A 576,716-nucleotide genomic window follows, 5' to 3' on the forward strand; every position below is an offset into this window, starting at 1 on the left:
CTAAAATGAACTTGCTGACTAAGGTTGGTAGAACGAATGTGGGCATAAAGGCTTATGCTCCAGAGGAGAACAAAGCTTCAGAACAGATTTCCTCTGAACAACAACAACATAGCTTGACAGAGAATTCTGAGTCTGTTCAAGTTACAGACATATATATTACTGAGGAACATCGAGCTCGAACGCAAACTTATTTCAGATTACGACAGCAATTAGAACAATTGAATTGCCGTCTCGAGCAAGAGATGAAAGCAATGAAAAAGTTCTATGATACCGAATGGGAGAATCTGGAAAGACAACAGAAGCAGCTAGGGAAGAAAAGGGAGCAGGAGCACACAAACCGTCTGCATGAGGAGGCCAAACGAATCAAAGCTGATTCGGCTTCTGAAGGGGCGTGCTCCAATCCGGTGGAACAAGATGTGCCGCAACTGAAGGCGTTGGTTAGCCGGTTGCAGGCAGAAAAAGCTGAGTTGGTCGACATGACTTCCGAGCTCCTACTGAAGTTGGGTGCAGCATCACCGGACGATTCATTTGTGGAAATTCGAATGATGGTGGCTGTGGATGATGGCGAAGTAGGAGCAGCAAAGGAGCCCCAGGACAAGGTTCTAAACAGCCCTGCAGCTAATGGAAAAGGGATGAGGACAGAAGAGTTAACAGTCAGCCAACTCCTCCAGGGCAAGGTTACAAACAGCCCTGTAGTTAATGGAAAAGGGATGATGGCAGAAGAGTTAACAGTCAGCCAACTCATTCATATGCTGAGGGATAAAACTCTAAAATGGGAAAAACTTAAATACGAGCCTCAATCTTCAAAGGGAAGGGAGCTCTCAAAAGTCATTGGAAGAGCTGAGGTGGCAACCCAGACTGAGAAGTCTGCAGCAGAACAGCCCTTGGATGTCAAAAGTACGCTGACGCACAGCAATGTAGAACAACAGAATACTGAAACAGCTACTTCAGTAGAGGGATTGAATAGTCCGATCAATCAATCTCCGAATGAAGTTGAAGTATTGAAATCACAAATGAGGTCATTAGTAAAAGACTTGCAGGAAGCCCAGAAAAAGCGGGATGAATCTGAATGCATGATGAAGTCTCTTCAGGACAGATGTCGGGATTTGGAACAAAAGTCGGCTAACGTCCAGCTGGGTAAGGAGGAAATAGAAGACCCTCTCACTGGCCTAGCTCAGGACGACACCGAATATTACCATGATCTGTTGAGTGACACTGAATATTACGAGGACCTGGTCTGCCCAGCTTGTGCCGAGAACTCCCAAAGTGCCGAAATCAGGATGAATCACTTAAAGTCAAAGGAACATAGGGAGATGGTGGCGTTACAGCTGGCAGCTGACAATGGAGCCCCGAGAGTCTCCAAGAAGCAAAAATAGGAAAAGACGAAGCAGAAGATGATAACCATCTGAACCATTATTACCTCTACCCGATCACACATGTGGTCCCCTGAACGGAGCCAAATCAGTTGGAAAGTAGGAAAATTTCCCAAGGCAATCCAACTGTTTTTTGTTTGTTTTAAAAAGTCAGCAATGCTGGTTCAGAAGTGATGGAAGTAAAGCTGTTAAGTCTAGGGAAGGACTATGGGATGAGTCCCTCTAGCAAGGTGACCCGACTACACCACGGAGGCGTGGTCCGGACCGAATCAAGAAGATCAGAGACTGAATCTGTGAACTGTTTCCCGCAGAGACTGAATCTGTGAACTGTTTCTGCAGAGACGACCTCTGTGAACTGTTGTAACATGAAGTTGGATATGTTATGATGTTATGTTAATGGGGAATAAGTATGTTGTAAGCTAAAAAGGGAGGATTGTAGTGTATGTAACTGTTCTACCTTTAAGAGAACTATTGTATGTAACCGTCCACCTTTAAGAGAACTATTTTAGGTGTGGCACTACTTTATCCTGGCTGCTGTATACTGTAATACCGACGGTGACCACACCGGTATATAAGTGCTGTGGCAGAATTTATTGGGCAGATTCGCCCTGACCTTTGAATAGTAAAGTCCTGTTTAAGTTACTCTTGTAGTCTGTGTATTACTTCGCTATACAACCCACAGACTTTACAACCAGGAAGACTAGTGAAGATGTGTGGCCCTTGCAGATATTTGGTCAAGATGTTTGATCATGGAAAGGTTTACATCAATCATATCTTACCTAAAGATGTGGAAGGAGTTGAAAACTGGGATGATTCAATTTATTCTGATGAGTCAGATAGTATTGTTATAAGTAGAGTACCCGTAGAAAATCCTACATCAGATGTACCAGAAACAAATCCAAGACAAAGTCAGAATTTAAATCTGAGCTCAAGTCAGACAGACAAACAGTCTGAAAGTATAGAGTTTCCAAATGTAGATCAACGTCAGCCCTTGGAGAAAAACCCTCCGCAGGCTCAGCCTAGAATGCATCAAAGTTCTACAACAAAATCTGAAAGTTCTGTTCAAGAAAGAAGGTATCCCCTTTGAAACAGAAAACCAGTGGTTAAGTTTAATCTGTAAATATGGAAAATAAGTTCATATCTTTTGTTTGTGTTACACAATTCTACAGTAGAATTTGGAAACATAAAATGGGTTCCATTTGAGAAATGTATACCAAGAGTTGTGTATACCATGTGTGGTAAACCACTTTTATCGTTCACTATCGTTACACTATGGTTATCACTGTTTATATCGTTACACTATGGTTATCACTGTTTACACTGTTGTATCACTGCACAAGGTCACCTCTTGTCACGCTGTTATACCTGGGCTGACCACAGCTGACTCCGCCCATGACTCCGCCTGCTTGCCCAGGTATAAAGGTGGTCGACTGGCTGGTATTCCTCCTTGTTGGACCCGATCACCCACGAGGGTGGGCTCTGTTATTTAGCCAATAAAAACCTATAGTTACTATCTTAACTCGTCGCTTTTCATTGGATGAATTGATAGGTATATCAATTTTATTGGCTAAATTTTGAAATGAGTGGATCGGAGCAGCCAAACGACCAGCCAAACGGCCAGCTACAACAGCCACAGCAGCCGGCCTGGCTGCGAGCCCTCCGACCGCCGTACCTGGATCTAAACCCACAGGCAGCGAACTCAGCCCTCGGCTTCAAACACTGGCTGAGCTGTTTCAAATCCTACCTGGGAGAATCCGGCATGCCTCCGGGATCCAAACTAAGAGTTCTGACCGCCCAAGTGAACCCTAAAGTATTTGCAATCATCCAGGACCTTACTACATACGAGGACGCCCTCAACCTGCTGAAAGAGCAGTACCGGAGCCCGGTAAACTCTATGTATGCCAGACACCTCCTAAGATCCCGCTCGCAACAGCCAGGAGAGTCTGTAGATGAATTTTTACGGGTGCTACAAACACTCGGCAGGGACTGTGACTTTAAAGCTGTAACGGCTGCAGAAAATACTGAAGGGAATATCCGCGATGCCTTCGTGAAAGGCCTTCGGTCCGACTACTCACGGCAAAGACTGCTCGAATCAAAGGACCTCGACCTGAATACAACTGCAGCCCTCGCTCGCTCTCTGGAAGTGGCCCATCGGGACCTCGAGGCGTATTCCAGGTTCTGTGCTGCGCGACCCTGGGACTCCGGCCCGACCCCGGCCGCAATACCCCTCGCACCGCCGCCTCTGGGACCTACCTCAGCGTCAGCGTCCCAGAATCGATCGCGACAGCCACCCCCGGTACCGGCTGCAACATCGGAGCCCCGCGATCGGGCCACCAGCTGCTTCTTCTGTGGCCAGGTGAAACGCCCGAGGACGCGCTGCCCTGCAAGAAACGCGACTTGCTCCGATTGCCACAAGAAAGGCCACTTCGCTAAGGCCTGCAGGGGGAGAGCCACAGATGCCAGCAGTGCCTCATGCGAGTTGTGGGGGCGGCCATCTTTCATCAAGGCCACAGATGCCAGTATCCCCTCGTGAGTCGTGGGGGCGGCCATCTTTGATCAAGGCCACCGACACCAGCAGTGCCGCAGGTGAGTTGTGGGGGCGGCCATCTTCTCCGCCATTTTATTCAACCTCGTGGGCGCCGCCATTTTGTCCACCACACTCGACCGCCACCTTGCCTCCAGACCCGACCACCGCCTCACCCGCAGACTACAGCAGCTCGCTCAGCCATACACTAGCCTCCGTCACACTGGACCAAGCTCGCCCGCATCACCTGTCCAAGTCCATGATGGACATCAAAGTAAACGGCCACGCCACGACCTGCCTGTTCGACAGCGGAAGCACGGAGATTTCATCCATCCAGACACGGTGAGCCACTATGCCCTCACTGTCCGGCCAACGCGCAACCGGATCTCGATGGCGTCGAGATCCCATTCTAAAGACATCAGCGGCTACTGTGTTGTGACCCTGTCGGTTAGGGGCACGGAGTATAAAAATTTTAAACTCCTCGTCCTGCCCCAGCTCTGCGCTGCCGTCCTACTAGGGCTGGACTTCCAATCCCACCTTCAAAGTGTCACTTTGGCATACGGTGGACCCCTCCCCCCACTCACAGTCGACAACCAGCAGCCTTTAAACCGCCCACCGCATACCACCTGCGGCCTATCCACCCTCAAGGTCCCGCCCCCCTCCCTGTTCGCTAACCTCACCCGCGACTGTAAACCCGTCGCCACCAAGAGCAGGCGGTACAGCGCCGGGGACAGAGCTTTTATTAGCTCTGAGGTGCAGTGTCTCCTGAAGGAGGGCATCATCGAGAGGAGCAACAGCCCCTGGCGTGCCCAGGTCGTAGTCGTTAAGACCGGCAATAAAAACCGCCTGGTCATCGACTACAGCCAAACCATAAACCGGTACACCCAGCTGGACGCATACCCCCTTCCCCGCATATCTGATATGGTCAATCAGATTGCACAGTACCGGGTATTCTCCACCATCGACCTTAAGTCGGCCTATCACCAACTCCCTATCCGCCCTGAGGACCGCCAGTATACCGCCTTCGAGGCGAATGGCCGCCTCTACCACTTCCTTAGGGTTCCCTTCGGCGTCACCAACGGGGTTTCGGTCTTCCAAAGGGAGATGGACCGGATGGTTGACCAGAACAGTCTGCAGGCCACGTTCCCTTATCTAGATAACGTCACCATCTGCGGCCGCGACCAGCAGGACCACGATGTTAATCTGGAGAAATTCCTCCGTACGGCCCAACGGCTGAACCTCACTTACAATAAGGAGAAATGTGTGTTTAACACCTCGCGTCTTGCCATCCTCGGCTGCGTAGTAGAGAACGGAGTCATCGGCCCCGACCCCGAAAGAATGCGCCCCCTCATGGAGCTTCCCCTCCCCCACTGTCCAAAGGCGCCGAAGAGAACCCTGGGGCTCTTCGCCTACTATGCCCAATGGGTGCCGAATTATGCGGACAAAGCCAGACCCCTCATGAAGTCCACCTCCTTCCCCCTGACGGCAGATGCGTGCGCAGCTTTCTCCCTCATAAAAGGAGACATTGCTAAGGCCACAATGCACGCGGTGGATGAGTCTATCCCTTTCCAAGTGGAGAGCGATGCATCCGACTTCGCCCTAGCTGCAACCCTTAACCAGGCAGGGAGACCTGTGGCCTTCTTCTCAAGGACCCTCCAGGGCCCTGAGGTCCGACACTCTTCGGTCGAGAAGGAGGCCCAGGCGATCGTGGAGGCAGTACGACGCTGGAGGCATTACCTGGCAGGCAAACGATTTACCCTCCTCACCGACCAGCGTTCGGTCGCTTTTATGTTTAATAACAAGCTGAGGGGCAAAATCAAGAACGACAAGATCTTGAGGTGGAGAATCGAGCTCTCCACCTATGATTATGATATCTTGTACCGGCCTGGTAAACTGAACGAACCCCCAGATGCTCTATCACAAAGTACATGCGCCAACGCGCAAATTGATAGACTGCAGACCCTCCACAACGACCTCTGCCACCCCGGGGTCACCAGACTTTACCACTTCATTAAGGCTCGCAACCTGCCATACTCCATCGAGGAGGTCAGGACCATGACCAGGAACTGCCAAACCTGTGCCGAATGCAAACCGCATTTCTTTAGGCCGGACAGAGCAAGCCTGATCAAGGCCACCCGCCCCTTCGAGCGCTTGAGCATCGATTTTAAGGGGCCCCTCCCGTCCTCTGACCATAATGTGTACTTCCTCAACATCATTGATGAGTACTCCCATTTCCCCTTTGCCTTCCCCTGCCCAGACATGACCAGTACCACGGTCATCAAATGCCTGAACGACCTCTTCGCCTTGTTCGGGTTCCCGAACTATATACACAACGACCGGGGCTCATCCTTCATGAGCGAGGAACTTCGCCAGTTCCTACTAGCGAGAGGTATTGCTGCAAGCAGGACCACCAGCTATAACCCCCGAGGGAACGGCCAGGTGGAAAGAGAGAACGCGACTGTCTGGAAGGCCGTCCTCTTAGCCTTAAAGTCTAAGGGCCTCCCAACCTCTCGCTGGCAGGAAGTCCTCCCGGCAGCGCTGCATTCCATCTGGTCACTGCTTTGCACGGCCATTAACGCCACCCCCCATGAACGAATGTTTGTTTTCCCCAGGAAGTCGACTACGGGAACCTCGCTACCAACATGGCTGACTTCTCCGGGGCCCGTCTTGCTGCGAAAGCACGTGAGGGCCCATAAAACGGAACCCCTGGTCGAGAGGGTGGACCTCCTGCACGCCAACCCCCAGTACGCCTATGTGGCATACCCAGACGGGCGGGAGGACACAGTCTCCTTACGAGACCTTGCACCCTCGGGCACCCCTGAGACACCACCGTTACCCCCCACCACCCCCCCAAATCCAGCCCAGGTAGACGGCATGCCGGAACCCCACGAGCCTTCGCCGACCACGCAGACACCAGCATTAACACCAGATACTGCACCACCGCCGCCGCTGCTGCGCCGATCAGAAAGACTTACGAGGCCTCCGGACAGACTGACATACCCGAACTGGTAGCACACTTCACCCCGCCAGACTCAAATTTAAACAAGGGGTGAATGTGGTAAACCACTTTTATCGTTCACTATCGTTACACTATGGTTATCACTGTTTATATCGTTACACTATGGTTATCACTGTTTACACTGTTGTATCACTGCACAAGGTCACCTCTTGTCACGCTGTTATACCTGGGCTGACCACAGCTGACTCCGCCCATGACTCCGCCTGCTTGCCCAGGTATAAAGGTGGTCGACTGGCTGGTATTCCTCCTTGTTGGACCCGATCACCCACGAGGGTGGGCTCTGTTATTTAGCCAATAAAAACCTATAGTTACTATCTTAACTCGTCGCTTTTCATTGGATGAATTGATAGGTATATCAATTTTATTGGCTAAATTTTGAAATGAGTGGATCGGAGCAGCCAAACGACCAGCCAAACGGCCAGCTACAACAGCCACAGCAGCCGGCCTGGCTGCGAGCCCTCCGACCGCCGTACCTGGATCTAAACCCACAGGCAGCGAACTCAGCCCTCGGCTTCAAACACTGGCTGAGCTGTTTCAAATCCTACCTGGGAGAATCCGGCATGCCTCCGGGATCCAAACTAAGAGTTCTGACCGCCCAAGTGAACCCTAAAGTATTTGCAATCATCCAGGACCTTACTACATACGAGGACGCCCTCAACCTGCTGAAAGAGCAGTACCGGAGCCCGGTAAACTCTATGTATGCCAGACACCTCCTAAGATCCCGCTCGCAACAGCCAGGAGAGTCTGTAGATGAATTTTTACGGGTGCTACAAACACTCGGCAGGGACTGTGACTTTAAAGCTGTAACGGCTGCAGAAAATACTGAAGGGAATATCCGCGATGCCTTCGTGAAAGGCCTTCGGTCCGACTACTCACGGCAAAGACTGCTCGAATCAAAGGACCTCGACCTGAATACAACTGCAGCCCTCGCTCGCTCTCTGGAAGTGGCCCATCGGGACCTCGAGGCGTATTCCAGGTACTGTGCTGCGCGACCCTGGGACTCCGGCCCGACCCCGGCCGCAATACCCCTCGCACCGCCGCCTCTGGGACCTACCTCAGCGTCAGCGTCCCAGAATCGATCGCGACAGCCACCCCCGGTACCGGCTGCAACATCGGAGCCCCGCGATCGGGCCACCGGCTGCTTCTTCTGTGGCCAGGCGAAACGCCCGAGGACGCGCTGCCCTGCAAGAAACGCGACTTGCTCCGATTGCCACAAGAAAGGCCACTTCGCTAAGGCCTGCAGGGGGAGAGCCACAGATGCCAGCAGTGCCTCATGCGAGTTGTGGGGGCGGCCATCTTTCATCAAGGCCACAGATGCCAGTATCCCCTCGTGAGTCGTGGGGGCGGCCATCTTTGATCAAGGCCACCGACACCAGCAGTGCCGCAGGTGAGTTGTGGGGGCGGCCATCTTCTCCGCCATTTTATTCAACCTCGTGGGCGCCGCCATTTTGTCCACCACACTCGACCGCCACCTTGCCTCCAGACCCGACCACCGCCTCACCCGCAGACTACAGCAGCTCGCTCAGCCATACACTAGCCTCCGTCACACTGGACCAAGCTCGCCCGCATCACCTGTCCAAGTCCATGATGGACATCAAAGTAAACGGCCACGCCACGACCTGCCTGTTCGACAGCGGAAGCACGGAGATTTCATCCATCCAGACACGGTGAGCCACTATGCCCTCACTGTCCGGCCAACGCGCAACCGGATCTCGATGGCGTCGAGATCCCATTCTAAAGACATCAGCGGCTACTGTGTTGTGACCCTGTCGGTTAGGGGCACGGAGTATAAAAATTTTAAACTCCTCGTCCTGCCCCAGCTCTGCGCTGCCATCCTACTAGGGCTGGACTTCCAATCCCACCTTCAAAGTGTCACTTTGGCATACGGTGGACCCCTCCCCCCACTCACAGTCGACAACCAGCAGCCTTTAAACCGCCCACCGCATACCACCTGCGGCCTATCCACCCTCAAGGTCCCGCGCCCTCCCTGTTCGCTAACCTCACCCGTGACTGTAAACCCGTCGCCACCAAGAGCAGGCGGTACAGCGCCGGGGACAGAGCTTTTATTAGCTCTGAGGTGCAGTGTCTCCTGAAGGAGGGCATCATCGAGAGGAGCAACAGCCCCTGGCGTGCCCAGGTCGTAGTCGTTAAGACCGGCAATAAAAACCGCCTGGTCATCGACTACAGCCAAACCATAAACCGGTACACCCAGCTGGACGCATACCCCCTTCCCCGCATATCTGATATGGTCAATCAGATTGCACAGTACCGGGTATTCTCCACCATCGACCTTAAGTCGGCCTATCACCAACTCCCTATCCGCCCTGAGGACCGCCAGTATACCGCCTTCGAGGCGAATGGCCGCCTCTACCACTTCCTTAGGGTTCCCTTCGGCGTCACCAACGGGGTTTCGGTCTTCCAAAGGGAGATGGACCGGATGGTTGACCAGAACAGTCTGCAGGCCACGTTCCCTTATCTAGATAACGTCACCATCTGCGGCCGCGACCAGCAGGACCACGATGTTAATCTGGAGAAATTCCTCCGTACGGCCCAACGGCTGAACCTCACTTACAATAAGGAGAAATGTGTGTTTAACACCTCGCGTCTTGCCATCCTCGGCTGCGTAGTAGAGAACGGAGTCATCGGCCCCGACCCCGAAAGAATGCGCCCCCTCATGGAGCTTCCCCTCCCCCACTGTCCAAAGGCGCCGAAGAGAACCCTGGGGCTCTTCGCCTACTATGCCCAATGGGTGCCGAATTATGCGGACAAAGCCAGACCCCTCATGAAGTCCACCTCCTTCCCCCTGACGGCAGATGCGTGCGCAGCTTTCTCCCTCATAAAAGGAGACATTGCTAAGGCCACAATGCACGCGGTGGATGAGTCTATCCCTTTCCAAGTGGAGAGCGATGCATCCGACTTCGCCCTAGCTGCAACCCTTAACCAGGCAGGGAGACCTGTGGCCTTCTTCTCAAGGACCCTCCAGGGCCCTGAGGTCCGACACTCTTCGGTCGAGAAGGAGGCCCAGGCGATCGTGGAGGCAGTACGACGCTGGAGGCATTACCTGGCAGGCAAACGATTTACCCTCCTCACCGACCAGCGTTCGGTCGCTTTTATGTTTAATAACAAGCTGAGGGGCAAAATCAAGAACGACAAGATCTTGAGGTGGAGAATCGAGCTCTCCACCTATGATTATGATATCTTGTACCGGCCTGGTAAACTGAACGAACCCCCAGATGCTCTATCACAAAGTACATGCGCCAACGCGCAAATTGATAGACTGCAGACCCTCCACAACGACCTCTGCCACCCCGGGGTCACCAGACTTTACCACTTCATTAAGGCTCGCAACCTGCCATACTCCATCGAGGAGGTCAGGACCATGACCAGGAACTGCCAAACCTGTGCCGAATGCAAACCGCATTTCTTTAGGCCGGACAGAGCAAGCCTGATCAAGGCCACCCGCCCCTTCGAGCGCTTGAGCATCGATTTTAAGGGGCCCCTCCCGTCCTCTGACCATAATGTGTACTTCCTCAACATCATTGATGAGTACTCCCATTTCCCCTTTGCCTTCCCCTGCCCAGACATGACCAGTACCACGGTCATCAAATGCCTGAACGACCTCTTCGCCTTGTTCGGGTTCCCGAACTATATACACAACGACCGGGGCTCATCCTTCATGAGCGAGGAACTTCGCCAGTTCCTACTAGCGAGAGGTATTGCTGCAAGCAGGACCACCAGCTATAACCCCCGAGGGAACGGCCAGGTGGAAAGAGAGAACGCGACTGTCTGGAAGGCCGTCCTCTTAGCCTTAAAGTCTAAGGGCCTCCCAACCTCTCGCTGGCAGGAAGTCCTCCCGGCAGCGCTGCATTCCATCTGGTCACTGCTTTGCACGGCCATTAACGCCACCCCCCATGAACGAATGTTTGTTTTCCCCAGGAAGTCGACTACGGGAACCTCGCTACCAACATGGCTGACTTCTCCGGGGCCCGTCTTGCTGCGAAAGCACGTGAGGGCCCATAAAACGGAACCCCTGGTCGAGAGGGTGGACCTCCTGCACGCCAACCCCCAGTACGCCTATGTGGCATACCCAGACGGGCGGGAGGACACAGTCTCCTTACGAGACCTTGCACCCTCGGGCACCCCTGAGACACCACCGTTACCCCCCACCACCCCCCCAAATCCAGCCCAGGTAGACGGCATGCCGGAACCCCACGAGCCTTCGCCGACCACGCAGACACCAGCATTAACACCAGATACTGCACCACCGCCGCCGCTGCTGCGCCGATCAGAAAGACTTACGAGGCCTCCGGACAGACTGACATACCCGAACTGGTAGCACACTTCACCCCGCCAGACTCAAATTTAAACAAGGGGTGAATGTGGTAAACCACTTTTATCGTTCACTATCGTTACACTATGGTTATCACTGTTTATATCGTTACACTATGGTTATCACTGTTTACACTGTTGTATCACTACACAAGGCCACCTCTTGTCACGCTGTTATACCTGGGCTGACCACAGCTGCCTCCGCCCATGGCTCCGCCTGCTTGTCCAGGTATAAAGGTGGTCGACTGGCTGGTATTCCTCCTTGTTGGACCCGATCACCCACGAGGGTGGGCTCTGTTATTTAGCCAATAAAAACCTATAGTTACTATCTTAACTCGTCGCTTTTCATTGGATGAATTGATAGGTATATCAGAAATTTCAATTCCTTTCTCGGTAATCATGAGCAGTCCTCTTTCCCCTGTCTCCCCCTTGAAAGACTAATGGAATGATGGATGAATAGTGCTTGCCAAGAGCCCACAAGAGCAGCGGGCACATGTGCATCGACTGAAAGTGCTGAGATACCAGAGTGCCCCACGGAGATGTCCTGGTTAAAAGAGTGAGATCCCTCTGCTTGCTCCTGGACCTATTAAATCCCATCAAAGCCCAGTTTCCCACTCCCTGGCATTTCACAGATCAATGCCCAATTCACTAAACCAGCTTTTCGCGAATTCTTCTCATTACAGAATTAACTGGACCGCAGCCCACCCCCTCAGAAAAGAGATTTGGAATAATTCTCATTCTTTAAAACTACAGCCGAAAAAGTGAATTAGAAGTGGCAGATTTGAGTGTCGGTAATACGAACTAATGATGTGCTGTAAATCCTATTAAGTTTTCAGCCAATTTTAAGCCGAAAAATTGAGCAATTTTTCTTAAGGGAATGCAGAGTGCTTTTGAAATCCCGGCAGGTGAAGTGACACCTCCAATCTTGCTCCTGCTTTAGCTGGGTCTCTGCTGATGTGAGACTTGATACAGTTACAGCTATAAGGTCATGGCGGCTCCTCCAACAAGCTCGGGCTGCTGGCAGAGAACTTCTGCAGGCAGTTGATTGGCCAGAGGACCACCAATCCTTGCAATCGTAGACTGAAGAGTTTTCTACCAGACAAGAGGTGGATCAGATCCCAGCAAGAATTGGGCAGCAGGAAGAGAGGCCATTCATGGCTAGACGAGCCATCGTCTGAGAAGGTTAGGAAGCTCTAGAATATTGCAGTGATTAGTGCAGATGGAGGAGCTTGCTAGAGAGAGTATTAATCTCCTGGCCAAACCAAACTCTCTGGACATCAGGAGGTCAAGTCTGTCCTCCTTCGGAGCATTATTCATCCTCTTAAAATCAGCCCTCGGTGCTGGACTCCTCAACTTTCCCTGGGCTTTCAACAGAGCAGGAGGGATACACTCAGCCATCACAGTGGAAATGGTAAGTTCAAGCTCCATTTGGTGAGTGTTTGCAGTTAATGTCAAAACTGATTGTTTCTTCTGACTCTACTGGTATGAATTGTTTGTGCCCATTGACATAGGGATCTTGTTTCAAGGGAACGGAACACTTCCAATTGTAAGCACTCCAGTGTTACCATCAAACACTTCCAGGGCAGATTCCAGGGTTAAAAAAAGTGTAAAGCTCCATCCACACTGACCCATCAAACACACTGAGGGCAGGTACAGCACGGGTTCGATATACAGCAAAGCTCCCTCTACACTGACCCATCAAACACTCCCAGTGCAAGTAAAGCACGGATTAGATACAGAGTAAAGCTCCATCTACACTGACCCATCAAACACTCCGAGGGCAGGTACAGCACGGGTTAGATACAGAGTAAAGCTCCGTCTAAACTGTCCCATCAAACACTCCCAGGGCAGGTACAGCACGGGTTAGATACAGAGTAAAGCTCCCTCTACACTGTCACATCAAACACTCCCAGGGCAGGTAGAGCACGGGTTAGATACAGAGTAAAGCTCCTTCTGCACTGTCCCATCAAACACTACCCAGGGCAGGGACAGCACGGGTTAGATACAGAGTAAAGCTCCCCCTACACTGTCCCATCAAACACTTCCAGGGCAGGCACAGCATGGGTTCGATATAGAGCAAAGCTCCCTCTACACTGTTCTATCAAACACTCCCAGAGCAGGTACAGCACGGGTTAGATACAGAGTAAAGCTCCCTCTACACTGTCCCATCAAACACTCCCAGGGCAGGGACAGCACGGGTTAGTTACAGAGTAAAGCTACCTCTGCACTGTCCCATCAAACACTCCCAGGGCAGGGACAGCATGGATTAGATAGAGTGTAAACTTCCCTCTACACTGTCCCATCAAACACTCCCAGGGCAGGTACAGCACGGGTTAGATACAGAGTAAAGCTCCCCCTACACTGTCCCATCAAACACTCCCAGGGCAAGGATAGCATGGGTTAGATAGAGTGTAAAGGTCCCTCTACACTGTCCCATCAAACACTGCCAGGGCAGGTACAGCATGGGTTAGATACAGAGTAAAGCTCCCTCTACACTGTTCCATCAAACACTCCCAGGGCAGGTACAGCACGGGTTAGATACAGAGTAAAGCTCCCTCTGCACTGTCCCATCAAACACTCCCAGGGCAGGGACAGCACGGGTTAGATACAGAGTAAAGCTCTCTCTACACTGTCCCATCAAACACTCCCAGGGCAGGGACAGCATGGGTGAGATAGAATGTAAACGTCCCTCTACACTGTCCCATCAAACACTCCCAGGGCAGGTACAGCACGGGTTAGATACAGAGTAAAGCTCCCTCTGCACTGTCCCATCAAACACTCCCAGGGCAGGCACAGCACGGGTTAGATACAGAGTAAAGTTCCCTCTACACTTTCCCATCAAACACTCCCAGGGCAGGTACAGCACACGTTAGATAATGGGGTTCCCAAAACTGTGCACTAACTGTGGCTTAACCATCGGTGTATACAACAGTATCATTGCCTCTTTACTCACGTATTCTATCGTTTACAATCAAGGTGTCCACCAATATTCTGGTGGCAGGGTGAGCGCAGCACCTAGGAAAGTCCTGACGTGTTTATTCAATGTTACAAATGGTTAGATGGCAAAGAGTCCGAGGAGCATTGTGGGACTGCAGGCTGCAGCGTATGGCAGACTGTACCTAGCAGCTGCTAAACCTCAGCGCCCATGTATACAGGCCGAGGGGCACCGACCTGGCAGTCAATGTGTGGAGCTGGTGACGCAGGCAGAGATTCAGCATACGGATGTGCCACCTGCTGCAGGGACACCTGTAGCTCACATGGTGCATGGGACTGGCACTGCCAGCTGTGCCCTCAAGCCTTCCTCCTCTGCCTCCATCCAGCAAAGCTGCAGCACCTCCATTTCACCAGCCATCAAACCGGGGGTTGGAGTGTTGTTCCGCTCCACCACTTGGCCTCCTTTAGTGTGGGAGCCACTGGGCTTTGCCTGACAGTTTTGTTGGCCTAACAGCATTGTAAAGGATTCCGAAATTTTATCCTCATATGCACCCGTTTACCGGGTATTGGCTGCACCCGGCCCTCCTTACCCACACCCGGCCCTCCTTACACTCCCGACACTCCTTACCCACACCCGGCAATCCTTACCCACACCCGGCCCTCCTTACACTCCCGACACTCCTTACCCACACCCGGCAATCCTTACCCACACACGGCCCTCCTTACCCACACCCAGCCCTCCTTACCTACTCCCGACCCTCCTTATCCACACACAGCCCTCCTTACCCACACCAGACCCTCCTTACCAACACCCAACCCTCCTTACCCACTCCTGGCCCTCCTTACCCACTCCCGGCCCTCCTTACCCACACACGGCACTCTTTACACACACATGGCCCTCCTCACCCACACCCGGCCCTCCTCACCCACACCCGGCCCTCCTTACCCACACTCGGCCCTCGTTACCCACACCTGACCCTTCTTACCCACACACGGTGCTCCTAACCCACACCAGGCCCTCCTTCCCCACACCCGACCCTCCTAAAACACACCCTGTGCTCCTAACCCACACCCAGCACTCCTTAACCACACTCGGCCCTCCTTACCCACTCCCAGCCCTATTTACCCACACCGGGCACTCCTTACCCACTCCTGGCCCTCCTTACACACTCCCGGCCCTCCTTACCCACACACGACACTCCTTACCCACACCCGGCCCACCTTACGCGCTCCTGACCCTCCTTACCCACTCCCGGCCCTCCTTACCCATACCCGGCACTCCTAATCCACACCTAAACCACATCCGGCCCTCCTTACCCACTCCCGACACTCCTTAGCCACAGACAGCCCTCCTTACCCACACCCGACCCTCCATACACACTGCCGGACCTCCGTACCCCTGCACAGCCCTCCTTACTCACTCCCGGCCCTCCTTACACACACACGGCTCTCTTCACCCACACCCAGCCCTCCTTACCCACTCCCGGCCCTCCTGACCCACTCCCGGCCCTCCTTACTCACACTTGGCCCTGCTGACCCACTCCCGGCCCTCCTTACCAACACTCGGCCCTCCTTACCCACACATGAATCTCCTTCCCCACACCCGACCCTCCTTACGCACTCCCGGCCCTCCTAACCCACACCCGGCCCTCCTTACACACACACACGACCCTCCTTACCCACACCCGGCAATCCTTACCCACACATGGCCCTCCTTACACACACCCAGCCCTCCTCACTCACACTCGACCCACTTACCCACACAAGGCTCTCCTTACCCACTCCCGACCCTCCTTACCCACACACAGCCCTCCTTACCCACACCAGACCCTCCTTACCCACACCCGCCCCTCCTTACCCACTCCCGGCCCTCCTTACCCACTGCCGGCCCTCCTTACCCACACACGGCACTCCTTACCCACTCCCGGCCCTCCTAACCCACTCCCAGCCCTCCTTACCCACACTCGGCCCTCGTTACCCACACCTGACCCTTCTTACCCATACATGGCGCTCCTAACCCACACCAGGCCCTCCTTCCCCATACCCGACCCTCCTAAAACACACCCTGTGCTCCTTACCCACACCCGGCCCTCCTTACCCATATACGACCCTCCTTACCCTCACTCGGCCCTCCATACCGACTCCCGGTCCTCCCTACCCAATCCCAGCCCTCCTTACCCACACCCGACATTCCTTACCCGCACTCGGCCTTCCATACCCACACCCGGCCCTCCTTACCCACTCCGGACCCTCTTTACCCACTCCTGGACCTACTTACCCCCACCAGGCCCTCCTTCCCCACACCCGGCCCTCCTAACACACTCCTGACCCTCCTAACATATACCCGGCCATCCTAACCCACACCCGGCCTTCCTAACCCACCCCTGACCCTCCTTACCCACCCCTGACCCTCCTTACCCACACACAGCCCTCCTTACCCACTTCCAGCCCTCCTTACCTACACCCGGCCCTCCTAATCCACACCCAGCCTTCCTTACCCACTCCTGACCCTCCTTCCCCACATCCGACCCTCCTAACACACACCCTATGCTCCTAATCCACACCCGGCACTCCTTAACCACACTCGGCCCTCCTTACACACACCGGACACTTCTTTCCCACACTCGACCCTCCTTACACACTCCCGACCTTCCTTACACACTCCCGGCCCTCCTTACCCACTCCCGGCCCTCCTTACCCACTCCCGGCCCTCCTTACCCACACACAACACTCCTTATCCACACCCGGCCCACCTTACGCACTCCTGCCCCTCCTTACCCACTCCCGGCCCTCCTTACCAACAGTCGGCCACCCTTACCCACACTCGGCCCTTGCTTACACATACCCGGCACTCCTAACCCACACCTAAACCACACCCGGCCCTCCCTACCCACTCCCGATACTCCTTACCCACACACAGCCCTCCTTACCCATACCCGATCCTCCTTACTCACTCCCAGCCCTCCTTACCCACACACGGCACTCCTTACACACACACGGCCCTCTTCACCCACACCCGGCCCTCTTCACCCACTCCCGGCCCTCCTGACCCACACCCGGCCCTCCTTACTCACACTTGGCCCTGCTGACCCACTCCCGGACCCCCTTACCAACACTCGGCCTTCCTTACCCACACATGAATCTCCTTCCCCACACCCGATCCTCCTTACGCACTCCCGGCCCTCCTAACCCATACCCGGCCCTCCTTACACACACACGACCCTCCTTACCCACACCCGGCAATCCTTACCCACACTCAGCCTTCCTTACCCACACCCGGCCCTCCTCACTCATACCTGGCCCTCCTTACCCACACCGGCCCTCCTTACTCACACCCGTCCCTCCTTACACACACCCGACCCTGGTTTCCAACACATGGCCCTCCTTACCCACACCAGGTATGGCCTCAGACCGCGGGTGTCGGCGGGAGACACGAGCGGGAAGCTTAAAAAGGCTTCAGAGACCCAGGTAAGGCCTCAGACCGTGGGTATCGGCGGGAGGTGCGAGCGGGAAGCTTAAAAAGGCTTCAGAGACCCAGGTAAGGCCTCAGACCGCAGGTGTCGGCGGGAGTCGCGAGCGGGAAGCTTAAAAAGGCTTCAGGGACCCAGGTAAGGCCTCAGACCGCGGGTGTCGGCGGGAGGCGCGAGCGGGAAGCTTAAAAAGGCTTCAGAGGCGTACCAATCTCCAGTCTCCGAAGTCAGAGGGAAGGAGAGAGGTTAAAAGTAATCCAAGTGTGACGTCACCAGAAACCGGGTAAGTGATTGGTTGGTAAGTATTTCTCTCTTTTTAAACTTAAACTCTGTGGTTTATAGTTTCTAAGGTATGATATTCATCATCTAGAATTGGGGCAGAGGGTATTTAAAAATAATATTAATGAATTTAATTAATTACATAGAATGGCAGAGCAGGTGATGTGTTGCTGTGACAGTATGTGGGAGCTGGTGGACACCATTGATGCTCACTTTGATCACATTTGCAGTAAGTGTTGGCTGCTCGAGGAATTCCAGCTCCGTGTTGAAGAGCTGGAGTCCGAGCTTCAAACACTGAGACACATCAGGGAGGGGGAGAGTTACCTGGACTCTGTGTATCAGGAGGTAGTCACACCAATTAGATTAATTAATTCAGATGTAGTCCGTGGCCAGGGTCAGGATGGTGTGACTGGAAGTGAGGCAGGTACGGGGATCCAGGAGGTAGTGTTGGAGGAGCCACAGCCCTTGCTCTTGTCCAACAGGTTTGAGGCTCTTACTCCCTGTGAGGATGGGAACAGGGACTGCGGGGAGGATGAGCAACCTGGCCACAGCACCGTGGAGCGGGCGGCCATTCAAGTGGGGGGAGTTAAACGAAATGTTGTAGTGGTAGGGGATAGTATCGTTAGGGGGATAGATAGAGTTCTTTGCAGCCGAGAGCGTGAGTCCCGAAGGCTGTGTTGCCTGCCCGGTGCCAGGGTTAAGGACATCTCCTCTGGGCTGGAGAGAAACTGGGAGTGGGAGGGGGAGGATCCAGTTGTCGTGGTCCATGTTGGTACCAACGACATAGATAGGACAAGGAAGGAGATTCTGCTGAGGGAGTTTGAGCAGCTAGGGGCCAAATTAAAAAGCAGAACCACAAGGGTAATAATCTCTGGATTACAACCTGAGCCACGTGCAAATTTGGCTAGGGTAAATAAAATTAGAGAGTTAAATGCATGGCTCAAAGACTGGTGTGGGAGAAATGGGTTTTGCTTCCTGGAACACTGGCATCCGTACTGGGACAGGAGAGAGCTGTTCCGTTGAGACGGACTTCACTTGGCCAGTGCTGGGACTAGAATCTGTTAGATCCGTGTATCTTAGTGTTGTGTCCTTCAATAATCAGACAACAGACTGCAGGGAACGATTCAACAGGTGTTTACTGAATGAGGGTTACTCTAGAACTAACTGTACAGATCACTACTCAGGGTTTATATACAGGTGTGGTCACTGCTGGCACTACAGTATACAGGAGCTGTAAAAAGTAGTTCTCTCCTTAAAGGTACATGCATTACAATTCCTCCCCTTTTAGATTAACAGTACCATAACACTCATTTAACAATTAAATATCAAACTAATTACAATTAACACTTTTAACATGCAACATTAGCTGCAAATAGTCTATTTATAAGTTAAGTCTTTGGGGAGGCTTCCTGATCCTTTCTGGATAGCGCCTTTCCCGAGTGTCTTGCTCTTGGTGCGGAGGCGATTCTGGCCCCCTGTCGTCGGTTGGTTCGTCAGCTTCCGATGCTACTGTTTCTGGGGTAGATGCTACCTGTACGTCGGGTTCATCACCAGGTATGTATGGGCGAGGCATGGGGTTGACTTGTTCCTGTGACTCGAGGATCTGGTCAGCATGGCGTCTCACGATGCTCTCCCCAACGCCCACTGTGTACATTAGTGGGCCCTGCCGTATGCATATCGTTCCTGGCTGCCATTTTTCTGTTCGGTAGTCGCGGGCCAAGACTGGTTGCCCTACATTGAAGCTCCTTGTTGGCTTCACATGGATGTGCTGGAATTGCTTACTCTCAACATCTCTTCGTACGTTTGGTCTGAGCAAACCCAGGCAAGATCTTAACCTTCGGTTAAAGAACATCATGGCTGGGGCCTGGTTGGTGACTGCATGTGTCGCATTCTGGTAGGCGAACAGGAAATTGTCCACCTTGTGCTGCAGCAGAATGTTGTCATTGTACATAGCCTTTATTGCCTTCTTAAAGGTTTGTACGAACCTCTCAGCCAATCCATTTGTGGCTGGATGATACGGGGCGGATGTGTAATGCCTTACCCCATTCTTTTCAAGAACCTCCGTGTAAAGTCTGTGGGTATATGGTGAATTAATACACAGACTACAAGAGTAACTTTAACAGGACTTTACTATTCGAAGGTCAGGGCGAATCTGCACAATAAATCCTTACACAGCACTTATATACCGGTGTGGTCATTATGCTTTCACCAATGTCCACGGTATACATCAACGGTCCTAGCCTTTTTCCAATAGTTCCCGGCTGCCATTTCTCGGTACGGTAGTCCCGGGCCAAAACTTGTTGACCTATCTGAAAGGATCTAGTTGGCCTTTCATTCATGCCTTGAAATTGCCGGTTCCCTACGTCCCTTCTGACGTTTGGCTTAATCAAATCCAGCCGGCATCTTATTCTTCTATTGAAAAACATCATGGCGGGAGTTTGGTTTGTGACCGCATGTGTTGCATTCCTGTACGCCAACAAGAAGTTATCTACCTTATGTTGTAGATTTATGTCTTCATTACCCATGGCCTTTATGGCCTTCTTGAAGGTCTGGACAAACCTTTCAGCTAATCCATTGGTGGCGGGATGGTATGGGGCGGACGTATAGTGCTTAACCCCATTGCTTTTTAAGAACTTCCTGAATTCTTCGGACACAAATTGCGGTCCATTATCAGAACAGATCTGTTCCGGCAGCCCATTCCTGGCAAATATGGTCCTTAATACTGTGATGGTTTTTTCCGTGGTGGTGGAGGACATTTTTATTACCTCCGGCCACTTGGAGTGTGCATCCCCCGCGATTAAAAACATTGAGTCCATAAATGGACCAGCAAAGTCGATATGTACCCTTTGCCATGGAGATGAGGGCCACTCCCATGGATGCAGAGGAGCTTGTGGTGGCGCGTTTTGGACCTTCTGGCATCCTAGACAGCTCTTGGCTATTTCTTCGATGTCTCCATCAATACCTGGCCACCACACAAACGCTCTGGCTAGGTTCTTCATTTTCACTCCACCCAGATGCCCCTCGTGAAGCTCCTTTAGTACTTTCTGCTGGAGTTTGGGTGGAATCACCACTCTAGATCCACACATCAAGGTTCCTCAGCACACTGACAGCTGTTCTCTTCTGTGCGAAAATGCTGGCAGCATTGGTTCGCCATGTACTGGCCATCCCTCCACCGTTAAATCGTAGACTCATGAGAGAGTCGGGTCATTTCTTGTTTCCTTTTCGATCATGGAATTTGTTACTGGTAGACATTCCATTATGGTTGAGTGGAACATCTCCACTGGGTCCACTGTAGTCGCCTCTTCTTCCACTGGCAACGGTAGGCGCAATAACCCATCAGCATTTCCATGCTGTTTGGACCTTTTGTATTCGATGTCATATTGGTGTGCCCCTAGTAGAACGGACCACCTCTGTAGCCTTTGTGCTGTCATAGTGGAAACGGCCTTGTTAGGGTTGAATATGGACACCAACGGCTGGTGGTCTGTCAGCAATGTAAACTTCTTGCCCTGCAGGTAATGATTGAATTTCTTTACTCCCCACACAAGGCTGAGAGCCTCCCTATCTATCTGAGCATAATTTCGCTCAGCGGAGGTCAATGATCGGGACGCAAATGCGACTGGCCTTTCCGAGCCATTTGGTAACTTGTGTGAGAGTACAGCTCCAATACCATAAGGGGAAGCATCACAAGCTAGACGAAGAGGTAGCGTTGGGTTGAAGTGAGCCAACACTTCCTCAGAGGTAATCAACGCCTTGCTTCTGCGAAAGGCCTTCTTACAGTCCTCGCTCCACTTCCATGGTACTTCTTTCCGCAACAGAGCATTCAGCGGATGCAGCACCGTGGATAGATTTGGCAGAAACTTATGGTAATAATTAATCAACCCCAGAAACGACCTCAACTGTGATACATTTTCCGGAGCGGGGGCCTTCATGACTGCTTCGATCTTGTCAGGTGACTTGTGCAGCCCCTCTTGGTCAATGACATGACCGCAGTACGAGATCCATTTCTGGAAGAACTCACACTTCTGGCGATTAACTCGAAGGCCATAATCCTTCAACCTGGTGAGCACCAGTTTCAAATTTGTGAGGTGTTCCTCCTCGTCTTCTCCCATAATCAGGATATCGTCCAAGTAACACTGAGTGCTTGGAATACCCTGTAAGACCTGCTCCATGGCCCTCTGCCAAATTGCTGGAGCCGAAGCTACTCCAAAAACCAGTCTATTATATCGATACAAGCCTCTGTGCGTGTTGATTGTGAGATACTGGCGTGACTCTTCCTCGACCTCCATCTGTAAATATGCTTGTGCCAGGTCTATCTTGGTGAAGTGTTTCCCGCCAGACAATGAAGCAAAGATATCCTCAATCCGCGGAAGCGGGTATTGTACCGTGTGAAGCACCGGATTAACTGTGATCTTGAAGTCTCCACAGATGCGGACCTTCCCCGGTCCCCCTGGCTTGTTACTTGATGAAGACTTCATGACGGGAACAATGGGCGTGGCCCACTCACTCCAGTCCACCTTCGACAGTACCCCTGCACGTTCAAGCTCTTCCAGTTCTGCCTCCACAGCAGGTCGTATCGCGTAAGGTACCGATCTGGCTTTGAAAAATTTTGGGCTTGCATGTTCTGCAATCTTGATTTTTGCCTTAATTCCTCTCAGTGTTCCCAGTCCCTGCTGGAATACCTCTTTAGCCTCGTCCAATATTCTGGACAACCGTTCAGGTTTGACATCTTTCTTTCCGAAATCTACCGTCATTGTGTTTAGTGAGTGCCAGTCCATCTTTATTTTCCTGATCCACTCCCGTCCCAGAAGTGGTGGACCTCCCTTGGGTAGTACATATAAGTCCATTCCTTGGTGATCTTTGCCCTTGTGTCTCACCTTGACTATTATCTTTCCGATGGGGTATACTTTATGCCCCGTGTATGTGTGCAATACTATCTCCGTATCCCGTAGGGGAATATGTTTGAATAACTTTTTGTAATCTTGTTTATTCATGACCGTCAATGCCAATCCGATGTCCACTTCCATCTTCACTTGGACTTTTGCAATCTGCAGTGTGACCCAGATAGTTTGTCGGTCAGCTTCTTTATTCACATTGTGAATCCTCAGACTACCCAGTTCCTTGCTGTTGGGGTCTGAATCCGAATTCAGTTCATCTGGACTCTTCACAGTCACCTTATGTACCTTTCTGTACTTCTTCTGCGGTGACTTATTGTTGCTGGTCTTCTTTCCTGACCGGCATACTTTAGCTATGTGACCAAGTTTGCCACATTTTCTACATTCCTGGTTTTTAAACCGGCATTGGTTCTGGTCGTGTGTTGTCTTCCCACAACGGTAACATTTCGTTGTACCCGAAGTCATTTGATCCACACTGAGTACCGCTGTCTTCAGCTGCATTTCTGCCGTGCCTCTCGCTGCGGCTTCGTGCGATGCTGCAATAAGGACAGCCTTATCAAGTGTAAGAGCGTTCTCTTCGAGCAGTCGCTTTTGTGTTCCTTCCTTCGACATCCCACACATGAACTTGTCTCTCAGTGCCTCTGTCAGATTTACCCCAAACTGACAGAATTTTGCTAGCCTACGCAGTTCAACCAGGTACTCCGCGTTGCTTTCCTCCTTTAGTTGCGTTCTCCCGTAAAATGTAGCTCGTTCCGCTAACATCAGCGGTGTGGGGTTCACATGATCCTTCAGGACAGCAACAATATTAGCGAAAGACTGATCCGTCGGTTTAGCTGGTGATAGAAGATGCTTCAATAACCCGTATGTCTTCGCACCCATTGAGTTTAGTAAGGTTAGGGCTTTATCATAATTTGCTATCTTATTGACCTTACAATATATCTCGATGCGTTCTACATACGTGGTCCAATCTTCCACATCAGAATCGAATTCGTTGATGTTGCCACGCTTAGGCATCTTCACAATCTTCCTGAGAAACAACAATGAAATTTTTCTTTAACTTTTTTTTTTTTCTTTTTTTTTCCAAAAATGGCGGTTTCCCGCGCTTGTCTTCTTCCCCGCCCACTTTCAAAATGGCGGTTTCCCGCTCCTGTCTTCTTCTCCGCCTATTGGCGGGAGGGGTAAGCTTTTCCCTCAGGCGACGACCGCTGGCTTTCGGGGTTCGCAGCCTGCGCGCCGGCTTCAGTGCGTTCTTTGTTCCCTTTTCTCGGCAGGGCAATCGGCGCTGGGGACAACCCGTTGACGGCGACAGTTCCAGCTGCTGGCTGAATCTCCTCGGTCTCCCTCGCTCAGCTCTGTCTCTCCCGCTCGCTCGGGCTCTGAATCTCCCTCAGCGGCTTCCAATCGCGCCTCCCAGCCCTCTCGCAGTCCGGTCCTTTCCTCCCCCGGCTGCGGCTGAGTTCTCCGCGGTTTCTTATTTTTATTTCTTCCCGCGCCTTACGATCCCGGTCGCAGCACCTCACGGCCTCGGTAGCTGCCCGGCCTTTCACCGGTCGCGGTCGAGCTGTCTCACGACGCTGTTGCGTCTCCCAGCCCGCTTGTAGCCCGGTCTCTCACACCGGCTGCATTCCCGCTGGTAGCCCGGTCTCTCACACCGGCTGCGTTCCCGCTTGCACCGCGGCTTCCGTGCCCCACGCTGCCCCAGTCTCACCGCCTCTGGGCCCGACTTCTGTCCGGCTCCTTTCCCCCCCGACCGTGGTCGAGTTCACCGCCCTTCCTCCGTTCTTTTTTTTTAATTTTCCCCCTACTCACAGTCAACGTGGCCGACTTACTTCTCGTGGCTGATCGGCTCACTCACCACCGTGGCAGAAGGGACGATCACTGCCTGTTGCTGATGGAAGGCTTCGTGTCTGAATTCTTCCTTCTCCCTTGCTCTGCAGACTCGAGTCTTCTCTCAGCAGAATGACGAGGGCGGGTGCCTCCTCTCGATGCTCGTTAACTGCTTCGGATGTATCGCTGCCGCAGGGTAAGATCGAACTCGTCGCCACTGTAAAGTCTGTGGGTATATGGTGAATTAATACACAGACTACAAGAGTAACTTTAACAGGACTTTACTATTCGAAGGTCAGGGCGAATCTGCCCAATAAATCCTTACACAGCACTTATATACCGGTGTGGTCACCACCGGTATTACAGTATACAGTAGCCAAGATAAAGTAGTGCAACCCTTAAAATAGTTCTCTTAAAGGTGGAACGTTATATACACTACACTCCGGAACTCTTCGGACACAAACTGTGGTCTGTTGTCGGAGCAAATCTGTTCTGGCAAGCCATTCCTGGCAAAAATGGTCCGTAGGACTGCAATAGTTTTCTCCGTGGTGGTGGAGGACATTTTGATGACCTCAGGCCATTTCGAGTGCGCATCCACGGCTATTAAAAACATTGAGTCCATGAATGGACCAGCAAAATCAATATGCACCCATTGCCATGGAGATGAGGGCCACTTCCATGGGTGTAGAGGGGCCTGTGGTGGTGCATTTTGGACTTTCTGGCATCCTGAGCAGCTCTTTGTCAGGTCCTCGATTTGTTTATCGATTCCCGGCCACCACACATAAGCCCTGGCTAGGCTTTTCATTTTTACCCCTCCCAGATGACCCTCATGAAGCTCATTGAGCACTCTATCCCTTAACTTGGGTGGAATTACCACTCGGGATCCACACATCAAGGTCCCCTGGCATACTGACAGCTGTTCTCTTCTGGATGAGAATGCTGGCAACAGTGAGTCGCCATGTGCTGGCCATCCCTTCACCGTCAAATCATATACCCGAGACAGTGTCGGGTCATTTCGGGTCTCCTTCTCTATACCAGCGTTAGTTACTGGCAAGCATTCAATTATAGTCGAATGAAATATTTCGACAGGATCCACTGCTGGTGCTTCCTCCGCAGCAGGCAGTGGCAGGCGTGATAGCCCATCAACGTTTCCATGCTGTTTCGTGCCCTTATACTCGATTTCATATTGGTGGGCCCCTAGAAATAGGGACCATCTTTGTAGCCGTTATGCAGTCATAACCGGAACGCCCTTCTTTGGATTAAAGATGGAGACAAGTGGTTGGTGGTCAGTCAGCAAGGTGAACTTCTGCCCGTGCAGATAGTGATTGAACTTTTTCACTCCCCACACTAGGCTGAAGGCCTCCCTGTCAATCTGGGCGTAGTTACGCTCGGCTGAGGTTAGTGATCGTGACGCAAAGGCTATTGGCCTCTCTGAGCCATCCGAGAATTTGTGCGATAGCACCGCTCCAATGCCGTAGGGCGACGCATCACATGCCAACTGAATTGGTAATGCCGGGTTGTAATGGGCCAATACCTCTTTCGATGTGATTAGTGTTTTGCTCTTCTGGAAAGCTCGTCTACATTCGTCACTCCACTTCCATGGCACCCCAGTTTGCAGTAGGGTGTTCGGTGGGTGTAGTATTGTAGACAAATTTGGCAAGAACTTATGGTAGTAGTTTACCAGCCCGAGGAACGACATCAGTTGTGACACATTTTCCGGTGCTGGAGCCTTGGCTACTGCCTCAATCTTCTCTGGGGACTTATGTAACCCCTCTGTATCGATAACGTGGCCACAATACGAGATCTGTTTTCTAAAAAACTCACATTTGGGGCGGTTAGCTCAGAGCCCATATTCCTGCAATCTAGTCAGCACCTGCTCCAGGTTGGCAAGGTGATCACTGTCATTTTCTCCCGTGACCAGGATGTCGTCCAAATAACACTGGGTCCCTGGGATCCCTTGCAGGACTTGTTCCATTGCCCTCTGCAAAATAACCGGAGCTGATGCTACCCCGAATACCAGCCGGTTGTATTGGTAGAGACCTTTATGGGTGTTGATTGTGAGGTATTTTTTTTGATGCTTCTTCTACCTCCATTTGCAGATACGCCTGGGCCAGATCAATCTTAGTGAGGCGTTTCCCTCCAGATAGCGAGGCGAAAATATCTTCAATCCGCGGAAGTGGATATTGTATGGTGTGAAGGACCGGGTTCACTGTTACCTTTATGTCCCCACAGATGCGAACCTTCCTTGGTTCCTCAGGCGTGCTGCTCAATGACTTTTTCATCACAGGGACAATGGGTGTAGCCCACTCGCTCCAGTCTACCTTGGACAGTACACCTGAACGTTCCAGACTCTCCAGCTCTGCTTCGACGGCTGGGCGGATCGCATAAGGTACCGGACTGTCCTTAAAACATTTTGGGCTTGCATTTTCTTCAATTTTAATCATCGCTGTCATGCCTTTTAGTATTCCGAGTCCCTGCTGGAACACTTCTTTTGCGTCAGTTAGGATCTTTGACAGTCGCCCAGGTGTGACGTCGTCATCCTTTTTGTCAGCCACAGTCAGTGCCTGTATGGAATGCCAATCTAGCTGTATCTTCCGGATCCATTCACGTCCTAGTAGTGGTGGTCCTGCATCTGGCAATACATATAGGTCCATTTTTGGTGTTTCCTTGCTGTTATGTATAACGTTCACCCTTATTTTTCCTTTGGGGTAGACTTTTTGCCCCGTGTACGTCTTCAAGTCAATCTTTGTATCTCTCAAGGGTATATGTGAGAATAGCCGCTTGTTGTCCCTTCGGTTTATGACTGTTAGGGCTGATCCTGTGTCCAATTCCATTTTCACTTGGACTCCTGCTATCTTGAGCGTGATCCAGATAGTTTGGTGATCCTCCATTTTGATCATATTATGTAGTTTCCGACAACCCAGCTCCTTGCTTCCGGAGTCTGTATCACTCTTCTGTTCATCTGAACTACTTTCCGTCACCTTATGTACCTTCTTGTACTTCTCCTGTGGAGATTTCTTGCTGCTGGTTTTCTTTCCCGACCTGCAGACTCTTGCTTTGTGTCCTACTTTTCCACACTGTCTGCACACTTTGTCCTTGAACCAGCAATCATTATGGTCGTGTGTTGTTCTGCCACAGCGATAGCACTTCACTGTTCCGTATGACATTTCATTTGTGCCATATTCTTGCGGTCTCCGTTGTATCTCTGCAGCGCCCCATGCTGCTGATTCGTGTGATACTGCAATGCTGAAAGCCTTGTCCAGCGTAAGATCCTTTTCTGATAGAAGCCGTTTCTGGGTTCCTTCACTTTGAAGCCCACACACAAACTTGTCCCTTAAAGTATTTGCTAGTCCCGTTCCAAACTGGCAGTGTTTCGATAGCTTGCGCAGTTCCGTTAAATACTCAGCATTACTTTCATCTTTATGCTGGTTCCTTTTGTGAAACTTAAATCTTTCTGCTATCAGCAGCGGTGTGGGGTTTAAGTGGTCCTGTAGGATTGACACTATGTTTTCAAAATCCTTTTCTACTGGCTTCTCTGGGGTTACTAGGTTTCGTAGTAAGCCATACGTTTTTGCACCCATTGAATTCAACAATACCAGCGCTTTCTTGTCATCTGGCACTTCATTCGCCTTGCAGTATACTTCTATGCGTTCGACATATGTCGTCCAATCTTCGACTTCATTGTCGAACGCTGTGATACTGCCACTCTTCGGCATTTTTGGGTGTGGTTAGACTGGCTTCAAATGGCATCTCCCGCGCTTTCCTTTCTTCCCCGCTGCGGCTTAAAATGGCGTCTACCACGCTGCTGCCAACGCCGCTCTCGGCGGTCCTCGTGGCAAATGGCGACGCCCTGTGTGTTTCGTGCGCTGCTCCTGCGCTGCTGCCAACGCCGCTCTCTGCGGTCCTCATGGCAATGGCAGCGCCTTGCGTTTTCCTGCGCGCCTCTCTCCCCCATCGACGCTGCTCGGCCCTTGAACACCGGCTGTGCTCTGCTCTCTCTCGTCTCTCTCCCCCGTTGACGCCGCTCGGTCCTGAACACCGGCTGTGCCCTGTGCGCTCTGCCCTCTCTCTCTACCCCGTCGATGCTGCTCAGTCCTTGAACACCAGCTGCGCTCTGCTCTCTCTCGGCTCTCTCCCCCGTTGACACCACTCGGTCCTGAACACGGCCTTTTTCTGTGCCGCTCAGCCGGGCTCTAGCCCACAGCTGTCCGGGAAGGGTCTGCGCAGTACCTGTTGCCAGTCCGTTTCGCTGGACCACCGTGACTGGAAAGCCAAGCCTGGCTCTCGACAGCCTTCCCTGCGATGCTCAAATCTCCGCTGGATGACTGGGCGGTTGCCCATGGTCGACGCCCGTGCTTCTGGACTCGACCTTCTTCCACTGTTCTCCAGGAGCGAATCCCTAGGAGGTGATGCAGAGTTGCAGGTAGGTTTGAATCTGTCTCGTCGCCAATTTTAGATCCGTGTATCTTAATGTTGTGTCCTTCAATAATCAGACAACAGACTGCAGGGAACGATTCAACAGGTGTTTCCTGAATGAGGGTTACTCTAGAACTGAGTGTACAGATCACTACTCAGGGTTTATATACAGGTGTGGTCACTGCCGTTACTACAATATACAGGAGCTGTAAAAAGTAGTTCTCTCCTTAAAGGTACATACATTACAGAATCCTGGCAAATCGAATAACTAGGGCTGTAGAGAGGGCTTTAAACTAATTAGTGGGGGGGGGGAGGTTTTAAGAGAGCAAAAAATAAAAATGACAGTGGAGAAGGCAATAGAGCAAGGTAGCAGTGGGGGAATTAAAAACCAGAGTGTGTCAGGAAGGGACAGAATGTATAATGATAAAGGTAAAGTAGTAAAAGGGGTAAAAGCAGGAATAAATTGTCAGAAAACATATTTGAAAGTTCTTTATCTGAATGCACGCAGCATTCGTAACAAAATTGACGAGTTGACGGTGCAAATAACTACACATGGGTATGATCTGGTGGCCATTACGGAAACATGGCTGCAAGATAGTCATGAATGGGAACTAAACATACAAGGGTATTTGACAATTAGGAAGGACAGACAGGAAGGAAAGGGAGGTGGGGTTGCTATGTTAATCAAGGATGGAATCACTGCAATAGTCAGACATGATATTGGGTCAAAGGATCAGGATAGTGAAACAGTTTGGGTGGAGATAAGGAATAATAAGGGGAAAAAGTCACTAGTGGGCTTAGTCTATAGGCCTCCTAACAGTTGCAACTCTGTTGGTCGGAGTATAAATCAGGAAATAGTTGGGGTTTGTAATAAGGGAACAGCTATAATCATGGGGGATTTTAACTTTCATATTGACTGGATTAATCAAATTGGGCATGGCAGCATTGAGGAAGAGTTCATAGAGTGTATTAGGGATGGGTTCCTTGAGCAGTATGTAACTGAACCAACCAGGGGACATGCAATCTTAGATTTGGTCCTGTGTAATGAGACAGGATTAATAAAAAATGTCCTAGTAAAGGATCCCCTTGGAATGAGTGACCACAATATGGTTGAATTCCAAATTCAGTTTGAGGGTGAGAGAGTTGGATCTCAAACCAGCGTACTAAGCTTAAATAAAGGAGACTATGAAGGTATGAGAGTAGAATTGACTAAAGTGGACTGGGAAAACAGATTAAAGTGTAGGACAGTACAAGAGCAGTGGTTTACATTCAAGGAGATATTTCACATCTTTCAAGATAAATATATTCCACTGAGGAAAAAGGGGAGTAAAAGAAAAGACAGCCATCCATGGCTTCGTAAAGTAATAAAGGATAGTATTTGACTGAAAACAGGGGCATATAAATTAGCCAAATCTAGTGGGAGGATAGAAGATTGGGAAGCATTTAAAAGCCAGCAAACAATAACTAAAAGATTAATTAAGAAAGGGAAGATAGATTATGAAAGTAAACTAGCAAAAAATATAAAAACAGATAGCAAGAGTTTCTACAGCTATATAAAAAGAAAAAGGGTGGCTAAAGTGAACGTTGGTCCCTTAGAGGATGGGACTGGGAAACTAGTGGTGGGGAACATGGAGATGGCAAAGACACTGAACAAATATTTTGTATCAGTCTTTACAGTAGAGGACACTAAAAATATCCCAACACTGGACAAACAGGGGGCAATGGGGGGGGGGAGGAGCTAAACATGATTAAAATCACTAAGGAGATGGTACTCAGTAAAATAATGGGACTTAAGACGGATAAATCCCCCAGACCTGATGGCCTACATCCTAGGGTCTTGAGAGAAGTGGCGGTAGGGATTGTGGATGCATTGGTGACCATTTTCCAGAACTCCCTGGACTCAGGAAAGGTCCCGGCAGATTGGAAAACTGCTAATGTAACACCCTTATTTAAAAAGGAAAGTAGACAAAAAGCTGGAAACTATAGACCAGTTAGCCTAACATCTGTGGTTGGCAAAATGTTGGAGTCCATTATTAAGGAAACAGTAACAGAGCATTTGGATAAACATAATTTCATAGGACAGAGTCAGCATGGTTTTATGAAGGGGAAGTCATGTTTGACAAATTTTCTCGAATTCTTTCAGGATGTAACATACAGGGTGGATAAAGGGGAACCAGTGGATGTAGTGTATTTGGACTTCCAAAAGGCATTTGACAAGGTGCCACACGAAAGATTACTGATCAAGATAAAAAATCACGGGATTGGGGGTAATATACTGGCATGGGTGGAAGATTGGCTATCTAACAGAAAACAAAGGGCCAGAAATTCCAGAACGGGGCTTGCAGCGCGTGCAAGCCCCGTATTTGCACTTACCCCGCGCTCCTGCCGATCAGCTCCAGGGACGCCTGCACTTGCAGAAACTGAAAGAAGAATCCCGGGCAGCGTATGACATCACGCCGCCCAGGAGTGCAGCCAGCGCGGAGCCAGGAGCGTGCAGTGTAAGTGAGACACGCCCCTTGAGGTCTCAGTTTCACTGGACACGCCCCCAATGTTTCTGTCAAGCTGCTTTGCTTTTTTACATGCAAAGCAGCAGTTTAAATAGGTTTTTGGAAGTTTTTTGAAGATTTTGGTAACTTTTATAAACTTTTTAAAATGTTTACATTATTTTGAGTAATCTGAAGTAGTTTTAAAGAGAATTAAAGCAATTTAAAGAGTTTTAAAAGCCCTAAAAGAATTTTTTTAATTCCATTTATTTATTTAGCAATGTCGTCGTCATACGTGTCTTCACACTGTTCCCTTTGGGGAACTGTATGAAGTGGTGGAAGGATTTATGGCCGTGATTAACGCTCATTCCGTGACCGTAACCATCTTTGAACCAGCCATTAGGGCGGTTAGTCCTATGGCGGGAGGGTTTTACGGACTCCCACAAGCTATACAAGGAGGGGGGGCCACCCACACCCACGGACGCAAATATCCCACAGGATGTCAACCCAGAATTTAGAGCCGGAGCTCTGACTCCACTTGCCGAGACTGTCTGGAGCGGGGTTCGAAACCCTACCCTGATCTGGCCCAGCGGCGGGGATCCTACCGCTATGACAAAGGCCCAATCCGATTAGCAACGTGAAATGGCAGCATAGGGTTCCAGTCACGGGGAGGGAAAAGGCGCAGGAAACGTATGGGTGTCACCTTTTGTGCGGAGTGGGCCTTTTGCGTAGCAGTAAGCATCCCCGCCGCTGGGCCAGAAGGAGTAGGGTTTTGAACCCCACTCCAGACAGTCCTGGCAAGTGGAGTCGGAGTTCCAACTTTAAATTCTGGGTGGACATCCAGCGGGATACTTGCGTCCGTGGGTGTTGGTGGCCCCCCCCCCTCAGATGGGTTGTGGGAGCCCGTAAAACCCTCCCGCCATAGGACTAACCACCCTAATGGCTGGTTCAAAGATGGTTACGGTCACGGAATGAGCGTTAATCACGGCCATAAATCCTTCCACCACTTCATACAGTTCCCCAAAGGGAACAGTGTGAGGATACGTCCGATGATGACCTCTTGCGCAATGCACCTCCTTGGACCCTCAGTCGCAGATGCGAGGGGGCAAGTCGTGCAATTGTTAAATTTTTTATTTTATTGACATGTAAAATGTTGGCCCAATAATTCCCTTCCAAATGCGCTAGTACGGTCGGGGTACTTACGCATCTGGCCGGATGAAATGCCGGTTTTCAGCATGCACAGTGCATGTGGGGAAAACCGGCATTTCCTGTCCTCTGAACGAAGGGGGTCAGAGGCAGAACGCGTGCAACTGCACAGGCAGCGCGTGCGCAGTATAATTCGCCGCTTTCATTAATGCTTTCAGTGAGGTCCAGTCATTGCAACTTACACATGAAAAAAGCATGGGTACAGTTGCTACAGAGGCTGCGGAGGAAGATATTTCTTATCGTGGAGCTTCTGAAAGTATGTATGTCTGTATATATTCCTTTGCGTGTTATGTATATATTCCTTTACTTATGTGTATGAATGTATTATTTAATTATGACTTTCAGAGAAAGTAACTTATTGGAAAATCATAATTAAAAACATACATTCATACACATTAGTAAAGGAATATAAAACATACATACATATACGTAAAGGAATATATGTGGACATACATACATAACTCATTCTCACATTCCATTCACACAGCCACAATTGCTCCTTCTACCTACCATTCTGAAAACCCTTTTAAAAAAAAAAATTTAAACTTTTAAACTTACTTAAAATTTCTTAAAATAACTTCCCTCCCTTTCCCAAACAAAAATATTGCATTTCAAAAGCTCCACGATAAAATATATCTTCCTCCGCAGCCAATGAACAACTTTACACTTGCTTTTTTCAAGTGTAACTTCTAAGGACTTAACCTCACGGATTTCATGAATGAAATCCACGAAGTTCACTGCGCAAGCGCTGCCTGTGCAGTCGCACGCGCTCGAGGTCTGGAAATGCCGGCGTTCCCCGCATGCGCTGTCCATGCTGAACGCCGGCATTTCCAACGGCCAGAAGCGTGAGTACCCCGAGCGCACTCACGCTTCTGGCCTGGAATTTCTAGCCCAAAGAGTTCGGATAAATGGTTCGTTCTCGGGCTGGCAATCAGTAACTAGTGGTGTTCCACAGGGATCAGTGCTGGGACCCCAACTCTTTACAATCTATATTAACGATTTGGAGGAAGGGACTGAGTGCAACATATCCAAGTTTGCCGACGATACAAAGATGGGAGGGAAAGCAGTGAGTGAGGAGGACATAAAAAACCTGCAAAAGGACATAGACAGGCTAAGTGAGTGGGCAGAGATTTGGCAGATGCAATATAATGTTGGAAAGTGTGAGGTTATGCACTTTGGCAGAAAAAATCAAAGAGCAAGTTATTATCTAAATGGAGAGAAAGTGCAAAGTGCTACAGTACAAAGGGATCTGGGGGTCCTGGTGCATGAAGCACAAAATGTTAGTCTGCAGGTGCAGCAGGTGATCAGGAAGGCCAATGGAATCTTGGCTTTTATTGCAAGGGGGATGGAGTATAAAAACAGGGAAGTCTTGCTGCAGTTATACAGGGTATTGGTGAGGCCACACCTGGAATACCGCATGCAGTTTGGTTTCCATATTTAAGAAAAGATATACTTGCTCTCGAGGTGGTTCAGAGAAGGTTCACTCAGTTGATTCCAGAGATGAGGGGGTTGACGTATGAGGAAAGGTTGAGTAGGTTGGGACTCTACTCATTGGAGTTCAGAAGAATGAGAGGCGATATTATCGAAACATATAAGATTGTGAGGGGGCTTGATCGGGTGGATGCGGTGAGGATGTTGCCACTGATGGCTGAGACTAGAGCTAGGGGGCATAACCTTAGAATAAGTGGCTGCCCTTTCAAAACTGAGATGAGGAGAAACTTCTTCACTCAGAGGTTAGTAAATCTATGGAATTTGCTACCCCAGAGAGCTGTGGAAGCTGCAACATTAAATACATTTAAAATGGAGATAGACATTTTCCTAGCAGATAAGGGAATTAGGGGTTACGGGGAGAGGGCAGGGAAGTGGATGTGAGTCTAGATTCAGATCAGCCATGATCCTAGTGAATGGCGGAGCAGGTCCGAAGGGCCGTATGGCCTACTCCTGCTCCTATTTCTTATGCTCTTATGTTCTTATGTTCAGGCCCTCCTGAACCACACCAGGCCCTCCTTACACACACCCGACCCTGGTTTCCAACACATGGCCCTCCTTACCCACACACAGCCCTCCATTCTCACACCCAGCCCTCCTTACACACACCCGGCCCTCCTTACCCACACACAGCCCTCCTTACCCACACACAGCCCTCCTTACCCACACACGGCCCTCCTTACCCACACACGGCCCTCCTTACCCACACACGACCCTCCTTACCCACACCCGGCCCTCCTTACCCACACACAGCCCTCCTTACCCACACACGGCCCTCCTTACCCACACACGGCCCTCCTTACCCACACACGACCCTCCTTACCCACACCCGGCCCTCCTTACCCACACACAGCCCTCCTTACCCACACACGGCCCTCCTTACCCACACCAGGCCCTCCTTACCCACACCCGGCCCTCCTTACCCACACACGGCCCTCCTTACCCACACCAGGCCCTCCTTACCCACACTCGGCCCTCCTTACCCACACCCGGCCCTCCTTACCCACACACGGCCCTCCTTACCCACACACGACCCTCCTTACCCACACCCGGCCCTCCTTACCCACACACAGCCCTCCTTAACCACACACGGCCCTCCTTACCCACACCAGGCCCTCCTTACCCACACACGGCCCTCCTTACCCACACCAGGCCCTCCTTACCCACACCCGGCCCTCCTTACCCACACCCGGCCCTCCTTACCCACACCCGGCCCTCCTTACCCACACCCGGCCCTCCTTACCCACACACAGCCCTCCTTACCCACACACGGCCCTCCTTACCCACACACGGCCCTCCTTACCCACACACGACCCTCCTTACCCACACCCGGCCCTCCTTACCCACACACAGCCCTCCTTACCCACACACGGCCCTCCTTACCCACACACGGCCCTCCTTACCCACACACGACCCTCCTTACCCACACCCGGCCCTCCTTACCCACACACAGCCCTCCTTACCCACACCCGGCCCTCCTTACCCACACACAGCCCTCCTTACCCACACCCGGCCCTCCTTACCCACACACGACCCTCCTTACCCACACCCGGCCCTCCTTACCCACACACGGCCCTCCTTACCCACACACGACCCTCCTTACCCACACCCGGCCCTCCTTACCCACACCCGGCCCTCCTTACCCACACACGACCCTCCTTACCCACACACGACCCTCCTTACCCACACCCGGCCCTCCTTACCCACACACGACCCTCCTTACCCACACCCGGCCCTCCTTACCCACACCCGGCCCTCCTTACCCACACCCGGCCCTCCTTACCCACACCCGGCCCTCCTTACCCACACACGACCCTCCTTACCCACACCCGGCCCTCCTTACCCACACACGACCCTCCTTACCCACACCCGGCCCTCCTTACCCACACCCGGCCCTCCTTACCCACACCCGGCCCTCCTTACACACACCCGACCCTGGTTTCCAACACATGGCCCTCCTTACACACACCAGCCCTCCATTCTCACACCCGGCCCTCCTTACCCACACACGGCCCTCGTTACCCACACCCGGCCCTCCTTACTCACTCCCGGCCCTCCTTACCCTCACACGGCACTCCTTACACACACCCGGCCCTCCTTACCCACACACAGCCCTCCTTACCCACACACGACCCTCCTTACCCACACCCGGCCCTCCTTACCCACACACAGCCCTCCTTACCCACACACGGCCCTCCTTACCCACACACGACCCTCCTTACCCACACCCGGCCCTCCTTACCCACACACAGCCCTCCTTACCCACACACGGCACTCCTTACACACACCCGGCCCTCCTTACCCACACACGGCACTCCTTACACACACCCGGCCCTCCTTACCCACACCCGGCCCTCCTTAACCACATATGGCCCTCCTTACACTCACACGGCACTCCTTACACACACCCGGCCCTCCTTACCCACTCCTGGCCCTCCTGACACACTCCCGGCCCTCCTTCCTCAGACTTGGCCCTGCTGACCCACTCCCGGCCCTCCTTACCAACACTCGGCCCTCCTTACCCACACCTGAACCTCCTTCCCCACAACCGACCCTCCTTACCCACTCCCGGCCCTCGTTACCCACACCCGATCCTCCTTACCCACTCCCGGCCCTCCTAACCCACACCTGGCCCTCCTTACTCACAAACGACCCTCCTTACCCACACCCGGCAATCCTTACCCACACTCGGCCTTCCTTACCCACACCCGGCCTATCCTCACTCATACTTGGCCCTCCTTAGCCACACTCGGCCTTCCTTACCCACACCGGCCCTCCTTACTCACACCCGGCCCTCCTTAACCACACCCGACCCTGGTTTCCAACACACGGCACTCCTTACCCACGCCGGCCCTCCTTACACACACCCGGCCCTCCTTACACACACCAGGCCCTCCTTACCCACGCCGGCCCTCCTTACACACACCCGGCCCTCCTTAACCACACATGGTCCTCCTTACCCACACACGGCCCTCCTTACCCACACACAACCTTCCTTACCCACACCCGGCCCTCCTTACGCACACCCGACCCGCCTTACACACACACGGCCCTCCTTACCCACACCCGGCCCTCCTTACCCACACACGGTCATGCTTACTCACACACGGCCCTCCTTACCCACACACAGACCTCCTTACACACACCCGGCACTCCTTACACACACAGGGCCCTCCTTACACACACCCGGCCCTCATTACCAACACACGGCCCACCATACCCACACCCGACACTCCTTACCCACACCCAACACTCCTTACCAATACCCGGCCCTCCTTACACACACCCGGCCCACCTAACTCACACTCGGCCCCCCTTACTGACACCCGGCACTCCTTACCCACACACGGCCCTCCTTACCCAAAAATGACCCTCCTTACACACACCTGGCCCTCCTTACCCACACCCGGCCCTCCTTACCCACACCCGGCCCTCCTTACACACACCGTGCTCTCCTTACCCACACCCGGCCATCCTACTCACACCCGGCCCTCCGTACCCACACCCGGACCTCCTTACCCACACACGGCCCTCCTTACCCACAACCGACCCTCCGTACCCACACCCGGACCTCCGTACCCACACCCGGACCTCCTTACCCACACACGGCCCTCCTTACCCACAACCGACCCTCCTTACCCACACCCGGCCCTCCTTACCCATATCCGACCCTACTTACCCACTCTCGGCCCTCCATACCCACTCCCGGTCCTCCCTAACCAATCCCGGCCCTCCTTACCCACACCCGACATTCCTTACCCACACTCGGCCCTCCATACCCACATCCGGCCCTCCTTACCCACTCCAGATCCTCTTTACCCACTCCTGGACCTACTTACCCACACCAGGCCCTCCTTCCCAACACCCGGCCCTCCTAACCCACTCCTGACCCTCCTAACATACACCCGGCTGTCCTAACCCACACCCGGCCCTCCTAATCCAACCCTGACTCTCCTTACCCACCCCTGACCCTCCTTACCCACACACAGCCCTCCTTACCTATTCCCGGACCTCCTTACCTACACCCGGCCCTCTTAATCCACACCCAGCCCTCCTTACCCACTCCTGACCCTTCTTCCCCACATCCGACCCTCCTAACACACACCTTATGCTCCTAACCCACACCCGGCACTCCTTAACCACACTTGGCCCTCCTTACACACACCTGACACTCCTTACCCACACTTGACCCTCCTTACCCACTCCCAGCCCTATTTACCCACACCCGGCACTCCTTACCCACTCCCAGCCCTCCTTACACACTCCCGACCTTCCTTACACACTCCCAGCCCTCCTTATGCACTCACGGCCCTCCTTACGCACACACGACACTCCTTACCCACACTCGGCCTTCCTTACACACACCCGGCCCACCTTACGCACTCCTGATCCTCCTTACCCACTCCCGGCCCTCCTTACCAACAGTCGGCCACCCTTACCCACACTCGGCCCTGCTTACCCATACCCGGCACTCCTAACCCACACCTAAAGCACACCCGGCCCTCCTTACCCACTCCCGATACTCCTTAGCCACACACGGCCCTCCTTACCCACACACGACCCTCCTTACCCACACACGGCCCTCCTTATGCACACCCGACCCTCCATATCCACACCCGACCCACCTTACACACACACGGCCCTCCGCACCCACACCCGGCCCTCCTTACCTACTCCCGGCCCTCCTGACATACTCCCGACCCTCCTTACTCACACTCGGCCCTGCTGACCTACTCCTGGCCCTCCTTACCAACACTCGGCCCTCCTTACCCACACCTGAACCTCCTTCTCCACACCCGAACCTCCTTACCCACTCCCGGCCCTCCTAACCCACACCCGGCCCTCCTTACTCACACACGACCCTCCTTACCCACACCCGGCAATCCTTACCCACACTCGGCCTTCCTTACCCACACCCGGCCCAGCTCACACATACCTGGCCCTCCTTACCCACACTCGGCCTTCCTAACCCACACCGGCCCGCCTTACTCACACACGGCCCTCGTTACCCACACATGGCCATCCAAACGCACACACGGCCCTCCTTACCCACACCAGGCCCTCCTTAACCACACCAGGCCCTCCTTACCCACACCCGACCCTGGTTTCCAACACACGGCCCTCCTTACCCACACCGGCCCTCCTTACTCACACCCGGCCCTCCTTAACCACACACGGCTGTCCTTACCCACACACGGCCCTCCTTACCCACACACGACCCTTCTTACCCACACCCGGCCCTCCTTACGCACACCTGACCCGCCTTACACACACATGGCCCTCCTTACCCACACCCGGCCACCCTTACCCACACATGGTCATGCTTACGTACACACGGCCCTCCTTACCCACACACAGACCTCCTTACACACACCCGGCCCTCCTTACACCCACAGGGCCCTCCTTACACACACCCGGCCCTCATTACCAACACACGGCCCACCATACCCACACCTGACACTCCTTACCCACACATGGCCCTCCTTACCCACACCCAGCCCTCCTTACCCACACACGGCCCTCCTTACCAACACCCAGCCCTCCTTACCAACACCCGGACCTCCTTTCCCACACCCGGCCCTCCTTACACACACCGTGCTCTCCTTACCCACACCCGGCCATCCTTACTCACACCCGGCCCTCCTTACCCGCACCCGGACCTCCTTACCCACACACGGCCCTCCTTACCCACAACCGACCCTCCTTACCCACACCCGGCCCTCCTTACTCACACACCCAACCCTCCTAACCCACACTTGGCACTCCTTACCCACTCCCAACACTGCTAACCCACACCAGGCCCTCCTAAACCATTCCCAGCCCTCCTTACACATACCCAGCCCTCCTTACACGCTCCTGGCCCTCCTTACCCACACCCGGCCATCCTTATTCACACCTGGCCATCCTTACCCACAACCGACCCTCCTTACCCACACCCGGCCATCCTTACTCACACTCGGCCTTCCTTACTCACACTCGGCCCTCTTTACCCACTCCCGACCCTCCTAACACACACCAGGCCCTCCTAAACAATTCCCGGCCCTCCTTACAGAAACCCGGCCCTCCTTACCCACACTCAGCACTCCTTACCCACACTCTGCCCTCCGTACCCACACCCGGCCCTCCTTACAAACACTCGGCTCTCCTTACCCACACATCGCAATCCATACCCATACCCAGCCCTCCTTACCCACTCCCGACCCTCCAAATACACACCCGGCCCTCCTTACACAATCCCAGCCCTCCTTACTCACACTCGGCCCTCCTTACCCACACCTGGCCCTTCTCACTCACACCCGGCTGTCCTTACTCACACCCGGCCCTCCTTACTCACACTCGACCCTCCTTACCAACTCCCGGCCCTCCTTATCCACACCGGCCCTCCTTACTCACACCCGGCCCTCCTTACCCACACACGGCCCTCCTTACCCACACCCGGCCCTCCTTACTCACACCCAGCCCTCCTTACTCACACTCGACCCTCCTTGTTCCTGGGACTAGGGACAGGGTCACTGGTCTAAGGCTTGGAAGCTAAGCAGAGCCAGGCCTGGTTAGTACCTGGCGGGGTGACCATCAGGGAAGACCAGGTGCAGAAGGTCACGGAAGGAGCCCCGAGGAGGAGCGGCTGGTGAGCAGGCCCGGGCGGTGGGCTGAAGATTGTCGGACAGGAGGAATGGTGGAAATGGAATGGCGGCGCGCACCGACGCAGCGGCTTTGCTTCTCCCAGTCATGGGAGCTTGCAAGATCACATTTCGTTGTTCATGTACTTGTGCAATGACAATAAAGTTGAATTATTATTATTACCCACTCCCGGCCCTCTTTACTCACACCCGGTCCTCCTTACTCACACTCGACCCTCCTTACCCACTCCCGGCCCTCCTTATCCACACCGGCCCTCCTTACTCACACCCGGCCCTCCTTACTCACACCCGGCCCTCCTTACTCACACATGGCCCTCCTTACACACACACAGCCATCCTTACACACACACAGCCATCCTTACACACACCTGGCCTTCCTTACCCACTCCCAGGCCTCCTCACCCACACCCGGCCCTCCTTATCCACACCGGCCCTCCTTACTCACACCCGGCCCTCCTTACTCACACATGGCCCACCTTACACACACACAGCCATCCTTACACACACCTGGCCTTCCTTACCCACTCCCAGGCCTCCTCACCCACACCCGGCCCTCCTTACCCACACACAGCCCTGCTTACCTACACCCGGCCCTCCTTACACACACTCGGCACTCCTTACCCACACTTGGCCTTCCTTACTTACACCTGGCCCTCCTCACACACACCCGGCCCTCCTTACTCACACCCGGCAATCCTTATCCACTCCCGGCCCTCCTAACACACACTGTGCCCTCTTAACACACACATGGCCCTCCTTACCCACTTCAGGCCCTCCCATCCCACACCCGGCCTTCCTAACACACACCAGGCCCTCCTAACGTGCACTCGGCACTCGTTAATCACACTCGGTCTTCCTTACACACACGCAGCCCTCCTTACCCACACCGGCCCTCCTTACCCACACACAGCCCTCCTTACCTTCTCCCAGCCCTCCTCCCACACACCTGAACCTCCTTACCCACACCCGGCCCTCCTTACCTACACCCGGCACAACTTATGCACAAGCGGCCCTCCGAACCCACACCCGGCCCTCCTAACACACACTGGGCCCTCCTAACACACACACGGTCCTCCTTACACACGCCAGCCCCTCCTTACCCACACCCGGCCCTCCTTACCCACACCAGGCCCTCCTTACACACACCCGACCCTGGTTTCCAACACCTGGTCCTCCTTACACACACTCGGCCCTCCTTACCAACACACGGCCCTCCTTACCCACTCCCAGCCCTCCTTACCCACTCCCAGCCCTCCTTACCCACTCCCGGCCCTCCTTACTCACACCCAACCCTCCTTACCCACACCCGGCCCACCTATCCCACACACGGCCCTCCTTACTCACACCCAACCCGCCTTACCCACACTCGGCCCTCCTTACCCACTCCTGGTCCTCCTTACACACACACAGTCAGCCTTACCCACACAGGACACTCCTTACACACACCCAGCCCTCCTTACACACACACGGTCAGCCTTACACACACACGGCCCTGCTTACACACACAGGGCCCTCCTTACCCACACACGGCCCTCCTTACCCACATACGGCCCTCCTTATCAACACACGGCCCTCTTTAACCACACACGGCACTCCTTACCCACTCACAGCCCTCCTCCTCCACACCTGGCCCTCCTTACACACATGGACATCCTTACCCACACACGGTCCTCCTTACCCACACACGGCCCTCCTTACCAACACATGGCCCTCCTTACCCACATCCGGCCCTCCTTACCCACACCCGGCCATCCTTACTCACACCCGGCCCTCCTAACCCACACGCGGCCCTGCTAACAGACGCCAAACCCTCCTAACGCACACTCGGCGCTCATTACCCACACTCGGCCCTCCATACACACTCCCGGCCCTCCTCCCCCCACCTGGCCCCCCTTACCCACACCCAGCCCCCCTTACCCACACCCGGCCCTCCTTACACAAACCCGGCCCTCCTTACCCACACTCGGCACTCCTTACCCACACTCTGCCCTCCGTACCCACACCCGGCCTTCCTTACAAACACTCGGCTCTCCTTACCCACACATGGCACTCCATACCCATTCCCAGCCCTCCTTACCCATTCCCGGCCCTCCTTAACCACACTGGCCCTCCTTACTCACACCCGGCCCTCCTTACCCACACCCGGCCCTCCTTACTCACACCCGGCTGTCCTTACTCACACCCGGCCCTCCTTATTCACACTCGACCCTCCTTACCAACTCCCGGCCCTCCTTATCCACACCGGCCCTCCTTACTCACACCCGGCCCTCCTTACCCACATACGGCCCTCCTTACCCACACCCGGCCCTCCTTACTCACACCCGGCCCTCCTTACTCACACTCGACCCTCCTTACCCACTCCCGGCCCTCCTTATCCACATCGGCCCTCCTTACTCACACCTGGCCCTCCTTACCCACACACGGCCCTCCTTACTCACACCCAGTCCTCCTTACTCACTGTAAGAGCCATAAAAGCTTAAGAAAATACTTTAAAATAGTGGCTAAATGGCATAATACAGTTAATTTACCTGACCGACTTATTGTATTAAGAAACCCCCTATTTTCTTGCTCCAGTAGTATAGTCCGACACCCCCTTCATTCTTGCCACAATGGAACAGTCCTTAAGCCACACATGGGTGCAGCCATTTTACAGTTTAAACTGCACGTGGTCGAAAGAGGCAAAAGCTGTGAGGTTTGGAGCAGTACAGTTTTTGACCGTGTTCGTTTATACGTGTTTGCTTTGTAATTCCGTTTGTTAAGTGTTATAGTAAACAGTTTAAAAGACAAAGCTACGTTTGGGAACGTTTTATTTCGACACGCGTCTACTCGTTGTTAAAGGCCCCACAGCTCAGTGGCCTGCCTGTTTGGAAACTAAGAAGCGCCACTACATTAGTCAAAAACTTGCTCCCTAAGAAGGAAGGGACGGAATCGTCGGCGAACGTATACATGAATGGTCACGGAACCAGACGACAATATAAGAAAGCGAAGGTACAGTGACTGTTACTTGCTTTGTTCATTCTATTGAGAAGCTAAATAAGAGCTGCGGGTAAAATGGCCGAGGCCTTGCGGAACCAGGAGCATCCCTCAGCCAGAAGGATTGCTAGCCAAAAGAGGGAAATAAAGCTCACCCCAAAGGCAATGGAAGAGAAGTTACATAGAAGCATAGGTGCAAGGAAGGCTAAATTAGCTCAGATAACTGGAAAAATGAAGATAATTGATCGCCTCATGGAAGATAATGCTAATATTAAGAAAGCTGAAGACATAATGTATTACGATTTCTCCAAGCTGCATGAAGAATTTAATGTACTCAATGAAGATGTATTAGCACTTCTGTCTGAAGAAGAGGGAAACGATGATCAGCACAACTGGTTTGATCTTAAATCAACCAGCATTAAGGACTATATCAAGGCCACGGAACAGTGGATTTTAAAGATTCGTCAAGATGCTGATACAGCAGAGAAAGATAAAGTTGACGATGAAGTCAGACCAGACGATAGCATTTCAGAGACTTCCGCCAGACCGAGCAAAAATCGAAAAGAAGGTAGCTCTGTTTCTGGACGCAGGTCAGTCGCTTCCACCACAAGCTCGTCGCGACGCATGAGAGCGGAGGCTGAACGGACGGCGTTGATGGCGCGCGCAGCATCTTTAGCGGAGAAGCAAGCTCTTGAATGGGAAGAGGCCCGACTGCAGGTCCAAGAGGCCCAACTGCAGGCCCAACAGGCCCAACAGGCCCAACTGCAGGCCCAAGTGCAGGCCCAACGGGCCCAGGTGCAGGCAAAGAAAGAACAGCTGGAGATAAAAACAGCTATCGAGGTCTCAGACGCCAGGTTGAGTGCGTATGAAGATTATGAAGGCTCACGGGATGGCGGGAGCCACTGCCAGTCAACGTTGTCACATAGAGTTGGATCCAGGGCACCTTCAAGAGTTACAACAGAGCCCGAAGGCAATCCCCTGGCATTACAGCGTGGAAGAGTGGCCTCTCCACTAACAGGAGCACGTGATGCTACCCCAGACATCAGACGGTCTAGACTAGACCCTGCTGATGACCACCAGAGGCCTGAAGACACAGGGAGAAGCCTATACCGAGTGATGCAACGTCAGAACGAAATTACAGAGATGCTTGTAAAACAACAGAATCTGTTTCGACTCCCTCAAAGAGACATACCAGTGTTCCAAGGCGACCCACTCAAGTTTAAGCCCTTCATCAGATCCTTTGAACAAGCCATTGACTCCAAAACAGAGAGCAGCAGTGATAAGTTGTACTGCCTGGGACAGTACACCAGTGGTAAACCACAAGACCTGGTCAGAAGCTGTGAACACATGAGACCGGACCGGGGATACATAGAAGCCAGGAAGTTGCTGCAGGAGCACTATGGTAACGAGCTGAAGATAGCCACTGCATATATTGAAAAGGCTACCAAGTGGCCACAGATCAGATCGGAGGACAGAGAGGCATTGAACGCATACGTTCTTTTCCTCATAGGATGTCGCAACACCATGGAGGATGTTGAATTCATGGAAGAGATGGACAATCCTACGACTATGAGAATCATCATCTCTAAGCTTCCTTACAGGATGAGAGAACAATGGAGAAGAACAGCCTTTGAGATAATGGAGAGACGGAAAAGTAGAGCCAGGTTTGCAGACTTAGTGAATTTCATAGACAAACAGGCTAAAATTGCTAGGGACCCATTGTTTGGAAACATCCAGGATGTCAGCCCGACTACTGATGGAAGAGTGAAAGCCAAGCCTGTTGAATCAAAGACTCTCAGGAAAGGTGGTTCCAGGGGAAGCAGCTTTGCAACTATCGTCACTCAGGCCGAGGAAGAAAGGCCCCAGAACTCCTCTACCAAAAGGAGCAGCACAGGGACGTCTGCTGATGCCTTTCAGAAGCCATGCTTATTCTGCCAGAAGAATCATACATTGGATTTCTGCAGCGACATCAAAGCACAGCCACATAAGGACAGAATCGAATTCCTGAAGTGCAACGGCCTATGTTTTGGATGTCTCTCTCAGGGGCACCTGAGTAGAAACTGTAAGCAAAGAACAACATGCAGAGAGTGCACTCGGAAACATCCCAGTCTGCTGCATATCCATAAAGAAGAACAAGTCCCTAAGAAGAGTGAAGAAAACAATACCGACGAGACGGTTGTTTCAAGTGCTCTGGTGTCGCTAGAACCAGAGACTTGTGGACTTACTGGGGCCGGTGACAGTGATTGTATTCTCGCCATCGTACCAGTAAGGATCAAGTCTAAGAGGAGTGAGAAGGTTGTGGAGACTTACGCCTTCATGGATCCAGGTAGTTCAGCAACGTTCTGCACAGAATCACTCATGCGACAGCTGAACGTTAGAGGCAGAAGAACAGAAATCCTATTACGCACCATGGGTCATGAGAAGGCAATGCAAAGTTATATCCTGTCAGACCTAGAAGTGTGTGGACTTGAAGAGAAGGACTTCATAGACCTGCCTAATGTTTTCACACAGAGGGAGATTCCTGTTAGAATAGGGAACCTAGCCCTGCAGAAGGATGTGGATAGATGGCCTTACCTAGAAAAGGTGCGTCTCCCATACATTGAAGCAGAAATTGACCTATTAATTGGAACCAATGCCTACAAAACTATGGAGCCATGGCAGGTGATAAACAGCAAGGATGACGGACCCTACGCCATCAGGACAGCCCTTGGATGGGTAGTCAATGGACCGGTAAGGAGAGATGATGGCAACAAGTCGAACAAGGAGGAACGACAAAATGTCACAGTTAATCGCATCTCGATCGCAAGCATTGAAGAGCTGTTGATACAGCAGTTCAACACAGACTTCTCAGAACGCAGCTGTGAGGAAAAGACAGAGATGTCACAAGAAGACCATCAGTTCATGGATTTGATGACAAGGTCTACACAGTTCATTGATGGCCACTATCACATTGGTTTGCCACTGAGAAGACAGACCGCGAAGATGCCGAACAATCGCTGCATAGCAGAGCAACGCGCCATCAGTCTAAAGAGAAAGCTGAACAAGAACCCCGACTTTCACGAAGACTACAAAGACTTCATGAGAAACATCATAGCGAAAGGCTATGCTGTAAAAGTGCCTGAAGAACAGTTGAACAGAGACGATGGAAGGGTCTGGTACATTCCTCATCACGGGGCGTATCACCCAAAGAAGAAAAAGATCCGTGTAGTGTTTGACTGTGCCGCCTCATTCAGAGGAACTTCACTGAATGATCAGCTGCTTCAAGGTCCTGATCTTACTAATACCCTCATTGGCGTCTTGACTAGGTTTAGACAAGAGCTCGTTGCCATGATGGCAGACATAGAATCAATGTTCTACCAAGTCAGAATCCCTGATGAAGATGCTGATCTTCTGCGTTTCCTTTGGTGGCCAGATGGCGACGTTAGTCAAGTGATGGTGGAATGTAGAATGGCCGTACACTTGTTTGGAGCCACATCATCTCCCAGCTGTGCAAGCTACGCTCTCAGAAAAACTGCAGAAGATGGCAAAGGCAAAGCACCATCAGAGGCCGTGGAGACAATCTTCAGAAACTTTTATGTCGATGACTGTCTGAAGTCCATGTCAACAGAAGACGATGCCATCGCACTGTCAAGAGACCTTAGAACTCTGTGTTCGAATGGAGGATTCCATCTGACTAAGTGGATAAGCAACAGCAGAGCAGTTCTAACTTCTATCCCAGAAAAGGAAAGAGCCACTGAAGTCAAAGATCTGGACCTGAGCCACGATGTCCTTCCTATCGAGAGAGCTCTTGGTGTACAATGGTGCATCGAGTCAGACACGTTCAACTTCAGGATAACGGTGAACGAAAGACCATCCACAAGACGAGGGATTCTCTCCGTGGTCAGTTCCATCTACGACCCTCTCGGATTCCTGGCACCACTCATTCTGCCGGTGAAGCTGATGGTCCGAGAGCTGTGTAGATACAAGAGAGGATGGGATGAAGATACCCCAGAAGGTCAAGCTCAGAGATGGCACAGATGGCTGACAGATTTGCAACAACTTTCTAGCTTCAACGTCAGTAGATGAATCAAGCCCGCGAGTTTTGGAGTTACAAGGACGGCTCAACTACATCATTTCTCAGACGCCAGTGAGGACGGCTATGGCACGGCTACTTACCTCTTGCTGACAAATCAACAGGGCCAGAAACATTGTGCCTTCCTCATGGGGAAATCCAGGGTGGCTCCGCTGAAGCAGGTCACCATCCCGAGACTGGAAGTGACGGCAGCGGTTGTTGCAGTTAAAGTTGACCAGGTGATGCGTAAAGAGTTACAGCTCCCATTAGAAGAATCTGTCTTCTGGACGGATAGCACGACGGTACTGAAGTATATAGAGAATGAGAAGATACGCTTCAAGACCTTCGTAGCAAACAGAATCTCATCCATTAGAGAAGCTACACAACCATCTCAATGGAGGTATGTAAACACCTCATTAAACCCAGCAGATCAAGCCTCATGGGGATTGAAGGCTGAAAACTTCACGAGGAGCGAAACTTGGATACAAGGCCCAAGTTATCTGCTGGAAACAGAGAGATCATGGCCAGAAAGACCAGATATGCCAAGTCAGATTGCTGAAGACGACGTCGAAGTCAAGAGATCAGTCACAGTAAATCTCATAAATACGAAAGAGAACTTCGACACAGTGAACAAGCTTGTTAACCATTTCTCAGGATGGCACCAGTTGAGGAAAGCAGTTGCATGGTTCCTAAGGTTGAAAGAGTTGCTGCTACACCGGAGCGGTAAGAGAAAAGAGTACCGAGCCACTATCAGTCAGTCTGAAAGTAACCCTGATAAGCAGAGAATGCTTCTACAGCAGTACATGCATCAGCATAAGACCACATTGGGCAAGAATTCACTGACCGTGGAGGATTTGGCCAAGGCTGAGAAGGAGATAGTTCGCTTCAGTCAAAGACAAAGATACCCAGAAGAAATCGAAGCTCTACAGCGAAATACTCCAATCAAGAAAGGTAGTCATATCTACAAGCTGGACCCTACACTGCAAGATGGAGTACTGAGGGTGGGAGGGAGACTAAACAAATCTGCTATGCCAGAGGAGGCCAAGCATCCTGCTATCCTTTCTAAGGACCTCCGGGTTGCTACTCTCATTCTTCAGCATATACACCAGAGCATTGGACACAGTGGGAGGAATCACGTGCTTGCGAAGCTAAGACAAAGATACTGGATTCCAGGAGCTAATTCCGTAATAAGAAAAATACTCTCTGAATGCATTGTTTGCAGACGGTTACACGCTAGAGCTGGGGAGCAGAAAATGGCAGACCTGCCTGAAGACCGTTTGTTACCAGACAAGCCCCCATTTACAAACGTAGGGGTGGACTATTTCGGGCCTTTCGAGGTAAAGCGAGGACGGAGCCTTGTCAAGAGATATGGTGTGCTTTTCACTTGTTTGACCATCAGAGCAGTTCATATTGAGGTGGCACACACGCTTGACACTGATTCCTGTATTAACGCCTTGCGGCGCTTTGTCTGTAGAAGAGGACAGGTGTCCATTATGCGTTCTGATAATGGCACCAATTTCGTCGGAGCGGAGAGAGAACTACGGGAAGCGATTGAAGGTTGGAATCAGCTTAAAATACAGGAAGCCATGATGCAAACAGGAATTAAGTGGATCTTCAATCCTCCGGCTGCATCCCACCACGGAGGTGTCTGGGAAAGACAGATACGCACCGTAAGAAAACTACTCAGTTCTGTACTGAAGCAGCAAGCGCTTGACGACGAGGGACTCCAAACCGTTCTGTGCGAGGTCGAAGCCATCATTAATGACCGACCGATAACTAAGACATCAGATGATCCCAATGACCTCGAAGCCCTGACTCCGAACCACCTGTTGTTGTTGAAAACACAGCCAGCCATGCCCCCGGGAGTCTTCAAAAAGGAAGATCTGTATGCCCGTCGGAAGTGGAGGCAAGTTCAGTATATGTCAGACCTTTTCTGGACCAGATGGACAAGAGAATACTTACCTCTGCTACAGGAGCGTCAAAAATGGTCCAAAACAAAGAGGAACTTCATTGTCGGAGACATTCTCTTAATCGTGGATGATTCAGCCCCTAGAAATTCTTGGTTGATGGGAAAAATAATTAAGACCATGCCAGACTCCAGAGGCGTCGTTCGTCGCGTTTGTTTGCAAACCAAGACCAGTACCCTGGAAAGACCGATCACAAAGCTCTGCCTGCTACAAGAAGCAGCGTGAAAGGTTCCTGAATGAAAAAAGTGGACATTTATATTGTAAATACGTTGAACTCATTCGTTTATGACTCTTAAGAATGTTTGAGTAATTGATATGCTTCATGTGCCTAGTCAATTAGGGGCCGGAATGTAAGAGCCATAAAAGCTGAAGAAAATACTTTAAAATAGTGGCTAAATGGCATAATACAGTTAATTTACCTGACCGACTTATTGTATTAAGAAACCCCCTATTTTCTTGCTCCAGTAGTATAGTCCGACACCCCCTTCATTCTTGCCACAATGGAACAGTCCTTAAGCCACACATGGGTGCAGCCATTTTACAGTTTAAACTGCACGTGGCCGAAAGAGGCAGAAGCTGTGAGGTTTGGAGCAGTACAGTTTTTGACCGTGTTCGTTTATACGTGTTTGCTTTGTAATTCCGTTTGTTAAGTGTTATAGTAAACAGTTTAAAAGACAAAGCTACGTTTGGGAACGTTTTATTTCGACACGCGTCTACTCGTTGTTAAAGGCCCCACAGCTCAGTGGCCTGCCTGTTTGGAAACTAAGAAGCGCCACTACACTCACACTCGACCCTCCTTACCCACTCCCGGCCCTCCTTATCCACACCGGCCCTCCTTACTCACACCCGGCCCTCTTTACTCACACCCGGCCCTCCTTATTCACACATGGCCCTCCTTACACACACACAGCCATTCTTACACACACCTGGCCTTCCTTACCCACTCCCAGGCCTCCTCACCCACACCCGGCCCTCCTTACCCACACCAGGCCCTCCTTACCCACACACAGCCCTGCTTACCTACACCCGGCCCTCCTTACACACACTCGGCACTCCTTACCCACACTTGGCCTTCCTTACTTACACCTGGCCCTCCTCACCCACACCCGACCCTCCTTACTCACACCCAGCAATCCTTATCCACTCCCGGCCCTCCTAACACACACTGTGCCCTCTTAACACACACATGGCCCTCCTTACCCACTTCCGGCCCTCCCATCCCACACCCGGCCCTCCTAACACACGCCAGGCCCTCCTAACGTGCACTCGCCACTCGTTAACCACACTCGGTCTTCCTTACACACACGCAGCCCTCCTTACCCACACTGGCCCTCCTTACCCACACACAGCCCTCCTTACCCACACACGGCTCTCCTTACCTTCTCCCAGCCCTTCTCCCACACACCTGAACCTCCTTACCCACACCCAGCCCTCCATATCCACACCCGGCCCTCCTTACCCACACGGACATCCTTACCCACACACGGTCCTCCTTACCCACACAGGGCCCTCCTTACCAACACATGGCCCTCCTTACCCACACCCGGCCCTCCTTACCTACACCCGGCCATCCTTACTCACACCCAGCCCTCCTAACCCACACGCGGCCCTGCTAACAGACGCCAAACCCTCCTAACGCACACTCGGCACTCATTACCACACTCGGCCCTCCGTACCCACACCCGGCCTTCCTTACAAACACTCGGCTCTCCTTACCCACACATGGCACTCCATACCCATTCCCAGCCCTCCATACCCATTCCCAGCTTTCCTTATCCACACTGGCCCTCCTTACTCACACCCGGCCCTCCTTACCCACACACGGCCCTCCTTACCCACACCCGGCCCTCCTTACTCGCACCCGGCCCTCTTTACTCACACTCAGAAATCACAGAAATCACAGAAACCCCACAGTGCAGAGAGAGGCCATTTCGGCCCATCGAGCCTGCACCGACACATATCCCACCCGATCCCCGTAACCCCTACATCAACACATATCCCACCCCTATCCCCATAACCCCACTAACACTAAGGGTCAATTTATCATAGCCAATCAACCTAACCCGCACATCTTTGGACTGTGGGAGGAAACCGGAGCACCCGGAGGAAACCCACGCAAACACGGGGAGAATGTGCAAACTCCACACACTCCTTACCCACTCCCGGCCCTCCTTATCCACACCGGCCCTCCTTACACACACCTGGCCTTCCTTACCCACTCCCAGGCCTCCTCACCCACACCCGGCCCTCCTTACCCACACCAGGCCCTCCTTACCCACACACTGCCCTGCTTGCCTACACCCGGCCCTCCTTACACACACTCGGCACTCCTTACCCACACTTGGCCTTCCTTACTCACACCTGGCACTCCTCACCCACACCCGGCCCTCCTTACTCACACCCGGCAATCCTTATTCAATCCCGGCCCTCCTAACCCACACCCGGCCCTTCTGACACACACCAGTCCCTCCTAACGTACACTCGGCACTCGTTAACCACACTCGGTCTTCCTTACACACACGCATCCCTCCTTACCCACACCGGCCCTCGTTACCCACACACAGCCATCCTTACCCACACACAGCCCTCCTTACCCTCTCCCAGCCCTCCTCCCGCACACCTGAACCTCCTTACCCACACCCGGCCCTCCTTATCCACACCCGGCCTTCCTTACCCACACCCGGCCCACCTTATGCACAAGCGGCCCTCCAAAACCACACCCGGCCCTCCTAACACACACCCGACCCGGGTTTCCAACACCTGGCCCTCCTTACACACACTCGGCCCTCCTTACCAACACACAGCCCTCCTTACACACTCCCTGCCCTCCTTACCCACTCCCGGCCCTCCTTACTCACACCCAACCCTCCTTACCCACACCCGGCCCTCCTATCCCACACCCGGCCCGCCTGAACCACGCCCGTTCCTCCTTACCCACTCCCAGTCCTCCTTACACACACACGGTCAGCCTTACCCACACCCGGCCCTCCTTACACACACCCAGCCCCCCTTACACACACCCGGCCCTCCTTACCCACTCCCTGCCCTCCTTACACGCACCCAGCCCTCCTTACCCACTCCCTGCACTCCTTACACACTCCCGGCCCTCCTTAGCCACTCCCTGCCCTCCTTACACACACCCGGCCCTCCTTACCCACTCCCTGCCCTCCTTACACACACCCGGCCCTCCTTACACACACAGGGCCCTCCTTACACACACAGGGCCCTCCTTACACACACAAGGCCCGACTTACCCACACACGGCCCTCCTTACACACACAGGGCCCTCCTTACCCACACACAGGGCTCTCCTTACCCACACAGGGCCCTCCTTACACACACAGGGCCCTCCTTACACACACAGGGCCCTCCTTACCCACACACAGCCCTCCTTACTCACACACGGCCCTCCTTACTCACACAGGGCCCTCCTTACTCACACAGGGCCCTCCTTACCCACACACGGCCCTCCTTACTCACACAGGGCCCTCCTTACCCACATACGGCACTCCTTATCCACACACGGCACTCCTTACCCACTCACAGCCCTCCTCCTCCACACCTGGCCCTCCTTACACACACGGTCATCCTTACCCACACACGGTCCTCCTTACCCACATCCGGCCCTCCTAACCCACACCCGGCCATCCTTACTCACACCCGGCCCTCCTAACCCACACGCGACCCTGCTAACAGATGCCAGACCCTCCATACCCACTCCCGGCACTCCTTACCCACACCCGAACCTCCTTACCCACACCTGGCCCTCCATACCCACACCCAGCCTTCCTTACGCACACCCGGCCCTCCTTACGCACACCCGGCCCTCCTAACCCACACCCGGCCCTCCTAACCCACACCGGGCCCTCCTAACGCACACACGGCCCTCCTTACCCACACCAGGCCCTCCTTACCCACACCCGACCCTGGTTTCCAACACACGGCCCTCCTTACCCACTCCCGGCCCTCCTTACCCACTCCCGGCCCTCCTTGCCCACACCCGGCCCTCCTTGCCCACACCCGACCTTCCTTACCCACACCCGATCCGCCTTACACACACATGTCCCTCCTTACCCACACAGGGCCCTCCTTACCCACACCCAGCTCTCCTTATCGACACCCGGCCCTCCTTACCCACAGCCGACCCTCCTTACCCACACCCGGCCCTCCTTACCCACACCCGGCCATCCTTACCCATACCCGACCCTCCTCACCCACAACCGACCCTCCTTACCCACACCCAGCCCTCCTGTAAGGGGTGGTGTGTGGGTTGTTTGTCAGCTTCACCTCTGACTCCTTTGAGCGGTTCGAATCGCTCACAGTCCCTTTTGTTCCAGACATTGGACTTATTTGGGGGTTGTAATAAACTTGTGACAGACGCCTGGGTTAGTCAAAAGAATTCAGATCTTTATTTTGAGACAGAAAATATACAATATAATAAAACTTATACTTTCAAAGGGTGGGGAACACTCGGAATAAGTGAGGGAGAATTAAAATATACAACGGGGCAGAAATTCGGGTCGGGGGCTTGCCGCGCGTGCAAGCCCCCGATCTGCACTTACCCGACGCGCCTGCCGTTCACCTCCAGGGACGCCTGGAATTCCTGTTTGAAAGAGAAGAATCCCGGGCAGCGTCTGACGTCACGCCGCCCAGGAGTGCAGCCAGCGCGAAGCCTGGAGCGCGCTGTGCCACTGAGACACGCCCCTTGAGGTCTCAGTTTAATAGGACACGCCCCCAATGTTTCTCACAAGCTGCAAAGCATTTTTACATGTAGAGCAGCATTTCAAATAGGTTTTTGGTATTTTTATGAAGCTTTTGGTAACTTTTATAAACTTTTAAAAACGTTTACATTATTTTGAAGAATCTGAAGTAGTTTTAAACAGAATTAAAGCAATTTAAAGACTTTTAAAAGCCCTGAAAGAATTTTTTTCATTCCATTTATTTATTTAGCAACGTCGTCGTCATACGTGTCTTCACACTGTTTCCTTTGGGGAACTGTATGAAGTGGTGGAAGGATTTATGGCCGTGATTAACACTCATTCCGTGACCGTAACCATCTTTGTACCAGCCATTAGGGTGGTTAGTCCTATGGCGGGAGGGTTTTATGGGCTCCCACAAGCTATACAAGGAGGGGGGGCCACCCACACCCACACCCACGGACGCAAATATCCCACTGGATGTCAACCCAGAATTTAGAGCCGGAGCTCCGACTCGACTTGCCGGGACTGTCTGGAGCGGGGTTCGAAACCCTACCCCGTCTTGCCCAGCGGCGGGGATCCTACCGCTACGCCAAAGGCCCACTCCGATTAGCAACGTGAAATGGCTGGAATGAGCACAATTCACGGCATTAAAAGAACTCACAATTGAACTGATGATGACCTCAGCAATCTCCTCAACGAGGTGGAGGCGCAGCGCCTGCTCATCATTGGTAATGAGAAGTCCAGGGTGCCGCAAAAAGGACAGATGATAGCTTGGTCTTTCAAGTGGCAGCATAGGGCTCCAGTCATGGGGAGGGAAAAGGCGCAGGAAACGTATGGGTGTCACCTTTTGCACGGAGTGGGCCTTTTGCGTAGCGGTAAGCATCCCCGCCGCTGGGCCAGAAGGAGTAGGGTTTCGAATCTCGCTCCAGACAGTCCCGGCAAGTGGAGTCGGAGCTCCAACTATAAATTCTGGGTGGACATCCAGCAGGATACTTGCGTCCGCGGGTGTGGGTGGCTCCCCTCCCCTCAGATGGGTTGTGGGAGCCCGTAAAACCCTCACGCCATAGGACTAACCACCCTAATGGCTGGTATGAAGATGGTTATGGTCACGGAAGGAGCGTTAACGTGGCCAGAAATCCTTCCACCACTTCATACAGTTCCTGAAAGGGAACAGTGTGAGGATACGTACGACGATGACCTCTTGCGCAATGCACCTCCTTGGACCCTCAGTCGCAGATGCGAGGGGGCAAATCGTGCAATTGTTAAATTTTTCATTTTATTGACATGTAAAATGTTGGCCCAGTAATTCCATTCCAAACGCGTGAGTACGGTCGGGGTACTCACGCGCCTGGCCGGAGGAAATGCCGGTTTTCAGCATGCACAGCGCATGTGGGGAAAACCGGCATTTCCTGTCCTCTGAACGAAGGGGTTCAGAGGCAGAACACGTGTGACTGCACAGGCAGCGCGTGCGCAGTAAAATTTGCCGGTTTCATTCATGCTTTCAGTGAGGTTAAGTCCTTACAACTTACACATGAAAAAAGCATGAGTACAGTTGCTCCAGAAGCTGCGGAGGAAGATATATTTTATCGTGGAGCTTCTGAAAGGCAATATTTTTGTTTGGGAAAGGGAGGAAAATTATTTTAAGAAATGCTGAGGTAAGATTTAAAGTTTATTTTTGTTTTTTAAAACGGGTTTTCAGTACTGTAGGTAGAAGGAGCAATTGTGGCTATGTGAATTGAATTTGCTGTGTTTATTAAATGTGAAAATGACTCCAACATTTTTAAGAAAGAAACTTTTCATCAGTAATATATTCTTTTAAGTAATTATATATGTATGTCTGTATATATTCCTTTGCGTATATGAATGTATATATTCCTTTACTTATGTGTATGAATGTATGTATTTAATTATGACTTTCAGAGAAAGTAACTTATTGGAAAATCATAATTAAATACATACATTCATACACATAAGTAAAGGAATATATACATATACGTAAAGGAATATATACGGACATACATACATAATTACTTAAAAGAATATATTACTGATGAAGTTTCTTTCTTAAAAATGTTGAAATGTTACATTACTCATTTTAGAACAGTCATTTTCACATTTAATAAACACAGCAAATTCAATTCACACAGCCACAATTGCTCCTTCTACCTACAGTACTGAAAACCCGTTTAAAAAAAAAACTTTAAAACTTACCTCATCATTTCTTAAAATAACTTTCCTCCCTTTCCCAAACAAAAATATTGCCCTTCAGAAGCTCCACGATAAAATATATCTTCCTCCGCAGCCTCTGGAGCAACTTTACACATGCTTTATTCATGTGTAAGTTGTAAGGACTTAACCTCACTGAATCCATGAATGAAATCGACGAAGTTCACTGCGCACGCGCTGCCTGTGCAGTCGCACGTGCTGTGCCTCTGAACCCCTTCGTTCAGAGGACAGGAAATGCCGGTTTTCCCCGCATGCGCTGTGCATGCTGAAAACCGGCATTTCCTCCGGCCAGACGCGTGAGTACCCCGACCGTACTCACGCATTTGGAACGGAATTACTGGGCCAACATCTTTTACCCTCCCAACCCCACTACACCAGCTAGGCTGGAATCCAGAGGACCAGGAAATGCTCACCAAAATGACTTTCTTGACAGACTGTAGAGGTTCGCGATTTTGGGGTTCTCTTTAGTTGTGGCGGCTGGGGCCTGCCGTACCTCGGACGTGGTAGAAGACTGCACTTGCGTTGGGTCTTCAGTTTGGGTTTGTCCGCAGATGCGGTTAGTCGCGCTGTTGGATGTATCAGGTGAGTACCCGATTTTCTTTGGTTAGGGCTAGTTTTAGGGTCTTTTGTGTCCAAATCGTACCCAGGGGTAAGTCAGACTAGCCTGTAGAGTGGAAACAAGTCTTTGTTTTTCGAGTTTTTCGGCGGTTGGTTTCTTGTTGGTTGCGGTGGCCCAATATTACCTGGTTGGTGGTAATATTAATGGTTGTTGGTTTCTGTAGGCCTTTGGTTGCCGCGACTTTCGTTCTCCTTCTGTATCTTCAAGTCTCCGATGATGATCTCTCTCTTGAACTGGTTGGCTAAACTTGAACTGCTCCGATCTTGAACTGACTCCAACTGACCTCGAACTGGTGATGAACTGACTAACTGAAAAGGCAGGCCTCAATTATACTAATTTGGGGCCTGGCTTATCTGACTGCCAAATCTCGGGTTTCTTTGTTAAATTTGGCAGGCTCGTTATTTTTTAATAGGTTTTAAAACTTTAGCGAGCTTCGGGGATGGCCCATCTAAACTTAATCGGCCTTTAACTGGCTTCGGGATTGCCTTGAAACTAGTTTAAAAATGCAAAACGTTTGTCAATCTCTTTCATTGGTTTTGGACTGCTGTTTTAATTGTTGTATCCTGTAGGGCTATGTTCTTTACTTTGTATTGCTGGGGACATGTCCTGTTTATTCATGTACCTGGCTCTGCGAATTCTCGGCGGGAACAGGTTTCATTGTCCTTATGTAAAACTGGGGTGGCCCAGGACATTCTCAGACTGTCCAATATCCAAACTCAGGGGCCCACCCCATCTCCCCTGTGTCCCAGCCTTTTGCAAGCCTGAACATGTCTTTTTAAACCAGCCAAATCTTCCTGGGATTTTTTAAACAGTCCAAAATTTCTTCCTTCCTTACACTTGGGAAAAATGTGTAATTTAACTCTTTGAATTCTTCTGTTAGGCTCAACCATACATTTATCCTTTTTACAGATTTCTTCTGTGATGTTCCAAAATCATTTTAAAATATGGCTTTCCTTCTGTTCTGGGGTTGTGCAGAAATTTTCGAACCTTACACTCCTTACCCACACCCGACCCTTCTTACCCACACCCGACCCTCCTTACCCACACTTGACCCTCCTTACCCACACACGGCCCTCCTTACACACATCCAAACCTCCTACCCACACCCTGTGCTCCTCACCCACACACGGCCCTCCTTACCCACACCTGGCCCTCCTAAACTACACCCTGTGCTCCTAACCCACTCCTGGCTCTCCTTACCCACTCCCGGCCCTCCTTACCCACACTCGACCCTCCTGCCCTACACACAGCCTTCCTTACCCACACCCAACCCTCCTTACCCACACCCAACCCTCCTTATCCACACCCGACCCTCCTTACCCACACCCGCCCCTCCTTACCCACACCCGACCCTCCTTACCCACTCCCGTCCCTCCTTACTCACTCCCGGCCTTTCTTACCCACTCCCAGCCCTCCTTACCCACGCAAACAAGAAAGCGACCAGCTCAGTCCTTGACCTGTGCTCAATAAGATGGTCCCAGCTAGGCCCCTACAATTGGCCTCAGTGCCCCGGGATAAAGTAAAATCAGCCAGGGATCCTGCTCCTGATCACCATCCTGCAGCTCCTACAGGGAAGTGTGTCCTTGTGTGTGATTTGTGTGGAAGAGGTGTATGAGAGCATTTCCTGCCCCAGTGATGATCTTTGGGCCTCAGGACCTTCTCGAGCAGAGGCTCAGAGGTCATGGTGTGAATGTCCTGGGGCTCGAATCTCCTTCCTCAGTCCAGGGAACTGTGAGGCACCCAATGAGAGGAGTGGAGAAACCTGGAGCAATATCTGAAAAACAGAAACCTTCCATGAAGTTTATCAACATATATCACAGAGCTCGGTCCGAGATTGGATGTCGACAGGCCTGTGTCCTTCCCCTTTAAGTGACAGTCATTTAATTTGCCGCAATGATACCCGGACTGTTGATGGTGAGACTCTGGCCATTGAAGGGCTGCAGGTTTCTCACCTGGTGCAACACTGCCCCCTACTGTCAGAACACTGTCTCCCACTCCCTCACTCCCCCTGCTCTCGCTCAATCCATCAGCACCGTGAAACAGACAATATTGGATTTGAATTTGAGTTGTTCGTAATAGTAAAATTGAAGGAAACCCAACACACACACGGCCCTCCTTACCCACACATGGCGCTCCTTACACACACCCGGCCCTCCTTACCTACTCCTGACCGTCCTTACCCACTCCTGACCGTCCTTACCCACTCCCGGCCCTCCTTACCCATACCCGGCCCTCCTTACCCACTCCTGACCGTCCTTACACACACCCGGCCCTCCTTACTCACTCCTGACCGTCCTAAACCACACCCGGCCCTCCTTACCCACACTAGGCTCTCCTAACTCACACCCGGCACTCCTTACCAACTCCCGGCCCTCCTTACTCAAACTCGGCCCTCCTACACACAATCCGGCCCACCTTACCCACACCCGGCCCTCCTTACTCAAACCCAGCCCTCCTTACCCATACCCGGCCCTCCTTACTCACACCCGGCCCTCCTTACACACTCCTGACATTCCTTACCCACTCCCAGCTCTCCTTACCTACACCCAACACTCGTTACCCGCACCCGGCCATCCTTACCCACTCCCCACCCTCGTTACCCACACACAGCCCTCCTTAACCACACCCGACACTCCTTACCCACACACGGTCCTCCTTACCCACATACGGACCTCCTTACCTACAAACGAACCTCCTTACCCATACCCGGCCCTCCTTACCCACTCCCGAACCTCCTAACCAACACTCGGCACTCCTTACCCACTCCTGAAACTCCTAACAAACACCCGGCCCTCCTTACCCACTCCTGGCCCTCCTTACTCACACTCGGCCTTCCTTACCCACTCCCGGCCCTCCTTACCCACACCCGGCCCTCCTTACTCACACTCAGCCCTCCTTGCACATATCCAGCCTTCCTTACCCACTCCCGGCCCTTCTAACCCACACCCGGCCCTCCTTACCCACACCCGGCCCTCCTTACCCACACCCAGCCCTCCTTACCCACACCCGGCCCTCCTTATTCACACTCGGCCCTCCTTACCCATTCGGTGCCCTCCTTACACACCCGGCCCTCCTTACTCACACTCGGCCCTCCTTACTCACTCTCGGCCCTCCTTACACACACACAGCACTACCTATCCACACCCGGCCCTCCTTACACACACCCGGCAATCCTTACCCACACTCGGCATTCCTTACCCACACTCGGCACTCCTTTCCCACAAACGGCCCCCTTTACACACACCAGGCCCTCTTTACCAACACCCGACCCTCCTTACCCACTCCCGACCCTCTTAACCCACACCGGCCCTCCTTACCCACACCCGGCTCTCCTTACCCACACCCGGCCCTCCTTACCCACACCCGGCCCTCCTTACCCACACCCGGCCCTCTTTACACACACCAGGCCCTCCTTACCAACACCCGGCCCTCCTTACCCACTCCCAGCCCTCCAAACCCACTCCCGGCCCTCCAAACCCACTCCCGGCTGTAGTGTCCGCGTATAAATAACACACGGACTGCAGGAGAACGGTAATAAGAGGTGTTTACTGAACAGAGGGTATGCTGGAACTAACTGTACAAATTACTACACGGTGTTATATACAGGTGTGGTCACTACTGGTACTGCAGTATACAGGGGCTGTAAAAGATAGTCCCGCTCTTAAAGGTACATACATTACAATTCCTCCCCTTTCAGATAAACAGTACATAACATTCATTTAACAATTAAATAATAAATAATTACAATTACAATTTTCTTTGTACTATATACATCAGCTGAAAGTAATCATTTACAAATTCAGTCTTTGAGGAGGTTTCCTGATCCTGTCTGGATAGCACCTTTCTCGAGTATCCTGTTCTTGCGGCGGAGTCGATTCTGGCTCATTGTCATTGGTTGGTTCGTCAGCTTCCAATACCACTGATTCTGAGGTAGACGCAATCTGTACTTCGGGTTCATCACCAGGTGCGTATGATCGTGGCATGGGTTTGACTTGTTCCTGTGACTCTAGAATCTGGTCAGCATGGCGTCTCACGATGCTCTCTCCAACGTCCACTGTGTACATTACTGGTCCCTGCCGTGTGCATATCGTTCCTGGCTGCCATTTTTCTGTTCGGTAGTGTTGGATTGTAGTGGACCAATACTTCTTTTGAAGTGATTAGGCATTTACATTTCTGAAAGGCACGCTTACACTCATCACTCCATTTCCATGCTACTCCAGTTTGCAGCAGGGCGTTCAGTGGGTGCAGAATTGTAGACAAATTTGGCAAGAACTTATGGTAGTAGTTCACCAACCCGAGGAACGACCTCAGTTGCGAAACATTTTCCGGTGCTGGAGCCTTGACTACTGCCTCAATCTTGTCTGGGGACTTATGTAACCCCTCTTCATCAATCACATGGCCACAATACGAGATTTGTTTCCTGAAAAACTCACATTTGGGGCGGTTGGCTTGTAGCCCATATTCTTGTAATCTGGTGAGCACCTGCTCCAGGTTGGTAAGGTGTTCACTGTCATTTTCGCCCATAACCAGTACTTTTCCTCAGTAGTTCTTTTAGTGTTGGTTTTCTTTCCAGACCTGCAGACTCGTGCTATGTGTCCCACTTTTCCACATTGCCTGCATACTTTGTCCTTAAACCAGCAATCCTTCTGGTCATGGGTTGTTCTGCCGCAGCGATAACACTTTTCTGCTCCATATGCCATTTCATTGGTGCTATATTCTTGCGGTTCTGTTGTATTTCCGCAGCTCCCCGTGCTGCTGCTTCGTAGGATACTGCAACGCTGAAAGCCTTTTCTAGCGTAAGGTCCTTTTCCGAAAGTAGTCGTTTCTGGGTTCCTTCACTCTGGAGCCCGCAGACAAACTTATCCCTTAAGGTATCTGCCAGTCCTGCTCTGAACTGGCAGTGTTTCGATAACTTGCGTAGTTCCGTAAGATAGTCAGCATTACTTTCGTTTTTGTGCTGGTTTCTTTTATGGAACTTGAATCTTTCTGCTATCAGCAGCGGTGTAGGGTTTAGATGTTCCTGTAAGATATTGACAATCTCTTCAAAGCTTTTCTCCATTGGTTTAGCTGCGGTAATTAAATTCCGCAATAGGCCGTACGTTCTCGCGCCCATCAAATTCAATAATACCGATGCCTTCTTTTCATCGGCCACCTCATTTGCCTTGCAGTACACTTCAATTCTTTCCACATACGTGGTCCAGTCTTCTATTTCATTGTCGAAAGCAGTGATGCTGCCACTCTTCGGCATTTTGGGTGGTTTAAAATGGCGCCTCCCGCGCTTTTCCTTCTTCCCCAATGGATTAAAATGGCGCCTCCCATGCTTTTCCTTCTTCCCCTGCTGCTGCCAATGCTGCTCCTAGCGTTCTAAATAATAATGGCGGCACCTCGTGGCTTTCTGCGCGTCTCTCTTTTGTTAATTAATTTTCTTAGTTTTATTCTTCTTCGATGCCGTCCACTGCGCGTCTCTTTTCCTTCCCCCTTATTTATTTTCTTTAATGCTGCCCGGCTCTTGAGCACCGGCCGCGCCCTGTGCGCTCCACCCTCTCTCTCTCTTTTTCTTCCCGATGACGCTGCTCGGCCCCCTTGCAGAGCCGCTCGATCGAGCTATAGCCCGCCGCAGTCCGGGAAGGGTCAGCGCACCACCTGCTACCAGCCCGATTTGCTGGAACACCTTGACAGGAGAACCAAGCCCAGCTCTCCACAGCCTCCCCTGCGATTCTCTGAACTCCGATGGATCACTGGGCGGTTGCCCGCGGTCGATGCCCGTTGCTCTGGCTTCGACATCCAAGAAGCTTCTTTTCAGGGATGGATCCCCGTGAGGTGATGCAGTACTGCAGGTGAGTTCGAACCTGCTCCTCGCCACTGTTGTGTCCGCGTATAAATAACACACGGACTGCAGGAGAACGGTAATAACAGGTGTTTACTGAACAGAGGGTATGCTGGAACTAACTGTACAAATTACTACACGGTGTTAAATACAGGTGTGGTCACTACTGGTACTGCAGTATACAGGGGCTGTAAAAGATAGTCCCTCTCTTAAAGGTACATACATTACACCGGCCATTCATATTCAAACACCGCACTCCTTACACACACCCGGCCCTCCTTACCCACACCCGACCTTCCTTACCCACACCCGGCCCTCCTTACCCTCACCCGACCCTCCTTACCTACACACGGCCCTCCTTACCCACACCCGGCCCTCCTTACACACACCCGGCCCTCCTTACCCACACCCGGCCCTCCTTACACACACACGGCCCTCCTTACTCACACCCGGCCCTCCTTACCCACACCCGGCCCTCCTTACCCACACCCGGCCCTCCTTACCCACACCCGGCCCTCCTTACCCACACACGGCCCTCCTTATACACACACGGCCCTCCTTCCCCACACCCGGCCCTCCTTACACACACCCGGCCCTCCTTACACACACCCGGCCCTCCTTACCCACACCCGGCCCTCCTTACACACACACGGCCCTCCTTACCCACACACGGCCCTCCTTACCCACACACGGCCCTCCTTACCCACACACGGCCCTCCTTACTCACACACAGCCCTCCTTACCCACAAACAACCCTCCTTACCCACACCCGGCCCTCCTTACCCACACACGGCCCTCCTTACCCACAAACAACCCTCCTTACACACACACGGCCCTCCTTACCCACAAACAACCTTCCTTACCCACACCCGGCCCTCCTTACCCACACACGGCCCTCGTTACCCACAAACAACCCTCCTTACCCTCACACGGCCCTCCTTACCCACAAACAACCCTCCTTACCCACACACGGCCCTCCTTACCCACAAACAACCCTCCTTGCACATACCCGGCCGTCCTTACCCACACCTTGCCCTCCTTACCCACACACGGCCATCCTTACTCACACACGGCCATCCTTACCCACACACGGCCCTCCTTACCCACAAACAACCCTCCTTACACACACAAGGCCCTCCTTACCCACAAACAACCCTCCTTACCCATACCCGGCCGTCCTTACCCACACCCGGCCCTCCTTACCCACAAACAACCCTCCTTACTGTGGTAAACCACTGTTTGTATTCCTGTTTGTCCTGTTTGTATTCCACTGTGTACATGCCTGGACATGCCTCGGCTGACTCCTCCCACAGGTCCTAGTATAAAGGTGACTGCTCCCCAGCCCTTAGTATCATGGACCGGTCGACCACGCGAGGCAGACCTCCATTCTGTTGTTAATAAAAGCCTTTAGTTACTCTTCTAACTCTCAGTCTTTTATGCGTAATTGATAGCGCATCAATTTTATTAACAACATTTTTATAATGGAGAAGATCCTCACACCAGCATGCCTGGACTTAGATCATCGGGAGGCGGACTCATCCACCAAGTTTACTCACTGGCTTAAGTGTTTCGAAAAATTCCTGACCGCCTCCGAAGCAATCAAATCGGACGAGGACAAACTGGATGTCCTGACCTCCAAAGTGAACCACCGAGTGTACTCGGTCATCCATGATGCGACCTCGTACGCGGACGCTATCAAGCTCCTCAAGGACCAGTACACGCGCCCAGTGAACGAAGTGTACGCCAGGCACCTCCTGGGGAGTCGTAAACAACAACCTGGGGAATCGACCGTGGAATACCTTCAGGCACTGTCTGTGCTTGGCCGGGCCTGTGGTTGTAAGGATGTAAAGGCCGCCGTGTACACAGAGGAACTTATCCGGGACGCTTTTGTAGCGGGCCACAGATCCAATTACACCCGACAGCGACTGTTGGAGCAGAGTAACCTCGACCTCAACAAGGCCTCTGAACTCGCACTATCGTTGGATGCAGCCTACCAGGGCATGGATGCCTACTCCTCTGCACCGTGGACGCCGCGGGGAATGACAGCCTGGGACACGGTAGGACCGCCTCATAGCGCCGTGCCACCCCAGCCACACCCCAACAACGGCCCAACTACCGCAGCAGTGTCCCAAGGCCAGACAGCAGTGCCCCAAGGCCAGAAATGCTACTTCTGTGGCCAGGCAAAACACCCCAGAGCGCGCTGCCCGGCGAAAAACGCGATCTGCTCGGGCTGCGGGAAGAAGGGACACTACGCTAGCGTCTGCAGGGCCAAAGCCACCCCGAACCCCAGCAGCGCCGCGTGTGGGCCATGCGGGCCGCCACCTTGGACCTCCCCGGCCATGTGCGAATCACCGGTACAGCAGCCATTTTGGACGCCTCCAGCCACATGGGGATCATGGACGCCGCCATCTTGGACGACAGCCGGGACGCAGCAGGCCCCCGACACCGCCTCATCTGACACCCGCAGCGACACACCGACCCCTACGCTGGCATCCGTTACACTGGACCAAGCGAGACCGCACCAACTGGCCAGTTCCACAATGGACATTAAGGTAAATGGTCACGATACAATCTGCCTTTTTGACTCTGGGAGCACGGAGAGCTTCATCCACCCCGACACGGTGCGGCGTTGCTCTCTCCCAGTCCTGCCTGCGCAACAGCGGATTCCTATGGCCTCCGAGTCCCAGTCGGCGACATCGGCGGCTACTGCGTGGTGACACTCGTAGTAGACGGGACCGTGTACGATCATTTTAAACTTCTGGTCCTGCCTGACCTCTGCGCTGCCGTCCTGCTGGGGTTAGATTTTCAGTGCCACCTTAAAAGTGTTACGATGGCGTACGGTGGACCCCTACCCCCACTCACAGTCCGCAGCCAGCAGCTTCCAAACTGCCCGCCGCGCACCAGGTGCAACCTCTCCACACTCAGAGTCACCCCCCCCCAACTGTTTGCTAACCTCACCCCCGACTGTAAGCCCATCGCCACAAAGAGCAGGCGATACAGTGCCGGGGACAGGGTTTTCATTAAAACCGAAGCGGAGCGGCTCCTGAAAGAAGGGATTATTGAGGGCAGCACCAGCCCCTGGCGAGCCCAGGTTGTGGTCGTTAAGACCGGCGAGAAGCAGCGCCTGGTCATCGACTACAGCCAGACAATAAATCGCTACACCCTGCTGGACGCCTACCCACTCCCCCGTATAGCTGATATGGTCAACCAGATCGCGCAGTACCGCGTCTTCTCGACCATTGACCTGAAATCAGCGTACCACCAGCTCCCCATCCGCCCTGAGGACCGCCAGTACACTGCCTTTGAGGCAAACGGCCGCCTCTATCACTTCCTTAGGGTTCCCTTTGGCGTCACCAACGGGGTCTCCGTCTTCCAAAGGGAGATGGACCGGATGGTAGATCAAAATGCGTTGCAGGCCACTTTCCCATATCTGGACAATGTGACCATCTGCGGCCGTGACTTGCAGGACCATGACGCAAACCTCGAAAAATTCCTCCGCACCGCCCAACTCCTAAACCTGACATATAACAAGGAGAAGTGCATATTCCGCACAAACCGCCTCGCCATCCTTGGCTGTGTTGTGGAACACGGAGTCATCGGCCCCGACCCCGACCGGATGCGTCCCCTTATGGAACTTCCACTGCCCCACTGCCTCAAGGCCCTGAAGAGGTGCCTAGGGTTTTTCTCCTATTACGCCCAGTGGGTCCCCTACTATGCGGACAAGGCCCGTCCGCTGATCAAGTCCACCTCTTTTCCCTTGACGGCAGAGGCCCGCTTAGCCTTCCACCGTATCAAGGAGGACATTCCCAAAGCCACCATGCACGCAGTGGACGAATCCATCCCCTTCCAGGTGGAAAGCGACGCGTCTGACTTTGCCCTGGCCGCTACCCTCAATCAGGCGGGGAGACCCGTGGCCTTCTTTTCACGAACCCTCCAAGGCCCGGAGACCAGACACTCCGCTGTTGAGAAGGAGGCCCAGGCGATTGTGGAGGCTGTGCGTCATTGGAGGCACTACCTGGCCGGAAAACGATTTACCCTGCTCACTGACCAGCGTTCAGTTGCTTTTATGTTTAACAACAAGCAGAGGGGCAAAATCAAAAATGACAAGATCTTGAGGTGGAGAATCGAACTTTCCACCTACAACTACGAGATCTTGTACCGGCCCGGGAAGCTAAATGAACCCCCGGATGCGCTATCGCGTGGCACCTGCGCCAGCGCGCAGATCGATAGACTGCGGGCCCTCCACAATGACCTCTGCCACCCGGGGGTCACCAGGTTCTTCCACTTCATCAAGGCCCGCAACCTGCCTTACTCTATTGAGGAGGTCAGGACCACGACCAGGAACTGCCAAGTCTGCGCTGAGTGCAAACCGCACTTTTATAGACCAGACAGGGCCCACCTGATAAAAGCCACTCGCCCCTTCGAGCGCCTGAGCGTCGATTTTAAAGGGCCTCTCCCCTCCTCCGACCGCAATGTGTACTTCCTCAATATTATTGATGAGTACTCCCGTTTCCCGTTCGCCTTCCCCTGCCCGGACATGACCAGTGCCACGGTCATTAAATGTCTGAACAACCTCTTCACCCTGTTCGGCTTCCCCAGCTATATCCATAGCGACCGGGGCTCGTCGTTTATGAGCGACGAACTCCGTCAGTACCTGCTAACTAGGGGTATTGCCACAAGCAGGACCACCAGTTACAACCCCCGGGGGAACGGACAGGTGGAAAGAGAAAATGCGACAGTTTGGAAGGCCGTCCTGCTAGCCTTAAAGTCTAGGGGCCTTCCAACCTCCCGCTGGCAGGATGTGCTCCCCGATGCGCTCCACTCTATTCGGTCACTGCTCTGCACTGCCACTAACGCCACCCCTCATGAGAAAATGTTTGTCTTCCCAAGGAAGTCCACATCGGGGACATCGCTACCGCCATGGCTGATGTCCCCAGGGCCGGTCCTACTGAGAAGACACGTGAGGACCCATAAAACGGACCCCCTGGTCGAGAGGGTCGACCTCCTCCACGCCAACCCCCAGTATGCTTACATCGCATACCCGGACGGGCGGGAGGACACAGTCTCCATAAGAGACCTTGCACCCTCGGGGGCCGCAGTAACCCACTACCCACTACCACCCCCCCCCACGATCCGATATCCAGCCCCAGCAGACGGCAGGCCTGGGCCCCGCGACCCGCTCGACATCTACGAGGACGACACGCCTGTGCCACAGCCTACGCTGGACTCGACGCCGGAAACTTCACTACCCCTGTCGTCGCCACGCAGATCACAGCGGCAGACAAGACCTCCGGAGAGACTCCAATACACTAACTTTTAATATACTTCACCCCGCCGGACTCAATTTTAAACAAGGGGTGAATGTGGTAAACCACTGTTTGTATTCCTGTTTGTCCTGTTTGTATTCCACTGTGTACATGCCTGGACATGCCTCGGCTGACTCCTCCCACAGGTCCTTGTATAAAGGTGACTGCTCCCCAGCCCTTAGTATCATGGACCGGTCGACCACGCGAGGCAGACCTCCATTCTGTTGTTAATAAAAGCCTTTAGTTACTCTTCTAACTCTCAGTCTTTTTTGAGTAATTGATAGCGCATCACTTACCCACACCCGGCCCTCCTTACCCACACCCGGCCCTCCTTACCCACACCCGACACTCCTTACCCACACCCGACCCTCCTTCCCCACACCCGACCCTCCTTACTCACACACGGCCCTCCTTACCCACACACGGCCCTCCTTACCCACACACGGCCCTCCTTACCCACACCTGACCCTCCATACCCACACCCGACCCTCCTTACCCACACACGGCCCTCCTTACCCACACCCGACCCTCCTTACCCACACCCGACCCTCCTTACTCACACACGGCCCTCCTTACCCACAAACAACCCTCCTTACCCACACCCGGCCCTCCTTACTCACACTCAGCCCTCCTTGCACATATCCAGCCTTCCTTACCCACTCCCGGCCCTTCTAACCCACACCCGGCCCGCCTTACCCACACCCGGCCCTCCTTACCCACACCCAGCCCTCCTTACCCACACCCGGCCCTCCTTATTCACACTCGGCCCTCCTTACCCATTCGGGGCCCTCCTTACACACCCGGCCCTCCTTACTCACACTCGGCCCTCCTTACTCACTCTCGGCCCTCCTTACACACACACAGAGCACTACCTATCCACACCCGGCCCTCCTTACACACACCCGGCAATCCTTACCCACACTCGGCATTCCTTACCCACACTCGGCACTCCTTTCCCACAAACGGCCCCATTTCCACACACCAGGCCCTCCTTACCAACACCCGGCCCTCCTTACCAACACCCGACCCTCCTTACCCACTCCCGACCCTCTTAACCCACACCCGGCCCTCCTTACCCACACCCGGCCCTCCTTACCCACACCCGGCCCTCCTTACCCACACCCGGCCCTCTTTACACACACCAGGCCCTCCTTACCAACACCTGGCCCTCCTTACCCACTCCCAGCCCTCCAAACCCACTCCCGGCCCTCCAAACCCACTCCCGGCTGTAGTGTCCGCGTATAAATAACACACGGACTGCAGGAGAATGGTAATAACAGGTGTTTACTGAACAGAGGGTATGCTGGAACTAACTGTACAAATTACTACACGGTGTTATATACAGGTGTGGTCACTACTGGTACTGCAGTATACAGGGGCTGTAAAAGATAGTCCCGCTCTTAAAGGTACATACATTACAATTCCTCCCCTTTTAGATAAACAGTACATAACATTCATTTAACAATTAAATAATAAATAATTACAATTACAATTTTCTTTGTACTATATACATCAGCTGAAAGTAATCATTTATAAATTCAGTCTTTGAGGAGGTTTCCTGATCCTGTCTGGATAGCACCTTTCTCGAGTATCCTGTTCTTGCGGCGGAGTCGATTCTGGCTCATTGTCATTGGTTGGTTCATCAGCTTCCAATACCACTGATTCTGAGGTAGACGCAATCTGTACTTTGGGTTCATCACCAGGTGCGTATGATCGTGGCATGGGTTTGACTTGTTCCTGTGACTCTAGAATCTGGTCAGCATGGCATCTCACGTTGCTCTCTCCAACGTCCACTGTGTACATTACTGGTCCCTGCCGTGTGCATATCGTTCCTGGCTGCCATTTTTCTGTTCGGTAGTGTTGGATTGTCGTGGGCCAATACTTCTTTTGAAGTGATTAGGCATTTACATTTCTGAAAGGCACGCTTACACTCATCACTCCATTTCCATGCTACTCCAGTTTGCAGCAGGGCGTTCAGTGGGTGCAGAATTGTAGACAAATTTGGCAAGAACTTATGGTAGTAGTTCACCAACCCGAGGAACGACCTCAGTTGCGACACATTTTCCAGTGCTGGAACCTTGACTACTGCCTCAATCTTGTCTGGGGACTTATGTAACCCCTCTTCATCAATCACATGGCCACAATACGAGATTTGTTTCCTGAAAAACTCGCATTTGGGGCGGTTGGCTTGTAGCCCATATTCTTGTAATCTAGTGAGCATCTGCTCCAGGTTGGTAAGGTGTTCACTGTCATTTTCGCCCATAACCAGGATGTCATCCAAATAACACTGGGTCCCCGGGATCCCTTGCAGGACTTGCTCCATCGCCCTCTGCCAAATAGCTGGAGCTGATGCTACCCCGAATACCAGTCGGTTGTACTGGTAAAGACCTTTGTGAGTGTTTATCGTGAGGTATTTTCTAGATGCTTCTTCTACCTCCATTTGTAGATACGCTTGGGTGAGATCAATCTTCGTAAAGCGTTTCCCTCCCGATAGTGAGGCGAAAATATCTTCTATCTGCGGAAGTGGATATTGTACTGTGTGAAGGACTGGGTTCACAGTTACCTTAAAGTCCCCACAGATGCGAACCTTCTTCGGCTCCCCAGGCGTGCTGCTCAATGATTTCTTCATTACAGGAATGATGGGTGTGGCCCACTCGCTCCAGTCCACCTTGGACAGCACACCCGAACGCTCCAGACTCTCCAGCTCTGCTTCGATGGCTGGGCAGATCGCATACGGCACCGGTCTGGCCTTAAAAAATTTTGGGTTTGCGTTATCTTCAATTTTTATCATCGCCGTTATGCCTTTTAGAGTCCCAAGTCCTTGCTGGAACACTTCTTTCACGTCAGTTAGAATTTTTGACAGTCGTCCAGGTGTGACGTCGTCATCCTTTTTGTCAGCCACAGTTAGCGCCTGAATGGAATGCCAATCCCATTGTATTTTTCGGATCCATTCACGTCCCAATAATGGTGGTCCTCCATCTTGTAGTATATATAGATACAGTTTCTGTGTTTCCTTGCCGTTGTATTTAACGGGCACCCTTATTTTTCCTCTGGGGTAGACTTTTTGCCCCGTATATGTCTTCAAGACAATGGACGTGTCCTTCAAGGGTATGTGTGAGAATAGCCGCTCGTAGTCTCGTCAATTCATGACTGTTAGGGCTGATCCTGTGTCCAATTCCATCTTTACTTGGGACCCTGTTATCATGAGGGTGACCCAAATGGTTCGGTGATCCTCCTTTGCGATCATGTTGTGTAATTTTAGACAACTTAGTCTCCTGCTCCGGGGTCATTATCACTCTTCTGAGCTTCTGAACTACTGTCCGTCATCTTTTGTACTTTCTTGTACTTTTCCTTAGTTGTTCTTTTAGTGTTGGTTTTCTTTCCAGACCTGCAGACTCGTGCTATGTGTCCCACTTTTCCAAATTGCCTGCATACTTTGTCCTTAAACCAGCAATCCTTCTGGTCATGGGTTGTTCTGCCACAGCGACAGCACTTTTCTGCTCCATATGCCATTTCATTGGTGCTATATTCTTGCGGTTTCTGTTGTATTTCTGCAGCTCCCCGTGCTGCTGCTTCGTAGGATACTGCAACGCTGAAAGCCTTTTCTAGCGTAAGGTCCTTTTCCGAAAGTAGTCGTTTCTGGGTTCCTTCACTCTGGAGCCCGCAGACAAACTTATCCCTTACGGTATCTGCCAGTCCTGCTCTGAACTGGCAGTGTTTCGATAACTTGCGTAGTTCCGTAAGATAGTCAGCATTACTTTCGTTTTTGTGCTGGTTTCTTTTATGGAACTTGAATCTTTCTGCTATCAGCAGCGGTGTAGGGTTTAGATGTTCCTGTAAGATATTGACAATCTCTTCAAAGCTTTTCTCCATTGGTTTAGCTGGGGTAATTAAATTCCGCAGTAGGCCGTACGTTCTCGCGCCCATCAAATTCAATAATACCGATGCCTTCTTTTCATCGGCCACCTCATTTGCCTTGCAGTACACTTCAATTCTTTCCACATACGTGGTCCAGTCTTCTATTTCATTGTCGAAAGCAGTGATGCTGCCACTCTTCGGCATTTTGGGTGGTTTAAAATGGCGCCTCCCACGCTTTTCCTTCTTCCCCAATGGATTAAAATGGCGCCTCCCATGCTTTTCCTTCTTCCCCTGCTGCTGCCAACGCTGCTCCAAGCATTCTAAATAATAATGGCGGCGCCTCGTGGCTTTCTGCGCGTCTCTCTTTTGTTAATTTATTTTCTTAGTTTTATTCCTCTTCGGTGCCGTCCACTGCGCGTCTCTTTTCCTTCTCCCTTTTTTATTTTCTTTAACGCTGCCCGGCTCTTGAGCACCGGCCGCGCCCTGTGCGCTCCACCCTCTCTCTCTCTTTTCCTTCCCGATGACGCTGCTCGGCCCCCTTGCAGAGCCGCTCGATCGAGCTGTAGCCCGCCGCAGTCCGGGAAGGGTCAGCGCACTACCTGCTACCAGCCCGATTTGTTGGAACACCTTGACAGGAGAACCAAGCCCAGCTCTCCACAGCCTCCCCTGCGATTCTCTGAACTCCGATGGATCACTGGGCGGTTGCCCGCGGTCGACGCCCGTTGCTCTGGCTTCGACCTCCAAGAAGCTTCTTTTCAGGGATGGATACCCGTGAGGTGATGCAGTACTGCAGGTGAGTTCGAACCTGCTCCTCGCCACTGTAGTGTCCGCGTATAAATAACACACGGACTGCAGGAGAACGGTAATAACAGGTGTTTACTGAACAGAGGGTATGCTGGAACTAACTGTACAAATTACTACACGGTGTTAAATACAGGTGTGGTCACTACTGGTACTGCAGTATACAGGGGCTGTTAAAGATAGTCCCTCTCTTAAAGGTACATACATTACACCGGCCATTCGTATTCAAACACCGCACTCCTTACACACACCCGGCCCTCCTTACCCACACCCGACCCTCCTTACCCACACCCGGCCCTCCTTACCCACACCCGACCCTCCTTACCCACACACGGCCCTCCTTACCCACACACGGCCCTCCTTACCCACACCCGGCCCTCCTTACCCACACCCGGCCCTCCTTACCCACACCCGGCCCTCCTTACCCACACCCGGCCCTCCTTACACACACCCGGTCCTCCTTACCCACACCCGGCCCTCCTTACCCACACCCGGCCCTCCTTACACACACCCGGCCCTCCTTACACACACCCGGCCTTCCTTACCCACACCCGGCCCTCCTTACCCACACCCGACCCTCCTTACCCACACCCGACACTCCTTACCCACACCCGACCCTCCTTACTCACACACGGCCCTCCTTACCCACACACGGCCCTCCTTACCCACACACGGCCCTCCTTACCCACACCTGACCCTCCTTACCCACACCCGACCCTGCTTACCCACACACGGCCCTCCTTACACACACCCGATGCTCCTTACCCACACCCGACCCTCCTTACCCACACCCGACCATCCTTACTCACACACGGCCCTCCTTACCCACACCCGGCCCTCCTTACACACACACGGCCCTCCTTACCCACAAACAACCCTCCTTACCCACACCCGGCCCTCCTTACCCACAAACAACCCTCCTTACCCACACCCGGCCCTCCTTACCCACAAACAACCCTCTTTACCCACACCTTGCCCTCCTTACCCACACACGGCCCTCCTTACCCACAAACAACCCTCCTTATCCACACCCGGCCATCCTTACCCACAAACAACCCTCCTTACTCACACCCGGCCCTCCTTACCCACAAACAACCCTCCTTACCTACACACAGCCCTCCTTACCCACACACGGCCCTCCTTACCCACAAACAACCCTCCTTACCCACACACGGCCCTCCTTACCCACAAACGACCCTCCTTACTCACACACGGCCATCCTTACCCACAAACAACCCTCCTTACCCACACCTGGCCCTCCTTACCCACAAACGACCCTCCTTACTCACACACGGCCATCCTTACCCACAAACGACCCTCCTTACTCACACACGGCCATCCTTTCCCACACACGGCCCTCTTTACCCACACCCGACCCTCCTTACCCACACCCGACCCTCCTAACTCATTGCTGGCACACCTTACCCAATCCCGGCCCTCCTAAACCACACCCGGCCCTCCTTAGCCACACCTGGCCCTCCTTACTCACACCCGGCCCTCCTCACCCACACCCGGCCATCTTTACTCACACTCGGGCCTCCTTACCCACACCCGGCCCTCCTTCCCCTCTCCCGGAACACCTTACCCACACCCGACACTACTTACCCACATACGACCCTCATTACACACACTCGACCCTCCTAACTCATTCTCGGCCCTATTTACCAACACCCAGCCCTCCTTACCCACTCCCGGCCCTCCAAAACCACACCCGGCCCTCCCTACCCACACCCGACCCTTCTTATTCACACTCGGCCCTCCTTACTCACACACGGCCCTCCTTACCCACAAACGACCCTCCTTACACACAACCGGCCGTCCTCACTCACACCCGGCCCTCCTTACGCACACTCAACCCTCCTTAAACTCTCCCGGCCCTCCTTCCCCACTCCCGGCCGTCCTTACCAACACCCGACACTACTTATCCACAAACGACCCTCATTACCCACTCCCGGTCCTCCTTACCAACACAAGACACCCCTTACGCACTCCCGACCCTCCTAACACACACCCAGCCCTTCTTACCACTCCCGGCGCTCCAAAAGCACACCCGGCCCTCCTTACCCACACCATACCCTTCATACCCACACTCGGCACTCCTCACCCACACCTGACTATCCTTATCCACACACGGCCCTCCTTACATACACCCAGCACTCCTTACCCACACCCGGCACTCTTTACCCACACCCAGCCCTCCTTACCCACACACGACCCTCCTTACTCACACATGACGCTCCTTACTCACACTCGGCCCTCCTGACTCACACTCGGCACTATTAAGCACACATGGCACTCCTTACCCACACACGGTACTCTTTACCCACACTCGACACTCCTTACCCACTCCCGGCCCTCCTTACCCACTCCCGGCCCTCCCTACCCACTCCCGGCCCTGCTTACCCACTCCCGGCCCTCCTTACCCACACCCGGTCCTCCTTACCAACACACGGCCCTCCTTACCCAATCCCGGCCCTCCTTACACACACAAAGCCCGCCTTACCAACTCTCAACCCTCCTTCCCCACTCCCGGCCGTCCTTGCCCACACCCGGCACTCCTTACCCACACCCAGCACTCCTTACACACTCCCGGCCCTCCTTACCCACTCCCGGCCCTCCTTACCCACTCCCGGCCCTCCTTACCCACAAACGACCCTCCTTACCCACAAACGGCTCTCCTCACCCACACCCGGCCCACCTTACTCACACTCAGCCCTCCTTACCCACTCCCGGCCCTCCTGCCCCACTCCCGGCCCTCCTTCCCCACTCCCGGCCGTCCTTACCAACACCCGGCCCTCCTTCCCCACTCCCGGCCATCCTTACTGACACCCGGCCCTCCTTACCCACTCCCGGCCATCCTTACCCACACCCGGCCCTCCTTCCCCACTCCCGGCCCTCCTTCCCCACTCCCGGCCCTCCTTCCCCACTCCCGGCCCTCCTTACCCACTTCCGGCCCTCCTTACCCACTCCCGGCCCTCCTTACCCACACCCGGCCCTCCTTACCCACTCCCGGCCCTCCTTACCCACTCCCGGCCCTCCTTACCCAATCCCGGCCCTCCTTACCCGATCCCAGCCCTCCTTACCAACACACGGCCCTCCTTACCAACACACGGCCCTCCTTACACAATCCCGGCCCTCCTTACCAAATCCCGGCCCTACTTACCCAATCCCAGCTCTCCTTACACACACACAGCCCACCTTACCCATTCCCGACTCTCCTTCCCTACTCCCGGCCGTCCATACCCAAACCCGACCCTCCTTCCCCACTCCCAGCCGTCCTTACCCACACCCGGCACTCCTTACCCACAAACAACCCTCATTACCCACAACCAGCTCTCCTTACCCACACCCGGCCCTCCTTACACATACCCGCACCTCCTTACCCACACCCGGCCCTCCTTACCCACACCCGACCCTCCTTACTCACACACGGCCCTCCTTACCCACACACGGCCCTCCTTACCCACACACGGCCCTCCTTACCCACACCTGACCCTCCTTACCCACTCCCGGCCCTCCTTACCCACACCTGGTCCTCCTTACCAACACACGGCCCTCCTTACACAATCCCGGCCCTCCTTACACACACAAAGCCCGCCTTACCAACTCTCAACCCTCCTTCCCCTCTCCCGGCCGTCCTTACCCACACCCGGCACCCCTTACCCACACCCAGCACTCCTTACACACACCCAGCACTCCTTACGCACTCCCGGCCCTCCTTACCCACTCCCGGCCCTCCTTACCCACTCCCAGCCCTCCTTACCCACAAACGACCCTCCTTACCCACAAACGGCTCTCCTCACCCACACCCGGCCCACCTTACTCACACTCAGCCCTCCTTACCCACTCCCGGCCCTCCTTCCCCACTCCCGGCCCTCCTTCCCCACTCCCGGCCATCCTTACCAACACCCGGCCCTCCTTCCCCACTCCCGGCCATCCTTACCCACACCCGGCCCTCCTTACCCACTCCCGGCCATCCTTACCCACACCCGGCCCTCCTTCCCCACTCCCGGCCCTCCTTCCCCACTCCCGGCCCTCCTTCCCCACTCCCGGCCCTCCTTCCCCACTCCTGGCCCTCCTTACCCACTTCCGGCCCTCCTTACCCACTCCCGGCCCTCCTTACCCACACCCGGCCCTCCTTACCCACTCCCGGCCCTCCTTACCCACTCCCGGCCCTCCTTACCCAATCCCGGCCCTCCTTACCCACACACGGCCCTCCTTACACACACACAGCCCTCCTTGATGTGCCTCAATAAATCCGAGACTCGATGTTAGCGGAACAAAGCAAGGCTTTTATTAACTTAGAACGTAACACACAGTGGAGAAGTGTCTCCCATCCAGAGGTCTGCTATACTGGATGTGAGACATGCTGGGCCTGCTTACAAAGGGGCCAGGTATGGGCGGAGCCCTACACACAATACAATACAAGGTGAGGAAACGGAACTGAGGTAAGGGAAATGAAACTGAAGCTAAACCACAGTCACAGGCACAATCACACACAGAGAATACAGATGAGTGATGAATGGCATATTTCATCACACTCCTTACACACACCCGACCCTCCTTACACACACCCGACCCTCCTTACACACATCCGGCCCTCCTTACCAACACTCGGCCATCCTTACTCACACTCGGCCCTCCTTACCAACACTCGGCCATCCATACCCACACCCGGCCCTCCGCACCCACACCCGGCCCTCCTCACTCACACTCGGCACTCCTTAACCACACTCGTCACTCCTTACCCAAACTCGGCCCTCCTTACCCACTTCCGGCCCTCCTTAACCACACCCGACCCTCCTTACCCACACACAGCCCTCGCTCCCCACACCCGGCCCTCCTTACCTACACCCGGCCCTCCTTACACACACCATACCCTCCATACCCACACTGGGCACTCCTCACCCACTCCTGACCATCCTTATCCACACACGGCCCTCCTTACGCACACCCGGCCCTCCTTACACACTCCTGAACCTCCTTACACACACACAGCCCTCCTTACTCACACACAGCCCTCCTTACTCACACTCAGCACTCCTTAAGCACACTCAGCACTCCTTACGCACACTCGGCCCTCCTTATTCATTCCTGACCCTCCTTACCCACTCCCGGCCCCCCTGACCCGCACCCGGCCCTCCTTACCCACATCCGATCCTCCTTACTCACACACGACCCTCCTTACCCACACCCGGCCCTCCTCACCCACACCTGACCCGCTTTACCCAAACACGACCATCCTTACCCACACACGACCCTCCTTACACACACCCGTCTTTCCCTACGTGCACACGACACTCCTTACACGCACACGACCCTTCTTACACGCACACGACACTCCTTACATATACACGACCCTCCTTACCAATACTCGGCCATCCTTATCCACAACTGACCCTCCTTACCCACACTCGGCCCTCCTTACCCACTCCCGGCCCTCCTTACCCACTCCCAGCATTCCTTACCCACTTGCTGCCCTCCTTACTCACACCTGGCCCTCCTTACGAACACACAGCCCTCCTTAGCCTCACCCGACAATCCTTATCCACACCCGAACCTCCTTACCCACAGCCGACCCTCCTTACCCACACCCGGCCCTCCTTACCCACACCCGGCCCTCCTTACCCACACTCGGCCCTCCTTATCCATACCCGGCCCTCCTTACCCACACCCGGCCCTGCTTACACACACTCGACCCTCCTTACACACATTCAGCATTCCTTAAGCACACTCATCACTCCTTATCCACACTCGGCCCTCCTTACTCATTCCCGGCCCTCCTTACCCACTCCCGACCCTCGTTACCCACTCCCGGCCCTCCTTACACACACCCAGCCCTCCTTACACACAGCCAGCCCTCTTTACCCACAGCTGGCCCTCTTTACTCACGCTTGGCCCTCCTTACTCATTCCCGACCCTCTTTACCCACTCCCGAACCTCCTTACCAACACACGGCCCTCCTTGCCCACACCCAAACCTCCTTACACACACTCGGCCATCCTTATTCACACTCGTCACTCCTTACCCACACTCGGCCCTCCTTACTCATTCTCGGCCATCCTTACCCACCCCCGGCCCTGCTTACCCACTCCCGGCCCTCCTTACACCCACCCAACCCTCCTTACCCACTCCCGGTCCTCCTTACCCACATCGGCACTCCTTACTCACACACGGCACCCCTTACCCATGCACGACCCTCCTTACCCACCCCCAGCCCTCCTTACCCACTCCCGACCCTCCTAACCCACACCCGGCTGTCCTAACTCATTCCCGGCCCTCCTTACCAACACCCGGCCATCCTTACCCACACCCGGCCCTCCTTACCCACTCCCGGCCCTCCAAACCCACACCTGGCCCTCCTTACCATCTCCCAGCCCTTCTTATTCACACTTGGCCCTCCTTACCCACTCCCGGCCCTCCTTACCCACACCCGGCCCTCATTACCCACTCCCGGCCCTCCTTAACCACTCCTGGCCCTCCTTACCCACTCCCGGCCCTCGGTACCATCTCCCAGCCCTTCTTATTCACACTCGGCACTCCTTACCCACACTTGGCCCTCCTTACACACACTCGGCACTCCTTACCCGCACTCGGCTCTCCTTACCCACACTCGGCCCTCCTTACACACACTCGGCCCTCCTTACTCACACTCGGCCCTCCTTACCCACACTCGGCCCTCCTTACCCACACCCGGCCCTCCTTACCCACACCCGGCCCTCCTTACCCACTCCCGGCCCTGCTTACCCACTCCTGGCCCTCCTTACCCACTCCCGGCCCTCGGTACCATCTCCCAGCCCTTCTTATTCACACTCGGCACTCCTTACCCACACTTGGCCCTCCTTACACACACTCGGCACTCCTTACCCGCACTCGGCTCTCCTTACCCACACTCGGCCCTCCTTACACACACTCGGCCCTCCTTACTCACACTCGGCCCTCCTTACCCACACTCGGCCCTCCTTACCCACACCCGGCCCTCCTTACCCACACCCGGCCCTCCTTACCCACTCCTGGCCCTCCTTACCCACTCCTGGCCCTCCTTACCCACTCCTGGCACTCGGTACCATCTCCCAGACCTTCTTATTCACACTCGGCCCTCCTTACTCACACTTGGCCCTCCTTACCCACACTCGGCCCTCCTTACCCACACCCGGCCCTCCTTACTCACACCCGGCCCACCTTACCCACACCCGGGCCTCCATACACACACTCGGCCCTTGTGGTGATTATTCTCTATGTTTAGTAAGAAGTATTGTGATTGGTTGCTTGTTTCCTGCCTTGGGATATATGCTGTAATCTCATTGGTAGTTGATGTCATGTGATTTGTGGTGGCCATCTTAAATTCAGTTCTTTCCAGCCTTTAGTTGGGACTGGGTGTTGAAGATGTGCTACAGGATTTTTAAGTTAATAATAGCCTAGATTAGAAAGGCAAATCTATTCTTTATTTCAATTTATTAACTTTATGTCAGAATGGAGCGATATCTTCAACCAGAACGATTCAATGCTGACCCTAATTCTGCAGGAGTGGATGATAAATGGAAACATTGGTATTGTACATTTAAAAACTTTTTGGGTGTGTTGGATCAAGAGTCTCTAAATAGGCTGAATATGCTGATCAACTACATTGCTCCGGATGTGTATAAGTATATTTTGGACTGTAAAACTTACGAAGTGGCTATTTCTACATTGGAAAAGATTTTTGTTAAACCAAAGAATGAGGTATTTGCACGTCACCTTCTATCTGCCCGTAGGCAGCAGGTGGGAGAATCTTTGGATACTTATTTACAAGCACTTCGGTGCCTTAGTGTTAACTGTAATTATAAGGCCGTGACGGCTGAAGAATATAAGGAAGAATCGGTACGGGATGCTTTTATTAATGGACTACTGTCTAGATCAATTCGTCAGCGGTTGTTAGAAAATAAGACTTTGGATCTTAAGAGTGCTTTTGAGCAAGCTTCTACATTGGATGTGGCTCAGAGAAGTTCGGATTCTTATGCTCTTTTTAATCGGCCTGTGACTGTGGTTTCTGCAGTTCCGGATGAAAAGGAATTATGTGGACTTAATAGAAGTGGTTTACTAGATTCTGAAACAGTTTCTACTTCAGCGGCTGTTGCCTCTAGGATTCAGAAGTGTTATTTTTGTGGGAACGTCCGGCACCCTCGTCTGAAGTGTCCTGCTCGGGATGCTGTGTGTAGTAAATGCAGCAAGAGAGGTCATTACGCACGTGTGTGTAAATCATCAGGTTCAATTACCTCCTCTGTGACTATTCAGCCTTTAGATAGGGCGTTTATTGCATCAATTTCTGCTGCATTTGCTCATGGCCTAAACAAAGCTATAGTTACGGCCCAAGTTAATGGGTTAGAAGTGAAGGCCCTTATAGATATGGGCAGTACCGAGAGTTTTATAAGTCTTCAGTTTGCAAAGGAGAAGCATTTGAAAATTTCACCTGTTTCCTATCAGGTGTGTATGGCTCAGACGACTCTCAGTTCACAAGTAGCTGGTTCTTGCCGTGTGAAATTGATTCTTCTAGGTAATACGTATACTGATATACGCCTATCTGTTTTGCCTAATCTCTGTGCGGATATTTTGATTGGTCATGATGTGCTTCAGTTACACGAGTCTCTTAGTCTTTCATTTGGAGGGACTAAGCCACCTTTATCTATTTGTGGATTAACCTCTTTATCCATTTCTCCATTATCACTTTTTTCCAATTTGATGCCGGATTGTAAGCCAATTGCTACCAAGTCAAGAAGGTATAGCTGTCAGGATAGAGAATTTATTAATTCTGAAGTTCAACGTCTCTTATTGGAAGGAATCATTGAACCTAGTTGTTCGCCTTGGCGGGCACAGGTAGTTGTCACGACTAACGAGAGACATAAGAAACGAATGGTGATAGACTATTCCCAAACTAGTAATAGGTATACTCAATTAGATGCGTACCTTTTGCCTAAGATTGATGAGCTTATCAATAAAGTATCTCAGTATAAGGTTTTTAGCACTATTGACCTAAAGAGTGCTTATCATCAGATTCCTATTGTTAAGAAGGATCAACCACATACGGCCTTTGAGGCTGGTGGAAAGCTGTATCAGTTTTGCCGAATACCATTTGGTGTTACTAATGGTGTTGCTTGTTTTCAACGGGCAATGGTAGCTTTTATAAGTGATAACTCTCTCTCTGACACCTTTTCATACTTAGATGACATCATGGTGTGTGGCAAATCAAGGGTGGAGCATGATTCTAATTTAGAAAGATTCCTTCAAGCTGCGGAAAAAGTTGGTTTAACTTTCAATAAAGAGAAGTGTACCTTTTTGACCACTGAGGTAAATCTACTGGGGTACATTATCTCGGGAAACAAGATTAAACCAGACCCAGAACGTCTGCGACCATTGATTGATTTACCTTGTCCGACTAATTCTAAGGCTTTGCAACGAGTTGTTGGACTGTTTTCTTACTATTCTAATTGGATTGCAAATTTTTCACAGAAGATCCGGCCTCTTATTCGGGTTACGACATATCCTCTATCATGGGAGGCCAGGACGTGTTTTGATAATTTTAAAAAGGATATCCTTGGAGCAGTTGTGCATTCTATTGATGAGCAGGTTCCTTTTGTGATTGAGATGGACGCTTCTGATTTTGCAATTGGGGCTACTCTGAACCAAAATGGAAGACCTGTGGCCTTTTTCTCACGTACCTTGAACAATAGTGAAAAAAGGCATTCTTCAATAGAGAAAGAGGCGTATGCAATAGTAGAAGCACTGCGTAAATGGAAACATTATTTATCGGGGCGACATTTTACGTTGGTAACTGATCAAAAGTCTGTGTCCTTTATGTTTGATGTCAAACACTTTGGAAAGATTAAGAATGATAAAATAATGAGGTGGAGGATTGAGTTGGCATGTTACCATTTTGATATAGTTTATCGTCCGGGGAAGGATAACGTTGCTGCTGATGCGCTGTCGAGGGCTTATTGTTCTGGGATTCACGGAGATACGCTTATTAATCTTCACAATGCCTTATGCCATCCTGGGGTTACGAGGATGATACACTTCGTACGCAGTAAGAATTTGCCCTTTTCAGTTGAAGAATTCAAGCGGATGACTTCATCATGTTCTATCTGTGCTCGGTGTAAACCGAATTTCTTTAAGCCTCAACGAGCTCGTCTTATAAAGGCTACTTCTCCTTTTGAACGTTTGAGCATCGATTTCAAGGGGCCTCTTCCTTCAACTACTCAAAACCGATATATATTTACTGTTGTGGATGAGTTTTCAAGGTTCCCTTTTGCTTTTCCTTGCGCAGGTGTATCAGCTGCTACAGTTATCAAATGTCTGACTCAACTTTTTGTCATCTTTGGGATGCCTGCGTATATCCATTCAGATCAGGGAAGTTCTTTTATGTCTTCCCAGTTGAAGGAATACCTTCAGAGTCGGGGAATTTCTACTGGCAGAACTACCCCGTATAATCCCCAGGGTAATGGACAGTGCGAATGATACAATGGGGTGATCTGGAAGGCAGTTATGTTGGCTTTGACATCCCGGAACCTTAAGAATACACAGTGGGAAATGGTACTGCCTGATGCCCTGCATTCCATTAGATCATTGCTTTCAACGGCTACTAATGTGACCCCCCATGAAAGGCTCTTTAACTCTCCACGGAGATCTACTACGGGATATTCGGTACCTTCATGGCTTACTATGCAGGGACCTGTGCTGCTTCGACGCCATGTTAGATTGTCAAAATATGATCCTTTAGTGGAGGAGGTGGAGCTGTTGGAGGCAAATTCCCAATATGCTCATATTCGATTCCAAGATGGGAAAGAAAGTACCGTTTCAATTAAAGACTTGGCTCCTTGTGGTGGCCAGCCCTCTTCTGAGGATATTAACAATAGTCATGATTCAGATAATGTGGATGTTGTTACAGATACTACGAATATTTCCAATCCGACTGCAGATAATTATACTTCTATTAGTCAGCCCTCGATGGATGTTCATGACCGTCCCAGTTTACCTCCTGATGGGATTTCTAATCCGGAAACTGTTGAAAATCGGGATATGGATAGCCTTCCTGCAGAAGATACTTCTGTGTCTCCTGGTGTGGGAGGGCAAGGAATTTCACCAAGGTTAAGAAGGTCGACACGAACAAGATATCCGGTTGACCGATTGAAAATGGACTTTTAAATTGATAGTAATGTTTTAAAATTGTTGAAATATTATATTATATTGTTTTCGTTGAGAGATACTTAATACTTATGTGCAATGTTACTATTTGTTGTTGCTCACTTAGTATTGTGTCATGTTGAATAGTTTTATTTTGTCTGTGCATAGTTTTAGTTGTAAATAATTAATTATAAATTGTAAAGGTTATATAGGTGGAGTATATTTTAAAAGGAGGGGTGAATGTGGTGATTATTCTCTATGTTTAGTAAGAAGTATTGTGATTGGTTGTTTGTTTCCTGCCTTGGGATATATGCTGTAATCTCATTGGTAGTTGATGTCATGTGATTTGTGGTGGCCATCTTAAATTCAGTTCTTTCCAGCCTTTAGTTGGGACTGGGTGTTGAAGATGTGCTACAGGATTTTTAAGTTAATAATAGCCTAGATTAGAAAGGCAAATCTATTCTTTTTTTCAATTTATTAACTTTATGTCAGAATGGAGCGATATCTTCAACCAGAACGATTCAATGCTGACCCTAATTCTGCAGGAGTGGATGATAAATGGAAACATTGGTATTGTACATTTAAAAACTTTTTGGGTGTGTTGGATCAAGAGTCTCTAAATAGGCTGAATATGCTGATCAACTACATTGCTCTGGATGTGTATAAGTATATTTTGGACTGTAAAACTTACGAAGTGGCTATTTCTACATTGGAAAAGATTTTTGTTAAACCAAAGAATGAGGTATTTGCACGTCACCTTCTATCTGCCCGTAGGCAGCAGGTGGGAGAATCTTTGGATACTTATTTACAAGCACTTCGGTGCCTTAGTGTTAACTGTAATTATAAGGCCGTGACGGCTGAAGAATATAAGGAAGAATCGGTACGGGATGCTTTTATTAATGGACTACTGTCTAGATCAATTCGTCAGCGGTTGTTAGAAAATAAGACTTTGGATCTTAAGAGTGCTTTTGAGCAAGCTTCTACATTGGATGTGGCTCAGAGAAGTTCGGATTCTTATGCTCTTTTTAATCGGCCTGTGACTGTGGTTTCTGCAGTTCCGGATGAAAAGGAATTATGTGGACTTAATAGAAGTGGTTTACTAGATTCTGAAACAGTTTCTACTTCAGCGGCTGTTGCCTCTAGGATTCAGAAGTGTTATTTTTGTGGGAACGTCCGGCACCCTCGTCTGAAGTGTCCTGCTTGGGATGCTGTGTGTAGTAAATGCGGCAAGAGAGGTCATTACGCACGTGTGTGTAAATCATCAGGTTCAATTACCTCCTCTGTGACTATTCAGCCTTTAGATAGGGCGTTTATTGCATCAATTTCTGCTGCATTTGCTCATGGCCTAAACAAAGCTATAGTTACGGCCCAAGTTAATGGGTTGGAAGTGAAGGCCCTTATAGATATGGGCAGTACCGAGAGTTTTATAAGTCTTCAGTTTGCAAAGGAGAAGCATTTGAAAATTTCACCTGTTTCCTATCAGGTGTGTATGGCTCAGACGACTCTCAGTTCACAAGTAGCTGGTTGTTGCCGTGTGAAATTGATTCTTCTAGGTAATACGTATACTGATATACGCCTATCTGTTTTGCCTAATCTCTGTGCGGATATTTTGATTGGTCATGATGTGCTTCAGTTACACGAGTCTCTTAGTCTTTCATTTGGAGGGACTAAGCCACCTTTATCTATTTGTGGATTAACCTCTTTATCCATTTCTCCATTATCACTTTTTTCCAATTTGATGCCGGATTGTAAGCCAATTGCTACCAAGTCAAGAAGGTATAGCTGTCAGGATAGAGAATTTATTAATTCTGAAGTTCAACGTCTCTTATTGGAAGGAATCATTGAACCTAGTTGTTCGCCTTGGCGGGCACAGTTAGTTGTCACGACTAACGAGAGACATAAGAAACGAATGGTGATAGACTATTCCCAAACTAGTAATAGGTATACTCAATTAGATGCGTACCTTTTGCCTAAGATTGATGAGCTTATCAATAAAGTATCTCAGTATAAGGTTTTTAGCACTATTGACCTAAAGAGTGCTTATCATCAGATTCCTATTGTTAAGAAGGATCAACCATATACGGCCTTTGAGGCTGGTGGAAAGCTGTATCAGTTTTGCCAAATACCATTTGGTGTTACTAATGGTGTTGCTTGTTTTCAACGGGCAATGGTAGCTTTTATAAGTGATAACTCTCTCTCTGACACCTTTTCATACTTAGATGACATCATGGTGTGTGGCAAATCAAGGGTGGAGCATGATTCTAATTTAGAAAGATTCCTTCAAGCTGCGGAATAAGTTGGTTTAACTTTCAATAAAGAGAAGTGTACCTTTTTGACCACTGAGGTAAATCTACTGGGGTACATTATCTCGGGAAACAAGATTAAACCAGACCCAGAACGTCTGCGACCATTGATTGATTTACCTTGTCCTACTAATTCTAAGGCTTTGCAACGAGTTGTTGGACTGTTTTCTTACTATTCTAATTGGATTGCAAATTTCTCACAGAAGATCCGGCCTCTTATTCGGGTTACGACATATCCTCTATCATGGGAGGCCAGGACGTGTTTTGATAATTTTAAAATGGATATCCTTGGAGCAGTTGTGCATTCTATTGATGAGTAGGTTCCTTTTGTGATTGAGACGGACGCTTCTGATTTTGCAATTGGGGCTACTCTGAACCAAAATGGAAGGCCTGTGGCCTTTTTCTCACGTACCTTGAACAATAGTGAAAAAAGGCATTCTTCAATAGAGAAAGAGGCGTATGCAATAGTAGAAGCACTGCGTAAATGGAGACATTATTTATCGGGGCGACATTTTACGTTGGTAACTGATCAAAAGTCTGTGTCCTTTATGTTTGATGTCAAACACTTTGGAAAGATTAAGAATGATAAAATAATGAGGTGGAGGATTGAGTTGGCATGTTACCATTTTGATATAGTTTATCGTCCGGGGTAGGATAACGTTGCTGCTGATGCGCTGTCGAGGGCTTATTGTTCTGGGATTCACGGAGATACGCTTATTAATCTTCACAATGCCTTATGCCATCCTGGGGTTACGAGGATGATACACTTCGTACGCAGTAAGAATTTGCCCTTTTCAGTTGAAGACATCAAGCGGATGACTTCATCATGTTCTATCTGTGCTCGGTGTAAACCGAATTTCTTTAAGCCTCAACGAGCTCATCTTATAAAGGCTACTTCTCCTTTTGAACGTTTGAGCATCGATTTCAAGGGGCCTCTTCCTTCAACTACTCAAAACCGATATATATTTACTGTTGTGGATGAGTTTTCAAGGTTCCCTTTTGCTTTTCCTTGCGCAGGTGTATCAGCTGCTACAGTTATCAAATGTCTGACTCAACTTTTTGTCATCTTTGGGATGCCTGCGTATATCCATTCAGATCAGGGAAGTTCTTTTATGTCTTCCCAGTTGAAGGAATACCTTCAGAGTCGGGGAATTTCTACTAGCAGAACTACCCCGTATAATCCCCAGGGTAATGGACAGTGCGAATGATACAGTGGGGTGATCTGGAAGGCAGTTATGTTGGCTTTGACATCCCGGAACCTTAGGAATACACAGTGGGAAATGGTACTGCCTGATGCCCTGCATTCCATTAGATCATTGCTTTCAACGGCTACTAATGTGACCCCCCATGAAAGGCTCTTTAACTCTCCGCGGAGATCTACTACGGGATATTCGGTACCTTCATGGCTTACTATGCAGGGACCTGTGCTGCTTCGACGCCATGTTAGATTGTCAAAATATGATCCTTTAGTGGAGGAGGTGGAGCTGTTGGAGGCAAATTCCCAATATGCTCATATTCGATTCCAAGATGGGAAAGAAAGTACCGTTTCAATTAAAGACTTGGCTCCTTGTGGTGGCCAGCCCTCTTCTGAGGATATTAACAATAGTCATGATTCAGATAATGTGGATGTTGTTACAGATACTACGAATATTTCCAATCCGACTGCAGATAATTATACTTCTATTAGTCAGCCCTCGATGGATGTTCATGACCGTCCCAGTTTACCTCCTGATGGGATTTCTAATCCGGAAACCGTTGAAAATCAGGATATGGATAGCCTTCCTGCAGAAGATACTTCTGTGTCTCCTGGTGTGGGAGGGCAAGGAATTTCACCAAGGTTAAGAAGGTCGACACGAACAAGATATCCGGTCGACCGATTGAAAATTGACTTTTAAATTGATAGTAATGTTTTAAAATTGTTGAAATATTATATTATATTGTTTTCGTTGAGAGATACTTAATACTTATGTGCAATGTTACTATTTGTTGTTGCTCACTTAGTATTGTGTCATGTTGAATAGTTTTATTTTGTCTGTGCATAGTTTTAGTTGTAAATAATTAATTATAAATTGTAAAGGTTATATAGGTGGAGTATATTTTCAAAGGAGGGGTGAATGTGGTGATTATTCTCTATGTTTAGTAAGAAGTATTGTGATTGGTTGTTTGTTTCCTGCCTTGGGATATATGCTGTAATCACATTGGTAGTTGATGTCATGTGATTTGTGGTGGCCATCTTAAATTCAGTTCTTTCCAGCCTTTAGTTGGGACTGGGTGTTGAAGATGTGCTACAGGATTTTTAAGTTAATAATAGCCTAGATTAGAAAGGCAAATCTATTCTTTATTTCAGCCCTCCTTACACACACTCGGCCCTCCTTACCCACTCCCGGCCCTCCTTACCCACACACGGCCCTCCTTACCCACACAGGGCCCTCCTTACACACAGCGGCCCTCCTTACCCACTCCCGGTCCTCCTTACACACACTCGGCCCTCCTTACCCACACCCAGCCCTCCTTACACACACCCGACTCTCCTTACCCACACCCGGTCCTCCTTACCCACACCCGACCCTCCTTATCCACACCCGGCCCTCCTTACCTACACCCGGCCCTCCTTACCCACACCCGACCCTCCTTACCCACACCCGACCCTCCTTACCCACACCCGCCCTCCTTACCCACACCTGGACCTCCTTACTCTCACTCGGACCTCCTTACCCACACTCAGCCCTCCTTACCCACACACAGCCCTCCTTACCCACACTCGGCACTACTTACCCACACTCGGCCCTCCTTACCCACACCCGACCTTCCTTACCCACACCCGAACCTCCTTTCCCACTCCCGGCCCTCCTTTCCCACACCCGGCTCTCCTTACCCACTCCCGGTCCTCCATACCAACACTCGGCCCTCCTTACCCACTCCCGGTCCTCCTTGCCCACTCCCAGTCCTCCTTACCAACACACGGCCCTCCTTACCCACACCGGCCCTCCTTACCCACACCCGACCCTCCTTACCCACACCCGGCCCTCCTTCCTCACACCCGGCCCTCCTTACACACACCGGGCCCTCCTTACGCACACCCGGCCGTCCTTACTCACACTTGGCCCTCCTTACTAACACTTGGTACTCCTTACACACACTCGGCACTCCTTACCTGCACTCGGCCCTCCTTACCCATACCCGGTCCTCCTTACCCATACCCGGCCCTCCTCACCCACCCCCGGCCCTCTTCACCCACACTCAGCCTTCCTTACACACTCCCGGCCCTCCTCCCCCACACCCGGCCCTCCTTAACCACACCCAACCCTCCTTACCCACACCCGGCCCTCCTTACCCACACCCGACCCTCATTACCTACTTTCGTTCCTCCTTACCCACTCTCGGTCCTCCTTACACACACTTGGCCCTCGTTACCCGCACTCGGCCTTCCTTACCCACACCCGGCCCTCCTTACCCACACCGGCGCTCCTTACCCAGACATGGCCCTCCTCACCCATACCCGGCCCTCCTCACCCACACCCGGCCCTCCTCACACACACTCGGCCCTCCTTACCCACTCCCAGCCCTGCTTATCCACTCCCGGCCCTCCTTAACCATGCCCGACCCTCCTTACCCACACCCGGCACTCCTTACCCACACCCGTCCCTCCTTACCCACACCCGCCCTCCTTACCCACACTCGGCACTACTTACCCACACTCGGCCCTCCTTACCCACACCTGACCTTCCTTACCCACACCCGACCCTCCTTTCCCACTCCCGGCCCTCCTGACCCACACCCGGCCCTCCTTAGCGGGGACTGTTGGTAAACCATACAAGCGCCCTAGTGTATATCTTTAATTGGTGGTATTGAATTAATTTAAATTCATTAAAGGGTAAATCATGTCAGGACAGCCCAGCCCCATGTTATGCTTCTCTTGCTCTATGTGGGAATTCAGGGATGCTGCCTGTGTCCCTGATGACCATGTGTGTCAGAATTGTATCCAGTTGCAGCTACTAGTAGACCGCATTGCGGCGCTGGAGATGCGGATGGATGAGTTTTGGAGCATTCACAATGCTGAGAGGGTCGTGAGTAACATGTTTAGTGAGTTGGTCACACCGCAGGTAAGGGCTGCACAGGCAGAAGGGAAATGGGTGACCATCAGGCGGAGCAGTAGAAGCAGGCAGGTAGTGCAGGGGTCCCCTGTGGACATCCCCCTCTCAAGCAGGTATACCGATTTGGATACTGTTGAGGGGGATGACTTACCAGAGGAAGGCAGCAGCAGCCAACTTCCTGGCACCAGCGGTGCTTCTGCTGCTCAGGAAGGGAGGAAAAAGAGTGGGCGAGCAATAGTGGTAGGGGATTCTATCGTAAGGGGAACAGATAGGCATTTCTGTGGCCGTAGACGTGACTCCAGGATGGTTTGTTGCCTCCCTGGTGCCAGGGTCAAGGATGTCACTGAATGGCTGCAGGGCATTCTGAAGGGGGAGGGTGAACAGTCAGAGGTCGTGGTTCACATTGAGACCAATGACATGGGTAGGAAGAGGGATGAGGTCCTGCAGCAAGAATTTAGGGAGCTAGGTAGCAGACTAAAGAGCAGGACCTCAAAGGTTGTAATCTCTGGATTGCTCCCGGTGCCACGTGCTAGTGTGTATAGGAATAGCAGGATAGAGCAAATGAATGCGTGGCTAAAGAGTTGGTGCAGGAGGGAGGGCTTTAATTTCCTGGATCACTGGGCCTGCTTCTGGGGAAGGTGGGACTTGCACAAGCTGGACAGGTTGCACCTGAACCAGAACGGGACAAATATCCTTGCGGGGAGGTTTGCTAGCACTGTTCGGGGGAGTTTAAACTAACTTGGCAGGGGGATGGGATACAGAGTGGAGCTATAATAGGGGGTGATGTACAGCCAAATATAGAGGAAAAAATAAGTCAGACTGGAAGGCAGAGCAAATATGTAATGGCACAAGGGAGTAGGGAAAGGCTAAATGGCATTTATTTTAATGCAAGGAGTCTTACGAATAAGGTGGATGAACTGAAGTTGTTGATGAACACATGGGAGTATGATGTTGTTGCTATCACGGAGACATGGTTGAGGGAGGGGCAAGACTGGCAGCTCAATATTCCGGGGTATAGAATCTTCAGGCGAGACAGAGGGGGGGTGTAACAGAGGAGGGGGTGTCGCAATATTAATTAAGGAGACAATTACTGCTGTAAGGAGGGATGATATATTAACAGGTTCCTCTAATGAGGCCATATGGGTTGAACTTAAAAACAAAAAGGGGGCTAGCACTTTGCTGGGAGTGTACTGTCGGCCCCCAAACAGCCAGGGGGCGATAGAGGAACAGATATGTAGGCAAATCTCAGATAAGTGTGCAAATAATAGGGTAATTATAGTGGGGGATTTCAACTTCCCCAATATTAACTGGGATAGTCAGAGTGTGAAAGGCTTAGAGGGTGCAGAATTCTTAAAGTGCATCCAGGAGAGCTTTTTGAGCCAGCATGTAGAAAGTCCTACAAGAGAGGGGGCGGTACTGGACCTAATTCTAGGGAATGTGGCCGGGCAAGTGGTAGCAGTGTTAGTAGGTGAGCACTTTGGTGACAGTGACCATAGCTCGGTGAGATTTAAGGTAGTCATGGAAAAGGACAAGAATGGACCGGAAATAAAGGTTCTAAATTGGGGGAAGGCCGATTTTAATATGATAAGGCAGGATCTGGCCAATGTGGACTGGGATCAGCTACTTGAAGGAAAATCCACATCGGAGCAATGGGAGTCTTTCAGAAAGGAAATTGAGAGAGTACAATGGCAACATGTTCCCGTAAAGGTCAAGCGTGGGACCAACAAGCCCAGGGAACCTTGGATGCCAAGGGATATACGAGAATGGATTAGGGAAAAAAGGGGGGCTTTTGGCAGATACAAAGGACTAAAGACAGAGGAAGCCCCAGAGGAATATAAAAATGCAGGGGGATACTTAAAAAAGAAATTAGGAGAGCGAGGAGGGGCCATGAAGTAACACTGGCGAGCAAAATAAAGGAAAATCCTAAGTTGTTTTATAAGTATATTAAGGGCAAGAGGATAACTAGGGAAAGAGTAGGGCCCATTAGGGACCAAAGTGGCAAACTATGTGTAGAGCCAGAGGATGTAGGTGGGGTTTTAAATGAATTTTTTGCATCTGTGTTCACTATGGAGAAGGACGATATGGACATAGAAATCGGGCAGGGGGACTGTGATATACTTGAACATATTAGCATCGAGAGGGAGGAGGTACTAGCGGTTTTAGCAGGCCCGGACGAGATGTATCCCAGGCTACTATGTGAGTCAAAGGAGGAGATTGCAGGGGCTCTGACACAAATTTTCAGAACCTCTCTGGCCACAGGGGATGTGCCAGAGGACTGGAGAACAGCTAACGCAGTACCATTATTCAAGAAGGGTAGTAGGGATAATACCAGGGAATTACAGGCAAGTGAGCCTAACATCAGTGGTAGGGAAATTATTGGAAAAAATTCTGAGGGACAGAATTGGTCTCCACTTGGAGAGGCAGGGATTAATTAGGGATAGCCAGCATGGCTTTGTCAAGGGAAGATCATGTCTGACCAATTTGATTGAATTTTTCAAGGGGGTGACTAGGTGTGTGGATGAGGGTAGTGCAGTGGATGTGGTTTACATGGATTTCAGTAAGGCTTTTGATAAAGTCCCGCATAGGAGACTGGTCAGGAAGGTAAGAGCCCATGGGATCCAGGGTGCCTTGGCACATTGGATCCAAAACTGGCTTAGTGGCAGAAGGCAGAGGGTGATGGTGGAAGGTTGTTTTTGTGACTGGAAGCCTGTGTCCAGTGGGGTACCATAGGGATCGGTGCTGGGTCCCTTGCTGTTTGTGGTCTACATTAATGATTTGGATGTGAATGTAAAAGGTATGATCAGTAAGTTCGCAGATGACACGAAAATTAGTGGGGTGGTAAATAGCGAGGTGGGAAGCCTCAGGCTACAGGACGATATAGATGGGTTGGTCAGATGGGCGGAACAGTGGCAAATGGAATTTAACCCTGAAAAGTGTGAGGTGATGCATTTTGGACGGACTAACAAGGCAAGGGAATACACAATGAATGGTAAGACCCTAGGAAAGACAAAGGATCAGAGGGACCTTGGTGTGCATGTACATAGATCCCTGAAGGCAGCAGAACAGGTGGATAAGGTGGTTAAAAAGGCATATGGGATACTTGCCTTCATTAGCCAAGGCATAGAATATAAGAGCAGGGAGGTTATGATGGAGCTGTACAAAATGCTGGTAAGGCTACAGCTGGAGTACTGTGTGCAGTCTGGCCGCCACGCTATAGGAAGGATGTGATTGCTTTGAAGAGGGTGCAGAGGAGATTTACCAGGATGTTACCTGGGCTGGAGCGCTTCAGCTATGAAGAAAGACTGGACAGGCAGGGGTTGTTTTCTTTGGAGCAGAGAAGGCTGAGGGGGGACCTGATTGAGGTATACAAAATTATGAGGGGCATAGATAGGGTGGATAGAAAGGAACTTTTCCCCTGAGTTGTGGGGTCAATAACAAGGGGGCATAGATTCAAGGTAAGGGGCAGGAGGTTTAGAGGGGATTTGAGGAAAAACTTTTTCACCCAGAGGGTGGTTGGAATCTGGAACTCACTGCCTGAAAGGGTGGTAGAGGCAGGAACCCTCACAACATTCAAGAAGCATTTGGATGAGCACTTGTAATGCCATAGCATACAAGGCTATGGACCAAATGCTGGAAAATGGGATTAGATTAGACAGGGCTTGATGGCCGGCGTGGATGCGATGGGCCGAAGGGCCTCTTTCTGTGCTGTATAACGCTATGACTCTATGACTCTGACCCGGACCTCCTTACTCTCACTCGGACCTCCTTACCCACACCAGGCCCTCCTTACTCTCACTCGGACCTCCTTACGCACACCCGGCCCTCCTTACACACACTCGGCATTCGTTACCCACTCCCGGTCCCTCCTTACCCACAGCGGCCCTCCTTACCCACACACGGCCCTCCTTACCCACATACGGCTCTCCTAACCCACACACGGCCCTCCTTACCCACACACGGCCCTCCTTACGCAAACATGGCCCTCCTTACCCATAGCGGCCCTCCTTACCCACTCCCGGCCCTCCTTACCCACTCCCGGCCATCCTTACCCACTCCCGGCCCTCCTTACCCACACCCAGCACTCCTTACCCACACCCGACCCTCCTTACCCACACCCGCACCTCCTTACGCACACCCGCCCCTCCTTACACACACTCGGCCCTCCTTATCCACTCCTGGCCCTCCTTACCCACTCCCGGCCCTCCTCACCCACTCCTGGCCGTCATTACCCACTCCTGGCCCTCCTTACCCACTCCCGGCCCTCCTTAACCACACACGGCACTCCTTACACACACATTGCCCTTCTTACCCACAGAGGCCCTCCTTATCCACTCCCGGCCCTCCTTACACACACTCGGCCCTCCTTACCCACTCCCGGCCCTCCTTACCCACAGCGGCACTCCATACAAACTCCCAGCCCTCTGCCCACACACCCAGCCATCCTTAACCACACCCGTCCCTCCTTACACACACCTGCCCTCCTTACACACACCTGCCCTCCTTACCCGCACCTTGACCTCCTTACTATCACTCGGACCTCCTTACCCACACTCGGCACTACTTACCCACACTCGGCACTACTTACACACACTCGGCCCTCCCTACCCACACCTGGACATCCTTACCCACACCCGGACCTCCTTACTCTCACTCGGACCTGCTTACTCACACTCGGCACTCCTTACCCACACTCGGCCCTCCTTACCCACACTCGGCCCTCCTTACCCACACCCGATCTTCCTTACCACACCTGACCCTCCTTTCCCACACCCGGCCCTCCTTACCCACACCCGGCCCTCCTAACCTACACCCGCCCTCCTTACCCACACCCGGACCTCCTAACTATCACTCGGACCTCCTTAGCCACACTCGGCCCTCCTTACCCACACTCGGCACTACTTACCCACACTCGGCCCTCCCTACCCACACCTGGAGCTCCTTAGCCACACCTGGACCTCCTTACTCTCACTCGGCCCTCCTTACCCACACTCAGCCCTCCTTATCCACACCCGACCTTCCTTACCCACACCTGACCCTCCTTTCCCACACCCGGCCGTCCTTAACCACACCCGGCCCTCCTTACACACACTCGGCCCTCGTTACCCACTCCCGGTCCCTCCTTACACACACATGGCCCTCCTTACCCACACACGGCCCTCCTTACCCACACATGGCCCTCCTTACCCACACACGGCCCTCCTTACCCACACATGGCCCTCCTCACCCACACATGGCCCTCCTCACCCACAGCGGCCCTCCTTACCCACACACGACCCTCCTTACCCACACACGGCCCTCCTTACCCACTCCCGGTCCCTCCTTACCCACAGCGGCCCTCCTTACCCATACACGGCCCTCCTTACCCACACACGGCCCTCCTTACCCACACATGGCCCTCCTCACCCACAGCGGCCCTCCTTACCCACACACGACCCTCCTTACCCACACATGGCCCTCCTTACCGAAACACGGCCCTCCTTACACACAGCGGCCCTCCTTACCCACTCCCGGCTCTCCTTACCCACTTCTGGCCCTCCTTACACACACTCGGCCCTCCTTACCCACACCCAGCCCTCCTTACCCACACCCGACCCTCCTTAACACACCCGCCCCTCCTTACCCACACCCGCCACTCCTTAACCACACCCGCCCCTCCTTACCCACACGCGCCCTCCTTACCCACACTCAGACATCTTTACTCTCACTCGGACCTCCTTACCCACACTCGAACCTCCTTACCCACACTCGGCCCTCCTTACCCACACTCGGCCCTCCTTACCCACACTCGGCACTATCTTCCCACACTCGGCCCTCCCTACCCACACCCGGACCTCCTTACACACACTCGGCCCTCCTTACAAACACCCGGACCTCCTTACTCTCACTCAGCACTCCTTACCCGCACTTGGCACTACTTACCCACACTCGTCCCTCCTTACCCACACCCGACCTTCCTTACCCACACTCGACCCTCCTTACCCACACTCGACCCTCCTTTCCAACTCCCGGCCCTCCTTACCCACTCCCGGTCCTCCTTACCCACTCCCGGTCCTCCTTACCAACACACGGCCCTCCTTACCTTCACCGGCCCTCCTTACTCACACCCGGCCCTCCTTACCCACACCCGGCCCTCCTTACACACACCCGGCCCTCCTTACCCACACACAGCCCTCCTTACCCACACACGGCCTTCCTTATCCACACTCGGCCCTCCTTACCCGCTCCCGATCCCTCCTTACCGACAGCGGCACTCCTTACCCACACACGGCCCTACTAACACACACACGGCCCTCCTAACACACACACGGCCCTCCTTACACACACACGGCCCTCCTTACCCACACACGGCCCTCCTTCCCCACACCTGGCCCCCTTACCCACTCCTGGCCCTCCTGACCCACACACAGCCCTCCTTACCCACATCCGACCCTCCTTACCCAAACCCAGCCCTCCTAAACCACACCCGACCCTGTTTACCCGCACCCAGCCCTCCTTACCCACACACGGCACTCCTTACCCACAAATGGCCCTCCTTACCCACAGCGGCCCTCTTTACAAACTCCCAGACCTCCGCCCCCACACCCAGCCCTCCTTAACGACACCCGCCATCCATTCCCACACCTGGACCTCCTTCCTATCACTCGGACACCCTTCGCCACACTCGGCCCTCCTTACCCACACTCGGCACTACTTACCCACACTCGGCACTACTTATCCACACTCGGCCCTCCCTACCCACACCTGGACCTCCTTACCCACACCCGGACCTCCTTAGCCACACCCGGACCTCCTTACTCACACTCAGCACTCCTTACCCACACTCGGCCCTCCTTACCCACACTCGGCCCTCCTTACCCACACCCGACCTTCCTTACCCACACCTGACCCTCCTTTCCCACACCCGGCCCTCCATAACCACACCCGGCCCTCCTTACACACACTCGGCCCTCCTTACCCACTCCCGGTCCCTCCTTACCCACAGCGGCCCTCCTTAACCACATATGGCCCTCCTTACCCATACACGGCCCACCTTACCCACAGCGGCCCTCCTTACTCACGCATGGCCCTCCTTACCCACAGCGGCCCTCCTTACCCACTCCCGGTCCCTCCTTACCCACAGCGGCCCTCCTTACCCACTCCCGGTCCCTCCTTACCCACAGCGGCCCTCCTTACCCACACTCGGCACTACTTACACACACTCGGCCCTCCTTACCCACACCCGACCTTCCTTACCCACACTCGACCCTCCTTTCCCACACACGGCCTTCCTTACTCACACCCGGCCCTCCTTACCCACACAAAGCAATCCTTACCCACACACGACCTTCCTTATCCACACTCGGCCCTCCTTACCCACTCCCGGTCCCTCCTTACCCATAGCGGCCCTCCTTACCCACACACGGCCCTCCTAACACACACACGGCCCTCCTTACGCACACACGGCCCTCCTTACCCACACAAGGCCCTCCTTCCCCACACCTGGCATCCCTTACCCACTCCTGGCCCTCCTGACCCACACACAGCCCTCCTTACCCACACCCGGCCCTCCTTACCCACACCCAGCCCTCCTAAACAACACCCAACACTGGTTACCCGCACCCAGCCCTCCTTACCAACACTTGGCCCTCCTGACCCACACACAGCCCTCCTTACCCACACCCAGCCCTCCTAAACCACACCCGACCCTGGTTACCCGCACCCAGCCCTCCTTACCCACACACGGCCCTCCTTGCCCACACATGGCCCCCCTTACTCACACCCGACCTGTCTTACCCATACACGGCCATCCTTAGCCACACCCGGACCTCTTTACTGACACCTCGCCCTCCTTACCCACTCCCGACCCTCCTAACCCACACTCGGCACTCCTTACCCACTCCCGACACTCGGAACCTAAACCCAGCCCTCCTAACTCATTCCCGGCCCTCCTTACCAACACCCGGCCACCCTTACCCACTCCCGGCCCTCCTTACCCACTGCCGGCCCTTCAAACACACACCTGGCCCTAATTACCATCTCCCAGCCCTTCTTATTCACACTCGGCCCTCCTTAACCACACCCGGCCCTCCTTACCTACACACAGCCTTCCTTACCCACTCCCGGCCCTCCTTACTCACACTGGGCCCTCCTTACTCACACACAGCCCTCGTTACACATACCCAGCCCTCCTTACCCACTCCCAGCCCTCCTAAACCACACTCGGTCCTCCTTCCCCACTCCCGGCCCTCCTTACTCACACTCGGCCCTCCTTACTCACACTTGGCCCTCCTTACTCAAACTTGGCCCTCCTTACTCAAACTTGGCACGACTTACACACATTCGGCACTCCTTACCCGCACTCGGTCCTCCTTACCCATACACGGTCCTCCTTACCCATACCCGGCCCTACTCACCCATCCCCGGCCCTCCTAAACCACACTCGGTCCTCCTTCCCCACTCCCGGCCCTCCTTACTCACACTCGGCCCTCCTTACACACACCGGGCCCTCCTCACCCACACCCGGAACTCCTTACTCTCACTCGGACCTCCTTACTCACACTTGGCACTCCTTACCCACACTCGGCCCTCCTTACCCACACTCGGCCCTCCTTACCCACACTCGGCCCTCCTTACCCACACCCGACCTTCCTTACCACACCTGACCCTCCTTTCCCACACCCGGCCCTCCTTACCCACACCCGATCCTCCTTACCCACACCCGCCCTTCTTACCCACACCCGGACCTCCTTACTATCACTCGGACCTCCTTACCCACATCTGGACCTCCTTACTCACACTCGGCCCTCCTTACCCACACTCGGCCCTCCTTACCCACACCCGACCTTCCTTACCACACCTGACCCTCCTTTCCCACACCCGGCCCTCCTTACCCACACCCGATCCTCCTTATCCACACCCGCCCTCCTTACCCACACCCGGACCTCCTTACTATCACTCGGACCTCCTTACCCATACTCGGCCCTCCTTATCCACACTCGGCACTACTTACCCACACTCGGCACTACTTACCCACACTCGGCCCTCCCTACCCACACCTGGACCTCCTTACCCACATCCGGACCTCCTTACTCTCACTCGGACCTCCTTACTCACACTCGGCACTCCTTACCCACACTCGGCCCTCCTTACCCACACTCGGCCCTCCTTACCCACACTCGGCCCTCCTTACCCACACCCGACCTACCTTACTCGCAATGACCCTCCTTTCCCTCACCCGGCCCTCCTTAACCACACCAGGCCCTCCTTACACACACTCGGCCCTCCTTACCCAAACCCGGTCCCTCCTCACCCACAGCGGCCCTCCTTACCACACACGGCCCTCATTACGCACACACGACCCTCCTTACCCAAACACGGCCCTCCTTACACACCCGCGCCTCCTTACCCACACCCGCCCCTCCTTACCCTCACCCGCCCCTCCTTACCCACACCCGCCCTCCTTACCCACACTCGGACCTCCTTACTCTCACTCGGACCTCCTTACCCACACTCGGACCTCCTTACCCACACCCGGCCCTCCTTACCCACACTCGGCACTACTTACCCACACTCGGCCCTCCCTACCCACACCCGGACCTCCTTACCCACACTCGGCCCTCCTTACCCACGCCCGGACCTCCTTACTCTCACTCGGCACTCCTTACCCACACTCGGCACTACTTACACACACTCAGCCCTCCTTACCCTCACCCGACCTTCCTTACCCACACTCGACCCTCCTTTCCCACTCCCGGCCCTCCTTACCCACTCCCGGTCCTTCTTACCCACTCCCGGTCCTTCTTACCCACTCCCGGCCCTCCTTGCCAACACACGGCCCTCCTTATTCACACCCGGCCCCTCCTTACTCACACCCGGCCCTCCTTACCCACACGCGGCCCTCCTTACTCACACCCGGCCCTCCTTACCCACACACAGCCCTCCTTATTCACACTCGGCCCTCCTTACCCACTCTCGGTCCCTCCTTACACACAGCGGCCCTCCTTACCCACACACGGCCCTCCTAAACAACACCCGACCCTCCTTACCCACACCCAGCCCTCCTAAACAACACCCGACCCTGGTTACCCGCACCCAACCCTCCTTACCAACACTTGGCCCTCCTTACCCATACACGGCCCTCCTTACCCACATCCGACCCTCCTTACACACACCTGACCTGTCTTACCCATACACGGCCATCCTTAGCCACACCCGGACCTCTTTACTGACACCCGGCCCTCCTTACCAACTCCTGACCCTCCTACCCACCCACACTCGGCGCTCCTTACCCACTCCTGACACTCGGAACCCAAACCCAGCCCTCCTAACTCATTCCCAGCCCTCCTTACCAACACCCGGCCATCCTTACCCACTCCCGGCCCTCCTTACCCACTCCCGGCCCTTCAAACCCACACCTGGCCCTAATTACCATCTCCTAGCCCTTCTTATTCACACTCGGCCCTCCTTAACCACACCCGGCCCTCCTTAGCTACACACTGCCCTCCTTACCCACTCCCGGCCCTCCTTACTCACACTGGGCCCTCCTTACTCACACACAGCCCTCGTTACAAATACCCAGCCCTTCTTACACTCTCCCAGCCCTCCTAAACCACACTCGGTCCTCCTTCCCCACTCAGAATCACACAGAATCACAGAAACCCCACAGTGCAGATAGAGGCCATTTCGGCCCATCGAGCCTGCACCGACACATATCCCACCCGATCCCGGTAACCCCTACACCAACACACATCCCACCCTATCCCCGTAACCCCACGTATTTAATCCCCCTAACACTAAGGGTCAATTTATCATAGCCAATCAACCTAACCCGCACATCTTTGGACTGTGGGAGGAAACCGGAGCACCCGGAGGAAACCCACGCAAACACGGGGAGGATGTGCAAACTCCACACAGACAGTCACCCGAGGCCGTCACCCGAGGGCCGGCCCTCCTTACTCACACTCGACCCTCCTTACACACACCGGGCCCTCCTCACCCACACCCGGCCCTCCTCACCCACACTTGGCCCTCCTTACTCAAACTTGGCACTCCTTACACACATTCGGCACTCCTTACCCGCACTCGGTCCTCCTTACCCATACCCGGTCCTCCTTACCCATACCCGGCCCACCTCACCCACCCCCGGCCCCCCTCACCCACACTCGGCCCTCCTTACTCACTCCCGGCCCTCCTTACCCACACCGACCCTCCTTACCCACACCCGGACCTCCTTACACTCACTCGGCACTCCTTACCCACACTCGGCACTACTTACCCACACTCGGTCCTCCTTACCCACACCCGACCTTCCTTACCCACACTCGACCCTCCTTTCCCACTCCCGGCCCTCCTTACCCACTCCCGGTCCTCCTTACTCACTCCCGGTCCTCCTTACCCACACTCGGCCCTCCTTACTCACACCCGGCCCTCCTTACCCACACACAGCCCTCCTTACCCACACACGGCCTTCCTTACCCACAGTGGCCCTCCTTACCCACACACGGCCCTCTTAACACACACACGGCCCTCCTTACATACACACGGCACTCCTTACCCACACACGGCCCTCCTTCCCCACACCTGGCCCCCATTACCCACTCCTGGACCTCCTGACCCACACACAGCCCTCCTTACACACACTCAGCCCTCCTTACCCACACCCAGCCCTCCTAATCCACACCCAACCCTGGTTACCCGCACCCAGCCCTCCTTACCAACACTTGGCCCTCCTTACCCACATCCGACCCTCCTTACTCACATCCGACCTGTCTTACCCATACATGGCCATCCTTAGCCACACCCGGACCTCTATACTGACATCCGGCCCTCCTTACCCACTCCCAACCCTCCTAACCCACAATCGGCGCCCCTTACCCACTCCCGACACTCGGAACCCAAACCCAGCCCTCCTAACTCATTCCCGGCCCTCCTTACCAACACCCGACCATCCTTACCCACTCCCAGCCCTCCTTACCCACTCCCGGCCCTTCAAACCCACACCTGGCCCTAATTATCATCTCCCAGCCCTTCTTATTCACACTCGGCCCTCCTTAACCACATCCGGCCCTCCTTACCTACACACAGCCCTCCTTACCCACTCCCGGCCCTCCTTACTCACACTGGGCCCTCGTTACTCACACACAGCCCTCGTTACACATACTCAGCCCTCCTTTCCCACTCCCGGCCCTCCTTACACACACTCGTCCATCCTTACACACACCGGACCCTCCTCACCCACACCCGGCCCTCCTTACTCACACTTGGCTCTCCTTACTCAAACTTGGCACTCCTTACACACATTCGGCACTCCTTACCCGCACTCGGCACTCCTTACCCGCACTCGGTCCTCCTTACCCATACCCGGCCCTCCTCACCCACCCCCGGCCCTCCTCACCCACCCCCGGCCCTTCTCACCCAAACTCGGGCCTCCTTACCCACACCCGGCCTTCCTTACACACTCCCGGCCCTCCTCCACAACACCCGGCCCTCCTTAACGACACCCGACCCTCCTTACTCACACCCGGCCCACCTGACCCTCACCCGACTCTCCTAATCCACACCCGCCCTCCTTACCCACACCCGGACCTCCTTACCCACACCCGGACCTCCTTACCCACACTCGGCCCTCCTTAACCACTCCCGGCCCTCCTTACGCACACTCGGCCCTCCTTACCAACACCCGGACATCCTTACCCACACCCGGCCCTCTTTACATACTCCCGGCCCTCCTTACCCACTCCCGGCACTAATAATCATCTCCCAGCCCTCCTTATTCACACTCGGCCCTCCTTAACCACTCCCGGCCCTCCTTACTCACACTCGGCCCTCCTTCCTCACACTCGGCCCTCCTTCCTCACACTCGGCCCTCCTTATCCACTCCCGGCCCTCCTTACCCACTCCCGGCCATCCTTACCCACACCGGCCCTCCTTACCCACACACGGCCCTCCTCACCCATACCCGGACCTCCATACCCACACCCGGACCTCCTTACCTACACCCGACCTTCCTTACACACACCTGACCCTCTTTCACACTCCCGGCCTTCTTACACACACCTGGTCCTCCTTACCCACTCCCGGTCCTCCTTACCAACACACGGCCCTCCTTACCCACTCCCGGTCCTCCTTACCCACTCCCGGTCCTCCTTACCAACACACGGCCCTCCTTACCCACTCCCGGTCCTCCTTACCCACTCCCGGTCCTCCTTACCAACACACGGCCCTCCTTACTCACACCCGGCCCTCCTTACTCACACCCGGCCCTCCTTACTCACACCCGGCCCTCTTTACTCACACAAAGCCCTCCTTACCTACACACAGCCCTCCTTGCCCACACACAGCCCTCCTTACATACACACGGCCTTCCTGATCCACACACGGCCCTTCTTACCCTCACCTGGCACCCCTTACCCAATACTGGCCCTCCTTACCCACACACGGCCCTCCTCACCCATACCCGGACCTCCATACCCACACCCGGACCTCCTTACCTACACCCGACCTTCCTTACCCACACCTGACCCTCCTTTCACACTCCCGGCCTTCTTACACGCACCTGGTCCTCCTTACCCACTCCCGGTCCTCCTTACCAACACACGGCCCTCCTTACCCCCTCCCGGTCCTCCTTACCCACTCCCGGTCATCCTTACCAACACCCGGCCCTCCTTACTCACACCCGGCCCTCCTTACTCACACCCGGCCCTCCTTACTCACACCCGGCCCTCTTTACTCACACAAAGCCCTCCTTACCCACACACAGCCCTCCTTACCCACACACAGCCCTCCTTACATACACACGGCCTTCCTTATCCACACACGGCCCTTCTTACCCTCACCTGGCACCCCTTACCCACTACTGGCCCTCCTTACCCACACACAGCCCTCCTTACATACACCCGGCCCTCCTAATCCACACCCGGCCCTCCTTACACACACCCAGCCATCCTAAACCACACCCGACCCTTGTTACCCACACCCGGCCCTCCTTACCAACACATGGCCCTCCTTACACACACACGGCCCTCCTTACTCACACAGAGCCCTCCTTACTCACACAGAGCCTTCTTTACCCACACACAGCCCTCCTTACACACACATGGCCTTCCTTATCCACACACGGCACTTCTTACCCACACCTGGCCCCCCTTACCCACTACTGGCCCTCCTTACACACACACAGCCCTCCTTACCCACACCCGGCCCTACTTATCCACACCCGGCCCTCCTTACACACACACGGCCCTCCTCACCCAAACCGGGCCCTCCTTATCCACTCCCGGTCCTCCTTACCCACTCCCGGTCCTCCTTACCAACACACGGCCCTCCTTACTCACACCCGGCCCTCCTTACTCACACCCGGCCCTCCTTACTCACACCCGGCCCTCTTTACTCACACAAAGCCCTCCTTACCCACACACAGCCCTTCTTGCCCACACACAGCCCTCCTTACATACACACGGCCTTCCTTATCCACACACGGCCCTTCTTACCCTCACCTGGCACCCCTTACCCACTACTGGCCCTCCTTACCCACACACGGCCCTCCTCACCCATACCCGGACCTCCATACCCACACCCGGACCTCCTTACCTACACCCGACCTTCCTTACCCACACCTGACCCTCCTTTCACACTCCCGGCCTTCTTACACACACCTGGTCCTCCTTACCCACTCCCGGTCCTCCTTACCAACACACGGCCCTCCTTAGCCCCTCCCGGTCCTCCTTACCCACTCCCGGTCACCCTTACCAACACCCGGCCCTCCTTACTCACACCCGGCCCTCCTTACTCACACCCGGCCCTCCTTACTCACACCCGGCCCTCTTTACTCACACAAAGCCCTCCTTACCCACACACAGCCCTCCTTACCCACACACAGCCCTCCTTACATACACACGGCCTTCCTTATCCACACACGGCCCTTCTTACCCTCACCTGGCACCCCTTACCCACTACTGGCCCTCCTTACCCACACACAGCCCTCCTTACACACACCCAGCCATCCTAAACCACACCCGACCCTTGTTACCCACACCCGGCCCTCCTTACCAACACATGGCCCTCCTTACACACACACGGCCCTCCTTACTCACACAGAGCCCTCCTTACTCACACAGAGCCTTCTTTACCCACACACAGCCCTCCTTACACACACACGGCCTTCATTATCCACACACGGCACTTCTTACCCACACCTGGCCCCCCTTACCCACTACTGGCCCTCCTTACACACACACAGCCCTCCTTACCCACACCCGGCCCTACTTATCCACACCCGGCCCTCCTTACCCACACACGGCCCTCCTCACCCAAACCGGGCCCTCCTTATCCACTCCCGGCCCTCCTTACACACACTCGGCCCTCCTTACCCGCTCCCGGCCCTCCTTACTCACAGCAGCCCTCCTTACCCACAGCGGCCCTCCTTACACACTCCCAGCCTTCCTCCCCCACACCCAGCCCTCCTTAACCACACCCGACCCTCCTTAACCACACCCCGCCCTCCGAACCCACACACGGACCTCCTTACTCTCACTCGGACCTCCTTACCCACACTCGGCCCTCCTTACCCACACTCGGCACTACTTACCCAGACTCGGCACTACTTACCCACACTCGGCCCTCCTTACCCACACCCGGACCTCCTTACCCACACTTGACCCTCCTTACCCACAGCCGGATCTCCTTACTCTCACTCGGACCTCCTTACTCTCACTCGGACCTCCTTACCCACGCTCGGCACTACTTACCCACACTCAGCCCTCCTTACCCACACCCGACCTTCCTTACCCACACCTGACCCTCCCTTCCCACTCCCGGCCCTCCTTACCCACACCCGGCCCTCCTTACCCACACACGGTCCTCCTTACCCACTCCCGGTCCTCCTTACCCACTCCCGGTCCTCCTTACCAACACACGGCCCTCCTTACCCACACCGGCCCTCCTCCCTCACACCCGGCCCTCCTTACTCTCACCCGGCCCTCCTTACCCACACACCGCTCTCCTTACCCACACACAGCTCTCCTTACCCACACACGGCCTTCCTTACCCACAGTGGCCCTCCTTACCCACACACGGCCCTCTTAACACACACACGGCCCTCCTTACATACACACGGCCCTCCTTACCCACACACGGCCCTCCTTCCCCACACCTGGCCCCCATTACCCACTCCTGGACCTCCTGACCCACACACAGCCCTCCTTACACACACTCAGCCCTCCTTACCCACACCCAGCCCTCCTAATCCACACCCAACCCTGGTTACCCGCACCCAGCCCTCCTTACCAACACTTGGCCCTCCTTACCCACATCCGACCCTCCTTACTCACATCCGACCTGTCTTACCCATACATGGCCATCCTTAGCCACACCCGGACCTCTATACTGACATCCGGCCCTCCTTACCCACTCCCAACCCTCCTAACCCACAATCGGCGCCCCTTACCCACTCCCGACACTCGGAACCCAAACCCAGCCCTCCTAACTCATTCCCGGCCCTCCTTACCAACACCCGACCATCCTTACCCACTCCCAGCCCTCCTTACCCACTCCCGGCCCTTCAAACCCACACCTGGCACTAATTATCATCTTCCAGCCCTTCTTATTCACACTCGGCCCTCCTTAACCACATCCGGCCCTCCTTACCTACACACAGCCCTCCTTACCCACTCCCGGCCCTCCTTACTCACACTGGGCCCTCGTTACTCACACACAGCCCTCGTTACACATACTCAGCCCTCCTTACCCACTCCCAGCCCTCCTAAACCACACTCGGTCCTCCTTTCCCACTCCCGGCCCTCCTTACACACACTCGTCCATCCTTACACACACCGGACCCTCCTCACCCACACCCGGCCCTCCTTACTCACACTTGGCTCTCCTTACTCAAACTTGGCACTCCTTACACACATTCGGCACTCCTTACCCGCACTCGGCACTCCTTACCCGCACTCGGTCCTCCTTACCCATACCCGGCCCTCCTCGCCCACCCCCGGCCCTCCTCACCCACCCCCGGCCCTTCTCACCCAAACTCGGGCCTCCTTACCCACACCCAGCCTTCCTTACACACTCCCGGCCCTCCTCCACAACACCCGGCCCTCCTTAACGACACCCGACCCTCCTTACTCACACCCGGACCTCCTTACCCACACCCGGACCTCCTTACCCACACTCGGCCCTCCTTAACCACTCCCGGCCCTCCTTACGCACACTCGGCCCTCCTTACCAACACCCGGACATCCTTAGCCACACCCGGCCCTCTTTACATACTCCCGGCCCTCCTTACCCACTCCCGGCCCTAATAACCATCTCCCAGCCCTCCTTATTCACACTCGGCCCTCCTTAACCACTCCCGGCCCTCCTTACTCACACTCGGCCCTTCTTCCTCACACTCGGCCCTCCTTCCTCACACTCGGCCCTCCTTATCCACTCCTGGCCCTCCTTACCCACTCCCGGCCATCCTTACCCACACCGGCGCTCCTTACCAACACACGGCCCTCCTTACCCACTCCCGGTCCTCCTTACCCACTCCCGGTCCTCCTTACCAACACACGGCCCTCCTTACTCACACCCGGCCCTCCTTACTCACACCCGGCCCTCCTTACTCACACCCGGCCCTCTTTACTCACACAAAGCCCTCCTTACCTACACACAGCCCTCCTTGCCCACACACAGCCCTCCTTACATACACACGGCCTTCCTGATCCACACACGGCCCTTCTTACCCTCACCTGGCACCCCTTACCCAATACTGGCCCTCCTTACCCACACACGGCCCTCCTCACCCATACCCGGACCTCCATACCCACACCCGGACCTCCTTACCTACACCCGACCTTCCTTACCCACACCTGACCCTCCTTTCACACTCCCGGCCTTCTTACACACACCTGGTCCTCCTTACCCACTCCCGGTCCTCCTTACCAACACACGGCCCTCCTTACCCCCTCCCGGTCCTCCTTACCCACTCCCGGTCATCCTTACCAACACCCGGCCCTCCTTACTCACACCCGGCCCTCCTTACTCACACCCGGCCCTCCTTACTCACACCCGGCCCTCTTTACTCACACAAAGCCCTCCTTACCCACACACAGCCCTCCTTACCCACACACAGCCCTCCTTACATACACACGGCCTTCCTTATCCACACACGGCCCTTCTTACCCTCACCTGGCACCCCTTACCCACTACTGGCCCTCCTTACCCACACACAGCCCTCCTTACATACACCCGGCCCTCCTAATCCACACCCGGCCCTCCTTACACACACCCAGCCATCCTAAACCACACCCGACCCTTGTTACCCACACCCGGCCCTCCTTACCAACACATGGCCCTCCTTACACACACACGGCCCTCCTTACTCACACAGAGCCTTCTTTACCCACACACAGCCCTCCTTACACACACACGGCCTTCCTTATCCACACACGGCACTTCTTACCCACACCTGGCCCCCCTTACCCACTACTGGCCCTCCTTACACACACACAGCCCTCCTTACCCACACCCGGCCCTACTTATCCACACCCGGCCCTCCTTACACACACACGGCCCTCCTCACCCAAACCGGGCCCTCCTTATCCACTCCCGGTCCTCCTTACCCACTCCCGGTCCTCCTTACCAACACACGGCCCTCCTTACTCACACCCGGCCCTCCTTACTCACACCCGGCCCTCCTTACTCACACCCGGCCCTCTTTACTCACACAAAGCCCTCCTTACCCACACACAGCCCTTCTTGCCCACACACAGCCCTCCTTACATACACACGGCCTTCCTTATCCACACACGGCCCTTCTTACCCTCACCTGGCACCCCTTACCCACTACTGGCCCTCCTTACCCACACACGGCCCTCCTCACCCTTACCCGGACCTCCATACCCACACCCGGACCTCCTTACCTACACCCGACCTTCCTTACCCACACCTGACCCTCCTTTCACACTCCCGGCCTTCTTACACACACCTGGTCCTCCTTACCCACTCCCGGTCCTCCTTACCAACACACGGCCCTCCTTAGCCCCTCCCGGTCCTCCTTACCCACTCCCGGTCACCCTTACCAACACCCGGCCCTCCTTACTCACACCCGGCCCTCCTTACTCACACCCGGCCCTCCTTACTCACACCCGGCCCTCTTTACTCACACAAAGCCCTCCTTACCCACACACAGCCCTCCTTACCCACACACAGCCCTCCTTACATACACACGGCCTTCCTTATCCACACACGGCCCTTCTTACCCTCACCTGGCACCCCTTACCCACTACTGGCCCTCCTTACCCACACACAGCCCTCCTTACATACACCCGGCCCTCCTAATCCACACCCGGCCCTCCTTACACACACCCAGCCATCCTAAACCACACCCGACCCTTGTTACCCACACCCGGCCCTCCTTACCAACACATGGCCCTCCTTACACACACACGGCCCTCCTTACTCACACAGAGCCCTCCTTACTCACACAGAGCCTTCTTTACCCACACACAGCCCTCCTTACACACACACGGCCTTCATTATCCACACACGGCACTTCTTACCCACACCTGGCCCCCCTTACCCACTACTGGCCCTCCTTACACACACACAGCCCTCCTTACCCACACCCGGCCCTACTTATCCACACCCGGCCCTCCTTACCCACACACGGCCCTCCTCACCCAAACCGGGCCCTCCTTATCCACTCCCGGCCCTCCTTACACACACTCGGCCCTCCTTACCCGCTCCCGGCCCTCCTTACTCACAGCAGCCCTCCTTACCCACAGCGGCCCTCCTTACACACTCCCAGCCTTCCTCCCCCACACCCAGCCCTCCTTAACCACACCCGACCCTCCTTAACCACACCCCGCCCTCCGAACCCACACACGGACCTCCTTACTCTCACTCGGACCTCCTTACCCACACTCGGCCCTCCTTACCCACACTCGGCACTACTTACCCAGACTCGGCACTACTTACCCACACTCGGCCCTCCTTACCCACACCCGGACCTCCTTACCCACACTTGACCCTCCTTACCCACAGCCGGACCTCCTTACTCTCACTCGGACCTCCTTACTCTCACTCGGACCTCCTTACCCACGCTCGGCACTACTTACCCACACTCAGCCCTCCTTACCCACACCCGACCTTCCTTACCCACACCTGACCCTCCCTTCCCACTCCCGGCCCTCCTTACCCACACCCGGCCCTCCTTACCCACACACGGTCCTCCTTACCCACTCCCGGTCCTCCTTACCCACTCCCGGTCCTCCTTACCAACACACGGCCCTCCTTACCCACACCGGCCCTCCTCCCTCACACCCGGCCCTCCTTACTCTCACCCGGCCCTCCTTACCCACACACCGCTCTCCTTACCCACACACAGCTCTCCTTACCCACACACGGCCTTCCTTACCCACAGTGGCCCTCCTTACCCACACACGGCCCTCTTAACACACACACGGCCCTCCTTACATACACACGGCCCTCCTTACCCACACACGGCCCTCCTTCCCCACACCTGGCCCCCATTACCCACTCCTGGACCTCCTGACCCACACACAGCCCTCCTTACACACACTCAGCCCTCCTTACCCACACCCAGCCCTCCTAATCCACACCCAACCCTGGTTACCCGCACCCAGCCCTCCTTACCAACACTTGGCCCTCCTTACCCACATCCGACCCTCCTTACTCACATCCGACCTGTCTTACCCATACATGGCCATCCTTAGCCACACCCGGACCTCTATACTGACATCCGGCCCTCCTTACCCACTCCCAACCCTCCTAACCCACAATCGGCGCCCCTTACCCACTCCCGACACTCGGAACCCAAACCCAGCCCTCCTAACTCATTCCCGGCCCTCCTTACCAACACCCGACCATCCTTACCCACTCCCAGCCCTCCTTACCCACTCCCGGCCCTTCAAACCCACACCTGGCACTAATTATCATCTTCCAGCCCTTCTTATTCACACTCGGCCCTCCTTAACCACATCCGGCCCTCCTTACCTACACACAGCCCTCCTTACCCACTCCCGGCCCTCCTTACTCACACTGGGCCCTCGTTACTCACACACAGCCCTCGTTACACATACTCAGCCCTCCTTACCCACTCCCAGCCCTCCTAAACCACACTCGGTCCTCCTTTCCCACTCCCGGCCCTCCTTACACACACTCGTCCATCCTTACACACACCGGACCCTCCTCACCCACACCCGGCCCTCCTTACTCACACTTGGCTCTCCTTACTCAAACTTGGCACTCCTTACACACATTCGGCACTCCTTACCCGCACTCGGCACTCCTTACCCGCACTCGGTCCTCCTTACCCATACCCGGCCCTCCTCGCCCACCCCCGGCCCTCCTCACCCACCCCCGGCCCTTCTCACCCAAACTCGGGCCTCCTTACCCACACCCAGCCTTCCTTACACACTCCCGGCCCTCCTCCACAACACCCGGCCCTCCTTAACGACACCCGACCCTCCTTACTCACACCCGGACCTCCTTACCCACACCCGGACCTCCTTACCCACACTCGGCCCTCCTTAACCACTCCCGGCCCTCCTTACGCACACTCGGCCCTCCTTACCAACACCCGGACATCCTTAGCCACACCCGGCCCTCTTTACATACTCCCGGCCCTCCTTACCCACTCCCGGCCCTAATAACCATCTCCCAGCCCTCCTTATTCACACTCGGCCCTCCTTAACCACTCCCGGCCCTCCTTACTCACACTCGGCCCTTCTTCCTCACACTCGGCCCTCCTTCCTCACACTCGGCCCTCCTTATCCACTCCTGGCCCTCCTTACCCACTCCCGGCCATCCTTACCCACACCGGCCCTCCTTACCCACACACGGCCCTCCTCACCCATACCCGGACCTCCATACCCACACCCGGACCTCCTTACCTACACCCGACCTTCCTTACCCACACCTGACCCTCTTTCACACTCCCGGCCTTCTTACACACACCTGGTCCTCCTTACCCACTCCCGGTCCTCCTTACCAACACACGGCCCTCCTTACCCACTCCCGGTCCTCCTTACCCACTCCCGGTCCTCCTTACCAACACACGGCCCTCCTTACCCACTCCCGGTCCTCCTTACCCACTCCCGGTCCTCCTTACCAACACACGGCCCTCCTTACCCACTCCCGGTCCTCCTTACCCACTCCCGGTCCTCCTTACCAACACACGGCCCTCCTTACTCACACCCGGCCCTCCTTACTCACACTTGGCACTCCTTACACACACTCGGCACTCCTTACTCGCACCCGGTCCTCCTTACCCATAACCAGTCCTCCTTACCCATACCCGGCCCTCCTCACCCACCCCGGCCCTCCTCACCCACCCCCGGCCCTTCTCACCCAGCCCTGGCCCTCCTCACCCACACTCAGCCCTCCTTACCCACTCCCGGCCCTCCTTACCCACTCCCGCCCTCCTTACCCACACTCGGCACTACTTACCCAGACTCGGCACTACTATCCCACACTCGGCCCTCCCTACCCACACCCGGACCTCCTTACCCACACCCGGACCTCCTTACTCTCACTCGGACCTCCTTACCCACACTCGGCACTACTTACCCAGACTCGGCACTACTTACCCACACTCAGCCCTCCCTACCCACACCCAGACCTCCTTACCAACACTCGGCCCTCCTTACCCACACCCGGACCTCCTTACTCTCACTCGGACCTCCTTACCCACAATCGGCACTACTTACCCACACTCGGCCCTCCTTAACCACACCCGGCCCTCTTTACCCATTCCCGGTCCTCCTTACAAACACACGGCCCTCCTTACCCACACCAGCCCTCCTCACTCACACACGGCCCTCCTCACTCACACCCGGCCCTCCTTACTCACACCCGGCCCTCCTTACTCACACCCGGCCCTCCTTACCCACACACAGCACTCCTTACCCACACACGGACTTCCTTATTCACACCCGGCCCTTCTTACCCACACCTGGCCCCCCTTACCCACACACAGCCCTCCTTACCCACACCTGGCCCTCCTTATCCACACCCAGCCCTCCATACCCACACCCGGCCCTCCTTACCCACACCCGGCCCTCCTTACCCACACCCAGCCCTCCTAAACCACACCCGACCCTGGTTACCCACACACGGCGCTCCTTACCCACACCCGACCCTCCTTACTCACACCCGGCCCTCCTTACCCACTCCCGACTCTCCTAACCCACACTCGGTGCTCCTTACCCACTCCCGACCCACACCCATCCCTCCTAACTCATTCCCGGCCCACCTTACCAACACCCGGCCATCCTTACCCACACTTGGCCCTCCTTACTCAGACTTGGCCCTCCTTACTCACACTGGGCCCTCCTTACTCACACTTGGCACTCCTTACACACACTCGGCACTCCTTACTCGCACCCGGTCCTCCTTACCCATAACCAGTCCTCCTTACCCATACCCGGCCCTCCTCACCCACCCCGGCCCTCCTCACCCACCCCCGGCCCTTCTCACCCAGCCCTGGCCCTCCTCACCCACACTCAGCCCTCCTTACCCACTCCCGGCCCTCCTTACCCACTCCCGCCCTCCTTACCCACACTCGGCACTACTTACCCAGACTCGGCACTACTATCCCACACTCGGCCCTCCCTACCCACACCCGGACCTCCTTACCCACACCCGGACCTCCTTACTCTCACTCGGACCTCCTTACCCACACTCGGCACTACTTACCCAGACTCAGCCCTCCCTACCCACACCCAGACCTCCTTACCAACACTCGGCCCTCCTTACCCACACCCGGACCTCCTTACTCTCACTCGGACCTCCTTACCCACAATCGGCACTACTTACCCACACTCGGCCCTCCTTAACCACACCCGGCCCTCTTTACCCATTCCCGGTCCTCCTTACAAACACACGGCCCTCCTTACCCACACCAGCCCTCCTCACTCACACACGGCCCTCCTCACTCACACCCGGCCCTCCTTACTCACACCCGGCCATCCTTACTCACACCCGGCCCTCCTTACCCACACACAGCACTCCTTACCCACACACGGACTTCCTTATTCACACCCGGCCCTTCTTACACACACCTGGCCCCCCTTACCCACACACAGCCCTCCTTACCCACACCTGGCCCTCCTTATCCACACCCAGCCCTCCATACCCACACCCGGCCCTCCTTACCCACACCCGGCCCTCCTTATCCACACCCAGCCCTCCATAAACACACTTGGCCCTCCTTACCCACACCCAGCCCTCCTAAACCACAACCGACCCTGGTTACCCACACATGGCCCTCCTTACCCACACCCGACCCTCCTTACTCACACCCGGCCCTCCTTACCCACTCCCGACTCTCCTAACCCAAACTCGGTGCTCCTTACCCACTCCCGACCCACACCCATCCCTCCTATCTCATTCCCAGCCCACCTTACCAACACCCAGCCATCCTTACCCACACTTGGCCCTCCTTACTCAGACTTGGCCCTCCTTACTCACACTTGGCTCTCCTTACTCACACTTGGCACTCCTTACACACACACGGCACTCCTTACCCGCACTCGGTCCTCCTTACCCATAACCGGTCCTCCTTACCCATACCCGGCACTCCTCACCCACCCCGGCCCTCCTCACCCACCCCCGGCCCTTCTCACCCACCCCCGGCCCTCCTCACCCACACTCAGCCCTCCTTACCCACTCCCGGCCCTCCTTACCCACTCCCGGCCCTCCTTACCCACACCCGCCCTCCTTACCCACTCCCGGCCATCCTTACCCACACTCGGCACTACTTACCCACACTCAGCCCTCCCTACTCACACCCGGACCTACTTACCCACACTCGGCACTACTTACCCACACTCGGCCCTCCTTACCCAAACCCGACCTTCCTTACCCACACCTGACCCTCCTTTCCCACTCCCGGCCCTCCTTCCCCACACCCGGCCCTCCTTACCCACTCCCGGTCCTACTTACCAACACACGGCCCTCCTTACCCACTCCCGGTCCTCCTTACTCACACCGGCCCTCCTTACTCACACCCGGCCCTCCTTACTCACACCCGGCCCTACTTACTCACACCCGGCCCTCCAACTCACACCCGGCCCTCCTTACTCACACCCGGCCCTCCTTACTCACACCCGGCCCTCCTTACTCACACCCGGCCCTCCTTACTCACACCCGGCCCTCCTTACTCACACCCGGCCCTCCTTACTTACACCCGGCCCTACTTACCCACACACAGCCCTCCTTACCCACACAGAGCCCTCCTTACACACACACGGCCTTCCTTATCCAGACATGGCCCTTCTTACCCACACCTGGCCCCCCTTACTCACTACTGGCCCTCCTTACCCACCCACCCCCGGCCCTCCTTATCCACACCCGGCCCACCTTACACACACCCAGCCCTCCTAAACCACACCCGACCTTGGTTACCCACACCCGGCCCTCCCTACCAACACATGGCCCTCCTTAACCACATAAGTCCCTCCTTACACACACCCAACCCTCCTTACATATTCCCGGCCCTCCTTACCCACTCCCGGCCCTAATTACCATCTCAAAGCCCTCCTTATTCACACTCGGCCCTCCTTAACCACACCCAGCCCTCCTTACTCACACTCGGCCCTCCTTAACCACACCCGGCCCTCCTTACCCACACCAGCCCTCCTTACCCACTCCCGGCCCTCCTTCCTTGCACTCGGCCCTCCTTACCCACTCCCGGCCCTCCTTACCCACACACGGCCCACCTTACACACACCAGCCCTCCTTACCCACACACGGCCCTCCTCACCCACACCCGGCACACCTTATCCACTCCCGACCCTCCTTACGCACACTCGGCCCTCCTTACCCACTCCCTGCCCTAATTACCATCTCCCACCCCTCCTTATTCGCACTCGGCCCTCCTTAACCACTCCCGGCCCTCCTTACTCACACTCAGCCCTCCTTCCTCACACTCGGCCCTCCTTCCTCATACTATGCCCTCCTTACACACTCCCAGCCCTCCTTACCCACACACAGCCTACCTTACCCACACCGGCCCTCCTTACACACACACGGCCCTCCTCACCCACACCTGGACCTCCATACCCACACCCGGCCCTCCTTTTCCACTCCCGGCCCTCCTGACCCACAGCGGCCCTCCTTAACCACAGTGGCCCTCCTTACACGCTCCCAGCCCTCTTCCCCCACACGCAGCCCTCCTTAACCACACCCGACCCTCCTTACCCACACCCGGCCCTCCCTACCCACACCCGGACCTCCTTACCCACACTCGGCCCTCCTTACCCAGACCCGGACCTCCTTACTTTCACTCGGACCTCCTTACTCTCACTCAGCACACCTTACCCACACTCGGCAGTACTTACCCACACTCGGCCCTCCTTACCCACTCCCGGCCTTCTTACACACACCTGGTCCTCCATACCCACTCCCGGTCCTCCTTACCAACACACGGCCCTCCTTACCCAGTCCCGGTCCTCCTTACCCACTCCCGGTCCTCCTTACCAACACACGGCCCTCCTTACCCACACCGGCCCTCCTGACTCACACCGGCCCTCCTGACTCACACCCGGCCCTTCTTACTCACACCCAGCCCTCCTTACCCACACACAGCCCTCCTTACCCACACACAGCCCTCCTTACATACACACGGCCTTCCTTATCCACACACGGCCCTTCTTACCCTCACCTGGCACCCCTTACCCACTACTGGCCCTCCTTACCCACACACAGCCCTCCTTATCCACACCCAGCCCTCCTTACACACACCCAGCCATCCTAAACCACACCCGACCCTTGTTACCCACACCCGGCCCTCCTTATCAACACATGGCCCTCCTTACACACACACGGCCCTCCTTACTCACACAGAGCCCTCCTTACCCACACACAGCCCTCTTTACCCACACACAGCCCTCCTTACACACACACGGCCTTCCTTATCCACACACGGCACATCTTACCCACACCTGGCCCTCCTTACCCACACCCGGCCCTACTTATCCACAACCGGCCCTCCTCACCCACACACGGCCCTCCTCACCCAAACCGGGCCCTCCTTATCCACTCCCGGCCCTCCTTAACCACACCCGACCCTCCTTACTCACACCCCGCCCTCTGTATCCACACACGGACCTCCTTACTCTCACTCGGACCTCCTTACCCACACTTGGACCTCCTTACCCACACTCGGCACTACTTACCCAGACTCGGCACTACTTATCCACACTTGGCCCTCCTTACCCACAGCCGGATCTCCTTACTCTCACTCGGACCTCCTTACTCTCACTCGGACCTCCTTACCCACACTCGGCACTACTTACCCACACTCAGCCCTCCTTACCCACACCCGGACCTCCTTACTCTCACTCGGACCTCCTTACCCACAATCGGCATTACTTACCCACACTCGGCCCTCCTTACCCACACCTGACACTCCTTTCCCACTCCCGGCCCTCCTTACCCACACCCGGCCCTCTTTACCCATTACCGGTCCTCCTTACAAACACACGGCCCTCCTTACCCACACCAGCCCTCCTCACTCACACCCGGCCCTCCTTACTCACACCAGCCCCTCCTTACTCACACCCGGCCCTCCTTACGCACACACAGCACTCCTTACCCACACACGACCCTCCTTACACACACACGGACTTCCTTATCCACACCCGGCCCTTCTTACCCACACCTGGCCCCCCTTACCCACACGCAGCCCTCCTTACCCACACCCGGCCCTCCTTATCCACACCCAGCCCTCCAGACGCACACCCGGCCCTCCTTACCCACACCCGGCCCTCCTTACCCACACCCAGCCCTCCTAAACCACACCCGACCCTGGTTACCCACACACGGTGCTCCTTACCCACACCCGACCCTCCTTACTCACACCCGGCCCTCCTTACCCACTCCCGACTCTCCTAACCCACACTCGGTGCTCCTTACCCACTCCCGACCCACACCCATCCCTCCTAACTCATTCCCGGCCCACCTTACCAACACCCGGCCATCCTTACCCACACTTGGCCCTCCTTACTCAGACTTGGCCCTCCTTACTCACACTTGGCTCTCCTTACTCACACTTGGCACTCCTTACACACACTCGGCACTCCTTACCCGCACTCGGTCCTTCTTACCCATAATCGGTCCTCCTTACCCATACCCGGCACTCCTCACCCACCCCGGCCCTCCTCAGCCACCCCCGGCCCTTCTCACCCACCCCCGGCCCTCCTCACCCACACTCAGCCCTCCTTACCCACTCCCGGCCCTCCTTACCCACACCAGCCCTCCTTACCCACACCCGCCCTCCTTACCCACTCCAGGCCATCCTTACCCACACTCGGCACTACTTACCCACACTCGGCCCTCCCTACTCACACCCGGACCTACTTACCCACACTCGGCACTACTTACCCACACTCGGCCCTCCTTACCCACAGCCGGACCTCCTTACTCTCACTCGGACCTCCTTACTCTCACTCGGACCTCCTTACTCTCACTCGGACCTCCTTACCCACACTCGGCACTACTTACCCACACTCGGCCCTCCTTACCCACACCCGACCTTCCTTACCCACACCTGACCCTCCTTTCCCACTCCCGGCCCTCCTTACCCACTCCCGGCCCTCCTTACCCACACACGGTCCTCCTTACCCACTCCCGGTCCTCCTTACACACTTCCAGTCCTCCTTACCAACACACGGCCCTCCTTACCCACACCGGCCCTCCTCCCTCACACCCGGGCCTCCTTACTCACACCCGGCCCTCCTTACCCACACACCGCCCTCCTTACCCACACACAGCCCTCCTTACACACACACGGACTTCCTTATCCACACACGGCCCTTCTTACACACACCTGGCCCCCCTTACACACTACTGGCCCTCCTTACCCACACAAAGCCCTCCTTACCCACTCCCTGCCCTCCTTATCCAAACCCAGCCCTCCTTACCCACACCCAGCCCTCCTTACTCACACTCAGCCCTCCTAAACCACACCCAGCCCTGGTTACCCACAGCCAGCCCTCCTTACCAACACATGGCCCTCCTTACCCACACATGGCCCTCCTTACCCACACCCGACCCTGCTGACTCACACCCGACCTGTCTTGCCCACACATGGCCATCCTTAGCCACACCCGGACGTCTTTACTCACACCCGGCCCTCCTTACCCACTCCTGACTCTCCTAACCCACACTCGGTGCTCCTTACCCACTCCCGTCCCTCCTAACCCACACCCAGCCCTCCTAACTCATTCCCGGCCCACCTTACCAACACCCGGCCATCCTTACCCACACTTGGCCCTCCTTACTCAGACATGGCCCTCCTTACTCACACTGGGCCCTCCTTACTCACACTTGGCACTCCTTACACACACTTGGCACTCCTTACTCGCACCCGGACCTCCTTACCCATAACCGGTCCTCCTTACCCATACCCGGTCCTCCTCACCCACCCCCGGCCCTCCTCACCCACCCACGGCCCTTCTCACCCACCCCTGGCCCTCCTCACCCACACTCAGCCCTCCTTACCCACTCCCGGCCCTCCTTACCCACACCAGCCCTCCTTACCCACACCCGCTCTGCTTACCCACTCCCAGCCCTCCTTACCCACTCCCGTCCTCCTTACCCACACTCGGCACTGCTTACCCAGACTCGGCACTACTTACCCACACTCGGCCCTCCTTACCCACACCCGGACCTCCTTACTCTCACTCGGACCTCCTTACTCTCACTCGGCACTAATTACCCAGACTCGGCACTACTTACCAACACTCGGCCCTCCTTACCCACACCCGGACCTCCTTACTCTCACTCGGACCTCCTTACCCACAATCGGCACTACTTACCCACACTCGGCCCTCCTTACCCACACCTGACCCTCCTTTCCCACTCCCGGCCCTCCTTACCCACACCCGGGCCTCCTTACCCATTCCCGGTCCTCCTTACAAACACACGGCCCTCCTTACCCACACCAGCCCTCCTCACTCACACCCGGCCCTCCTTACTCACACACGGCCCTCCTTACTCACACCCGGCCCTCCTTACTCACACCCGGCCCTCCTTACCCACACACAGCACTCCTTACCCACACACGACCCTCCTTATACACACACGGACTTCCTTATCCACACCCGGCCCTTCTTACCCACACCTGGCCCCTCTTACCCACACGCAGCCCTCCTTACCCACACCCGGCCCTCCTTATCCACACCCAGCCCTCCATACGCACACCCGGCCCTCCTTACCCACACCCTGCCCTCCTTATCCACACCCGGCCCTCCATACCCACACCCGGCCCTCCTTACCCACACCCAGCCCTCCTAAACCACACCCGACCCTGGTTACCCACACACGGCCCTCCTTACCCACACCCGACCCTCCTTACTCACACCCGGCCCTCCTTACCCACGCCCGACTCTCCTAACCCACACTCGGTGCTCCTTACCCACTCCCGACCCACACCCATCCCTCCGAAATGATTCCCGGCCCACTTTACCAACACCCGGCCATCCTTACCCACACTTGGCCCTCCTTACTCAGACTTGGCCCTCCTTACTCACACTTGGCTCTCCTTACTCACACTTGGCACTCCTTACACACACTCGGCACTCCTTACCCGCACTCGGTCTTCCTTACCTATAACTGGTCCTCCTTACCCATACCCGGCACTCCTCACCCACCCCGGCCCTCCTCAGCCACCCCCGGCCCTTCTCACCCACCCCCGGCCCTCCTCACCCACACTCAGCCCTCCTTACCCACTCCCGGCCATCCTTACCCACACTCGGCACTACTTACCCACACTCGGCCCTCCCTACTCACACCCGGAACTACTTACCCACACTCGGCACTACTTACCCACACTCGGCCCTCCTTACCCACACCCGACCTTCCTTACCCACACCTGACCCTCCCTTCCCACTCCCGGCCCTCCTTACCCACACCCGGCCCTCCTTACCCACTCCCGGTCCTACTTACCAACACACGGCCCTGCTTACCCACTCCCGGCCCTCCTTACTCACACCCGGCCCTCCTTACTCACACCCGGCCCTCCTTACTCACACCCGGCCCTCCTTACTCAAACCCGGCCCTCCTCACTCAAGCCCGGCCCTCCTTACTCACACCCGGCCCTCCTTACTCACACCCGGCCCTCCTTACTCTCACCCGGCCCTCCTTACTCACACCCAGCCCTCCTTACTCACACCCGGCCCTCCTTACTCACACCCGGCCCTACTTACCCACACACAGCCCTCCTTACCCACACAGAGCCCTCCTTACACACACACGGCCTTCCTTATCCACACACGGCCCGTCTTACCCACACCTGGCCCCCCTTACCCACCCACCCCCGGCCCTCCTTATCAACACGCGGCCCACATTACACACACCCAGCCCCCCTAAACCACACCCGACCTTGGTTACCCACACCCGGCCCTCCTTACCAACACATGGCCCTCCTTAACCACATACGGCCCTCCTTACACACACCCGACCCTCCTTACATATTCCCGGCCCTCCTTACACACACTCGGCCCTCCTTAACCACACCCGGCCCTCCTTACCCACACCAGCCCTCCTTACCCACTCCCGGCCCTCCTTACTCACACTCGGCCCTCCTTACCCACACCAGCCCTCCTTACCCACACCGGCCCTCCTTACCCACACCGGCCCTCCTTACCCACACCCGGCCCTCCTGAACCACACTCGGCCCTCCTTACCCACACCCGGCCCTCCTGAACCACACTCGGCCCTCTATCCTCACACTCGGCCCTCCTTCCTTACACTCGGCCCTCCTTACACACTCCCGGCCCTCCTTACCCACATACGGCCCACCATACGCACACCGGCCCTCCTTACCCACACACGGCCCTCCTCACCCACACCCGGCACACCTTATCCACTCTCGACCCTCCTTACGCACACTCAGCCCTCCTTACACACTCCCGGCCCTCGTTACCCACAGCGGACCTTCTTATCCACAGCGGCCCTCCTTACACACTCCCAGCCCTCCTCCCCCACACCCAGCCATCCTTAACCACACCCAACCCTCCTTACCCACACCCGGCCCTTCTTACCCACACCCGGACCTCCTTACTCTCACTCGGACCTCCTTACCCACACTCGGCCCTCCTTACCCACACTCGGCCCTCCTTACCCACACTCGGCACTAGTTACCCAGACTCGGCACTACTTACCCACACTCAGCCCTCCCTACCCACACCCGGACCTCCTTACCCACACTCGGTCCTCCTTACCCACTCCAGGTCCTCCTTACCAACACACGGCTTTTCTTTCCCACTCCCAGTCCTCCTTAGCCACTCCCAGTCCTCCTTACCACCACACAGCCCTCCTTACCCACTCCCGGTCCTCCTTACCCACTCCCGGTCCTCCTTACTCACACCCGGCCCTCGTTACTCACACCCGGCCCTCCTTTCTCACACCCGGCCCTCCTTACTCACACCCGGCGCTCCTTACTCACACCCGGCCCTCCTTACTCACACCCGGCCCTCCTTACTCACACCTGGCCCTCCTTACTCACACACAGCCCTCCTTACCCACAGACAGCCCTCCTTACCCACACACAGCCCTCCTTACACACACACGGCATTCCTTATCCACAGCCGCCCTTTCTTACCCACACCTGGCCACCCTTACCCACTACTGGCCCTCCTTACCCACACACAGCCCCCCGTACCCACACCCAGCTCTCCTTATTCACACCCAGCCCTCCTTACCCACACCCAGCCCTCCTAAACCACACCCGACCCTGGTTACCCACACCTGGCCCTCCTTACCAACACATGGCCCTCCTTACCCACACACAGCCCTCCTTACACACACACAGCCCTCCTTACCCACACACAGCCCTCCTTACACACACACGGCCTTCCATATCCACACACGGCACTTCTTTCACACACCTGGTCCCCCTTACCCACTACTGGCCCTCCTTACCCACACACAGCCCTCCTTACCCACACCCAGCCCTCCTTATCCACACCCAGCCCTCCTTACACACACACGGCCCTCCTCACCCAAACCGGGCCCTCCTTATCCACTCCCGGCCCTCCTTACACACACTCGGCCCTCCTTACCCGCTCCCGGCCCTCCTTACCCACAGCAGCCCTCCTTACCCACAGCGGCCCTCCTTACACACTCTCAGCCCTCCTCCCCCACACCCAGCCCTCCTTAACCATACCCGACCCTCCTTACCCACACCCAGCCCTTCTTACCCACACCCGGACCTCCTTACTCTCACTCGGACCTCCTTACCCACACTCGGCCCTCCTTACCCACACTCGGCACTACTTACCCAGACTTGGCACTACTTACCCACACTTGGCCCTCCTTACCCACACCCGGACCTCCTTACTCTTACTCGGACCTCCTTACCCACACTCGGCCCTCCTTACCCACACTCGGCACTACTTACCCACACTCGGCACTACTTACCCACACTCGGCCCTCCTTACCCACACCCGACCTTCCTTACCCACACCTTCTTATGTTCATTAATAAATAGACATTCTTATTATGAACGCAGCTAGCTTTTGCTAGACACTTTATTGAGCACATGTGGACTAGGTAGTGCATCTGTAGAGGCATCCATCTTGACTGCTGCCTTCTGGGTAGCCTAGTGCCTCATGGGTAATGTAGTCTTAATATACATACAGCTATATACAGCTCTACACAGCTCTATGGCTCCACCTAGTGTCCACTATAGAATGGCATGTTATTGATCATTACATCCCCCTTTCTTTGAGGTTTAACAAAATCAATATCAATCAACTTTCAAGAAAACAATAAAGAGAATATCAGTAACACTTTTGTTAGTGCTCTATAAACATAAACATTTTCAAAACAGTCAACACATTTTCAAAGCTTTACATTGTACTCAAAGATTAAGTTTACCAGGCTTTTTTACTTCATGTGTGGATCTTCTCAACACGGGTAAGTCTGATGTGTCTTCATGAGATTGTTCTGGCAGTGAATGACAAGATGCAGTTGCGGCATTGTCATCAATCTGCTCTTGAATAGTCTCGTGTTTTTAGGAGGGAACGGCGGTTCCTCCTGCGAATCTGTCCTTCCTCAGTTCTAACAGTGTATGACCTTGGTCCTACTTCCTCAAGAACTATAGCTTTCCTGTTCCATGCATCTGGATCCTCAATCTTGACAACATCATCCCTTGCCAATGGTTTTAGAGTTTTGGATGACTTGTCATAGTATGATTTCTGTTTCAGCTTTAACAGTTGAAGTCTCTGTCTCAGTTCCTCACTTTGCTGTTCTTTTGCACAGCAGGGTAGCGTGGTGCGCAACTTGCGACCCATTAGTAGTTCAGCAGGTGAAGAACCACAGTCTAAAGGTGAGGCTCGGTAGCTCAGCAGGGCGAGATAAGGATCAGACTTGCTTTCTGTCGCTTTCTTCAGTAGCTGCTTGAGAACTTGAACACCTTTCTCTGCCTTACCATTTGACTGAGCATACAAAGGACTGGATGTGATGTGCTGAAAGTCATACTGTGCTGCAAACTGTTGCCACTCCTTACAGTTGAAGCATGGACCATTGTCGCTAACGGCAATCCTGGGAATTCCATGTCTGGCGAAGATGGATTTCACATGCATTATGACACTGCTTGCTGTGGTGCTTGAGAGCAGCGCCATCTCAGGATAGTTAGAATAGTAGTCAATCACTATTAGATAGCCTTTACCATTTAAATGAAAAAGGTCCATACCAACCTTTTGCCATGGTGCTGTTGGTATGTCAGCTACTATCATTGGTTCCTTTGCTTGTTTGTTTTGGTGTTTCTGACATGTCTCACATTTGCCTATCATGTTCTCAATGTCCTTATTTATGCCAGGCCAATAAACAGTGTCTCTTGCCCTCCTTTTGCATTTTTCAATTCCGAGGAGTCCCTCATGAATCCTTTTGAGCATGTCTTGATGTAGAGCCTGTGGAATGACTATTCTGTTCTGTTTTAGTAATAGTCCACTTGCGACACTCAATTCTGACCTTATGTGAAAATATTTTGGACAGGAACCTTTTGGCCAACCATGATGAATGTTCTCTATTACTGTTTGTAATACTGTATCTTTTACTGTTTCTTCTGCTATTTGCTTTGATTTTGTGTCTGACACGGGCAACGCAGCAGTGACCATACTCACATGAACATCCACGTCTTCTTCAGTAGAGCTCACATGGCTCATTGTGGGTGCTCGGGATAGTGCATCTGCTAACACGATGTGTTTGCCTGGTGTGTAGATCAGTTCAAAGTCATATCTTTGCAGCTTCATCATGAGTCGTTGAATCCTTGGAGACATCTCATTCAGGTTTTTTTTAATGATGGCAACCAGAGGGCTGTGGTCTGTCTCAACTGTGAAGGTGTGAAGTCCATATATGTAGCCATGAAACTTTTCTAGTCCAACTACCAAGCCTAGACATTCCTTTTCAATCTGGGCGTATTGACACTCAGTATCAGTCATAGATCTGGAGGCATAGGCAACAGGCTTCCAATCTTCACCCTCTGCTTGTAGCAAGACCGCGCCTAGGCCATCTTTTGATGCATCCGTTGACACTTTGATTCTTTTTGTTGGGTCAAAGAAGGTGAGTACAGGTGTGGTTGTCAGCACTGTTTTGAGGTTTATCCACTCTTGTTCATGTCTTACTGTCCATGCAAACTCATTTGTTTTATGTCGCAGGTCTCGCAGACAGGCTGTCTTGGCTGACAAGTTAGGAATGAACTTTCCAATGAAGTTTATCATCCCCATGATGCGTAGCACTCCTTTTTTGTCAGTGGGTCGGGGCATTTTGAGTATGGCGTTTACTTTTTCCATATCTGGCTCTATTCCTTTATCAGATAGATTATCTCCTAGGAAAGTGGCTTCCTGGACGCCAAACTGACACTTGGCTTTGTTGAGCTTCAGTCCATTCCGGCGTATGCTCTGTAGCACTTTAGTCAGTCTCTCATTGTGTTCTTTCAGTGTGGAGCCCCAGATGATGATGTCATCAACATAGACCCGAACTCCTTCCAGACCTTCAATTATGTGTTCCATCGCTCTACGAAAGATTTCAGATGCAGATATTATCCCGAAAGGCATTCTGAGGAAACAATACCTGCCAAATGGTGTGTTGAAGGTACAGTATTTGGTGCTCTCTTCATCCAGTTTTAGTTGCCAAAATCCTTGTGAGGCACCGAGCTTTGTAAAGTATCTGGCACCTGACATTTCACTGGTGATTTCTTCTCGCTTGGGAATCTGGTAGTGTTCACGGTTTATGTTTGCATTTAAGTCCTTTGGATCCATACATATTCTTAGATCATTGTTCTTTTTCTTTACACATACCATGGAGTTAACCCAGTCTGTTGGCTCTTCGACTTTCCTGATGATTCCTAGTGTGGTCATTCTGTCCAGTTCATTCTTGAGCCGGTCACGCAGGGGTGCTGGAACTCTTCGTGGAGCATGTACCACTGGCTGAGCATCCTCCTTTAGCTGGATCTTGTAAGTGAATGGTAGAACTCCAAATCCTTTGAACACATCCTGGAAATTATTCACTACAGAATCCATCGAGTCATCTGGTCTGCTTGTGGCACAGTTTATACGGTAGACTCTCTTGACCAGTTCTAAGTCCTCACAAGCTTTGTCACTCAGTAGTGAATCAAATCTTTCAGCCACAACAGAAAACATGAGATGATGCACTTTGTCTTTGACTGTCACTTTAAGCCTGCATACACCTAAGCTATCTAGTACTGACTTTTTCTGTATTTTGGGCTTTTCTTTCATATTGTTAATGTCACTCATACTGATTAAATTTGCTTTTGCCCCAGTGTCTAGTTTCAAGGTAACTAATGCTCCATTTACCTGCAGTGGGATCATCCATTTGTCCTCTTTTACAGCATTAACTTTATGTTCAGCATTGTCCATTTCTGAGGGCTGCACATTTTCTGTATCCTTTTTGATATTGTCACATGACACCATTCCTACAAAAAATGTCTCACTTAAATCAGTGTCCTCAATTACATTAACTCGTTGCCCTTAGTTTTTACTTTTGAAAAGCATTGCTTGGCAAAGTGATTCTTTCCATTACACTTTGTGCACATTTTTCCAAACGCTGGGCATTGTCTTAACTGGTGTTTGTAACCACAGCGTTTACAATTAAAAATTTCATCCTCCGATTGCTTTTCATTTCTGTTCTGCCCACGTTTCTTCCCCTTGTAGGACACAGCACCGACAGCAGCATTATCACTCATTACAATCGCATCATTATTGATTTCACTGAAAGTCTTCACGTGCTTTCGAGCTAGCTCGCTGGCTTGGCATATTTTCACCGCATTTTCCAAATTTAGTTTGGTTTCTCTCAACAGACGTTCCCTGACTTTTTTTATCATGAATAACAAACACAATCGGGTCACGAATCATGGATGCTTTGAGCTCAGAGAAATTACATGTCTGTGCTTTCAGTTTCAGATTAGTTATAAAGCTATCAAAAGTCTCATTTTGCTGCTGTGTCTGAGAACAGAAGATGTATCTTTCATAGGTCTCATTCTTTTTGGGAGAGCAATGTGCATCAAATTTTTTTAGCACATCTAATTTTTCTCTGTTCTCCTCTGGATTAAATACAAATGTATTAAATACCTCTATCGCCTGTGGGCCTGCAATCGTAAGCAGCAATGCTATCTTCCTTGCGTCTGGCTTCGAACCGAATCCGATGGCTGCAATGTAGAGTTCGAATTGTTGTTTAAAAGTCTGCCAATTGTAGTCGATATTTCCTGTGAGTTTCAAACGCTCTGGTGGCTTCAAATTCTCCATGTCGCTTTTCACAATTTTCAGCAGATCTTCACCATGCTGGTACCATCTTATGTTCATTAATAAATAGACATTCTTATTATGAACACAGCTAGCTTTTGCTAGACGCTTTATTGAGCACATGTGGACTAGGTACAGTATCTGTAGAGGCATCCACCTTGACTGCAGCCTTCTGGGTAGCCTAGTGCCTCATGGGTAATGTAGTCTTAATATACATACAGCTATATACAGCTCTACACAGTTCTACGGCTCCACCTAGTGTCCACTATAGAATGACATGTTATTGATCATTACACACCTGACCCTCCTTTCCCACTCCCGGCACTCCTGACCCACACCCGGCCCTCCTTACCCACTCCCGGTCCTCCTTACCAACACACGGCCCTCCTTACACACTCCCGGTCCTCCTTACACACTCCCGGTCCTCCTTACCAACACACGGCCCTCCTTACCCACACCGGCCCTCCTCACTCACACCTGGCCCTCCTTACTCACAGCCGGCCCTCCTTACTCACACCCGGCCCTCCTTACTCACACCCGGCCCTGCTTAATCACACCCGGCCCTGCTTAATCACACCCGGCCCTCCTTAATCACACCCGGCCCTCCTTACCCACACACAGCCCTCCTTACCCACACACAGCCCTCCTTACACACACACGGACTTCCTTATCCACACACGGCCCTTCTTACCAACACCTGGCTGCCCTTATCCACTACTGGCCCTCCTTACCCACACACAGCCCTCCTTACCCACATCCAGCCCTCCTTATCCACACCCGGCCCTCCTTACCCACACCCGACCCTGGTTACACATACCCGGCCCTCCTTACCAACACATGGCCCTCCTTACCCACACATGGCCCTCCTTACCCACACCCGACCCTCCTTACTCACACCCGACCTGTCTTACCCACACATGGCCATCCTTAGCCACTCCCGACACTCCTAACCCACACTCGGTGCTCCTTACCCACTCCCGACCCTCCTAACCCACACCCAGCCCTCCTAACTCATTTCCGGCCCACCTTACCAACACCCGGCCATCCTTACCCACACCTGGCACTCCTTACCAACTCCCGGCCATCCTTACCCACACCCGGCCCTAATTACCATCTCCCAGCCCTCCTTATTCACACTCGGCCCTCCTAAAGCACACCCGGCCCTCCTTACCTACACACAGCCCTCCTTACCCACTCCCGGCCCTCCTTCCTCACACTCGGCCCTCCCTCCTCACACTCAGCTCTCCTTACACACACCGGGCAATCCTCACCCACACCCGGCCCTCCTCACTCACACTTGACCCTCCTTACTCACACTTCGCCCTCCTTACTCACCTTTGGCACTCCTTACACACACTCGGCATTCCTTACCCGCACTCGGTCCTCCTTACCCATAACCGGTCCTCCTTACCCATACCCAGCCCTCCTCACCCACCCCCGGCCCTCCTCACCCACACTCAGCCCTCCTTACCCACTCCCGGATCTCCTTATCCACACCAGCCCTCCTTACCCACTCCCGGCCCTCCTTACCCACTCCCGGCTCTCCTTACCCACACACGGCCCTCCTTACCTACACACGGCCTTCCTTACTCACACCCGACCCTCCTTTTCCACACCCGACCCACCTTACCCACTCCCGGCCATCCTTACCTACTCCCGGCCCTCCTTACGCACTCCCGGCCCTCCTTACCCACTCCCGGCCCTCCTTACCCAATCCTGGCCCTCCTTACCCACACCCGGCTCTCCTTACCCACACCAGTCCTCCTTACCCACACCCGGCCCTCCTCACCCACACCCGGCCCTCCTTATACATACTCAGCCCTCCTTACCCACTCCCGGCCCACCTTACCCACTCCCGGCCCTCCTTACCCACTCCCGGCCCACCTTACCCACACCGGCCCTCCTTACCCAAACACGGCCCTCCTCACCCACACACGGCCCTCCTCACCCACACCCGGCCCTCCTTATCCACTCCCGGCCTTCCTTACACACACTCGGCCCTCCTTACCCACTCCCGGTCCTCCTTACCCACAGCAGCCCTCCTTACCCACAGCGGCCCTCCTTACACACTCCCAGCCCTCCTCCCCTACACCCAGCCCTACTTAACCACACCGACCCTCCTTACCCACAGCCAGCCCTCCTTACCCACACCAGTCCCTCCTTACCCACACCCGCCCAACTTACCCACACCCGGACCTCCTTACTCTCACTCGGATCTCCTTACCCACACTCGGCCCTCCTTACCCACACTCGGCACTACTTACCCAGGCTCGGCACTACTTACCCACACTCGGCCCTCCATACCCACACCCGGACCTCCTTACCCACACTCGGCCCTCCTTACCCACACCCGGAACTCCTTACTCTCACTCGGACCTCCTTACTCTCACTCGGACCTCCTTACCCACACTCGGCACTACTTACCCACACTCGGCCCTCCTTACCCACACCCGACCTTCCTTACCCACACCTGACCCTCCTTTCCCACTCCCGGCCCTCCTTACCCACACCCGGCCCTCCTTACCCACTCCCGGTCCTCCTTACCAACACACGGCCCTCCTTACCCACTCCCGGTCCTCCTTACCCACTCCCGGTCCTCCTTACCAACACACGGCCCTCCTTACCCACACCGGCCCTCCTCACTCACACCCGGCCCTCCTTACTCACACCCGGCCCTCCTTACTCACATCCGGCCCTCCTTACTCACACCCGGCCCTCCTTACTCACACCCGGCCCTCCTTACACCTATAAAATTCTGTCAGGCCTGGACAGACTAGATGCAGGAAGGATGTTTCTGATGGCCGGTGAGTCCAGAACCAGGGGTCATAGTTTAAGGATAAGGGGTAAGCCATTTAGGACTGAAATGAGGAGGAATTTCTTCACCCAGAGAGTGATGAACCTGTGGAATTCTCTGCCACAGAGGGCGGTGGAGGCCAGTTCATTAAATATATTCAAGAAAGAGTTGGATATATTTCTTAAGGCTAAAGGGATCAAGGGATATGGGGAGAAGGCAGGGACCGGGTACTGAATTTGGATGATCAGCCATGATCTCATTGAATGGCGGAGCAGGCTCGAAGGGCCGAATGGCCTACTCCTGCTCCTATTTTCTATGTTTCTATGTTTCTATGTAAGCCAATTGTGCTCACACCAGGTTTCACAAGCGTGATCCCCACCAGGCGTGTTTTACGTGGGCAAAGGGTCAAAAACGCAAGGACCTGTTAAAATGGGATTATAAAGGCCAATTATTTCTGATTAAGGGCCTTAATGACCAATCCCGCCTGTTGAAGGCGGGACTGATTCGGCACCATCAGACACACCTGGGTTAAAATGGCTTGGGGTCAAGACCCAGGCGGGGGGGTCTCGACCCCAGTTTTTGCGATTTTAACCCCCCACACGCCTCAAAGCCTGCCTCACAGCCGAGTTAAAATCAGCCCCATACACATCTCTCCAGACACACACACCTCCCCAGAGACACACACACCTCTCCACACACACACAACACCTTCCCAGACACACACACCACTCCACAGACACACACACACTCCCCAGACATACACACACCTTCCCAGACACACACACCTCTCCACACACACACAACACCTTCCCAGACACACACACCACTCCACAGACACACACACACTCCCCAGACATACACACACCTTCCCAGACACACACACCTCTCCACACACACACAACACCTTCCCAGACACACACACCTCTCCACACACACACACAACACCTTCCCAGACACACACACCTCCCCACACACACACACACCTTCCCAGACACACACACCACCCCACACACACACAACACCTTCCCAGACACACACACCTCCCCACACACACACACCTCCCCACACACACACACACCTCTCCACACACACACACACCTACCCAGACACACACACCTCCCCACACACACACACCTCCCCAGACACACACACACCTCGCCAGACAAACACACACCTCCCCAGACACACACACACCTTCCCAGACACACACACCTCTCCAGACACACACACACCTCCCCAGACACACACACACCTCCCCAGACACACACACACCTACCCAGACACACACACCACCCCACACACACACACTCCCCAGACACACACACACCTTCCCAGACACACACACCTCTCCACACACACACACAACACCTTCCCAGACACACACACCTCCCCACACACACACACCTCCCCACACACACAACACCTTCCCAGACACACACACCTCCCCACACACACACACCTCCCCACACACACACACCTACCCAGACACACACACCTCCCCACACACACACACCTCCCCAGACACACACACACCTCCCCAGACAAACACACACCTCCCCAGACACACACACACCTTCCCAGACACACACACCTCTCCAGACACACACACACCTCCCCAGACACACACACACCTCCCCAGACACACACACACCTCCCCAGACACACACACACCTTCCCAGACAAACACACACCTCCCCAGACACACACACACCTCCCCAGACAAACACACACCTCCCCAGACAAACACACACCTCCCCAGACACACACACACCTCCCCAGACACACACACACCTCCCCAGACACACACACACCTCCCCAGACAAACACACACCTCCCCAGACACACACACACCTCCCCAGACACACACACACCTCTCCACACACACACACCTACCCAGACACACACACCTCCCCACACACACACACCTCCCCAGACACACACACACCTCCCCAGACACACACACACCTTCCCAGACACACACACCTCCCCAGACACACACACACCTCCTTGACCCACAAACATCTCTAGACACACATACCTCCCCAGGTACACACATCTCTCCAGACACACACATCTCCCCAGACACACACATCTCCAGACACAAACACACCCCCTCAGCCACACATACATCTGCAGACACACACACACCTCTCCACACACACACACATCTCTCTAGAGAAACACATCTCTCCAGACACACACACACCTCTCCACACACACACACATCTCTCTAGAGAAACACATTTCTCCAAACACACACACACCTACCCAGACACACACACACCTCGCCAGACAAACACACACCTCCCCAGACACACACACACCTTCCCAGACACACACACCTCTCCAGACACACACACACCTCCCCAGACACACACACACCTCCCCAGACACACACACACCTACCCAGACACACACACCACCCCACACACACACACTCCCCAGACACACACACACCTTCCCAGACACACACACCTCTCCACACACACACACACACACACCTCTCCACACACACACAACACCTTCCCAGACACACACACCTCCCCACACACACACACCTCCCCACACACACACACCTCCCCAGACACACACACACCTCTCCACACACACACACACCTACCCAGACACACACACCTCCCCACACACACACACCTCCCCAGACACACACACACCTTCCCAGACACACACACCTCTCCAGACACACACACACCTCCCCAGACACACACACACCTCCCCAGACACACACACACCTCCCCAGACACACACACACCTTCCCAGACAAACACACACCTCCCCAGACACACACACACCTCCCCAGACAAACACACACCTCCCCAGACAAACACACACCTCCCCAGACACACACACACCTCCCCAGACACACACACACCTCCCCAGACACACACACACCTCCCCAGACAAACACACACCCCCCCAGACACACACACACCTCCCCAGACACACACACACCTCTCCACACACACACACACCTACCCAGACACACACACCTCCCCTCACACACACACCTCCCCAGACACACACACACCTCCCCAGACACACACACACCTTCCCAGACACACACACCTCCCCAGACACACACACACCTCCTTGACCCACAAACATCTCTAGACACACATACCTCCCCAGGTACACACATCTCTCCAGACACACACATCTCCCCAGACACACACATCTCCAGACACAAACACACCCCCTCAGCCACACATACATCTGCAGACACACACACACCTCTCCACACACACACACATCTCTCTAGAGAAACACATCTCTCCAGACACACACACACCTCTCCACACACACACACATCTCTCTAGAGAAACACATTTCTCCAGACACACACACACCTACCCAGACACACACACACCTCCCCAGACAGACACACACACCTACCCAGACACACACACACCTCCCCGCACACACACACACACCTCCCCAGACACACACACACCTCTCCACACACACACACACACCTCTCCACACACACACACCTACCCAGACACACACATCTCCCCACACACACACCTCTCCAGACACACACACACCTCCTTGACCCACAAACATCTCTAGACACACGTACCTCCCCAGGTACACACATCTGTCCAGACACACACATCTCCCCAGACACACACATCTCCAGACACATACATGTTTCCAGATACACACACACCTCTCCAGACACAAACATACCCCCTCAGCCACACATACATCTCCAGACATACACACACCTCTCCACACACACACACATCTCTCTAGAGAAACACATCTCTCCAGACACACACACCTCTCCAGGCACACACACCTCTCCAGACACACACACCTCCCCAGACACACACACACCTCCTTGACCCACAAACATCTCTAGACACACATACCTCCCCAGGTACACACATCTCTCCAGACACACACATCTCCCCAGACACACACATCTCCAGACACAAACACACCCCCTCAGCCACACATACATCTGCAGACACACACACACCTCTCCACACACACACACATCTCTCTAGAGAAACACATCTCTCCAGACACACACACACCTCTCCACACACACACACATCTCTCTAGAGAAACACATTTCTCCAAACACACACACACCTACCCAGACACACACACACCTCGCCAGACAAACACACACCTCCCCAGACACACACACACCTTCCCAGACACACACACCTCTCCAGACACACACACACCTCCCCAGACACACACACACCTCCCCAGACACACACACACCTACCCAGACACACACACCACCCCACACACACACACTCCCCAGACACACACACACCTTCCCAGACACACACACCTCTCCACACACACACACACACACACCTCTCCACACACACACAACACCTTCCCAGACACACACACCTCCCCACACACACACACCTCCCCACACACACACACCTCCCCAGACACACACACACCTCTCCACACACACACACACCTACCCAGACACACACACCTCCCCACACACACACACCTCCCCAGACACACACACACCTTCCCAGACACACACACCTCTCCAGACACACACACACCTCCCCAGACACACACACACCTCCCCAGACACACACACACCTCCCCAGACACACACACACCTTCCCAGACAGACACACACCTCCCCAGACACACACACACCTCCCCAGACAAACACACACCTCCCCAGACAAACACACACCTCCCCAGACACACACACACCTCCCCAGACACACACACACCTCCCCAGACACACACACACCTCCCCAGACAAACACACACCCCCCCAGACACACACACACCTCCCCAGACACACACACACCTCTCCACACACACACACACCTACCCAGACACACACACCTCCCCTCACACACACACCTCCCCAGACACACACACACCTCCCCAGACACACACACACCTTCCCAGACACACACACCTCCCCAGACACACACACACCTCCTTGACCCACAAACATCTCTAGACACACATACCTCCCCAGGTACACACATCTCTCCAGACACACACATCTCCCCAGACACACACATCTCCAGACACAAACACACCCCCTCAGCCACACATACATCTGCAGACACACACACACCTCTCCACACACACACACATCTCTCTAGAGAAACACATCTCTCCAGACACACACACACCTCTCCACACACACACACATCTCTCTAGAGAAACACATTTCTCCAGACACACACACACCTACCCAGACACACACACACCTCCCCAGACAGACACACACACCTACCCAGACACACACACACCTCCCCGCACACACACACACACCTCCCCAGACACACACACACCTCTCCACACACACACACACACCTCTCCACACACACACACCTACCCAGACACACACATCTCCCCACACACACACCTCTCCAGACACACACACACCTCCTTGACCCACAAACATCTCTAGACACACGTACCTCCCCAGGTACACACATCTGTCCAGACACACACATCTCCCCAGACACACACATCTCCAGACACATACATGTTTCCAGATACACACACACCTCTCCAGACACAAACATACCCCCTCAGCCACACATACATCTCCAGACATACACACACCTCTCCACACACACACACATCTCTCTAGAGAAACACATCTCTCCAGACACACACACCTCTCCAGGCACACACACCTCTCCAGACACACACATCTCTCCAGACACACACACATCTCTCTAGACACACACACACCTCTCTCTAGATGCCACACACCTATCCAGACACACAGACATTTCTCCAGACTCACACACACACACATATCTCCAGACACACATACATATCAAGGCACACACACAACTCTCCAGACACACACACATCTCTCCAGACACACACACACATCTCCAGAAACACACGCACAACTCTCCAGACATACACACATCTCTCCAGACACACAAACACATAGCGAGACACAAACAAACCTCTCCAGATACACACACGTCTCTCCAGACACACATACACATCTCCAGACACACACACACATCTCCAGACACACACACATCTCTCCAGACACACACACATCTCTCCAGACACACACACATGTCTCCAGACACACATACAACTCTCCAGACACACACATCTCTCCAGACACACACACCTCTCCAGACACACACAACTCTACAGGCACACACACCTTTCAGATTCACCCACCTCCCCAGACACACACACACACATCTCCAGACACACACACATTTCTCCACACACACACACAACTCTCCAGACACACACATCTCTCCAGACACACACACACATCTCCAGACACACACAACTCTACAGACACACACACACACCTCTTCAGACTCACCCACCTCCCCAGACACACACACACATCTCCAGATGCACACAAATCTCCCCACATGCACGCAGAACTCCCCAGAAGCACACACATCCCCAGACACACACACACCACTCCAGACACACACACACCTCCCCAGACACACACCCACCTCTCCAGACACACACACACCTCCCCAGACACACACACTCCTCTCCAGACACACACACAAACCTCCCCAGACACACACAAACCTCCCCAGACATGCGCACAGCTCTCCAGACACACACACAGCTCCCCAGACCCACAAATCTCTCCAGACACTCACACATCTCTCCAGACACACACACATCTGTCCAGACATACACACACCTCCCCAGACCCACACATCTCTCCAGACACTCACACATGTCTCCACAAGCACACACCCATCTACAGACACATACACAACTCTCCAGACACACACACCTCTCCAGACACACACACCCCTCCAGACACACACACCCCTCCCCAGACACGCACACATCTCCCCAGACACACACACCTCTCTAGAAACAAACACATCTCCAGACGCACACACCTCTCCCGACACACACACGTATCTCCAGACACACAAACATCTATTCAGACACATACACATCTCCAGATACACAAACCTCCCCAGACACTCACACCTCACCACATGCACGCACACCTCCCCAGACACACACACACCTTGCCAGATATGCACACACCTCCCCAGACACACACACACCTCCCCAGACCCACACATCTCTCCAGACACTCACACATCTCTCCATGACACACACACATCTGTCCAGACACACACACATCTCCCCAGACAGACAACACTCCGGACACACACACATCTCACCAGACAGATATACATCTCTCCAGACACATACATGTCTCCCAAGAAACACACACATCTCCACAGACACGCACACCCAGCTCCAGAAACACACACACCTCTCCAGACACACACACACCTCTCCAGGCACACACACACTCTACAGACACATACACACATCCCCAGACACACACAAACCACTCCAACCACACACACACACCTCTCCACACACACACCTCTCCAGACACACACACACATCTCTCCAGACACACATACACCTCCCCAGACACATACACACCACCCCAGACACACACACACACGTCTCTGCAGACATACACACAACTCTCCAGACACACACCCATCTCAGAATCACTCCCATCTCAGACACACACAACTCCCCAGACACACACACACCTCCCCACACACACGCACATCTCCCCAGACACACAAATCTCCAGACACACACTACTCTCTAGAAACACACCCATCTCCAGGCACACACACCTCTCCAGACACACACACAATTATCTCCAGACACACACACACCAATCCAGACACACACACATCTCTCCAGACACACACAACTCTCCAGACAAACACACCTCCCCAGATACACACACCTCCCCAGACACACACACACCCTCTCCAGTCACACACACACCTCCCCAGATACATACACACCACCCCAGACATACACATCTCCAGACACACTCACACCTCTCAAGAAATACAGATCTCCAGACACACACCTCTCCAGACACACACACACCTCCCCAGACACATACACACCTCCCCAGACACACACACATTCTCCAGGCACACACACACATCGCTCCAGACACACACACACATCTCTCCAGACACACACGCTCCACCCCAGACACACACACAACTCTCAAGAAATACACATCTCCAGACACACACACACCTCTCCAGATACACACACACCTCTCCAGGCACACACACACCTCTCCAGACACACACACACACGTCTCTGCAGACATACACACAACTCTCCAGACACACACCCATCTCAGAATCACACCCATCTCAGACACTCACAACTCCCCAGACACACACACACCTCCCCACACACACGCACATCTCCCCAGACACACAAATGTCCAGACACACACAACTCTCTAGAAAAACACCCATCTCCAGACACACACACCTCTCCAGACACACACACAATTCTCTCCAGACACACACACACCACTCCAGACACACACACATCTCTCCAGACACACACATCTCTGCAGACAAACACACCTCCCCGAATACACACACATCCCCAGACACACACACCCCCTCTCCAGACACACACACACCTCCCCAGACACATACACACCATCCCAGACACACATCACCAGGCACACACACACCTCTCAAGAAACGCAGCTCTCCAGACACACACACCTCTCCAGACACACACACGCAACTCCAGACACACACACATTGCCAGATACACACACCTCCCAAGACACACACACCTCCCCAGACACACACACCTACCCAGAGACACACACACACACCTCTCTAGAAACACACATCTCCAGACACACACCTCTCCAGACAAACACACACACCTCCCCAGACACTCACACACCTCTCCATACACATACACACCTCTCCAGACACACACACCACTGCAGACACACACACCTCCCCAGACACACACACAACTCTCCAGACACACACACACACTCTCCAGACACACACACACCTCCTCTGTCACACACACCTCCCAAGACACACACATCTCTCGAGAGACACACACCTCTCCAGACACACACACACACACACACACACACACACACACACACACACACACACACACCTCTCCAGAAACACACACACCTCCCCAGACCCACACATCTCTCCAGAAACTCGCACAGCTCTCCAGACACACACAGATCTGTCCAGACACACACACACACATCTCCCCAGACAGACACATCAGTCCGGACACACACACATCTCTCCAGACACATACACCCCTCTCCAGACACAGACACAACTCTCCAGACACACACACCTCTCCAGACACACACACCTCGCCAGACACACACACATCTCTCCAGACACACACTCACATCCCCAGACACACACAAACCTCTACAAACACACACATACACCCCTCCACACACACCCTGAGAAAAAATCCCACCTCTCCAGACACACACACACGTCTCTGCAGACATACACACATCTCTCCAGACACACACACCCCTCTCCAGAAAATCACACATCTCTCCAGACACGCATACATATCTCCAGACACACACACAACTCTCCAGACACACACACCTCTCCAGACACACACACATCTATCCAGACACACACACACATCTCTCCAGACACACACACCTCCCCAGACATACACACACCTCCCCAGACACACACACATCTCTAGAAATGCACCCATCTCCAGACACACAAACCTCTCCAGACACACACATACACATCTCTCCAGATACACACACACACCTCTGCAGACACACACACACCTCTCCAGACACACACACACCTCCCCAGACACACACACACACCTCCCCAGACACACACACACCTTTCTAGAAACACATATCTACAGACACACACACAACTCCCCATACACACACACATCGCTCCAGACATATACACACCTCTCCAGACACACACAACCTCTGCAGACACATGCACATCTCACCAGACACACACATACATCCCCAGATACACACACCTAACCAGGGACACACACCTAACCAGAGACACACACCTAACCAGAGACACACACCTACCCAGAGACACATACACACCTCTACAGACACACACACATCTCCCCAGACACACACAAACCTCCCCAGACACACACAAGTCTCCAGACACACACACATCTCTCCAGACACACACATCTCCCCAGACACACACACATCTCTCCAGACACACACATCTCCCCAGACACACACACACGCACCTCTCCACACACACACCCAACTCCCCAGATACACACACACCTCCCCAGACACTTACACACCTCTCCAGACACACGCACACCTCCCCAGACCCATACATCTCTCCAGAGACTCACACATCTCTCCAGACACACATACATCTGTCCAGACACACACACATCTGTCCAGATACACACACACATCTCCCCAGACAGACACATCACTCCGGACACACACACATCTCTCCAGGCACATATACATCTCTCCAGACACATACACGTCTCCCAAGAAACACACATCCCTCTACACACACACATCTCTCCAGACACACACACATCTCTCCAGAAACACACACATCTCTCCAAACACGCACACACATTTCTCCAGACACACACACACCTCTCCAGACACAAACACATCTCACCAGACACACACACATCCCCAGACACACACAAACTTCTCCACACACACACACACACACCTCTCCAGACACACACACCTATCCAGACACACACATCTCTCCAGACACACACACACATCCCCAGACACACACAAACCTCTCCACACACACACACACACACATCTCCAAAGACACCTCTCCAGACACAAACACATCTCTCCAGATACACACCCATCTCCAGACACACACCCATCTCCAGATACACACACCTCCCCAGACACACACACACCACAGACACACACACATCTCCCCAGACACACACAACTCTCTAGAAACAAACCCATCTCCAGACACAGACACCTCTCCAGACACACACACATGTCTCCAGACACACACACATCCATCTACAGACACACACACACCTCTCCAGACACACACACACGTCCCCAGACACACACACACCTCCCCAGACACACACACACCTCTCCAGACACATACACACACATCTCCAGACACACAAAAGCCTCCGCAGACACAAAATAATCTCTCCACATGCACGCACGCCTCCCCAGACACACACACACCTCCCCAGACACACACATTTCCCCAGACAGTTATATCACTCCAGACACACACACATCTCTCCAGACACATATACATCTCTCCAGACACATACACATCTCCCAAGAAACACACATCCCTCTAGACACATGCATCTCTGCAGACATACACACATCTCTCCAGACACACACACGCATCCCCAGACAGACAGAATCTTCTGCACACACACACACACACCTCTCCAAACACACACACCACTGCAGACACACACACACATCCCCAGACACACACACACTTCTCCACACACACACACACACACCTCTCCAGACACACACACATATCCAGACACATACACATCTCTCCAGACACACACACACATCCCCAGACACACACACACACATCTCCACAGACACCTCTCCAGACACAAACACACCTCTCCAGATACACACACGTCTCTCCAGACACATAGACATCTCTCCAGACACACACCCATCTCCAGACACACACCCATCTCCAGACACACACGCCTCCCCAGACACACACACACCTCCACAGACACACACGCACACCTCCCCAGACACACACAACTCTCTAGAAACAAACCCATCTCCAGACACAGACACCTCTCCAGACACACACACGTATCTCCAGACACACACACACCCATCTCCAGACACACACACACCTCTCCAGACACACACACACCTCCCCAGACACACACACACCTCCCCAGACACACACACACCTCTCCAGACACACAGAAGCCTCCACAGACACACAATAATCTCTCCACATGCACGCACACCTCCCCAGACACACACACACCTCCCCAGACACACACACATTTCCCCAGACAGTTACATCACTCCGGACACACACACATCTCTCCAGACACATATACATCTCTCCAGACACATGCACGTCTCCCAAGAAACACACATCCCTCTAGACACATACATCTCTGCAGACATACACACATCTCTCCAGACACACACACATATCCCCAGACACACACAATCCTCTGCACACACACACACCTATCCAAACACACACACCTCTCCAGACACACACACCTATCCAGACACACACACATATATCCAGACACACACACACATCTCCAGACACACACACACCTCTCCAGACACACACACACCTCCCCAGAAACACACACCTCTCTAGACACACACACACCTCCCCAGACACACACACACCTCCCCAGACACACACACCTCTCCAGACACACACACACACCTCTCCAGACACACACACACTCTTCAGACTCACCCACCTCCCCGACACACACAGACATCTCCAGACACACACAAACCTCCCCAGACACACACACACCTCTCCACATGCACACGCACTTCCCCAGACACACACACCTCCCCAGTCACACACACACCTCTCCAGGCACACACACCTCCTCTGACACACACACCTCCCAAGACACACACATCTCCCCAGATACACACACACCTCCCCAGACACTCACACACCTCTCCAGGCACACACACCTCCTCTGAAACACATACCTCCCAAGACACACACATCTCCCCAGATACACACATATCTCCCCAGACAGACACATCACTCCCGACACAGACACATCTCTCCAGACACATATACATCTCTCCAGATACATACACGTCTTCCAAGAAACACACATCTCTCTAGACACACACACCTCTCCAGACACACACACACACATCTCTCCAGACACACACACATCCCCAGACACACACAAACCTCTCCAAACACACACACACAAACCTCTCCAAACAGACACACACACACCTCTCCAGACACATAGACCTATCCAGACACACACACACTCTCTCCAGACACACACACATACACCTCTCCAGACATAAACACATCTATACAGACACACACACACATCCTGAGAAAAAAACACATCTCTCCAGACACACAGACATGTCTCTGCAGACATACACACACCTCTCCAGACACACACACCCCTCTCTAGATACACACATTTCCAGACACACACACACCTGTCCAGACACACACACCTTCCCAGAAACACACACCTCCCCAGATACACACACATTCTCCTGTCACACACACATCTCTCCAGACATACACACAGCTCTTCAGACACACCCACCTCCCCAGACACACACACACATCTCCAGACACACACAAACCTCCCCAGACACACACATACCTCTCCACATGCACGCACACCTCCCCAGACACACACAGCTCCCCAGACACACACACTTCTCCAGACACACATACCTCCCCAGACACACACACATCTCCAGACAAACACACACCTCTCCAGACACACACACACCTCTCCAGACACACACACAGCTCATCTGACACACACACCTCCCAAGACACACACATCTCTCCAGAGACACACACCTCCCCAGACACACACACACCTCCCCAGACACACACAACCTCCTCAGATACACACATCTCTCCAGACACTCACACATCTCTCCAGACACACACACATCTGCCCAGACCCACCCACATCTGCCCAGACACACCCACATCCTCAGACACACACACACCTCCTCAGACATACACACATATACACCTCCCCAGACACACACACACCGCCCCAGACACACACACACCTCCCCATACACACACACACCTCCCCAGACACACACACACACCTCCCCAGATACACAAACACACCTCCCCAGACACACACACACACATCTTTCCAGACACAGACACACCTCTCTCTTGACATACACACACCTCTCCAGACACACACACACCTCCCCAGCCACACCTACATCTCCAGACACACACACCTCCCCAGACACACACACACACCTCCCCAGATACACAAACACACCTCCCCAGACACACACACACACATCTTTCCAGACACACACACACCTCTCTCTTGACATACACACACCTCTCCAGACACACACACATCTCCCCAGCCACACCTACATCTCCAGACACACACACCTACCCACACACACACACACACCTCTCTAGAAACACACATCTCCAGACAGACAGACACACACACACAAATCTCCAGAAAAACACACACACCTCCCCAGACACATACACACCTCTCCAGACACACACACACATCTCCAGAGACACACACACCTCTCTCTAGACACACACAAACCTCCCCAGTCACACACACCTCCCCAGACACACACACCTCCCCAGACACACACACCTCTCCAGACACACTCACCTGCCCAGACACACATCCCTCCCCAGACACACACACCTCGCAAGACACATATATCTCCCCAGACACATACACACCTCTCCAGACACACACACACCTCCCCAGACACACACACCTCTCCAGACACACTCACCTGCCCAGACACACATCCCTCCCCAGACACACACACCTCGCAAGACACATATATCTCCCCAGACACATACACACCTCTCCAGACACACACACACCTCCCCAGACACACACACACCTCCCCAGACACACACACACCTCTCCAGACACACACACACCTCCCCAGACACACACACCTCTCCAGACACACTCACCTGCCCAGACACACATCCCTCCCCAGACACACACACCTCGCAAGACACATATATCTCCCCAGACACATACACACCTCTCCAGACACACACACACCTCTCCAGACACACACACACCTCTCCAGACACACACATCCCTCCCCAGACACACACACCTCGCAAGACACATATATCTCCCCAGACACACACACACCTCCCCAGACACACACACACCTCCCCAGCTGCACATACACCACCCCAGACACACACACACCTCCCCAGACACACACATATCCCCAGACACACACACACCTCTCCAGACACACACATGTCCCCAGACACACACACACCTCTCCAGACACACACATGTCCCCAGACACACACACACCTCTCCAGACACACACATGTCCCCAGACACACACACACCTCTCCAGACACACACATGTCCCCAGACACACACACATCTCCCCAGACACATACACACCTCCCCAGACACACACACATGTCCCCAGACACACACATGTCCCCAGACACACACACACCTCTCCAGACACACACATGTCCCCAGACACACACACATCTCCCCAGACACATACACACCTCCCCAGACACACACACATGTCCCCAGGCACACACATGTCCCCAGACACACACACACCTCTCCAGACACACACATGTCCCCAGACACACACACACCTCCCCAGACACACACACATGTCCCCAGGCACACACATGTCCCCAGACACACACACACATGTCCCCAGACACACACATGTCCCCAGACACACACATGTCCCCAGACACACACACACCTCTCCAGGCACATCGGGGTCGATTTTAACTCAGGTGCGGGGAATTGTCGTGTTCTCTCTATGCTCACATTCACCTAACTATTTGACTATGCAGCCCTCACACTCTCTATCACTCTGATGCTATGAAAACAACTGACAACACACAGGGATGGCCCTTGGTCTAGCCACCTCAGTCCATTTTTGTCTCCTTCTAAGCATCTATGCTATGGATTCTCTACACTCACTCCTTCATTCTCACTCAAACTCCACTTGTCTCCCACATTGCAGGAAAAGAGAGCTCACAATAAAAAAGAACGAGCGAGGACAGGAGGAGGGCCACCCTCAGTAGCCCACCTGACCCCTTGGGAGGAGGCGGTCCTGGAGATAGTGGGACTGGAGGATGAGGCGCAAGTGGGAGATGGACAGACGGGTGCATCAGAGAAAGCGGGTGACAGAATAGTTTTCCATCTCTCTCATTGACATTGCATGAGTCGCTGATAATGATTCTGATGCTATAACAGATGGACCTATGATCATCTGCAATATGCAATGTGCATGTAACCTTGACCTCACATCTCTAGCCCTTTCCTTCACTCCCCCACAGGGCCATCGAGAGCCCACGTCCCCACTGTCCAGGAGGTAGAGTCTGAGCTTCCAGACTTCTCAGAGAAATCTGCAACCTCTGAGGGTGCAGCATCAGCAGAATTCACCACACCCAGCACCAGCGCAGACACTCACACCTCGGTGGGACCTTCAGGACATAAAGTAGAGTTGTCACCTGGTGTATCACAGCTCACAAGTGAGCATCAGCAGATTGTGGAGACATGGACAGCAGTGGAGAGTCCTAGTCGGAGGGCGCAGGACTCTGCCAGCTCGGCTCAGCTGCATGTCAACCCTCTGCCTCTGGGTCCATCCATAAGATCAGCGGGGCTGAAACTCCAGGAACAGATGCAGGAGTCTCTGGCAGGTTTTGTCTCCAGGGTCGATGTGAGTGTGGAGCGAATGGAGGAGTCCATAGCGAACATGAGCAGAGCCTTTGTGGAGTCATTGGCGCATGAACGCATCACCATGGAAAGGATGGCAACCTCCATGGAGGAGATAAGTCGCCAGGGTATGGAAAACATGGTGAGTGTTCATAATAGAATGACATCTCTTGAGGAGTGATGGGCATCTATTGAACAGAGCAACCAGACCTTCATGGAAGTCCTTCTGAGTAGGACTGACAGTGCAGATACGGGTCCCCATGGCCCCCTGATGTGCAGCAAGGTGTTCTCAAGCCACTTCCAAGCGCTGGCCCCTTCTGGCCTGTGCAGCTTCAGGTGGGTGAGCAGCAGCCTGGTGCTCCTGTTGCTGCTGCCTTTGTTCCTGGTTCTGCTGGTGCCGCAGCTGGTGTTCGAGCTCATCTAATGCCCAGAAGGGAAGGAAATAAATGGCTCCCAGGCTTCTGGTATATGCCTCCGTTGAGGAAGTGCTGAGTGAAGGTGGCGAGTGGGGTTTCCCAGGAGGTCACACTGGAGATGTTTGTGAGGCTCCAACCTTCCACAGGTGTGGTTAAGCCTGGTAAAAGTTGCTCCAGGCCGAAAACAACAAAGTCCTGCCACCTGCAAATAATGACTGATCAAATCTCCTCTTTAATGGTTGACCTGCAGCTGATAATCAGCAAGCCAAAATAGTGCTCATGCCAGGTTTCACAGGTGTGATCCCCACTAGGCGTGCTTTACGTGGGAAAAGGGTCAAAAATACAAGGGCCTGTTAAAATGGGATTATAAAGGCCAATTATTGCTGATTAAGGGCCTTAATGACCAGTCCCGCCTGTTGGAGGCGGGACTGATTCGGGGCCATCAGACATGCCTGGGTTAAAATGGTTCGGGGTCGAGAACCAGGCGGGAGGGGGTCCCGACCCCCAGTTTTTGTGATTTTAACCTCCCACACGCCTCAAAGCCTGCCTCACGGCTGAGTTAAAATCGAACCCATACACACCTCTCCACACACAAAGACACACCTCCCCAGACACACACACACCTCTCCACACACACACACACACACCTCCCCACACACACACACACACCTCTCCAAACACACACACACTTCTCCGGACACATACACACCTCTCCAGACACACACATACCTCTCCAGACACACACACACCTCTTCAGACACACACACACCTCTTCAGACACACACACACCTCTCCAGACACACACACACCTCTCCAGACACACACACACCTCTCCACACACACACCTCTCCACACACACACACCTCCCCAGACACATACACACCTCTCCAGACACACACACCATTGCAGACAAACACACCTCCCCAGACACACACACACACCTCCCCAGACACACACACACACCTCTCCACACACACACACACACACACACCTCCCCAGACACACACACACATCTCTCCACACACACACACCTCCCCAGACACACACACACCTCCCCAGACACACACACACACCTCCCCAGACACACACACACACACCTCCCCAGACACACACACACCTCTCCACACACCCACACACCTCCCCACACACACACACCTCTCCACACACACACACCTCCCCAGGCACACACACACACCTCCCCAGACACACACACACACACCTCCCCAGACACACACACACACCTCCCCAGACACACACACACACCTCCCCAGACACACACACACCTCCCCAGACACACACACACACCTCCCCAGACACACACACACCTCCCCAGACACACACACACCTCTCTCCAGACACACACACACCTCCCAAGACACACACACCTCTCCACATACGCACACACACCTCCCCAGACACACACACACACCTCCCCAGACACACACACACCTCTCTCCAGACACACACACACCTCTCCACACACACACACACCTCCCCAGACACAATTCACAATTCACAATTCAAATTGCTTTATTGGCATGATAAGTTACATCTTATGTTGCCAAAGCATCAAAATACATTTATGGTTGAGCACATAAACGCAGTTCTATTCATACAGTGTATAAACAGGTATATCCCTGAGTGTATAAATATACATTCGCATTGTTTATATATATTCATTTCTTAGTTTACTGGTTGTCCCTCTGTTCATGGCAAGCTGTAACATAGTGTGCCGCCAGTGTTACACAGCTTCTCTCTTCTCCCAGTAGGAATGGGAGTTTTTGGTTGTCATTCAGATTTCTGAATTCAGGGCATATTTGTGAGAATTTTTGGTAGAAATTCTCCCTGATGTCCTGATATTTTCCACAGGCTGTGAGGAAGTGCATCTCTGTCTCCACTACTCCCTGACTGCAGTGAGAGCATATCCTGTCTTCTCTTGGCAGCCTGGTCTGCCTGTGTCTGCCTTTTTCGATTGCTAGGCTATGTTCGCTAAGTCTGTACCTTGTCAAGGTTCTTCTCCGTTTGTTATCCTTTACCATGGTCAGGTAATCAGCTATGTTGTATTGTCTGTTTAGGGCCAAGTAGCAATTGAGTTTGCTTTGGGTTTTTGTTGTTTCTGCCCAATATGTCAGATATTTTTCCTTTTGCTTAGTGACGATTGTGTTGGGTCGAATTCTTTGTGTTACCCTGTCACTGTCCTGGGGCTGGTTATTGTTGGTATTGTTAGTAGTTACTTCAATGAGTCCCAGGACTAGTTGACTGAGGGTATTCTTCTTTATGGTCAGCTCTTGGCATTTCAGGGCGTCGTAGTGATAGCATTGGGGGTTGCTCATTTGTAGGTGATTCCAAAATTTGGTGGCTCTTTTTTGGATAGTGATTATTAATGGATATTGGCCTCTCCACACACACACACACACATCTCTCCAGACACACACACACCTCCCCAGACACACACACACACCTCCCCATACACACACACACCTCCCCAGACACACACACACACCTCTCCACACACACCTCCCCAGTCACACACACACCTCCATAGACACACACACACACCTCTCCACACACACACACACCTCCCCAGGCACACACACACCTCCCCAGACACACACACACCTCTCCACACACACACACACCTCCCCAGGCACACACACACCTCCCCAGACACACACACACCTCCCCAGACACACACACACACCTCCCCAAACACACACACCTCTCCAGACACACATACATCTCTAGACACACATACCTCCCCAGACAAACATCTCTCCAGACACACACACATCTCTCTAGGCACACAGATCTCCCCAGACACACACACATCGCCAGACACACACATCTCTCCAGACACACACACATCTCTCTAGGCACACAAATCTCCCCAGACGCACACACATCTCCCCAGATGCACACACAACTCCAGACACACACATCTCTCCAGACACACACACCTCTCTCTAGACTTACGCACACCTCTCCAGACACACACGCACCTCCCCAGCCACACATACCTCCCCAGACACACACACCTCCCAAGACACACCTATCCAGAGACACACACCCCCCAGACACACACTCACCTCTCCAGGCACAAACACATACCTCTGCAGACACACACACACCTCCCCAGACACACACACACCTCCCCAGACCCACACATCTCTCCAGACACTCATACATCTCTCCAGACACACACACATCTGTCTAGACACACACACATCTCCCCAGACAGACGCATCAGTCCGGACACACACACATCTCTCCAGACACACACACACATCTCCAGACACATACAAGTTTCCCAAGAAACACACATCTCTCTAGAAGCATACATCTCTCCAGACACACACACATCTCTCCAGACACACGCACCCATCTCCAGAAACACACACACCTCCCCAGACACACACACACCTCCCCAGACACACACACACCTCTCTCCAGACACACACACACCTCCCCAGACACACACACACCTCCACAGACACACACACACCTGCCCAGACACACACACACACCTCCCCACACACACACTCACCTCCCCAGACACACACACACACCTCTCCACACACACACACACCTCTCTCCAGACACACACACACCTCTCCAGACACACACACACCTCCCCAGACATACACACACACCTCCCCAGACACACACACACACCTCCCCAGACACACACACACACCTCCCCAGACACACACACACCTCCCCAGACACACACACACCTCTCTCCAGACACACACACACCTCCCCAGACACACACACACCTCTCCACACACACACACACACCTCCCCAGACACACACACACACCTCCCCAGACACACACACATACCTCCCCAGACACATACACACCTCCCCAGACACACACACACACCTCCCCAGACACACACACACACCTCCCCAGACACACACTCACCTCCCCAGACACACACACACACACACACCTCCACACACACACACACCTCCCCAGACACACACACACCTCCCCAGACACACACACACCTCTCTCCAGACACACACACACCTCCCCAGACACACACACCTCTCCACACACACACACACACACCTCCCCAGACACACACACACACCTCCCCAGACACACACACACACCTCCCCAGACACACACACACACCTCCCCAGACACACACACACCTCTCTGCAGACACACACACACCTCTCCACACACACACACACCTCCCCAGACACACACACACCTCCCCAGACACACACAATCCTCCCCAGACACACACACACCTCCCCAGACACACACACAACTCCCCAGACACACACACACCTCCCCAGACACACACACACCTCTCTCCAGACACACACACACCTCCCCAGACACACACACACCTCTCTCCAGACACACACACACCTCCCCAGACACACACACACCTCCCCAGACACACACACACCTCTCTCCAGACACACACACACCTCCCCAGACACACACACACCTCTCTCCAGACACACACACACCTCCCCACACACACACACCTCTCCACACACACACACACCTCCCCACACACACACACCTCCCCAGACACACACACACCTACCCAGACACACACACACACCACCCCAGACACACACACACACCTCCCCAGACACACACACACACCTCCCCAGACACACACTCACCTCCCCAGACACACACACACACCACTCTCCACACACACACACACCTCCCCAGACACACACACACCTCCCCAGACACACAGACACACCTCCCCAGACACACACACACACCTCCCCAGACACACACACACACCTCCCCAGACACACACACACCTCCCCAGACACACACACACACCTCCCCAGACACACACACACCTCTCTCCAGACACACACACACCTCCCAAGACACACACACCTCTCCACATACGCACACACACCTCCCCAGACACACACACACACCTCCCCAGACACACACACACCTCTCTCCAGACACACACACACCTCCCCAGACACACACACACACCTCCCCAGACACACACACACCTCCCCAGACACACACACACACCTCCCCAGACACACACACACCTCTCTCCAGACACACACACACCTCCCAAGACACACACACCTCTCCACATACGCACACACACCTCCCCAGACACACACACACACCTCCCCAGACACACACACACCTCTCTCCAGACACACACACACCTCTCCACACACACACACACCTCCCCAGACACAATTCACAATTCACAATTCAAATTGCTTGATTGGCATGATAAGTTACATCTTATGTTGCCAAAGCATCAAAATACATTTATGGTTGAGCACATAAACGCAGTTCTATTCATACAGTGTATAAACAGGTATATCCCTGAGTGTATAAATATACATTCGCATTGTTTATATATATTCATTTCTTAGTTTACTGGTTGTCCCTCTGTTCATGGCAAGCTGTAACATAGTGTGCCGCCAGTGTTACACAGCTTCTCTCTTCTCCCAGTAGGAATGGGAGTTTTTGGTTGTCATTCAGATTTCTGAATTCAGGGCATATTTGTGAGAATTTTTGGTAGAAATTCTCCCTGATGTCCTGATATTTTCCACAGGCTGTGAGGAAGTGCATCTCTGTCTCCACTACTCCCTGACTGCAGTGAGAGCATATCCTGTCTTCTCTTGGCAGCCTGGTCTGCCTGTGTCTGCCTTTTTCGATTGCTAGGCTATGTTCGCTAAGTCTGTACCTTGTCAAGGTTCTTCTCCGTTTGTTATCCTTTACCATGGTCAGGTAATCAGCTATGTTGTATTGTCTGTTTAGGGCCAAGTAGCAATTGAGTTTGCTTTGGGTTTTTGTTGTTTCTGCCCAATATGTCAGATATTTTTCCTTTTGCTTAGTGACGATTGTGTTGGGTCGAATTCTTTGTGTTACCCTGTCACTGTCCTGGGGCTGGTTATTGTTGGTATTGTTAGTAGTTACTTCAATGAGTCCCAGGACTAGTTGACTGAGGGTATTCTTCTTTATGGTCAGCTCTTGGCATTTCAGGGCGTCGTAGTGATAGCATTGGGGGTTGCTCATTTGTAGGTGATTCCAAAATTTGGTGGCTCTTTTTTGGATAGTGATTATTAATGGATATTGGCCTCTCCACACACACAGACACACATCTCTCCAGACACACACACACCTCCCCAGACACACACACACACCTCCCCATACACACACACACCTCCCCAGACACACACACACACCTCTCCACACACACCTCCCCAGTCACACACACACCTCCATAGACACACACACACACCTCTCCACACACACACACACCTCCCCAGGCACACACACACCTCCCCAGACACACACACACCTCTCCACACACACACACACCTCCCCAGGCACACACACACCTCCCCAGACACACACACACCTCCCCAGACACACACACACACCTCCCCAAACACACACACCTCTCCAGACACACATACATCTCTAGACACACATACCTCCCCAGACAAACATCTCTCCAGACACACACACATCTCTCTAGGCACACAGATCTCCCCAGACACACACACATCGCCAGACACACACATCTCTCCAGACACACACACATCTCTCTAGGCACACAAATCTCCCCAGACGCACACACATCTCCCCAGATGCACACACAACTCCAGACACACACATCTCTCCAGACACACACACCTCTCTCTAGACTTACGCACACCTCTCCAGACACACACGCACCTCCCCAGCCACACATACCTCCCCAGACACACACACCTCCCAAGACACACCTATCCAGAGACACACACCCCCCAGACACACACTCACCTCTCCAGGCACAAACACATACCTCTGCAGACACACACACACCTCCCCAGACACACACACACCTCCCCAGACCCACACATCTCTCCAGACACTCATACATCTCTCCAGACACACACACATCTGTCTAGACACACACACATCTCCCCAGACAGACGCATCAGTCCGGACACACACACATCTCTCCAGACACACACACACATCTCCAGACACATACAAGTTTCCCAAGAAACACACATCTCTCTAGAAGCATACATCTCTCCAGACACACACACATCTCTCCAGACACACGCACCCATCTCCAGAAACACACACACCTCCCCAGACACACACACACCTCCCCAGACACACACACACCTCTCTCCAGACACACACACACCTCCCCAGACACACACACACCTCCACAGACACACACACACCTGCCCAGACACACACACACACCTCCCCGCACATACACTCACCTCCCCAGACACACACACACACCTCTCCACACACACACACACCTCTCTCCAGACACACACACACCTCTCCAGACACACACACACCTCCCCAGACATACACACACACCTCCCCAGACACACACACACACCTCCCCAGACACACACACACACCTCCCCAGACACACACACACACCTCCCCAGACACACACACACCTCCCCAGACACACACACACCTCTCTCCAGACACACACACACCTCCCCAGACACACACACACCTCTCCACACACACACACACACCTCCCCAGACACACACACACACCTCCCCAGACACACACACATACCTCCCCAGACACACACACTCCTCCCCAGACACACACACACACCTCCCCAGACACACACACACACCTCCCCAGACACACACTCACCTCCCCAGACACACACACACCTCCACACACTCACACACCTCCCCAGACACACACACACCTCCCCAGACACACACACACCTCTCTCCAGACACACACACACCTCCCCAGACACACACACCTCTCCACACACACACACACACCTCCCCAGACACACACACACACCTCCCCAGACACACACACACACCTCCCCAGACACACACACACACCTCCCCAGACACACACACACACCTCCCCAGACACACACACAACTCCCCAGACACACACACACACCTCCCCAGACACACACACACACCTCCCCAGACACACACACACACCTCCCCAGACACACACACACCTCTCTGCAGACACACACACACCTCTCCACACACACACACACCTCCCCAGACACACACACACCTCCCCAGACACACACAATCCTCCCCAGACACACACACACCTCCCCAGACACACACACAACTCCCCAGACACACACACACCTCCCCAGACACACACACACCTCTCTCCAGACACACACACACCTCCCCAGACACACACACACCTCTCTCCAGACACACACACACCTCCCCAGACACACACACACCTCCCCAGACACACACACACCTCTCTCCAGACACACACACACCTCCCCAGACACACACACACCTCTCTCCAGACACACACACACCTCTCCACACACACACACACCTCCCCAGACACACACACACCTCTCTCCAGACACACACACACCTACCCAGACACACACACACCTCCCCAGACACACACACACCTCTCTCCAGACACACACACACCTCTCCACACACACACACACCTCCCCAGACACAATTCACAATTCAAATTGCTTTATTGGCATGATAAGTTACATCTTATGTTGCCAAAGCATCAAAATACATTTATGGTTGAGCACATAAACGCAGTTCTATTCATACAGTGTATAAACAGGTATATCCCTGAGTGTATAAATATACATTCGCATTGTTTATATATATTCATTTCTTAGTTTACTGGTTGTCCCTCTGTTCATGGCAAGCTGTAACATAGAGTGCCGCCAGTGTTACACAGCTTCTCTCTTCTCCCAGTAGGAATGGGAGTTTTTGGTTGTCATTCAGATTTCTGAATTCAGGGCATATTTGTGAGAATTTTTGGTAGAAATTCTCCCTGATGTCCTGATATTTTCCACAGGCTGTGAGGAAGTGCATCTCTGTCTCCACTACTCCCTGACTGCAGTGAGAGCATATCCTGTCTTCTCTTGGCAGCCTGGTCTGCCTTTTTCGATTGCTAGGCTATGTTCGCTAAGTCTGTACCTTGTCAAGGTTCTTCTCCATTTGTTATCCTTTCCCATGGTCAGGTAATCAGCTATGTTGTATTGTCTGTTTAGGGCCAAGTAGCAATTGAGTTTGCTTTGGGTTTTTGTTGTTTCTGCCCAATATGTCAGGTATTTTTCCTTTTGCTTAGCGACGATTGTGTTGGGTCGAATTCTTTGTGTTACCCTGTCACTGTCCTGGGGCTGGTTATTGTTAGTATTGTTAGTAGTTACTTCACTGAGTCCCAGGACTAGTTGACTGAGGGTATTCTTCTTTATGGTCAGCTCTTGGCATTTCAGGGCGTCGTAGTGATAGCATTGGGGGTTGTTCATTTGTAGGTGATTCCAAAATTTGGTGGCTCTTTTTTGGATGGTGATTATTAATGGATATTGGCCTCTCCACACACACACACACATCTCTCCAGACACACACACACCTCCCCAGACATACACACACACCTCCCCATACACACACACACCTCCCCAGACACACACACACACCTCTCCACACACACCTCCCCAGTCACACACACACCTCCATAGACACACACACACACCTCTCCACACACACACACACCTCCCCAGGCACACACACACCTCCCCAGACATACACACACACCTCCCCATACACACACACACCTCCCCAGACACACACACACACCTCTCCACACACACCTCCCCAGTCACGCACACACCTCCATAGACACACACACACACCTCTCCACACACACACACACCTCCCCAGGCACACACACACCTCCCCAGACACACACACACCTCCCCAGACACACACACACACCTCCCCAAACACACACACCTCTCCAGACACACATACATCTCTAGACACACATACCTCCCGAGACAAACATCTCTCCAGACACACACACATCTCTCTAGGCACACACATCTCCTCAGACACACACACATCTCCAGACACACACATCTCTCCAGACACACACACCTCTCTCTGGACACATACATCTCTCTAGACACACACACCTCTCCAGATGCAGACACATCTCTCTAGACACACACACACCTCTCCAGACAGACACACATCATTCCAGACACACACATACATCTCCAGACACAAACACGCTCCTCTCCAGACACACACACACACCTCCTTGACACACACACATCTCTAGACACACATAGCTCCCCAGGCACACACATCTCTCCAGACACACACACATTTCTCTAGGCACACACATCTCCCCAGACGCACACACATCTCCCCAGACGCACACACAACTCCAGACACACACATCTCTCCAGACACACACACCTCTCTCTAGACTTACGCACACCTCTCCAGACACACACGCACCTCCCCAGCCACACATACCTCCCCAGACACACACACCTCCCAAGACACACCTATCCAGAGACACACTCCCCCCCAGACACACACTCACCTCTCCAGGCACAAACACATACCTCTGCAGACACACACACACCTCCCCAGACACACACACTCCTCCCCAGACCCTCACATCTCTCCAGACACTCATACATCTCTCCAGACACACACACATCTGTCTAGACACACACACATCTCCCCAGACAGACACATCAGTCCGGACACACACACATCTCTCCAGACACACACACTCATCTCCAGACACATACAAGTTTCCCAAGAAACACACACCTCTCTAGAAACATACATCTCTCCAGACACACACACATCCCTCCAGACACACGCACCCATCTCCAGAAACACACACATCTCTCCAGACACACACACATCTCCAGACATATACACAACTCTCCAGACACACACACACATCTCCATACACACACACATCTCTCCATACACACACACCTATCCAGACACACACACATCTCCAGACACACACCCATCTCCAGACACACACACACCTCTGGAATCAAACCCATCTCCAGACACACACACCTCTCCAGACACACATACATATCTCCAGACACACACACACCTCTCCAGACAAACACACACCTCTCCAGACACACACACACCTCTCCAAACACACACACACCTCTCCAGACAAACACACCTCTCCAGAAACACACAACACCACTCCAGAAAAACACACCTCTCCAGACACACACACACACATCTCCAGACACACACACACATCTCCACATGTATACGCACACCTCCCCAGAGACACACACATCTCCCCAGACAGACACATCACTCCGGACACATACACATCTCTCCAGACACATATACATCTCTACAGACACATACACATCTCCCAAGAAACACACATCTCTCTAGACACATACATCTCTCCAGACACACACACCCCTCTCCAGAAACACACACATATCTCCAGACACGCACACACATCTCCAGACACACACACACATCTCCAGACACACACACAAATCTCCAGACACACACACACATCTCCAGACACACACACAAATCTCCAGACACACACACAACCCTCCAGACACACACACCTCTCCAGACACACACACACCTCTCCAGACACACACACACCTCTCCAGACACACACACATCTCCAGACACACACACACATCTCTCCAGATACACACACATCTCAGACACACACACATCTCCAGACACACACACACATCTCTCCAGATACACACACACCTCTCCAGGCATACAACTCTCCAGACACACACACCTGCCCAGACACACACACCACCTCCCCAGACACACACACCTCCCCAGACACACACACACCTCTCTAGAAACACACATCTTCAGACACACACACACACACCTCTCCAGAAAAACACACACACATCCCCAGACACACTCACCTCTTCCAGAAACATACACATCTCCAGACACATACACACCACTCCAGACACACACACACCTCCCCAGACACACACAAACCTCCCCAGACACACAAAGCTCTCCAGACACACACACATCTCTCCAGACACACACACATCTCCCCAGACACACACAAATCCCCAGGCACACACACATCTCTCCAGACACACACACTTCTCCAGACACACACACACAGCTCTTCAGGCACACACAACTCCCCAGACGCACACAACTCCCCAGACACACACACTCCTCTCCAGACACACACACATCTCTGCAGATACACACACACCTCTCCAGACAGACACACATCTCCAGACACACGCCCATCTCCAGACACACACACTTCCCCAGACACGCATACATTTCCGCAGACACACACACCTCTTTAGAAACAAACCCAGCTTCAGACACAGACACACCTCTCCAGATACACACACTTCTCCAGACACACACTCATTCCCAGACACACACACCTCCCCAGAAACACACACCTCTCTAGACACACACACATCTCCAGACACACACACACCTCCCCAGACACACACACAACTCCCCAGACACACACACACCTCGCCAGACACACACACAGCTCTCCAGACACACACACATCTCCCCAGACAGACACATCACTCCGAACACACACACATCTCTCCAGACACACACACACATCTCCAGACACATACACGTTTCCCAAGAAACACACATCTCTCCAGACACGCACACATCTCTCCAGAGACACACACACATCTCCAGACACACACACATCTCCAGACACATACACAACTCTCCACACAAGCACACATCTCCAGACACACTCACACCTCTCCATACACACACACATCTCTCCAGACACACACAAACATCCCCAGACACACACAAACCTCTCCAGACACACACACAAACCTATCCAGACACACACACATCTCCAGTCACACACAAATCTCTCCAGACCTACATACACCTCTCCAGAGACACACACATACGCTGACACACACACACCTCTCTAGAAACACACATCTCCAGACACACACACACCTCTCCAGGCACATACACACCTCCACAAATACACACACACCTCCCCAGACACGCACAACTCTCCAGACACACACACATCTCTCTACACACACACACATCTCCAAACACACACATATCTCCAGACACACACATATGTCTCCAGACACACACACACATCCCCAGACACACACACAATCCTCCCCAGACACACACACACCTCCTCAGACACACACACATCTCTCCAGACACACACACACTTCCCCAAACCCACACATCTCTCCAGACGCTCACACATCTCTCCAGACACTCACACATCTCTCCAGACACATACACATCTCCCCAAACAGACACATCACTTCGGACACACAAACATCTCTCCAGACACATATACAGCTACAGACACATACACGTCTCCCAAGAAACACACATCTCTCTCGACACATACATCTCTCCAAACACACACACACCTCTCCAGAAACACACAAATCTTTCCAGACACGCACACGCCATCTCCAGACATGCACACATCTCCAGACACACACCTCTCCAGACACACAAAACTCTCCACACACACACACTCATCTCCCCAGACACACACCTATCTCAGACACACACACCTCCCCAGAAACACACAAACCTCCCCAGACACACACACATCTCCCGAAACACAGACCTCTCTAGAAAAACACCCATCTCCAGACACACACACCTCTCCAGACACACACATGCCTCTACAGACACACACACTCCTCTCCAGACACACACACACCGCTCCAGACACACGCACACCTCTCAAGACACACACACACCTCTCCAGACACACAAACACCGCTCCAGAGATACACACACCTCTACGGACACACACACACCTCTACAGACACACACACACCTCTCCAGACACACACACACCGCTCCAGAGATACACACACCTCTACAGACACACACACACCTCTACAGACACACACACACCTCTCCAGACACACACACACCGCTCCAGACACACATACACCTCTCCAGACACGCACACACATCTCCAGACACCCACACACCTCTCCAGTCACACTCATCTCCCCAGGCACACAGACATCTCCAGACACACAGATATCTCCAGACACAGACACACATTTCCAGAAACACACACCCATCTCCAGAGACACACACACCTCTCCAGACACACACATCTCACCAGACACACAGACATCTCCAGACACACATATATCTCCAGACACACATACATCTCCAGACACACACACACCACTCCAGACACACACACACCTCTCCAGACACACACACACATCTCCAGACACACACACACCTCCCCATACACACACACACATCTCCAGACACACATACATCTCCAGAGACACACACTCATCTCCCCAGACACACTCATCTCCCCAGTCACACTCATCTCCCCAGGCACACACACACACACCTCTCCAGACACACACACACCTCTCCAGACACGCACACACCCCTCTCCAGATACATACACATGCCTCTCCAGATACACACACACCCCTCTCCAGATACACACACACCCCTCTCCAGATACACACACACCCCTCTCCAGATACACACATGTCCCCAGACACACACACACGTCCCCAGACACACACACCCCTCTCCAGACACACACACACCTCTCCAGACACACGCACACATCTCCAGACACACACACACCTCTCCAGACACACACACACCTCCCCAGACACACACTCACCTCCAGACACACACATCTCTCCAGACACACACACACACAACTCCCCAGACACACACACACCTCTCCAGACACCCACGCACACCACTAAAGACACCCACACTCACCTCTGCAGACACCCACGCACACCTCTCCAGACACCCACACACTTCTCCAGACACCCACACACACCCCTCCAGATACCCACACAAACCTCTCCAGACACTCACACACACCCCTCCAGACACACACACACCTCTCCAGACACCCACACACCTCTCCAGAGACACCCACACACCTCTGCAGGCACACACACACCTCTCCACACACACACACCTCTCCACACACACACACCTCTCCACACACAATTCTCCACACGCACACACCTCTCCACACACACACACCTCTCCACACACACACCTCCCCACACACACACCTTTCCACACACACACACCTCTCCAGACACACACACATCTCTCCAGACACACACACCTCTCCAGACACACGCACACCTCTCCAGACACACACACACCTCTCCAGACACACACATCTCCCCAGACACACACATCTCTCCAGACACACACATCTCCCCAGACACACAAACACCTTTCCAGACACACACATCTCCCCAGCCACAAAGACATCTCCACACACACACACCTCTCCAGACACACACACCTCTCCAGACACACACACCTCTCCAGACACACGCACTCCTCTCCAGACACACACACATCTCTCCAGACACACACACACCTCTCCAGACACACACATATCTCCAGACACACTCATCTCCAGATACACACATCTCTCCACACAAACACACACCTCTCCTGACACCCACACACCTCTCCTGAGACACACACATCTCCAGACACACACACATCTCCACACACACACACCTCTCCAGACACAAACACACACCTCTCCACACACACCTCTACACACACACACCTCTCCACACACACATACCTCTGCACACACACACACATCTCCAGAGAGACACACAACTCTCCAGACAGACACACACCTCTCCACACATACACACACCTCTCCAGACACACAGACATCTCCAGACACACACACATCTCTCCAGACACTCAGACATCTCCAGACACACACATCTCCAGACGCACACACACATCTCCAGAAACACACACACCTCCAGACCACACACACACCTCTCCAGTCACACTCATCTCCCCAGGCACACAGACATCTCCAGACACACACACATATCCACAAACAGACACACCTCTCCAGACACACACACACCTCTTCAGTCACACTCATCTCCCCAGGCACACAGACCTCTCCAGACACACACACATATCCACAAACAGGCACACCTCTCCAGACACACACACACCTCTCCAGACACACACACATCTCTCCAGACACACACATCTCTCCAGACAAACACAACTCTCCAGACACACACACATCTCCAGACACACACACACCTCCAGACACACACACACCTCTCCAGTCACACTCATCTCCCCAGGCACACAGACATCTCCAGACACACAGACTTCTCCAGTCACAGACACACCTCTCCAGAAACACACACCCCTCTCCAGAGACACACACACCTCTCCAGACACATGCACACATTTCCAGACACATGCACACCTCCCCAGACACACACACATCTCCAGACACACACATCTCACCAGACACACAGACATCTCCAGACACACAGATATCTCCAGACACATATACATCTCCAGACACACACACACCTCTCCAGACACACTCACACCTCTCCAGACACACACACATCTCTCCAGACACACTCACACCTCTCCAGACACACTCATATCTCTCCCAACACATACATGTCTCTCCAGACACACACACACACACACACACACACACACACACACACCTGCCCAGGCACACACACCTCTCCAGACACACACACACCTCTCCAGACACATACATGTCTCTCCAGCCACAAACACACACACACCTCCCCAGATACACACACATCTCTCCAGACACACACACATCCCCAGACACACACACACCTCTCCAGACACACAAACTCCTCTCCAGACACACACACACTGTATTGATTTCTTTGTGGGTTCAATGATGAGACTTTTATGAAAGAGAATGTGTTTTAATCCAAAGTCTGTTCAACTCATTTTAACAGCATTACAAGAGACACCATGCTAGTGATGCATCTAGAACGAAACTGAAACCAAAACTAAACTGCCTTGCTTGACTCTGTCACATGCCCTCTGCTGGTCAGGCACAAGCAATCAATACATGCAATTATGCTGGTAAGGCATGATAATCAAACAGGCAAATAACATTACTGTTTGCTGATATCATTACATCTCCCTTTCTTAAAACAAAAGTATTTTACTTTTAACTAACATCATGTTTTCTTTGAATTAATCTGCATTTTAACTGTAACACTTAATGAACTTACATTAACATTATCATTATCAAGGTTTTTTAACCTTGCTTTGTGTGTTCACATGAAATATGTAAATGCACTAGAACTTGAAGAAAGAATAAGATAACATTACTTCCTTCTATAACAATAGTCCTTAAATTTGCTCAATGAGTTTCTCAGGAGGCTTCACGTGTCTTGAGGATTTTCTGATTGATTGTCCTTGAATCTGAGTTGTTGCCTCAGATGATGTGTTCTCAGCTGTGTGATCAGGTTGTTCAACAGTATCAGTCTCTTGACCTGCTGTGGCTGGTCCCATGAGAAGATCTCGACGATTTCTTCTCAGAACAGCACCCTCATCTGTCTGAATGGTGTATGATCTTGGTTGAACTTCACTCAGGACAGTTCCCTTCTGAGTCCATGTGTTTGCTTTGTCTTTCAACCTTACTTGGTCACCAGTGTGGAGTTCAGGTAGGTTTTGTGTTCCTCTGTCATAGTAGTACTTTTGCTTTTCTTTCTGTTGTTCTTTGAACTTCCTCACTTTCTCCCCCTCTTTTGTTTTCAGGAGGTTCTCCGGGATGCATAGGTTTGACCTTAGCCGACGTCCCATCAGGAGTTGGGCTGGTGACATACCACACTCGAGCGCCATTGTGCGGTATACAAGCATGCTCTGGAAGAAGTCAGTTCCACTGTCTTTTGCCTTGTACATCAGTCTTTTCACTGTCTGGACCGATTTTTCCACTAGACCATTGGACTGTGGAAAGTGAGGACTTGACGTTGTGTGGACAAAGTCCCACTCTTTGGCAAAGTGTCGGAAACTTGCATTGTAAAACTGGGGTCCGTTGTCTGTGAAGACCTCGCTTGCCACACCATGTCTGGAGAATATGGCTTTCATACATGTTATCACAGCATCTGCAGTGGTGGTGTGCAGTCTACAAACCTTTGGATACAGGGAGTAATAGTCTGTGACTACAAGATAGTCCTTCCCTTGACATACAAATAGGTCAGCGCCTACCTTCTGGTAAGGTACTCTCCAGACAGACACACACCTCTCCAGACACACACACACCTCTCCAGACACACGCACACACCTGTCCAGACACACACACACCTCGCCACACATACACACAACTCTCCAGACACACAGACATCTTCAGACACAAACACATCTCTCCAGACACACAGACATCTCCAGACATACACATCTCCAGACGCACACACACATCTCCAGAAACACACACACCTCCAGACCACACACACACCTCTCCAGTCACACTCATCTCCCCAGGCACACAGACATCTCCAGACACACACACATATCCACAAACAGACACACCTTGTAATGATATCAGCAAATAGTGATGTTATTTGCCTGCTTGATTATCATGTCTTACCAGCATAGTTGCCTGATTGATTGCTTGTGCCTGACCAGCAGAGGGCATGTGACCGAGAGAAGCAAGGCAGTTAGTTTAGTTTCAGTTTCGTTCTAGATGCATCACTAGCATAATGGTGTCTCCTGAATGCTGTATAAAGAGTTGAACAGACTTTAGATTAAAACTCATTCTCTTTCATAAATGTCTCATCATTGAACCCACAAAGAAATCAATACATGGTGTCAGAAGTGGCTGAAAGAGATGAAGAGATAAACTCTGAAGTTAAATCAGCTCTCCACAGATTAGCAAGCCAAAAGAGAACATCGTTACTTACCATTAGAGAATAGCTAACAAAGTGAAAAATGGAAGGTTTACTCACACCGGTGACGCTTCAGTTGACAGGTAATGTGGCTGAAAATTGGAGGAGATTCAAACAACGTGTGGGGTTGTATTTATCAGCAATCGGAGCTGACGAGAAAAGTAATGAAAGGAAATCGTCACTGTTCTTACATGTCGTGGGTGATGAAGCGCTGGAGGTGTATAATAACTTCACATTCGCTGCTAATGGAGACAAAATAAAGCTAGATAAAATAATGGAACAGTTTGAGGCCTACTGCACACCTAAGCGTAACGTGATGTTTGAGAGGCACAGATTTTTCACATGTGTACAGAAAACGGGTGAGACTATTGATCAGTATGTGACTGAACTGAGAAACAGAAGCAAATCGTCTGAATTTGGGGGACTGACAGACTCGCTGATAAAAGACAGACTGGTGTGTGGTATTCCAGATAATGGTCTAAGGGAAAGACTGCTAAGAGAGCAAGATCTAGACCTGGGAAAAGCCATAGCACTGTGTAGGGCTGCAGAGACTGTGAAGTTGCAGGCAAAGGAGCTGTTCAGTGACAATAGCTGCAATGTGGATGCAGTGAGAAAGAACGGATACAAACCGTTTAACAAAACGAGTGCCAATGTGAAAAAAGAGGCATGGCCAGCGAACGAAAATGAAAGGGACAATCGAAAGTCATGTAGTCGATGCGGTACAGAGCATCCACCAAGAAGGTGTCCAGCATATGGTAAAACATGCAATAGTTGCAACAAGAACAACCATTATGCCCGTTGCTGTAAGAACCAAGTGCAACAAAGCAAGGTCCATACAGTAGATGAAAGCGAGATAGAGGAGTTCAATGTAGATGTTGTGTCTGAAAACAAAAAAGAAGAAAGAGACTGGATGTTGACACTAAAAGTTAATGACATACACATTCCATTTAAATTGGATACTGGAGCACAAGTTAATGTGACATCAGAGACTGATTTTAAGAAAATTAGACCCAGACCAAAGATACATGGAATAAAAGTGAAAGTGACAGGATACTCAGGTACTGATATACCAGTGAAAGGAAGATGCATTGTCAAAGTAACACACAAGGACAGAGAGCACACGCTAGCATTAACCGTGGTGCCAAAGGATGTGCAAGCCATACTAGGTTTAAAAGCCTGTGAGAGACTGAACCTGGTAAAGAGAGTCCTCATTGTGGAAAGCGAAGGAGAGACAGTCTATGATGAACTCATGAAAGAGTACAACGACCTATTTAAGGGTCTAGGCTGCATTCCAGGAGAACACACGATCAGAGTAGATAAAAGTATGACACCGGTCATACATCCATGCAGAAAAGTTCCGTTTGCTCTTCAAAAGCAACTGAAGGCAGAGTTGGACAGGATGGAAAGCCTGAACGTGATTCAGAAGATAGATGAGCCAACTGAGTGGGTGAGTTCCCTCGTCGTAGTGGACAAAAAGAATGGAAAGCTCAGAATTTGCCTGGATCCAAGAGATCTAAACAGAGCAATAAAGAGAGAGCACTTCAAGCTTCCTACATGTGAGGAAATCATGGCACAGTTTGCAAATGCAAAATATTTCAGCAAGTTAGATGCATCATCAGGATTTTGCCAGATGAAGCTGGACGAAGCAAGTTCAAGACTCTGCACGTTCAACAGTCCATTTGGCAGATACAGATTCCTAAGGTTACCATTTGGCATTGCCTCAGCTCCTGAAGTGTATCACAAGACTATCCATATGATCTATGAGCACCTGGAGGGAGTTGATACATCAATGGATGACATCATAGTATGGGGAACCACGAGAACTGAGCATGACGAGAGACTGAAAAAAGTGCTGGAAGCAACAAGGAAAACAAACCTGAAGCTGAAAAAGAGAATTGCCAGCTCGGGGTGACAGAACTGACATTCGTGGGAGATATCCTTAGCAGTGAGGGCATCGGACCAGATCCCAGAAAGGTGTCCGCCATTGAGAATATGCCAAAGCCACAATGCAAAAAGGACATGCAGAGGTTTAATGGAATGATCAGCTACATGGGGAAATTCATATCCAACCTCTCAGAAAAGATGGCGCCACTGAGAAGACTAACTGAAAAGAATATAGAATGGGAATGGAATCATGAGCATGGGAAGTCATGGAGCGATCTAAAGAAACTGCTCACAGAGGAACCAGTTCTGAGGTTTTATGACCCAGCGAGACCCATCAAGATATCATCAGATGCATCACAGAGTGGGCTCGGTGCCATTCTTCTGCAACAATATGACTACTGGCAACCTATTGCATATGCATCACGCTCAATGACAGATGCGGAGACGCGATATGCTCAAATAGAAAAGGAGCTGCTCAGCATCACATACGCCTGTGAAAGATTTCACCAGTTTGTGGCAGGACAAGCAATCAGTGTAGAGACTGACCATAAGCCCTTGATTGCATTGTTCCAAAAGCCACTAAATAGCTGTCCGCTTAGAATACAAAGAATGATGATCAGGCTGCAACGCTATACACTGAATGTTGCGTACACACCGGGTAAGCTGATGTATACAGCAGACACGTTGTCCAGAGCTGTAGACCCAAGTGAGCCCGCAAACACCACAATGGATGACAAAGTGAACACCTACGTGGACATGATCACAAATGCACTGCCCATAGCAGATGCAAAAATGGAGCTCATAAAGACTGAGACAAACAAAGATGAAGCAATGAGACGACTGAGAAAAAGCATCTATGATGGATGGCCCAACATGAAGCAAGACTGCTCACCTGATATAGCAGAGTACTGGAACTGCAGGGCGGAACTATCAGTGGTCGAAGACATCATCTACAAAGGAAGTAAAATAGTTATCCCAAAGAGTCTGAGAAGAGAGATGCTAAAAAAGATCCATGGAGGACATCTGGGAATCGAAAAGTATAAGAAAAGAGCACGAGAGGTGATGTACTGGCCACGAATCAACCAAGATGTGACAAATGAGGTGTCAAACTGCACAATATGCCTGAAATATCGAGCAAGCAATCCGGTAGAACCACTAAAGCCACAGCCAGCACCAGACAGACCTTACCAGAAGGTAGGCGCTGACCTATTCGTATGTCAAGGGAAGGTCTATCTTGTAGTCACAGACTATTACTCCCTGTATCCAGAGGTTTGTAGACTGCACACCACCACTGCAGATGCTGTGATAACATGTATGAAAGCCATATTCTCCAGACATGGCGTGGCAAGCGAGGTCTTCAGAGACAACGGACCTCAGTTTTACAATGCAAGTTTCCGACACTTTGCCAAAGAGTGGGACTTTGTCCACACAACGTCAAGTCCTCACTTTCCACAGTCCAATGGACTAGTGGAAAAATCGGTCCAGACAGTGAAAAGACTGATGTACAAGGCAAAAGACAGTGGAACTGACTTCTACCAGAGCATGCTTGTATACCGCACAATGGCGCTCGAGTGTGGCATGTCACCAGCCCAACTCCTGATGGGACGTCAGCTAAAGTCAAACCTACCCATCCCGGAGAACCTCCTGAAAACAAAAGAGGGGGAGAAAGTGAGGAAGTTCAAAGAACAACAGAAAGAAAAGCAAAAGTACTACTATGACAGAGGAACACAAAACCTACCTGAACTCCACACTGGTGACCAAGTAAGGTTCAAAGACAAAACAAACACATGGACTCAGAAGGGAACTGTCCTGAGTGAAGTTCAACCAAGATCATACACCATTCAGACAGATGAGGGTGCTGTTCTGAGAAGAAATCGTCGAGATCTTCTCATGGGACCAGCCACAGCAGGTCAAGAGATTGATACTGTTGAACAGCCTGATCACACAGCTGAGAACCAATCATCGGAGGCAACAACTCAGATTCAAGGACAATCAATCAGAAAATCCTCAAGACACGTGAAGCCTCCTGAGAGACTCATTGAGCAAATTTAAGGACTATTGTTATAGAAGGAAGTAATGTTATCGTATTCTTTCTTCAAGTTCTAGTGTATTGACATATTTCATGTGAACACACAAAGCAAGGTTAAAAAACCTTGATCATGATAATGATAATGTAAGTTCATTAAGTGTTACAGTTAAAATGCAGATTAAAACAAAGAAAACATGTTGTTCGTTAAAAGTAAAATACTTCTGTTTTAAGAAAAGGAGATGTAATGATATCAGCAAATAGTGATGTTATTTGCCTGTTTGATTATCATGTCTTACCAGCATAGTTGCCTGATTGATTGCTTGTGCCTGACCAGCAGAGGGCATGTGACCGAGAGAAGCAAGGCAGTTAGTTTAGTTTCAGTTTCGTTCTAGATGCATCACTAGCATAATGGTGTCTCCTGAATGCTGTATAAAGAGTTGAACAGACTTTAGATTAAAACTCATTCTCTTTCATAAATGTCTCATCATTGAACCCACAAAGAAATCAATACACACCTCTCCAGACACACACACACCTCTTCAGTCACACTCATCTCCCCAGGCACACAGACATCTCCAGACACACACACAAATCCACAAACAGGCACACCTCTCCAGACACACACACACCTCTCCAGACACACACACATCTCTCCAGACACACACATCTCTCCAGACAAACACAACTCCCCAGACACACACACATCTCCAGACACACACACACCTCTCCAGTCACACTCATCTCCCCAGGCACACAGACATCTCCAGACACACAGACATCTCCAGACACAGACACACCTCTCCAGAAACACACACCCCTCTCTAGAGACACACACACCACTCCAGACACATGCACACATTTCCAGACACACGCACACCTCCCCAGACACACACACATCTCCAGACACACAGACATCTCCAGACACACAGACATCTCCAGACACACACACACCTCTCCAGACAAAGTCACACCTCTCCAGATACACACACATCTCTCCAGACACACTCACACCTCTCCAGACACACTCATATCTCTCCCAACACATACATGTCTCTCCAGACACACACACACACACACACACACACACACACACACACACACCTGCCCAGGCACACACACCTCTCCAGACACACACACACCTCTCCAGAAACATACATGTCTCTCCAGACACACACACACACACACACACCTGCCCAGGCACACACACCTCTCCAGACACACACACACCTCTCCAGAAACATACATGTCTCTCCAGACACACACACACACACACACACACACACCTGCCCAGGCACACACACCTCTCCAGACACACACACACCTCCTCAGATACACACACATCTCTCCAGACACACACAAACCTCCCCAGATACACACACATCTCTCCAGACACACACACATCCCCAGACACACACACACCTCTCCAGACACACACTCACCTCTCCAGATGCACACACCCACCTCTCCAGATAGATGCACACACCTCCCCAGACATACACACTCACCTCCCCAGACACACACACACCTCTCCAAAGACACACCCATCTCCAGACACACACACACCTCTCCACACACACACACCTCTCCAGACACAGACACACTTCTCCACAAACACCTCTCCACACACACACACCTCTCCAGACTCACACACCTCCCCAGCCACAAAGACATCTCCCCAGACAAACACATCTCCCCAGACACACACACACCTCTCCAGACACACACACATCTCTACAGACACACACACAACTCTCCAGACACACACACACCGCTCCAGACACACACACACACCTCTCCAGACACACGCACACCTCTACAGACACACACACACCTCTCCAGACACACACACACCTCTACAGACACACACACACCTCTCCAGACACACACACACCGCTCCAGACACACACACACCTCTCCAGGCACACACACACCTCTCCAGACACACACACACCTCTCCAGACACACACACACCTCTCCAGACACGCACACATCTCTCCAGACACACAGACATCTCCAGACACACACACATCTCCAGACCACACACACACCTCCTCAGTCACACTCATCTCCCCAGGCAGACAGACATCTCCAGACACACACACCTCTCCAGACACACACAAATCTCCAGACACACACACATCTACAGACACACACACATCTCCAGACACACTCATCTCCCCAGACACACACACACACATCTCCAGACGCACACACACCTCTCCAGACACACACCTCTCCAGACACACACATCTCACCAGACACACAGACATGTTCAGACACACACATATCTCCAGACACACACACATCTCCAGAAACACACACACCTCTCCAGACACACACATCTCAACAGACACATATACATCTCCAGACACACACACACACATCTCCAGACACACTCACACCTCTCCAGACACACACACATCTCTCCAGGCGCACACACACCTCTCCAGACACACACATCTCTCCAGACTACACACACATCTCTAGACCACACACACACCTCTCCAGTCACACTCATCTCCCCAGGCACACACACATCTCCAGACACACAGACATATCCAGAAACAGACACACCTCTCCAGACACACACACATCTCTCCAGACACACACACATCTCCAGACCACACACACCTCTCCAGACACACACACATCTCTCCAGACACACACATCTCTCCAGACAAACACAACTCTCCAGACACACACACATCTCCAGACACACACACACCTCTCCAAATGCACACACACCTCTCCAGACACACACATCTCTCCAGGCTACACACACATCTCTAGACCACACACACACCTCTCCAGTCACTCTCATCTCCCCAGGCACACACACATCTCCAGACACACAGACATATCCAGAAACAGACACACCTCTCCAGACACACACACATCTCTCCAGACACACACACACATCTCCAGACCACACACAACCCTCTCCAGTCACACTCATCTCCCCAGGCACACAGACATCTCCAGACACACAGACATATCCAGAAACAGACACACCTCTCCAGACACACACACCTCTCCAGACACACACACCTCTCCAGGGACACACACACCTTTCCATACACACACACACACCTCTCCAGACACACACACACCTCCAGAAACACACACACCTCTCCAGATACACTTACAACTCCAGACACACACATACATCTCCAGAGACACACACTTCTCTCCCCAGACGCACTCATCTCCCCGGACACACTCATCTCCCCAGTCACACTCATCTCCCCAGGCACACACACACACACCTCTCCAGACACACACACACACCTCTCCAGACACGCACACACCCCTCTCCAGATACACACACACGCCTCTCCAGATACACACACACCCCTCTCCAGATACACACACACCCCTCTCCAGATACACACACACCCTCTCCAGATACACACACACCCCTCTCCAGATACACACACAACCCTCTCCAGATACACACACACGTTCCCAGACACACACACACGTCCCCAGACACACACACACATCTCCAGACACACACACACACATCTCCAGACACACACACACATCTCCAGACACACACACACCTCTCCAGACACACACACTCCTCCCCAGACACACGCACACCTCCAGACATACACATCTCTCCAGACACACACATCTTTCCAGACACACACACACACAACTCTCCAGAAACACACACACCTCTCCAGACACCCACACACACCTCTCCAGACACCCACACACACCTTTCCAGACACCAACACACCTCTCCAGACACCCACACACACCTCTCCAGACACCCACACACACCCCTCCAGACACACACACCTCTGCATACACCCACACACCTCTCCAGAGAAACACACACACCTCTGCAGAGACACACACACCTCTCCACACACACACACCTCTCCACACACACACCTCTACACACATACACACCCACATCTCTCCAGACACACACATCTCCCCAGCCACAAAGACATCTCCAGACACACACACAGCTCTCCAGACACACACATCTCCCCAGACACACAAACACCCCTCCAGTCACACACATCTCCCCAGCCACAAAGACATCTCCACACACACACACCTCTCCACACACACACACCTCTCCAGACACACACACTTCTCTCCAGACACACACACACCTTTCCAGACACACACATCTCCCCAGCCACAAAGACATCTCCAGACATACACATCTCCAGACACACACACAGCTCGCCAGACACATACACATCTCCCCAGACACATCTCCCCAGACACACACATCTCCCCAGACACACACATCTCCCCAGACACACACACATCTCCAGACACACACACGTCTCCAGACACACACACGTCTCCAGACACACACACGTCTCCAGACACACACACACCTCTCTAGACACACAGGCATCTCCAGACACACACATCTCCAGACACACACACACACACATCTCCAAACACACACACATCTCCAGACACACACACACCTCTCTAGACACACAGACATCTCCAGAAATGCACACGCATCTGCAGACACACACACATCTCCCCCTCCTCCCCCACACTCACACCTCTCCAGACACACACACACACACACACACACACACACAATCTGAAGATTAGTTAATGGACAGACAACAGAGTGTAGGAATAAACGGGCCATTTTCGGGTTGGCAGGCTGTAACTAATGGGGTACCTCAAGGATCAGTGCATGGGCCTCAGATATTCACAATCTATATCAATGATTTGGATGAGGGTACCAAATGTAATATCACAGAAATCCCACAGTGCAGATAGAGGCCATTTCGGACCATCGAGCCTGCACCGACACCATATCCCACCCGATCCCCGCAACCCCTACACCAACACATATCCCACTCTATCCCCGTAACCCCACGTATTTGATCCCCCTAACACTAAGGGTCAATTTTTTTTTATCATAGCCAATCAACCTAACCCGCACATCTTTGGACTGTGAGAGGAAACCGGAGCACCCGGAGGAAACCCACGCTAACACGGGGAGAATGTGCAAACTCCACACAGACAGTCACCCGAGGCCGGATTTGAACCCGGGTCCCTGGCGCTGTGAGGCAACAGTGCTAACCACTATGCCACCGTGCCGTAATATATCCAAGTTTTCTGATGATACAAAGTGAGGTGAGAATGTAAGTTGTGAGGAGGATGCAAAGAGGCTAAGTGAAGGGGAAGAACATGGCAAATGGTATATAATGTGGAGAAATGTGAAGTTATCCACTTTGGTAGGAAAAATAGAAAAGCAGAGTATTTTTTATATGGTGAGAGGTTGTAAAATGTTGGTTTTCAGAGGGACCTGGGTGTCCTTGTACACAAATCACTGAAAGTTAATGTTGCGTCCATGTATAATGAGACACAGACTGCGGAGAACGGTACAACAGGTGTTTACTCAACGTGGCTCACACTGCAACTGATCTGTACAGATTACTACTCAGGGCTATATACAGGTGTGGTCACTGCCGGTACTGCAGTATACATGAGCTGTAAAAGATATTTCCCCACTTAAAGGTATATACATTACAATTCCTCCCCTTTTAGATTAACAGTACCATAACACTCATTTAACAATTAAATATCAAACTAATTACAATTAACACTTTTAACATGCAACATTAGCTGAAAATAGTCTATTTATATATTCAGTCTTTGGGGAGGCTTCCTGATCCTCTCTGGATAGCGCCTTTCCCGAGTGTCTTGCTCTTGGTGCAGAGGTGATTCTGGCCCCCTGTCGTCGGTTGGTTCATCAGCTTCCGATGCTACTGTTTCTGGGGTAGATGCGACCTGTACGTCAGGTTCATCACCAGGTACGTATGGGCGAGGCATGGGGTTGACTTGTTCCTGTGACTCTAGGATCTGGTCAGCATGGCGTCTCACGATGCTCTCCCCAACGTCCACTGTGTACATTAGTGGGCCCTGCCGTGTGCATATCATTCCTGGCTGCCATTTTTCTGTTCGGTAGTCGCGGGCCAAGACTGGTTGCCCTACATTGAAGCTCCTTGTTGGCTTCTCATGGATGTGCTGGAATTGCTAACTCTCAACATCTCTTCGTACGTTTGGTCTGAGCAAATCCAGGCGAGATCTTAACCTTCGGTTAAAGAACATCATGGCTGGGGCCTGGTTGGTGACTGCATGTGTCGCATTCCGGTAGGCGAAAAGGAAATTGTCCACCTTGTGCTGCAGCGGAATGTTGCCATTGTACATAGCCTTTATTGCCTTCTTAAAGGTTTGTACGAACCTCTCAGCCAATCCATTTGTGGCTGGATGATACGGGGCGGATGTGTAATGCCTTACCCCATTCTTTTTCAAGAACCTCCGGAACTCTTCGGACACAAACTGTGGTCCGTTGTCGGAGCAAATCTGTTCTGGCAAGCCATTCCTGGCAAAAATAGTCCGTAGGACTGCAATAGCTTTCACCGTGGTGGTGGAGGACATTTTGATGACCTCAGGCCATTTGGAGTGTGCATCCACGGCTATTAAAAACATTGAGTCCATGAATGGACCAGCAAAATCAATATGCACCCGTTGCCATGGAGATGAGGGCCACTCCCATGGGTGTAGATGGGCCCGTGGTGGTGCATTTTGGACTTTCTAGCATCCTGAGCAGCTCTTGGTCAGGTCCTTGATTTGTTTATCGATTCCCGGCCACCACACATAAGCCCTGGCTAGGCTTTTCATTTTTACCCCTCCCAGATGACCGTCATGAGGCTCATTGAGCACTCTATCCCTTAACTTGGGTGGAATTACCACTCGGGATACACACATCAAGGTCCCCCGGCGCACTGACAGCTGTTCTCTCCTTGTCGAGAATGCTGGCAACAATGAGTCGCCATGTGCTGGCCATCCCTTCACCGTCAAATCATATACCCGAGACAGTGTCGGGTCATTTCGGGTTTCCTTTTCGATACAAGCATTAGTTACCGGTAGGTATTCAACGATAGTCGAATGGAATATTTCGACAGGATCCATTGCTGGTGCTTCCTCCGCAGTAGGCAGTGGCAGGCGTGATAGCCCATCAGCATTTCCATGCTGTTTTGTGCCCTTATATTCAATCTCATAGCGGTGCGCCCCTAGAAAAAGTGACCATCTTTGTAGTCGTTGCGCAGTCATCACCGGAACGCCCTTCTTCGGATTAAAATTGGAGGCAAGAGGCTGGTGATCAGTCAGCAAGGTGAATTTCTGCCCGTGCAGATAGTGATTGAACATTTTCACTCCCCACACTAGGCTGAGGGCCTCCCTGTCAATCTGGGCGTAGTTACGCTCGGCTGAGGTTAGTGATCGTGACATGAAGGCCTCTCTGAGCCGTCCGAGAATTTGGGCGACAGCACCGCCCCAATGCAGTAGGGTGATGCATCACATGCCAACCGAATTGGTAATGCTGGGTTATAATGGGCCAATACCTCTTTCGATGTGATTAGTGTTTTGCTCTTCTGGAAAGCTCGTCTACATTCGTCATTCCACTTCCATGGCACCCCAGTTTGCAGTAGGGTGTTCAGTGGGTGTAGTATTGCAGACAAATTTGGCAAGAACTTATGGTAGTAGTTTACCAGCCCGAGAAACGACCTCAGTTGTGACACATTTTCCGGTGCTGGAGCCTGGACTACTGCCTCAATCTTCTCTGGGGACTTATGTAACCCCTCTTTGTTGATAACGTGGCCACAATACGAGGTCTGTTTTCTAAAAACTCGCATTTGGGGCTTTTAGCTCGGAGCCCATATTCCTGCAATCTAGTGAGCACCTGCTCCAGGTTGGCAAGGTGATCACTGTCATTTTCGCCCGTGACCAGGATGTCATCCAAATAACACTGGGTCCCTGGGATCCCTTGCAGGACTTGTTCCATTGCCCTCTGCCAAATAGCCGGACTTGATGCTACCCCGAATACCAGCCGGTTGTATTGGTAGAGACCTTTATGGGTGTTGATTGTGAGGTATTTTTTTGATGCTTCTTCTACCTCCATTTGCAGATACGCCTGGGCCAGAGCAACCTTAGTGAAGCGTTTCCCTCCAGATAGCAGGGCGAAAATATCTTCAATCACGGAAGTGGATATTGTACGGTGTGAAGGACCGGGTTCACTGTTACCTTAAAGTCCCCACAGATGCGAACCTTCCTTGGTTCCCCAGGCGTGCTGCTCAACGACTTTTTCATCACAGGGACGATGGGTGTAGCCCACTCGCTCCAGTCTACCTTGGACAATACACCTGAACGTTCCAGACTCTCCAGCTCTGCTTCGATGGCTGGGCGGATCGCATAAGTTACCGGTCTGGCCTTAAAAAATTTTGGGCTTGCGTTTTCTTCAATTTTAATCGTCGCTGTCATGCCTTTTAGTGTTCCGAATCCTTGCTGGAACACTTCTTTCGCATCAGTTAGGATCTTTGACAGTCGCCCAGGTGTGACGTCATCATCCTTTTTGTCAGCCACAGTCAGTGCCTGTATGGAATGCCAATCCAGTTGTATTTTCCGGATCCATTCACGTCCCAGTAATGGTGGTCCTCCATCTTGCAATACATACAGGTCTAATTTTGGTGTTTCCTTACCGTTATATATAACGGTCACCCTTATTTTTCCTTTGGGGTAGACTTTTTGCCCCGTGTACATCTTCAAAATAATTTTTGTGTCTCTCAAGGGTATGTGTGAGAATAGCCGCTCGTAGTCCCATCGGTTTATGACTGTTAGGGCTGATCCTGTGTCCAATTCCATCTTTACCTGGACACCTGCTAACTTGAGAGTGACCCAAATGGTTCGGTGATCCACCGTTGTGATCACATTATGTAGTTTCTGACAACTCAGTTGCCTGCTTTCGGAGTCATTATCACTCTTTTGTTCATCTGAGCTATTCTCCGTCATCTTATGTACCTTCTTGTACTTTCCTTTGGTAGGTTTCTTATTGCTGGTTTTCTTTCCCGACCTGCAGACTCGTGCTATGTGCACTGTCTGCACACTTTGTCTTTGAACCAGCAATCATTCTGGTCGTGTGTTGTTCTGCCGCAGCGATAGCACTTCTCTGTTCAATATGACATTTCGTTTGTGCCATATTCTTGCGGTCTCTGTTGTATCTCTGCAGCGCCCCGTGCTGCTGCTTCATATGATACCGCAATGCTGAAAGCCTTTTCCAGCGTAAGGTCTTTTTCAGATAAAAGCCGTTTCTGGGTTCCTTCACTTTGAAGCCCACACACAAACTTGTCCCTTAAGGTATCTGCCAGTCCCGCTCCAAACTGGCAGTGTTTCGATAGTTTGCGCAGTTCTGTTAAATAATCAGCATTGCTTTCATCCTTATGCTGGTTCCGTTTGTGAAACTTGAATCTTTCTGCTATCAGCAGCGGTGTGGGGTTTAAATGTTCCTTTAGTATCGTTACAATGTCTTCAAAACTCTTTTCCATTGGCTTCGTTGGGGTTACTAGATTTCGTAATAAACCATACGTCTTTGCACCCATTAAATTTAACAATACCGACGCTTTCTTGTCATCTGACACCTCATTTGCCTTGCAGTACACCTCTATTCGTTTGACATATGTAGTCCAATCTTCAACTTCATTTTCAAATGCGGTGATACTGCCACTCTTCGGCATTTTGGGTGTGGTTTAAAATGGCGTCTCCCAATGGCTTAAAATGGCATCTCCCGCGCTTTCCTTCCTCCCCCGCTGCTGCCAACGCCGCTCCCGGTGGTTCTCGTGGCAATGGCGGTGCCGTGTAGGTTTCGCATGCTTCTCCTGCGCTGCTGCCAATGCCGCTCTCGGCGGTCCTCATGGCAATGGCGGCACCTCGCAGGTTTCTGCGTGTCTCTCTCTCCCTCTCTCCGACGCTGCTCGGCCCCTGAACACCGTCTGCACCCTGTGCACTCTGCCCTCTCTCTCTCTCCCCCATCGACGCTGCTCGGCCCTTTGCTGTGCCGCTCGGTCGGGCTCTTGCCCGCCGCTGTCCGGGAAGGGTCTGCGCACTACCTGTTGCCAGCCCGTTTCGCTGGACCACCTCGACTGGAAAGCCAAGCCTGGCTCTCGACAGCCTCTCCCGCAATTCTCGAGTCTCTGCTGGATGACTGGGCGGTTGCACGTGGTCGATGCCCGAGTCTCTGGCCTTGACCTCCAATCCACTGATCTCCAGGAACAAATCCCCGGGAGGTGATGCAGAGTTGCAGGTTATTTCGAACCTGCCTTGTCGCCAATGTTGCGTCCGTATATAATGAGACACAGACTGCGGAGAACGGTACAACAGGTGTTTACTCAATGTGGCTCACACTGCAACTGATCTGTACAGATTACTACTCAGGGCTATATACAGGTGTGGTCACTGTCAGTACTGCAGTATACATGAGCTGTAAAAGATAGTTCCCCACTTAAAGGTATATACATTACAGTTAACGTGCAGGTACAGCAAGCAATTAGGAAAGCAAATAGTATGTTGGCCTTTATTACAAGAGGATTTGAGTATAAGAGTAAAGGGCCTAGAAATTCAGTTGTTTGCGCCAGCCGCTAGCGCCTTAGGAGGAGGAGATGTGGGGCGCTAGGCGGCTAGCGGCCGGGCGCAGCGCGATCTGCGCCTCTCCCCAACTTCAGTAAAGATTTAGCGGCGACGCAAAGCCTTTGCGCGCGCTCAGCTGCGCGCGCAGATCCTGATGTCATTTCATCGTGCAACGCACTTTGTGCGCCCCAAGCCGGAAATTCAGTGGCGCCGGCCTATTGCGCGCCTGGCGCCCCTAGCGCCTGGTAGAGGGGAACGGTTCCCAGTTGCTGCGGGGCGCGGGGGGCGCTAATTAAAGGGCACTCCTCCTGCAGTAGAAATGGCAGCCATTTTGCAACACTCCTTCTTTGTGAGAGACGGATCTTTGCAGAGAGACAAAGGTAGAGAGCTTTCTGGTTTGGCTCAACACTCGCACAGGTACTTGTGGCTTCAGGCCACAGCTTTGCACTTGTCTTTAACTTCAGAGCCATAGCATTGATTGGAACCATATAATGGGGGCTGCAATGGGTGCAAACGTTGGCCTTCTCCATTGCATTCAAAGGGCTCAGAGATGCCGTGAGAGAGTGGCAGTCATGGCCAGAGGGAGAAGGGGCAACAGGCGTCGGCTAAGGAGGCCTTACCCACCCAGGGTATACCGCCAGCAGTTCCCATATCTGAACATGTCTGATGAGCAGTGTGTTCGGAGGCTGCGATTCCGAAGGGTGGTGGTCACTGAGATCTGCCACCTGCTTCGCGGAGATCTGCAGCCACAGCTGAGGAGCAGGACATCTCTGTCGGTGGCAGTGAAGGTGACGGTCTCTCTCAACTTCTATGCCACCGGCTCCTTCAAATCCACTGCTGGGGACATTTCCAACATCTCCCAGTTTGCCGTACATTGCTGCATCCACCAGGTGACCAATGCCCTTTTCAGAAGGAGACGTCAGTTCATCTCCTTCTCCATGGCCCTTGTCAAGCAGCAACAGCGTGCAATGGGCTTTGCAGCATTAGCGGGCTTCCCCATGGTGCAGGGCGCCATTGACTGCACGCATGTGGCTTTGCGGGCACCTCTAGAGCATGCCGAGGATTACCGCAACCGGAAGGGCTACCATTCGCTCAACGTGCAGTTGGTGTGTGACCACAGGCAGATCATCCTAGCTGTCAATGCCCGCTTTCCAGGCAGCAGCCACGATGCCTTCATCCTGCCCCAGACTTCTGTGGCAGACATGTCCCAGGCCCAGCCTTACCCACGAGGATGGCTTCTCGGGGACAAAGGCTATCCTTTGTGCACCTGGCTGATGACCCCGCTCCGTGCGCCCAGCACCCCTGCTGAAGAGGGATACAATGACAGCCATCAAGCAACCAGGAACCTCATTGAGCAAACAATCGGTGTCCTGAAGCAACGGTTCCGCTGTCTGGATCGTTCCGGAGGAGCCCTACAGTACTCGCCTGAGCGAGTCTCCCATTTCGTGGTCGTGTGCTGCATGCTGCACAACCTGGCTATCCGCAGGACTCAGCCACTGCCACCAGACATTGGAGGACCACCAGAGGAGGAGGAGGAGGAGGAGGACCAGCACAGGAGGGAGGCAGAAAGTGCAAGGGCTGCCCGTCGGCGGCTTATTGAACGTCGGTTCTAGGCCCCCTCTCAGGGAATGGCTTGTGCCAATGGCACAAGATGAATGTAGCCGCTCCACAAGCCCTCAGCCGAGCAGGGCAACCAGGACTTCCAAAAGAAAGCATGGACAGTGCAATTTAAGAACATTTATTACTTTGATACCTCTGTGCCCTTCCCACATAACAAACTAATGGAGAGAAGCCCCCCCCAAAAACACAAATCGAGCAGTCTCGGCCTTTCAAAAAACACAAATATACCAGTCTCGGCCTTTCAAAAAAACAAATCCACCCTCCCCCTTTAAGAGCTCACCGGCGTCAGAGTGTCTGCCGTCAATCAGCAACTCGCCGCACCTGCACTGCGCCCGTCCTCGGGGGTTTCGCCCCGGGCCGCCGGCTTAGCGCCTAATGATAGTCGTGCATCGCCTGTTTTAGCGCAGCAGCAACCTCTTGGGGCGATGCCACTGAATATCGGCGAAGGTGGCGCGAAGTTGCACCGGGCGCAAACTTTAGAGGCCGCCCGGCTGTAGCGCCCCAAACATGGCTATACTGAATTTCTAGGCCAAGGAGCCTTATTGCAATTATATAGGGCCCTGGAGTATTGTGTACAGTTTTGTTTTCCTTCCCTAAGGAAGGCTATACTTGCCATTGAGGGAGCACATCGAAGGTTCACCAGACTGGTTCCTGGGATGGGAGGATTTTCCTATGAGGAGAGATTAAGGAGACTAGGCCTATATTCTCCAGAGTTTAGAAGAATGAGCGGTGATCTCTTTGTAACATACAACATTCTTACTGGGCTCGACAGGATAGATGCAGGGAGGATGTTTCCCCTGGCTGGGGAGTCTAGAACCAGGGGTCACAGTCTCAGAATAAGGAGTCGGCCATTTAGGACTGAGATGAGGAGACATTTCTTCACTCAGAGGGTGGTGAATCTTTGGAATTCTCTACCCCAGAGGGCTGTGGAGGCTCAGTCATTGAGTATATTCAAGACAGAGATCGATAGATTTTTGAATATTAAGCAAATCAAGGGATATGGGGATAGTGTAGAAATTTGAGTTGAGGTAGAAGATCAGCCATGATCTCATTGAATGGCGGAGCAGGCTCCAGGGGCCAAATGGTCTGCTCCTGCTCCTATTTCTTATGTTCTTATGAAGCCCAGGATCCCATAAGCTTCTTTAAACACTTTCTCAACCTGCCCTGCCACCTTCAACGATTTGTGTACACATACCTCCAGGTCTCTCTGTTCATGCACCCCCTTTAGAATTGTACCCTTCAGTTTATATTGCCTCTCCTCGTTCTTCCTACCAAATGTATCACTTCACACTCTTCCGTGTTAAATTTCATCTGCCACGTGTCCGCCCATTCCACCAGCCTGTCTATGAATTCTTGAAGTCTATCACTATCCTCCTCACTGTTCACTATACTTCCAAGTTTTGTGTCATCTGCAAATTTTGTAATTGTGTCCTGTACACCCAAGTCTAAGTCATTAATATAAATCAAGAAAAGCAGTGGTCCTAGTACGGACCACTGGGGAACACCACTGTGTACCTTCCTCCAATCCGATAAACAACCATTCAGCACTACTCTCGGTTTCCTGTCACTAAGCCAATTCCGTATCCGTGCTGCCACTGCCCCTTTTATTCCATGAGCTTCAACTTTGCCGACAAGCCTATTACGTGGCACTTCGTCAAACGCCTTTTGGAAATCCATGTACACAACGTCAACCACATTGCCCTCATCAACCCTCTCTGTTACCTCATCAAAAAACTCATTCAAGTTATTTAAACACGATTTGCCTTTAACAAATCCATGCAGGCTTTCCTTAATGAATCCATACTTGTCTAAGTGACTGGTCATTTTGTCCCGGATTATCATTTCTATAAGCTTCCCCATTACCGAGGTTAAACTGACTGGCCTGTAGTTGCTGAGTTTATACTTACACCCTTTCTTGAACAAGGGTGTAACATTTCTAATTCTCCAGTCCTCTGGCACCACCCCCGTATCTAAGGAGGATTGGAAGATTATGGCCAGTCCCTCCGCAATTTCCACCTTTACTTCCCTCAGCGTCCTCGGATGCATCCCATCTGGCCCTGGTGACTTATCTACTTTAAGTACAGACAGCCTTTCTAGTAGCTCCTCTTTATCAATTTTTGTCCCATCCAGTATCTCAACTACCTCCTCTTTCATTATGACTTTGGCAGCATCTTCTTCCTTGTTAAAGACAGAAGCAAAGTACTCATTTAGTACCTTAGCCATGCCCTCTGCCTCCAAGTGTAGGTCTACATTTTGGTCCCTAATCAGCCCCACCCCATCTCTTACTACTCGTTTATTATTTATATGCCTACAGGAGACTTTTGGATTCCCTTTTAAGTTGGCTGCCAATCTATTCTAATACTCTCTCTTTGCCCCTCTTATTTTCTTTTTCACTTACCCTCTGAATTTTCTATATTAAGCCTGGTTCTCATTTGTATTCTCAACCTGACATCTGTCATATGCCCCCTTTTTCTGCTTCTTCTTACTCTCTATCTCCTTCATTAGCCAGGGAGCTCTGACTTTAGTTGCCCTACCTTTCCCCCTCGTGGGAATGTACCTTGATTGTACCGAACCATCTCCTCTTTAAAGGCAGCCCATTGTTCGATTAAAGTTTTGCCTGCCAATCCTTGATTCCAATTTACCTGGGCCAGATCCATTCTCAATCTCATTACCCATCTTCTTACCATATCCTTCAACACTACCATCCCACCTTCTTACCATATTCCTCCCACCTTGTCACCATAATGTTCAATGCTACCTATCAACTTAGCATATCCCTTGACCCCACCTATGCACATTTTCAACATATCACTGAACCCCATCCACCCAGCTTCTTCAACCCCACCTACCCACCTTCTCACCAAAACTCTCAACCTCATTACCCACCTTTTCACCATACCTCCAAATCCCATCAAACCACCTCCTCATAATTCTCTCAGCCGTACCTACCCACATTTTCACAATATTTCTTTTCACCATATCCCGCAACCCTACCTACCCATCTTCTCACCATTTTCCTTAACCCCACTAACCACCTACTCAACCATATCTCTCAACCCCACCTAGGCACCTTCTCAGCATATCCCTTGACCACACCTTCTAACAATATTCTTCAATCTCACCTGGCCACCTTCATACCATATCTCTCAATCCATCCTGCACAACTTCTCACCATATCCCTTAACCCCACGTCATGATATCCCTCAACATTATCTACCCACCTTCTCACCATATCCCTCAACCCCATCTACCCATCTTCTCATCATTTCCCTTAACCCCACTAACTACCTTCTCACCATATCTTCCACCTACACATCTTCTCAGCATAACCCTTCACCACACCTACACATCTTCTCACAATATTCTTCAACCCCGCCTGCCCACCTTCATAACTTCTGTCTCAACCCCACCTTCCTAACTTTTTACCATATCTCTCAATCCATCCTGTGCACCTTCTCACCACACCCCTTAAGCCCACCTCGCCATATCCCTCAACATTATCTACCCAACTTCTCACCATTTCTCTTAACCCCATCAACACACCTGGTCACCATATTTCTCTCACCCTCCTACCCATCTGCTCACCATATACCTCACCCCATTCACACACCTCAGCATATCGTTCAGTCCATCCTACCCATCTGCTCACTATTTCCCTTAACCCCATCTACACAACTTCTCACCATACCTACCAACCCCACCTACCCACCTTCTCACCATATCCATCCACCAAACCTACACAGCTTCTCAGAAAATCCCTGAACCCCACCTACCCATCTTATCACCATAACCCACAAACCCATCTACCCACCTTTTTATCATATTGCTCAACCCCACTTGCCCACCTTCTCATCAGTTCTCTCAATCCCATCGAAGCACCTCACCATTACTCTGAACCGCTCCTATCCACCTTCTCACCATATCCCTCAACTTCAACTACCCACCTGCTCACCATTTCTCTCAACCTAATCTACCCACCTTCTCATTATTTCTCTCAGCCGCGTCTTCTCAATGTATCCCTCAACCCCATTACGCACCTTCTCAGCATATTGCCCAACCCCACAGAGGTGTTCAGAGGTTTGAAGTGCACAATCATCAATTGTAGATGGTGGTAAATATCTGAACAAAAGATTTCCTTGGTTATTAATAATTCAAGAGTACAAATCCCCCCCCTCCAGCCTTGTAGCATCTATAATTTCCTCTGAACTTTATCTTGTTCCTCCTGAGTCACTAATGCTCCATTCAACACCTCCTCCCTGCATCCTCACTCCACTAAATCCATGGCAACATCTTTTTTATTGTTGTTCATTCTCGCTGGCAAGGCCAGCATTTATTGCCCATTCCCTCGTTGTCCTTGAGAAGGTGCTGCTGGGCCTTCTTCTTGAATCGCTGCAGTCCATGTGGTGAAGGTACTCCCACAATGCTGTTAGGTAGGGACTATTCACCTGCTGTTTTTCCTACATTACAATGGTGACTACATGTCATCAGTACTTCATTCGCGACAAAGCACCTTGGGAAATCCTGAGGTCATGAATGGTGCTGAATAAATGCCAGTTCCTTTTTTAATTTGCCACACTGATTGACCCAGTGACAATGAAGGAATGGCAATATATGTCCAATTCGGGTTGGTGTATGACTTGGTGGTGGTGGTGTTCCCATGCACCTGCTGCCCTTGTCCTTCTAGATGGTGAATATTGCGGTTTGGAAGGTGCTATCGAAGAAGCCTTGGCGAGTTGTTGCTGTGCATCCTGTAGATTGTACACACTGCAGCCACAGTGCGCTGGTGGTGGAGGGATACTCTAACTCATTATTTAGCAAGATTTCAAACTATGGAATCCTCACCTCCCTCCCCTTCACTTCCTCAAAGGTTGGTGTGAGCTTGTATTTACACCTAGTATTCTGCCCTTGCAGCGCGTTCCTATGCAGAGCTAGACAGGTAGCTAACAACTTGATATCTTCCCATAAAAATCACAAGGCTTGACTTTTCTTGTAAACATTACTGAAAGATTCTTATTGTGAAACTGAAATACAACACAGAAATGGAAGCACACATTAGTATACAAGCACATAACTGATATGCATACACAAATTTAGGTACGCCTGAGCAACACAGTACATTTGGCATGTAAATTACCAAACACGTGGAAACACAGCTTACTGTGAATATACATTTAGCAAACTGGAAGGCATTCTCTTTAAATTAGCCCTGTACATAGTGCATCAAAATACAGCTACAAGTTAACCAGCTAGACAGAGAGCGAGCACTTCACGGCTAGCTGTGTAAGTTTGCTTACAAAGAAAAGTTACAAACTAAACATTTTCTGCAAAATATAGTGTACACTAATCATCTATAACATTCTCCAGTACTTACAGACAAATAGTGTCCAAGGCTGAAGCGTGGCAACAATATAACTTCCCAGACCATGTGTGGCTGTAGGGCTGTGATACACAGTAGTTTACTTTACTGCACTTACTGTGCTTTATGGCACTTTACTGCACTTTTACTGCCGTTGCTAGGTACCAAATATCCACTAGGTGACGGCACACAATGGGAATCGACCCTAATTACTCAAACCCCTGAATTAACTGGAAAACTAACATAAATTCCTAAAGAAAGACAGCACACTCCCCGCTTGGTACAATTCCATTTTACCACTAGAGATACAAAATAAACCTAAAGAAAACGTCCTTTGGCTGCAAACATACTCAGAATCCTTTCTCTAGGTTTCTTCAGAAAGGAGGACTACGATCTCTGAGGCTGGCCTCAGAAACACTTTGACAGTACCCTCCTTGACAATCTTCACCTGCACCTTGCGGACCTTCTTGTCCCTGCTCGGCAGAGTTTTGACAACCAGTCTCACTGGCCATTCATTTCTGTGTGCTTGGCTGTCTTTCAGCAAGGCAACATCTCCCACTTTGACATTTGGCTTGTCTTCTGTCCATTTCCTATGGCTCTGTAGGGTGGACAAATACTCTCCTCTCCATCTCTTCCAAAAAGTGTCTGCAAGACACTGGACTTGCTTCCACTGCTTCCCGTGCAGCTCAGCCATGTCGAAGTTTCCAGAGGGGGCTGAAATAGCACTCATCTTTTGAGTCAGGAGCATCGCTGGGGTGAGGACTGCAGGCATGTCTGGGTTGGTGGACACCGGCACCAGGGTTCTCCTGAGTGAGCAGAGGCACTTCATAGCTTGTTCCCTGTTACTCGGAAGACGGCGTCTAGGAGAGAGAAATGGTAAGGGTGTCACCCAGCTCTGCCCATCATCCTGGTAAACCTCCTCATCCATGATGGTTAGGAAAGCTTTGTCGTCCATGGATAGTGCTGGCTTGTCATCATCCTTGGACCTTTCAAACACTGATCATCCTAGGCTGTCTGTGCTCACAGTGGGGCCTGCCTCTTCCTCACAGGCAGAGGAGGTTGACATATGATGCTGCGTCATGTCATCGTAGTCTTCCTTTACCTGGATCCAGTTTGGGCATGGGCTGAGACAGGATGTGCGACCATTGTGCAACACGTTTGCTTTATAGACGTTGACATCCGCTGGTTTGTGGACTGTTCCCAGGCAAACTCCACCCACGAGGACCCATCCCAGGTCAAGCCACTGCGCATAAGGAGCATTGTGGGGCCCGTTGATTTGCTCATGCACCTTGTGCACCCTTAAGATGTCTCTTCCCAAGAGCAGGAGGATTGGAGCGTCCAGGTCCACAGCTGAAACCTTGTTGGCAACTGACTGTAGGTGGGGCTTATGGCGTGTGACCTCTGGGGAGGGAATTTCTGTCCTATCATCTGGCATCATGTCACACTCAATTAAGGTGGGGAGGGGAAGCTGTAGTTTCCCATCCATGGACTCGATCATGAAGTTGCCAACTCTCCTACCCATAGTCTCTGTTGTCCCTGAACAGGTTTTTAGCATGTATGGAGCTGCGCTGGCCTTGACTTCAAAGAGATTGAAGAATTCTGTCTTCGCTAGAGACTTGTTACTTTGCTCATCAAGCACTGCGTACATCTTGATTGCCTTCTCCTTTCTCCCTGCAGGATATGCTTTAACCAAGCAGATTTTGGAGCATGAGCGTGGGCTGTTTGCATTTCCACAAACCTCTGTACACTTGGAGGTGACTGAAGAAGATGTGCTTTCGCTTTGCTCCCCGCTATCCTCTTTGTCAACCGCAGCACTCTCGGTGGTTGAAGGAGGAGGACCTGGATGCAGGGCTGCGATGTGTTTATCACTGTTGCACTCGAAGCACTTGATTGTCGCCTTGCAGTCTTTTGCCATGTGCATAGTCGACCGACAACACCTGAAGCAGATGCGATTCTCTTTCAGGTATGATTTGCGCTCATCAATAGGCTTGCCTCTAAAGCTTCGACACTTTTTGAGTGGGTGGGGCTTCTTGTGTATTGGCATCCACTTTATTCCCAGCAGAACTGGATTGGTTGACTGGGGTTTCGGCTGGAACATCTGTTTTGTGCACGCTCACAGAGGCTTTGTTGCTGTACTTTGTGGGTTTCTCTGTTCTCGAAGGAACGTAACTGCTGGAGGTGGAGAAAGTGAAACTTGGATCATTCCTCACCTTTGCCTGTTGTTGGACAAACCTGGAGAAGAGAGAGAAGGGGGGAAATGCCACTCTGTAGTCCTCCTTGTACTTGGATCCCTTAGCTATCCATTTCTCTTGAAGGTTGTAGGGGAGCTTTTCCACTATTGGGTTTACCCCACGAGCTGTATCCAAATACGAGAGGCCAGTCAGGTAACCTTCTCCCTTAGCACACTCCAGTTCGAGGAGAATGTCACCCAGTTCTCGAAGCTCGACATTATCTTTGTTGGTTAGCTTCGGAAAGTCCTCAATCTTCTTAAGCAGTGCATGTTCAATGACTTCTGGTGTCCCATAACAGTCTTCGAGACATTGCCAAACCAGGTTGAGGCCTGCTGTGGGATTGCGGACGTGCGCTGAGCGAATTCTCTTTGCCTGTTCTGACGACTCAGCTCCGAGCCACTTTGTCATCAAATCTAGTTTTTCTCTGGCTGACAGATTCAAGTCCTTGGTGGTACTCAGGAAGGACGCTTTCCATGACCAATAATTTTCAGGACGGTCATCAAATTCTAGAAGACCTGAACTTAACAATTCTTGGCGGATGAGGTGCCTAGCGAGGTCTTGTGTACCTTGTGGCTTGGGTGAGGACTGCTTGGCTGGATTGGCCAAGTGCTGTGGAGGTCTCTGCAGGTAGGTCTTACTTGTTTCTTCTCTTTTAAGCTCAGTGTCTCCAGAAACAGGCTGTTTGTTACTGTGGTGGGTAGCTGGTTCTGTGTCGAGATACCTGGATGTTTCCTTGAAGAACAATTTGGAGTGTTGTTGGACATACTCACTTGTACATTGCACTGGACAGAGGGGCTGTTCTAGAACATATGCTTCATGGCTGTGCTCCCCGCCTTCTTTCTCCTCACCTTCTTCATAAGCTGCAGCTTCAGCTTCAGCGGCAGCAGCAGCTCTCTGGCTTTGGAGAATGTGGAGACTGGCGTCGAGGTCAGCTCTCTGCTTCATCACACTAGCTTCTTTTTCAGCGAAGGACAATTGAGCCTGGGCAGCTTTTGCCTTGGCACGTGCTTTGGCGGCTGCAGAAGCTGTCGATGATGATGGTCTGCTGGACCGCCGAGATGATCTAGAGGATGCTTTAGAGGACTGTGACTTGACATCATTTGCTCGGAGAGGCTCATGCTTCTCGGTTGGCTGGTTGACGTCCTCTATGGTATATTGTCTTCCTGAGCGTAGACTCATGGTAGCTGAGAGGTATCTTCTTGTGCTTGAGCCCGCTGTGCTGTTGTCTTTTCATTTTTCTGCCCTTACAGTGCGTTCCTATGCAGAGCTAGACAGGTAGCTAACAACTTGATATCTTCCCATAAAAAACACAAGGCTTGGCTTTTCTTGTAAACTTTACTGAAAGATTCTTATTGTGAAACTGAAATACAACACAGAAATGGAAGCACACATTAGTATACAAGCGCATAACTGATATGCATACACAAATTTAAGTACGCCTGAGCAACACAGTACATTTGGCATGTAAATTACCAAACACGTGGAAACACAGCTTACTGTGAATATACATTTAGCAAACTGGAAGGCATTCTCTTTAAATTAGCCCTGTACATAGTGCATCAAAATATAGCTGTAAGTTAACCAGCTAGACAGAGAGCGAGCACTTCACGGCTAGCTGTGTAAGTTTGCTTACAAAGAAAAGTTACAAACTAAACATTTTCTGCAAAATATAGTGTACACTAATCATCTATAACATTCTCAAGTACTTACAGACAAATAGTGTCCAAGGCTGAAGCGTGGCAACAATATAACTTCCCAGACCATGTGTGGCTGTAGGTCTGTGATATACAGTAGTTTACTTTACTGCACTTACTGTGCTTTACAGCACTTTACCGCGCTTTTACTGCAGTTGCTAGGTACCAAATATCCACTAGGTGGTGGCACACAATGGGAATCGACTCAAATTACTCAAACCCCTGAATTAACTGGAAAACTAACATAAATTCCTAAAGAAAGACAGCACACCTAGTCTTTCCACCTTTGCTGGTAAACTACACTGGGGACCCTGGTGCGGACCAGGGGTGGAATTTGGACAGTCTCAATCCAGTATGTGATAGGCATGGGACTACAGCACAAAGCTGCCCTATAAATTGTGGCTCTGCCTCACAGTTTTTAGCTCCCAGCTGTGGCTCAGTAGCACTCTCCAACTTTGGGCAGAAGAACGTGGGTTCAAGTCCCACTCCAGAGACTACAGCACACAATCTAGACTGACACTCCAGTGCAGTACTGAAAAAGTGCTGCACTGTTGGAGGTGCCATCTTTCAGATGAGACGCTAAAGTGAGGCCCCATCTGCCCTCTCAGGTGGTTGTAAAAGATCCCACGGCACTATTCGAAGAAAAGCAGGGGAGATCGTCCCGGTGTCCTGGCCAATATTTATCCCTCAATCAACACCATAACCGATGATCTGGTCATTTATCTCACTGCTATTTGTGGGACCTTGCTGTGCGCTAATCACCTGCCGTGTTTCCTACATTACAACGGTGACTACACGTCATCAGTACTTCATTCGCTACAAAGCACCTTGAGACATCTTGAGGTCATAAATGGTGCTGAATAAATGCCAGTTCCTTTTTGAATTTGCCACTATTTGGCAATCTCAGTCAAAGAAGGCACAGGGTGGTTGGTGTGGAAAATGGGAAAAACTGCCACACTGATGAGATAGGGCACTCTCCTCTGAGGTTGGGTCACTAGAGGATGCTTTCCGCGAGCTGTGTTGTATCTGAACAGGAACTGCTGAAACTGGGTAACTGAAGCAGAAGTGTTTTAATGTCCAGCGCCAACATCCCTACGCAGGTCCTCACAATACTGAAGTCTGTCAGGTTTTTTTGGTGAGTTAACAATCGTAGGCTTGTGTCTTTCAGGTTTCCCTCATCTTCCTCATCAGCGGGCTGGTGATCCTCGGCTACTGTTCTTCAATCAGCAATCAGTCTACCTACCAGGGGGTGGTGAAGGAGATCTGTGGTCCTGCTATCGGGAGACTCTGCGAAATCTGCTTTGTCTTCAATGTCTTCATGATTTCGATTGCGTTCCTTGTTGTTGTCCAAGATCAGCTGAGGAAATGTGGGTGTGAGTCAGGAGCAGGGCTAAGTTTCCGATTGCACCCATTACTTAATCGCCTCTAACTAATTGCTCAACTTATTGCTCAGCGGCAGCCGGTATGCATCCAATAGTTTCACCTTTGACCTCTCAGCCATCATTTGTCTTTCTGTTGGCACTTTGTAAAATGTCCATTTCATGCACAGGAACAGGAACAGGAGGAGGCCATTCAGCCCCTCGAGCCTGTTGTGCCATTCAAAGAGATCATGGCCGCTCTGTACCTCAACTCTATTTTCCCACCTTTGCTCCATATTCCTTGATACACTCACCCAACAAAAAATGTATCCATCCCAGTCTTGAAAGCTTCAATTGTCCCATGCATCCACAGCCATTTGGGGAGAGCGTTCCAGATTTCCACTACCTCTATGTGGAAAAAGTGCTTCATGACATCACTCCTGAATGGCCTGGCTCTAATTTTAAGGTTCTGCCCCTTGTTCTAGAATCCCCCACCAGAGGAAATAGTATCTCTGTATCTACCCTATTAAATCCTACAAACATTTTAAACACCTCAATCAGATCATCACTCAACCTTCTAAACTCATGGAATACAAGCCACATTTGTACAACCTGTCCTCATAACTTAACACTTTAAGCCCTGGTATCATACATCAAGATTTGTCCCCCTGACTAGAAGCACTTTCCATGGATTGCTGACTGACCTCTGACTCATCCCTGCTCTTAGATGGTGCAAGAGGTCAAGCAGGGGTGGATTTCCTTCACATTTGCCCCTTCCTCTAAGGAAGTGCCTGTCGCCTGCCCATCACCTCCCCCCACCCAACTGGTACCCTGTGAGCTCCCCGATGCACCATGTGGTGTGGTACCAACTGTGAGGGAAGATCTCCCCGCTGACACTTTGTGCTCTGTTCCAGTGTGCGACTCAATGGCTAACTACGAAACTACATTGAATGGTGTGGGATCCGCTCGGCCCTGGTACACAGACCATCGGCTGGGGCTGTCTGTCATCTGCCTACTGGTAATCCTGCCACTATCAGTCCCCGAGGAGCTTGGCTTTCAGAAGTACATCAGGTACAGCTATCCTATAGCATGGCAGCAATGCAATGCACTGTATTGGCTTGTACTTGGGTTTGCAATGGGGACTGGGAATTACGTCAATCGAAGGCAGTAAAATGCATCTCAGGTGGGGCCAGAAGAGATAGAGTGTGGCCCCAAGATCCTCTGGTGGATGTGTATCTTAACTCCATCTACCCACCTTGGTTCCCTAACCCTTAATACCCTTGCCTAGCACAGCATTTACATTTTCAATTGACCCCCAGCCTCAACAGCTTTTTGGGGGAGTGACTTCCAGATTTCCACTCCCCTTTGTGTGAAGAAGTGCTTCCTGACATCACCCCTGAATGGCCTGGCTCTAATTTTAAGGTTCTGCCCCTTTGTTCTAGACTCCCCCACCAGAGGAAATAGTTTCTTTCTATCTACCCTATCAAATTCTTTAATCATCTTCAACACCTCAATTAGATCACCCTTTAATCTTCTATACTCCAGGGAATACAAGCCACATCAATACAAAACCTGCAAAGCAGTAGAAAGCAGAAGGTGGCTAAGCAGTGACTAGTAAGTCCTCTTCTTTAATACTTTTTCTAAATGATCTACAGACTGCCACCCAGTAATAATGTTATAAAATATGCTGATGCCAACAAGCTATGTGCTCAGAGATCAATGTTAGGTACATTGAAATTATTCAAATAGCGCATGACAAATGATGTGGATGGGCCAAGCAATGGCAAATGGACATTAATGTAGAGACGTTCATGTAAACTGGAGTGTGTGGGGATGGGTGTGTGTGTGTATAGAATGGAGGGATTTCCATTGACAGGAATGCAAAAGGAGAAAGTGTGATATGGGTGAGGGGGTAGGAGTGGGTGTGTCTGTGTGTTTGTGTTTCTGGGTGGGGTGTGTGTGTCTGTATGTGGATGTCTGTGTCTGTATGGGGTGGGTGGGTGTATGTGTGTGTGTCTGCATGTCTGTGTGTGTGTCTGCATGTACATGTGTGTCCACGAGTATGTGTGTGTGTCTACATGTCTGTGTGTGTGTCTGCATGTACGTGTGTGTCCACGAATCTGTGTGTGTGTCTGCATGTCTGTGTGTGTGTCTGCGTGTACGTGTGTGTCCACGAGTCTGTGTGTGTGTCTGCATGTCTGTGTGTGTGTCTGTGTGAGATACAGTAGTGTTGTCACCTGGTGTCTCTACTTCACAAGTGAGCAAAAACAGCTGGTGTTGACAGGGCCAGCAGTGGAGACTCCTCGCCAGAGGGCACAGAATGCTCCAAGCTCTGCAGAGCTGCATACAGATGCTGAACCTCGGGGGCCATCGAGAAAGAGGGTGATCTCGGAGGGGCAGCAACAATTGCACGAGGCTCTGGCAGCTTTTGCAGCCACGATTTCTGCAAATGTGCAGAGAAATGAGGAGTCCATCTCCAACATGAGAACCACCATGTCGCAGCCGATGGCGACGATGTGCTGTTCCATGGAAAGGGTGGCCACCTGCATGGCATAGCAAATGTTCCAGTCACATGAGCACGTGCTCACTGTGGGCAACAGAGGGCAGAGGCTCATAGACCTCATCTCTAGGAGGGATATAAACATTGATTTGAGCATTCATCACCCCACTGCTGTGCAGCACGCTGTTCTCCAACTCCTTGCTAGCAGGAAAGTGTGGGAGTCACATAAAAGGGTTGATGGTGAGATGGGACATGGAAGTGGTGGCTTTTCTCAAAGCACTCCCACTTCTCCCCGTTGCCTCCCCCTCATTCTGGGCCCCACATGCTTCCTCGGATCCCGATGGCCGAGTCTGCCCCTGACAGTTGCAGGAGGAGCAGTGTATGGCAGGGACCTCACAGGCTCCAAGACCCAGAGGACGTCCACCAAAAGTGTCTAACCAGTCACAGCAGGGAAGTGAGCAGCCTGCCTCCACCTCTGCTGAAGCCACCTCATAGAAGCAATTGGAAAAGAAAAAAAGACACAATCCTAGATGCACAACGTTAAGCACATGTGTGTATGAATAAATGTTAGTGATATGTTTCAGTTATTTTTATGACACAGATAAATGTATTTTTTTGCACCACTTTCTGGTCTTGTCCATTTTTGCCTGCTACCTTGTGTGTGTCTGTGTGTGTGTGTGTGTGTGTCCATGTGTGTGTCTGTGTGTGTGTGTCTGTGTATCTGTGTGTGTCTGTGTGTCCGTGTGTGTGTGTCCGTGTGTGTGTCTGTGTGTCCATGTGTGTGTCTGTGTGTGTGTGTCTGTGTATCTGTGTGTGCCTGTGTGTCCGTGTGTGTGTGTGTGTGTGTGTGTGTGTGTCTGCGTGTGTATCTGCGTGTGTGTCTGTGTGTGTGTGTGTGTGTCTCTGTCTTTGTGTCCATGTGTATGTCCATGTATGTGTCTGGGTGTGTCTGTCTGTGTGTGTACGTGTGTGCATCTGTGTATGTGTGTGTGTCTGTGTGTTTGTCTGTGTGTGTGTCTGCGTGTGTCTGTGCTTGTGTCTGTGTGTGTGTCTGTGTGTCTGTCTGTGTGTTTGTCTGTGTGTGTGTGTGTGTGTGTGCCTACGTGTCCGTGTGTCTGTCTGTGTGTCCGTGTGTGTGACTGTGTGTCCATGAGTGTGTCTGTGTGTCCATGTGTGTCTGTGTGCGTGTGTGTGTGTGTGTGTGTGTGTGTGTCTGTGTGTCCATGTGTGTGTCTGTGTGTGTCTGTGTGTGTGTCTGTGTGTGTGTCTGTATGTCTGTCTGTGTGTTTGTCTGCGTGTGTGTGTGTGTGTGTGTGCCTACGTGTCTGTGTGTCTGTCTGTGTGTCCGTGTGTGTGACTGTGTGTCCATGAGTGTGTCTGTGTGTCCATGTGTGTCTGTGTGTGTGTGTACGTGCGTGCGTCTGTGTATGTGTGTGTCTGTGTGTTTGTCTGTGTGTGTGTCTGCGTGTGTCTGTGCGTGTGTCTGTGTGTGTGTCTGTGTGTCTGTCTGTGTGTTTGTCTGCGTGTGTGTGTGTGCCTACTTGTCCGTGTGTCTGTCTGTGTGTCCATGTGTGTGACTGTGTGTCCATGAGTGTGTCTGTGTGTCCATGTGTATCTGTGTGTGTGTGTGTGTGTGTGTGTGTGTCTGCGTGTCCATGTGTGTGTCTGCATGTGTCTGTGTGTTTGTCTGCATATCTGTGTGTGTATCTGTGTGTCCATGTGTGTGTCTGCTTGTCCATGTGTGTGTGTCTGCTTGTTTGTGTGTGTCTGTGTGGGTGTCTGCATGTCTGTGTGTGTCCGTGTGCCTGTGTGTTTATGTCTGTGTGTCTGTGTGTGTGTCCGTGTGTGTGTCTGTGTGTGTGTCTGCGTGTGTCTCTGTGTCTGTGTGTGTGGCCATGTGTCTGTCCCTGTGTCCATGTGTATGTCCGTGTATGTGTCTGTGTCTGTGTGTCTGCTTGTGTCCGTGTGTGTGTCTGCATGTCTGTGTGTCTGTGTCTGCATGTCCATGTGTGTGTCTATGTGACTGAGTCTCCATGTGTGTGTATCTGCTCGTTTGTGTGTGTCCGTGTGTTTGTCTGTGTATCCGTGTGTCTGTCCGTGTATGTGTCTGGGTGTGTCTGTGTGTCCGTGTGTGTGTCTGCGTGTGTCTGTGCGTAGGTCTGCATGTCTGTGTGTGTCTGTGTGTTTGTCCGTGTATGTGTCTGTGTGTCTGCATATCTGTGTGTGTATCTGTGTGTCCGTGTGTGTGTCTGCTTGTCCATGTGTGTGTGTCTGCTTGTTTGTGTGTGTCTGTGTGGGTGTCTGCATGGCTGTGTGTGTCCATATGTCTGTGTGTGTATGTTTGTGTGTCTGTGTATGTGTCTGTGTTGTAATGTATGTACCTTTAAGGGGGAGAACTACTTTTTACAGCTCCTGTATCCTGTAGTACCGGCAGTGACCACACCTGTATATAAACGCTGAGTAGTGATCTGTACAGTCAGTTGCAGTTTGAACCCTCATTCAGTAAACACCTGTTGATCGTTCCCTGCAGTGTTTGTCTGATTATTGAAGGACACAACATTAAGATACACGGATCTAACATTGGCGACGATGCAGATTCGAACCTACGTGCAACTCTGCATCACCTCCCAGGGATTCGCTCCTGGAGAACAGTGGAAGGAGGTCGAGTCCAGAAGCATGGGCGTTGACCACGGGCAACCGCCCAGTCATCCAGCGGAGATTTGAGCATCACAGGGGAGGCTGTCGAGAGCCAGGCTTGGCTTTCCAGTCACGGTGGTCCAGCAAAACGGGCTGGCAACAGGTACTGCGCAGACCCTTCCCGGACAGCGGTGGCCAGAGCCGACCGAGCGGCACAGGAAAAGGCCGAGCAGCATCGACAGGGGAGAGAGAGAGGGCAGAGCGCATAGGGTGCAGCTGGTGTTCAGGACCGAGCGGCATCAATGGGGAGAGAGATGAGAGAGAGCAGAGCGCAGCCAGTGTTCAAGGGCTGAGCAGTGTCAACGGGGGAGAGAGGCATGCAGGAAAACGCGAGGCGCTGCCATTGCCACGAGGACTGCAGAGAGCGGCATTGGCAGCAGCGCAGGAGCAGCGCATGAAACCTACAGGGTGTCGCCATTTGCCACCAGGACCACCGAGAGCGGCGTTGGCAGCAGCGCGGGAGACGCCATTTTAAGCCGCAGCGGGGAAGAAAGGAAAGCGCGGGAGACGCCATTTTAAGCCGCAGCGGGGAAGAAAAGAAAGCGCGGGAGATGCCATTTTAAGCCAGTCTAACCACACCCAAAAATGCCGAAGAGTGGCAGTATCACAGCGTCCGACAATTAAGTTGAAGATTGGACGACATATGTCGAACGCATAGAAGTATACTGCAAGGCGAATTAAGTGCCAGATGACAAGAAAGCGCTGTTATTGTTGAATTCAATGGGTGCAAAAACGTATGGCTTACTACGAAACCTAGTAATCCCAGAGAAGCCAGTAGAAAAGGATTTTGAAAACATAGTTTCAATCCTACAGGACCACATAAACCCCACACCGCTGCTGATAGCAGAAAGATTTAAGTTTCACAAAAGGAACCAGAATAAAGATAAAAGTAATGCTGAGTATTTAACGGAAATGCGTGAGCTATCGAAACACTGCCAGTTTGGAACGGGACTAGCAGATACGTTAAGGGACAAGTTTGTGTGTGGGCATCAAAATGAAGTAGCCCAGAAACGGCTTCTATCAGAAAAGGATCTTATGCTGGACAAGGCTTTCAGCATTGCAGTATCACATGAAGCAGCAGCACGGGGCACTGCAGAGATACAACGGAGGCCGCAAGAATATGGCACAAATGAAATGTCATACGGAACAGTGAAGTGCTATTGCTGCGGCAGAACAACACACGACCATAATGATTGCTGGTTCAAGGACAAAGTGTGCAGACAGTGTGGAAAAGTAGGACACATAGCAAGAGTCTGCAGGTCGGGAAAGAAAACCAGCAGCAAGAAATCTCCACAGGAGAAGTACAAGAAGGTACATAAGGTGACGGAGAGTAGTTCAGACGAACAGAAGAGTGATACAGACTCCGGAAGCAAGGAGCTGGGTTGTCTGAAACTACATAATGTGATCAAACCAGAGGATCACCAAAATATCTGGGTCATGCTCAAGATAGCAGGAGTCCAAGTGAAAATGGAATTGGACACAGGATCAGCCCTTACAGTCATAAACCGAAGGGACTACAAGTGGCTATTCTCACATATACCCTTGAGAGATACAAAGATTGTATTGAAGGCGTACACGGGGCAAAAAGTCTACCCCAAAGGAAAAATAAGGGTGAACGTTATATATAACGGCAAGGAAACACCAAAAATGGACCTATATGTATTGCCAGATGGAGGACCACCACTACTAGGACGTGAATGGATCTGGAAGATACAGCTAGATTGGCATTCCACACAAGCACTGACTGTAGATGCCAAAAAGGAGGACGACATCACACCTGGACGACTGTCAAAAATGCTAACTGATGCACAAGAAGTGTTCCAGCAGGGACTCGGAAAACTAAAAGGCATAACAGCGATGATAAATATATAGGATAATGCAAGCCCAAAGTTTTTTAAGGCCAGACCGGTACCTTATGCGATCCGCCCAGCCGTCGAAGCAGAGCTGGAATGTTTGGAACGTTCAGGAATACTGTCCAAAGTAGACTGGAGCGAGTGGGCTACACCCATCGTTCCTGTAATGAAGAGGTCATTGAGTAATAGGCCTGGGGACCCAAAGAAGGTTCACATCTGTGGGGACTTTAAAGTGACAGTGAACCCAGTCCTTCACACTGTACAATATCCACTTCCGCGGATTGAAGATATTTTCACCTCGCTATCTGGAGGGAAATGCTTCACTAAGATTGATCTGGCCCAGGCGTACCTGCAAATGGAGGTAGAAGAAGCCTCGAAACAGTACCTCACGAACAACACTCATAAAGGTCTCTACCGATACAACCGGCTGGTGTTCGGGGTAGCATCAGCTCCAGCTATTTGACAAAGGGCAATGGAACAAGTCCTGCAAGGGATTCCAGGGACCCAGTGTTATTTGTACGACATCCTGGTCACGGGCGAAAATGACAGTGATCACCTCGCCAACCTGGAGCAGGTGCTCACTAGATTGATGGAATATGGGCTCCGAGCTAATCGCCACAAATGCGAGTTTTTCCAGAAGCAGATCTCGTATTGTGGCCACGTAATTGATAAAGAGGGGTTACATAAGTCCCCTGAAAAGATTGAGGCAGCAGTCAAGGCTCCAGCACCGGAAAATGTGTCACAACTGAGGTCGTTCCTCGGGCTGGTGAACTACTACCATAAGTTCTTGCCGAATTTGTCTACCGTACTACACCCACTGAACACCCTACTGCAAACGGGGGTACCATGGAAGTGGAGTGACGAATGTAAACGAGCTTTCCAGAAGAGCAAAGCATTGATCACAGCAAAAGAGGTGTTGGCTCATTTCAACCCAGCACTACCAATTCGGTTGGCGTGTGATGCATCACCCTATGGCATTGGAGCGGTGCTGTCGCGCAAATTCCCAGATGGCTCGGAGAGGCCAGTAGCCTTTGCGTCTCGGTCACTAATCTCAGCCGAGCGTAACTACGCCCAGATTGACAGGGAGGCCCTCAGCCTAGTGTGGGGAGTGAAAAAGTTCAATCACTATCTGCACGGGCAGAAGTTCACCTTGCTGACTGACCACCAACCACTTGTCTCCATCTTTAATCCAAAGAAGGGCGTTCCAGTGATGACTGCACAATGGCTACAAAGATGGTCCCTTTTTCTAGAGGCGAACCAATATGAAATCGAGTATAAGGGCATGAAACAGCATGGAAAAGCTGATGGGCTATCACGCCTGCCACTGCCTACTCTGGAGGAAGCACCAGCAGTGGATCCTGTTGAAATATTTCATTCAACTATAATTGAATGCTTGCCAGTAACTAATGCTGGTATAGAGAAGGAGACCCGCAATGACCCAACACTTTCTCGGGTATATGATTTGACGGTGAAGGGATGGCCAGCACATGGCGACTCACTGTTGCCAGCATTCTCAACCAGAAGAGAACAGCTGTCAGTATGCCGGGGACCTTGATGTGTGGATCCCGAGTGGTAATTCCACCCAAGTTAAGGGAGAGAGTGCTCAATGAGCTTCACGAAGGTCATCTGGGAGGGGTGAAAATGAAAAGCCTTGCTAGGGCTTATGTGTGGTGGCCGGGGATCAATCAGCAAATCAAGGACCTGACAAAGAGCTGCTCAGGATGCCAGAAGGTCCAAAATGCACCACCACATGCCCCTCTACACCCATGGGAGTGGCCCTCATCTCCATGGCAATGGGTGTATATTGATTTTGCTGGTCCATTCATGGACTCAATGTTTTTAATAGCCGTGGATGTGCACTCGAAATGGCCTGAGGTGATCAAAATGTCCTCCACCACCACGGAGAAAACTATTGGAGTCCTACGGACCATTTTTGCCAGGAACGGCTTGCCAGAGCAGATTTGCTCTGACAATGGACCACAGTGTGTGTCCGAAGAGTTTTGAAGATTTATGAAAAGGAATGGGATAAGGCATTACACATCCGCCCCGTATCATCCAGCCACAAATGGATTGGTTGAGAGGTTCGTACAAACCTTTAAAAAAGCAGTAAAGGCCATGTGCGATGACAACATTCCACTGCAGCATAAGGTGGACAATTTCCTGTTCGCCTACAGAAATGCGACACATGCAGTCACCAACCAGGCCCCGGCCATGATGTTCTTTAACCGAAGGTTGAGATCTCGTCTGGATTTGCTCAGACCAAATGTACGAAGAGATGTTGAGAGTAAGCAATTCCAGCACATCAATGAGAAGCCGACAAGGAGCTTCAATGTAGGGCAACCAGTCTTGGCCCGTGACTACTGAACAGAGAAGTGACAACCAGGAACGATATGCGCACGGCAGGGGCCAGTAATGTACACAGTGGATGTTGGGGAGAACATTGTGAGACGCCATGCTGACCAGATCCTAAAGTCACAGGAACGAGTCAACCCCATGTCTCGGCCATACGTACCTGGTGAGGAACCCGACGTACAGGTCGCATCTACCTCAGAAACAATAGCATTGGAAGCTGATGAATCAACTGACAACAGGGTGTTAGAATCGCCTCCACACCATCAGCGAGACACTCGGGAAAGGCATTATCCAGAAAGAATCAGGAAGCCTCCCCAAAAACTGAATTTATAAATAGACTATTTTCAGTTAATGTTGCATGTTAAAAGTGTTAATTGTAATTAGTTGATATTTAATTGTTAAATGAGTGTTATGGTACTGTTAATCTAAAAGGGGAGGAATTGTAATGTATGTACCTTTAAGGGGGAGAACTACTTTTTACAGCTCCTGTATCCTGTAGTACCGGCAGTGACCACACCTGTATATAAACCCTGAGTAGTGATCTGTACAGTCAGTTGCAGTTTGAACCCTCAGTCAGTAAACACCTGTTCATCGTTCCCTGCAGTCTTTGTCTGATTATTGAAGGACACAACATTAAGATACATGGATCTAACATGTGTGTCTGTGTGTGTCTGTGTGTATGTCTGTATCTGTGTGTGTGTCAGTGTGTGTGTCTGCGTGTGTCTGTGTCTGTGTGTGTGTCCATGTGTCTGTCCCTGTGTCTGTGTGTATGTCCGTGTATGTGTCTGTGTGTGTGTGTCTGCATTTGTGTCTGTGTGTAGGTCGGCATGTGTGTGTCTTGCTGTGCGTGTGTTTGTGTGTCTGTGTGTGTGTACGTGTATATGTCTGTGTGACCGTGTGTGTCCGTTTATGTGTCTGCGTGTCTGTGTGTGTCTGTGTGCGTGTCTGTCTGTGTCCATATGTGCATGAGTCTGCGTGTCTGTGTGTGTGAGTGTGTATGTCTGCATGTCTGTGTGTGTCCGTGTGTGTGTGTCTGCCTGTCTGTGTGTGTTTGTGTGTCTGCATATATGTGTGTGTCCGTGTGTGTGTCCGTGTGTGTGTCTGTGTGTGCATCTGTGTGTCTGCATGTGTGTGCATGTCTGTTTGTGTCTGTGTGTTTGTCTGCATGTGCATGTCTGTGTGTCCGTGTGTGTGTCCGTGTGTGTGTCTGTGTGTGTGTCTGTGTGTGTGTCCATGTGTGTCCGTGTTTCTGTGTGTCCATGCATGTGCGTCTACATGTATGTGTGTGTCTGTGTGTGTGTCTGTGTGTCTGTGTTTGTGTCTGTGTGTCTGCATGTGTCTGTGTGTTTGTCTGTGTGTCTGCATGTACATGTGTGTGTGTCTGTGTGTCTGTGTGTGACCGTGTGTTTGTCTGCATGTCTGTGTGTCTGTCTGTGTGTCTGTGTGTGTGTCCGTGTATGTGCCTGTGTGTCCATGTGTGTGTCAGTGTATGTGTCTGTGTGTCTGTGTGTGTACGTGTGTGCATCTGTGTATGTGTGTCTGTGTGTCTGTGTGTGTCTGTCTGTGTGTTTGTCTGCATGTGTGTGTGTGTGCACCAATGTGTCCGTGCGTGTGACTGTGTGCCCATGTGTGTGTCTGTGTGACCGTGTGTGTGTCCGTGTATGTGTCTATGTGTCTGTGTGTGTCCATGTGTGTGTCTGTGTATGTCTGTGTGTGTCTGTGTGTGTGTCTGTGTTTGTGTCCATGTGTGTGTCTGTACGTCCATGTGTGTGTCTGTGTGTGTGTCTGTGTGTGTCTGTGAGTGCCTGTGTGTCTGCATGTCCATGTGAGTGTGTCTGCATGTCTGTATGTACCCGTGTATGTCTGCATATCTGTGTGTGTGTCTGTGTGTCTGCATGTCTGTGTGTGTGTCTCTGTGTGTCTGTGTGTGTCCATGTGTTTGTCTGTGTGTCCATGTGTGTCTGCGTGTCTGCGTATCAGTGTGTTCATCAGTTTGTCTGCATGTCTGTGTGTGTCTGTGTGTCTGCATGTCCGTGTGCATCTCTGTGTGTCTGTCTGTGTCCGTGTGTGTGTCTGCTTATGTGTCTGTGTGTCGGTCTGTGGCCGTGTGTCTGTGTGTTTGTGTGTGTGTGTCTGCGTGTCTGTTTGAGTGTGTACGTCTGCATGTCTGTGTTTGTCCTTGTGTGTGTGTCTATGTGTCTGTGTGGCCATGTGCATGTCTGTGTGCCCGTCTGTGTCCGTGTGTGTGTCTGCGTATGTGTCTGTGTGTAGGTCTGTGGCCGTGTGTCTGTGTGTTTGTGTGTGTGTGTCTGCGTGTCTGTTTGTGTGTGTATGTCTGCATGTCTGTGTGTGTCCTTGTGTGTGTGTCTGTGTGTCTGCGTGTCCGTGTGCATGTCTGTGTGTCTGTCTGTGTCCGTGTGTGTGTCTGCATATGTGTCTGTGTGTAGGTCTGTGGCCGTGTGTCTGTGTGTTTGTGTGTGTCTGTGTGCCTGTTTGCGTGTGTATGTCTGCATGTCTGTGTGTTTCCTTGTGTGTGTGTCTGTGTGTCTGCGTGTCCATGTGCATATCTGTGTGTCTGTCTATGTCCGTGTGGGTGTCTGCGTATGTGTCTGTGTGTAGGTCTGTGGCCGTGTGTCTGTGTGTTTGTGTGTGTGTGTCTGCGTGTCTGTTTGTGTGTGTTTGTCTGCATGTCTGTGTGTGTCCTTGTGTGTGTGTCTGTGTGTCTGTGTGTGTGTCTGTGTGTCTGCATGTGTGTCTGCATATATCTGTGTGTCCGTGTGTGTTTCTGCATGACTGTGTGTGTGTATATGTGTCTGCGTGTGTGTCTGCATGTCTGTATGTGCCCTTGTGTTTGTCTGCGTGTGTGTTTGTGTGTCCATGTGTGTGTCTGTGTGTGTCCGTGTGTGTGTCTGTTTCTGCATTTCCATTTGTGTGTATCTGCGTGGCTCTGTGGGTCCGTGTTTGTATCTGTGTTTCTGTGTGTGTGTCTGTGTGTGTGTCCGTGTGTCTGCATGTGTCTGTGTGTGTGTCTGTGGGTCTGTGTGTGTGTCTGCTTGTGTGTCTGCGTGTCTGCGTGTCCATGTGTATCCGTGTGTTTGTCTGCATGTCTGTCTACATGTCGGTGTGTGTATCTGTGTGTCTGTCTGTGTGTCTGCGTGTCCATGTGTGTGTCTGTGTGTGTGTGTCTGCATGTCTGTGTGTGTCCTTGTGTGTGTCTGCGTGTCTGATTGTGTGCCTGTGTGTCTGCATGTGTTTCTGCATGTCTGTGTGTGTCCGTGTGTTTGTCTGCATGTGTGTGTCTGTGTGTCCGTGTGTGTGTCTGTGTGTATCCGTGTGTGTATCTGTGTTTCTGCGTGTCCATTTGTGTGTATCTGCGTGTCTGTGTGTGTCTGTGTTTGTATCTGCGTTTTGCTGTGTGTGTGTCTGTGTTTCTGCGTATGTGTCTGTGTCTGTGGGTCTGTGTGCCTGTGTCCATGTTTCTGTCTGTGTGTCTGTGTGTATGTCCGTGTATGTGCCTGGGTGTGTCTGTGTGTCTGTGTGTGTGTGTCCGTGTGTGTGTGGCCGTGTGTGTGTGTCCGTCTGTGTGTGTGTGTGTGTGTGTGTCTGCATGTCCATGTGTGTGTGTCTGTGTGTTTGTCTGTGTGTGTGTTTGTGTGCATCTACGTGTCTGTGTGTGTCTACATGTACGTATGTCTGTCTGTGTGTGTCCATGTGTGTGTCTGCGTGTGTCCATGTGTGCGTCCGTGTCTGCATGTCCATGCATGTGTATCTGTGTGTCCGTGTGTGTGTTTGCTTGTCCATGTGTGTCTACGTGTACGTATGTCTGTCTGTATGTGTCCATGTGTGTGTCTGCGTGTGTCCATGTATGGGTCCGTGTCTGCGTGTCCATGCGTGTGCATCTGTGTGTCCATGTGTGTGTTAGCTTGTCCGCGTGTGTGTATCTGCATGTTTGTGTCTGCCCGTGTGGATGTCTGTGTGTGTCCGTGTGTCTGTGTGTGTGTGTGTCTGTGTGTGTTCATGAGTTTCTCTGCATGTCTGTGTGTGTGTCTATGTGACTGCATGTCCGTGTGCATGTCTGTGTGCCTGTCTGTGTCCGTGTGTGTGTCTGCATGTCTGTGTGTCTGCATGTCTGTGTGTGTGTGTATGTGTGTCTGCTTGTGTATCTGCGTGTCTGTGTGTGTCCGTGTTTGTATCTGCGTGTCTGTGTGTGTCTGTGTGTGTGTGCATGTCCGTGTGTGTGTTTGCGTGTCCATGTGTGTGTGTGTGTGTCCGCGTGTGTCCGCATTTGTGTCCGCATGTGTGCGTGTGTCTGTGTCTGTGTGATTGTCTATGTGTATCTGTGTGCATCTACGTGTCTGTGTGTGTGTCTATGTGTACGTATGTCTGTCTGTGTGTGTCCATGTGTGTGTCTGTGGGTCTGTGTGTGTCTGCGTGTGTGTCTGTGTGTCTGTGTGTGTGTCCGTGTGTATGTCTGTGTATGTGTCTGGGTGTGTCTGTGTGTGTGTCTGAGTGTGCCTGTGTGTGTCCATGTCTGTATCTGCGTGTGTCCGTGTGTCTGTGTGTGTGTCTGTGTGTGTGTGAGACTGTGTGTATGTGTGTGTGTGTGTGTGTATGTGTGTCCATGTGTGTGTCTGCGTTTATGTGTCCGTGTGTGTGTCTGTGTGCCTGTGTGCGTCTGCCTGTCTGTTTGTGTCTGTGTGTTTGTCTGCATGTCTGTGTGTGTCCGTGTGCCTGTGTGTGTGTATTTGTGTATGTCTGTGTATGTGTCTGTGTGTGTTTGTGTGTGTGTCTTTGTGTCTGTGTGTGTCTGTGAGTGTATCTATGTGACTCTGTGTGTGCCTGTCTCTGTGTCCGTGTGTGTGTCTGCGTGTGTGTCTGTGTGTAGGTCTGTGTGTCTGTGTGTGTGTGCCTGCGTGTCTGTGTATGTGTGTGTGTGTGTTTCTGCATGTCTGTGTGTGTCCGTGTGTGTGTCTGCATATCTGTGAGTGCCTGTGTGTCTGTGTGTCCACGTGTATGTGTCCGCATATCTGTGTGTGTCCGTGTGTTTGTCTGCATGTCTGTGTGTGTGTCTGTGTGTTTGCATGGCTGTGTGTGTGTCTGTGTGTGTCCGTGTGTGCATCTACATGTCTGTGTTTGTGTCTACGTGTCCATGTGTGTGTCTTTGTGTCTGTGTGTCCATATGTGTGTCTGCATGTCTGTGTGTGTTCATGAGCTTGTTTGCATGTCTGTGTGTGTCTGTGTGTCTGCGTGCCCATGTGTGTCTGTGTCCTTGTGTGTGTGTGTGTCTGAATGTCTCTGTGTACTGTGTGTGTTTGTCTGCGTGTCTGTGTGTGTGTGTGTCTGTGTGTCTGCTTGTCCATGTGTGTGTGTGTCCGTGTGGATGTCTGCATGTCTGTGTGTGTCCATGTGTCTGTGTGTGTGTATGTGTGTGTGTCTGCGTGTGTGTCAGCGTTTCTGCGTGACCATGTGTATCCGTGTGTTTGTCTGCATATCTGTCTGCATGTCTGTGTGTGTATCTGTGTGTCTGTCTGTGTGTCTGTGTGTCCATGTGCGTGTCTGTGTGTGTGTGTGTGTGTGTCTGCATATCTGTGTGTGTCCTTGTGTGTCTGCGTGTGTTTCTGCATGTCTGTGTGTGTCCATGTGTTTGTCTGCATGTGTGTGTCTGTGTGTCCGTGTGATTGTCTGCGTGTCTGTGTGTGTATCTACATGTCTGTGTGTCTATATGTTGGTGTGTGTGTCTGTGTGTCTGTGTGCATCCGTGTGTGTGTCTGCGTGTCTGTGTGTATGTGACTGTGTGTCTCCGTGTGTGTCTGCTTGTCTGTGTGCGTGTCTGTATGTCCATGTGTGTGTCTGTGTGACTGCTTGTCCATGTGTGTGTGTCTGCATGTTTGTGTGTGTCGGTGGGTGTGTCTGCGTGTGCCCGTGTGCCTGTGTGTGTGTGAGGCTGTGTATGTGTGTGTGTGTTTGTGTGTCTTGGAGTGTGTCTGTGTGTCCATGTGTGTGCCTGGGTGTGTGTCTGCATGTGTGTCCGTGTGTGTGTCTGTGTGACTGTGTGTGTATGTGTGTCTGCATGTGTGTCTGTGTATGTTTGTCTGTGTGTGTGTGTCTGTGTGTCCATATGTGTGTCTGTGTGTGTGTCTATGAGTGTCCATGTGTGTGTCTGTGTGTCCGTGTGTATGTCCGTGTATGTGTCTGGTTGTGTCAGTGTGTGTTTTCTGTGTATGTGTCTGTGTGTGTCTGTGTGTGTGTCTGTGTGTGTCCACGTTACTGTCTGTGTGTCCGTGTGTATGTCCGTGTATGTGTCTGGGTGTGTCTGTGTGTCCGTGTGTGTGTGTCCGTGTGTGAGTGGCCGTGTGTGTGTGTATGTGTGTGTGTGTGTGTGTCTGCATGTCCATGTGTGTGTGTCTGTGTGTTTGTCTGTGTGTGTGTTTTTGTGCGTCTACATGTCTGTGTGTGTCTACGTGTACGTACGTCTGTGTGTGTGTGTCCATGTGTGTGTCTGCGTGTGTCCATGTGTGTGTCTGTGTCTGCGTGTCCATGTGTGTGTATCTGTGTGTCCGTGTGTGTGTTTGCTTGTCCATGTGTGTCTACGTGTACGTATGTCTGTCTGTATGTGTCCATGTGTGTGTCTGCGTGTGTCCATGTATGTGTCCGTGTCTGTGTGTCCATGCGTGTGTATCTGTGTGTCCGTGTGTGTGTTAGCTTGTCCGCGTGTGTGTGTCTTCATGTTTGTGTGTGCCCGTGTGGATGTCTGTGTGTGTCCGTGTGTCTGTGTGTGTGTCTGTGTGTGTTCATGAGTTTCTCTGCATGTCTGTGTGTGTGTCTATGTGACTGCGTGTCCGTGTGCGTGTCTGTGTGTCTGTCTGTGTCTGTGTGTGTGGCTGCATGTCTGTGTGTCTGCGTGTCTGTGTGTGTCCGTGTTTGTATCTGCGTGTCTGTGTGTGTCTGTGTGTGTGTGCATGTCCGTGTGTGTGTTTGCGTGTCCATGTGTGTGTGTGTGTCCGTGTGTGTGTCCACATTTGTGTCCGCATGTGTGCGTGTGTCTGTGTCTGTGTGATTGTCTATGTGTATCTGTGTGCATCTACGTGTCTGTGTGTGTGTCTATGTGTACGTATGTCTGCCTGTGTGTGTCCATGTGTGTGTCTGTGGGTCTGTGTGTGTCTGCGTGTATGTCTGTGTGTCTGTGTGTGTGTCCATGTGTATGTCTGTGTATGTGTCTGGGTGTGTCTGTGTGTGTGTCTGTGTGTGTCCATGTCTGTATCTGCGTGCGTCCGTGTGTCTGTGTGTGTGTCTGTGTGTGTGTGAGACTGTGTGTATGTGTGTGTGTGTGTGTGTGTGTATGTGTGTCCATGTGTGTGTCTGCATTTATGTGTCCGTGTGTGTGTCTGTGTGCCTGTGTGCTTCTGCCTGTCTGTTTGTGTCTGTGTGTTTGTCTGCATGTCTGTGTGTGTCCGTGTGTGTGTATTTGTGCGTGTCTGTATATGTGTCTGTGTGTGTTTATGTGTGTGTCTTTGTGTCTGTGTGTATCTGTGAGTGTATCTATGTGACTCTGTGTGTGCCTGTCTCTGTGTCCGTGTGTGTGTCTGCGTGTGTGTCTGTGTGTAGGTCTGTGTGTCTGTGTGTGTGTGTGTCTGTGTGTCTGTGTATGTGTGTGTGTGTGTTTCTGCATGTCTGTGTGTGTCCGTGTGTGTGTCTGCATATCTGTGAGTGCCTGTGTGTCTGTGTGTCCACGTGTATGTGTCCGCATATCTGTGTGTGTCCGTGTGTTTGTCTGCATGTCTGTGTGTGTGTCTGCATGGCTGTGTGTGTGTCTGTGTGTGTCCGTGTGTGCATCTACATGTCTGTGTTTGTGTCTACGTGTCCATGTGTGTGTCTTTGTATCTGTGTGTCCATGTGTGTCTGCATGTCTGTGTGTGTTCATGAGCTTGTTTGCATGTCTGTGTGTGTCTGTGTGTCTGCATGTCCGTGTGTGTCTCTGTCCTTGTGTGTGTCTGTGTGTCTGTGTGTGTGTCTGAATGTCTCTGTGTACTGTGAGTGTTTGTCTGCATGTCTGTGTGTGTGTCTGTGTGTGTGTCTGTGTGTCTGCTTGTCCATGTGTGTGTGTGTCCGTGTGGATGGCTGCATGTCTCTGTGTGTCCATGTGCCTGTGTGTGTATGTGTGTGTGTCTGTGTATGTGTCCGTGTGTGTGTCTGTGTGTGTGTCTGCATGTGTGTCAGCATTTCTGCGTGTCCATGTGTATCCGTGTGTTTGTCTGCATGTCTGTCTGCATGTCTGTGTGTGTATCTGTGTGTCTGTCTGTGTGTCTGTGTGTCCATGTGCATGTCTGTGTGTGTGTGTGTCTGCGTGTCTGTGTGTGTGTGTGTGTGTGTGTCTGCATTTCTGTGTGTGTCCTTGTGTGTGTCTGCGTGTCTGTGTGTGTGCCTGTGTGTCTGCGTGTGTTTCTGCATGTCTGTGTGTGTCCGTGTGTTTGTCTGCATGTGTGTGTCTGTGTGTCCATGTGTGTGTCCGTGTGTATCCGTGTGTGTATCTGTGTTTCTGTGTGTCCATTTGTGTGTATCTGCGTGTCTGTGTGTGTCCGTGTTTGTGTCTGTGTTTCACTGTCTGTCAGTGTGTGTGTCTGTGTGTCTGCATATGTGTCTGTGTGTCTGCATGTGTCTTTGTCTGTGGGTCTGTGTGCCTGTGTCTGTGTGTCTGCCTGTGTCTATGTGTGGGTCTGTGTGTCGGTGTGTCTGTGTGATTGTCTGTGTGTCTGTGTGTGTATCTACATGTCTGTGTGTCTATATGTCCGTGTGTGTGTCTGTGTGCATCTGTGTGTGTGTCTGTGTGTCTGTGTGTATGTGTCTGTGTGTCTCCGTGTGTGTCTGCTTGTCTGTGTGTGTGTCTGTATGTCCATGTGTGTGTCTGTGTGACTGCATGTCCATGTGTGTGTGTCTGTGTGTTTGTGTGTGTCGGTGGGTGTATCTGCGTGTGCCCATGCGCCTGTGCGTGTGTGAGGCTGTGTATGTGTGTGTGTGTTTGTGTGTCTGTGAATGTGTCTGTGTGTCCATGTGTGTGCCTGTGTGTGTGTCTGCATGTGTGTCCGTGTGTGTGTCTGTGTGACTGTGTGTGTATGTGTGTCTGTGTGTGTGTCTGTGTATGTGTGTCTGTGTGTGTGTGTCTGTGTGTCCATATGTGTGTCTGTGTGTGTGTCTATGAGTGTCCATGTGTGTGTCTGTGTGTCCGTGTGTATGTCCGTGTATGTCTTTGGTTGTGTCAGTGTGTGTTTTCTGTGTATGTGTCTGTGTGTGTCTGTGTGTGTGTCTGTGTGTGTGTCCATGTTACTGTCTGTGTGTCTGTGTGTCTGTGTGTGTGTGTCCATGTGTGTGTGGCTGTGTGTGTGTGTGTGTGTATGTGTCTGCATGTCCATGTGTGTGTGTGTGTGTGTTTGTCTGTGTGTGTTTTTTGCGTCTACGTGTCTGTGTGTGTCTATGTGTACGTATGTCTGTCTGTGTGTGTCCATGTGTGTGTCTGCATGTGTCCATGTGTGTGTCTGTGTCTGCGTGTCCATGCGTGTGTATCTGTGTGTCCGTGTGTGTGTTTGCTTGTCCATCTGTGTCTACGTGTACGTATGTCTGTCTGTATGTGTCCATGTGTGTGTCTGCGTGTGTCCATGTATGTGTCCGTGTCTGCGTGTCCATGTGTGTGTATCTTTGTGTCCGTGTGTGTGTTTGCTTGGCCGTGTGTGTGTGTCTGCATGTTTGTGTGTGCCCGTGTGGATGTCTGTGTGTGTCCGTGTGTCTGTGTGTGTGTGTGTGTCTGTGTGTGTTCATGAGTTTCTCTGCATGCCTGTGTGTGTGTCTATGTGTCTGTGTGTCCGTGTGCGTGTCTGTGTGTCTGTCTGTGTCCGTGTGTGAGTCTGCATGTCTGTGTGTCTGCGTGTCTGTGTGTGTGTGTATGTGTGTCTGCTTGTGTATCTGCGTGACTGTGTGTGTCCGTGTTTGTATCTGCATGTCTGTGTGTGTCTCTGTGTGTGTGCATGTCCATGTGTGTGTCTGCGTGTCCATGTGTGTGTGTGTGTCCGCGTGTGTGTCCGCATTTGTGTCCGCATGTGTGCGTGTGTCTGTGTCTGTGTGATTGTCTATGTATATTTGTGTGCATCTACGTGTCTTTGTGTGTGTCTACATGTACGTACGTCTGTCTGTGTGTGCCCATGTGTAGTCTGCGTGTGTCCATGTGTGTCTGCGTGTCTGTCTGTATGAGTCCGTGTGTCTGCATGTTCATGTGTGTGTGCCTGTGTGTGTTTGTGTCTGTGTATGTGTCTGTGTGTCCATGGGTGTGTCTCTGTGTGTGTCTGTGAGTGTAGCTATGTGACTGTGTGTGTGTCCATGTGCCTGTCCCTGTGTCCATGTTTATGTCCGTGTATGTGTCTGTGTGTGTGTGTCTGCGTGTGTGTCTGCGTGTGTGTCTGCATGTTTGTGTGTGTCCGTGTTTGTGTCTGTGTGTCTCTCTGAGTGTCCGTGTGTGTCTGTGTGTGTGTCTGCCTGTGTGTCTGTGTATGTCTGTGTGTAGGTCTGCTTGTCTCTGTGTGTCTGTGTGTCTGCATGTGTCTGTGTGTGTGTCTGCGTGTCTGTGTTTGTGTCTGTGGGTCTGTGTGTGTGTCTGTGTGTCTGCCTGGGTCTGTGTGTTTGTCTGTGCATCTATGTGTGTCCATGGGTGTGTTCTTTTTCTGCATGTCCATTTGTGTGTGTCTGCATGTCTGTGTTTGTCCATGTTTGTATCTGCATTTCAGTGTTTGTGTCTGTGTGTGTGGCCGTGTGTGTGTGTGTGTGTGTGTGTATGTGTCTGTGTCTGCATGTCCATGCGTGTGTATCTGTGTGTCCATGTGTGTGTTTGCTTGTCCATGTGTGTCTACGTGTACGTATGTCTGTCTGTATGTGTCCATGTGTGTGTCTGCGTGTGTCCATGTATGTGTCTGTGTCTGCGTGTCCATGCGTGTGTAGCTGTGTGTCCATGTGTGTGTTTGCTTGTCCGTGTGTGTGTGTCTGCATGTTTGTGTGTGCCCATGTGGATGTCTGTGTGTGTCCGTGTGTCTGTGTGTGTGTGTGTCTGTGTGTGTTCATGAGTTTCTCTGCATGTCTGTGTGTGTGTCTATGTGTCTGCGTGTCCATGTGCGTGTCTGTGTGTCTGTCTGTGTCCGTGTGTGAGTCTGCATGTCTGTGTGTCTGCGTGTCTGTGTGTGTGTATGTGTGTCTGCTTGTGTATCTGCGTGACTGTGTGTGTCCGTGTTTGTATCTGCATGTCTGTGTGTGTCTGTGTGTGTGTGCATGTCTGTGTGTGTGTCTGCGTGTCCATGTGTGTGTTTGTGTCCGCATGTGTGTCCACATTTGTGTCCGCATGTGTGCGTGTGTCTGTGTCTGTGTGATTGTCTATGTGTATCTGTGTGCATCTACGTGTCTGTGTGTGTGTCTACGTGTACGTATGTCTGTCTCTGTGTGTCCATGTGTGTGTCTGCGTGTGTCCATGTGTGTCTGCGTGTCTGTCTGTATGTGTCCGTGTGTCTGCATGTTCATGTGTGTGTGCCTGTGTGTGTTTGTGTCTGTGTATGTGTCTGTGTGTCCGTGGGTGTGTCTGTGTGAGTGTCTGTGAGTGTAGCTATGTGACTGTGTGTGTGTCCATGTGCCTGTCTCTGTGTCCATGTGTCTGTCTGTGTATGTGTCTGTGTGTGTGTGTCTGTGTGTGTCTGCGTGTGTGTCTGTGTGTAGGTCTGTGTGTCTGCGTGTGTGTCTGCGTGTTTGTGTGTGTGTGTCCGTTTTTGTGTCTGTGTGTCTCTCTGAGTGTCCGTGTGTGTCTGTGTGTGTGTCTGCCTGTGTGTCTGTGTATGTCTGTGTGTAGGTCTGCTTGTCACTGTGTGTCTGTGTGTCTGCATGTGTCTGTGTGTGTGTCTGCATGTCTGTGTTTGTGTCTGTGGGTCTGTGTGTGTGTCTGTGTGTCTGCCTGGGTCTGTGTGTTTGTCTGTGCGTCTGTGTGTGTCCATGGGTGTGTTCTTATTCTGCATGCCCATTTGTGTGTGTCTGCATGTCTGTGTTTGTCCATGTTTGTATCTGCATTTCAGTGTTTGTGTCTGTGTGTGTGTCTGTGTGTGTGTCTGTGTGTGTCTGTGGGTCTGTATGTGCCTGCGTGTGTGTCTGTGTGTCTGTGCGTGTGTCTGTGTGTATGTCTGTGTATGTGTCTGGGTGTGTCTGTGTGTGTGTCTGTGTGTCCGTGTGTGTCTGTGTGTGTCCATGTCTGTATCTGCATGTGTCCGTGTGTCTGTGTTTGTGTCTGTGTGTGTGTGAGACTGTGTGTATGCATGTGTGTGTGTGTGTGTGTGTCTGTGTGTGTGTGTGTCCATGTGTGTGTCTGTGTTTATGTGTCCGTGTGTGTGTCTGTGTGCCTGTGTGCATCTGCCTGTCTGTTTGTGTCCGTGTGTTTGTCTGCATGTCTGTGTGTGTCCGTGTGCCTATGTGTGTGTATATGTGTGTGTCTGTGTATGTGTCTGTGTGTGTTTGTGTGTGTGTCTTTGTGTCTGTGTGTGTCTGTGAGTGTATCTATGTGACTCTGTGTGTGCCTGTCTCTGTGCCCGTGTGTGTGTCTGCGTGTGTGTCTGTGTGTAGGTCTGCGTGTCTGTGTGTGTGTGTGTCTGCGTGTCTGTGTATGTGTGTGTGTGTGTTTCTGCATGTCTGTGTGTGTCCGTGTGTGTGTCTGCATATCTGTGAGTGCCTGTGTGTCTGCGTGTCCACGTGTATGTGTCCACATATCTGTGTGTGTCCGTGTGTTTGTCTGCATGTCTGTGTGTGTCTCTGTGTGTCTGCATGGCTGTGTGTGTGTCTGTGTGTGTGTCTGTGTGTCTGCTTGTCTGTGTGTGTGTGTCCGTGTGGATGTCTGCATGTCTGTGTGTGTCCGTGTGTCTGTGTGTGTGTATGTGTGTGTGTCTGTGTAAGTGTCTGTGTGTGTGTCTGCGTGTGTGTCTGCATGTGAGTCTGCGTGTGTGTCTGCATGTGTGTCTGTGTGTGTGTCCGTGTATGTGTCTGTGTATGGGGCCGTGTATGTGTCTGTGTGACCGTGTGCCTGTTATGTGTCTGTTGTGTGTGTCTGTTGTGTGTGTCTGTGTGTGTGTTGTGTGTGTGTCTGTGTGTGTGTCTGTGTTTGTGTCCGTGTGTCTGTCTGAGTGTCCGTCTGAGTGTCTGCATGTGTGTCTGTGCATGTCTGTGTGTAGGTCTGCGTGTCTGTGTGTGTGTCTGTGTGTGTCTGTGTGTTTTCTGTGTGTCTGTGTGTGTGTGTCTGTGCGTCTGCGTGTGTCTGCATATCTGTGTGTGTCAGTGTTTGTGTCTGCGTGACTGTGTGTTTGTATGAGTGTCTGCATGTCTCTGTGTGTTCATGTGTTTGTCTGCATGTCTGTGTGTTTGTCTGTGTGTCTGCGTGTCCGTGTGCGTGTCTGTGTGTGTGTCTGTGTACGTGTGTGTCTGTGTGTGTGTGTCTACATGTCTGTGTGTGTGTATGTCTGAATGTCTCTGTGTACCGTGTGTGTGTGTCTGAATATCTGTGTGTGTCCTTGTGTTTGTCTGCGTGACTGTGTGTGTGTATGTGTGTCTGCGTGTGTGTCTGCATGTCTCTGTGTGTCTGTGTGTTTGTCTGCGTGTGTGTGTCCGTGTGTGCCTGTGTGTGTCCATGTGTGTGTCTGGTTGTGTCTGTGTGTGTGCCTGTGTATGTGTCTGTGTGTGTATGTGTGTGTCTGTGTATGTGTCTGTGTGTGTCTGTGTTTGTGTCTGTGTGCCTGTGTGTCCTTGTGTGTGTGTCCATGTGTCTGTCTGTGTGTCCATGTGTGTGTGTCTGAGTGTGTCCATGTGTGTATCTGTGTGTGTCCATGTGTCTGTCTGTGTGTGAGACTGTGTATCTGCATGTGTCTATGTGGGTGTGTGTCTGTGTGTTTGACTGTTTGTGTGTTTGTGTGCATCTACGTGTCTGTGTGTGTGTCTAATGTCCGTTTCTCTGCATGTCTGTGTGTCCATATGTGTGTCTGTGTGTGTATGTCTGCATGTCTCTGTGTGTCCGTCCGTGTGTCTGTGTGTGTCCGTGTGCGTGTCTGTGTGTCCATGTGTGTGTCTGCGTATCCATATGTGTGTCTGCATGTCTGTGTGTGTGTCTGTATGTCTGTGTGTCCGTGTGTGTGTCTGTGTGTCTGTCTGTGTTCATGGGTGTGACTGTGTGTATGTGTGTCTGCGTGTCTGTTTGTGTGTGTGTATGTCTACATAGCTGTGTGTGTCCATGTGTGTGTCTGAATGTCTGTGTGTGTCCGTGTGTTTGTCTGCGTGTGTGTGTGTGTCTGTGTGTGTCCGCATGTGTGTCTGTGTTTCTTCATGTCCATTTGTGTGTGTGTGCATGTCTGTGTGTGTCCGTGTTTGTATCTGCATTTCTGTGTGTGTCTGTGTGACCGCATGTGTCTGTGTGAGTGTCTGCATCTGTCTGTGTGTGAGTCTGTGGGTCTGTGTGTGTGTCTGTGTTTCTGCCTGTGTCTGTGTGTGTGTCTGTGTGTGTCCGTGTGTTTGTCTGTGTGTCTGTGTGTGTGTGTCTGTGTCTATGTGTCTTTGTGTGTGTCTACATGTCTGTGTATGTGTCTGTCCGTCTGTATGTCCATGTGTGTGTCTGTGTGTATGTGTCTGTGTGTGTGTGTGTGTGTGTCCATGTCTGTGTGTGTGTCTGGGTGTCCATGTGTGTGTGTGTCTGCGTGTCTGTGTGTGTCCTTGTGTTTGTCTGCATGTCTGTGTGTGTGTGTCTGCATGTCCATGTGTGTGTCTGTGTGTCCGTGTGTTTGTCTGTGTGTGTGTCTGCATGTCCATGTGTGTCTGTGTTACTGTGTGTCCATATGTGTGTGTCTGCGTGTTTGTGTGTGTCCGTGTGTGTGTGTCTGTGAGTGTGCCTGTTTGTGGGTCTGTGTGTGTGTCTGTCTGTGTATCCATGTGTGTGCCCGTGTATGTGTCTGGGTGTGTGCCCATGTATGTGTCTGGGTGTGTGTCTGTGTGTGTGTCTGTGTGTCTGCGAGTGTGCCTGTGTGTCCAGGTGTGTATCTGCGTGTGTGTCTGTGTGCCTTTGTGTATGTTCATGTGTGGGTCTGCGCATGTGTTTGTGTGTGTATGTGTGTAGGTCTGCATGTCTGTGAGTCTGTGTGTCTGTGTGTGTCTGTGTGACACTGTGTGTCCGTGTTTGTGTCTGTGTTTGTCCGTGTGTGAGTCTGCGTGTGTGTGTGTCTGTGTGTGTGTCTGCATGTCCATGTGTGTGTTTCTGCATGTCTGTGGGTGTCTGTGTGTTTTTCTGCATGTCTGTGTGTGTGTCTGTGTGTCTGCATGTCTGTGTGTGTGTCCGTGTGTGTGTCTGCATGTCTGTGTGTGTGTGTGTGTGTGTGTGTGTGTGTGTACATGTCATTGTGTGTATCTGTGTGTGTCCATGTGTGTATCTGTGTGTCCATATGTGTGTCTGCATGTCTGTGTGTTCGTGAGTTTGTCTGCATGTCTGTGTGTGTGTCTGTGTGTCCGTGTGCATGTATTTGTGCCTGTCTGTGACCGTGTGTGTCTGTGTGTGTGTTTGTCTGCGTGTCTGTGTGTGTGTGTCTGTGTGTCCGTGTGTGTGCCTGTGCATGTCCGTGTGTGTGTCTGTGTGTCTGTGTTTATGTCTGTGTGTGTGTCTGTGTAGCTGTGTGCGTGTCTGTGTGTGTGCCTGTGTGCCTGCATGTGTCTGCATGTGTCTCTGCACGCGTGTGTATGTGTGTGTGTGCGTCTACATTTCTGTGTGTGTCTACATGTCCGTGTGTGTCCGTGTGTCTGTGTGTGTCCATGTGTGTGTCTGCATGTCCATATGTGTGTATGCATGTCTGTGTGTTCATGAGTTTGTCTGCATGTCTGCGTGTGTCTGTATGTCTGCATGTCCGTGTCTGTGTGTCTGTCTGTGTGTGCCTGCGTGTCTGCGTGTGTGCGTGTGTTTGTGTGTGTGTGTGTGTCTGCATGTCTGTGTGTGTGTCTCTGTGTCCGTGTGTTTGTCTGCATGTGTGTGGGTGTCTGTGTGTCTGTGTGTGTGTCTGTGTGTGTCCGTGTGTGTGATTGTGTGTCTGCATGTCCATGGGTGTGTGTCTGCGTGTCTGTGTGTGTCCATGTTTGTATCTGTGTTTCTGTGTCTGTGTCTGTGTGTGTGTGTCTGTGTGGGTGTGTCTGTGTGGGTGTCTGTTGTTATGTTCATTAATAACTAGACATTCTTATTATGAACATCTAGCTTTTGCTAGTCATTTATTCAATACATGTTCTTTAGGTACAGCATCTGTAGAGACTCCGCATGTGTACTTCTGTGTGCAGGCAGCCATCTTGACTACTGCCTTCTGGGTAGCCTAGTGCATCGTGGGTAGTGTAGTCTTAAACACATACAACTAAATATACAGCTCTATACAGCTCTATGGCTCCATCTAGTGTACCACTCTAGAATGACATGTTATTGATCATTACATACCCCTTTCTTTGAGGTTAACAAAATCAATATCAATCAACTTTCAAGAAAAACGATAAAGATGATATCAGTAACACTTTTATTAGTGCGCTATAAACATAAACAGTTTCACAACAGTCAATACATTTTCAATATAGTTTTTCTTTGTACTCAAAGATTAAGTCTATCAGGCTTTTTTAGTTCACGTGTGGATCTTCTCAGCATGGGTAAGTCTGATGTGTTTTCATGAGATTGTTCTGGTGGTGAATGACAAGATTCAGTTGCAGCATTGTCATCAATCTGCTCTTGGATAGTTTCTTGTGTTTTCAGGAGGGAACGGCGGTTCCTCCTGAGAATCTGTCCTTCCTCAGTTCTAACAGTGTATGACCTTGGTCCTACTTCCTCAAGAACTGTAGCTTTCCTGTTCCATGCATCTGGATCCTCAATCCTGACAACATCATCCCTTGTCAATGGTTTTAGAGTTTTGGATGACTTGTCATAGTATGATTTCTGTTTCAGCTTGGTAATCTGGTAGTGTTCACGTTTTATGTTTGCATTTAAGTCCTTTGGATCCATGCATATTCTTAGATCGTTGTTCTTTTTCTTCACACATACCATGGAGTTAACCCAGTCTGTTGGCTCTTCGACTTTCCTGATGACTCCTAGTGTGGTCATTCTGTCCAGTTCTTTCTTGAGCCGGTCACGCAGGGGTGCTGGAACTCTTCATGGAGCATGTACCACTGGCTGAGCATCCTCCTTTAGCTGGATCTTGTAAGTGAATGGTAGAACTCCAAATCCTTTGAACACATCCTGGAAATTACTCACTACAGAATCCACTGAGTCATCTGGTCTGCTTATGGCACAGTTTATATGGTAGACTCTCTTGACCAGTTCTAAGTCTTCACAAGCTTTGTCACCTAGTAGTGAATCAAGTCCTCCAGCCACAACAGAAAACATGAGATGATACACTTTGTCTTTGACTGTGACTTTAAGTCTGCATACACCTAAGCTATTTATTTTCTGTCTATTATAGCTCTTCAGTAGTATTGACTTTTTCTGTATTTTGGGCTTTACTTTCATGTTTTTAATGTCACTCATACTGATTAAGTTTGCTTTTGCCCCAGTGTCCAGTTTCAATTGTAACTAATGCTCCATTTATCTGCAGTGGGATCATCCATTTGTCCTCTTTTACTGCATTGACGTTATGTTCAGCATTGTCCATATCTGAGGGCTGCACATTTTCTGTATCCTTTTTGATATTGTCACATGACACAATTCATACAATAAATGTCTCACTTAAATCAGTGTCCTCAATCATATTGACTTGTTGCCCTTTCTTTGTTTTTACTTTTGAAAAGCATTGTTTGGCAAAGTGATTCTTTCCATGACATTTTGTGCATATTTTTCCAAATGCTGGGCATTGTTTTAACTGGTGTTTGTAACCACAGCATTTACAGTTAAAAATTCCTTCCTCTGATTGCTTTTCATTTCTGTTCTGCCCATGTTTCTTCCCTTTGTAGGACACAGCACTGACAGCAGCACTTACTACAATCGCATCATTATTGATTTCACTGAAAGTCTTCGCGCGCTGTCGAGCTAGCTCACTGGCTTGGCATATTTTCACAGCATTTTCCAATGTCAGTTCGGTTTCTCTCAACTCAACAGATGTTCCCTGACCTTTTTACCATGAATACCAAACACAATTTGGTCACGAATCATGGATGCTTTGAGCTCAGAGAAATTACATGTCTGTGCTTTCAGTTTCAGATCAGTCACAAAGATATCAAAAGTCTCATTTTGCTGCTGTGTCCTTGAACAGAACACATACTTCTCATAGGTTTCATTCTTTTGGGAGAACAATGTGTATCAAATTTCTTTAGCACATCGTCTAATTTTTCTCTGTTCTCCTCTGGATTAAATACAAATGCATTAAATACCTCTATTGCCTGTGGGCCTGCAACTGTGAGCAGCAACACTATTTTCCTTGCATCTGGCTTCGTACCGAACCCGATGGCAGCAATGTAGAGTTCAAATTGTTGTTTGAAAGTCCGCCAATTGTAGTCAACATTTCCCATGAGATTCAAAAACTCCGGTGGCTTCAAATTCTCCATGTCGCATTTCACAATTTTGAGCAGATCTTCACCAATCCTGGTACCATGTTATGTTCATTAATAACTAAACATTCTTATTATGAACAGCTAGCTTTTGCTAGTCATTTATTCAATACATGTTCTTTAGGTACAGCATCTGTAGAGACTCAGCATGTGTACTTCTGTGTGCAGGCAGCCATCTTGACTACTGCCTTCTGGGTAGCATAGTGCATCGTGGGTAGTGTAGTCTTAAACACATACAACTAAGTATACAGCTCTATACAGCTCTATGGCTCCTTCTAGTGTACCACTCTAGAATGACACGTTATTGATCATTACATCTGTGTGTGTCCGTGTTCGTATCTGCATGTCTGTGTGTGTATCTGTGTGTCTGTGTGGGTGTCTGTATGTCTGCATGCATCTGTGTGTGTGTCTGTGTGGGAACATAGGGTCTGATGAAAGGGAGGAACTGAAAGAAATCAGTATTTGTAGGGAAATGGTGTTAGGGAAATTGATGGGATTGAAGGCCTATAAATCCCCAGGGCCTGATAATCTACATCATAGTGTAATTAAGGAAGTGGCCCTAGAAATAGTAGATGCATTGCTGATCATCTTCCAACATTCGATGGAATCTGGAACAGTAACCATGGATAAAATGTTACCCCATTTTCAAAAAAGGTGGCAAAAACAGGAAGGCAGATTATTATCCGAATGGCAATAGATTGGGAGAAGGAGAAGTGCAAAGAGACCTGGGTGTCCTTGTGCACCAGTCGCTGAAGGTAAGCATGCAGGTGCAGCAGGCGGTTAAGAAGGCAAATGGTATGTTGGCCTTCGTAGCGAGAGGGTTTAAGTACAGGAACAAGGATGTCTTGCTGCAGTTGTACAGGGCCTTGGTGAGACCACATCTTGAGTATTGTGTGCAGTTTTGGTCGCCTTATCTGAGGAAGGATGTTCTTGCCATGGAAGAAGTTCAGCGAAGATTCACCAGGCTGATACCTGGGATGGCAGGAATGATATATGAGGAGAGATTCGGTCGATTGGGCTTGTACTCGCTGGAGTTTAGAAGAATGAGAGGGGATCTCATTGAAACTTATAAAATTCTGACAGGACTGGACAGACTAAATGCAGGAAGGATGTTCCCGATGGTCGGGGAGTCCAGAACAAGGGGAAACAGTCTAAGGATAAGGGGTAGGCCATTTAGGACAGAAATGAGGAGGAATTTATTCACCCAGAGAGTGGTGAACCTGTGGAATTATCTACCACAGAAGGCAATAGAGGCCAATTCATTAGATATATTCAAGAAGGAGTTGGATATTTCTTAAGGCTAAAGGGATCAAGGGGTATGGGGAGAAAGCAGGGACTGGGTACTGAATTTGGATGATCAGTCATGATCGCATTGAATGGTGGAGCAGGTTCGAGGGGCCGAATGGCCTACTCCTGCTCCTATCTTCTATGTTTCTATGATTCTATGTGTGTGTGTCTGTGTGTCTGCCTGTGTCTGTGTGTGTCCGTGTGTGTGTCTGCGTGTCTGTATGTATGTGTCCGTGTGTGTCTGTGTGTGTCCGTGTGTGTGTCTGCATGTCTGTATGTGTGTCTGTGTGTACAGTTGTGTGTGTCTGTGTGTGTCCGTGTGTTTGTCTGTGTGTGTGCCTGCGTGTCCATGTGTGTGTCTGCGTGTCCATGAGTGTGTGTCTGCGTGTTTGTGTGTGTCCACTTGTGTGTCTGCATGTGTCAATATGTCTGTGTGTGTGTCTGTGTGTGTGTCTGTGAGTGTGCCTGTGTGTCTGTGTGTATGTCTGTTTATGTGTCTGGGTGTGTCTGTAATTGTGCCTGTGTGTCCGTGTGTGTGTCTGCATCTGTGCCTGTGTGTAGGTCCATGCCTCTGTGTGTGTCTGTGTTTGTGTCCGTGAGTGTGTCCATGAGTGTGTCCGTGTGTGTGTCCATGTGTGTGTCCGTGTGTGTCCGTGTGTGTCCGTGTGTCTTTCTGTGTGTCCATGTGTATGTCTGTTTATGCACCTGGGTGTGTCTGTGTGTGTCCATGTATGTGTCTGTGTGTCCGTGTGTGTGTCCGCGTATGTGTCTGCGTGTCTGTGTGTGTCCGTGTGTCTGTGTGTGCCTGTGTGTGCCTGTGTGTCTGTTTGTGTGCCTGTGTGTGTCCATGTGTGTTTCCATGTGTTTGTCTGTGTGTCCGTGTGTGTGTCTGCATGTCCATGTCTGTGTGTCTGCGTGTGTCTGTCTGTGTGTATGTGCCCGTTTGTGTGTCTGTGTGTGTCCGTGTGTGTGTCTGCATGTCAGAGTGTGTGTCTGTGTGTCTGCTTGTCCATGTTTGTGTGTCTGCATGTTTGTGTATGTCCATGTGTGTGTGTCTGCAGGTCTGTGTGTGTCCGTGTGCCTGTGTGTGTGTGTCTGTTTTTGTGTCTGTGTGTGTGTCCATGTATGTGTCTGTGTGTAGGTCTGTGTGTCTGTGTGTGTGTGTGTCTGTGTGTGTGTCTGTGTGTGTGTGTCTGTGTGTGTGTCTGTGTGTGCTTGTCTGTGTGTGTGTGTGTGCGTGTCTGTGTGTCCCTGTGTGTGTCTGCATGTCTGTGTGTCCATGTGTTTGTCTGCATGTCTGTGAGTGCCTGTGTGTCTGCATGTACGTGTGTGTGCCTGCATGTCTGTGTGTCTCATTGTTTTTTTCTGCATGTCTGTGTGTGTGTCTACATGTCTGCGTGTCTGTGTCCATGTGAGTCCGTGTGTGTGTCTGCATGACTGTGTGTGTGTGCATCTATGTGTCTGTGTATCTGTCTACGTGTCTGTGTGTGTGTCTGTGTGTGTCCGTGTGTGTGTCTTTGTGTCCATATGTGTGTCTGCATGTCTGTGTGTTCCTGAGTTTGTCTGTGAGTGTGTGGCTGCATGTCAATCTGTGTGCCTGTGTTTCTGCATGTCCATGTGTGTGTGTCTGCGTGTCTGTGTGTGTCCGTGTTTGTATCTGTGTTTCTGTGTGTGTGTCTGTGTGTGTGTGCCTGTGTGTCTGCCTGTGTCTGTGTGTGTCAGTGTATTTGTCTGCGTGTCTGTGTGTCTGTCTGTGTGTGTGTGTGTTTGTGAGTGTGCCTGTGTGTCCGTGTGTGTGTCTGCATGTTTGTGAGTGCCTGTGTGTCTGTGTGTACGTGTGTGTGTCTGCATGTCTGTGTGTCTCATTGTGTTTTTTTGCATGTCTGTGTGTGTGTCTGCATGTCTGCATGTCTGTGTCCATGTGAGTCCGTGTGTGTGTCTGCATGACTGTGTGTGTGTGCATCTATGTGTCTGTGCATCTGCCTACGTGTCTGTGTGTGTGTCTGTGTGTGTCCGTGTGTGTGTCTGTGTGTCCATATGTGTGTCTGCATGTCTGTGTGTTCCTGAGTTTGTCTGTGAGTGTCTGGCTGCATGTCCATCTGTGTGACTGTGTTTCTGCATGTCCATGTGTGTGTGTCTGCGTGTCTGTGTGTGTCCGTGTTTGTATCTGTGTTTCTGTGTGTGTGTCTGTGTGTGTGTGTCTGCGTTTGTGTCTGTGTGTAGGTCGGCATGTGTGTGTCTTGCTGTGCGTGTGTTTGTGTGTCTGTGTGTGTGTACGTGTATATGTCTGTGTGACCGTGTGTGTCCGTTTATGTGTCTGCGTGTCTGTGTGTGTCTGTGTGCGTGTCTGTCTGTGTCCATATGTGCATGAGTCTGCGTGTCTGTGTGTGTGAGTGTGTATGTCTGCATGTCTGTGTGTGTCCGTGTGTGTGTGTCTGCCTGTCTGTGTGTGTTTGTGTGTCTGCATATATGTGTGTGTCCGTGTGTGTGTCCGTGTGTGTGTCTGTGTGTGCATCTGTGTGTCTGCATGTGTGTGCATGTCTGTTTGTGTCTGTGTGTTTGTCTGCATGTGCATGTCTGTGTGTCCGTGTGTGTGTCCGTGTGTGTGTCTGTGTGTGTGTCTGTGTGTGTGTCCATGTGTGTCCGTGTTTCTGTGTGTCCATGCATGTGCGTCTACATGTATGTGTGTGTCTGTGTGTGTGTCTGTGTGTCTGTGTTTGTGTCTGTGTGTCTGCATGTGTCTGTGTGTTTGTCTGTGTGTCTGCATGTACATGTGTGTGTGTCTGTGTGTCTGTGTGTGACCGTGTGTTTGTCTGCATGTCTGTGTGTCTGTCTGTGTGTCTGTGTGTGTGTCCGTGTATGTGCCTGTGTGTCCATGTGTGTGTCAGTGTATGTGTCTGTGTGTCTGTGTGTGTACGTGTGTGCATCTGTGTATGTGTGTCTGTGTGTCTGTGTGTGTCTGTCTGTGTGTTTGTCTGCATGTGTGTGTGTGTGCACCAATGTGTCCGTGCGTGTGACTGTGTGCCCATGTGTGTGTCTGTGTGACCGTGTGTGTGTCCGTGTATGTGTCTATGTGTCTGTGTGTGTCCATGTGTGTGTCTGTGTATGTCTGTGTGTGTCTGTGTGTGTGTCTGTGTTTGTGTCCATGTGTGTGTCTGTACGTCCATGTGTGTGTCTGTGTGTGTGTCTGTGTGTGTCTGTGAGTGCCTGTGCGTCTGCATGTCCATGTGAGTGTGTCTGCATGTCTGTATGTACCCGTGTATGTCTGCATATCTGTGTGTGTGTCTGTGTGTCTGCATGTCTGTGTGTGTGTCTCTGTGTGTCTGTGTGTGTCCATGTGTTTGTCTGTGTGTCCATGTGTGTCTGCGTGTCTGCGTATCAGTGTGTTCATCAGTTTGTCTGCATGTCTGTGTGTGTCTGTGTGTCTGCATGTCCGTGTGCATCTCTGTGTGTCTGTCTGTGTCCGTGTGTGTGTCTGCTTATGTGTCTGTGTGTCGGTCTGTGGCCGTGTGTCTGTGTGTTTGTGTGTGTGTGTCTGCGTGTCTGTTTGAGTGTGTACGTCTGCATGTCTGTGTTTGTCCTTGTGTGTGTGTCTATGTGTCTGTGTGGCCATGTGCATGTCTGTGTGCCCGTCTGTGTCCGTGTGTGTGTCTGCGTATGTGTCTGTGTGTAGGTCTGTGGCCGTGTGTCTGTGTGTTTGTGTGTGTGTGTCTGCGTGTCTGTTTGTGTGTGTATGTCTGCATGTCTGTGTGTGTCCTTGTGTGTGTGTCTGTGTGTCTGCGTGTCCGTGTGCATGTCTGTGTGTCTGTCTGTGTCCGTGTGTGTGTCTGCATATGTGTCTGTGTGTAGGTCTGTGGCCGTGTGTCTGTGTGTTTGTGTGTGTCTGTGTGCCTGTTTGCGTGTGTATGTCTGCATGTCTGTGTGTTTCCTTGTGTGTGTGTCTGTGTGTCTGCGTGTCCATGTGCATATCTGTGTGTCTGTCTATGTCCGTGTGGGTGTCTGCGTATGTGTCTGTGTGTAGGTCTGTGGCCGTGTGTCTGTGTGTTTGTGTGTGTGTGTCTGCGTGTCTGTTTGTGTGTGTTTGTCTGCATGTCTGTGTGTGTCCTTGTGTGTGTGTCTGTGTGTCTGTGTGTGTGTCTGTGTGTCTGCATGTGTGTCTGCATATATCTGTGTGTCCGTGTGTGTTTCTGCATGACTGTGTGTGTGTATATGTGTCTGCGTGTGTGTCTGCATGTCTGTATGTGCCCTTGTGTTTGTCTGCGTGTGTGTTTGTGTGTCCATGTGTGTGTCTGTGTGTGTCCGTGTGTGTGTCTGTTTCTGCATTTCCATTTGTGTGTATCTGCGTGGCTCTGTGGGTCCGTGTTTGTATCTGTGTTTCTGTGTGTGTGTCTGTGTGTGTGTCCGTGTGTCTGCATGTGTCTGTGTGTGTGTCTGTGGGTCTGTGTGTGTGTCTGCTTGTGTGTCTGCGTGTCTGCGTGTCCATGTGTATCCGTGTGTTTGTCTGCATGTCTGTCTACATGTCGGTGTGTGTATCTGTGTGTCTGTCTGTGTGTCTGCGTGTCCATGTGTGTGTCTGTGTGTGTGTGTCTGCATGTCTGTGTGTGTCCTTGTGTGTGTCTGCGTGTCTGATTGTGTGCCTGTGTGTCTGCATGTGTTTCTGCATGTCTGTGTGTGTCCGTGTGTTTGTCTGCATGTGTGTGTCTGTGTGTCCGTGTGTGTGTCTGTGTGTATCCGTGTGTGTATCTGTGTTTCTGCGTGTCCATTTGTGTGTATCTGCGTGTCTGTGTGTGTCTGTGTTTGTATCTGCGTTTTGCTGTGTGTGTGTCTGTGTTTCTGCGTATGTGTCTGTGTCTGTGGGTCTGTGTGCCTGTGTCCATGTTTCTGTCTGTGTGTCTGTGTGTATGTCCGTGTATGTGCCTGGGTGTGTCTGTGTGTCTGTGTGTGTGTGTCCGTGTGTGTGTGGCCGTGTGTGTGTGTCCGTCTGTGTGTGTGTGTGTGTGTGTGTCTGCATGTCCATGTGTGTGTGTCTGTGTGTTTGTCTGTGTGTGTGTTTGTGTGCATCTACGTGTCTGTGTGTGTCTACATGTACGTATGTCTGTCTGTGTGTGTCCATGTGTGTGTCTGCGTGTGTCCATGTGTGCGTCCGTGTCTGCATGTCCATGCATGTGTATCTGTGTGTCCGTGTGTGTGTTTGCTTGTCCATGTGTGTCTACGTGTACGTATGTCTGTCTGTATGTGTCCATGTGTGTGTCTGCGTGTGTCCATGTATGGGTCCGTGTCTGCGTGTCCATGCGTGTGCATCTGTGTGTCCATGTGTGTGTTAGCTTGTCCGCGTGTGTGTATCTGCATGTTTGTGTCTGCCCGTGTGGATGTCTGTGTGTGTCCGTGTGTCTGTGTGTGTGTGTGTCTGTGTGTGTTCATGAGTTTCTCTGCATGTCTGTGTGTGTGTCTATGTGACTGCATGTCCGTGTGCATGTCTGTGTGCCTGTCTGTGTCCGTGTGTGTGTCTGCATGTCTGTGTGTCTGCATGTCTGTGTGTGTGTGTATGTGTGTCTGCTTGTGTATCTGCGTGTCTGTGTGTGTCCGTGTTTGTATCTGCGTGTCTGTGTGTGTCTGTGTGTGTGTGCATGTCCGTGTGTGTGTTTGCATGTCCATGTGTGTGTGTGTGTGTCCGCGTGTGTCCGCATTTGTGTCCGCATGTGTGCATGTGTCTGTGTCTGTGTGATTGTCTATGTGTATCTGTGTGCATCTACGTGTCTGTGTGTGTGTCTATGTGTACGTATGTCTGTCTGTGTGTGTCCATGTGTGTGTCTGTGGGTCTGTGTGTGTCTGCGTGTGTGTCTGTGTGTCTGTGTGTGTGTCCGTGTGTATGTCTGTGTATGTGTCTGGGTGTGTCTGTGTGTGTGTCTGAGTGTGCCTGTGTGTGTCCATGTCTGTATCTGCGTGTGTCCGTGTGTCTGTGTGTGTGTCTGTGTGTGTGTGAGACTGTGTGTATGTGTGTGTGTGTGTGTGTATGTGTGTCCATGTGTGTGTCTGCGTTTATGTGTCCGTGTGTGTGTCTGTGTGCCTGTGTGCGTCTGCCTGTCTGTTTGTGTCTGTGTGTTTGTCTGCATGTCTGTGTGTGTCCGTGTGCCTGTGTGTGTGTATTTGTGTATGTCTGTGTATGTGTCTGTGTGTGTTTGTGTGTGTGTCTTTGTGTCTGTGTGTGTCTGTGAGTGTATCTATGTGACTCTGTGTGTGCCTGTCTCTGTGTCCGTGTGTGTGTCTGCGTGTGTGTCTGTGTGTAGGTCTGTGTGTCTGTGTGTGTGTGCCTGCGTGTCTGTGTATGTGTGTGTGTGTGTTTCTGCATGTCTGTGTGTGTCCGTGTGTGTGTCTGCATATCTGTGAGTGCCTGTGTGTCTGTGTGTCCACGTGTATGTGTCCGCATATCTGTGTGTGTCCGTGTGTTTGTCTGCATGTCTGTGTGTGTGTCTGTGTGTTTGCATGGCTGTGTGTGTGTCTGTGTGTGTCCGTGTGTGCATCTACATGTCTGTGTTTGTGTCTACGTGTCCATGTGTGTGTCTTTGTGTCTGTGTGTCCATATGTGTGTCTGCATGTCTGTGTGTGTTCATGAGCTTGTTTGCATGTCTGTGTGTGTCTGTGTGTCTGCGTGCCCATGTGTGTCTGTGTCCTTGTGTGTGTGTGTGTCTGAATGTCTCTGTGTACTGTGTGTGTTTGTCTGCGTGTCTGTGTGTGTGTGTGTCTGTGTGTCTGCTTGTCCATGTGTGTGTGTGTCCGTGTGGATGTCTGCATGTCTGTGTGTGTCCATGTGTCTGTGTGTGTGTATGTGTGTGTGTCTGCGTGTGTGTCAGCGTTTCTGCGTGACCATGTGTATCCGTGTGTTTGTCTGCATATCTGTCTGCATGTCTGTGTGTGTATCTGTGTGTCTGTCTGTGTGTCTGTGTGTCCATGTGCGTGTCTGTGTGTGTGTGTGTGTGTGTCTGCATATCTGTGTGTGTCCTTGTGTGTCTGCGTGTGTTTCTGCATGTCTGTGTGTGTCCATGTGTTTGTCTGCATGTGTGTGTCTGTGTGTCCGTGTGATTGTCTGCGTGTCTGTGTGTGTATCTACATGTCTGTGTGTCTATATGTTGGTGTGTGTGTCTGTGTGTCTGTGTGCATCCGTGTGTGTGTCTGCGTGTCTGTGTGTATGTGACTGTGTGTCTCCGTGTGTGTCTGCTTGTCTGTGTGCGTGTCTGTATGTCCATGTGTGTGTCTGTGTGACTGCTTGTCCATGTGTGTGTGTCTGCATGTTTGTGTGTGTCGGTGGGTGTGTCTGCGTGTGCCCGTGTGCCTGTGTGTGTGTGAGGCTGTGTATGTGTGTGTGTGTTTGTGTGTCTTGGAGTGTGTCTGTGTGTCCATGTGTGTGCCTGGGTGTGTGTCTGCATGTGTGTCCGTGTGTGTGTCTGTGTGACTGTGTGTGTATGTGTGTCTGCATGTGTGTCTGTGTATGTTTGTCTGTGTGTGTGTGTCTGTGTGTCCATATGTGTGTCTGTGTGTGTGTCTATGAGTGTCCATGTGTGTGTCTGTGTGTCCGTGTGTATGTCCGTGTATGTGTCTGGTTGTGTCAGTGTGTGTTTTCTCTGTATGTGTCTGTGTGTGTCTGTGTGTGTGTCTGTGTGTGTCCACGTTACTGTCTGTGTGTCCGTGTGTATGTCCGTGTATGTGTCTGGGTGTGTCTGTGTGTCCGTGTGTGTGTGTCCGTGTGTGAGTGGCCGTGTGTGTGTGTATGTGTGTGTGTGTGTGTGTCTGCATGTCCATGTGTGTGTGTCTGTGTGTTTGTCTGTGTGTGTGTTTTTGTGCGTCTACATGTCTGTGTGTGTCTACGTGTACGTACGTCTGTGTGTGTGTGTCCATGTGTGTGTCTGCGTGTGTCCATGTGTGTGTCTGTGTCTGCGTGTCCATGTGTGTGTATCTGTGTGTCCGTGTGTGTGTTTGCTTGTCCATGTGTGTCTACGTGTACGTATGTCTGTCTGTATGTGTCCATGTGTGTGTCTGCGTGTGTCCATGTATGTGTCCGTGTCTGTGTGTCCATGCGTGTGTATCTGTGTGTCCGTGTGTGTGTTAGCTTGTCCGCGTGTGTGTGTCTTCATGTTTGTGTGTGCCCGTGTGGATGTCTGTGTGTGTCCGTGTGTCTGTGTGTGTGTCTGTGTGTGTTCATGAGTTTCTCTGCATGTCTGTGTGTGTGTCTATGTGACTGCGTGTCCGTGTGCGTGTCTGTGTGTCTGTCTGTGTCTGTGTGTGTGGCTGCATGTCTGTGTGTCTGCGTGTCTGTGTGTGTCCGTGTTTGTATCTGCGTGTCTGTGTGTGTCTGTGTGTGTGTGCATGTCCGTGTGTGTGTTTGCGTGTCCATGTGTGTGTGTGTGTCCGTGTGTGTGTCCACATTTGTGTCCGCATGTGTGCGTGTGTCTGTGTCTGTGTGATTGTCTATGTGTATCTGTGTGCATCTACGTGTCTGTGTGTGTGTCTATGTGTACGTATGTCTGCCTGTGTGTGTCCATGTGTGTGTCTGTGGGTCTGTGTGTGTCTGCGTGTATGTCTGTGTGTCTGTGTGTGTGTCCATGTGTATGTCTGTGTATGTGTCTGGGTGTGTCTGTGTGTGTGTCTGTGTGTGTCCATGTCTGTATCTGCGTGCGTCCGTGTGTCTGTGTGTGTGTCTGTGTGTGTGTGAGACTGTGTGTATGTGTGTGTGTGTGTGTGTGTGTGTGTATGTGTGTCCATGTGTGTGTCTGCATTTATGTGTCCGTGTGTGTGTCTGTGTGCCTGTGTGCTTCTGCCTGTCTGTTTGTGTCTGTGTGTTTGTCTGCATGTCTGTGTGTGTCCGTGTGTGTGTATTTGTGCGTGTCTGTATATGTGTCTGTGTGTGTTTATGTGTGTGTCTTTGTGTCTGTGTGTATCTGTGAGTGTATCTATGTGACTCTGTGTGTGCCTGTCTCTGTGTCCGTGTGTGTGTCTGCGTGTGTGTCTGTGTGTAGGTCTGTGTGTCTGTGTGTGTGTGTGTCTGTGTGTCTGTGTATGTGTGTGTGTGTGTTTCTGCATGTCTGTGTGTGTCCGTGTGTGTGTCTGCATATCTGTGAGTGCCTGTGTGTCTGTGTGTCCACGTGTATGTGTCCGCATATCTGTGTGTGTCCGTGTGTTTGTCTGCATGTCTGTGTGTGTGTCTGCATGGCTGTGTGTGTGTCTGTGTGTGTCCGTGTGTGCATCTACATGTCTGTGTTTGTGTCTACGTGTCCATGTGTGTGTCTTTGTATCTGTGTGTCCATGTGTGTCTGCATGTCTGTGTGTGTTCATGAGCTTGTTTGCATGTCTGTGTGTGTCTGTGTGTCTGCATGTCCGTGTGTGTCTCTGTCCTTGTGTGTGTCTGTGTGTCTGTGTGTGTGTCTGAATGTCTCTGTGTACTGTGAGTGTTTGTCTGCATGTCTGTGTGTGTGTCTGTGTGTGTGTCTGTGTGTCTGCTTGTCCATGTGTGTGTGTGTCCGTGTGGATGGCTGCATGTCTCTGTGTGTCCATGTGCCTGTGTGTGTATGTGTGTGTGTCTGTGTATGTGTCCGTGTGTGTGTCTGTGTGTGTGTCTGCATGTGTGTCAGCATTTCTGCGTGTCCATGTGTATCCGTGTGTTTGTCTGCATGTCTGTCTGCATGTCTGTGTGTGTATCTGTGTGTCTGTCTGTGTGTCTGTGTGTCCATGTGCATGTCTGTGTGTGTGTGTGTCTGCGTGTCTGTGTGTGTGTGTGTGTGTGTGTCTGCATTTCTGTGTGTGTCCTTGTGTGTGTCTGCGTGTCTGTGTGTGTGCCTGTGTGTCTGCGTGTGTTTCTGCATGTCTGTGTGTGTCCGTGTGTTTGTCTGCATGTGTGTGTCTGTGTGTCCATGTGTGTGTCCGTGTGTATCCGTGTGTGTATCTGTGTTTCTGTGTGTCCATTTGTGTGTATCTGCGTGTCTGTGTGTGTCCGTGTTTGTGTCTGTGTTTCACTGTGTGTCAGTGTGTGTGTCTGTGTGTCTGCATATGTGTCTGTGTGTCTGCATGTGTCTTTGTCTGTGGGTCTGTGTGCCTGTGTCTGTGTGTCTGCCTGTGTCTATGTGTGGGTCTGTGTGTCGGTGTGTCCGTGTGATTGTCTGTGTGTCTGTGTGTGTATCTACATGTCTGTGTGTCTATATGTCCGTGTGTGTGTCTGTGTGCATCTGTGTGTGTGTCTGTGTGTCTGTGTGTATGTGTCTGTGTGTCTCCGTGTGTGTCTGCTTGTCTGTGTGTGTGTCTGTATGTCCATGTGTGTGTCTGTGTGACTGCATGTCCATGTGTGTGTGTCTGTGTGTTTGTGTGTGTCGGTGGGTGTATCTGCGTGTGCCCATGCGCCTGTGCGTGTGTGAGGCTGTGTATGTGTGTGTGTGTTTGTGTGTCTGTGAATGTGTCTGTGTGTCCATGTGTGTGCCTGTGTGTGTGTCTGCATGTGTGTCCGTGTGTGTGTCTGTGTGACTGCGTGTGTATGTGTGTCTGTGTGTGTGTCTGTGTATGTGTGTCTGTGTGTGTGTGTCTGTGTGTCCATATGTGTGTCTGTGTGTGTGTCTATGAGTGTCCATGTGTGTGTCTGTGTGTCCGTGTGTATGTCCGTGTATGTCTTTGGTTGTGTCAGTGTGTGTTTTCTGTGTATGTGTCTGTGTGTGTCTGTGTGTGTGTCTGTGTGTGTGTCCATGTTACTGTCTGTGTGTCTGTGTGTCTGTGTGTGTGTGTCCATGTGTGTGTGGCTGTGTGTGTGTGTGTGTGTATGTGTCTGCATGTCCATGTGTGTGTGTGTGTGTGTTTGTCTGTGTGTGTTTTTTGCGTCTACGTGTCTGTGTGTGTCTATGTGTACGTATGTCTGTCTGTGTGTGTCCATGTGTGTGTCTGCATGTGTCCATGTGTGTGTCTGTGTCTGCGTGTCCATGCGTGTGTATCTGTGTGTCCGTGTGTGTGTTTGCTTGTCCATCTGTGTCTACGTGTACGTATGTCTGTCTGTATGTGTCCATGTGTGTGTCTGCGTGTGTCCATGTATGTGTCCGTGTCTGCGTGTCCATGTGTGTGTATCTTTGTGTCCGTGTGTGTGTTTGCTTGGCCGTGTGTGTGTGTCTGCATGTTTGTGTGTGCCCGTGTGGATGTCTGTGTGTGTCCGTGTGTCTGTGTGTGTGTGTGTGTCTGTGTGTGTTCATGAGTTTCTCTGCATGCCTGTGTGTGTGTCTATGTGTCTGTGTGTCCGTGTGCGTGTCTGTGTGTCTGTCTGTGTCCGTGTGTGAGTCTGCATGTCTGTGTGTCTGCGTGTCTGTGTGTGTGTGTATGTGTGTCTGCTTGTGTATCTGCGTGACTGTGTGTGTCCGTGTTTGTATCTGCATGTCTGTGTGTGTCTCTGTGTGTGTGCATGTCCATGTGTGTGTCTGCATGTCCATGTGTGTGTGTGTGTCCGCGTGTGTGTCCGCATTTGTGTCCGCATGTGTGCGTGTGTCTGTGTCTGTGTGATTGTCTATGTATATTTGTGTGCATCTACGTGTCTTTGTGTGTGTCTACATGTACGTACGTCTGTCTGTGTGTGCCCATGTGTAGTCTGCGTGTGTCCATGTGTGTCTGCGTGTCTGTCTGTATGAGTCCGTGTGTCTGCATGTTCATGTGTGTGTGCCTGTGTGTGTTTGTGTCTGTGTATGTGTCTGTGTGTCCATGGGTGTGTCTCTGTGTGTGTCTGTGAGTGTAGCTATGTGACTGTGTGTGTGTCCATGTGCCTGTCCCTGTGTCCATGTTTATGTCCGTGTATGTGTCTGTGTGTGTGTGTCTGCGTGTGTGTCTGCGTGTGTGTCTGCATGTTTGTGTGTGTCCGTGTTTGTGTCTGTGTGTCTCTCTGAGTGTCCGTGTGTGTCTGTGTGTGTGTCTGCCTGTGTGTCTGTGTATGTCTGTGTGTAGGTCTGCTTGTCTCTGTGTGTCTGTGTGTCTGCATGTGTCTGTGTGTGTGTCTGCGTGTCTGTGTTTGTGTCTGTGGGTCTGTGTGTGTGTCTGTGTGTCTGCCTGGGTCTGTGTGTTTGTCTGTGCATCTATGTGTGTCCATGGGTGTGTTCTTTTTCTGCATGTCCATTTGTGTGTGTCTGCATGTCTGTGTTTGTCCATGTTTGTATCTGCATTTCAGTGTTTGTGTCTGTGTGTGTGGCCGTGTGTGTGTGTGTGTGTGTGTGTATGTGTCTGTGTCTGCATGTCCATGCGTGTGTATCTGTGTGTCCATGTGTGTGTTTGCTTGTCCATGTGTGTCTACGTGTACGTATGTCTGTCTGTATGTGTCCATGTGTGTGTCTGCGTGTGTCCATGTATGTGTCTGTGTCTGCGTGTCCATGCGTGTGTAGCTGTGTGTCCATGTGTGTGTTTGCTTGTCCGTGTGTGTGTGTCTGCATGTTTGTGTGTGCCCATGTGGATGTCTGTGTGTGTCCGTGTGTCTGTGTGTGTGTGTGTCTGTGTGTGTTCATGAGTTTCTCTGCATGTCTGTGTGTGTGTCTATGTGTCTGCGTGTCCATGTGCGTGTCTGTGTGTCTGTCTGTGTCCGTGTGTGAGTCTGCATGTCTGTGTGTCTGCGTGTCTGTGTGTGTGTATGTGTGTCTGCTTGTGTATCTGCGTGACTGTGTGTGTCCGTGTTTGTATCTGCATGTCTGTGTGTGTCTGTGTGTGTGTGCATGTCTGTGTGTGTGTCTGCGTGTCCATGTGTGTGTTTGTGTCCGCATGTGTGTCCACATTTGTGTCCGCATGTGTGCGTGTGTCTGTGTCTGTGTGATTGTCTATGTGTATCTGTGTGCATCTACGTGTCTGTGTGTGTGTCTACGTGTACGTATGTCTGTCTCTGTGTGTCCATGTGTGTGTCTGCGTGTGTCCATGTGTGTCTGCGTGTCTGTCTGTATGTGTCCGTGTGTCTGCATGTTCATGTGTGTGTGCCTGTGTGTGTTTGTGTCTGTGTATGTGTCTGTGTGTCCGTGGGTGTGTCTGTGTGAGTGTCTGTGAGTGTAGCTATGTGACTGTGTGTGTGTCCATGTGCCTGTCTCTGTGTCCATGTGTCTGTCTGTGTATGTGTCTGTGTGTGTGTGTCTGTGTGTGTCTGCGTGTGTGTCTGTGTGTAGGTCTGTGTGTCTGCGTGTGTGTCTGCGTGTTTGTGTGTGTGTGTCCGTTTTTGTGTCTGTGTGTCTCTCTGAGTGTCCGTGTGTGTCTGTGTGTGTGTCTGCCTGTGTGTCTGTGTATGTCTGTGTGTAGGTCTGCTTGTCACTGTGTGTCTGTGTGTCTGCATGTGTCTGTGTGTGTGTCTGCATGTCTGTGTTTGTGTCTGTGGGTCTGTGTGTGTGTCTGTGTGTCTGCCTGGGTCTGTGTGTTTGTCTGTGCGTCTGTGTGTGTCCATGGGTGTGTTCTTATTCTGCATGCCCATTTGTGTGTGTCTGCATGTCTGTGTTTGTCCATGTTTGTATCTGCATTTCAGTGTTTGTGTCTGTGTGTGTGTCTGTGTGTGTGTCTGTGTGTGTCTGTGGGTCTGTATGTGCCTGCGTGTGTGTCTGTGTGTCTGTGCGTGTGTCTGTGTGTATGTCTGTGTATGTGTCTGGGTGTGTCTGTGTGTGTGTCTGTGTGTCCGTGTGTGTCTGTGTGTGTCCATGTCTGTATCTGCATGTGTCCGTGTGTCTGTGTTTGTGTCTGTGTGTGTGTGAGACTGTGTGTATGCATGTGTGTGTGTGTGTGTGTGTCTGTGTGTGTGTGTGTCCATGTGTGTGTCTGTGTTTATGTGTCCGTGTGTGTGTCTGTGTGCCTGTGTGCATCTGCCTGTCTGTTTGTGTCCGTGTGTTTGTCTGCATGTCTGTGTGTGTCCGTGTGCCTATGTGTGTGTATATGTGTGTGTCTGTGTATGTGTCTGTGTGTGTTTGTGTGTGTGTCTTTGTGTCTGTGTGTGTCTGTGAGTGTATCTATGTGACTCTGTGTGTGCCTGTCTCTGTGCCCGTGTGTGTGTCTGCGTGTGTGTCTGTGTGTAGGTCTGCGTGTCTGTGTGTGTGTGTGTCTGCGTGTCTGTGTATGTGTGTGTGTGTGTTTCTGCATGTCTGTGTGTGTCCGTGTGTGTGTCTGCATATCTGTGAGTGCCTGTGTGTCTGCGTGTCCACGTGTATGTGTCCACATATCTGTGTGTGTCCGTGTGTTTGTCTGCATGTCTGTGTGTGTCTCTGTGTGTCTGCATGGCTGTGTGTGTGTCTGTGTGTGTGTCTGTGTGTCTGCTTGTCTGTGTGTGTGTGTCCGTGTGGATGTCTGCATGTCTGTGTGTGTCCGTGTGTCTGTGTGTGTGTATGTGTGTGTGTCTGTGTAAGTGTCTGTGTGTGTGTCTGCGTGTGTGTCTGCATGTGAGTCTGCGTGTGTGTCTGCATGTGTGTCTGTGTGTGTGTCCGTGTATGTGTCTGTGTATGGGGCCGTGTATGTGTCTGTGTGACCGTGTGCCTGTTATGTGTCTGTTGTGTGTGTCTGTTGTGTGTGTCTGTGTGTGTGTTGTGTGTGTGTCTGTGTGTGTGTCTGTGTTTGTGTCCGTGTGTCTGTCTGAGTGTCCGTCTGAGTGTCTGCATGTGTGTCTGTGCATGTCTGTGTGTAGGTCTGCGTGTCTGTGTGTGTGTCTGTGTGTGTCTGTGTGTTTTCTGTGTGTCTGTGTGTGTGTGTCTGTGCGTCTGCGTGTGTCTGCATATCTGTGTGTGTCAGTGTTTGTGTCTGCGTGACTGTGTGTTTGTATGAGTGTCTGCATGTCTCTGTGTGTTCATGTGTTTGTCTGCATGTCTGTGTGTTTGTCTGTGTGTCTGCGTGTCCGTGTGCGTGTCTGTGTGTGTGTCTGTGTACGTGTGTGTCTGTGTGTGTGTGTCTACATGTCTGTGTGTGTGTATGTCTGAATGTCTCTGTGTACCGTGTGTGTGTGTCTGAATATCTGTGTGTGTCCTTGTGTTTGTCTGCGTGACTGTGTGTGTGTATGTGTGTCTGCGTGTGTGTCTGCATGTCTCTGTGTGTCTGTGTGTTTGTCTGCGTGTGTGTGTCCGTGTGTGCCTGTGTGTGTCCATGTGTGTGTCTGGTTGTGTCTGTGTGTGTGCCTGTGTATGTGTCTGTGTGTGTATGTGTGTGTCTGTGTATGTGTCTGTGTGTGTCTGTGTTTGTGTCTGTGTGCCTGTGTGTCCTTGTGTGTGTGTCCATGTGTCTGTCTGTGTGTCCATGTGTGTGTGTCTGAGTGTGTCCATGTGTGTATCTGTGTGTGTCCATGTGTCTGTCTGTGTGTGAGACTGTGTATCTGCATGTGTCTATGTGGGTGTGTGTCTGTGTGTTTGACTGTTTGTGTGTTTGTGTGCATCTACGTGTCTGTGTGTGTGTCTAATGTCCGTTTCTCTGCATGTCTGTGTGTCCATATGTGTGTCTGTGTGTGTATGTCTGCATGTCTCTGTGTGTCCGTCCGTGTGTCTGTGTGTGTCCGTGTGCGTGTCTGTGTGTCCATGTGTGTGTCTGCGTATCCATATGTGTGTCTGCATGTCTGTGTGTGTGTCTGTATGTCTGTGTGTCCGTGTGTGTGTCTGTGTGTCTGTCTGTGTTCATGGGTGTGACTGTGTGTATGTGTGTCTGCGTGTCTGTTTGTGTGTGTGTATGTCTACATAGCTGTGTGTGTCCATGTGTGTGTCTGAATGTCTGTGTGTGTCCGTGTGTTTGTCTGCGTGTGTGTGTGTGTCTGTGTGTGTCCGCATGTGTGTCTGTGTTTCTTCATGTCCATTTGTGTGTGTGTGCATGTCTGTGTGTGTCCGTGTTTGTATCTGCATTTCTGTGTGTGTCTGTGTGACCGCATGTGTCTGTGTGAGTGTCTGCATCTGTCTGTGTGTGAGTCTGTGGGTCTGTGTGTGTGTCTGTGTTTCTGCCTGTGTCTGTGTGTGTGTCTGTGTGTGTCCGTGTGTTTGTCTGTGTGTCTGTGTGTGTGTGTCTGTGTCTATGTGTCTTTGTGTGTGTCTACATGTCTGTGTATGTGTCTGTCCGTCTGTATGTCCATGTGTGTGTCTGTGTGTATGTGTCTGTGTGTGTGTGTGTGTGTGTCCATGTCTGTGTGTGTGTCTGGGTGTCCATGTGTGTGTGTGTCTGCGTGTCTGTGTGTGTCCTTGTGTTTGTCTGCATGTCTGTGTGTGTGTGTCTGCATGTCCATGTGTGTGTCTGTGTGTCCGTGTGTTTGTCTGTGTGTGTGTCTGCATGTCCATGTGTGTCTGTGTTACTGTGTGTCCATATGTGTGTGTCTGCGTGTTTGTGTGTGTCCGTGTGTGTGTGTCTGTGAGTGTGCCTGTTTGTGGGTCTGTGTGTGTGTCTGTCTGTGTATCCATGTGTGTGCCCGTGTATGTGTCTGGGTGTGTGCCCATGTATGTGTCTGGGTGTGTGTCTGTGTGTGTGTCTGTGTGTCTGCGAGTGTGCCTGTGTGTCCAGGTGTGTATCTGCGTGTGTGTCTGTGTGCCTTTGTGTATGTTCATGTGTGGGTCTGCGCATGTGTTTGTGTGTGTATGTGTGTAGGTCTGCATGTCTGTGAGTCTGTGTGTCTGTGTGTGTCTGTGTGACACTGTGTGTCCGTGTTTGTGTCTGTGTTTGTCCGTGTGTGAGTCTGCGTGTGTGTGTGTCTGTGTGTGTGTCTGCATGTCCATGTGTGTGTTTCTGCATGTCTGTGGGTGTCTGTGTGTTTTTCTGCATGTCTGTGTGTGTGTCTGTGTGTCTGCATGTCTGTGTGTGTGTCCGTGTGTGTGTCTGCATGTCTGTGTGTGTGTGTGTGTGTGTGTGTGTGTGTGTACATGTCATTGTGTGTATCTGTGTGTGTCCATGTGTGTATCTGTGTGTCCATATGTGTGTCTGCATGTCTGTGTGTTCGTGAGTTTGTCTGCATGTCTGTGTGTGTGTCTGTGTGTCCGTGTGCATGTATTTGTGCCTGTCTGTGACCGTGTGTGTCTGTGTGTGTGTTTGTCTGCGTGTCTGTGTGTGTGTGTCTGTGTGTCCGTGTGTGTGCCTGTGCATGTCCGTGTGTGTGTCTGTGTGTCTGTGTTTATGTCTGTGTGTGTGTCTGTGTAGCTGTGTGCGTGTCTGTGTGTGTGCCTGTGTGCCTGCATGTGTCTGCATGTGTCTCTGCACGCGTGTGTATGTGTGTGTGTGCGTCTACATTTCTGTGTGTGTCTACATGTCCGTGTGTGTCCGTGTGTCTGTGTGTGTCCATGTGTGTGTCTGCATGTCCATATGTGTGTATGCATGTCTGTGTGTTCATGAGTTTGTCTGCATGTCTGCGTGTGTCTGTATGTCTGCATGTCCGTGTCTGTGTGTCTGTCTGTGTGTGCCTGCGTGTCTGCGTGTGTGCGTGTGTTTGTGTGTGTGTGTGTGTCTGCATGTCTGTGTGTGTGTCTCTGTGTCCGTGTGTTTGTCTGCATGTGTGTGGGTGTCTGTGTGTCTGTGTGTGTGTCTGTGTGTGTCCGTGTGTGTGATTGTGTGTCTGCATGTCCATGGGTGTGTGTCTGCGTGTCTGTGTGTGTCCATGTTTGTATCTGTGTTTCTGTGTCTGTGTCTGTGTGTGTGTGTCTGTGTGGGTGTGTCTGTGTGGGTGTCTGTTGTTATGTTCATTAATAACTAGACATTCTTATTATGAACATCTAGCTTTTGCTAGTCATTTATTCAATACATGTTCTTTAGGTACAGCATCTGTAGAGACTCCGCATGTGTACTTCTGTGTGCAGGCAGCCATCTTGACTACTGCCTTCTGGGTAGCCTAGTGCATCGTGGGTAGTGTAGTCTTAAACACATACAACTAAATATACAGCTCTATACAGCTCTATGGCTCCATCTAGTGTACCACTCTAGAATGACATGTTATTGATCATTACATACCCCTTTCTTTGAGGTTAACAAAATCAATATCAATCAACTTTCAAGAAAAACGATAAAGATGATATCAGTAACACTTTTATTAGTGCGCTATAAACATAAACAGTTTCACAACAGTCAATACATTTTCAATATAGTTTTTCTTTGTACTCAAAGATTAAGTCTATCAGGCTTTTTTAGTTCACGTGTGGATCTTCTCAGCATGGGTAAGTCTGATGTGTTTTCATGAGATTGTTCTGGTGGTGAATGACAAGATTCAGTTGCAGCATTGTCATCAATCTGCTCTTGGATAGTTTCTTGTGTTTTCAGGAGGGAACGGCGGTTCCTCCTGAGAATCTGTCCTTCCTCAGTTCTAACAGTGTATGACCTTGGTCCTACTTCCTCAAGAACTGTAGCTTTCCTGTTCCATGCATCTGGATCCTCAATCCTGACAACATCATCCCTTGTCAATGGTTTTAGAGTTTTGGATGACTTGTCATAGTATGATTTCTGTTTCAGCTTGGTAATCTGGTAGTGTTCACGTTTTATGTTTGCATTTAAGTCCTTTGGATCCATGCATATTCTTAGATCGTTGTTCTTTTTCTTCACACATACCATGGAGTTAACCCAGTCTGTTGGCTCTTCGACTTTCCTGATGACTCCTAGTGTGGTCATTCTGTCCAGTTCTTTCTTGAGCCGGTCACGCAGGGGTGCTGGAACTCTTCATGGAGCATGTACCACTGGCTGAGCATCCTCCTTTAGCTGGATCTTGTAAGTGAATGGTAGAACTCCAAATCCTTTGAACACATCCTGGAAATTACTCACTACAGAATCCACTGAGTCATCTGGTCTGCTTATGGCACAGTTTATATGGTAGACTCTCTTGACCAGTTCTAAGTCTTCACAAGCTTTGTCACCTAGTAGTGAATCAAGTCCTCCAGCCACAACAGAAAACATGAGATGATACACTTTGTCTTTGACTGTGACTTTAAGTCTGCATACACCTAAGCTATTTATTTTCTGTCTATTATAGCTCTTCAGTAGTATTGACTTTTTCTGTATTTTGGGCTTTACTTTCATGTTTTTAATGTCACTCATACTGATTAAGTTTGCTTTTGCCCCAGTGTCCAGTTTCAATTGTAACTAATGCTCCATTTATCTGCAGTGGGATCATCCATTTGTCCTCTTTTACTGCATTGACGTTATGTTCAGCATTGTCCATATCTGAGGGCTGCACATTTTCTGTATCCTTTTTGATATTGTCACATGACACAATTCATACAATAAATGTCTCACTTAAATCAGTGTCCTCAATCATATTGACTTGTTGCCCTTTCTTTGTTTTTACTTTTGAAAAGCATTGTTTGGCAAAGTGATTCTTTCCATGACATTTTGTGCATATTTTTCCAAATGCTGGGCATTGTTTTAACTGGTGTTTGTAACCACAGCATTTACAGTTAAAAATTCCTTCCTCTGATTGCTTTTCATTTCTGTTCTGCCCATGTTTCTTCCCTTTGTAGGACACAGCACTGACAGCAGCACTTACTACAATCGCATCATTATTGATTTCACTGAAAGTCTTCGCGCGCTGTCGAGCTAGCTCACTGGCTTGGCATATTTTCACAGCATTTTCCAATGTCAGTTCGGTTTCTCTCAACTCAACAGATGTTCCCTGACCTTTTTACCATGAATACCAAACACAATTTGGTCACGAATCATGGATGCTTTGAGCTCAGAGAAATTACATGTCTGTGCTTTCAGTTTCAGATCAGTCACAAAGATATCAAAAGTCTCATTTTGCTGCTGTGTCCTTGAACAGAACACATACTTCTCATAGGTTTCATTCTTTTGGGAGAACAATGTGTATCAAATTTCTTTAGCACATCGTCTAATTTTTCTCTGTTCTCCTCTGGATTAAATACAAATGCATTAAATACCTCTATTGCCTGTGGGCCTGCAACTGTGAGCAGCAACACTATTTTCCTTGCATCTGGCTTCGTACCGAACCCGATGGCAGCAATGTAGAGTTCAAATTGTTGTTTGAAAGTCCGCCAATTGTAGTCAACATTTCCCATGAGATTCAAAAACTCCGGTGGCTTCAAATTCTCCATGTCGCATTTCACAATTTTGAGCAGATCTTCACCAATCCTGGTACCATGTTATGTTCATTAATAACTAAACATTCTTATTATGAACAGCTAGCTTTTGCTAGTCATTTATTCAATACATGTTCTTTAGGTACAGCATCTGTAGAGACTCAGCATGTGTACTTCTGTGTGCAGGCAGCCATCTTGACTACTGCCTTCTGGGTAGCATAGTGCATCGTGGGTAGTGTAGTCTTAAACACATACAACTAAGTATACAGCTCTATACAGCTCTATGGCTCCTTCTAGTGTACCACTCTAGAATGACACGTTATTGATCATTACATCTGTGTGTGTCCGTGTTCGTATCTGCATGTCTGTGTGTGTATCTGTGTGTCTGTGTGGGTGTCTGTATGTCTGCATGCATCTGTGTGTGTGTCTGTGTGGGAACATAGGGTCTGATGAAAGGGAGGAACTGAAAGAAATCAGTATTTGTAGGGAAATGGTGTTAGGGAAATTGATGGGATTGAAGGCCTATAAATCCCCAGGGCCTGATAATCTACATCATAGTGTAATTAAGGAAGTGGCCCTAGAAATAGTAGATGCATTGCTGATCATCTTCCAACATTCGATGGAATCTGGAACAGTAACCATGGATAAAATGTTACCCCATTTTCAAAAAAGGTGGCAAAAACAGGAAGGCAGATTATTATCCGAATGGCAATAGATTGGGAGAAGGAGAAGTGCAAAGAGACCTGGGTGTCCTTGTGCACCAGTCGCTGAAGGTAAGCATGCAGGTGCAGCAGGCGGTTAAGAAGGCAAATGGTATGTTGGCCTTCGTAGCGAGAGGGTTTAAGTACAGGAACAAGGATGTCTTGCTGCAGTTGTACAGGGCCTTGGTGAGACCACATCTTGAGTATTGTGTGCAGTTTTGGTCGCCTTATCTGAGGAAGGATGTTCTTGCCATGGAAGAAGTTCAGCGAAGATTCACCAGGCTGATACCTGGGATGGCAGGAATGATATATGAGGAGAGATTCGGTCGATTGGGCTTGTACTCGCTGGAGTTTAGAAGAATGAGAGGGGATCTCATTGAAACTTATAAAATTCTGACAGGACTGGACAGACTAAATGCAGGAAGGATGTTCCCGATGGTCGGGGAGTCCAGAACAAGGGGAAACAGTCTAAGGATAAGGGGTAGGCCATTTAGGACAGAAATGAGGAGGAATTTATTCACCCAGAGAGTGGTGAACCTGTGGAATTATCTACCACAGAAGGCAATAGAGGCCAATTCATTAGATATATTCAAGAAGGAGTTGGATATTTCTTAAGGCTAAAGGGATCAAGGGGTATGGGGAGAAAGCAGGGACTGGGTACTGAATTTGGATGATCAGTCATGATCGCATTGAATGGTGGAGCAGGTTCGAGGGGCCGAATGGCCTACTCCTGCTCCTATCTTCTATGTTTCTATGATTCTATGTGTGTGTGTCTGTGTGTCTGCCTGTGTCTGTGTGTGTCCGTGTGTGTGTCTGCGTGTCTGTATGTATGTGTCCGTGTGTGTCTGTGTGTGTCCGTGTGTGTGTCTGCATGTCTGTATGTGTGTCTGTGTGTACAGTTGTGTGTGTCTGTGTGTGTCCGTGTGTTTGTCTGTGTGTGTGCCTGCGTGTCCATGTGTGTGTCTGCGTGTCCATGAGTGTGTGTCTGCGTGTTTGTGTGTGTCCACTTGTGTGTCTGCATGTGTCAATATGTCTGTGTGTGTGTCTGTGTGTGTGTCTGTGAGTGTGCCTGTGTGTCTGTGTGTATGTCTGTTTATGTGTCTGGGTGTGTCTGTAATTGTGCCTGTGTGTCCGTGTGTGTGTCTGCATCTGTGCCTGTGTGTAGGTCCATGCCTCTGTGTGTGTCTGTGTTTGTGTCCGTGAGTGTGTCCATGTGTGTGTCCATGTGTGTGTCCGTGTGTGTCCGTGTGTGTCCGTGTGTCTTTCTGTGTGTCCATGTGTATGTCTGTTTATGCACCTGGGTGTGTCTGTGTGTGTCCATGTATGTGTCTGTGTGTCCGTGTGTGTGTCCGCGTATGTGTCTGCGTGTCTGTGTGTGTCCGTGTGTCTGTGTGTGCCTGTGTGTGCCTGTGTGTCTGTTTGTGTGCCTGTGTGTGTCCATGTGTGTTTCCATGTGTTTGTCTGTGTGTCCGTGTGTGTGTCTGCATGTCCATGTCTGTGTGTCTGCGTGTGTCTGTCTGTGTGTATGTGCCCGTTTGTGTGTCTGTGTGTGTCCGTGTGTGTGTCTGCATGTCAGAGTGTGTGTCTGTGTGTCTGCTTGTCCATGTTTGTGTGTCTGCATGTTTGTGTATGTCCATGTGTGTGTGTCTGCAGGTCTGTGTGTGTCCGTGTGCCTGTGTGTGTGTGTCTGTTTTTGTGTCTGTGTGTGTGTCCATGTATGTGTCTGTGTGTAGGTCTGTGTGTCTGTGTGTGTGTGTGTCTGTGTGTGTGTCTGTGTGTGTGTGTCTGTGTGTGTGTCTGTGTGTGCTTGTCTGTGTGTGTGTGTGCGTGTCTGTGTGTCCCTGTGTGTGTCTGCATGTCTGTGTGTCCATGTGTTTGTCTGCATGTCTGTGAGTGCCTGTGTGTCTGCATGTACGTGTGTGTGCCTGCATGTCTGTGTGTCTCATTGTTTTTTTCTGCATGTCTGTGTGTGTGTCTACATGTCTGCGTGTCTGTGTCCATGTGAGTCCGTGTGTGTGTCTGCATGACTGTGTGTGTGTGCATCTATGTGTCTGTGTATCTGTCTACGTGTCTGTGTGTGTGTCTGTGTGTGTCCGTGTGTGTGTCTTTGTGTCCATATGTGTGTCTGCATGTCTGTGTGTTCCTGAGTTTGTCTGTGAGTGTGTGGCTGCATGTCAATCTGTGTGCCTGTGTTTCTGCATGTCCATGTGTGTGTGTCTGCGTGTCTGTGTGTGTCCGTGTTTGTATCTGTGTTTCTGTGTGTGTGTCTGTGTGTGTGTGCCTGTGTGTCTGCCTGTGTCTGTGTGTGTCAGTGTATTTGTCTGCGTGTCTGTGTGTCTGTCTGTGTGTGTGTGTGTTTGTGAGTGTGCCTGTGTGTCCGTGTGTGTGTCTGCATGTTTGTGAGTGCCTGTGTGTCTGTGTGTACGTGTGTGTGTCTGCATGTCTGTGTGTCTCATTGTGTTTTTTTGCATGTCTGTGTGTGTGTCTGCATGTCTGCATGTCTGTGTCCATGTGAGTCCGTGTGTGTGTCTGCATGACTGTGTGTGTGTGCATCTATGTGTCTGTGCATCTGCCTACGTGTCTGTGTGTGTGTCTGTGTGTGTCCGTGTGTGTGTCTGTGTGTCCATATGTGTGTCTGCATGTCTGTGTGTTCCTGAGTTTGTCTGTGAGTGTCTGGCTGCATGTCCATCTGTGTGACTGTGTTTCTGCATGTCCATGTGTGTGTGTCTGCGTGTCTGTGTGTGTCCGTGTTTGTATCTGTGTTTCTGTGTGTGTGTCTGTGTGTGTGTGCCTGTGTTTCTGCCTGTGTCTGTGTGTGTCAGTGTATTTGTCTGCGTGTCCGTGTGTCTGTCTGTGTGTGTGTGTGTTTGTGAGTGTGCCTGTGTGTCCGTGTGTGTGTCTGCGTGTCTGTCTGTTTGTGTGTCTGTCTGTGTGTCCGTGTGTATGTGTCTGGGTGTGTGTGTGTGTGTGTGTGTGTGTGTGTGTCCGTGTGTGTGTCTGTGTGTGTCTGTGTGTGCCTGTGTGTAGGTCTGTGTGTGTGCCTGTGTGTAGGTCTGTGTGTAGGTCTGTGTGTGTGTCTGTGTGTGTCTGTGTGGGTGTGTGTCTGTGTGTTTGTCTGTGTGTGTCTGTGTGCGTCTATGTGTCTGTGTGTATGTCTATGTGTACGTATGTATGTCTGTGTCCATGTGTGTGTCTGCATGTGTCCATTTGTGTCTGCATGTCTGTCTGTATGTGTCGGTGTGTCTGCATGTTTGCATGTCCATGTGTGTGTGTCTGCATGTCTGTGTATGTCCGTGTGTTTGTCTGCATGTCTGTGTGTGTTTGTGTGTCTACGTTTCCGTGTGTGTGTCTGTGTGTATCCATGTGTGTGTCTGCATGTCCATGTGTGTGTCTGTGTGTCTGATGTCCATGTGTGTGACTGCGTGTTTGTGTGTGTCTGCATGTGTGTCTTCTGCATGTGTCTGTGTGTGTGTCTGTGAGTGTGCCTGTGTGCCCGTGTCTGTGAGTGTGCCTGTGTGTCCGTGTGTGTGTATCTGTGTGTGTGTGTGTGTGTGTCTGCATGTTTGTCTGTGTGTGTGTGTGTGTGTGTGTGTGTGTGTGTGTCTGTGTGTGTGTCTGTGTGTCAATGTGTATATCTGTGTATGTCTCTGGGTATGTCTGTGTATGTGTCTGTGTGTGTGTCTGTGTGTGTTTGTGTGTCTCTGATTGTTCCTGTGTGTCCATGTGCATGTATGTGTGTGTGTCTGTGTGTTTGTCTGTGTGCCTGTGTGTGTGTCCATGTGTCTGTCTGTGTGTATGTTTGTATGTCCATGTATGTGTCTATGTGTGTGTCAGTGTGTCCATGTGTGTGTCTGTGTGCATGTTTGTGTGTAGGTCTGTGTGTCTTTTTGTCTGTGTGTGTCTGTGTGTGTGTCCATGTATGTGTCTGTGTGTCGGTGTGTGTGTCCATGTATGTGTCTGCATCTGTCCGTGTGTGTGTGTGGCTGTGTGTCCGTGTGTGTGTCTGCATATGTGTCTGCATGTGTGTGTGTGTCTGTGTGTCCGTGTGTGTCTGTGGGTGTCCGTGTGTGTGTCTGCGTGTCCATGTGTGTGTGTCTGTGTGACTGTGTGTGTCTGTGTGTGTGTTTTTCTGCGTGTGTGTCTGTGTGTGTCAGTGTATGTGCCTGCATGTCAGTGTGTGTGTCTGTGTTTCTGCATGTCCATGTGTGTGTATCTGTGTGTCTGTGTGTGTCCGTGTGTTTGTCTGCATGTCTGTGTGTGTGTCTGTGTGTGTGTCTGTGTGTCTGCTTGTCCATGTGTTTGTGTCTGCATGATTGTGTGTGTCTGTGTGTGTCCATGTGCCTGTGTGTTTGTGTATATGTCTGCATGTGTGTCTATGTGTCTGTGAGTGTGTCCATGTATTGGTCTCTGTGTCCATGTGTACGTCCGTTTATGTGTCTGTCTGTTTGTGTGTCTGTGTGTTTGTCTGTGTTTGTGTCCGTGTGTGTGTCTGTGTATGTGTCCGTGTGTGTGTCTGCGTGTCCATGTGTGTGAATGTTTGTTGGTCAGTGTGTCTGTGTGGCTGTGTGTGTCTGTGTATGGGTCCGTGTGTGTGTCTGCATGTCCATGTGTGTGTATGTTTGTTGGTCAGTGTGTCTGTGTGTGTCTGTGTGGCTGTGTGTGTCTGTGTGTGTGTGTCTGAGTGTTTGTGTGTCTGTGTGTGTGTCCGTGTGTGTGTCTGCATGTCTGTGAGTGCATGTGTGTCTGCATGTCCATGTGTTTGTGTGTCTGCATGTCTGTGTGTTTGTCTGCATGTCTGTGTGTGTGTCTGCATTTCTGTGTGTGGCTGTGTGTGTGTCTGCGTGTCCGTGTGCGTGTCTGTGTCTCTGTCTGTGTGTCTGTCTTTGTCCGTGTGTGTGTCTATGTGTGTGTGTCTACGTGTGTGTCTGCATATCTGTGTGTCCATGTGAGTTTCTGCGTGTCTGTGTGTGTCTGTGTGTTTGTCTGCGTGTGTGTGTCTGTGTGTCTGTGTGTGTGGCTGTGTTTCTGCATGTCCATAATAATAATAATAATAATAATCAACTTTATTGTCATTGTTAGTGCACAAGTGCAGTACAACGAAATGTAGGCTTGCGGCTCCCGAGAGTGTACATTTAGATTAAGACACTTAAACATTCAACATTCATTTGGCTTGTAATACATTAACATAAACATAACCATAATAAAGTGCATTGGCAGATGTGCAGGCTTTAGAGTTTATTTGTGGAGTTCAGTAGGATGACAGCCCTGGGAAAGAAGCTGTTCCTAAATCTGGCCGTTCGGGTGCGAATGCATCTGTAGCGTCTCCCAGGTGGCAGGAGGGTGAACAGACTGTGGCTGGGGTGGGTAGGGTCATTGATGATGGTCCGTGACCTCCGTAAACAGCGTTTCTGGTATATGTGCTCTATGGTTGGTAGCCGGGTGCCGGTAATGCGTTGGGCAGTTTTGACTACCCGCTGCAGGACTTTCCGGTCATAGTAGCTACAGCTGCCATACCATACTGTGATACAGTTCATCAGGATGCTCTCTATTGTGCAGCGGTAAAAGTTAGAGAGGATCAGGGGTGACAGGTTACATCCCTTCAGCCTCCTTAGGAAATATAGGCGCTGCTGGTCCTTCTTCACCAGAGAGGAGGTATTGAGGGACCAGGAGAGGTCTTCCGTGATGTGGACTCTGAGGAACTTAAAGCTGTCCACCCTTTCCACCACAGCCCCATGGATGTGGATGGGGGTGTGACTTCCGCCTTTAGACTTCCTGAAGTCCACAATGATTTCTTTGGTTTTCTTGATGTTAAGGGCCAGGTTGTTATCGGCGCACCACTTCACGAGATGCTGGACCTCCTCCCTGTAGGCTGACTCATCATTGTTGGTGATCTGGCCTACTACCGTGGTATCATCCACAAACTTGATGATGGTGTTGGAACCAAGCACAGCCACACAGTCGTGGGTGAAGAGGGAGTAGAGGAGGGGGCTCAGCACACATCCTTGTGGGGCCCCCATGTTCAGGGTCGGGGGGGGGAGGTGTGGTTACCTAATTTGACAGACTGCTGTCTGTTTGTTAGGAAGTCCAGGGTCCAGTTGCAGAGGGAAGTGTTCAGGCCAAGAGTGTGGAGTTTGGTGGCCAGCTTGTTGGGGACGATAGTGATGAATGCTGAGCTGTAGTCTATGAACAGCATTCTGATGTAGGTCTCTTTACCATCTAAGTGATTCAGTGCAGAGTGTAGAGCAGTTGTGATTGCATCCTCCATTGATCTGTTTGCATGATAGGCAAACTGTGTGTGTCTGCATGTCTGTGTGTGTCTGTGTTTGTATCTGTGTTTCTGTGTGTGTCTGTGTTTCTGTGTGTGTGTGCCTGTGTGTCTGCCTGTATCTGTGTGTGTCAGTGTATTTGTCTGCGTGTCTGTGTGTGTGTTTGTGAGTGTGCCTGTGTGTCCGTGTGTGTGTGTCTGCGTGTCTGTCTGTTTGTGTGTCTGTGTGTGTGTCCATGTGTCTGTGTGTGTATCCGTGTGTGTGTCTGCATGTCTGAGAGTGCATGTGTGTCTGCGTGTCCATGTGTGTGTGTGTCTGCATGTCTGTGTGTGTCCGTGTGTTTGTCTGCATTTCTGAGTTTTTGTCTGCATTTCTGTGTGTGTCCGTGTGTGTGTCTGCGTGTCCATGTGTGTGTCTGTGTGTCTGTCTGTGTCCGTGTGTGTGTCTGCGAGTCCGTGTGCATGTCTGTGTGTCTGTCTGTGTCCGTGTGTGTGTTTGCATGTCCATGTGCGTGTCTGTCTGTCTGTCTGTGTCCGTGTGTGTGTCTGTGTGTCTGCGTGTCTGTGTGTGTGTCTGCAAATCTGTGTGTGTCCATGTGAGTTTCTGTGTGTCTGTGTGTGTCTGTGTGTTTGTCTGCGTTGGTGTGTCTGTGTGTCTGTGTGTGTGTCTGTGCTTCTGCATGTCCATGTGTGTGTGTCTGCGTGTCTGTGTGTGCCCGTGCTTGTATCTGCGTTTCTGTGTGTGTCTGTGTTTCTGTGTGTGTGTGCCTGTGTGTCTGCCTGTGTCTGTGTGTGTCAGTGTATTTGTCTGCCTGTCTGTGTGTCTGTCTGTGTGTGTTTGTGAGTGTGCCTGTGTGTCCGTGTGTGTGTCTGCATTTCTGTCTGTTTGTGTGTCTGTGTGTGTGTCCATGTGTCTGTGTGTGTGTGTCCGTGTGTGTGTCTGGGTGTGCCTATGTGTGTCTGTGTGTGTTCATGAGTTTGTCTGCATGTCTGCGTGCGTGTCTGTGTGTCTGCTTGTCCGTTTATCTGTCTGTGTCCGCGTGTGTGTCTGTGTGTCTGTGTGTGTATGTCTGCAAGTCTGTGTGTGTCCGTATGTCTGTGTGTGTGTCCGTATGTTTGTCTGCATGTGTGTGCATGTCTGTGTGTCTGTGTGTGAGTCTGTTTGTGTCCGTGTGTGTCTGTGTGTCTGTGTGTCCATGTGTGTGTGTGTGTCCGTGTTTGTATCTGTGTGTCTGTTTGTGTGTATGTGTGTGTGTCTGCATGTGTCAGTGTTTGTGTCTGTGTGTGTGTCTGTGTGTCTGCCTGTGTCTGTGTGTGTGTCCCTGTGTGTGTGTCTATGTTTCTGTGTGTGTGTCTACATGTCCATGTGTGTGTCTGTGTCTGTGTGTTTGTCTGCATGTCTGTGTGTGTCTACATTTCAGTGTGTGTGTCTACTTGTCCGTGTGTGTGCCTCTGTGTGTCCGTGTGTGTGTCTGCGTGTCTGTGTCCATGTGTGTCTGCGTGTCTGTACGTGTGTCGACATGTACATGGGTCATAGAGTCATAGAGTTATACAGCACAGAAAGAGGCCCTTTGGCCCATCGTGTCTGCGCCATCCATCAAGCCCTGTCCAATCTAATCCCATTTTCCAGCATTTGGTCCATAGCCTTGTATGCAATGGCATTTCAAGTGCTCATCCAAATGCTTCTTGAATGTTGTGAGGGTTCCTGCCTCTACCACCCTTTCAGGTAGTGAGTTCCAGACTCCAACCACCCTCTGGGTGAAAAAGTTCCTCCTCAAATCCCCTCTAAACCTCCTGCCCCTCACCTTGAATCTATGCCCCCTTGTTATTGACCCCCCTACTAAGGGGAAAAGTTCCTCTTTATCTACCCTATCTATGCCCCTCATCATTTTGTACACCTCAATCAGGTCCCCCCTCAGCCTTCTTTGCTCCAAGGAAAACAACCCCAGCCTGTTTAGTCTTTCTTCATAGCTGAGGCGCTCCATCCCAGGTAACATCCTGGTGAATCTTCTCTGCACCCTCTCCAAAGCAATCACATCCTTCCTATAGTGAGGTGACCAGAACTGCACACAGTACTCCAGCTGTGGCCTTACCAGCGTTTTGTACAGCTCCATCATAACCTCCCTGCTCTTATATTCTATGCCTTGGCTAATGAAGGCAAGTATCCCATATGCCTTTTTAACCACCTTATCTACCTGTTCCGCTGCCTTCAGGGATCTATGTACATGTACACCAAGGTCCCTCTGACCCTCTGTACTTCCTAGGGTCCTACCACTCATTGTGTATTCCCTTGCCTTATTTGTCCGTCCAAAATGCATCACCTCGCACTTTTCAGGGTTAAATTCCATTTGCCACTTTTCCGCCCATCTGACCAACCCATTTATATCGTCCTGTAGCCTGAGGCTTTCCTCCTCGCAATTTACCACCCCACCAATTTTCGTGTCATCTGTGAACTTACTGATCATACCTTTTACTTTCTCATCCAAATCATTTATGTAGATCACAAACAGCAAGGGACCCAGCACCGATCCCTGAGGTACCCCACTGGACACAGGCTTCCAGTCACAAAAGCAACCTTCGACCATCACCCTCTGCCTCCTGCCACTCAGCCAGTTTAGGATCCAACGTGCCAAGGCACCCTGGATCCCATGGGCTCTTACCTTCTTGACCAGTCTCCTATGCAGGACTTTGTCAAAAGCCTTACTGAAGTCCATGTATATCACATCCACAGCATTTCCCTCATCCACACACCTAGTCACCCCCTCGAAAAATTCAATCAGATTGGTCAGACATGATTTACCCTTGACAAAGCCATGCTTACTATCCCTGATTAATCCTTGCCTCTCCAAGTGGAGACTAATTTTGTCCCTCAGAATTTTTTCCAATAATTTCTCTACCACAGATGTTAGGCTCACTGGCCTGTAATTCCCTGGTTTATCCCTGCTACCCTTCTTGAATAATGGTACTACGTTAGCTGTTCTCCAGTCCTCTGGTACATCCCCTGTGGCCAGAGAGGTTCTGAAAATTTGTGTCAGAGCCCCTGCAATCTCCTCCTTTGCCTCACACAGCAGCCTGGGATACATCTCGTCCGGGCCTGGGGATTTATCCACTTTTTGACCTGCTAAAACCGCTAGTACCTCCTCCCTCTCGATGCTAATATGTTCAAGTATATCACAGTCCTCTTGCCTGATTTCTATGTCTACATCGTCTTTCTCCATAGTGAACACAGATGCAAAACATTCATTTAAAACCCTGCCTACATCATCTGGCTCTACACACAGATTGCCACTTTGGTCCCTAATGGGCCCTACCCTTTCCCTGGTTATCCTCTTGCCCTTAATATACTTATAAAACATCTTAGGATTTTCCTTCATTTTGCTCACCAGTGTTATTTCATGGCCCCTCCTCGCTCTGCTAATTTCTTTTTTAATATGCCCCTGCACTTTTTATACTCCCCTAGGGCTTCCTCCGTCTTTAGTCTTTTGTAACTGCCAAAAGCCCCCCTTTTTTTCCTAATGCATTTTTGTATATCCCTTGTCATCCAAGGTTCCCTTTGCTTGTTGGTCCCCCCCTTGACCTTTACGGGAACATGTTGGTGTTGTACTCTCTCTATTTCCCTTCTGAAAGTCTCCCACTGCTTTGATGTGGATTTTCCTAAAAGTAGCTGCTCCCAGTCCACTTTGGCCAGATCCTGCCTTATCATATTAAAATCGGCCTTCCCCCAATTTAGAACCCTTATTTCCAGGCCGTCTTTGTCTTTTTCCATGACCACCTTAAATCTCACCGAATTATGGTCACTGTCGCCAAAATGCTCTCCTACTGACACTTCCACCACATGCCCGGCTACATTCCCTAGAATTAGGTCCAGTACCGCCCCCTCTCTTGTAGGAATTTCTACATGTTGGCTCAAAAAGCTCTCCTGGATGCACTTTAAGAATTCTGCACCCTCTAAGACTTTCACACTCTGACTATCCCAATTAATATTGGTGAAGTTGAAATCCCCCACTATTATTACCCTATTATTTTCACACTTCTCTGAGATTTGCCAACATATCTATTCCTCTATCTCCCCCTGACTGTTTGGGGGCCTATAGTACACTCCCAGCAAAGTGCTTGCCCCCTTTTTGTTTTTAAGTTCTACCCATATGGCCTCATTAGAGGAACCCGCTAATATATCATCCCTCCTTACAGCAGTAATTGACTCCTTAATTAATATTGCAACACCCCCTCCCCTTTTACACCCCCCTCTGTCTCGCCTGAAGATTCTATACCCCGGAATATTGAGCTGCCAGTCCTGACCCTCCCTCAACCATGTCTCCGTGATAGCAACAATATCGTACTCCCATGTGTTCAACAACAACTTCAGTTCATCCACCTTATTTGCAAGACTCCTTGCATTAAAATAAATGCCTTCCAGCCTTGCCATATTCCCTTTTGCCTTCACATATTTGCTCTGCCTTCCCAGCTGACTTGTTTTTTCCTCCGTATTTGGCTGTAAATCACCCCCTACTATAGCTCCACTCTGTATCCCATCCCCCTGCCAAGTTAGTTTAAACCCCCCCCAACAGTGCTAGCAAACCTCCCCGCAAGGATATTGGTCCCCCTCTGGTTCAGGTGTAAACCGTCCGACTTGTACAAGTCCCACCTTTCCCAGAAGCAGACCCAGTGATCCAGGAAACAAAAGCCCTCCCTCCTGCACCATCCCTTTAGCCACGCATTCATCTGTTCTATCTTCCTATTCCTATACCCACTAGCACGTGGCACCGGGAGTGATCCAAAGATTACAACCTTTGAGGTCCTGCTCTTTAATCTTCTACCTAGCTCCCTAAGTTCTTGCTGCAGGACCTCATCCCTCTTTTTACCTATGTCGTTGGTACCAATGTGGACCACGACCTCTGGCTGTTCACCCTCCCCCTCCAGAATGCCCTGCAGCCACTCAGTGACATCTTTGACCCTGGCACCAGGGAGGCAACAAACCATCCTGGATTCACGTCTACGGCCACAGAAACGCCTATCTGTTCCCCTTACTATAGAATCCCCTACCACTATTGCTCTCCCACTCTTTTTCCTCCCTTCCTGGGCAGCAGGAGCACCCCCAGTGCCAGGAAGTTGGCTGCTGCTGCCTTCCCCTGGTAAGTCATCCCCCCCAACAGTATCCAAAGCGGTATACCTGGTTGAAAGGCGGATGGCCCCAGGGGTCCCCTGCACTACCTGCCTGCTTCTATTGTTTCACCTGGTGGTCACCCATTTCCCTTCTGCCTGTGCAGCCCTACCCTGCAGTGTGACCAACTCACTCTATGAGTAATTCGCGACCCTCTCAGCATCGTGAATGCTCCACAACCCATCCACCCGCAGCTCCAGCACCCCAAGACAGCCCGTTAGTAGCTGCAGCTGGATGCATTTCTGGCACACATGTTGGTCAGGGACACTGGCAGCGTCCCTGAATTCCCACATAGAGCAAGAGGAGCATATCACGGGGCTGGGCTCTCCTGGCATGACCTACCCCTTTAATCAATTTAAATTAAATGAATTCAATACCACCAGTAAAGTAAGCCTTACCTGGTCTCTGGAGCCCTTTGTAGGCCTGCTCTACCGCTGAAGCACCCACCGAAGCTCTGAGGCCTTGCCTCACCTAACTCCCTGACTCACCCAAATCTCAGCACTCTGTTGAAACCGCACTCAGTGCAAAATCGCACTTCAAAGCCTGTTTTTATCGGCCCTGAAACAAAGACTTGCTGAGCCCAGCTACAGGAGAACCAGGTTAACCAGATTACTCCAGTTTCCCTTGTTAACTGCCTTCAGCTGCTCTGAGTTGTAGGACTTGTTTATCCCTTTTTAACCCTGCTTAAAGCTGGGAAATTTAGATTTTAAACAGTAAACAGTACACAGTAAATGTGAAACAAACAAAAGTTTGATTTCAGCAACCAGTTAAGACTCCCTGACTCACCCAACTCTCAGCACTCTGTTGAAAACCACACGGTGTGTGTCTGCGTGTCTGTGTGTGGCTGTGTGTTTTACTGCATGTCTATGTGTGTGTGTCTGTGTGTCCGTGTGTGTGTCTGTGTCTGTGTTTATGTCCGTGTGTCTGTCTGTATGTCCATGTGTATGTCTGTGAATGTGTCTGGGTGTGTCTGTGTGTGTGTCTGTGTGTGTGTGTGTCCATGTGTGTGTCTGCGTGTCTGTGTGTGTGTCTATGTGTCTGTGTTTGTGACCATGTGTCTGTCTCTGTGTCCGTGTATATATCCATTTGTGTGTGGGGGTGTGTCTGTGTGTGTGTCCATGTGTGTGTCTGCATGTGTGCCTGTGTGTAGGTCTGTGTGTAGGTCTGTGTGTGTCCATGTATGTGTCTGTGTGACCGTGTGTCTGTCTGCATGTCTGTGTGTGTGTGTGTCTGTGTGTGTGTTTGTGTGTGTGCCTGTGTGTGTGTACGTGTGTGTGTCCATGTTTGTGTCCGTGTGTGTGTCTGTGTGTGTGTCCGTGTGTCTGTTTGTGTGTCTGTTTGTGTGTCCATGTGTATATCTGTGAATGTGTCTGGGTGTGTCTGTGTGTGTGTCTGTGTATGTGTCTGTGTAGGTGTGTGTGTGTATGTGTGTGTGTCCGTGTATGTGTCCATGTATGTGTCCGTGTGTGTGTCCGTGTATGTGTCTGTTTATGTGTCTGTGTATGTGTCTGTCTGTGTGTCCGTGTCTGTGCCCATGTGTGCGTCTACGTTCCTGTGTGTGTCTACATCTCCGTGTGTGTGCCTGTTTGTCTGTGTGTGTCCGTGTGTGTGCCTGCATGTCTGTGTGTGTGTCTGTGTGTATGTATGTGTGTCTGTTTGTCTGCATGTCTGTGTGTGTGTCAGCGTGTCCATGTGTGTGACTGTGTGTGTCTCCTTGTGTCTGTGTGTGTGTCTATGTTTCCATGTGTGTGTCTGCATGTCCATGAGTTTGTGTCTGTGTGTGTCCATGTGTGTGTGTGTCTGTGTGTCTGTGTGTGTGTCGCTGTGTGTGTATGAGTCCATGTGTTTGTATGCATGTGTGTGTGATTGTGTGCGTCTACGTGTCTGTGTGTGTCTACGTGTCCATGTGTGTGTCTGTATGTGTCCGTGTGTGTGTCTATGTGTATGTGTCCGTGTGCGTCTCTGTGTGTCTGTGTGTATGTGTCCATGTGCGTGTCTGTGTGTGTGTCTATGTGTCTGTGGTTGTGACCATGTGTCTGTGTCCATGTGTATATCCGTTTGTGTATCTGGGTGTCTGTCCATGTGTGTGTCTGCGTGTCCATGTATGTGTGTCTGTGTGTGCACGTGTGTGTATCTGCATGTGTCTGTGTGTATGTGTGTGTATCTGCGTGATTGTCTGGATGTGTGCGTGTGTGTGTGTGTCTATGTGTCTGTGTGTGTCTGTGAGTCTTTGTGTGTCTGTGTGTTTGTCTGCGTGTCTGGGTGTATGTGTCCGTGTGTGTGTCTGTGTGTGTGTCTGCATGTCTGTGTGTGTGTCTGTGTTTCTGCGTGTGTGGCTGTGTGTTTGTCTATGTGTCTGCGTTTGTGACCATGTGTCTGTCTCTGTGTCCATGTGTATATCTGTTTGTGTGTCTGGGTGTGTGTGTGTGTGTGTCCATGTGTGTGTCTGCGTGTGTGTATGTGTGTGTGTGTCTGTGTGTGTGTCGATGTGTGTGTCTGTGTGACCGTGTGTGTCCATGTATGTGTCTGCATGTCTGTGTCTGTGTGTGTCTGTGTGTGTGTCTGTGTTTGTGTCCATGTTTGTGTCTCTGTGACCGTGTGTGTGTCTGTGTGTAGGTCTGCGTGTCTTTATGTGTCTGCGTGTGTATGCATGTCTGTGTGCCTGTGTGTGTCTGTGGGGGGGTGTCCGCGTGTGTGTCTGTGTGTGCCCGTGTATAGGTCTGCGTGTCTGTGTGCGTTTGTTTGTGTCTGTGCGTGTCAGTGTGTCCGTGTGTGTGTGTGTGTGAGTGTCCATGTCTGTCCATGTGTGTGTGTTTGCCTGTCTGTGTGTGTCTGTGTGTGTGTCTGCAAGTCTCTGTCTGTCCGTGTGTCTGCGTGTCTGTGTCTGTATCTGTGCGTCTACATGTCCGTGTGTGTGTCTATGTGTCCGTGTGTGTGTCCATGTGTGTGTCCGTGTGTGTGTGTGTGTGTGTGTCTGCATGTCTGTGTGTGTGTATGGCTGCAAGTCTGTGTGTGTCCGTGTGTTTGTCTGCGTGTGTGTGTGCCTGTGTGTCCGTGTGTGACTCTGTGTGTGTCCGTGTGTGTGTCTGTGTGTGTGTCTGTGTGTGTGTCTGTGTGTGTCCGTGTTTGTATCTGCATGTTCATGTGTATGTCTGTGTGTATGTGTGGCTGTGTGTCTGCATGTCTCAGAGTGTGTCTCTGCGTGCCTGTGTATGTCTGTGTGCATCTGCATGTTTGTGTGTATATCTGCATCTCCGTGTGTGTGTCTGTGTGTGTCCGTGTGTGTGCCTGCATGTCCTTGTGTGTCTGCATGTCTGTGTGTGTCCGTGAGTTTGTCTGCATGTATGTGTGTGTGTGTCTTTGTGTCTGCGTGTCCATGTGCGTATCTGTGTGTCTGTCTGTGTTCGTGTGTGTGTCTGTTTGTGTCTGTGTGTGTCTGTGTGTCTGTGTGTGTGTGTGTGTGTGTGTGTGTGTATGTCTGCCTATCTCTGTGTGTCCATGTGTGTTTCTGCATGTCTGCGTGTGTCTGCATGTCTGTGTGTCCACGTGTGTGTCTGTGTGTCCATGTGTGTGTGTGCCTGCGTGTGTGTGTCTGCATGTCTCTGTGTGTCCGTGTTTGTATCTGTGTGTCTGTGTGTGTGTCTGTGTGTGTGTCCGTGAGCGTGTCTGCCTGTGTGTCTGCCTGTGTGTCTGTCTGCGTGTCTGTGTGTGTGCGCATCTACGTTTCTGTGTGTGTGTCTACATGTCTGTATGTGTGTCTATGTGTCTGTGTATGTGTCTGTGTATCTGTCAGTGTATGTGTCTGCGTGTCTGTGTGTGTCCGTGTGTGCGTCTACATTCCTGTGTGTGTCTACATGTCCATGTGTGTGCCTACTGGTCTGTGTGTGTCCGTGTGTGTGCCTGCGTGTGTGTCTGTGTGTGTGTCTGCGTGTCTGTGTGTGTGTCTGTGTCTGTGTCTGTGTTTATGTCCGTGTATCTGTCTGTGTGTCCATGTGTATGTCTGTGAATGTGTCTGGGTGTGTCTGTGTGTGTGTGTCTATGTGTCTGTGTTTGTGACCATGTGTCTGTCTCTGTATCCGTGTGTATATCCGTTTGTGTGTGGGGGGGTGTCTGTGTGTGTGTCCATGTGTGTGTCTGCGTGTGTGTCTGTGTGTAGGTCTGTGTGTAGGTCTGTATGTGTTCGTGTATGTGTCTGTGACCGTGTGTCTGTCTGTGTGTCTGTGTGTGTGTGTGTGTCTGTTTGTGTGTTTGTGTGTGTGCCTGTGTGTGTGTATGTGTGTGTGTCCGTGTGTGTGTCCGTGTGTGTGTCTGTGTGTGTGTCTGTGTGTGTGTCTGTGTGTGTGTGTGTGTGTCTGCATGCCTGTGTGTGTGTATGGCTGCAAGTCTGTGTGTGTCCGTGTGTGTGTCTGCGTGTGTGTGTGTCTGTGTGTCCGTGTGTGACTTTGTGTGTGTCTGTGTTTGTATCTGCATGTTCATGTGTATGTCTGTGTGTATGTGTGGCTATGTGTCTGCATGTGTCTGAGTGTGTCTCTGCGTGCCTGTGTATGTGTGTGTGCATCTGCATGTTTGTGTGTGTATCTATGTGTCCGTGTGTGTGTCTGTGTGTGTCCGTGTGTGTGCCTGTATGTCCATGTGTGTCTGCGTGTCTGTGTGTGTTTGTGAGTTTGTCTGCATGTCTGTGTGTGTGTGTCTTTGTGTCTGCGCGTCCGTGTGCATATCTGTGTGTCTGTCTGTGTCTGTGTGTGTGTCTGTTTGTGTCTGTGTGTGTCTGCGTGTCTGTGTGTGTCCATGTGTGTGCCTGTGTGTGTGTCTGTGTGTGTGTCTGCGTGTCTGTGTATGTGTCTGCATGTCTGTGTGTATGCATCCGTGTGTGTGTAGGTGTGTGTCTGTGTGTGTCTGCGTGTGTGTATGTGTGTCTGCGTGTATGTGTGTGTGTCTGTGTGCTTTTCTACATGTCTGTGTGTGTGTTTCTGCATGTGTCCATGTGTGTGTCTGTGTGTGTGTCCATGTGTCTGTTTGTGTGTCCATGTGTATGTCTGTGAATGTGTCTGGGTGTGTCTGTGTGTGTGTCTGTGTATGTGTGTGTGTCTGTGTATGTGTCTGTGTATGTGTCTGTGTATGTGTCTGTGTCCATGCCCGTGTATGTGTCTGCATGTGTGTGTCTGCATGTCTGTGTGTCCGTGTGTTTTTCTGCATGTCTGTGTGTGTGTGTGTCTGCGTGTGTCCATGTGTGTGTCTGTGTGTGTGTCCGTGTGTCTGTGTGTGTGTCTGAGTGTCCATGTGTGTGTCCGTGTGTGTTTCTGCATGTCTGTGTGTGTCTGTGTGCCCATGCGTGTGTTTGTGTGTGTCTGTGTCTGTGTGTGTGTCTTTGTGTCTGTGTGTGTGCCTGTGTGTCTGTGTGTTTGTATGTGTGTCCCTGTGTGTCTGCATGTGCCTGTGTGTATGTCTGTGTGTCCATGTGTGTGTCTGTGTGTGTGTCCATGGGTTTGTCCGTGTGTGTGTCTTTGTGTGTGTCTGTGTCTGTGTGTGTACCTGCGTGCCTGTCTGCGTGTCTATGTGTGTGTCTGCATGTCTGTGTGACTGGGCAAATGGGGGAGGGGAGGATTGTGCGTGACTCTGGTTCCCAGATGGTGTTGTCAATCTCAGGATTGAATGTGGCCTCTCCTCAACTTGTCCTCACTGCTCTTTTCCCTCCGTCAGTATCCTGGGGACATTTGCAGCCACATATTTAACAATTATGGTCGTTGTGAAATTCTACCTGATGAAGGATTCTGCTTTCGTCCCAGAACATCACAGTGCCAGGTAAGAACCAAGGAAGTTCAGTCCAGTGAGGAAAGTGGGACAATCCACTAAACATTGGGAAAACAATGCAACTCTGTCACAATTAATGTGATGACAACTCACTGCACCAGCTGCATCACCAGAGAATTACACTGTAATAGCACAACAGATGGGCAGGACATGCTCTCATTTTAATATCTCTGAACACTGTGAACAAATTCATGTTAATGTTTTTATTCAGTTCTGACACATCATTTGAACAGTATGTCTATCTTTATCATTATAAACTCATCACTGGAGATTCCGGGTTTATTTCCCCTGATATTTGTCCCCACAAGTGCTCTCAGTGTATTAGTGTGTATAAAGTGGTAGATTGCCACAGAGAGTGATGCAGTGTGTTAGATATCAGCCGGCCAAAACTTGGGTTTAAATCATATGAACAAAGGAACTGAAGTAGGCCAGACTGCCCCTCGAGCCTGTTCAGCAATTCAATTAGATTATGGCAGATCTGTATCTTAACGCCATCTACCCGCCTTGTTTTCATTACCTTAATAAACATGTCTAACAAAAATCTATCAAAAATCCACACTCGACCGAGGTTTTGTAACTGACACTCCATGTAGTGTATCGATCCATTCAGCACACACAAGGACTCAGTTAAACCCCAGCCTGGGGAGGGATGGGAGAGAAAGGGTGAATGATGGAGAGATAGGGGTGAGTGGATGGGAGAGAAAGGGGGAATGATGGAAAGATTGGGGTGAGTGGATGGGAGAGAAAGGGGGAATGATGGAGAGATTGGGGTGAGTGGATGGGAGAGATAGGGGGAATGAGGAAGAGATTGGGGTGAGTGGATGGGAGAGGAAGGGGGAATGATGGAGAGAATGGGGAAGTGGATGGGAGAGATCGGGGGAATGATGGAGAAAAAGGGGAAGTGGATAAGAGGGAAAGGGGGAATGATGGAGAGATTGGGGTGAGTGGATGGGAGAGAAAGGGGGAATGAGGGAGAGAATGGGGAAGTGGATGGGAGAGATGGGGGAATGATGGAGTGAACGAGGAAGTGGATAGGAGGGAAAGGGGGAATGATGGAGAAAAAGGGGAAGTGGGTGTGCAGAGATAGGGGGAATGATGGTGTGAATGGGGAGAGTGGATGGGAGAGAATGGGGGAATGATGGAGAGAATGGGGAAGTGGAATGGAGGGAAAGGGAGAAAAATGGAAAGAATGGGGATGTGGATGGGATAGAAAGGGGGAATGATGGAGAGAAAGGGGAAGTGGATGAGAGGAAAAGGGGAAATGATGGAGAGAATTGGGGAGAGCGGATGGGAGAGAAAGGGGGAATGATGGAGTGAAAGGGGAGAGTGGATGGGAAAGAAAGTGGGAATGATGGAGAGAATGGGAAAGTGGATGGGAGAGAAAGTGGGAATGAAGGAGTGAAAGGGCAGAGTGGATCAGAGGGAAAGGGGGAATAATGGACAGAATGGGAGAGAAAGCGGGAATGATCGAGTGAAAGGGAAAGTGGATGGGAGAGAATGTGGAAATGACGGAGAAAATGGGGAAGTGGATGGGAGGGAAAGGGGGAATGATGGAGTGAATGGGGAAGTGGAAGGGAAAGGGGGAATGATGGAGAAAATGGGGAAGTGAATGGGAGGGAAAGGGGGAATGATGGAGAGATTGGGGAAAGTGGATGGGAGAGAAAGGGGGAATGATGGTGTGAATGGGGAAGTGGATGGGGAGGGAAAGGGGGAATGATGGAGTGAAAGGGGAAGTGAATGGGAGAGAAAGGGGGAATGATGGAGAGAATGGTGAAGTGCATGGGATAGAAAGGGGAAAGATGGATGGAATGGGGAGAGTGGATGGGAGAGAAAGGGGGAATGATGGAGTGAAAGGGGATAGGGAATGGGATAGAAAGGGGGAATGAGGGAGTGAATGGGGAAGTGGATGGGAGAGAAAGGGGGAATGACAGAGAAAATGGGGAAGTGGATGGCAGGGAAAGACGGAATGATGGAGAGAATGGAGAGAATGGGGGGAGTGGATGGGAGAGAAAGGGGAATGATGGAGTGAAAGGGGAAGTGGATTGGAGAAAAAGGGGGAATGATGGAGCGAAATGGGGGAGCGGATGGGAAAGAAAGTAGGAATGATGGAGAGAATGGGGAAGTGGATGAGAGAGAAAGGGGAAATGTTGGAGTGAAAGGGGAAGTGAATGGGAGAGAAAGGGGGAATGATGGAGCGAAAGTGGAAGTGGATGGGAGAGAAATGGGGATTGATGGACTGAATGGAGAAGTGGGTGGTAGAGAAAGGGGGAATGATGGCGTGAAAGGGGAAGTGGATGGGAGGGAAAGGCGGAATGATGGAGAGAATGGGGAAGTGGATGGGATGGAAAGGGGGAATAATAGAGAGAATGGGGAGAGTGGATGGAAGAGAAAGGGGGAATGATGGAGTGAAAGGGGAAGTGGGTAGGAGAGAAAAGGGGAATGATGGAGTGAAAGTAGAAGTCGATGGGAGAAAAAGGGGGTATGATGGAGTGAAATGGGAGAGCAGATGGGAAAGAAAGTGGGAATGATGGACAGAATGGGGAAGTGGATGAGAGAGAAAGGGGGAATGATGGAGTGGAAGGAGAAGTGGATGGGATGGAAAGGGGGAATGTTGGTGCAAAAGTGGAAGTGCATGGGAGAGAAAGGGGGAATGATGGAGCGAAAGTGGAAGTGGATGGGAGAGAAAGGGGGAATGATGGAGTGAATGGGGAGAGTGGATTGGAGAGAAAGGGGGAATGATGGAGTGAATGGGGAAGTGGATGGGAGGGAAAGGGGGAATGATGGAGCGAGATGGGATGTGGATGGGAGAGAAAGGGGGAATGATGGAGTGAAAGGGGAAGTGGATGGGAGAGAAAGGGGGAATGATGGAGTGAATGGGGAGAGTGGATTGGAGAGAAAGGGGGAATGATGGAGTGAATGGGGAAGTGGATGGGAGGGAAAGGGGGAATGATGGAGTGAATGGGGAAGTGGATGGGAGGAAAAGGCGGAATGATGGAGAGAATGGGGAAGTGGATGCGAGGGAAAGGGGGAATGATAGAGAGAATGGGGAGAGTGGATGGGAGAGAAAGGGGGAATGATGGAGTGAAAGGGGAAGTGGATAGGAGAGAAAAGGGGAATGATGGAGTGAAAGGGGAAGTGGATGGGAGAAAAAGGGGGAATTATGGAGTGAATGGGGAGAGTGGATTGGAGAGAAAGGGGGAATGATGGAGTGAATGGGGAAGTGGATGGGAGGGAAAGGGGGAATGATGGAGCGAAATGGGATGTGGATGGGAGAGAAAGGGGGAATGATGGAGTGAAAGGGGATGTGGATGGGAGAGAAAGGGGGAATGATGGAATGAATGGGGAGAGTGGATTGGAGAGAAAGGGGGAATGATGGAGTGAATGGGGAAGTGGATGGGAGGGAAAGGGGGAATGATGGAGTGAATGGGGAAGTGGATGGGAGGAAAAGGCGGAATGATGGAGAGAATGGGGAAGTGGATGCGAGGGAAAGGGGGAATGATAGAGAGAATGGGGAGAGTGGATGGGAGAGAAAGGGGGAATGATGGAGTGAAAGGGGAAGTGGATAGGAGAGAAAAGGGGAATGATGGAGTGAAAGGGGAAGTGGATAGGAGAGAAAGGGGGAATGATGGAGCGAAAGTGGAAGTGGATGGGAGAGAAAGGGGGAATGATGGAGTGAATGGGGAAGTGGATGTGAGAGAAAGGGGGAATGATGTAGTGAAAGGGGAAGTGGATGGGAGAAAAAGGGGGAATGTTGGTACAAAAGTGGAAGTGGATGGGAGAGGAAGGGGGAATGATGGAGCGATTGTGGAAGTGGATGGGAGAGAATGGGGGAATGATGGAATGAATGGTGAAGTGGAAGGGAGGGAAAGGAGGAACAATGGAGTGAATGGGGAAGTGGATGTGAGAGAAAGGGGGAATGATGGAGCGAATGGGGAAGTGGATGGGAGAGGATGGGGGAATGATGGAATGAATGGTGAAGTGGAAGGGAGGGAAAGGAGGAACAATGGAGTGAATGGGGAAGTGGATGGGAGAGAAAGGGGGAATGATGGAGTGAATGGGGATGTGGATGGGAGAGAAAGGGGGAATGATGGAGTGAATGGGGAAGTGGATGGGAGAGAAAGGGGGAAAGATGGAGTGAAAGGGGAAGTGGATGGGATTGAAAGGGGGAATGATGCAGAGAATGGGGTTGTGGATGGGATAGAAAGGGGGAATGATGGAGTGAATGGGGAAGTGGATGTGAGAGAAAGGGGGAACGATGGAGTGAAAGGGGAAGTGGATGGGAGAGAAGGGGGGAATGATGGAGTGAAAGGGGAAGTGGATGGGAGAGAAAGGGGGAATGATGGAGTGAAAGGGGAAGTGGATGGGAGGGAAAGGCGGAATGATGGAGAGAATGGGGAAGTGGATGGGAGGGAAAGGGGGAATGATAGAGAGAATGGGGAGAGTGGATGGGAGAGAAAGGGGGAATGACGGAAAAAATGGGGAAGTGGATGGCAAAGAAAGGGGGAATGATGGACAGAATGGGGAGAGTGGATGGAAGAGAAAGGGGGAATGATGGAGTGAAAGGGGAAGTGGATAGGAGAGAAAGGGGGAATGATGGAGTGAAAGTAGAAGTCGATGGGAGAAAAAGGGAGAATGATGGAGTGAAATGGGAGAGCAGATGGGAAAGAAAGTGGGAATGATGGACAGAATGGGGAAGTGGATGAGAGAGAAAGGGGGAATGATGGAGTGGAAGGAGAAGTGGATGGGATGGAAAGGGGGAGTGTTGGTACAAAAGTGGAAGTGCGTGGGAGAGGAAGGGGGAATGATGGAGCGAAAGTGGAAGTGGATGGGAGAGAAAGGGGGAATGATGGAGTGAATGGGGAAGTGGAAGGGAGGGAAAGGAGGAACGATGGAGTGAAAGGGGAAGTGGATGGGATAGAAAGGGGAATGATGGAGTGAATGGGGATGTGGATGGGAGAGAAAGGGGGAATGATGGGATGAATGGGGAAGTGGATGTGAGAGAAAGGGGGAACGATGGAGTGAAAGGGGAAGTGGATGGGAGAGAAAGGGGGAATGATGGAGTGAAAGGGGAAGTGGATGGGAGAGAAAGGGGGAATGATGGACAGAATGGGGAAGTGGATGGGAGAGTAAGGGGGAATGATGGAGTGAAAGGGGAAGTGGATGGGAGAGAAAGGGGTAATGATGGCATGAAAGGGGAAGTGGATGGGAGGGAAAGGGGCAATGATGGAGAGAATGGGGAAGTGGTTGGGAGTGAAAGGGGGAAAGATGGAGAAAATGGGGATGTGGAAGAGAGGGAAAGGGAGAACGATGGAGAGAATGGGGAAGTGGATGGGAGGTAATGGGGGAATGATGGAAAGATTGGGGAGAGTGGATGGGAGAGAAAGGTTGGAATGATGGACAGAATGGGGAGAGTGGATGGGTTAGAAAGGGGGAATGATGGAGAGAATGCGGAAGTGGATGGGAGGGAAAGGCAGAATGATGTAGAGAATGGGGAGAGTGGATGGGCGAGAAAGTGGGAATGATGGAGAGAATGGAGAGAATGGAAGGGAGAGAAAGTGGGAATGTTGGAGTGAAAGTGGAATTGGATGGGAGAGAAAGGGGAAAGATGGAGTGAAAGGGGAAGTGGATGCGAGAGAAAGGGGGAATGATGGAGTGAAAGGGGAAGTGGATGGGAGAGAAAGGGGGAATGATGGACAGAATGGGGAAGAGGTTGGGTGTGAAAGGGGGAAAGATGGAGAGAGTGGAAAGAGCGGATGTGAGATAAAGGGGGAATGATGCAGTGAAAGAGGAAGTGGATGGGAGAGAAAGGGGGAATGATGGACAGAATGGGGAGAGTGGATGGGAGAGAAAGGGGGAATGATGGAGTGAAAGGGGAAGTGGATGGGAGGAAAAGGGGCAATGATGGAGAGAATGGGGAAGTGGATGGGAGGTAAAGGGGCAATGATATACTGAATGGGAGAGTGGATGGGAGAGAAAGGGGGAATGATGGAGTGAATGGGGAGAGTGGATGGGAGAGAAAGGGGGAATGATGGATTGAATGGGGAGAGTGGATTGAAGAGAAAGGGGGAATTATGGAGTGAAAGGGGAAGTGGATGTGAGAGTAAGTGGGAATGGGGGAGTGAAAGGGGAAGTGGATGGGAATGAAAGGGGGAAAGATGGCGAAAATGGGGATGTGGAAGAGAGGGAAAGGGAGATCGATGGAGAGAATGGGGAGAGTGCATAGGAGAGAAAGGGGGAATAATGGAACGAATGGGGAAGTGGATGGGAGGGAAAGGGGGAATGATATAAAGAATGGGGAGAGTGGATGGGAGAGAATGCGGGAATGTTGGCGTGATAGGTTAACTGGATGGGAGAGAAACGAGGAATGATGGAGTGAATGGGGAGAGTGGATTGGAGAGAAAGTGGGAATGATGGACAGAATGGGGAAGTGGATGAGAGAGAAAGGGGGAATGATAAAGTGAAAGGGGAAGTGGATGGGATGGAAAGGGGGAAGGTTGGAGAGAATGGGGAAGTGGATGGGAGAAAAAGGGGGAATGTTGGTGCGAAAGTGGAAGTGGATGGGAGAGAAAGGGGGAATGATGCAGAGAAAGGGGAAGTGGATGGGAGAGAAAGGGGAAATGATGGAGAGAATGGGGAAGTGGATGGGAGAGAAAGGGGAATGATGGAGAGAATGGGGAAGTGGATGGGAGAGAAAGGAGGAATGATGGAGTGAATGGGGAAGTGGATGGGAGAGAAAGGAGGAATGATGGAGTGAATGGAGAACTGGATGGTAGAGAAAGGGGGAATGATGGCGTGAAAGGGGAAGTGGATGGGAGAGAAAGGTGGAATGATGGAGTGAAAGGGGAAGTGGATGGGAGAGAAAGGGGGAGTGATGGAGTGAAAGGGGAAGTGGATGGGAGAGAAAGGGGGAATGATGGAGTGAAAGGGGAAGTGGATGGCAGAGAAAGGGGGAATGATGGACAGAATGAGGAGAGTGGATGGGAGAGATAGGGGGAGTGATGGATGAAAGGGGAAGTGGATGGGAGAGAAAGGGGGAATGATGGAGAGAATGGGGTGAGTGGATGGGAGAGAAAGGGAAATGATGGAGTGAAAGGGGAAGTGGATGGGAGAGAAAGGGGGAATGATGGACAGAATGGGGAGAGTGGATGGGAGAGAAAGGGGGAGTGATGGAATGAAAGGGGAAGTTGATGGGAGAGAAAAGGGGAATGATGGAGTGAAAGTAGAAGTCGATGGTAGGGAAAGAGGGAATGATGGAGTCAAAGGGGAAGTGGATGGGAGGGAAAGGGGGAATGATGGAGTGAAAGGGGAAGTTGATGGGAGAGAAAGGGGGAATGATGGAGAGAATGGGGTGAGTGGATGGGAGAGAAAGGGGATTCATTGAGTGAATGTGGAAGTGGATGCGAGAGAAAGGGGGAATGATGAAGAGAATGGGGAAGAAGTTGGGAGTGAAAGGGGGAAAGATGGAGAAAATGGGGATGTGGAGGAGAGGAAAGGGAGAACGATGAAGAGAATGGGGAAGTGGATGGGAGGTAAAGGGGGAATGATGGAAAGAGTGGGGAGAGTGGATGGGAGAGAAAGGGGGAATGATGGAGAGAATGGGGAAGTGGATGGGAGAGAAAGGGAAAATGATGGAGAGAATGGGGAAGTGGATGGGAGAGAAAGTGGGAATGATATAGAGAATGGGGAGATTGGATGGGAGAGAATGCGGGAATGTTGGAGTGATAGGTTAACTGGATAGGAGAGAAAGGGGGAATGATGGAGTGAAAGGGGAAGTGGATGGGAGAGAAAGGGGGAATGATGGAGAGAAGGGGGAGAGTGGATGGGAGAGAAAGGGGGAATGATGCTCAGAATGGGGAGAGTGGATGGGAGAGAAAGGGGGAATGATGGAGTGAAAGGGGAAGTGGATGGGAGAAAAAGGAGGAATGTTGGTGCAAAAGTGGAAGTGGATGGGAGAGAAAGTGGGAATGATGGAGCGAAAGGGGATGTGGATGGGAGAGAAAGGGGGAATGATGGAGTGAAAGGGGAAGTGAATGGGAGAGAAAGGGGGAATGATGGAGTGAATGGGGAGAGTGGATTGAAGAGAAAGGGGGAATGATGGAGTGAATGGGGAAGTGGAAGGGAGGGAAAGGAGGAACGATGGATTGAAAGGGGAAGTGGATGGGATAGAAAGGGGGAATGATGAAGTGAATGGGGAAGTGGATGGGAGAGAAAGGGGGAATGATGGAGTGAATGGGGAAGTGGATGGGAGGGAAAGGCGGAATGATGGAGAGAATGGGGAAGTGGATGCGAGGGAAAGGGGGAATGATAGAGAGAATGGGGAGAGTGGATGGGAGAGAAAGGGGGAATGATGGAGTGAAAGGGGAAGTGGATGGGATCGAAAGGGGGAATGATGGAGTGAAAGTAGAAGTCGATGGGAGAAAAAGGGGGAATGATGGAGTGAAATGGGAGAGCAGATGGGAAAGAAAGTGGGAATGATGGACAGAATTTGGAAGTGGATGAGAGAGAAAGGGGGAATGATGGAGTGGAAGGAGAAGTGGATGGGATGGAAAGGGGGACTGTTGGTGCAAAAGTGGAAGTGGATGGGAGAGGAAGGGGTAATGATGGAGCGAAAGTGGAAGTGGATGGGAGAGAAAGGGGGAATGATGGAATGAATGGGGAAGTGGATGTGAGAGAAAGGGGGAATGATGGAGCGAATGGGGAAGTGGAAGGGAGGGAAAGGAGGAACGATGGAGTGAAAGGGGAAGTGGATGGGAGAGAAAGGGGGAGTGATGGAGTGAATGGGGAAGTGGATGGGAGAGAAAGGGGGAATGATGGAGTGAATGGGGAAGTGGATGGGAGAGAAAGGGGGAATGATGGAGTGAATGGGGAAGTGGATGGGAGAGAAAGGGGAAAGATGGAGTGAAAGGGGAAGTGGATGGGATAGAAAGGGGGAATGATGCAGAGAATGGGGTTGTGGAAGGGAGAGAAAGGGGGATTAATGGAGTGAATGGGGAAGTGGATGTGAGAGAAAGGGGGAACGATGGAGTGAAAGGGGAAGTGGATGGGAGAGAAGGGGGAATGATGGAGTGAAAGGGGATGTGGATGGGAGAGAAAGTGGGAATGATGGAGTGAAAGGGGAAGTGGATGGGACAGAAAGGGGGAATGATGGAGTGAAAGGGGAAGTGGATGGGAGAGAAAGGGGGAATGATGGAGAGAATGGGGAGAGTGGATGGGAGAGAAAGGGGGAACGATGGAGTGAAAGGGGAAGTGGATGGGAGAGAAAGGGGGAATGATGGACAGAATGGGGAAGTGGATGGGAGATAAAGGGGGAATGATGGAGTGAATGGGGAAGTGGATGGGAGGGAAAGGGGCAATGATGGAGAGAATGGGGAAGTGGATGTGAGAGAAAGGGGGAATGATGGAGTGAAAGGGGAAGTGGATGGGAGAGAAAGGGGTAATGATGGAGTGAAAGGGGAAGTGGATGGGAGGGAAAGGGGCAATGATGGAGAGAATGGGGAAGTGGATGCGAGAGAAAGGGGTAATGATGGAGTGAATGGGGAAGAGGTTGGGAGTGAAAGGGGGAAAGATATAGAAAATGGGGATGTGGAAGAGAGGGAAAGGGAGAACGATGGAGAGAATGGGGAAGTGGATGGGAGGTAAAGGGGGAATGATGGAAAGATTGGGGAGAGTGGATGGGAGAGAAAGGTTGGACAGAATGGGGAGAATGGATGGGTTAGAAAGGGGGAATGATGGAGAGAATGGGGAAGTGGATGGGAGGGAAAGGCGGAATGATGTAGAGAATGGGGAGAGTGGATGGGCGAGAAAGTGGGAATGATGGAGAGAGTGGAAGGGAGAGAAAGTGGGAATGTTGGAGTGAAAGTGGAATTGGATGGGAGAGAAAGGGGAATGATGGAGTGAAAGGGGAAGTGGATGCGAGACAAAGGGGGAATGATGGACAGAATGGGGAGAGTGGATGGGAGAGAAAGGGGGAATGATGGAGTGAAAGGGGAAGTGGATGGGAGGGAAAGGGGCAATGATGGAGAGAATGGGGAAGTGGATGGGAGGTAAAGGGGCAATGATATAGTGAATGGGAGAGTGGATGGGAGAGAAAGCGGGAATGATGGAGTGAATGGGGATAGTGGATGGGAGAGAAAGGGGGAATGATGGAGTGAATGGGGAGAGTGGATTGAAGAGAAGGGGGGAATTATGGAGTGAAAGGGGAAGTGGATGTGAGACTAAGTGGGAATGGTGGAGTGAAAGGAGAAGTGGATGGGAGTGAAAGGGGGAAAGATGGCGAAAATGGGGATGTGGAAGAGAGGGAAAGGGAGATCGATGGAGAGAATGGGGAGAGTGCATAGGAGAGAAAGGGGGAATAATGGAGCGAATAGGGAAGTGGATGGGAGGGAAAGGGGGAATGATATAAAGAATGGGGAGAGTGGATGGGAGAGAATGCGGGAATGTTGGAGTGATAGGTTAACTGGATGGGAGAGAAACGAGGAATGATGGAGTGAATGGGGAGAGTGGATTGGAGAGAAAGTGGGAATGATGGACAGAATGGGGAAGTGGATGAGAGAGAAAGGGGGAATGATGAAGTGAAAGGGGAAGTGGATGGGATGGAAAGGGGGAAGGTTGGAGAGAATGGGGGAGTGGATGGGAGAAAAAGGGGGAATGTTGGTTCGAAAGTGGAAGTGGATGGGAGAGAAAGCGGGAATGATGCAGAGAAAGGGGAAGTGGATGGGAGAGCAAGGGGAAATGATGGAGAGAATGGGGAAGTGGATGGGAGAGAAAGGGGAATGATGGAGAGAATGGGGAAGTGGATGGGAGAGAAAGGAGGAATGATGGAGAGAATGGGGAAGTGGATGGGAGAGAAAGGAGGAATGATGGAGAGAATGGGGAAGTGGATGGGAGAGAATGGAGGAATGATGGAGTGAATGGAGAACTGGATGGTAGAGAAAGGGGGAATGATGGCGTGAAAGGGGAAGTGGATGGGAGAGAAAGGTGGAATGATGGTGTGAAGGGGGAAGTGGATGGGAGAGAAAGGGGGAGTGATGGGGTGAAAGGGGAAGTGGATGGGAGAGAAAGGGGGAATGATGGAGTGAAAGGGGAAGTGGATGGTAGAGAAAGGGGGAATGATAGAGAGAATGGGGAGAGTGGATGGGAGAGAAAGGGGGAATGACGGAAAAAATGGGGAAGTGGATGGCAAAGAAAGGGGGAATGATGGACAGAATGGGGAGAGTGGATGGAAGAGAAAGGGGGAATGATGGAGTGAAAGGGGAAGTGGATAGGAGAGAAAGGGGGAATGATGGAGTGAAAGTAGAAGTCGATGGGAGAAAAAGGGAGAATGATGGAGTGAAATGGGAGAGCAGATGGGAAAGAAAGTGGGAATGATGGACAGAATGGGGAAGTGGATGAGAGAGAAAGGGGGAATGATGGAGTGGAAGGAGAAGTGGATGGGATGGAAAGGGGGAGTGTTGGTGCAAAAGTGGAAGTGCATGGGAGAGGAAGGGGGAATGATGGAGCGAAAGTGGAAGTGGATGGGAGAGAAAGGGGGAATGATGGAGTGAAAGGGGAAGTGGAAGGGAGGGAAAGGAGGAACGATGGAGTGAAAGGGGAAGTGGATGGGATAGAAAGGGGGAATGATGGAGTGAATGGGGATGTGGATGGGAGAGAAAGGGGGAATGATGGGATGAATGGGGAAGTGGATGTGAGAGAAAGGGGGAACGATGGAGTGAAAGGGGAAGTGGATGGGAGAGAAAGGGGGAATGATGGAGTGAAAGGGGAAGTGGATGGGAGAGAAAGGGGGAATGATGGACAGAATGGGGAAGTGGATGGGAGAGTAAGGGTGAATGATGGAGTGAAAGGGGAAGTGGATGGGAGAGAAAGGGGTAATGATGGCGTGAAAGGGGAAGTGGATGGGAGGGAAAGGGGCAATGATGGAGAGAATGGGGAAGTGGTTGGGAGTGAAAGGGGGAAAGATGGAGAAAATGGGGATGTGGAAGAGAGGGAAAGGGAGAACGATGGAGAGAATGGGGAAGTGGATGGGAGGTAAAGGGGGAATGATGGAAAGATTTGGGAGAGTGGATGGGAGAGAAAGGTTGGAATGATGGACAGAATGGGGAGAGTGGATGGGTTAGAAAGGGGGAATGATGGAGAGAATGCGGAAGTGGATGGGAGGGAAAGGCGGAATGATGTAGAGAATGGGGAGAGTGGATGGGCGAGAAAGTGGGAATGATGGAGAGAATGGAGAGAATGGAAGGGAGAGAAAGTGGGAATGTTGGAGTGAAATTGGAATTGGATGGGAGAGAAAGGGGAAAGATGGAGTGAAAGGGGAAGTGGATGCGAGAGAAAGGGGGAATGATGGAGTGAAAGGGGAAGTGGATGGGAGAGAAAGGGGGAATGATGGACAGAATGGGGAAGAGGTTGGGTGTGAAAGGGGGAAAGATGGAGAGAGTGGAAAGAGCGGATGTGAGATAAAGGGGGAATGATGCAGTGAAAGAGGAAGTGGATGGGAGAGAAAGGGGGAATGATGGACAGAATGGGGAGAGTGGATGGGAGAGAAAGGGGGAATGATGGAGTGAAAGGGGAAGTGGATGGGAGGAAAAGGGGCAATGATGGAGAGAATGGGGAAGTGGATGGGAGGTAAAGGGGCAATGATATATTGAATGGGAGAGTGGATGGGAGAGAAAGGGGGAATGATGGAGTGAATGGGGAGAGTGGATGGGAGAGAAAGGGGGAATGATGGATTGAATGGGGAGAGTGGATTGAAGAGAAAGGGGGAATTATGGAGTGAAAGGGGAAGTGGATGTGAGAGTAAGTGGGAATGGGGGAGTGAAAGGGGAAGTGGATGGGAATGAAAGGGGGAAAGATGGCGAAAATGGGGATGTGGAAGAGAGGGAAAGGGAGATCGATGGAGAGAATGGGGAGAGTGCATAGGAGAGAAAGGGGGAATAATGGAACGAATGGGGAAGTGGATGGGAGGGAAAGGGGGAATGATATAAAGAATGGGGAGAGTGGATGGGAGAGAATGCGGGAATGTTGGCGTGATAGGTTAACTGGATGGGAGAGAAACGAGGAATGATGGAGTGAATGGGGAGAGTGGATTGGAGAGAAAGTGGGAATGATGGACAGAATGGGGAAGTGGATGAGAGAGAAAGGGGGAATGATGAAGTGAAAGGGGAAGTGGATGGGATGGAAAGGGGGAAGGTTGGAGAGAATGGGGGAGTGGATGGGAGAAAAAGGGGGAATGTTGGTGCGAAAGTGGAAGTGGATGGGAGAGAAAGGGGGAATGATGCAGAGAAAGGGGAAGTGGATGGGAGAGAAAGGGGAAATGATGGAGAGAATGGGGAAGTGGATGGGAGAGAAAGGGGAATGATGGAGAGAATGGGGAAGTGGATGGGAGAGAAAGGAGGAATGATGGAGTGAATGGAGAACTGGATGGTAGAGAAAGGGGGAATGATGGCGTGAAAGGGGAAGTGGATGGGAGAGAAAGGTGGAATGATGGAGTGAAAGGGGAAGTGGATGGGAGAGAAAGGGGGAGTGATGGAGTGAAAGGGGAAGTGGATGGGAGAGAAAGGGGGAATGATGGAGTGAAAGGGGAAGTGGATGGCAGAGAAAGGGGGAATGATGGACAGAATGAGGAGAGTGGATGGGAGAGATAGGGGGAGTGATGGATGAAAGGGGAAGTGGATGGGAGAGAAAGGGGGAATGATGGAGAGAATGGGGTGAGTGGATGGGAGAGAAAGGGAAATGATGGAGTGAAAGGGGAAGTGGATGGGAGAGAAAGGGGGAATGATGGACAGAATGGGGAGAGTGGATGGGAGAGAAAGGGGGAGTGATGGAATGAAAGGGGAAGTTGATGGGAGAGAAAAGGGGAATGATGGAGTGAAAGTAGAAGTCGATGGTAGGGAAAGAGGGAATGATGGAGTCAAAGGGGAAGTGGATGGGAGGGAAAGGGGGAATGATGGAGTGAAAGGGGAAGTTGATGGGAGAGAAAGGGGGAATGATGGAGAGAATGGGGTGAGTGGATGGGAGAGAAAGGGGATTCATTGAGTGAATGTGGAAGTGGATGCGAGAGAAAGGGAAAATGATGGAGAGAAAGGGGAAGTGGATGGGAGGGAAAGGGGCAATGATGAAGAGAATGGGGAAGAAGTTGGGAGTGAAAGGGGGAAAGATGGAGAAAATGGGGATGTGGAGGAGAGGAAAGGGAGAACGATGAAGAGAATGGGGAAGTGGATGGGAGGTAAAGGGGGAATGATGGAAAGAGTGGGGAGAGTGGATGGGAGAGAAAGGGGGAATGATGGAGAGAATGGGGAAGTGGATGGGAGAGAAAGGGAAAATGATGGAGAGAATGGGGAAGTGGATGGGAGAGAAAGTTGGAATGATATAGAGAATGGGGAGATTGGATGGGAGAGAATGCGGGAATGTTGGAGTGATAGGTTAACTGGATGGGAGAGAAAGGGGGAATGATGGAGTGAAAGGGGAAGTGGATGGGAGAGAAAGGGGGAATGATGGAGAGAAGGGGGAGAGTGGATGGGAGAGAAAGGGGGAATGATGCTCAGAATGGGGAGAGTGGATGGGAGAGAAAGGGGGAATGATGGAGTGAAAGGGGAAGTGGATGGGAGAAAAAGGGGGAATGTTGGTGCAAAAGTGGAAGTGGATGGGAGAGAAAGTGGGAATGATGGAGCGAAAGGGGATGTGGATGGGAGAGAAAGGGGGAATGATGGAGTGAAAGGGGAAGTGAATGGGAGAGAAAGGGGGAATGATGGAGTGAATGGGGAGAGTGGATTGAAGAGAAAGGGGGAATGATGGAGTGAATGGGGAAGTGGAAGGGAGGGAAAGGAGGAACGATGGATTGAAAGGGGAAGTGGATGGGATAGAAAGGGGGAATGATGGAGTGAATGGGGAAGTGGATGGGAGAGAAAGGGGGAATGATGGAGTGAATGGGGAAGTGGATGGGAGGGAAAGGCGGAATGATGGAGAGAATGGGGAAGTGGATGCGAGGGAAAGGGGGAATGATAGAGAGAATGGGGAGAGTGGATGGCAGAGAAAGGGGGAATGATGGAGTGAAAGGGGAAGTGGATGGGATCGAAAGGGGGAATGATGGAGTGAAAGTAGAAGTCGATGGGAGAAAAAGGGGGAATGATGGAGTGAAATGGGAGAGCAGATGGGAAAGAAAGTGGGAATGATGGACAGAATTTGGAAGTGGATGAGAGAGAAAGGGGGAATGATGGAGTGGAAGGAGAAGTGGATGGGATGGAAAGGGGGACTGTTGGTGCAAAAGTGGAAGTGGATGGGAGAGGAAGGGGTAATGATGGAGCGAAAGTGGAAGTGGATGGGAGAGAAAGGGGGAATGATGGAATGAATGGGGAAGTGGATGTGAGAGAAAGGGGGAATGATGGAGCGAATGGGGAAGTGGAAGGGAGGGAAAGGAGGAACGATGGAGTGAAAGGGGAAGTGGATGGGAGAGAAAGGGGGAATGATGGAGTGAATGGGGAAGTGGATGGGAGAGAAAGGGGGAATGATGGAGTGAATGGGGAAGTGGATGGGAGAGAAAGGGGGAATGATGGAGTGAATGGGGAAGTGGATGGGAGAGAAAGGGGGAAAGATGGAGTGAAAGGGGAAGTGGATGGGATAGAAAGGGGGAATGATGCAGAGAATGGGGTTGTGGAAGGGAGAGAAAGGGGGATTAATGGAGTGAATGGGGAAGTGGATGTGAGAGAAAGGGGGAACGATGGAGTGAAAGGGGAAGTGGATGGGAGAGAAGGGGGAATGATGGAGTGAAAGGGGAAGTGGATGGGAGAGAAAGTGGGAATGATGGAGTGAAAGGGGAAGTGGATGGGACAGAAAGGGGGAATGATGGAGTGAAAGGGGAAGTGGATGGGAGAGAAAGGGGGAATGATGGAGAGAATGGGGAGAGTGGATGGGAGAGAAAGGGGGAACGATGGAGTGAAAGGGGAAGTGGATGGGAGAGAAAGGGGGAATGATGGACAGAATGGGGAAGTGGATGGGAGATAAAGGGGGAATGATGGAGTGAATGGGGAAGTGGATGGGAGGGAAAGGGGCAATGATGGAGAGAATGGGGAAGTGGATGTGAGAGAAAGGGGGAATGATGGAGTGAAAGGGGAAGTGGATGGGAGAGAAAGGGGTAATGATGGAGTGAAAGGGGAAGTGGATGGGAGGGAAAGGGGCAATGATGGAGAGAATGGGGAAGTGGATGCGAGAGAAAGGGGTAATGATGGAGTGAATGGGGAAGAGGTTGGGAGTGAAAGGGGGAAAGATATAGAAAATGGGGATGTGGAAGAGAGGGAAAGGGAGAACGATGGAGAGAATGGGGAAGTGGATGGGAGGTAAAGGGGGAATGATGGAAAGATTGGGGAGAGTGGATGGGAGAGAAAGGTTGGACAGAATGGGGAGAATGGATGGGTTAGAAAGGGGGAATGATGGAGAGAATGGGGAAGTGGATGGGAGGGAAAGGCGGAATGATGTAGAGAATGGGGAGAGTGGATGGGCGAGAAAGTGGGAATGATGGAGAGAGTGGAAGGGAGAGAAAGTGGGAATGTTGGAGTGAAAGTGGAATTGGATGGGAGAGAAAGGGGAATGATGGAGTGAAAGGGGAAGTGGATGCGAGACAAAGGGGGAATGATGGACAGAATGGGGAGAGTGGATGGGAGAGAAAGGGGGAATGATGGAGTGAAAGGGGAAGTGGATGGGAGGGAAAGGGGCAATGATGGAGAGAATGGGGAAGTGGATGGGAGGTAAAGGGGCAATGATATAGTGAATGGGAGAGTGGATGGGAGAGAAAGCGGGAATGATGGAGTGAATGGGGATAGTGGATGGGAGAGAAAGGGGGAATGATGGAGTGAATGGGGAGAGTGGATTGAAGAGAAGGGGGGAATTATGGAGTGAAAGGGGAAGTGGATGTGAGAGTAAGTAGGAATGGTGGAGTGAAAGGAGAAGTGGATGGGAGTGAAAGGGGGAAAGATGGCGAAAATGGGGATGTGGAAGAGAGGGAAAGGGAGATCGATGGAGAGAATGGGGAGAGTGCATAGGAGAGAAAGGAGGAATAATGGAGCGAATAGGGAAGTGGATGGGAGGGAAAGGGGGAATGATATAAAGAATGGGGAGAGTGGATGGGAGAGAATGCGGGAATGTTGGAGTGATAGGTTAACTGGATGGGAGAGAAACGAGGAATGATGGAGTGAATGGGGAGAGTGGATTGGAGAGAAAGTGGGAATGATGGACAGAATGGGGAAGTGGATGAGAGAGAAAGGGGGAATGATGAAGTGAAAGGGGAAGTGGATGGGATGGAAAGGGGGAAGGTTGGAGAGAATGGGGGAGTGGATGGGAGAAAAAGGGGGAATGTTGGTGCGAAAGTGGAAGTGGATGGGAGAGAAAGCGGGAATGATGCAGAGAAAGGGGAAGTGGATGGGAGAGCAAGGGGAAATGATGGAGAGAATGGGGAAGTGGATGGGAGAGAAAGGGGAATGATGGAGAGAATGGGGAAGTGGATGGGAGAGAAAGGAGGAATGATGGAGAGAATGGGGAAGTGGATGGGAGAGAAAGGAGGAATGATGGAGAGAATGGGGAAGTGGATGGGAGAGAATGGAGGAATGATGGAGTGAATGGAGAACTGGATGGTAGAGAAAGGGGGAATGATGGCGTGAAAGGGGAAGTGGATGGGAGAGAAAGGTGGAATGATGGAGTGACGGGGGAAGTGGATGGGAGAGAAAGGGGGAGTGATGGGGTGAAAGGGGAAGTGGATGGGAGAGAAAGGGGGAATGATGGAGTGAAAGGGGAAGTGGATGGTAGAGAAAGGGGGAATGATGGACAGAATGAGGAGAGTGGATGGGAGAGATAGGGGGAGTGATGGAATGAAAGGGGAAGTGGATGGGAGAGAAAGGGGGAATGATGGAGAGAATGGGGCGAGTGGATGGGAGAGAAAGGGAAATGATGGAGTGAAAGGGAAAGTGGATGGGAGAGAAAGGGGAATGATGGACAGAATGGGGAGAGTGGATGGGAGAGAAAGGGGGAGTGATGGAGTGAAAGGGGAAGTGGATGTGAGAGTAAGTGACAATGGTGGAGTGAAAGGGGAAGTGGATGGGAGTGAAAGGGGGAAGATGGCGAAAATGGGGATGTGGAAGAGAGGGAAAGGGAGATCGATGGAGAGAATGGGGAGAGTGCATAGGAGAGATGGGGGAATAATGGAGCGAATGGGGAAGTGGATGGGAGGAAAAGGGGGAATGATATAAAGAATGGGGAGAGTGGATGGGAGAGAATGCGGGAATGTTGGAGTGATAGGTTAACTGGATGGGAGAGAAACGAGGAATGATGGAGTGAATGGGGAGAGTGGATTGGAGAGAAAGGGGGAATGATGGAGTGAAAGGGGAAGTGGATGGGAGAGAAAGGGGGAATGATGGATTGAAAGGGGAAGTGGATGGGAGAGAAAGGGAGAATGATGGAGAGAATGGGGAGAGTGAATGGGAGAGAAAGAGGGAATGATGGACAGAAGGGCGAGAGTGGATGGGAGAGAAAGGGGGAATGATGGACAGAATGGGGAAGAGTTTGCGAGTGAAAGGGGGAATGATGGACAGAATGGGGAGTGTGGATGGGAGACCAAGGGGAAATGATGGACAGAAAGGGTAAGTGGATAGGAGAGAAAAGGGGAATGATGGAGTGAAAGTAAAAGTCGATGGGAGGGAAAGAGGGAATGATGGAGTCAAAGGGGAAGTGGATGGGAGGGAAAGGGGGAACGATGGAGTGAAAGGGGAAGTGGATGGGAGAGAAAGGGGGAATGATGGAGTGAATGGGGAGAGTGGATGGGAGAGAAAGGGGGAATGATGGAGTGAAAGGGGAAGTGGATGGGAGAGAAAGGGGGAATGATGGACAGAATGGGGAGAGCGGATGGGAGAGAAAGGGGGAATGATGGAGAGAATGGGGAAGTGGATGGGACGGAAAGGGGCTTGATGGAGTGAATGGGGAAGTGGATGGGAGAGAAAGGGAGAATGATGGAGAGAATGAGAAGAGAGTTGATAGGAGAGAAATTGGGAATTATGGAGTTAAAGGGGAAATGGATATGGGTGAAATGGGGAATGATGGATTGAAAGGGAAAGTTGATGTAAGAGTAACTGGGAATGATGGAGTGATAGGGGAAGTGGATCGTGGTGAAATGGGGAATGATGGATTGAAAGGGGAAGTGGATGGGAGAGAAAGGGAGAATGATGGAGAGAATGGGGAAGTGGATGGGAGAGAAAGTGGGAATGATGGAGTGAAAGGGGAAGTGGATGGGAGAGAAAGGGGTAATGATGGAGTGAAAGGGGAAGTGGATGGGAGGGAAAGGGGATTCATGGAGTGAATGGGGAAGTGGATGCGAGAGAAAGCGGGAATGATGGAGTGAATGGGGAGAGTGGATGGGAGAGAAAGCGGGAATGATGGAGTGAATGGGGAGAGTGGATTGAAGAGAAGGGGGGAATTATGGAGTGAAAGGGGAAGTGGATGTGAGAGTAAGTGGGAATGGTGGAGTGAAAGGGGAAGTGGATGGGAGTGAAAGGGGGAAAGATGGCGAAAATGGGGATGTGGAAGAGAGGGAAAGGGAGATCGATGGAGAGAATGGGGAGAGTGCATAGGAGAGAAAGGGGGAATAATGGAGCGAATAGGGAAGTGGATGGGAGGGAAAGGGGGAATGATATAAAGAATGGAGAGAGTGGATGGGAGAGAATGCGGGAATGTTGGAGTGATAGGTTAACTGGATGGGAGAGAAACGAGGAATGATGGAGTGAATGGGGAGAGTGGATTGGAGAGAAAGTGGGAATGATGGACAGAATGGGGAAGTGGATGAGAGAGAAAGGGGGAATGATGAAGGGAAAGGGGAAGTGGATGGGATGGAATGGGGGAAGGTTGGAGAGAATGGGGGAGTGGATGGGAGAAAAAGGGGGAATGTTGGTGCGAAAGTGGAAGTGGATGGGAGAGAAAGGGGGAATGATGCAGAGAAAGGGGAAGTGGATGGGAGAGAAAGGGGAAATGATGGAGAGAATGGGGAAGTGGATGGGAGAGAAAGGGGAATGATGGAGAGAATGGGGAAGTGGATGGGAGAGAAAGGAGGAATGATGGAGAGAATGGGGAAGTGGATGGGAGAGAATGGAGGAATGATGGAGTGAATGGAGAACTGGATGGTAGAGAAAGGGGGAATGATGGCGTGAAAGGGGAAGTGGATGGGAGAGAAAGGTGGAATGATGGAGTGAAGGGGGAAGTGGATGGGAGAGAAAGGGGGAGTGATGGGGTGAAAGGGGAAGTGGATGGGAGAGAAAGGGGGAATGATGGAGTGAAAGGGGAAGTGGATGGGAGAGAAAGGGGGAATGATGGACAGAATGAGGAGAGTGGATGGGAGAGATAGGGGGAGTGATGGAATGAAAGGGGAAGTGGATGGGAGAGAAAGGGGGAATGATGGAGAGAATGGGGTGAGTGGATGGGAGAGAAAGGGAAATGATGGAGTGAAAGGGAAAGTGGATGGGAGAGAAAGGGGAATGATGGACAGAATGGGGAGAGTGGATGGGAGAGAAAGGGGGAGTGATGGAATGAAAGGGGAAGTTGATGGGAGAGAAAGGGGGAATGATGGAGTGAAAGGGGAAGTGGATGTGAGAGTAAGTGGGAATGGTGGAGTGAAAGGGGAAGTGGATGGGAGTGAAAGGGGGAAGATGGCGAAAATGGGGATGTGGAAGAGAGGGAAAGGGAGATCGATGGAGAGAATGGGGAGAGTGCATAGGAGAGATGGGGGAATAATGGAGCGAATGGGGAAGTGGATGGGAGGAAAAGGGGGAATGATATAAAGAATGGGGAGAGTGGATGGGAGAGAATGCGGGAATGTTGGAGTGATAGGTTAACTGGATGGGAGAGAAACGAGGAATGATGGAGTGAATGGGGAGAGGGGATTGGAGAGAAAGGGGGAATGATGGAGTGAAAGGGGAAGTGGATGGGAGAGAAAGGGGGAATGATGGATTGAAAGGGGAAGTGGATGGGAGAGAAAGGGAGAATGATGGAGAGAATGGGGAGAGTGAATGGGAGAGAAAGGGGGAATGATGGACAGAAGGGCGAGAGTGGATGGGAGAGAAAGGGGGAATGATGGACAGAATGGGGAAGAGTTTGCGAGTGAAAGGGGGAATGATGGATAGAATGGGGAGTGTGGATGGGAGACCAAGGGGAAATGATGGACAGAAAGGGTAAGTGGATCGGAGAGAAAAGGGGAATGATGGAGTGAAAGTAAAAGTCGATGGGAGGGAAAGAGGGAATGATGGAGTCAAAGGGGAAGTGGATGGGAGGGAAAGGGGGAACGATGGAGTTAAAGGGGAAGTGGATGGGAGAGAAAGGGGGAATGATGGAGTGAATGGGGAGAGTGGATGGGAGAGAAAGGGGGAATGATGGAGTGAAAGGGGAAGTGGATGGGAGAGAAAGGGGGAATGATGGACAGAATGGGGAGAGTGGATGGGAGAGAAAGGGGGAATGATGGAGAGAATGGGGAAGTGGATGGGATGGAAAGGGGATTGATGGAGTGAATGGGGAAGTGGATGGGAGAGAAAGGGAGAATGATGGAGAGAATGAGAAGAGAGTTGATAGGAGAGAAATTGGGAATTATGGAGATAAAGGGGAAATGGATATGGGTGAAATGGGGAATGATGGATTGAAAGGGAAAGTGGATGTAAGAGTAAGTGGGAATGATGGAGTGATAGGGGAAGTGGATCGTGGTGAAATGGGGAATGATGGATTGAAAGGGGAAGTGGATGGGAGAGAAACGGAGAATGATGGAGAGAATGGGGAAGTGGATGGGAGAGAAAGTGGGAATGATGGAGTGAAAGGGGAAGTGGATGGGAGAGAAAGGGGTAATGATGGAGTGAAAGGGGAAGTGGATGGGAGGGAAAGGGGATTCATGGAGGGAATGGGGAATTGGATGCGAGAGAAAGCGGGAATGATGGAGTGAATGGGGAGAGTGGATGGGAGAGAAAGCGGGAATGATGGTCAGAATGGGGAGAGTGGATCGGAGAGAAAGGGGGAATGATGGAGAGAATGGGGAAGTGGATGGGCGAGAAAGCGGGAATGTTGGAGTGATAGGTTAACTGGATGGGAGAGAAACGGGGAATGATGGAGTGAATTGGGAGAGTGGATTGAAGAGAAAGGGGGAATTATGGAGTGAAAGGGGATGTGGATGGGAGAGAAAGACGAAATGATGGAGTGAATGGGGAGAGTGGATGGGAGAGAAAGCGGGAATGATGGACAGAATGGGGACAGTGGATGGGAGAGATGGGGAAAGATGGAGTGTATTGGGAGAGTGTACGTCAGAGAAAGGCGGAATGATGGAGCGAAAGGGGAGAGTCGATGGAGAGAATGGAGGAATTATAGAGAGAATGGAGAGAGTGGATGGGAGAGAAAGTGGGAATGTTGGAGTGAAAGGGGAAGTGGATCAGAGAGAAAAGGGAAAGATGGAGTGAAAGGGGTAGTGGGTGGGAGAGAAAGGGGGAATGATGGAGTGAAAGGGGAAGTGGATGGGAGTGAAAGGGGGAAAGATGGAAAAAATGGGGATGTGGAAGAGAGGGAAAGGGAGATCGATGGAGAGAATGGGGAGAGTGCATAGGAGAGAAAGGGGGAATAATGGAGCGAATGGGGAAGTGGATGGGAGGGAAAGGGGGAATGATATAAAGAATGGGAAGAGTGGATGGGAGAGAATGCGGGAATGTTGGAGTGAAAGGGGAAGTGGATGGGAGAGAAAGGGGGAATGATGGAGTGAAAGGGGAAGTGGATGGGAGAGAAAGGGGGAATGATGGAGAGAATGGGGAGAGTGGATGGGAGAGAAAGGGGGAATGATGGAGTGAAAGGGGAAGTGGATGGGAGAGAAATGGGGAATGATGGACAGAATGGGGAAGAGGTTGGTTGTGAAAGGGGGAATGATGGAGAGGATGTGGAGAGTGGTTGGGAGAAAAAGGGGGAAAGATGGAGAGAATGGGAAGAGTGGATGTGAGATAAAGGATAAATGATGGAGTGAATGCGGAGAGTGGATGGGAGAGAAAGGGGGAATGATGAAGTGAAAGAGGAAGTGGATGGGAGAGAAAGGGGGAATGCTGGAGTGAAAGGGGAAGTGGATCGGAGAGAAAGGGGGAATGACGGAGATAAAGAGGAATTGGATGGGAGAGAATGGGGGAATGATGGAGTGAAAGGGGAAGTGGATGGGAGAGAAAGGCAAAATGATGGAATGAAAGGGGAAGTGGATGGGAGAGAAAGGGGGAATGATGGAATGAATGGGGAAGAGGTTTGGAGTGAAAGGGGGAAAGGTGGAGAGACTGGGGAAGTGGATGGGAGAGAAAGGGGGAATGATGGAGTGAATGGGGAGAGTGGATGGGAGAGAAAGGGGGAATGATGGAGCGAATGGGGAGAGTTGATGGGAGAGAAAGGGGGAATGATGGAGTCAAAGGTGAAGTGGATGGGAGAGAAAGGGGGAATGATGGAGAGAATGGGGAAGAGGTTTGGAGTGAAAGGGCGAAAGATGGAGAGAATGGGGACGTGAATGGGAGAGAAAGGGGGAATGATGGCGCGAGAGGGGAAGTGGATGGGAGAGAAAGTGGGAATGATGGAGAGAATGGGCACAGTGGATGGGAGAGAAAGGTGGAATGACGGAGTTAATGGGGAGAGTGGATGGGAGAGAAAGGGTGAATGATGGACAGAATACGGACATTGGATGGGAAAGTGGGAATGATGGAGTGAATGGGGAAGTGGACGGGAGGGAAAGGGGGATGATGGAGTGAAAGGGGAAGTGGATGGGAGGGAAAGTGGGAATGAAGGAGAGAATGGGGAAGTGGATGGGAGGGAAAGCGGGAATGATGGAATGAATGGGGAAGTGGATGGAAGAGATACGGTGAATGATGGAAAGAATGGGGAAGTGGATGGAAGAAAAAGGGGGAATGATGGAGCGAAAGGGGAAGTGGATGGGAAAGCAAGGGGGAATGATGGAGTGAATGGGGGAGTGGATGGGAGAGAAAGGGGGAATAATGGAGAGAATGGGGAAGTGGTTGGGAGTGAAAGGGGGAAAGATGGATAGAATGGGGAAGTGGATGGGAGAGAAGGGGGGAATGATGGAGTGAAAGGGAAAGTGGATGGGAGAGAAAGGGGAATGATGGACAGAATGGGGAGAGTGGATGGGAGAGAAAGGGGGAGTGATGGAATGAAAGGGGAAGTTGATGGGAGAGAAAGGGGGAATGATGGAGAGAATGGGGTGAGTGGATGGGAGAGAAAGGGAAATGATGGAGTGAAAGGGAAAGTGGATGGGAGAGAAAGGGGAATGATGGACAGAATGGGGAGAGTGGATGGGAGAGAAAGGGGGAGTGATGGAATGAAAGGGGAAGTTGATGGGAGAGAAAGGGGGAATGATGGAGTGAAAGGGGAAGTGGATGTGAGAGTAAGTGGGAATGGTGGAGTGAAAGGGGAAGTGGATGGGAGTGAAAGGGGGAAGATGGCGAAAATGGGGATGTGGAAGAGAGGGAAAGGGAGATCGATGGAGAGAATGGGAAGAGTGCATAGGAGAGATGGGGGAATAATGGAGCGAATGGGGAAGTGGATGGGAGGAAAAGGGGGAATGATATAAAAAATGGGGAGAGTGGATGGGAGAGAATGCGGGAATGTTGGAGTGATAGGTTAACTGGATGGGAGAGAAACGAGGAATGATGGAGTGAATGGGGAGAGGGGATTGGAGAGAAAGGGGGAATGATGGAGTGAAAGGGGAAGTGGATGGGAGAGAAAGGGGGAATGATGGATTGAAAGGGGAAGTGGATGGGAGAGAAAGGGAGAATGATGGAGAGAATGGGGAGAGTGAATGGGAGAGAAAGGGGGAATGATGGACAGAAGGGCGAGAGTGGATGGGAGAGAAAGGGGGAATGATGGACAGAATGGGGAAGAGTTTGCGAGTGAAAGGGGGAATGATGGATAGAATGGGGAGTGTGGATGGGAGACCAAGGGGAAATGATGGACAGAAAGGGTAAGTGGATCGGAGAGAAAAGGGGAATGATGGAGTGAAAGTAAAAGTCGATGGGAGGGAAAGAGGGAATGATGGAGTCAAAGGGGAAGTGGATGGGAGGGAAAGGGGGAACGATGGAGTGAAAGGGGAAGTGGATGGGAGAGAAAGGGGGAATGATGGAGTGAATGGGGAGAGTGGATGGGAGAGAAAGGGGGAATGATGGAGTGAAAGGGGAAGTGGATGGGAGAGAAAGGGGGAATGATGGACAGAATGGGGAGAGTGGATGGGAGAGAAAGGGGGAATGATGGAGAGAATGGGGAAGTGGATGGGATGGAAAGGGGATTGATGGAGTGAATGGGGAAGTGGATGGGAGAGAAAGGGAGAATGATGGAGAGAATGAGAAGAGAGTTGATAGGAGAGAAATTGGGAATTATGGAGTTAAAGGGGAAATGGATATGGGTGAAATGGGGAATGATGGATTGAAAGGGAAAGTTGATGTAAGAGTAAGTGGGAATGATGGAGTGATAGGGGAAGTGGATCGTGGTGAAATGGGGAATGATGGATTGAAAGGGGAAGTGGATGGGAGAGAAAGGGAGAATGATGGAGAGAATGGGGAAGTGGATGGGAGAGAAAGTGGGAATGATGGAGTGAAAGGGGAAGTGGATGGGAGAGAAAGGGGTAATGATGGAGTGAAAGGGGAAGTGGATGGGAGGGAAAGGGGATTCATGGAGGGAATGGGGAATTGGATGCGAGAGAAAGCGGGAATGATGGAGTGAATGGGGAGAGTGGATGGGAGAGAAAGCGGGAATGATGGTCAGAATGGGGAGAGTGGATCGGAGAGAAAGGGGGAATGATGGAGAGAATGGGGAAGTGGATGGGCGAGAAAGCGGGAATGTTGGAGTGATAGGTTAACTGGATGGGAGAGAAACGGGGAATGATGGAGTGAATTGGGAGAGTGGATTGAAGAGAAAGGGGGAATTATGGAGTGAAAGGGGATGTGGATGGGAGAGAAAGACGAAATGATGGAGTGAATGGGGAGAGTGGATGGGAGAGAAAGCGGGAATGATGGACAGAATGGGGACAGTGGATGGGAGAGATGGGGAAAGATGGAGTGTATTGGGAGAGTGTACGTCAGAGAAAGGCGGAATGATGGAGCGAAAGGGGAGAGTCGATGGAGAGAATGGAGGAATTATAGAGAGAATGGAGAGAGTGGATGGGAGAGAAAGTGGGAATGTTGGAGTGAAAGGGGAAGTGGATCAGAGAGAAAAGGGAAAGATGGAGTGAAAGGGGTAGTGGGTGGGAGAGAAAGGGGGAATGATGGAGTGAAAGGGGAAGTGGATGGGAGTGAAAGGGGGAAAGATGGAAAAAATGGGGATGTGGAAGAGAGGGAAAGGGAGATCGATGGAGAGAATGGGGAGAGTGCATAGGAGAGAAAGGGGGAATAATGGAGCGAATGGGGAAGTGGATGGGAGGGAAAGGGGGAATGATATAAAGAATGGGGAGAGTGGATGGGAGAGAATGCGGGAATGTTGGAGTGAAAGGGGAAGTGGATGGGAGAGAAAGGGGGAATGATGGAGTGAAAGGGGAAGTGGATGGGAGAGAAAGGGGGAATGATGGAGAGAATGGGGAGAGTGGATGGGAGAGAAAGGGGGAATGATGGAGTGAAAGGGGAAGTGGATGGGAGAGAAATGGGGAATGATGGACAGAATGGGGAAGAGGTTGGTTGTGAAAGGGGGAATGATGGAGAGGATGTGGAGAGTGGTTGGGAGAAAAAGGGGGAAAGATGGAGAGAATGGGAAGAGTGGATGTGAGATAAAGGATAAATGATGGAGTGAATGCGGAGAGTGGATGGGAGAGAAAGGGGGAATGATGAAGTGAAAGAGGAAGTGGATGGGAGAGAAAGGGGGAATGCTGGAGTGAAAGGGGAAGTGGATCGGAGAGAAAGGGGGAATGACGGAGATAAAGAGGAATTGGATGGGAGAGAATGGGGGAATGATGGAGTGAAAGGGGAAGTGGATGGGAGAGAAAGGCAAAATGATGGAATGAAAGGGGAAGTGGATGGGAGAGAAAGGGGGAATGATGGAATGAATGGGGAAGAGGTTTGGAGTGAAAGGGGGAAAGGTGGAGAGACTGGGGAAGTGGATGGGAGAGAAAGGGGGAATGATGGAGTGAATGGGGAGAGTGGATGGGAGAGAAAGGGGGAATGATGGAGCGAATGGGGAGAGTTGATGGGAGAGAAAGGGGGAATGATGGAGTCAAAGGTGAAGTGGATGGGAGAGAAAGGGGGAATGATGGAGAGAATGGGGAAGAGGTTTGGAGTGAAAGGGCGAAAGATGGAGAGAATGGGGACGTGAATGGGAGAGAAAGGGGGAATGATGGCGCGAGAGGGGAAGTGGATGGGAGAGAAAGTGGGAATGATGGAGAGAATGGGCACAGTGGATGGGAGAGAAAGGTGGAATGACGGAGTTAATGGGGAGAGTGGATGGGAGAGAAAGGGTGAATGATGGACAGAATACGGACATTGGATGGGAAAGTGGGAATGATGGAGTGAATGGGGAAGTGGACGGGAGGGAAAGGGGGATGATGGAGTGAAAGGGGAAGTGGATGGGAGGGAAAGTGGGAATGAAGGAGAGAATGGGGAAGTGGATGGGAGGGAAAGCGGGAATGATGGAATGAATGGGGAAGTGGATGGAAGAGATACGGTGAATGATGGAAAGAATGGGGAAGTGGATGGAAGAAAAAGGGGGAATGATGGAGCGAAAGGGGAAGTGGATGGGAAAGCAAGGGGGAATGATGGAGTGAATGGGGGAGTGGATGGGAGAGAAAGGGGGAATAATGGAGAGAATGGGGAAGTGGTTGGGAGTGAAAGGGGGAAAGATGGATAGAATGGGGAAGTGGATGGGAGAGAAGGGGGGAATGATGGAGTGAATGGGGAAGTGGATGTGTATGAAAGGCGTAATGCGGGATTGAATGGGGGAGTGGATGGGAGAGAAAAGGGGAATGACGGAGAGAATGGGAAGTGGTTGCGAGTGAAAGGGGGAAAGATGGAGACAATAGGGAAGTGGATGGGAATGAAAGGGGGAATGATGGAGTGAATGGGGAAATGGATGGGAAAGAAAAAGGGGAATGACAGAGAGAATGGGAATAGTGGATGGGAGAGAAAGGGGGAATGATGGAGTGAAATGGGAAGTGGATGGGGGAAAAAGTAGGATTGATGGAGTGAGTGGGGAAGTGGATGGAAAGAAAGGAGGAATGATGGAGTGAATGGGGAGAGTGGATGGGAGAGAACGGGGAAATGATGGAGTGAATGGGGATAGTGGATGGGATAGAAAGGGTGAATGATGGAATGAATGGGGAGAGTGGAAGGGATAGAAAGGGGGAATGATGGAATGAATGTGGAAGTGGATGGGAGAGAAAGGGGGAATGATGGAATGAATGGGGAAGTGGATGTCAGAGAAAGGGGGAAGGATGGAGTGAATGGGGAAGTGGATTGGAGGGAAAGGGGGAACGATGGAGAGAATGCAGAAGTGGATGGGAGAGAAAGGGAGAATGAAGGAATGAAAGGGGAAGTGTTTGGAGAGAAAGGGGGAATGATGGAGAGAATGGGGAGAGTGAATGGGAGAGAAAGATGGAATGATGGAGTGAATGGGGAGAGTGGATGGGAGAGAAAGGAGGAATGATGGATTGAATGGGGAGAGTGGATGGGAGAGAAAGGAGGATTGATGGAGAGAATGAGGAGAGAGGATAGAAGAGTAAGGGGGAAAGTTGGAGAGAATGGGGAGTGGATGGGAGGGAAAGGGGGAATGATGGAGACCATGTGGAGGGTGGATGGGAGAGAAAGAGGGAATGATGGAGTGAATGGGGAGAGTTCATGGGAGAGAAAGGGGAAATGATGAAGAGAATGGGGAGAGAGAATAGGAGAGAAAGGAGGAATGATGGAGCGAAGTGGGACAGTGGATGGGAGAGAAACACAAATGATGGAGAGAATGGGGAAGTGGATGCGAGAGAAAGGGGAAATGATGGACAGAATGGGGAGATTGGACAGGAGAGAAAGAGGGAATGATGGAGTGAATGGGGAGAGTGGAAGTGAATGGGGGAATGTACTGGCCTCGCTAGACGTGCTCCTAGCTAGTTATCCAGCAAGTTAAACACTTATTCAAAATAATTCCTCGTGAAGCCGTTTGCTGTTTTGAAGCTTTAGTTGAACAAATTTGTGTAACTGTAAACAAAGACAAAGTATGTTTTGTACATAAACTGAGTACTATACATTCGATATTACATAAGATACAAACATATTTACAACAGTAGAATAGACTAATTGTATAACTAACTAACATTTGGACTAACTTCTGTAACTATTAACCTTTTATAAACATAGTGTTATCAAAATACTACACTGACAAAGTTGCTATCATGCTAATAGACAAAGATACTCACAGATATTGTGCCTGGCCTAACATAGAAGATCAGATTACATTGGATTGCGAATCCCTCATGGAATTCTCCATTACTCAAGCCAGGTTCTTCCTGGAATTATACTTCCTGGGATTCTACTTCCTGGGTCACACAGGAAGAATGGTGGAAAGGTCAAATGACCTCTCACACAGGTAGAAAGGTAGAAAGGTCAAATGACCTCTCCTCCCACACAAACACTGCTAACACATAACCACCACCAGAGGGTGCTATCTGCATATAAAATGTCAATAATGTCCAGAATACCACTGCTATACAATAGCTACCACTAGAGGGTGCTATCTGCATGTAATAACTCCAGATCACTCCCCGTCTGGGGTCGTTAACGACTCCACATAGTCCGAACTCTACTTGTCACTGGAGTCCTCTGACGACAAAAGAAGAACCACCTCGGAGACAGTCCGTCGGTGTCGATGATAGGATGCAGCTTCCGTAGACTGCTGTGAGGGGGTAGGTTGTGTTCTGCTACGCACAGTTCCAATCTGGGTATGGTGAGGTCTGGCTGGGGCGCCAACTTGCCTCCATCAAAGAGGAAGCCGATCTTGCTTTGTCCTTCTTGAGTGGTGACCTTCAGATAAGCCACACTTGCAATGGCCTTAGCGGATGCATCTGCAAAGACACATAGCTCTTTGAATTGGGCATTTAAGGGAGAGAATGACGAATAGCAGTGAGGTATTCGGATCTCCTGTAAGTCTTGGAGTGAGTCTCTCCATCTGTCCCACTCTGCTTCCATCTCTTCGGGGAGAGGTGAATCCCACTCTTCAGCGCGTGTGGAGAGTTCCCTAAGGAGCAGCCTGCCTTGAATGGTGATAGGGGCTAAGAAGCCGAGAGGGTCATATAGGCTGTTGACTGTAGAAAGCACTCCTCTACGTGTGAAGGGTTTCCTGGCATCTAAGACTTGGAATGTGAACGTGTCTGTTGCTATGTTCCAAGACACTCCTAGGCTACGCTGTAGGGGGAGGTCATCAGTGAAGAGGTCTAGGTCCTTGACGTCCTTAGCATGATCTTCAGGGGGGAATGCCTCCATCACTGCTGGTCTGTTAGAGGCTATCTTGTGCAGTCTGAGGTTGGATAGTGCAAGTAGTTCCTGGGCTCGTGCGAGGGTACTGATGGCCTCTGCTTCGGTCGGGAATGACTTCAGTGCGTCGTCAACAGAATTCTCATTCGATGAACCCTCTCACATCACTGCCAAAGTCGTCATCTTCTTCCTTGGCAGCCCTCCTCAGTCCGTATATGGTGACAGCAGGGGACGGGCTATTCCCGAAGATATGGACACGCATTCTGTAGTCCACAATGTCTCTATTGGGGTCGTTGTCCCGATATCACAGGAAGCGGAGGAAGTCTCTGTGGTCTTCTCTCACCACAAAGCAATGAAACATGTGCTGGATATCGGCAGTGATGGCGACGGGCTCTTCCCTGAATCTCATGAGTACTCCCAAAAGGCTGTTGTTAAGATCGGGCCCTGTGAGGAGTCCGTCGTTGAGAGAGATTCCCTGATATGGTGCACTGGAGTCAAACACCACGCGGATCTGTTCCGGCTTTTTGGGGTGATAGACTCCGAAGGAAGGGATGTACCAACACTCTTGGCCTTCCTGGACTGGAGGAGCTATCTCTGCATAATCGTTGCCAAGCATTTTCTTGACAAATTCTAGGAAGTGTGCTTTCATCTTTTCAGATTCCTGGCAACATCCTACAGGGTACACATTAACGAGGCATATCCTGGAGCATGCTCTTGCGCTCACTCCTTCTCCACACACCTCGGTGCACTTGGATGTAATCTCCGGACCGGCAGCTCCCTCTCTCTCCCCGCCGTGCTCTGAGGTGGGAGAAGGCGACTGTGACTTCCAATAAACTGGGCCTGGGTGGAGTGTTGAAATGTGCCGATCACTTTCACATTCAGTGCATTTTGCATCTACCTTGCAGTTCTTGGCGAGATGGCTCATGGACAAGCAGCACTTGAAACATATAGAGTTCTCTTTAAGATATTGTTTCCGATCTTCCAGGAACATCTCCCTGAAGCCTCTGCACTTCTTTAATGGATGGGGCTTGTTGTGGATAGGGCATTGTTTGCTCATATCCTCAAGTTTCTTCTGAACCTTTCTGTTCTCAGTTGAGGACACTTGCATTTTGTGGACAGATATTGGTGTCTTTCCATGTCTGTCGAACTTGTCTCTTCTGGCAAGTGCTGGGTGGGAGGAGAAGAGGTTGAAGCTTGGGTCGTTCCTGGCTTTGGCTTCTTTACGGATGAATTTAACAAATGCAGAGAATGGTGGGAACGCCACGTTGTGCTTTAGCTTGAACTTTGATCCAAACGTTATCCACTTCTCCTGCAGGTTAAATGGAAGCTTCTCAATGATGGGACTTACCCCTCTGGAAGTGTCTAAGTGCGATAGACCGGGTAGGTAGCCGTCCTGCTTTGCGGCTTCGAGTTCCAACAGCAGGTCTCCAAGGTCGCGGAGCTTCTGGGGTTCCCTACTCGTCAACCTCAGAAAGTTCTCCAACCTGTCAAAGAGAGCCCTTTCAATGGCTTCAGGCGAGCCGTAGCTTTCTTCCAGCCTCGCCCAAGCCATCTTCAACCCCTCTAGCAGCTGTCCCACATTGGCCGCTTTTATCCTGCAGGCCTGTCCGGCGGACTCTGGGCCGAGCCATTTGATAAGGAGGCCGAGCTCTTCTCCTGCCGACAGGTCTAAGCACGATATGGCATCGTGGAAGCAGGAATTAGAAGCCTGATAATTCTCCGGCCTGTCATCGAACTTGGTTAACCCTGTAGTCACCAGCTGGGTGCGTGCAAGGTTTTTGGCAAGATCGTAGGTGCTGGGACCTGTGCCAGGGTTGCCCTTGGTTAGGGGCTCTGTTGGGGGTCTCAAGGAACCGAGAGGGGGTTTGCTGCTGACTTTCTCTATTCAGCATTCTATTCCTCTGCACCGTGTCTTCCATTCTGCTGGGGGAGACTCTGCGGCTTGAGGCACGCTGTCTGCTTTGACCTTGGTTGGCAACTTGGGGCATGTTATATGAAGTGCTTGCGTCTGTAGAGATGTGCGGGCCTTCATCCGTTTCTCCTGTAAACTGTATGTCGGCATGGTCGCTCACGTAATCTATGGTGCGCTGTCGCGGACTCTGCCACGAAACGGGAATTAAAGGTTTGTAAGCTGTCTCTGGATCAGTTCCGTCCAAAATTGCCTCAAATACTTGTGTCTCGGCTAATGCAGCATCTATCTCTTTTTGTTGCTGCAGAGCGTCGAATGTAGCTTGGAGACGGGCCTGTTCAGCCTGGCATTCAACTTGGTGACGGGCCTGTTCAGCCTGGCGTTCAACTTGGTGACGGGTCTGTTCGGCTTGGAGACGGGCCTGTTCGGCTTGGGATTCAGCTTGGAGTCGGGCCTGTTCGGCTTGGAGTCAGGCCTGTTTGGCTTGGGATTCAGCTTGGAGGTGGGCCTGTCTTACTTTTATTTCTATTTCACTTTTCGCATGCGCAGCTCTGGCTTGAGCTGCCACTAGCTTAGCCCGTGCTCTGGCAATGGTCACGCTTACTCTAGAACCACCTGATGACCATGAACCAGCTTACGATCTAACGTAACCGGAGCTTATAGACCGATTGTCACCTGCCCGTTTCATCTGCCCCTTTAAGGTCTTCTCCTCGCTGCAAAGCATTCTCGTTATTATCTTCTGACATGTTGATGTGCGGTAGGTGTGCTCTACGAGGTTAAGCCTTACAATGGGTTCCTCCTGCTCCACACTTCACAGCTAGCCATATTGCTATCTTTTCACTGTACTGGCCTCGCTAGACGTGGTCCTATCTAGTTATCCAGCAAGTTAAACACTTATTCAAAATAATTCCTCGTGAAGCCGTTTGCTGTTTTGAAGCTTTACTTGAACAAATTTGTGAAACTGTAAACAAAGACAAAGTATGTTTTGTACATAAACTGAGTACTATACATTCGATATTACATAAGATATAAACATATTTACAACAGTAGAATAGACTAATTGTATAACTAACTAACATTTGGACTAACTTCTGTAACTATCAAATATTAACCTTTTATAAACATAGTGTTATCAAAATAGTACACTGACAAAGTTGCTATCATGCTAATAGACAAAGATACTCACAGATATTGAGCCTGGCCTAACATAGAAGATCAGATTACGTTGGATTGCGAATCCCTCATGGAATTCTCCATTACTCAAGCCAGGTTCTTCCTGGAATTATATTTCCTGGGATTCTACTTCCTGGGTCACACAGGAAGAAAGGTGGAAAGGTCAAATGACCTCTCACACAGGAAGAAAGGTCGAAAGGTCAAATGACCTCTCCTCCCACACAAACACTGCTAACACATAACCACCACCAGAGGGTGCTATCTGCATATAAAATGTCCATAATGTCCAGAATACCACTGCTATACAATAGCTACCACTAGAGGGTGCTATCTGAATGTAATAAGTCCAGAACAGGGAATGATGGAAAAAATGGGGAGAGAGGATTGGAGAGAAAGGGGGAATGATGGAGTGAAATGGGTAGTGGATTGGAGAGAAATGGGGAATGATGGAGTGAATGGGGAAGTGGAAGGGAGCAAAAGCGGGGATGATGGAGTGAAAGTGGAAATGGAATGCGGGAAAGAGGAAATGATGCAGAGAATGGGGAGAGTGGATGGGAGGCAAAGGTGGAATGATGGAGAGAAAGAGGAAGTGGATGGGAGGGAAAGGGGGAATGATGGAGACAATGTGGAATTGGATGGGAGAGAAAGGGGGAATGATGGTGTGAATGGGCAGAGTGGATGGGAGAGAAAGGGGGAATGATGGAATGAGTCGGAAAGTTGATGGGAGAGAAAGGGGGAATGATGGAATGAAAGGGGTATTGGATGGTAGGGAAAGGGGGAATGATGGAGAGAAAGGGGAATTGGATGGGAGAGAAAGGGGGAATGATGGCGAGAATGGGGAAGTGAATGGGAAAGAAATGGGGAATGATGGAGTGAAAGGGAAGTGGATGGGAGAGAAAGGGGGAATGATGAAGTGAAAGGGAAAGTGGATAGGAAGAAAGGGGGAATGATGGAGTGAAAGGGGAAGTGGATGGGAGAGAGGGGGGAATGATGGATAGAAAGGGGAAGTGGATGCGAAAGGGGGAATGATGGAGAGAAAGGGGAAGTGGATGGGAGAGGAAGAGGAAGTGAATGGGAGAGAAAGGGTGAATGATGGTGAGAAAGGGGAAGTGGAAGGGAGGGAAAGGGGGAATGATGGAGTGAATGGGGAAGTGGATGAAAGTTTATTTTAAATTAATCAGTGTACAATATTTCTAAATGTAAACATGACATTTTTTGCTGGCGGAACAACCCTCGGCCCCTTAGAAACCCGCCACCTCTTTTGCACATCTCTACTCGGCCTTTCTCCTATTATATGTTTTGCCCTCCAATACAAGTGAAGGAATGTTTTGTACACCTACAGCTTAAGCTACAAAACCCCTGGGACTAGTTGCTTTTACATGTGATAATCAGGGCTGGTGGGGTCTGTCCTGAAGGAGTCGGTCAGCATTTACTGATTTTCAAGGTTGGCCTGTATGAAGACATCAGCAAAAGGAATGTCTGTATAACTAACAGGTCATAGGTCAAAGTGCAGGAGACCAGTCGGAAACAGTCCTCACAGTCTGGATTGGGCTGGTGAAGATTGAATAGTTGGTAGCTCATCTGAACAATGGGGTAATTTTAACCCAACCTGACACCATTGAAACGAACGCCTAATTTTACTTTTCAGTGAAGTCAGTTGGCTGTTAACGTCCCTTTGTGCAATAGCTTTGTGCCAACTGAATGCAGCTCACAGTGAGTATGGGCACAGAACTGGCACTGCCTGGCATTCATTGGGAAGACGTCAGGGAGACCTTTGGTGTGGGATGTGGAAAATGTCACTCTGTTGTATTGGGGGATAGTCTTCTGATGCAAGGCCTGAGGGGACCTTGTTGGGACAGAGTAAGGGGATCTTGTTGGGGCAGAGTAAGGGGATCTTGTTGGGGCAGAGTAAGGGGATCTTTTTGGAACTGAGTAAGGGGATCTTTACACTGCATCTAACTATGCTACATTTGGCCTATCAGTGCTTGAGGGGTGCCTGACATGGAAAGAAAGAAAGTCTTGCATTTATATAGCTCCTTTCACAACCTCAAGATGTCTCAAAGCGCTCCACATCCAATGAAGTACTTTTTGATGTGGAGTCACTGTTATAATATAGGAAAGGCGGGAGCCAATTTGCACACAGCAAGCTCCCACAAGCAGCAATGTGATAATGACCAGATCATCTGTTTTGGCGATGTTTGTCGACGGATAAATACTGGCCAGGACACTGGGGAGAACTGCTCTTCAAAATAGTGCCATGGGATCTTTTACCTCCACCCAAGAGGCTAGACAGGACCTCAGTTTAACAACTCATCCAAAAGACGGCACCTCCAACAGTGCACCACTCAGTACTGAACTGGGAGTGTTAGCGTGGATTTTGTACTCAAGCCTCTGGAGTGGGGCTTGAACCCACAACTTCCTGACTCAAATGCGAGAGTGCGACCCACTGAGCCATGGCTGACACCTGATGAAAAGGACTCCATCTCCTGGCACCAATGTTCCTCAGCTTCGATAAACCCAAAATCCACACTAAAAAGTGTCTATAATAAACAAGAAAGCTACAGAGAGAAGTGGATTACCCAGTGAACCCAACTGTTGAGGGAGCCCATTAATAGTCAATGGGTCACGAGGACCCCTTGCTGGTGATAATCTGCAGTTTACACTCCGATGAATTGTGCATCGTGTAGAGGCTGGGGATGTATATTATACTTCCTGTGTTCCATGCCAGTCGCGGATTGTTTCTTTTTGTTTCATTTTGTTTCTTTCCTTTAGTGTTTCTTCATGGGCGGCCATGTTCACAGTCGTGCCAACGATCTGCTTTGGATTCCAGGTAAGAGAGCAGTGGTTGACGGTGGCTGAGAGGTTCTGGTAAATTATGCTCCAGTAGGGTTTGCTTCTGCTGGTGATACTTCTGTACTCCACATTATCCATCCTCTCCATCATTAACTCCTTGGAACAAGGGCTTAATCCATTTCCAGTGTGAGCATCTCTTACAGCCAGATTGGACATGGTAAGGAACATTTGTATAGTAAATGACTCACCCTCTACCCTCAGCCCCTAAATAGCCGCTAGCAATGATCCCATTGCGCAGGCCATTCATTGGCTTTTGCATGGGAGAAACTGCGCATGTGCGAAGATTTGAATGGGCCACGCAGCCAATTAAAGGGGCCGCAACCCTCCCCCAAAAACAATTATAGGGAACGTTGGCTACTAGACTTAAAGAATTCCATGTTGCAATTACCCTCTGTGTGCAAAACAATTCTTCTGACTTTTCTTTTCATTCTTCCACTGATATTCCTCAGTCTGTGCCTCTAAGTAATTGGAGGTGAAATAACTCGGGGCGGGGCTTCTTCCCAATCGGCAACTGTAGCTGCGGCAAAAATCCTGGAGAAACAACAGGAGACAGGGTTTCAATCGACTCCCTGCCAAAGGTGCAGTGGACAATCGGGAGAGCCCCGACAGAAATTCACCCCCAAAGTGTTTTTGAAATATTTTGTGTAGTTGGACACGTGTTGCTACCCGTGTTGGCCAGTATTCAAAACCTGCCAATCCCATTAGGTCACCATTGCTATGGTTAGATTGATCAGTGAGGATTCTCTGAGGAAGCAAATCTTTGCCACCTGCCTGGAATTGGTGCCATCCAATCCCTGAGAGGGTCTGTGATAATTACAGATTTAGTTCCAGTAGCCCATTTGTACTTCAAAGCTTTAAATCCGTCCATCCTAATATGATGCCCAGTGGTGCCTCCATCGACAATATGTGCTGTCTGGTGCAGGACTTCTTATCTGCCTTGGTGCCCACATTCGCATTCTTTCAGCCGTGGCTCAGTGGTAGCACTCTCGCCCCTGAGTCAGAAGTGTTCAAGCCCCACTCCAGAGACTTCAGCACATGATCTAGGCTGACACTCCAGAGCAGTATTGAGGAAGTGCTGCACTGTCGGAGGTGTCTTTTTTTGATTAACCATCTGCCCTCTCAGGTGGACATAAAAGATCCCATGGTACTATTCAAAAAGAGTAGGAAGTTCTCCATGGTGTCCTTGCCAATATTTATCCCTCAACCAACACCACTAAAATCAAATTATCTGGTCATTATCTCATTGCTGATTGTGGGACCTTGCTGTGCAAAAATTGGCTGTTGCATTCCCTACATTACAACAGTGACTACAGTTCAAAAGTACTTCATTGGCATAAAAAGCCCTTTGGGATGTCCTGAGGAGGGGAAAGAAAAGTTCTTTCTTTCCTACTCCTGGATACAAATCCCCACGCAATGCAATGAGAGCCATTGGGTAACGAGGCACCATCTGTCCCTCAGGCGAGTCTGGTTGGAAGACCTTACAGGGCGGTGTGAAGGAAATGGCTGCCTATTCTCAGCGTATTGATCTGGATCTCTGTGTCTATGTTCCAGTGTCATGAGGCCAGTGTCGCAATCTACAGCAACATGCAGAACAGGAAGCTGTCGCACTGGATCCTCATCTCTGTTCTCTCCATGGTTGTTTGCCTTCTCATTTACTCCATCACAGGTAAAAGCTCAGCACAAAGGCACGTGATCTCCATTCATTCCTGGCACTGTAGATTTTCACTTTTTAAAATTAGGCCAAGCTACCTCGATAGCTCAATGGGTAAATGCACCATGCGGGGTGTTAGACAATCTCCCAGACTAGAATGTGCCTTGCCTCATCCCTGATCTCAACAACAGCGGGGCCTGGAATTACCTCAGAGTCTCTTGGCTACAGAGGGGAAAACACTCAACCAAGCGTCCTGCCTGTGATCGCGGTCTAGTGACCCCTGTTGAAAAGTGGCCATCAGGTAAAGACAGAACAAGCATGGCTGTGATGCGCTCTGCTAACACCCGCTGCCCAGTCTCACACATGGCTGTGATGCGCTCTGCTAACACCCGCCACCCAGTCTCACACATGGCTGTGATGCACTCTGCTAACACCCGCCGCCCAGTCTCACACATGGCTGTGATGCGCTCTGCTAACACCCGCCGCCCAGTCTCACACATGGCTGTGATGCGCTCTGCTAACACCCGCCGCCCAGTCTCACACATGGCTGTGATGCGCTCTGCTAACACCCACCATCCAGTCTCACACATGGCTGTGATGCGCTCTGCTAACACCCACCATCCAGTCTCACACATGGCTGTGATGCGCTCTGCTAACACCCGCCGCCCAGTCTCACACATGGCTGGGATGCACTCTGCTAACACCCACCGTCCAGTCTCACACATGGCTGTGATGCGCTCTGCTAACACCCGCCGCCCAGTCTCACACATGGCTGTGATGCGCTCTGCTAACACCCGCCGCCCAGTCTCACACATGGCTGTGATGCGCTCTGCTAACACCCACCATCCAGTCTCACACATGGCTGGGATGCACTCTGCTAACACCCGCCATCCAGTCTCACACATGGCTGTGATGCGCTCTGCTAACACCCACCATCCAGTCTCACACATGGCTGTGATGCGCTCTGCTAACACCCACCATCCAGTCTCACACATGGCTGGGATGCACTCTGCTAACACCCGCCGCCCAGTCTCACACATGGCTGTGATGCGCTCTGCTAACACCCACCATCCAGTCTCACACATGGCTGTGATGCGCTCTGCTAACACCCGCCGCCCAGTCTCACACATGGCTGTGATGCGCTCTGCTAACACCCGCCATCCAGTCTCACACATGGCTGTGATGCGCTCTGCTAACACCCACCGTCCAGTCTCACACATGAAAAACAGTCACTATGCTGAGGTATCAGAGAACTACCTGTGCCCATAGGTCATTTAACTAGAGTCCCTGGTCGGAACAGAAATTTTTGTTCCGTTTATCAAAAGGCACATGGTGACAATAAGGTTAATGATGATTCTGATGGTAGCAGTGATGGTGAAAGTGATAGTAACGGTTTGGTGACAATGAGGGTGTTGGTTATAATACTGGTGATGATGGTGAAGGTGATGGTGGCAGTGATGGTGACAGTGATGGTGACAGCGATGGTGATGGTGACAGTGATGGTGACAGTGATGGTGGCAGTGATGGTGACGATGATGGTGACAGTGATGGTGACAGTGATGGTGATAGTGATGGTAACAGTGATGGTGACAGTGGTGGTGACAGTGATGGTGACAGTGATGGTGACAGTGATGGTGACGATGATGGTGACAGTGATGGTGACAGTGATGGTGATAGTGATGGTGACAGTGATGGTGACAGTGACAGTGATGGTGACAGTGATGGTGACAGTGATGGTGACAGTGATGGTGACGATGATGGTGACAGTGATGGTGATAGTGATGGTGACAGTGATGGTGACAGTGATGGTGACAGTGATGGTGACGATGATGGTGACGATGATGGTGACAGTGATGGTGACGATGATGGTGACGATGATGGTGACGATGATGGTGACAGTGATGGTGACAGTGATGGTGACAGTGATGGTGACGATGATGGTGACAGTGATGGTGACAGTGATGGTGACAGTGATGGTGACAGTGATGGTGACAGTGATGGTGACAGTGATGGTGACAGTGATGGTGTACCCATGTACTGCATTTCTTCATATCACTGGGTTTCTACAAGAGAATAGCTGAATGGAAGGTGTGATAGTTCACCCCCACATGTGAGTTCTGTCCCCACCCCTTTATAAGGCCATCTGCCCCCCTGTGGAGCTCTGTTCCCCGGTCCTGAAGTGGTCCACCCCCCATGCGGAGGTCTTCACCCCATTACATGGAAGTCTGGCTTTCCCCTGTCGTGGGGATCTGTCTCTTCCTGGTGTAACAATCTGCCTCTTTCCCTCATGTTAATGTCTCATTACCCATTGTGTGGATATCTTCCTTCCCGAAGCTCACGTGGGCATTTATATCCTCAGAAAGGAAATCCTTGCTTCAACAGTTTGGAATTGTTCTGTTAGCCACGGCTGCCATCCTGTGATCTCTCTGAGCTAGTGTGACAATTTAGTCTTAACCTCGAGGCAGCTTTGTGCTGTGGGCCTATCCCCACTAACAATTGGATTGATACTGATCCAACTCATCCCATGCTGGGCTCTTACAGCCAGTAAACAGGATGGACTGTCACCCCATCAATGGGGAATCTCCTGAAACCGCTCAGTTATATTTTGGGGTTTTTACTCCAGATATACTCCTTGGCTTCAGTATCACTGGCCACTCCCTTAAGTGGATCTCATGTCCTCTATGAACTGGCAAGGCCAGCATTTATTACCCATCCTTAGTTGCTCTTAAGAAGGTGGTGGCGGATTTCTTCTTCTTGACCCACTGCAGTCCATGTGGTGAAGGTACTCCCTCAGTGCTGTTAGGGAGGGAGTTCCAGAATTCTGACCCAGCGGCGATGAAGTCAGAATGTGTGTAACTTGGAGGGGAAATTGGAGGTGGTGGTGTCCCCATGCACCTGCTGCCCTTGTCCTTCTAGGTGGAAGAGGTCACGGGTTTGGGAGGTGCTGCCGAAGAAGCCTTGGCAAGTTGCTGCAGTGCCTACACACTGCAGACACGGTGCGACTGTGGTGGGGGAAGTTTGAGTTCAATGGTGGGGCACCAATTAAGCAAACACAGCTCCAAAGCTGGCATGAGAAGGTTCCAGGAATGCTCTGGGAGTAACGTGGCCAGGGCCTCAGGTAGACGAGTTAAGAGGGAGCCTGCCATTCGCCCCTCCACCCCCGTACTGAACTCTCATCCCCGGGTTAAAATCTGGGTGTGTGCTTTGACCAACAATAAAGAAACCAATAAATAATCCACCACAGACCGCAATGCTTCATTTCTATCGCAGGGGCTGCTATGCCAACCGACTCAGAGTGACAACACCTCCGAGACTGCAGCACAGCTAGATATTAAGTAAACCCATTTGTAGGGTATCTTTACCATTCCCATCCAGCTGTACTGGAGGACACGTCAATGAGTGTCAATGGCAAGTGGTTGAACCCGCAGTTTAAGTGCCGACACTTTTCTGTTGAGTCTTGTACTCTGTGGGTGTGTCATCAGTCTCTAGTGAGTTGTCCTGTACAGCAGTCACAATCTGTAAAATCTAGGGCTGAGCTTACATTCTTTTATTAATAAAAGGAAAACAAATCTGTAAACTGGACAACTGCTGTGATATGTTTCAGGGATGTACGGATACTTAACGTTTGGTACGGATGTGGCAGCAGATATCCTAATGTCATACCCAGACAACGAGGTGCTCATTATAATAGGGAGGCTGCTCTTTGGGATCTCCATCATCACTATCTATCCCATCATACTCCATCTGGGGAGGTACGTTGAGTTTTTCAAATCTCTATTCATTCACTTCTCTCACTGAGGATGATAGCGTGAGAATTAATTGGGAAGTGGCAGAGCTCCTTGGTCTCAGGGCAGAGAGCGATGCAGGAGCAGGCGGTGCCCTCCAGCTGGGTGCTGCACTCTCTATGCACCTGTGAGGGTGCCGGTTATTTCCCTCAGTAACCCCTAGATGGCACCTTCACTTGTTTTTTTTCCCTTTGCAAATTTTTACTAGTTTCTCCTGTGTTTATTACTTTACTGCCTTTCATCAGGTTTATTGGTTTCACCTGTTTTTGCTTGTATTTAAGTTCTGTGGTTTCTTCCCTCTGTGCTCAGTCTTGACAAGCCGTTTGCCTAGTGGTAGCTTGTCTTGAGCTCCTATGTTTGGAACTGTTTACCTGTGTGATTCTAGTAAAGTACTTTTATTTAAGGCTGCATACCTGCTTCTCGCCTTGTCTGTCTGCACTTGGATCCAGAACCAGCCTCGCCCTGACAGCACCAGCCTGACTCCAGTAGGGGATTAAGGGAACTCCGCCACATGACAATGTGACATTCGAGTGACGATTTTTGACCTCTGCCAGTGTGCTGTGCAGCAATGGATTTTTGTCTTGGGGAAAGGGGAACATTTAAAAGCCAAACCCCAGGAATGGGAGGGCCTAATGACAACTGAGACCTGAGCCACGATAGCCGCAAACATTCATTCAACCTGCTCAGTTCACCTCAGGCCCATTGGGATGGATTTTCAACGTGATGCTCGGCACAAAACTGGCATTGCAGATCGGCTGCCCGTTATACACCTGCCCGGTGTTAATTTCCATTTATTTCAATCGGGTGGTGGATTCTATAAAAGGCGGCCGATACACAACACCAAAGGGCAGAAGGTTGAAAATGCAGCCCATTATACTGAAGCGCACTCCTGTTCATTCAGTTTCCAGCTGCACTCCGAACTCTTGCTTGCTCCGCGAGTGAGAACCGTCACTAGTTATCCTAAAGGTGAAGCAAAATGGGAAAATTTAACACATAAACAGCACAGACTCGTTCCTACAGGAACAGGATGAGGCCATTCAACCCTTCGGGCCTATTCCACCATTCAATTACATCATGGCTGATCAGTGCCTCAACTCCATTGTCCTGGCTTTGCTCCATATCACTTGACACCCTCACCCAACAAAAATCTATCCATCTTAGTCTTGAAAGCTCCAATTGTCCTCCAGCACCCACAGCCTTTTGGGGAAAAGGTTCCATTACTCTTTGTGTCAAAATGTGTTTCCTGACATCACTCCTGAACAGCCTAGCTCTAATTCTGAACATTGTGTCCTCTTGTTCTTGATTCCCCCACCAGAGGAAATAGTTTCTCTATATCTACCGCATAGAGAAAGTACAAAGGAGGTCTAAACAAGGGAATATGAGGGGCAAAGAGAGAGTACGAGAACAGATTTGTGGCTAACATAAAAGGGAAACCAAAAGTCTTTCATAAACACATAAATAGTAAAAGGGTAGTCAAAAGAAGGTTAGGGCCATTTACGAACGAAAAATGAGTTCTTCTTGTGGAGGCAGAGGGCATGGCTGAGGTAACAAATGCTGAGTATTCTACAGCAAGTGTATTACCTCCTGACTCCTCAAAGCCTTTCCATCATCTACAAGGCACAAGTCAGTAGTGTGATGGAATACTCTACACTTGCCTGGATGCAGCTCCAACAACACTCAAGAAGCTTGACACCATCCAGGACAAAGCAGCCCGCTTGATTGGCACCCCATCCACCACCTTAAACATTCACTCCCTCGAACACCGGCGGCCTGTGGCTGCAGTGTGTACCATCTACAAGATGCACTGCAGCAACTCGCCAAGGCTTCTTCGGCAGCACCTCCCAAACCCACAACCTCTACCACTTAGAAGGACAAGGGCAGCAGGCACATGGGAACACCACCACCTGCAAGTTCCCCTCCAAGTCATACACCATCCTGACTAGGAAATATATCGCCGTTCCTTCATCGTTGCTGGGTCAAAATCCTGGAACTCCCTCCCTAACAGCACTGTGGGAGTACCTTCACCAAATGGACTGCAGCAGTTCAAGAAGGTGGCTCACCACCACCCTCTCAAGGGCAACTAGGGATGGGCAATAAATGCTGGCCTTGCCTGCGACACCCACATCCCGTGAACAATGAAAAAACTGGAAGGACCAGCTATCCTGTCGCGCCAGTCCAACCCCATTCTCGTGGATCCTTCATCCTTCACTGAAGGTTGTGTGAGGGGATCCGGGGCAGGTTAGTGTGGAGGGGGAATGGGTTTAAATCCACTTCTGTGTATGTCTTTCTCTCTCTTCCCCAGGTCTGTGATTCAGGAGCTATGTGTGAAGTGTAGGCCTCAGAACATGGTGATCACAGCGGCTTATGAGAGGAGACTGAGTGTGCTGCTGACAAGCTGTTGGGTCCTGGTGACCATGGGGGTAGCAGTATTCGTCCCGGACATCAGTGAGGTCATCAGCCTCATCGGGGGGATCAGTGCCTTCTTCATTTTCATTTTCCCAGGTATGGACAGTTCCTCAGTGTTCATTAGCAGGACGGTGGCATAATGGTTACCACTGTTGCCTCACAGCGCCAGGGACCCGGGTTCAAATCCGGCCTCGGGTGACTATCTGTGTGGAGTTTGCACATTCTCCCCGTGTTTGCGTGGGTTTTCTCCGGGTGCTCCGGTTTCCTCCCACAGTCCAAAGATGTGCGGGTTAGGTTGATTGGCCATGATTAAAGTTGACCCTTCGTGTTAGGGGGGATTAAATACGTGGGGTTACAGGGATAGGGCTTGGGTGGGATGGCTGTCGGTGTAGGGACCGGGTGCTAGGGTTTGGATGATCAGCCATGATCTCGTTGAATGGCGGAGCAGGCTCGAAGGGCCAAATGGCCTACTCCTGCTCCTATCTTCTATGTTAGGAGAGATTATTATGTCTCAAGGATCAGAACCATCCTTGAGTGAGAGTGACTCCATTCTGTGCCCTCGCTCACAACCCTGAGGGACATTAATTCCCCAAAAGGATGTCCCCCTTTTTCCCCACTCCCTACACCACCCACCCCCCCAGCCCCCCGATTCTCTTGAACACGGCGAATCTTGCTGGGGTACATGGGTGTCAGCAAATCCCCTCCCGCTAACTCAGCCGATTGCCCATTTTTATTTGTGAGACAAGTTAGTGCAGCCGGCCATTCAATCATAGAAGGTATCATGGCCAGATCTCGATCCTGTACTCACCCAATATTCATCACTTTCCAGCAGGCGTTCTTTACTGCATCCCTGTGTCAGCAAGGTCAGATACAGAGTGAACCTCTCTCACCAAGATCTTGCATGAAATCTTACAAAACCCCAGGGTCTCACAGTGAGGAGGTTTATTGGAATGTCGAGGGGTCACTGCCTGGGAATTTCAATCTGATAGAACCAAATTTATTTTTATTTGATATTGGGATAAGAACACAGAAACAAGAGGAGGCCATTCAGCCCCTCAAACCTGTTCCACCATTCAATTAGATCATGGCTGATCTGTACCTCAATTCCATTTACCCATCATTGCTTCATATCCCTTGATAACTTTACCGAACAAAAATGTATTGCCCTTTGTTTTGAAAGCTCCAATTGTCCCAGCGTCCACAGCCTTTTGGGGGAGAGAGTTCCAGATTTCCACTATCCTTTGTGTGAAGAAGTGCTTCCTGACATCACTCCTGAATGGCCTAGCTCTAATTTAAAGATTGTGCCCCCCTGTTCTTGATTTCCCCCACCAGAGGAAATAGTTACTCTGCATCTACTCTATCAAATCCCTCTATCATTTTAGCACCTCGATCCGATCATCTCTCAATCTTCTAAACTCAAGGGAATACAAGCCAAGTCTATGCAAACTATCCTCATCATTTAACCCTTTAAGCCCTGGTATCATTCAGTGTGGATGTGGATGACACTGGCAAGGCTGCATTTATTGGACCTCCTCCATGACCCACTGCAGTCCTTGTGCTGATGGTGCTCCCACAGTGGTGTTGGCTGAAGGAACAGTGAAGGATGTCCAAGTCAGGATAGTATGTGGCTTGCAGGAGAGCTTGGAGCTGATCTGCAAGAACTCAGTGCCCGCCCTCTCCTCCTCTGTAGGTTTGACACTTTCTGCCAATTTGCCCTACCACAGTACTAAAACGGCCCTAATCAAAGTCACAAATTACATCTCCTGTGACAGTGACCATGGTGAACTGTCCCTCCTCATCCTTCTCGACCTCTCTGTAGTCTTTGGCATGGTCAACCATACCATCCTCCTCCAATGCCTCTCCTCTGTTGTTCAGCTCAGTGGGACTGCCCTCATATCCAGTTGTAGCCAGAGAATCCCCTGGAATGGCTTTTCCTACCACCCCCACACCGTTACCTCTGGAGTCCTCCAAGGATCTAGCCCTCTGTGAAGGGCCCTGGGAAATTTTACTGTAGTACTGTACTGTATTAACGCAAGTTGTTATAGATATCTCAGCATCTCCCTTCTTTCCTTTGCAGGCCTGTGTCTAGTGTGTGCGATGCAAACTGAAGCAGTCTCTCCCAGAGTAAGGTAATCTCTGGCCTGTGTCAATCAGCATCAGTGTACTGCTTACAAAATGGGAGCCAGCGCTGCTTAGCAAACACGAACTGAAAAGTGGGTCCTCTGGATACTGTTGGAATGGGCAGCAGTGAGACCAAAATCAGGATGGGGAACTTCCTGCCATCTTCACTGTCACTCCCATTTTGGTTTGGGCCTTGAGACAAGATTCCTGCCTGAGACAGATGTGAGCCTTATTGCTACGTAAAAATTGTGGGGGTCCTACGATGTGACAATGGACACCGGGCGCTACCCTGACGGTAAACGCTCAGCACGTGCAGTGCCTGAGTCCCCGCTCACTACAACCCAGCAGAATGCGCCGTCCTATAGAAGGATCCCTGGAAAGCGCTGGAAACAAAACACCGGGCATTTTGGAGCATCCTTTGGGACCCTTACTCCACCAAGTACACCAGCCCCCACCAATGGGACCAGCCGTCCCCTTTAAGTCAGAGCTCGCCTGTCAAATTTAAATGAGGCCCGGCCATTGCGCCGGGATCCAGCAGGAATGTTTGTCCCTGCCACTGATTGCGGTTCTGCTCTTTTGATGTGACAATCACAGTCAAACTCTGTATGTGTCTGAGACATGGAGCCAACAACCCCATCCCCACCACAAAGGCAACCAGGGTCTTCCTATAGTCCTTTACTTTTCTTTTCGAGGTACAGCGTCTCCCAAGCCCGGACCCTGCAGCAGTACGCACTGTCCCTATGTGGTAATGATACAGCACAGAACGAAGCCATTCGGCCCATCTTGCCTGTGCTGCCTCTTTTAAACAGCTCTCCAATTAGTCCCACTCCCCTGCTCTTGCCCCATAGCTCTGCAAATGTTTTCCTTTTTAATTATATAACTAGTTCCCTTTTGAAAGCTATTGTTGCATCTGCTTCCACCACCCATTCAGGCAGTGCACTCCAGATCATAACAACTCGCTGCGTAAAAAATATTGTCAATTATCTTAAATTTGTGATCTCTGGTTATCAACACTCCTGCCAGTGGAAGCAGTTTCTCTCTACCTACTCTGTCAAAACTCTTCAATATTTTGAACATCTCTATTAAATCTCCCAATAACCATCTCTGCTCTAAGGAGAACAACCTCAGCTTCTCCAGTCTCGCCACATAACTGAAGTCCCTCATCCCTGGTACCATTCTAGTAAATCTCCCCTGCACCCTCTCCAAAGCCTTGACATCCTTCTTGAAGTTTGATGCCCAGAATTGGACACAATATTCCAGCTGAGGCCTAACCAGTGATTTATAAAAGTTTACCACAACTTCCTTGCTTTTGTACTCTATACCCAGATTCTTTTGGCATCACTGTTGTGATAGCATGGGTAGGGGCAGGAAGAGAGGGGGGCAAGGAGAGAGGGGGGTGGAGCAAGCTAGCCCCTCAAGAACACTTGTTGCTATGAATGCAGGAGATCTTTATTGACCTTGGCTCACTCTCACCTCTGAGTCAGAAGATCGTGAGTTCAGGCCTCACTCCAAAGACTTGAGTGCATAATCCAGGCTGACACTCCAGTCCAGTGTTGAGGGAGAGCCGTCCTGTTGGAGGTGCCGTCTTTCAGATGAGATGTTAAACCGAGGCCCCATCTGCTCTCTCAAGTGGACGTAAAATATCCCATGGCATTATTCGTAGAAGAGCAGGGGTATTCTCCCTGGTGTCCTGGCCAACATTTATCCCTCAACCAACATCACTAAAACAGATTATCTGGTTATTTATCTCATTGTTGTTTGTGGGACCTTGTACACAACTTGGCTGCCACATTTCCTACGTTAAAACTTTGACTACACTTCAAAAGTACTTCACTGGCTGTTGTTGCAGATTGCTGCTGTTTTATTGAACTTCTTTTCTGCCCTCAGGCCCTGTTTGATTGTCTGGGGAACAGTCACAATCCTGTGTGGAGTATTCATCTTTGGACAGAGTACAGCCACTGCAGCCATGGAGCTGTTAGAGAGACTGGTCTAAACCCTGGGAGTATGAAATCCTCGCGGGGTTCAATATGTGTACAGTACAGTCAAATACATAGAGTTAACTGTCAAATACTCTGTCATCATTTTATTTTGTCAATTTGTTCATCTATAAGTGTGTGTGTTTCTGTGTGTGTTTGCATGTCTGTCACCCCTTCAATCTTCTAAACTGAAGGGAATACAAGCTAAATCAATGCAACCTGTTCTCATAATTTAACCCTCTAAGACCAGGTCATTCTCGTGAATCTGCGCTGCTCCCCCACCAAGCCCAATATATCCTTCCTGAGGTGCGGTGCCCAGAACTGAACACAGTGCACCAGATGTGGTCTGACCAGAGCTTTATATAACTGAAGAATTTCCTCCCCTTTATATTCCAGCCCCTTGAGATAAAGGCCAACATGTAGGAATGTCTAGTTCCTATCCAAAGACTGAGGTCCACTCAGGCGATCAAACAAAACGAAGTTTAATGGAAACTAACAGGTTTAAACAAGTAACTGCAGGAGAACATCGAGTGTAGGTCTGTTCAGTTCGGAGGCTCCACGAGGACTGCTTGGGCAGTCCCGTGGTTGACGTCATGACGTCATCACGTTCTTCCCGCCAGTGGAGAATCACGTGATGAACGGCGTGACGTCATCGCGTTTACCCGCGCTGTTAAAGTAATCACGCTCTGTACAAGTAAACAGTATAAATGAAGATACAGACTCAGGCTGTAGCTAACATGTTGTTAAAGGGAATTATATACAAACGATCTGAGTCCTTTAGTGGCTCTGCCACATGCGCCCCCCCAGAATTGTCTTTAACAGCAAAAGTGAGACGGCAAGGAGGCTTGACAAGCCTGTCCGAGCGACTTCTGTAACCCTGAAGTGGGAGCTGATGGGCGGTGGTCGAGCTGGCGGGCGGTTGTGGTGGATCTGGCATGGCGACTGTAGGCGGTCGGCCACATTTTGGCGGTTGAACGATTTCGACTGGGCGGTCCAGGTCTAAGTGTGCCGGCTTCAACCGGTCAACCGAAATGTGGTCCGGTTTACCTCCGATATCGACCAAAAAGGTTTTGTCTCCCGGCTCTATGACGCAGAAGGGACCAGTGTAAGGAGGCTTGAGCGGATCCCGGTGAGCTTCGTGGCGGATAAACACGTACTCGGTGCTTTTCAGCTCAGTTGGGACATGGGAGCTCTGTAAGCCGTGATGCGACGTAGGCGCTGGGGCGAAACATCTGGCCACTTCCTGGTGGCTGGCGAGTTGCTGGGATGCGGACCATGGCTCTGTTGGAGACGGGAGGAAATCTCCTGGTACTCGTAGTGGCTGGCCGAGGACGATTGCAAATCTTCTTTGGGCACCGTACGAAGACCCAAAAGGACCCAGGGAAGTCTGTCCACCCATCCTGCACCTTGAAGACTGGCCCGCAGAGCGGCTTTGAGCGACCTGTGGAATCGCTCGCACATGCCGTTCGCCTGTGGATGATAGGCGGTGGTGCAATGTAGTTTGGTGCCGAGCCCCTGAGCCACAGCATTCCAGAGCTCAGAGGAAAACTGCAGTCCATGATCGGAAGAGATGTCTGCCGGTACCCCGAAATGAGCAACCCAAGAGGAGATGAAAGCTCTGGCTACATCTGCCGAAGTGGTGGAAACCAAAGGAACTGCCTCAGGCCATCTAGTGGTGCGGTCTACCATTGTGAGGATGTGTGTAAAACCTTGAGAAGGTGGAAGCGGCCCCACGAGGTCCACATTCACGTGGTCGAATCGACACTCCGGAACAGCGAAAGTGGTCAATGGAGCCTTTACATGATGCTTTTACATGAGCTTTTACCTTAGCCTTTTGGCAAACCACGCAGGTGTCGGCCCAGTCATGGACATCCATGTGCATACCCCTCCAGACGAATTTTGATGACATCAGCCTTTGCGAGGCCTTCATGCCAGGGTGTGACAACCTGTGTATGGCATCGAACACTTTACGGCGCCAGGCGACTGTTACGATAGGGCGGGGAGCTCCCATGGAGACGTCACAAAGTAGCGTGGTGCCTGCAGCATGGAATTCGACGTTGGCCGCTTGGAAGCTAGAGGGGCTGGTCCTGTATGCTTGGACCGCTGGGTTCGAGGCTTGATCCGCAGCCATGAGGGCATAGTCAATTCCGAGTTGGACTGCGTGAACAGTCACGCAGGAGAGGCAATCTGCCACCGGGTTGTCTTTGCCGGACAAATGCTGAATGTCCGTAGTGAATTCTGAAATGAACGTCAGGTGACGTTGCCGAGCTGACCACGGTTCGGTGGTCTTGGCCATAGCGTACGTTAGTGGCTTGTGGTCTACAAAAGCCGTGAACGGACGTCCCTCTAGTAAGAACCGGAAATGGCGGATGGCTAGAAAAACGGCCAGCAACTCCCAGTCGAAAGGGCTGTACTTTCTTTCGTTTCACCGTAGTTGACGGCTGAAAAACGCCAGCGGTTGCCACGTCCCATTCACCCACTGTTCCTGCACTGCGCCGATCGCATAGTCCGACGCGTCGGTGGTAAGGGCAATGGCGGCACCTGGAAGCGGGTGCGCCAACATGGTAGCGTTGGCCAAGGTGCCTTTGGTGTCGACGAACGCCCGGTCCATCTCGGCCGTCCAGCTGATCAGATCCTTACCGGACTTGGCCTTGAGGGCCTCGTACAAGGGCTGCATAACCAGAGCCGCCTTAGGGACGAACCGGTGATAAAAATTGACCATCCCGAGGAACTCTTGTAGGGCCTTGACGGTCTGTGGGCGCGGGAAAGATGTAACCGCCTCTACCTTCATAGAAACATAGAGATAGGAACAGGAGTAGGCCATTCGGCCCTTCGAGCCTGCTCCGCCATTCAATGAGATCATGGCTGATCTTCGTCTGAGATCATAGCTGATCTTACCAGTTCAGTACCCCGTCCCCGCCTTTTCTCCGTAACCCTTAATCCCCTTAGCCTTCAGAAATATATCCAATTCTCTCTTGAAAATATTTATTGAATTAGCCTTCACAGCCCTCTGTGGCAGGGAATTCCACAGGCTCACCACTCTTTGAGTGAAGAAATTCTTCCTCATCTCTGTTTTAAATGATTTGCCCGCTATTTTTAGACTGTGGCCCCTGGTTCTGTGCTCCCCGGCCATTGGAAACATTCTCTCTGAATTCAGCCTGTCCAGGCCTGCCATAATTTTATATGTTTCGATGAGATCCCCTCTCAATCTTCTAAACTCCAGTGAGTACAAGCCCAAACTATTTAATCTCTCTTCGTAGGTCATTCCCGCCATTCCAGGTATCAGCCTGGTGAATCGCCGTTGCACTCTTTCCATGGCAAGAACATCCGTCCGCAGATGGGGCGACCAAAACTGTACACAATACTCCAGATGCGGTCTCACCAGCACCTTGTACAGCTGTAGTAAGGTATCCCTATTCCTATACTCGAACCCCCTTGATATGAAGGCCAACATACCATTTGCCTTCTTAATCGCCTGTTGCACCTGCATGCTCTCCTTCAGTGACTGGTGCACAAGAACACCCAGGTCCCTCTGCACTTCCCCATCTCCCAATCTATTGCCATTTAGATAATAATCCACCCTCCTGTTTTTACCCCCAAAGTGGATAACCTCGCATTTATCCACATTATAGTGCATCTGCCACGTATCCGCCCATTCCCCCAACCTGTCCAAATCGCACTGTAGCCTCCTGACATCCTCATCAGAGCCCACCCCTCCTCCTAGTTTAGTGTCGTCAGCGAATTTGGAAATATTGCATCCAATTCCCTGATCCAGATCATTTATATATATTGTGAACAGCTGGGGTCCCAGGACAGATCCTTGCGGCACCCCGCTGGTCACTGCCTGCCACTCCAAAAACGAGCCGTTTATTCCAACTCTCTGTTTTCTATCCGCCAGCCAGTTCTCTATCCACGTTAATACTTTGCCCCCAATTCCATGAGCCTTAATTTTGCATGATAATCTTTTGTGTGGAACCTTATCGAAGGCTTTCTGGAAGTCAAGGTACACCACATCCACTGGCTCTCCCCCATCTATTTTACCAGTTACTTCCTCAAAAAATTCCAGCAGATTAGTCAAACACGATTTACCCTTTGTAAATCCATGTTGACTCTGTCCGATCCTTTCCCCATTTGTCAAGTGCTCCGCTATTTTATCCTTAATAATGGACTCTAGCATTTTGCCCACAACCGATGTAAGGCTTACTGGTCTATAATTCCCTGCTTTCTCTCTACCCCCCTTTTTAAATATTGGGGTAACATTAGCTACCCTCCAATCCACGGGTACTGTTCCCGAGTCAATGGAGTTCCGGAAGATGATCCTTAGAGCATCTGCTATCTCCAGGGCCACCTCCTTAAGTACCCTAGGATGTAGTTTATCAGGCCCCGGGGATTTGTTGGCCTTCAGTCCCCTCAACTTACCCAACACCATATCCCTAGAGATACTAATTTCTGTCAGCTCCTCCCTCTCATTAGTCCCTATGTTTGCCGATATTCCTGGGAGGTTATTTGTGTCCTCCTTTGTGAATACAGAACCAAAGTACGAGTTTAATTGGTCTGCCATTTCCTTATTCTCCATTATATATTCTCCCGAATCGGACTGCAAGGGACCGACTTGGGATTTTACCAGTCTTTTCCTCCTGATATACCGATAAAAGCTTTTGCAGTCTGTCTTTATGTTTGCTGCAAGTTTACTTTCGTATTCTATTTTCCCCTTCCTGATTAATCCCTTTGTCCTCTTTTGCTGTATCCTGTACTGCCCCCAATCTTCCGGTCTGGTGCTTTTTTTTGCCAGTTGATATGCCCTTCATCTGTAAGGGAATTGCGCTGTCTGATGTGATGCGCTGGCCCAAGAAATCAATCTGCTGCAGGTCGAACTGGCACTTGGCCGGGTTGATAATCAAACCGTGTTGACTGAGGCGTGTGAAGAGGGTGCGCAAATGGCAGAAGTGCTCCTCTTTGCTAGGGCTGGCGATGAGGATGTCGTCGAGGTAGACAAAAAGGAATTTTGGTCCCGAAGCACGGAGCCCATCAAGCGCTGGAAAGCCTGTGCAGCATTCTTCAAGCCAAACGGCATCCGCAGAAATTCAAACAGGCCGAATGTGGTGATGACTGTGGTTTTTGGGACGTCTTGCAGGTGCACGGGGACCTGGTGGTAACCACGGATGAGGTCGACTTTTGAAAAAAAGGTATTTCCCGCCAAATGGGCCAAGAAATCTTGAATATGCGGGATCGGGTACCGATCAGGAGTAGTGGCGTCATTCAGGCATCGGTAGTTGCCGCATGGCCGCCATCCGCCGCCGGGTTTTGGTACAATGTGGAGAGGCGAAGACCAGGGACTATTCGACCGGCAAATAATCCCCAGCCGCTCCATCATGTCGAACTCTGCTTTCGCAGCCGCGAGCTTGCCGGGTTCGAGTCGTCGGGCCCGTGCGTAAACCGGGGGGCCGGTAGTGGTGGTGTGATGTTCTACACCATGTTTAGTGGCCGAGGAGGAGAAGGTGGGCCTGGTCAGATCTGGGAACTCTCCGAGGAGGCGAGTGAAGTCATCTGGAAGTTGGAACGCACAGGAGACAGTGCGCGGCACGGCGTTGCCGCAGTGGCACGGGATGGAGTGGAACGTGGCTGCGTTGATCAACTGGCGGTGCCTGACATCGACCAGGAGGCCGTTGGCGCACAAAAAATCCACCCCAAGGATGGCCTGCGTGACTTTGGCCGTGATGAATTCCCAGTGGAAGCGCGGGCCGCCGAAACACACCTGGACCCGCCGCCTTCCGAAGGTCCGAATGGCCACACCATTAGCCACCACGAGGGCGGGGCCATGGCCCCCAGCTAGTATATCGAGATTTGACGCAGGTAGGGTGCTACACTGCGCCCCGGTGTCGCAAAGGAAACGTCGACCAGATATGGAATCGGTGATGAAGAGAAGCTTCCACGAATTTCCGATGGCCATCGCAGCCGTGGGGCACTCGTTAGAACCGGTCCTCTTTCACCAGGGTGGCTGTAGATGTCTTTTTCTGAGCGAAAAACTGCAGGGAGGGTGGCAGCATTTTGCTTTCGCGCCAAAACGGGCATGGTAAAAGCACAACTCCGCTGATTGAGGAGCTGGAGCAGCATCTGTGGGGGATGGGCACCTCATGGCAGCGCAGTTCTGCTGAGTCACCGCGAAAATCTTGTCCGCTTCGGCAGCAAGCTCCACGCTGTCTGTGACTTCAAACCTGGCTAGGGCAGCCTGATCTTGCTCCGGGAGTAGGCTGAGGCATAGCTCCCTGAAGAGGAAGCATTCTGGTTCATGAGCTTGGATGGCTTGGAGTCCCTGAGGCCTGGCATAGTGAGCAGCCAGCGGGCACGCTCCAACTTCGTGAGCCCGAAACCTGCAGCAACCGCGCCTTTACCGTGTCATACTTGCGGTCAGTAGGCGGACTACCGAGTAGGCTGACGATCTGCGAGGCTGTGGCGCTGTCGAGGGCGGAGACCACGTAATAATAATGGGTCTGATCCACAACGATGTCCCTGATGGCGAACTGGGCTTCAGCCTGGATGAACCACGTGGCTGGTTGTTGCTCCCAGAACTGCGTAACTTCAAGGTAACGGCGTTCGCTTCCATGTTGAGTATCTTCTGCGAAAAACGTTCGCAAAAGTCTGGGTCACCAATGTAGGAATGTTTAGTTCCTATCCAAAGACTGAGGTCCACTCAGGCGATCAAACAAAATGAAGTTTAATGGAAACTAACAGGTTTAAACAAGTAACAGCAGGAGAACATCGAGTGTAGGTCTGTTCAGTTCGGAGGCTCCACGAGGACTGCTCGGGCAGTCCCGTGGTTGACGTCATGACATCATGACGTTCTTCCCGCCAGTGGAGGATCACGTGATGAACGGCATGACGTCATCACATTTACCCATGCTGTTAAAGTAATCACGCTCTGTACAAGTAAACAGTATAATTAAAGATACAGACTCAGGCTGTAGCTAACGTTATTAAAGGGAATTATATACAAACGATCTGAGTCCTTTAGTGGCTCCACCACAAACAATCCATTAACCTTCTTGATCACGTTTTGTATCTGTCCACTAGCTTTTAATGATTTGTGTACTTTGACTTCCAAATCTCTTTGCTCCTCCACAGTTCCTTCGATTTACTCCGATTTATCTTTCTTGGGTCCAAAATGGATGACCTACACTTGCCCACATTGAACTCCATCTACCACAGTTTTGCATACTCACTTTTGGCCCAGAACTTCGGGTCTCCACGGGTGAGTACGCACGGGGTACTCACCCTTAAGCCCAATGGAAGTGCCGGTTTCCTGCAAGCACTGTGCATGCGTGGGAAACCGGCACTTCCGTTCCCCTGAACGAAGGGGTTCAGAGTTCGAACGCGTGCGCGGGAGAGGCTGCGCTGTAGTGTCTGCGTATCAATAACACACGGACTGCAGGAGAACGGTAATAACAGGTGTTTACTGAACAGAGGGTATGCTGGAACTGAAAGTACAGAAGCCTGCTACGGCTTTATATACAGGTGTGGTCACTGTCGGTACTACAGTATAAAAGCAGTTCTCTCTTAAAGGTACATACACAACAATTCCTCCTCTTTTAGATAAACAGTACATAACATTCATTTAACAATTAAATAATAACTAATTACAATTACAATTTTCTCTGTACTATATACATCAGCTGAAGTAATCATTTATAAATTCAGTCTTTGAGGAGGCTTCCTGATCCTGTCTGGATAGCGCCTTTCTCGAGTATCCTGTTCTTGCGGCGGAGTCGATTCTGGCTCATTGTCATTGGTTGGTTAGTCAACTTCCAATACCACTGATTCTGAGGTAGACGCAATCTGTACTTCGGGTTCATCACCAGGTGCGCATGCTCGTGGTATGGGTTTGACTTGTTCCTGTGACTCTAGAATCTGGTCAGCATGGCATCTCACGATGCTCTCTCCAATGTCCACTGTGTACATTAGTGGTCCCTGCTGTGTGCATATCGTTCCTGGCTGCCATTTTTCTGTTCGGTAGTCGCGGGCCAAGACTGGTTGCCCTATCTTGAAGCTTCTGGTTGGCTTCTCATTGATGTGCTGGAACTGCTTATCCTCAACATCTCATCTTATGTTTGGTTTGAGCAAATCCAGGCGATATCTTAACCTGCGGTTAAAGAACATTATGGCTGGAGCTTGGTTGGTGATTGCATGTGTCGCATTCCGGTAAGCAAACAAGAAATTATCCACCTTGTGTTGTAGTGGTATGTTGTCGTTATACATCGCCTTTATTGCTTTTTTAAAGGTCTGAACAAACCTCTCAGCCAATCCATTTGTGGCTGGATGATATGGGGCAGATGTGTAATGCTTTACCCCATTATTCCTCAAAAACCTCCGGAAATCCTCGGACACAAACTGTGGTCCATTGTCGGATTAAACCTGTTCTGGCAAGCCATTCCTGGTGAAGATGGTCCGTAGGACTGCAATAGTTTTCTCCGTGGTGGTGGAGGACATTTTGATGACCTCTGGCCATTTCGAATGTGCATCCACGGCGATTAAAAACATTGAGTCCATAAATGGACCAGCAAAATCAATGTGTACCCATTGCCATGGAGATGAGGGCCACTCCCATGGGTGTAGCGGGGCCTGTGGTGGGGCGTTTTGGACTTTCTGGCATCCTGTGCATCTCTTGGTCATTTCCTCAATTTCTTTATTGATTCCCAGCCACCACACAAATGCCCTGGCTAGGCTCTTCATTTTTACTCCTCCCAGATGACCCACATGAAGCTCATTGAGCACTCTATCTCTCAACTTGGGTGGAATTACCACTCGGGATCCACACATCAAGGTCCCCCGGCACACTGACAGCTGTTCTCTCCTTGGCGAGAATGTTGGCAACAGTGAGTCGCCATGTGCTGGCCATCTCTTCACCGTCAAATCATAGACCAGAGAGAGTGTCGGGTCATTTCGGGTTTCCTTATATATACTTGAGTTTGTAACAGGTAGACATTCTCCTATGGTTGAATGGAATATCACAACAGGGTCCACTGCAGGTGCTTCCTCCACCATAGGCAGCGGCAGGCGCGACAGCCCATCCGCATTTCCATGCTGTTTCATACCCTTATACTTTATGTCGTATTGATGTGCCCCTAGAAAAAGGGACCATCTTTGCAGCCGTTGCGCTGTCATCACCGGAACGCCCTTCTTTGGGTTAAAAATGGAGACAAGAGGCTGGTGATCAGTCAGTAAGGTGAATTTCTGCCCGTGCAGATAGTGATTGAACTTCTTCACCCCCCCACACCAGGCTGAGGGCCTCCCTGTCAATCTGGGCGTAGTTACGCTCGGCTGAGGTTAACGAGCGGGACGCAAAGGCTATTGGCCTCTCTGAACCATCAAGGAATTTGTGTGAAAGCACCACTCCAATGCCATAGGGAGACGCATCACATGCCAACCGAATCGGTAGTGTTGGATTGTAGTGGGCCAATACTTCTTTTGAAGTGATTAGGCATTTACATTTATGAAAGGCACGCTTACACTCATCACTCCATTTCCATGCTACTCCAGTTTGCAGCAGGGTGTTCAGTGGGTGCAGAATTGTAGATAAATTTGGCAAGAACTTATGGTAGTAGTTCACCAACCTGAGGAACGACCTCAGTTGCGACACATTTTCCGGTGCTGGAGCCTTGACTACTGCCTCAATCTTGTCTGGGGACTTATGTAACCCCTCTTCATCAATCACGTGGCCACAATACGAGATTTGTTTCCTGAAAAACTCGCATTTGGGGCGGTTGGCTCATAGCCCATATTCTTGTAATCTAGTGAGCACCTGCTCCAGGTTGGCAAAGTGTTCACTGTCATTTTCGCCCGTAACCAGGATGTCGCCCAAATAACACTGGGTCCCCGGGATCCTTTGCAGGACTTGTTCCATCGCCCTCTGCCAAATAGCCAGAGCTGATGCTACCCCGAATACCAGTCGGTTGTACTGGTAAAGACCTTTGTGAGTGTTTATCGTGAGGTATTTTCTAGATGCTTCTTCTACCTCCATTTGTAGATACGCTTGGGTGAGATCAATCTTCGTAAAGCATTTCCCTCCAGATAGTGAGGCGAAAATATCTTCTATCCGTGGAAGTGGATATTGTACTGTGTGCAGGACTGGGTTCACAGTTACCTTAAAGTCCCCACAGATACGAACCTTCTTTGGCTCCCCAGGCATGCTGCTCAATGATTTCTTCTTTACAGGAACGATGGGTATGGCCCACTCGCTCCAGTCCACCTTGGACAGCACACCCGAATGCTCCAGACTCTCCAGCTCTGCTTCGACGGCTGGGCAGATCGCATACGGTACCGGTCTGGCCTTAAAAAATTTTGGGTTTGCGTTATCTTCAATTTTTATCGTTGCCGTTACGCCTTTTAGAGTCCCAAGTCCTTGCTGGAACACCTCTTTCATGTCAGTTAGAATTTTTGACAGTCGTCCAGGTGTGACGTTGTCATCCTTTTTGTCAGCCACAGTTAGCGCCCGAATGGAATGCCAATCCAATTGTATTTTTCGGATCCATTCACGTCCCAATAATGGTGGTCCTCCATCTTGTAGTATATATAGATACAGTTCCTGTGTTTCCTTGCCGTTGTATTTAACTGGCACTCTTATTTTTCCTCTGGGGTAGACTTTTTGCCCCGTATATGTCTTCAATGCAATGGACGTGTCCTTCAAGGGTATGTGTGAGAATAGCCGCTCGTAGTCTCATCGATTCATGACTGTTAGGGCTGATCCTGTGTCCAATTCCATCTTTACTTGGGACCCTGCTATCATGAGGGTGACACAAATGGTTCGGTGATCCTCCTTCATGATCACGTTGTGTAACTTTAGACAACTTAGTCTCCTGCTCCCGGAGTCATTATCACTCTCCTGATCTTCTGAGCTACTGTCTGTCAATTTCTTTACTTTCTTGTACTTTTCCTTAGTAGTACTTTTAGTGTTGGTTTTCTTTCCCGACCTGCAGACTCGTGCTATGTGTCCCACTTTTCCACATTGCCTGCATACTTTGTCCTTAAACCAGCAATCCTTCTGGTCATGGGTTGTTCTGCCGCAGCGATAGCACTTTTCTGCTCCATTTGCCATTTCGTTGGTGCTATATTCTTGCGGTTTCTGTTGTATTTCCGCAGCTCCCCGTGCTGCTGCTTCATAGGATACTGCCACGCTGAAAGCCTTTTCTAGCGTAAGGTCCTTTTCCGAAAGTAGTCGTTTCTGGGTTCCTTCACTCTGGAGCCCGCAGACAAACTTATCCCTTAAGGTATCTGCCGGTCCTGCTCCGAACTGGCAGTGTTTCGATAACTTGCGTAGTTCCGTAAGATAGTCAGCATTACTCTCATCTTTGTGCTGGTTTCTTTTATGGAACTTGAATCTTTCTGCTATCAGCAGCGGTGTAGGGTTTAGATGTTCCTGTAAGATATTGACAATCTCTTCAAAGCTTTTCTCCATTGGTTTAGCTGGGATAATTAAATTCCGCAATAGGCCGTACGTTCTCGCGCCCATCAAATTTAATAATACCGACGCCTTCTTTTCATCGCCCACCTCATTTGCCTTGAAGTACACTTCAATTCTTTCCACATACGTGGTCCAGTCTTCTATTTCGTTGTCGAAAGCAGTGATGTTGCCACTCTTCAGCATCTTGGGTGGTTTAAAATGGCGCCTCCCGCGCTTTTCCTTCTTCCCCAATGGATTAAAATGGCGCCTCCCGCGCTTTTCCTTCTTCCCCCTGCTGCCAATGCTGCTCCTAGCGTTCTGATTAGTAATGGCGGTGCGCCGCGGCTTCTGCACGTCTCTCTTTTGTTAATTAATTTCCTTAGTTTTATTCTTCTTCGATGCTGCCCGGCTCTTGAGCACCGACCGCGCCCTGTGTGCTCCACCCTCTCTCTCGCTTTCCCTTCCCGACGACGCTGCACGGCCCCCTTGCAGAGCCGCTCGATCAAGCTCTAGCCCGCCGCAGTCCAGAAGGGTCAGCGCACAACCTGCTACCAGCATGATTTGCTGGAACACCTTGACTGGAGAGCCAATCCCAGCTCTCCACAGCTTCCCCTGCGATTCACTGAACTCTGATGGATCACTGGGCGGTTGCCCACGGTCGACGCCTGTTGCTCTGGCTTCGACCTCCCAGAAGCTTCTTTTCAGGGATGGATCCCCGTGAGGTGATGCAGGTGAGTTCGAACCAGCTCGTCGCCACTGTAGTGTCCGCGTATCAATAACACACGGACTGCAGGAGAACGGTAATAACAGGTGTTTACTGAACAGAGGGTATGCTGGAACTGAAAGTACAGAAGCCTGCTACGGCTTTATATACAGGTGTGGTCACTGCCGGTACTACAGTATAAAAGCAGTTCTCTCTTAAAGGCACATACACAACATGCGCGTGCGCATCAAACTTACGTTTTTTTACAGGTTTTCCCGGGAGGGTAAGTCTCCAGAAGTTACACATTTAAAAAGCAGGCGTAAGGCCTGCTTTTTACAAGGTAAGTGGTGAATTAATTAAAATTAAAACATTTTTTCCGCAGCTTTATTATTTTTAAATACTTTAAAGAAAGTTAAGTTTATTTTTAGCCCGGTTAGAAAATAAAATTATTTTTTTCAAAAATTTAAATTATAGTTTAAAATAGTTATTTCATGTAATTTATAGTTTATTTAAAAAATGTGATTTAAAAATAAAATTATTTGAAGATTTAGTGATGTATTGGGGCCCGTAGTATTTCTAAGTTTTGACAGCTCTTCCTGTCAAACTTATGAATGGGCACTTCCCTGCTCCGATTGGCTCCCCATGGCCCACGTGATCCCAGGGGACGCATTGAACTAACTGCACCCCTGGGATACGCAAGCACTGCGCGCCGGCAGCTGGAGCAGGCCCAGGATCGGAATTCCACGGGGGCCCACAGCACAACGGCCGGCGCGCTAGGTAAGTGCAGGTTCGGGGGCTTACACCCGCGGGATGCCCATGACCCGAATTTCTGGGCCAATCTATTAATGTTCCTTTGCAAACTCCCCCTCCCATCTGAACTATTTACTGTCCCTCCTAACTTAGTATCATCTGCAAACTTGGATATATAACTCTCTATTCCTTCAGCCACATCATTAACACATATGGTAAAAAGTTGAGGCCCAAGAACAGATCCCTGGGGACCAGCACTTGTCACATCCCGCCAATCAGGGCACCTACCCTTTATCCCCACTCTTTGGCCTAGAAATTCAGTGGGCTGCGCCACCAGTTAGCGCCTAAAGAGGGCACTTAGTGGGTTTAGCGCCACTGGCCATGCCTCCCGCGAAATTTAGCGGGGCGCTAATGGCGGCGTTAGCCGGTAGCACTGCGCTGCCACCGATGACGTCATCGGTGTGCGCAGCGCCCCGCTACCGCCCCGATCGCCAAATTTGGTAGCGCCCCCCGCTGTAACACCGGTCGCAATTTACGACCGGTTCAGGGGAGCCTACCTGCGGCGGTAGAGGCACTGAGGTGCGGGGCGGCCATTTTTTTTGCTGGCCGCCTGCCAGCACCTCTTCGCGCAGCCGTCCCCGGCCTGCTGAGCCACACCGCCCCCCCCCTCATTGTGCCGGCTGTCTCCCAAGAGCCCGGCACTTCCCCTCGGTGCCAGGCTCTTTTGCCGGCACTCGCGATCTCAGATCGCACTGCAGCAGGCCCCTCCCCTTTAAGGGGAGCTCCAATTCAGTGGGCTCTGATTTTTGCTAATAATCGTTTGTGTGAAATTTTATTGAATGCCTTCTGGAAGTCCATATAAGCATCTAAGGACACTTACTTATCTACCTATTAGTGACCTCCTCAAAACATTCAAAATATTTGTCAAGTATGTCTTGCCCTTATCTGGGACACTCCACTTAGACCACTTCCCAGCATCAATCCCTGGGACACTCCACTCAGACCACTTCCCAGGATCAATCCCTGGGACACTCCACTCAGGCCACTTCCCAGCATCGATCCCTGGGACACACCACCCAGACCACTTCCCAGGATCAATCCCTGGGACACACCACTCAGACCACTTCCCAGGATCAATCCCTGGGACACTCCACTCAGGCCACTTCCCAGCATCGATCCCTGGGACACACCACCCAGACCACTTCCCAGGATCAATCCCTGGGACACACCACTCAGACCACTTCCCAGGATCAATCCCTGGGACACTCCATTCAGGCCACTTCCCAGCATCGATCCCTGGGACACACCACTCAGACCACTTCCCAGGATCAATCCCTGGGACACTCCACTCAGACCACTTCCCAGGATCAATCCCTGGGACACTCCACTCAGCCCACTTCCCAGGATCAATCCCTGGGACACTCTACTCAGCCCACTTCCCAGGATCAATCCCTGGGACACTCCACTCAGCCCACTTCCCAGGATCAATCCCTGGGACACACCACCCAGACCACTTCCCAGGATCAAGCCCTGGGACACACCACCCAGACCACTTCCCAGCATCGATCCCTGGGACACACCACCCAGACCACTTCCCAGGATCAATCCCTGGGACACACCACTCAGACCACTTCCCAGGATCAATCCCTGGGACACTCCACTCAGGCCACTTCCCAGCATCGATCCCTGGGACACACCACCCAGACCACTTCCCAGGATCAATCCCTGGGACACACCACTCAGACCACTTCCCAGGATCAATCCCTGGGACACTCCATTCAGGCCACTTCCCAGCATCGATCCCTGGGACACACCACTCAGACCACTTCCCAGGATCAATCCCTGGGACACTCCACTCAGACCACTTCCCAGGATCAATCCCTGGGACACTCCACTCAGCCCACTTCCCAGGATCAATCCCTGGGACACTCTACTCAGCCCACTTCCCAGGATCAATCCCTGGGACACTCCACTCAGCCCACTTCCCAGGATCAATCCCTGGGACACACCACCCAGACCACTTCCCAGGATCAAGCCCTGGGACACACCACCCAGACCACTTCCCAGGATCTATCCCTGGGATGCTCCACCCAGACCACTTACCAGCATCAATCCCTGGGACGCTCCACTCAGAACATTTTCCCAGGATCAATCCCTGGGACGCTCCACTCTGACCATCCCCTCAAGCCAACATCGCTCCACTAGCCTCTGCTTCCTTTCTTTCAGCCACTACCTCATGTACCTCCAAGTTTTACATTGAGCTTGTGTCACAGCCTTTCATATAGAACTTTATCAAAGACTTTCTGCGTGTGATTGTGTGCGTACCCTGTCTTCCATCCCCTCCCCTCTCCCCCTCAGTGTGCTGCTTCATGCTGGGGTACAGTTCAATGTGCACTAGGCACCCTCTAGTACATTACCCAAAAGCCCATTCTTCACATCTGTGTCTAGGCAGGCTATTCAACTACAGAGGCCATCAACCCCAAGCCCACACTGAACCACCACAAACATTTACTTTCCAGCCAGAGCCACTGGTTATCGACCAAGAGCAGGAATCCTGTCACATCCCCTCTCCATTGGCTGAAAACTCTGAGGCTAACAGTAGCGCCACTACTGTATCCCCGTGTCTGAGGTCAGCTCACTCAGCACAGACCAGGGATTGACCTGGGACCTTTCTGGCCTGTGCAGCTCAGTACCACGCCAGGAAAAACTTCCAGCCACTGAACCATTCACGAGACTCAGAAAGAAAACAAGTGCTTTTTAAAAGTCAGAACTTGCATTTATGTAGCACATTTCACGAGCTCAGGGACTCGCAAAGCGCTTCCCCATCAATGAAGTACTTTTGAAGCGCAGTCAATTTTGTAATGTAAGGAAACGTGGAAGTTGATTTGTGCACAGCAAGACCCCACAAACAACAATGAGATAATGAAGAGAGAATAGTTTTTATGTGATGTTTGTTGAGGGGTAAATATTGGTCAGGACACTGAGGAGAATTCCCCTGCTCTTCTTCAAAATAGTGCCATGGGATCCATAACGTCCACCTGAGAGAGCAGACGGGGTTTCGGTTTAATACCCCACCTGAAAGACGGCACCTCCGACAGTGCAGCACTCCCGCAGCACTGCACTCGAGTGTCGGCCTAGATTTTGTGCTCAAGTCCCTGGAGTGGGACCTGAACTCACAACCTTCTGACTCAGAGGCCAGAGAGCTACACAAAGCTTTGGTTCGAATGAACGAGTCAGGAGAATTAACAGGGTTTAATGTGCATTTTTATTCAGGTAACTTCATGTACACATTAATGTATAATAATTCATTCCATACAGTCTGAATGCAGCACAGGTTTCCTTATCTATACTGTGCTTACAGTGAAACTCAGTTCATTTTCTAAATCTATATCTTATCAGCTGTGAGTTGCTATTCTACTCTTCCAACAAAAGTGAAACATTAGCAGCTTAATGTTATAGAGATTGGAGCTACCAAACTAAATGATGCACAAACTGAGCTAAATTAACACTCACAGCAAAGTAGCAGGCTGCCTGACAGTCCCTAGCCGTTACACCTTAAACTGGCCAAAGCAACCCCCTCCCCACACAACCCTACGGCCACACAACCCTCCCCGGGACAGACCCTGCTCAGACGGAGCATCGACACAAACCGTGGGGAGTTATTGCCTTTCCAAATGGAGACAAGAGAGCCGGTGTGTGACGACCCATGCACTAAAGGCAGAGTGGTCAACACTGCCCAAATCCCTGTGGTGATTGATGTGTGTAACCGCCGCGGGTCATATACGTACTCCATCGCCTCACACCAACACATAACCATGGTTAAACGTGGCAATCTGACCATCCCAGGGCACTAGTGTATGGTCATGAGGCATTAGTGTGTCCTCTCCTCTCTTTCATCCTCTTTCTCTCTCTCTCTCTCTCTCTCTCTTATTCACTAATTCTCTGCTTCTCTTAACAACTCAAGTGCTTTCTGCAACTTTCTGTGGTTGGAGACTTGAGCAGATGTGAGCATCAGTGATGGAGACCCAGGTATCCCATTGTTCATAGCAGCAGTGAATGCACTTTTTTAAAACCAGCACATTCAAGGGAGGGCTCTAGCTATCACTGAGTGTGCGGATAGCCAGAGAAAGCAAAAGGAATCCCTGCAACTACCAGTGGAGTCTGTAAACATGGGAGATGGGTTTCTACATTCACAGGATCAGGATCCTGAGGGGTAGAGCAGGATACTGGGAACCGGGAATGAGGGGGGGGGAGGGGAGGGGGTGGCGGGGCGGGGCCATGTGGGTGAGACTGGGTTCTGTCTGAGTCAGAATCTCCTGTCTGAGTCGGGATCTTCTGTCTGAGTCTGTGATCTCCTGTCTGAGTCAGGATCTCCTGTCTGAGTCTGTGATCTCCTGTCTGAGTCGGGATCTCCTGTCTGAGTCTGTGATCTCCTGTCTGAGTCGGGATCTCCTGTCTGAGTCGGATTCTCCTGTCTGAGTCTGTGATCTCCTGTCTGAGTTGGGATCTCCTGTCTGAGTCTGTGATCTCCTGTCTGAGTCTGTGATCTCCTGTCTGAGTCTGTGATCTCCTTTCTGAGTCTGTGATCTCCTGTCTGAGTCTGTGATCTCCTGTCTGAGTCTGTGATCTCCTGTCTGAGTCTGTGATCTCTTGTCTGAGTCTGTGATGTCCTGTCTGAGTCAGGATCTCCTGTCTGAGTCTGTATTCCCCTGTCTGAGTCAGGATCTCCTGTCTGAGTCGGATTCTCCTGTCTGAGTCTGTGATCTCCTGTCTGAGTCTGTGATCTCCTGTCTGAGTCAGGATCTCCTGTCTGTCTGTGATCTCCTGTCTGAGTCGGGATCTCCTGTCTGAGTCTGTGATCTCCTGTCTGAGTCGGGATCTCCTGTCTGAGTCGGATTCTCCTGTCTGAGTCTGTGATCTCCTGTCTGAGTTGGGATCTCCTGTCTGAGTCTGTGATCTCCTGTCTGAGTCTGTGATCTCCTTTCTGAGTCTGTGATCTCCTGTCTGAGTCTGTGATCTCCTGTCTGAGTCTGTGATCTCCTGTCTGAGTCTGTGATCTCTTGTCTGAGTCTGTGATGTCCTGTCTGAGTCAGGATCTCCTGTCTGAGTCTGTGATCTCCTGTCTGAGTCTGTGATCTCCTGTCTGAGTCTGTGATCTCCTGTCTGAGTCGGTATCTCCTGTCTGAGTCTGTGATCTCCTGTCTGAGTCCGTGATGTCCTGTCTGAGTTGGGATCTCCTGTCTGAGTCTGTGATGTCCTGTCTGAGTCTGTGATTTCCGGTCTGAGTTGGGATCTCCTGTCTGAGTCTGTGATCTCCTGTCTGAGTCTGTGATGTCCTGTCTGAGTCAGGATCTCCTCTCTGAGTCGGACTCTCCTGTCTGAGTCTGTGATCTCCTGTCTAAGTCTGTGATGTCCTGCCTGAGTCAGGACCTCCTGTCTGAGTCTGTGATCTCCTGTCTGAGTCTGTGACCTCCTGTCTGAGTCTGTGATCTCCTGTCTGAGTTGGGATCTCCTGTCTGAGTCTGTGATGTCCTGTCTGAGTCTGTGATTTCCGGTCTGAGTTGGGATCTCATGTCTCAGTCTGTGATCTCCTGTCTGAGTCGGGATCTTCTGTCTCAGTCTGTGATCTCCTGTCTGAGTCGGGATCTTCTGTCTCAGTCTGTGATCTCCTGTCTGAGTCGGGATCTTCTGTCTCAGTCTGTGATCTCCTGTCTGAGTCGGGATCTTCTGTCTCAGTCTGTGATCTCCTGTCTGAGTCTGTGATCTCCTGTCTGAGTCTGTGTAAATCAGAACACGGGAGATTAAATGGGTATCGAATGGGCTGTGGGAGGAGCTGGGTTTCAGGGCCAATTGCTGAGTGGCTGTTTGCTCCTGGGCTTCATTGAGTTTTAAACCGTGTAAAGTGAGAATGATTAAAGATGGCAGAATCTAGGAGACTTGGGATCTCAGGCAGTCACTCTCGATATTGGCACTGACAGGAGTGTTAGCTCACAGCCACCTCAGTGCCAGCATTAACCCCACCCGTGAGATGGTGGCAGTTCAAATGAGTCACAGATTCACCATGTGTAAAGCTGCAGGAGATACAGGATTGGCACAGGAGGAGGCACAGGAGGAGACACAGGAGACACAGGGGGAGACACAGGGGGAGACACGGAGAGACGTAGGGGGAGATACAGGAGGAGATACAGGAGGAGACACAGGAGGAGATACAGGAGGAGATACTGGAGACACAGGAGGAGATACTGGAGGAGACACAGGAGGAGACACAGGTGGAGATACAGGAGGAGACACAGGAGGAGACACAGGCGAAGACACAGCAGGAGATACAGCAGGAGACACAGGAGGAGACACAGGAGGAGACACAGGCGAAGACACAGCAGGAGATACAGGAGGAGATACAAGAGGAGACACAGGAGATACAGGAGGAGACACAGGAGGAGACACAGGAGGAGATAGAAGAGAAGATGCAGGAGGGGATACTGGAGACAAAGGAGGAGACACAGGCAGAGATACAGGAGGAGACACAGGAGGAGAAACAGGAGGAGACACAGGAGGAGACAGGAGGAGACACAGGAGGAGAGACAGGAGGAGACACAGGCGGAGATATAGGAGGAGACACAGGAGGAGATACTGGGGACACAGGCGGATACACAGGAGGAGACACAGGAGGAGACACAGGAGGAGAAACAGGAGGAGACACAGGAGGAGACACAGGAGGAGACACAGGAGGAGATACTGGAGACACAGGACGAGACACTGGAGGAGGCACAGGAGAAGACACAGGAGGAGACACAGGCAGAGGCACAGGCGGAGATACAGGAGGAGACACAGGAGCAGATACAGGAGGAGATACAGGGGGAGACATAGGAGGAGACACAGGAGGAGATACTGGAGACAGAGGAGGAGACGCAGGAGGAGTCCCAGGTGGAGAAACAGGAGGCGATACAGGAGGAGATACAGGAGGAGACACAGGCGGAAAAACTGGAGACACAGGAGGAGACACAGGAGGAGACACAGGCGGAGACACAGGCAGAGGCACAGGCGGAGATACAGGAGGAGACACAGGAGGAGACACAGGAGGAGACACTGGTGGAGACACTGGCGGCGACACTGGCGGAGGCACAGGAGGAGACACAGGAGGAGAAACAGGAGGAGACACAGGAGGAGATACAGGAGAGATATCGGAAGAGGCACAGGAGGAGATACTGGAGCCACAGGAGGAGACACAGGCGGAGACACAGGAGGAGACACAGGAGGAGACACAGGAGGCGACACAGGAGGAGACACATGAGGAGACACAGGTGGAGACACAGGAGGAAACACAGGAGGAGACACAGGAGGAGACACAGTAGGAGGCACAGGAAGAGACACAGGAGGGGATACTGGAGGAGACACAGGAGGAGGCATAAGCGGAGATACAGGAGGAGATACAGGAGGAGACACAGGAGGAGAAACAGGCGGAGATACAGGAGGAGATACAGGCGGAGACACAGGCGGAGACACAGGCGGGGGCACAGGCGGAGGCACAGGCGGAGATACAGGAGGAGATACTGGCAGAGATACAGGAGGAGACACAAGAGTAGACACAGGAGGAACACAGGAGGAGATATAGGAGGAGACACAGGAGGGGACACAGGAGGAGACACAGGAGGAGACACAAGAGGAGATACAGTAGGAGACACAGGAGGAGATACTGGAGACACAGGAGGAGATACTGGAGACACAGGAGGAGACACAGGAGGAGATACTGGAGGAGATATAGGATGAAACACAGGAGGTGGTACAGGAGGAGACACAGGAGGAGACACAGGCAGAGATGCAGGAGGAGATACCAGAGACACAGGAGGAGACACAGGAGGAGACACAGGAGGAGATACAGGAGGAGGTACAGGAGGAGATACAGGAGGGGACACAGGAGGAGATACTCGAGACACAGGAGGAGAAACAGGCGGAGATACAGGAGGAGATACAGGAAGAGATACAGGAGGAGATTCAGGCGGAGACACAGGCGGAGACACAGGCGGAGTCACAGTAGGAGACACAGGAGTAGATACTGGAGACACAGGAGGAGATACAGGGGTAGACACAGGAGGAAACACAGGAGGAGACACAGGAGGTGATACTGGAGGAGACACAGGAGGAAGCACAGGTGGAGATACAGGAGGAGACACAGGAGGAGATACTGAAGGAGACACAGGAGGAGACACAGGAGGAGATACAGGAGGAGACACAGGAGGAGATACTGGAGACACAGGAGGAGACACAGGCGGAGATACAAGAGGAGATACAGGAGAAGACACAGGACGAGACACTGGCGGAGATTCAGGAGGAGATACAGGAGGAGACACAGGAGGAGGTACAGGAGGAGATACAGGAGGCGATATAGGAGGAGACACAGGAGGCGAGACTGGAGACACAGGAGGAGACATAGGCGGAGATACAGGAGGAGACACAGGAGGAGACACAGGAGGAGACACAGGACGAATAATAGGAGGAGGTACAGGAGGAGATACAGGAGGAGAATCAGGAGGAGGTACAGGAGGAGATACTGGAGACACAGGAGGAGACACGGGGAGATACTGGAGGAGACACAGGAGACACCATAGGAGACACAGGAGGAGATACTGGAGACACAGGAGTAGACACAGGCAGAGATACAGGAGGAGATATAGGAGGAGGTACTGGAGAAACAGGAGGAGACACAGGAGGAGACACAGGCGGAGATACAGGAGGAGACACAGAAGGAGACACAGGAGGAGAAATGGGAAGAGATACAGGAGGAGACACAGGAGGAGATACTCGAGACACAGGAGGAGACACAGGTGGAGACACAGGCGGAGATACAGGAGGAGACACAGGCAGAGACACAGATAGAGATACAGGAGGAGATACAGGAGGAGATACAGGAGGAGATACAGGAGGATACACAGGAGGAGGCACAGGATGAGACACAGGAGGAGACACAGGAGGAGGTATAGGAAGAGATACAGGAGGAGACACAGGAGGAGATACTCGAGACACAGGAGGAGACACAGGTGGAGATAGAGGAGGAGACACAGGCAGAGACACAGATGGAGATACAGGAGGAGACACAGGAGGAGACACAGGGAGAGAAACAGGCGGAGGCACAGGCGGAGACACAGGCGGAGATACAGGGGGAGATACAGGGGGAGATACAGGAGGAGATACAGGGGGAGACATAGGAGGAGCCACAGGAGGAGATACTGGAGACACAGGAGGAGATGCAGGAGGAGACACAGGCGGAGATACAGGAGGACATACAGGAGTAGACACAGGAGTAGACACAGGAGGAGACACAGGAGGTGATACTGGAGGAGACACAGGAGGAAGCACAGGTGGAGATACAGGAGGAGACACAGGGAGAGATAATGGAGGAGACAGAGGAGGAGACACAGGAGGAGATACTGGAGACACAGGCAGAGATACAGGAGGTGATACAGGAGGAGACACAGGAGGAGACACAGGAGGGGATACTGGAGGAGACACAGGAGGAAACACAGGCGGTGATACAGGAGGAGACACAGGAGGAGATACAGGAGGAGACACAGGAGGAGACACTGGCGGACACACAGGAGGAGGCACTGGAGATACAGGAGGAGACACAGGAGGAGATACAGGAGGAGACACAGCAGGAGACACAGGAGGAGACACAGGAGTAGATACTGGAGGAGACACAGGAGGAGATACAGGAGGAGACACAAGAGGAGATACTGGAGACACAGGAGTAGACACAGGCAGAGATGCAGGAGGAGATATAGGAGGAGATACTGGAGACACAGGAGGAGACACAGGAGGAAACACAGGAGGAGACACAGGAGGACACACAGGAGTGGATACTGGAGGAGACACAGGAGGCGACACAGGAGGAGACACGGGAGGGGATACTGGAGGAGACTGAGGAGACATAGGAGGCGACACAGGAGGAGACACAGGAGGAGACACAGGAGGCGACACAGGAGGAGACACAGGAAGGGTACAGGAGGGGATACTGGAGGAGACACAGGTGACACAGGAGGCGACACAGGAGGAGAAACAGGAGGCGACACAGGAGGAGACATAGGAGACACAGGAGGAGACACAGGAGACACAGGAGGAGACAGAGGAGGAGACACAGGAGGAGACACGGGAGGGGATACTGGAGGAGACACAGTAGACACAGGAGGCGACACAGGAGGAGACACAGGAGGGGACACAGGAGGGGACACAGGAAGAGACACAGGAGACACTGGAGGAGACACAGAGGGAGACACAGGAGGGGACACAGGAGGAGACACAGGAGTAGATACTGGAGGAGACACAGGAGGAGATGCAGGAGGAGACACAAGAGGAGATACTGGAGACACAGGAGTAGACACAGGCAGAGATGCAGGAGGAGATATAGGAGGAGATACTGGAGACACAGGAGGAGACACAGGAGGAAACACAGGAGGAGACACAGGAGGAGACACAGGAGTGGATACTGGAGGAGAGACAGGAGACACAGGAGGCGACACAAGAGGAGACACGGGAGGGGATACTGGAGGAGACTGAGGAGACATAGGAGGCGACACAGGAGGAGACACAGGAGGCGACACAGGAGGAGACACAGGAGGAGACACAGGAGGAGACACAGGAAGGGTACAGGAGGGGATACTGGAGGAGACACAGGTGACACAGGAGTCGACACAGGAGGAGAAACAGGAGGCGACACAGGAGGAGACATAGGAGACACAGGAGGAGACACAGGAGGAGACACAGGAGGAGACAGAGGAGGAGACACAGGAGGAGACACGGGAGGGGATACTGGAGGAGACACAGTTGACACAGGAGGCGACACAGGAGGAGACACAGGAGGGGACACAGGAGGGGACACAGGAAGAGACACAGGAGACACAGGAGGAGACACAGAGGGAGACACAGGAGGGGACACAGGAGGAGACACAGGAGGAGATACAGATGGAGATACAGGAGGAGACACAGGAGGAGATACAGGAGGAGACACAGGCAGAGACACAGGCGGAGACACAGGCGGAGGCACAGGCGGAGATACAGGAGGACATACAGGAGTAGACACAGGAGTAGACACAGGAGGAGGCACAGGAGGAGACACAGGAGGTGATACGGGGAGACATAGAAGGAGACACAGGAGGAGATACTGGAGACACAGGAGGAGATGCAGGAGGAGACACAGGCGGAGATACAGGCGGAGATACAGGAGGACATACAGGAGTAGACACAGGAGTAGACACAGGAGGAGGCACAGGAGGAGACACAGGAGGTGATACTGGAGGAGACACAGGAGGAAGCACAGGTGGAGATACAGGAGGAGACACAGGGAGAGATAATGGAGGAGACAGAGGAGGAGACACAGGAGGAGATACTGGAGACACAGGCAGAGATGCAGGAGGTGATACAGGAGGAGACACAGGAGGAGACACAGGAGGGGATACTGGAGGAGACACAGGAGGAAACACATGCAGTGATACAGGAGGAGACACAGGAGGAGATACAGGAGGAGACACAGCAGGAGACACTGGCGGACACACAGGAGGAGGCACTGGAGATACAGGAGGAGACACAGGAGGAGATATAGGAGGAGATACAGGAGGAGACACAGGAGGAGACACAGGAGTAGATACTGGAGGAGACGCAGGAGGAGACACAAGAGGAGATACTGGAGACACAGGAGTAGACACAGGCAGAGATGCAGGAGGAGATATAGGAGGAGATACTGGAGACACAGGAGGAGACACGGGAGGAAACACAGGAGGAGACACAGGAGGAGACACAGGAGTGGATACTTGAGGAGACAGGAGACACAGGAGGCGACACAGGAGGAGACACAGGAGGAGACACGGGAGGGGATACTGGAGGAGACTCAGGAGACATAGGAGGTGACACAGGAGGAGACACAGGAGGAGACACAGGAGGCGACACAGGAGGCGACACAGGAGGAGACCCAGGAGGAGACACAGGAGGGGTACAGGAGGGGATACTGGAGGAGACACAGGTGACACAGGAGGCGACACAGGAGGAGAAACAGGAGGCGACACAGGAGACGACACAGGAGGAGACACAGGAGGAGACACAGGAGGAGACACAGGAGGAGACACGGGAGGGGATACTGGAGGAGACACAGTAGACACAGGAGGCGACACAGGAGGAGACACAGGAGACACAGGAGGAGACACAGGAGGAGACACAGGAGGGGACACAGGAAGAGACACAGGAGACACAGGAGGAGACACAGAGGGAGACACAGGAGGGACACAGGAGGAGACACAGATGGAGATACAGGAGGAGACACAGGAGGAGATACAGGAGGAGACACAGGCAGAGTCACAGGCGGAGGCACAGGTGGAGATACAGGGGGAGATACAGGGGAAGATACAGGAGGAGATACGGGGGAGACATAGAAGGAGACACAGGAGGAGATACTGGAGACACAGGAGGAGATGCAGGAGGAGACACAGGCGGAGACACAGGTGGAGACACAGGCGGAGATACAGGAGGACATATAGGAGTAGACACAGGAGTAGACACAGGAGGAGGCACAGGAGGAGACACAGGAGGTGATACTGGAGGAGACACAGGAGGAAGCACAGGTGGAGATACAGGAGGAGACACAGGGAGAGATAATGGAGGAGACAGAGGAGGAGACACAGGAGGAGATACTGGAGACACAGGCAGAGATACAGGAGGTGATACAGGAGGATACACAGGAGGAGACACAGGAGGAGACACAGGAGGAGACACAGGAGGGGATACTGGAGGAGACACAGGAGGAAACACAGGCGGTGATACAGGAGGAGACACAGGAGGAGATACAGGAGGAGACACAGCAGGAGACACTGGCGGACACACAGGAGGAGGCACTGGAGATACAGGAGGAGACACAGGAGGAGATACAGGAGGAGATACAGGAGGAGACACAGGAGGAGACACAGGATTAGATACTGGAGGAGACGCAGGAGGAGACACAAGAGGAGATACTGGAGACACAGGAGTAGACACAGGCAGAGATGCAGGAGGAGATATAGGAGGAGATACTGGAGACACAGGAGGAGACACGGGAGGAAACACAGGAGGAGATCAGGAGGAGACACAGGAGTGGATACTTGAGGAGGCACAGGAGACACAGGAGGTGACACAGGAGGAGACACGGGAGGGGATACTGAAGGAGACTCAGGAGACATAGGAGGCGACACAGGAGGAGGCACAGGAGGAGACACAGGAGGCGACACAGGAGGAGACACAGGAGGGGTACAGGAGGGGTACAGGAGGGGATACTGGAGGAGACACAGGTGACACAGGAGGCGACACAGGAGGAGAAACAGGAGGCGACACAGGAGGAGACACAGGAGACACAGGAGGAGACACAGGAGACACAGGAGGAGACACAGGAGGAGACACAGGAGGAGACACTGTAGGAGACACGGGAGGGGATACTGGAGGAGACACAGTAGACACAGGAGGCGACACAGGAGACACAGGAGGAGACACAGGAGGGGGCACACAGGAGGGGACACAGGAAGAGACACAGGAAGAGACACAGGAGACACAGGAGGAGACACAGGAGGGGACACAGGAGGAGACACAGGAGGAGACACAGGAAGAGACACAGGAGGTGACACAGGAGGAGACACAGGAGGAACACAGGAAGAGACACAGGAGGAGACACAGGAGGAGACACAGGAGGAGACACAGGAAGAGACACAGGAGGAGACACAGGAAGAGACACAGGAGGCGACACAGGAGGAGACACAGGAGGGGACACAGGAGGAGACACTGAAGGAGACACTGGAAGAGACACAGGAGACACAGGAGGAGACACAGGAGGAGACACAGGAGGCGATACAGGAGGAGACACAGGAAGAGACACAGGAGACACAGGAGGCGACACAGGGGGAGACACAGGAGGGGACACAGGAGGAGACACAGGAGGAGATACAGGAGGAGACACAGGAGGAGACACAGGAGGAGACACAGGAAGAGACACAGGAGACACAGGAGGAGACACAGGAGGAGGCACAGGAGGCGATACAGGAGGAGACACAGGAAGAGACACAGGAGAAACAGGAGGTGACACAGGAGGAGACACAGGGGGAGACACAGGAGGGGACACAGGAGGAGACACAGGAAGAGACACAGGAGACACAGGAGGCGACACAGGAGGAGACACAGGAAGAGACACAGGAGGAGACACAGGAGGAGACAGAGGAAGAAACACAGGAGGAGATACAGGAGCAGACACAGGAGGAGACACAGGAGGACACACAGGAGGAGACACAGGAGTTGACACAGGAGGAGACACAGGAGGAGACACAGGAGGTTATACTGGAGGAGACACAGGAGACACAGGAAGCGACACAGGAGGAGACACAGCAGGAGACACAGGAGGAGACACAGGAGGGGATACTGGAGGAGACACAGGAGGAGACACAGGAGGAGACACAGGAGGCAACACAGGAGGAGACACAGGAGGGGTACAGGATGGGATACTGGAGGAGACACAGGTGGCGACACAGGAGGAGACACAGGAGGAGACTCAGGAGACACAGGAGGAGACACAGGAGGAGACACAGGAGGAGACACAGTAGACACAGGAGGAGACACAGGAGGAGACACAGGAGGCGACACAGGAGGAGACACAGGAGGAGACATGGGAGGGGATACTGGAGGAGACACAGGAGCCGACACAGGAGGAGACACAGGAGGAGACACAGGAGGGGATATATGAGCAGACACAGGAGGGGACACAGGAGGAGACACAGGACGGGTACAGGAGGGGATACTAGAGGAGACACAGGAGACACAGGAGGTGACACAGGAGGCAACACAGGAGGAGACACAGGAGGAGACACAGGAGACACAGGAGGAGACACAGAAGGAGACACAGGAGGTGACACAGGAGGAGACACAGGAGGAGACACGGGAGGGGATGCTGGAGGAGACACAGGAGACACAGGAGGCGACACAGGAGGAGACACAGGAGACACAGGAGGAGACACAGGAGGAGACACAGGAGGGGATACATGAGCAGACACAGGAGGGGACACAGGAAGAGGCACAGGAGACACAGGAGGAGACACAGGGGGAGACACAGGAGGGGACACAGGAGGGGACACAGGAGGAGACACAGGAAGAGACACAGGAAGAGACACAGGAGACACAGGAGGAGACACAGGAGGAGACACAGGAGACACAGGAGGCGACACAGGAGGAGACACAGGAGGAGACACAGGAAGAGACACAGGAGACACAGGAGGAGACACAGGAAGAGACACAAGAGGAGACACAGGAGGAGACACAGGAGGAGACACAGGAAGAGACACAGGAGGAGATACAGGAGGAGACACAGGAGAAGACACAGGATGAGACACAGGAAGAGACACAGGAGACACAGGAGACACAGGAGGCGACACAGGAGGAGACACGGGGGAGACACAGGAGGAGACATAGGAGGTGACACAGGAGGAGACACAGGAGGAGACACGGGAGGGGATACTGGAGGAGACACAGGACACACAGGAGCAGACACAGGAGGGGACACAGGAGGGGACACAGGAAGAGACACAGGAGACAGGAGGAGACACAGGGGGAGACACAGGGGGAGACACAGGAGGGGACGCAGGAGGAGGTGCAGGAGGAGACACAGGAGACACAGGTGGGAAATATGGGGGTGCGAGATATAGGAGCGAATATAGATGGGAGCTACAGGGGAGGATGCTTTGGTAGATGTGTGGTTATTATTAAGAATAACAAAGGAACTAGCGTCATTTGGCTGCCTCTCTCTGTTAGAGGTTGTGTGGAGATTCTGAGCCCATCAGTCTGGACAGTGACCTAACCAATCTCTACCACTGACCTGTTTCAAAGATCTCCAAATATCCATACAGCAACAGGTGACTTCTTTCCCAACATGCTTTCCAAAAAAGCCCGAAACAATAGCAAAGCTGGATTGAGCAGTGTTGATTGTACCCACACTTCATCACCCCTCACCCCAGGCCAGTCCGGATCAGGGCTATCCTGCAACCAGACCACCTTCAGAGTCAAGCCTGTTTGAGGTGAACAGCAGTGTCCAGGCAGGGCCTGGTTTGGGCCCAAGTGATGAAGATCTTCCAGCTCTCTGTAAAGTTAAATAGAGTTAAACTACGACCTTTCAGCCTATTTTCCCCCTTCTTCGATTAGGGCCTGTCAGACACTCGCAGCTCAACTACTCCAATTCTCTTTAATAATTAACGTGCTTAAAATTGTTAACAAATATTCCTGGAAGTAACTCATTACAAAATACGCAAAAGGTTCACCACTTGTGGGATCTGGCGTTCGGTGAGGGAGCTGGAACTGTTTGTCCAGCCAAAGCCCGCAGCTCCTCATGTCCATCCCTCCCGGGAGGCTCCGAGTTATTTTCCATCCAGAGTACACCAGGCAGCTTCAGGGAAGGAAAGAAGCAAAGGATTTCAATCAAGAAGGCTGTACTCAGCTGATAGACTCTGGAACGGTAATGTGACCTCTCTATCCTGACCTGCCCTAATGCTTCAGTTAGTAACATCACTGTACAGGGTCGACATCTGCTCTATCTACTGACCAGAAAGGTTTTTAGGTCTATCCCGGGCCTGTGTGGAGTTAGCTAGTCTCTGCGACAGTGATAAAGGTGCTATAACTAGTTTCAGTGCCCCTCGCCTATGTAAGGGAGAAATTTCAGCCAGGGTTCCCACTCTAGATCAGTGTCCGGTGACTCCTGCTGCAAGCTGAGTGTGTGCGCTGAGTTCCATGCTGGGCTGTGATTGTAATGATATCAGCAAATAGTGATGGTATTTGCCTGTTTGATTATTATGCCTTACCAGCATATTTGCCTGTTTGATTATTTATGCCTTACCAGCAGAGGGCTTGTGAGAGAGGCAGTTTAGTTTCGTTTTAGATGGATCTCTAACATGGTGTCTCCTGTAATGCTCTTAACTTAGATGAACAAACTTTAGATTAAAAGACATTCTCTTTCATTAATGTGTCGTCACTGAACCCACATACAAATCAATACATGGTGTCAGAAGAAGTGATTGAAAGAGATGAAGAGGAAAAATCTGAAGTTAAATCAGCTCTCTACATATTAGCAAGCCAAAAGAGAACACCGTTACTTACCATTGGAGAATAGCTAACGAAGTGAAAAAATGGAAGGTTTACACCCACCGGCGAAGCTTCAGTTGACAGGTAATGTGGCTGAAAATTGGAGGAGGTTCAAACAACGTTTGGAGTTGTATTTAGCGGCAATCGGAGCTGACGAGAAAAGTGATAAAATGAAAGCGTCAGTGTTCTTACATGTCGTGGGTGATGAAGCGCTGGAGGTGTATAATAACTTCACATTCGCTGCTGATGGAGACAAAATGAAGCTAGATAAAATAATGGAACAGTTTGAGGCCTACTGCATACCTAAACGTAACGTGACGTTTGAGAGGCACAGATTTTTCACATATGTGCAGAAAATGGGAGAGACTATTGATCAGTATGTGACTGAACTGAGAAACAGAAGCAAAACATGTGAATTTGGGGGACTGACAGACTCGCTGATAAAAGACAGACTGGTGTGTGGTATTCCAGATAATGGTCTAAGGGAAAGACTGCTAAGAGAGCAAGATCTAGACCTGGGAAAAGCCATAGCACTGTGTAGGGCCACAGAGACTGTGAAGTCGCAGGCAAAGGAGCTGTTCAGTGACAGTAGCTGCAACGTGGATGCAGTGAGAAAGAACGGATACAAACCGTTTAACAAAAAGAGCGCCAATGTGAAAAAAGAGGCGTGGCCAGTGAACAAAAATGAAAGGGGCAATCGAAAGTCATGTAGTCGATGCGGAACACAGCATCCACCAAAAAAGTGTCCAGCATATGGTGAAACATGCAATAGTTGCAACAAAAACAACCATTATGCCCGTTGCTGTAAGAACCAAGTGCAACAAAGCAAGGTCCATGCAGTAGATGAAAGCGAGATAGAGGAGTTCTATGTGGATGTCGTGTCTGAAAACAAAAAAAGAAAAAAGAGACTGGATGTTGACACTAAAAGTGAATGACATACACATTCCATTTAAATTGGATACTGGAGCACAAGTTAATGTGATATCAGAGACTGATTTTAAGAAAATTAGACCCAGACCAAAGATACATGGAATAAAAGTGAAAGTGACAGGATACTCAGGTACTGATATACCAGTGAAAGGAAGATGCATTGTCAAAGTGACACACAAGGACAGAGAGCACACGCTAGCATTAATCGTGGTGCCAAAGGATGTGCAAGCCATACTAGGTTTAATAGCCTGTGAGAGACTGAACCTGGTTAAGAGAGTCCTCGTTGTGGAAAGCGAAGGAGAGACAGTCGATGATGAACTCATGAAAGAGTACAAAGACCTATTTCAGGGTCTAGGCTGCCTTCCAGGAGAACACACGATCAGAGTAGATAAAAGTATGCCAACGGTCATACATCCATGCAGAAAAGTTCCATTTGCTCTTCAAAAGCAACTGAAGGCAGAGTTGGACAGGATGGAAAGCCTGAACGTGATTCAGAAGATAGATGAGCCAACTGAGTGGGTGAGTTCCCTCGTCGTTGTGGACAAAAAGAATGGAAAGCTCAGAATTTGCCTGGATCCAAGAGATCTAAACAGAGCAATAAAGAGAGAGCACTTCAAGCTTCCTACACGTGAGGAAATCATGTCACAATTTGCAAATGCAAAGTATTTCAGCAAGTTAGATGCATCATCAGGATTTTGGCAGATGAAACTGGACGAGGCAAGTTCAAGACTGTGCACATTCAACAGTCCATTTGGCAGATACAGATTCCTAAGGTTACCATTTGGCATTGCCTCAGCTCCTGAAGTGTATCACAAAACTATCCATATGATCTATGAGCACCTGGAGGGAGTTGATACATCAATGGATGACATCATAGTATGGGGAACCACGAGAACTGAGCATGACGAGAGACTGAAAAAAGTGCTGGAAGCAACAAGGAAAACAAACCTGAAGCTGAATAGAGAGAAATGCCAGCTCGGGGTGACAGAACTGACATTCGTGGGAGATATCCTTAGCAGTGAGGGCATCAGACCAGATCCCAGAAAGGTGTCCGCCATTGAGAATATGCCAAAGCCACAATGCAAAAAGGACGTGCAGAGGTTTAATGGAATGATCAACTACATGGGTAAATTCATATCCAACCGCTCAGAAAAGATGGCGCCACTGAGACGACTAACTGAAAAGAACATAGAATGGGAATGGAATCATGAGCATGAGAAGTCATGGAGCGATCGAAAGAAACTGCTCATAGAGGAACCAGTTCTGAGGTTTTATGACCCAGCGAGACCCATCAAGATATCATCAGATGCATCACAGAGTGGGCTCGGTGCCGTTCTTCTGCAAAAATATGACTACTGGCAACCTATTGCACATGCATCGCGCTCAATGACAGACGCGGAGACGCGATATGCTCAAATAGAAAAGGAGCTGCTCAGCATCACATACGCCTGTGAAAGATTTCACCAGTTTGTGTCAGGACAAGCAATCAGAGTAGAGACTGACCATAAGCCCTTGATTGCATTGTTCCAAAAGCCACTAAATAGCTGTCCGCTTAGAATACAAAGAATGATGATCAGGCTGCAATGCTATACACTGAATGTTGTGTACACACCGGGTAAGCTGATGTATACAGCAGACACGTTGTCCAGAGCTGTTGACCCAAGTGAGCCTGCAAACACCAAAATGGATGAAAAAGTGAACGCCTACGTGGACATGATCACAAGTGCACTGCCCATAGCAGATGCAAAAATGGAGCTCATAAAGACTGAGACAAACAAAGATGAAACACTGAGACGACTGAGGAAAAGCATCTTGGATGGATGGCCCAACATGAAGCAAGACTGCTCACCTGACATGGCAGAGTACTGGAACTGCAGGGCGGAACTATCAGTGGTCGAAGACATCATCTACAAAGGAAGTAAAATAGTTATCCCAAAGAGTCTGAGAAAAGAGATGCTAAAAATGATCCATGGAGGACATCTGGGAATCGAAAAGTGTAAGAAAAGAGCACGAGAGGTGATGTACTGGCCACGAATCAACCAAGATGTGACAAATGAGGTGTCAAACTGCACAATATGCCTGAAATATCGAGCAAGCAATCCGGTAGAACCACTAAAGCCACACCCAGCGCCAGACAGACCTTACCAGAAGGTAGGCGCTGACCTATTCGTATGTCAAGGGAAGGACTATCTTGTAGTCACAGACTATTACTCCCTGCATCCAGAGGTTTGTAGACTGTACACCACCACTGCAGATGCTGTGATAATGTGTATGAAAGCCATATTCTCCAGACATGGCGTGGCAAGCGAGGTCTTCACAGACAACGGACCCCAGTTTTATAATGCAAGTTTCCGACACTTTGCCAAAGAGTGGGACTTTGTCCACACAACGTCAAATCCTCACTTTCCACTGTCCAATGGACTAGTGGAAAAATCGGTCCAGACAGTGAAAAGACTGTTGTACAAGGCGAAAGACAGTGGAACTGACTTCTACCAGAGCATGCTTGTATACCGCACAACGCCGCTCGAGTGTGGTATGTCACCAGCCCAACTCCTTATGGGACGTCTGCTAAGGTCAAACCTACCCATCCCGGAGAACCTCCTGAAAACAAAAGAGGGGGAGAAAGTGAGGAAGTTCAAAGAACAACAGAAAGAAAAGCAAAAGTACTACTATGACAGAGGAACACAAAACCTACCTGAACTCCACACTGGTGATCAAGTAAGGTTCAAAGACAAAACAAACATATGGACTCAGAAGGGAACTGTCCTGAGTGAAGTTCAACCAAGATCATACACCAGTCAGACAGATGAGGGTGCTGTTCTGCGAAGAAATCGTCGGGATCTTCTCATGGGACCAGCCACAGCAGGTCAAAAGACTGATACTGTTGAACAACCTGATCACACAGCAGGTCAAAAGACTGATACTGTTGAACAACCTGATCACACAGCTGAGAAACCATCATCGGAGGCAACAACTCAGATTCAAGGACAATCAATCAGAAAATCCTCAAGACACGTGAAGCCTCCTGAGAGACTCATTGAGCAAGTTTAAGGTCTCTTGTTATAGAAGGAAGTAATGTTATCTTATTCTCTCTTCAAGTTCTAGTATATTTACATATTTCATGTGAACACACAAAACAAGGTTAAAAAACCTTGATAATGATAATGATAATGTAAGTTCATTAAGTGTTACAGTTAAAATGCAGAGTAATACAAAGAAAACATGTTGTTAGATAAAAGTAAAATACTTTTGTTTTAAGAAAGGGAGATGTAATGATATCAGCAAATAGTGATGGTATTTGCCTGTTTGTTTATTATGCCTTGCCAGCATATTTGCCTGTTTGATTATTTATGCCTTACCAGCAGAGGGCATGTGAGAGAGGCAGTTTAGTTTAGTTTTGGTTTTGTTTTAGATGGATCTCGAACATGGTGTCTCCTGTAATGCTGTTAACTTAGATGAACAAACTTTTGATTAAAAGACAATGGCCTAGAAATTCACTGGCCTCAGCGCCGCTTTTGAGGCGCTAGAGGGCCGAGCGCCGAAGTTATGGCCAGTTTAGAAATTGACAGGGGCCCTAAATCGGCGTTAGGCCGGTAGCGCTGCGCCGGCACCGATGACATCATCGGTGTGCGCAGCGTCCCGGTTGCCATGGTAACCCGCCCGAACTCGGAAATTGAGTTGCGGCCGCCTCGCCCGTGGCAGCCGCAAGCAACGTTCTGGCAGAGGTGCCTTACAGAACTTTGCGCCGGCGCATTAAAGGCCCCGCGGTGGCCGGCCGCTTTCCCGCCGGCCGCCTGGCCGCAGCTCCCTCCCCGGACTTCCCCCCCCCCCCCCGGAACAGAAGCAAGCCCGGCACTTGTCCGAGGTGCCAGGCTCATTTTTAAAAAGATTATCGCGGGCCGCGGCCGGGTGCAGGCAGCTCCTCCTTAACGGAAGGAGGAGACCTGCACTTCCCGAGCCTGCCGCACCGCAGCGGGCGCCGCAGCGCCAGAATAGCGCCGCAGCGCCAGAATAGCGCCGCAATGCGGCGCGTGGCGCCAGTTTTGAGGCGCTGAGACCCCTCAGTAGCGCCGGCAGCCGTTTGGGCGCGGCGCTACTGAATTTTTGGCGCGCGCAGGGGGACTTAGCGCCGGCACTAACTTCCGGCGCTAAAGCCCTCGCTGCGCCAAAACCGAATTTCTAGGCCATTCTCTTTCATCAATGTTTCGTCATTGAACCCACATACAAATCAATACAGTGATCACTTCCATGGTACAATACACTGCCTGCACCCACCGTCTATTGTTTGTATCTCCGCCCATCAAGTCTGGGCTGGTGTTTTTCTCCAAATGAGCCACCCAGTCTAATCTCACTCTACCCCTCATTCCCCATACACTTTGATATCCTGCCAGTATAATACCATGCTCCTCGTGCCAGGAATGGGGAACTTCCCTGTTCCCTTTAATATTCCAGGCAGTTTGGAGACAGTCTCGGGCTGGGTCAGTGAGAGAGATAGTCCCTGTCACTTACCTGGTATAAAGAGTGGAGACAGTGTCGGGCTGGGTCGGTGAGAGAGATGGTCCCTGTCCCTTACCTGGTATAAACAGAGTGGAGATAGTCTCGGGCTGGGTCAGTGAGAGAGATGGTCCCTGCCCCTTACCTGGTATAAACAGAGTGGAGACAGTCTCGGGTTGGGTCAGTGTGTCCACTTTGACATGTTGAAAAGCTTTAGATCGTGCACTTTGAAGATGGCTGGATGAGAAATAAATGGAGAACAGAGTCTGAGTCAGAAAACACCTTGATAGAAGCAGCTGGAATTAAAGAGACACTCATTGATTGGGCAGAGCCTTCAACTCAATCAAACAACCAGTAGGGAAACTGGGAATACAAAAGCAAAATACTGCAGATGCTGGAAATCTGAAACAAAATCAAAAAATGCTGGAAACACTCAGCAGGTCAGGCAGCATCTGTGGAGAGATAAACAGAGTTAACGTTTCAGGTCAATGTCCTTTCATCAGAACTGGAAAAAGGTCATTGACCAGAAATGTTGGGCCAGATTTTCAGTGTGCCATGAGGCGGGCTTTTAGGCATGCAGGGGGCAAAAATCCTGAATTCAGGGGTCCCGACACCATCCCGCCCAAAACCCGCCTCCACGTAAGTTTCAAGGGAGGCGGGTACCTGCCCCACACTGGGAACCTGCCGACCCGAGGCGGGAAGGGATTAGTGCCAATTAACTGCCTGTTAACAGGTAGTTAACAGGCAGTTTTTAGCCTAATCCCTATTTTGAGGGGTGTCGTGTGGGATTCCCGACGGCTCCAAACCACGCCAGGTTAGAACAGGCGGGCCGTCGGGTTGAAGGACTTGGAGGGGTCGAGATGTCGGTGTAAAGGTGAGTGATGGGTGCATGAGTGCAAAGGTAAGTGTGTTTGGTGTGTCTAAAGTGTGTAAAGAAGTTTAAATTACCTGTACTTACCTTAACAGCCTTTCTTCCTCTAGGTTTCGGGAGTCCATCACTTAGCCAGCACTGAAAGCTGAATGGCTGCGATCTGTCAAAAGTGACAGCCTTCAGCTTTCAGCGCCGGTGACAGTTCTAACTGAGTCTGCGTAGAAGGACTCAGGTTAGAAGTCAGACTGTCAGTGTTTGACAGCTTCAAACAGCTGTGAAACACTGATATTTCATTTGTCAAAAACTCTTGACAGATGAAATTTCAGTCTGTGACGTCACCTGTTGCTGGGTGGCCCTTAATTGGCCTGCTGAGCCCGCTGGGCGGGCTCAACAAGGTCAATCAAGGGAAAATCGCATTGATTGGCCGGATGTCGATGGAGGCGGGACTAAAACCTGGAAGTTGTAGTCCCGCTTCCTTCCCGACTGCTGAATGAAAATCCAGCCCGTTAACTCTGTTTCTCTCTCCACAGATGCTGCCTGACCTGCTGAGTATTTCCAGCATTTTCTGTTTTTTGTTTTTATTTTAAATTTCCAGCATCCGCAGTATTTTGCTTTTGTTTTTAGTGATGCTGCTTGAGGAATAAGTATTGGCGAGGACACTGGGGTGAACTTCCTAGCTTTTTTGAATAGTACCGTGAGCTCTTTTATGTCCACCTGAGAGGGGAGATGATTAATCAAAAAACGACATCTCTGACAGTGCAGCACTTCCTCAGCACTGCACTGGAGTGTCAGCCTAGATCACGTGCTGAAGTCTCTGGAGTGGGGCTTGAACACTTCTGACTCAGAGCCAAGAGTGCTACCACTGAGCCACGGCTGAAAGAATGCGAATGTGGGCACCAAGGCAGATAAGAAGTCCTGCACCAGACAGCACATATTGTCGATGGAGGCACCACTGGGCATCATATTAGGATGGACGGATTTAAAGCTTTGAAGTACAAATGGGCTACTGGAACTATGGCTCATTAATGCCAATCCCTACGAATGTCTTCGCGCTGTGGACTCACCCGTAGGACCAACGGAAGTGCCGATTTTACGCATGCACTGCGCATGCGCTGGAAACCGGAACTTGCGTTCTCTGAAGAAAGGGGTTTGCAGGTCAAACGCCTGTGCCGGATAGGCAGCGCGTACGCATAGAACTTTCGTTTTTTTCCACAGTTGCTTCAGTCCAGGTAAGTCTGAAACAGCTGTGTCTAGAAAAGCAGGCGTGAGGCCTGCATTTAACAGGCTAACAGTTGAAGTAAAAAAAAATGTTTTTCCACTAATTTATCATTTTAAAATACTTTAAAGAAAGGTAAGTTTATTTTTATCCCCATTAAAAACTTTAATTATTATTTTTTTAAATTAAAATCTTTGTTTAAAATAGTTAATTTATGTAATTTATAGTCATTTTAAAAATGTGATTTTAAAAAAAAAAATTATTTGAAGTTTCACTTATGTTTTGGGGCTGATCTCTATTCATAGATTTGACAGGTCTTCCTGTCAAATCTATGAATGGAGATTCTTTGCTCTGATTGGCTCCCAATGGCCCACGTGATCTCAGGGCCGCTGCAAACTACCTGCGCCCCTGGGATACGCGAGCACTGCACACCGGTAGTTTGAAGAGGCACAGCTAAGGAATTCTATGCCTCCCGGGAGCACTCTGGTCCAGGCGCAGATTTTTCCAAATCGCAGCTCTCCTCTTGCGGGAGGGCTGCGAACGGAATTTCTGGGCCAATATCTGGAATTATCACAGACCCTCTCTGATATAAAACATTCCCAGCAGCCGTCACTGCCCTTTCCACCCCTTGGATGCACCAATCCCAGGCAGATGGCAAAGATTTGCTTCCTCAGAGAATCCTCACTGATCAATCTAACCATAGCAATGGTGACCTAATGGGATTGGCAGGTTTCGAATACTGGCCAACACGGGTAGCAACACGTGTCCAACTACACAAAATGTTTCAAAAACACTTTGGGGGTGAATTTCTGTTGGGGTTCTCCCGATTGTCCACTGCACCTTTGGTGGATGGTCGATTGAAACTGTGTTTCCTGCCGTGTCTCCGGGGTTTTACCGCAGTTACATCTGCTGATTGGGAAGAACCCTCATTCCCCAAGGAAATTCACCCCCAGTTACTTTACGGGCACAGACTGAGGATTATCACTGGAAGAATGGTCAGTGCTGGGAATGGTCAGTGCTGGGAATGGTCAGTGCTGGGAATGGTCAGTGCTGGGAATGGTCAGTGCTGAGAATGGTCAGTGCTGGGAATGGTCAGTGCTGGGAATGGTCAGTGCTGAGAATGGTCAGTGCTGGGAATGGTCAGTGCTGGGAATGGTCAGTGCTGGGAATGGTCAGTATTGGGAATGGTCAGTGCTGGGAATGGTCAGTATTGGGAATGTTCAGTACAGGGAATAGTCAGTACAGGGAATGGTCGGTGCTGGGAATGGTCGGTGCTGGGAATGGTCGGTACTGGGAATGGTCAGTGCTGGGAATGGTCAGTGCTGGGAATGGTCAGTACTGGGAATGGTCAGTGCTGGGAATGGTCAGTGCTGGGAATGATCAGTGCTGGGAATGGTCAGTGCTGGGAATGGTCAGCGCTGGGAATGGTCAGTGCTGGGAATGGTCGATACTGGGAATGGTCAGTGCTGGGAATGGTCAGTACTGGGAATGGTCGGTACTGGGAATGGTCAGTGCTGGGAATGGTCAGTGCTGGGATTGGTCAGTGCTGGGAATGGTCAGTACTGGGAATGGTCAGTACTGGGAATGGGCAGCATTGGGAATGCCCAGTATTGGGAATGATCAGTGCTGGGAATGGTCAGTGCTGGGAATAGTCAGTGTTGGGAATGGTCAGCTCTGGCAATGGCCAGTGCTGGGAATGGTCAGTGCTGGGAATGGTCAGTGCTGGGAATGGTCAATATTGGGAATGGTCAGTATTGGGAATGGTCAGTACTGGGAATGGTCAGTATTGGGAATTATCAGTATTGGTAATGTTCAGTATTGGGAATGGTCAGTATTAGGAATGGTCAGTATTGAGAATGGTCAGTGCTGGGAATGTTAGTCCGAGTCTTGTATTTTCTGGCTTAACTGTAGGATTGGTTTGATGGGTGTTTTGATGCTCCATCTCTGCTGGAGATTGCTGTGTGTTTGTCATTACACAGTAAGACCAGTGTGCGGTGCTAGCACACAGCACAGGCAGGGAATGAAGGTGTGAAGTGGGACATGATTTGTGAGCAAGGAATGGAGCAGATAACTGTCCTAGGTGGTTCCCGACTGCGGGTGGCTAATTGCTGGGAGCTATCAGAGTAGGAAGTGGGTGGAGGGTGATGCGAGTGCAGTTGGGTTCAGAAAAACAAATTCCAAAAGTGTCTCATCTTTCAACCAATATAAAACTGGAATTAAGGTGCAGAACATCAAGACGCTCAAATATAAATAAAGAGCAGGGGAGTTCTCCCCGGTGGCCTGGCCAATATTTATCTCTCAACCAATATCACTAAAACATTATTTGCTCATTATCACATTGCTGTTTGTGGGAGCTTGCTGTGCGCAAATTGGCTGCTGTGTTTCCTACATTTCAACAGTGACTACACTTCAAAAAGTACTTCATTGGCTGTAAAGCGCTTTGGGTCATCCTGAGGTCATGAAAGGCGTTATATTAATGCAAGTGTTTCTTTTAATATGTTAGGGGTTTGCGGGCCCAGAGAATGAATCCCCAGAGTGCTTGTGCCGTGTCACTTACTTCTTCCACTGCTCCTCGCTCTCCCAAAACTCATAGACAACGAAGGTCACTCCGTCTGGTAACCTCACTGCTGTAACACTGAGGAGGAGAGAGATTAGTGAACGTATGGTTCAAATCTATCCACATAACGCCATCAAAACCCCTCCTAACAAACACGTTCCATACTGGGAATGGTCAGTGTTGTGAATGGTCAGTATTGGCAATGGTCAGTATGGGAATGGTCAGTGCTGGGAATGGTCATTGCTGGGAATGGTCAGTGCTGGGAATGGTCAGTTCTGGGAATGGTCAGTATTGGGAATGGTCAGTATTGGGAATGGTCAGTATGGAAATGGTCAGTGCTGGGAATGGTCAGTGCTGGGAATGGTCAGTATTGGGAATGGTCAGTATGGGAATGGTCAGTGCTGGGAATGGTCGGTGCTGGGAATGGTCAGTACTGGGAATGGTCAATATTGGGAATGGTCAGTATTGGGAATGGTCAGTGCTGGGTGACGTAAGAAAACTACTAGGCACTTGGTCTAAGTATTAGACAAGGCTTTAATCAACTGTTTTTCAACATGGAGATTTAGTTGTGTCCCTCACTAGTTCCTGTTAAAGAATGACCTGAGCAAGCTGGGCCCATGCCCGAGTATTTATACTCTCCCTGGACAGCGCCACCAGCAAGCTGCCCAGTATCATTTCATAATTCATTTCCACATGAATGCCAAGATTCATGTCACTGGGAATGGTCAATATTGGGAATGGTCAGTATTGGGAATGGTCAGTATTGGGAATGGTCAGTGCTGGGAATGGTCAGTACTGGGAATGGTCAGTATTGGGAATGGTCAGTACTGGGAATGTTCAGTATTGGGAATGGTCAGTACTGGGAATGTTCAGTATTGGGAATGGTCAGTGCTGGGAATGGTCAATATTGGGAATGGTCAGTATTGGGAATGGTCAGTGCTGGGAATGGTCAGTACTGGGAATGGTCAGTACTGGGAATGCTCAGTATTGGAAATATTCAGTATTGGGAATACTCAGTGCTGGGAATGGTCTGTACTGGGATTGGTCAGTGCTGGGAATGGTCAGTGCTGGGAATGGTCAGTGCTGGGAATGGTCACTGCTGGGAATGGTCAGTGTTTTTAATGGTCAGTGCTGGGAATGGTCAGTATTGGGAATGGTCAGTGTGGAAATGGTCAGAGCTGGGAATGGTCATTGCAGGGAATGGTCAGTATTGGGAATGGTCAGCTTTGGGAAAGGTCAGTATTGGGAATGCTCAGTATTGGAAATATTCAGTATTGGGAATACTCAGTGCTGGGAATGGTCAGTACTGGGAATGGTCAGTGCTGGGAATGGTCAGTGCTGGGAATGGTCAGTGCTGGGAATGGTCACTGCTGGGAATGGTCACTGCTGGGAATGGTCAGTGTTTTTAATGGTCAGTGCTGGGAATGGTCAGTATTGGGAATGGTCAGTATTGGGAATGGTTAGTATGGAAATGGTCAGAGCTGGGAATGGTCATTGCAGGGAATGGTCAGTATTGGGAATGGTCAGCTTTGGGAAAGGTCAGTATTGGGAATGGTCAGTGCTGGGAACGGTCATTATTGAGAATGGTCAGTATTGGGAATGGTCAGTGCTGGGAATGGTCGGTGCTGTGACTGGTCAGTGCTGGGAATGGTCACTGCTGGGAATGGTCAGTATTGGGAATGGTCAGTGTTTTGAATGGTCAGTGCTGGCAATGGTCATTGCTGGGAATGGTCAGTATTGGGAATGGTCAGCTTTGGGAAAGATCAGTCTTTGGAATGGTCAGTGCTGGGAACGGTCAGTATTGGGAATGGTCTGTGCTGGGAATGGTCAGTGCTGGGAATGGTCAGTGCTGGGAATGGTCACTGCTGGGAATGCTCGGTATTGGGAATTGTCAGTGTTTTGAATGGTCAGTGCTGGGAATGGTCAGTGCTGGGAATGGTCAGTATTGGGAAAGGTCAGTATTGGGAATAGTCAGTGCTGGGAATGGTCAGTGCTGGGAACAGTCAGTATTGGGAATGGTCAGTATTGGGAATGGTCAGTGCTGGGAATGGTCAGTATTGGGAATGGTCAGTATTGGGAATGGTCAGTGCTGGGAATGGTCAGTGCTGGGAATGGTCAGTATTGGAAATGGTCAGTGTTGGGAATGGTCAGTAATGGGAATGGTCAGTGCTGGGAATGGTCAGTATTGGGAATGGTCAGTATTGGGAATGGTCAGTGCTGGGAATGGTCAGTGCTGGGAATTGTCAGTATTGGGAATGGTCAGTATTGGGAGTGGTCAGTGCTTGGAATGGTCAGTATTGGGAACGGTCAGTATTGGGAATGGTCAGTGCTGGGAATGGTCAGTATTGGGAATGGTCAGTATTGGGAATGGTCAGTGCTGGGAACAGTCAGTGCTGGGAATGGTCAGTATCGGGAATGGTCAGTATCAGGAACGGTCAGTATTGGGAACGATCAGTATTGGTAACGGTCAGTATTGGGAATGGTCAGTATTGGGAATGGTCAGTATTGGGAATGATCAGTATTGGGAACGGTCAGTGGAGTCTACTAACTAACAGTGTGAGGTACCTCAGATTGTGGGACAGTCTACGCTGAAGGTGTGAGACACCTGTTGAATTATTTGTTCCAGTGGTTTGTTGATCTGCAGCTCCCCGAAATCTCTGTCTGTTACTGGAGCTCCTCTGTAGTACCACAGCCAATTGCTCGTTCTTCGTGATCGAGCCAGGACAATGAGTATTAGTAGGTCATTGAACCTCGGGGGGGGTGTATAAGAGCCAAGTGCAACACCCACTCCAGCACACATTCCAGCGGGGTTTGACTGGATGGTGCTGGAGAGCAGGATCCCGTCACCCTGCCCTCAGCGGAGATGACCCCAGATCAAGGGCTGACCCCCGGTGTTCCCTACTGAGCTGACTGTTTCACCTCAATCGTTCAGCCTCCTCTCTCATGTGAGGTAAAACTGCTCATACCCTTTCAAAGGTAAGGTCAGCTTATCTCACATCTGGGTGTTGATTTCAGTGAAAACATCGGCCGGGACAGCCCGCGCAGAATGGGACGCGTTAACGCCGACAAAGCGGGAGCAGCTCCCAGAAACTTCCCGGCCCGCCTCATCTCCCACTGATGCTGTATCCCCCCTCCTCCCTCCCTCCTGTTATGTATTGTGTGTTCTATTGTGTGTTCTCCTCCCACCTGTGGTGGCGCTGTCACAGGAGATAAATGGTTGGGTATTCTCTCGGTTAAGTTTAGCTCTCTTTGTTCGGAACTTGCCAGAACTTCCTTTCCTTCCAATAAAGCACTTCATGTTTGAATCTCTGAGTTCTGAGTCCTAAATTGTGTCTAGGTAGAAAGGTACCGACACAACACCTCCCTCCATCCTCCCTCCTTACCGTGTTGAATTGAGGACCCACCTCACCATCTCCGACTCTACAGCCCCGGTTTTAACCCTGTCTGCCCGTGGGTCAGGAGGTGGGGGGTTAAGATGGCAGCAGGGCGGTAACCACTGTCGTTCCTGCCTCGTTCCCACCCCCGCTGCCATTTTAACTCCAGGATTTTAGTCAGCATTGCGGCTGCTACTGGAAATGTCAGGGTCCGATGACGTCATTCGGACCCCGACGCAGTTTTAAGTGGGGATCACGGTGCAGAAGCCTCCGGGAAGAACGGCCAGCCAACAGGATCCAGGGCCACAGGAGGCCCAAGTAAGTCAATGTGTTTCAGGTTTCCTTGTAGGCCTAGATGGGCAGGACAAGCCTCTCTCAGCCTCACAGGGAGACTGTGGGCCTCCCCAGCTCGGGTTTCCCTCCCTCTCCTGACAACTTACCTTGGTGCCAGGGACCATTCCCTCACCCTCCTGATGCCCGAGAGCCCGCTCCCAACCACCAGCTTCCGGCGGGAGTCAGCCTGGCGATATTAAATTGAGGCCCAAGAGCTACAATGGCCTGGGCCTCACGCTGGCTCCACTGTGGGCATTTGCCTTCTGCCCCAGCCCCTGCCCCAGGTTAAAATCAGACCTGAACTCCTGCTTTCATAGGAACAGGGGGAGGCCATTCAAGCATGTTCCTCCATTCACTTAAATCAACTTCATTTTCTTGCCCTTGATACCCTTTCCCCCGCCCCCACTCGAACTCAAAACTGTAGAACTCCTCACCTCCCTCAGCATCCCTTCCCCCTGCAATCTACAATTAAAAACCTAAGCTTGGGGTCGTCTAATCACTACATCCTGGTTTACCTCACCGGCCCTGGCTACTGTCCTCCCACTTCCAATTGTGGGCCTTGGATTGGGGGGAAAGCGCAGCGCTTCAAACAGGGCTGATCTCTGGCTGGTTGGACTCACTGGAAGCAGTCTCGCTGTACCGACACGTCCTTCAGGTATTGCTTCAGGGAGCAGCCGAACTCTCCCAGCTGCTTCTGCCCGACGGTCATGTGTTGGCGCACGAGGAAGAGATGCTGGGGAGAGAGAGCAGACAAATAGAACAAGGGTAGGCCGTAGGCTTCAACATCGACAGGACGTGGGGTAAGAGAGAAATCAAGAGAGAGAGAGAGAGAGAGAGTGAGACAGAATGGGAGGCAGGAAGCAAGCAAGAGAAAAGCAAAACAAAGGAATGAAAACAAAAGTGAATATTTTTTTCTTCTGTGAAAGCCACATTTAAAGAAGAGGCAGAGGTGTGCAAGCAGTGTTGTGAGCACAGTCTGTTACTCCTTACACACCACCATCCTGGTGTTTACTGGACTAAATCTGACGGCGTTTAACTGCCAGCAAAGATTTATTAAGCAGAGAGCGGGAGGCTCTCTGTGTGTGGGAGTCTAACACTGTCAGCCCATCAGCTCCTGGTGAATTGCACGGCTCCTCCACTTACTAACTGTTAATTAGATCAACGAAACACCAACAATCTGTCAAACACCAAGCTTCCCATTAAATTAAAATCTGACGCAGAGGCTCACTCTGAGCCAACACCATTAGCATTGCTGTGATACAAGCAGGGCCTGTCTAGAAAAGCCGAGACTGCGGGGGTGTGTTCATTGAAGTATTTCAAGCGATGAAGGGACTAGACTGCCGGTGTGGACAGTCTATCTGAGCTAGATAGGTCAGAGGAAGCGAGGGGTCATGCCTATCAGATATTTAGCACAGAATGTGGTTCGATGCCAGGAGGTTCTCGCTTACACAGTGCGTTATTGGTACCGGTTGCTGGCTCGTGGGGTGAGTGCGGATTCGCTGCAACAGTTCCAAGAGGAGCTGGACAAACTCCTAGCTGTGACTGACATCACTGCCTACATAGAACCATGCAGCACAGGAGGAGGCCATTCAGCCCTTCTTTTTGCCGGCTCTTTGTAGTATTATAAGACAAAAAATTCCCCATAGCCCTGCAAATCTTTCCCCTTCAAGTATTTATCCAATTCCCTTTTGAAAGTTATTATTGAATCTGCTGCCACCATCCTTTCAGACAGTGCATTCCAGATCATAACTCGCTGTGGAAAAAACAAATCTCATCTCCCCTCTGGTTCTTTCGCCAATGATCTTAAATCTGAGTCCTCCGGTTACCGACCCTCCTGTCAGTGGAAACTGCTTCTCCTTATTTCCTCTATAAAAAACCCGCATAATTCTAAACACCTCTATTAAATCAGTCAGTAGATGGGATGTTGGGTCTGTACCTCATGGTCACTCTGATCTCCTGAACTCGTTTTAATCACCTGAGGAGGGCCGGAGAGGAATTTTCTTGATTTTTTTTCCCCCTGAATTGGCCGAGGGCTTTTTAAAAATCTCATTTGCAGCCTCTGCCAGGAGGTTATTCAGCTGGTGGTGGGAGGAAATGCTGGGAGTCCTGTTGCTGGGTCATTCCCATGACGGTTCGGGAGGGCTCGATGGACCAGCCTGTCACTTCTGTCCGTCTGCTCCTCCGCATTGAGCAGCCAGCAGTGAAAGCTGCCATTAAAAGCCCCTCACAGTCTCCCCCTGTTGGTGAGGGTGGGTTCATCCAACAACAAAAACAACTTGTATTTATATAGCGCCTTTAACATAGTAAAGTGCCCAAAAGCGTTTCACAGGAGCGTTACCAAACAAAATCTGACACCGAGCCACATAAAGAGACATTAGGACAGATGGCCAAAAGCTTGGTCAAAGGGGTAGGTTTTAAGGAGGTGAGATGGGTAGAGAGGCAGAGCGGTTTCAGGAGGGAATTCCAGAGCTTAGGCACCCGTGAACTGAAGGCACGGCTGCCAATGCTGGGGTGAAGAGAATGGGAGATGCATTGGACACCTGGGACTGAACTTGCTGAGTCGTCAGGAGTGTCAATCTAAAGTATACAAAGTGCATTCTATCTACCGCGTGCACACAGGACCGTGCCTTCCCACAGTACACAGTGGCACACATTACACCAAGGGTCTATTGTGTGGTGCTATGCAGTATGGGTAATGGACCCCTCCACTATTGTCAAATCCTGGTCCTCAGACAGGAGGCTGTGTGGTGACTATCTCATGGGTGAGGCCAGGCCAAGTCACAGTAAAATGAGTTAGAGTCATGGGTTTATTCTGGAGAAAGTACTTGTATGGAGGAGCTGATAAAAAGGACCAGGCAAAGGTTGGAAACAAGGATGGCGAGAATACAAGATAAATGAGAAAGTAAAGAAAGAACTTGTATTTATACAGCACCTTGCATGACCTCAGGGCGTCCCAAAGTGTTTTACAGTCAATGAAGTGCTTTTGGAGCGTAGTCATTGTTGTAATGTAGGGAACGCAGCAGCCAATTTATGCACAGCAAGCTCCCACAAATAACAATATGATAATAACCAGATCATTTGTTTTAGTGATGTTGGTTGAGGGATAAATATTGGCCAGGACATTGGGGAGAACTCCCCTGCTCTTCTTCAAAATAGTGACGTGGGATCTTTTATGTCCACCTGAGAGAGACAGTTTAACGTCTCATCTGAAAGACAGGACCTCCGACAGTGCATCACTCCCTCAGTGCTGCACTGGAGTGTCAACCTAGATTATTGTGCTCAAGTCTCAGGAGCAGGACTTGAAACCACAACCTGCTAGACTCAGAGCTGAGAGTGCTGCCCACTGAGCCACAGCTGACAGTGCAGCGACTGAGTGATGCCAGGTTTGGGTTTTAAAAGCCTGTAGATTGTAGGAGGAAGGGAAGACTGAGCGATGGAAGGAATTCTGCTGTTTGAAGGTATTGGGAAAGGAATCATTTAGAGTAGGAGGCTGTGTCAGCTCACTGCTTGTGTATCTAGTTACATAGAATCTACACCACCGAAACTGACCATTTGGCCCAACTGGTCCATGCAGGTGTTTATGCTCCACATGAGCCTCCTCCCACCCCTCTTCATCTCACCCCATCAACATATCCTTCTATTCCTTTCTCCTTCATGTGCTTATCTCGCTTCCCCTTACATGCATCTATGCTATTCACCTCAACTACTCTTTGTAGAAGCGAGTTCTAACCACTCTCTGGATAAAGACGTTTCTCCTGAATTCTCGATTGGATTTATTAATGACTGTCTTACATTTGTGGTCTTCCCCACAAGTGGAAACATCTTCTCCACATTTTCCCTGTCAAACCCTTTCATAATCTTAAAGACCTCGATCAGGTCACCCCTCAGTCTTCCCTTTTCTAGAGAAGAGAGTCCCAGCTTGTTAAATAATTCCTGATAGGTATAAACTCTCAGTTCTGGTATCATCCTTGTAAATCATTTCTGCACCTTCTCCAGTGCCTCTATATTTTTTATATAATATGGAGACCAGAACTGTGCGTAGTGCTCCAAGTGTGGCCTAGCCAAGGTTTTATACAAGTTTAACCTTGCTTCTCTGCTTTTCAATTCTATCTCTGGGCCGACAGATGGAGCCAAGGTTTTTTTTCCCCTGCGGGAAACAGCCGGATCCCTGCAAGGCATCAGATGTTCCCTGTTCCCCAAGCCTCTCGGCAGATGTTGCTGTTCCTGCAGCACACCTTGTGTCAAGCAATGAGCACAGACAGGCTGCAGTGAGACCAACGTCCCAGAGAGGCTGCATCCTCGTGTATAATGTGGAGTCTGAACACAGACTGCTTCCTGACACCGCCGCTCAAAGCCTCACTCAACCAATAGCACGGGATGTAAACTCAAGAGCTTCAATCCTTTAATAAACCGAGTGTCAGCCTTAGCTCAGTTGGTGGCGTGAGAAGGTCATGGGCTCAAGCCCCACTCCAGAGACTTGAGCACGTAATCTAGGCTGACACTCCGTACAAGGCAGTACTGCGCTGCACTGTTGGCGATGCCGTATTCTGGATGAGACATCAAACCGAGGCCCCATCTGCCCTCTCAGGTGGATGTAAAAAATTCCACTGCACTATTCGAAGAAGAGCAGGGGAGTTCTCCCCAGTCCTGGCCAATATTTATCCCTCAACAAACATAACAAAAACAGATTATTTGGTCATTATTTCATTGCTGTTTGCGGGAGCTTGCTGTGCGCAAATTGGCTGCCGCATTTCCCACATTACAGCAGTGACAACACTTCATAAGTAATTTGCTGGCTGCGAAGCGCTTTGGGACGTCGTGCAGCCGTGAAAGGCGCTGTAGAAATAAATGGGAGTTCTTTCTTTCTCTTTCTGTTGAGGAGGAGGTTGAATGCACCGTCATCAAGGGAAACCTGACCTGCAGTCCTGCTGGAGTCCTGTGGGCGTCCCAGCCGCAGTCAAAACCAGCGCCGTTAAAACGGGGAGTCGACGGGAATGCAGCGGGTAATGGAGATGTTCCGTTTTAATGGCTCCCCCTGCTCATCTCCCTAATTCCCTGGAGGGGCTCACTCATGCTGGGGTTGGGGTTCTGTGGAGCAGTGGCAACCCTCTAGTGTCTCAGCTGAGGGATTGCAGCCCAGCCGACCCTACCCTCAGCGGACACTCAATTCAATTCAATTCAATTCAAATCGCTTTATTGGCATAACAAGGTACATCTTATGTTGCCAAAGCATCGAAAAACGTTCATGGTTGTACACAAAAATACAGATCTATCCATACAGTGTATAAACAGATATATCCCTGAGTGTATAAATATACATTCATATAATTTGTATATACTCTTTTCTTATATTTAGTGGTTGTCCCTCTGTTTATGGCAAGCTGTAACATAGCGTGCCGCTATGGTTACACAATTTCTCTCTTCCCCTAGTAGGTATGGGAGTTTTTGGTCATCATTCAAATTTCTGAATTCCGGGCATATTTTTGTGAATTTTGGGTAGAAATTCTCCCTTATGCCCTGATATTTTCTACAAGCTGTGAGGAAGTGCATCTCTGTCTCCACCACTCCCTGACTGCAGTAAGAGCATATCCTGTCCTCTCTTGGTAGCCGGGTCTGCCTGTGTCTACCTTTTTCGATCGCCAGGCTATGTTCACTAAGTCTGTACATTGTCAAGGTTTTTCTCAGTTTGCTATCCTTTACCCTGGTCAGGTAATCAGCCATGTTGTATTGTCTGTTTAGGGCCAAGTAGCAATTGAGTTTGCTTTGGGTTTTTGTTGTTTCTACCCAATATGACAGATATTTTTCCTTTTGCTTAGCGACGATTGTGTTGGGTCGAATTCTTTGTGTTACGCTGTCACTGTCCTGGGGCTGGTTATTGTTAGTAGTGTTAGTAGTTACTTCACTGAGTCCCAGGACTAGTTGACTGAGGGTATTCTTCTTTATGGTCCTCTCTTGGCATTTCAGGGCTTCGTAATGATAGCATTGGGGGTTGCTCATTTCTAGGTGTTTCCAAAATTTGGTGGCTCTTTTTTGGATAGTGATTATTAATGGATATTGGCCTAGTTCTGCCCTGCATGCATTGTTTACGGTTTTCCTTTGAGTCCGGAGGATACTTTTACAGAATTCTGCATGTAGGATCTCAATTGGGTGTTTGTCCCATTTTGCAAATTCTTGTTGTGTTAGCGGTCCCCACACCTCACTGCCATAGAGTGCAATTGGTTCAATTACTGATTTGAAAATTTTGAGCCAAATGCTAATTGGGATTTCTATTTGGATTGATTTTTTAATGGCATAGAAAGCCCTTCTTGCTTTCTCTTTCAGTTCATTCACAGCCAGATGAAAATTTCCTGTAGAACTGATTTTTAAGCCCAAGTATGTGTAGTTAGTGGTTTGTTCAATTTTGGTTGTTCCTAGTGTGAAATTTATTTTGGGTCCCTGATGTCTGGATCTTTGCTGGAACACAAGGACTTTGTTTTTTTGGGGATTTATTGTCAGGGCCCAGGTCTGGCAGAATGACTCCAGCAGATCCAGGTTCTGCTGTAGACCCTCCTTAGTTGGTGACAGCAGAACCAGGTCATCTGCATAGAGGAGGAATTTAACCTTGCCCTGTATGGAATTGTGCTCTCACTAGTTCCAGTGACCCCTGGGGTGGGGGAAAGTTTGCATGTGTCAATGTCAAGTGAGGTCAGGATTGAAGGCAATCATGGTTGAATAGCCTGCCGATGCCCACCGTTTAGGCTTGAAACTGGGTAGGCTACCAGTGACTGTGGAGGTGTAGCTCAGCAGGACTCGACACCTTCAGCGGCGGGGTGGGGGGAGGTTAAATCATGTTTTAACAATTTCACAGAAGGAGCTCCTGATATAATATATTGCTGATACAATCCCAGGTCATAACCGACTCAATTCACCCCATTCCTGCCACGCGGAGCCTGTTGTTGATCTCATTCAATAAACATTAATACTGGCCCGAAATCAGTGCAACATCTCCACTGAGGAACTGGTTTCACCTTCACTCCCTTCAGAAATGTGCCTTTCCTTTTTACATTTTTCTGAATTTTCGGGTCATTAAGGTAGCACTGTTACTGCTGGGGAATGGAGCACTTCACCATTTCAGGCATCCTGTGTCAATATTAAAAACTCCCAGGGCAGATAGCACACGGATTAGATACAGAGTAAAGCTCCCTCTACACTGTCCCATCCAACACTCCCAGGGCAGGTACAATACACCATTTAATGCACCACACAATGTACTATCCAAAACACTGCTCAACACATTATCCAATGCATTACCCAAGTCCACTCCTCCTGTCTGTTCAGGGTATGTGCTAAAATCACAATGGAACAGGATCCCACTCGGATTTGTTTGGCCGGCCAATACTGGTGAGCTGTTTTTAATCCATGCACACTGAACATACTAAGTACACGTGGTCTTAGAGTAGCCATGTACCCCAACACTTAGCAGTCACCTCCTCATCACTGTTTACAGAATTAAACAGTGCAGATCGCACACGGATATTTTATATTTTGAATGGTAACTGTCAAGCTGGGAGCCTGATTTCCGATCGACCAGGGGATGCATTACAGCTGAGCCTGATCCTGTCGTCACCGCTCACAAGCACCATCCCGCAGAGGCCACTGCCCAGTGATCGGAGGCAGTAACTAAGCCTGACTTTCCTGCTGCCTCCTTTATTCAGGGATGCTGAATCCGATTGTAGCGTCCCATTGATGCCCAGGCTGAGGCCAACTAACCTAGCACAGATCCAGAGTTCTTCCTGGGGTGACTCAGCACCACTCCTGCAAGTTAGCTTAGCAATGAAACCATCCTACAAAAACCAGACGTTCCTTCCTCTAAACCCACACACAAGAGATGGAGCAGGAAGAGCAGGGAATGCTGGGAAGGTGGCGTAAACTCACCGAGCAGGTCAGGTTCTCGTTGTCCATCACCTTCTGCTGCAGGTCAAGCCACACAGTCTGAAAGCAGAGACAGAGCACAGGTGTGAGAGGGAACAGGGCGGCAGAGCTAAGCAATGCACCACCCTCACCACCCCCACCCCACCCAGCTATTCTCCCCAACTCCCACCAACCGCCTCACCGCCCCCCGCCCACCCCCCCACACCACACCCACCACCACCCCACCCCACACCCCCACCCACCGCCCCCACCCCACACCCCCATCCAATGCCCCCCACCCCAAAACCCCCACCCACCCACCCCACACCCTCACCCACCGCCCCCACTCCCCCCACCCCACACCCCCATCCAATGCCCCCCCACTCCAAAACCCCCACCCAGCCACCCCACACCCACCGCCCCCACTCCCCCCACCCCACACCCCCATCCAATGCCCCTCCACCCCAAAACCCCCACCCAGCCACCCCACACCCTCACCAACCGCGCCCCCACCCCCCACTGGCCCCCCCACCCCCATCCACAGGCCCCCCACTCCACACCCCCACCCACCGCTCCCCCCACCGGCCGCCCACCCCACACCGGCCCACCAGCCCCACACCCTCACCCACTGGCCCCCCCACCCTACACCCCCACCCATCCACCCCCCGCCCCCCCACCGGTCCCCCACCCCACACCCCCACCCACCGGCCCCCCACCCCACACCCACCGCCCCACACCCCCCACTTCCCTACCCACTGCCCCAACCCCTGCGGTGTATTGTTGAACAGTTTAAATGCACGGTCTGCAGGCCTCCACTTCCCGCTGAAGCTCCCAGGTATGACTCAGTGGAAGCACTCTCACCACCGAGTCCAAAGCTTTGTGGCTTCCAGCCCTACTCCAGAGACATAAGTGCAAAAACAATCTAGGCTAACACGCCATTGCTGGACTGAGGGAGTGCTACACTGTCGAGGGTGCTGACTTTCTGTTGCGATATTAAACCAAGGCTCTGTCTGCCCTCTCAAGTGGAGGTAAAAGTTGCCATGATTCTATTTGGAGAAGAGCAGCGGAGTTCTCCCCAGTGTCCTGGCCGATATTTATCCCTCAACCAACACCAATAGATGATCTGGTCATTATCACGTTGCTGTCTGTGGGAGTTTGCTGTGCTGCCGTGTGTTAGATCCGTAGTTCAGTGGATAAATAATTACACGGATGCTGTACATAAACAAATAACAGGTCTTTACTGGAGGAGGGTAATCTCTAGACTGGGGTACAGAGGCATGCGCACAGCTTATATACCGGTGTGGTCACTGCCGGTACTACAATATACAGGAGCTGTAAAAAGTAGTTCTGACTTAAAGCACATACACTACAATTCCTCCCTTTTTAGATTAATAATACCCCCTTAATATTCAAATAACAATTACATTTTTACATGTACATTCAATAACAAAAGTCCATTTATAGATTCAGTCTTTGCGGCGGCTTCCTGACCCTTTCAGGATAGCGCCTTTCCTGAGGATCTTGTGCTTGGTGCAGAGGCGATTCTGACCCCTTTTCATCGGGTAGTTCATCGGGTTCCACTGCTACTGGGTCTGAAGTAGATACCACCGGTATGTCGGGTTCATCCCCAGGTACTCGAGACATGGGGTTGATGCATTCCTGTGATGCTAAGATCTGATCGACGTGGCGTCTCACAATGTTCTCCCCGACATCCACTGTGTACATTAATGGCCCCTGCCTTGTACATATCGTTCCGGGTTGCCACTTCTCTGTTCGATAGTCCCGGGCCAAGACTGGTTGCCCTACATTGAAGCTCCTTGTCAGCTTCTCGTTGATGTGCTGGAATTGTTTGCCCTCAACATTTCTTCGCACATTTGGTCTGAGCAAGTCCAGACGAGATCTCAACCTTCGGTTAAAGAGCATCATGGCCGGGGTCTGGTTGGTAACTGCATGTGTCGCGTTTCGGTAGGCTAATAAGAAATTGTCCATCTTATGCTGTAGTGGAATTTCCTCGTCGCACATGGCCTTTATCGCCTTCTTAAAGGTTTGTACGAACCTCTCAGCCAATCCATTGGTGGCTGGATGATACGGGGCGGATGTGTAATGCCTTACCCTATTCCTTTTCATGAATTTTTGGAACTCGTCGGACACAAACTGTGGTCCATTATCAGAGCAGATCTGCTCTGGCAACCCGTTTCTGGCAAATATGGTCCGTAGGACTGCAATCGTTTTCTCTGTAGTGCTTGAAGACATCTTTATCACCTCAGGCCACTTTGAATGAGCATCCACTGCTATTAAAAACATTGAGTCCATGAATGGACCAGCAAAATCAATGTGCACCCGTTGCCATGGAGAGGAGGGCCACTCCCATGGGTGTAGAGGGGCATGCGGTGGTGCATTTTGGACCTTCTGGCATCCTAAGCAGCTCTTAGTTAGGTCTTCGATTTGTTGATCGATTCCCGGCCACCACACATAAGCCCTAGCTAGGCTTTTCATTTTCATTCCCCCCAGATGACCTACATGTAGCTCATTTAGCACTCTCTCCCTTAACTTGGGTGGAATCACCACTCTGGATCCACACATCACTGTCCCCTGGCATACTGACAGCTGTTCTCTTCAGGATGAGAATGCTGGCAACAGTGAGTCGCCATGTGTTGGCCATCCCCTCACCGTCAATTCATATACCTGTGACAGCGTCGGATCATTGCGGGTCTCCTTCTCTATATCCGCGTTTGTTACTGGCAATCGTTCAATTATTGACGAATAAAATATCTCGATAGGGTCCACTGCTGGTGCTTCCTCCACAGTGGGCAGTGGCAGGCACGATAGCCCATCAGCGTTCCCATGCTGTCTCGTGCCTTTATATTCTATTTCATATTGATTCGCCCCTAGAAACAGGGACCATCTTTGTAACCGCTGTGCAGTCATTACTGGCACGCCCTTCTTAGGATTAAAGATGGAGACAAGTGGTTGGTGGTCAGTCAGCAAGGTGAACTTCTGTCCATGCAGATAGTGGTTGAATTTTTTTACTCCCCATACTAGGCTGAGGGCCTCCCTGTCAATCTGGGTGTAGTTGCGCTCGGCTGAGGTTAGTGACCGAGACGCAAAGGCTACTGGCCTCTCCAACCCGTCTGGGAATTTGTGCGACAGCACCGCTCCAATGCCGTAGGGTGATGCATCACATGCCAAACGAATTGGTAGTGCTGGGTTGAAATGGGCCAACACCTCTTTTGATGTGATCAATTCTTTACACTTCTGGAAAGCTCATCTACGTTCGTCATCCCACTTCCATGGTACCCCTGTTTGCAGTAGGGTGTTCAGCGGGTGTAATACCGTAGACAAATTTGGTAAGAACTTGTGGTAATAGTTTACCAGCCCGAGGAACGATCTCAGTTGTGACACATTTTCCGGTGCTGGAGCCTTGACTACTGCCTCTATCTTGTCAGGGGACTTATGTAACTCTCCTTCATCGATGACGTGGCCGCAATACGAGATCTGTTTCTGGAAAAACTCGCACTTGTGGCGATTAGCTCGTAGCCCATATTCCTTTAATCTGGCGAGCACCTTCTCCAAGTTAGCGAGGTGATCACTGTCATTTTCGCCCGTGACCAAGATGTCGTCCAAATAACACTGGGCCCGTGGAATCCCTTGCAGGACCTGATCCATCGCCCTTTGCCAGATAGCCGGAGCCGAGGCTACTCCAAACACCAGCCGGTTGTATTGATAGAGACCTTTATGGGTGTTGATTGTAAGGTAATGTTTCAAAGCTTCTTCTACCTCCATTTGCAAGTACGCCTGGGCTAGATCAATTTTGGTGAAGCGTTTACCATCAGATAGCGAGGAGAAATATCCTCAATTCGTGGAAGCGGATATTGCACCGTGTGAAGGATTGGGTTCACTGTCACCTTAAAATCCCCACAGATGCGGACCTTCTTTGGTTTCACAGGCGTATTACTCAACGACCTCTTCATTACAGGAACGATGGGTGTAGCCCACTCGCTCCAGTCCACTTTGGACAGTACTCCTGAGCGTTCCAACCCTTCCAGCTCTGCTTCAACCGCTGGTCTGATCGCATAAGGCACTGGTCTGGCCTTCAGAAACTTTGGGCTTGCATTATCCTCTATTTTAATTGTTGCTTTTATTCCTTTTAGCGTTCCTAGTCCCTCCTGGAACACTTCTTTTGCGTCAGTTAGCATTTTTGACAGTCGTCCAGGTGTGACGTCGTCATCCTTTTTGGCCTCCACCTTCAGTGCCTGTATGGAATGCCATACTAAATGTATCTTCCGGATCCATTCACGTCCTAGCAGTAGTGGTCCTCCATTTGGCAATACATATATATCCATTTTAGGTATTTCCAGACCTTTATATGTCACTTTCACCCTTATTTTTCCTTTGGGGTAGACTTTTTGCCCTGTATACATCTTCAAGACAATCGCTGTAGCTTTCAAGGGTATGTGTGAAAATAGCCGCTTGTAGTCTCTTTGATTTATGACTGTTAGAGCTGACCCTGTGTCCAATTCCATTTCCACTTGGACTCCGTCTATCTTGAGTGTAACCCAGATAGTCTGGTGATCCTCCATTTCGGTTACATTATGTAGTTTCAGACAACCCAGCTCCTTGCTTCCGGAGTCTGTGTCACTTTTCTGTTCGTCTGAACCACTGTCCATCACCTGGTGTACCTTTTTGTACTTCTCCTGTGGAGATTTCTTACTGTTGGTTTTCTTCCTAGACCTACAGACTCTTGCTGTGTGTCCTGCTTTCCCACACTGTCTGCACACTTGGTCCTTGAACCAACAATCTTTCTGGTCATGTGTTGTTCTGCCGCAGCGATAGCACTTCCCTGTTCCATAGGTCATTTTGTTGGTGCCGTATTCTTGCGGTCTCCGTTGTATCTCTGCAGCGCCCCTTGCGGCTGCTTCATGTGATACTGCCATACTGAAAGCTTTGTCCAGCGTAAGGTCCTTTTCTGATAGAAGCCGTTTCTGGGTTCCTTCACTTTGTAGCCCACACACAAACTTGACCCTTAACGTGTCTGCTAGTCCCGCTCCAAACTGGCACTATTTCGATAGCTTGCGCAGTTCCGTTAGGTACTCAGCATTGCTTTCATCTTTGTGTGGGTTCCTTTTATGGAACTTAAATCGTTCTGCTATCAGCAGCGGTGTGGGGTTTAAGTGGTCCTGTAGGATTTCTACTATGCTTTCAAAATTCTTGTTTACCGGCTTCTCTGGGGTTATTAGATTTCGCAGTAACCCATAAGTTTTTGCACCCATGGAATTTAACAGAACCAGTGCTTTATTAGCATCTGGCACTTCATTCACCCTGCAGTACACCTCAATACGTTCCACATATGTCGCCCAATCTTCGACTTCATTGTCGAACGTAGAGATACTGCCACTCTTCGGCATCCTTGGTTGTGCGTTAACTATCACCAATGGTGCCTCCCGCGCTTCCCCTTCTTCTCCGCTGGCACAAAATGGCGTCTCCTGCGCTTTCCTTCCTTCCCGCGCTCGCCCGTCTTCTCCGCTGCGGCTTCGCAAAATAGCGTCTCCCGCGCTCTTCCTTCTTCTCCGCGGCTCAATGGCGCCTCCCGTGCTCTCCCTGCTTCTCCGCGGCTCAATGGCGTCTCCCCTTGCTTCGCCCCGCGGACTCTGATCAGCCCGTGATCCCTGGCTGTGCTCTGCGCGTTCTTCTCTTGATATTTGTCGACGCCGCTCCGTCTAGAACCCGGCTGTTTCTTACCCTCTCTCTCTTCGGTTTGCAGTATTTTTCCTCGACGTTGCTCGGTGATCAACCCCCGGCTGCGCCCTGCTCTCTTCACCCTCTTTCTTACCTCGTCGACGCTGCCCGGCTCTCTCTCTCTGCCGTCGGTCGGCTCCAGCTGCCGCTGCTCGGGAAGGGTCTGCTCTGGACCTGTCGTCGGTCTCTTACTGCTCGTTGTGGCTGGGGAACCAAGCCCGGCTCTCCACAGCCTCCCCAGCGAAGTTGGATCTCTGCCTGACTGCTGGGCGGATGCTCGCGGTCGACGCCCGTGTTCCTGGACTCGACTATTTAAAAAAATAAATTATGTTGCAGGTAGATTCGCATCAACACTCGTCGCCACTGTTAGATCCGTGGTTCAGTGGATAAATAATTACACGGATGCTGTACATAAACAAATAACAGGTCTTTACTGGAGGAGGGTAATCTCTAGACTGGGGTACAGAGGCATGCGCACAGCTTATATACCGGTGTGGTTACTGCCGGTACTACAGTATACAGGAGCTGTAAAAAGTAGTTCTGACTTAAAGCACATACACTACACCGTGTTTCCTATGTTACGACAGTAACTATACTTCAGAAACTACTTCATTGGCTGTAAAGCGCTTTGGGACATCCTGAAAGATGCTATGTAAATGCAAGCCTTTCTTTCTTTTACATCACATTGACATCCGAAAGGGACACAATGCTGAATGAACGGGGCCACTGTGAAGCAGAATATCAGCTATCTGAAAGCTGAATGGATGAGGGTGTTGGCTGGCTATTCCATCATGAAGAGAATCACTACCAAGCCCAGTCAGGTCCACACATGACAGGCACATGCTCGCAGCTTCCAGCAGGGGTCACTGTGAGCTGAAGCAGCCACAGGAAGCCTGGCTCAGCACAGACTAGGAATTGAATGTGTGGCCCCCTGGCCTGTATGGGCATTTACCCAGTGGGCCATCAGGGCAGTTTCTTGGGCTCTGTCCTGTGAAAGATTAAATAAAAATAAATACTTTGCAGCACCAGACACAATGAAAATATTGTGGAAAATGTTTCACTTTTCAATATGGACTTTTAATACCAGCAGTTAAGAAAAACTGAAAGGATGGGCTAAAACCCGGGATTACTTACTAAAAGAACACAATTTCATTGACAACAAAGTCAAGAACACAAAACTGTTAAACTTGGTGAAAGTCAGAAGGCATGCTGGGAAGCTTGACCAAGTTCGAAAGGCATGATGGATATTATCATTCGGTTTAGAATAGTTATGGAAAAGGACAAGCAACACTCAAACGTGAAAATACTCAACTGGAGGAGGGCTAATTTCAGTGATTTGAAAAGAGATTTGGCCCAGGTGGATTGGAATCGAGGATTGGCAGGTAAAACAGTCAATGAGAAATAAGAAGCATTCAAAGAGGAGATGGTTTGTGTACAGAGTGGACACATTCCTATGAGGGGGAAAGGAAGGGCATTCAAAGCTAGAGCTCCCTGGATTACTAAAGATACAGATGTGATAAATGTTAGGTTCATAATACAGTAGCGAATCAAGCTGAATACAGAAAGTGCAGAGGGGAACTGTAAAAGGAAATAAGGGAGGTAAAGAGAGTGTATGAGAATAAATTAGCACATTGTGGCGGAGCCACCAAAGGACTCAGAGTGGTTGTACATAATTCCTTTAACAGCAATGTAGTGACTGTCTGTGTCTGTACCTTTAATTACACTGTTTGACTGTACAATGTCGTTACCTTTACAGCGCGGTTTCAACGTGATGATGTCATGCCGTTAGTCACGTGATTCCCCAATGGCGGGAAGAACGGGATGACGTCATGACATCAGCTTTCAGACCAGAGGATCAGTCCTCGTGGAGCCTTCAAGGAGAGCAGACCTGTATTCGATGTATTCCAGCAGTTTCTAGTTAAAACCTGTTTTGTTCCATTAAAGTTCGTTGTTTTGATTACCTGAGTCGAACTCAGTCTTTTCGATAGGAAACTCAGTTCCTACATTGGTGACCCCGACTTCTACGAACAATTTTCGTGGAGGATTCAATGCCGTGACTCTGAAAATGCCACAGTTCTGGGAGCAACAACCAGACACCTGGTTTATCCAGGCTGAAGCCGAGTTCGCCATCAGGAACATCGTCGCGGATCAGACCCGTTATTATTACGTGATCTCCGCCCTCGACAGCGCAACTGCCTCATGGATCATCAGCCTCCTCAGTAGTCCTCCTACTGACAGCAAGTATGATGCGATTAAGGCGCGGTTGCTTCAGGTCTTCGGGCTCTCGAAGTCAGAGCGCGCTCGCTGGCTCATCACGATGCCTGGCCTCGGGGATTCCAAACCATCCGAGCTCATGAGCCAAATGCTCACACTCTTGGGTGCCGAACCGGAATGCTTCCTCTTCCGAGAGCTTTTCCTCTACCAAATGCCGGAGCAGGTACAGGCTGCCCTAGCCAGATCCAACATTACAGACTGCGCCTAGCTTGCTGCCGAAGCCGATAAGATTTTCACGGTAACCCAGCAGTGCTGCGCGGCCACGAGGCGCCCATCCCCCACAGATGCGGTTCCAGCTCCTCCTACAGTGGGCTGGTGCTCCTACCACGCCCGTTTTGGCGTGAAAGCACGATGCTGCCACTCCCCCTGCAGTTTTTCACCCAAAATAAAAACAACAAAGCTCCTGCAGCATTCCTGGCGAAGGAGGACCGGGTCTAATGGGCTCTCCGCGGTTGCGATGGCCGTCGGATCTGCGGGGAAACTTCTTTATATCACCGATTCCCTATCGGGTCGACGTTTTCTTTGTGACACCGGAGCACAGTGTAGCATTCTACCTGTGACGAAGCTCGATATGCAGGCTGGGAACCACGGTTTTTCCCTCGTAGCGGCTAATGGCGCAGCAATTCGAACTTTCCGAAAGCGGCGGGTCCAAGTCTGTTTCGGCGGTCAGCGCTTCTGTTGGGAATTCGTCACGGCCACAGTCTCACAGGCCATCCTAGGGGCAGATTTTCTGTGTGCCAACAGCCTCCTCGTCGATGTCTGGCACCACCGGTTGATCAACGCGGCCACCTTCCACTCGATTCCATGCTACCACGGTACCGCCATGTCGCGCTCTATTGCCTGCGCCTTCCCTCCTCCGGATGACTTCACTCGGCTCCTTAGAGAGTTTCCGGAGCTGACAAGGCCCACTTTCTCCTCCTCGGCAACAAAGCATGGTGTTGAACATCATATCACCACTGCTGGCTCCCCGGTTTATGCGCGGGCTATAAGGCTCGAACCCGGCAAGCTCACGGCTGCGAAAGCGGAGTTCGACACGATGGAGCGGCTCGGGATCATTCGCTGATCCAATAGTCCCTGGTCCTTGCCTCTCCACATTGTTCCGAAACCGGGCATTGGCTGGCGGCCATGCGGTGACTACCGACGCCACCACTCCTGATCGGTACCCGATTCCGCATATTCAGGATTTCTCGGCCCATTTGGCGGGAAATTCTATCTTTTCTAAAGCCGACCTCATCCGGGGGTATCACCAGGTTCCCATGCACCCGCAAGACGTCCCGAAAACCGCAGTCATCACCCCTTTTGGCCTCTTTGAGTTCCTGCGGATGCCGTTTGGCTTGAAGAACGCGGCACAGGCGTTCCAGCGCTTAATGGACTCCGTGCTCCGAGACCTACGCTTCATCTTCGTCTACCGTGACGACATTCTTATCGCCAGTGCTAGCAAGGAAGAGCACATCTCCCATTTGCGTACCCTCTTTACGCGCCTCAGCCGGCACGGTTTAATCATCAATCCGGCCAAGTGCCAGTTCGGCCTGCAGCAGATCGATTTCTTGGGACACCGCATAACATCAGATGGCGCCATCCCCTTAAAGACGAAGGTGGAAGCGGTTACCTCTTTCCCGCGCCCGCCAACCATCAAGGCCTTGCAAGAGTTCCTGCGGATGGTCAACTTCTATCACTGTTTTGTCCCTAAGGCGGCTCAGCTTATGCAGCCCTTGTATGGGGCCCTCAAGGGCAAGTCCGGTAAGGATCCAATCAGCTGGACAGCCGAGATGGACCAGGCGTTCGTCAACACCAAGAGCGCTTTGGCCAACGCAACCATGCTGGCGCGCCCACTTCCAGGTGCCACCATCGCCCTTACCACGGACGCGTCAGACTACGCCATCAGCGCATTGCAAGAGCAGTGGGTCAACGGCACATGGCAACCGCTGGCGTTTTTCAGCCGTCAACTACGGAAAAATGAAAAAAAATACAGCACCTTCGATCGGGAGCGACTGGCCCTTTTCCTCGCCATTCACCATTTCCGGTTCTTATTGGAAGGATGTCCCTTCGCGGCTTTTGTCGACCACAAGCCTCTAACGTTCGCCATGGCCAAGACCGCCGAACCGTGGTCCGCTCGTCAACAACGTCACTTGACGTTTATTTCCGAATTTACCACGGACATTCAACATGTGTCTGGTAAGGACAACCTGGTGGCAGATTGCCTCTCCCGTGCGACGGTCCACGCGGTTCACCTGGGGATCGATTACGACCTCATGGCTGCAGATCAGGCCTCGGACACTGAGGTCCAATCATACAGAACCGTCCCCTCTAGTTTCCAAGCGACCGACGTCACTTTCCAGGCCACAGGCGCCATGCTCCTATGCGACGTCTCCATGGGCGTTCCCCGACCTACCATGCCAGTCGCATGGCGCTGGAAGGTGTTTGATGCCATACACGGGTTGTCGCACCCTGGGATGAAGGCTTCACAATGGCTTATGTCGGCGAAGTTCGTCTGGAAAGGTATGCACCTCGATGTCCGTGACTGGGCTAATACCTGCGTAGTCTGCCAGAAGGCCAAAGTTTAGCCTCATGTTAAAGCTCCAGTGGCTACGTTCGCTGTTCCGGAGCATCGTTTCGACCACGTGCATGTGGACCTTGTGGGGCTGCTTCCGCCTTCTCAGGGGTATGCTCATCTCCTCACCATGATGGACCGCACCACTAGGTGGCCAGAGGCAATTCCTTTGGTTTCCACAGACGTCGCTGGAGCTTTCATCTCCTGTTGGGTTGCCCGTTTCGGGGTACTGGCAGACATCTCTTCCGAACGTGGGCCACAATTTTCCTCAGAGCTTTGGAACGCTGTAGCTCAGGGGCTCAGCACCAAACTTCATCACACCACTGCCTATCATCCACAGGCGAACGGCCTTTGCGAGCGATTCCACAGATCGCTTAAAGCCACCCTTCGGGCCAGTCTTCAGGGTGCAGGATGGGTGGACAGACTTCCATGGGTCCTTTTGGGTCTTCATACGGCGCCCAAAGAAGACCTGCAATCGTCCTCAGCTGAACTCGTCTATGGCCAGCCTCTCCGAGTACCAGGGGATTTCCTCCCTTCTCCCACAGAGCCATGGTCCGCCTCCCAGCAACTCGTTAGCCACCAGGAAGCGGCCAGATGCTTCGCTCCGGTGCCTACATCAAATCACGGCTTACAGAACTCCCACATGCCAGCGGAACTGAAGAATTCTGAGTATGTATTCATCCGCCACGATGCTCACCGAGATCCGCTCAAGCCCCCTTACACTGGTCCTTTCCGCGTCATCGAACCAGGAGACAAATCCTTTTCGGTCAACATCGGAGGAAAGCCGAATCACATCTCGGTGGACCGATTGAAGCCGGCTCACCTGGACCTGGACCACCCAGTTGTCGTTGCTCAACCGCCGAAACATGTCCGACCACCCGCAGCCGCCATGCCAGATCAACCAAAGCCGCCCGCCAACTCGACCACGCTCGCCGCGCCTGCTCAACCACCATCGACTGCCAGCTCAACCACCAGTCATCAACTTCCTCTGCCAGGTTATTGAAGTCGATCAGACCTCCCCCTCGTCTCACTTTTTCTGTTAAAGACAATTCTGGGGGGGCGCATGTGGCGGAGTCACCAAAGGACTCAGAGCGGTTGTACATAATTCCTTTAACAGCAATGTAGTTACTGTCTGTGTCTGTACCTTTAATTACACTGTTTGACTGTACAATGTCTAGTTACCTTTACAGCGCGGTTTCAACGTGATGACGTCATGCCGTTAGTCACGTGATTCCCCAATGGCGGGAAGAATGTGATGACATCATGACGTCAGCTTTCAGACCAGAGGATCAGTCCTCGTGGAGCCTTCAAGGAGAGCAGACCTGTATTCGATGTATTCCAGCAGTTTCTAGTTAAAACCTGTTTTGTTCCATTAAAGTTCATTGATTTAATTGCCTGAGTCGAACTCAGTCTTTTCGATAGGAACCTCCGTTCCTACAACGTTACATAAAAGGGAACCCAAAAGTTTTTTACAAACATATAAATAATAAAAGGGTAGTTAAAGGAAGGGTGGGGCTGATTAGCACCAAAAATGTGACCTTCTCGTGGAGGCAGAGGGCATGGCTGAGGTACTAAATGAATACTTTGCACCTGTCATCACTAAAGAGTCAATGTCACAGTAAAGGAGGAGGTAGGAGAAAAATTGGATAGGTTAAAAATAGATAAAGAGGAGGTACTTAAAAGGTTGGCAGACCTCAAAGTAGAAAAGTCAGCCGGTCCAGATGGGATGTATCCGAGGTTACTGAGGGAAGTAAGGGTAGAAATAGTAGAGTCTCTGGCCACAATCTTCCAATCCTCCTTAGATATAGGTGCAGTGCCAGAGGACTGGAGGATTGCAAATGTTACACCCCTGTTCAAAAAAGGGGAGAGGGATAGATCCGGTGGTGGGGGAACTTTTAGAGACAATAATCTGGGACAAAATTAATTGTCAATTGGAAAATTATGGGTGAATAAATGACAGCCGGCATGGATTTGTTAAAGATAAGTCCTGTTTGATGAACTTGATTGAGTTGTTTAGTGAAGTAACGGAGAGGGCTGATGAGGTGAGTGGGGTGAATATTGTGTGATGTAATAAAACTCACTACGCACTTGGTTTGAGTATAAAGCAAGGCTTTAATCAACTTGTTTCAGAACATGGAGGTCTAGTTGTACTTCACTAGTTCCTGTCTTACAAAATGTCCCTGGGCAAGCTGGGCCCACGCCCGAGTATTTATACTCCTTGGACGGCGCCACCAGCTGGCTGTCCAGTGTTATTTCATGAGTCATTTCTTTATGATTTATAACATTCTTCCTGCCTAAAAGATTTGGAAGTCCGACGACTTCCTCCTAATGGATTAGGCAGATCACAAATAGCTGCAGTCTTTTAGATCTTTGTTTATGGCTGGAAGGCACGTCTCCCCGGACCGTGTCTTGGTCCCTGGGCCACTTGATCCATACTGGTAGATCGACAGGACCCGTGTCACCTTGGTCGACCTGAGGGAGACTGGAGAGATCGTGACTCCGGGTGCGGGTCCCCACAGACGCAGAGCTGGCTTCATCTTGTTTGATAGCCGGGCATTGACCGGTGTCCTGGCTTTGGGTGGCCATCCCATGGGGAGCGCTCGGCTCGCTGAGTAGATCTGGTGGGGTAGCCGGCAGATCTCTTGATGTCCCAGGTAGGGCGTCATCTTCAAAGGAGCGCAGAGTGTCGGCATCATTACCGTGGGTCCCTCTATCAGTTGGGTCCGTGGGACCGGTTGGACAGGGAGCCAGATCTGAAAGCGAAACGGTGGACTCCCGGCCATCAGGGTACCGCACGTGCGCGCACATGGGATTAACATCCGTGAGTTCCACCTCGTCGACGAGGGGATCGTTTTTGGAAGATCGGATGAATCTTCGGAGCAGCACGGGGCTGGGAGCTGCCAACCATGGAGGTAGGGACATCCCATGAGTGGAGCGACGCTGGAACCTGAAGAATCGCTCGTGAGGCGTGACATTGGTGGACATAGAAAGAAGAGGCCTGATGGAATGCAACACGTCAGGGAGCATAGTTTCCCACTGCTGGCCTGGTAGGTTGCGTGACCTCAGCGCAAGACGAACAGTGTTCCAAATGATAGCGTTGTATCTCTCAACCTGTCCGTTACCGATGGGATGGTACGGTGTCGTTTTACTTGTGGTGATTCCCCGTTAGGAAAGATAACTTTTGAGTTCGCTTGACATGAAGGAGGGACCCCGATTAGAGTGGATGAAATTGGCCGTACCGCAAAGGGAAAAGACTTGATCAAGGCATTTGATCACTGTGGAATTAAGCATATTGGGACAGGGGAAAGCAAAGGGAAAGTGTGAATATTCGTCCACCATAGTAAGTAAGTAGGTGTTTTGCGTTGAGGAAGGCAATGGCCCTTTAAAGTCAATGCTGAGTTGCTGCATAGGCTGCATAGCATGTATGAGTGAGCCATCCGATGGACGGAAGAATTGCGGTTTTAATTCCGCACAAATTCTACAGGAGGAGCATGTTCTTTTCACATCTTCCGTAGAAAATGGGAGATTTTTAGATCACACAAAGTGCAACATACGGGTAATGCCAGGATGGCATAAGTCAGTATGAAGATCCGCAAGAGTCGAAGTTGACATAGAAGAGCAGAATGCCCGCGTGAGGGTATCCGGGGCCACATTCTCTTTGCCGGGGCGATAATGTATGGTGTATCCAAAGGCAGCCAATTCCATTCTCCAGAGTTGTATTTTGTGATTCTTGATCTTAGTGCGTTTCCGGTTATCCAGCATAAAGGTCACGGAGTGCTGATCGGTTGTAAGTGTGAAATGGCGACGAGCGAGAAAATGACTCCATTTACGTACAGCTTCGACGCTGGCTGTAGCCTCCTTCTCGACAGGAGGATAATGGAGCTCGCTACCCTGCAAAGTTCTGGACAGAAATGCAACGGGTCGACCACCTTGATTCAAGGTAGCAGAGATTGCCACCTCCGATGCATCGCACTCGACCACGAAAGGAAGATTTTCATCAATGGAACGAAGCGTGGCTTTTTCCAGTTGTCACTTGAGGAGGTTGAAAGCTGAAATAGCCATTGCCTCCAATGGAAATGACTTTGCATGAAGCAGGGGCTGGATCTTGGCGGAGAAGTGGGGTATCTATTTCGAATAATAGGCGAACATGCCAAGTACCTGACGAAGAGAGCCGAGATTCGTAGGGGGAGGGAGCTCCTGAAGTGGACGAAGCCGCTCCGGATCCGGTTTGATGACACCGTTGCCCACCCAGTAGCCAAGGATGTTGACTGATGGTACTGATTTCACTGATTTGGACTCATTTAAGGTTAAGTTGCGACGACGGAGAACGTCAAAAAATTTCTGGAGATTGGCATCATGCTCCTTCTGGTCATGACCAGCAATGGCGACATTATCTAGATATGGAAAAGTGTCCGTTAAGTTCTCCTGTTTGACTAGGCTATCCATTGCCCATTGAAAGACGGCCACCCCATTGGTGACCCCAAATGGAAGGCGACAAAACTGATAAAGCCGACCATTGGCCTCAAAGGCCGTATACCTTTAGTCAGAGTCCTTTAACGGTACTTGATGATATGCGCTCTTTAAATCAAAAGTTGAAAATACCTTGTAGTTGGCAAGGTTATTGACCATATCATCGATGTGTGGTAGTGGGTAGGCATCCAGGTTGGTATACTGGTTAATAGTTTGCGAGTAATCGATGCAAAAACGATTCTTGTGTTGCTCCAGAGGATTTTTAACAACGATGACTTGAGCCCGCCAGGAAGATGAACATGGCTCAGTGATACCGTCAGCTAAAAGGCAAGAGATTTCTGCCTCGATAAAGGATCGATCATCTTGGCTGAAACGTCGTGATTTAGTGACTATGGGCTTACATCGGGGGGAAAGATTGGCAAACAAGGAGGGCTCATCGAGCAAAGCCACCAAAAGCGCACAATATGGTACTTTGGAAGTAGTAAGCTCCGGCTTTGTCCCTCCAAACTCGAAAGTGAGTCTTTTGTGTTGTTTCTGGAAATCCTGTCCCAGGAGCACATCACTGCATAGGTTTTTGAGCACCCTGAGCCGGGTGGAGAAATAAGTGCGGCCATTGAGAATAGACAAGACAAAAGCTGGAAGAATTGATGGTGTGTCATCAGAGCCATTACAATTTCCCTGTCTGAGGGGTAAATACGCAGTTTTAACTTACTGACAGCCTGCTCACTAATGAAGCTGTCAGAGCTGCATGAGTCAATTAGTGCACTCAAAATGTGTCCATTTACCGAAACCTTCGTGGCTGCATAGGACAGACTTCGGGGAAAAACAGCTGTGATGGGAGGAGGAGCAGTTTTACCCTTGAAAGCTGTAACCTTAGTAGTGGTTTTTGGGGGAGGAGCAGTTTTATAGATAGTAGCTGCAAAACTACCAGGAGCTCTTGACTGGCATACCTTAGAAAAGTGACCTTTCTTGCTGCAATGATTGCAGGTTGCGTTACGAGCAGGACAACATTTCCTATAATGGAATGCACCGCCACAGAAGAAACACTTCCTTCCAGATTGCCAAGATGCCGCTAGGGCGCGGTCCTCATCAGTGAAGGCTTCTAGGGTAGGGTTGTCAACCGCTAGGTTAGAGTCATCATCAGTGAGGGCTTCCGCCCGAGGCCTATCGAAGGAGTCACTAAAAATGATAGCAGCAGCCCGTGCACGTGGTGAATGGCAATAGATTGGGAGAAGGGGAAGTGCAATGAGACCTGGGTGTCCTTGTGCACCAGTCGCTGAAGGTAAGCATGCAGGTGCAGCAGGCGGTTAAGAAGGCAAATGGCATGTTGGCCTTCGTAGCGAGAGGGTTTGAGTACAGGAACAAGCATGTCTTGCTGCAGTTATACAGGGCCTTGGTGAGACCACATCTTGAGTATTGTGCGCAGTTTTGGTCACCTTATCTGAGGAAGGATGTTCTTGCCATGGAAGGAGTTCAGCAAAGACTCACCAGGCTGATACCTGGGATGGCAGGAATGACGTATGAGGAGAGATTGGGTCGATTGGGCTTGTACTCGCTGGAGTTTAGAAGAATGAGAGGGGATCTCATTGAAACTTATAAAATTCTGACAGGACTGGACAGATTAGATGCTGGAAGGATGTTCCCGATGGTCGGGGAGTCCAGAACCAGGGGTCACAGTCTAAGGATAAGGGGTAGGCCATTTAGGACAGAAATGAGGAGGAATTTCTTCACCCAGAGAGTGGTGAACCTGTGGAATTCTCTACCACAGAAGGCAGTAGAGGCCAATACATTTAATATATTCAAGAAGGAGTTGGATATATTTCTTAAGGCTAAAGGGATCAAGGGGTATGGGGAGAAAGCAGGGACCGGGTACTGAATTTGGATGATCAGCCATGATCGCATTGAATGGCGGAGCAGGCTCGAGGGGCCGAATGGCCTATTCCTGCTCCTATCTTCTATGTTTCTATGATAGGTATCTGCATTCCTCTTTGCTAAGTCCAGAGAACATGCCTGATCATAGGCAGCCTGCAACTTGATGGTTTTATTCTCCACTAGACGCTTGTATGAAGGGAGACGCAATCCCATTAATAAAGGAATCACAAATTAACTCCTCCTGGTACTGCTCAGCTGTGACAGCTTTAAGATTACAATCCTTGCTGAGCCTGCGAAGTTTCTGAAGGAATTCGTCAAGTGATTCCCCGGGTTGTTGTCGAGTTGTGACCAGTAGATGCCGAGCAAAAATTTCGTTTGGGGACTTGACATATAGTTGCTGTAGTATTTGGATAGCGGTATCATAGTTAACACAGTCTTCAATATAATCGAACACATGAGGGGATACATAATTAGCAAGCATTCGTAACTTATTAGGAACATTCTCACCACACTCCTCAAGGAAGTTGCTGAAGGCACGATACCAGTGTTTTCATACCTTAGCAGCTTTAAGTGAATTCGGGTCCAGGTCGAGAGGGGCGGGTCTGAGTAGTTTCTCCATGATGGATCGATTACTTCGTCCAAGTTCCCTTCCACGGTTTGAGTCATAGCTGGCAGTTCCCAAAATCATCCAGAGCGCGGAGTCGATATCAAGTTGATTGAATTGACGTAATAAAACTCACTACGCACTTTGTTTGAGTATAAAGCAAGGCTTTAATCAACTTGTTTCAAAACATGGAGGTCTAGTTGTACTTCACTAGTTCCTGTCTTACAAAATGTCCCTGGGCAAGCTGGGCCCACGCCCGATTATTTATACTCCTTGGACAGCGCCACCAGCTGGCCGTCCAGTGTTATTTCCAGAGTTGTTTCTTCATGATGATGAGATTTATAACATTGTGTACATGGCGTTTGACAAAGTACCACATAATAGACTTGTTAGCAAAATTGAAGCCCATGGGATTAAAGGGGCAGTGGCAGCATCGATATGCAATTGGCTAAGGGACAGAAAGCAGAGAGCAGTGGTGAACGGTTGTTTTTCAGACTGGCAGGAAGTTTCCAGGGGCAGTTTTAGGACCACTGCTCTTTTTGATATATATTAATGAGTTGGACTTGGGTATACAGAGAATAATTACAAAGTTTGCAAATGACACAAAACTCAAAAATGTAGTAAACATTGAGGAGGATAGTAACAGACTTCAGGAGGACATAGACAGGATGGTGAAATGGGCAGACACATGGCAGATGCAATTTAATGCAGAGAAGTCTGAAGTAATGCATTGTGGTAGCAAGAAAGAGTAGAAACAATATGAACTAAATGGTACAATTTTAAAGTGGGTGCAGGGACAGAGAGACCTGGGGATGTACGTATAGAAAGAAAGACTTGCAATTCTATAGCGCCTTTCACAACCACCAGACATCTCAAAGCACTTTACAGCCAATAAAGTCTTCTCGGCGTGTAGTCACTGTTGTAACGTGGCAGCACACAGTAAGCTCCCACAAACAGCAATGTGACAATGACCAGATAATCTGTTCTTGTTATGTTGATTGAGGGATAAATATTGGCCAGGACACCAGAGATAACTCCCCTACTCTACTTTGAAATAGGGCCATGGGATCTTTTATGTCCACCTGAGAGAACAGACAGGGCCTCGGTTTAATGTCTCATCTGAAAGACAGCACCTCCAACAGTGCAGCACTCCCTCAGCACTGCACTGGAGTGTCAGCCTGGATTTATGTGCTCAAGCCTCTGGAGTGGGACTTGAACCCACAATCTTCTGACTCAGAGGTGAGAGTGCGACCCACTGATCCACAGCTGACACTGTACAAATCTTTGAAGGTGGCAGGAGAAGTTGATAAGAGTGTTAAAAAAGCAATAGGGCTCCTTGGCTTTATAAACAGAGGCGTAGAGTAGAAAAGCAAGGAGGTTATGCTAAACCTTTGCTAAATCACTGGTTAGGCCCCAGCTGGAGTACTGTTTCAATTCCGGGCACCACACTTTAGGAAGGATGTCAAGGCCTTGGAGAGGGTGCAGAAGAGATTTACCAGAATGGTACCAGGGATGAGGGACTCCAGTTATGTGAAGAGACTGGAGAAGCTGGGATTGTTCTCCTTAGAGCTGAGAAGATTAAGGGGAGATTTAATAGAGGTGCTCAAAATGATGAAAGGTTTTGATCAAGTAAATAAGGAGAAACTTCACTGGTAGGCGGGTCAGTAACCGGTAGACACAAATTTAAGGTAACTGGCAAAAAAGCCAGTTGTGGGGGAGATGATGAGAATTTTTTTTACACAGCGAGTTGTTGTGATCTGGAATGCGCTGCCTGAAAGGGCGGTGGAAGCAGGTTCAATAGTAATTTTCAAAAGGCAATTGGATAAATACTTGAAAAGGAGAACTTGGCAGAGCTGTGGAGAGTGGGACTAATTGGAGAGCTCTTTCAAAGAGCCGGCAAAGGCACAATGGGCCTGATAGCCTCCTTCTGTGCCTGATTCTATTGTTATTATTGCTTCAGACTGTTGAAGAAAGTGAAGATATGCCATACGTTTGAAGGAGAATGTTAAAGATAAAGAAGCCATAACAAAGACAGCTGTCGGCAAGCCATGAGGAAGAGAGAGAAAGGGAAATAAACACCAGCTAGCCATTTATACAGCAGCAAAGAGAGATTTAAAAACAGCTAATTTAGTGATTTTGAGGAGACAGAACTGAAACAGTTCAAAGAAGATGTCACTGAAGAAATAACCTCTCAGTCTCCCGAAGCAGAAGAATTGATCATTCTGATTTTCAAGTTGTATTCCCAGATAAGGTTGTAAGCATCTGCTTCTGTAAAACTGTGGTGTCTTGATGTCAATAAAAACAGTTATTTAGAAACATTTTTCAGCCTCCGTTGATACATACCTCTCATACCGAAAGAGTAGAGAGTTAAGAAAACTCCAATTGAGTGACTGCTCATGTCACAGTAATCCTCCCCCCACCGCCCCCCCCCCGAGCCTCTTTCTGTTCAAACACTGCAGTGTCTTGCAAGATTCATCACCATGGCAATCCAGATCCATTAAAGACTTCCCCGATGTCCGAGTGGATAAATGCCTCACCCGGGTAGTACTGAGCCATACGAACCCCAGCTTCAATCCCTAGTCTGTGCTGGACTTGGGTGATCGCAATGAAGTTGGTAGGTGATGTAGTGTATGTAACCTGTACCACCTTAAGAGGATACCTTAAGGTGATGGACTACTTTTTGATGGCTCCTGTACATTGTAGTACCGGTGGTGACCACACCGGTATATAAACCCTGTGGAGCAAAGTGTATTCCAGTTCAGCCCTGACCCTCAATTACTGAAGACCTGTTTAATTATTTCTGTAGTCTGTGTCCAGTTATTCAGCATAACTGCATTTGGAAACACAGACTCAACAGTGGTGACGAGGATCACAGATCACAGAAACCCCCCAGTGCAGATAGAGGCCATTTCGGCCCGTCGAGCCTGCACCGACACATATCCCACCCAATCCCCGTAACCCCTACACCAACACATATCCCCATTTAATCCCCCTAACTCTAAGGGTCAATTTATCATAGCCAATCAACCTAACCCGCACATCTTTGGACTGTGGGAGGAAACCGGAGCACCCGGAGGAAACCCACGCAAACACGGGGAGAATGTGCAAACTCCACACAGACAGTCGCCCGAGGCTGGATTCGAACCCGGGTCCCTGGCGCTGTGAGGCAACAGTGCTAACCACTATGCCACCGTGCTGCCAGGATGATCTTACCTAGCGGCAGTTGCATCAAAGGAAGCTTCGCCTCTGAAACGGGCGTCGATCAAGGACATCCACCCTCAACATCCTGCTGGGCACTGCATAGCATGGGAGGCAATCGGGAACCCGGGTTGGTTTCTGGCCATGAAGTCAAACATCAGTGAACATCCCTTCGATGACAGCGGCGGGTAAGCCCGATCGAGCGGCACGGGGGGGAAGTCGGCCGAGTTGCCAGTAAGAGAAGGGGAGGGAAACGACGAAAAGGGCGGAGAACATGACCGCAGCCGGTGTCAGGGGCCGGACTGCAATCGGGGCAGAGATGCGCAGCAGCCAGAAAAGCGTTTATGTCCACAAGGACCGCGGGAGCGGCGGGGAACAAGAGCAGCAGCGTAGGGGAAAATAAAGGACTGCTGGGAGGCGAGAACGGCAACACCGCGGTAATCGCCATTTTGAGTCAGCGGGGGAAGAAGACAAGCGCGGGAAAAGCCGCCAAGCGCGGGAAGCCGCCATTTTGAAAAAAATAAAATAAAATAATAATCATTACCGAAGGAAAGGAAACTCAACAAGGATGCCAAAAACGGGTAACATCACTGCTTTTGATAGCGATGTGGAAGATTGGGCCACTTATGTGGAACGCGTCGAAGTTTACTGTACAACGAATGAGGTACCGGAAGATAAGAAAGCACTAACCCTATTAAACTCGATGGGTGCGAAGACGTACGGGTTATTAAGGAACCTTGTAACACCAGATAAACCGGTAGGAAAGAGTTTCGCGGATATTGTTACTATCCTGCAAGAGCATTTAAACCCCACGCCGCTGCTGATAGCGGAACGATTTAAATTCTACAAAAGAATTCAACTTAAAGAGGAAAGCAATGCTGAATTCTTAATCGAACTGCGCAAGTTATCAAAGTACTGTCAGTTCGATACAGGACTAGCAGACGCACTGAGAGATAAGTTTGTGTGTGGGCTCCTAAGGGAAGGAACCCAGAAGCAACTGCTAGAGGAAAAGGATCTTATGCTGGACAAAGCTTTCAGCATTGCAGCATCGCACGAGGCAGCAGCACGAGGCGCTGCAGAGATACAGCAAAGGCCATTGGAATTCAGCACCAATGAAATGGCATTGGGCGCAGTAAAGTGCTATCGTTGCGGAAGGACAACGCATGACCAGAACCAGTGCTGGTTCAAAGATAAAGAATGCAGGCAATGTGGCAAACTTGGTCACATAGTTAGAGTATGCCAGTCAGGAAAGAAGACCAGCAGCAAAAAGTCGCCGCAGGAGAAGTACAAAAAAGTACACAAGGTGACAGAGAACAGTTCGGATGAACAGAAGATGGATTCAGACTCCAGCAGTAAGGAACTGGGTTGTCTAAAAATACATAATGTGGGTAACACAGCAGACCACCAAACTATATGGGTCATGCTTCGGATAGCAGGAGTCCAAGTGAAGATGGAATTGGACACTGGATCGGCATTGACGGTCATGAATAAGCAAGATTACAAAAGGTTATTCTCGCACATTCCCCTGAGGGATATGGAGATTGTATTGAAAACATATACGGGGCAAATAGTATACCCCATCGGAAAGATAAAAGTAAATGTGGTCTACAATGGTAAAGAAAGTCAGGAAATGGACTTGTATGTGTTACCTGATGGAGGTCCGCCACTACTGGGACGGGAATGGATCCGGAGAATAAATGTGGACTGGCATTCCATACAAGCACTGACTGTAGATTCCTGTAAAGAGGACGACGTCAAACCTAAACGACTGTCCAAAATATTGGACGATGCTAAGGAGGTGTTCCAACAGGGACTGGGAAAACTGAAAGGAATTACGGCAAACATCAAGGTTGAAGAACATGCAAACCCAAAATTTTTCAAAGCCAGACCGGTACCTTATGCGATACGACCTGCTGTGGAAGCAGAGCTGGAAGGGCTAGAACGTTCAGGAGTACTGTCAAAGGTGGACTGGAGCGAATGGGCCACACCCATTGTTCCTGTCATGAAGTGTTCGTTGAGCAACAAGCCGGGGGAACCTGGGAAGGTTCGCATCTGTGGCGATTTCAAGATCACTGTTAATCCGGCTCTTCACACGGTGCAATATCCGCTTCCGCGGATTGAAGATATCTTCGCTTCGCTGTCTGGCGGGAAACACTTCACCAAGATAGACCTGGCGCAGGCGTACCTACAGATGGAAGTTGATGAAGCGTCACGCCAGTATCTCACGATCAACACACATAAGGGCTTATATCGGTATAATAGACTGGTTTTTGGAGTGGCATCGGCTCCAGCGAGTTGGCAAAGGGCCATGGAGCAGGTATTGCAGGGAATTCCAGGCACACAATGCTACCTGGATGACATTCTGATTACAGGAGATGATGATAAGGATCACCTCGCGAATTTGGAGCAGGTGCTCACCAGATTGAAAGAATATGGGCTCAGAGTTAATCGCCAGTAATGTGAGTTCTTTCAAAAGTGAATCTCGTACTGCAGCCATGTCATTGACCAGGAGGGGCTCCATAAGTCACCTGACAAGATCGAAGCTGTTGTGAAAGCTCCCGCTCCGGAAAATGTATCCCAGTTGAGGTCGTTCCTTGGGTTGGTTAACTATTACCACAAGTTTCTTCCAAATTTATCCATGGTGTTACACCCGCTGAACACTCTTTTGCAAATGGGAATACCATGGAAGTGGAGCGATGATTGTAAGCGGGCTTTTCAAAAAAGCAAGGCACTGATCACCTCTAAGGAAGTGTTGGCTCACTTTAACCCAACGCTGCCTATTTGCTTAGCTTGTGATGCTTCTCCATATGGTATCGGGGCAGTGCTCTCACATAAGTTTCCAAATGGCTTGGAAAGGCCAGTCGCGTTCGCATCCAGATCATTGACCTCCGCAGAGCGCAACTATGCTCAGATAGATAGGGAGGCTCTCAGCCTCATGTGGGGAGTTAAGAAATTTAACCATTACCTGCAAGGCCAAAAGTTTATGCTGCTGACAGATCACCAGCCGTTGGTTTCCATTTTTAACCCTAAGAAGGGTGTTCCGGTTATGACGGCGCAGAGGCTTCAGAGATGGTCCCTTTTCCTAGGGGCACATCAACATGATATCGAATTCAAAGGTACAAAGCAACATGGTAATGCTGATGGGCTGTCGCGCCTGCCACTACCTACAGCGGAAGAGGCACCGGCAGTTGACCCTGTCGAGATATTTCACTCGACCATCATCGAATGCTTACCAGTCACCAATGCGGGTATTGAGAGAGAGACCCGAAACGACCCGACACTGTCTCGGGTCTACGATTTGACAGTGAAGGGATGGCCAGCACATAGCGACCCACTGTTACCAGCATTCTCAGTTAGACGAGAACAGCTGTCCGTCTGTCAATGAACATTGATGTATGGAACAAGGGTGATTATTCCTCCTAAATTAAGGGAGAGAGTTCTGAAGGAATTGCATGAAGGTCATCTGGGGGGAGTCAAGATGAAAAGCCTTGCTAGGGCTTATGTGTGGTGGCCAGGTATCAACAAACAAATAGAGGATCTGACTAAAAGCTGCTCAGGGTGCCAAAAGGTTCAAAACGCACCTCCAATTGCACCGCTGCATCCGTGGGAATGGCCTTCAACCCCATGGCAACGTGTGCATATCGACTTTGCAGGTCCATTCATGGATTCCATGTTTTTGATAGCAGTAGACGCACATTCTAAATGGCCAGAAGTGATTAAGATGTCGACCACTACCTCTGAAAAGACGATTGCAGTTCTAAGAACCATATTTGCAAGGAATGGGTTGCCGGAACAAATATGTTCAGACAACGGGCCACAGTTCGTGTCAGAAGAATTCCAGAAATTCATGAAAAAGAATGGGGTGAAACACTATACATCTGCCCCATATCATCCGGCTACAAATGGGTTGGCCGAGAGATTTGTACAAACGTTCAAAAAGGCGATAAAGGCCATGAGCGAAGACCATATTCCACTACAACACAAGGTGGACAATTTCCTGATGGCATATCGAAACGCCACGCATGCAGTGACAAATCAAAGCCCTGCCATAATGTTCTATAACAGGAGGTTGCGGTCCCGGTTGGATTTGTTAAAACCCAATGTGCGTAGGGAAGTCGAAAACAAGCAATTCCAGCACGTAAATAACAAGGCCACTCGGAGTTTCGAAATAGGACAACCAGTGTTGGCCAGGGACTATAGGAATGATAAATGGCAATCCGGAACAATTCGTGCCCGACAAGGACCCTTGATGTACACGGTAGACGTTGGAGAGAACGTAATACGACGTCATGCTGACCAACTTGTGGAATCGAGAACAAGGGTCGACCCCATGTCTACGGCAGAGACACCAGTTGAAGAAGTTATTGAGCCTGTAGCATCTACCTCAGACTCGAACGTACATGATGATGTTCAATCCATAGGAGATCAAATGGATGAGTCACCCCAGCAACGAGAACCAGAGACCCCTGAAAGGCGTTATCCAGCCCGGATCAGGAGGCCTCCTCAGAGACTGAATCTTTGAACAGTTTTGTGTGAAAGTTGTATATATGTTATCCATGTAATGTTTAAATTGGGGTGTACACAGTTAAGCTAAAAGGGGAGGAATTGTAGTGTATGTAACCTGTACCACCTTAAGAGGATACCTTAAGGTGATGGACTACTTTTTGATGGCTCCTGTACATTGTAGTACCGGTGGTGACCGCACCGGTATATAAACCCTGTGGAGCAAAGTGTATTCCAGTTCAGCCCTGACCCACAATTACTAAAGACCTGTTTAATTATTTCTGTAGTCTGTGTCCAGTTATTCAGCATAACTACATTCGGAAACACAGACTCAACAGGTGAGGCACTGCAATTAGCCACAGAATCCCTAGGCTGGAGAGAGGTCAATCAGCCCGTGACCTCTTTTGCCAAAAATGTGCCAAAATGGATTTTTGCCTCGGTTGCCTGAGTTGCATTTTTTTAACTTCTAACATTTCTGGAATGCTAGCTTTAATATATGAACAGTTAACTCCTCAAGCTGCAGGCAGCACTTTTTTTCTCAACAGTAAGCTAGCAGCCTGGTTCCAGTAGTGATTTGGTTGTAAGAGGGAGGGCCGCTATGCACAGTCACATATATCTAGGGGGAAAAATTTGGTTGCTTTTCGTCTCCCGTTAGCGCCCTAAGAGGGTGCAAAGCAACTAGTATCCGGGCGCAGCGATGTTTGCGCCGCTCGTGAAATTGACCAGACATTTTGCGGCGGCGCTAAACGCTACCGCCACAATCTCCTGCGCCCGCAGATCGTGACGTCAGTCGACCATGCAGCACCCCGGTAGTGCCCCGGACCGGATATTGAGTGGCGCCCCCTGCCTTTCCACCTGCCACTAGCAACAACAGGTTGAGGGGAACGTTTTGCAGTCGGGAAGGGACTGGGGGAGCGCTACTTAAAGGTGGCCGCTTCCTGCCTTTTATTGTCGGCGACATTTTTGCACCACGCATTCTGAGAGAGAGAGACTTCTAGAGAGATTCAACGCTGTGTGAAGGAGTTTTGGGTACTGAGCAGCACTTTGCAGGTTCATTTTGATTTGACCTTCCTTGCATCGATTTAGAAGAGTCTATGGTGGCTGCACTCTGAGCTCTTTCCCTGGGTCTCTCCATTGTTCTTTCCAGCAGAATTGATGTACCGGTCTCTCCAGGCCAAGATTCAAGGCTGCAATGAGCAGGGTGTGGATGGAGAGCAAGATCGACCCCTTTAAGAACTGGCCGGCGCCAGTGTGTCTGTGTTCCATTGCTGACTGATATCACATGAGCTTCGCCAGCGCCCTGAGGTAGTGCCTTGCTCCTCGGCGTTAGCGCTTTAAGAGAGGTGTGTAGGGCCTGATTTAGCGCTCCAATCACCTCCAGGGGCGATAGAAGCCAAGTTTGCAGTTGGAGGCGATAATTAGTGCCAGGCGCTAAACTTTGTGCCCGGCCGATAATTGCGCCCCAAACGGGGTGATACCGAATTTCTCCCCCCTAGAATTCATGTTCGGGTTCTCCCGATCTCCCACTGTAACTTTGGCGGAAACCCTGGAAACATGCCCGTTTATGTATTTCTCCAACTTTTGCAATTAAGGCAGGAGATCGGAGACCCCCCTGGAAATTCCAGGCAACACTGGAGAGTTCAGGGTGTCATTCTATTCGAATCACACTGGGGGCTGTCAGAGGATCTGAGTTAACTTCCACGTTAATTAACATGTTATTTCTTTTGCCAGTTAACGCTTCTAACACTTTAATCACAGATGCTGCTCAAAATAATACCAGGGTTCAAATACAAAAGGAGCTCAAATGTTTTCAACTACATTGTTTTTAAACAACACCTAACGTTCCTCTTGTGTTTTCAAATTAAAAGTATAAAATTATTTCAGTTTACATGACAATTGAATCCCCTGCTACCTGCCCTGGTCACCACTGCTTCCCTGCTATCCAGCCCCTTGTGGCAGGAATAGTAGGAACAGGTAATCAGAAAAAATAAAGTCAGGGTGCAATAGCACTTGTCCCTTGATGTTGGGTGGCTCGGGGGGCGGGGGATGTGGGGTGTGGGTGATGGTGGTGCGAGTCTGGGTGGGCTGATCAGACAGAAAGAAGCCGGTTAGGTTGGGTGAGGCGGAGAGGATGGATGGGGCAGAGTAGGGTAGAGAGCCAACCTTAAGAACAGGGACGAGAGCTAAAAATAAAAGCAGTCGAAAGAAAAATAAGGTAAAGTTAAACTAAAGCGTTACAGAGTGAAGCATTAAACGTGAACGGCTTGTGAATGTGGAGTCTATTTATTTTTTAAACTATCTGATGGTTAATTGGACAGAAAGTCGATTAATTGTAATTACTGTCAACCTGAGTTTGGGTATCACAGAAGTATTCTTTGCAGTTTAGTTTATGTTTTTCTGTAGTACCCATGGATTGGCGGGTAGCTAATGTTACCCCACTGTTTAAAAAAGGTGGTAGAGAGAAAACAGGGAATTACAGACCGGTAAGCCTGACATCGGTAGTGGGGAAAATGCTAGAGTCCATTATAAAGGATGTAATAGCAGAGCACTTGGAAAAAAGTGACCGGATCGGACAAAGTCAACATGGCTTTACAAAAGGTAAATCATGCTTGACTAATCTACTGGAATTTTTTGAGGATGTAACTGGTAAAATAGATAAGGGAGAACCAGTGGACTTGAAAGAGATTGTTGCAGTAATTGTAGCAATTAAATATGCAATTAAAACCAAGATTAACTGAGACTAACATTTTTAATTGAGAGAGTAATGGCGATTATTTTTGTTAATTGCTTGACAGCTGTAATCCACACAGCTGGGGGCTTAGCCTGGCAGAGAATGTGTCCCCACTCAGGTAAGTCCTCACCTCAGGCCAGTGCCTTTCAGCAACAGCTCAGTAGGCCAATCACAGACCCCCATCTCACGGGCAGGTCACAGAGAGGCAGGGGTCTCTCTTCCAATCACAGCAGCCCCGACTCTAACCTAAATCAGGCCGGGTTCAGATCAAATCTACTGGCTTCAGTGGAGTGTAAACATAAAAACGGGCCTCCGGCCCGAACCAGCCCCGTTCCCGCCAAACGTGTTAGGTTAAAATCGAGGCTCGCATGGCTGTGGTTTTGCCAACCAGCAGGAAGAAGGTCGTCTGTATTTTAAAGCCTGAACCAGCTTGGTGCGAAGGATTAAGCTCGAGAAGCAGTTCTTCTCTCTTAGAGCCCATACTTCATGAGATGGTAACGAATAAACTTGCATTTATACAACGCCTTTCATGACTTCAGAATGTCCTGAAGCACTTCATAGCCAATGAAATACCTTTGAAGTGTCGTCACTGTTGTGGTGTAGGAAACGCAGCAGCCAATTTACGCACAGCAACCTAATAATGACCTGGTAATCTGTATTGGTGATGTTGGTTGAGGGACAAATATTGGTCAGGACACCGGGGAGAACTCCCCTGCTCTTCTTCAAAATAATTCGTGGGATCTTTTACATCCACCTCAGAGGGCAGAAGGGCCTCGATTTAACGTCTCATCCGAAAGTTGTGTCTTTTTTGTTTTTCACATGGAGGATATAGGGAACGTGATTGCTCCCACTGTGAAAACTGTAGTGTTCTTTCATATATTTTATGTAAATAAACCAGCCGATGGTCTGGATACTGTGCCTTGCCTCCACAGAGTGTATTTCAGCCTAGATTATATAAACAGAGGAAAATTCGACATGCGCCATGTGTGATATTTCAGTAGCCGGTGCACAGTAAAGGCTCTCTGTTACAATCCCTGCACTGTGTTACCATTTAACTAAATTTGTGCAAAAAAGGGTGCACTCCCGGTTATAAGGTACATGAGGTCCACTTGTGGGAGTTACCGGTGACACTCAATCTGGGCAAATATCCAGCGTAAAATCTCAAAGATTATAAGGAATTGCTGGGAATTGTGTGTATGTATGAGGTCAGAGTCAGGCACGGCTGTGTGATGTTTCCTATAGTCGAATAGCCTGCCAAAGCTCGCTGATCACGGGGGAAGACTGACCATATGGGCTGCTCTACCACAGGAGATAAATTCATGGGGGGGCCTAAAGCAATGGCTTTCATATCTGCAAGGGGTTAATGTTTCTGGCTCTTTACGGATGCTATCTTCTGCCCCAGCGACAGGTTAGCTGCTGTTTCATACCCAGTATATGAAAAGTATTTTTCAAATGGCAGTGGTTTAGATTCTGTCAGATAAAAGGAACATTTTTGGTGTCACGTCATTAAATATAATGAGGCACTTCAGAAAAGGCTTTATTTCATTTCTTCTATGAATTTCACTGTTAGAGCATTGCGAAAGTCCTGAGGTCGTGAAAGTTGCTCAATAAATGTAAGTTCTTTCTTTTCAATTCCTTAACCACCTCAGTATTCCTTTTAATGCCACGTATCTCAAGTTTTATTATAAGCCTCTTACGTGGCACCTTATCACATGCCTTCACAAAGTCAATGCATACAAATTCCATCAAATTTGCTTAATGCGTGCACTCCAAGATTTCCTTAAACATTTCAATCAGATTAGTCAAACGTGACCTTCCCTTTACAATGTTGACTGCTCCAGATGAGCCCTTGCCTTTACAAAGATTCACTCATTTTATCCAGCATTATGAGCTCTAGATGTTTAACTGCAGCAGAGGCCTATAATTTTCTGGCATGCCCTTTCCCCCTTTCCTAAACAGGGATATAACTATCCCACCTCCCATCTTTGAGATTGTTTCTCCTTCCAAGAATTATTGGACAAATCGGATGAGTGCCCCCGCTGTCTCGTCCCCTTCCTCCTACAGTATTACTCCTGTGTCTGGGGATTCTTCCTCAATTCCAATATTTCACATGTGATAGGCAGTTCCGCAAGTGCAACGGGTTTGGGTGGAATCCACCCAGTTCACAGTGGGTGTGGGCCCACAGCACAAAACTGACACTAATTCAGCATCAATTGGTGATCTCACTGAAAGAGGCTGGTGTGGGAAATGCAAAAAGAATTAATGGTGCAATAGAGGGCATTCTTCTCAGGATGGGGCTGAAGTTATTGGCCCAGAACTTGGTGTCGGGGGCATGCCGCGCGTGCAAGCCCCCGATGTGCACTCACCCTGCGCGCCCGCAGTGGATTTCCTTTCAGTGGCCCGGTTCTGATGTCGGCGCGCTGTGCTAACCTGACCCAGCGGCGTAGTTAGTGCAATGTGCCGGCTGGGATCAGGTGAGCACTGTTCAGCCAATCAGGGGAGGGGAAACTTCATTCATAAGTTTGAGAGTAAGAACTGTCAAACTCATGAGAAGTACTGCACCCCAAAACACTACTTAAACTTTAAATAAAATTTTAAAAAACACCCCAATCATTAAATTAAGTATAAATAAGTTTAAAAAAATAATTTAAACAATAATTTTTTTTTTTGAAAAAAATAAATTTTTAATAAAAAGGGTCTAAAACTAAACTTACCTTATTGTAGATTCTTTAAAATAATAAACCTGTGGAAAAAGAAATTCTAAATTGCACTAAAACACCACTTACCTGTAAAAATAAATACTTACGTGTGCTTTTTACAAGCGTAAAGACCGGAGGCCTTTACACATGCACAAATCCCCCAAAACAGAGGAAATCCAAGACGCACGCGCTGCCCCCTACAGCGCACGTGCTAGCCTCTTCACCTCTTGGGTGAGAGGAGAGGAAATGCCGGTTTTCAGCGCATGCGCTGTGCATGCTGAAAACCCGCATTTCCTCTGGCCAGACGCGTGAGTACCCCTTCCGTACTCACGCGTTTGGGGAGGAATTTCTGCCCCAATATTAGGACAGTGTAGAGGGAGCTTTACTCTGTATCTAACCTGTGCTGTACTCACCCTGGGAGTGTTTGATGGGACAGTGTAGAGGGAGCTTTACTCTGTATCTAACCTGTGCTGTACTCACCCTGGGAGTGTTTGATGGGACAGTGTAGAGGGCGCTTTACTCTGCATCTAACACGTGCTGTACCTGCCCTGGGAGTGTTTAATGGACAGTGTAGAGGGTGCTTTACTCTGTATCTAACCCGTGCTGTACCTGCCCTGGGAGTGTTTGATGGGACAGTGTAGAGGGAGCTTTACTCTGTATCTAACCCCGTGCTGTACCTGCCCTGGGAGTGTTTGATGGGACAGTGTAGAGGGAGATTTACTCTGTATCTAACCTGTGCAGTATGTGCCCTGTGAGTGTTTGATGGGACAGTGTAGAGGGAGCTTTACTCTGTATCGAACCTGTGCTGTACCTGCCCTGAGAGTGTTTGTTGGGACAGTACAGCACAGGTTAGATACAGAATAAAGTTCCCTCTACATTGTTCATTTATATATTTCTGTAAATAGGTCAGCTTTGCCCCCTGACCATCGTGGTCTCATTGTCTTCAGGCCCTTCTAGTCAGTGGCATAGAGCTGTAGTTGTAGGGGCTCCATCTCTTTTGATGGAGCAGTTCTACAGGCAACCACCAAGCACTGCATGATCAGCATATTTCATGCCCTTAGATCCCTGGGACAAGCTGCAATCTGGGCCTACAATGCCAGAGAAAAGCCCCAATCTGGGCCTACAATGCCAGAGAAAAGCCCCAATCTGGGCCTACAATGCCAGAGAAAAGCCCCAATCTGGGCCGACAATGCCAGAGAAAAGCCTAGAGCTGGGCCTACAGTGACTGAGAAAAGCTCAAAGCTGTGTCCGATCTTTGAACCATTTTGCACCTGATTAAAAATAGTGGATAAGGGAATGGGTCACAAACGTGTCTAGTGTTCATTCATCAGTGCATTCTGGGCTGATGTCATTTGGAATTCACAACCTCAGCATATCCCAAAGCACTTTACAACCAATGAAGTACTTTTTTTGTAAGTGTAGGCACTGTTGTAATGTAGCAAATGCGGCAGCCAATTCATGCACAGCAAGATCCCACGAACAGCAATGAGATAAATGACCAAATAATCTTTTTTTAGTGATGTTGGTTGAGGGATAAATGTTGGCCAGGACACTGGGGAGAACTCACTGACTCTTCCTGGAAATAGTGCCATGGGATCTTTTACATCCACCTGAGAGGGCTGACGGGCCTTCGATTTAACAGTGTAAGAGCATGGGTTTCCTCCCCAATATAACAGCTCCATTCTCCTGACGTGCCATTGAAAGAAAGAGGGGGTTCAACAGATGAAGCCACCCGACCCTAGGAAAGCCTGCTCCTGGGGAGGGAATGGGGGTGCAGTGGGGTGGGGGGGGTGGGAACTCGCTGCACATCCAGCTGGTATTGGGGTGTCCTGAAGTACAGAGGGGTGAGTCAGCAGCCCCCAGTGTAGTGTGAACCTCCGCCTGAATTGTGTTTGATGGAACTCCAACCCCACCAGTGGTATCACAGAACGGCCTTGCATTGGTGAGGGGGACCCATTCTTCTGAGCACTCCTCTACCTGAGTACAAATTGGGGGAGTATTTTCAAGAGAAAAGCTCCACTGCTCCCTCGGACTTTCCATCCGCCCTTCAAATGCTGGTGTCCCAATGCTGCAGTGGCCAGGGTTAGCACTTGCCCAGGATCAACTCAAGTAAGTTGGCAGAGATCATATTTGACCCCAGCCTGTCAGCCCCCTGCTCTGTTCCTTACCTTATTCTCCAGGCGGCCAATCAGCTCAGCCAATCTGTTGATCTGCGATTCAAGTCCTTCTTCTCTGCTGGGCGGTAGAGCTGATGGGGAACACACACACTCTTCATGGTTACAATCTTTCCCTTCCAGAAACCGCGCACATATTAGCTCCAGCGAATGCTCGGTGGGTCGATGCACCGCCCGACGTGATACTTCCCCACAAACAGCTGAAGATTCCTGGATCGACTCCTGGTCTGTGCTGAGTTACCTGATCTTGCGCCCGGCCTCATTTGACTCAGCGTCTCATAGCTGAGGAGAAGGACGAGAAAATCACCAGGTTTCCCTCTCCTGATGGTTATCTGGAAACGCTATCAGGTTCTGTATCGGACCCATGCTGTACCTGCCCTGTGGGGGTTGATGGATCAATGTAGATACAGAACAAAGCTCCCTCTACACTGTCCCATCAAACACTCCCAGGAGCAGGTAGAACATGAGTTAGATACAGAGTAAAGCTCCTTCTACACTGTCCCATCAAACAATCCCAGCAGCAGGTACAGGACGGGTTAGATACAAAGTAAGCTCCCTCTACACTGTCCCATCAATCACTCCCAAGGCTGGTACAGCACGGGTTAGATACAGAGTAAAGCTGCCTCTACACTATCCCATCAAACACTCCCAGGGCAGATACAGCACGGGTTAGATACAGAGTAAAGCTGCCTCTACACTATCCCATCAAACACTCCCAGGGCAGATACAGCACAGGTTAGGTACAGAGTAATGCTCCCTCTACACTATCCCATCAAACACTCCCAGGGCAGATACAGCACGGGTTAGATACAGAGTAAAGCTCCCTCTATACTGTCCCAACAAACACTCCCAGTGCAGGTATAGCACGGGTTAGTTACAGAGTAAAGCTCCCTCTACACTGTCCCAACAAACTCTCCCAGGGCAGGTACAGCATGGATAGATACTGAGTAAAGCTTCTTCTACACCGTCCCATCAAACACTCCCAGGGCAGGTACAGCTGGGTTCGAGCACAGATTAAGTCTCACAATACATTGTCTCCTAATGGGTCAGTTGGCAAATTTGTTTGACTGAGCCACACAGAACAGAAGCTCCCTGGTTACAATTCTCATCCTGGTGTGGGAATCTTTTCATAGCCTCGGCCCTGCCTATCTCTTTAACCTCCTCCACACCTACAACCCCCGAGATCTCAGCATTCCTCTAATTCTGGCATCTTGTATACCCTCGACCTCCATTGCTCCACCACTGGTGGCCGCGCCATCAACTACCTAGGCCCTAAGCTCTGAAATTCCCTCCCTAAACCTCACTGCCTTGCGATCTTCCTTCTCCTTTAAGATCCTCCTAAAACCTACCTCTTTGCCCAAGCATTTGGTCACCAGTCCTAATGTTTCCTTCTTTGCCTTAGAGGGCAGTTGTCAATTTTGGTGTCTGATTACGATCTTGTGAAGCACCTTGAGACATTTTCTGTTGAATAAATGCCCTTTAGGAGAAAAGGCGAATTAAAAATAAATGCAAGTTGTTGTTATAAAGGGATACTCTCCTCAGAAGAAAGTATCTGGGAGACAGTATTGCAATATCTCATAAAGGGGTTTTGTAGTCAGGAGAAAGTGTATGGGAAACGGTTTTGAATTATCTGTTAAGGGGCAATGTCTTCGAGAGAAAGTGGGAGACAGTTTTGCACTTGTGAAGAGAGATTAGTCACCCATCATCGTGTTGAAATGACACTCAAATGATGATACGAAGGGTGTTCATCAAAGATTAGTGCTAAACGAATAAAGACACTGCCCCTTTAACTCCAGCCTCCATAGATTGCCCCTCGCCCACATACATACCACAGGCTAACAAAAAGTATGGTGAAGATCTATTTAAAAACAAATCTGAGTCAGAGAGACTGTGTGATATAAAATATTATTTAGTGCAACATACAGAGTTCAAGTGATTTAATTATATCAAGATTCTAAGTGTCATTACTAAACAATTATACCTTCTGAATCTGATGACTCTTTCTATTCCCCTTCCCCCTCCTCACAGTCTGCAGACAGAAAACCAATCAATCCAGCCCACTAAACACGGACTGATATAATCACACTTTATTACAGGGAATCGCTTCACCTCACTCTTTAACATAAAGTCAAGGTAGATTCATTCTACCCCGGATTGTAAATGTATTAAGCTTGCCAATTGCTATATTTTGAAAGTGATGATGGCAATGTTTAAATGCAGTGAGCAGTGCTGCTCTATTTCCAGTTGAACCCGCCTCGTCTCCTGAAGGTGCAGACTCTTCTGGAGAACAGCCCCATGGGGCAAAGCACTGAATCTAGAGCTGTGAGCGTGGACAGTGAGAGTCAGCGGCAGTCACAACTGAGCCTGGTCCTCTCCTCCCCCAACACAACTGACATGCACATTCCAATAGGGGTGAGTGGATACAGAAAGCACACACATGGTATTCCCCGTCTTACCTCAGGGATTCGAAGGCCAGTTCCAGATCCAGAATTGTGCCGAATTTACGGTGGCATGCGTATGCCTCAGGCACAGTCACACACTTACCTCAGTCACTGTGACACACTTACCCCAGTCACATTGACACACTTACCTCAGTCACTGTGACACACTTACCCTGTCACTGTCAAACACAAACTTAACCCAGTCACTGCAACACACACTTACCTCAATCACTGTGACACACTTACCCCAGTCACAGTGAAACACACTTACCCCAGTCACTGTGACACACTTACCACAGCCACTGTGAGACACTTACCCGAGTCACAGAAACACAAACTTACCCCAGTCACTGAACACACTCACCCCAGTCACACTGGCACACACTTACCCCAGTCAGTGTAACACACATTTACCCCAGTCACTGTAACATACACTTATCCCAGTTACAATAACACACAATTACACCAGTCAGTGTAACACACACTTACCCTAGTCAATGTAACACACACCAACACCAGTGACTGCGACACACACTTACCCCAGTCACTTTGACACTCACTTACCCCAGTCATTTTAACACACACTTACCCCAGTCATTGTAACACACCCTTACACCAGCCACTGTGCAACACAGTAACCCAGTCCCTGCAACACACACTTAAACCAGTCACTGTGACTCCCACATACCACATTCATGGTAAAACATACATACCGCAGTCAGTATAACACACACTTACCCCAGTCACTGTGACTCACACATAGCACATTCACTGTAAATCACACTTACCCCAGTCAGCATAACACACACTTACCCCAGTCACTGTGACACACACTTACCACAGTCACTGTGGCACACACTTACCCCAGTCACTGCAACACACACTTACTCCAGTCACTGTGGCACACACTTACCCCAGTCACTCTGGCACACACTTACCCCATTCACTCTGACACACACTTACCCCAGTCGCTGTAACACACAGTTACCCCAGTCACTGTGGCACACACTTACCCCAGTTACTGAAACACACACTTACCCCAGTCAGTATAACACAAATTACCCCAGTCACTGTAACACACACTTACCCCAGTCACTGTAACACACACTTACCCCAGTCACTGTGCCACACACTTACCCCAGTCACTGAAACACACATTTACCCCAGTCAGTATAACACACACTTACCCCAGTCAACGTAAAACACACTTACCACAGTCACTGTGACACACACTTACCCCAGTCAGTACAACAAAAATTACCCCAGTCACTGTGACACACACTTACCACAGTCACTGTGGCACACACTTACCCAGTCACTGTAACACACACTTACCCCAGTCACTGTGACTCACACATAGCACATTCACTGTAAAACACACTTAGCCCAGACAGTATAACACACCCTTACACCAGTCACTGTGCAACACAGTAACCCAGTCACTGCAACATACACTTACCCTAGTTACTGTGACTCACGCTTTCCACAGGCCCTGTAACACACATTTACCCCAGTCAGTATAACACACATTTTCCCCAGCCACTGTAACACACACTTAGCCGAGTCAACGTAACACACACTTACCACAGTGACTGTGACACACACTTACCCCAGTCACTTTGACACTCACTTACCCCAGTCATTGTAACACACACTTACCCCAGTCATTGTAACACACCCTTACACCAGTCACTGTGCAACACAGTAACCCAGTCACTGCAACACACACTTACCCCAGTCACTGTGACTCACACTTACCACATTCACTGTAAAACACACTTACCCCAGTCAGTATAACACACACTTACCCCAATCACTGTGACACACACATACGCCAGTCACTGTAACACACACTTACCCCAGTCACTGTGGCACACACTTAAACCAGTCACTGTGGCACACACTTACCCCATTCACTGTGACACACACTTACCCCAGTCACTGTAACACACACTTACCACAGTCACTGAAACACACACTTACCCCAGTCAGTGTAACACAAATTACCCCAGTCACTGTGACACACACTTACCACAGTCACTGTAACACACACTTACCCCAGTCAACGTAACACACACTTACCCCAGTCACTGTCACACACACTTACCCCAGTCAGTACGACAAAATTACCCCAGTCACTGTGACACACACTTACCACAGTCACTGTGACACACACTTACCACAGTCACTGTGACACACACTTACCCAGTCACTGTAACACACACTTACCCCAGTCACTATGACTCACACTTACCATATTCACTGTAAAACAAACTTACCCCAGTCAGTATAACACACACTTACCCCAGTCACTGTGACTCACACTTACTCCTGTCACTGTGACTCACACTTACCATATTCACTGTAAAACACACTTAGCCCAGACAGTATAACACACACTTACCCCTGTCACTGTGACTCACACTTGCCACATTCACTGTAAAACACACTTACCCCAGTCAGTATAACACACACTTACCCCAGTCACTGTGCCACACCCTTAACCCATTCACTGTGACACACACTTACCCCAGTTGCTGTCACACACACTTATGCCAGTCCCTGTAACACACACTTACCCCAGTCACTGTGACACACACTTACCCCAGTCACTGTGAAACACATTTACCCCGTCACAGTAACACACACTTACCCCAGTCACTGTCACACAAACTTACCCCAGTCACTGTGACACACCCTTACCCCAGTCACTCTGCCACACAGTTACCCAGTCACTGTAACACACACTTACCCTTGTCACTGTGACTCAAACTTACCACATTCACTGTAAAACACACTTACCCCAGTCAGTATAACACACACTTACCCCAGTCACTGTGCCACACACTTACCCCATTCACTGTGACACACACTTACCCCAGTTGCTGTCACACACACTTACCACAGTCACTGTAACACACACTTACCCCAGTCACTGTCACACACACTTACCCCAGTCAGTACAACAAAAATTACCCCAGTCACTGTGACACACACTTACCACAGTCACTGTGACACACACTTACCACAGTCACTGTGACACACACTTACCACAGTCACTGTGACACACACTTACCACAGTCACTGTGACACACACTTACCCAGTCACTGTAACACACACTTACCCCAGTCAGTATAACACACACTTACCCCAGTCACTGTGACTCACACTTACCCCATTCACTGTGACACACACTTACCCCAGTTGCTGTCACACACACTTATGCCAGTCACTGTAACACACACTTACTCCAGTAACTGTGACTCACACTTACCACAGTCCCTGTAACACACACTTACCCCAGTCAGTATAACACACACTTTCCCCAGTCACTGTGACTCACACTTACCACAGTCACTGTAACACACACTTAGCCCCGTCAGTATAACACACACTTACCCCAATCACTGTGACACATACTTACGCCAGTCACTGTAACACACACTTACCACAGTCACTATGACTCACACTTACCCCAGTCACTGTGACACTCACTTACCCCAGTCACTGTGATACTCACTTACCCCAGTCACTGTGACACTCACTTACCCCAGTCACTGTAAAATACACTTACCCCTGTCACTGTAACACACACTTACCCCAGTCACTGTTACACACACTTACCCCAGTCACTGTGGCACACACTTATCCCAGTCACGGTGAAACACATTTACCCCTGTCACTGTGGCACACAGTTACCCCAGTCACTGTAACACACACTTACCCCAGTCACTGTAACACACACTTACCCCAGTCACTGTAACTCACACTTACCCCAGTCACTGTAACACACACTTACCCCAGTCACTGTAACTCACACTTACCCCAGTCAGTATAACACACACTTATTCATAGTCATAGAGTCATAGGCCTAGAAATTCAGTTAGGGGCGCCCAGCTCGCCTGGGCGCCGGAATTACCGCTGCACGCGGAGCCACTTGCGCCAGCGGGAAATTCACTTTCAATGCCCCAAGTGGAAGCCGGCCGCTAAACAAGGGTTTCGGCGCCCCGCTTGGGGCGCTGAAACTGAATATCGGCGTGCAAAGTGCCGCAGCGCCACCCGCTGCGGCACGGCAGCCTGCGGTACTGCAGGCCTTCCTCTCAGTCTTATGGGGGAGGTGCCTGCAACAGCGCGATCCCCGCTCGCGAGTGCCGGCAAATGAGCCCGGCACCAAGGAGAAGTGCCGGGCTCTCTGGAAACAGCCGGCAATGCCGCGGGGGGGGCGGGTGTAGGAGGCCGGGGAAGGAGGTGCGGGCAGGCGGCCGCCGAAATAGCGGCCGGCCGCACCTCCACCTTAACTCGCCCCAGTACCGGCACAGGTAGGCCCCGTGTACCGGTCGCTGTTTGCGGCCGGCGCGGGCGAAGCGGCAGCAACCAAATATGGCCAGCGGGGCGATAGCGGGGCGCTGCGCACACCGATGATGTCATCGGTGGCGGCACAGCGCTAATGGCTAACGCCGCCATTAGCGCCCCGCTAAATATCGCGGTAGGTTTGCACAGTGGCGCAAAAGCCCTCTTTGGGCGCAAACTGGTGGCGCAGGCCACTGAATTTCTAGGCCATAGAGTTATACAGCACAGAAAGAGGCCCTTCGGCCCATCGTGTCTGCGCCGTCCATCAAGCCCTGTCTAATCTAATCCCATTTTCCAGCATTTGGTCCATAGCCTTGTATGCAATGGCATTTCAAGTGCTCATCCAAATGCTTCTTGAATGTTGTGAGGGTTCCTGCCTCTACCACCCTTTCAGTCAGTGAGTTCCAGACTCCAACCACCCTCTGGGTGAAAAAGTTCTTCCTCAAATCCCCTCTAAACCTCCTGCCCCTTACCTTGAATCTATGCCCCCTTGTTATTGACCCCCCTACTAAGGGGAAAAGTTCCTCTTTATCTACCCTATCTATGCCCCTCATCATTTTGTACACTTCAATCAGGTCCCCCCTCAGCCTTCTTTGCTCCAAGGAAAACAACCCCAGCCTGTTTAGTCTTTCTTCATAGCTGAGGCGCTCCATCCCAGGTAACATCCTGGTGAATCTTCTCTGCACCCTCTCCAAAGCAATCACATCCTTCCTATAGTGAGGCGACCAGAACTGCACACAGTACTCCAGCTGTGGCCTTACCAGCGTTTTGTACAGCTCCATCATAACCTCCCTGCTCTTATATTCTATGCCTCGGCTAATGAAGGCAAGTATCCCATATGCCTTTTTAACCACCTTATCTACCTGATCCGCTGCCTTCAGGGATCTATGTACATGTACACCAAGGTCCCTCTGAACCTCTGTACTTCCTAGGGCCCTACCACTCATTGTGTATTCCCTTGCCTTACTTGTCCGTCCAAAATGCATCATCTCGCACTTTTCAGGGTTAAATTCCTTTTGCCACTTTTCCGCCCATCTGACCAACCCGTTTATATCGTCCTGTAGCCTGAGGCTTTCCTCCTCGCAATTTACCACCCCACCAATTTTCGTGTCATCTGCGAACTTACTGATCATACCTTTTACATTCTCATCCAAATCATTTATGTAGGTCACAAACAGCAAGGGACCCAGCACCGATCCCTGAGGTACCCCACTGGACACAGGCTTCCAGTCACAAAAGCAACCTTCGACCATCACCCTCTGCCTCCTGCCACTCAGCCAGTTTAGGATCCAACGTGCCAAGGCACCCTGGATCCCATGGGCTCTTACCTTCTTGACCAGTCTCCTATGCGGGACTTTGTCAAAAGCCTTACTGAAGTCCATGTATATCACATCCACAGCATTTCCCTCATCCACACACCTAGTCACCCCCTCGAAAAATTCAATCAGATTGGTCAGACATGATTTACCCTTGACAAAGCCATGCTGACTATCCCCGATTAATCCTTGCCTCTCCAAGTGGAGACTAATTTTGTCCCTCAGAATTTTTTCCAATAATTTCCCTACCACAGATGTTAGGCTCACTGGCCTGTAATTCCCTGGTTTATCCCTGCTACCCTTCTTGAATAATGGTACTACGTTAGCTGTTCTCCAGTCCTCTGGTACATCCCCTGTGGCCAGAGAGGTTCTGAAAATTTGTGTCAGAGCCCCTGCAATCTCCTCCTTTGCCTCACACAGCAGCCTGGGATACATCTCGTCCGGGCCTGGGGATTTATCCACTTTTTGGCCTGCTAAAACCGCTAGTACCTCCTCCCTCTCGATGCAAATATGTTCAAGTATATCACAGTCCCCTTGCCCGATTTCTATGTCTACATCGTCTTCCTCCATAGTGAACACAGATGCAAAAAATTCATTTAAAACCCCGCCTACATCATCTGGCTCTATACACAGATTGCCACTTTGGTCCCTAATGGGCCCTACCCTTTCCCTGGTTATCCTCTTGCCCTTAATATACTTATAAAACATCTTAGGATTTTCCTTTATTTTGCTCGCCAGTGTTATTTCATGGCCCCTCCTCGCTCTCCTAATTTCTTTTTTAAGTATGCCCCTGCATTTTTTATACTCCTCTAGGGCTTCCTCCGTCTTTAGTCTTTTGTAACTGCCAAGAGCCCCCCTTTTTTCCCTAATGCATTTTTGTATATCCCTTGTCATCCAAGGTTCCCTTTGCTTGTTGGTACCACCCTTGACCTTTATGGGAACATGTTGGTGTTGTACTCTCTCTATTTCCCTTCTGAAAGTCTCCCACTGCTTTGATGTGGATTTTCCTATAAGTAGCTGCTCCCAGTCCACTTTGGCCAGATCCTGCCTTATCATATTAAAATCGGCCTTCCCCCAATTTAGAACCCTTATTTCCGGGCCGTCTTTGTCTTTTTCCATGACCACCTTAAATCTCACCGAATTATGGTCACTGTCGCCAAAATGCTCTCCTACTGACACTTCCACCACTTGCCCGGCTACATTCCCTAGAATTAGGTCCAGTACCGCCTCCTCTCTTGTAGGACTTTCTACATGCTGGCTCAAAAAGCTCTCCTGGATGCACTTTAAGAATTCTGCACCCTCTAAGCCTTTCACACTCTGACTATCCCAATTAATATTGGGGAAGTTGAAATCCCCCACTATTATTACCCTATTATTTTCGCACTTCTCTGAGATTTGCCTACATATCTGTTCCTCTATCTCCCCCTGACTGTTTGGGGGCCTATAGTACACTCCCAGCAAAGTGCTTGCCCCCTTTTTGTTTTTAAGTTCTACACATATGGCCTCATTAGAGGAACCCGCTAATATATCATCCCTCCTTACAGCAGTAATTGACTCCTTAATTAATATTGCAACACCCCCTCCCCTTTTACACCCCCCTCTGTCTCGCCTGAAGATTCTATACCCCGGAATATTGAGCTGCCATTCCTGACCCTCCCTCAACCATGTCTCCGTGATAGCAACAATATCGTACTCCCATGTGTTCAACAACAACTTCAGTTCATCCACCTTATTTGCAAGACTCCTTGCATTAAAATAAATGCCTTCAAGCCTTGCCATATTCCCTATTGCCTTCACATATTTGCTCTGCCTTCCCAGCTGACTTGTTTTTTCCTCCGTATTTGGCTGTAAATCACCCCCTACTATAGCTCCACTCTGTATCCCATCCCCCTGCCAAGTTAGTTTAACCCCCCCGCAACTGTGCTAGCAAACCTCCCCGCAAGGATATTGGTCCCCCTCTGGTTCAGGTGTAAACTGTCCGACTTGTACAAGTCCCACCTTTCCCAGAAGCAGACCCAGTGATCCAGGAAACTAAAGCCCTCCCTCCTGCACCAACTCTTTAGCCACGCATTCATCTGTTCTATCTTCCTATTCCTATACTCACTGGCACGTGGCACCGGGAGTAATCCAGAGATTACAACCTTTGAGGTCCTGCTCTTTAATCTTCTACCTAGCTCCCTAAATTCTTGCTGCAGGACCTCATCCCTCTTTTTACCTATGTCGTTGGTACCAATGTGGACCACGACCTCTGGCTGTTCGCCCTCCCCCTCCAGAATGCCCTGCAGCCACTCAGTGACATCCTTGACCCTGGCACCAGGGAGGCAACAAACCATCCTGGATTCACGTCTACGGCCACATAAACGCCTATCTGTTCCCCTTACTATAGAATCCCCTACCACTATTGCTCTCCCACTGTTTTTCCTCCCTTCCTGGGCAGCAGGAGCACCCCCAGTGCCAGGAAGTTGGCTGCTGCTGCCTTCCTCTGGAAAGTCATCCCCCTCAACAGTATCCAAAGCGGTATACCTGGTTGAAAGGGGGATGGCCACAGGGGTCTCCTGCACTACCTGCCTGCTTCTATTGTTCCGCCTGGTGGTCACCCATTTCCCTTCTGCCTGTGCAGCCCTACCCTGCGGTGTGACCAACTCACGGTACGAGTAATTCGCGACCCTCTCAGCATAGTGAATGCTCCACAACCCATCCACCCGCAGCTCCAGTGCCGCAAGCCGGCCTGTTTGTAGCTGCAGCTGGATGCATTTCTGGCACACGTGTTGGTCAGGGACACTGGCAGCATCCCTGAATTCCCACATAGAGCAAGAGGAGCACATCACGGGGCTGGGCTTTCCTGGCATGGCCTACCCCTTTAATCAATCTAAGTTAACCGAGTTCAATACCACCAGTAAAGTAGGCATTACCTGGTCTCTGGAGCCCTTCGTAGGCCCGCTCTGCCGCTGTTACCCCAGTTACCGTGACTCACACTTACCACATTCACTGTAAAACACTTACCCCAGTCAGTATAACACACACTTACCCCAGTCACTGTGACTCACACTTACCCCAGTCAGTATAACACACACTTACCCCAGTCACTGTGACTCACACTTACCACATTCACTGTAAAACACACTTTCCCCAGTCAGTATAACACACACTTACCCCAGTCACTGTGACTCACACTTACCCCAGACAGTATAACACACACTTACCCCAGTCACTGTGACTCACACTTACCACATTCACTGTAAAACAAACTTACCCCAGTCAGTATAACACACACTTACCCCAGTCACTGTGACTCACACTTACCCCAGTCAGTATAACACACACTTACCCCAGTCACTGTGACTCACACTTACCACATTCACTGTAAAACACACTTTCCCCAGTCAGTATAACACACACTTACCCCAGTCACTGTGACTCACACTTACCCCAGACAGTATAACACACACTTACCCCAGTCACTGTGACTCACACTTACCACATTCACTGTAAAACACACTTACCCCGGTCAGTATAACACACACTTACCCCAGTCACTGTGCCACACAGTTACACCAGTCACTATAACACACACTTACTCCAGTCACTGTGACTCAAACTTACCACAGTCACTGTAACACACACTTAACCCAGTCACTGTGACTGACACTTACCCCAGTCACTGTGACTCACACTTACCCCAGTCACTGTGACTCACACTTACCCCAGTCACTGTAGCACACGCTTACCCCGTCAATGTGGCACACAATTACCCCAGTCACTGTAACACACACTTACCCCAGTCACTTTGTCACACACTTACTCCAGTCACTGTCACTCACACTTACCACAGTCCCTGTAACACACACTTACCTTTGTCAACATAACACACACTTACCCCAGTCACTGTGACACACACTTACCCCAGTCAGTGTAACACACACTTACCCCAATCACTGTGAAACACACACTTACGCCAGTCACTGTAAAACACACTTACCTCAGTCAATGTAACACAAAGTTACCCCAGTCACTGTAACACACACTTACACCAGTCACTGTGACACACACTTATCCCAGTCACTGTGAAACACACTTACCCCAGTCACTGTAAAACACACTTACCTCAGTCAATGTAACACAAACTTACCCCAGTCACCGTAACACACAGATTTACCCCAGTCACTGTGAAACACACTTATCCCAGTCACATTGACACACACTTACCCCAGTCACTGCAACACACACACTTAACCCAGTCACTGTAACACACACTTAACCCAGTCACTGTGACACACACTTACCCCAGTTACTGTGGCACACACTTACCCCAGTCACTGTGACACACACTTTCCCCCGTCACTTTGGCACACACTTACCCCAGTCACTGTGACACACACTTACCCCAGTCACTGTAACACACACTTACCTCAGTCAATGTAACACAAACTTACCCCAGTCACTGTAACACACACTTACCCCAGTCACTTTGGCACACACTTACCCATCCGCTGTAATACACACTTACCCCAGTCACGTTAACACACACTTACCCCAGTCAGTGTAACACACACTTACCCCAGTCACTGTGACTGACACTTACCACATTCACTGTAAAACACACATACCCCAATCAGTATGACACACACTTACCACAGTCACTGTAACAGACACATACCCCAGTCACTGTAACCCACACTTACCCCAGTGAGTGTAACACACACTTACCCCAGTCACTGTAACAAAAACTTACACCAGTCACTGTGACACACACTTACCAAAGTCACTGTGACACACACTTCCCCGTCACTCTGACTCACACTTAGCACATTCACTGTAAAACACACTTACCCCAGTCAGTATGACACACACTTACCCCAGTCACTGTAACACACACATACCCCAGTCAATGTTACAAAAACTTACACCAGTCACTGTGGCACACACTTTCCCCAGCCACTGTGAAAAACACTTACCCCAGTCACTGTAACACACACTTATGCCAGCCACTGTAACACACACTTACGCCAGTCACTGTGACTCACACTTACCACAGTCACTGTGGCACACACTTACCCCAGTCACTGTAACACACACACTTACCCCAGTCACTGTAACACACACACTTACCCCAGTCACTGTAACACACACACTTACCCCAGTCACTGTAACACACACTTTCCCCAGTCACTATGACACAAACTTACCCCAGTCACTGCGACTCACACTTACCACAGTCACTGTAACACACACTTACCCCAGTCACTGTGGCACACACTTACCCCAGTCACTGTAAAACACACTTACCACATTCACTGTAAAACACACTTACCCCAGTCATAATAACACACACTTGCCCCAGTCACTGTGACACACACTTACCACGATCACTGTAACACACACTTACACCAGTCACTGTGACACACACTTACCACAGTCACTGTGAAACACACTTACCCCAGTCACTGTGGCACACACTTATCCCAGTCACTGTGACACACACTTACCCCAGTCACTGTAACACACACTTACCCCAGTCACTGTAACTCACACTTACCCCAGTCAGTATAACACACACTTACCCTAGTCACTGTGACACACACTTACCCCAGTCACTGTAACACTCACTTACCCCAGTCACTGTAACTCACACTTACCCCAGTCAGTGGAACACACACTTACCCCAGTCACTGTGATACACACTTACCACAGTCACTGTGACACACATTTACCCCGGTCACTGTGAATCACTCACTTACCCCAGTCAGTGTAACACACACTTACCACAGTCACTGTAACACACACTTACCCCAGTCACTGTAACAGACACTTACCCCAGTCAGAGTAAAACACACTTTCCACAGTCACTGTAACTCACAATTACCCCAGTCAGTATAACACGCACTTACCCCGGTCACTGTAACACACACTTTCCCCAGTCACTGTGACTCACACTTACAACATTCACGTTAAAACACACTTACCCCAGTCCGTATAACACACACTTACCAAAGTCACTGTGACACACACTTACCCCAGTCACTGTAACACACACTTACCCCAGTCAGTATAACACACACTTACCACATTCACTGTAAAACACACTTACTCTAGTCAGTATAACACACACTTACCCCAATCACTGTGACACACACTTACCCCAGTCACTGTAAAACACACTTATCCCAGTCAGTATAACACACACTTACCCCAGTCACTGTGACACTCACTTACCCCTGTCACTGTGAATCACACTTACCACATTCACTGTAAAACACAATTATCCCAGTCAGTATAACTCACACTTACCCCAGTCACTGTGACACACACTTACCCCAGTCACGGTAACACACACTTAGCCCAGTCACTGTGGCACACACTTACCCCAGTCAGTATAACACACACTTACCGCACTCACTGTGACACACACTTACCCCAGTTACTGTAACACACACATTTACCCCAGTCACTGTGAAACACTTTTAGCGCAATCACTGTAAAACACACTTAACACTGTCACTGTAACACACACTTACCCCAGTCACTGTAACATACACTTATCCCAGTCTCTGTGACACACACTTACCCCAGTCACTGTGACTCACACTAAACACATTCGGCACATACTTACCCGAGTCACTGTAACACACACTTACCCCAGTCACCGTGACACACACTTACCCCAGTCACTGTAACACACACTTACCCCAGTCACTGTAACACACACTTAACCCAGTCACTGTGACACACACTTACCCCAGTCACATTGACAGACACTTACCCCAGTCACTGTAACACACACATTTACCCCAGTCATTGTGAATCATACTTACCCCAGTCACATTGACACACACTTACCCCAGTCACTGTAACACAGACATACCCCAGTCAATGTAACAAAAACTTACCCCAGTCACTGTGGCACACACTTTCCCCAGCCACTGTGAAAAACACTTACCCCAGTCACTGTAACACACACTTATGCCAGCCACTGTAAAACACACTTACCACAATCACTGTAACACACACTTACACCAGTCACTGTGACACACACTTACCACAGTCAGTGTGAAACATACTTACCCCAGTCACTGTGGCACACACATATCCCAGTCACTGTGACACACACTTACCCCAGTCACTGTGGCACACACTTACCCCAGTCACTGTAACACACACTTACCACAGTCAGTATAACACACACTTACCCTAGTCGCTGTGACACACACTTACCCCAGTCACTGTGGCACACACTTACCCCAGTCACTGTAACACACTCTTACCCCAGTCACTGTAACTCACACTTACCCCAGTCAGTGGAACACACAGTTACCCCAGTCACTGTAACTCACACTTACCCCAGTCACTGTGACACACACTTACCCCAGTCACTGTAACACACACTTACGCCAGTCACTGTAACACACACTTACCCCAGTCACTGTGACACACACTTACCACAGTCACTGTGACACACATTTACCCCGGTCACTGTAACACACACTTACCCCAGTCACTGTAACACACACTTACCCCAGTCAGAGTAAAACACACTTTCCACTGTCACTGTAACTCACAATTACCCCAGTCAGTATAACACGCACTTACCCCGGTCACTGTAACACACACTTTCCCCAGTCACTGTAACACACACTTACCCCAGTCAGAGTAAAACACACTTTCCACAGTCACTGTAACTCACACTTACCCCAGTCAGTATAACACACACTTACCCCAGTCACTGTGACTCACACTTACCCCAGTCACTGTGGCACAAACTTACCCCAGTCACTGTGACACACACTTACCTCAGTCAATGTAACACAAACTTACCCCAGTCACCGTAACACACACATTTACCACAGTCACTGTGAAACACACTTACCACAGTCACATTGACACACATTTACCCCAGTCACTGTAACACACACACTTACCCCAGTCACTGTGCCACACAGTTACCCAGTCACTGTAAAACACACTTACCCCAGTCACTGTAACACAAACTTAACCCAGTCACTGTGACTCACACTTACCACATTCACTTTAAAACACACTTAGCACAGACAGTATAACACACACTTACTCATCTCACTGTGACTCACAGTTACCACATTCACTGTAAAACACACTTACCCCAGTCAGTATAACACACACTTAGCCCAGTCACTGTGGCACACACTTACCACAGTTACTGTGGCACACACGTACCCCATTCACTGTGACACACACTTACCCCTGTCACTGTGGCACACAATTATTCCAGTCACTGTGAAACACACTTACCCCAGTTACTGTGACACACACTTACCACAGTCGCTGTGACTCACATTTACCCCGGTCACTGTGAAACACACACTTACCCCAGTCAGTGTAACACACACTTACCACAGTCACTGTAACACACACTTACCCCAGTCACAGTAACACACACTTACCCCAGTCACTGTAACACACACTTAACCCAGTCACTGTAATACACACTTACCCCAGTCACTGTGGCACACGCTTACCACATTCACTGTGACACACACATACCCCAGTCGTTGTAACACACACTTAGCCAGTCAATGTGGCACACACTTACCCCTGTGACTGTGACACACACTTACCCCAGTCACTGTGACACACACTTTTCCCAGTCACTGTAAAACACACTTACCCCAGTCAGTATAACACACACTTACCCCAGTCACTGTGACACACACTTACCCCAGTCACTGTAAAACACACTTACCTTAGTCAACGTAACACACTTACCGCAGACACTGTGACACACACTTACCCCATTCACATTGACACACACTTACCCCAGTCACTGTAACACACACATTTACCCCAGTCACTGTGAAACACACTTACCCCAATACTGTAAAACACACTTAACCCTGTCACTGTAACACACACTTACCCCAGTCAGTGTAACACACACTTACCCCAGTCACTGTAACGCACACTTATCCCAGTCTCTGTGACACACACTTACCACAGTCTGTGTAAATCACACTTACACCAGTCACTGTGCCACACACATACCCATTCACTGTAAAACACACTTTCCCCAGTCACTGTAACACACACTTACCCCAGTCACTGTGACACACACTTACCCCAGTCACTGTAAAACACACTTACCCTAGTCAGTATAACACACATTTACCCCAGTCATTGTGAAACACACACTTACGCCAGTCACTGTAAAACACACTTACCTCAGTCAATGTAACACAAACTTACCCTAGTCACTGTAACACACACTTACCCTAGTCACTGTGACACACACTTATCCCAGTCACTGTGAAACACACACTTGCCCCAGTCACTGTAAAACACACTTACCTCAGTCAATGTAACACAAACTTACCCCAGTCACTGTAACACACACATTTACCCTAGTCACTGTGAAACACACTTACCCCAGTCACATTGACACACACTTACCCCAGTCACTGTAACACACACACTTACCCCAGTCACTTTGCCACACAGTTACCCAGTCACTGTAATACACACTTACCCCAGTCACTGTGACTCACACTTACCACATTCACTGTAAAACACACTTACCCCAGTCAGTATAAGACACACTTACCCCAGTCACTGTGGCACAAACTTACCCCAGTCACTGTGACACACACTTACCCCAGTTACTGTGGCACACACTTACCCCAATCACTGACCATACACTTTCCTCCGTCACTTTGGCACACACTTACCCCAGTCACTGTGACACATACTTACCCCAGTCACTGTAACACACACTTACCCGAGTCACTGTGACACACACTTACCCCAGTCACTGTGAAACACACACTTACCCCAGTCAGTGTAAAACACACTTACCTCAGTCAATGTAACACAAACTTATCCCAGTCTCTGTAACACACACTTACCCCAGTCACTTTGGTACACACTTACCCATCCGCTGCAATACACACTTACCCCAGTCACGTTAACACACACTTACCCCAGTCAGTTTAACACACACTTACCACATTCACTGTAACTCACACTTACCCCAGTCAGTGTAACACACACTTACCCCAGTGACTGTGACACACACTTACCCCAGTCAGTATAACACACACTTACCCCAGTCACTGTAAGAAAAACTTGCACCAGTCACTGTGGCACATACTTACCCCAGTCACTGTGACACACACTTACCGCAGTCACTGTAACACACACTTACCCCAGTCACTGTGACACACACTTACCCCAGTCACTGTGAAACACAGACTTACCCCAGTCACTGTAAAACACACTTACCTCAGTCAATGTAACACAAACTTACCCCAGTCACTGTAACACACACTTACCCCAGTCACTTTGGCACACACTTACCCATCCGCTGTAATACACACTTACCCCAGTCACATTAACACACACTTACCCCAGTCAGTTTAACACACACTTACCCCAGTCACTGTGACTCACACTTACCACATTCACTGTAACTCACACTTACCCCAGTCAGTCTAACACACACTTACCCCAGTGACTGTGACACACACTTACCCCAGTCAGTATAACACACACTTACCACAGTCACTGTAACAAAAACTTGCACCAGTCACTGTGGCACACACTTACCCCAGTCACTGTGACACACACTTACCCCAGTCACTGTGACTCACACTTACCACATTCACTGTAAAAGACACTTACCCCAGTCAGTATGACACACACTTACCCCAGTCACTGTAACACACACTTATCCCAGTCACTGTGAATCACACTTACCACATTCACTGTAAAAGACACTTACCCCAGTCAGTATGACACACACTTACCCCAGTCACTGTAACACACACATACCCCAGTCAATGTAACAAAAACTTACACCAGTCACTGTGGCACACACTTACCCCAGTGACTGTGATAAACACTTACCCCAGTCACTGTAACACACACTTACTCCAGTCACTGTGACTCACACTTACCCCAGTCAGTGTAAAACACACTTACCACAGTCACTGTAACTCACAATTACCCCAGTCAGTATAACACACACTTACCCCAGTCTCTGTAACACACAGTTTCCCCAGTCACTGTGACTCACACTTACAACATTCACGTTAAAACACACTTTCCCCAGTCCGTATAACACACGCTTACCACAGTCACTGTGGCACACACTTACCACATTCACTGTGACACACACTTACCCCAGTCTGTGTAAATCACACTTACACCAGTCACTGTGCCACACACATACCCATTCACCGTAACACACACTTACCCCAGTCACTGTGACACTCACTTACCCCAGTCACTGTGACACTCACTTACCCCAGTCACTGTAACACACACTGACCCCAGTCACTGTAACACACACTTAGCCCAGTCACTGTAACACACACTTAGCCCAGTCACTGTGGCACACACTTACCCCAGTCACTGTAACACACACTTACCCCAGTCAGTATAACACACACATACCTCAGTCACTGTGACACACACTTACCCCAGTCACTGTAACACACACTTACCCCAGTCACTGTGACACACACTTACCCCAGTCAGTATAACACACACTTACCCCAGTCAGTATAACACACACATACCTCAGTCACTGTGACACACACTTACCCCAGTCACATTGACACACACTTACCCCAGTCACGGTAACACACACATTTTTTCCAGTCACTGTGAAACACACTTACCCCAATCACTGTAAAACACACTTAACCCTGTCACTGTAACACACACGTACCCCAGTCAGTGTAACACACACTTACCCCAGTCACTGTAACACACACTTATCCCAGTCACTGTAACACACACTTACCCCAGTCAGTGTAAAACACAATTTCCCCAGTCACTGTGACACACATTTACCCTGGTCACTGTGAAACACACATTTACCCCAGTCAGTGTAACACGCACTTACCACAGTCACTGTAACACACACTTACCCCAGTCACTGTAACACACACTTACCCCAGTCAGTGTAAAACACAATTTCCCCAGTCACTGTGACACACACTTAGCCCAGTCACTGTAACACACACTTAACCCAGTCACTGTAATACGCACTTACCCCAGTCACTGTGGCACACACTTACCACATTCACTGTGACACACACATACCCCAGTCGTTGTAACACACATTTACGCCAGTCACTGTAACACACACTTACTCCAGTCACTGTGACTTACACTTACCACAGTCACTGTAAAACACACTTATCCCAGTCAGTATAACACACACTTACCCCAGTCACTGTGACACTCACTTACCCCAGTCACTGTAACACACACTTAGCCCAGTCACTGTGAAACTCACTTACCCCAGTCACTGCAACACACACTGAGCCAGTCACTGTGGCACACACTTACCCCAGTGACTGTGACACACACTTACCCCAGTCACTGTGACACACACTTTTCCCAGTCACTGTGACACACACTTACCCCAGTCACTGTAAAACACACTTACCCTTGTCAACGTAACACACACTTACCGCAGTCCCTGTGACACACACTTACCCCAATCACTGTAAAACACACTTAACCCTGTCACTGTAACACACACGTACCCCAGTCAGTGTAACACACACTTACCCCAGTCACTGTAACACACACTTATCCCAGTCTCTGTGACACACACTTACCACAGTCTGTATAAATCACACTTACACCAGTCACTGTGCTACACACATACCCATTCACTGTAACACACACTTACCCCAATCACTGTGACACACACTTACCCCAGTCACTGTGACACTCACTTACCCCAGTCACTGTAACACACACTTACCCCAGTCACTGTGACTCACACTTACCCCAGTCAGTGTAACACACATTTACCCCAGTCACTGCAACACACACTTACCCCAGTCAGTGTAACACACACTTACCCCAGTCAGTGTGACACATACATACTACAGTCACTATGAAACACACAATTTCCCCAGTCACTGTAACACACACTTACCCCAATCACTGTGACACACACTTACCCCAGTCTGTGTAACTCACAATTACCCCAGTCACTGTAACACACACCTACCCCAATCAAAGTAATGCACACTTACCCCAGTCACTGTAAAACACACTTATCCCAGTCACTGTCACTCACACTTACCACATTCACTGTAAAACACACTTTCCCCAGTCACTGTGACTCACACTTACAACATTCACGTTAAAACACACTTACCCCAGTCCGCATAACACACACTTACCACAGTCACTGTGACACACACTTACCCCAGTCACTGTAACACGCACTTACCCCAGTCACTGTGGCACACACTTATCCCAGTCACTGTAACACACACTTCCCCCAGTCACTGTAACACACACTTAACCCAGTCACTGTGACACACAATTACCCCAGTCACTGTGACTCACACTTACCCCAGTCACTGTGGCACAAACTTACCCCAGTCACTGTGACGCACACTTACCCCAGTTACTGTGGCACACACTTACCCCATTCACTGTGACACACACTTACCCGAGTCATTGTAACACACACTTATGCCAGTCACTGTAACACACACTTACTCCAGTCACTGTGACTCACACTTACCACAGTCACTGTAACACACACTTACCCCAGTCAGTATAACACACACTTACCCCAGTCACTGTAACGCACACTTACCCCTGTCACTGTGGCACACACTTACCCCAGTCACTGTAACACACACTTACCCCAGTCACTGTGACACACACTTACCCCAGTCACTGTAACACACACTTACCCCAGTCAGTATAACACACACTTACCCCAGTCACTGTGAAACACACACTTACGCCAGTCACTGTAAAACACACTTACCTCAATGTAACACAAACTTACCCCAGTCACTGTAACACACACTTATCCCAGTCACTGTGAAACACACACTTACCCCAGTCACTGTAAAACACACTTACCTCAGTCAATGTAACACAAACTTACCCCAGTCACCGTAACACACACATTTACCCCGTCACTGTGAAACACACTTACCCCAGTCACATTGACACACATTTACCCCAGTCACTGTAACACACACTTAGCCCAGTCACTGTGAAACTCACTTACCCCAGTCACTGTAACACACACTTAGCCCAGTCACTGTAACACACACTTAGCCAGTCACTGTGGCACACACTTACCCCAGTGACTGTGACACACACTTACCCCAGTCACTGTGACACACACTTTTCCCAGTCACTGTAAAACACACTTACCCCAGTCAGTATAACACACACTTACCCCAGTCACTGTGACACACACTTACCCCAGTCACTGTGAAACACAGACTTACCCCAGTCACTGTAAAACACACTTACCTCAGTCAATGTAACACAAACTTACCCCAGTCACTGTAACACACACTTACCCCAGTCACTTTGGCACACACTTACCCATCCGCTGTAATACACACTTACCCCAGTCACATTAACACACACTTACCCCAGTCAGTTTAACACACACTTACCCCAGTCACTGTGACTCACACTTACCACATTCACTGTAACTCACACTTACCCCAGTCAGTCTAACACACACTTACCCCAGTGACTGTGACACACACTTACCCCAGTCAGTATAACACACACTTACCACAGTCACTGTAACAAAAACTTGCACCAGTCACTGTGGCACACACTTACCCCAGTCACTGTGACACACACTTACCCCAGTCACTGTGACTCACACTTACCACATTCACTGTAAAAGACACTTACCCCAGTCAGTATGACACACACTTACCCCAGTCACTGTAACACACACTTATCCCAGTCACTGTGAATCACACTTACCACATTCACTGTAAAAGACACTTACCCCAGTCAGTATGACACACACTTACCCCAGTCACTGTAACACACACATACCCCAGTCAATGTAACAAAAACTTACACCAGTCACTGTGGCACACACTTACCCCAGTGACTGTGATAAACACTTACCCCAGTCACTGTAACACACACTTACTCCAGTCACTGTGACTCACACTTACCCCAGTCAGTGTAAAACACACTTACCACAGTCACTGTAACTCACAATTACCCCAGTCAGTATAACACACACTTACCCCAGTCTCTGTAACACACAGTTTCCCCAGTCACTGTGACTCACACTTACAACATTCACGTTAAAACACACTTTCCCCAGTCCGTATAACACACGCTTACCACAGTCACTGTGGCACACACTTACCACATTCACTGTGACACACACTTACCCCAGTCTGTGTAAATCACACTTACACCAGTCACTGTGCCACACACATACCCATTCACCGTAACACACACTTACCCCAGTCACTGTGACACTCACTTACCCCAGTCACTGTGACACTCACTTACCCCAGTCACTGTAACACACACTGACCCCAGTCACTGTAACACACACTTAGCCCAGTCACTGTAACACACACTTAGCCCAGTCACTGTGGCACACACTTACCCCAGTCACTGTAACACACACTTACCCCAGTCAGTATAACACACACATACCTCAGTCACTGTGACACACACTTACCCCAGTCACTGTAACACACACTTACCCCAGTCACTGTGACACACACTTACCCCAGTCAGTATAACACACACTTACCCCAGTCAGTATAACACACACATACCTCAGTCACTGTGACACACACTTACCCCAGTCACATTGACACACACTTACCCCAGTCACGGTAACACACACATTTTTTCCAGTCACTGTGAAACACACTTACCCCAATCACTGTAAAACACACTTAACCCTGTCACTGTAACACACACGTACCCCAGTCAGTGTAACACACACTTACCCCAGTCACTGTAACACACACTTATCCCAGTCACTGTAACACACACTTACCCCAGTCAGTGTAAAACACAATTTCCCCAGTCACTGTGACACACATTTACCCTGGTCACTGTGAAACACACATTTACCCCAGTCAGTGTAACACGCACTTACCACAGTCACTGTAACACACACTTACCCCAGTCACTGTAACACACACTTACCCCAGTCAGTGTAAAACACAATTTCCCCAGTCACTGTGACACACACTTAGCCCAGTCACTGTAACACACACTTAACCCAGTCACTGTAATACGCACTTACCCCAGTCACTGTGGCACACACTTACCACATTCACTGTGACACACACATACCCCAGTCGTTGTAACACACATTTACGCCAGTCACTGTAACACACACTTACTCCAGTCACTGTGACTTACACTTACCACAGTCACTGTAAAACACACTTATCCCAGTCAGTATAACACACACTTACCCCAGTCACTGTGACACTCACTTACCCCAGTCACTGTAACACACACTTAGCCCAGTCACTGTGAAACTCACTTACCCCAGTCACTGCAACACACACTGAGCCAGTCACTGTGGCACACACTTACCCCAGTGACTGTGACACACACTTACCCCAGTCACTGTGACACACACTTTTCCCAGTCACTGTGACACACACTTACCCCAGTCACTGTAAAACACACTTACCCTTGTCAACGTAACACACACTTACCGCAGTCCCTGTGACACACACTTACCCCAATCACTGTAAAACACACTTAACCCTGTCACTGTAACACACACGTACCCCAGTCAGTGTAACACACACTTACCCCAGTCACTGTAACACACACTTATCCCAGTCTCTGTGACACACACTTACCACAGTCTGTATAAATCACACTTACACCAGTCACTGTGCTACACACATACCCATTCACTGTAACACACACTTACCCCAATCACTGTGACACACACTTACCCCAGTCACTGTGACACTCACTTACCCCAGTCACTGTAACACACACTTACCCCAGTCACTGTGACTCACACTTACCCCAGTCAGTGTAACACACATTTACCCCAGTCACTGCAACACACACTTACCCCAGTCAGTGTAACACACACTTACCCCAGTCAGTGTGACACATACATACTACAGTCACTATGAAACACACAATTTCCCCAGTCACTGTAACACACACTTACCCCAATCACTGTGACACACACTTACCCCAGTCTGTGTAACTCACAATTACCCCAGTCACTGTAACACACACCTACCCCAATCAAAGTAATGCACACTTACCCCAGTCACTGTAAAACACACTTATCCCAGTCACTGTCACTCACACTTACCACATTCACTGTAAAACACACTTTCCCCAGTCACTGTGACTCACACTTACAACATTCACGTTAAAACACACTTACCCCAGTCCGCATAACACACACTTACCACAGTCACTGTGACACACACTTACCCCAGTCACTGTAACACGCACTTACCCCAGTCACTGTGGCACACACTTATCCCAGTCACTGTAACACACACTTCCCCCAGTCACTGTAACACACACTTAACCCAGTCACTGTGACACACAATTACCCCAGTCACTGTGACTCACACTTACCCCAGTCACTGTGGCACAAACTTACCCCAGTCACTGTGACGCACACTTACCCCAGTTACTGTGGCACACACTTACCCCATTCACTGTGACACACACTTACCCGAGTCATTGTAACACACACTTATGCCAGTCACTGTAACACACACTTACTCCAGTCACTGTGACTCACACTTACCACAGTCACTGTAACACACACTTACCCCAGTCAGTATAACACACACTTACCCCAGTCACTGTAACGCACACTTACCCCTGTCACTGTGGCACACACTTACCCCAGTCACTGTAACACACACTTACCCCAGTCACTGTGACACACACTTACCCCAGTCACTGTAACACACACTTACCCCAGTCAGTATAACACACACTTACCCCAGTCACTGTGAAACACACACTTACGCCAGTCACTGTAAAACACACTTACCTCAATGTAACACAAACTTACCCCAGTCACTGTAACACACACTTATCCCAGTCACTGTGAAACACACACTTACCCCAGTCACTGTAAAACACACTTACCTCAGTCAATGTAACACAAACTTACCCCAGTCACCGTAACACACACATTTACCCCGTCACTGTGAAACACACTTACCCCAGTCACATTGACACACATTTACCCCAGTCACTGTAACACACACTTAGCCCAGTCACTGTGAAACTCACTTACCCCAGTCACTGTAACACACACTTAGCCCAGTCACTGTAACACACACTTAGCCAGTCACTGTGGCACACACTTACCCCAGTGACTGTGACACACACTTACCCCAGTCACTGTGACACACACTTTTCCCAGTCACTGTAAAACACACTTACCCCAGTCAGTATAACACACACTTACCCCAGTCACTGTGACACACACTTACCCCAGTCACTGTAAAACACACTTACCCTTGTCAACGTAACACACACTTACCGCAGTCCCTGTGACACACACTTACCCCAATCACTGTAAAACACACTTAACCCTGTCACTGTAACACATACTTACCCCAGTCAGTGTAACACACACTTACCCCAGTCACTGTAACAGACACTTATCCCAGTCTCTGTGACACACACTTACCACAGTCTGTGTAAATCACACTTACACCAGTCACTGTGCCACACACATACCCATTCAGTGTAACACACACTTTTCCCAGTCACTGTGACACACACTTACCCCAGTCACTGTGATACACACTTATCCCAGTCACTGTAACACACACTTAACCCAGTCACTGTGACACTCACTCACCCCAGTCACTGTAACACACACTTACCCCAGTCACTGTGACTCACACTAACCACAGTCACTGTGACACACACTTACCCCAGTCACTGTGACACACACTTACCCCAGTCACTGTAACAGACAGTTACCCCAGTCACTGTGACACACATTTACCCCGGTCACTGTGAAACACACACTTACCCCAGTCAGTGTAACACACACTTACCCCAGTCACTGCAACACACACTTACCCCAGTCAGTGTAACACACACTTACCCCAGTCACTGTGACAAATACATACTACAGTCACTATGAAACACACAATTTCCCCAGTCACTGTAACACACACTTACCCCAATCAATGAGACACACACTTACCCCAGTCTGTGTAACTCACAATTACCCCAGTCACTGTGACTCACACTTACCACATTCACTGTAAAACACACTTACCCCAGTCAGTATAACACACACTTAACCCAGTCACTGTGACACACAATTACACCAGTCACTGTAACACACACTTACCCCTGTCACTGTGACACACACTTACCCCAGTCACTGTGGCACACACTTACCCCAGTCACTGTAACACACACTTACCCCAGTCACTGTAACACACACTTAACCCAGTCACTGTGAAACACAATTACCCCAGTCACTGTAACACACACTTACCCCAGTCACTGTAACACACACTTACCCCAGTCACTGTAACAAACACATTTACCCCAGTCACTGTGAATCACACTTACCCCAGTCACATTGACACAAACTTACCCCAGTCACTGTAACACACACACTTACCCCAGTCACTGTGACTCACACTTACCCCAGTCACTGTGGCACAAACTTACCCCAGTCACTGTGACACACACTTACCCCAGTTACTGTGGCACACACTTACCCCATTCACTGTGACACACACTTACCCCAGTCGCTGTGACTCACACTTACCACAGTCACTGTAACACACACTTACCCCAGTCAGTATAACACACATTTACCCCAGTCACTGTGACACACACTTACCCCAGTCACTGGAACACACACTTACCGCTGTCACTGTGGCACACACTTACCCCAGTCAGTATAACACACACTTACCCCAGTCACTGTGAAACACACACTTACGCCAGTCACTGTAAAACACACTTACCTCAATGTAACACAAACTTACCCCAGTCACTGTAACACACACTTATCCCAGTCACTGTGAAACACACACTTACCCCAGTCACTGTAAAACACACTTACCTCAGTCAATGTAACACAAACTTACCCCAGTCACCGTAACACACACATTTACCCCGTCACTGTGAAACACACTTACCCCAGTCACATTGACACACATTTACCCCAGTCACTGTAACACACACTTAGCCCAGTCACTGTGAAACTCACTTACCCCAGTCACTGTAACACACACTTAGCCCAGTCACTGTAACACACACTTAGCCAGTCACTGTGGCACACACTTACCCCAGTGACTGTGACACACACTTACCCCAGTCACTGTGACACACACTTTTCCCAGTCACTGTAAAACACACTTACCCCAGTCAGTATAACACACACTTACCCCAGTCACTGTGACACACACTTACCCCAGTCACTGTAAAACACACTTACCCTTGTCAACGTAACACACACTTACCGCAGTCCCTGTGACACACACTTACCCCAATCACTGTAAAACACACTTAACCCTGTCACTGTAACACATACTTACCCCAGTCAGTGTAACACACACTTACCCCAGTCACTGTAACAGACACTTATCCCAGTCTCTGTGACACACACTTACCACAGTCTGTGTAAATCACACTTACACCAGTCACTGTGCCACACACATACCCATTCAGTGTAACACACACTTTTCCCAGTCACTGTGACACACACTTACCCCAGTCACTGTGATACACACTTATCCCAGTCACTGTAACACACACTTAACCCAGTCACTGTGACACTCACTCACCCCAGTCACTGTAACACACACTTACCCCAGTCACTGTGACTCACACTAACCACAGTCACTGTGACACACACTTACCCCAGTCACTGTGACACACACTTACCCCAGTCACTGTAACAGACAGTTACCCCAGTCACTGTGACACACATTTACCCCGGTCACTGTGAAACACACACTTACCCCAGTCAGTGTAACACACACTTACCCCAGTCACTGCAACACACACTTACCCCAGTCAGTGTAACACACACTTACCCCAGTCACTGTGACAAATACATACTACAGTCACTATGAAACACACAATTTCCCCAGTCACTGTAACACACACTTACCCCAATCAATGAGACACACACTTACCCCAGTCTGTGTAACTCACAATTACCCCAGTCACTGTGACTCACACTTACCACATTCACTGTAAAACACACTTACCCCAGTCAGTATAACACACACTTAACCCAGTCACTGTGACACACAATTACACCAGTCACTGTAACACACACTTACCCCTGTCACTGTGACACACACTTACCCCAGTCACTGTGGCACACACTTACCCCAGTCACTGTAACACACACTTACCCCAGTCACTGTAACACACACTTAACCCAGTCACTGTGAAACACAATTACCCCAGTCACTGTAACACACACTTACCCCAGTCACTGTAACACACACTTACCCCAGTCACTGTAACAAACACATTTACCCCAGTCACTGTGAATCACACTTACCCCAGTCACATTGACACAAACTTACCCCAGTCACTGTAACACACACACTTACCCCAGTCACTGTGACTCACACTTACCCCAGTCACTGTGGCACAAACTTACCCCAGTCACTGTGACACACACTTACCCCAGTTACTGTGGCACACACTTACCCCATTCACTGTGACACACACTTACCCCAGTCGCTGTGACTCACACTTACCACAGTCACTGTAACACACACTTACCCCAGTCAGTATAACACACATTTACCCCAGTCACTGTGACACACACTTACCCCAGTCACTGGAACACACACTTACCGCTGTCACTGTGGCACACACTTACCCCAGTCACTGTGACACACACCCCAGTCAATGTAACACAAACTTACCCCAGTCACTGTAACACACACATTTACCCCAGTCACTGTGAAACACACTTACCCCAGTCACATTGACACACACTTACCCCAGTCACTGTAACACACACACTTACCCCAGTCACTGTGACTCACACTTACCACATTCACTGTAAAACACACTTACCCCAGTCACTGTGACACACACTTACCCCAGTCACTGTGGCACAAACTTACCCCAGTCACTGTGACACACACTTTCCCCAGTCACTGTGGCACACACTTACCCCATTCACTGTGACACACACTTACCCCAGTCGCTGTAGCACACACTTACGCCAGTCACTGTAACACACACTTACTCCAGTCACTGTGACTCACACTTACCACAGTCACTGTAACACACACTTACCCCAGTAAGTATAACACACACTTACCCCAGTCACTGTGACACACACTTACCCCTGTCACTGTGGCACACACTTACCCCAGTCACTGTAACACACACTTACCCCAGTCACTTTGGCACTCACTTACCCCAGTCACTGTGACACACACTTACCCCAGTCACTGTAACACACAATTACCCCAGTCACTGTGACACACACTTACCCCAGTCACTGTGAAACACACACTTACCCCAGTCACTGTAAAACACACTTACCTCAGTCAATGTAACACAAACTTACCCCAGTCACTGTAACAGACACATTTACCCCAGTCACTGTGATACACACTTACCCCAGCCACATTGACACACACTTACCCCAGTCACTGTAACACTCACACTTAGCCCAGTCACTGTGACTCACACTTACCACATTCACTGTAAAGCACACTTACCCCAGTCAGTATAACACACACTTACCCCAGTCACTGTGGCACACACTTACCCCTGTCACTGTGACACTCACTTACCCCACTGTGAAACACACACTTACCCCAGTCACTGTAAAACACACTTACCTCAGTCAATGTAACACAAACTTACCCCAGTCACTTTGGCACACACTTACCCATCCGCTGTAATACACACTTACCCCAGTCACGTTAACCCACACTTACCCCAGTCAGTGTAACACACACTTACCCCAGTCACTGTGACTCACACTTACCGCAGTCACTGTGACTCAGACTCGCCCCGGTGACTTCCACTTACCTAAGTCAGTTTTCAGTTTCTTGTCCCTCGCTGACATTCTGTTGTTGGTCGGGTTGTTTGAACCTTGCTGGTTACACCAGCTCTCCACCACTCCACCAATTGACTTGTTGTCGTAGTACCTGTGATGGAGGAGATAACAATTACTCCACTTACCAATGCTTTTCAACATTCACATTCCTTTCCTATTCTCCCTTTTCTCTCACTAGGCTAGATTTTCCTGTCACCAGAAATGAACCTGCAGAGCCCCAGAAATCCGACGATCCTCAATCCCACTGTAATCCCACTGTGTTGAAATCTCCTGCCAAGCTAATGTAAATTGTTCTGTCTCAGAATGTGTGAGCACTTCATTCCCATGTGAAACTTCACATAAGTTACGTGAAGAAAAGTCGCTGTGAGATTTCCTGTTCTTTTTGACAGGACTTTATGGTGTGAGTATTGGATTAGATAGGCAGAAAGCTGAATGTGCAAAGGAGCTGATAAAGGGACAGAGGCTCATGTAAGAAGCAGTTTTGTCTTCTTTATTTTGATGCTGTGTTGTTGCTGGTTTTTATTTAGATTTGCAGGCCTTGAGTTGTGCAGATTCAGAGCAGGTCTGAGGGGCAACCAGAAGATTGGAGGAGTCCACCGTGCTTTGCACCCAATTCCTTCTGCCCCAATTTTCAACCTGGCTGCATTTTTTGTATGATTGCCAGGGTCTGAGAACTCAACAACAACAACTTGTATTTATATAGCGCCTTTAACGTAGTAAAACTTCCCAAGACGCTGCACAGGAGTATTTCAAGACAAAAAAAACCTGACACCGATCCACATAAGGATAAATTAGGGCAGGTGACCAAAAGCTTGGTCAAAGACGTAGGTTTTAAGGAGCGTCTTAAAGGAGGAAAGTGAGGTATCGAGGTGGACAGGTTTAGGCAGGGAATTCCAGAGATTAGGGCCTAGGCAACAGAAGGCTCGGCCACCAAAGGTTGAGCGATTATAATCAGGGATGCTCAAGAGGGCAGAATTAGAGAAGCACAGATATCTCGGGGGTTTGACTTGCTGTCATAGTACCTGTGAAGGAGGAGATAAAAATGACTCCATTTACCAATGCTTTTCAACATTCACCTTCATGATATTCCGCCCCGCCGAGTCCTCATGCCCTGGCACCAAACGGGACAATCCACTCCAATATGTCAGAACCTCATTCAGGCCCCAGAAATTTCAGAAGAGGTAACAGTGCGGGGCTGGAAGAGAACCACTACAGTGGAATCTCTGGCTACGACTGGATGGTGAGGGCAATCCAACTCAGCTGGACAATGGAGGAGAGGCGGTGGAGGAGGACGCAGCAGAAGGCCAGTTACTAGAATCGAGACAACCCAGCAGAGAAGACAGTCTCAGAGAAAGAAGCAGGGATGTTGGAAGTCCAGGAGATGGGAAGTTACATTTGAGCAGTTTTGAAAAGAAAGAACAAGTAAGGTCGGACGTTGAGTCTCAATGAGCAGCCAGCGATGGGATCGTATCAGGGATAAGGTGCAGACGTCCTGCCAAGACCCAGACAAGGCGGTTTTGGCCTCACCAGTGTTAAGCTGCAGGAAGATCTAACTCAGAAGCAGCAGCATTCAACAGAATATCAAAGTAGATCTTTCAGGAAGCGTCATGATTTGGAACCTCCGAGAATCTTCTCATCTCTGCTACTCATATCAAAGCCAAAAGGTCTAGCACCTCCCACTTTTTAGCTTAGCATCACTCTGTCCCAAGTCATACAAAACCATACAGCCAAATCATTGTGGCCGTATGCTGGATGTAAATGAGCTGTGTCCTTTATTAAGTGTCAGTTTGACACAGCCTACATCAGAACTTTATAAGGAACAAGAAAGATGTCATCGCGCTCACTCACTCTAACAGGGCAGGTGTTACCGGCACTATTGCGGACACTCCTGAGCGAGGTGGGAGCTGGCAAAGCTGCTGCAAGGAGAGGAGAGGAGAGGGCAGGGCCCAGTGATGGTCCTCCCTGTTCCTGAAGATAATGGAATAAGGCTGGAGGACATCAGACCCACCCTACAACCTACAATGGTCATCCCTGGCTGACTGAAAAGTGACTGACAGATAGTGGGTCTCCTTGTGAGACAGGGCAGTCTACAGCCATGATGGAAGAAATGCAGATCTAAGGGCTGTTTAACACTGCCAGCATCCCAAAATGGTGGGCCCGAGGGGATTGATACCCTATTGTTGATTGTTTTTTTTCCTGCCCTCCTTTCCCAAAGGCGCTGAGTTTTACAGGCAGCAGTTCCAAGGTGACAGCGACATCTAGTATCTCAATCAAGAGGCCTTTCCTGACGTGTGAGCCTAGGCAGTGAGACAAATGGCTATCCAACTGTGGGGAGCATCACAACTGAGCCTGATCCTGCCCTCAACCTTTGTGAACACAGACGCATTTTTTGAGCTTTGGGTAGCGCTCTGGCTAACACCACTTGTAAGTCCCATACTTTGCACAGATCTGGCTCTTTCTGGTCTGAACTACTCACTCCGACACCAGGAGGCGCCGCTGCTCATGAGGCCATCTGGGAAACCCAATAAACTTCTGCTTTAAAGCAATAAACCTCCGTGGGATGGCAAGTTATTCAGCTTCTTAATTGCTGGTGATTGCTTTTCCAAACCTTTCCCACTCTGACAGAGCAAAGGAAGAGTCGTGAATTCCCATCGAACACTGCTCGGCAAAGAGAAGAGACAAGCAATCTATCTTCATGAGCAAATATCTGAGTAAATCAGCTGTCTGATAAATCAAGAGTGAAAACCTTCCCTGAACCACCTGGCTGTTGCTAAGCAACAAACATCCACCCTTCCCCCCCCCCCACTCATCTAGAATTCTAAGAATAATTATGAAGTCTGCTTGCACGGTATTATTGGTCTCTCAGCCCATCCCTGTTCAAATATCCTCCCATCGTCATCAGGCAACAATTGACTTTACCTTAGGAGTCAGGGGAAGCTAAAAATACCTCAGAGAAACCCAATTTCAAGCACAGAAACATTAGAAACAAGAGTAGGCCATTCAACCCCTTGAGCTTGTTCTGCCATTCAATTAGATCATGGCGGATCTGCACCTGAACCCCAAAGATCCACCTTTACTCCATATCCCTTGATACTCTTACCCAACAAATATCCAGTGACCTTGAGGCCCATAGTGCAGCACAGTGGCCAGGCATACAGGAGTGGGAGAGAAGTTGAGGTAAAGGAAAAGCAGTGATCAGCGTTTTGGTCTATAGATTGAGAGACCTAAAGGAATTCCAGGACTAGATTTTCACTTTGACCACCTAGGTTGAGGGCAGAAAGGAAAACTATCATGGGAAGGGCAAGATTTCAACCTTACCTGGCTGGCAGAAACCAGGTAGTTGGGCAGTTTAAAATGCCCTGGAGCCACCAAATCCCGCCATTCACGATTTTGTCCAGCCCTTCTGAGCAGGCAGCAAGAGTAACCGCCCAAAGCCAGCGGGGTCGTTCATTACATAAGCATGCCGGGTCCCACTGATGGCAGTTTTAACTCAGGTGGGGGTGGAGAAGCTGCCAAGGCGAGCCAGGACAGAAGAGAATCAGCCCAGGAAGAGGCCAAAACAGGTGAGTGTTTTTCATACATAAAAGGGACCATGACAGTATTCGAAGAGATAGGGTGATGGCCTGGCCAAGATTTATAATTCAGAAGAAGAGGTCTACGTACCCTGTCTGAGTGGTCTGACCGTCTATGGCATCGACTGCACTTTCCACAGAGGTCAGCAGGGACTGAATCTGGCTGGCTGTCTCCTTCAACAGGAACCGGGTCACAAACTGGTCCAACCTTGTCCCACTCTCATATACCTGAAGAGCAAAGGTCAAGCAAACCCTTTAAAAAGCACACTGAAATAATCAACATGAAATTTTGGATCTTTTTCTATTTTTCTTCTTTTTTGTAATATTTATTAATTAATTTCCTATTGTATTTATGATTCTTAATCTTCCTTATAAGCCTCGCATTTGGAACTTTATCAGATGCCTTCTGAAAATCCAGGTCATTCTTTCTACCGGCTAGTCTCTATGCATTTGTTTATTTAACTTCCTTCAAAGAGTTCCAGTGGATTAGTGGGGCATGACTTACAGCTCTTAAATCCACACTAGCTACTCATTAGGCCATCTGTGCTTTTGAGAGCATCTGAATATTAATGGCATCCCATAAAATTATTGATTTGTTTCCTTGCTATGAGTTTAGTTTGGCAGGTCTGTAATTCCAGAGTTCGTGTCTCTCTCCTCTTTGAATATCATTTCCTACAGCATTCATTCTGCTCCTAAAACAGGTGTTTGCAGTCACTAGATCCCTTTGATAATAAATACCCTGATACTTTTCTCCATTCATTAGTTTTAATAAATCCCTAAAGGCAACAACATGGGAAGGGGTTATGGTCTATTGGGATTCTATACAATGTGAGTGAATGGGAAGGGGCTTGGTGCAATTCAATTCTATACAATGAATGTGACTGGGATGCAGTTTGATCCATTGGGTTTCTATAAAATGAGAGTGAATGGTACGGGGATTAGTCCATTAGATTCTTAAACTCTTCTCCTCTGCCCCCTCCGCCCTCAACTCCAACAAGTGCGAGGAGTTCATCAACTTCTTTGTCACTAAGATTGAAACCAAATGTTCAGCTGCCTCTGCCGCTTCCCGCTCTTCTCCTAGCCCACCGGGCCAAACTTACCCTAAGGTTCTCCCTGCACCCCCCATCCTAGCCCTGAACTTGCAACTTTCTCTTGTTTCTCTCCTGTGCCCATTCATGCCCTCTCCGAGCATGGCTTGTTCCATGAGACCCACCTCATGCTCCCTCGACCCTATTACCAACAAACTGCTGAGCACACAACTTCCCTTCCTGGTCCCCAAGTCAGTTGATGTTGTTAAAGGTTCCATCTCCTCAAATACTGTCCCCTCCCCTTCAAATCTGCCGTTATCACACTCTCCTCAAAAAAACCACCCTTGACCCCTCTCTATTGTAAGAATTCGTAATAATTTACAGTTCTGAAGATTAATTTTTTTGATTAAAGAATCCCTGGGCGTTGTGCTTTTAAATTTCCAGGGATAAAAATGGCTGTCACACCACATGGCCGAAGACAAAGGACTTAGAAAGCAGCTTTCTGTGTCTGGAAGTAAGGTTCAATGGAGCTGCCAATCAAAGGGGTGTCCCCACCCCCCCTGCAGCAGGACAATCAATGCCTGTTTACAAAACATTCTACAATGTTGACTCTAAGATCGAGTGCTTGAAACTGCCAGCATGAACAAAGGAACTTTGTTTGCTAAGCACTCAAGACTGTCAATCAATTGTGGTTCCAGATGACCACAGGACAATGCTTTGTTTACAAAGCAATTGAATGCTATTAGCATTTGTTTGTATATCGAGTGGATACATCTAAACTGCAGAAGAGACTTTTGGATCTTGAATGGGAACCGTTTAAGAACTGAATGGGTTTAAATCACCTAGCATTCTGGACAATAGAGCAGTTGTATTTCCCTTTTGTTTCAGCCCAGGGAGCTCCGGAAGACACATTAACCCAGTCCAACCACTCTGAGTTAGCAAATCACAGCTTTCTCTTGTGTATTGGACCCTTTGGGTGGGAATTTTGCACACAGCCCTTGCAAGACAGAATGGCAGGGGGCTCACCAGGTATTTAAGATAGCTGCTGAGAAGCTATCTCTCTCTCTTTTTGCTTCCTGGGACCAGAGGTGAACAGGGTGTTCTGACTCCTCGGCAAGGCAACCTAGCAGCAGTTTGGGGTGGTGATTTAAGGGTAATTGCTAAGATTGTTTAAGTAACAATGGAGCCATTTTATCCCTCGTTTTCGCCGTCTGCAACCCCCTGTTATATAGTTTTACTGTAATTACTGTGTTCGTGTGGTATAGTTTATTCTTTTGATTGTAGTTTATTTAGGTAATAAAACTTGATTTTTCTCTCATCCAAACCACTTGTCCATTTTAATATAATTAATTATAAGTTCCTCCACTCAGAACTGAAGGAGGGGTAACGATTCGAAACTGCTGTTTGTAAATTGGTTTAGAGTGCAGCAGCAAAAGCCTGCTGACCAGGTGAATTACCATAAACCAGGTAAAAGGTTGGAATTGGTCAGAGCTCAGAGGCAAAGGCTGCTGGCCAGGTAAATTACCATAAACCAGTTAAAAGATGCCCCCCTTACACTATCCTTGCAAACAATCGCCCAATCTCCAACATCCCTTTCCTCTCCAAAGTCCTTACATGTGTTTTCCGCCTCCCAAATCCGTGTCCATCTTTCCTGCAACTCCATGTTTGAATCCCTCTAATCAGGTTTCCACCTCTGCCACAGCACTGAAATGGCCCTTATCAAAGTCACAAATGACATCCTATGTGACTGTAACCATGGTAAACTATCCCTCCTCATCCTTCTCGACCTGTCTGCAGCCTTTGACATGGTCGACCACACCATCCTCCTCCAACGCCTCTCCTCCGTGGTCCAGTTGGGTGGGACTGCACTCACCTGGTTCCATTCCTATCTAGTCATAGCCAGAGAATCACCTGCAATGGCTTCTCTTCCCGCTCCCACACCATTACCTCTGGCTTCCCCCAAGGATCTATCCTTGGCTCCCTCCTATTTCTCATTTACATACTGCCCCTCAGTGACATCATCCAAAAACACGATGTCAAGTTCTACATGTACGCTGATGACACCCAGCTCTATCGCACCACCACCTCTCTCTATCCCTCCTCTGCATCTGACTTGTCACCTTGCTTGTCTGACATCCAGTATTGGATGAGCAGACATTTCCTCCAATTAAAAATTGGGAAAACCAAAGCCATTGCCTTTGGTCCCCACCACAAACTGCTCCCTAGCCACCATGTCCATCCCTCCCCCTAGCCATTGTCTAAAAGTTGAACCAGCCCCATTCACAACCTCACCGCCCTACTTAACCAAGCTGAGCTTACGTCCACATATCCACCAAGACTGCATACTTCCACCTCCGTAACATTGCCTGTCTCCACCCACCTCAGCTCACCTGCTGCTGAAACCCTCCTCCGTGCCTGTGTTACCTCCAGACTTGACTATTCCAACACTCTCCTGGCCGGCCTCCCACCTTCCACCATTCATAAATTTCAGCTCATCCAAAGCTCTGCTGCCCGTGCCCTAACTCGCACCAAGTCCCGGTCACCCATCACCCCTGTGCTCGCTGACCTACATTGGCTCCCGGTCCAGCAACACCTCAATTTTAAAATTCTCATCCTTGTGTTCAAATCTCTCCATGGCCTCGCCCCTCCCTATCTCTGCAGCCTTCTCCAGCCCTACAACCCTCCGCGATCTCTGTGCTTCTCCAATTCTGGCCTCTTGCGTATCCCCAATTTTCATCGCTCCTCCATTGGCGGCTGTGCCTTCAGCTGCCAAGGTCCTAAATTCTGGAATTCCCTCCCTAAACCTCTGCCCTTCCACCCCTCTCTCCTCCTTTAAGACGCAGCTTTAAACCTACCTCTTTGACCTGTCCTAATATCTCCTTACGTGGCTCGGTATCAAATTTTATTTGAAAACACTCCTGGACGTTTTACAACGATAAAGGTGCTATAGAAATGCAAAGTTGTTGTTATTGAATGGTAATGGGGTTGATTCATTAGGATACTATATAATGGGACTGAATGGGAAGTGGTTTGTTCCATTGGAATTCTATAAAATGGGAGTGAATAGAAACTATTATTATGCCATAATATGGGAATACAAGGGATAGAGTTGGGTCAATTGTAATGGGGGAGAGTTGATCTTTCGGGATTGTATGCAAGGGTTAACATGTCATCAAGATGAAGTCTGTGTTCATGTGGAGTCAGCTATATATATACCGGGATATAAGCTATTAAGCTGGGCTATAGTTTACTCAGATATCTAGTAGAGGTTTAAGAGAATCTCAATGTGAGGCAGACTGACAGAAATTATCTTACCTGATTCTGACAACAATTTGTTCTGCATTCTAATGGATGTCAAACTTTGCTCAGCTCAGCGAAGTCTAATGTTTCAATTCATGTAAAACCTCTACTAGATATCTGAGTAAACTAAGCCCAGCTTGATAGCTTAATTACTAATTATTACATTGTTAATTACCACATTAGAGGCAAGCGCACAGGGAGATTTCCTTTACTTATCACTTTCAGTAAGTGGAATTACACTGGGGATTTTGGGAATTCATCACGGGAAATCATGAGTTGGATGAGACTGTGAGGGAGTGAAGAGAAAATACAATAGGGAATTAGAAAGAAAGAAAGAAAGAAAGAAAGAAAGAAAAAGAAAAAACTGAGTTGCATTTATATGGCGCCTTTCACAACTTCAGGCTGTCCCAAAGTGCTTCACAGCCAATGAAGTAATTTTGAAGTGTAGTCACTGTTGTAATGTAGGGAAACGCAGCAGCCAATTTGTGCACAGCAATACGATTAACTAGTATTGGTCAGGACACCAGGGAAAACTCCCCTGCACTTCTTCAAAAAGTGCCTTGCGATCTTTTATGTCCACCTGAGGAGGCAGACTGGGCTTCAGCTTGACATCTCATCTGAAAGACGACACCTCTGACACTCCCTCAGTACTACATTAGATTGTCAGCCTGGATTAAGTGCTCAAGTCTCTGGAGTGCGACTTGAACTCACGACTTTCTGACTCAGAGGCAAGGATGCTACCACTGAGCAAAGGCCAAAATAAGCCAAAGGGAAAGACAAGAGATGGGAAAAGTAACATGCACGCATGGCTAACACAGGGCCTCATACCACAATTATTTCACTGAAGCTGTATTCCCTTTGTATTGGTGCGGTGATCAAAGGTGACATAACAAAGTCCATTAACATCCATGATCACCAAAACAAGGACTCAGTCTTATTGACGATTCACTCAATCTTTTTTAATCAAGAGCTTAAAACCCTTCAACTTCTCCTCAATTACCCATCTCCCCAAGGTCAAGCCTCCACCAATAAGGCTCTCGAGTCATCTGGTTGGATGCCCAGCAATGCCTTTACCAAGTTTGTTTCTACTCTCTGGCGAGGAAGAGCCAATCTCCACCCCTCCCCACCTTTACCATTCAACAGTGGCATTGTAGACACTGGTAGTTGAATCCTTACTGTGTGCCCGATAAACATTTACCTTGGGCACAATCAGAAGAGATGCAGCTCCGTGGGCCAAGTGCAGCTTTCCTACTCAGCTGAAGAGAGGAGCACTTGAGCTATAAAGGGCCAAGTCTGTGACTCAAGTATGCACACACTCAAATGAATGAAATGTGGCGTGCACTTCTCTTAGGGGGAGAAATTCGGTATCGCTCTGTTTAGGGCGTAAGTATCGGCCGGGCGCAAAATTTTCGCCCGGCGCAAATTATCGCCACTTACTGGTAAATTGGCCTGCGTCGCCCCAGGAGGTGCTTGGAGCGCTAAAACAGGCGCTGCACGACTGTCTTAAGGCACTAAGCCAGAGGAGCGAGGCGCTACCTCCGAGGGCGGGCGCAGCGCAGGTGCAGCCAGTTAGCGATTGGACACAGACACACTGGCGCCGGTCAGTTCTTAAAGGGGAGGGTCGATCTGGAATTGCAGCCACAACCTACGCTTCGGAGCCCTGAATCTCGGCCTGGACAGACCTGTTGGCACATCCTTAAGCCAAGGACCATGGAGAGGGCCAGGGAGCGAATGCAGCGGTTCAGCGAGGGGGCCTTGGAGGTTCTGGTTGGAGCGGTGGAGTGCAGGCGATCTCTCTTGTACCCGGACAGTGGCAGGAGGCTGCTGCCCAGCGAATATCGAAAAGCTTGGAGGGAGGTGGCTCACAGAGTTACCTCCAGCAGCATGGTGCCTAGGACCCCTGTGCAATGCAGGAAGAAGTTCAACGACCTCACTCCGGTCGTCAGGGTGAGTGCCCTTTTCAGAATCCTCTTCATCCCTGCATTTCGACCTCACTTTATGGCCAAAGGATCCTGAAAGCCCCAATGCCCAGCCCTCATCCAGCACCTATGGTCCTTTCAGGAAACTCACACGCACATTCAGCACTTTACACACTGTAAGGGCTTATCGACCATGGGAGGCTTTGCAGCCAAGGTCAGGGCTGCACACTGTAAGAGCTATTCGACCATGGGAGGCATTGCAGCCAAGATCAGGGCTGCACACTGTAAGGGCTATTCCACCATGGGAGGCATTGCAGCCAAGATCAGGGCTGCACACTGTAAGGGCTATTCCACCATGGGAGGCATTGCAGCCAAGATCAGGGCTGCACACTGTAAGGGCTATTGAACCATGGGAGGCATTGCAGCCAAGATCAGGGCTGCACACTGTAAGGGCTATTCCACCATGGGAGGCATTGCAGCCAAGATCAGGGCTTCACATTGTAAGGGATATTCCACCATGGGAGGCATTGCAGCTAAGATCAGGGCTACACACTGTACTCAGAGCCTGTCCTTTCTCTTGCAGGGCAAGCTGGCGCATAACAGGAGGCAGCAGCAACGGACGGGGGGAGGCCGGCCTCACCTTCAAGCCCTGACAGATCTGGAGCAGCGAGTCCAGTGGATTATGGCAGGCCGGATGATTGGCCCCGTCGCCACTGGAGATGCCGACCCCGTTATGGACAGCAATGGTAAGGTCATCACCTTTTTGACCTCTCTCCTTCCATTTGTTCCTCACACCAGCATCCTTTGCCAACTTCGAGCCAAATCAGTACATTGCAGCACTCATGCCTCCCTTGCTGCCACCCTGTCCTCACACTAAAGCCACTCTTGTACCTCCCTGCTTTCAGATGCTGATTCGCCAGGTGAGGAGGCGGGCCCTCAAGCTGCCACGGTGAGTGATTCTGAAGGCGACGACGAGGAGGAAGCCGGACCATCAGTGCCACCCTCAGCCGAGGCAGCCCATGGCCATAATGGGGACTCGTCTTCCCTGGAGGGGAGCGGGGGGGAATGGTCTGATGAAGGTGAAGCTCCAGGACCCAGCGGGCTGCAGCAGCGCGAGGGGGGTAGGGAAGCTCGGCGGCCTTCTCCCCGGAGGGAGAGTCTGGCCTCGAGTCCTGCTACAGTGGGCGCAGAAGAGGTGCGGCTCCTCGCTGAAATGAGCGCCCAGGCGGAGCACAGGCACACTGAGCTCATGGCTGCAGTGGCAAGGATGCCTGAATCCATTGAGTCACTGGCAAGGAGTGCCCAGGACTTCGGCGCAGCACAGGCAAGGAGTCTCCGGGACTTCGGCGCAGCACAGACGGCTGCCACGCAATTGCTTAGTGCTGCAATGCAGTCAGTGGCTGGTCTCATGCAGACGCAGATTAAGGCCACACGAGCACTGACTGCTGTCACCCTCGCTGGATCGGGCAGGATTCGCCGGAGCCCTCAGCGCGCCGCAACAGGCCAGCAATCTGTGCTTCAGTAGATTGCTCCGCATGCTGCAGTGCTGCCCCGTGGGAGTGCCAGTGTGTCGGCCGAACAGGGAGTTGCTGTCCTCTCTCACGATGACAGCATTCCTGCTGCCAGCACTGTCACTTCTCCACTGCAGCTGCCACCACCTGTAGGACAGACTGGTGCCGCCCATGCAGAGTTGGAGCAGTCAGCAGCTGGGCCCTCCAGGCCCAGAGCTGGTCCAGGCCATCCCTCAAGGGCATCTGCAGTCTCAGTTTCTGACACTCAGCAGCCTTCCCCCAGCCTTGCTGCAGCCACTGGGGTCCCATTGCGGAGGAGCTGCAGGGTGGGAAGGGGACAATCTCGCAAGCGAAGCAGATCACCCGCGAAGGGCAAAAAGTAGGAGGTGTGGCAAAATGTTGTTAATTGTTTAATTGAAGGCCACGGATCGTGGTCATATTTTTGTTACTGTTTTGGTCATTGTCTCCAGGTTGTGAGAGCCAGTTATGTGACTGACTGTTTTTTTGGGGGTTTCTCTCTGTTACTTTGTCATGCGGGAAGGGCATATAGTTTGTTAAATAAAGAAGTGTCTTTATTCAGAATGTGCATGTTTGCTCTTTGAACTATTTGTTGCCTTGACCAGCTTAGGGGTTGCGGCACGGTTCCATTCATGTTCTTTGAATGGCAGAAGACATTTCCTCAGAGGGGGCCTAGAAGCGACTTGCTATAAGCCGCTGACGGACAGCCCTTACACTTTGTGCCTCCCTCCCGTCTTGGTGCTTCTGCTCCTCCTCCTCCTCCTCCTCCTCTTCTGCTGGTGCTCCAATGTCTGGTGGCAGTGGCTGAGTCCTGAGGATTGCCAGATTATGCAGCATGCAGCACACAACAACGAAATGGGAGACTCGCTCAGGTGAGTAATGAAGGGCTCCTCCGGAATGGTCCAGACAGCAGAACCGTTGCTTGAGCATGCCGATTGTGTGCTCAACGATGTTCCTGGTAGCTTAATGGCTCTCATTGTATCGTTCTTCTGCAGGGGTGCTGGGCGCACAGAGCGGGGTCATCAGCCAGGTCCACAGAGGATAGCCCTTGTCCCCAAGAAGCCAGCCTCCTGGGTGAGCCGGGGCCTCAAAAAGGTTTGCCACAGAAGTCTGGCGCAGGATGAAGGCGTTGTGGCTGCTGCCTGGAAAGTAGGCATTGACAGCAACTATCAGCTGTCTGTGGTCACAGACCAACTGGACGTTCAACGAATGGAATCCCTTCCGGTTGCGGCAATCCTCGACATTCTCTTGCGGCGCCCGCAAAGCCGCATGCGTGCAGTCAATGGCGCCCTGGACCATGGGCAAGCCCGCTATTCTTGCAAAGCCCATTGCGCACTCTTGCTGCTTGTCCGGGGTCATGGGGAAGGAGATGTACTGACGTCTCCTTTTAAAGAGGGCATTCGTGACTTGACGGATGCAGCAATGCACCGCAAACTGGGAGATATTGGCAATGTCCCCAGTAGCGGATTGAAAGGAGCCGGTGGCATAGAAGTTGAGAGCCACTGTTACCTTCACTGCCACCGACAGAGATGTCCTGCTCCTCAGTTGAGGCTGCAGATCTGGCTGAAGCAGGTGGCAGAGCTCAGTGACCACCTCCTTGCTGAATCGCAGCCTCCGAAAACACTGCTCCTCATACATATTGAGGTATGAGAACTGTTGGCGGAAAACCCTGGGACAGTAAGGTCTCGTGTGCCGACACCTTGTACAAAATTAGCACATGCTAGCAGGGCTGGGGTTATTGTCTCTGGCCAGTCAGAAGCCTCTGAGCTGCTCCAGGGACCGCCTTGCGGTTTTGAAGCGCTCCCCTATTCCTGAGTTCTGACCACCAGACTTATTCGGTAGCGATGTAGACAGAAAACAACGTAACTCGTGGTTTGGGTGCAAAACAGAGCAGCATTTATTGAAAACAAAAGGAACAACTTAAAATAATCAATATAGCTCTTATGCCTGGTACAGCACTTTTGCTTAACGCAGTACACTTAGTGTCCACTAGAGGGTTCCCTGCTCAGTGCAACACTCCTTTATTTTAAATCCAACACTTTAAAAATAGAAACACCTTGCTCACTACAGCACCTCTAGCTTAGTGGCTTTTACTTAAAAACAGCACTTTAATACAGCTGTACAGTGTTCACTGAAGCACTTCTCTGCTTAGCGCAACACTCCTTTAAATACAATACTTTAATATTGAAGCACAGCGTTCACCACAGCACTTCCCTGCTTGGTGCAACACTCCCTTTTAATACAGTTACTTTAAAAATAGCTACACAGCGTTCACCACAGCACTTCTCTGGTAGGTGTAACACCCCTTTTAATACAGTTTTAAACACAGTACTTTAAAACAGCTACACAGTGTTCACCACAGCACTACAGCTTGATGCAACACCCCTTTTAATACAGTTTTAAATACAGTACTTTAAAACAGCTACTCCTTTTAATACAGTTTTAAATACAGAACTCAGTGTCCAACTGAAGCACTTCCTCTGCTCAGTGCAACACCGTCTTACTTAAATAGGGGAGGAGAAATGGACACAATGAAGGAAAATCGACTAAAATCACAGTTCTAAAGAAATTCCCACTTTACTCCCACCCCTATACCTATCCTAAGTTGCCTTGTGGAAGGCCAGAAAAATATATGCTCACCACTGGAAATGCCTGCTCCGTGCCCTGTGAACTTAGACCTTCACTGCCCCGAAGTAAAAACACCCCAGTGTTTTAAAAGTAAACTGCTGGTGTTTCACTCCTTCAGGCAGGCTCCCACGCTGTAGAGGGACACGGAGGCAAGGCCAGAGAGAGAGAGAGCTTCTGGGAAGCTATCTTTTATACCCCCATTTGGGGCCCGCCGAGATCCGGAGGTATCTGGGCTAAAACAAAAGGGATCCAACTGCCCCATTGTCCAGTAATGGGTTTGGATGAATCACCCATTCATTTTAAACTGTTCCTTTTCTCAGTTTAAATGTCTCTACAATTGTCTGTGCTGAGCCTTGAATAAAGCTGCAGATTAAATGTGTCTTCATTGTGTGTGATGGGCGATTGAACCATTTCCATTCATGATGGGTTTTGAATGGAGCTGTCCTGGTTTGATAAAAAAAACATGTCTTTCTGTGATTACTATGTAAACAGCTTGGGAGGCTAGTGTAAACAGAAGCCAATTGTTCTTGTGGTCAGGCTGAAACCACAGTCAAGTGGTTAATCCTTTGTGCAAACATCTTGTAGCAGTTTCTGTAAACATATCGATTATCTGCTGCAGGGTGGTGGGAACTCCCTTTGATTGAACCTTTCTTCCACAGACACAGAAAGCTGTTTTCCAAGTCCTTTTGTCTTCGGCCATGCGGTCTGATGGCCATTTTGATCCCTGGATTTTTTTTTAAAGGAAAATCACCCAGGGATTCTTCAATCAAAAATTAATCTTCGGAGCTGTAAATTATTGTGAAATCTTACAGCCTGTTGGCCCTCCTCCATCTGGCCATGATTGGCACTCTCTCTCTGCGTCTCTGTGCCCTCTCAATGTAATGGAGAAGCCCAACATTCCCATCCATTGCAGCCCCCATAGTATGTGGCCACTCAAAGTGATGCCGGTGAAAAAGCAAAGCAACTACAAAGTTCTGGTCAGAAGCCAAAAGTACCTCAGCGAGCGCTGACTCAATGCAGAAAGCTCTCTCCCTTTGTCTCTCTGCAAATCTCTCTCTCTCTCAGAAGGAGTGGTCCAAAAATGGCTACCACAAAGAAGACAGGAAGAGCCCCCTTTAAATAGCGCCCCCCCCAGCCCCACAGCGACTGGGAACCATTCCAGTCAACCAGTTGTTGGGAGCGACAGGTGGAAAGGAGGGGGGCGCCTCTGAATTTCCGGTCCGGGGCGCCCCAAGGGTGTTGCACTCTGAAATTACATCAGGATCTGCGTGCGCAGCTGAGCGGGCGTTGCTGTTTAGCGCCACCGCTAAATGTCTGCTCAATTTCGCGAGAGGCGCAGGTCTTGCCGTGCCCGGGCACTAGCTGGCTCGCGCCCAACTTATCGCCCTCTTAAGGCGCTAATGGGTGGCGCAATCAACTGAATTTCTCCCCCTTAGACTTCAGGTCACACACAGGCTCAGACTGTGATTTCTTACATAATGAGAGCACCAGGACTCGGAATAGAGCCCACAAACCAAATGTGGGTTTGCTTCCGTTTATCAACCTGGTACTACAACTCTTCCCTCCCCCAGTCGCGCTCTCTCTTCCCTCCCCCAGTTGCGCTCTCTCTTCCCTCCCCCAGTCGCGCTCTCTCTTCCCTCCCCCAGTCACGCTCTCTCTTCCCTCCCCCAGTCGCGCTCTCTCTTCCCTCCCCCAGTCGCGCTCTCTCTTCCCTCCCCCAGTCGCGCTCTCTCTTCCCTCCCCCAGTCGCGCTCTCTCTTGCCTCCCCCAGTCGCGCCCTCTCTTCCCTCCCCCAGTCGTGCTCTCTCTTCCCTCCCCCAGTCGCGCTCTCTCTTCCCTCCCCCAGTCGCGCTTTCTCTTCCCTCCCCCAGTCGCAGGGGGAGGGAGAGATTGCGGGGGGAGAGAGAGATCGCGGGGGAGAGAGAGATCGCGGGTGAGAGAGATCAAGGGGGAAAGAGACCCTGAGGGGAGTGAGAGATCTCGAGGGGAGAGAGAGATTGCGGGGGAGGTGGAGATCGCGGGGGGAGAGAGATCGCGAGGGGAGAGAGAGATCATGGGGGGAGAGAGAGATCACGGTGGGGAGACGACAGGGGAGAGGTAGATCATGGGAGGAGAGCGCGATCTCAGGGGAGAGAGAGATCGTGGGGGAAGAGAGAGATCGCGGGGGAGAGAAAGATCGCGGGTGAAGAGTGAGATTGCAGGGGAGGGGGAGATCGTGGGGGAGGGGGTGATCACAGGGACAGAGAGATCGCAGGGGGAGAGAGAGATCGCGGAGAGAGAGAGATCATGGGGGAGAGAGAGCTCAGGAGGGAGAGAGAGATCGCGGGGTGAGAGGGAGATGGTGGGGGTAGAGACGGATCGTGGGGAGAGAGAGATCATAGGGGAGAGAGAGTTCGCAGGGGGAGAGAGAGTTTGGGGGGCAGAGCGAGATCGCGGGGGAGGGGGTGATTGCAGGGGAGAAGGAGATCGCGGGGTGAGAGGGAGATCGCACGGAGAGGGGGAGGTAGCGGGGAGAGAGCGAGATCGCGGGGGCAGAGAGAGATCACAGGGGAAAGAGAGATCGTGAGGTGAGTGAGAGATCGCGGGGGGAGAGAGAGATTGCGGGGGGAGAGAGATCGCGAGGAGGGGGAGATCGCGAGGAGGGGGAGATCGTGGGGGAAGAGAGAGATCGCCGGGAGAGAGAACGATCGCGGGGGGAGGGGGAGATTGCGGGGGAGGGGGAGATCAAGGGGGGAGAGAGATATCGAGGGGGGAGAGAGATCGAGGGTGGAGAGGGAGTTCGTGGGTGAAGAGAGAGATCATGGGGGAGAGAGAGATCGCAGGGGACGTGAGAGTTTGCGGGGGAGGTGGAGATCAAGGGGGGGGAGAGATCGCGGGGGGAGAGAGAGATCGCAGGAAGAGAGGGATCGCGAGGGGAGAGAGAGATCGCGGGGGAGAGAGTGATCGTGGGTGGAGGGGTGATAGCTGAGGGAGTGAGAGATTGTGGAGGGGAGCGATCACGGGTTAAAGAGAGATCGTGAGGGGAGTAAGAGATCTCGAGTGGAGAGAGAGATTTTGGGGGGAGGTGGACATCGCAGGGGGGGAAGAGATCATGGGGAGGGGGAGATCATGGGGGAAGAGAGAGATCGCCGGGATAGAGAGGGAACGCTGGGGAGGGAGAGATCGCGGCAGAAGGGAGAGATCGCGGGGGAGAGGGAGATCGTGGGGACAGAGAGAGTTCGCGGGGTGAGAGAGAGATCGCGGGGGGAGAGAGTGACGTGGGGGGAGAGAGATCGCGGGGGAGACACAGATCGCAGGGGGGAGAGATTGCGGGGAGAGAGAGTTCACGTGGAGAGAGAGATCATGGGGGAGAGAGTGATCGCGGGGTGAGAGAGAGATCTTGGGGGGAGAGGGAGATCGCGGTGGGGAGAGAGATCATGGGGAGAGAGCGATCGAGGGGGAGGCGGAGTTTGTGAGGGTGAGAGATCGCGGGGGAGAGACAGATAGTGGTGGCAGAGAGAGATCATGGGGGGAGAGAGAGATCGCGGGGAGAGTTGAGATTGCGGGGAGAGTTGAGATCGCGGGGGGAGGGGGAGATCGACGGGGAGGGAGATCTCGGGGGAGAGAGATCACGGGGGGAGACAGATATCGCGGATGGGAGAGATCACGGGGAGAGAGAGAGTTCACGGGGGGAGAGAGAGATCGCAGGGGGAGAGAGAGTTCGCAAGGAGAGAGAGATCGCGTGGGGAGGGAGATCTCGGGGGAGAGGGATCACGGGGGGAGACAAATATCGCAGATGGGAGAGCTCACGGGAAGAGAGAGATCGCGGTGGGAGAGAGAGATCATGGGGTGAGAGAGAGATCGTGGGAGAGAGTGAGATCGCGGGGGGAGGGGGAGATCGCCGGGGAGGGAGAGATCGCAGGGGGAGAGAGAGTTCGCAAGGAAAGAGAGATCGCGTGGGGAGGGAGATCTCGGGGAAGAGAGATCAGGGGGGAGACAGATATCGCGGATGGGAGAGATCACGGGGAGAGAGAGATCGTGGGAGAGAGTGAGATCACGGGGAGAGAGTGAGTTCACGGGGGAGAGAGCGATCGCGAGGGAGTGTGAGATCGGGGGAGGGAATCGCGGGGGGAGAGTGATTGCTGGGGAGACGAAGATCGCGGGGGGAGGGAGATCACGGGGGAGAGAGCTCGCAGGGGAGGGAATCGCAGGGGGAGAGATCGCGGGGGGAGGGAGATAGCCGGGGAGAGAGATCGCGGGGGAGTGAATCGCGGGGGGAGAGAGATCGCGGGGACAGTTGAAATCGCAGGGGGAGGGGGAGATCACAAGGGGAGGGAGAGATTGCGGGGGAGAGAGAGATCGCTGGGGGAGAGAGATATCGCAGGTGTTTGGAGAGATCGCGGGGAGAGAGAGATCACGGGGAGGGAGATCGCGGGGAGAGAGAGAGATCGCGGGGCGGATAGACATCGCGTGGGGAGGAGGAGATCGCGGGGGAGAGAGAGATCGCGGGGAGAGTTGAAATCGCAGGGGGAGGTGGACATCATCGGAGGAGGGGGAGATCGCGGGGGAGGGAGAGTTCGCGGGTAGAAAGAGATCGTGGGGGAGAGAGTGATCGCGGGGAGAGAGAGAGCGATCGTGGGGGGAGAGAGTTCGCGGGGAGAGAGAGATCGTGGGGGAGAGAGTGATCGCGGGGAGAGAGAGAGATCGCGGGGGGAGAGAGAGAGATCGCGGGGAGAGAGAGAGATCGCGGGGGAGACAGAGATCGCGAGAGGAGAGAGGGATCGCGGGGAGAGAGAGAGATTGCGGGGAGAGAGAGATCGCGGGGGGAGAGAGAGATCGCGGGGGAGAGAGGGATCGCGGGGAGAGAGAGATCGCAGGGGGAGAGAGATCACGGGGAAGAGAGAGATCGCAGAGGAGTGAGAGATCGCGAGAGGAGAGAGGGATCGCGGGGAGAGAGAGTTCGCGGGGAGGGAGAGATCGTGAGAGAGAGAGTGAACGCGGGGTGAGAGAGAGATCGTGGGGGGAGAGAGAGATCGCGGTGGGGAGAGAGATCGCGGGGGGAGAGAGATCGTGGGGAAGAGAGAGATCGCGGGGGGAGAGAGATCGCGGGGAAGAGAGAGATCGCGGAGGAGTGTGAGATCGTGGGGGGAGAGAGAGATTACGGTGGGGTGAGAGATCATGGAGTGAGAGAGATCGTGGGGGAGGGGGAGATCGTGAGGTAGTGAGATCGCGGGGGAAGAGAGAGGTCGCAGAGGAGTGAGAGATCGCGAGAGGAGAGAGGGATCGCGGGGAGAGAGTGTTCGCGGGGAGGGAGAGATCGTGAGGGAGAGAGTGAACGCGGGGTGAGAGAGAGATCGCGGAGGGAGAGATTGCAGGGGAGAAGGAGATCGCGGGGTGAGAGGGAGATCGCACGGAGAGGGGGAGGTAGCGGGGAGAGAGCGAGATCGCGGGGGCAGAGAGAGATCACAGGGGAAAGAGAGATCGTGAGGTGAGTGAGAGATCGCGGGGGGAGAGAGAGATTGCGGGGGGAGAGAGATCGCGAGGAGGGGGAGATCGCGAGGAGGGGGAGATCGTGGGGGAAGAGAGAGATCGCCGGGAGAGAGAAGGATTGCGGGGGGAGGGGGAGATTGCGGGGGAGGGGGAGATCAAGGGGGGAGAGAGATATCGAGGGGGGAGAGAGATCGAGGGTGGAGAGGGAGTTCGTGGGTGAAGAGAGAGATCATGGGGGAGAGAGAGATCGCAGGGGACGTGAGAGTTCGCGGGGGAGGTGGAGATCAAGGGGGGGGAGAGATCGCGGGGGGAGAGAGAGATCGCAGGAAGAGAGGGATCGCGAGGGGAGAGAGAGATCGCGGGGGAGAGAGTGATCGTGGGTGGAGGGGTGATAGCTGAGGGAGTGAGAGATTGTGGAGGGGAGCGATCACGGGTTAAAGAGAGATCGTGACGGGAGTAAGAGATCTCGAGTGGAGAGAGAGATTTTGGGGGGAGGTGGACATCGCAGGGGGGGAAGAGATCATGGGGAGGGGGAGATCATGGGGGAAGAGAGAGATCGCCGGGATAGAGAGGGAACGCTGGGGAGGGAGAGATCGCGGCAGAAGGGAGAGATCGCGGGGGAGAGGGAGATCGTGGGGACAGAGAGAGTTCGCGGGGTGAGAGAGAGATCGCGGGGGGAGAGAGTGACGTGGGGGGAGAGAGATCGCGGGGGAGACACAGATCGCAGGGGGGAGAGATTGCGGGGAGAGAGAGTTCGCGTGGAGAGAGAGATCATGGGGGAGAGAGTGATCGCGGGGTGAGAGAGAGATCGTGGGGGGAGAGAGAGATCGCGGTGGGGAGAGAGATCATGGGGAGAGAGCGATCGAGGGGGAGGGGGAGTTTGTGAGGGTGAGAGATCGCGGGGGAGAGACAGATAGTGGTGGCAGAGAGAGATCATGGGGGGAGAGAGAGATCGCGGGGAGAGTTGAGATTGCGGGGAGAGTTGAGATCGCGGGGGGAGGGGGAGATCGACGGGGAGGGAGATCTCGGGGGAGAGAGATCACGGGGGGAGACAGATATCGCGGATGGGAGAGATCACGGGGAGAGAGAGAGTTCACGGGGGGAGAGAGAGATCGCAGGGGGAGAGAGAGTTCGCAAGGAGAGAGAGATCGCGTGGGGAGGGAGATCTCGGGGGAGAGGGATCAAGGGGGGAGACAAATATCGCGGATGGGAGAGCTCACGGGAAGAGAGAGATTGCGGTGGGAGAGAGAGATCATGGGGTGAGAGAGAGATCGTGGGAGAGAGTGAGATCGCGGGGGGAGGGGGAGATCGCCGGGGAGGGAGAGATCGCAGGGGGAGAGAGAGTTCGCAAGGAAAGAGAGATCGCGTGGGGAGGGAGATCTCGGGGAAGAGAGATCAGGGGGGAGACAGATATCGCGGATGGGAGAGATCACGGGGAGAGAGAGATCGCGAGGAAGAGAGAGATCGTGGGAGAGAGTGAGATCACGGGGAGAGAGTGAGTTCACGGGGGAGAGAGCGATCGCGAGGGAGTGTGAGATCGGGGGAGGGAATCACGGGGGGAGAGAGATTGCTGGGGAGACGAAGATCGCGGGGGGAGGGAGATCACGGGGGAGAGAGCTCGCGGGGGAGGGAATCGCAGGGGGAGAGATCACGGGGGGAGGGAGATAGCCGGGGAGAGAGATCGCGGGGGAGTGAATCGCGGGGGGAGAGAGATCGCGGGGACAGTTGAAATCGCAGGGGGAGGGGGAGATCACAAGGGGAGGGAGAGATTGCGGGGGAGAGAGAGATCGCTGGGGGAGAGAGATATCGCAGGTGTTTGGAGAGATCGCGGGGAGAGAGAGATCACGGGGAGGGATATCGCGGGGAGAGAGAGAGATCGCGGGGCGGATAGACATCGCGTGGGGAGGAGGAGATCGCGGGGGAGAGAGAGATCGCGGGGAGAGTTGAAATCGCAGGGGGAGGTGGACATCATCGGAGGAGGGGGAGATCGCGGGGGAGGGAGAGTTCGCGGGTAGAAAGAGATCGTGGGGGAGAGAGTGATCGCGGGGAGAGAGAGAGAGATCGTGGGGGGAGAGAGTTCGCGGGGAGAGAGAGATCGTGGGGGAGAGAGTGATCGCGGGGAGAGAGAGAGATCGCGGGGGGAGAGAGAGAGATCGTGGGGAGAGAGAGAGATCGCGGGGGAGACAGAGATCGCGAGAGGAGAGAGTGAACGCGGGGTGAGAGAGAGATCGTGGGGGGAGAGAGAGATCGCGGTGGGGAGAGAGATCGCGGGGGGAGAGAGATCGCGGGGGGAGAGAGATCGTGGGGAAGAGAGAGATCGCGGGGGGAGAGAGAGATCGCGGGGAAGAGAGAGATCGCGGGGGAGAGAGAGATCGCAGGGGGAGAGAGATCACCGGGAAGAGAGAGGTCGCAGAGGAGTGAGAGATCGCGAGAGGAGAGAGAGTTCGCGGGGAGGGAGTGATCATGAGGGAGAGAGTGAACGCGGGGTGAGAGAGAGATCGCGGAGGGAGAGATCGCGGTGGGGAGAGATCGTGGGGTGAGAGAGAGATCGTGGGGGAGAGAGAGATCGCGGGGGGAGAGAGATCGTGGGGGGAGAGAGATCGCGGGGGAAGAGAGATCGTGGGGAAGAAACAGATCGCGGGGGAAGAGAGAGATTGCGGAGGAGTATGAGATCGTGGGGGGAGAGAGAGATTACGGTGGGATGAGAGATCATGGAGTGAGAGAGATCGTGGGGGAGGGGGAGATCGTGAGGTAGTGAGATTGCGGGGGAAGAGAGAGATCGCGGGGAGAGAGAGATCGCGGGGGGAGAGAGAGATCGCGGGGGGAGAGAGGTCGCGGAGGGGGAGATCATGGGGAGAGAGATCGCGAGGGAGAGAGAGATTGCGAGGGGAGTGAGAGTGATCGCGGAGGGAGGGGGAGATCGTGAGGTAGAGAGTTCACGGGGGGAGGGAGATCGTGGGGGTAGAGAGAGAGATCGCGGGGAGAGAGAGAGTTCGCGGGGGAGTGTGAGGTCAGGGGGAGGGAATTGCGGGGGGAGACAGATCGCAGGGGGAGACAAAGATCGCGGGGGAGGGAGATCGCGGGGGAGAGAGCTCGCGGGCGAGGGAATCGCGGGGAGAGACAAAGACCGCAGGGAGAGAGAGAGATCACAGGGTGGAGAGACATCGCGGGGGGAGGAGGAGATCGCGGGGTAGAGAGAGAGATCGAGGGGGGAGGGAGATCGCAGGGAGAGAGATCGCGGGGGAGGGAATCGCGGGGGAGAGAGATCACGGGGGGTGACAAAGATCGTGGGGGGAGAGGTCACGCGGGAAGACAAAGATCGCAGGGGGGAGAGAGATCGCGAGGAGAGTTGAAATCGCAGGGGGAGTGGGAGATCTTGGGGGGAGGGAGAGATTGCGGGGGGAGAGAGAGATCACTGGGGGAGAGAGAGATCGCAGGTGTTTGGAGAGATCGCGGGGGAGAGAGAGATCACGGGGGAGAGAGAGATGGTGGGGTAGAGAGAGATCATGGGGAGAGAGATCGCAAGGCAGAGAGAGATCGCAGGGGGAGAGAGAGATTGCGGGGGGAGTGAGAGGTCGCGGGGAGAGAGAGATCACGGGGGAGGGAGATCGCGGGGAGAGAGAGAGATCGCGGGGGGGATAGACATCACGTGGGGAGGAGGAGATCGCTGGGGAGAGAGAGATCGCGGGGAGAGTTGAAATCGCAGGGGGAGGTGGAGATCATCGGAGGAGGGGGAGATCGCGGGGGGAGGGAGTGTTCGCGGGGAGAAAGAGATCGTGGGGGAGAGAGATCACGGGGGGAGAGAGTTCGCGGGGAGAGAGAGATCGTGGGGGAGTGAGTGATCGCGGGGAGAGAGAGATAGATCGCGGGGGGAGAGAGAGAGATCGCGGGGAGAGAGCGAGAGATCGTGGGGGGAGTGAGAGATCGCAGGGAGAGAGAGCACGTGGGAGAGAGAGATCGCGGGGAGAGTTGAGATCGCAGGTGGCGGTGGAGATCTTGGGGGAGGAGGCGATCGTGGGGGGAGGAGGTGACCGTGGGGGGAGGGAGAGATCGCGGCGGGAGAGAGAGATCGCGGGGAGAGAGAGATCGCACGGGGAGAGAGAGATCACGTGGGGAGAGAGGTCGCGGAGGGGGAGATCATGGGGAGAGAGATCGCGAGGGAGAGAGATTGCGAGGGGAGTGAGAGTGATCGCGGAGGGAGGGGGAGATCGTGAGGTAGAGAGTTCACTGGGGGGAGGGAGATAGTGGGGGGAGAGAGAGAGATCGCGGGGAGAGAGAGAGTTCGCGGGGGAGAGAGAGATCGTGGGGTGAGAGAGAGATTGCGGAGGGAGAGAGATAACGGGGTGAGAGGGAGATTGCGGGGGGGATCACGGGGAGGGACTGAGATCGCGGGGAAGAGAGAGATCGCGGGGGAGTGTGAGATCAGGGGGAGGGAATCGCGGGGGAGAGAGATCGCGGGGGGAGACAAAGATCGCGGGGGAGGGAGATCGCGGAGGAGAGAGCTCGCGGGGGAGGGAATCGCAGGAAGAGACAAAGATCGCAGGGAGAGAGAGAGATCGCAGGGTGGAGAGAGATCGCGGGGGGAGGAGGAGATTGCGGTGTAGGGAGAGAGATCAAGGGGGGAGGGAGATTGCAGGGAGAGAGATCGCGGGGGAGGGAATCGCGGGGGAGAGAGATCGCGGGGGGGTGACAAAGATCGTGGGGGGAGAGATCACGGGGGAGAGAGATCGCGGGGAGAGTTGAAATCGCAGGGGGAGGGGGAGATCGTGGAGGGAGGGAGAGATTGCGGGGGGAGAGAGAGATCACTGGGAGAGAGAGAGATTGCAGGTGTTTGGAGAGATCGCGGGGGAGAGAGAGATCGCGGGGGAGAGAGAGATGGTGGGGTAGAGAGAGATCGTGGGGAGAGAGATCGCAGGGCAGAGAGAGATCGCAAGGGGAGAGAGAGATTGCGGGGGGAGTGAGAGATCGTGGGGAGAGATAGATCACGGGGGAGGGCGATCGCGGGGAGAGAGAGAGATCGCGGGGGGATAGACATCACGTGCGGAGGAGGAGATCGCGGGGGAGAGAGAAATCGCGGGGGGAGGTGGAGATCATCGGAGGAGGGGGAGATCGCGGGGGGAGGGAGAGTTCGCGGGGAGAAAGAGATCGTGGGGGAGAGAGTGATCGCGGGGAGAGAGAGAGAGATCACGGGGGAGAGTGTTCGCGGGGAGAGAGAGATCGTGGGGGAGAGAGTGATCGCGGGGAGAGAGAGAGATCGCAGGGGGAGAGAGAGAGATCGCGGGGAGAGAGAGAGAGATCGTGGGGGGAGTGAGAGATCGCAGGGAGAGAGAACACGTGGGAGAGAGAGATCGCGGGGAGAGTTGAGATTGCAGGTGGCGGTGGAGATCGTGGGGGAGGAGGTGATCGTGGGGGGAGGGAGAGATCGCGGGGGGAGAGAGAGATTGCGGGGGGAGAGAGAGATTGCGGGGGGAGCGAGAGATTGCGCGGGGAGAGAGGGATCGCGGGGAGAGAGAGAGAGAGATCGCAGGTGGAGAGAGAGATCGCGGTGAAGGGAGGGATCGCGGGGAGAGAGAGATCGCAGGTGGAGCGAGAGATCACGGGGGGAGGGAGGGTTCGCAGGGGAGAGAGTGATCGCGGGGAGAGAGAGATCATGGGTAGAGAGAGATCGTGGGGAGAGAGAAAGATTGTGGGCAGAGAGAAAGATCGTGGGGTGAGAGATCGAGGGGAAGAGAGTGATCGCGGGGGAGAGAGAGATCGCGGGGGGAGAGAGCGATCACATGGGAGAGAGAGATCGCAAGAGGAGAGAGGGATCGCGGGGAGAGAGAGAGATCGCGGGGAGAGAGAGATCGCGGGGGGAGAGAGAGATCGCGGGGGGAGAGAGGGTTCGTGGGGAGAGAGAGATCGTGAGGGAGAGAGAGAGATCGCCGGGGAGAGAGATCGCAGAGGAGTGTGAGATCATGGGGGAGGGGGAGATCATGATGTAGAGAGATCGCGGGGGGAGAGAGAGATTGCGGGGGAGAGAGAGATCGCGAGAGGAGAGAGGGATCGCGGGGAGAGAGAGAGATCGCGGGGGAGGGAGAGATCGCGACAGGAGAGAGGGATCGCGGGGAGAGAGAGGGATCGCCGGGGAGAGAGATCGCAGAGGAGTGTGAGATCGTGGGGGAGGGGGAGATCATGATGTAGAGAGATCGCGGGGGGAGAGAGGGATCGCGGGGAGAGAGAGATCGCGGTGGAGAGAGAGTTCGCGGGGAGAGAGAGAGATCGCGGGGGAGAGAGAGATCGCGAGAGGAGAGAGAGATCGCGGGGAGAGAGAGAGATCACGGGGGAGAGAGAGATCGTGAGGGAGAGAGGGATTGCGGGGAGAGAGAGTTCGCGGGGAGGGAGAGATCGTGAGGGAGAGAGTGAACGCGGGGTGAGAGAGAGATCGCGGGGGGAGAGAGAGATCGCGGGGGAGAGAGAGATCACGGGGAGAGAGAGATCACGGGGGGAGAGAAAGATCGCGGGGGGAGAGAGGTCGCGGAGGGGGAGATCACGTGGTGAGAGATCGCGAGGGAGAGAGATTGCGAGGGGAGTGAGAGTGATCGCGGAGGGAGGGGGAGATCGTGAGGTAGAGAGTTCACGGGGGGGAGGGAGATCGTGGGGGGAGAGAGAGAGATCGCGGGGAGAGAGAGAGAGTTCGTGGGGGAGAGAGAGATCGTGGGGGATCACGGGGAGGGACTGAGATCGCAGGGAAGAGAGAGATCGCGGGGGAGTGTGTGATCAGGGGGAGGGAATTGCGAGGGGAGAGAGATTGCGGGGGAGAGAGATCGCGGGGGGAGACAAAGATCGCGGGGGAGGGAGATCGCGGGGGAGAGAGCTCGCGGGGGAGGGAATAGCGGGGAGAGACAAAGATCGCAGGGAGAGAGAGAGATCGCAGGGTGGAGAGACATCGCGGGGGGGAGGAGGAGATGGCGGGGTAGAGAGAGAGATCAAGGGGGGAGGGAGAACGCGGGGAGAGAGATCGCGAGGGAGGGAATCGCGGGGGAGAGAGATCGAGGGGGGTGACAAAGATCGTGGGGGGAGAGATCAAGTGGGGAGACAAAGATCGCGGGGGGGGAGATCACGGGGGAGAGAGATCGCGGGGAGAGTTGAAATCGCAGGGGGAGGGGGAGATCGCGGGGGGAGAGAGAGATCACTGGGGGAGAGAGAGATCGCAGGTGTTTGGAGAGATCGCGGGGGAGAGAGAGATCGCGGGGGAGAGAGAGATGGTGGGGGTAGAGAGAGATCGTGTGGAGAGAGATCGCAGGGCAGAGAGAGATCGCAGGGGGGAGAGAGATCACAGGGGGAGAGAGAGATTGCGGGGGGAGAGAGAGAGATCGCGGGGAGAGAGAGATCGCGGGGTGAGAGGGAAATGGTGGGGGTAGAGAGAGATCGTGGGAAGAGAGAGATCGAGGGGGAGAGAGAGATCGCGGGGGAGAGAGTGATCGCGAGGGGAGTGAGAGATTGCGGTGGGAGAGAGAGATCGTGGATGGAGGGGTGATAGCTGGGGGAGCAAGAGATTGCGGGGGGAGAGATTACGGGTTAAAGAGAGATTGTGAGGGGAGTAAGAGATCTCGAGTGGAGAGATTTGGGGGGAGGTGGACATCGCAGGGGGGGAGATAGAGATGGTGGGAGGAGGGGGAGATAGTGAGGGGAGAGAGAGATCGTGGGGGGGGGGACCGCTGGGGAGAGGTAGATTGTGGGAGGAGAGAGAGATCGCGGGGAGAGAGAGAAAACGCAGGGAGAGGGGGTGATCGCAGGGAGTGGGGGAGATTGCGGGGAGAGAGCAAGATCACGGGGGCAGAGAGAGATCACGGGGGAGGGGGAGATTGCGGGGGAGAGGGAGATCATGGGGACAGAGGGAGATCGCGGAGTGAGAGATCGCAGGGCAGAGAGAGATCGCAGGGGGAGAGAGATCGCAGGGGGAGAGATTGCGGGGGGAGTGACAGATCGCGGGGAGAGAGAGATCGCTTGGTGAGAGGGAGATGGTGGGGTGAGAGGGAGATAGTGGGGGTATGGAGGGATCTTGGGAAGAGAGAGATCGCGGGGAGAGAGAGAGATGGCAGGGAGAGGGGGAGGTAGCGGGGAGAAAGCGAGATCACGGGTCAGAGAGAGATCACGGGGGAGGGGGAGATGGTGGGGGTAGAGAGATATCGTGGGGAGACAGAGATCGCAGGGGAGAGAGAGATCGCAGGGGGAGGGATAGATTGCGGGGGGAGAGAGAGATCGCGGGGGATAGAGAGATCGCGGGTGAGAGAGATCAAGGGGGAAAGAGATCGTGAGGGGAGAGAGAGATCTCGAGGGGAGAGAAAGATTGCGGGGGAGGTGGAGATCACGGGGGGAGAGAGATCGCTTGGTGAGAGGGAGATGGTGGGGCGAGAGGGAGATGGTGGGGGTATAGAGAGATCGTGGGAAGAGAGAGATCGCGGGGAGAGAGAGAGATTGCAGGGAGAGGGGCAGGTAGCGGGGAGACAGCGAGATCGCGGGGCAGAGAGAGATCACGGGGGAGGGGGCAATGGTGGGGGTAGAGAGAGATCGTGGGGAGACAGAGATCGCAGGCGAGAGAGAGATCGCAGGGGGAGGGAGAGATTGCATGGGGAGGGAGAGATCACGGGGGAGAGAGAGATTGCGGGTGAAAGAGATCAAGGGGGAAAGAGATCGTGAGGGGAGTGAGAGATCTCGAGGGGAGAGAGAGATTGCGGGGGAGGTGGAGATCGCGGGGGGGAGAGATCGCGAGGGGAGAGAGAGATCACGGGGGGAGAGAGAGATCACGGTGGGGAGACGACAGGGGAGAGGTAGATCACGGGAGGAGAGCGCGATCGCATGGGAGAGAGAGATCGCGGGGTAAGAGAGAGATCGTGGGGGAGAGAAAGATCGCGGGGGAGGGGTTGATCACAGGGACAGAGAGATCACAGGGGGAGAGAGAGATCGCGGGGAGAGAGAGATCATGGGGGGAGAGAGTGCTCAGGGGGGAGGGAGAGATCGCGGGATGAGAGGGAGATGGTGGGGGTAGAGAGAGATCGTGGGGAGAGAGAGATCGTAGGGGAGAGAGAGTGCGCAGGGGGAGAGAGAATTTGCGGGGGCAGAGAGAGATCATGGGGAGGGGGTGATTGCAGGGGAGGAGATTGCGGGGTGAGAGGGAGATGGTGGGGGTAGAGAGTGATCGTGGGGAGAGAGAGATCGCGGGGAGAGAGAGAGACCACACGGAGAGGGGGAGGTAGCGGGGAGAGAGAGAGGTCACGGGGGAGAGAGAGATCCTGAGGGAGAGAGGGATCGCGGGGAGAGAGAGTTCGCGGGGAGGGAGAGATCATGAGGGAGAGAGTGAACGCGGGGTGAGAGAGAGATCGCGGGGGGAGAGAGAGATCGCGGGGGAGAGAGAGATCACGGGGAGAGAGAGATCGCGGGGGGAGAGAAAGATCGCGGGGGAGAGAGGTCGCGGAGGGGGAGATCATGGGGTGAGAGATCGCGAGGGAGAGAGATTGCGAGGGGAGTGAGAGTGATCGCGGAGGGAGGGGGAGATCGTGAGGTAGAGAGTTCACGGGGGGGAGGGAGATCGTGGGGGGAGAGAGAGAGATCGCGGGGAGAGAGAGAGAGAGAGTGGGGGGAGAGAGATCGTGGGGGATCACGAAGAGGGACTGAGATCGCAGGGAAGAGAGAGATCGCGGGGGAGTGTGTGATCAGGGGGAGGGAATTGCGAGGGGAGAGAGATTGCGGGGGGAGAGAGATCGCGGGGGAAGACAAAGATCGCGGGGGAGGGAGATCGCGGGGGAGAGAGCTCGCGGGGGAGGGAATAGCGGGGAGAGACAAAGATCGCAGGGAGAGAGAGAGATCGCAGGGTGGAGAGACATCGCGGGGGGAGGAGGAGATGGCGGGGTAGAGAGAGAGATCAAGGGGGGAGGGAGAACGCGGGGAGAGAGATCGCGAGGGAGGGAATCGCGGGGGAGAGAGATCGAGGGGGGTGACAAAGATCGTGGGGGGAGAGATCAAGTGGGGAGACAAAGATCGCGGGGGGGAGAGATCACGGGGGAGAGAGATCGCAGGGAGAGTTGAAATCGCAGGGGGAGGGGGAGATCGCGGGGGGAGGGAGAGATTGCGGGGGGAGAGAGAGATCACTGGGGGAGAGAGAGATCGCAGGTGTTTGGAGAGATCGCGGGGGAGAGAGAGATGGTGGGGGTAGAGAGAGATCGTGTGGAGAGAGATCGCAGGGCAGAGAGAGATCGCAGGGGGGAGAGAGATCACAGGGGGAGAGAGAGATTGCGGGGGGAGAGAGAGAGATCGCGGGGAGAGAGAGATCGCGGGGTGAGAGGGAAATGGTGGGGGTAGAGAGAGATCGTGGGAAGAGAGAGATCGAGGGGGAGAGAGAGATCGCGGGGGAGAGAGTGATCGCGGGGGAGGGAGAGATCGCGGGGGAGAGAGAGATGGTGGGGGTAGAGAGAGATCGTGTGGAGAGAGATCGCAGGGCAGAGAGAGATCGCAGGGGGGAGAGAGATCACAGGGGGAGAGAGAGATTGCGGGGGGAGAGAGAGAGATCGCGGGGAGAGAGAGATCGCGGGGTGAGAGGGAAATGGTGGGGGTAGAGAGAGATCGTGGGAAGAGAGAGATCGAGGGGGAGAGAGAGATCGCGGGGGAGAGAGTGATCGCGAGGGGAGTGAGAGATTGCGGTGGGAGAGAGAGATCGTGGATGGAGGGGTGATAGCTGGGGGAGCAAGAGATTGCGGGGGGAGAGATTACGGGTTAAAGAGAGATGGTGAGGGGAGTAAGAGATCTCGAGTGGAGAGATTTGGGGGGGAGGTGGACATCGCGGGGGGGGAGATAGAGATGGTGGGAGGAGGGGGAGATAGTGAGGGGAGAGAGAGATCGCGGGGGGGGGGGGGAACCGCTGGGGAGAGGTAGATTGTGGGAGGAGAGAGAGATCGCGGGGAGAGAGAGAAAACGCAGGGAGAGGGGGTGATCGCAGGGAGAGGGGGAGATCGCGGGGAGAGGGCAAGATCACGGGGGCAGAGAGAGATCACGGGGGAGGGGGAGATTGCGGGGGAGAGGGAGATCATGGGGACAGAGGGAGATCGCGGAGTGAGAGATCGCAGGGCAGAGAGAGATCGCAGGGGGAGAGAGATCGCAGGGGGAGAGATTGCGGGGGGAGTGACAGATCGCGGGGAGAGAGAGATCGCTTGGTGAGAGGGAGATGGTGGGGTGAGAGGGAGATAGTGGGGGTATGGAGAGATCTTGGGAAGAGAGAGATCGCGGGGAGAGAGAGAGATGGCAGGGAGAGGGGGAGGTAGCGGGGAGAAAGCGAGATCACGGGTCAGAGAGAGATCACGGGGGAGGGGGAGATGGTGGGGGTAGAGAGATATCGTGGGCAGACAGAGATCGCAGGGGAGAAAGAGATCGCAGGGGGAGGGATAGATTGCGGGGGGAGAGAGAGATCGCGGGGGATAGAGAGATCGCGGGTGAGAGAGATCAAGGGGGAACGAGATCGTGAGGGGAGAGAGAGATCTCGAGGGGAGAGAAAGATTGCGGGGGAGGTGGAGATCACGGGGGGAGAGAGATCGCTTGGCGAGAGGGAGATGGTGGGGCGAGAGGGAGATGGTGGGGGTATAGAGAGATCGTGGGAAGAGAGAGATCGCGGGGAGAGAGAGAGATTGCAGGGAGAGGGGGAGGTAGCGGGGAGACAGCGAGATCGCGGGGCAGAGAGAGATCACGGGGGAGGGGGCGATGGTGGGGGTAGAGAGAGATCGTGGGGAGACAGAGATCGCAGGCGAGAGAGAGATCGCAGGGGGAGGGAGAGATTGCATGGGGAGGGAGAGATCACGGGGGAGAGAGAGATCGCGGGTGAAAGAGATCAAGGGGGAAAGAGATCGTGAGGGGAGTGAGAGATCTCGAGGGGAGAGAGAGATTGCGGGGGAGGTGGAGATCGCGGGGGGGAGAGATCGCGAGGGGAGAGAGAGATCACGGGGGGAGAGAGAGATCACGGTGGGGAGACGACAGGGGAGAGGTAGATCACGGGAGGAGAACGCGATCGCATGGGAGAGAGAGATCACGGGGTAAGAGAGAGATCGTGGGGGAGAGAAAGATCGCGGGGGAAGAGTGAGATTGCAGGGGAGGGGAAGATCGCGGGGGAGGGGTTGATCACAGGGACAGAGAGATCACAGGGGGAGAGAGAGATCGTGGGGAGAGAGAGATCGTAGGGGAGAGAGAGTGCGCAGGGGGAGAGAGTGTTTGCGGGGGCAGAGAGAGATCATGGGGAGGGGGTGATTGCAGGGGAGGAGATTGCGGGGTGAGAGGGAGATGGTGGGGGTAGAGAGTGATCGTGGGGAGAGAGAGATCGCGGGGAGAGAGAGAGACCACACGGAGAGGGGGAGGTAGCGGGGAGAGAGAGAGATCACGGGGGAGAGAGAGATCGTGAGGGAGAGAGGGATCGCGGGGAGAGAGAGTTCGCGGGGAGGGAGAGATCGTGAGGGAGAGAGTGAACGCGGGGTGAGAGAGAGATCGCGGGGGGAGAGAGAGTTCGCGGGGGAGAGAGAGATCACGGGGAGAGAGAGATCGCGGGGGGAGAGAAAGATCGCGGGGGAGAGAGGTCGCGGAGGGGGAGATCACGGGGTGAGAGATCGCGAGGGAGACAGATTGCGAGGGGAGTGAGAGTGATCGCGGAGGGAGGGGGAGATCGTGAGGTAGAGAGTTCACGGGGGGGAGGGAGATCGTGGGGGGAGAGAGAGAGATCGCGGGGAGAGAGAGTTCGTGGGGGGAGAGAGAGATCGTGGGGGATCACGGGGAGGGACTGAGATCGCAGGGAAGAGAGAGATCGCGGGGGAGTGTGTGATCAGGGGGAGGGAATTGCGAGGGGAGAGAGATTGCGGGGGGAGAGAGATCGCGGGGGGAGACAAAGATCTCGGGGGAGGGAGATCGCGGGGGAGAGAGCTCGCGGGGGAGGGAATAGCGGGGAGAGACAATGATCGCAGGGAGAGAGAGAGATCACAGGGTGGAGAGACATCGCGGGGGGAGGAGGAGATGGCGGGGTAGAGAGAGAGATCAAGGGGGGAGGGAGAACGCGGGGAGAGAGATCGCGAGGGAGGGAATCGCGGGGGAGAGAGATCGAGGGGGGTGACAAAGATCGTGGGGGGAGAGATCAAGTGTGGAGACAAAGATCGCGGGGGGGAGAGATCACGGGGGAGAGAGATCGCGGGGAGAGTTGAAATCGCAGGGGGAGGGGGAGATCGCGGGGGGAGGGAGAGATTGCGGGGGGAGAGAGAGATCTCTGGGGGAGAGAGAGATCGCAGGTGTTTGGAGAGATCGCGGGGGAGAGAGAGATCGCGGGGGAGAGAGAGATGGTGGGGGTAGAGAGAGATCGTGTGGAGAGAGATCGCAGGGCAGAGAGAGGTCGCAGGGGGGAGAGAGATCACAGGGGGAGAGAGAGATTGCGGGGGGAGAGAGAGAGATCGCGGGGACAGAGAGATCGCGGGGTGAGAGGGAAATGGTGGGGTTAGAGAGAGATCGTGGGAAGAGAGAGATCGAGGGGGAGAGAGAGATCGCGGGGGAGAGAGTGATCGCGAGGGGAGTGAGAGATTGCGGTGGGAGAGAGAGATCGTGGATGGAGGGGTGATAGCTGGGGGAGCAAGAGATTGCGGGGGGAGAGATTACGGGTTAAAGAGAGATTGTGAGGGGAGTAAGAGATCTCGAGTGGAGAGATTTGGGGGGAGGTGGACATCGCAGGGGGGGAGATAGAGATGGTGGGAGGAGGGGGAGATAGTGAGGGGAGAGAGAGATCGCGGGGGGGGGGGACCGCTGGGGAGAGGTAGATTGTGGGAGGAGAGAGAGATCGCGGGGAGAGAGAGAAAACGCAGGGAGAGGGGGTGATCGCAGGGAGAGGGGGAGATCGCGGGGAGAGGGCAAGATCACGGGGGCAGAGAGAGATCACAGGGGAGGGGGAGATTGCGGGGGAGAGGGAGATCATGGGGACAGAGGGAGATCGCGGAGTGAGAGATCGCAGGGCAGAGAGAGATCGCAGGGGGAGAGAGATCGCAGGGGGAGAGATTGCGGGGGGAGTGACAGATCGCGGGGAGAGAGAGATCGCTTGGTGAGAGGGAGATGGTGGGGTGAGAGGGAGATAGTGGGGGTATGGAGAGATCTTGGGAAGAGAGAGATCGCGGCGAGAGAGAGAGATGGCAGGGAGAGGGGGAGGTAGCGGGGAGAAAGCGAGATCACGGGTCAGAGAGAGATCACGGGGGAGGGGGAGATGGTGGGGGTAGAGAGATATCGTGGGGAGACAGAGATCGCAGGGGAGAGAGAGATCGCAGGGGGAGGGATAGATTGCGGGGGGAGAGAGAGATCGCGGGGGATAGAGAGATCGCGGGTGAGAGAGATCAAGGGGGAAAGAGATCGTGAGGGGAGTGAGAGATCTCGAGGGGAGAGAAAGATTGCGGGGGAGGTGGAGATCACGGGGGGAGAGAGATCGCTTGGTGAGAGGGAGATGGTGGGGGTATAGAGAGATCGTGGGAAGAGAGAGATCGCGGGGAGAGAGAGAGATTGCAGGGAGAGGGGGAGGTAGCGGGGAGACAGCGAGATCGCGGGGCAGAGAGAGATCACGGGGGAGGGGGCGATGGTGGGGGTAGAGAGAGATCGTGGGGAGACAGAGATCGCAGGCAAGAGAGAGATCGCAGGGGGAGGGAGAGATTGCATGGGGAGGGAGAGATCACGGGGGAGAGAGAGATCGCGGGTGAAAGAGATCAAGGGGGAAAGAGATCGTGAGGGGAGTGAGAGATCTCGAGGGGAGAGAGAGACTGCGGGGGAGGTGGAGATCGCGGGGGGGAGAGATCGCGAGGGGAGAGAGAGATCACGGGGGGAGAGAGAGATCACGGTGGGGAGATGACAGGGGAGAGGTAGATCACGGGAGGAGAGCGCGATCGCATGGGAGAGAGAGATCGCGGGGTAAGAGAGAGATCGTGGGAGAGAGAAAGATCGCGGGGGAAGAGTGAGATTGCAGGGGAGGGGAAGATCGCGGGGGAGGGGTTGATCACAGGGACAGAGAGATCACAGGGGGAGAGAGAGATCGCGGGGAGAGAGAGATCATGGGGGGAGAGAGTGCTCAGGGGGGAGGGAGAGATCGCGGGGTGAGAGGGAGATGGTGGGGGTAGAGAGAGATCGTGGGGAGAGAGAGATCGTAGGGGAGAGAGAGTGCGCAGGGGGAGAGAGAGTTTGCGGGGGCAGAGAGAGATCATGGGGAGGGGGTGATTGCAGGGGAGGAGATTGCGGGGTGAGAGGGAGCTGGTGGGGGTAGAGAGTGATCGTGGGGAGAGAGAGATCGCGGGGAGAGAGAGAGACCACACGGAGAGGGGGAGGTAGCGGGGAGAGAGCGAGATCGCGGCGGCAGAGCGAGATCACGGGGGAAAGAGAGATCGTGAGGTGAGTGAGAGATCGCGGGGGAGAGAGAGATTGCAGGGGGAGAGAGAGATCGTGGGTTGAGAGAGATCGCGGGGGGAGAGAGATCGCGAGGAGGGGGAGATCGTGGGGGAAGAGAGAGATCGCCGGGAGAGAGAGGGATCGCGGGGGGAAGGGGAGATTGCTGGGGAGGGGGAGATCGAGGGGGGAGAGAGATATCGAGGGGGGAGAGAGATATCGAGGGGGGAGAGAGATTGCGGGGGAGAGGGAGTTCGTGGGGGAAGAGAGAGATCGTGGGGGAGAGAGAGATCGCAGGGGAAGTGAGCGGTCGCGGGGGAGGTGGAGATCAAGGTGGGGAGAGATCGCGGGGGGAGCGAGAGATCACAGGGAGAGAGAGATCGCGGGGGAGAGAGAGATCGTGGGTGGAGGGGTGATAGCTGAGGGAGCGAGAGATTGTGGAGGGGAGAGATCACGGGTTAAAGAGAGATCGTGAGGGGAGTAAGAGATCTCGAGTGGAGAGAGAGATTTTGGGGGGAGGTGGACATCGCAGGGGGGGAGAGATCATGGGGAGGGGGAGATCATGGGGGAAGAGAGAGATCGCTGGGATAGAGAGGGAACGCTGGGGAGGGAGAGATCGCGGCGGAAGGGAGAGTTTGCGGGTGAGAGGGATATGGTGGGGGTAGAGAGAGATCGTGGGGGGAGAGAGAGATCATGGGGGAGGGTGAGATCGTGGGGGAGAGCGAGATTGCGGGGGCAGAGAGAGATCGCGGGGTGAGAGGGAGATCGCTGGGGGAGAGAGTGACATGGGGGGGAGAGAGATCGCGGGGGGAGACAGATATCGCGGGTGGGAGAGATCGCGGGGAGAGAAAGATCGCGGGGGGAGAGAGAGATCGCGGGGGGAGAGAGAGATCGCGAGGGGAGAGAGAGATGGCGGGTGGAGAGAGAGATCGCGGGTGGAGAGAGAGATCGCGGGGAAGAGATATCGCGGGGGGAGAGAGATGGTGGAGAGAGAGAGAGATCGCAGGGAGAGAGATCGCAGGGGGAGAGAAAGATCGCGGTGGGGAGAGAGGTCGTGGGGAGAGAGAGAGATCGCGGGGAGAGAGATCACGGGGAAGAGAGAGATCGTGGGAGAGAGTGAGATCGTGGGGAGAGAGAGATCATGGGGCGAGAGAGAGATGGCGGGGGGGGATTACGGGGAGAGACTAAGATCGCAGGGAAGAGAGAGATCGCGAGGGAGTGTGAGATCGGGGGAGGGAATCGCGGGGGTGAGAGAGATCACTGGGGGAGACGAAGATCGCGGGGGGAGGGAGATCACGGGGGAGAGAGCTCGCGGGGGAGGGAATCGCAGGGGGAGAGAGAGATCGTGGGGGGAGGGAGATAGCCGGGGAGAGAGATCGCGGGGGAGGAAATCGCAGGGGGAGAGAGAGATCGCGGGGGGAGACGAAGATCGCGGGGGGAGGGAGATCACGGGGGAGAGAGCTCGCGGGGGAGGGAATCGCAGGGGGAGAGAGAGATCGCGGGGGGAGGGAGATAGCCAGGGAGAGAGATCGCGGGGGAGGGAATCGCGGGGGGAGAGAGATCGCAGGGAGAGTTAAAATTGCAGTGGAAGGGGGAGATCACGGGGGGAGGGAGAGATCATGGGTGGAGAGAGTGATCGCAGTGGGAGAGAAAGATCGCGGTGGGGAGAGAGATCGTGGGGAGAGAGCGATCGAGGGGGAGGGGAGATTGTGAGGGTGAGAAATCGCGGTGGAGAGAGAGATCGCGGTGGGAGAGAAAGATCGCGGTGGGGAGAGAGATCGTGGGGAGAGAGCGATCGAGGGGGAGGGGGAGATTGTGAGGGTGAGAAATCGCGGTGGAGAGAGAGATCGCGGTGGGAGAGAGAGATCATGGGGGGAGAGAGAGATCGTGGGGAGAGTTGAGATTGCGGGGAGAGGTGAGATCGCGGGGGGAGGGTGATCTCGGGGGAGAGAGATCAGTGGGGGAGACAGATATCGTGGATGGGAGAGATCACGGGGAGAGAGAGATCGCGAGGAAGAGAGACATCGTGGGAGAGAGTGAGATCGTGGGGAGAGAGTGAGTTCACGCAGGGAGAGAGAGCTCGTGGGGCGAGAGAGATTGCGGGGGGGGATCACGGGGAGAGACTAAGATTGCGGGGAAGAGAGAGATTGCGAGGGAGTGTGAGATCGGGGGAGGGAATCACGGGGGGGAGAGAGATCGCTTGGGGAGAGAGATATCTCAGGTGTTTGGAGAGATCGCGGGGAGAGAGAGATCACGGGGGAGGGAGATCGCGGGGAGAGAGAGAGAGATCGCGGGGGGAGAGAGAGAGAACGCGGGGAGAGAGAGAGAGATCGTGGGGGGAGTGAGAGATCGCAGGGAGAGAGAGCACGTGGGAGAGACAGATCGCGGGGAGAGTTGAGATCGCAGGTGGCGGTGGAGATCGTGGGGGAGGAGGTGATCGTGGGGGGAGGGAGAGATCGCGGGGAGAGAGAGCACGTGGGAGAGACAGATTGCGGGGAGAGTTGAGATCGCAGGTGGCGGTGGAGATCGTGGGGGAGGAGGTGACCGTGGGAGAGAGAGAGATTGCGGGGGGAGCGAGAGATTGCGGGGGGAGAGAGATCGTGGGGAGAGAGAGAGATCGCGGGTGGAGAGAGAGATTGCGGGGAAAGGAGGGATCGCGGGGAGAGAGAGATCGCAGGTGGAGCGAGAGACCGCGGGGGGAGGGAGGGATCACAGGGGAGAGAGTGATCGCGGGGAGAGAGAGATCGTGGGGTAGAGAGAGATCGTGGGGAGAGAGAAAGATTGTGGGGAGGGAGAAAGGTCGTGGGGGAGAGAGATCGAGGGGAAGAGAGTGATAGCGCGGGATAGAGCAATCATGGGGAAAGGAGAGATCGCAGTGGGAGGGGGAGATCATGGGGGCAGGGGGAGATCGCAGGGGAGGGAGAGATCAGGGGGAGAGAGCGATCACGGGGGAGAGAGAGATCGCGCGGGGAGAGAGAGATCGCGGGGGAGAGAGAGATCGCGAGAGGAGAGAGGGATCGCGGGGAGAGTGAGAGATCGCGGGGGAGAGAGATCGCGGGGTTTAGAGAGAGACCGCGGGGAGGGAGAGATCGTGAGGGAGAGAGTGAATGTGGGGTGAGAGAGAGATCGCAGGGGGAGAGAGATCATGGGGAAAAGAGAGATCGCAGAGGAGTGTGAGATCGTGGGGGGAGAGAGAGATTACGGAGGGGTGAGAGATCGTGGAGTGAGAGAGATCGTGGGGGAGGGGGAGATCGAGAGGTAGAGAGATCGCGAGGGAAGAGATCGCGGGGAGAGAGAGATCGCGGGGGGAGAGAGAGATCGCGGAGGGAGAGAGGTCGCGGAGGGGGAGATCACGGGGAGAGAGATCGCGAGGGAGAGAGAGATTGCGAGGGGAGTGAGAGTGATCGCGGAGGGAGGGGGAGATCATGAGGTTGAGAGTTCACGGGGGGGAGGGAGATCGTGGGGGGAGAGAGAGAGATCGCGGGGAGAGAGAGAGTTCCGGGGGGGGAGAGAGAGATCGTGGGGCGAGAGAGAGATTGCGGTGGGAGAGAGATAACGGGGTGAGAGGGAGATTGCGGGGGGTATCACGGGGAGGGACTGAGATCGCGGGGAAGAGAGAGATCGCGGGGGAGTGTGAGATCAGGGGGAGGGAATCGCGGGGGGAGAGAGATCGCGGAGGGAGACAAAGATCGCGGGGGAGGGAGATCGCAGGGGAGGGAATCGTGGGGAGAGACAAAGATCGTGGGGAGAGAGAGAGATCACAGGGTGGAGAGACATCGCGGGGGGAGGAGGAGATCGCAGGGTAGAGAGAGAGATCGAGGGGGAGGGAGATCGCGGGGAGAGAGATCGCGGGGGAGGCAATCGTGGGGGGAGAGAGATCACAGGGGGAGACAAAGATCGTGGGGGGAGAGATCACGCGGGGAGACAAAGATCGCCGGGGGGAGAGATCACGGGGGAGTGAGATCGCTGGGAGAGTTGAAATCGCAGGGGGAGGGGGACATCGTGGGGGGAGGGAGAGATTGCGGGGGAGAGAGAGATCACTGGGGGAGAGAGAGATCGCAGGTGTTTGGAGAGATCGCGGGGGAGAGAGAGATTGGGGGGAGTGAGAGATCGCGGGGAGAGAGAGATCGCGGTGTGAGAGGGAAATGGTGGGGGTAGAGAGAAATCGTGGGAAAAGAGAGATCGCGGGGAGAGAGAGAGATCGTGGGGAGAGGGGGAGGTAGCTGGGAGAGAGCGAGTTCGCAGGGCAGAGAGAGATCATGGGGGAGGGGGACATCGCAGGGGAATGGGAGATCGCGGGGACAGAGAGAGATCGTGGGGTGAGACGGAGATGGTGGGGGTAGAGAGAGATCGTGGGGAGAGGGAGATCGCAGGGGGAGAGAGAGATCGCGGGGGAGAGAGAGATCGAGGGGGAGAGAGAGATCGCGGGGGAGAGAGAGATCGAGAGGGGAGTGAGAGATTGCGGGGGGAGAAAGAGATCGTGGGTGGAGGGGTGATCGCTGGGGGAGCAAGAGATTGCGGGGGGAGAGATTAAGGGTTAAAGAGAGATCGTGAGAGGAGTAAGAGATCTCGAGTGGAGAGAGAGATTTTGGGGGGAGGTGGACATCGCAGGGGGGGAGAAAGAGATGGTGGGGGAGGGGGAGATAGCGAGGGGAGAGAGAGATCGCGGGGGGGGGACCGCAGGGGAGAGGTAGATCGTGGGAGGAGAGAGAGATCGCGGGGAGAGAGCGATCGCAGGGGGAGAGAGAGATGGTGGGAAGGGGGAGATTGCGAGGGGAGAGAGATCGTTGGAAGGGGCAGATCGTGGGGGAAGAGAGAGATCGCCGGGATAGAGAGGGAACGCAGGGGAGGGAGAGATCGCGGGGGAGGGAGAGATCACGGGGCGAGTGAGAGATCACAGGGAGAGCGAGAGATCGCGGGGAGAGAGAGATCGTGTGGGGAGGGAGAGATCGCGGAGAGGGGGAGCTCGCGGGGGAGGGGGAGATAGCAGGGGAGGGAGACATCGCCGGTGGAGACAGAGATCGCGGGGAGAGAGAGAGATCGCGGTGAGAGAGAGAGATCGTGGGGAGAGAGAGAAATCGCAGGGAGAGGCGGAGATCGCAGGGAGAGAGCAAGATCACGGGGGCAGAGAGAGATCACGGGGGAGGGGGAGATCGCGGGGACAGAGAGAGATCGCGGAGTGAGAAATCGCAGGGCAGAGAGAGATCACAGGTGGGAGAGAGATCGCAGGGGAAGAGATTGCGGGGGGAGTGAGAGATCGCGGGAAGAGAGAGATCGCTTGGTGAGAGGGAGATGGTGGGGTGAGAGGGAGATGGTGGGGGTATAGAGAGATCGTGGGAAGAGAGAGATCGCAGGGAGAGAGAGAGATCGCAGGGAGAGGGGGAGGTAGCGGCTAGAGAGCGAGATCGCGGGGCAGAGAGAGATCACGGGGGAGGGGGAAATGGTGGGGGTAGAGAGAGATCGTGGGGAGACAGAAATCGCAGGGGAGAGAGAGATCGCAGGGGGAGGGAGAGATTGCGGGGTGAGAGAGAGATCGCGGGGGAGAGAGAGATCGCGGGGGAGAGAGATCAAGGGGAAAGAGATCGTGAGGGGAGTGAGAGATCTCGAGGGGAGAGAGAGATCACGGGGGAGGGAGAGAGAGATCAAGGGGGAGGGAGATCGCGGGGAGAGAGAGAGATCGCGGGGGGGATAGACATCACGTGGGGAGGAGGAGATCGCGGGGGAGAGAGAAATCGCGGGGAGAGTTGAAATCGCAGGGGGAGGTCGAGATCATCGGAGGAGGGGGAGATCGCGGGGGAAGGGAGTGTTCACAGGGAGAAAGAGATCGTGGGGGCGAGAGTGATCGCGGGGCGAGAGAGAGAGATCGCGGGGGGAGAGAGAGAGATCGCGGGGGGAGAGAGAGAGATCGCGGGGAGAGAGAGAGAGATCGTGGGGGGAGTGAGAGATCGCAGAGAGACTAAGCGACCACCAACTGGAAATTGAAAAAGGCAGATACAAGAAATCCTGGCAGCCTAGAGAGAATAGAATATGCGATCAATGTCTGGCCGGCGAGGTTGAAACAGAAATGCATTTCCTCCTAAAATGCGAAAAATTCAACACATCAAGAAACATATTATTCAACAAGCTAAGCCAAACAACCCCAGATTTCAAGGAATTGGATGACCTGTCAAAATTGAGATTAGTCCTGGGAGAAGGAGACAGACCATACCTTGGGGCCAAATATGTAACAACATGTCACAACCTGAGGACTGTTTAAAAGTAAGACTGTTTAAAATTAATATTGTTTAAAAGTAATATTGTATGTACCCAACAAATGTCAAATCGATTGACACCTACAGAATGTTGGAAAACTGTACCTTTTTGCTATGTAAGCTTTGGCAATATGGTTCTCTGTAAACTTTCATGCCAATAAAGCATTTGAATTGAATTGGAATTGGAATTGGAGAGCACGTGGGAGAGAGAGATCGCGGGGAGAGTTGAGATCGCAGGTGGCGGTGGAGATCGTGGGGGAGGAGGTGATCATGGAGGGAGGGAGAGATCGTGGGGGGAGAGAGAGATTGCGGGGGGAGAGAGAGATTGCGGGGGGAGCGAGAGTTTGCGCGGGGAGAGAGGGATCGCGGGGAGAGAGAGATCGTGGGGGAGAGAGTGATCGCGGGGAGAGAGAGAGAGATCGCGGGGGGAGAGAGAGAGATCGCGGGGAGAGAGAGCGAGATCGTGGGGGGAGTGAGAGATCGCAGAGAGAGAGAGCACGTGGGAGAGAGAGATCGCGGGGAGAGTTGAGATCGCAGGTGGCGGTGGAGATCGTGGGGGAGGAGGTGATCATGGAGGGAGGGAGAGATCGTGGGGGGAGAGAGAGATTGCAGGGGGAGAGAGAGATTGCGGGGGGAGCGAGAGTTTGCGCGGGGAGAGAGGGATCGCGGGGAGAGAGAGAGGTCGCAGGTGGAGAGAGAGATCGTGGGGAAGGGAGGGATCGCAGGGAGAGAGAGGTCGCAGGTGGAGCGAGAGATCGCGGGGGGAGGGAGGGATCGCAGGGGAGAGACTGATCGCGGGGAGAGAGAGATCGTGGGGAGAGAGAGATCGTGGGGAGAGAGAAAGATTGTGGGCAGAGAGAAAGATCGAGGGGGAGAGAGATCGAGGGGAAGAGAGTGACCGCGGGGGAGAGAGAGATCGCGGGGCGAGAGAGCGAATGCAGGGGAGAGAGAGATCGCGAGAGGAGAGAGGGATCGCGGGGAGAGAGAGAGATCGCGGGGAGAGAGAGATCGCGGGGGAGAGAGAGATCGCGGGGGAGAGTGGGTTCGCGGGGAGAGAGAGATCGTGAGGGAGAGAGAGAGATCGCCGGGGAGAGAGATTGCAGAGGAGTGTGAGATCGTGGGGGAGGGGGAGATCATGAGGTAGAGAGATCGCAGGGGGAGAGAGAGATCACGAGAGGAGAGAGGGATCGCGGGGAGAGAGAGAGATCGCGGGGGGAGAGAGAGATCGCGGGGGGAGAGAGAGATCGCGGGGGAGAGAGAGATCGCGGGGGAGAGAGAGATCGCGGGGGGAGAGAGAGATCGCGGGGGAGAGAGAGATCGCGGGGGAGAGAGAGATCGCGGGGGAGAGAGAGATCACGAGAGGAGAGAGAGATCGCGGGGGGAGAGAGAGATCGCGAGAGGAGAGAGGGATCGCGGGGAGAGAGAGGGATCGCGGGGAGAGAGAGATCGCGGGGGAGAGAGAGATCGCGGGGAGAGAGAGAGATCGCGGGGGAGAGAGAGATCGCGAGAGGAGAGAGAGATCGCGGGGAGAGAGAGAGATCACGGGGGAGAGAGAGATTGCGGGGGAGAGAGGGATCGCGGGGAGAGAGAGTTCGCGGGGAGGGAGAGATCGTGAGGGAGAGAGTGAACGCGGGGTGAGAGAGAGATCGCGGGGGGAGATAGAGATCGCGGGGGGAGAGAGGTCACGGAGGGGGAGATCACGGGGAGAGAGATCGCGAGGGAGAGAGATTGCGAGGGGAGTGACAGTGATCGCGGAGGGAGGGGGAGATCGTGAGGTAGAGAGTTCACGGAGGGGAGGGAGATCGTGGGGGGAGAGAGAGAGATCGCGGGGAGAGGGAGAGTTCGCGGGGGGAGAGAGAGATCGTGGGGCGAGAGAGAGATTGCGGAGGGAGAGAGATAACGGGGTGAGAGGGAGATTGCGGGGGGATCACGGGGAGGGACTGAGATCGCGGGGAAGAGAGAGATCGCGGGGGAGTGTGAGATCAGGGGGAGGGAATTGCGGGGGGAGAGAGATCGCGGGGGGAGACAAAGATCGCGGGGGAGACAAAGATCGCGGGGGAGGGAGATCGCGGGGGAGAGAGCTCGCGGGGGAGGGAATAGCAAACCAAGACTGTGAGTACAGGGCCCAGGGAGGGAGACTGAAGCCAGGGAAAGGCCTGAGGAGCCAGGCCGAGACAGAGGCACAGAGACCTCTGAGGGGGAGGGGAACAGCCTGAAGGCACCGGGAAACAGCGGCTCACAGACCCAGACCTGAGAAGGGTGAACCCAGAAGCCGAGGCCCAGGGACCACGGGGTCGGAGAGGGGGACCGGGAAAGTTCGCGAACAGGGAGAGGGAAACACCAAACCCGGGGCCCCAGAAAAGCTTATTCTAAGATCAACAATACTTTACCAAAAATGAGCGAATCAGAAGATCCACAACAGCCCCGCTTCCAGATTCCCCCCAACACCGCAAAAAAAGCTATAAAAGCGATCAAGCACGAGCAGATGAGAGAAAAACCAGAAACACTTTTTGCTGACTGTTACAACAATGGGACAAAAAGTAACCTCATTTTCTACTCAGATCAGCCAGTGGCTTGGATCACAGCAATAAAATCACACTATACCAATGTTAAGCTAGAAAATACCGCAAATGGGTCCATAATGAAAATTAACACACCAGGAGACAGTTCAACTACGACGGTCAACGCGTACAATACCGGAACAATATTAGTGCAAGGCAACCTCGACAAATTTGCAACGGCCTTCAGGACACTGAAAAAATTAACTAAGGGGGGAAGGAACAGCCCCAGAGTGGCCCGCACTCCCCCCAACATTGACAACTTACCAGGAGAAAATCTGCCTGGTCAGGAGGTGAACGAGCCACACAGTTCAAACCAGACACTAACCCCGGGGAACCACAGCCACACGATACAACTGACAAACCCCAGCATAACTACCAGGGAGGAAGCCACACATAGTCCCCCTACCATTCCCAGCTCACCAAGAGAAGAGCAGCATAGCCAGGAAGTGAGTGAGCCCTCCAGGGCCGACCAGCCTAGCCAGGAAGTGAGTGAGCCTTCCAGGGCCGACCAGACACATACCCCGGGATCACACAGCCAGATACAACCAAAAGATAAATTTAATCAATTAGAGATAGAGATGGTTAAACTTAGAGAGGACTTCCTCAAAATGAATGACGATCAAAATCAGGAGAGGGAGAGACACAAGAGAGAGCTGAAGCTACTTGAGAACCAGGTGAATCTACTTAGGAATCAGGTGAAAGAGCTGCAGGAAAAAGAAGAGAGCCATAGAGGAGAGATAACACCATTAGACCAGCAACCAGAGGCTAGAGATAAGACAAGACAGAGCCGGACGGAACGGCTGCACTCCCACACGGAACAAAAGCAACAGACACACAATACAAGGGGTGCCACACAGACCGACCAGCATACTGATTCGCAATCTTCCCCCACCACCGTGGAACCACAAGCGGGCCGCTCACAAGAGGTACGCACACACCAGACACCCCAGCCCAGCACACACACTATGAGTCTAAGCGAAAGCCACCAGACAGTAAACACAAACAAGGCTGATGTCGTAATACTCATAGACTCAAATGGGAAATTTCTATGGGAGAAAAAGCTATTCCCTAGAAGTAAAGTAGAAAAGATCTGGTGCCCAACAACAAACAGAGCCATGGGATGGCTGACCAAAGCCAGATTAGGCTCCCCCCAACACATAATAATACACACGGGCACAAATGACCTAAAGACCCAACAGAAAGAAGTAGCAACATCGCTCAGAGCAATGATTAGGAAAGCAAGCAGTACATTTCCAAACACTAGAATCACTGTTTCCACAATATTGCCGAGAACAGACTTCAACAACAACACAATTCATGAGATAAATGCCAGCATAGCAAGAGACTGCGAATCAAACCACAACGTACACCTGGCCCAACACCCCACCCTCGATGAGGAATGTCTTTACGACCACGTCCACATCCAAAGGCAAAGAATATCGATCTTTGCTAAAGCCCTGAAGGACGTCGCTTTTAACCGGGTCCATATCCAGACTCCAAGAGGACCCCCCCCCGACCACCAGAGATCAGCGGGGTACATATCAGGAACACTACAAGGACCACCAACACACCAACCGAGACCAGAGAGGATCCCCATGCAAAACAACAATATCAGACCTGCACCACTCCTGTCCCACAGGGGAATAGGACCGCTCCCAGCCAGACAGAGGGAGAGATGCACAGGACGTACGCAATACCTCAGACAGAAACAATCCATTAAGAGACAATAAGCAGATGTGCAGCAGCATCTACTTCCGCCTTATGGATCAAGGACTAATTAATAGAAAGAACTGTAGCCAAATTGTATTAACTTTTATAGACAACTGATGTGATCTTTTTTTTCCCACACTTAGGCACGACAAACACGTACCACTCTTTAACCTATCATAGTAAAAGATCAAACTTAACATGAAATCCTTATATATTTCGACCTGGAATATCCAAGGTCTACGCTCTTCACTGCGAGAAGTGAAAAGTAGGACCCCAGAGTTCATAGATGAAACTAAAGACCTAGATATTATCATTTTACAGGAAACTTGGTATAAAGGAAAAGGACACACTGGCTGTCCCCAAGGGTACACTGAGCTGGTGGTCCCCTCCAATAAATTACCAAGTGTAACCCAAGGCAGAGACTCCGGAGGCATACTGATCTGGTTTAAAACAGAACTTAAGAATTACATCAAATTTATAAAAAAGGGCGAAAACCATATGTGGCTCAAACTTGAGAGGGAGATTATCTCAAACACCCAAGATGTTTACATTTGCGCACTTTATATCCCTCCAATCGATTCCCCGTACTTTAAAGAGGACACCTTCTCCAACATGGAGGGGGAAATTATCCAATACCAGGCCCAGGGGAACGTGTTGATCTGTGGGGACCTCAATTCAAGAACGGGCGAAGAACCAGACTTCACCAATAATCAGGGAAACAATTACGTTTTCGGGAATAACCACTTTGACATCCCTTCCCTTCCATACAGGCATAACTGCGACAAGCAGTCAAATACCAACGGAAAACAGCTACTACAGCTCTGTCGAAACCTGGGTCTGTACATTGTCAATGGTAGGTTCATAGGAGACCTCCTAGGAAGATCGACCTACTGCTCACCTCTTGGCTGCAGCACAGTAGACTATATGATTACAGACTTAGACCCATCCTCTTTCAGAGCATTCACAGTCAAACCACAAACAACACTGTCAGATCACAGTCAAATTACTATGTTCCTCAAAAAGACAGAAACAAACAACATAGAAACACAACCCAGTAAACTGTACAACACCAAAAAATCGTACAGATGGGCCAAAAACGACACGGAAAAATACCAGAAAACAATTAGCAATGCATCAACTCAAGCTCTCTTAGACACCTTTCTGGATAACATATACACTCACAATAAAGAAGGCGTAAACCGGGCAGTTAGTAAACTAAACAATATTTTTGATAATTTGGCAATAAATGCAAACTTGAAAGCTCGCAAGAACAAACCCAAAACAAAAAACTATGAAAAATGGTTTGACCGAGATTGCCATAACATGAGGAAAAAACTTAGAAAAATATCAAACCAAAAACACAGACATCCAGAAAACGAGGAACTACGCCTTACTTATTGTCAGACACTAACACAATACAGAAACACACTCAGAACCAAAAAAGAGCAATATATTAAGAATACACTCAGCTCCATGGAGGAATCCATTGATTCCAAATGTTTCTGGGAAAACTTGAAAACACTACACAAAAAACAACATGACGATTTGGCCATTCAAAATGGGGACACATGGGTAAACCACTTTGAAAAATTATACCAGAAAAACACACTAAGACCAGAGCAACACCAAATATGCAAAAAACTGGAAAAGCTAGAAATGGCCATAAAAGATAACCAAAACCCGCTGGACGCCATAATAACAGAAAAAGAACTTCTTGAAAAACTCAAGGACCTGCGACCAGGAAAAGCCTGCAGGACAGACGGCATACTAAACGAGATGATTAAACACACAGACAACAAAATGAAACTGGCTATCCTAAAACTCTTCAACTTGGTTCTGAGTGTCGGTTATTTCCCTGATATCTGGAACAAAGGACTCATAACGCCCATATACAAAAGTGGGGACAAAATCGACCCAAACAACTATCGAGGCATCTGTGTAAACAGTAACCTGGGGAAGGTATTCTGTAGCATCATAAACAAAAGACTTATAAACTTCCTTGAGGAGCACAATGTCTTGAGTAAAAGCCAAATTGGATTCCTGCCAAACTATAGAACATCCGATCATATCTTCACCCTACAGACCCTAATTGACAAACACGTTCACCATAACAAAAGCAAAATCTACGCATGCTTTGTAGATTTCCAAAAGGCTTTCGACTCCATCTGGCATGACGGTTTATTCCTGAAACTTATCGAAAGCGGGGTAGGAGGGAAAACATATGATGTAATTAAATCAATGTATACAAACAACAAATGTGCAGTTAAAATTGGAGACAAACAAACAAAATACTTCCCACAGGGGCGGGGGGTGACGCAGGGCTCGCCAATCTCACCGACACTCTTTAATATTTACATAAATGGATTGGCAAAACTACTTGAACAATCTACAGCACCCGGCCTCACCCTATATGAATCCAAGGTTAAATTCCTCCTCTATGCAGACGACCTGGTTCTGCTGCCACCTACTAAAGAGGGGCTACAGCAAAACCTGGACCTGCTGGAGTCGTACTGCCAGACTTGGGCCCTGACAATAAATCCCCAAAAAACCAAAGTCCTTGTGTTCCAGCAAAGATCCAATCAGGGACCCAAAATAAATTTCACAGTAGGAACAACCAAAATTGAACAAACCACTAACTACACATACTTGGGCTTAAAAATCAGTTCTACGGGAAACTTCAAACTGGCTGTGAATGAACTGAAAGAGAAAGCAAGAAGGGCTTTCTATGCCATCAAAAAATCAATCCAAATAGAAATCCCAATTAGCATTTGGCTCAAAATTTTCAAATCAGTAATTGAACCAATTGCACTCTATGGCAGTGAGGTATGGGGACCGCAAACTCAACAAGAATTTGCAAAATGGGACAAACACCCAATTGAGATCCTACATGCAGAATTCTGTAAAAGTATCCTCCGGACTCAAAGGAAAACAGTAAACAATGCATGCAGGGCGGAACTAGGCCAATATCCATTAATAATCACTATCCAAAAAAGAGCCACCAAATTTTGGAATCACCTACAAATGAGCAATCCCCAATGCTATCACTACGACGCCCTGAAATGCCAAGAGCTGACCATAAAGAAGAATACCCTCAGTCAACTAGTCCTGGGACTCAGTGAAGTAACTACTAACAATACTAACAATAACCAGCCCCAGGACAGTGACAGGGTAACACAAAGAATTCGACCCAACACAATCGTCGCTAAGCAAAAGGAAAAATATCTGATATATTGGGCAGAAACAACAAAAACCCAAAGCAAACTCAATTGCTACTTGGCCCTAAACAGACAATACAACATAGCTGATTACCTGACCATGGTAAAGGATAACAAACTGAGAAGAACCTTGACAAGGTACAGACTTAGCGAACATAGCCTCGCAATCGAAAAAGGCAGACACAGGCAGACCAGGCTACCAAGAGAAGACAGGATATGCTCTCACTGCAGTCAGGGAGTAGTGGAGACAGAGATGCACTTCCTCACAGCCTGCGGAAAATATCAGGGCATCAGGGAGAATTTCTACCAAAAATTCTCACAAATATGCCCTGATTTCAGAAATCTGAATGACAACCAAAAACTCCCATTCCTACTGGGAGAGGAGAGAAGCTGTATAACACTGGCGGCACACTATGTTACAGCTTGCCATGAACAGCGGGACAACCAGTAAACTAAGAAAAAGAATATATATAAACAATGCGAATGTATATTTATACACTCAGGGATATACCTGTTTATACACTGTATGAATAGAACTGCGTTTATGTGCTAAACCATAAATGTATTTTGATGCTTTGGCAACATAAGATGTAACTTATCATGCCAATAAAGCGATTTGAATTGTGAATTGTGAATAGTGGGGAGAGACAAAGATCGCAGGGAGAGAGAGAGATCGCAGGGTGGAGAAACATCGCGGGGGGAGGAGGAGATGGCGGGGTAGAGCGAGAGATCGAGGGGGGAGGGAGAACGCGGAGAGAGAGATCGCGAGGGAGGGAATCGCGGGGGAGAGAGATCGAGGGGGGTGACAAAGAACGTGGGTGGAGAGATCACGCGGGGAGACAAAGCTCGCGGGGGGGAGAGGTCATGGGGGAGAGAGATCGCGGGGAGAGTTGAAATCGCAGGGGGAGGGGGAGATCGCGGGGGGAGGGAGAGATAGCGGGGGGAGAGAGAGATCACTGGGGGAGAGAGAGATCGCAGGTGTTTGGAGAGATCGTGGGGGAGAGAGAGATGGTGGGGGTAGAGAGAGATCGTGGGGAGAGAGATCGCAGGGCAGAGAGAGATCGCAAGGGGGAGAGAGATCACAGGGGGAGAGATAGATTGCGGGGGGAGAGAGAGATCGCGGGGAGAGAGAGATCGCGGGGTGAGAGGGAAATGGTGGGGGTAGAGAGAGATCGTGGGAAGAGAGAGATCGCGGGGAGAGAGAGAGATCGTGGGGAGAGGGGGAGGTAGCGGGGAGAGAGCGAGATCGCGGGGCAGAGAGAGATCATGGGGGAGGGGGACATTGCAGGGGAGAGGGAGATCGCGGGGACAGAGAGAGATCGTGGGGTGAGACGGAAATGGTGGGGGTAGAGAGAGATCGTGGGGAGAGGGAGATCGCAGGGGAACAGAGAGTGCAGGGGGAAGAGAGAGATCGCGGGGGAGAGAGAGATCGAGGGGGAGAGAGAGATCGCGGGGGAGAGAGTGATCACGAGGGGAGTGAGAGATTGCGGGGGGAGAGAGAGATCGTGGGTGGAGGGGTGATAGCTGGGGGAGCAAGAGATTGCGGGGGAGAGATTACGGGTTAAAGAGAGATCGTGAGGGGAGTAAAAGATCTCGAGTGGAGAGAGAGATTTGGGGGGGAGGTGGACATTGCAGGGGGGGAGATAGAGATGGTGGGGGGAGGGGGAGATAGCAAGGGGAGAGAGAGATCGCGGGGGGGGACCGCATGGGAGAGGTAGATCGTGGGAGGAGAGAGAGATCGCGGGGAGAGAGCGATCGCAGGGGGAGAGAGAGATGGTGGGAAGGGGGAGATTGCGAGGGGAGAGAGATCGTTGGGAGGGGCAGATCGTGGGGGAAGAGAGAGATCGCCGGGATAGAGAGGGAACGCGGGGGAGGGAGAGATCACGGGGGAGGGAGAGGTCGCGGGGAGAGGGAGAGATCGCGGGGAGAGTGAGAGATCACGGGGGCAGAGAGAGATCACGGGGGAGGGGGAGATTGCGGGGGAGAGGGAGATCGCGGGGACAGAGGGAGATCGTGGAGTGAGAGATCGCAGGGCAGAGAGAGATCGCACGGGGGAGAGAGATCGCAGGGGGAGAGATTGCGGGGGGAGTGACAGATCGCGGGGAGAGAGAGATCGCTTGGTGAGAGGGAGATGGTGGGGTGAGAGGGAGATAGTGGGGGTATAGAGAGATCGTTGGAAGAGAGAGATCGCGGGGAGAGAGAGAGATCGCAGGGAGAGGGGGAGGTAGCGGGGAGAGAGCGAGACCGCGGGTCAGAGAGAGATCACGGGGGAGGGGGAGATGGTGGGGGTAGAGGGATATCGTGGGGAGACAGAGATCGCAGGGGAGAGAGAGATCGCAGAGGGAGGGATAGATTGCGGGGGGAGAGCGAGATCGCGGGGGATAGAGAGATCGCGGGTGAGAGAGATCAAGGGGAAAGAGATCGTGAGGGGAGTGAGAGATCTCGAGGGGAGAGAAAGATTGCGGGGGGGTGGAGATCGCGGGGGGAGAGAGATCGCTTGGTGAGAGGGAGATGGTGGGGTGAGAGGGAGATAGTGGGGGTATAGAGAGATCGTGGGAAGAGAGAGATCGCGGGGAGAGAGAGATCACGGGGGAGGGAAGATGTTGGGGGTAGAGAGAGATAGTGGGGAGACAGAGATCGCAGGGGAGAGAGAGATTGCAGGGGGAGGGAGAGATTGCGGGGGGAGAGAGAGATCGCGGGGGAGAGAGGGATCGCGGGGGGAGAGATCGCGAGGGGAGAGAGTGATCGCGGGGGGAGAGAGAGATCACGGTGGGGAGACGACAGGGGAGAGGTAGATCACGGGAGGAGAGCGCGATCGCATGGGAGAGAGAGATCGCGGGGGAAGAGAGAGATCGCGGGGGAGAGAAAGATCGCGGGGGAAGAGTGAGATTGCAGGGGAGGGGAAGATCGCGGGGGAGGGGGTGATCACAGGGACAGAGAGATCGCAGGGGGAGAGAGAGATCGCGGGGAGAGAGAGATCATGGGGGGAGAGAGAGCTCAGGGGGGAGAGAGAGATCGCAGGGTGAGAGGGAGATGGTGGGGGTAGAGAGAGATCGTGGGGAGAGAGAGATCGTAGGGGAGAGAGAGTTCGCAGGGGGAGAGAGAGTTTGCGGGGGCAGAGAGAGATCACGGGGGAGGGGGTGATTGCAGGGGAGAAGGAGATCGCAGGGGAGAAGGAGATCGCGGGTTGAGAGGGAGATGGTGGGGGTAGAGAGTGATCATGGGGAGAGAGAGATCGCGGGGAGAGAGAGAGACCGCACCGTGAGGGGGAGGTAGCGGGGAGAGACCGAGATCGCGGGGGCAGAGAGAGATCACGGGGAAAAGAGAGATCGTGAGGTGAGTGAGAGATCGTGGGGGGAGAGAGAGATTGCGGGGGGAGAGAGAGATCGTGGGTAGAGAGAGATCGCGGGGGAGAGAGAGATCGCGGGGGAGAGAGATCGCGAGGAGGGGGAGATCGTGGGGGAAGAGAGAGATCGTCGGGAGAGAGAGGGATCGCAGGGGGAGGGGGAGATTGCGGGGGAGGGGGAGATCGAGGGGGGAGAGAGATATCGAGGGGGGAGAGAGATATCGAGGGGGGAGAGAGATTGCGGGGGAGAGGGAGTTCGTGGGGGAAGAGAGAGATTGTGGGGGAGAGAGAGATCGCAGGGGAAGTGAGCGATCGCGGGGGAGGTGGAGATCAAGGGGGGAGAGATCGCGGGGGAGAGAGAAATCGCAGGGAGAGAGAGATCGCGAGGGGAGAGAGAGATCGCGGGGGAGAGAGAGATCGTGGGTGGAGGGGTGCTAGCTGAGGGAGCGAGAGATTGTGGAGGGGAGAGATCACGGGTTAAAGAGAGTTCGTGAGGGGAGTAAGAGATCTTGAGTGGAGAGAGAGATTTTGGGGGGAGGTGGACATCGCAGGGGGGGAGAGATCATGGGGAGGGGGAGATCATGGGGGAAGAGAGAGATCGCCGGGATAAAGAGGGAACACTGGGGAGGGAGAGATCGCGGCGGAAGGGAGAGTTTGCGGGTGAGAGGGATATGGTGGGGGTAGAGAGAGATCGTGGGGAGAGAGAGAGATCATGGGGGAGGGTGAGGTCGCGGGGAGAGAGAGATCGCGGGGGGAGAGAGTGACATGGGGGGAGAGAGATCGCGGGGGGAGACAGATATCGCGGGTGGGAGAGATCGCGGGGAGAGAGAGATCGCGGGGGGAGAGAGAGATCGTGGGGGGAGAGAGAGATCGCGAGGGGAGAGAGAGATTGCGGGTGGAGAGAGAGATCGCGGGTGGAGAGAGAGATCGCGGGTGGAGAGAGAGATCGTGGGGGGAGAGAGAGATCGCGGGGAAGAGATATCGCGGGGGGAGAGAGATGGCGGGGAGAGAGAGAGATCGCGGGGAGAGAGATCGCAGGGCGAGAGAAAGATCGCGGTGGGGAGAGAGATTGTGGGGAGAGAGAGAGATCGCGGGGAGAGAGAGATCACGGGGAAGAGAGAGATCATGGGAGAGAGTGAGATCGTGGGGAGAGAGAGAGATCGTGGGGCGAGAGAGAGATTGCGGGAGGGGATCACGGGGAGAGACTAAGATCGCGGGGAAGAGAGAGATCACGAGGGAGTGTGAGATGGGGAGGGAATCGCGGGGTTGAGAGAGATCGCTGGGGGAGACGAAGATCGCGGGGGGAGGGAGATCACGGGGGAGAGAGCTCGCGGGGGAGGGAATCGTAGGGGGAGAGAGAGATCGTGGGGGGAAGGAGATAGCCGGGGAGAGAGATCGCGGGGGAGGGAATCGCGAGGGGAGAGAGATCGCGGGGAGAGTTAAAATCGCAGTGGAAGGGGGAGATCACGGGGGGAGGGAGAGATCATGAGGGGAGAGAAAGATCGCAGTGGGAGAGAAAGATCGTAGTGGGGCGAGAGACCGTGGGGAGAGAGCGATCGAGGGGGAGGGGGAGATTGTGAGGGTGAGAAATCGCGGTGGAGAGAGAGATCGCGGTGGGAGAGAGAGAACATGGGGGGAGAGAGAGATCGCGGGGAGAGAGAGAGATCGCGGGTGGAGAGAGAGATCGCAGGGGGATGGAGGGATCACAGGGGAGAGAGTGATCGCGGGGAGAAAGAGATCGTGGGGTAGAGAGAGATCGTGGGGAGAGAGAAAGATTGTGGGGAGGGAGAAAGATCATCGGGGAGAGACATCGAGGGGAAGAGAGTGATCGCGGGGGATAGAGCAATCATGGGGAAAGGAGAGATCGCAGTGGGAGGGGGAGATCATGGGGGAAGGGGGAGATCGCAGGGGAGGGAGAGATCATGGGGAGAGAGCGATCACGGGGGAGAGAGAGATCGCGCGGGGAGAGAGAGATCGCGGGGGAGAGAGAGATCGCGAGAGGAGAGAGGGATCGCGGGGAGAGAGAGAGATCGCGGGGAGAGAGATCGCGGGGGAGGAGAGAGACCACGGGGAGGGAGAGATCGTGAGGGAGAGAGTGAATGCGGGGTGAGAGAGAGATCGTGGGGGAGAGAGAGATCGCAGGGGGAGAGAGATCGCGGGGAAGAGAGAGATCGCAGAGGAGTGTGAGATCCTGGGGGGAGAGAGAGATTATGGTGGGGTGAGAGATCGTGGAGTGAGAGAGATCGTGGGGGAGGGGGAGATCGAGAGGTAGAGAGATCACGAGGGAAGAGAGAGATCGCGGGAAGAGAGAGATCGCGGGGGAAGAGAGAGATCACGGGGGAGAGAGAGATTGCGAGGGGGAGTGAGAGTGATCGTGGAGAGAGGGGGAGATCGTGAGGTAGAGAGTTCACGGGGGGGAGGGAGATCGTGGGGGGAGAGAGAGAGATCGTGGGAAGAGAGAGTGTTCGCGGGGGAGAGAGAGTTCGTGGGGCGAGAGAGAGATTGCGGTGGGAGAGAGATAGCGGGGTGAGGGAGATTGCGGGGGGGATCACGGGGAGGGACTGAGATCGCGGGGAAGAGAGAGATCGCGGGGGAGTGTGAGATCAGGGGGAGGGAATCGCGGGGGGAGAGAGATTGCGGAGGGAGACAAAGATCGCGGGGGAGGGAGATCGCGGGGGAGAGAGCACACGGGGGAGGGAATCGTGGGGAGAGAAAAAGATCGCGGGGAGAGAGAGAGATTGCAGGGTGGAGAGACATCGCGGGGGGACGAGGAGATCGCAGGGTAGAGAGAGAGATCGAGGGGGGAGGGAGATCGTGGGGAGAGAGATTGCGGGGGAGGGAATCGTGGGGGGAGAGAGATCGCGGGGGAGACAAAGATCATGGGGGAGAGATCACGCGGGGAGACAAAGATCGCGGGGGGGGGAGAGATCACGGGGGAGTGAGATCACTGGGAGAGCTGAAATCGCAGGGGGAGGGGGACATCGCGGGGGGAGGGGGAGATTGCGGGGGAGAGAGAGATCACTGGGGGAGAGAGAGATCGCAGGTGTTTGGAGAGATCGCGGTGGTGAGAGAGATGGTGGGGGTAGAGAGAGATCGTGGGGAGAGAGGTCGCAGGGCAGAGAGAGATCACAGCGGGGAGTGAGATCACAGGGAAGAGATACACGGGGGGAGAGAGATGGCGGGGAGAGAGAGATATCGCGGGGAGAGAGAGATCGTGGGTGGAGGGGTGATAGCTGAGGGAGCGAGAGATTGTGGAGGGGAGAGATCACGGGTTAAAGAGAGTTCGTGAGGGGAGTAAGAGATCTTGAATGGAGAGAGAGATTTTGGGGGGAGGTGGACATCGCAGGGGGGGAGAGATCATGGGGAGGGGGAGATCATGGGGGAAGAGAGAGATCGCCGGGATAAAGAGGGAACACTGGGGAGGGAGAGATCGCGGCGGAAGGGAGAGTTTGCGGGTGAGAGGGATATGGTGGGGGTAGAGAGAGATCGTGGGGAGAGAGAGAGATCATGGGGGAGGGTGAGATCGCGGGGAGAGAGAGATCGCGGGGGGAGAGAGTGACATGGGGGGAGAGAGATCGCGGGGGGAGACAGATATCGCGGGTGGGAGAGATCGCGGGGAGAGAGAGATCGCGGGGGGAGAGAGAGATCGTGGGGGGAGAGAGAGATCGCGAGGGGAGAGAGAGATTGCGGGTGGAGAGAGAGATCGCGGGTGGAGAGAGAGATCGCGGGTGGAGAGAGAGATCGTGGGGGGAGAGAGAGATCGCGGGGAAGAGATATCGCGGGGGGAGAGAGATGGCGGGGAGAGAGAGAGATCGCGGGGAGAGAGTTCGCAGGGCGAGAGAAAGATCGCGGTGGGGAGAGAGATTGTGGGGAGAGAGAGAGATCGCGGGGAGAGAGAGATCACGGGGAAGAGAGAGATCATGGGAGAGAGTGAGATCGTGGGGAGAGAGAGAGATCGTGGGGCGAGAGAGAGATTGCGGGAGGGGATCACGGGGAGAGACTAAGATCGCGGGGAAGAGAGAGATCACGAGGGAGTGTGAGATGGGGGAGGGAATCGCGGGGGTGAGAGAGATCGCTGGGGGAGACGAAGATCGCGGGGGGAGGGAGATCACGGGTGAGAGAGCTCGCGGGGGAGGGAATCGTAGGGGGAGAGAGAGATCGTGGGGGGAGGGAGATAGCCGGGGAGAGAGATCGCGGGGGAGGGAATCGCGAGGGGAGAGAGATCGCGGGGAGAGTTAAAATCGCAGTGGAAGGGGGAGATCACGGGGGGAGGGAGAGATCATGAGGGGAGAGAAAGATCGCAGTGGGAGAGAAAGATCGTAGTGGGGCGAGAGACCGTGGGGAGAGAGCGATCGAGGGGGAGGGGGAGATTGTGAGGGTGAGAAATCGCGGTGGAGAGAGAGATCGCGGTGGGAGAGAGAGAACATGGGGGGAGAGAGAGATCGCGGGGAGAGAGAGAGATCGCGGGTGGAGAGAGAGATCGCAGGGGGATGGAGGGATCACAGGGGAGAGAGTGATCGCGGGGAGAAAGAGATCGTGGGGTAGAGAGAGATCGTGGGGAGAGAGAAAGATTGTGGGGAGGGAGAAAGATCATCGGGGAGAGACATCGAGGGGAAGAGAGTGATCGCGGGGGATAGAGCAATCATGGGGAAAGGAGAGATCGCAGTGGGAGGGGGAGATCATGGGGGAAGGGGGAGTTCGCAGGGGAGGGAGAGATCATGGGGAGAGAGCGATCACGGGGGAGAGAGAGATCGCGCGGGGAGAGAGAGATCGCGGGGGAGAGAGAGATCGCGAGAGGAGAGAGGGATCGCGGGGAGAGAGAGAGATCGCGGGGAGAAAGATCGCGGGGGAGGAGAGAGACCGCGGGGAGGGAGAGATCGTGAGGGAGTGAGTGAATGCGGGGTGAGAGAGAGATCGTGGGGGAGAGAGAGATCGCAGGGGGAGAGAGATCGCGGGGAAGAGAGAGATCGCAGAGGAGTGTGAGATCCTGGGGGGAGAGAGAGATTACGGTGGGGTGAGAGATCGTGGAGTGAGAGAGATCGTGGGGGAGGGGGAGATCGAGAGGTAGAGAGATCACGAGGGAAGAGAGAGATCGCGGGAAGAGAGAGATCGCGGGGGAAGAGAGAGATCACGGGGGAGAGAGAGATTGCGAGGGGGAGTGAGAGTGATCGTGGAGAGAGGGGGAGATCGTGAGGTAGAGAGTTCACGGGGGGGAGGGAGATCGTGGGGGGAGAGAGAGAGATCGTGGGAAGAGAGAGTGTTCGCGGGGGAGAGAGAGTTCGTGGGGCGAGAGAGAGATTGCGGTGGGAGAGAGATAGCGGGGTGAGGGAGATTGCGGGGGGGATCACGGGGAGGGACTGAGATCGCGGGGAAGAGAGAGATCGCGGGGGAGTGTGAGATCAGGGGGAGGGAATCGCGGGGGGAGAGAGATTGCGGAGGGAGACAAAGATCGCGGGGGAGGGAGATCGCGGGGGAGAGAGCACACGGGGGAGGGAATCGTGGGGAGAGAAAAAGATCGCGGGGAGAGAGAGAGATTGCAGGGTGGAGAGACATCGCGGGGGGACGAGGAGATCGCAGGGTAGAGAGAGAGATCGAGGGGGGAGGGAGATCGTGGGGAGAGAGATTGCGGGGGAGGGAATCGTGGGGGGAGAGAGATCGCGGGGGAGACAAAGATCATGGGGGGAGAGATCACGCGGGGAGACAAAGATCGCGGGGGGGGAGAGATCACGGGGGAGTGAGATCACTGGGAGAGCTGAAATCGCAGGGGGAGGGGGACATCGCGGGGGGAGGGGGAGATTGCGGGGGAGAGAGAGATCACTGGGGGAGAGAGAGATCGCAGGTGTTTGGAGAGATCGCGGTGGTGAGAGAGATGGTGGGGGTAGAGAGAGATCGTGGGGAGAGAGGTCGCAGGGCAGAGAGAGATCACAGCGGGGAGCGAGATCACAGGGAAGAGATACACGGGGGGAGAGAGATGGCGGGGAGAGAGAGATATCGCGGGGAGAGAGATTGCAGGGGGAGAGAAAGATCGCGGTGGGGAGAGAGATCGTGGGGAGAGAGTGATCGAGGGGGAGGGGGAAATTGTGAGGGGGAGAGATCGCGGGGGAGAGATCGCAGTGGGAGAGAGAGATCATGGGGGGAGAGAGAGATCACGGTGGGAGAGAGAGATCACGGGGGGAGAGTTGAGATTGCGGGGAGAGTTGAGATCGCGGGGGGAGGGGGTGATCGCCGGGGAGGGAGAGATTGCAGGGGGAGAGAGATCTCGGGGGAGAGAGATCATGGGGGGAGACAGATATCGCGAGGAAGAGAGAGATCGTGGGTGAGAGTGAGATCGCGGGGAGAGAGTGAGCTCACGGGGGGAGAGAGAGATCGTGGGGCGAGAGAGATTGCGGGGGGGATCACGGGGAGAGACTAAGATCGCTGGGAAGAGAGGGATCGCGAGGGAGTGTGAGATCGGGGGAGGGCCACGGGGGTGAGAGAGATCGCTGGGGGAGACGAAGATCGCGGGGGGAGGGAGATCACTGGGGAGAGAGCTCGTGGGGGAGGGAATCGCAGGGGGAGAGATCGCAGGGGGAGGGAGATAGCCGGGGAGAGAGATCGCGGGGAGAGTTGAAATCACAGGGGGAGGGGGAAATCACAGGGGGAGGGAGAGATTGCGGGGGAGGGAGATCGCGGGGAGAGAGAGAGATCGCGGGGGGATAGACATCGCGTGGGGAGGAGGAGATCGCGGGGGGGAGAGAGGTCGCTGGGAGAGAGAGATCGTGGGGGAGAGAGTGATCGCGGGGAGAGAGAGAGAGATCGCGGGGGAGAGAGAGAGATCGCGGGGAGAGAGAAATAGATCATGTGGGGAGTGAGAGATCGCAGGGAGAGAGAGCACGTGGGAGAGAGAGATCGCGGGGAGAGTTGAGATCGCAGGTGGCGGTGGAGATCGTGGGGGAGGAGGTGATCGTGGGGGGAGGGAGAGATCGCGGGGGGAGAGAGAGATCGCGGGTGGAGAGAGAGAGATCGCGGGTGGAGAGAGAGAGATCGCGGGTGGAGAGAGAGATCGCGGGTGGAGAGAGAGATCGCGGGTGGACAGATCGCGGGGAGAGAGAGATCGCAGGTGGAGCGAGAGATCGCGGGGGGAGAAAGGGATCACAAGGGAGAGAGTGATCGCGGGTAGAGAGAGATCGTGGGGAGAGAGAAAGATTGTGGGGAGAGAGAAAGATCGTGGGGGAGAGAGATCAAGGGGAAGAGAGTGATCGCGGGGGATAGAGCAATCATGGGGAAAGGAGAGATCGCAGTGGGAGGGGGAGATCATGGGGAAAGGTGAGATCGCAGTGGGACGGGGAGATCATGGGGAGACAGAGATCGCGGGGGAGAGAGAGATCACGGGGGAGTGTGAGATCAGGGGGAGGGAAATGCGGGGGGAGAGAGATCGCGGGGGGAGACAAAGATCGCGGGGGAGGGAGATCGCGGGGGAGAGAGCTCGCGGGGGAGGGAATCGCGGGGAGAGACAAAGATCGCGGGGAGAGAGAGAGATCTCAGGGTGGAGAGACATCGCGGGGGGAGGAGGAGATCGTGGGGCAGAGAGAGAGATCGAGGGGGAGGGAGATCGCGGGGAGAGAGATCGCGGGGGAGGGAATCGCGGGGGGAGAGAGATCACGGGGGGAGACAAAGATCGTGGGGAGAGAGATCACGCGGGGAGACAAAGATCGCGGGGGGAGAGATCACGGGGGAGAGAGATCGCGGGGAGAGTTGAAATCGCAGGGGGAGGGGGACATCGCAGGGGGAGTGTGAGATTGCGGGGGAGAGAGAGATCACTGGGGGAGAGAGAGATCGCAGGTGTTTGGAGAGATCGCGGGGGAGAGAGAGATCGCGGGGAGAGAGAGATGGTGGGGGCAGAGAGAGATCGTGGGGAGAGAGATCGCAGGGCAGAGAGAGATCATGGGGGAGGGGGACATCGCAGGGGAAAGGGAGATCGCGGGGACAGAGAGAGATCGTGGGGTGAGACGGAGATGGTGGGGGTAGAGAGAGATCATGGGGAGAGGGAGATCGCAGGGGAAGAGAGAGAGTGCAGGGGGAGAGAGAGATCGCGGGGGAGAGAGAGATCGAGGGGGAGAGAGAGATCGCATGGGAGAGAGAGATCGAGAGGGGAGTGAGAGATTGCGGGGGGAGAGAGAGATCGTGGGTGGAGGGGTGATCGCTGGGGGAGCAAGAGATTGCGGGAGGAGAGATTACGGGTTAAAGAGAGATCATGAGGGGAGTAAGAGATCTCGAGTGGAGAGAGAGATTTTGGGGGGAGGTGGACATCGCGGGGGGGGAGATAGAGATGGTGGGGGGAGGGGAAGATAGCGAGGGGAGAGAGAGATCGCGGGGGGGGGACCGCAGGGGAGAGGTAGATCGTGGGAGGAGAGAGAGATCGCGGGGAGAGAGAGAAATGGTGGGAAGGGGGAGATTGCGAGGGGAGAGAGATCGTTGGGAGGGGCAGATCGTGGGGGAAGAGAGATATCGCCGGGATAGAGAGGGAACGCGGGGGAGGCAGAGATCGCGGGGGAGGGAGAGATCGCGGGGAGAGGGAGAGGTCGCGGGGAGTGAGAGATCACGGGGGGAGAGACAGATCGCAGGGAGAGCGAGAGATCGCGGGGGAGAGAGAGATCGTGTGGGGAGGGAGAGATCACAGAGAGGGGGAGCTCGCGGGGGAGGGGGAGATCGCAGGGGAAGGAGACATCGCGGGTGGAGACAGAGATCGCGGGGAGAGAGGGAGATCGTGGGGAGAGAGAGAAATCGCAGGGAGGGGCGGAGATCGCAGGGAGAGGGGGAGATCGCGGGGAGAGAGCAAGATCACGGGGGCAGAGAGAGATCACAGGGGAGGGGGAGATTGCGGGGGACAGGGAGATCGCGGGGACAGAGAGAGATCGCGGGGTGAGAGATCGCAGGGCAGCGAGAGATCGCAGGTGGGAGAGAGATCGCAGGGGAAGAGATTGCGGGGGGAGTGAGAGATCGCGGGGAGAGAGAGATCGCTTGGTGAGAGGGAGATGGTGGGGTGAGAGGGAGATGGTGGAGGTATAGAGAGATCGTGGGAAGAGAGAGATCGCGGGGAGAGAGAGAGAGCGCAGGGAGAGGGGGAGGTAGCGGGGAGAGAGCAAGATCGCGGGGCAGAGAGAGATCACGGGGGAGGGCGAAATGGTTGGGGTAGAGAGAGATCGTGGGGAGACAGAGATCGCAGGGGAGAGAGAGATCGCAGTGGGAGGGAGAGATTGCGGGGTGAGAGAGAGATCGCGGGGGAGAGAGAGATCGCGGAGTAGAGAGATCAAGGAGTGAGAGTGATCGCGGAGGGAGGGGGAGATCGTGAGGTAGAGAGTTCACGGCGGGGAGAGAGATCGTGGGGGGAGAGAGCGAGATCGCGGGGAGAGAGAGAGTTCGTGGGGGAGACAGAGATCGTGGGGCGAGAGAGAGATTGCGGTGGGAGAGAGATAATGGGGTGAGAGGGAGATTGCGGGGGGGATCACGGGGAGGGACTGAGATCGCGGGGAAGCGAGAGATCGCGGGGGAGTCTGAGATCAGGGGGAGGGAATCGCGGGGGGAGACAAAGATCGCGGGGGAGGGAGATCGCGGGGGAGAGAGCTCACGGGGGAGGTAATCGCGGGGAGAGACAAAGCTCGCGGGGAGAGAGGGAGATCGCAGGGTGGAGAGACATCGCAGGGGAGGAGGAGATCGTGGGGTAGAGAGAGAGATCGAGGGGGGAGGGAGATCGCGGGGAGAGAGATCGCGGGGGAGGGAATCACGGGGGTAGAGAGATCGCGGGGGGAGACAAAGATCGTGGGGGGAGAGATCACGCGGGGAGACAAAGATCGCGGGGGGGAGAGATCACGGGGGAGAGAGATCGCTGGGAGAGTTGAAATCACAGGGGGAGGGGGACATCGCGGGGGGAGGGAGAGATTGCGGGGGAGAGAGAGATCACTGGGGGAGAGAGAGATCGCAGGTGTTTGGAGAGATCGCGGGGAGAGAGAGATCGCGGGGGAGAGTGAGATGGTGGGGGTAGAGAGAGTTCGTGGGGAGAGAGATCGCAGGGCAGAGAGAGATCGCAGGGGCGAGAGAGATCGCAGGGGGAGAGAGAGATTGGGGGGAGTGAGAGATCGCGGGGAGAGAGAGATCGCGGAGTGAGAGGGAAATGGTGGGGGTAGAGAGAAATCATGGGAAGAGAGAGATCGCGGGGAGAGAGAGAGATCGTGGGGAGAGGGGGAGGTAGCGGGGAGAGAGCGAGAACGCGGGGCAGAGAGAGATCATGGGGGAGGGGGACATCGCAGGGGAGAGGGAGATCGCGGGGACAGAGAGAGATCGTGGGGTGAGATGGAAATGGTGGGGGTAGAGAGAGATCGTGGGGAGAGGGAGATCGCAGGGGAAGAGAGAGTGCAGGGGGAGAGAGAGATCGAGGGGGAGAGAGAGATCGCGGGGGAGAGAGAGTACACGAGGGGAGTGAGAGATTGCGGGGGGAGAGAGAGATCGTGGGTGGAGGGGTGATAGCTGGGGGAGCAAGAGATTGCGGGAGGAGAGATTACGGATTAAAGAGAGATCGTGAGGGGAGTAAGAGATCTCGAGTGGAGAGAGAGATTTTGGGGGGAGGTGGACATCGCGGGGGGGGAGATAGCAACGGGAGAGAGAGATCACTGGGGGGGGAGCGCAGGGGAGAGGTAGATCGTGGGGGGAGAGAGAGATCGCGGGGAGAGAGCGATCGCAGGGGGAGAGAGAGATGGTGGGAAGGGGGAGATTGCGAGGGGAGAGAGATCGTTGGGAGGGGCAGATCGTGGGGGAAGAGAGAGATCGCCGGGATAGAGAGGGAACGCGGGGTCGAAAAAGGTAGACAGACAGACCCGGCTACCAAGAGAGGACAGGATATGCTCTCACTGCAGTCAGGGAGTGGTGGAGACAGAGATGCACTTCATCACAGCTTGTAGAAAATATCAGGGCATAAGGGAGAATTTCTACCCAAAATTCACAAAAATATGCCCGGAATTCAGAAATTTGAATGACGACCAAAAACTCCCATACCTACTCGGGGAAGAGAGAAATTGCATAACACTAGCGGCACACTATGTTACAGCTTGCCATAAACAGAGGGACAACCAGTAAATATAAGAAAAGAGTATATATAAATTATATAAAAGTATATATTTATACACTCAGGGATATATCTGTTTATACACTGTATGGATAGATCTGTATTTTTGTGAACAAACATGAATGTTTTCCGATGCTTTGGCAACATAAGATGTAACTTGTCATGCCAATAAAGCGATTTGAATTGAATTGAATTGAATTGAGAGAGAGATCGCGGGGGGAGAGAGATCAAGGGGGAAAGAGATCGTGAGGGGAGTGAGAGGTCTTGAGGGGAGAGAGAGATTGCGGGGGTGGTGGAGATCGCGGGGGGAGAGAGATCGCGAGGGGAGAGATCGCGGGGGGAGAGAGAGATCATGGTGGGGAGACGACAGGGGAGAGGTAGATCACGGGAGGAGAGCGCGATCGCAGGGGAGAGAGAGATCGCGGGGGAAGAAAGAGATCGCGGGGGAGAGAAAGATTGCGGGGGGAGAGTGAGATTGCAGGGGAGGGGGAGATCGCGGGGGAGGGGGTGATCACAGGGACAGAGAGATCGCAGGGGGAGAGAGAGATCGCGGGGAGAGAGAGATCATGGGGGGAGAGAGAGCTCAGTGGGGAGAGAGAGATCGCGGGGTGAGAGGGAGATGGTGGGGGTAGAGAGAGATCGTGGGGAGAGAGAGATCGTAGGGGAGAGAGAGTTCGCAGGGGGACAGAGAGTTTGCGGGGGCAGAGAGAGATCACGGGGCAGGGGGTGATTGCAGGGGAGAAGGAGATCGCGGGATGAGAGGGAGATGGTGGGGGTAGAGAGTGATCGTGGAGAGAGAGAGATCGCGGGGAGAGAGAGATCGCACGGAGAGGGGGAGGTAGCGGGGAGAGAGCGAGATCACGGGGGCAGAGAGACATCACGGGGGAAAGAGAGATCGTGAGGTGAGTGAGAGATCGTGGGGGGAGAGGGAGATTGCGGGGAAGAGAGAGATCGTGGGTAGAGAGAGATCGTGGGGTAGAGAGAGATCGCGGGGGAGAGAAAGATCACGGGGGCAGAGAGATCGCGAGGAGGGGGAGATCGTGGGGGAAGAGAGAGATCGCCGGGAGAGAGAGGGATCGCGGGGGGAGGGGGAGATTGCGGGGGAGGGGGAGATCGAGGGGGGAGAGAGATATCGAGGGGGGAGAGAGATCGCGGGGGGAGAGCGAGTTCGTGGCGGAAGAGAGAGATCGGGGGGGAGAGAGAGATCGCAGGGGAAGAGAGAGATTGCGGGGGAGGTGGAGACCAAGGGGGGGAGAGATCGCGGGGGGAGAGAGAGATCGCGGGGGAGAGAGTGATCGTGGGTGGAGGGGTGATAGCTGAGGGAGCGAGAGATTGTGTAGGGGAGAGATCACGGGTTAAAGAGAGATCGTGAGGGGAGTAAGAGATCTCGAGTGGAGAGAGAGATTTTGGGGGGAGGTGGACATTGCAGGGGGGGAGAGATCATGGGGAGGGGGAGATCATGGGGGAAGAGAGAGATCGCTGGGATAGAGAGGGAACGCCGGGGAGGGAGAGATCACGGGGGAGGGAGAGATCATGGGGGATAGAGAGAGATCGCGGGGGCAGAGAGAGATCATGGGGAGAGGGATATGGTGGGGGTAGAGAGAGATCGTGGGGAGAGAGAGATCACGGGGGAAGAGAGAGATCATGGGGGAGGGGGAGATCGCGGGGGAGAGGGAGATCGTGGGGACAGAGTGAGTTCGCGGGCTGAGAGGGATATGTTGGGGTTAGAGAGATCGTGGGGAGAGAGAGATCGCGGGGAGAGAGAGATCGCGGGGAGAGAGAGATCGCGGGGAAGAGAGAGATCGCGGGGGAGAGAGTTCGCAGGGGGAGAGAGAGATCGCGAGGAAGAGAGAGCGCGGGGGGAGAGAGAGATCGCAGGGAGAGGGCGATCGCGAGGGAGAGAGAGATCGCGGGGGAGAGAGAGATCGTGGGGGAGAGAGTGATCGCGGGGAGAGAGAGAGCGATCGCGGGGGAGAGAGAGAGATCGCGGGGAGAGAGAGAGAGATCGTGGGGGGAGTGAGAGATCACAGGGAGAGAGAGCACGTGGGAGAGAGAGATCGCGGGGAGAGTTGAGATCGCAGGTGGCGGTGGAGATCGCGGGGGAGTAGGTGATCGTGGGGGGAGGGAGAGATCGCGCGGGGAGAGAGAGATTGCGGGGGGAGAGAGAGATTGTGGGGGGAGAGAGAGATCGCGGGGAAGGGAGGGATCGCGGGGAGAGAGAGATTGCGGGGGGAGAGAGAGATTGCGGGGGGAGAGAGCAATCGCGGGGAAGGGAGGGATCGCGGGGAGAGAGAGATCGCAGGTGGAGCAAGAGATCGCGGGGAGAGAGAGATCATGGGGTAGAGAGAGATCGTGGGGAGAGAGAAAGATCTTGGGGGAGAGAGATCGAGGGGAAGAGAGTGATCGCGGGGGATAGAGCAATCATGGGGAAAGGAGAGATCGCAGTGGGAGGGGGAGATCATGGGGGAAGGGGGAGATCGCAGGGGAGGGAGAGATCACGGGGAGAGAGAGATCGCGGGGGAGAGAGGGATCGCAGGGGGAGAGAGAGATCATGAGGGAGAGAGAGGGATCGCGGGGGAGAGAGGGATCGCAGGGGGAGAGAGAGATCATGAGGGAGAGAGAGATCGTGGGGGGAGACGGAGATCGCGGGGGAGAGAGGGATCGCGGGGAGAGAGAGATCATGGAGGGAGAGAGAGGGATCGCGGGGGAGAGAGGGATCGTGGGGAGAGAGAGATCGTGAGGGAGAGAGAGGGATCACGGGGGAGAGAGAGATCGCGGGGAGGGAGAGATCGTGGGGGAGAGAGGGATCGCGGGGAGAGAGGGATCATGAGGGAGAGAGAGGGATCGCGGGGAGAGTGAGTTCGCGGGGAGAGAGAGATCGCGGTGGGGAGAGATCGTGGGGTGAGAGAGAGATCGTGGGGGAGAGAAAGATCGCGGGGGGAGAGAGATCGCGGGGAAGCGAGAGATCGCGGAGGAGTGTGAGATCGTGGGGGGAGAGAGAGATTACGGTGGGGTAAGAGATCATGGAGTGAGAGAGATCATGGGGGAGGGGGAGATCGTGAGGTAGAGAGATCGCGGGGGAAGAGAGAGATCGCGGGGAGAGAGAGATCGCGGGGGGAGAGAGAGATTGCGGGGGGAGAGAGGACGCGGAGGGGGAGATCACGGGGAGAGAGATCGCGAGGGAGAGAGAGATTGCAAGGGGAGTGAGAGTGATCGCGGAGGGAGGGGGAGATCGTGAGGTAGAGAGTTCACGGGGGGGAGGGAGATCGTGGGGGGAGAGAGAGAGATCGCGGGGAGAGAGAGAGTTCGCGGGGGGAGAGAGAGATCGCGGGGAGAGAGAGAGATTGCGGTGGGAGAGAGATAACGGGGTGAGAGGGAGATTGCGGGGGGTATCACGGGGAGGGACTGAGATCGCGGGGAAGAGAGAGATCGCGGGGGAGTGTGAGATCAGGGGGAGGGAATCGCGGGGGGAGAGAGATCGCGGAGGGAGACAAAGATCGCGGGGGAGGGAGATCGCGGGGGAGAGACAAAGATCGCGGGGAGAGAGAGAGATCGCAGGGTGGAGAGACATCGCGGGGGGAGGAGGAGATCGCGGGGTAGAGAGACAGATCGAGGGGTGAGGGAGATCGCGGGGAGAGAGATCGCCGGGGAGGGAATCGCGGGGGTAGAGAGATCGTGGGGGGAGACAAAGATCACGGGGGGGAGAGATCACGGGGGAGAGAGATCGCAGGGAGAGTTGAAATTGCAGGGGGACGGGGAGATCGCGGGGGGAGGGAGAGATTGCGGGGGGAGAGAGAGATCACTGGGGGAGAGAGAGATCGCAGGTGTTTGGAGAGATCACGGGGGATAGAGAGATCACGGGGGAGAGAGAGATGGTGGGGGTAGAGAGAGATCGTGGGGAGAGAGATCGCAGGGCAGAGAGAGATCACGGGGGGAGAGATAGATCGTCGTGGGGAGCGAGAGATTGCGGGGAGAGTTGAGATCGCAGGGGGAGCTGGAGATCGCGGGGTAGAGAAAGAGATCGAGGGGGGAGGGAGATCGCGGGGAGAGAGATCGCGAGGGAGGGAATTGCGGGGGGAGATAAATCGCGGGGGGAGACAAAGGTCATGGGGGGAGAGATCACGTGGGGAGACAAAGATTGCGGGGGGGAAAGATCACGGGGGCAAGAGATCGCGGGGAGAGTTGAAATCGCAGGGGAGGGGGACATCGCAGGGGGAGGGAGAGATTGCGGGGGGAGAGAGAGATCACTGGGGGAGAGAGAGATCGCAGTTGTTTGGAGAGATCGTGGGGAGAGAGATCGCAGGGCAGAGAGAGATCACGGCGGGAGAGATAGATCGTAGTGGGGAGAGAGAGATCGCAGGGAGAGTTGAGATCGCAGGGGGAGCTGGAGATCGCGGGGGGACGGGGAGATCCCGGAGCAGTGAGTGATCACGGTGGGAGAGAGAGATCGCAGGGGGAGAGAGCACGTGGGAGAGAGAGATCGCAGGGAGAGTTGAGATCGCAATTGGCGCTGGAGATCGCGGGGGGAGGGGGTGACCGTAGGGGGAGGGAGAGATCGCGGGGCGAGAGAGAGATTGCGGGGGGACCGAGAGATTGCGGGGAGGGAGAGAGATCGCAGGTGGAGAGAGAGATCATGGGGGGCGGGAGGGATTGTGGGGGAGAGAGTGATCGCGGGGAGAGAGAGATCATGGGGGGGAGAGAGAAAGATCGCGGGGAGAGAGAAAGATCACGGGGGAGAGATATTGAGGGGAAGAGAGAGATCACGGGGGGATAGAGGGATCATGGAGAGAGGAGCGATCGCAGCGGGAGGGGGAGATCGTGGGGGAAGGGGGAGATCGCGGGGGAGGGAGAAATCGCGGGGGAGAGAGATCGCGGGTGGAGAGAGATCGTGGGGGGAGAGAGATCGTGGGGGGAGAGAGAGATCGCCGGGAAGTGATATCGCGGGGGGAGATAGATGGCGGGGAGAGAGATCGCGGGGAGAGAGATTGCGGGGGGAGAGAAAGATCGCGGTGGGGAGAGAGATCGCGGGGTGAGAGAGAGATCGTGGGGAGAGAGAGATCGCGGGCGGAGTGGGAGATTGTGAGGGTGAGAGATCGCTGGGGGAGATATCGCGGGGGAGAGAGAGATTGCGGTGGGAGAGAGAGATCATGGGGGAGAGAGAGATCATGGGGAGAGTTGAGACTGCGGGGAGAGAGAGATCGCGGGGGAGAGAGAGATCGTGTGGGGGAGGGAGATCTCGGGGGAGAGACGTCAGGGGGGAGGCAGATATCGTGGGTGGGAGAGATCGCGGGGAAGAGAGAGGTCGTGAGGGAGAGTGAGATCGCAGGGGGAGAGAGATATCGCGGGGGAGAGAGAGATCGCGGGGGAGGGGGAGATCACGGGGAGAGAGAGAGGTCGCGGGGAAGAGAGAGATCGCGGGGGGGCGTGAGATCGCAGGGAGAGAGAGAGATGACGGGGGAGAGAGTGATCGTGGGGGGAGAGGGAGATCGTGGGGGGAGGGGGAGATCGTGAGGTAGAGAGATCGCGGGGGAAGAGAGAGATCGCAGGGGGAGAGAGAGATCGCAGGGGGAGAGAGAGATTGCAGGGGGAGAGATCGCGGAGGGGGAGATCACGGGGAGAGAGAGAGTTCGCGGGGAGGGAGACATCGTGAGGGGAGGAGGAGATCGCGGGGAGAGAGAGATCGCAGGGGAGAGAGAACGCGGGGCAGACAAAGATCGCGGGGGGCGAGAGATCGCGGGGGAGAGGGAGATCGCGGGGAAGAGTGAGATCGCGGGGAGAGAGAGAGTTCGTGGGGGAGAGAGAGATCGTGGGGCGAGAGAGAGATTGCGGTGGGGAGAGAGATCACGGGGTGAGAGAGAAATTGCGGGGGGTGATCACGGTGAGAGAGAGAGATCGCGGGGCGAGAGAGAGATCGCGGGGAGAGAGAGAGATCGCGGGGGGAGAGGGAGATTGCGGTGGGGAGAGAAATCGCGGGGTGAGAGAGAGATCGTGGGGAGAGAGATCGTGGGGGGAGAGGGAAATCGTGAGGTAGAGAGATCGCGGGAGAATAGAGAGATTGTGGGGGGAGAGGGAAATTGCGGCGGGAGAGAGATATCGCGGGGGAGAGCGATATCGCGGGGGTAGAGAGATCGCAAGGGCAGGGGAGATCACGGGGAGAGAGTGAGATCGTGGGGGGAGAGAGACATCGTGAGGGAAGGGGGAGATCGCAGGGGCAAGAGAGATCGCGGAAGGAGGGAGAGATCGCTGGGAGAGCGAGATCGCGGGGACAGAGAGATCGCGGGGGGTGAGAGATCGCGGGGAGGGGGAGAGATCGCAGGGGAGAGAGAGATCATGGGGGGAGGGGGAGATCGCGGGGGGGGATAAATAAATAAATACATTTTTCCCGATAGTTATATTTTCTCAGTTCTGGTATCCTTGTCAATCATTTTTGCATCTTCTCCAGTGACTTTCTTTTTTGTAATATGGAGACTCGAACTGTTCACTGTACTCTAAGGGTAGGACTTTCATCGGGCCGTGGAGGCGGGATTGGAGGCGTGTGGGGGTTTAAAATCCTGAAATCGGGGGGCACGAACCCATCCCGTCCCCAACCCGCCTCCATGCCAGTTTCAAAGGAGGCGGGTACACGACCCGCACTGGGACCCACTTCCCCGAGGCGGGAAGGGGATTAGTGCAAATTAACTGCCTGTTAACTGCCTGTTAACAGGCAGTTTTTAGCCTAATCCCTATTTTCATTGTTGAAATGTGGGATTCCCAACGACTCCAAACCACGCCAAGTTAGCGAGGCAGGCTGTCAGGCTAAAGGGCTTGGAGGGTTTGAGATGTCCGGTGTTCAGGTGAGTGATGGGTGCATGAGTGCAGAGTAAGTGTGTTTGGTGTGTTTAAAGTGTTTAAAGAAGTTTTACATACCTTTACAGCCTTCCTTCCTTCAGGTCTCGGGAGTCCCTCATTTCACCGGCATAGAAAGCAGAATGGCCGCGATCTGTCAAAAGTTCCAGCATTCAGCTTTCTGTTCTGGGGAGATCGCTAAATCATCCTGAGAGGAAGGAATTAACTTGGAGTACAGATTATCAGTGTTTGACAGCTTTAAACAGCTGTGAAACGCTGATATTTCATCTGTCAAAAGGTCTTGACAGATGAAATATCAATCTGTGATGTCACCTGTTGCCAGGTGTCCCTTAATTGACCTGCTGAGCCCGCTGGGTGGGCTCAACACGGTCAATCAAGTCAAAATCGCGTGGGTTGGCTAGAACTCGATGGAGGCGGGACTACAACTCTGAAAGTTGTAGTCCCGCCTCCTACCCGACTCCTCAATGAAAATCCAGCCCTTAGTGTTGTCTAACCAAGTTTAATATAACTTCTCTACTATTCAATTCTATCCCTCTAGAAATTAACCCTAGTGCTTAGTTAGCTTTTTTTATGCCCTTATTAATCTACGTCACTACTTTTAGTGATTTGTGTATTTGTACCCCTAGATCCTTTTTGCTCCTCAACCCCATTTTGAATCTTAAGGATAAAAATTCGTCCCCGTAGCACCTCCCGTTAGCACCAGTGGATGGCGCTAATCGGGCACTAGACCAGTATCACCGTGACGAGGTGCCACATGCCAAATCTGTCTCCCCACCGGGGGTCCTGGTGCACGAAACTCAAAAGGTTAGTATGCAGGTGCAGCAAGTGATTAAGAAGGCCAATGGAATGTTGGCTTTCATTGCTAGGGGGATAGAATATAAAAATAGGGAGGTATTGCTTCAGTTGTACAAGGTATTGGTGAGGCCGCACCTGGAATACTGCGTACAGTTTTGGTGTCCATACTTAAGAAAGGACATACTTGCTCTCGAGTCAGTACAAAGAAGGTTCACTCGGTTAATCCCGGGGATGAGGGGATGGACATATGAGGAGAGGTTGAGTAGATTGGGACTCTACTCATTGGAGTTCAGAAGAATGAGAGGCGATCTTATTGAAGCATATAAGATTGTGAAGGGGTTGGATCGGGTGGATGCGGGGAGGGTGTTCCCGATGATGGGTGAAACTAGAACTAGGGGGCATAGTCTTAGAATAAGGGGCTGCTCTTTCAAAACTGAGATGAGGAGGAACTACTTCACTCAGAGGGTGGTAGGTCCATGGAATATGCTGCCCCAAAAAGCTGTAGAAGCTACATCATTACATAAATTTAAAACAGAAATAGACAGTTTCCTAGAAGTAAAGGGAATTAAGGGTTACGGGGAGCGGGCAGGAATTTGGACATGAGTCTAGGTTCGGATCGGTCATGGCCCTGTGGGTAGCGGAGCGGGCCCAGGGGCCGTGTAGCCTGATCCTGCTCCTATTTCGTGTGTCTAATTCGGTTAGATTCAGGAGATGGTTCTGTGATAGTGGATTGGCGGTTAGGATCAGATCAGCCATGATCTTATTGAATGGCGGAGCAGGCTCGAGGGGCCGATTGGCCTACTCCTGCTCCTATTTCTTATGTTCTTATGTTGTTCTAAGAGGTATCGCCAGGAACGTCAACGCCAGGTAGATTCGCAAAATTGATTCTTGCCACCTGCCTCACCACCTGGAGTAAACACCGACAGGAAGAGCTGCTGTGCAGCACCAAGAAGCTGGCTCCAGGGACATTATTTAAAGGGATCATCAGTAATCACTCGCAGCTGTCAGGTTTGTGCAATTTCATTGTTTTTTGTTAGTTTCACCCACTGCAAGTTTCATTCAGTAATTTGAAGATTCTTTTGTATCAGAATTCTTCTGGCAACTAAAAAGTTGCTGCATTTATTGTTCAAAGATTCAACCTGCTACACTTAGTAACTTTAATGGGGGCTGTACTGGCACCTCGCCCACCAATATCTACGGCGGAGGGAGTGGAGGCAGCGAGAAATATGGAAAAATGTGCGCAGAGAGAGGAGGAGGGCCATCAGGGCTCTCACCAAAAGGCCTTACCCTCCGAGGGTATTCCGAGAGCACTTCTCCTACCTTCAATTAAGCGAGGAGCAGTATATTAGAAGGCTTCACTTCACCAAGGAGGTGGTCACAGAACTCTGCCACCTGTTGTAACCAGACCTCCAGCCTCAGACCAGGGTGACCACGGCTCCCCCAGTGGCAGTCAAGGTCACTGTGGCCCTCAATTTCTTCACCAGCGGGTCCTTCCAATCTGTAACAAGAGACATAGCTAACATCTCACAGCTCGCCATCCATCACTGCATCCGGGAGGTCACTGAGGCTCTCTACAGCAGGAGAAGGGACTACATTGGCTTCCTGATCACCAGAGAGAAGCAGGATGAGCATGCATGTGGCTTTGCCAGGATAGCGGGCTTCCCCATGGTGCAGGGCACCATCGACTGCACCTGCGTTGCTTGGCGGGAGCCCTATATCAATCCTGAGATCTTCCATAACTGCAAAGGCTACCACTTAATGTGCAGTTGGAGTGTGACCACACACAGCGAATCCTCACCGTCAGTGCCCACTAACCTGGCAGCAGCCACGATGCCTTCATCCTGCACCAGACCGGTGTGCGAGCACTCTTCCAGCCACAATGTCATGCTCGAGGGTGGCTGCTCAGAGACAAGGGCAATCCGCTCTCCACCTGGCTCAGAATTCCCCTCCGCAACCCCAACACTCCTGCCCAGCACTCATATGATGAGAGCTATGCTGCCACCAGGAACATTATCAAGCAGACCATCGGCTTACTGAAGCAGTGGTTCTGCTGACTTGACCGCACTGGAGAAGCCCTCCAGTACTCGCCAGAGAACGTGTCCCATTTCACGGTGGCCTGCTGCATGCTCCACAACTTGGCCATCATGAGCTTGCCAGCAGGGATTACGGGACCACCTCAGGAGGAGGACAAGGCAGAGGAGGATGAGGAGGGGGAGGAGGACCAGGAGGAACAGGAGCGAGGGAAGAGGCAGCGAGATAATCTGGGCGGGCTGTCCATGATTGTCTCATCAGACTCTGATTCACATGAAAGAAACCCCAGATCCCCGTAGCTCACCACATCCCCATCATACAATCCCTGTCTCATGGCGTATCACAGCGTCCTCCTGGGCACAAAGGTGAAATGAGAAAGAGCACAAAATATCCCAAAGACCATTAATAAATTTATCTATAAACATATCACACATATCACATGAATTCTAATAACTAATGACCCTTGTGCCTGCCATAGCTGAGCAGCTGTCATTGTGTGCAAGGTGTGAGATGTGGGTGTGAGTGTTGCTAGATAGAGATTGTTGGTGGGTGAGTGCTGGGGGTGTGGTGCTTTGGACAGTGTGTGAAGATTGTAGTACAGATGGTGGTATGTAGCGTTTGTTGAAGCATTCATTCACCCTGAGCATCCAAGTGAGGTCGTTACATTTCTTCCTGCACTGTGTGTGGGTTCTGGGGACCATAGTGCTGCCCAAGATGTGCTGTGCTACCTCCCTCCATATGGTGTGGAAGACTTGTGGCGAGGGCCTCCTGCCACTTGTCGGGTAGAGCACTGCCCTCTGTCTCTCCACAGCGAAAACCAATGCCTCCATTGCTTCATTGGAGAATCTGTGGGCTCTCTCCCTGGGGCGTGGGCCTGCCATGAGCACACCTGGTTCAGTCCTCCGGCTCCTTCTCCTTGTTCTGCTTCTGCTTCTGCTTGCTGAGGCAGCTGCATAGCCAGCAATGCTGAGAATGAGGTGCTGCAGCATCAATGAACCTCCCCTTTAAGTAGTGAAAAAAGCCTGTGGCAATGATGAGTTGTGATTAGGCAACACCCCATATTGGTCCACCCTTTAAGTCTAACACCAATGAGCTTGGGTTTTAAGACCTGATTTCAGACTCCAATCATTTTATTGAGCAGTGAGCACAAATTTTGCGTGCAGTCTAAAGCATTTGCGCCTGGATCTAATTCTCCAACTTTTCGACTGATACCCCGCATTCCTTGGACATAACGAATTTCTAGCCCTAATTCTAAGGAATAAGTGGCTTCCTTATTCTTCCTACCAAAATGCACAACCTCACACTTATCTATATTGAAATTAATTTGCTAGTTACATGCGCATTCTGCAAGTTTGTTAATGCCCTCTTGTACTTTGTCACAGTCTTCCTCAGTATTAACTATACCCCCTAATTTGGTGTTGCCTGCAAATTTTGAAATTGTACTTCCGATTGCCGAGTCCAATGGTTAACAACTGAGGCCCCAGCACTGATCCTTGTGGAGCACCACTTCCCACCTTTTACCAGTCTGAGGAACTACCTTTAACCCCTACTCTTTGTTTTCTGTTTTGTAGCCAGCTTGCTCTCCATCCTGCTACTTGTCCCCGGACTCCACACGCTCTAACCTTAGTCTACTTATTGAATCTGTGTCCTCTAGTTACCGACCCCTCTATTTACGCTATCATATTGAAATTATGCCTTATATGCCCAAGTCATTATTAGATATCAAAAAGTGGAGTGGTCCGAATACCGATCCCTGGGGAGCACCACTGTATACATCCCTACAGTCTGAAAAACAACTGCTCACTACTACTCTCGCTCACTACTACTCTCTGCTTTCTGTCCTTTAGCCAATTTTGCATCCATGTTGCCACTGTCCCTTTAATGCCATGTACTTCAATTTCAAGTCTATTATGTGGTACATTACCAAATGCCTTTTGAAAATCTATATACACTACATCAACTGCACTAACCTCATTAACCCTTTGCATTACCTCATCAAAGAACTCAATCAAGTTAGTCAAACATGATTTGCCTTCAACATATCTGTGCAGGCTGTTATTTATTAACCTGTGGTGACACGCCACTACTGGACATAATCCGCTCATGGCGGCATGGACAGTTTAAGCAGACGCCCCCAGCCGGGGGCCCTTTCCTCCAGCAACTTGTTTCCCGCAGGGACAGGCTGCCGGGAGCACTTCCTGTCTGGGGAGTATTTAAGTGGTTGCGCAGGCTTTTCCAGTTCCTCTTTGCCATGAGGTTGATTAAAGCAGTTGTGTTTCACTAACTCTGGTCTCGACTCCCACGTTTGCCGCGGTATCTCAACACTGGTGACCCCGACGCTCAGGACGAATCCTAAGCTAGCATGGCGGATACAAACGCAGTCACGGTTAAACTACTGGACTTTTGGGAGAACCTGGCCGAAGCCTGGTTTGTTCAAGCCGAGTCCAGATTCCGGCTGAAACACATTACAGTCGACGCCACGAAGTACGACTACCTCGTCGCCTCTCTCACCTACGCCACAGTCCCCAAGGTTTGGGCAGCGCTGCAGGAGCCACCAGCGGAAGGCAAGTACGAACATCTGAAGGCTGCGCTCCTTAAAAAATTTCAAACGTCCTCTTACCAGCGCAACTGCCAACTCCTCGACCTCCCCGGCCTTGGTGATGCTTCACCGTCGGATCTGCTTTCCCACATGCTGTCCCTCTCGGACGACAAAAACACCGGCGCCCTCTTTCGCACGCTTTTCATTCGGCAGCTCCCCGCCAGCATCCGCCCGCTCATTGTGGAATCTGGCTCTACGGACCTGATTGAGATAGCCGAAAAGGCCGACCGGCTGCTCTCTGTGCAGTCCGCCCGCGACGTCGCGCCCGACCTCACGGCAATGACCACGCGGTCTTCCCGGCCCACTAGGCCCGACCGCCCTACCACTCCGGGTCACTGCTACTACCACACCCGTTTTGGCACTAGGGCCCAACGCTGCACGCCACCGTGCACTTTCAAACCCCCCCCCGCACCGGCCCCCACGATGGCCGCGGGGCAAAAGGGGCCTCTACTGTACGTCACCGACGACAGCACCAACCGCCGATTTCTGTGCGACACGGGCCCAGCACAGCATCATCCCCGCCTCCGCCCTCGAAATCCAACGCGGCGCACGGGGTATCACGGTGGCCGCAGCCAATGGCTCTGACATCTGCACATATGGCACCCGCATGGTCACGCTCGACCTCGCAGGCCGCCGCTACCGCTGGGAGTTCCTCACAGCCAGGGTCCTCTGCCCACTCATCGGCACCGACTTCCTACGCGGCCACGGCCTCCTTGTCGACATTCCGAGGCACCGCCTCGTCGACATCAACACTATGGCCCCCATCCCTGGCGCATTTACCCCGGCCCGTTCGGCCGGCCTGACGACCTACTGCCTCGCCAGATCCACGGACGACTACTCGGCACTTCTAGCCGAGTATCCCGCCCTCACTAACCCGACCTTTTCGGCCAAAGCCGCCAAACACGGTGTGGAGCACTATATCCCCACCACCGGCCCCCCGGTTTCTGCCCACGCCCGCAGACTCAGCCCGGCCAAGCTGGAAATTGCACGGGCCGAGTTCACCACCATGGAACAACTCGGCATCATCCGCCGCTCCAGCAGCCCTTGGGCCTCGCCCCTCCACATCGCCCCCAAGCCTGGCAGAGGCTGGCGCCCTTGCGGGGACTACCGCCGTCTCAACGACGCCACCACCCCCGACCGATACCCGGTGCCGCACATCCAGGACTTCTTGGCCCGACTGGCCGGACGAACCGTCTTTTCCAAGGTCGACCTGGTGCGCGGTTACCACCAAGTCCCTGTACACCCCGCTGACATCCCCAAAACGGCCGTCATCACCCCATTCGGCCTGTTCGAGTTCCTGAGGATGCCCTTCGGCCTCAAGAATGCAGCCCAGGCTTTCCAGCGCCTTATGGACTCAGTCCTCCGGGACCTGAACTCCCTATTCGTCTATCTAGACGACATTCTCGTGGCCAGCACCTCCCAACAGGAACACCTCGAACACATTCGCATCCTGTTCGGGCGCCTAGTCCAACACGGGCTCATCCTCAGCCCGACGAAGTGCCAATTCGGCCTAACCGAGATCGATTTTCTCGGTCACCACATCATCCCTGCTGGGGCTGTCCCCCTGCCCAACAAGGTGCAGGCCGTCCAGCAATTCCCCCACCCCAAAACCATCAAGGGCCTCCAGGAGTTCCTCGGGATGGTGAACTTCTACAACAGGTTCATCCCCAGCGCTGCAGCCCTCATGAAGCCCCTATACGACTCCCTCCGAGGTAAATCCGGCAAGATGGCCGTAGCCTGGACCACTGACACGTCAGCCGCCTTCGACGCCACCAAAAACGCGCTCGCCGACGCCACCCTGCTCGCGCACCCGAGGGCCGATGCCCGGGTCGCGCTCACCACCGACGCCTCCGACCACACGGTTGGAGCCGTGTTCGAGCAGTGGGTCAATGGCGCGTGGCAGCCACTGGCCTTCTACAGCCGCCAACTGCGCCCCCCGGAGGTCAAATACTCTACTTTCGACCGCGAGCTTCTCGCGCTCCACCTGTCGGTCCGCCATTTCAGGTTCCTCCTGGAGGGCCGCCCCTTCACCGCGTACATGGACCACAAGCCGCTCACATACGCGATGGCCAAGCACACCGAACCCTGGTCCGCTAGGCAGCAACGCCAGCTCGCGGCCGTGTCCGAGTTTACTACGGACATCCAGCACGTCTCCGGTAGAGACAACGTTGTCGCCGACTGCCGTTCCCGTCCCGCCATCTGCGCGAACCACCTCGCGGTCGATTACGCGCAACTAGCAGCGGCCCAGCTCACAGACCCAGACCTCCTCTTGGCGGCCACCAGCCTGCCAGGGCTACGCCTAGCCAAGGTCGCGCACGGGCCCGAAGCCACGGCAGTCACTTGCGATGTCTCACTCGGCCAACCCAGGCCGGTTGTCCCTGCAACCTGGCGCCGCCGCATCTTCGACGCGTTACACGCGCTCTCCCATCCAGGTGCCCGCGCATCCGTCAAACTCCTCTCCCAGCGTTTCGTCTGGCGCCGCCTCAGCAAAGATGTTTGGACTTGGGCCACCTCCTGCCTCGCCTGCCAATGGGCTAAGGTACAGCTACACACAAAAGCACCCCTGGGAGACTTCGAGGTACCCAGCCGTCGCTTCAACCACGTACACGTCGACATCGTCGGTCCTCTACCGCCATCGCAAGGCCAAACTTATCTCCTCACGATGGTCGACCGCTACACACGCTGGCCTGAGGCAGTGCCGCTGCCCTCCACCACCACAGCCGACATAGCCAGGGCGTTCGTTAACACCTGGGTCACAAGGTTCGGCGTACCAACCGACATAACCTCCGACAGAGCGCCCAGTTCACCTCCGAACTCTGGACGGCCACAGCACGCAACCTCGGGGTGACGCTCCACTGAACCACGGCGTACCACCCGCAGGCCAATGGGCTGTGTGAACGCTTCCACAGGTCACTCAAGGCCTCACTCCGCGCCGGCCTGCAGGACAGTACCTGGACTGACCGCCTACCGTGGGTGCTACTAGGCTTACGCACCGCGGTCAAGGAAGACCTCCAGTCCTCGGCAGCGGAGTTAGTCTACGGACAACCGCTGCGCGTCCCAAGCGAATTCTTTCCGGAGGCTACCACGCCTTGGTCGGCCGAACAGCAGCGGCTCAACTCTTTCTCTTCCGCTCAACAGTTCGCCCCACTTCCGGTCAACCGACACGGCGAACTCGCACCTCACGTCCCGCCAAACTTACAGCAGGCACACTTCGTCTTCGTGCGACACGACGCGCACCGCGGACCCCTGCGACCCCCGTACGACGGACCGTACGAGGTACTAGAAACCGGGGACAAGGTCTTCAAGCTGCGACTCGGCGACAGGGTCGACAGTCTCCATCGACCGGCTCAAACCAGCACACACAGAACCAGGGGAACAGGTCCCCGTGGCCCGACCTCCAACTAGAGGCCGCCCCGCCAGCAAGCCAGCACAGCCGGCGGCGAACCGCCTGGCCCCACCAACTAGACCGGCGATCACTCAGAGCCGCTCCGGCAGAACCATTAAACCACCGTCACGACTCGTCCACTCCTCCTAAGCGGATTCTGGGGGGAGCTCTGTGGCGACACGCCACTACTGGACATAATCCACTCACGGCGGCACGGACAGTTTAAGCAGACGCCCCCAGCCGGGGGCCCTTTCCTCCAGCAACTTGTTTCCCGCAAGGACAGGCTGTCGGGAGCACTTCCTGTCTGGGGAGTATTTAAGTGGTTGCGCGGGCTTTTCCAGTTCCTGTTTGCCATGAGGTTGATAAAAGCAGTTGTGTTTCACTAACTCTGGTCTCGACTCCCACGTTTGCCGCGGTATCTCAACAAACCCATATTTATTGTCTCCAAAAGTTTCACCACCAGCGACGTTAGGACGGCTGGCCTGTAGTTACGGGGTTAATCTCTCTCCCCTTTTTTGAACAGGGGTGTAATATTTATACAAAAGCAAAATACTGCGGATGCTGGAAATAAAAACAGAAAATGCTGGAAATACTCAGCAGGTCAGGCAGCATCTGTGGAGGGAGAAACAGAGTTAACATTTCAGGTCGATGACGAACCCTCCAGTTCACTGGTACACTTCCATATCCAAGGAGGATTGAAAGATTGTGGCCAGCGCCTCCGCTATCTCCACCCTTACTTCCCTCAGCAACCAAGGATGCACCCCATCTCGACCGGGTGACTTTTCTACTTTGAGTGCGGCCAATCTTTTAAGTATCTCCTCTTTATCTATTTTTATCCTATCCAATTGCTCTACTTGGGCCTAAGAAAAATAGATCAGAGTATTTCCTAAATGATGCGAAACTAGGAACTGTGGAGGAACCAAGAGATTTAGAACTCCATGTACAGAAATCACTGAAAGGGCCTAGAGGAGCCCAGTCATATGGTTCGTTTACCCGGGAGCCATAGTGATATTTTTAATATGCTGGGTTTCTCCAATGTGAAGAAAGAAAGAAGAAAGACTTGTAATTATATCTTGCCTTTCACAACCTCAGAATATGCCAAAGCACTTCACAGTCAATTAAATACTGTTGCTGCAATGTAGGAAATATGGTGGCCAATTTGCGCACAGCAAGGTCCCACAAACAGCGATATGATAATGACCAGATAATCTGCTTTAGTGATGTTGGTTGAGGGATAAACATTGACCCAAGAAACCGGGGACAACTCTCCTGCCCTTCTTCTAATTAGTGCCATGGGATCTTTCACATCCACCTGAGACAGCAGAAGGGGCCTCGGTTTATCGGCTCAACCGAAAGATGGATAATATAGTCACAATAATATTTCTAAACAGAGGCAACTTTCTGAATAACTTTACAGGGGTGGGCCCCCTTTAAGACAGGGCAGTGCAACAGACGTATTTAGGTCAACTCAGCATTAGCTGGGGGCAGTGGAACTAACTTACACTCTGATGCCCATTTAAAAAACTGTGAGTAATGAGCTCGTTCTAATGAATTTACTTCCTCTCTCGGATCTTATTAACACATTAATCAGAGCCTGAGTATGACTGAGGGAAGTAAGACTGAACTAATTTCTTTCCAGGCTGTTATTGCCCAAGAAATAGTGAAATATTAATACCGTTGCCAATTTGAAAATTACCTGATTAGCTGAAATTTCAGGGTGAATGATGGGGCAAGTACATCTCCAGTCACTCCACACCACTCCCCCTCACTCCACATCGCTCCCCCTCATTCCACACCGCTCCCCCTCACTCCACACCGCACCGCATCACTCCACACTGCTCCCCCTCACTCCACACTGCACCCCCTCACTCTGCACCTCTCCCCCTCACTCCACACCGCTCCCCCTCACTCCACACCGCTCCCCCTCACTCCACACCGCACCCCCTCACTCCGCACCTCTCCCCCTCATTCCGCACCGCTCCCCCTCACTCCACACCGCTCCCCCTCACTCCACACCGCTCCCCCTCACTCCACACCGCTCCCCCTCACTCCACACCGCTCCCCCTCACTCCACACCGTGCCCCCTCACCCCACACCGCTCCCCCTCATTCCACACCGCTCCCCCTCACTCCACACCGCTCCCCCTCACCCCTCCCCCTCACTCCTCACCGCACCCCCTCACTCCACACCCCTCCCCCTCACTCCACACCACTCCCTCCCACCCCACACCGCTCCCCCTCACTCCACACCGCTCCCCCTCACTCCACACCACAACCCCTCACTCCACACCACTCCCCCTCAATCCACCCGACAGCCCCTCACTCCACACCACACCCCCTCAATCCACCCGACAGCCCCTCACTCCACACCACTACCCCTCACTCAACACCGCTCCCCCTCACTCCACACCGCTCCCCCTCACTCCACACCGCTCCCCCTCACTCCACACCGCTCCCCCTCACTCCACACCGCACGCCCTCACTCCACACCGCTCCCCCTCACTCCACACCACTCCCCCTCACTGGTGTGGAGTGAGGGGGAGCGGTGTGGAGTGAGGGGGAGTGCTGTGGAGTGAGGGGGTGTGGTGTGGAGTGAGGGTGTGGTGTGGAGTGAGGGGGAGTGGTGAGTGAGGGGGTGAGGTGTGGAGTGAGGGGGAGTGGTGTGGAGTGAGGGGGAGTGGTGTGGAGTGAGGGGGAGCGGTGTGGAGTGAGGGGGAGCGGTGCGGAGTGAGGGGGAGCGGTGCGGAGTGAGGGGGAGCGGTGTGGAGTGAGGGGGAGCGGTGTGGAGTGAGGGGGTACAGTGGGAGTGAGGGGGTGCTGTGTGGAGTGAGGGGGAGCGGTGTGGAGTGAGGGGGTGTGGTGTGGATTGAGGGGGAGTGGTGTGGAGTGAGGGGGTGCGGTGAGTGAGGGGGTGAGGTGTGGAGTGAGGGGGAGTGGTGTGGAGTGAGGGGGAGTGGTGTGGAGTGAGGGGGAGCGGTGTGGAGTGAGGGGGAGCGGTGCGGAGTGAGGGGGAGCGGTGCGGAGTGAGGGGGAGCGGTGTGGAGTGAGGGGGAGCGGTGTGGAGTGAGGGGGTACAGTGGGAGTGAGGGGGTGCTATGTGGAGTGAGGGGGTGCGGTGTGGAGTGAGGGCGTGTGGTGTGGAGTGAGGGGGAGCGGTGTGGAGTGAGGGGGTGCGGTGTGGAGTGAGGGGGAGCGGTGTGGAGTGAGGCGGTGCGGTGTGGAGTGAGGGGGTGCGGTGTGGAGTGAGGGGGGCGGTGTGGAGTGAGGGGGAGTGGTGTGGAGTGAGGGGGGGTGGTGTGGAGTGACTGGAGATGTACTTGCCCCACTCATTCACCCTGAGAGTTCAGCTAATCAGGTAATTTTCAAATTGGCAACGGCATTAATATTTCACTATTTCGCACCACACCCCCTCACTCCACACCGCACCCCCTCACTCCACACCGCACCCCCTCACTCCACACCACTCACCCTCACTCCACACCACTCCTGCTCACTCCACAGCACACACCCTCACTCCTCACCACTCCCCATCACTCCACACCACACCTCTTCACTCCACACCACACCCCCTCACTCCACACTACTCCACCTCACTCGACACCCGTCCCCCTCACTCCACACTGCTCCTCCTCACTCCACACCGCTCCCCCTCACTCCACACCGCACCCCTCACTCCACACCGCTCCCCCTCACTCCACACCGCTCCCCTCACTCCAAACCGCTCCCCCTCACTCCACACCGCTGCCCCTCACTCCACACCGCTCCCCCTCATTCCACACCACTCCCCCTCTCTCCACACCACTCCCCCTCACTCCACACCTCTCTGCCTCACTCCACACCACACCCCCTCACTCCTCACCACTCCCCCTCACTCCACACGACACCCACACTCCACACCACACCCCCTCACTCCACACCACTCCCCCTCACTCCACACCACTCCCCCTCACTCCACACCACTCCACCTCACTCCACACCACTCCCCGTCACTCCACACTACACCCCCTCACTCCACACCTCTCCCCCTCACTCCACACCACACCCCCTCACTCCACATCACAACCCCTCACTCCACACCGCTCGCCCTCACTCCACACCACTCCCCCTCACTCCACACCACTCGCCCACACTCCACACCACTCGCCCTCACTCCACACCACTCACCCTCACTCCACACCACTCCCCCTCAGTCCACACCACACCCCCTCACTCTACACCGCTCCACCTCACTCCACACCGCTCCCCCTCACTCCACACCGCTCCCCCTCACTCCACACCACACCCCCTCACTCCACACCCCCTCACTCCACACCACTCCCCCTCACTCCACACCACTCCACCTCACTCCACAAAACACCCCCTCACTCCACACCATTCACCCTAACTCCACACCTCTCCCCCTCACTCCACACCATTCCCCCTAACTCCACACCCTTCCGCTCACTCCACACCACACTCCCTCACTCCACACCACTCCCCTCACTCCACACCACTCCCCCTCACTCCACACCACACACCCTCACTCCACACCACACCCCCTCACTCCACACCGCTCCCTCTCACTCCACACCACTCCCCCTCACTCCACACCACTCCCCCACTCCACACCACTCCGCCTCAATCCACACCACAGCCCCTCACTCCACACCACTCCCCTCACTCCACACCACACCACCTCACTCCACACCACTCCCCCTCACTCCACACCACTTCCACTCATTCCACACCACTCCGCCTCACTCCACACCACTCCCTCACTCCACACCACTCCCCCTCACTCCACACCACACCCCCTCACTCCACACCACACTCCCTCATTCCTCACCACTCCCGCTCACTCCACACCACACCCTCACTCCACACCTCACCCCCTCACTCCAAATCACTCCCCCTCACTCCACACCACACCCCCTCACTCCACACCACTCCCACTCACTCCACACCACTCCCCCTCACTCCACACCACACCCCGTCACTCCACACCACTCCACCTCACTCCACACCACTCCCCCTCACTCCACACCCCCTCACTCCACACCACTCCACCTCAATCCACAAAACGCCCCCTCACTCCACACCACTCCACACCATACCCTCTCACTCCACACCACTCCCCCTCACTCCACACCACTCCCCCTCACTCCACACCATTCCCCCTAACTCCACACCATTCCGCTCACTCCACACCACACTCCCTCACTCCACACCAATCCCCCTCACTCCACACCACTCCCCCTCACTCCACACCACACCCCCTCACTCCACACCGCTCCCTCTCACTCCACACCACTCCCCCTCACTCCACACCACTCCGCCTCACTCCACACCACAGCCCCTCACTCAACACCACTCCCCCTCACTCCACAGCTATCCCCTCACTCCACACCACTCCCCTCACTCCACACCACACCATACCACCTCACTCCACACCACTCCCCCTCACTCCACACTACTTCCACTCAGTCCACACCACTCCGCCTCACTCAACTCCACTCCCCCTCACTCCACACCACTCCCCCTCACTCCAGACCACACCCCCTCACTCCACACCACACTCCCTCACTCCTCACCACTCCCCCTCACTCCACACCACACCCTCACTCCACACCTCACCCCCTCACTCCACATCACTCCCCCTCACTCCACACCACCCCCCTCACTCCACACCACTCCCACTCACTCCACACCACTCCCCCTCACTCCACACCACTCCCCCTCACTCCACACCACTCCCCCTCACTCCACACCACACCCCTTCACTCCACACCACTCCCCCTCACTCCACACCACTCCCCCTCACTCCACACAACACCCACTCACTCCACACCACTCCCCCTCACTCCACACCACACCCCCTCACTCCACACCACTCCCCTCACTCCACACCTCTCCCCTCACTCCACACCACACCCCCTCACTCCACACCATGCCCCCTCACTCCACACCACTCCCCCTCACTCCACACCACTTCCACTCATTCCACACCGCTCCCCCTCACTCCACACCACACCCCCTCACTCCACACCACTCCCCCTCAATCCACCCGACAGCCCCTCACTCCACACCACACCCCCTCAATCCACCCGACAGCCCCTCACTCCACACCACTACCCCTCACTCAACACCGCTCCCCCTCACTCCACACCGCTCCCCCTCACTCCACACCGCTCCCCCTCACTCCACACCGCTCCCCCTCACTCCACACCGCACCCCCTCGCTCCACACCGCCCCCCCTCACTCCACACCGCTCCCCCTCAGTGGTGTGGAGTGAGGGGGAGCGGTGTGGAGTGAGGGGGTGTGCTGTGGAGTGAGGGGATGTGGTGTGGAGTGAGGGTGTGGTGTGGAGTGAGGGGGAGTGGTGAGTGAGGGGGTGAGGTGCGGAGTGAGGGGGAGTGGTGTGGAGTGAGGGGGAGTGGTGTGGAGTCAGGGGGAGCGGTGTGGAGTGAGGGGGAGCGGTGCGGAGTGAGGGGGAGCGGTGTGGAGTGAGGGGGAGCGGTGTGGAGTGAGGGGGTGCAGTGGGGAGTGAGGGGGTGCTGTGTGGAGTGAGGGGGAGCGGTGTGGAGTGAGGGGGTGTGGTGTGGATTGAGGGGGAGTGCTGTGGAGTAGTCGTGTGGAGTGAGGGGGTGCGGTGTGGAGTGAGGGCGTGTGGTGTGGAGTGAGGGGGAGCGGTGTGAAGTGAGGGGGTGCGGTGTGGAGTGAGCGGGAGCGGTGTGGAGTGAGGGGGTGCGGTGTGGAGTGAGGGGGTGCGGTGTGGAGTGAGGGGGAGTGGTGTGGAGTGAGGGGGCTGGTGTGGAGTGACTGGAGATGTACTTGCCCCACTCATTCACCCTGAGAGTTCAGCTAATCAGGTAATTTTCAAATTGGCAACGGCATTAATATTTCACTATTTCCCACCACACCCCCTCACTCCACACCGCACCCCCTCACTCCACACCGCACCCCCTCACTCCACATCGCTCACCCTCACTTGACACCACTGCCCCTCAATCCACACCACTCGCCCTCACTCCACGCCACACCCTCTCACTCCACACCGCTCCCACTCACTCCACACCACTCCCCCTCACTCCACACTACCCCCTCACTCCGCACCACTCCACCTCACTCCACACCACTCCCCCTCACTCCACACCACTCTCCCTCACTCCACACCACTCCCACTCACTCCACACCACTCCACATCACTCCCCCTCACTCCACACCACACATCCTCACTCCACCCCCTCACTCCACACCCCCTCACTCCACACCACTCCCCCTCACTCAACACCACTCCACCTCACTTCACAACACACACCCTCACTCCACACCACTCCTCACCATACACTCTCACTCCACACCACTCCCCCTCACTTCACAAGACTCCCCCTCACTCCACACCATTCCCCCTCACTCCACACCACTCCCCCTCACTCCACACCACACTCCCTCACTCCACACCACTCCCCCTCACTCCACACCACTCCCCCTCACTCCACACCACACCCCCTCACTCCACACCACTCCCTCACTCCACACCACTCCCCCTTACTCCACACCACTCCCCCTCACTCCACACCACTCCCCCTCAGTCCACACCACACCCCGTCACTCCAGACCACTCCCCCTCACTCCACAACACTCTCCCTCACTCCACACCACTCCCCCTCACTCCACACCGCTCCCACTCACTCCACACCACTCCCCCTCACTCCACACTAGCCCCTCACTCCGCACCACTCCCCCTCACTCCACACCACTCCCCCTCACTCCACACCACTCCCCATCACTCCCCCTCACTCCACACCACACCCCCTCACTCCACACCACTCCCCTCACTCCACACTACTCCCCTCACTCCACACCACACACCCTCACTCCACACCTCACCCCCTCACTCCACACCACTCCCCCTCAATCCACACCTCTCCCCCTCACTCCACACCACTCCCCCTCACTCCACTCCACTCCCACTCACTCCACACCACTCCCAGTCACTCCACACCACTCCCCCTCACTCCACACCACACCCCCACACTCCACACCACTCCCCCTCACTCCCCCTCACTCCAAACCACTCCCCCTCACTCCACACCACTTCCCCTCACTCCACACCTCACCCCCTCACTCCACACCACTCCCCCTCAATCCACACCTCTCCCTCTCACTCCACACCACTCCCCCTCACTCCACTCCACTCCCACTCACTCCACACCACTCCCAGTCACTCCACACCACTCCCCCTCACTCCACACCAACCCCCTCACTCCACACCACTCCCCCTCACTCCACACCACACCCCCACACCACTCCCCCTCACTCCCCCTCACTCCACACCACTCCGCCTCACTCCACACCACTCCCCCTCACTCCACACCACTCCCCCTCACTCCACACCACTCCCCTTCACTCCACACCACTCCCCCTCACTCCACACCACACCCCCTCACTCCACACCAGTCCCCCTCACTTCACACCACTCCCCTCACTCCACACCACTCCCCCTCACTCCACACCACTCCCCCTCACTCCACACCACACCCCCTCACTCCACACCGCACACCCTCACTCCACACCGCTCCCCCTCACTCCACACTGCTGCCCCTCACTCTACACCGCTCCCCCTCACTCCACACCGCTCCCCTTTACTCCACACCGATCCCCCTCACTCGACATCGCTCTCCCTCACTCAACACCTCACCCCCTCACTCCAAACCACACCCCCTCACTCCACACCACACCCCCTCACTCCACACCAGACCCCCTCACTCCACACCACTCCCCCTCACTCCACACCATTCCCCCTCACTCCACACCACTCCTACTCACTCCACACCACTGCTCCTCACTCCACACCACACCCCCTCACTCCACACCACTCCCCCTTACTCCACACCACACCACCTCACTCCACACCACAGCCCCTCACTCCACACCACTCGCCCTCACTCCACACCACTCCCCCTCAGTCCACACCACAACCCCTCACTCTACACCGCTCCCTCTCACTCCACACCGCTCCCCCTCACTCCACACCGCTCCCTCACCCCACACCACACCCCCTCACTCCACACCACCTCACTCCACACCACTCCCCCTCACTCCACACCACTCCACCTCACTCCACAAAACACCCCCTCACTCCACAACACTCCACACCATACCCTCTCACTCCACACCACTGCCCCTCACTCCACACCACTCCCCCTCACTCCACACCACACCCCCTCACTCCACACCGCACACGCTCACTCCACACGGCTCCCCCTCACTCCACACCGCTGCCCCTCACTCCACACTGCTCCCCCTCACTCCACACCGCTCCCCTTTACTCCACACCGATCCCCCTCACTCGACATCACTCTCCCTCACTCAACACCTCACCCCCTCACTCCAAACCACAACCCCTCACTCCACACCACACCCCCTCACTCCACACCAGACCCCCTCACCCCACACCACTCCCCCTCACTCCACACCACTCCCCCTCACTCCACACCATTCCCCCTCAATCCACACCACTCCTACTCACTCCACACCACTGCTCCTCACTCCACACCACACCCCCTCACTCCACACCACTCCCACTCACTCCACACCACACCCCCTCACTCCACACCACAGCCCCTCACTCCACACCACTCGCCCTCACTCCACACCACTCCCCCTCAGTCCACACCACACCCCCTCACTCTACACCGCTCCCTCTCACTCCACACCGCTCCCCCTCGCTCCACACCGCTCCCTCACCCACCACACCCCCTCACTCCACACCCCCTCACTCCACACCACTCCCCCTCACTCCACACCACTCCACCTCACTCCACAAAACACCCCCTCACTCCACACCACTCCACACCGTACCCTCTCACTCCACACCACTCCCCCTCACTCCACACCACTCCACCTCACTTCACAAAACACACCCTCACTCCACACCACTCCACAGCATACACTCTCACTCCACACCACTCCCCCTCACTCCACACCACTCCCCCTCACTCCACACTAATCCCCCTCACTCCACACCACTCCCCCTCACTCCACACCACACTCCCTCACTCCACACCACTCCCCCTCACTCCACACCACTCCCCCTCACTCCACACCACACTCCCTCACTCCACACCACTAACTCTCACTCCACACCACCCCCTCACTCCACACAACTCCCCCTCACTCCACACCACTCCGCCTCACTCCACACCACAGCCCCTCACTCCACACCGCTCTCCCACACTCCACACCACTCCCCTCACTCCACAGCACTCCCCTCACTCCACACCACTCCCCCACACTCCACACCAACCCCTCACTCCACACCAGTCCGCCTCACTCCACACCACTCCCCCTCACTCCACACCACAGCCCCTCACTCCACACCACACCCCTTCACTCCTCACCACTCCCCCTCACTCCACACCACACCCTCGCTCCACACCACACCCCCTCACTCCACACCACTCCCCCTCAATCCACACCACCCCCCCTCACTCCACACCACTCCCCCTCACTCCACACCACTCCCACTCACTCCACACCATTCCCCGTCACTCCAAACCACTCCCCCTCACTCCACACCACTTCCCCTCACTCCACACCAATCCCCCTCACTCCACACCACACCCCCTCACTCCACACGACTCCCCCTGACTCCACACACCCACTCACTCCACACCACTCCCCGTCACTCCAAACCACTCCCCCTCACTCCACACCACTTCCCCTCACTCCACACCTCACCCCCTCACTCCACACCACTCCCCCTCAATCCACACCTCTCCCCCTCACTCCACACCACTCCCCCTCACTCCACTCCACTCCCACTCACTCCACACCACTCCCCATCACTCCAAACCACTCCCCCTCACTCCACTCCACCTTACTCCACACCACTTCCCCTCACTCCACACCACTCCCCCTCACTCCACACCACACCCCTTCACTCCACACCACTCCCACTCACTCCACACCACTCCCCCTCACTCCACACAACACCCCCTCACTCCACACCACACCCCCTCACTCCACACGACTCCCCCTCACTACACACACACCCTCACTCCACACCACTCCCCTCACTCCACACCACTCCCCTCACTCCACACCACACCCCCTCACTCCACACCACACCCCCTCACTCCACACCACACCCCCTCACTCCACCACTCCCCCTCGCTCCACACCACTCCCCCTCACTCCACACCACTCCCCCTCACTCCACACCACTTCCACTCATTCCACACCACTCCCCCTCACTCCACACCACTCCCCCTCAATCCACACCAAACCCCCTCACTCGACACCACACCCCCTCACTCCACACCACTCCCCCTCACGCCACACCACTCCCCCTCACTCCACACCACTCCCCCTCGCTCCACACCAAACCCCTCACTCCACACCACTCCCCCTCACTCCACACCACACCCCAACACTCCACACCACTCCCCCTCACTCCACACCACTGCCCCTCACTCCACACCACTCGCCCTCACTCGACACCACACCCTCTCACTCCACACCGCTCCCCCTCACTCCACACCACTCCCCCTCACTCCACACCACTCCCCCTCACTCCACACCATCCCCTCACTCCACACCACTGACCCTCACTCCACACCACTCCCCCTCATTCCACACCACTCCCCCTCACACCACACCACTCTCCCTCACTCCACACCACTCCCCCTCACTCCACACCACTCCACACCACTCCCCCTCACTCCACACCACACCCCCTCACCACACCCCCTCACTCCACACCACTCCCCCTCACTCAACACCACTCCCCCTCACTCCAGACCACTCCCTCACTCCACACCACTCCCCCTCAATCCATACCACTCCCCCTCACTCCACACCACTCCTCCTCACGCCACACCACTCCCCCTCACTCCACACCACACCCCCTCACTCCACACCAAACCCCTCACTCCACACCACTCCCCCTCACTCCACACCACACCCCAACACTCCACACCACTCCCCCTCACTCCACACCACTGCCCCTCACTCCACACCACTCGCCCTCACTCGACACCACACCCTCTCACTCCACACCGCACCCCCTCACTCCACACCACTCCCCCTCACTCCACACCACTCCCCCTCACTCCACACCACCCCCTCACTCCACACCACTGACCCTCACTCCACACCACTCCCCCTCATTCCACACCACTCCCCCTCACACCACACCACTCTCCCTCACTCCACACCACTCCCCCTCACTCCACACCACTCCACACCACTCCCCCTCACTCCACACCACACCCCCTCACCACACCCCCTCACTCCACACCACTCCCCCTCACTCAACACCACTCCCCCTCACTCCAGACCACTCCCTCACTCCACACCACTCCCCCTCAATCCATACCACTCCCCCTCACTCCACACCACTCCTCCTCACTCCACACCACTCCCCCTCACTCCACACCACACCCCCTCACTCCACACAATGCCCCCCTCACTCCACACCACTCCCCCTCACTCCACACCAAACCCCTCACTCCACACCACTCCCCCTCACTCCACACGCTCCCCCCTCAATCCATACCACTCCCTCTCACTCCACACCACTCCCCCTCACTCCACACCAAACCCCTCACTCCACACCACACCCCCTCACTCCACACCACACCCCCACACTCCACACCACTCCCCCTCACTCCCCCTCACTCCATACCACTCCGCCTCACTCCACACCACTCCCCCTCACTCCACACCACTCACCCTCACTCCACACCACTCCCCTTCACTCCACACCAAACCCCCTCACTCCACACCACACCCCATCACTCCACACCATTCCCCCTCACGCCACACCACTCCCCCTCACTCCACGCCACTCCCCCTCGCTCCACACCACTCCCCTCACTCCACACCACTCCACCTCACTCCACACCACACCCCCTCACTCCATGCCACTCCACACCACCCCCTCTAGGTCCACACCACTCCCCCTCACTCGACACCACTGCCCCTCACTCCACCCCACTCGCCCTCACTCGACACCACACCCTCTCACTCCACACCGCTCCCCCTCACTCCACACCACTCCCCCTCACTCCACACCACTCCCCCCTCACTCCACACCACCCCCCCTCACTCCACACCACCCCCCTCACTCACACCACTCCCCCTCACTCCACACCACTCCCCCTCACTCCACACCACTCTCCCTCACTACACACCACTCACCCTCACTGCACACCACTCCACACCGCTCCCCCTCACTGTACACCACACCCCCTCACTCCACACCACTCCCCCTCACTCCGCACCACTCCCCCTCACTCCACACCACTCCCTCACTTCACACCACTCCCCCTCAATCCATACCACTCCCCCTCACTCCACACCACTCCTCCTCACTCCACACCACTCCCCCTCACTCCACACCACTCCCCTTATCTCCCCCTCACTCCACACCACTCCGCCTCACTCCACACCACTCCCCCTCACTCCACACCACTCACCCTCACTCCACACTACTCCCCTGCACTCCACACCACTCCCCCTCACTCCACACCACTCCCCCTCACTCCACACCACCTCACTCCACACCACTCCCCCTCACTCCACACCAGTCCCCCTCACTTCACACCACTCCCCTCACTCCACACCACTCCCCCTCACTCCACACCACTCCCCCCTCACTCCACACCCCCTCACTCCACACCGCACACCCTCACTCCACACCGCTCCCCCTCACTCCACACCGCTGCCCCTCACTCCACACCGCTCCCCCTCACTCCACACCGCTCCCCTTTACTCCACACCGATCCCCCTCACTCGACATCGCTCTCCCTCACTCAAAACCTCACCCCCTCACTCCACACCACACCCCCTCACTCCACACCAGACCCCCTCACTCCACACCACACCCCCTCACTCCACACCATTCCCCCTCACTCCACACCACTCCTACTCACTCCACACCACTGCTCCTCATTCCACACCACACCCCCTCACTCCACACCACTCCCCCTCACTCCACACCACAGCCCCTCACTCCACACCACTCGCCCTCACTCCACACCACTCCCCCTCAGTCCACACCACAACCCCTCACTCTACACCGCTCCCTCTCACTCCACACCGCTCCCCCTCACTCCACACCGCTCCCTCACCCCACACCACACCCCCTCACTCCACACCACTCCCCCTCACTCCACACCACTCCCCCTCACTCCACACCACTGCCCCTCACTCCACACCACTCCCCCTCACTCCACACCACTCCCCCTCACTCCACACCACTTCCCCTCACTCCACACCTCACCCCTCACTCCACACCACTCCCCCTCAATCCACACCTCTCCCCCTCACTCCACACCACTCCCCCTCACTCCACTCCACTGCCACTCACTCCACACCACTCCCAGTCACTCCACACCACTCCCCCTCACTCCACACCAACCCCCTCACTCCACACCACTCCCCCTCACTCCACACCACACCCCCACACTCCACACCACTCCCCCTCACTCCCCCTCACTCCACACCACTCCGCCTCACTCCACACCACTCCCCCTCACTCCACACCACTCACCCTCACTCCACACCACTCCCCTTCACTCCACACCACTCCCCCTCACTCCACACCACTCCCCCTCACTCCACACCAGCTCACTCCACACCACACCCTCTCACTCCACACCAGTTCCCCTCACTTCACACCACTCCCCTCACTCCACACCACTCCCCCTCACTCCACACCACTCCCCCTCACTCCACACCACACCCCCCTCACTCCACACCGCACACCCTCACTCCACACCGCTCCCCCTCACTCCACACCGCTGCCCCTCACTCTACACCGCTCCCCCTCACTCCAGACCGCTCCCCTTTACTCCACACCGATCCCCCTCACTCGACATCGCTCTCCCTCACTCAACACTTCACCCCCTCACTCCAAACCACACCCCCTCACTCCACACCACACCCCCTCACTCCACACCAGACCCCCTCACTCCACACCACTCCCCCTCACTCCACACCATTCCCCCTCACTCCACACCACTCCTACTCACTCCACACCACTGCTCCTCACTCCACCCCACACCCCCTCACTCCACACCACTCCCCCTTACTCCACACCACACCCCCTTACTCCACACCACAGCCCCTCACTCCACACCACTCGCCCTCAGTCCACACCACAACCCCTCACTCTACACCGCTCCCTCTCACTCCACACCGCTCCCCCTCACTCCACACCGCTCCCTCACCCCACACCACACCCCCTCTCTCCACACCACCTCACTCCACACCACTCCCCCTCACTCCACACCACTCCACCTCACTCCACAAAACAACCCCTCACTCCACACCACTCCACACCATACCCTCTCACTCCACACCACTGCCCCTCACTCCACACCACTCCCCCTCACTCCACACCACACCCTCTCACTCCACACCGCACACCCTCACTCCACACCGCTCCCCCTCACTCCACACCGCTGCCCCTCACTCCACACTGCTCCCCCTCACTCCACACCGCTCCCCCTTTACTCCACACCGATCCCCCTCACTCGACATCGCTCTCCCTCACTCAACACCTCACCCCCTCACTCCAAACCACACCCCCTCACTCCACACCACACCCCCTCACTCCACACCAGACCCCCTCACTCCACACCACTCCCCCTCACTCCACACCATTCCCCCTCAATCCACACCACTCCTACTCACTCCACACCACTGCTCCTCACTCCACACCACACCCCCTCACTCCACACCACTCCCACTCACTCCACACCACACCCCCTCACTCCACACCACAGCCCCTCACTCCACACCACTCGCCCTCACTCCACACCACTCCCCCTCAGTCCACACCACACCCCCTCACTCTACACCGCTCCCTCTCACTCCACACCGCTCCCCCTCGCTCCACACCGCTCCCTCACCCACCACACCCCATCACTCCACACCCCCTCACTCCACACCCCCTCACTCCACACCACTCCCCCTCACTCCACACCACTCCACCTCACTCCACAAAACACCCCCTCACTCCACACCACTCCACACCGTACCCTCTCACTCCACACCACTCCCCCTCACTCCACACCACTCCACCTCACTTCACAAAACACACCCTCACTCCACACCACTCCACAGCATACACTCTCACTCCACACCACTCCCCCTCACTCCACACCACTCCCCCTCACTCCACACAAATCCCCCTCACTCTACACCACTCCCCCTCACTCCACACCACACTCCCTCACTCCACACCACTCCCCCTCACTCCACACCAATCCCCCTCACTCCACACCACACTCCCTCACTCCACACCACTCTCACTCCACACCACCCCCTCACTCCACACAACTCCCCCTCACTCCACACCACTCCGCCTCACTGCACTCCACAGCCCCTCACTCCACACCGCTCCCCCTCACTCCACACCACTCCCCTCACTCCACAGCACTCCCCTCACTCCACACCACTCCCCCACACTCCACACCACACCCCTCACTCCACACCAGTCCGCCTCACTCCACACCACTCCCCCTCACTCCACACCACACCCCCTCACTCCAAACCACACCCCTTCACTCCTCCCCACTCCCCCTCACTCCACACCACACCCTCACTCCACACCACACCCCCCTCACTCCACACCACTCCCCCTCAATCCACACCACCCCCCTCACTCCACACCACTCCCCCTCACTCCACACCACTCCCACTCACTCCACACCACACTCCCTCACTCCACACGACTCCCCCTCACTACACACACACCCTCACTCCACACCACTCCCCTCACTCCACACCACTCCCCATCGCTCCACACCACTCCCCCGCACTCCACACCACTCCCCCTCACTCCACACCACTTCCACTCATTCCACACCACTCCCCCTCACTCCACACCACTCCCCCTCAATCCACACCAAACCCCCTCACTCCACACCACACCCCCTCACTCCACACCACTCCCCCTCACGCCACACCACTCCCCCTCACTCCACACCACTCCCCCTCGCTCCACACCACTCCCCCTCACTCCACACCACTCCACCTCACTCCACACCACACCCCCTCACTCCATGCCACTCCACACCACACCCTCTCGGTCCACACCACTCCCCCTCACTCGACACCACTGCCCCTCACTCCACACCACTCGCCCTCACTCGACACCACACCCTCTCGCTCCACACCGCTCCCCCTCACTCCACACCACTCCCCCTCACTCCACACCACTCCCCCTCACTCCACACCACCCCCTCACTCCACACCACTCCCCCTCACTCCACACCACTCCCCCTCACTCCACACCACTCTCCCTCACTCCACACCACTCACCCTCACTCCACACCATTCCCCCTCACTCCACACCACTCCTACTCACTCCACACCACTGCTCCTCACTCCACCGCACACCCCCTCACTCCACACCACTCCCCCTTACTCCACACCACACCCCCTCACTCCACACCACAGCCCCTCACTCCACACCACTCGCCCTCAGTCCACACCACAACCCCTCACTCTACACCGCTCCCTCTCACTCCACACCGCTCCCCCTCACTCCACACCGCTCCCTCACCCCACACCACACCCCCTCTCTCCACACCACCTCACTCCACACCACTCCCCCTCACTCCACACCACTCCACCTCACTCCACAAAACAACCCCTCACTCCACACCACTCCACACCATACCCTCTCACTCCACACCACTGCCCCTCACTCCACACCACTCCCCCTCACTCCACACCACACCCCCTCACTCCACACCGCACACCCTCACTCCACACCGCTCCCCCTCACTCCACACCGCTGCCCCTCACTCCACACTGCTCCCCCTCACTCCACACCGCTCCCCTTTACTCCACACCGATCCCCCTCACTCGACATCGCTCTCCCTCACTCAACACCTCACCCCCTCACTCCAAACCACACCCCCTCACTCCACACCACACCCCCTCACTCCACACCAGACCCCCTCACTCCACACCACTCCCCCTCACTCCACACCACTCCCCCTCACTCCACACCATTCCCCCTCAATCCACACCACTCCTACTCACTCCACACCACTGCTCCTCACTCCACACCACACCCCCTCACTCCACACCCCCTCACTCTACACCGCTCCCTCTCACTCCACACCACTCCCCCTCTCTCCACACCGCTCCCTCACCCACCACACCCCCTCACTCCACACCCCCTCACTCCACACCACTCCCCCTCACTCCACACCACTCCACCTCACTCCACAAAACACCCCCTCACTCCACACCACTCCACACCGTACCCTCTCACTCCACACCACTCCCCCTCACTCCACACCACTCCACCTCACTTCACAAAACACACCCTCACTCCACACCACTCCACAGCATACACTCTCACTCCACACCACTCCCCCTCACTCCACACCACTCCCCCTCACTCCACACAAATCCCCCTCACTCTACACCACTCCCCCTCACTCCACACCACACTCCCTCACTCCACACCACTCCCCCTCACTCCACACCAATCCCCCTCACTCCACACCACACTCCCTTACTCCACACCACTCTCACTCCACACCACCCCCTCACTCCACACAACTCCCCCTCACTCCACACCACTCCGCCTCACTGCACTCCACAGCCCCTCACTCCACACCGCTCCCCCTCACTCCACACCACTCCCCTCACTCCACAGCACTCCCCTCACTCCACACCACTCCCCCACACTCCACACCACACCCGTCACTCCACACCAGTCCGACTCACTCCACACCACTCCCCCTCACTCCACACCACACCCCCTCACTCCACACCACACCCCTTCACTCCTCCCCACTCCCCCTCACTCCACACCACACCCTCACTCCACACCACACCCCCTCACTCCACACCACTCCCCCTCAATCCACACCACCTCCCTCACTCCACACCACTCCCCCTCACTCCACACCACTCCCACTCACTCCACACCACACTCCCTCACTCCACACGACTCCCCCTCACTACACACACACCGTCACTCCACACCACTCCCCTCACTCCACACCACTCCCCATCGCTCCACACCACTCCCCCGCACTCCACACCACTCCCCCTCACTCCACACCACTTCCACTCATTCCACACCACTCCCCCTCACTCCACACCACTCCCCCTCAATCCACACCAAACCCCCTCACTCCACACCACACCCCCTCACTCCACACCACTCCCCCTCACGCCACACCACTCCCCCTCACTCCACACCACTCCCCCTCGCTCCACACCACTCCCCCTCACTCCACACCACTCCACCTCACTCCACACCACACCCCCTCACTCCATGCCACTCCACACCACACCCTCTCGGTCCACACCACTCCCCCTCACTCGACACCACTGCCCCTCACTCCACACCACTCGCCCTCACTCGACACCACACCCTCTCGCTCCACACCGCTCCCCCTCACTCCACACCACTCCCCCTCACTCCACACCACTCCCCCTCACTCCACACCACCCCCTCACTCCACACCACTCCCCCTCACTCCACACCACTCCCCCTCACTCCACACCACTCTCCCTCACTCCACACCACTCACCCTCACTCCACAGCACTCCACACCGCTCCCCCTCACTGTACACCACACCCCCTCACTCCACACCACTCCCCCTCACTCCGCACCACTCCCCCTCACTCCACACCACTCCCCCTCAATCCATGCCACTACCCCTCACTCCACACCACTCCTCCTCACTCCACACCACTCCCCCTCACTCCACACCACTCCCCCTATCTCCCCCTCACTCCACACCACTCCGCCTCACTCCACACCACACCCCCTCACTCCACACCACTCCCCCTCACTCCACACTACTCCCCTGCACTCCACACCACTCCCCCTCACTCCACACCACTCCCCCTCACTCCACACCACCTCACTCCACACCACACCCCCTCACTCCACACCAGTCCCCCTCACTTCACACCACTCCTCACTCCACACCACTCCCCCTCACTCCACACCACTCCCCCTCACTCCACACCCCCTCACTCCACACCGCACACCCTCACTCCACACCGCTCCCCCTCACTCCACACCGCTGCCCCTCACTCCACACCGCTCCCCCTCACTCCACACCGCTCCCCTTTACTCCACACCGATCCCCCTCACTCGACACCTCACCCCCTCACTCCACACCACACCCCCTCACTCCACACCACACCCCCTCATTCTACACCAGACCCCCTCACTCCACACCACACCCCCTCACTCCACACCACACCCCCTCACTCCACACCACTCCCCCTCACTCCACACCATTCCCCCTCACTCCACACCACTCCTACTCACTCCACACCACTGCTCCTCATTCCACACCACACCCCCTCACTCCACACCACTCCCCCTCACTCCACACCACACCCCCTCACTCCACACCAGTCCCCCTCACTTCACACCACTCCCCTCACTCCACACCACTCCCCCTCACTCCACACCACTCCCCCTCACTCCACACCCCCTCACTCCACACCGCACACCCTCACTCCACACCGCTCCCCCTCACTCCACACCGCTGCCCCTCACTCCACACCGCTCCCCCTCACTCCACACCGCTCCCCTTTACTCCACACCGATCCCCCTCACTCGACATCGCTCTCCCTCACTCAACACCTCACCCCCTCACTCCACACCACACCCCCTCACTCCACACCACACCCCCTCACTCCACACCAGACCCCCTCACTCCACACCACACCCCCTCACTCCACACCACTCCCCCTCACTCCACACCATTCCCCCTCACTCCACACCACTCCTACTCACTCCACACCACTGCTCCTCATTCCACACCACACCCCCTCACTCCACACCACTCCCCCTCACTCCACACCACAGCCCCTCACTCCACACCACTCGCCCTCACTCCACACCACTCCCCCTCAGTCCACACCACAACCCCTCACTCTACATCGCTCCCTCTCACTCCACACCGCTCCCCCTCACTCCACACCGCTCCCTCACCCCACACCACACCCCCTCACTCCACACCACTCCCCCTCACTCCACACCACTCCCCCTCACTCCACACCACTGCCCCTCACTCCACACCACTCCCCCTCACTCCACACCACTCCACCTCACTCCACACCACTCTCCCTCACTCCACACCACTCCCCCTCACTCCACACCACTCCACACCACTCCCCCTCACTCCACACCACACCCCCTCACCACACCCCCTCACTCCACACCACTCCCCCTCACTCCACACCACTCCCCCTCACTCCACACCACTCCCCCTCACTCCACACAACACCCCCTCACTCCACACGACTCCCCCTCACTCCACACGACTCCCCCTCACTCCACACACCCACTCACTCCACACCACTCCCCGTCACTCCAAACCACTCCCCCTCACTCCACACCACTTCCCCTCACTCCACACCTCACCCCCTCACTCCACACCACTCCCCCTCAATCCACACCTCTCCCCCTCACTCCACACCACTCCCCCTCACTCCACTCCACTCCCACTCACTCCACACCACTCCCAGTCACTCCACACCACTCCCCCTCACTCCACACCAACCCCCTCACTCCACACCACTCCCCCTCACTCCACACCACACCCCCACACTCCACACCACTCCCCCTCACTCCACACCAATCCGCCTCACTCCACACCACTCCCCCTCACTCCACACCACGCACCCTCACTCCACACCACTCCCCTTCACTCCACACCACTCCCCCTCACTCCACACCACTCCCCCTCACTCCACACCAGCTCACTCCACACCACACCCCCTCACTCCACACCAGACCCCCTCACTTCACACCACTCCCCTCACTCCACACCACTCCCCCTCACTCCACACCACTCCCCCTCACTCCACACCACACCCCCTCACTCCACACCGCACACCCTCACTCCACACCGCTCCCCCTCACTCCACACCGCTGCCCCTCACTCTACACTGCTCCCCCTCACTCCACACCGCTCCCCTTTACTCCACACCGATCCCCCTCACTCGACATCGCTCTCCCTCACTCAACACCTCACCCCCTCACTCCACACCACACCCCCTCACTCCACACCACAGCCCCTCACTCCACACCACAGCCCCTCACTCCAAACCACACCCCCTCACTCCACACCACACCCCCTCACTCCACACCAGACCCCCTCACTCCACACCACTCCCCCTCACTCCACACCACTCCCCCTCACTCCACACCACTCCTACTCACTCCACACCACTGCTCCTCACTCCACACCACACCCCCTCACTCCACACCACTCCCCCTTACTCCACACCACACCCCCTCACTCCACACCACAGCCCCTCACTCCACACCACTCGCCCTCACTCCACACCACTCCCCCTCAGTCCACACCACAACCCCTCACTCTACACCGCTCCCTCTCACTCCACACCGCTCCCCCTCACTCCACACCACTCCACCTCACTCCACAAAACAACCCCTCACTCCACACCACTCCACACCATACCCTCTCACTCCACACCACTGCCCCTCACTCCACACCACTCCCCCTCACTCCACACCACACCCCCTCACTCCACCCCGCACACCCTCACTCCACACCGCTCCCCCTCACTCCACACCGCTGCCCCTCACTCCACACTGCTCCCCCTCACTCCACACCGCTCCCCTTTACTCCACACCGATCCCCCTCACTCGACATCGCTCTCCCTCACTCAACACCTCACCCCCTCACTCCAAACCACACCCCCTCACTCCACACCACACCCCCTCACTCCACACCAGACCCCCTCACTCCACACCACTCCCCCTCACTCCACACCACTCCCCCTCACTCCACACCATTCCCCCTCAATCCACACCACTCCTACTCACTCCACACCACAGCCCCTCACTCTACACCGCTCCCTCTCACTCCACACCGCTCCCCCTCGCTCCACACCGCTCCCTCACCCACCACACCCCCTCACTCCAAACCCCCTCACTCCACACCACTCCCCCTCACTCCACACCACTCCACCTCACTCCACAAAACACCCCCTCACTCCACACCACTCCACACCGTACCCTCTCAATCCACACCACATCCCCTCACTCCACACCACTCGCCCTCACTCCACACCACACCCCCTCACTCCACACCACAGCCCCTCACTCTACACCGCTCCCTCTCACTCCACACCGCTCCCCCTCGCTCCACACCGCTCCCTCACCCACCACACCCCCTCACTCCACACCCCCTCACTCCACACCACTCCCCCTCAGTCCACACCACTCCACCTCACTCCACAAAACACCCCCTCACTCCACACCACTCCACACCGTACCCTCTCACTTCACACCACTCCCCATCACTCCAAACCACTCCCCCTCACTCCACTCCACCTCACTCCACACCACTTCCCCTCACTCCACACCACTCCCCCTCACTCCACACGACACCCCTTCACTCCACACCACTCCCATTCACTCCACACCACTCCCCCTCACTCCACACAACACCCCCTCACTCCACACGACTCCCCCTCACTCCACACGACTCCCCCTCACTCCACACACCCACTCACTCCACACCACTCCCCGTCACTCCAAACCACTCCCCCTCACTCCACACCACTTCCCCTCACTCCACACCTCACCCCCTCACTCCACACCACTCCCCCTCAATCCACACCTCTCCCCCTCACTCCACACCACTCCCCCTCACTCCACTCCACTCCCACTCACTCCACACCACTCCCAGTCACTCCACACCACTCCCCCTCACTCCACACCAACCCCCTCACTCCACACCACTCCCAGTCACTCAACACCTCACCCCCTCACTCCAAACCACACCCCCTCACTCCACACCACACCCCCTCACTCCACACCAGACCCCCTCACTCCACACCACTCCCCCTCACTCCACACCACTCCCCCTCACTCCACACCATTCCCCCTCAATCCACACCACTCCTACTCACTCCACACCACAGCCCCTCACTCTACACCGCTCCCTCTCACTCCACACCGCTCCCCCTCGCTCCACACCGCTCCCTCACCCACCACACCCCCTCACTCCAAACCCCCTCACTCCACACCACTCCCCCTCACTCCACACCACTCCACCTCACTCCACAAAACACCCCCTCACTCCACACCACTCCACACCGTACCCTCTCAATCCACACCACATCCCCTCACTCCACACCACTCGCCCTCACTCCACACCACACCCCCTCACTCCACACCACAGCCCCTCACTCTACACCGCTCCCTCTCACTCCACACCGCTCCCCCTCGCTCCACACCGCTCCCTCACCCACCACACCCCCTCACTCCACACCCCCTCACTCCACACCACTCCCCCTCAGTCCACACCACTCCACCTCACTCCACAAAACACCCCCTCACTCCACACCACTCCACACCGTACCCTCTCACTTCACACCACTCCCCATCACTCCAAACCACTCCCCCTCACTCCACTCCACCTCACTCCACACCACTTCCCCTCACTCCACACCACTCCCCCTCACTCCACACGACACCCCTTCACTCCACACCACTCCCATTCACTCCACACCACTCCCCCTCACTCCACACAACACCCCCTCACTCCACACGACTCCCCCTCACTCCACACGACTCCCCCTCACTCCACACACCCACTCACTCCACACCACTCCCCGTCACTCCAAACCACTCCCCCTCACTCCACACCACTTCCCCTCACTCCACACCTCACCCCCTCACTCCACACCACTCCCCCTCAATCCACACCTCTCCCCCTCACTCCACACCACTCCCCCTCACTCCACTCCACTCCCACTCACTCCACACCACTCCCAGTCACTCCACACCACTCCCCCTCACTCCACACCAACCCCCTCACTCCACACCACTCCCCCTCACTCCACACCACACCCCCACACTCCACACCACTCCCCCTCACTCCACACCAATCCGCCTCACTCCACACCACTCCCCCTCACTCCACACCACGCACCCTCACTCCACACCACTCCCCTTCACTCCACACCACTCCCCCTCACTCCACACCACTCCCCCTCACTCCACACCAGCTCACTCCACACCACACCCCCTCACTCCACACCAGACCCCCTCACTTCACACCACTCCCCTCACTCCACACCACTCCCCCTCACTCCACACCACTCCCCCTCACTCCACACCACACCCCCTCACTCCACACCGCACACCCTCACTCCACACCGCTCCCCCTCACTCCACACCGCTGCCCCTCACTCTACACTGCTCCCCCTCACTCCACACCGCTCCCCTTTACTCCACACCGATCCCCCTCACTCGACATCGCTCTCCCTCACTCAACACCTCACCCCCTCACTCCACACCACACCCCCTCACTCCACACCACAGCCCCTCACTCCACACCACAGCCCCTCACTCCAAACCACACCCCCTCACTCCACACCACACCCCCTCACTCCACACCAGACCCCCTCACTCCACACCACTCCCCCTCACTCCACACCACTCCCCCTCACTCCACACCACTCCTACTCACTCCACACCACTGCTCCTCACTCCACACCACACCCCCTCACTCCACACCACTCCCCCTTACTCCACACCACACCCCCTCACTCCACACCACAGCCCCTCACTCCACACCACTCGCCCTCACTCCACACCACTCCCCCTCAGTCCACACCACAACCCCTCACTCTACACCGCTCCCTCTCACTCCACACCGCTCCCCCTCACTCCACACCACTCCACCTCACTCCACAAAACAACCCCTCACTCCACACCACTCCACACCATACCCTCTCACTCCACACCACTGCCCCTCACTCCACACCACTCCCCCTCACTCCACACCACACCCCCTCACTCCACCCCGCACACCCTCACTCCACACCGCTCCCCCTCACTCCACACCGCTGCCCCTCACTCCACACTGCTCCCCCTCACTCCACACCGCTCCCCTTTACTCCACACCGATCCCCCTCACTCGACATCGCTCTCCCTCACTCAACACCTCACCCCCTCACTCCAAACCACACCCCCTCACTCCACACCACACCCCCTCACTCCACACCAGACCCCCTCACTCCACACCACTCCCCCTCACTCCACACCACTCCCCCTCACTCCACACCATTCCCCCTCAATCCACACCACTCCTACTCACTCCACACCACAGCCCCTCACTCTACACCGCTCCCTCTCACTCCACACCGCTCCCCCTCGCTCCACACCGCTCCCTCACCCACCACACCCCCTCACTCCAAACCCCCTCACTCCACACCACTCCCCCTCACTCCACACCACTCCACCTCACTCCACAAAACACCCCCTCACTCCACACCACTCCACACCGTACCCTCTCAATCCACACCACATCCCCTCACTCCACACCACTCGCCCTCACTCCACACCACACCCCCTCACTCCACACCACAGCCCCTCACTCTACACCGCTCCCTCTCACTCCACACCGCTCCCCCTCGCTCCACACCGCTCCCTCACCCACCACACCCCCTCACTCCACACCCCCTCACTCCACACCACTCCCCCTCAGTCCACACCACTCCACCTCACTCCACAAAACACCCCCTCACTCCACACCACTCCACACCGTACCCTCTCACTTCACACCACTCCCCATCACTCCAAACCACTCCCCCTCACTCCACTCCACCTCACTCCACACCACTTCCCCTCACTCCACACCACTCCCCCTCACTCCACACGACACCCCTTCACTCCACACCACTCCCATTCACTCCACACCACTCCCCCTCACTCCACACAACACCCCCTCACTCCACACAACACCCCCTCACTCCACACGACTCCCCCTCACTACACACACACCCTCACTCCACACCACTCCCCTCACTCCACACCACTCCCCTCACTCCACACCACACCCCCTCACTCCACACCACACCCCCTCACTCCACACCACTCCCCCTCGCTCCACATCACTCCCCCTCACTCCACACCACTCCCCCTCACTCCACACCACTTCCACTCATTCCACACCACTCCCCCTCACTCCACACCACTCCCCCTCAATCCACACCAAACCCCCTCACTCGACACCACACCCCCTCACTCCACACCACTCCCCCTCACGCCACACCACTCCCCCTCACTCCACACCACTCCCCCTCGCTCCACACCAAACCCCTCACTCCACACCACTCCCCCTCACTCCACACCACACCCCGTCACTCCACACCACTCCCCCTCACTCCACACAACACCCCCTCACTCCACACCACACCCCCTCACTCCACACGACTCCCCCTCACTCCACACACCCACTCACTCCACACCACTCCCCGTCACTCCAAACCACTCCCCCTCACTCCACACCACTTCCCCTCACTCCACACCACTTCCCCTCACTCCACACCTCACCCCCTCACTCCACACCACTCCCCCTCAATCCACACCTCTCCCCCTCACTCCACACCACTCCCCCTCACTCCACTCCACTCCCACTCACTCCACACCACTCCCCATCACTCCAAACCACTCCCCCTCACTCCACTCCACCTCACTCCACACCACTTCCCCTCACTCCACACCACTCCCCCTCACTCCACACCACACCCCTTCACTCCACACCACTCCCACTCACTCCACACCACTCCCCCTCACTCCACACAACACCCCCTCACTCCACACCACACCCCCTCACTCCACACGACTCCCCCTCACTACACACACACCCTCACTCCACACCACTCCCCTCACTCCACACCACTCCCCTCACTCCACACCACACCCCCTCACTCCACACCACACCCCCTCACTCCACACCACTCCCCCTCGCTCCACACCACTCCCCCTCACTCCACACCACTCCCCCTCACTCCACACCACTTCCACTCATTCCACACCACTCCCCCTCACTCCACACCACTCCCCCTCAATCCACACAAAACCCCCTCACTCGACACCACACCCCCTCACTCCACACCACTCCCCCTCACGCCACACCACTCCCCCTCACTCCACACCACTCCCCCTCACTCCACACCAAACCCCTCACTCCACACCACTCCCCCTCATTCCACACCACTGCCCCTCACTCCACACCACTCGCCCTCACTCGACACCACACCCTCTCACTCCACACCGCTCCCCCTCACTCCACACCACTCCCCCTCACTCCACACCACTCCCCCTCACTCCACACCACCCCCTCACTCCACACCACTGACCCTCACTCCACACCACTCCCCATCACTCCACACCACTCCCCCTCACACCACACCACTCTCCCTCACTCCACACCACTCCCCCTCACTCCACACCACTCCACACCACTCCCCCTCACTCCACACCACCCCCCCTCACCACACCCCCTCACTCCACACCACTCCCCCTCACTCCACACCACTCCCCCTCACTCCACACCACTCCCTCACTCCACACCACTCCCCCTCAACCCATACCACTCCCCCTCACTCCACACCACTCCTCCTCACTCCACACCACTCCCGCTCACTCCACACCACACCCCCTCACTCCACACAATGCCCCCTCACTCCACACCACTCCCCCTCACTCCACACCAAACCCCTCACTCTACACCACTCCCCCTCACTCCACACCACACCCCCACACTCCACACCACTCCCCCTCACTCCCCCTCACTCCACACCACTCCGCCTCACTCCACAGCACTCCCCCTCACTCCACACCACTCACTCCACACCACTCCCCTTCACTCCACACCACTCCCCCTCACTCCACACCACTCCCCCACACCACCTCACTCCACACCACACCCCCTCACTCCACACCAGTCCCCCTCACTTCACACCACTCCCCTCACTTCACACAACTCCCCCTCACTCCACACCACTCCCCCTCACTCCACACCGCACACCCTCACTCCACACCGCTCCCCCTCACTCCACACCGCTGCCCCTCAATCCACACCGCTCCCCCTCACTCCACACCGCTCCCCTTTACTCCACACCGATCCCCCTCACTCGACATCGCTCTCCCGCACTCAACACCTCACCCCTCACTCCAAACCACACCCCCTCACTCCACACCACAGCCCCTCACTCCACACCGGACCCCCTCACTCCACACCACTCCCCCTCACTCCACACCACTCCCCCTCACTCCACACCACTCCTACTCACTCCACAACACTGCTCCTCACTCCACACCACACCCCCTCACTCCACACCACTCCCCCTCACTCCACACCACACCCCCTCACTCCACACCACAGCCCCTCACTCCACACCACTCGCCCTCACTCCACACCACTCCCCCTCAGTCCACACCACACCCCCTCACTCTACACCGCTCCCTCTCACTCCACTCCACACCCCCTCACTCCACACCACTCCCCCTCACTCCACACCACTCCACCTCACTCCACAAAACACCCCCTCACTCCACACCACTCCACACCATACCCTCTCACTCCACACCACTCCCCCTCACTCCACACCACTCCCTCACTCCACACCACTCCCTCACTCCACACCACTCCCCCTCAATCCATACCACTCCCCCTCACTCCACACCACTCCTCCTCACTCCACACCACTCCCCCTCATTCCACACCACACCCCCTCACTCCACAGAATGCCCCCTCACTCCACACCACTCCCCCTCACTCCACACCACACCCCCTCACTCCACACCACACCCCCTCACTCCACACAACTCCCCCTCACTCCACACCATTCCCCCTCACTCCACACCACTCCTACTCACTCCACACCACTGCTCCTCACTCCACACCACCCCCTCACTCCACACCACTCCCCCTCACTCCACACCACACCCCCTCACTCCACACCACAGCCCCTCACTCCACACCACTCGCCCTCACTCCACACCACTCCCCCTCAGTCCACACCACACCCCCTCACTCTACACCGCTCCCTCTCACTCCACACCGCTCCCCCTCACTCCACACCGCTCCCTCACCCCACACCACACCCCCTCACTCCACACCCCCTCACTCCACACCACTCCCCCTCACTGCACACCACTCCACCTCACTCCACAAAACACCCCCTCACTCCACACCACTCCACACCATACCCTCTCACACCACACCACTCCCCCTCACTCCACACCACTCCCCCTCACTCCACACCGCAGCCCCTCACTCCACACCGCACACCCTCACTCCAAACCGCTCCCCCTCACTCCACACCGCTGCCCCTCACTCCACAACGCTCCCCCTCACTCCACACCGCTCCCCTTTACTCCACACCGATCTCCCTCACTCGACATCGCTCTCCCTCACTCAACACCTCACCCCCTCACTCCAAACCACACCCCCTCACTCCACACCACTCCTCCTCACTCCACACCACTCCTCCTCACTCCACACCATTCCCCCTCACTCCACACCACTCCCACTCACTCCACACCACACCCCCTCACTCCACACCACTCCCACTCAATCCACACCACACCCCCTCACTCCACACCACAGCCCCTCACTCCACACCACTCGCCCTCACTCCACACCACTCCCCCTCAGTCCACACCACACCCCCTCACTCTACACCGCTCCCTCTCACTCCACACCGCTCCCCCTCACTCCACACCGCTCCCTCACCCCACACCACACCCCCTCACTCCACACCCCCTCACTCCACACCACTCCCCCTCACTCCACACAACACCCCCTCACTCCACACCACTCCACACAATACCCTCTCACGCCACACCACTCCCCCTCACTCGACACCACAACCCTAACTCCACACCGCTCCCCCTCACTCCACACCGCTCCCTCACCCCACACCACACCCTCTCACTCCACACCCCCTCACTCCACACCACTCCCCCTCACTCCACACCACTCCACCTCACTCCACAAAACACCCCTTCACTCCACAGCACTCCACACCATACCCTCTCACTCCACACCACTCCCCCTCACTCCACACCACTCCCCCTCGCTCCACACCATTCCCCCTCACTCCACACCACTCCACCTCACTCCACAAAACACCCCTTCACTCCACACCACTCCACACCATACCCTCTCACTCCACACCGCTCCCTCTCACTCCACACCACACCCCCTCACTCCACACCACACCTCCTCACTCCTCAACACTCCCCCTCACTCCACACCACACCCCCTCACTCCACACCACTCCCCCTCACTCCACACCACTCACCCTCACTCCACACCACTCCTCCTCACTCCACACCAAATCCTCTCACTCCACACCGCTCCCCCTCACTCCACACCACTCCCCCTCACTCCACACCACTCCCCCTCACTCCACACCACACCCCCTCACTCCACACCCCCTCACTCCACACCACTCCACCTCACTCCACACCACTCCACCTCACTCCACACCACACCCCCTCACTCCACACCAGTCCACACCACACCCTCTCAGTCCACACCCCTCCCCCTCACTTGACACCACTGCCCCTCAATCCACACCACTCGCCCTCACTCCACGCCACACCCTCTCACTCCACACCGCTCCCACTCACTCCACACCACTCCCCCTCACTCCACACTACCCCCTCACTCCGCACCACTCCACCTCACTCCAAACCACTCCCCCTCACTCCACACCACTCTCCCTCACTCCACACCACTCCCACTCACTCCACACCACTCCACATCACTCCCCCTCACTCCACACCACACATCCTCACTCCACCCCCTCACTCCACACCCCCTCACTCCACACCACTCCCCCTCACTCAACACCACTCCACCTCACTTCACAACACACACCCTCACTCCACACCACTCCTCACCATACACTCTCACTCCACACCACTCCCCCTCACTCCACAAGACTCCCCCTCACTCCACACCATTCCCCCTCACTCCACACCACTCCCCCTCACTCCACACCACACTCCCTCACTCCACACCACTCCCCCTCACTCCACACCACTCCCCCTCACTCCACACCACACCCCCTCACTCCACACCACTCCCTCACTCCACACCACTCCCCCTTACTCCACACCACTCCCCCTCACTCCACACCACTCCCCCTCAGTCCACACCACACCCCGTCACTCCAGACCACTCCCCCTCACTCCACAACACTCTCCCTCACTCCACACCACTCCCCCTCACTCCACACCGCTCCCACTCACTCCACACCACTCCCCCTCACTCCACACTAGCCCCTCACTCCGCACCACTCCCCCTCACTCCACACCACTCCCCCTCACTCCACACCACTCCCCATCACTCCCCCTCACTCCACACCACACCCCCTCACTCCACACCACTCCCCTCACTCCACACTACTCCCCTCACTCCACACCACACACCCTCACTCCACACCTCACCCCCTCACTCCACACCACTCCCCCTCAATCCACACCTCTCCCCCTCACTCCACACCACTCCCCCTCACTCCACTCCACTCCCACTCACTCCACACCACTCCCAGTCACTCCACACCACTCCCCCTCACTCCACACCACACCCCCACACTCCACACCACTCCCCCTCACTCCCCCTCACTCCAAACCACTCCCCCTCACTCCACACCACTTCCCCTCACTCCACACCTCACCCCCTCACTCCACACCACTCCCCCTCAATCCACACCTCTCCCTCTCACTCCACACCACTCCCCCTCACTCCACTCCACTCCCACTCACTCCACACCACTCCCAGTCACTCCACACCACTCCCCCTCACTCCACACCAACCCCCTCACTCCACACCACTCCCCCTCACTCCACACCACACCCCCACACTCCACACCACTCCCCCTCACTCCCCCTCACTCCACACCACTCCGCCTCACTCCACACCACTCCCCCTCACTCCACACCACTCCCCCTCACTCCACACCACTCCCCTTCACTCCACACCACTCCCCCTCACTCCACACCACTCCCACTCACACCACACCACCTCACTCCACACCACACCCCCTCACTCCACACCAGTCCCCCTCACTTCACACCACTCCCCTCACTCCACACCACTCCCCCTCACTCCACACCACTCCCCCTCACTCCACACCACACCCCCTCACTCCACACCGCACACCCTCACTCCACACCGCTCCCCCTCACTCCACACTGCTGCCCCTCACTCTACACCGCTCCCCCTCACTCCACACCGCTCCCCTTTACTCCACACCGATCCCCCTCACTCGACATCGCTCTCCCTCACTCAACACCTCACCCCCTCACTCCAAACCACACCCCCTCACTCCACACCACACACCCTCACTCCACACCAGACCCCCTCACTCCACACCACTCCCCCTCACTCCACACCATTCCCCCTCACTCCACACCACTCCTACTCACTCCACACCACTGCTCCTCACTCCACACCACACCCCCTCACTCCACACCACTCCCCCTTACTCCACACCACACCACCTCACTCCACACCACAGCCCCTCACTCCACACCACTCGCCCTCACTCCACACCACTCCCCCTCAGTCCACACCACAACCCCTCACTCTACACCGCTCCCTCTCACTCCACACCGCTCCCCCTCACTCCACACCGCTCCCTCACCCCACACCACACCCCCTCACTCCACACCACCTCACTCCACACCACTCCCCCTCACTCCACACCACTCCACCTCACTCCACAAAACACCCCCTCACTCCACAACACTCCACACCATACCCTCTCACTCCACACCACTGCCCCTCACTCCACACCACTCCCCCTCACTCCACACCACACCCCCTCACTCCACACCGCACACGCTCACTCCACACGGCTCCCCCTCACTCCACACCGCTGCCCCTCACTCCACACTGCTCCCCCTCACTCCACACCGCTCCCCTTTACTCCACACCGATCCCCCTCACTCGACATCGCTCTCCCTCACTCAACACCTCACCCCCTCACTCCAAACCACACCCCCTCACTCCACACCAGACCCCCTCACCCCACACCACTCCCCCTCACTCCACACCACTCCCCCTCACTCCACACCATTCCCCCTCAATCCACACCACTCCTACTCACTCCACACCACTGCTCCTCACTCCACACCACACCCTCTCACTCCACACCACTCCCACTCACTCCACACCACACCCCCTCACTCCACACCACAGCCCCTCACTCCACACCACTCGCCCTCACTCCACACCACTCCCCCTCAGTCCACACCACACCCCCTCACTCTACACCGCTCCCTCTCACTCCACACCGCTCCCCCTCACTCCACACCGCTCCCTCACCCACCACACCCCCTCACTCCACACCCCCTCACTCCACACCACTCCCCCTCACTCCACACCACTCCACCTCACTCCACAAAACACCCCCTCACTCCACACCACTCCACACCGTACCCTCTCACTCCACACCACTCCCCCTCACTCCACACCACTCCACCTCACTTCACAAAACACACCCTCACTCCACACCACTCCACAGCATACACTCTCACTCCACACCACTCCCCCTCACTCCACACCACTCCCCCTCACTCCACACTAATCCCCCTCACTCCACACCACTCCCCCTCACTCCACACCACTCCCCCTCACTCCACACCACACTCCCTCACTCCACACCACTAACTCTCACTCCACACCACCCCCTCACTCCACACAACTCCCCCTCACTCCACACCACTCCGCCTCACTCCACACCACAGCCCCTCACTCCACACCGCTCTCCCACACTCCACACCTCTCCCCTCACTCCACAGCACTCCCCTCACTCCACACCACTCCCCCACACTCCACACCAACCCCTCACTCCACACCAGTCCGCCTCACTCCACACCACTCCCCCTCACTCCACACCACAGCCCCTCACTCCACACCACACCCCTTCACTCCTCACCACTCCCCCTCACTCCACACCACACCCTCGCTCCACACCACACCCCCTCACTCCACACCACTCCCCCTCAATCCACACCACCCCCCCTCACTCCACACCACTCCCCCTCACTCCACACCACTCCCACTCACTCCACACCATTCCCCGTCACTCCAAACCACTCCCCCTCACTCCACACCACTTCCCCTCACTCCACACCAATCCCCCTCACTCCACACCACACCCCCTCACTCCACACGACTCCCCCTGACTCCACACACCCACTCACTCCACACCACTCCCCGTCACTCCAAACCACTCCCCCTCACTCCACACCACTTCCCCTCACTCCACACCTCACCCCCTCACTCCACACCACTCCCCCTCAATCCACACCTCTCCCCCTCACTCCACACCACTCCCCCTCACTCCACTCCACTCCCACTCACTCCACACCACTCCCCATCACTCCAAACCACTCCCCCTCACTCCACTCCACCTTTCTCCACACCACTTCCCCTCACTCCACACCACTCCCCCTCACTCCACACCACACCCCTTCACTCCACACCACTCCCACTCACTCCACACCACTCCCCCTCACTCCACACAACACCCCCTCACTCCACACCACACCCCCTCACTCCACACGACTCCCCCTCACTACACACACACCCTCACTCCACACCACTCCCCTCACTCCACACCACTCCCCTCACTCCACACCACACCCCCTCACTCCACACCACACCCCCTCACTCCACACCACACCCCCTCACTCCACCACTCCCCCTCGCTCCACACCACTCCCCCTCACTCCACACCACTCCCCCTCACTCCACACCACTCCCCCTCAATCCACACCAAACCCCCTCACTCGACACCACACCCCCTCACTCCACACCACTCCCCCTCACGCCACACCACTCCCCCTCACTCCACACCACTCCCCCTCGCTCCACACCAAACCCCTCACTCCACACCACTCCCCCTCACTCCACACCACACCCCAACACTCCACACCACTCCCCCTCACTCCACACCACTGCCCCTCACTCCACACCACTCGCCCTCACTCGACACCACACCCTCTCACTCCACACCGCTCCCCCTCACTCCACACCACTCCCCCTCACTCCACACCACTCCCCCTCACTCCACACCACCCCCTCACTCCACACCACTGACCCTCACTCCACACCACTCCCCCTCATTCCACACCACTCCCCCTCACACCACACCACTCTCCCTCACTCCACACCACTCCCCCTCACTCCACACCACTCCACACCACTCCCCCTCACTCCACACCACACCCCCTCACCACACCCCCTCACTCCACACCACTCCCCCTCACTCAACACCACTCCCCCTCACTCCAGACCACTCCCTCACTCCACACCACTCCCCCTCAATCCATACCACTCCCCCTCACTCCACACCACTCCTCCTCACTCCACACCACTCCCCCTCACTCCACACCACACCCCCTCACTCCACACAATGCCCCCTCACTCCACACCACTCCCCCTCACTCCACACCAAACCCCTCACTCCACACCACTCCCCCTCACTCCACACGCTCCCCCTCAATCCATACCACTCCCTCTCACTCCACACCACTCCCCCTCACTCCACACCAAACCCCTCACTCCACACCACTCCCCCTCACTCCACACCACACCCCCACACTCCACACCACTCCCCCTCACTCCCCCTCACTCCATACCACTCCGCCTCACTCCACACCACTCCCCCTCACTCCACACCACTCACCCTCACTCCACACCACTCCCCTTCACTCCACACCAAACCCCCTCACTCCACACCACACCCCATCACTCCACACCATTCCCCCTCACGCCACACCACTCCCCCTCACTCCACGCCACTCCCCCTCGCTCCACACCACTCCCCCTCACTCCACACCACTCCACCTCACTCCACACCACACCCCCTCACTCCATGCCACTCCACACCACACCCTCTAGGTCCACACCACTCCCCCTCACTCGACACCACTGCCCCTCACTCCACACCACTCGCCCTCACTCGACACCACACCCTCTCACTCCACACCGCTCCCCCTCACTCCACACCACTCCCCCTCACTCCACACCACTCCCCCTCACTCCACACCACCCCCCCTCACTCCACACCACCCCCTCACTCCACACCACTCCCCCTCACTCCACACCACTCCCCCTCACTCCACACCACTCTCCCTCACTACACACCACTCACCCTCACTGCACACCACTCCACACCGCTCCCCCTCACTGTACACCACACCCCCTCACTCCACACCACTCCCCCTCACTCCGCACCACTCCCCCTCACTCCACACCACTCCCTCACTTCACACCACTCCCCCTCAATCCATACCACTCCCCCTCACTCCACACCACTCCTCCTCACTCCACACCACTCCCCCTCACTCCACACCACTCCCCCTATCTCCCCCTCACTCCACACCACTCCGCCTCACTCCACACCACTCCCCCTCACTCCACACCACTCACCCTCACTCCACACTACTCCCCTGCACTCCACACCACTCCCCTGCACTCCACACCACTCCCCCTCACTCCACACCACTCCCCCTCACTCCACACCACCTCACTCCACACCACTCCCCCTCACTCCACACCAGTCCCCCTCACTTCACACCACTCCCCTCACTCCACACCACTCCCCCTCACTCCACACCACTCCCCCTCACTCCACACCCCCTCACTCCACACCGCACACCCTCACTCCACACCGCTCCCCCTCACTCCACACCGCTGCCCCTCACTCCACACCGCTCCCCCTCACTCCACACCGCTCCCCTTTACTCCACACCGATCCCCCTCACTCGACATCGCTCTCCCTCACTCAAAACCTCACCCCCTCACTCCACACCACACCCCCTCACTCCACACCAGACCCCCTCACTCCACACCACACCCCCTCACTCCACACCATTCCCCCTCACTCCACACCACTCCTACTCACTCCACACCACTGCTCCTCATTCCACACCACACCCCCTCACTCCACACCACTCCCCCTCACTCCACACCACAGCCCCTCACTCCACACCACTCGCCCTCACTCCACACCACTCCCCCTCAGTCCACACCACAACCCCTCACTCTACACCGCTCCCTCTCACTCCACACCACTCCCCCTCACTCCACACCACTCCCTCACTCCACACCACTCCCTCACTCCACACCACTCCCCCTCAATCCATACCACTCCCCCTCACTCCACACCACTCCTCCTCACTCCACACCACTCCCCCTCACTCCACACCACACCCCCTCACTCCACAGAATGCCCCCTCACTCCACACCACTCCCCCTCACTCCACACCACACCCCCTCACTCCACACCACACCCCCTCACTCCACACAACTCCCCCTCACTCCACACCATTCCCCCTCACTCCACACCACTCCTACTCACTCCACACCACTGCTCCTCACTCCACACCACCCCCTCACTCCACACCACTCCCCCTCACTCCACACCACACCCTCTCACTCCACACCACAGCCCCTCACTCCACACCACTCGCCCTCACTCCACACCACTCCCCCTCAGTCCACACCACACCCCCTCACTCTACACCGCTCCCTCTCACTCCACACCGCTCCCCCTCACTCCACACCGCTCCCTCACCCCACACCACACCCCCTCACTCCACACCCCCTCACTCCACACCACTCCCCCTCACTGCACACCACTCCACCTCACTCCACAAAACACCCCCTCACTCCACACCACTCCACACCATACCCTCTCACACCACACCACTCCCCCTCACTCCACACCACTCCCCCTCACTCCACACCGCAGCCCCTCACTCCACACCGCACACCCTCACTCCAAACCGCTCCCCCTCACTCCACACCGCTGCCCCTCACTCCACAACGCTCCCCCTCACTCCACACCGCTCCCCTTTACTCCACACCGATCTCCCTCACTCGACATCGCTCTCCCTCACTCAACACCTCACCCCCTCACTCCAAACCACACCCCCTCACTCCACACCACACCCCCTCATTCCACACCAGACCCCCTCTCTCCACACCACTCCCCCTCACTCCACACCACTCCTCCTCACTCCACACCATTCCCCCTCACTCCACACCACTCCCACTCACTCCACACCACACCCCCTCACTCCACACCACTCCCACTCAATCCACACCACACCCCCTCACTCCACACCACAGCCCCTCACTCCACACCACTCGCCCTCACACCACACCACTCCCCCTCAGTCCACACCACACCCCCTCACTCTACACCGCTCCCTCTCACTCCACACCGCTCCCCCTCACTCCACACCGCTCCCTCACCCCACACCACACCCCCTCACTCCACACCCCCTCACTCCACACCACTCCCCCTCACTCCACACTACACCCCCTCACTCCACACCACTCCACACAATACCCTCTCACGCCACACCACTCCCCCTCACTCGACACCACAACCCTAACTCCACACCGCTCCCCCTCACTCCACACCGCTCCCTCACCCCACACCACATCCTCTCACTCCACACCCCCTCACTCCACACCACTCCCCCTCACTCCACACCACTCCACCTCACTCCACAAAACACCCCTTCACTCCACAGCACTCCACACCATACCCTCTCACTCCACACCACTCCCCCTCACTCCACACCACTCCCCCTCACTCCACACCATTCCCCCTCACTCCACACCACTCCACCTCACTCCACAAAACACCCCTTCACTCCACACCACTCCACACCATACCCTCTCACTCCACACCGTTCCCTCTCACTCCACACCACACCCCCTCACACCACACCACACCTCCTCACTCCTCAACACTCCCCCTCACTCCACACCACACCCCCTCACTCCACACCACTCCCCCTCACTCCACACCACTCACCCTCACTCCACACCACTCCTCCTCACTCCACACCAAATCCTCTCACTCCACACCGCTCCCCCTCACTCCACACCACTCCCCCTCACTCCACACCACTCCCCCTCACTCCACACCACACCCCCTCACTCCACACCCCCTCACTCCACACCACTCCACCTCACTCCACACCACTCCACCTCACTCCACACCACACCCCCTCACTCCACACCAGTCCACACCACACCCTCTCAGTCCACACCCCTCCCCCACACTTGACACCACTGCCCCTCAATCCACACCACTCGCCCTCACTCCACGCCACACCCTCTCACTCCACACCGCTCCCACTCACTCCACACCACTCCCCCTCACTCCACACTACCCCCTCACTCCGCACCACTCCACCTCACTCCACACCACTCCCCCTCACTCCACACCACTCTCCCTCACTCCACACCACTCCCACTCACTCCACACCACTCCACATCACTCCCCCTCACTCCACACCACACATCCTCACTCCACCCCCTCACTCCACACCCCCTCACTCCACACCACTCCCCCTCACTCAACACCACTCCACCTCACTTCACAACACACACCCTCACTCCACACCACTCCTCACCATACACTCTCACTCCACACCACTCCCCCTCACTTCACAAGACTCCCCCTCACTCCACACCATTCCCCCTCACTCCACACCACTCCCCCTCACTCCACACCACACTCCCTCACTCCACACCACTCCCCCTCACTCCACACCACTCCCCCTCACTCCACACCACACCCCCTCACTCCACACCACTCCCTCACTCCACACCACTCCCCCTTACTCCACACCACTCCCCCTCACTCCACACCACTCCCCCTCAGTCCACACCACACCCCGTCACTCCAGACCACTCCCCCTCACTCCACAACACTCTCCCTCACTCCACACCACTCCCCCTCACTCCACACCGCTCCCACTCACTCCACACCACTCCCCCTCACTCCACACTAGCCCCTCACTCCGCACCACTCCCCCTCACTCCACACCACTCCCCCTCACTCCACACCACTCCCCATCACTCCCCCTCACTCCACACCACACCCCCTCACTCCACACCACTCCCCTCACTCCACACTACTCCCCTCACTCCACACCACACACCCTCACTCCACACCTCACCCCCTCACTCCACACCACTCCCCCTCAATCCACACCTCTCCCCCTCACTCCACACCACTCCCCCTCACTCCACTCCACTCCCACTCACTCCACACCACTCCCAGTCACTCCACACCACTCCCCCTCACTCCACACCACACCCCCACACTCCACACCACTCCCCCTCACTCCCCCTCACTCCAAACCACTCCCCCTCACTCCACACCACTTCCCCTCACTCCACACCTCACCCCCTCACTCCACACCACTCCCCCTCAATCCACACCTCTCCCTCTCACTCCACACCACTCCCCCTCACTCCACTCCACTCCCACTCACTCCACACCACTCCCAGTCACTCCACACCACTCCCCCTCACTCCACACCAACCCCCTCACTCCACACCACTCCCCCTCACTCCACACCACACCCCCACACTCCACACCACTCCCCCTCACTCCCCCTCACTCCACACCACTCCGCCTCACTCCACACCACTCCCCCTCACTCCACACCACTCCCCCTCACTCCACACCACTCCCCTTCACTCCACACCACTCCCCCTCACTCCACACCACTCCCACTCACAACACACCACCTCACTCCACACCACACCCCCTCACTCCACACCAGTCCCCCTCACTTCACACCACTCCCCTCACTCCACACCACTCCCCCTCACTCCACACCACTCCCCCTCACTCCACACCACACCCCCTCACTCCACACCGCACACCCTCACTCCACACCGCTCCCCCTCACTCCACACTGCTGCCCCTCACTCTACACCGCTCCCCCTCACTCCACACCGCTCCCCTTTACTCCACACCGATCCCCCTCACTCGACATCGCTCTCCCTCACTCAACACCTCACCCCCTCACTCCAAACCACACCCCCTCACTCCACACCACACCCCCTCACTCCACACCAGACCCCCTCACTCCACACCACTCCCCCTCACTCCACACCATTCCCCCTCACTCCACACCACTCCTACTCACTCCACACCACTGCTCCTCACTCCACACCACACCCCCTCACTCCACACCACTCCCCCTTACTCCACACCACACCACCTCACTCCACACCACAGCCCCTCACTCCACACCACTCGCCCTCACTCCACACCACTCCCCCTCAGTCCACACCACAACCCCTCACTCTACACCGCTCCCTCTCACTCCACACCGCTCCCCCTCACTCCACACCGCTCCCTCACCCCACACCACACCCCCTCACTCCACACCACCTCACTCCACACCACTCCCCCTCACTCCACACCACTCCACCTCACTCCACAAAACACCCCCTCACTCCACAACACTCCACACCATACCCTCTCACTCCACACCACTGCCCCTCACTCCACACCACTCCCCCTCACTCCACACCACACCCCCTCACTCCACACCGCACACGCTCACTCCACACGGCTCCCCCTCACTCCACACCGCTGCCCCTCACTCCACACTGCTCCCCCTCACTCCACACCGCTCCCCTTTACTCCACACCGATCCCCCTCACTCGACATCGCTCTCCCTCACTCAACACCTCACCCCCTCACTCCAAACCACACCCCCTCACTCCACACCACACCCCCTCACTCCACACCAGACCCCCTCACCCCACACCACTCCCCCTCACTCCACACCACTCCCCCTCACTCCACACCATTCCCCCTCAATCCACACCACTCCTACTCACTCCACACCACTGCTCCTCACTCCACACCACACCCCCTCACTCCACACCACTCCCACTCACTCCACAGCCCCTCACTCCACACCACTCGCCCTCACTCCACACCACTCCCCCTCAGTCCACACCACACCCCCTCACTCTACACCGCTCCCTCTCACTCCACACCGCTCCCCCTCGCTCCACACCGCTCCCTCACCCACCACACCCCCTCACTCCACACCCCCTCACTCCACACCACTCCCCCTCACTCCACACCACTCCACCTCACTCCACAAAACACCCCCTCACTCCACACCACTCCACACCGTACCCTCTCACTCCACACCACTCCCCCTCACTCCACACCACTCCACCTCACTTCACAAAATACACCCTCACTCCACACCACTCCACAGCATACACTCTCACTCCACACCACTCCCCCTCACTCCACACCACTCCCCCTCACTCCACACTAATCCCCCTCACTCCACACCACTCCCCCTCACTCCACACCACACTCCCTCACTCCACACCACTCCCCCTCACTCCACACCACTCCCCCTCACTCCACACCACACTCCCTCACTCCACACCACTAACTCTCACTCCACACCACCCCCTCACTCCACACAACTCCCCCTCACTCCACACCACTCCGCCTCACTCCACACCACAGCCCCTCACTCCACACCGCTCTCCCACACTCCACACCACTCCCCTCACTCCACAGCACTCCCCTCACTCCACACCACTCCCCCACACTCCACACCAACCCCTCACTCCACACCAGTCCGCCTCACTCCACACCACTACCCCTCACTCCACACCACAGCCCCTCACTCCACACCACACCCCTTCACTCCTCACCACTCCCCCTCACTCCACACCACACCCTCGCTCCACACCACACCCCCTCACTCCACACCACTCCCCCTCAATCCACACCACCCCCCCTCACTCCACACCACTCCCCCTCACTCCACACCACTCCCACTCACTCCACACCATTCCCCGTCACTCCAAACCACTCCCCCTCACTCCACACCACTTCCCCTCACTCCACACCAATCCCCCTCACTCCACACCACACCCCCTCACTCCACACGACTCCCCCTGACTCCACACACCCACTCACTCCACACCACTCCCCGTCACTCCAAACCACTCCCCCTCACTCCACACCACTTCCCCTCACTCCACACCTCACCCCCTCACTCCACACCACTCCCCCTCAATCCACACCTCTCCCCCTCACTCCACACCACTCCCCCTCACTCCACTCCACTCCCACTCACTCCACACCACCTTTCTCCACACCACTTCCCCTCACTCCACACCACTCCCCCTCACTCCACACCACACCCCTTCACTCCACACCACTCCCACTCACTCCACACCACTCCCCCTCACTCCACACAACACCCCCTCACTCCACACCACACCCCCTCACTCCACACGACTCCCCCTCACTACACACACACCCTCACTCCACACCACTCCCCTCACTCCACACCACTCCCCTCACTCCACACCACACCCCCTCACTCCACACCACACCCCCTCACTCCACACCACACCCCCTCACTCCACCACTCCCCCTCGCTCCACACCACTCCCCCTCACTCCACACCACTCCCCCTCACTCCACACCACTTCCACTCATTCCACACCACTCCCCCTCACTCCACACCACTCCCCCTCAATCCACACCAAACCCCCTCACTCGACACCACACCCCCTCACTCCACACCACTCCCCCTCACGCCACACCACTCCCCCTCACTCCACACCACTCCCCCTCGCTCCACACCAAACCCCTCACTCCACACCACTCCCCCTCACTCCACACCACACCCCAACACTCCACACCACTCCCCCTCACTCCACACCACTGCCCCTCACTCCACACCACTCGCCCTCACTCGACACCACACCCTCTCACTCCACACCGCTCCCCCTCACTCCACACCACTCCCCCTCACTCCACACCACTCCCCCTCACTCCACACCACCCCCTCACTCCACACCACTGACCCTCACTCCACACCACTCCCCCTCATTCCACACCACTCCCCCTCACACCACACCACTCTCCCTCACTCCACACCACTCCCCCTCACTCCACACCACTCCACACCACTCCCCCTCACTCCACACCACACCCCCTCACCACACCCCCTCACTCCACACCACTCCCCCTCACTCAACACCACTCCCCCTCACTCCAGACCACTCCCTCACTCCACACCACTCCCCCTCAATCCATACCACTCCCCCTCACTCCACACCACTCCTCCTCACTCCACACCACTCCCCCTCACTCCACACCACACCCCCTCACTCCACACAATGCCCCCTCACTCCACACCACTCCCCCTCACTCCACACCAAACCCCTCACTCCACACCACTCCCCCTCACTCCACACGCTCCCCCTCAATCCATACCACTCCCTCTCACTCCACACCACTCCCCCTCACTCCACACCAAACCCCTCACTCCACACCACTCCCCCTCACTCCACACCACACCCCCACACTCCACACCACTCCCCCTCACTCCCCCTCACTCCATACCACTCCGCCTCACTCCACACCACTCCCCCTCACTCCACACCACTCACCCTCACTCCACACCACTCCCCTTCACTCCACACCAAACCCCCTCACTCCACACCACACCCCATCACTCCACACCATTCCCCCTCACGCCACACCACTCCCCCTCACTCCACGCCACTCCCCCTCGCTCCACACCACTCCCCCTCACTCCACACCACTCCACCTCACTCCACACCACACCCCCTCACTCCATGCCACTCCACACCACACCCTCTAGGTCCACACCACTCCCCCTCACTCGACACCACTGCCCCTCATTCCACACCACTCGCCCTCACTCGACACCACACCCTCTCACTCCACACCGCTCCCCCTCACTCCACACCACTCCCCCTCACTCCACACCACTCCCCCTCACTCCACACCACCCCCCCTCACTCCACACCACCCCCTCACTCCACACCACTCCCCCTCACTCCACACCACTCCCCCTCACTCCACACCACTCTCCCTCACTACACACCACTCACCCTCACTGCATACCACTCCACACCGCTCCCCCTCACTGTACACCACACCCCCTCACTCCACACCACTCCCCCTCACTCCGCACCACTCCCCCTCACTCCACACCACTCCCTCACTTCACACCACTCCCCCTCAATCCATACCACTCCCCCTCACTCCACACCACTCCTCCTCACTCCACACCACTCCCCCTCACTCCACACCACTCCCCCTATCTCCCCCTCACTCCACACCACTCCGCCTCACTCCACACCACTCCCCCTCACTCCACACCACTCACCCTCACTCCACACTACTCCCCTGCACTCCACACCACTCCCCTGCACTCCACACCACTCCCCCTCACTCCACACCACTCCCCCTCACTCCACACCACCTCACTCCACACCACTCCCCCTCACTCCACACCAGTCCCCCTCACTTCACACCACTCCCCTCACTCCACACCACTCCCCCTCACTCCACACCACTCCCCCTCACTCCACACCCCCTCACTCCACACCGCACACCCTCACTCCACACCGCTCCCCCTCACTCCACACCGCTGCCCCTCACTCCACACCGCTCCCCCTCACTCCACACCGCTCCCCTTTACTCCACACCGATCCCCCTCACTCGACATCGCTCTCCCTCACTCAAAACCTCACCCCCTCACTCCACACCACACCCCCTCACTCCACACCACACCCCCTCACTCCACACAGCACCCCCTCACTCCACACCATTCCCCCTCACTCCACACCACTCCTACTCACTCCACACCACTGCTCCTCATTCCACACCACACCCCCTCACTCCACACCACTCCCCCTCACTCCACACCACAGCCCCTCACTCCACACCACTCGCCCTCACTCCACACCACTCCCCCTCAGTCCACACCACTTCCCCTCACTCCACACCTCACCCCTCACTCCACACCACTCCCCCTCAATCCACACCTCTCCCCCTCACTCCACACCACTCCCCCTCACTCCACTCCACTGCCACTCACTCCACACCACTCCCAGTCACTCCACACCACTCCCCCTCACTCCACACCAACCCCCTCACTCCACACCACTCCCCCTCACTCCACACCACACCCCCACACTCCACACCACTCCCCCTCACTCCCCCTCACTCCACACCACTCCGCCTCACTCCACACCACTCCCCCTCACTCCACACCACTCACCCTCACTCCACACCACTCCCCTTCACTCCACACCACTCCCCCTCACTCCACACCACTCCCCCTCACTCCACACCAGCTCACTCCACACCACACCCTCTCACTCCACACCAGTTCCCCTCACTTCACACCACTCCCCTCACTCCACACCACTCCCCCTCACTCCACACCACTCCCCCTCACTCCACACCACACCCCCTCACTCCACACCGCACACCCTCACTCCACACCGCTCCCCCTCACTCCACACCGCTGCCCCTCACTCTACACCGCTCCCCCTCACTCCACACCGCTCCCCTTTACTCCACACCGATCCCCCTCACTCGACATCGCTCTCCCTCACTCAACACCTCACCCCCTCACTCCAAACCACACCCCCTCACTCCACACCACACCCCCTCACTCCACACCAGACCCCCTCACTCCACACCACTCCCCCTCACTCCACACCATTCCCCCTCACTCCACACCACTCCTACTCACTCCACACCACTGCTCCTCACTCCACCCCACACCCCCTCACTCCACACCACTCCCCCTTACTCCACACCACACCCCCTTACTCCACACCACAGCCCCTCACTCCACACCACTCGCCCTCAGTCCACACCACAACCCCTCACTCTACACCGCTCCCTCTCACTCCACACCGCTCCCCCTCACTCCACACCGCTCCCTCACCCCACACCACACCCCCTCTCTCCACACCACCTCACTCCACACCACTCCCCCTCACTCCACACCACTCCACCTCACTCCACAAAACAACCCCTCACTCCACACCACTCCACACCATACCCTCTCACTCCACACCACTGCCCCTCACTCCACACCACTCCCCCTCACTCCACACCACACCCCCTCACTCCACACCGCACACCCTCACTCCACACCGCTCCCCCTCACTCCACACCGCTGCCCCTCACTCCACACTGCTCCCCCTCACTCCACACCGCTCCCCTTTACTCCACACCTCACCCCCTCACTCGACATCGCTCTCCCTCACTCAACACCTCACCCCCTCACTCCAAACCACACCCCCTCACTCCACACCACACCCCCTCACTCCACACCAGACCCCCTCACTCCACACCACTCCCCCTCACTCCACACCACTCCCCCTCACTCCACACCATTCCCCCTCAATCCACACCACTCCTACTCACTCCACACCACTGCTCCTCACTCCACACCACACCCCCTCACTCCACACCACTCCCACTCACTCCACACCACACCCCCTCACTCCACACCACAGCCCCTCACTCCACACCACTCGCCCTCACTCCACACCACTCCCCCTCAGTCCACACCACACCCCCTCACTCTACACCGCTCCCTCTCACTCCACACCGCTCCCCCTCGCTCCACACCGCTCCCTCACCCACCACACCCCCTCACTCCACACCCCCTCACTCCACACCCCCTCACTCCACACCACTCCCCCTCACTCCACACCACTCCACCTCACTCCACAAAACACCCCCTCACTCCACACCACTCCACACCGTACCCTCTCACTCCACACCACTCCCCCTCACTCCACACCACTCCACCTCACTTCACAAAACACACCCTCACTCCACACCACTCCACAGCATACACTCTCACTCCACACCACTCCCCCTCACTCCACACCACTCCCCCTCACTCCACACAAATCCCCCTCACTCTACACCACTCCCCCTCACTCCACACCACACTCCCTCACTCCACACCACTCCCCCTCACTCCACACCAATCCCCCTCACTCCACACCACACTCCCTCACTCCACACCACTCTCACACCACACCACCCCCTCACTCCACACAACTCCCCCTCACTCCACACCACTCCGCCTCACTGCACTCCACAGCCCCTCACTCCACACCGCTCCCCCTCACTCCACACCACTCCCCTCACTCCACAGCACTCCCCTCACTCCACACCACTCCCCCACACTCCACACCACACCCCTCACCCCACACCAGTCCGCCTCACTCCACACCACTCCCCCTCACTCCACACCACACCCCCTCACTCCAAACCACACCCCTTCACTCCTCCCCACTCCCCCTCACTCCACACCACACCCTCACTCCACACCACACCCCCTCACTCCACACCACTCCCCCTCAATCCACACCACCCCCCTCACTCCACACCACTCCCCCTCACTCCACACCACTCCCACTCACTCCACACCACACTCCCTCACTCCACACGACTCCCCCTCACTACACACACACCCTCACTCCACACCACTCCCCTCACTCCACACCACTCCCCATCGCTCCACACCACTCCCCCGCACTCCACACCACTCCCCCTCACTCCACACCACTTCCACTCATTCCACACCACTCCCCCTCACTCCACACCACTCCCCCTCAATCCACACCAAACCCCCTCACTCCACACCACACCCCCTCACTCCACACCACTCCCCCTCACGCCACACCACTCCCCCTCACTCCACACCACTCCCCCTCGCTCCACACCACTCCGCCTCACTCCACACCACTCCACCTCACTCCACACCACACCCCCTCACTCCATGCCACTCCACACCACACCCTCTCGGTCCACACCACTCCCCCTCACTCGACACCACTGCCCCTCACTCCACACCACTCGCCCTCACTCGACACCACACCCTCTCGCTCCACACCGCTCCCCCTCACTCCACACCACTCCCCCTCACTCCACACCACTCCCCCTCACTCCACACCACCCCCTCACTCCACACCACTCCCCCTCACTCCACACCACTCCCCCTCACTCCACACCACTCTCCCTCACTCCACACCACTCACCCTCACTCCACAGCACTCCACACCGCTCCCCCTCACTGTACACCACACCCCCTCACTCCACACCACTCCCCCTCACTCCGCACCACTCCCCCTCACTCCACACCACTCCCTCACTCCACACCACTCCCCCTCAATCCATACCACTACCCCTCACTCCACACCACTCCTCCTCACTCCACACCACTCCCCCTCACTCCACACCACTCCCCCTATCTCCCCCTCACTCCACACCACTCCGCCTCACTCCACACCACACCCCCTCACTCCACACCACTCCCCCTCACTCCACACTACTCCCCTGCACTCCACACCACTCCCCCTCACTCCACACCACTCCCCCTCACTCCACACCACCTCACTCCACACCACACCCCCTCACTCCACACCAGTCCCCCTCACTTCACACCACTCCCCTCACTCCACACCACTCCCCCTCACTCCACACCACTCCCCCTCACTCCGCACACCCTCACTCCACACCGCTCCCCCTCACTCCACACCGCTCCCCCTCACTCCACACCGCTGCCCCTCACTCCACACCGCTCCCCCTCACTCCACACCGCTCCCCTTTACTCCACACCGATCCCCCTCACTCGACATCGCTCTCCCTCACTCAACACCTCACCCCCTCACTCCACACCACACCCCCTCACTCCACACCACACCCCCTCACTCCACACCAGACCCCCTCACTCCACACCACACCCCCTCACTCCACACCACTCCCCCTCACTCCACACCATTCCCCCTCACTCCACACCACTCCTACTCACTCCACACCACTGCTCCTCATTCCACACCACACCCCCTCACTCCACACCACTCCCCCTCACTCCACACCACAGCCCCTCACTCCACACCACTCGCCCTCACTCCACACCACTCCCCCTCAGTCCACACCACAACCTCTCACTCTACATCGCTCCCTCTCACTCCACACCGCTCCCCCTCACTCCACACCGCTCCCTCACCCCACACCACACCCCCTCACTCCACACCACTCCCCCTCACTCCACACCACTCCCCCTCACTCCACACCACTGCCCCTCACTCCACACCACTCCCCCTCACTCCACACCACTCCACCTCACTCCACACCACTCTCCCTCACTCCACACCACTCCCCCTCACTCCACACCACTCCACACCACTCCCCCTCACTCCACACCACACCCCCTCACCACACCCCCTCACTCCACACCACTCCCCCTCACTCCACACCACTCCCCCTCACTCCACACCACTCCCCCTCACTCCACACAACACCCCCTCACTCCACACGACTCCCCCTCACTCCACACGACTCCCCCTCACTCCACACACCCACTCACTCCACACCACTCCCCGTCACTCCAAACCACTCCCCCTCACTCCACACCACTTCCCCTCACTCCACACCTCACCCCCTCACTCCACACCACTCCCCCTCAATCCACACCTCTCCCCCTCACTCCACACCACTCCCCCTCACTCCACTCCACTCCCACTCACTCCACACCACTCCCAGTCACTCCACACCATCCCCCTCACTCCACACCAACCCCCTCACTCCACACCACTCCCCCTCACTCCACACCACACCCCCACACTCCACACCACTCCCCCTCACTCCCCCTCACTCCACACCAATCCGCCTCACTCCACACCACTCCCCCTCACTCCACACCACGCACCCTCACTCCACACCACTCCCCTTCACTCCACACCACTCCACCCCCTCACTCCACACCACTCCCCCTCACTCCACACCAGCTCACTCCACACCACACCCCCTCACTCCACACCAGTCCCCCTCACTTCACACCACTCCCCTCACTCCACACCACTCCCCCTCACTCGACACCACTCCCCCTCACTCCACACCACACCCCCTCACTCCACACCGCACACCCTCACTCCACACCGCTCCCCCTCACTCCACACCGCTCCCCTTTACTCCACACCGATCCCCCTCACTCGACATCGCTCTCCCTCACTCAACACCTCACCCCCTCACTCCACACCACACCCCCTCACTCCACACCACAGCCCCTCACTCCACACCACAGCCCCTCACTCCAAACCACACCCCCCTCACTCCACACCACACCCCCTCACTCCACACCAGACCCCCTCACTCCACACCACTCCCCCTCACTCCACACCACTCCCCCTCACTCCACACCACTCCTACTCACTCCACACCACTGCTCCTCACTCCACACCACACACCCTCACTCCACACCACTCCCCCTTACTCCACACCACACCCCCTCACTCCACACCACAGCCCCTCACTCCACACCACTCGCCCTCACTCCACACCACTCCCCCTCAGTCCACACCACAACCCCTCACTCTACACCGCTCCCTCTCACTCCACACCGCTCCCCCTCACTCCACACCGCTCCCTCACCCCACACCACACCCCCTCTCTCCACACCACCTCACTCCACACCACTCCCCCTCACTCCACACCACTCCACCTCACTCCACAAAACAACCCCTCACTCCAAACCACTCCACACCATACCCTCTCACTCCACACCACTGCCCCTCACTCCACACCACTCCCCCTCACTCCACACCACACCCCCTCACTCCACACCGCACACCCTCACTCCACACCGCTCCCCCTCACTCCACACCGCTGCCCCTCACTCCACACTGCTCCCCCTCACTCCACACCGCTCCCCTTTACTCCACACCGATCCCCCTCACTCGACATCGCTCTCCCTCACTCAACACCTCACCCCCTCACTCCAAACCACACCCCCTCACTCCACACCAGACCCCCTCACTCCACACCACTCCCCCTCACTCCACACCACTCCCCCTCACTCCACACCATTCCCCCTCAATCCGCACCACTCCTACTCACTCCACACCACAGCCCCTCACTCTACACCGCTCCCTCTCACTCCACACCGCTCCCCCTCGCTCCACACCGCTCCCTCACCCACCACACCCCCTCACTCCAAACCCCCTCACTCCACACCACTCCCCCTCACTCCACACCACTCCACCTCACTCCACAAAACACCCCCTCACTCCACACCACTCCACACCGTACCCTCTCACTCCACACCACACCCCCTCACTCCACACCACTCGCCCTCACTCCACACCACACCCCCTCACTCCACACCACAGCCCCTCACTCTACACCGCTCCCTCTCACTCCACACCGCTCCCCCTCGCTCCACACCGCTCCCTCACCCACCACACCCCCTCACTCCACACCCCCTCACTCCACACCACTCCCCCTCAGTCCACACCACTCCACCTCACTCCACAAAACACCCCCTCACTCCACACCACTCCACACCGTACCCTCTCACTCCACACCACTCCCCATCACTCCAAACCACTCCCCCTCACTCCACTCCACCTCACTCCACACCACTTCCCCTCACTCCACACCACTCCCCCTCACTCCACACGACACCCCTTCACTCCACACCACTCCCATTCACTCCACACCACTCCCCCTCACTCCACACAACACCCCCTCACTCCACACCACACCCCCTCACTCCACACGACTCCCCCTCACTACACACACACCCTCACTCCACACCACTCCCCTCACTCCACACCACTCCCCTCACTCCACACCACACCCCCTCACTCCACACCACACCCCCTCACTCCACACCACTCCCCCTCGCTCCACATCACTCCCCCTCACTCCACACCACTCCCCCTCACTCCACACCACTTCCACTCATTCCACACCACTCCCCCTCACTCCACACCACTCCCCCTCAATCCACACCAAACCCCCTCACTCGACACCACACCCCCTCACTCCACACCACTCCCCCTCACGCCACACCACTCCCCCTCACTCCACACCACTCCCCCTCGCTCCACACCAAACCCCTCACTCCACACCACTCCCCCTCACTCCACACCACACCCCGTCACTCCACACCACTCCCCCTCACTCCACACAACACCCCCTCACTCCACACCACACCCCCTCACTCCACACGACTCCCCCTCACTCCACACACCCACTCACTCCACACCACTCCCCGTCACTCCAAACCACTCCCCCTCACTCCACACCACTTCCCCTCACTCCACACCACTTCCCCTCACTCCACACCTCACCCCCTCACTCCACACCACTCCCCCTCAATCCACACCTCTCCCCCTCACTCCACACCACTCCCCCTCACTCCACTCCACTCCCACTCACTCCACACCACTCCCCATCACTCCAAACCACTCCCCCTCACTCCACTCCACCTCACTCCACACCACTTCCCCTCACTCCACACCACTCCCCCTCACTCCACACCACACCCCTTCACTCCACACCACTCCCACTCACTCCACACCACTCCCCCTCACTCCACACAACACCCCCTCACTCCACACCACTCCCCCTCACTCCACACGACTCCCCCTCACTACACACACACCCTCACTCCACACCACTCCCCTCACTCCACACCACTCCCCTCACTCCACACCACACCCCCTCACTCCACACCACACCCCCTCACTCCACACCACTCCCCCTCGCTCCACACCACTCCCCCTCACTCCACACCACTCCCCCTCACTCCACACCACTTCCATTCATTCCACACCACTCCCCCTCACTCCACACCACTCCCCCTCAATCCACACAAAACCCCCTCACTCGACACCACACCCCCTCACTCCACACCACTCCCCCTCACGCCACACCACTCCCCCTCACTCCACACCACTCCCCCTCGCTCCACACCAAACCCCTCACTCCACACCACTCCCCCTCATTCCACACCACTGCCCCTCACTCCACACCACTCGCCCTCACTCGACACCACACCCTCTCACTCCACACCGCTCCCCCTCACTCCACACCACTCCCCCTCACTCCACACCACTCCCCCTCACTCCACACCACCCCCTCACTCCACACCACTGACCCTCACTCCACACCACTCCCCCTCACTCCACACCACTCCCCCTCACACCACACCACTCTCCCTCACTCCACACCACTCCCCCTCACTCTACACCACTCCACACCACTCCCCCTCACTCCACACCACCCCCCCTCACCACACCCCCTCACTCCACACCACTCCCCCTCACTCCACACCACTCCCCCTCACTCCACACCACTCCCTCACTCCACACCACTCCCCCTCAACCCATACCACTCCCCCTCACTCCACACCACTCCTCCTCACTCCACACCACTCCCGCTCACTCCACACCACACCCCCTCACTCCACACAATGCCCCCTCACTCCAAACCACTCCCCCTCATTCCACACCAAACCCCTCACTCTACACCACTCCCCCTCACTCCACACCACACCCCCACACTCCACACCACTCCCCCTCACTCCCCCTCACTCCACACCACTCCGCCTCACTCCACAGCACTCCCCCTCACTCCACACCACTCACTCCACACCACTCCCCTTCACTCCACACCACTCCCCCTCACTCCACACCACTCCCCCACACTCCACACCACCTCACACCACACCACACCCCCTCACTCCACAACAGTCCCCCTCACTTCACACCACTCCCCTCACTCCACACAACTCCCCCTCACTCCACACCACTCCCCCTCACTCCACACCGCACACCCTCACTCCACACCGCTCCCCCTCACTCCACACCGCTGCCCCTCAATCCACACCGCTCCCCCTCACTCCACACCGCTCCCCTTTACTCCACACCGATCCCCCTCACTCGACATCGCTCTCCCCGCACTCAACACCTCACCCCTCACTCCAAACCACACCCCCTCACTCCACACCACACCCCCTCACTCCACACTGGACCCCCTCACTCCACGCCACTCCCCCTCACTCCACACCACTCCCCCTCACTCCACACCACTCCTACTCACTCCACAACACTGCTCCTCACTCCACACCACACCCCCTCACTCCACACCACTCCCCCTCACTCCACACCACACCCCCTCACTCCACACCACAGCCCCTCACTCCACACCACTCGCCCTCACTCCACACCACTCCCCCTCAGTCCACACCACACCCCCTCACTCTACACCGCTCCCTCTCACTCCACTCCACACCACTCCCCCTCACTCCACACCACTCCACCTCACTCCACAAAACACCCCCTCACTCCACACCACTCCACACCATACCCTCTCACTCCACACCACTCCCCCTCACTCCACACCACTCCCTCACTCCACACCACTCCCTCACTCCACACCACTCCCCCTCAATCCATACCACTCCCCCTCACTCCACACCACTCCTCCTCACTCCACACCACTCCCCCTCACTCCACACCACACCCCCTCACTCCACAGAATGCCCCCTCAGTCCACACCACTCCCCCTCACTCCACACCACACCCCCTCACTCCACACCACACCCCCTCACTCCACAAAACTCCCCCTCACTCCACACCATTCCCCCTCACTCCACACCACTCCTACTCACTCCACACCACTGCTCCTCACTCCACACCACCCCCTCACTCCACACCACTCCCCCTCACTCCACACCACACCCCCTCACTCCACACCACAGCCCCTCACTCCACACCACTCGCCCTCACTCCACACCACTCCCCCTCAGTCCACACCACTCCCCCTCAGTCCACACCACACCCCCTCACTCTACACCGCTCCCTCTCACTCCACACCGCTCCCCCTCACTCCACACCGCTCCCTCACCCCACACCACACCCCCTCACTCCACACCCCCTCACTCCACACCACTCCCCCTCACTGCACACCACTCCACCTCACTCCACAAAACACCCCCTCACTCCACACCACTCCACACCATACCCTCTCACACCACACCACTCCCCCTCACTCCACACCACTCCCCCTCACTCCACACCACACCCCCTCACTCCACACCACACACCCTCACTCCAAACCGCTCCCCCTCACTCCACACCGCTGCCCCTCACTCCACAACGCTCCCCCTCACTCCACACCGCTCCCCTTTACTCCACACCGATCTCCCTCACTCGACATCGCTCTCCCTCACTCAACACCTCACCCCCTCACTCCAAACCACACCCCCTCACTCCACACCACACCCCCTCATTCCACACCAGACCCCCTCTCTCCACACCACTCCTCCTCACTCCACACCACTCCTCCTCACTCCACACCATTCCCCCTCACTCCACACCACTCCCACTCACTCCACACCACACCCCCTCACTCCACACCACTCCCACTCAATCCACACCACACCCCCTCACTCCACACCACAGCCCCTCACTCCACACCACTCGCCCTCACTCCACACCACTCCCCCTCAGTCCACACCACACCCCCTCACTCTACACCGCTCCCTCTCACTCCACACCGCTCCCCCTCACTCCACACCGCTCCCTCACCCCACACCACACCCCCTCACTCCACACCCCCTCACTCCACACCACTCCCCCTCACTCCACACCACTCCACCTCACTCCACAAAACACCCCCTCACTCCACACCACTCCACACAATACCCTCTCACGCCACACCACTCCCCCTCACTCGACACCACAACCCTAACTCCACACCGCTCCCCCTCACTCCACACCGCTCCCTCACCCCACACCACACCCTCTCACTCCACACCCCCTCACTCCACACCACTCCCCCTCACTCCACACCACTCCACCTCACTCCACAAAACACCCCTTCACTCCACACCACTCCACACCATACCCTCTCACTCCACACCACTCCCCCTCACTCCACACCACTCCCCCTCACTCCACACCATTCCCCCTCACTCCACACCACTCCCCCTCGCTCCACACCAAACCCCTCACTCCACACCACTCCCCCTCATTCCACACCACTGCCCCTCACTCCACACCACTCGCCCTCACTCGACACCACACCCTCTCACTCCACACCGCTCCCCCTCACTCCACACCACTCCCCCTCACTCCACACCACTCCCCCTCACTCCACACCACCCCCTCACTCCACACCACTGACCCTCACTCCACACCACTCCCCCTCACTCCACACCACTCCCCCTCACACCACACCACTCTCCCTCACTCCACACCACTCCCCCTCACTCTACACCACTCCACACCACTCCCCCTCACTCCACACCACCCCCCCTCACCACACCCCCTCACTCCACACCACTCCCCCTCACTCCACACCACTCCCCCTCACTCCACACCACTCCCTCACTCCACACCACTCCCCCTCAACCCATACCACTCCCCCTCACTCCACACCACTCCTCCTCACTCCACACCACTCCCGCTCACTCCACACCACACCCCCTCACTCCACACAATGCCCCCTCACTCCAAACCACTCCCCCTCATTCCACACCAAACCCCTCACTCTACACCACTCCCCCTCACTCCACACCACACCCCCACACTCCACACCACTCCCACTCACTCCCCCTCACTCCACACCACTCCGCCTCACTCCACAGCACTCCCCCTCACTCCACACCACTCACTCCACACCACTCCCCTTCACTCCACACCACTCCCCCTCACTCCACACCACTCCCCCACACTCCACACCACCTCACACCACACCACACCCCCTCACTCCACAACAGTCCCCCTCACTTCACACCACTCCCCTCACTCCACACAACTCCCCCTCACTCCACACCACTCCCCCTCACTCCACACCGCACACCCTCACTCCACACCGCTCCCCCTCACTCCACACCGCTGCCCCTCAATCCACACCGCTCCCCCTCACTCCACACCGCTCCCCTTTACTCCACACCGATCCCCCTCACTCGACATCGCTCTCCCGCACTCAACACCTCACCCCTCACTCCAAACCACACCCCCTCACTCCACACCACACCCCCTCACTCCACACTGGACCCCCTCACTCCACACCACTCCCCCTCACTCCACACCACTCCCCCTCACTCCACACCACTCCTACTCACTCCACAACACTGCTCCTCACTCCACACCACACCCCCTCACTCCACACCACTCCCCCTCACTCCACACCACACCCCCTCACTCCACACCACAGCCCCTCACTCCACACCACTCGCCCTCACTCCACACCACTCCCCCTCAGTCCACACCACACCCCCTCACTCTACACCGCTCCCTCTCACTCCACTCCACACCACTCCCCCTCACTCCACACCACTCCACCTCACTCCACAAAACACCCCCTCACTCCACACCACTCCACACCATACCCTCTCACTCCACACCACTCCCCCTCACTCCACACCACTCCCTCACTCCACACCACTCCCTCACTCCACACCACTCCCCCTCAATCCATACCACTCCCCCTCACTCCACACCACTCCTCCTCACTCCACACCACTCCCCCTCACTCCACACCACACCCCCTCACTCCACAGAATGCCCCCTCAGTCCACACCACTCCCCCTCACTCCACACCACACCCCCTCACTCCACACCACACCCCCTCACTCCACAAAACTCCCCCTCACTCCACACCATTCCCCCTCACTCCACACCACTCCTACTCACTCCACACCACTGCTCCTCACTCCACACCACCCCCTCACTCCACACCACTCCCCCTCACTCCACACCACACCCCCTCACTCCACACCACAGCCCCTCACTCCACACCACTCGCCCTCACTCCACACCACTCCCCCTCAGTCCACACCACTCCCCCTCAGTCCACACCACACCCCCTCACTCTACACCGCTCCCTCTCACTCCACACCGCTCCCCCTCACTCCACACCGCTCCCTCACCCCACACCACACCCCCTCACTCCACACCCCCTCACTCCACACCACTCCCCCTCACTGCACACCACTCCACCTCACTCCACAAAACACCCCCTCACTCCACACCACTCCACACCATACCCTCTCACACCACACCACTCCCCCTCACTCCACACCACTCCCCCTCACTCCACACCACACCCCCTCACTCCACACCACACACCCTCACTCCAAACCGCTCCCCCTCACTCCACACCGCTGCCCCTCACTCCACAACGCTCCCCCTCACTCCACACCGCTCCCCTTTACTCCACACCGATCTCCCTCACTCGACATCGCTCTCCCTCACTCAACACCTCACCCCCTCACTCCAAACCACACCCCCTCACTCCACACCACACCCCCTCATTCCACACCAGACCCCCTCTCTCCACACCACTCCCCCTCACTCCACACCACTCCTCCTCACTCCACACCATTCCCCCTCACTCCACACCACTCCCACTCACTCCACACCACACCCCCTCACTCCACACCACTCCCACTCAATCCACACCACACCCCCTCACTCCACACCACAGCCCCTCACTCCACACCACTCGCCCTCACTCCACACCACTCCCCCTCAGTCCACACCACACCCCCTCACTCTACACCGCTCCCTCTCACTCCACACCGCTCCCCCTCACTCCACACCGCTCCCTCACCCCACACCACACCCCCTCACTCCACACCCCCTCACTCCACACCACTCCCCCTCACTCCACACCACTCCACCTCACTCCACAAAACAACCCCTCACTCCACACCACTCCACACAATACCCTCTCACGCCACACCACTCCCCCTCACTCGACACCACAACCCTAACTCCACACCGCTCCCCCTCACTCCACACCGCTCCCTCACCCCACACCACACCCTCTCACTCCACACCCCCTCACTCCACACCACTCCCCCTCACTCCACACCACTCCACCTCACTCCACAAAACACCCCTTCACTCCACACCACTCCACACCATACCCTCTCACTCCACACCACTCCCCCTCACTCCACACCACTCCCTCACTCCACACCATTCCCCCTCACTCCACACCACTCCACCTCACTCCACAAAACACCCCTTCACTCCACACCACTCCACACCATACCCTCTCACTCCACACCGCTCCCTCTCACTCCACACCACACCCCCTCACTCCACACCACACCTCCTCACTCCTCAACACTCCCCCTCACTCCAAACCACACCCCCTCACTCCACACCACTCCCCCTCACTCCACACCACTCCCCCTCACTCCACACCACTCACCCTCACTCCACACCACTCCTCCTCACTCCACACCAAATCCTCTCACTCCACACCGCTCCCCCTCACTCCACACCACTCCCCCTCACTCCACACCACTCCCCCTCACTCCACACCACACCCCCTCACTCCACACCCCCTCACTCCACACCACTCCACCTCACTCCACACCACTCCACCTCACTCCACACCACACCCCCTCACTCCACACCAGTCCACACCACACCCTCTCAGTCCACACCACTCCCCCTCACTTGACACCACTGCCCCTCAATCCACACCACTCGCCCTCACTCCACGCCACACCCTCTCACTCCACACCGCTCCCACTCACTCCACACCACTCCCCCTCACTCCACACTACCCCCTCACTCCGCACCACTCCACCTCACTCCACACCACTCCCCCTCACTCCACACCACTCTCCCTCACTCCACACCACTCCCACTCACTCCACACCACTCCACATCACTCCCCCTCACTCCACACCACACATCCTCACTCCACCCCCTCACTCCACACCCCCTCACTCCACACCACTCCCCCTCACTCAACACCACTCCACCTCACTTCACAACACACACCCTCACTCCACACCACTCCTCACCATACACTCTCACTCCACACCACTCCCCCTCACTCCACAAGACTCCCCCTCACTCCACACCATTCCCCCTCACTCCACACCACTCCCCCTCACTCCACACCACACTCCCTCACTCCACACCACTCCCCCTCACTCCACACCACTCCCCCTCACTCCACACCACACCCCCTCACTCCACACCACTCCCTCACTCCACACCACTCCCCCTTACTCCACACCACTCCCCCTCACTCCACACCACTCCCCCTCAGTCCACACCACACCCCGTCACTCCAGACCACTCCCCCTCACTCCACAACACTCTCCCTCACTCCACACCACTCCCCCTCACTCCACACCGCTCCCACTCACTCCACACCACTCCCCCTCACTCCACACTAGCCCCTCACTCCGCACCACTCCCCCTCACTCCACACCACTCCCCCTCACTCCACACCACTCCCCATCACTCCCCCTCACTCCACACCACACCCCCTCACTCCACACCACTCCCCTCACTCCACACTACTCCCCTCACTCCACACCACACACCCTCACTCCACACCTCACCCCCTCACTCCACACCACTCCCCCTCAATCCACACCTCTCCCCCTCACTCCACACCACTCCCCCTCACTCCACTCCACTCCCACTCACTCCACACCACTCCCAGTCACTCCACACCACTCCCCCTCACTCCACACCACACCCCCACACTCCACACCACTCCCCCTCACTCCCCCTCACTCCAAACCACTCCCCCTCACTCCACACCACTTCCCCTCACTCCACACCTCACCCCCTCACTCCACACCACTCCCCCTCAATCCACACCTCTCCCTCTCACTCCACACCACTCCCCCTCACTCCACTCCACTCCCACTCACTCCACACCACTCCCAGTCACTCCACACCACTCCCCCTCACTCCACACCAACCCCCTCACTCCACACCACTCCCCCTCACTCCACACCACACCCCCACACTCCACACCACTCCCCCTCACTCCCCCTCACTCCACACCACTCCGCCTCACTCCACACCACTCCCCCTCACTCCACACCACTCCCCCTCACTCCACAACGCTCCCCTTCACACCACACCACTCCCCCTCAATCCACACCACTCCCCCTTACAGCACACCACCTCACTCCACACCACACCCCCTCACTCCACACCAGTCCCCCTCACTTCACACCACTCCCCTCACTCCACACCACTCCCCCTCACTCCACACCACTCCCCCTCACTCCACACCACACCCCCTCACTCCACACCGCACACCCTCACTCCACACCGCTCCCCCTCACTCCACACTGCTGCCCCTCACTCTACACCGCTCCCCCTCACTCCACACCGCTCCCCTTTACTCCACACCGATCCCCCTCACTCGACATCGCTCTCCCTCACTCAACACCTCACCCCCTCACTCCAAACCACACCCCCTCACTCCACACCACACCCCCTCACTCCACACCAGACCCCCTCACTCCACACCACTCCCCCTCACTCCACACCATTCCCCCTCACTCCACACCACTCCTACTCACTCCACACCACTGCTCCTCACTCCACACCACACCCCCTCACTCCACACCACTCCCCCTTACTCCACACCACACCACCTCACTCCACACCACAGCCCCTCACTCCACACCACTCGCCCTCACTCCACACCACTCCCCCTCAGTCCACACCACAACCCCTCACTCTACACCGCTCCCTCTCACTCCACACCGCTCCCCCTCACTCCACACCGCTCCCTCACCCCACACCACACCCCCTCACTCCACACCACCTCACTCCACACCACTCCCCCTCACTCCACACCACTCCACCTCACTCCACAAAACACCCCCTCACTCCACAACACTCCACACCATACCCTCTCACTCCACACCACTGCCCCTCACTCCACACCACTCCCCTTCACTCCACACCACACCCCCTCACTCCACACCGCACACGCTCACTCCACACGGCTCCCCCTCACTCCACACCGCTGCCCCTCACTCCACACTGCTCCCCCTCACTCCACACCGCTCCCCTTTACTCCACACCGATCCCCCTCACTCGACATCGCTCTCCCTCACTCAACACCTCACCCCCTCACTCCAAACCACACCCCCTCACTCCACACCACACCCCCTCACTCCACACCAGACCCCCTCACCCCACACCACTCCCCCTCACTCCACACCACTCCCCCTCACTCCACACCATTCCCCCTCAATCCACACCACTCCTACTCACTCCACACCACTGCTCCTCACTCCACACCACACCCCCTCACTCCACACCACTCCCACTCACTCCACACCACACCCCCTCACTCCACACCACAGCCCCTCACTCCACACCACTCGCCCTCACTCCACACCACTCCCCCTCAGTCCACACCACTCCCCCTCACTCCACACTAATCCCCCTCACTCCACACCACTCCCCCTCACTCCACACCACACTCCCTCACTCCACACCACTCCCCCTCACTCCACACCACTCCCCCTCACTCCACACCACACTCCCTCACTCCACACCACTAACTCTCACTCCACACCACCCCCTCACTCCACACAACTCCCCCTCACTCCACACCACTCCGCCTCACTCCACACCACAGCCCCTCACTCCACACCGCTCTCCCACACTCCACACCACTCCCCTCACTCCACAGCACTCCCCTCACTCCACACCACTCCCCCACACTCCACACCAACCCCTCACTCCACACCAGTCCGCCTCACTCCACACCACTCCCCCTCACTCCACACCACAGCCCCTCACTCCACACCACACCCCTTCACTCCTCACCACTCCCCCTCACTCCACACCACACCCTCGCTCCACACCACACCCCCTCACTCCACACCACTCCCCCTCAATCCACACCACCCCCCCTCACTCCACACCACTCCCCCTCACTCCACACCACTCCCACTCACTCCACACCATTCCCCGTCACTCCAAACCACTCCCCCTCACTCCACACCACTTCCCCTCACTCCACACCAATCCCCCTCACTCCACACCACACTCCCTCACTCCACACGACTCCCCCTGACTCCACACACCCACTCACTCCACACCACTCCCCGTCACTCCAAACCACTCCCCCTCACTCCACACCACTTCCCCTCACTCCACACCTCACCCCCTCACTCCACACCACTCCCCCTCAATCCACACCTCTCCCCCTCACTCCACACCACTCCCCCTCACTCCACTCCACTCCCACTCACTCCACACCACTCCCCATCACTCCAAACCACTCCCCCTCACTCCACTCCACCTTACTCCACACCACTTCCCCTCACTCCACACCACTCCCCCTCACTCCACACCACACCCCTTCACTCCACACCACTCCCACTCACTCCACACCACTCCCCCTCACTCCACACAACACCCCCTCACTCCACACCACACCCCCTCACTCCACACGACTCCCCCTCACTACACACACACCCTCACTCCACACCACTCCCCTCACTCCACACCACTCCCCTCACTCCACACCACACCCCCTCACTCCACACCACACCCCCTCACTCCACACCACTCCCCCTCACTCCACACCACTCCCCCTCACTCCACACCACTTCCACTCATTCCACACCACTCCCCCTCACTCCACACCACTCCCCCTCAATCCACACCAAACCCCCTCACTCGACACCACACCCCCTCACTCCACACCACTCCCCCTCACGCCACACCACTCCCCCTCACTCCACACCACTCCCCCTCGCTCCACACCAAACCCCTCACTCCACACCACTCCCCCTCACTCCACACCACACCCCAACACTCCACACCACTCCCCCTCACTCCACACCACTGCCCCTCACTCCACACCACTCGCCCTCACTAGACACCACACCCTCTCACTCCACACCGCTCCCCCTCACTCCACACCACTCCCCCTCACTCCACACCACTCCCCCTCACTCCACACCACTCCCCCTCACACCACACCACTCTCCCTCACTCCACACCACTCCCCCTCACTCCACACCACTCCACACCACTCCCCCTCACTCCACACTACACCCCCTCACCACACCCCCTCACTCCACACCACTCCCCCTCACTCAACACCACTCCCCCTCACTCCAGACCACTCCCTCACTCCACACCACTCCCCCTCAATCCATACCACTCCCCCTCACTCCACACCACTCCTCCTCACTCCACACCACTCCCCCTCACTCCACACCACACCCCCTCACTCCACACAATGCCCCCTCACTCCACACCACTCCCCCTCACTCCACACCAAACCCCTCACTCCACACCACTCCCCCTCACTCCACACACTCCCCCTCAATCCATACCACTCCCTCTCACTCCACACCACTCCCCCTCACTCCACACCAAACCCCTCACTCCACACCACTCCCCCTCACTCCACACCACACCCCCACACTCCACACCACTCCCCCTCACTCCCCCTCACTCCATACCACTCCGCCTCACTCCACACCACTCCCCCTCACTCCACACCACTCACCCTCACTCCACACCACTCCCCTTCACTCCACACCACTCCCCCTCACTCCACACCACTCCCCCTCACTCCACACCACCTCACTCCACACCACACCCCCTCACTCCACACCAGTCCCCCTCACTTCACACCACTCCCCTCACTCCACACCACTCCCCCTCACTCCACACCACTCCCCCTCACTCCACACCGCACACCCTAACTCCACACCGCTCCCCCTCACTCCACACCGCTGCCCCTCACTCCACACCGCTCCCCCTCACTCCACACCGCTCCCCTTTACTCCACACCGATCCCCCTCACTCGACATCGCTCTCCCTCACTCAACACCTCACCCCTCACTCCAAACCACACCCCCTCACTCCACACCACACCCCCTCACTCCACACTAGACCCCCTCACTACACACCACTCATCCTCACTCCACACCACTCCCCCTCACTCCACACCATTCCCCCTCACTCCACACCACTCCTACTCACTCCACACCACTGCTCCTCACTCCACACCACACCCCCTCACTCCACACCACTCCACCTCACTCCACACCACACCCCCTCACTCCACACCACAGCCCCTCACTCCACTCCACTCGCCCTCACTCCACACCACTCCCCCTCAGTCCACACCACACCCCCTCACTCTACACCGCTCCCTCTCACTCCACACCGCTCCCCCTCACTCCACACCGCTCCCTCACCCCACACCACACCCCCTCACTCCACACCCCCTCACTCCACACCACTCCCCCTCACTGCACACCACTTCACCTCACTCCACAAAACACCCCCTCACTCCACACCACTCCACACCATACCCTCTCACTCCACACCACTCCCCCTCACTCCACACCACTCCCCCTCACTCCACACCACACCCCCTCACTCCACACCGCACACCCTCACTCCACACCGCTCCACCTCACTCCACACCGCTGCCCCTCACTCCACACCGCTCCCCCTCACTCCACACCGCTCCCCTTTACTCCACACCGATCTCCCTCAATCGACATCGCTCTCCCTCACTCAACACTTCACCCCCTCACTCCAAACCACACCCCCTCACTCCACACCACACCCCCTCATTCCACACCAGACCCCCTCACTCCACACCACTCCCCCTCACTCCACACCACTCCCCCTCACTCCACACCATTCCCCCTCACTCCACACCACTCCCACTCACTCCACACCAGAGCCCCTCACTCCACACCACTCCCACTCACTCCACACCACACCCCCTCACTCCACACCACAGCCCCTCACTCCACACCACTCGCCCTCACTCCACACCACTCCCCCTCAGTCCACACCACACCCCCTCACTCTACACCGCTCCCTCTCACTCCACACCGCTCCCCCTCACTCCACACCGCTCCCTCACCCAACACCACACCCCCTCACTCCACACCAATCCCCCTCACTCCACACCACACCCCGTCACTCCACACCACTCACCCTCACTCCACACAACACCCACTCACTCCACACCACACCCCCGACTCAAAACCTCTCTCCCTCACTCGACAACACTCCCCCTCACTCCACACCACTCCCCCTCACTCCACACCACTCCCCCTCACTCCACACCACTCCCCCTCACTCCACACCACTCCCCCTCACTCCACACCACTCCCCCTCACTCCACACCGCACCCCCTCACTCCACACCACACCCCCTCACTCCACACCACACCCTCTCTCCACACCACTCCCCCTCACTCCACACCACTGCCTCTCACTCCACACCACTGCCACTCACTCCACACAACTGCCCCTCACTCCACACCAAAGCCGCTCACTCCACACCGCTCCCCCACACTCGACACCGCTCTACCACACTCGACACCGCTCTCCCTCACTCTACAACACTCCCCCTCACTCCACACCACTCCCCTTCCCTACACATAACTCCCCCTCACTCGACACCGCTCTCCCTCACTCCAGAACGCTCCCCCTTACTCCACACCGCACCCTCTCACTCCACACCGCTCCCCCTCACTCCACAAGCACCCCCTCGCTCCACACCGCACCCCTCACTCCACAACACTCCCCCTCACTCTACACCACTTCCACTCATTCCACACCACTCCCACTCACTCCACAGCACTCCCCCTCACTCCACACCACTCCCCCTCACTCCACACCACACCCCCTCACTCCACACCACACCCCCTCACTCCACACCACTCCCCCTCACTCCACACCACACCCCCTCACTCCACACCACACCCCCTCACTCCACACCACACCCCCTCACTCCACACCACACCCCCTCACTGCACACCACTCCCCCTCACTCCACACCACACCCCCTCACTCCACACCACACCCCCTCACTCCACATTACTCCCACTCACTCCACATCGCTCCCGCTCACTCCACACCGCTCCCCCTCACTCCACACCGCACCCCCTCACTCCACATCGCACCCCCTCACTCCACACAGCTCCCCCTCACTCCACACCGCTCCCCCTTACTCCACACCGCTCCCCCTCACTCCACACCGCTCCCCCTCACTCCACACCGCTCCCCCTCACACCACACCGCTCCCCCTCTCTCCACACCGCTCCCCCTCACTCCACACCGCACCACCTCACTCCACACCGCACCCACTCACTCCACACCGCACCCCCTAACTCCACACCACACCCCCTCTGACCACACCACTCCCCCTCACTCCACACCACTCCCCCCCACTCCAAATCACTGCCCCTCACTCCACACCACTGCCCCTCTCCACACCACTGCCCCTCACTCCACACCGCTCCCCCTCACTCGAAACCGCTCTCCCTCACTCTACAGCACTCCCCCTCACTCCACAACGCTCCCCTTCACTCCACACCACTCCCCCTCACTCCACACAACTGCCCCTCACTCCACACCACTGACCCTCACTCCACACCGCTCCCCCTCAATCGAAACCTCTCTCCCTCAATCTACAACACTCCCCCTCACTCCACACCACTCCCCCTCACTCCACACCACTCCCCTGCACTCCCCACCACTCCCCCTCACTCCACACCACTCCCCCTCACTCCACACCTCTCCCCGTCACTCCACACCGCTCCCCCTCATTCCACACCGCTCCCCCTCACTCCACACCGCTCCCCCTCACTCCACACCACTCCCCCTCACTCCACACCATTCCCCCTCACTCCACACCACTCCCACTCACTCCACACCAGAGCCCCTCACTCCACACCACTCCCACTCACTCCACACCACACCCCCTCACTCCACACCACAGCCCCTCACTCCACACCACTCGCCCTCACTCCACACCACTCCCCCTCAGTCCACACCACACCCCCTCACTCTACACCGCTCCGTCTCACTCCACACCGCTCCCCCTCACTCCACACCGCTCCCTCACCCAACACCACACCCCCTCACTCCACACCAATCCCCCTCACTCCACACCACACCCCGTCACTCCACACCACTCACCCTCACTCCACACCACTCCCCCTCACTCCACACCACTCCCCCTCACTCCACACCACTCCCCCTCACTCCACACCACTCCCCCTCACTCCACACCGCACCCCCTCACTCCACACCACACCCCCTCACTCCACACCACACCCTCTCTCCACACCACTCCCCCTCACTCCACACCACTGCCTCTCACTCCACACCACTGCCACTCACTCCACACAACTGCCCCTCACTCCACACCAAAGCCGCTCACTCCACACCGCTCCCCCACACTCGACACCGCTCTACCACACTCGACACCGCTCTCCCTCACTCTACAACACTCCCCCTCACTCCACACCACTCCCCTTCACTACACATAACTCCCCCTCACTCGACACCGCTCTCCCTCACTCCAGAACGCTCCCCCTTACTCCACACCGCACCCTCTCACTCCACACCGCTCCCCCTCACTCCACAAGCACCCCCTCGCTCCACACCGCACCCCTCACTCCACAACACTCCCCCTCACTCTACACCACTTCCACTCATTCCACACCACTCCCACTCACTCCACAGCACTCCCCCTCACTCCACACCACTCCCCCTCACTCCACACCACACCCCCTCACTCCACACCACACCCCCTCACTCCACACCACTCCCCCTCACTCCACACCACACCCCCTCACTCCACACCACACCCCCTCACTCCACACCACACCCCCTCACTCCACACCACACCCCCTCACTGCACACCACTCCCCCTCACTCCACACCACACCCCCTCACTCCACACCACACCCCCTCACTCCACATTACTCCCACTCACTCCACATCGCTCCCGCTCACTCCACACCGCTCCCCCTCACTCCACACCGCACCCCCTCACTCCACATCGCACCCCCTCACTCCACACAGCTCCCCCTCACTCCACACCGCTCCCCCTTACTCCACACCGCTCCCCCTCACTCCACACCGCTCCCCCTCACTCCACACCGCTCCCCCTCACACCACACCGCTCCCCCTCTCTCCACACCGCTCCCCCTCACTCCACACCGCACCACCTCACTCCACACCGCACCCACTCACTCCACACCGCACCCCCTAACTCCACACCACACCCCCTCTGACCACACCACTCCCCCTCACTCCACACCACTCCCCCCCACTCCAAATCACTGCCCCTCACTCCACACCACTGCCCCTCTCCACACCACTGCCCCTCACTCCACACCGCTCCCCCTCACTCGAAACCGCTCTCCCTCACTCTACAGCACTCCCCCTCACTCCACAACGCTCCCCTTCACTCCACACCACTCCCCCTCACTCCACACAACTGCCCCTCACTCCACACCACTGACCCTCACTCCACACCGCTCCCCCTCAATCGAAACCTCTCTCCCTCAATCTACAACACTCCCCCTCACTCCACACCACTCCCCCTCACTCCACACCACTCCCCTGCACTCCCCACCACTCCCCCTCACTCCACACCACTCCCCCTCACTCCACACCTCTCCCCGTCACTCCACACCGCTCCCCCTCATTCCACACCGCTCCCCCTCACTCCACACCGCTCCCCCTCACTCCACACCGCTCCCCCTCACTACACACAACTCCCCCTCACTCGACACCGCTCTCCGTCACTCCAGAACGCTCCCCCTTACTCCACACCGCACCCTCTCACTCCACACCGCTCCCCCTCGCTCCACACCGCACCCACTCGCTCCAAACCATACCCCCTCACTCCACAACGCTCCCCCTCACTCCACACCAAGTCCACTCATTCCACACCACTCCCCCTCACTCCACACCACTCCCCCTCACTCCACACCATTCCCTCTCACTCCACACCACTCCTACTCACTCCACACCACTGCTCCTCACTCCACACCACACCCCCTCACTCCACACCACTCCCCCTCACTCCACACCACACCCCCTCACTCCACACCACAGCCCCTCACTCCACACCACTCGCCCTCACTCCACACCACTCCCCCTCAGTCCACACCACACCCCCTCACTCTACACCGCTCCCTCTCACTCCACACCGCTCCCCCTCACTCCACACCGCTCCCTCACCCCACACCACACCCCCTCACTCCACACCCCCTCACTCCACACCACTCCCCCTCACTGCACACCACTCCACCTCACTCCACAAAACACCCCCTCACTCCACACCACTCCACACCATACCCTCTCACTCCACACCACTCCCCCTCACTCCACACCACTCCCCCTCACTCCACACCACACCCCCTCACTCCACACCACACACCCTCACTCCACACCGCTCCCCCTCACTCCACACCGCTGCCCCTCACTCCACACCGCTCCCCCTCACTCCACACCGTTCCACTTTACTCCACACCGATCTCCCTCAATCGACATCGCTCTCCCTCACTCAACACCTCACCCCCTCACTCCAAACCACACCCCCTCACTCCACACCACACCCCCTCATTCCACACCAGACCCCCTCACTCCACACCACTCCCCCTCACTCCACACCACTCCCCCTCACTCCACACCACTCCCACTCACTCCACACCACACCCCCTCACTCCACACCACTCCCACTCACTCCACACCACACCCCCTCACTCCACACCACAGCCCCTCACTCCACACCACTCGCCCTCACTCCACACCACTCCCCCTCAGTCCACACCACACCCCCTCACTCTACACCGCTCCCTCTCACTCCACACCGCTCCCCCTCACTCCACACCGCTCCCTCACCCAACACCACACCCCCTCACTCCACACCACTCCACCTCACTCCACAAAACACCCCCTCACTCCACACCACTCCACACCATACCCTCTCACTCCACACCACTCCCCCTCACTCGACACCACTCCCCCTCACTCCACACCGCTCCCCCTCACTCCACACCGCTCCCTCACCCCACACCACACCCTCTCACTCCACTCCCCCTCACTCCACACCACTCCCCCGCACTCCACACCACTCCACCTCACTCCACAAAACACCCCTTCACTCCTCACCACTCCACACCATACCCTCTCACTCCACACCACTCCCCCTCACTCCACACCACTCCCCCTCACTCCACACCATTCCCCCTCACTCCACACCACTACCTCACTCCACACCACACTCCCTCACTACACACCACTCCCCCTCACTCCACACCACTCCCCCTCCCTCCACACCACACCCCCTCACTCCACACCGCTCCCTCTCACTCCACACCACACCCCCTCACTCCACACCACACCCCCTCACTCCTCACCACTCCCCCTCACTCCACACCACACCCCCTCACTCCACACCACTCCCTCTCACTCCACACCACTCACCCTCACTCCACACCACTCCCCCTCACTCCACACCAAATCCTCTCACTCCACACCGCTCCCCCTCACTCCACACCACTCCCCCTCACTCCACACCACTCCCCCTCACTCCACACCACACCCCCTCACTCCACACCCCCTCACTCCACACCACTCCACCTCACTCCACACCACTCCCCCTCACTCCACACCACTCCCCCTCACTCCACACCACACCCCCTCACTCCACACCCCCTCACTCCACACCACTCCACCTCACTCCACACCACTCAACATCACTCCACACCACTCCCCCGCACTCCACACCACTCCACCTCACTCCACAAAACACCCCTTCACTCCTCACCACTCCACACCATACCCTCTCACTCCACACCACTCCCCCTCACTCCACACCACTCCCCCTCACTCCACACCATTCCCCCTCACTCCACACCACTACCTCAGTCCACACCACTCCCACTCACTCCACACTACCCCCTCACTCCGCACCACTCCCCCTCACTCCACACCACTCCCCCTCACTCCACACCACTCTCCCTCACTCCACACCACACCCTCTCACTCCACACCGCTCCCACTCACTCCACACCACTCCCCCTCACTCCACACTACCCCCTCACTCCGCACCACTCCCCCTCACTCCACACCACTCCCCCTCACTCCACAGCACTCTCCCTCACTCCACACCACTCCCCCTCACTCCACACCACTCCACATCACTCCCCCTCACTCCACACCACACCTCCTCACTCCACCCCCTCACTACACACCCCCTCACTCCACACCACTCCCCCTCACTCAACACCACTCCACCTCACTTCACAACACACACCCTCACTCCACACCACTCCACACCATACACTCTCACTCCACACCACTCCCCCTCACTCCACAAGACTCCCCCTCACTCCACACCATTCCCCCTCACTCCACACCACTACCCCTCACTCCACACCACACTCCCTCACTCCACACCACTCCCCCTCACTCCACACCACTCCCCCTCACTCCACACCACACCCCCTCACTCCACACCACTCCCTCACTCCACACCACTCCCCCTTACTCCACACCACACCCCCTCACTCCACACCACTCCCCCTCAGTCCACACCACACCCCGTCACTCCAGACCACTCCCCCTCACTCCACACCACTCTCCCTCAGTCCACACCACTTCCCCTCACTCCACACCGCTCCCACTCACTCCACACTACTCCCCCTCACTCCACACTGCCCCCTCACTCCGCACCACTCCCCCTCACTCCACACCACTCCCCCTCACTCCACACCACTCTCCCTCACTCCACACCACTCCCCCTCACTCCACACCACTCCACATCACTCCCCCTCACTCCACACCACACCCCCCTCACTCCACACCACT

General features: G+C 53.0%; 3 protein-coding genes across 3 annotated transcripts in view; 1 reads left to right on the forward strand and 2 right to left on the reverse strand.

Annotated features, from left to right (window-relative positions):
- Positions 1–12,464: 12,464 nt before the first annotated feature.
- On the forward strand, positions 12,465–308,900 carry slc38a8a (solute carrier family 38 member 8a). The gene is made up of 10 exons (XM_085990919.1): positions 12,465–12,656; positions 193,086–193,284; positions 194,190–194,346; positions 260,380–260,481; positions 296,803–296,860; positions 298,435–298,549; positions 302,139–302,286; positions 304,622–304,821; positions 306,803–306,854; positions 308,734–308,900. The coding sequence occupies exons 1-10, from the start codon at positions 12,465–12,467 to the stop codon at positions 308,837–308,839; spliced, it is 1,329 nt and encodes a 442-aa protein (XP_085847045.1). The 3' UTR covers positions 308,840–308,900.
- Positions 308,901–327,546: 18,646 nt separating this feature from the next.
- Positions 327,547–338,132, reverse strand: LOC147116194 (uncharacterized). Its single transcript, XM_085990920.1, has one exon. It carries the CDS (start codon positions 334,903–334,905, stop codon positions 327,766–327,768), a length of 7,140 nt encoding a protein of 2,379 aa, XP_085847046.1. The 5' UTR covers positions 334,906–338,132; the 3' UTR covers positions 327,547–327,765.
- Positions 337,759–576,716, reverse strand: part of necab2 (N-terminal EF-hand calcium binding protein 2) — a 908,814-nt gene continuing 669,856 nt past the window's right edge. Inside the window, exons 6-13 of the mRNA XM_085992018.1 lie at positions 427,922–428,058; positions 424,231–424,349; positions 393,302–393,381; positions 360,520–360,576; positions 353,226–353,338; positions 348,899–348,976; positions 344,400–344,491; positions 337,759–337,835 (exon numbers count right to left, since the gene is read on the reverse strand). Of these exons, the coding sequence (XP_085848144.1) occupies positions 337,759–337,835; positions 344,400–344,491; positions 348,899–348,976; positions 353,226–353,338; positions 360,520–360,576; positions 393,302–393,381; positions 424,231–424,349; positions 427,922–428,058 (753 nt within the window). The remainder of the gene's footprint in view (positions 337,836–344,399; positions 344,492–348,898; positions 348,977–353,225; positions 353,339–360,519; positions 360,577–393,301; positions 393,382–424,230; positions 424,350–427,921; positions 428,059–576,716) is intronic.

The sequence above is a fragment of the Somniosus microcephalus genome, chromosome 6, assembly GCF_052327205.1.
Source record: "Somniosus microcephalus isolate GS21.2 chromosome 6, FLI_Smic_1.0, whole genome shotgun sequence".
In the NCBI taxonomy this organism is placed as follows: Eukaryota; Metazoa; Chordata; class Chondrichthyes; order Squaliformes; family Somniosidae; genus Somniosus; species Somniosus microcephalus.

Coding starts and splice junctions, on each gene's coding strand:
- slc38a8a (XM_085990919.1), top strand. CDS start 12,465: ATGGAGGAGCTTGCTAGAGAGAGTATTAATCTCCTGGCCAAACCAAAC. Junction 296,861..298,434: donor CGATCTGCTTTGGATTCCAG/GTAAGAGAGCAG, acceptor TCTATGTTCCAG/TGTCATGAGGCCAGTGTCGC. Junction 302,287..304,621: donor ATCATACTCCATCTGGGGAG/GTACGTTGAGTT, acceptor TCTCTTCCCCAG/GTCTGTGATTCAGGAGCTAT.
- LOC147116194 (XM_085990920.1), bottom strand. CDS start 334,905: ATGTCTCCTGAGTCTCCTTCAGTATCCCCTCCCGTGTCTCCTCCTGTG.